This window comes from Leopardus geoffroyi, chromosome C1 (assembly GCF_018350155.1).
Source record: "Leopardus geoffroyi isolate Oge1 chromosome C1, O.geoffroyi_Oge1_pat1.0, whole genome shotgun sequence".
Lineage (NCBI taxonomy): Eukaryota > Metazoa > Chordata > Mammalia > Carnivora > Felidae > Leopardus > Leopardus geoffroyi.
This window is the reverse complement of record NC_059328.1, coordinates 212837045-213400709: the sequence shown is the minus strand read 5'-3', so window position 1 is coordinate 213400709 and position 563665 is coordinate 212837045. Positions and strand designations below refer to the sequence as shown.

At 44.4% G+C, this 563665-nt stretch overlaps 8 protein-coding genes and 4 long non-coding RNA genes across 51 annotated transcripts; 6 read left to right on the top strand and 6 right to left on the bottom strand.

The window, feature by feature from the left end:
- Positions 1–21238: 21238 nt before the first annotated feature.
- Positions 21239–34924, bottom strand: ITM2C (integral membrane protein 2C). 2 transcript variants are annotated; one of them, XM_045481675.1, is made up of 6 exons: positions 34691–34924; positions 26909–27049; positions 24741–24929; positions 23651–23761; positions 22970–23120; positions 21239–22462 (listed from the first exon to the last, which is right to left on the bottom strand). In XM_045481675.1, exons 1-6 carry the CDS (start codon positions 34814–34816, stop codon positions 22371–22373), a joined length of 810 nt encoding a protein of 269 aa, XP_045337631.1. In that variant the 5' UTR covers positions 34817–34924; the 3' UTR covers positions 21239–22370. The 2 variants fall into 2 exon arrangements, with proteins under 2 accessions (XP_045337631.1, XP_045337632.1); XM_045481676.1 differs by lacking the exons at positions 21239–22462; positions 22970–23120 and adding an exon at positions 23203–23445 and having other exon boundaries at positions 34691–34914.
- A 13279-nt stretch (positions 34925–48203) lies between these two features.
- On the top strand, positions 48204–56207 carry LOC123599604. The gene is made up of 3 exons (XR_006713223.1): positions 48204–48800; positions 51019–51145; positions 55354–56207. It is a non-coding gene; the product is annotated as an uncharacterized LOC123599604 (long non-coding RNA).
- Positions 56208–63148: 6941 nt separating this feature from the next.
- CAB39 (calcium binding protein 39) lies at positions 63149–151318 on the bottom strand. The gene is made up of 9 exons (XM_045481674.1): positions 151212–151318; positions 113867–114022; positions 88121–88285; positions 85860–85978; positions 80794–80962; positions 73346–73405; positions 70450–70515; positions 66342–66485; positions 63149–65738 (listed from the first exon to the last, which is right to left on the bottom strand). Exons 2-9 carry the CDS (start codon positions 113978–113980, stop codon positions 65550–65552), a joined length of 1026 nt encoding a protein of 341 aa, XP_045337630.1. The 5' UTR covers positions 113981–114022; positions 151212–151318; the 3' UTR covers positions 63149–65549.
- Positions 141669–154336, bottom strand: LOC123596954 (anther-specific proline-rich protein APG-like). Its single transcript, XM_045475160.1, has 3 exons — positions 154319–154336; positions 151208–151720; positions 141669–141679 (listed from the first exon to the last, which is right to left on the bottom strand). The coding sequence occupies exons 1-2, from the start codon at positions 154334–154336 to the stop codon at positions 151208–151210; spliced, it is 531 nt and encodes a 176-aa protein (XP_045331116.1). The 3' UTR covers positions 141669–141679.
- An 11662-nt stretch (positions 154337–165998) lies between these two features.
- On the top strand, positions 165999–179289 carry LOC123599602. 4 transcript variants are annotated; one of them, XR_006713221.1, is made up of 8 exons: positions 165999–166034; positions 172847–173036; positions 174326–174885; positions 175870–176176; positions 176298–176902; positions 177931–177991; positions 178158–178346; positions 178664–179289. It is a non-coding gene; the product is annotated as an uncharacterized LOC123599602 (long non-coding RNA). The 4 variants fall into 4 exon arrangements; XR_006713220.1 differs by having other exon boundaries at positions 176470–177991; XR_006713222.1 differs by lacking the exon at positions 177931–177991.
- A 24037-nt stretch (positions 179290–203326) lies between these two features.
- On the top strand, positions 203327–232525 carry LOC123599601. Its single transcript, XR_006713218.1, has 3 exons — positions 203327–203657; positions 229158–229238; positions 231811–232525. It is a non-coding gene; the product is annotated as an uncharacterized LOC123599601 (long non-coding RNA).
- Positions 232526–240377: 7852 nt separating this feature from the next.
- Positions 240378–341844, bottom strand: SP100 (SP100 nuclear antigen). Of its 9 annotated transcripts, none has more exons than XM_045481643.1 (27): positions 341690–341843; positions 300871–301033; positions 299148–299316; positions 295370–295453; positions 293054–293116; positions 292261–292410; positions 291720–291803; positions 288753–288899; positions 287982–288062; positions 286371–286454; positions 284723–284815; positions 283522–283575; positions 282798–282881; positions 279115–279174; positions 278134–278187; positions 268487–268537; positions 262378–262446; positions 259553–259600; positions 258217–258321; positions 256394–256536; positions 252561–252602; positions 250574–250606; positions 245832–245947; positions 244278–244398; positions 243924–243995; positions 243241–243384; positions 240378–242075 (listed from the first exon to the last, which is right to left on the bottom strand). In XM_045481643.1, the coding sequence occupies exons 1-27, from the start codon at positions 341719–341721 to the stop codon at positions 241950–241952; spliced, it is 2472 nt and encodes an 823-aa protein (XP_045337599.1). In that variant the 5' UTR covers positions 341722–341843; the 3' UTR covers positions 240378–241949. The 9 variants fall into 9 exon arrangements, with proteins under 9 accessions (XP_045337599.1, XP_045337598.1, XP_045337604.1 ...); XM_045481642.1 differs by lacking the exon at positions 341690–341843 and adding an exon at positions 319535–319617; XM_045481648.1 differs by lacking the exon at positions 284723–284815 and having other exon boundaries at positions 341690–341844.
- A 27-nt stretch (positions 341845–341871) lies between these two features.
- LOC123599600 lies at positions 341872–353451 on the top strand. Its single transcript, XR_006713217.1, has 3 exons — positions 341872–342198; positions 342399–343571; positions 351359–353451. It is a non-coding gene; the product is annotated as an uncharacterized LOC123599600 (long non-coding RNA).
- LOC123599598 (nuclear body protein SP140-like) lies at positions 352773–418607 on the bottom strand. 24 transcript variants are annotated; one of them, XM_045481651.1, is made up of 27 exons: positions 418496–418607; positions 416308–416439; positions 403428–403638; positions 393895–393978; positions 391359–391490; positions 389174–389257; positions 384941–385024; positions 384089–384172; positions 381238–381321; positions 379140–379220; positions 377908–377991; positions 377435–377515; positions 374488–374574; positions 374154–374270; positions 373292–373345; positions 370494–370559; positions 368508–368588; positions 365341–365415; positions 364010–364114; positions 361788–361933; positions 360670–360717; positions 357833–357874; positions 355531–355646; positions 354723–354828; positions 354341–354418; positions 353987–354130; positions 352773–353227 (listed from the first exon to the last, which is right to left on the bottom strand). In XM_045481651.1, coding segments are annotated over exons 3-27 (2172 nt in total). In that variant the 5' UTR covers positions 403429–403638; positions 416308–416439; positions 418496–418607; the 3' UTR covers positions 352773–353119. The 24 variants fall into 24 exon arrangements, 22 of the variants coding, with proteins under 22 accessions (XP_045337607.1, XP_045337608.1, XP_045337609.1 ...); XM_045481652.1 differs by having other exon boundaries at positions 416308–416436; positions 418496–418601; XM_045481653.1 differs by having other exon boundaries at positions 416308–416436; positions 418491–418544.
- Positions 418582–450732, top strand: SP110 (SP110 nuclear body protein). The gene is given in 19 exon segments (XM_045475159.1): positions 418582–418739; positions 421389–421708; positions 423333–423501; positions 425825–426091; positions 426437–426481; positions 428730–428807; positions 430914–430982; positions 431576–431685; positions 433007–433199; positions 435956–436024; positions 440304–440402; positions 440843–440985; positions 441796–441840; positions 447070–447155; positions 447157–447183; positions 447881–447986; positions 448243–448323; positions 448938–449078; positions 450226–450732. Coding segments are annotated over 18 exon segments (1986 nt in total). The 5' UTR covers positions 418582–418739; positions 421389–421561; the 3' UTR covers positions 450337–450732.
- Positions 450733–471985: 21253 nt separating this feature from the next.
- Positions 471986–494095, bottom strand: LOC123599595 (probable G-protein coupled receptor 148). 5 transcript variants are annotated; one of them, XM_045481636.1, is made up of 3 exons: positions 493978–494095; positions 484594–484742; positions 471986–473639 (listed from the first exon to the last, which is right to left on the bottom strand). In XM_045481636.1, exons 2-3 carry the CDS (start codon positions 484719–484721, stop codon positions 472703–472705), a joined length of 1065 nt encoding a protein of 354 aa, XP_045337592.1. In that variant the 5' UTR covers positions 484722–484742; positions 493978–494095; the 3' UTR covers positions 471986–472702. The 5 variants fall into 5 exon arrangements, with proteins under 5 accessions (XP_045337592.1, XP_045337593.1, XP_045337596.1 ...); XM_045481637.1 differs by lacking the exon at positions 493978–494095 and adding an exon at positions 486862–487269; XM_045481640.1 differs by lacking the exon at positions 493978–494095 and adding an exon at positions 484398–484507 and having other exon boundaries at positions 484594–484708.
- Positions 494096–517542: 23447 nt separating this feature from the next.
- SLC16A14 (solute carrier family 16 member 14) lies at positions 517543–548960 on the top strand. Its single transcript, XM_045481635.1, has 5 exons — positions 517543–517962; positions 526933–527204; positions 533676–533819; positions 539341–540318; positions 547448–548960. Exons 2-5 carry the CDS (start codon positions 526946–526948, stop codon positions 547597–547599), a joined length of 1533 nt encoding a protein of 510 aa, XP_045337591.1. The 5' UTR covers positions 517543–517962; positions 526933–526945; the 3' UTR covers positions 547600–548960.
- The last annotated feature ends 14705 nt before the right edge of the window (positions 548961–563665 follow it).

Sequence of the window (563665 nt, the reverse complement as noted above, 5' to 3'; positions counted from 1 at the left end):
GGGGGGGGGTGGCGCACAGAACTGAGGAGAGATCCGCAGGAATCAGACTTGACGGGGCCAGATGCAGGTGGCCCAAGGGTCCAAAGAATCAGAGATCCAAGGGTCCAAAGCTGATTCTCATGGATGGCGTGTTTAAGATGGAATGGCTCTGACTTTTTGGGGCACATACTGTGTCCAGTAAGCCAGCGGTCGCGGGTGAGGTCCAGGGCCAACCACAGCCCTGGCCGTGGAGGGGTGGGGGTTTCCCCGAAGGGCAGAGAGGCCTTACGGACTAGAGGACTGGCACCAGACGGGTGGGGAGATGTCTCCCTCCCCGAGGTGTGCTGGGCTCTGGGCTCTGGGTGTGGCCACCTCCAGTGGCAGATACAAGCCTCCCTGCTGTGCTTTTCTGCAGGTTTTCCTAAGTCTCAGGCGTGACCTTAAGGCGGCACCTGGGGCTCAGCTCTCACTGACGGGAACCCAGCGCGTGGCGCAGGGCGGAGCGGGGCACGAAGGCAAAGCCGGGAGGCACGTCCTGGGGCAGGAGGCCCTGAAATACATTGGGAGGAGAAGGAGGGGAGACCAGAGAGAGTCAGGGAGCTGGAAAGGACGAAAAGCATGGCAGAGGGCAAGTGTGATCTGGGAAATCTCTAGTAAATGATGGAAAGTTGTGCAGTGCCCAGCACGGGCAGATGTGGAAACAGGGAAGGGAAGCTTGGCAGCCGGCAGCCTTGAGGCAGCATCAGGGAAAGAGATGCCCGAGGGCATCACCCATGGGATGTGTGGCTGTCACGGGCCGGGCTCTGTTCCCCCTCAAGGCTGTGACACTGGGGTCTCAGTGAGGCTTATCCAAGCCTTCTAGGCAGGAAGCCAGGGTGACCCTGGGGGACTGAAGGTTGCTTGGTAACTGTGGGACCAGAGCAGGCCACGGCCACTCCCGTGGGCTGAATGCTGGACTCCCCAAGACTACCTCCCTCCTGTGGCCAGAGTTGGCCATGGCCATGGTGGGTCCTCCCCACCCACCTGGTGCCAGTCCTCTAGTCGGGAGCTCAAGGTGGGCTCCTGAGGCCTTGGAGGCAAATGGGGAAAGCTCGGGGGCTGGGTCAGAAGGTCAAGGCTGACTCCTGTCTCCCCCACGACCATGTGTGCTCATGGCCAAGGTACCCCATGCAGTGTCCTTACTTCAGCTCTGCCCACGATGCAGCAACACATGGAAGATGTCTGGCACGCGGCGAGGGCTCGATAATTTATTCAGAATTAGAATTGCAATCACATAGAATAATTGAGTTAGGATTGTGGTGAGTTCCTTTTTAAAACAAACAAAAAAAGGGGGCGCCCGGTGGCTCAGTCGGTTAAGCGTCCGACTTTGGCTCAGGTCATGATCTCGCGGTCCGTGAGTTCGAGCCCCGCGTCAGGCTCTGTGCTGACGGCTGGGAACCCGGAGCCTGTTTCGGATTCTGTGTCTCCCTCTCTCTCTCTGCCCCTAGCCCACTCGCGTTCTATCTCTGTCTCTCAATAGTAGATAAACATTAAAAAATTTAAGAAAATAATAAAACAAAATAAAACAAACAAACAATAAAGAAGACGAAGTAGTGGCCTATTGCTCTCTGGGTAGGTCACGGGACTCAAATCAGTTTTGTGCATGGATTCCTCCTGCAGTCTGGAGACCCTTGTGGGCTTTCCTCAGGATAGGGGAAAAAAATTGGATTATTTTTTTTTTTATTTATTTTTTATTTTTTTAGAGAGAGAGTGAGGTGGGAGAGGCAGAGGAAGAGAGAGAGAGGGAATCGTAAGCAAGCTCCATGCTCAGCACCGAGCCCCACGCGGGGCTCGATCCCGTGACTCTGGGATGACAAGCCGAGCCAAAATCAAGAGTCAGATGCTCAACTGAGTTACCCAGGCGCCCCCAGGACAGCGGTTTTAAATGCATACAGTAAAATGCATAGGATTACAAAGGAAAGCTGATATATTAAAATGCAGTTACCAAAATTTAAAAATTGTGATAGAGCCACGTACATGCTTCATTACTCAGGCCTGGCACAAGAAGGTCTGGGACCGTGGTTAATAATTATCATACTTTTGAATTAGTGATGAGCTGAGCTGAACCAATGCTTTGAAATTTCTGCAGCGACTATGGTGTGATACGAAAATAGCTGGGGCTTCTTCTGGCGGCCGGGTCCCAGGGACCGTCTGCTCTCCTCTGGTGCGAGGCCCGCTCACACCGTGGAAGGAAATGCTAGTTTCAATTAGCAATTCGTGAAAACAAGCGTGTAATGTTTTTTTCCCCAGCCAGTTCATGACTGCCCTGAATTTCACGCCTGACCTCCAGGTTACGAACCTCTGGTTTAGGCAGACGTAAGGGCATCTAGAAATAGATGCTCTTCCTCTGAGGAAGGATCGTGTGTGCGCCCTCTTGGTTATGCAAATGTAGGCACCAGTGTGCCCTTTTCCTCGTGGGGTTGTGGGCAGTGGGGCTTAGAGACGCTGGTCTGTTGATATATAGGGGGAGGCTCTCTGGGGCGTTCGGAAAGCAAAGACACCCATGTCCCCACCCCTGATCTCTGAGATGCAGGGTCAGGCGTGTCTGAGCAGGAGTGCTACGGGTGGTCCAAGGAGCAACGACAGAGAAAAACAGTGAGGCCCTCAAAGTAAATGACCTTGGGTAAAGGCGGGAGGCTGACATGCTGTTCTCATTTCAAAGCTGGAGGGCTGAGGCCCGCGTGGAAGGTGGCTGGCGCTTGATGTCCCTTCCCACCCAGCCACCCTGCCCCACGGGCAGTGCTTTGGGAAATGACACCCGCGTGTGGAAAAGTGGACTACAAGGAGCCATAAACCTGAACCTGGACAAGGGCATCCCAGCCTTGGGGCAGCAGCATCCTCTGTGCAAGCAAGCTTCAACAGTGACACCTTGTGACAGCAGGGAGCAATAGTAGCCGTGGGCCGTGGGGACCCTGCTTCTCCTCCTGGGGTTAGGAAGCCAAGCTGACCTCTTCTTTGCTCTAAGGAGGACCCTTGTGTTTGGGAAAACTGAGGCAACTACCCCCCCCCCCGCCCCCGCCGCCCCCTGTCCAATGGATTAGAATAAGAAAAGAAATGTGAACATATTTCGGTAAAGTGGATTGTGCCAGGAACATCATCGTCATCATATCATATGTGATATTTTATTATCAGTACTGTTCCTCCAATGTGTTGATGTAATGAGTTCCACCCTCAGAGGATGACCTCGCCTAACCTTATGTAAAGGTCCTGGGGGGACATCATCGTCATGCCGTAAAGCATCTCCAAGGGCCTATCACGCCAGCAGATCCGGTCTTTGGCACGATTGTGACTTGTTCCCCTACCCTCCGCCCCCTCCTCCAGTACCCCCTTCCCCCGCGCACTGCTCCCCACCCCACCCAGGCCGTGTCCTCTCTCTGCTCTTCATCATCTGCTCTTAGGAGTCATTACTCCTGCTATGAGTGCTCGGCCATATGGTTTTTCCGTCTTGGGATATTTACAATGGAACCGGGAGAAACTGTCATTCAAACAAAGAATCAAGAGAGCGAAAGGGAGACACTTTTAGAAATATCCACCCCCACCCCGCCCCCCGAGGGACATCTGGAACCAGCAAACCTGGAAGGGGGGGCCTGCACGAAGCAAGCGAGGCACCTCGGCAGAGGACGGGGCTCGGGTGCGTGTTAAATTTCTGTGCATCATAATCCGTCTCCATTACCCCTGGCTTTCCACAAAGCCCCCCACACTCAGTCGCCTTGGGTCAGTCGCCCTTTATGGGAGAAAGGAGGTGGGAACATTTCCCAGGTGGGGTCAGACCCACAGACTCGTGGCTAAGCTGGAGAAGGGTGCAGTTTCTCCCGAGACTTCCAGGACTGTTGTGGGGGCAGCCAGGTCCCTGCGGGTGAAATCACAAGCTCTTCCGTTTGAAGAGGAAAGGGAGGGTGAGCCCATAAAGCTGAGGCCCTGGGGCTACTGATGGGTGTGGCCAGGACCTGCCTTCAAAGGGAACTGCTTTACCAGGGCGTCTGGCTGGCTCAGTCAGTGGAGTATGTGACTCTTGGTCTCTGGGGCGTGAGTTCAAGCCCCACGTTGGAACCTACTTGAAAAACTAAAAACAAGGGCTGCCTGGGTGGCTCAGTCCGTTAAGCGTCCAACTTCAGCTCAGGTCATGACCTCACACAGTTGGTGAGTTCGAGCCCCGCGTCGGGCTCTGTGCTGACAGCTCGGAGCCTGGAGCCTGCTTCGGATTCTGCGTCTCTCTCCCTCTCTCTCTGCCCCTTCCGTGCTCACGCTCTGTCTCTCAAAAGTAAATAGACATTAAAAAAATTGAAAAAAAAAACCCCAAAATGAAGGGAACTGCTTTATAGATGCGGAAACATATGGATCCGAGGTAGGAATGGCACCAACATTTTGATTCCCAGGTGAGTGCTCTTTCCGCGACAGCACTCTGGGTCTCTGTGCCCTCCCTCCCCACTCCAAGACCCTCTCGGGCTCTTCACAGACCCTGCGCCATCACAGGGTGACCCACCTCCTCCCCAGCAGAGGTTAGCACAAGCCCGAGTGCCAGCCTCCACCCGATCAGCACCTGGCAGAGAACAGACATATTCTCTGCTTGCCTGTTCTGCCTCATTTGGCCCTCCAGGAGCCCTGCACCGGGCGAGGAGTTCCAAATAGAAACGATCCCTCCTAACCGTCGCTCGCAGCGAGGGCTCACGTCTTCTTTCCATTCCCGTGTGCCTGGCGCGGGCTGGGCGCACAGCAGAGCCTGTAAATGCCTGGTGATCGACAGCTGCAGGCCTCACCCTTGCCCCAGACCTCGCTTCGAACTAGGGGGCAATTGGAGGCTTGGCTCCCCCTGGAGCCAGGGTCCCCTAGCACCTGCTGGAGATAACAGAGAGCAGGAGTCCTGCCCCCGAGCCCGTCATCCCCAGCTGGGTGAGGGAGCCTCGGCCCCTGGTAGAGGTGACGGCAATGCAGGAATAACTGGGGTGTCTCCCATCACCACTTACAAGTAAGGCCACATTTCTCTTAAAGTTCATGCAACAACTCAGCGTGATGGGAAAGGCCACCTGTGGCTTGGGATAACGTTTCCGGTGATAGCGTCACACAGGGATTCGAACAGTGCTGAATTGGAGTAACTGAGACTTGAGGGGAGGTCACAGGGACCCTGGAAGTCCCTGGTGACTTACCCTGAGGCCCAGGGGACGATGAGGACACAGACACCCAAGCCCCTGGTGAAAAGTTGAGATGAAAATGTTCCATGACACGTGAAAGTAGAAACAAGCAACATTTCCAAATTAATGTATTATTTACCTGCTGTGGAATTCAAATAGGTGTTTGAAAACGGGCACCTGGGAACGACTACCGTGAGAGACAGTTAAACAATTGCAGGCTCACCCTCATGGTCTGTACGTTCGAGTTGAATCTTCTCATTTGGAAAGATGATTTCTTTTGTGTGTGCATCTTCTTCGTGGCCAGGTGGAAGATGCCTCATATTCAAGGTTGCCTTAGGTTTGGGCAGAGATGGCGTGTGCCCATGGTTCCTGGAGGAACGCAGGTCTGTGTAGGTGGAGCCAATCCAGATTCTTCTCTTGGGACATGGAAGGAGAGAGGGGTGGCCTTGCCCCAGAGGCAGTGTCTGGGCTCATGTCTGCTTCCCTGCCACACCTGGGTGACCCAAGGGCCCGGGGCTGGGGACCCCAGCATCACACCGACATCAGCTCTCTCTCCTGGAGGGAAGCCCTGGGAGGCCCCAGGAGGTTGCATTCACCTGCTGAGGTGCCCTCAGCAACTCATCTTTACCTGGTGCTTCTCCCGGTTACTTGGGGTAACTCAAACTGGTTTCTCCTGCAGGCAACCAAGAACCCTCCTGTTAGGGAAATGATGCTTCCTGTTCCAGAAGGAGAAAGGCTGGCTGTGGAGAGAGGGGATCAGGGGCTCCAGGGTGCAAGTGGGACTGGAAGATTCCCTCTTCGATGGGGGCTGACAAGGGGGTGTCATATGGACAGACCCTTCCCATAAGCCTCCGAGCTACAAGTAAGCCCTTTTGGATAATCTCAACTTCATCCCTTGGGAAACACTGAATGAGGGTCTTTTCTGGGATGAAACCATTCTGGGGTGGTGGAGGCAGGACGGTGGTCGTAGATGGCCCCTGGGGGGAGAGGCACGGATTCTTCCTTTTCCTGGGGTCAAGGGGGCAGAGGCCTTACATGACCTCCAAGGGCCATGTCCACGGAGACCAGGGTGGTCTCCACAAGAGGATGTGTAGGAACAGGAAGCTGCTCTGAGTTCTCTGGGTGCTGTGGGCAGCACTGGATGGCGTGTTCTGTCTACAGTCTGGGTACCTGGTCCGGATTTTAGCACCTGGCAGCTGCCGCCTGAAGGTCAAAGAGGCGACAGTAAACGCACCTGCCCCACATCTCCAGGGGGTTCTCACTGTCCTCTGGTCTCAGACACACATGTCTCCGGGAAGCCGTCCCTGACCCCTAAGCCCCAGTTAGGCCCTTCCTATGTGTCCCCATCGTATTCCGGCTTCTCACACGGAGCTGAGGTGTGTGAGGGTCTCTTGGTTGCAGGAAACTCCCTCAGATTCCTTCAAGAAAAGCAGATGATGATGCTAACTACACGATTTTATAAATTTACTAAAAGTTATCGCGTTGTCGAACAAGGAAGGAGGGTGGAGGGTGGGAGGGAGGGAAAGCCAGCTGCTTCATGGCCAGGACGTATATGGAAATAGAGCCAACAGGACGCTTAGCTCCACTGCAAGGCCACCTAGAGCCCTGGCCAGAGCCACCACAAGACCTCCCTGGGTAGGCCTCACGGGGCCTGGAACATGGCTCAGTGCTCGGAAGGACTAGAAGTTTCCAGAAAGTTTGCTGACGCTGATCTCCCCTTCTGGCCTTTCAGCTCTGTCTCCTGCCACTGCTGCCCCTCCTAACGGCCACTGTCTTCGCTGGCCAGTCCGCCTACATTGATCGCTGGCATCCTGAAGATGGGCTGCTTGTGGGTCAGGCACTCACTGCTGGTCCAGTCAACCGCGGCAGGGGTGCCACGGGGCCACGCAGGGCGTGACGTGGCCACCTCTGGAGGTGCCGCCAGACAGGCGTTCTGAGGCTCCACGTGTCGGTGCCTGCCCCTAAGCCTGGGGCCACTCCCTGCTGTCTCACTGGAACACGGTTGCTCCCGTTTGTACCTTCTGTGTCTGCTCTCGAGCTACAACTGCAGAGTCAGGTAGTTATAACAGAGGCCGTAGGGTCTGCAAAGCCACAAATATTTCCAATAGGGCTCCTCGCAGAAAACATTTCCTGACCTCTACTCGGAACTGTAAGCTCTTGAGAGCAGAAGCTTAGTCTCGTTCATGCCTGGACTCCCCAGACTTAGCAGAGTGCCGGCATGGAGTAGGAACTCGATAAATCGTGGTAAATGAACGAATGAATGGCTCTGGGCTGGCTCTGAACCCTCCGCACCCCTCACTTTAGGATGAGCAACCTTTTCACTCTCCCGCCCATTGGACAGGGTGAGCGACTGAGCCACTTTGCCCGGGACGGTGGGTTTCCCAGGACATGGGACAATCGGTGCAAAAGCTGGGAAAGCCTTGGGCAAAGCTGAACGATTTGTTCACCTTATGTTGAGCAGCCTGGCCTTTTTCTAAGCAGAAGCACCGCCCGCTGCACTTGGCCAATCAATCCACTACGGGTTGCTGTCTAGAACTGCCTGCCTGACAGAAACAATCACACACATAAGCGCCTACGTAACGGCAACGGATTCAAACAACCGGGTAAAAGAGCGAGGCGGTGCCCGATGACGGTAGCCCGGGGGGCTGGAGAGGCCGTGGCGGTAGAGATCCTGGATGTCACTGCATGAAGCAGCTGGGGTCTCTTCAGGCACAGAGGATGAAGAACGACTTCCCGGGAGCTGGCGCCCAGCTGGTCTTGACTGAGAGAGGAGGAGTCCACCGCTGGCAGAGAAGAAGGAAGGCAGTGACCTTATTGGTATAGGAGGCCCCTAGTGTCCCAGTGTCAATACCAGGTCCTGAGCCAATTTCTGTGACCAGCGGGATGGGGTGTGGCCAGCCAGCCTAGGGCACGCGCCCATCTCGGAGGGGGCAGGTGGGGCACCGACGGTGGCACCAAGAGCATCCTGTGGGCTGGAAGAGGGACTCTGGAAAGGAAAGGAAGATGACTTGGTTTGGGTTCCTTGGAAAGCAGAGCAGGAAGCAAAGGGTCCAGCGACACTCCTTTGTTGGGGCGGGGGTGACCCCCCGGAGCAGGAGGGAGGGAAAGGAGCATGCTGCTGGGAAGAAGAACAGGCCAGTTCCAGAGTGTGTCATGGAGCTTGGCCACAAACCGGTTGCTCAGTCGTGGGGGGCCGTCCTCTGAGAGGCCGTGCAAGGGACTGTTTCTCGGCACGGTCCTTCAGAAGAGAAAAGGAGAAGAATGTGTCCACCGGCTCCGTCGCAGGTTCACTCCTAGCATGTTAGTTGTCTGGACTTCCTGGCTGAGCTTGGGGGGACGCAGTGTCTCATTCCCCAATGTCCAGGGAAACCCCAAAGGCAAGAGGGGCACCTCCGGGACGAGAGGCCGCTGCGTTGTGCGTGGGTGAAACTGGTCCGAGTCCACACACGGGGGGTGGTCTCAGTAGTGGCTGGGGCTCGTGGCCAATGGCCCAAAGACAAGTGAGAGGGGCCCCAAGTAGCACCCAGAGGCGTCTGATACAGAGGAACTTGAGAGGGCGGGCTGGGATACAATTAGAGCATCCTCTGTCCTTCTCCAGACCAGCTCGGCTCCGCCTCTCACTGAAGCTGACCGCCGTTGGCACAAAGAGATAACCGGGGCTGGAGTAGTCATCGGGGTGAGGGAAGGTCCTCTGTCTCTAGTGAGGACCAAGTCCTTAGCCCGCCCCCAAAAGAAAAGGCAGAGTGAGCTTCTCCCTGTGGAATCCAGAGTGGTCTTAAAATGCTGCTCGGCAAATGTGAAATGAAGCTGAAAGAAGGCATAAACTCCCGGAACGCTTTCTTGCCTGTAGTAGAGAAAGTCTAAAACGGAGCACTTGGGTGTGGCGGTGGGAATCCAAAGATAAACGGCTAGGTTCGAAATCTTGCCAAAGGATGTGGAGGGTTGGAAAGCAGATGGGTGGCAGATCTGGAAGGAATTGGGATCTGCCCAGGCCTGGCCCACCGCTGAAGGGAGGACGGGGGGAGTTGTTCTCACCGGGCGTTTGCTCATCTCACTGTATCATGCTCAGACCCCAGCCTTTCTCCAGGGTAGGAGCCAGGAGGTCATGGAGCTCCAGAAGCTGGGGGTCCCACCCCTTGGCCTCAAGTTCGGGTGAGGAGAGAGTGGCCCTTGGTGGCTGGTGGTGGGGCGCGGTCACCATCTGCCTGTGCGGGATGGTCAGGGCTTCTGTGGTCTGCTGGGAAGGTGGCCCAGGTCAAAGAGAGGTGACAAGAGTGGCACGGGGGAGTCATAGCATGGTGAGACATTGAGCCTTGATGGCGCAGGATGAGATTTAACACGAACCCAACACACAGCTCCCCCACGGTATCCTGGGCTTGCCCCCTCACAACACGGCACAGTGTCCCATCACGTCCCGTTTGTTCTGTGCCACTAGCTGTGAGCTCTGGGAGGGCCAGGCCCGTTTCTTGTTCGCCCCTCCACGCCCAGGACCCGCCCCGCTGCAGGCTCCCAGGTGAGCTCAGGGGCCCGTGTCTGTATCTCAGTCCAGGTACCAGGTGTGCCCCCCCACCCGGAGTCTGGCTGTCAGGTCTGGGAGCTCCTGGAGGGCAGGGCTGGTGTCCTGCTCGTCTGTCCCCATTCCCTGGACAGGGCCCAGCACCCAGTAGGACTCCAAACCATTTGTGGAATGAACGACTGACATCGTCTCCTCACTCATTTCCTTCTTGGTTCCACCTCAGTCTGTGGCCAGGGCCAGCTGGATGATGTGCAAAGAAACTTCTCTTAGCTAGTAAAACTGTGACGCCCCCCTCCGTGCAGAGATAGGAGTGGGTTTCCTCACGGCTCCAGCCTCCCAAGGATGGGAGCACAGCCAGCGCGGAGAGTTTTCACCCCGGGGGTGCGCTCGCCTCCCCCGAGGAGGGCTGGGCCACGTGGCTGCCCTACAAAACTGGTGGAAGACGGCACTCCTAAGCCAGCATCTAGTTCCCTGGGCTCCAAGCCGCCCGAGGGTGGCCGCTGAAGCCCTGGGACTCGGTACAAGTCACCAAAATACTGTTCTTTCCACCTCGTGTTTGCCCCAGTTCTGGTAAATGCAAGTCTTATTACCAGCAGCAACAGCAGGCCACAGCACAAAGACAGGGTCGGAGAACATCCAGCTGGAAACTTTCCTGGTTTCGGAGGCACAGTCTCTGCTCAGCAAAGCCTGGCCGGGGGATCCTCGGTGACAGCGGTCTCCTGGGTAACAGCGGGCCAGAATGGGGAGCTCGGGCCCTGCTGGGGGGTCTCTGGAGCCAGCTCTGCTGCGGGGGGGATTCACAAGCGGCAGAAACGACCTGGGTGGGCGCTGGGACTCCATCCACATCGCAGGCCTGGAAGGAGGGTGCACCTGGGTGGTCAGGGGCTAGGATGCCCTTCGATGCCTGAGAGAAGGGGGCACTCCTGAAACCCCGCACGACAAGTCCCCCCAGCCTCCACGGCCCAGGCCCGCCCTGCCCCCGCTACAGACTGGACATTTCTGAACGCTCTGAGAATCAGGTTTCTCTATCTCTCGTGAATTGGGAAGAAGGGACTTTTGCTCCCCAGACTGGTTAGGGCTGCCCCCCTTCCCAAGCTGCAATTTCCTAATTTCTGTCACCTTGCCGCCCACTGCTTCCAAAGCCTTCAATCCACAGAGGCCTGAGGATCCCCCGAGGTTGGGTCACCGCGTCCCCTGCTTCCCACAGAAAGCCCACAGCCTGGGGCCCTGCACCCTGGAACCCCGGGCCTGTGGCGGGGCCTGTGGCCTAACAAGCGTCTGCCTTCGCACAGCTGCCCAGGCAGAGGGGGAGGTGGGGGCTGGTGTCTTCTCTTCAAAGCCAGGTTTGACTGCTTCTTTCTCTTCTCCCGCTTCACCCTTTCCCTACAGAGCTGATTTTACCACCAAGGGAAGACTCTGGAAGCCCCCAGGAGGTTAGCTATAGTTTTACAATAAATCGCCCCTCGGGTAGTGGGAACTGGTGGGGAGGGGCTTCACGTCACCCCTTTCTGATCTGGGTTGGGCCCAGAACTGCTTTGACCAATAGAACATACCAGAAGTGGTGTGCCAGGGCCTCCAGGCCCAGGCAGTTAGAAGGCCTGGCCGCTGCTGCTTCCTCCCTCTTGGAACCCAGCCCCAGCGATGTGGGGAACCCCAAGCAGTCAAGCGGAGAGGCCCATCTGGAAGAAAATTGAGGCTCCCGGCTGACCAGGCTGACCAGCCGGGCTGAACTCTGAACTGATGTGAGGCTCTCCTAGCGGTAGGTCTTCCTGCCTCCATAAAGACAACTCAGCTGATGACAGGGCAAAACCAAGCCGTCCCCACTGAACCCTGCCCAGACTGTAAAACCTTGAGCAAATGCTTGCTATTTTCAGCCACAGGTTTTGCAGTGTTTATTACGCAGCCAACAGATAACCAGAGCAATCACACGGCCAATAAATAGCGGCAGTGGTCTCCAAACCCAGGTCTGGGAGCCTGGGGTCCCCTCTCTTGCGGCCATCCCCCCGGGCTGCATTGCCACCACGGACACGCACGGCGGCATCCGGAGCTCTGACCATCCTCCCTGAAGCGAGGCTGTGCAGACTTCCTTTTGTGTCCCGGATGCAGCTTGGTGCCCTCCGTTCCCAGGAGCCTGGAGCACCAGAACTATTCCTCCTCACATGCTCCCTGAACTCCCAGCCCAGCCAGGGGGTGCAAAGAGCGGGCCTCAAGTTAGACCCATTGTTCTAGCACCTTCCTCAGCTAGAGAACCAGCTGCCTGGGATGCCCACAGGGGAGCCTGCAAGGCCTGGGCAGTAAGTAAACCCAATGAGGTTTTTTTCTCCCCTCTTCCCTCTCCCCCACCTGTCATCCAAGTGTAGATAAAGATCCCACAAGCTGAGAGAAAAAGAAGTCAGAGAAGTAAAGTGAGGTCATTGAGGGGGGTCTGGGTCCTCCTGCCTCCAATCACCTGAGGTTAGCTCCCAGGGAGACCCATTAGCCCCCCTTGGGGCTCTGAGAAGAGGGAGGGATTGTGCCCACTGGGCACACACCCCGAAACAAAGGACTGGCAAAGGTGGAGGCTCCAAACCGGTTCTGCAATTTGCGCCCACCCCCCCCTCTGGCTTGCTAACTGGGCAGAGCATTTATCTTTTTCTTTTCTTTCTTTCTTTCTTTCTTTCTTTCTTTCTTTCTTTCTTTCTTTCTTTCTTTTTAATGTTTATTTGATTTTGAGAGGCCGGGAGAGAGAGCGTGAGCGGGGGAGGGGCAGAGAACGAGGAAGCCAAGCCGGAGGATCCAAAGCCAGCTCCTCCCTGACAGCAGAGAGCCAGTCGAGGGGCTTGAACTCACGAAAAGTGAGATCATGACCTGAACTGAAGCTGGATGCTTAGCCAACTGAGCCACCCAGGTGCCCCTGGGCAGAACATTTCTAAGGAGAGAATGATAATGAGAGTCCCACAAAGCCACGCCTCTGCCTTTTGCCTGGGGAGAAGGGCTTCCTAAGACTGCTGGAGAGCTTGGTATGTTGGGAGGGGAGGACCCTGAGGACACAGTGTGCGACAGGCTCTTGAAGCTTGGGTGACGGGCTGTGGCCGGAGCACAGAGCAAGGAGGGGTGGCTGTGCCAGGAAAGGCCCACCCTGTGGGAGCTGGTGGCATCAAAGGATGTGGGAATGTTCCAGCAGCGGGTCTGAATTAGCTCCAGCCCAAGGAGACCTGAGCTGGCAGCACATTCACGTGCATCGAGGTGCAGAGGTGAGGGTGGGGTGGAGGCCAGAGACTCCCACAGGTGCCCGATACAAGTGCTCGGGCCCCAAGGCCTCACCCGGGAGCCGCCTGGGAGGGAGAGGGGGCGCGGGAGCACCAGGCAGGGGCGAGGAGAAGCTGGCTGAGCTCTCCTTTGCTCGCTGCAGGCTTCCCACGGGGTGCAGCTTTCAGATGGTGGAGGGGAGCAGCTCCGGCTTCAGATGAACTTCGGAACCTGGGTTCTTTTTCCTAACTAGACACCGTAATTCCCGAAATCGGATTTTTGTCATGAACGTGACCCCAAGGCATTTTTCTTATCTCGGACTGACCTCCAAAAACACCCCAGGTGCGGGGGTCGGGGGAGAGCCAACTTCACTGAGCAGGTTTGGAAAGGAAGCGGGGAAGAAAGAACTCAGTTGTTTTCTGACAGTATCCCACAAGCCTCTCTTGCTCAGCAACCCTGGTGCACAAGCAGCAGGAAGAATTCTAGAATTCTAGCTCATTGAGCCAGATGGGAATTTATCGACAGGATGCTGGGTGGCTTAGAGAGTCACTGGGCGGCTGGAGAGACTGCTTCAGTAATTGGGAGGTGACGCGGTGACCGCGGTTGAAGGTTGGCCGTGGAACCACGGAGAAGATGCCACCACCTCTGCCCACGGATGCTGGGTGATGTGCTGGCCACTGTCCCCCATCCCGCACATTTCTAGCAGTTATAAAAAGAGGCAGCGGCTGTCTCCATCAGCGCTCCGTTGGAGGGAAGACCTCAAATATAGGAACATGGTTCTGGTGCTGGGCCCTGGGGGAGGGGGAAACGGAATTGAAAGTTACCAAAAGGGTGAGGCTTTAATCGATGGAGCTTGAAAGTGAAGTAATGGCTGAGTTTACCCTGCAAATGACCAAAATTACATTGTTCCACCACCAGGATAGATGGGGACTTGAAAACTAGATTGTTATACAAAACAGATTATTATGGGAAAATAAAAGTACCTTTCTGCACGCCTGAGTTTTCAGCTGTGGAATTCACACTCACCTCAGAGATAATGCAAGAAATGAGCAACATAAATCACTGAAAGTCCCAGGCCACACACTTGAACATGGTGGGCGCCGACTCAGCAGGTGTTGGAGGACCACGCTGGTCAAAGTCACAGAGCCCCCCCCCCCCGTGACCCCCCCACCCCCTTATCACCTCACGGCTGTCCTTCTTCTATTTCTTTTCAGTCCTCGTGCAGGAATGGCCCAGCCAGGACTTGTTAGCTTCCAGTGACAAGCTCTCTGTCTCACGGGTGGGAGGCTGGCACCCAGACCTTCATCCAGCTCATGTCTTGGGCTCTGTGCTCTGGCAGCTGGAGCATGTGTGGCACATGGAGAGGATGAGACGCCCGTGGTGGGCGGCAGCATCTGGGCATCACCGATGCTCTGGACCCACCGTCCTGGGAGAGCACTGGCCGTCCCTGGTGCCCCCAAGCCCTGGACTTCAAGCTTCCCTTCCAGCCCCCAAGACCCCTGGAGGAACCTGGTCCCAGGAGGGCCAGCAGCTCTATCGCACTAAGCTGTGTCCTCTGGCCCAGGAGCGTGCACTTCTCTTCCCTGCTGGATTTTTCCACACCCTGCCATTCCTCTTCACTGTTGTCCAAAGCTCAGATGAATCCCGGGAAGGCTGACTGGCCATTTTTTGGTCTCCTCTGAGCCCCACACTGCCAGGCCGCATGCAACCCTTCTTCTTCTTCTTCTTCTTCTTCTTCTTCAATGTTTATTTTTGACAGAGAGACAGACAGAAAGCGAGTTGGGGAGGGGCAGAGAGAGAAGGAGACACAGAATCGGAAGCAGGCTCCAGGCTCTGAGCTGTCAGCACGGAAACCAACGCGGGGCTCAAACTCACTGTGAGATCATGACCTGAGCCAAAGTTGGGGGCCTAACCATCTGAGCCATCCAAGGGCTCCAGAAACCATGTTTTTGAAGCTGGAAAAGGCCTTCGGAATGACTTAGCACCAAGATGGTGTCAGCCTCACTAGTGGCCAAGCAGAGGAGTCCAGACGCCCTGGGCCTCCAGACGCGGACCCCATGTCCACTCTGGGGACACTGCAACCACTAGCGCAGGTATCTGCCCCATATACACTCTGCGCCCCATGAGAGCACTCCCCGCAGCTAGTGGTGCCCACAGCCCACCAGACATCCCTGGGGTGGGCAGGGACTCGTGCGCCATTTTCTCCCTAAGCATTTATTGAAGCTCTGAGGTCCCTGCTAAGTAAGACTTCAACACCAGTGGGTGGTAACTCCTTCAGGCAGAAGGCTGAGAAGGGTTTCCATGGAGACCGCCCAGGCTCTGGTTTCCATAGTAACACTTGCACGAGGTTACAGAGCTTCCTATATGTGTCAACTTAACATTTCCAACTACTCTAGTCTTCGGGCCAAACCTGGGCCTGATACAGAAATTGCTTTCTAGGAGGGAGGGGTGACAGACCTCAAGATCCAGTGGGGAGATGGGTGAAACTGTGCGCAGTTAGCTGCCAGTGAGGGCATCTCCTCAACCAGCAGGCCCTCCCCCATACCCGCTGCGAGGCATGTGCACACACACACACACACACACACGTTTGAATTATAAAAAGAATACATCTTTAGACAAGGAAGGATATAAAGTCCTACACTTCCCTGCCATCCCTGCTATCCAGAGGTAACTGGTGTTAGTTGGCTTTGAGCATCCTTCTAGAAATAGTATATGCACATCCATAGAGCCATCTTTTAGAAAATTCACTAATGGGATATATATTGTCGCTCTACCATCTGTTGTCCCCTAATTATAGATCTTGGAGAACTTTACACATCAGAACAACTAGATCTACCTCATCTATAGTTTTTTAAAAAAGTAAGTCCCCAATCGAGGGACTTTTGTTTTTGGTTTCTTGCTTATTACAGCAATAAATATCCTGTACACATATTTTTGTATACTTGTTTGAGTATATCTATATGGTAAATTCCTAGCAGTGAAATTTCTGGAATGTTAAAATTTGATTCTTGTCGAACCCATTTTACTGCCATTATTGATACAACAGGGCTTGTGCATACTTGAGAAAACTGGGTTTTATTGAAACAAAACAAAACCACAAAACCAATCTCCCTAACTCATTCTATGAGGCCAGTGAACCATTAACACTAGAGCCTGACAAAGAGAGCATGAGAAAGAAAATTACAGGTCAGCTTTACTAATAAACATATATTTAAAATTCTTACATAAAATATTAACAAACAGAATCCAATGGCGTAGACATATACAGCACATTAACAAATTAAAAAAGGAAAAATATGTGATCATATTGGTTACGTACGGAAAAAAAATCTGATAAAAGAATTCAACATATATCCCGCTTAAAAATGTAAACAAAGAATTGAGAACAACTTCTCCAACTAACTTCAAAAGAGTATTCTCTCAATATCTATCACTAAAACTATACTCAAGGTGAATTCCCTTTAAAAATCAAGAACAAAACAAAAATTATGACTATCACCATGATACCAGAGCTCCTACTCTATGAGGTGGGATAAGGAAAAGAAATAAGTTTTAATTATTTGAATGGAAGAAACAAAATCTATTCATAATCAGTGCAGTGGCCTATGTAGAGAACACAAAAGAATACTCAAATAATGTCTTAGAATAAATAAGGAAGACAGCTTGGCAAGTTCACTGGATCAATACTCAAAAAGAAATTACATTTCTATACATTAGCAACAAAGAGGTATAATTACTATAACAACAAATAGAAGAGACTCAGGAATCAATCTGATGAAAGATTTACAAGGCTTCTGAGATAAGTATAAGCCAAACTTCCAGTAGGAAGACAGTGAAGATCCAGAACAATTTTTTAAATGCTGTGTTCATGGCTCAGGACACTCGGTATCAGAGCAATCTCAATTCTCCTCAAGTGGATATGTAGACTCAATACAAGTCCATTAAAACCTCAACATTTCATAGAACCACATGAAACCAAAATGCGTATGAAAACAGAGGACAGAGAATGGGCATGGCTCTGCTGCAGAAAAATCAAGGTAGGAGACCTGCATTACCAGATATCTGGACTTTTTAAAAGTGTGGTTATGGTCCAAAGGATAGACCTACTAGGACAGAACAGAAAGCCCAGCAATAGACCTTACACGGATGGAAACTTGATCATTGTAGGCACACACTGCAGCTCAGTGGGGAAAGAAAGAACCAAAACAGAAACAAAAACAGAACAATTGGTTATCCCTACCTCACACCATACCAAGGAATAACTTCCAGGGAATGTTTAAATGTAATATACAAAATATTAAAATCATTATAAAATAATCCTTGAGGATTAGAAGAAAATATAAGACAGTATCTCTTCAATGTTGGGATAGGAAGGATTTCTGAAACAAGAGGCAAAAAGTCATAATCATAAAGAAAAAAATGGATAGATTTGACTACATTAAAACCAGTCATTTCTGTTCATCAAAGAAACAACAAAGAAAGTGAGGAGACAAGTCATAAACTTGGGTAAGAGATTTCTCATACACTAATGACATTATACATAAAGATTATATAAAACATGTAAATATAAAAGAACTCCTACAAGTCTATAAGAAGAAAACAAAACATCCAATAGAAAAATAGGCCAAAGAACACAAACGGCCATTTTCTAGAAAAGGAAATTTGAGGATCCAATACACATATGAAGCTTGTCTCACTTTCCTAGTAATCAGGGAAGGGAAAATGAAAACCATCATGAACTACCATTTTTCTCTCAATCCATTGGCAAAAAGAGAAAAAAAAAAAAAAGATCCCAAGGGTTGTTAATATTAAGTGTTGGCAAGGATGTGGAAGAAGGAAAACGCCTATGCAGCACAGGTGGGAATGTAAATTGGTTCAATTCTGTACAAAACACAATATGGCAGAATCTTGTGAGTTGAATACTTGCACACTTGCGACCCAGTAATTCCACTTTCAGGTGTATATAACAGAGAAATCCTCGCGCAGCTACATCAGATGCCTCGTAAATGAAATGTTGGTAAGAGCATTGTTGTAATGGCAAAAAATTGGAAAGAACCCAAATACTCATTGTTAGAATAGGTAGGCAATTGCATCGCATATTCACATAATAGACTGATATACGGCAGTATAAGTGAATTAAATAATATTAGAGGCATTAACATGGATGAATCTTAGAAATAAAAGGTTTGGGAGGACACAAGTCAGAGAATAAGACATGTATTTCATTATTTTATAATATTCAAATCCAAGGAAAACTACACTAGGAGTTCATAGGTATGTGGTAGAATTGTAAAGCAAAACAGAGAATCTCAGGAGTTATTAATTCACCTGTTTTGGGTAATTACTATGAACAGATTGGCTAATACATGGGAAATTGACATATTTTCATGGTGGTCTTTAGCTCTAAGAATGGATGTGTCTTTTTTTGTTTTAAGTTTATTTATTTTGAGAGAGAGAGAGAGAGAGAGAGAGAGAGAGAGAGAATCTCAAGCAGGCTCCATGCTGTCAATGCAGAGCCAGACACGGGGCTTGATCTTAAGAACTGTGAGATCTCAAGATCTCAAGAACTTGTGCCAAAACCAAGAGTCTGTTGCTTAACCGACTGAGCCACCCAGGCACCCCAGAGAATAGAGGTGCCTTTAATGTCCCTCACAGGATATGGAGGTGAGGGATGTGGAGGGTAGAAGCTGGGATGCTGTGGGGGTCCCCGAACATGGGAGCCAACATTCCCTGCATCCCTGAGCATGAATGCTTCTCCTCACATCTGGAGGTGGTCCACTTCCCCTCCACTTAAGTCAGGGCTGGTTTTGTAACTTGCTTTGACCACAATGCAATGAACTAATATTCTGGAACTTTGGATTCCACGCCTTATGAGGACTGAAGTCCCTGGCTCCCTCTCTCTGGGAGCTCAGTTGCCAAACTGTAAGAAAGGCCAGGCTATTGCTTGGAGGCCATGCTGGCCTGCCAGGCCAGGATGGGAGTGGCACCTTGGATGCGGAGTCCAGCCAAGCTCTCAGCTGCATGCAAAGCAGGAGTGAGCAGCCAGTGAGAGCTGGTCAAACTCGGCCATCCCTCGGAACCAGGCCATGAAGTTCTGCGGTGGTTTGTTAGGCAGCAGCAAATGGAGAAGTGAATGCAAGAAAACCAGTGCTATTGGCATCTTTTGTTTCATTAGTTGGCTGGTGGGTTTCCAGAAACACATTGGTCATGATGCTTTATAACTTCCATACCAGTGACTTAAACTTTTTGAATGTTTATTTATTTTTGAGAGAGAGAGAGAGAGAGAGAGAGAGAGAGCACACAAGTGGGGTAGGGGCAGAGAGAGAGGGAGACACAGAATCAGAAGCAGGCTCCAGGATCCAAGCTGTCAACACGGAGCCTGAGGCCTGGCTTGAACTCACGGAACTGCAAGATCATGACCTGAGCCAAAGTCGGACGCTTAACAAACTGAGCCACCCGGGCGCCCCTACATACTAGTGATTTATATACAGCATTTTGTACGTAGTGAATGCTTCGCAGTGTAACATATTTAACCAAAAAAAAAAAAAAGCTTCACCTGACGTGCAAAAATGCATCTTCCTAATTTTGATTTGTATTTTCTATGTACATGCAATTAAACTTAATCTTTTCATGCTTAAGCAATGATCCATTTATATTTCCCTTACTGTGAACTGCCTGTTCATATTCTTCACCTATTTATCTATTGGGTTGTTCATTTTTCATGATTTATAAAAATGTTGCCTATCAGGAAAATAGCCCTTTTTAAAGTGTCCTAGGTTTCAAAAACATCTCTCCCAGTGCTCCTTAAAAACCTTTTGACTTTGTGGTATATTTTACTGTCCATAAATTCTAGTTTTTCATAGTCCAAGTTGTAATTGGTGGGTATCATACTTAGGTCTTCCCTCCTCTAAGATTCTTCTAAATCATTTAAGTACTTTTATGGCTTCATTTCATACTTAAAAACCTTGGTTTATGCAGAATTAATATTATTACTGGAAAGTAGGATCCAGGTTAATTTTTGTCAAAATGGCTAGCCAGTTGTTCCATTAAAAAAAAAAAAAAACCAAAAAACAACAACAAAAAAAACCCAGGGGGCACCTGGGTGGCTCAGTTGGCTAAGCATCCAACTCTTGATTTCAGCTCAGGTCATGACCTCATGGTTCGTGAGTTCGAGGCCACATTGGGCTCTGTGCAGACACTGGAGAGCCTGCCTGGGATTCTTTTTCTCCCCCTCTCCCTCTCAAAATAAATAAACATTAAAACAACAACAACAACAACAACAACAGGGGTGCCTGGGTGGCATGGTCGGTTAAGCGTCTGACTCTTGATTTTGGCTCGGGTCGTGATGTCATATCACGGTTTGTGAGTTCGAGCTCTGCATCAGGCTCTGCGCTGACGGTGTGGAGCCTGCTTGGGATTCTCTCCCTCTCTCTCTGCCTCTCCCCTTGTGCACACGCACTCTCTCAAAATAAATAACTGCACTTAAAAAAAAAAACCCACATGTGCCCCATTAAATATCCTCATATTTAAGACCATTTCCAGACCCTCCATTGAGTCCCGTTGACCTTTTCCTTTGCTACGTGGAACACTTTAATTATAGTAGTTTATGATGTTTAATACCTGGAGGCTGTTCTTTCCCCTTATAAGGACTTGCAGACTATTCCCCATGTTTACTTTCCCAAAAGAACCTTGTCAAGTTAAACAATAAATCCTGTCAGCATTTTAATTGTGATTGCATTGCACGCAGATTGACGTCTTCCCAAGATTGCCTTTGAGAACAAGGTGTGTCTGCAAACTTGAGTCATTTATGTCCCTCACAGGTTTATTGAGCCGGACCAGTGGCAAGGATGTAGGTAGGCACCCACCCTCACCCCAGTCCCGCTGGGTCCACCCCGCCAAAGTTCCGGGAAGCTCTCCCACCACCTCCTCTGTAGAATGAGACCCTGTGACTCATGCCAACCTCAGCTCGGACCCACCGAGGTGGCTACTAATTGCCCCGAAACTGCGAAGAACACTACATCGTCCTTGTGCTTAAGGACAAGCAATAATGATGTCATCTTCCGTGCAGAACTAAACACGATGGTTTATAGGCACTTAAAAGCAGCCATGACCTTGGGCAAGTTACTTCCGGTCTCCCAGTCTACTCCAGGTCTACTCTTCCTGTAAAATGTGAATCGACCCGGCTCGGCCTGGTGTGAGCACTGAAGGGGACTGAGGGGACACGGATGCTCCTTGGCTGAACCTCTGCTGGCCTCCCCGCCCTCCACATCCGGGCACCCCTGGCCAGCCTGCGGGATGGGGTGCACCTGCCCGGCGCCCTCCCCTACCCACTGCTCCCAAGTCAACGTCAGAAGTCAAACATTTTTATTGTTCTACAGACACTTCTGAAAAGGGATCTAATTGAGAAAATATACAAAGCATGTAAGACTTTCATCTCCAGAGAGCACCTAAGTCTGGCTGGAGGCGTCAAAGCCTCCTTTTCAAGGCTCAGGGCTGAGAACGGTTAGCATATTGAATGATCAGTAAAAACATGCAAAAGTGAGAAGGAGAAGGGAAAAAAGGCTGCATTCCTCCAAAGCCGGGGGACGGAATTTCAGAACGAGGGGGAGGCAGGGTGCACAAGTACCAGGTGGCTCTCCCTTCCCCCCACATTATCTTCTCAAACAGCTCCAAGCTTGGAGAAAGCAACGAGCCCACCCCCTCGTCTCTGCTCAGCGCTCAGCCCCGCAAGGCCGCCCACCTCGCTCTGTCCCTTTCCTGTGGCCATGGCTGCAGGACCTCACTTGTGCTCCTGGGGGGCCAGGGCGGGGGGCCCTGGCTCCTCCCTTCTTTGGTTCCACTCGGAGAACGATTGTGCTTGACGGACTCATCCCCACCCCTCGCTCCAGGCTCCCATTGGTGGGCTGAAGGCACTGACAGGAGTCCTGGGGGGAGAGCCCCAGGACACCGTCTTCCCTTGTGCTCTGGGTGGGGGGGTGGGGGGGGGGTCCATCCCTGGGCACATGACCCTACCCTCAGCCCAGGTCTGGGAATCTGGACGCAGGAGGAAATGTGCTGTCCAAGGAACAAGCCTTTTGGGACTTTCCCAACTGTGCAGATATCTCTGAACCCCATACCACACCCCACCCTGTCCCCTTGCCCAGGACCCCCACATGCCCGGTCCCTCCGTCTAGCCCTCCCCCTGGGCTGCCAGTGCAGCTGTGGGCTGGCCCCAGCGGACCTGACTTCAGGAGGGTGGTCCCAGAAACCACCCTGTGGCGCCCTCCTGTCCCCCAGACCTGGGAGCTCGGAAGAGGTGGGGCCTCAAGAGGTCACGGCTCTGGTACAGGGAGGCGGGCAGGGCTGGAAAGGAACCAGGAGACACGTCACATCTATGGAAAGGTCCAAAGTACAAGCTAAGCGAGGGGAAGGAGGAGGGCCGGAGTGGCCAGAAGGGAAAGAAGGAAGAGGGCAAGGGCGGGGCCTGGAAGGGGAGGCCCTCACACCACCCCGCAGATGAGGGTCTCCACCACGAAGGTGTTCTCGAAGTGGCGGATGGCATTGCAGTTCTTGGCCCCTCGCTTGTTGATCCCTGAGAGGGAACAGAGAAATCTCAGTGAGGACTGTGTCCCGGCCCAGTGCCGGCTGGGCTGCAAAGGCAAGCAGACTGGGAACCTGAGCGGGACCACGGGACCTCGGGATCCCGCGGCGGGGAGGTGGGAGGAAGAGGCAGCCCCGGGAGTGATACCCAGACCCACTGAGAGGCAGTGTCCTGAAGGGGTGAGAGCCCAGCTCTGCTATCTTCCCTGCTGTGTGGCCTCAGGGGTGTTACTGAACCTCTCTGTGCCTCCGTTTCCTCATCTTTCAAAGGGACAGCGAGAATAATGACGGTGGGTATAACTCACACCGTCTCAGAAGGACATAAAGAGTGTAAACCAGGGCCTGGCCCATAGGACGTGCTCAGTCACCATTAGCTGTTACTACTGCTGCTACCGTCTGAGCTCTGGGAGGGCTGCTCTCCAGCCACAGGGCCCGGCACGGCCGGAGGATGGTTTAGAGCTCAGGGCAGGGGCCCAGACGGGAGGAGCTGGCCACTCACGCCTCCGGGCAGCCCGGCGCCGCAGCCGGTAGGTGTCCTTCCCGCTGCACAGGTGGTAGATGAAGGAGCCCAGGGCCTCCTTGTCGCTGACGTGCTCCGTGACCACCATCTCCTCCTGGATGATGTACGTCTGCGGGAGGTAGGTCCCTCTCTGCGAAGGGAGAAGCCGCAGCGTCGGCTCAGTACCCGGGGCTCTCCTCCCTCGTGGTCCCCTGGCCCACTGTCCGCTCCCCACGTCTCCACGCTGCTCACTCCGGCAGGGTCCCGTCCACACGCGTCCGCCTCCCCCGTCCAGAGGCCCCGGGCCTCGCCCTTCTGACGTCTCCAGGCACCTTCCGTGTGTGCCAAGCACTGGTGCCCGCCGTGCCGCACGTGTGGGGGTCTGGTCTCCCACGGGGAGTGCTGCTCGGGGAGGGGGGCGACCCCACCTGTTCCCTGCACTGCTGAAGCGGGGCACGGCCTAGGAGGCTACAAAGCTGGAGAGGGAGCGGAAGCGTGGTGGGGAGAAGAAAAGGAGACGTGTGGACTCTGGGCGTGGGAGAAGGAAGATGGAGAAGGCGGGAACCGATCCGGGGTGCTGGGCCCCGCGGACAGCAACACCCCCGGGCCCCCTGACCCCCACAGCAGGAGGCTCCCTTGCCCCGGGCCTGGCCTCTACGAGGCAGCGGGGCCCCTGCTCACCTTCACATTCATGAGGAGCTCCCAGAAGTTGCGAGGGGGCAGCACGATGGTGGTGTTGAGCTCGATAACATAGCACTTGTCCAGGGAGATGTCATGGTAGGCGGTGAGCCCCTGGGCAGGAGGAGGGGCCCCGTCAGTCCCTGCAGTCGAGGGCCTGGCCTGGGTGGGCTGGGAGGCACCAGCCCTACCACGCCGGTGCGATGCACCCCCGATTCCCGAACACCCGGGCGGGTGCTCCTGGGCTCCTGCTCGTCTCCTAGCCTGTATTTGCGGGGACTTCCACTTACTACGTGAAAAACACCAACTGTCCAGGGCCTCGGTCGTTACAAGGGTTCTTCTCATGGGATCACAGAGCTGAGGTTTGGGGAAGCCAGTAATGTTCCAATCGTGCATTCCATCAGACCTCTGAGGTCCCGGCATCCCTGCGGACAGCCAGGACCCTCAGCAGGAGATGCTCTGTCCTGGCTCTCTGGGGGGTTTCAGCTGTAAGACTGTCCAGGATACGGAGTGAAGGGATCGTACCGGACAATCCCTAGGAAGGTCCGGGAGGCAAGTATGGGGGGACAGATGGCTGGAGGGCCTGTGTTTCACGGGCCTCAAAACGGCCACTGGCAACAGAAGCGCGAAGGATGGTTACCTCTGGGGAGGGGGTACTGGCTGGGGCGAGGGGAGGGCACCAGGGAACCTTCCGGAATGCTGGCCGAGGTCCAGATTTGGTCCGGGTGGCACTACATGGAGGCCTCGGAGAAAATCCACTAAGCTGTACGCTTAATGAGCTTGACTGGCGTGCTCTACCTCAAAAAAAAGTCACCACAAAACACCCAACTGAAAGGAACACCGGCCTCGCCATGACAGCCAGTGTCCGCACTAGTTCACGTTCAGTGAGAAACGCTACCCCTACGCAATAGAAGCGAGGTCTTTAAAATCCCGATAAAGCGGACCCGTAGACGTCTGCCAGACATGGTTGCCGTCACAGACGGAGGTACTACGGGCACTCGTATTCTCCTTTCTCACGACCCTTGGTGGAAGGGGGTTCTGGGTCTTTAGGACACCCTTCCACCACGCCTGCCCCGGCCCCGGCCGGACTCACCCGCTGGAAGTCATGAATGATGTCTGCAGGGTCCCCGCCGCCGAACTGGGGCACGGGCACATTGATGCGTTCATAGTTCTCTTCGAGGTAGATCTTCACGTCCTCCTCCAGCTCCATCCGAGTGCGGACCTGGGAGGACAGGGAGTCCTCGTAGAGAACGCCACAGTGGAAGAAGTTGTCCCGGGCCAGCTGGGCAAGGTGGAGGAAGAGACAGGCAGACCGGTCACACGGCGCCTCCGGCACGGCCACCCCGCCCACCCCACTGCGCCACGACCCCCAAGGCCTGGGCAAGCACGAAGTGTGGGACTAATGAGACCCATTTCACAGGTGGAGAAACTGAGGAACACGGGGAGCCAGGGAGGGTTGAGCGGGATCTGCCAGGTCCCAGGTGAACAACCTCTCTGGCCTCCAGTTTCCCCATCCGTGAAACGAGGTGATCCATCAGGCTTTTTCTGGCCTCTGGGTCCATGAGCCTGTGGCTGAAATGGGATGGATCGGCAGGGGTAGGACCCGGCCACCACGTGCCCTCCACAGAGGGACAGACCCCCAAGCGAGAGCCCGGAGTGGATGGGGGGGGGGCCCTTAGGGGCAAACACAGGAGCCCGGGATTGAACAGGCTGGGTGCCCAGGAGGGAGGAGAGTCGCTCAGAGAAAATCAGCTGCGTGAAGATTCTGGAGGCATCACTACAGCCAACCCCGTGTACAACCTCACTCAAGTTCCACCACCTTCCCTGGACACCGGGCCCCACGAGCAACACTGTGCCTCTACCTGCAGAGCAGGCCTAACGGCTCCACCAACAAGGGCAGGGGGGCTGTGTGACCTGACTGAGGCCCAGTGATGTGCCCATGTGCACTTCTCCAGGGCTCCTCCAGATCTGTGTACAGACTCCTGGCCTGTCACGGGCAGAATTCCCCTTTCTGTTGCAGTGTAAGTTCTCCCAGAGCATGAATCATCGCACATGAATCATACTGTCCAGGGCACGGACTCAGAGGCCGCTCTGAGGTTCCCCTAGTCCCCAGCAGTTGGGGTGGGGTGAGAAGCCCCAGGAGGGCACAAGTTGGGGCTGGGGACAGAGGGGACCAGGAGCCAGGCAGGTTCCTAAGGGCCACAGGAAAGGGCCCAGGAGAGGACTCCCATGGGAAAGGGAGAACCGGGAACACGCGGGGAGCTGGCCGTGGAGGGGGAAGATGGGGAGGCGGTGGGGGGGGGGGGAGCCAAAAAAAAAAGGGAAGTCGGCAGGTGTGTGGGAGCTGAGGTTTCTAGGGGAAAGTCACATGGAATACAAAAACTCTTCAGTAATTTCCATCATGGAAAAACTAAGTAACAAAGTGAAAAGCCAATGCTTGAGGGTGGGAGGTCACTTGGGTCATAAATGACTGGTAATTCTCAGCTTCTTTGTCACCCTGAAATTCCCTGTTCAGTACACTTACGGTTATTCTTTTGAGCTTTAATTTAACTCCCTTGGTGGCAACTGTCTCCCTCCCCAGATCTGGGCTGATCGCAAGGTCACCGTGACCATGACCAGTCCTCCGGCCCAGCTTCATGCCCTCACTTGGCTGTGTGAGTAGATAACGGGGGTGCTGTCACAGGCGGAGGCCACCCCTTGCGGGAGGTGGGGGTGCATCCGTCCACTATCCGGCTCTCTGCCTTCCTTGTTTTGTGATCCGAGCAAACGTCCAAGGCATGACCCTTGGCCACAGGGTCCAGCTCTAGAGGGATCACAGAGTTCCGATTTCTGCTGGATCTGAGTTTCTGGTGGTAACACTCCAGGGTAACACTGTGGGAAGGGGCGATGGATTCCAGTCCCAGCTCGCCCGCCACTAACTGTGTTCCTGGGAGAGCTCCTGGGTGGCCTCAGGTGCGTCTGAAGACGTGGCTAAGGACACTCTACCAGCGTCCGTGGGGGTCAGAGGGCGGGGCTCCAGTTCTGTCTCCGGGACCAGGCAAGAGGCTGGCGTGAGCCCAAGGAGGCCCCATGGAGGGAGGATGCGGGTCTTTGGTGCTTGGCTGGGCATTCACTCCCACCTGGGGGCAGGTCACCTGCTGTCCCCCCTCCTCACAAGCCCTAAGGACCTGGCTGTCACCTGCCCATGCTCACTCTCCTGCCAGCTCCTCTCTAAACACTACCTTTCCCCGAGCCCCGTGCCTCCCTCCCGCCTGGCCTCACCTGTGCGAGGAAGAAGTATCTGTAGATGTAGACGGAGGCGAACACGAGGCCCATGAGCAAGACGACCATGCCCATCGACAGGTAGCACACGCCGCCCACAGAGCCCCCCTTCTTGTAGCGGTGGTGGGGGGGGCGTTCCTCCTGTGGACAGCAGTGCTGGGTCAGCCAGCCAGACGGTGGTCCCGCACCTCTGGGGACCCTCCCACCCCCTTCCCGGAAGTGAGATCTGCCCCTGCCGGCCGGGAGAGAGCCTTGGGAAAAAGGGGAGGGGAGAACAGTGCCGGGGACACACGAGCATCATCTGGAAGGGATGCCCCCCCAGGGTCCTCCTCCCAGCTCCCTCCCAGGTAAAGAGAAGCTGAGACCCGCATCAAAGCCATACATAACGACCCACTGGGATTAAGCGGGCACGTTTGGATTATCCATGCCATTAGTACCCTTTTACTACGCCGGCTGTGACCACGATATATACTCTTAAACACAGAATGGGGGAAGCACAGATGTGGCCTTAATAACTGCACCAGACCTGGGAACCTATAGGAAACGGGGTGCACTGGGCAGGCTGGGAGCCAGAGAAGGCTTTGGATCCACCCAAAAGCTGGGGTGCACCGGGTGGGCTGGAATTGGGGCAGCGGGAGGTGCCTGCTGGGCTCCCCCCAGAAGGCCATGGCAGGGAGTGGTCACCGGCTGATGGAAACAGAGGCTCCGGGAGGCGCATGGGGTCTGGGCACAGTGCTGGTCTCCCTTGGACCCGGCGGCCCTAAGCCTGCGATCCGTGCTGGGCACAGCTCAGCTACGGCCCACACAGGCACCGGCTGGCAGTGTTAAATAGGCTGTCAGGAGTGAAGCCTGAAGGCTGAAGTCTGGAGGCTCCTGGACAAAACCTGCTCCGGGGAAGCCAGACTTGGGCTCGGAACAGTAGCCACAGGTCTGCCAAGAAGCAGCAAGTTCAACTGACTGAACTTCAGGGCACACGGGTCTGGGCTGGTGGACGAAGGTGTGTGCGTAGATCTCGGTGACACCGCTTTACCCAGAGCACTGGACTGAGAGTCTAAGGATTCAGGCTCTTAATGAGCCTCGGCCATCTCTCTTGTTTGTGCACGTCCTCCCTCGCACCCCTGCCCTAACCCGGGCCCTCACCCACCCTGGGAGATGTTGCAAAAGCCCAGGCCTGTCTCGGCCTCCACTGTCCACCCTTCACACCCTCCTCCATGGCGTCCAGACACAGTCACGGTGAGGTCAGAGTCCAGGCCCAAGGACTCCCCACCCTCCAGGAGCTGGGGCAGGGTGGGTGAAGGGAAGGAGTTCCAGTCTCCACGTAAGCCACAAACTGTCTGCTTAGCCCCTTTTGTGCCAGGTTTCCTGTCTCCCTTTATGCTGGGGGGCTGGGGACACAGTTCAGGTCCAAGTTACCTTGGAGAAGCCCTTATCTCTTAGCCCAGCACAGGGGGCCTGGCCCGGTGGGGGTGGGGCACGGGGCCTGTTGTGATGCCCAGGCCCCAATCCCTGAGGCCCCCTGGCTTAGAGCATACAGGGCATGGGGCCCAGGCCTCAGGGAGTGGAGGGGTAACCATCAGATGGGGCAAATGCCTCCCGCTTGGGGCTCTCCCACACACCCTCCAAGCCCAGGAAAAGGACAAAAATACCACGAGGACCCTCCCCCTCACTGGGCACACCCATCGCCAGACCAGCTGGTCCCCCGCCTCTGCACCATGGGACAGACACAGGACGGATAGGTGCCCCGGCCCATCTTGTTCCCCAACGCCGCAGTCTGCCCTCCGGGGAGGTCGCCTGGCGCGGGTGAGAGGTCAAACCCATTGTGCCAAACTCACTAGCTGAGCCCCTCTGCAGGCCTGGGGACCCTCCCCAGCCCGGCCCTGCCGCAGGGGTCCTGTGATCCAGACCAGGGAGATAAATTCATGAGACCACCCACTTGGCTGGCATCTCCTCCACACGCTCGGGCCCTCTAACCAAGGTCCGACAGGAGCCAGGGGATTATAATGGTTTTGACTTTCAACGGGCTCCCAGGAGCAGCGCAGGACGGGACAGCCTGACAGCCCAAGTGCCACAAGGCACACGCCACCCTGGGGCCTCTGTGGAGGAGGATGGTGGCGTCTCTGTTCCTCCACCGGTGGCGGACCCAGGAGACAGGTCAGGCTGGCCCCAAGTTGAGAGAGGCCTCAGCGGGGGCCAGGATCCCCCGTGAGGGGAGCATCTCTCAGGAAGTGTGAAGAGGTGGGGATTGAAGGAGACCAGGAACCTGAGAGCCCTTTGTCAAGGATGAAGTGCTAGATAAAAATAGCAGATCTTTATCAGCTGAAACTTTCCTTTTCAGGGCCAATGCCAGGGCCAGCTGTAGACACTGCACCCTGGCCATGCGGTCAGAAAACCAGAGAAGCCAGCTTGTGAGAGGTGCTTTTAAAAAGAACAAAACAAAACAAAGCCAAAGGGCCACAAGCGAGAGCCTGAGGGCCTGCTCCACAACGAAGTTCACAGACAAGGAGGCCAATGGTTTTAGAGCAGCCTTTCTAGCCTTTCTGCTTCTGGCTGGGTCAGTGCCTGGGGCACGGCTGTGGCTCTAGGGCTGAGAAGAACGCAGCCTCCAGCAGGCCCCCTGGATACCACTCTCCGGCCCTACTCTGTGGGGGCCACTGTGAAGGTTGAGGATCCCCGGCTGTCCTAGGTGTGTGGGGACATACCCTTCACGTGTCTGGGGCTAACATAGAGCTCCCTATCCCACCTTTACTGACGCCCCCTAGTGCGTGCCTGAGGCTCAGCTGCCCTGCTCCCCTCCCTAAGCCCACACCCCTCCCGCCTGCAGGGCCCAAACCTCAGAAAATTCAGGGCTGAGCAGCAGGCAGGAAGGTAAAGCAGGACCAGAGCTTGCCAGGAAGCAGACTGGAAGCCATGGATGTCCCTGCTTGGAGACAAAAGGCACTTCAGACAGCAAGCCCCCCTCCCCGCAGGAGAAAGGGCCCCTGAATCCTGCCCCGAAGCTGCTATTGCTTGCCGGGCCCTGAGCTCCACAACGGAGAACCGGGGGACTCCTGGCTGTCCAGCTCACCCGGAAGGACTGTGGAGAAGCCTGCTTCCTGAGACCCCTGAGCTGCTTCGCTTATGCTGGAGACTCAGGAAAATGCTGCCCCCCCCCAACCCCCCACCCCCGCATGGAGCAGCCAGACATTTGGGGGGGCTTTCACTTGGAAAGTGGAAAAACATTGCATACTGTCTCCAAGGCAACTGGGCTTTCTGAGCAAAGTGCTTTGCTGTGCACTCGTGTGGGGCACGTGAGCCAGCCGTGCAGGGACCTGGAGGGGCCCGGGCCTCCTCTGCCCACGGCAGCGAGGCCCGCGATGGCGCTCATTAAATGATTTAGCAAAGCCAGGGCCACAGCGGTCAAGGGGAACCCAGCCAACTGGAGCATTAACTCAGCGGACTCCCATGGCTCCTGGAGATCCCCCCAGCTAGAGCCTCTCAGTAACAATGCCCAAATTAACTGCAAGCAGATTAAACTACAGTCGCAGGCTGCTGGGAGGAGGCTGGCAGGGGAGTCAGAAATGCACTTGCTGTAGCCCAGGCTGACAGCTGGAGAGGGAGGGGTTCCTGCCCGGCCTCCTTGGTATCATTCTTCTTCAGCATCTTTCTTTCCTAGGTTGCAGACCACAGATTCAAGGGCACCAACGTGTGTGTGTGTGTGTGTGTGTGTGTGTGTGTGAGAGAGAGAGAGAGAGAGAGAGAGAGACAAAGAGACAGAGAGACAGAGACAGACAGAGAGAGAGAGACCTAGTGAAGGTGAGGGGAGTGGGCAAATGCCCACTGTCCACAGGAGCACAGAGAGCTATGTTTTATGCACAAATGCCCACGGGGACTCATGGACTCGCTCTCAGTGGAGCCCCATTCCTATCGTGTGGCTCAGCGGCTTGGACACACGCCGGGTAAGTAAGCATAGCGTGGACCCCTGCACCACCCTCTGCTTTGCTTGGCCAGGCTGGGCCCCTTCTCTCATCTATTCCGGTCCTGACGGTCAAGATGAGACTCTAGAGAACAAAGGCTCCGAAGGATGAGAAGCAAAGCTGGCTGCTGACAGAGCTCTCCTGGGGGAGAGAGAACTTGGAGAGTGTGTGTGTTGGGGGATAGCCAGGCTGTGCTTCCGTGATTTTACCATCAACATTTTTTTTTCTTCTAAGAGGAACTCATCCTCCCTGGCGGTACTGACAGCCTGGAAACATGCAAGGACCGGCCCAGAAAAGCAAATAGAGAAGAGAGGGAACTAGAGAGGGAAGAGAAAAACCACTGTGGTGTGTGCCCCAAAGCCAAAGCCCCTCTGGGAAGGCCCAGGACAGACCACGAAGGGGACCAAAGCCCCCACCCCTCCACGAGATAGGACCAGGAACAGGACCACCTGTCCACAAAGGTCCTTTTTTTCAGCTCAGCGGGCAGGGCCAGCGGGTACTGGGGCACTGGGGCAGGAAGACTCCACGCCCACCAGTACCGCCCTCCAGGCTGGCAGGGGACCCTCCCCCAACCACTCCGGGAGACCCAGCTCCCGCCTGCCAAGGGCCCGAGGCCAGGACTCGGAAAGTGAAATCTGATCCCCAGGTATGCAGCTGGGGGAGGGGGCGACACGGGAGCCATTAATCAAAGGCAAGGCCAAGGAGAAAATTACCGGGGGCTGAGAAGATGATGGTATGGAACACGTCTCTCTCCTCCTGCAGCACCCCCCCCCCCACCGTTTGCAGCCCCCCAGCCCAGTCCCGTGTGTACACGCCCACACCTGGCTGTGTGCGTGTGTGTGTGTGTGTGTGTGTGTGTGTGTGTACATGTGCACTCAAGCACAAGCAGGTGGACGGGAGAGGGGAGCCAGGCTGAGAGGTGCAGGGCTGGCCAGAGGGTGCTAAGAGGGGGTGCTTCCCGGCCAACCCACTTTCCAAGCTGGCTTCCGGCCAGTCGCCCATCAGCGCAGGCTTCTCATTATCTCAGAGGCGAGCGCCAAGGGGAGGGTGGGCAGCTGGAGGCCCAGCTGGGCCCCCACCCCCATCCCTTCCCGGCCCACTGAGGCACTTCCTTCCAGCAGCAGGTCTGGGGACAGAATCCTCGTTGTATTTCAGTTTTTGCTCAGAAGCAGGGGGAGCCCCGCTGTGGGGGTGCTGCTGAGGTCTCACCCTGGCCCTGTGGGCCCGTACACAGGTGGACATTTTGCTCTATCGGCCACGGGGGAGCTCACTGCTGAGGGCGTTCGCAAACTCATCTGTTCATCAAGCGGTCCTTCTAGGGCTTTAAATCTGGTTTTGGAGTCTAGTTCAGTGGCCAAGGAGGGTTCTCGGGTCATCCTCAGCCAGAGGAAACCTTCTGCAAAGCTTTCCTCCGCATCCTCATCAGCACGGGGCAAACCTCAAATGCTCTGTCTTGACAAAGCAGATGGCCGGGCCTCCCAGTCTGCCTGCCTGTCCCACCCACCTTCTCCTTCTAATAAATGGTACCCTAATAATGGTGGCACTGTGTCTGAATGCTGGGTGCCTGCTGCGCTCGCTGCCGGAGGCAGGAGAGGGGACTTGATCTACGCCCCCTGGTTATTGGACGTGAGAAGTGTGCCCCTTGGCCAGGTGAGGGCACATCGGGCTCAGAGTCATAAACTCTCTTCCCCGCTCCAGTTCCATCAGGCAACTGTCAGAGCCAACAGGCAACATCCAACAGGGCCTCGGGAAGCTTCGATAGTTTACTGCTATGCACTTCTGTCCTAGTGGTGGTGGTGGTGGGGGGGGGGGGGTTGGTTAATCCTCCTCCTGGGCCCCCAGTGCTCCTCCTTGCCAATGAAGACAGCTAGGGGACCCGCCCAGCTAACAAGGTTTGGGAGAGGAGGCTGGCTCATCAGGCCCAAGGCCATTCCAAACAGCACCAGGAAGGTGTTGAGATTTCCACTTCACACTGGGTGAGGGGGAAAAGACGATGCCCGATGTCAGAGCCAGAAGCTGGTTGTCAGTTACTGCCAAGGGGATGCTGGCATCTGCCATCTAGCCGGCACCATCAGGAGGCTGCTGGAGAATGTGTCACTCCGGTGAAATTTGGTGGACCTTCTCAGAGTCTGAATTACATCCTCCTACTGTCTGGCTGGTTTCCCCTTCCTCTTGAAGCCTGTAGCTCTCAGAAGCAGGGTCCTGAATTCCAGGCCTGAGCTGGGCAGCAGGCCCTGGGAGAAGAGAGGGGCCAGCCAGGTCCCATCCCCACTCCCTCCCTGGGCTGGGAGGAGGGGAGGAGGCGGGCTCCTTGGTGAAGGGAGGAAAGAAGCTTGAAGAGACCCTTGCAAACTTTTAAAGCTGCAGACCATGGTCTTCAAATACGGAATGTCCCCTCCCATCTAAACATTGGATAAAGACCGAGTTGCTCTGGTTGGGGGTGCAGAGCAACCCCCCAACCCAGCCCAGGTGGTCCTGGATGATGCAGTGACCACACCAGGGCAGGGGAGCTGGCCTGAGGCTGCTCGGTGCATTTCACACTCAGGGTCTCTGCTGGGGCTGTGACACCCACCTGAGGCTCCTCTCCAGCGTGCCCTCCAGCAGGGCCCAGGTTTCCCCCCCTGCCCCGCACCCCCCAGAATACTCCAGGCAGGGTTGAGTCTGAGCCACAAAACTTGGGGAGGGATCTTGCCCTGAGGAAGACTCCTCAGAAGCCAGCAGGGGGAAGAGAAGGGGAGTGGACAAAGACGTGCAAGTCCAGTCTCGACGGGACTGCTGGGCGCGCCCGAAGACCGCCGCAGCCGACGGTTACCGACGGTTACGTGGACACCTTTGCCGGGGCACAATACAGCCTGGCCGGACCAGCTCTCCCTCCCCTCGCCTCCCTGCCCGCCACGCGTCCTGCCCTCTCCGGGTCAGACTCCACGCAGCTCAGACAGTTTTCCACTGGCGGAAATGCCTTCTCTCCCCCAGGCAGGAGGGAAGGGGGAGGAGGGGGAGGACGCCGGAGGGGGCGGGCTGCACCGAGGCCCGCCCCCACAAAGAGCCTCCAGGATGCGGGAGGGCACCGGGGCAGCGGGGGAGCCTCCCGGCGGGATGGAGAGAGCCGCCCAGGACGAGAGCCGGGAGAGGAAGGAAGCCAGGAGCAGGGAAGACCCAGACGGCATGGGGTGGGGAAATCAGGGCGCCTGGCCTCATAATTTCGAACCTCGAATCCCAAACGTGCAGCCGGGCCGGTTCTGGCTTATTTCCATTTCTTCACTTTCTTGTCCACCAATTTAGGTGCAGACCAGCAGCACATTCCCCGCCCCCCACAGCACCCCTCATTAGGGACGAAATCAATGGCCCCTCCTCCTTCGTTGGCACCAGACTCCCCCCCCCCCCCGCCCCGCCATTCCCTACCAATCATGACCCACCCCCAGTTTGGGGAAACCCAGTCCAACCCCTCTCCCATCCCCCACCGGGGGACTCGACTCTCTCGGCCCCTCCTCCTTGATTAGAACCAGACGCATACCCCCCACCAACATTCCTCCAACTTATTTCTACCAGCCCCTTCCCCTGTCTTGGGGCCAGCCGCCTAGCCCCTCCACTTTTGGAAGAGACCTCGAGCGTTTCCCTCCTTGGGGACCTGTGACTCGGACCCCTCCCACTCTTCGGACTTCTCCTTTCGGTTGCCGTTTTAAGAGAGGACCCAAGCCCCCTCCCCACTCTGGGATGAATGGCCCATTGCGGACCCTCACTCCACTCCGATCACGGCTCCCGGACCCCGATGCACCTAGAGCAGTTCCCGGGGCCGGCGGGGCGCGCCTCGACCCCCGGCCCCTCTTACCCGAGCCGGCGTCAGCAGGATTTCAGCGGCCGGGGCCCGAGCCGCGGCCGACGCCGAGGCCGAAGCCTTGTCGGCCTTGTCGCCCTTGATGCCGGCCACGGCGGGCTGGAAGCTGATCTTCACCATGGCTGCGCCCGGCCGCGCGTCCGCCCTGCAGCCTCTGCCCGTGCAGCCTCTATCTGTGCAGCCGCCTCTCCGCGCTCTGCAGGCACCGGAAGTTTGGACGGTGTTCGCGTCCCTCCCCCTAGCCCCGCCCCCAGTCCGCCCCGCCCCGCCCCCCACAGGAGGGTCGTGGCGCTGGCCGCGCCTGCGCCCCCTTTCCAGCCCCTGGGGCGCGCAGTGACCCCTGCCGGGCGCTCTGCTCTGATCGAGGGAGGGCTGAGGTTTACTCACACACTCGCTCATTCACTCACTCACTCACTCACTCACTCCACTCCATTCATCCATCCATCCAATCACCCATGGACTAAGCCCCTTTCGCAGACTTTTTCCTTCTAGCTTCCTCTCCAAGACCAGCATCCCCGTAACACAGCCTTTGTTAAAAGAATGTTTGCCCAGCAAATGCGCCTTCTACACAAATGCCCTGTCTCTCCTGCTCCCTTTCATACCCTCCTCTTTGGAAACACTGACTGCCCCTACTGCACCTGTCCCCACTGCTCCCCACCTGTCCTGACCCAGGAGGAGGCTTCAAGGCCAGGTGCCCAACTGCTTGCCTGCATCCTGCATCCATCCACGTCTCTTTTCATTCTCCATCATCCTTTTTCCTTCATTTTTCATTCCTGTAGAACCTTCCTGAGGGGCTCTGGGGATGCGTGCGAAGGATGCTGGGAGTAGAGAAAGAAGGGCAGCCTGCAGCGTCGGTTAGTGAGTGCCAAGCCCTGTTGCCCATTTCTCCCCTATCCAGAAGGATCTAGTGTGGTGGGAGGATGGGCGGGGCGGGTGTCTGGAGGCTTGGGTCCCAGACAAGACTGCCCCTGCAAAGCCTCACTGGTATTGTGTAAGACCAGGGGCTTGTGTTACTGGAGCATCTCTTGTCCCCCCAACCCTGGATCTTTCCTTACTGTTCCTGGTCCAGACTGGACTGGAGACAACACCCAGCAACACACACACACACACACACACACACACACACACACACACACAGAGCCTTGGGCTGAACACTGGCTTTTGGCTCTGCAGTTGGGGTGACAGGGGAAGTTAGGGGAGTCTGAAAGCTTCCTGAGGACAGTCTGAAGCCCTCCACTGACCTGTCCTACCTGTCAGGTCTTGAGTGGCTGTGTTGAGCCCTGGGTACTCACATCCCAGACTCCACCATCCTGGTTCAGGTCTTGGATGAATTTATCAGACTTGAGAACAAACATGGTAAGAAGGAAGGTTGAACTGATGCTAAGGCCACTGTCCTGGGGAACTGGGAGAGGGAAAGGGAAGGTGGAAGAAGATAATTTGGAGACAAATTTGGTTTGGACAAGAGCCAGAGAGGAACGGGCTATGGACTCTTGTTAACCAACTCTAAGAACTCCTAGATGAATCTTGGTGTTTGAAGAGTTAAGTCCCAACCCTTGGTTAGATTCCCACTTAGCATCCCCAACATACATTCCTCCATTCAGAAAGTGTTTTTCAGGGAGCCTGGTTGGCTCAGTAGGTTGAACAACCAACTCTTGATTTTGGCTCAGGTCACGATGCCAGGATTGTGGGATCGGGTTCCTTGCTGAGCATGGAACCTGTTTGAGATTCTCATTCTCTCTCTCTCTCTCTTTCTCTCTCTCTCTCTCTCTCTCTCTCTCTCTCTCTCTCTCTCTTTCCCTCTGCCCCTCTCCCCAATTCACACTCTCTTTCTAAAAATTAAAATAATAATAATAATAATAAAATAAAAAAAGAAAGAGTTTCCTAAATGCCCCTGCGTATCAAGCATTATATTAATCCCTGTGGCAGAAAACAGAAAGCCCTAAGATGCAACTTTGCAACCAAGGACCTAATCACATTAAACCTTCCACCTGCCAAATTCTCACAATGTTTATGAAATTTACCCATACTTTGTTCTTTTTTTTTTATTGCTGAGTAATATTCCATTTTGTTAGCATACTGCAGTCGTCTATCCAAATTCCTGGTTATGGATATTTGGGTTGCTTTCCATCATTGGCTATAATGAATAAAGGTGCTGTGAACATTTGTGTGCACGGCACTTTTGGTTGACATTTATTGTCATTTGTCTTGAATAAAGAACATCACAAAGGGTGAGGTGGGAATGGTCCACTCCAGCAGACAGGCATATTTTATCACATGACATTGTTTAGAAATAATATAAAGTGAGCCGAGTTTCATTGGTTTCATCTTATTATTGTTTTTAAATTCTCCACAGATATTGCACCCCCTTGCGGCCTGACCTGGGCCAGACTGGTCACACGGCCCTGCCCCCACCTTGGTATCCTACTGCCTAGGAATGGGATTGTATCACTTTACACTTCAACCAGCAATGTATGAGAGTTCCAGTGGCTCCACAATTTCACCAACATTTGGTGCTGTCAGCCAGTCTAATTTTAGCAATTTTAGTTGATACAACAAGTTATATCTTATTGTGATTTTAATTTGCCTTTCCCTGATGACTAATGATGTTGAGTATGTTTTCTTATGGTATTGATCCTTTGTATAACTTCTTTTGTGAACTGTCTGCTGAAGTCTTTCGGTCATTTTAGAAGTTGGATTATCTTTTTTATGATTGATTCGTAGGAGTTCATTGTATATTCTGAAGACAAGTCCTTCGTCATATATATTTATTGTGAATATTTCCTCTCAGATTGTGGCTGGTCTTTTCGTTTTCTTAACTTTGTCTTACGGCGAGCAGAAGTTTCTAGTTTTGATACAGTTCAATGTATCAGTTTTTAATTTTATGGTTAGCACTTTCAGGGTTTTGTCTAAAAACCCTGAAATTGTGAAGATATTTGAGTATGTTTTCTTCTAGGAACTTTGTAGATTTAGGCTTTACATATAAGTCTATGATCTATTTTTAGTTGTTTTTTTTTTTTTTTTATAGGAGTAGAGGTTTTGTTTTGTTTTGTTTTCTATACAGTTGTCTAGCTGTTCCAGGATCGTTCATTTAAGAAACTCCTTTTTCTATTGGATTGCCTTGGCACTTTTTTCAAAATCAATTGACACTTTATATATTGGCTTACTTCTGCACTCTGTTCTGTTACGTTCCTCTATTTTTTTTCTATCCTTATGCTACTTCACATTATCTTAACTGTAGATTTCTATTAAGTCTTAAATCAGGTGGTGTGAATATTTTTCTTCTTTTTCAAGATAATTCTGGCCCTTCTAGAGCCATACAACCTTAGAATTGGCTTATCAACTTCTACAAAACAAAACCTGTTAAATATAAATTGGGTTTGAGTTGAATCTAGAGAGCAATTTGGGGAAAACTGAGGTCTTGACAGTATTGAATTTAAGCCCATGAACGTGGTAGATCTCCTTTTTTTTTTAGCTCTTTAATTCCTCTCACCAATATTTTGTAGGTTTCAGTGCAGAGGTTTTGCATATTTTTTGATGGAGTTATTCCTAAGCGTTTTACGTTTTTGACGTTATTGCACTTATCATTTATGTTATTTTCCAATTCTTTGCTGGTAGTATATAGGCATACAATTGATTTTGGAAAATTAATCTTATATTTTGCAAATTTAATATATCTCTTTGTCATCGTATTTTTATAGATTCCTCGGGTTTTCTAAAATATACTCATGCCATCTGAGAACAAAGACAGTTTTACTCTTTTTCTCAATCTTTGTGCCTTTTTTCCCCTAGCCATATTGGTTAGGACTCGAGTACAATGTTGAATAAAAATGGTGAGAGTAGACATCTTCACCTCGTTTCTATCTTAGGAGGGAAAATGTTCATTATTTCACCAGGAATGTAATTTAGTTATAGGTTTTGCATAGATGTCCTTTGTATTAGTTTCCTAGGGCTGACATACAGGCTGACATCACAACTTGGGTGGCTTAAAACCAGAAATTTATTGTTTCAAGTTTCTGGAAGCTCTAAAGTTCAAAATCATGGTTTCAGTAGGGTTATGCTCCCTCTTCCACTTGTAGGGGACAATCCTTCCTTGCCTCTTCCAGCTTCTGGCATTTGTTGGCAACCTTGGCATTATTGACTCACAGACACATCACCCCAATCTTTGCCTCCATCATCACATGGCTCGCTTCTGCCTGTGTCTCTGTTTTCACATGGCAGTTTCCTCTTTTTATAATAACACCAGTCATATTGGATTAGAGCCCACAATAATGACCTCATCTTAACTTTCTTATATCTGAAAAGACCCTATATCCAAATATAGTCACATGTACAGGGTGTTAGAATTTCAACATATCTTTTTGGAGGACACAATTCAACCTGTAACATCCTTAATAAGACTGAGCAAATTCTCTTTTTTTCCTAGTTTGCGGAGAGTTTTAATCATGAATGGGTATTACGTCCGGTCAAATATATTATCTTCACCATATGGGTTTTGTCTCTTATTATGAATTTACTAATTGATTCTTGAATATTAAAAAAGGCTTGCATTCCTGGAATAAACCTCACTTGTATTGATCTTTTTATATATTACTGGAGTCAATTGGTTGATATTTCATTAAGTTTTTTGTTTGTTTTGTTTTCATCTATGTTCATGAGGGCTATCAGTCTCTCTTTTCTGTAATGCCGGTTCTTGGTATCAGGGTTATGCTGACGTCATAAAATAAGTTAGGGAATTTCCCAGCCTCCGTTTCTTTTGTTGTTTTGTTTTGTTTTCTGAGAAAGTTTGAGATTGATGTTATTTCTTCTTTAAAATGTTTGATGTAATTCACCAATAAAGGCATGGGGATCCAGCATCTTTATGATGGGTGGGCATTTAATTATGAATTCATTTTCTTTAAGAAACATGGGGCTATTCAGATTTTCTATTTCTTCTTAGTCAGTTTTAGTAAATTGTGTCTTGGAAGGAATTTACCCATGCCATCTAAATCATCAAGGTGGTGACATTTTGAGTGGAGAGGTCAGTGTGGAAGTTCGGGACCTCAGCAGGCCAGAAGAGAGAACTCTAGACCAAGGCCTTTGCCTGGGTCTTTCAGCACACTACAGAGAGAATACAATAAAGCTGGCCTGGTGATCACGTGCCATTTGTGAAGGAAGAACAGGTGAAACATTCTTGGGAGTTGATTCACCACCAGAAAATTCTCATAAGGGAGCAGTGAGGTGCACGTAAGTTTGGCTTAAAGTTGTAGGAGCCTGGACACCCCCCTCCCCAAATTTTAATCTACTTAGATCACTGGCTCTCAAAGTGTGTTTTGGGAGCACCTGGGCATGTCCACAACTCTTTGTGAGGATGTGGAGGCCAGAATATTTTTCTAATAACACCAAGATGTTATTTGCCTTTTTCAACCTCATTCTCTCATGAGAGTACAGTGGGGTAATTGAGAGGTTACATGACATGCGGTGTCATAACAGATTGGAAGCAGAAGCAAGTAGGAGAACCCAGCTCTCTCCTCTGAAGCTAGATATTAAAAATATTTGCCAAAAAGTAAAAGGCTTTTTTTTTTTTTTGCTTTGGAAAACACAGTTTTTAAAAATCAAAATGTTATATATATTAACATGTAATAAGTTTGTGCTTGTGCTGTCACTTTTATATGACTTGATAAATATCCCATATATGTCTCAGTTTTAATTTTCAATATGTTAAATACCATTAAATGTATATCTCACATAAACAAAACATCTTTAGGCTCCTTGATGTTTTTAAGAGTTTAAAGGGGTCTTGAGTCCAAAAAATTTGAGAACTGCTGATTTAGACAGTTTTTTTGGGGGAGGGGGGGAGAGTGAGAAGAATACATTTTATGGAAGTATAATATATATACAGAAATGTTCTTAGATGATAAGTGTGCAGCTCAAGGAATATTCACAAACCAAACCAAAACAGAAATATTCACACGCATGTCACCAGCAGCGACAGAAACAGAACATGAACATTCCCTTTTGTCCCCACTCCGGACCCAAGAGTAACCATTATTTCCCGCCCAGTGAGGAGCTTTGTCTATTGAAAAAAAAATTTACCTACACTTGAATCTCACAGTATGTGCTCTTTTCTACCCAGCATCTTAAGAAAAAAAAAAATTTTTAATGTTTATTCATTTTTGAGAGATGGAGAGACTGAGCATGAGTGCGGGAGGGACAGAGAGAGGGAGACACAGAATCCCAAGCAGGTTCCAGGCTCCAAACTGTCGGCGCGGAGCCTGACACGAGGCCCGAACCCCCGGACCGCGAGATCATGACCTGACCTGAAGTCAGATGCTTAAGGGACTGAGCCCCCCAGGCGCCCCACCCTCTGGCATCTTTAAGGTCACGACCGACCGTGAGGGTGGCCCGCGGGGAGGGTGCTGGGGGCTGGCTCAACCTTGAGCGCATCCCCATGTGCTCATCCGCTCTCCTGCTGGTAGACCCTTGCGTTGTCTCCAGTGTGGGGCTCTTACCAACAGAGCTTCTGTGCACATTCTTACAGCGTCCTTCGGGAACGTTCCACCCGTTACTGTTGGGTACTTACTGGGGGCCGGGTTTCCTCTTTAGTGTGTCGTCGTCAGGCCACAGACCGGAAGGTGAGACTTTCACGGCAGCGAGCGCGTTCCACCAGAGCCACCCTGGCCGAGGGACGGGATACGAAGCTCTCGGTTATCCACTTGGAATCTTCCGCCAGCCCTTTCTGGTATCCTCGTGCCACACCCAGGGCCGTAGGTGTGACCCGCAAAGCTGGATCGGTGCCGTGAAAGTATTTTGGTGGAAAGTGTCACTTTGGAAGAGAGGTGGGATGGTGACTGGGCTGCGGCCATACAGCCCTTGGGACTGAATCTCCACCCCCACCCCTTGCTAACTCCAGGGGCTTCTCACTCTCTCCAGGTCTTGGGACCGCAGGGACAGGGGACTCTCCCGCAGTGACCCCACTAAAAAGGCTTCCTGCAAATCGTCACATCAACCTAGCAGCTTTGGCACAGGCCGTCGGCGCTGGGATGGGTGAGACATTCCCTTCAAGGGAGCGAAACCACAAACGTCACATTCCTAGGAATAAACTTGATGACCTGTGTAGAGAAAGGCACAACGTTTTCCTGAAGGCAGAAAGCCTAAGTAGAACGGAGAGGCGAACCGAACGGTATTCCTGGATGGGAAGATGACGAAAATGTTGATTCCCCTCCAAATCACAGCAGATCCAATTAAAATCCTAACAGCCTTTTGCAGACAAGTAGAAATACTATTCTCAAACTGGTCATTGCAATCGCCAAGAACTTTAAAAGAAAGAAAAAATGACTACAGTTTCAACCCAACAAATGGTGTGCTGAAATTTAGAAGAAGAAGATACTGGTGTGGAGAATTTTCTAACTACACGAGGCAAGAAATCGTGATGGAAATTTTGATATATTTACATATATGAAAACACCATGTATGAAACAGAGAGGCGGATGTCAAACGGGAAACGTTCTGGTTATTTCCAGAACTAGTCAGAGGAGCGTGTGTTGGGTGTAGAGATTACTAAAAAAAAAGTAAACCAAACCTCAACAAATTAATAATACGAGAAATGAAGATGAAGTGAATGACTTAAGTATGGACACCAAGAACCGAGGGAGGGAACAGCAAAACAAATCCGACGACAAGAAAGGAAATGAATTAATGAAAAAATGGAAAAATGGAAGAACTGGTAAGTATATATATTGTTTTTCTTTTTTCTGAACTATCTCTCCCCCCCCGCTTTATGGAGGTAAAATTGACTAACGAAAATTGTGTATGTACGTCAGGGGTACAGTGTGATGGTTTGATGTAGGTATACATTGTGAAGTGATCACTATAATTAAGTTACTTAACACATCACCCACCACTTTACGTCGTTGCTATTTCGTGTCTGTGTGATGAGGCCATTTGAGGTCTCCTCCATTGGCGAATTTAAAGTATACGGCGCAGTACGATCAACTAGTCTCCACGCTGCCCTTTAGATCCCTAGGACTTAGTCATCTCAGAACTAAAAATTTGTACCTTTTGACCAGCCCCCCCCCCCCCCCCCCCGAGCCTGTGGTAAACACCATTCTACTCTTTGGTTCTATGAGTTTGACTATGTCAGACTCCACATGTAAATGAGATCGTATAGTCTTTCTCCCTCTGGTTTATTTCACTTAGCATGATGTCCTCCAGGTTCATCCATGTTGTCCCAGGTGTGAGGGTTTTCTTCTTTTTTATGGCTGAACAGTATTCCATTATATATATAGTTTTCCTTATCCATGCATCCGTCGACGGACCCTTGGGTTGTTTCCAAGTCTTGGCTATTGTGAATAATGTTGCACGGAACACAGAGGTGCAGGCATCTTTTTTGAGACATTGATTTCATTCCCTTTGGGTATATACCCAGTAGTGGAATTGTCCAGTCATATGATAGGTCTGTTTTTTATTTTCTAGGAATTTCCATACTGTTTTCCATAATTGCTATACCTGATGAGTATATGAAGAGAGAGTTCTTCTGGGAAAATCAGTGGAAAGAGACAAATCTATAGACCATCTTAGTAATAAATAAGAGAGAAATATTAATTCAGTGAGAAAGATATAATTATAGATAAGGTGGATGTTATAAATTATTTTATATACAATCATATCTAATCAATATAAATATTTTGAATTAGATGAGTTTATGGGAAAGTGCAAATGGCCAACATGAACGAAAGAAGAATTAGAATATCATAATGCCCTGTAATCAAGGAAGCTACTGAAGAAAGTTCTCAAAGAAATGATCTCAAAAAATGGTCTGAACAGGCAGACCCCTTAACTAGATAGTTCTTTCATAATGAAGGAATGGCTACTTCTATGGATGCTTCTATTTATTTTAGGCACAGATGATATATCCTGACACAAAAATCTGACAAAATTAGCAAGAAAAATAGAATTTTAGCTATGAATATACAAAAAATGCAACAGTACAGGAGGAGGGCATTGAAGTGCCATCAAGTAGAACTTCTCCCGAGAAGAAAGACACAGATTTCATGTGGGAAAACCTATCTGAGGAGAAATTGCTCTGGAAAATAGTGCTTAAAAGTAATGGCCATTCAAACTTGAAAAGTGTAGAAAAGCATAAGAGAATAAAACAACTATTACGACAAAACCCACAATAACCACTGTGAATACTTTGCTACTTTTCACCCAATATTTTTTACTCCCCACAACAAAGAATTAATTATCCAATCTAAAATACCAATAGGGCCAAGGTTGGGAAACCCTGATTAATATCTTGCTTTTTTTTCTCTTTAAAATAATTTCAGGGGCGCCTGGGTGGCTCAGTCAGTTAAGCAATGGACTCTTGGTTTCAGCTCAGGTCACAATCTCAGGGTTTATGAGTTTGAGTCCTGTATTGGGCTCTGTGCCAACAGTGCAGAGCCTGCTTGGGACTCTCTCTCTCTCTCTCTCTCTCTCTCTCTCTCTCTCTCCAAATAAATAAATAAACTTAAAAAAAAAAAGAAGTTATTATAAAAAAAAAGTCAGCATTTTCTCAGAGGTGGGCAGAATCCCCCCACCCCACCTCGCCTACCCACATCCTAGATGATGTGCGTGGTCCCACTCTCATCAAATCAATGGAGCCCTGAGAATCAGGGAACTTTCTCTGGCTCCAGTGAGACAGGCGAGGCAGAAGAATTCCGACAGACTTGAAGCATGGAAAGACAGGGGTGATGTCGCCGATTGGAGATGGGGCAGGGGCAACGTGACAAGAATGCAGGTGCCCCTCGGGTGCAGAGAGAGACTCCCAGCTGAGGGCAAGAAGACAGGGACCTCGGTCCAGGCACCTCACGGAACTGAGTTCTGCCAACAACCTGAATGAACCCGGGTAGTGCCTTCCCCCCTCCCCTGCCAGACCCTCCAGATTTGGAGCTCCAGCTGGCCGGCACCTTGCTTTTGACCTTGTGAGCCCAGGAGCAGAGCAAACGGCAGAGCCTGCCTACACTGTTGACCAACAGAACTCCGAGATGGGGAATTATGTGGCCGCGGAATTTACGATAAGGTTCCCGCAGCCATAGAAAACAAATACATCTGGCACGATGAACAATTCCGACGTATTCGCGAACATCTGTGTATGTAGATCTTTGGCCCCATCTCATGGGCTTTTTATAAACGTCGCCCGGTTTCTCTCTGGAAATGTGCTTTCAATTCATCATCAGCCATACCGGAGAGAAATGGCTACATCTTGCTCTTACCAACATTTAGGGAAGTCACATAAGACGTACCCTTTAATTTGATAAGTGAAAACGTATACTTTGATATAATAATAATTTGTCAATTTTTCCATTAACATAATTTAAAGTGCCAGATATTTGCTAATTATGTACTTTTTAAAAAGAATTACCTCTTGGGTCTATCAGTTCTGTTTTTTCCCCTGTTTTCTAATTATTTCTGCCTTAAAAAATTAATTTCCTTCTCTTTTCTTCATGTGTATTCTTTTCTTTCTCCTTCTTTCCTTTCCTTTCTTTTCCTTTCTTTTCTTTTCTTTTCTTTTCTTTTCTTTTCTTTTCTTTTCTTTTCCTTTCCTTTCCTTTCCTTTCCTTTCTTTTCTTTTTCTTCCCTTCCCTCCCCTTTTTTCTTTTCTTTTCTTTTCTTTTCTTTTCCTTTCCTTTCTTTTCTTTTTCTTCCCTTCCCTTCCCTTCCCTTCCCTTCCCTTCCCTTCCCTTCCCTTCCCTCCCCTTTTTTCTTTTCTTTTCTTTTCTTTTCTTTTCTTTTCTTTTCTTTTCATTGCAACTGAAGATGAACTTTCTTTTCCTGGTGTTCAGATTCGGGGAAATAGGTAATCCCATTTCATAGGTATTAATGACTAAATCATAATATTAGGCTTGGGGCGCCTGGGTGGCTCAGTCCGTTAAGCATCCACCTTTGGCTCAGGTCATGATCTCGCGGTCTGTGAGTTCGAGCCCCTCGTCGGGCTCTGTCCTGACAGCTCAGAGCCTGGATCCTGCTTCGGATCCTGTGTCTCCCTCTCTCTGCCCCTCCCCTGCTCGCTCTCTACCTCTGTCTCTCAAAAATAAATAAATAAATGTTAAAAAACAATAAATAGATTTCGAGGCAAATTGTTTCTACCTGTTTTATCACATGACATCAGAGACTTAATTTTCAATGAAAATTTAGTTAAAAGGGAGATGCTTTCTTTTTCTGAGGATAAATTCAGTACATGCACATTGCAGAAACTTCAGACAGTAGAGAAAGTCAGCTGTATTAGTTAGCTGGGGCTGCCTTAATGAAGAAAGCCCCACAAACTGAGTAGCTCAAACGACGGAAATGTAGGGTTTTACAGTTTGGGAGGCTAGGAGTTAAGGTCACACTGTTGCCACAGATGGTTCCTTCTGAGGCTGTAGGGGAAGTCTGACCCAGGCCTCTGCCCTGGCTTCTGCTGGTTTCCTGGTCATCTCTGCTGCTCCTTGGGACGTAGAGCACCACCCTGATGTCTGTCTTCTTCTTCCCAAGGTGTTCTCTGTGTGTGTGTGTGTGTGTGTGTGTGTGTGCTTCCAAATTTCCCCTTTTTGCAAGGACATCTTTTATATTGGATTAAGGCCCATCCTAATGACCTCATCTTAACTAATTACCTTGGCATTGACTCTATTTTCAAATAAGGTCAAATTCTAAGGTCCTGTGAGGCTTAGGACTTCAACATATGAATTCTAGGGGGCGCGGTTCGACGCCTAACAGCAGCCTTGTTCATAGTCACCCTTCCCTAGGATGACTGCTGGTCTCTCCATCACCGTGCAGTTGGTGTATTTTCTTTCAGGTTTGCTCTACACGCATACGAACACTCGCAGAATTTATTTTGTAAAACATGGAATCATACAGTTCTCTAATTTGCTTTTTTTTTTCCACTGAACAAAATGTTCTGAACACCTTTCCACGTGACCAGACACAGATGATATTTAAATGGGTGTATAGAATTCTATGCTTTGATGAGCCATGTTTTATGGATCTAAGAAATGTTTGTTTGTCCACGTTTGCCCTTCAAGCAGAGCAGCCACGAAGACGCCCGTATGCAGAGTGCTCTCTGGATTCCTGGCTGCAAGCGGGTCCGCTGGTTTAAAACGGCCCGTGTCTTGCAAAATATTTTGACACATATTGACAACCTGCCCTCCAGAAACGCGGGGAGGTGACCCTTCACACTCCCGCCGCCAAAACACTTTCTCCTCCATACCTGCTCTTCCCCAGCCTTCCTACTTCAGCGAGGACAGCTCCGTTCTAGCAGCCGGGGTCAAACCTTTTGTATTTTTAATTTTGTTTTCATGTTTACCTATTTTTGAGAGAAAGAGAGACAGAGCGTGAGTGGTAGAGGGGCAGAGAGAGAGGGAGACCCAGAATCTGAAGCAGACTCCAGGCTCTGAGCTGTCAGCACGGAGCCCCGGGGATCGTGACACGAGCCGAAGTTGGACGCTTAACCCACCGAGCCACCCAGGCGCCCCTGAGGTCAAATCTTGAAGTCATCCTTGTTGCCTTTTTGCCTCACACCTCGCACTGAAGCTCTCAGCAGGTTCCCTGAGCTCTGTCCCCAAAGTCTATCCAATCGGACCGCTTCTCCCACCTTGGTCCGCGTCATCTTCTCACGTGGACCATCTCCTTGGTTTCTCACCTTGACCTGACCGGGGTCTGCCCCGCCCCCGCAAAGTCTGTTCTCCCTACAGCCGCCAGAGGGCGCACCTTAAAACGCAAATCAGACCCTGCCCGCCTCTTCTGGGACTTCCCAGAATAAACCGCAAGGCCCTAGCCAGGGGGGGCTCCAGATCCTATTCCGTGAGGCCCTGCCTGTGTCCTTTTCCCGTTTTTCCATTCCCGTGTTTATCTCATAAAAACACAGAGAAGACTCCTTTGCATATTAAGATTATTAGCTCCGTCCACCAGAAGTCACTGGTATTTTTCCCATTTTGACATTTGCCTTTTTATCGCATTCATGGACTGTTTTGATATGTAAATTCATCACATTTTCCATTAGGATTTCTTCCTTGCCTGTACACTTAGAAAGACTCTCTACTCTTTAAACTTATATATTCACTAATATTTCCTTCTAGCATTGTTCTATATAGAACATCGAAAACATTACTCACTACTTAAAAAAAAAAAGTTCTTGACAGTTGTAATGTATTGGCTTCTCAAGACAAATTTTAGAATGAATTTCCTCAGTTGTCTGCAAAACCCTACTGGGATTTTTGTTGGGGGCTGCTTTAATTTGGGGGAGAATGAGTATTCCTATCCAGGAGTTTGGTTTGTCTCTCCATTTATTTTAAGCTTTAGGGCCCCCAGTAAAATTTTGTGGCTTTTTAAAAAATTTTTATTCATTTTTTGATAGAAAGAGACAGAGTGTGAGTGGGGGAGAGGCAAACACCGAATCCAAAACGAGCTCCAGGATCTGAGCAGTCAGCATAGAGCCCAACGCGGGGCTCAAACTCGCCAACGGTGAGATCATGACCTGATCCAGAGTCGGACGCCCCACTGACTTGAGCCACCTAGGCGCCCCTTGTGGCTCATCTTTACCCAGGTATTGTATATTTGTAGTTGTTCTCGTGAAGGGAATGCTTTCGGGGCCGACTCTTTTCCTGGGGACCCCGTAGCAGGCCGGGCCCCTCCTGCTGCCCCTGGGATACCTGGAGGGCGTGAGCGCACCGGCGCCGCGGACAACTGGAACTCCCAGTTCCACCCGCAACCCGCCCCGCGGTCCCGAGCTGCCGCCTCCGCTGCCTGCCACGGCGATTCGGTGGCGCCCCCTGGTGGCCGTTACCAGTGTGGCGCTTCTGCTGCCTTTCAATGCCACGCAGGCATCACCTTCCCGGTTAGACTGTTGTCACCTCCCCATGAAGGAAGGCAAACGATTTTCAACATTTTGGATTCAGCAAAGTACACCTCGGAAGATGAATATGAAAAAGTCACCCTAAAGCCAAACCGCCACTTGAAAATGTAGCAGCTATTTATGTATTCACTCCGAATCGGCTGATGCGACGGATCTTAGGGGCCAGGCCGCTGCGGTACAAACGCGAACCGAGACAGACAAGGGCCCCACTGTTGCCCTGCACAGTGTATTCTAGTGAAAGGAGACACAGATAAGTAAGTCAATGTGATTATTTCCAAGATAAATAAATAATTTGAAGAAAAGAAAGCAGAAACAGAGGCGGCGGGCGTGGCCAGCACTGGCTAGCGGTCAGGGCAGGTGAAGAGGTGTCCCATGGAGGGACAGGGGAACGAGGAGTCCACGCGTGGAGACGGGTGAGCTAGCTACGACTCACTCTTGTCCAGTCCGGAGCCCGTCTTTTCTTTACAGAAGTGGAAATTTCAGTTAGGAGAAAAGTGGAATATATACGTTCCTACTGCCTTGTCCATTCCTTCATAGCCATAGTTTACAATGCTGTTGTGTTTCACCCACAAGAAAGAGCACAGTTCCTATTCATCACGTGGGGAAGTGGGGTCTGCAGGCCCAGAAAGTGACTCTTGTTACCGGAATGTGGCTGTCGGGGCTTTGGTCTGGGTGTGGGAGGCATTTCTCTTTTGGCTTTGAGCTGTCTTTCGGGCTGGCTTAATGACATCTTTTTAGGCTGTAATTATTGTTGTCGATACGAAAGAGCAAGTCTAAGAATCGATGACACATAGCGTCCTGGGCTAAATTGGGTCCCCCCCACCTTTCCCAAGTTGAAGTCCTGACCCCACTACCTCAGAACGCGATGGCATTTGGAAACCGCATGTTTGAGGAGGTAATGAAGTTAATGCGGGCTTGGGGGTGGGTCCTCATCCAATACGACTGGAGTCCTTATAAGAAGGGGAGATCAGGACACAGGCACACACAGAGGGAAGGCCATGTGAAGACAGCGAGGGGGCGGCCCCTACGAGCCAAGGGGAGAGGCCTCAGTTGGAACCAACACTGACAACAACTTGATCTTGGACCTCCAGCCTCCAGAATTGCGAGAAAGTAATTTCCTATGGTGTAAGCCAGACAGGCTACGGTACTTGTTAGGGCAGCTCGAGGGGACTAATCCATGGAGATGAATGTTCTCTTTAGAACGAAACTTAATGGTTTCGTTGAAATGAAACTTGATAATGGTTGAAATGAAGGGCTTACTCTAAGAAAGGTTTGTAAACACGAGCTTAGAAGGTTTAGGAACACCTACAAGTGGGGAACCATGAGGTGGGAATGCGGTGAAGCCGAAGGAAGCGCAGACCTGACGGATCCTGCTGGCCCTGGGGCGAGGAGGGAATGTGTTAGCGGGAAGAAGGTAGAACGCGGATGCTCAGAGGGTGGGGACCAGGCAGCTTGTAGAAACTCACTCATTCAGCCAACACTGAGTCAGGGTCACCTACCGGCCAGGGGATGGCAGTGAATCAAAGCTAAGGAAGGGACGCGTGAACTTGGGGGCAAACAAGACAACAGAGAGATGCGCTGGTGAGTCAAGGAGACGTCATCAGGTTTTTCCAGAATCTGCTGAGATAGCCCCTCAGCTCTGCCCTGTCGTCACCCACCCTTCTGCCCTGCTGGACGCTCACCAAACAACCTTCCAGTTTCCAACTGAGCTTTCCACATCCCCTGACTGGGAAAGAGTTACCCCTTCCCTTTGCCACCCCCCCACCCCCGGCCAAGTTTTATAAATTGAGGACCTGCTTTGTGCCAGGCACTAGAGATACACAGTGGGGGGTTGACAGGGTCCCTGCAAAGGGAGGCTTTGTATTCTGGATACGGAGAGAAGTGGGTGGATTCAAGATTGGCTGGAAGTAGAAGAGAAGAATGTGGGAAGGAAAGAGAATTCCTAAGGATGATTCCTGGGTTGGAGGGCTAAGGAATAGGATGCATGGTGGGGCAATGGAAGGGGAATCTAGAATTTTCTTAGGCATCTGGGGTTTTAGATGCTCTTAATGCATCCAGGAGATACCAAACAGCAGCTTGATTTGTGAACTCTGCAGGCAGGTTGGGCCGGAGCTAAAAATGTGGGATTCGGCAGTTTACAGACAGAATTTAAAGTCATGGGACGAGGTTAAGTCACCTGGATAAAGAAGCTGGAGGCCAGGATGACTTTTGATATATTAGGTTTTTATTTTCATTTATATTAAAATACTTTCTAGTTTCCCTCATCCTTTCTCTTTCTTTCTTTCTTTCTTTCTTTCTTTCTTTCTTTCTTTCTCTTTCTTTCTTTCTTTTTTGACACAGGATTATTGTGAAAAGTGTTTTTTAATTCCTAGATATTTGGGGGATTTGAGAGCTGTCTTTATGTAATTGATTTCTAATTTATTTCCACTGTGGTCAGAGAACGGACCCCAAATAATTTAAATACTTTTTCTTTCAGATTTGTTGAGCCTCACTTGGTGATCCTGTATACAGTTGATCTTGACACACGTTCCACGTGCACTTGAAAAAACTGTGTATTTTGTGCAGTTTGGGGTTTTAAGTTCCACAAATGTCGATTATGGCAGGTTGGTTGGTAGTATTTGAATCTCCTGTATCCTCAGTAACTTTTTATTTTATTTTATGATTTTTAAGTTTTTATTTATTTTTGAGGGAGAGAGAGAGAGAGTGAGCATGAGCGGGGGAGGGGCAGAGAGAGAGGGAGACACAGAATCCGAAGCAGGCTCCAGGCTCCGAGCTGTCAGCACAGAGCCCGATGCGGGGCTCGAACCCACGGACCGGAAGATCATGACCTGAGCCGAAGTCAGACGCTTAACTGACTGAGCCACCCAGGCGCCCCTCCCCAGTAACTTTTTAAAAACTTAACTTCAGGGGCTCCTGGGTGGCTCTGTCGGTTAAACGTCTGACTCTTGATCCCAGCTCAGGTCATGATCTCACGTTTTGTGAGTTTGAGCCCCGCGTTGAGCTCTTCGCTGAGTGTGGAGCTGGCTTGGGATTCTCTCTCTCTCTTCTCTGTCTGCCCTTCCCCCGCTCTCTCAAAATAAACAAACATTAAAAAAAAAATTAACTTCATTTATTAGAACCCTTTTAGATTTACAGAAAAATTACATATAAAGGACAGTTCCCAGATGCCTCACATCCAATTTCCCTCACAATTAACATCTTACATGTAGATGTTTTATTCACATCAGGAATCCATATGGATATACTATTATTAACTACAGTTCATGCTTTATTCAGATTTCCTTAGTTTTTAGCTAATGTGACTTTTCTGTTCCAGGATCTTACCCAGGATCCCACATGGTGGGATTAATTACATTTCCTTAGGCTCCCCTTGGCTGTGATATTAAAAAAAAATTTTTTTTAATGTTTTTATTTATTTTTGAGACAGAGAGAGACAGAGCATGAGCAGGGGAGGGGCAGAGAGAGAGGGAGACACAGAATCCGAAGCAGGCTCCAGGCTCTGAGCCGTCAGCACAGAGCCCGACACGGGGCTTGAACTCATGAACCGTGAGATCATGACCTGAGCCAAAGTCGGACGCTCAACCAACTGAGCCACCCAGGGGCCCCTGACTTTCCTTGTTTTTGATGACCTTGACAGTGTTGAGGTATTTTGTAGAAAGTCCCACTGGGGGATTTGTCTGATGCGCTTGTTACGATTAGATGGGGGTTAGGGGGTTGGGGGAGGAGGACCAGAGGTGAAGCGTCATTCTTACCGTGTCATGTCAGAGCTACGAATTATCAACATGCCTCACCCCTGATGCTGCTGACCACCAGGCTGAGGAGACACTGGTCAGTTTACCTGGGCATCCTGCCTTTTATCGGGCAACCCTCTCCAGGGGTCCTCCTGGCCTCTGCCAAATGTCCCCGTGGAACATCAGGGATGTAAGAATATTCTTCCAAATACATACATTCTTCCCCAGTGACTTACATCTGGATGTAGGAATGTTCTCAACGTTCCAAGCGTTTTCTTCCCAGCCGCCAGTGCTCTCCGCCCATCACCGAGAGTGTTTTTTCTCTCGTGGGAAATAAACCGGCTTCGGTAACGGCCCACGATCCTTTTGAATTTTCCCGATGGAATTTTGGCTCCTGTTCCGCAGTTGTCCAGCGCGGCCGGTCCTGCCATCTGCTTTGGAAAGATTCTCCTCTCCCGTTAAAGGGCAGATTCCTTCCAGCTTGGCTATTTGCTGAGCATTCGTTTGTTTGTCTCGCTGTAATTCAGGAAGGACTCAAAATTTCTGCTGGCGTTATTGCCTCGCCCTTTCTGTGTTTTCCTGACCTCGGCGAAGCTTTCACAGTTTGAAGACTCTACATCTGCGGGGTTATACTTCGTCTTCCTCGGCTGATTTAGTGTGCATCTGATTTCCTTTCAAGTGTTTTGAAATAACGCTTTTAACTCAGTGGCATCAACCAGTTTCTTCAAAAGTGCTTTGATTTGTCCGGGAAGCGTCTGTTTGCTCCTGTGTTCCTTACGCCGGGTCCCCGGCCCCATCATCCAGGCTATCTTCCCCCGAGACCACCACCCAGGCACTCCTCCTTGGTGAGCGGTCACCTAGAGGCATCATCTGATTTTCTTCTGAGTTTTCTTTTTTTTTTTTTTTAATTTTTTTTTAACGTTTATTTATTTTTGAGACAGAGAGAGACAGAGCATGAACGGGGGAGGGTCAGAGAGAGGGAGACACAGAATCTGAAACAGGCTCCAGGCTCTGAGCAGTCAGCACAGAGCCCGACGTGGGGCTCGAACTCAGGGACCGTGAGATCATGACCTGAGCCGAAGTCGGCCGCTTAACTGACTGAGCCACCCAGGCGCCCCTCTTCCGAGTTTTCTAACATTCCACTTTGTTTCATCTGTTCACTGACCCTCCTATTCCCTTCTTTGGCTTCTTGTGAAATCAACTTTGCGCATCCCTGAAGGTCATCATTTTCATCCAAAGCGTCTTTACCATCGTCTCAAGCTGTCCTTTTTTTTCCTTCTGATGTATTTTGAAGATTGTTCTGGCTGCAGGTACGTGACAGTGATGTGTTCTGACACATCTTCTGAAGACTGAAGGTTTCTTATGATGCTGGCTGCCCGCTCCACCTGTTCTGAATGTTCAGATTTCCCTTTGACACGTCCTTTTCTGAAAGCCTCTATTTTAAGTCCGAGAAGAGTCGGTGGTTTCCAGCTCTTTATTAATGGTACCCAGGTTTTTAAAAAGACTATCTTTTAAAAAAAATTTTTTTTAATGTTTATTTTTGAGAGAGAGAGCATGTGAGTAGAGGAAGGGAGGAGAGAGAGGGAGACACAGAATCCAAAGCAGCCTCCAGGCTCTGAGCTGTCAGCATAGAGCCCGACGCGGGGCTTGAACTCACGGACTGTGAGATCATGATCTGAGCTGAAGTCAGATGCTTAGCTGACTGAGCCACCCAGGTGCCCCCAAAAAGACTATCTTTTTTAAAGAAACATCTTGGAGTCACAGTAAAATCAAGAGGAAGGCACAGAGACTTCCCATATCCCATCTGCCTCCACTCATGCACAGCCTCCCCCGTCATCAACATCCTCCACCAGAATGGGGCATTGCTACAGTTGATAAACCTGCACTGGCGTGTCCTTATCACCCATGGTCTTAAGACCCAGCCTTATGGTCTACACTAGGCTTCCTCCCTGGTGTTGTACATTCTGTGAGTCTTGGCACATGTACAATGACACGTATCCATAAGATTTTTTTCACTTCCCTGAAGATCCTGGCCATTTTAGTAAGTATGTGGTGGTGTTGCCTTGCTGTTTCAATTTGTATTTCTCTGATGATCTCTGATGTACGGCATCTTTTCATATGCTTCTTTGCCATTGGAATATTTTCTTTGGTGAGGTGTCTGTTAATAATGGCCCATTTTTAAATCAGGTTGTTTGCTTTCTTATTGTTGAGTTTTAAGAACTCTTTATATATTTTGGATAATAGCACTTTGTCAGATGTGTCTTTTGTAAATATTTCTCCTAGTCGGTGGCTTATCTTTTCGTTCTCTTGATAATGTCACTTGCAGAGCAGAAATTTTTAGTTTTTCTTTCCTTTTTTCTTCCTTTTCTTTTTTTCTTTTCTTTTCTTTTCTTTCTTTCTTTCTTTCTTTCTTTCTTTCTTTCTTTCTTTCTTTCTTTCTTCCTTTCTTTCTTTCTTTTTCTTTCTTTCTTAGAAAGAGAGAGCTCTTGAGCCAGAGAGCGGGGCAGAGGGAAGAAGAGAGAGAATCTGAAGCAGGTTCCACACTCAGCTTGGAGCCCAACGTGGGCTCGACCACCCCACGACCCTGGGATCATGACCTGAGCTGAAATCAAGAGTCGGGCGCTCAACTGACTGAGCCACCCAGGTGTCCCAGAAATTTTCAACGAAGTCCTGCCTATCAGTCATTTCTTTCGTGGGTTATCCATTTGGTTGTAAAGAAAAGGTCATCACCATGTCCAAGGTCATGTCTCCTATGTTATCCTCTGGGAGTTTCATAATTTTGCTTTTTACACTCAGGTCTATATCCATTTCGAGTTAATTTTTATGAAGGGTGAAAGATCTTTGTTTAGACTCTGGAAGAGCCCCCAGAACCAGTCGCCGCCCGAGTGGCTGGGATTATACGCTTTCTTTCTACTCACCATCTCCTACCCCTACTGCTGCTTTCTTGACCAAACTCAGTGGAGGGGATTTCTGGGTCGAGTGAACTATTCTTGTGTTTGGGGCTCTTCCAGACTCCCGTCTGTCTTAGGAACCCTCTCCATTTTCTAAGCTCTGCCTGATTTCCTCTTACCCTTGCAAAGTTTCTCCATCCATGGCAGGACTGCTCTTATCCAGGCCTCACAGCACCTCCCCGTGGAAGCTGCCCTCAGCTCACCCACGAGAGCCTCATCCTCTTAGGAACTAGTTCATCAAGGCTCCCCTGTGCCTGCCAGCCTGGACCCAGCATCACCACGAGTTGGAGAGGAACACCCTGAAGCTACCGGATGTCCCCACCCCTCCTGGGATGCCACCCTCAGCCAGCAGCTTGCTCTTCCGGAAGCACCTCCCGAGGGCCTCAATTCTTGGCATCCCCTCTGCACTGCCCCCAGACAGGCTGCTGTGGAATGAGGATGAACCAGGCCCCCAGGATCCCCACCAAGCCTGGAGGAACACGTGCTCCTGCCTTATGCCCCGTCTGCCTGCATCTCGGATGGGACACAGAGATCACTGCCACCATGTTAGCTGGTGATCCTTCCCCCAGCCAGACTCAGAGCCACCACCCCAGTGACAGCTCGGGAATGTCCTCCTCACATGCCTCGTTCCTGAGCAGTGGCAGGCCACGGGGCAGAGGCCCTCTTGGAAGGTCCATTGGGAGGGTGGGTGCCCGCCCCTCCTCAACAAGAACTTGGGCCAGTCTTCCGGTTGCTTCCTGGGCTTGAAGACCCAGGAACGCTCAGGTTCCCAGCCTGGGGTGGACAGTCGCCTCCCTGCCTTCAGCAAGTCTGAGCTCCTGGCCCCTAAGAGCCTAAGCCACCAGCCCAGCTTGGGTTCATGTTATTTTGTTCCATCACTGAGCGGCAGTCCTGATGGTGGTTTGTGGGCATTTGTCCCCAAGACGCTCCCCTGCCATCTGCTGGAAAGCTGTCAGGTTGAATAGACAAACTTGGATATGATAGGAAGGTGATGGTGCCCCTAGAGGCGTGCAGTGTGGTCCCCTGTTGGGATGTAGCTCTCAGCTGAGCTTGAGTGATGCCCGACCCCTGATCTCCCCAATCGGGGGAAGCTCATGGTCTAGGGGGACAGGGACAGACCCAGAAACAGAAACAGAAGGTGTGATATGCAGGAGAAGGATGGACAACCAACTGTGGGGGTCCAGCTCAGACCCACACCCTTTCTTGGGTGGCCGCACTTCCGGGTGTGGGTCCAGGCCTGGCTCAGTCCTCTGGCCCCCAGGCTGGTCCGCACCACACCCAGCCCCCCTGGTCTCTCTGGTGACCACGGCCATCGCGGGTGGCATCACAGCCCTGCCCTGCACCCAGGGCCTGTCCTCATCCTGGAGAGGCCCATCTACCTCGACCCCCTCAACCCCCAACCTGTGCCTGGGGGCTGCTCCTTATTCCTTTGCATGGAAGCCAGATAACCAGCGGTTGATGTCACCTGCCCTCTCTTGCTTCTCCAGGTGTGGCCCCTGGGCCGCAGCACCTGGGGGCTGGTTAGAAGAGCAGAATCTCAGGCCCCGTCCCAGACCCTCCGGACCAGAACTAGCTTTTTATCAAAACCCCTAGGTGAGCAGCAAGCACATCACTGAGACCGGGGAGCACCTCGGAGGTGGGAGCACCTCAGGGCTGGGAGAACCACGGAGGTGGGAGCACCTCAGGGCTGGGAGAACCAGGGAGGTGGGAGCACCTCGGGGCTGGGAGAACCAGGGAGGTGGGAGCACCTCGGGGCTGGGAGAACCAGGGAGGTGGGAGCACCTCGGGGCTGGGAGAACCAGGGAGGTGGGAGCACCTCGGGGCTGGGAGAACCAGGGAGGTGGGAGCACCTCGGGGCTGGGAGCGTCACAGGGCTCCAGGAGCCTATGACGGTAAAACACTCCAGTCTAACGTACGAGGAGAGTGCCAGACGAATAGCTGCTTTGCTGTTAAACAGGCGATCAGAGTGGGAGGGATTCTGAGACCCCCACTTTGCTACTGTTCATTTTGCTCCTGGGAGGGGGGGGGGTCACAGGTAGAAAGTACACCAGGTGAGTTGTCTCGCAAAGCAGATAAAGAGATCACAGGGAATAACTTCTGAAGCTCTGACTCCCCGGCAGGGGTGAGTGGGTTTCCTTTATTTAGGGTTAGGATGAATATTTAGAAAGGGGAGGGCGTCATCGTATGCGGAGGGCGTAGGGCCGCGCATGCACCGTGAGGAAACGTGCCTATTCACACAGTGTGATGTAAGTGAGGCTCGTGTTTGTCTTCGGGTGGGGACTTCAGTATTGTCATGAGGTACAGGTAACTGGGTCACTCGTGGGCCATTCCACAGTCCATCTGCGCAGATGGAAGTCAGGGCTTGAGCTCAAACTGGTCTGGGCCGTCTGGGCCGCTTGAGCTCTTGGTCCGTCCGGGCGGTTATGGCTTGAAGGTAGTGTGGGTTTCCATCAGGGGATGCTGTGCCCATCTGGTCCTTTGCCTGAGTTAAGAGATAAACTGGAAAGAAGGGCTCAAGGCAAAAATGTGGGAGAGAGGCTGATGGGTATAAGCAGGTGAGCAATAAAGGTTAGGTCTTGGGCTGCAGCTGGTGACAACTGGGCCTCAATTATCTGCTTACTGATGATTTTTGGAGGAAGGCAGGCAGCTGGAAGAGCGTGTGGAATGTCGGACTAAAGAAGAGGTACCGCCTGCCGGGTCCACTCCTGGCTCTGCTGCCTGCTGCTGTGTGGCCTTGGCCAAGTTGCTTAACCTCTCTGTGCCTGTTTCCTCATCTGTCAAATCAGGATCCCAGAGGACCCACTTATCGGAGTGTCGTGAGGACTGAGTTAGCCCTTGTAGACACTTGGTAATCACTCAGTCAATATTAATGAGGGCTGTAGGCGGTTAACAGAGAACCTTGAAAGAGTGGGGCTCTGTTGACATGGGTGGTTTTGGAGGATTTAGCACATGGAGGTCAGCAAATATTTACCTACCAGTTACCACAAAACAGAAATCAAATCAATACTCATTCTTTTAAAAAAAAAATAATTTGTTTTTGGGAGAGCACAAGCAAGGGAGGGGCAGAGAGAGAGGGGGACAGAGGATCCAGAAGCAGGCTCCGCGCTGACAGGCTGACAGCTCAAACTCATGAATCGGGAGATCATGACCTGAGCCAAAGTCCAATGCCCAACTGACTGAGCCACCCAGGTGCCGCATCAATACTTCTTCCGTATTGCATCATCACACAATCGAATTTCTAAGTCTGTTTCCTAAGAAGGGAAGAGAGTTTTCCTGATTTGAGAATGCTTGTTATAATTATCGTAAGGATGACTGATTTGCAAGTCCCAGACCAACACATCTCAAGGCGGAGCCAAGCAGGATTTGCTGTCGACTGGATGGGAGGAGGGGGTAGCCGATGAGGCAGGAAGTCCAGGATGATTGTTGACTTAAGGAGCCAGGGCTGGAGGGGGTGGGGGGGTGGAGTGCCCTGGCAGGTGGGCTGACGTGAGTTCCGGGTTGGGCCCGCCTCATCCGGGACTGCTGTTGGACGCCCATGGGCCGTGGGTGGCTGCAGCTGGAGGGTGAACTCCGGAGGACGGGTTGTGGGTGCTGCTGGGTCCCCTCACATCCCTCAAAGCCACGTGGCCCTGGGGTTCAGCGGTATCTGCTGGGCGTATATCCCCGTCCCCGGGGCAATTTTTTTGGATCACTTATTTTGTTGCCACCATTGTATTACAAAACATCTCAAGTGTTCAGAAGATACTACAAGGGAATTTTACAGGGGAAAATGATCTGATGGGGAGAAGAGACAGATGCCTCATGCAGAAAAATTCCAAATAATCGACGTAGATACTTGCTCTCAAGGAAGTGAAGCCTAATCCCCACTCTGAGTGTGGGCAGACATAGCAACTGTTTCCTGGGGACAGACTCGAAAGAGGGAAAGCGAACGAGCAGCTTTACTGCAGAGAAACCAGACCATGCCGTCTCCACCAGGTGATCAAGGTCAACATCAAGGGATTGAGTCACGGGGCTGCGCGCACCCTTGATAAGCTGTGATGAGGGCAGCGCTCTCTCTGGGTGGTCTCCTAATCAGGAGAGAAATAATCAGACAGATCCCACCTGCAGGGGATGCTACCAAATGCCTGTCATGGAAAACACGCAGAGTCTGAGACACTGCCCAGCCAAGAGGAGCCTACCGACACATGATGGCTAATAAGTGTCATCGTGGGGTCCTGGATGGGATCCGGCACAGGGAAAGGGAAAACTACGGACATCTAAGTAATGGATACACTTTAAGTATTAATAATACTTTCACATATTAATAATAGGACATCAATATTCGTCCATTAATTATGACAAATACACCATGCTAATTTACGATGTTAATAATAGGAGAAACCAGGTGCAGGGTGGATATGGAAACTCCCTGTACCACCTTTGCCTCTTTTTCTGCAACTCTAAAATTCTTTCAGACAATAGAGCTGCTTCAAAACAAAACAGCCATATACCCACCACCTAAATTCTGCCCTTCACACTTTACTGTCCATATCAGACATCACGTGTGTATCACGCATCTATCCGTCTCTGTTTACCTCTCTTGACTGCCCTCTCTTTTTTGCTCAAGACGGCACGTGGGAAGCTGGGACAGGTGGGCTCTCAATGCCACGGGGTCTCGGGGTCTCCAAGTCTCCGGGTGTCCGAGTCTGGTACGCTCTAGGAATGCCCCGTCCCCAGCCTCGGCTGTAGCTGGAAACAGAGAACTCTACTGTCACCCAATGGATACTTAGAGAAATGAAAGTTGAGTGGTTGAGGGACAGCTGAGGAGGCCCAGCAAGGCAGGGAGCCCCTCTGGCTGGGGGCCAAGGCAGGACCCCTGACCCCTTGGCCAGTTCTAGTCTAGACCCGGACGTCTGCCAACTCTGGCCCCAGCTCCCAATGGCGCAGCCATTTCGTAGGCTTATGTTTACTACACTTTTCAAAAAGGTCTTTTCTGGAAGGAGGTAGAGGGTGAGGGAACCGGGAGTCTTCTTTCCAGTTGTGCTAGTGTTTTTGATGACCAGCAAGAACAATTTTGGAGCAGTGGCAGGGCCTGTCCAGCTGCTTTGGAAAGAGAAGTGTCTGGGGGCAGGGGCGTCGGCTGACGGGGCCTGGGGGGCCCCGGGGCACCGACGGGAGGCCCAGGTCTGTGGCCTGTCTTGGGCCACAGGTACCTGGTGTCCGGCTTTGCCACACACGCTGTGGCCACAGCCCCTCCTGAATACGGAGGCGAGAGGGACGGGAAGCGTGTGACCTGAAGGGCGGGCGGCACAGCTTGGTTGTTCCATGTCCTGCTCTTCTAAGAGGGGACCCACCCATGAAGCGGCTGACCACAGGCGTGGCTGCTCATGCCTCAGGGTTAGCAAAAGGAACAGAGTGTGCCTTAGTCTGGGTTTCCCCAGCAGCAGAGCCTGGGACAAGGGTTCGAACGCTGGTCATTTATTCGGAACTTGATCCCCGCCAGCCCCTGTACAGAGTGGGACGGGAGCCAGGGGAGGGAAAAGATCGGATACAGGGTATGTCATTACACCACTAACATTGTGGTTTTTGGGGCTCAGCCCTGCTGGGAAGCCCCCCCCTCCGCCCGCCCATCCCAGCTGACGGCTGAGGACGCTGGGGTGAGGGCTGCTTCCAGGGACTCTTAACTGCCACCCTTCTGGTGCCCTGGCCCACGGTAAGTAGCTTCTAGAGGGCAGAAGCGGGTGCTACGGGGAGGCTCGGGGCACCGCTCGGTCCTCTGTGTGTTCATGTGTTGGGGTTGGCACTCGACCCTACCCCACCCGCCTCATTCCCCACGGGGAGAGGTCCACGGCGGGGCTGCCCGAGGGCCGGGGAGAGGACCCCTCGCAGAGTCAACGGAGCACGAGAAGGTACTATTTGGGTTATGAGTGGGGCCGGGACGAGGGGACCCTCATCCCTTCTCCACACAGGTGACACCGTCAGGTGGGGAGATGTCAATCTCTCTCAAGCGTGGAAGGGGGTGTGTGGGGCAGCTCACCAGGGAGGAAGGAGAGGAAACCGGCTGGGGCGCGGCCTCGTCTGGAAGCTTCCCCTGGGCTGGCCCCGAGGCTCCCCCTACAGCCTTGTCCGCTGCCCCCGCTTCATCTCCACCGAACCGAAGACCCAGGTGCTGAAGAACAGAACAGGACCGTGTCATTTCCACAGATCGCCAAGTACGTAGGTGATAAAAATTTGTTACCGAGCAACAGGAGTCCTGAGGAGCTAAAGTTCATCTGGTAGAGAATGCTGAAAAGTTGAAATCTTCCCCCTAAACCTCTAGTGGCTGTCTTCCGGAAGGGCTACCTAGAAAAAAGTATTGCACAAGTTATAGAGGACACGACCTCCTACCTAGAAACCTGGCCGTCCCTGTACCGAGAGCCCCAGGTCCCCGGGGACAAGCCCAGCACTAGCCCTCGGGGCCTGAGGTCGTCGGCTCCCACCGGACCATCACGCGGGCAACCACACACCAGCGGGGCCGTGGCGGTCGCTGTGAACAAACGCCGTGTGGAGGCGTCACGCCAGTCGTGAGGGGACACAGCTTTGTGCGAAGATCACCACCTCTTCGGTCGGCGTGAACCGGGGCAGGGACGAGTCTCCACGACAGGCTGTGAAGGCCTTTGTCCCTACTGACCGTGTCTTGGGTTCTAGACCCCGCGGAGGATCGCAGGCTGACCACAAGTGGTCAGGCGGGCGGGCGCTGACCGTCAGCGTGGAGAGGTGTTGAGATGGCTCCTGAGGGAGGCTTCCCTGTGGGGTTAGTTCCTGGGATCCAGCGCACAGGCCTTTGAGATTGTAGTGTGTGGGGCGTCTGGCCTCGTCCCTCACACCTTCCAGAAACAAAACGGCCGGAGAGATGGCACGAGGCTCTGAAAGTGGCGGGAAGGCCGCAAAGGGCCAGGGAGGAAGAACGCTCCTTGTAAACCGAGCGGTAGCTGAAGGGCAGTGTGTCTGGGGGCATTTCTGGCAAATTCTCAGGGGATCACTCATTCATGACCTCGGAATGGCAGAAAAAGCCATCGGGCACTGAGCCCTCACAGAGCTTGGAGAGTTATGATCTTCTTTGGCCCTTACAAATAATATATATATAAAGGAGGGCAGGGTAAGGGCTACACGTTGACCCCCGAGCAGCCCGAGACTCGCTTCTTCTTGGTGCGGGGAAGTGACACCGACAGGTGACCGGTGGGAAGTAGAATGTGAGCTAACGCACAAGTCCAGCCCTCAGCGTGGCCACTTCCTGTCTGATCAGAGAAAGGGCCAAGTCACAAGGTGGGACCTCACGGGGCCGTGTCATCTCTGCAGACGAGGGACCGAACTACCTGGAAGAAATAGACAACGAATAAGATGTGTTCGGATGTGGGGTTGTGGCAAGGACACGTCCCAGGCCACGGCCCCAGAGAGTGGCGATCCCATTTACAGACAAGGGTTAAATTAAAAAGCGAGGACAGGGCTGTGCACCCCACAGCACAGGCAGCCCGGGGACAGAGGGCTCTCTCGCCCTCACTGTGATCTCACCCTTGTAACTTCTAATCCTCCTGCCAAATGTACAGTTTTACCCTCGAACGTTAATAACAAAGGGTCACAGAGCCATGGGCAAAGGGTCCGCTCCCCAGATGCTAGGGTCTAAAAAAGCGATCAAACAAGGAGTAATATACTGCACGCGAAAGGCAGGGCGAGAGAGCTGGGAGCCCGGTCGCATAACACTCCAAAAGTCGCGTAACTTTTAAGGGAAAGTCGCACCAGACACCAAAAATCAAACCCTGAATAGGGAAAAAGACTTAGAAAGGCATGTGTGTTAGCTGTTTCCCGTTAGTTTGTGACCAAATGTGGGCCGGGGTGTCTCCTGACGGGGCTGTTCACGGAGACACAAATGCAACTCTCTGGAAGACACCATAAAAACGGACAGCGCTGTTTCTCCAAAATTTTATTTTTAATTTAAATTACAGGGCCAGCCAGATATTCTGATAAGAAATTTACGATTCCTCAGGAGAAAGGAAATGCTTTCAGGGCACTGTTAACAACTGTATACATCTCCACCTTTTTTTTTTTTTTAAGGGTTAAAAATCACATTGAGTAACTGTACCTGACTCATGTAAAATTAAACCTTTGTAACACAAAAAGAAACCACTTCCAGTATAATAGTTTTGGTGATATGAATATATTAAATGATCGTAACTTTTCACCTTTGAATGTTTTCACATTTTTGTTAGAAAACAAAAACAAAACGAGCCTTAACTATCCCCGGCTCCCAACGCAATGGTGGCACATCGCTGATCTCTGTGACGTGCTGCACCCTCGCTGTCTCCCACACACAAGTGCAGGTGCCACCGCCCAAGTGGAAGCTGTTTTGTTGTTTCAAGTTCTAAGAGCCAGCTTGGCGGGGACACTTTTCTTCCACTTGGTGTAACTGATGTTTTCGCACCAAATCCAGACACCAAGCACTGGACCGCGAGACCCAGAACGTTTCCTCACGGTCGAGTCCCCCGTTCCCTTCCTAAGTGTCTTGGGTATTTTTCATTTCAGGGAGTTTGGATCGCTTTCCCGACTTCCAGTAGAAAAACGTGACTTATTTTACACAGATTTTGGAAAAGACAGCCTCAGGAAAAGCAATTATAATGCAGACTGCCTTTTGACTGAGATAGGATAAAACACATTTATATCTTCTGGAGCTATTTTCCTCGCCGGTATTCCCAGGAGGTCTGAAAACCTGCCGATGCTTAAAACATCAATTGGGAGTCTCATGTTGCTGGCTGATAAATAATTCAATTAGTAAGAGAGGCTAGCAAAGAGTAATTATATAAATTTCTTAATCAGCTACAGCCATGCTGAATTCAAACTGGCAAACTCTGATTTGTTAAGTTGTTAGTTGTGATCTTAGTATCACTAAGATGAACAGATACCATTCTAAGAACTTGACATAGATATGTTCTAGGAGACGTTCTGCCGTGGTCACAGTAACAAAAAGTGGTGCAAAATCAGTTACTTTATAAATACTGATAATTTGCAGCATTAAGGAACAGGACATTAAAAAAAAATGTTTCCCCATAGGACACCTATGACTAGGGGCTCTTCTTTTCCTAAGAGAAGCCAAAGTTTTAATTATTCAGTTTCACAACTATTGTACTGGATTACTTACTCTAAGAAAGAAAAGGTGCTCTACAGAGGTTCCCCCCCCCCCCCCCCCACGAATAATCAGCATGAACTTAGCATAATCAGCATCATTCATGTCTGGCGAGCTCATGACTCATTGAAATGAATAAGGCCGATACTGCGCAGGGAAGCGTGGCTGGCTGAGTGCCAGGCCTACCGAACGGCACCCCAGTAGATAGCTGAATACAAAGGATTGGTTTCCATTTTGTCTTTTAATGCTGTGATACTTAAAAGTTAAATCAGCATTTTCATGTGATCGGAAGTCTTTCAATTACATATGAGCATTCATTTTTTTTTTTTTTTTTGCAAAAACTCAATATTAGGTAATAGTTACATACTAATACAGTAACATTCCTCTGCTGTACAAATTAAATCATTTAAAAGAAAGGAGCATTCTAAGAATTATATACAAAAGAAACCTGTAAGCATTGTCGAAATGAAACGCAAGGTGTCACTGTTAGCTCTACTGGTTTAAAATACCTTCCAAAAAGTAAAATTAACAAATACCCTTCAACATATCCAGGTTTACAAGTCTCAAGAAAATCAAATGTCAAAAAATTCTAGAAAGCTGTGAAAAGCATATATACATTTTCCTCATGACCTTATGAAGCTTCACGCCTTTGAAAAGTTGCTATCGATTCATTCGCACGCCAACTTTATCCACCCCAAAAGCTCCTACCTTGGATACAGCTCCCCTCTGATCTCAAACACAGCTCTGCTCGATCTTCCTTCAGCAAAGGCGTACAACCTCACCACGAACCCACGCTCAGATCTTTAACAGAGATCAAAGCAAGCACGCAGGTTGAATCTGAAAACACCAACCCCCTTCTTCCCTAAACCACACCGTCATCTACACATCTGCCTGCAGGAGCCTAGCCAGCCACATTCAGAACTCCCACAGCAAACAGAGTCTTCGAAATCTGAAGCGACACACAGATCAAGAAAAAGTCCACGTGTGCTCTAGTGGGCAAGAAAGCAGCAGCTACGTTCTCCAACTTGGACTAAAAAAAAAAAAAAAACAAAAAAGGTAAAATGAAAAACCGTTCACTTAACAGCAGGTTAGCAGTAATGTTCCTCATGAACCGAGAAGAGTGCCTGATGCTGAATAGCTAACAGCAAACGCTGAATCTGGATTTACTATTTTAGGTGTTGATTGGAAATTAGGCTTCTTGCTGAGCTGGTCTCTTCAAATCCCTGATCTGTTTAACTAAATAGGTCTTCTCATCGTTAAATTGTTCGTCCTCGGTCCTGTCATTCTGAAACTTGCTGAGGAACTCTATGAGTTTGGTCTGGTTCTTGAGGAGGATGTCTAGGATGGGCTGCGTCTTGTTAGGATTGGCTACGAACACCTGCACGGAGAGAAAGCAGCATCAGTCGCAGGAAGGGATGAGACCCAGACGTCCGCCCACAGCCAGCAGGGCACGCGTGGCACACGCCCGATGCTTCCCTGGGGCCTGCGGTCAAGTCATGGTTCAGAGGATTTTGTTTTGGAAGACTGCATTTTACAAGTGGGGGGGTGGGGGGTGGGGGGGGTGAGGTGGAGAATTACATGTTTCAGCACAAAAAGGACTGACAGATTCATTCATGCTCTGAAATTCTGCAGCTTGGTATTAAAATATAGACTGATTTTAGAATAAAATGGGCAGAAATTATTTCTGGGCAAGGAAAGTCAGAATGGATTCCAAGTACTACAACCTCCATGAAAAGCATTAAAAAATGCACTAAAAAATGCTTTACTTTGTGATCAGTAATAGTCTACATCAGAAATGAAGGACTCTCCCCTTGTCCCCCAGTCCAGATGGTAGACCTTTCTGGGTCTGTTTTTGTCAAATGTTGTGCTACACAAATAGGAGCTCAGATGACCAACACGAAGCTAGTAAAACTGCAGCTAGTGGTAAATGCAATGAGATGAACTGGAGAAGGAAATCCTGTCTGTGGTTCCCATGCTGTACCTTAAACACGTGGAAGGCCTCAAACTGGATGTTACGACTCTTGTCTCGGAGGAGATTCATCATCAACTTGAGGTTCTCTGGTTTACTGATGTATTTTGTCATAATTGTGAAGTTGTGTCTGTCTAACAGTAGTTCACCGAGAAGCTGAGAAGACATTTAAACAATTACTCTTACATTAGCATCAAGATTTCAAGTAAATCCAAAGTTAAAAAAAATAATTCACTTTATAATCATCACTGTTAAGCCCAGAACATAGGCACTCAAAAGACCGATGAGTGGAACCGAATTACGACCTACAAGCTACCGAGAGCCCACCACCTGCCACCCGACCACGTACACGGTTCTTCTGGGGGCTTAACCTATGGGGAGTCCAACATTGCTCCCTGGTCTTGACATGTGCCAGCGCACATTTGGCCCAGAATCTGCAACTGTCACAGCCTACTTTTCACATAAGCATTCCTGTTGTCTCATTAAAAAACAAAAACGGAAACAAAAAACTATCAAAGAAAATGGTTAGAAGATAGGTTATTGATAATTCTTGTTTGACTTAACTACAAATCTTAGTGTAATTAATTAAAATTATTTTATTTACTTGGATTTCCCAGGAAAGAGTCTTTCAGGGCCAAAGTTTTCTACACACTTACCCTTGAACTCGCCAAAGTTATGCTTTTATCATACCTGATTCAGGAAAGTTTATGAGTATTTCTCTGTTCGTTCTTTCTTTAGCAAACTATCCTGAAGATACTCTAGTTTTTTCTTAATGATTCATCATCACTAATGACATTAAGCTAAAAAAATGTCTGTGTCTCCAGGGCTTACTGAGTTCTAGAGTCATTATACCACATCGGTCCTTGATTTTCCAACCGTCCCTGCTCGCTCTAGCTCTCTTCGTCTGAAACCAGTAGTCACCTCCTCATGTCAGTGAGTCAGCTTCTAGGTGAGGTCTAGCGTGCCCGCCGTGGAGGAGGAGTAGAGTTGCAGTCCTTGGGGCTAGGGCAGGGGCAGGGGCAGAGGAAGAGGCAGAGGCAGAAGCTGGGCCCCTGCATCAGCCCACCTGGGCTTGAATCCTGGCTCCCCACTGCCTGTAAGCTATGCAACCTTGAGCACATTAATTTCCTGGTGCCCCAGTTTCATCATCCACAGTGGGAGTGGATGACAGTACCTACATTTCATGAGATACATGCGTAGTGGGAAATAAAAGCACGAATATGGGCAAGGCACGTGGGACTGGAGTCTACATAGAGACACGGACTGAGCTCTAAGAGAAGGAAAATGCATGAGTAGAGTTATTCTGCCCTGGATTAATTGCTCTGGTTAATTCCTTTCTGGATTCTTGACTGTGTCCTAGATAGTTGAAAATTTCCAGACAACTATCTCTAGATAAGTAATATGTAATATTAAATAAAAAATAACCTGATGTGCAGGAGAACAAATCTATTCTACTTAGGATTTATAATGAGATTCTAGAAAGAATTCAAAAGCTCAAGCTCAGGTTTCACATCAATCTGAATCACAAAATGTACAACTATCAGGGCACCTGGTGGTTCAGTCGGCTGAGTGTCCGACTCTTGATTTCAGCTCAGGACGTGATCTCACGGTTCATCAGTTCGAGCCCTGCGTCGAGCCCTGAGTCTGGCTCTGCACTGACAACTCAGAGCCTGCTTGAGATTCTCTCTCCCCCCCATCTCTCTGCTCTTCCCCAGCATGCGTGAGCGCACATGCACTCTCTCAAAATAAACTTTAAAAAAAAACCCACAAACCCAAAATATACAACTTTCAAGGTAAGAAGCAACAAGTATTTACTCTTACGAAGACTCAAAAGTTACTATTAAGCATGTGAAGGGGTACAGCTTTCCTGGTGTTCATTTTCTATCACAGAAACCAAAGAAATACCAAGCATGGCTCACTTGGTTATCTGGAGGAGGATAACTGGTAATTCTTTAAATTTCTTGAGACCTAAACAAAAAAGTTGGAGGTCTTGCACAGGGAATACACATTTGCTGGTAAAATAAATATAGGAATACTTAATGCCTGTGTAGCTGGAAAAAAAGAGCACAAGTACAAATCCATGTTTAAAGTACCACTGGTTCTCACAATTGCTGCATGCGTCCTGAGGTGTCACAGAGCCGCGGGAGCCAGGGACCGGCCCCATGTCCGTGACCGAGGGCTCGCACACAGCAGTCTTAACCGTCCTTTTCAGGTTGGCAATTCCAAAGTGGCCAGAAGGTCTTGAATGCCCTTCTCCTTATCGAAGCAACCCCAAGATTCAGAATTTGATTTGCGGACACACTACCTTCCTCCCCCTCTCGTGAGAGGTATTGGCCCTGGAAGCTACGATCCTAGGTAGTCCTGCCTGGCCTCCTTGGCCTTGGAAGACACTGGCTCCATCCAGCTGCTCATGCCTGTGTGACTGCTGGGGAGACAGGGCATCCTGGCCCTCAGATATGAAGAGGTCACTTTACTGTGTTGAGAATCACAGGGGAGCCTACATTATCTTATAAATATTACAAGTATATATGACATTATAGTACACTGATGTACAGGGAAGAAAAATTCCTGAAACAGCTGTCAGAATTTCCACACCCACCCGAGGATGAAAGGACTGGCCTTACCGGTGGCCATCGCCCAGCCAGCACACCTGGAGAGATGACACGATGGGCTGGGTGGCGAGGCCCCAACAGCGGCAATGAGCAGAAGGCACCCCAGCCTGAAGGGCCATTTCGGCCGTGATATATTTCCAAGCTGTGGCTATTACTGGTCCCCAACTGTAGGAGTTAGTCTTAAGAGAAAAGAAGGAAGTATCTGGCCAGATGGAAAGGATTCTTTTGGACATTTGGATGGTAGAGAGTGTTCTAGTCAAAGGATACAAAGTATAAAAGAGGCTCCTGAGGTCCTTTAGTCAATCCCCAGAGAAAGGTAAGGTCTTGAAGAGTGATCTCCCTCTGGCAGGAGGGCAAGCAGGAATGGAGTCCTGATCAAAATGAATTTGGACACCTCTGAGAGGAACAACTCGGAGCAGAACAGAATTTGAAGTGGACCCAGCAAAAAGTCCAGGTGGAGTTAGGATTCCGCCTTCCACCCCCAATCCTTTGTGAGCTGTACCCACAGTTCCTGTCAGCGCCACTTACTGACAGAGTGAGGGGTATGCTTTTGTTAACTGCAGTGAGAATTTCCTAGAGCAGAGGTCAGCAAACTTTCCGTAATGGACCAGAGACAGTAAATGTTTCAGACTTGGCAGGCCCATAGAGTCTCTGCGGCCACCATTCAAATCTGCTGTTACACTCTAAAGTAGTCTTATATAATATAGAAGTAAATGAATGTATCTATGTGCCAATAAACCTTTATTTACAAAACAGGCACTGGGCTGGATTTGGCTCATGAGCTCTAGTTTGCCAATCCCTATTCCTGAGTTTTAACTCTTTTTTTTTTTTTTTAAAGTTTATATATTTAGAGAGAGAGAAAGAGAGAGAGAGAAAGTGTACGCGTGTGCATGAGCAGAGAGAAAGGGAGAGAGAGAATTTGCCCAAGCAGGCTCCGTGCTGTCAGCACATGGACCAGGCCAACACGGGGCTCAACCTCACGAACCGTGAGATCATGACCTGAACTGAAATCAAGAGCCGGCACTTACTAAGCCACCCAGGCGCCCCTTGCATTTAAATTTCAAATGGAAGTATGCATGTCCTGGTCTGATACAAAGCGGCCAAACCTGCCTGCAGTTGAAGGTTTCACTGCTCACGGCCGCCCCGCCCCCTCCTCATGCAACAGCCTGCGTCATCCCGGAAGCACAACAGCTACCAAGACTTCATCTAGTTGGTGTGATTCTAAGTTTCAAAAACAGGCTTCCAAATCTAAAATACTGCATTGCTAAGAGGTAGAGACCTCTTCAAAATTCTGCATATTCTATGTTGATTTCTCCACTTACAAGCAGGTGGGCAGGTGCCCTGTGCCGACCACAGCTGAACTTCGTTTCCACAAAAATCCTGACCAAGGACAAATGTATTTTCCTCTCAAAGGTCTAAGACCCACACCAGCATATCTCCCATTCCCCAAACACAAATTTCACGCGCAGGGTGAAGAGAAGTAAAATACATAAAATAATCAGCCATACCTTGAGTGACTGTCTTTTTGTCACATAGTTTTCTGAATGAAGTAACTTCTCGTATTCACTGAAGAACTAAAAGACAAGAAAACATGTACCAGGAATTATTTTCTTAAAGACTGGTAGAGGACCTTAAAAAGCTTGAGCACAAACTTCTAACACCACGAAGGCCAACCACTGCCCGTCTGTCTCACACAGCCTTCCTCAGTGGCGCTCAGAGACCCTCAGGCCCCCGCCCCGAGGATTACCTCCAGGAGTGGGGACTCCTGGGACCGAGTCCCGCCCAGTGCTGGCCAGGCCCACACAGCTCGAACCTGGTCCTCCTCTGTCATCCAAACTCCACAAGCATAAAACAGAACTCCTACCCTCCAGCTGTCTGCTCAAGGTGGAGTCTGCTCTCATTTCTTGGTTTTAGGTTAGAAAATTTCCTATTTTTTTTTTATAGTTCAGTGAGTCAAAGCATATAGACAAAGAGAAAGTCACCTATTCTTTCAATGCATCAGGCAAGAGGAGAAAATAATTAAAACCAGACAAGAGGAGAAATTCAACACTCTCAAATAGGTAGGTGTCCTAGAAAAGGTGGGACTTGGGCTCAATCTTGAATAATAGCAGGGATTTCATTTAGGAAAGGGGAGGAGATAAAATGGGAAGGACACAGCATGAGTGAAGGCTGGAGAATGCACGTGACATACTTAGGAAGTGACACATGTCCACCAGATTTACACAGTGCTGCTCACTAACAACCACGGTGTCACTGGCATGGTGAGGCGTGGCAGCCGATCAAAGCAGGAGGTAGGAAATGGACAGGAGGGACACAGGGTCCAAGGCCACAGTTGCTAAAACGGGGCCGATGCTTCATGAGGGGTCCTGCTCAGCCACTCAGCTGTGATGCAGAGCAGGGGACTCCTCGAGGAGCTGCTCTCAGGGAACCGCACGTCTGTCACCTCACCTCGAGGGCTGCATCCGCTACAGGCCACCGTGATCAAATCCCCCAGAGAATGCCCCTGGGAGAATGTGTTTTGTTTTACAGATGTTGTCATCTTTCGGTTGATTTTGTTCCCCTGAGTGCTTTCGGTTATTAGAAAGCTCAGGGCCGAAGTGTACAGGGTTTTAGATCGTGTGATTTTGTAGTTTTGTGTAAAAGCAATCCTCCCGGTTTAATTTAAATTACCTGCCTCCTCACTTTCCTTCTCCCTCCCTCAGATCTGACTGCATTATCTACACATTTCTGTTAGTTGCCTCACATAAATATTTCTGAAATTTTGTTGACCAATGTCATCTATTGATAACCTGGCTGAAGGTTAATAATTGTAGTAATATTAATTACTAGCAAACTGACGTCACTGCCTGAAGTTAAATTTTTTGGAAGCTGGTTTGTATCTTTGGTAGGCTTTAAACTAAGATACTGGTATGTCAGATTCTTTCCAATCTTTGAGGCCATGTCGTAGCACAAACAATCCCGCTGACCTGACGTTTACTGACGCTCACCGAGTTCCGGCAGTGCCCTCAGGCACTCAACACACATTCTTACTTAATCCTCACAACAACCCGCCACAACGCTTAGGTGCGATCACGAGCCTTCTTTTAGGGCTGAAGATCCTGAAGGCAGAGGGTAAACGAAGGCAGCCGCCCAAGGTCTGGCAGCACAAAGTGGGGCTGGCGCCCGAAGCCCACACTTCTAATTGCTGCAGAAAGGCACCCGTGAGGTGACTGTGCTGCCGTTTGAAACCAACGCACAAAGACACACACCACATCCCAGTGGAAAATCAAAAAAACCTGAGCGGCAATGTTTAAGCCCCTCCTGAGACTGTCTCCGAGGGACCGGGATGCACTCAGCACTGCATGCTACCGAGTGGGAGGGAGAGACGAATACACAGTTCGGAAGCGTAGATTCTGCCTCTGAGAACCTTACAATTGAAATTTAGTTGAAGAGTAAAGTGAACAATGAAGTATCAGCAGTGCCTAAGATTTCAAAAATTCAAACGACTAGTGAAGAATGAAAACCCACGCCAAATCTCGCGGGTCAGACGGGAATTTCAAGCGGACTGTTATCATCCTGACTTCTCCAAGAACACCCATCGTCGGGCTGTGGGCAGCGTGTAAGTCAGGCCAGTCCGGCCTAAGGATGCGCCCGTGGGCAAGGCGGGGGCAGAGCTGGTGCGAGGTGGGGGCGAGCACCTGACCCTGGGACCTGAAGGCTGCTGTGCGGGTCAAGGGCACTCAAAATTGTTTATGTCGCTCAGGATGTCGGACATCAACTCAAACTGCTGGGCTAGTCCAGTGTCCTCACTTTACAAAGAGGACGGACTTCTGAATCCCTGGGGTAATGGCCTCGGCCATGGCCCCGAGGAGCCAGCGGCAGGAGCAGGGCTTCCCGAGGCAAGTGCTCTGCTCGCCCTCGCAGCTGCCGCCCCCCTCTCTCTCCCGGAGGTGGCAGCAGTGTGGGCAGCCGATGGAAAGGAAGGGAAACTTAAAGTTTGATAATAATTTTCTTTTTATCTTAAATGTATTAACTGAGGGTCGATGGGGGGGGGGGTGGGAGATGCGGGGAGGGTGGGTGATGGGCATTGAGGAGGGCACCTGTTGGGATGAGCACTGGGTGTTGTATGGAAACCAATTTGACAATAAATTTCATATTAAAAAAAAAATGTATACTGTCCTTTGGCAGCAAAGGGCTTTTACTTCCTCCCCTAAAGCAAGAAAAGAAGGGTAGCGTGTCAATCAAAAGATAAAAATTCTGCTTCTGACCAAGTAACAGTCAATACCTTAGTTCAGTAGAGAAATGATTACAGCACCGTCTAAAACCATTACATATGCAAAATAAGTATCCGGGATACAATCTAATTTCAATCTTTCATTTCTGGTACAAAACTTACAGTTTTAAAGTAGAATTTCATATACTTACTTTATCATAATGCTGTTCCAAAAATTCTGCACTGAGCAATTTATGTCTTGTAAGTAAATCCTAGAGAAAGAAAATACACTATTTTACAGCGGTTCTGCATTTAAGTTCTTTTAGAAAGAGAATCCTAAAACATGCCACGCCATTTTACCTGATAAAAACTGTTGTTAAAACTCACTATACTTAAAAACAGTTGCACATGAGTTGTACTGAAAATGTGGATTCTACGGAAGAGCAAATAAAATCATTAATAACTGGCAACTGTGATTGTGATGGTGATGATTGGTCGCGGGTCTACAGCTCTTAGAAGGAAAAATTTAAAAACAAACACATAAGGCAAGAGAAATACAAATTCAAAGAAAGGGAACATGGCGATAAAGTGAAAGAAAAGTAAATGATTGTGGTAAAGTATCAAAGAGAATACTGCTTCTGGAGGAGAAAGAGGGAATTTCTTTCATTAGAAAAAGTACTGGAGGTTCCATTTTCTTCCTCCTAACTTCTGTTATATTTAGTTTCATATCTAATGAAGTCTTTTTTTTTTTTTTGGATGCAAAAAGGTGATTTTATTTTATTTTATTTTTAAACGTTTATTTATTTTTGAGACAGAGAGAGACAGAGCATGAACGGGGGAGGGTCAGAGAGAGGGAGACACAGAATCTGAAACAGGCTCCAGGCTCTGAGCTGTCAGCACAGAGCCTGATGCGGGGCTTGAACTCACGGACCGCGAGATCATGACCTGAGCCGAAGTCGGCCGCCCAAGCGACTGAGCCACCCAGGCGCCCCAAAAAAGGTGATTTTATTAAAGCACAGGGACAGGACCCGTGGGCAGAAAGAGCTGCCGGGGACAGACTGTTTTTAAAAAGCCCCATTGTGTTATAAACATTAGCTCCTAAGTAAGCACAAGGCTGCCAAAGTGTAGGATCAAACATCAGAGTGACCTGGAGCTGCATTCCTCACCACGTGGCTTTCCCAGAAAACAACTCCAGGATCATTCATTCAGAAAACATATACTATGTGCCAGGTAAAGTTCTAGGTGCTGGGGCTCCAAAGACAAAAAGATGTGGTCCCTGCTTTTAAGGACCTAAAAGTTAGCAATGACTAGCCTGGTTCTCACCACGTGGGAAAGAGAATGGGAACTCAGGACAGCATAAATGGTCAATATTTGGTCAATTATGGAATAAAATTCCTTTAGAGCGGCCTACTGGAGAGGTTAGTGCCAATAATCCCCTTTCTCCGAACCAACTTTCCTTGTTCTCTTAGCTGTTTATGTTTGAGTGGCCCAGGTCACAACGAACCATTGCTTCCTGAGGTATGTCCAAGTGTAAGATCTGTCCTGAGAAATGTTCGAGGAAACGTCCCATGGCCAAATGCACGTGGAAAATGCTATAGCTCTGGTTCCCTTGTGGGGAGCTGGCAGGTCTCGAGAGACCCTACAGGGAGCTCTTCTGTCATGTACTTTGTTACTGCCCTTCCCAAAAGGCCTTCCTCACACAGGCTTTCCCCTTGGCCTGCTGACCTACTGACCACCTTCGGATCTTGCCCCCACATCACTGCCATAGCTTCCAGACTGGTCACCAGCATGGACAAAGTTGTCTTTACGTCTGTGAGATTACATGACTGCCATCTCCCATGCTAGACTATAAGTTTTATAAATACTACATTCATGTCTATTTTTACGAATCTTTGAATCCCCAGCACCAATGCAGTGCCCAGCACATAGAAGAGTGTGATATTTAATACATAAATGAATGAACCAACAAAATCAGGAAACAGGTTTGGGAAAACATCACATCAAACAATCCTTAAAGCATGCTTTTAAGAAGGTTTCTAACTCCACCCCAAAGATTTACAGCTGTTCAAACTGCTGGATAGGGTATGCATCGTATGCCTTTCTTGGGCAATTTTTTCCAAATCCCCCTTGGGGATTCAATAGACAAAATTAGAAAACCTGGAGTTTGAGCATCCTCAAGAAGCTGGAAGAGAAATGCCATGAAGCTTCCCAGTATGGGGGAGGAGACGGGGGCGGGGAGAGGAGAATTTATATTACTGTATACAGTATACTGTAATACAGTATATTATATATACTGGCCCACAGGGTCAGCTATTAGGGAGACAGGTACATGAGAACTTGAGGGCAATATATGAGGCATGCTTGTTAAAGGCACCTCCTCCTTCTATAGCTACTGCGATCTGCTTATGGTGGTCCCCCCGGTGTAGGAACCTCAAGGGCAGGGGTTTGTCTGGTTCACTGTTGAACCCCAGCACCTAAAGAACAGTGCCTGACACAGGGTAGGCAGACTCGTGGAATGAGCCGAATGAACAAATGAATAAATGGAAGGGATTAGTGTGTCAGGATCCATGGAAGACTATGTGTCATTTCTACTTTTTTTGTGGCTAAATCATTCTGGAGACCACTAGAAGGAAGTACAGAGAAAAGAACTTGGTGTTCACTGCTCTGCCATAATCTGACAGAAGAGAATGCAAAGGAGGGGATCTTAGGGACAATGGCTCTCAACTATGGTTGAATTTCAGGAACAGGAAGGTAGAAGATATTGCTCCAGAAAGCAAAATTCCTAGACACGTTGTGCCATACATTTTTACTGAAGTTTTGAGTAAGAAAACTACTCTGAAGGATAGATCTCAAGTAGGAACAAGAGCCTCGCAGCTGGGCCACACACGAAAAGGGGACCTCCAGCGTTTCCCCAACTAGGAAAGATTTTCTTCATTATCATCTGGTTTAAAGAGACCAGGAAACTCAGGAAACCACTGCCAATGTAGGAACCAAATCTCAATGGCCTTGGAGCAGGAGAGACTGAAGGGGCACTCTGAGACGGCTAACATAGGAGACGGACCCCAATGCACAGCAGGACGAAAGCCCCTTGTTAAGAGGGCCACACCAGGGCCTGGAGAGGAGAGTGAAACGCTGGTAGGAGAGGAGAACTGCCGAGAGCCAGCACAGAGAAAAAGGCTGATTCCAAGCTGGGAAGAGAGGAGGTGGGGACTTGGGCAGAGCCTCTACCTACTGAGCGATGAGAAGGAATCTCACCCTAGGAGCTGGAGCCACGTGCTTTGGAGGGCTCCCCCAGGGTCGGGGACAGAAACCGACAGAAGAGAAGATGAGGGGGAAAGGTCATGCAGTCAGTGGTCAGTGAGCTGCAAAATTTCCAGCATGCCACATGGTCCCAGACCACGAACTGCTGGGTCGGCTAGCAGTGGGGAGGGGAAGCAGGATCTGATTTCCCACCTCCCTAAATTCCAGTACATCCAAGGCCCTGGTAGCACTGGCAGACAGGGGTCATCTCCTGAGCCCAGCAGATTGAGCACCAACCTTTAGGGTATACTGAATTTAGAAAGATTCCTAAAAGTGGGTCTGGGACTCAAACAGCATGTTGCAAGGACAGCCCTGGGATCCCTGAAGAAATGCTGCTGACCCCGGGGCTCGATTTCACAGAGCCCTGGCAAGTTGTTTGGCCCAATTTCTTCCTTGATGCTTGACCATGTACCAGGACGAGAGACTCAACTCTACCAAATGTGTGTGGTTCACTTTTGGAGCTCTTAACAGAAAGTTCTCCCTGTGCTAGAGTCAAACCTGTCCCCAGGTTATTTCCAGAAACCGTCAGAGCCGACAGAAATAGGTTCAACCCACTTTCTATAGGACCCCACTCCACATACATGAAGTGCTCTCACGGCAAGTCCCTACCGAGTCTTCTCTTCTCCAGGCTAAATACGTCCAAGTTCCTTTAACCACTCCTCGAAAGACAGGATCTGAGTCCCCCTCACCATCTACTGTCTTCTGAAAGCCATCTATTTGTCTATGTGCCTCTTACAGTGTAGCGCCTGGAACGGAACACATTTATGTGCTGTTACCTTAATGGCTCATAGTGGGGCCAGACCGTCAACAGCTCCTTAGGTCACACACTACGTGGTCACATGTAGCTCTGGGGCAGCAGCATCATACTGTTTAATTTTACTGCACGTATTCAGAATTCTGTGTACTCAGAGTGGGCTCTGTAGGCAGACTGCCTGGGTTCAAATTCTGGCCTCCCATTTTTTGCCTGACCTCACCCAATACTTCTAGGCTTCAGTTTCTTTCTCTGTAAAGGAGATACTAAAAATACCTCCCCCAGAGAGTTGGTTGAGTAGGGTATGAAATTGCCTGCACTTTAGTAATTGTTATACTTAGCAATTATTATATTTAGTATTGACTATATTATTATGCCTTATTCCCACATCCCTTATTTATAGAGTTGGGTCTTCAAGTGGAAGATGTCAGTTTGTTCTGTTCCATTCTGGCCTCTCTGGATCATTCTGAAGCCTTATTTTAGGATTACCACGGTCTGCTGTCTTTACCTTTGTAGCTCTCACCTATACATTTGAGAAGTTGTAGGCCTTGTCACATTTTATCTAAGTCATTAATAAAAATGTTCAGCTGGACTGAGACAAAGCCCACTGGAAATCCACTAGAAATTTCTCTCCAGGGTGATGGCAATCCATTTTGCAGCACCTTATGCATATGACCTTTAGTTAGATGTAAATCACTACACTGAAATTCTACCTAGCTCCTGTCTTTTCATTGATTCCATCGAAACAGATCTGTACAATTATTCAACATCCAGTATATCCTCATAGTTATAAAGGAGTAATTCTAATAGCTACTGTTTGCTCCACACATAGTGTGTGGGGACACAATACTACCCTGACATACTAGTATTCTTACCTCCATTTTAACAGATGAAGAGCTTGAGATTAAATCCGCAGCAGGGCCGGGAACTGAACCCAGGCAGCCACACTCTGAGTACCCTCATCTACTGGCAACTATGAGATTAATATGACTGAACTTACTCTTCGTGAATCCATGCTGGCTGTGGGTACACGGTTTCCTTTCCAAAATGCTCAGATATCATCTCTTTAGAAACACTTTCTAGAACCTTACACAGGTAAAACATCAAGCTCCAAGCTCCACCAGCCTCTCTGGGGAATCTACCTTCTTTTACTCTGGAAAAATTGGAAATATATTCGTTGGCCTTCTGATACCCCTCCCGTCTCCTTAAGTCCTCAAAAAAGAAATCATGAACAATATTTGGCCACTGAGTTACTATCTTAGTACACATTCATTCAAGCTATGGATCTTGTTAGTTTTAATTTAGAGGGGGTAGTTTTAATTTCCTTTTGAGACCCAGCACCCATTCCACAGATTTGTAAATTCAAGTTTATGGACGAGCTGCATTTCTTCAAATTTTTTTGTGCACAGTGCAGTTTCTGGGGAGACAGGTCTGGTCACATTCTTCAAGGAGAGCACGAGCCCCGGATCTACCCTCCTTTTCCGTTATGCAAATATTCTCTCAAAAAGGACACCAGCAAACCAGGACAGGAGAGTTCTTCCTCCCCCTCAGCACCTTTGGCGTGAAGCGATCAGACTCTCACCGCTCTGACCGGGTTCCCTCTCGGAAGGATGGGGAGGGAAGGTGTGTTCTGATAGGTCCCGTGCCTCTCTCTCACATGTCGTCTTGGTCTGGGCTCTGCTTGATTTTGTCTTGGGCAGCTCTCTCTCTATTCAGGGGCCTCTTTAGAGAGCGCTGCCTTTTCTACGTAATCAGGAGCGGCTGAGATACAGAAGCCAAGCCAGCTTCCCAACAAACACGGTCTCTTCCAGAGTCCATCCTTCGAATCCTGAACCATCTCTGAAAGCTTCCCTTCTTCAGGGAGACACTACCTGCCTGGCTCTGCCCAGTCTTTTCCTCTCTGGCTTAACATGAGCTGACAGGGCTGATTTACCCACAGTGATTCCATCACCACCATTTTCTCCTTGGGGAGAATGGAATTCAAAGAAGCAGCCCTAACTGAGGGCTGATAATGAAATTATCAGCAAGGCCAATCGAGACTGTCAGATTCTGTGAATCACATTTCTGGCACAGTGTTAACACCTCTCCCTTCCCGTAAGCCAGCCGTGCCACCTGCGCCAGGCGCATGGCATCGAGCACTCCGCTGGGCCAGGAGGTACTACTGTGCCCCCCCACCCCCCCTCCCACTCCTCTCCTTCCCACCCCACCCCCACCTCTCCCAGAGTGGCCGCTCGCGGCTCATGGCTTGCTTTCTACACAGGATCTCTTCCCAACATGTGGTATTACCACACCTCCCTTCATAACAGGCCTGCTGCTTTTCAATGGAGCATCCCCTTCCACCAATATATCCTAATTATGAGTCCTAGCCCCAAAATGCAGTGACACAAAGACATCAGATTTGTCACTTTATGTTATAATCTCGAATTCATTTCAGTCTGCTTTATAAATTGACATATAAATATCTGAGATCTTACCTAAGGCTCCTGACATCCTCTTTAATAGTTTCAGGAAAATAAATCCTCGGGTACTTCTCACGCTATTACCTTATTCTCATTCCAGGTGAAACCCTAATGGCCAGGTGCCCAGGTTTTCATCCTGTTTTAAGGGTGTTCATTCACTGTGAGGGACATATTTTACCTAGAGACCAAGGCATATGCTCATTATCTCAAGGGCTCTTTACCCTCATAAAACTGACCCTCACGAGGAAGTGGCTACTTCTCACCGTAAGAGTGACCATGGTTCCTGAGCATAGCGGCCTGCAGGTTAGTATGTTAAATCCTGATTAAAGTAGAGGTTCTAAATAGTCACCTATGAGGTCAGACATTTTATATAAGGGAACGTAACATATAAAGGCTTACTTTCATTGTGAGGAACACTAATAAATATTACTGCTTTATTTACCGTAAACAGCACGGAACCTTGCAATTCAAAACAAAAATCTGCATGTTGTACAGTTCTATTGAATCCTAGGTGCGTTTAATTTATACAAATATAGAACAGGGCGATAGGGCGTACTGGGAAGGGAGGCCACATAAAAACGTGAACAGGGCAGGCAGTTCTGCTCCCCTTGCCCCGAGCGTTCAATAAATAAGCTTTGGCACGAACGTGGGACGGAGAGCTAAGTCCGTTGTTCCCCAGGGCCTGTCCACAGTGTGGAAAATTCTGCCCTGATTGTGCTTCTAATATTTCAAGACACGCATACTCCAAATTAGCATGGCCCTGAACAGAAGACAACGGCTTGGTGTTTAACCAAAGCAACTGCGACAGTACGTTCCAACACAGGAGAAAAACTCGTTTGTCCCACACACTGTGTATCAACATACCACGGCTGATGAGTATGTTCACAGAAAAGTGTACTTGTGACCATACTGACCGTACTTTTCGACAGAGTTGCAATCTAACCCTCCCACCCTGCCGAAGCTGTGACTCTACTGCACACACCTAAGTCTCACACACACACACACACACACACACACACACAGAAAGCAGATCTTCTCTCTTGCCGCTAGAGGGCAGACGGGTATAGACTCAGAGGTTAGACGTTTAGGAATGAACAGCAAACTGGTTAATCTCACAAGTATATTTAGAATTCTACAGTTTTTATGTTACCTTGAATGTGGCAAATGCATCTGAAGCTATGTCAAACGTTGACATTTCGACATATCTGAAGAAGTCATAGAATTGTTCTGACCACAAAATGATTTTTGCAAGTGGTTCATGTCTGATGCATTCTCTTAACATTATCCCACAATTTAGAGCTATTTCTGGAGATTCATACCTGCAAAACGAAAAAAAAAAAAAACAACAAACCAACCATGATTGCTGTTTCAAAACCCCTATCACTAAACCGTTCACATTTTTAGAACAGGAAGTTGAGATGTGTCTTAATTAAGTGACCAGAGTGGGTTACAAAAGGCATCTCTGTCACAGCAGGGTGTGGTGAGCTCAAGTGGGTTTACTCCAGAGGGTGTGCGCACGCACGTGCGTGCACACACACACACACACCTAGCTGGCAACAACTGCTTCAACCCAAAGAAAAATAAAAGGCATGGGAGTGATCACATAAATAAACGTTCCTTATTGAAGCTAAAAGATTTGAGGAGAAGTATTCGGGGTCACACCCCCAAACGAATTCGTTTTACATGGGGGGCCGTCAAGACTTCAGAAAAACCAAAAGCTGAATTAAAAAAACACAACAGGAAACGAACAAAATCGTTTCCAGAGTATCTACATAGGTCTATCGAATAAGCAGCATTTTTACTTCGTTGTTTCAAGTCAACAGTCAAAACAGCGCCTCCAAGGCTCTTGGCAATGCCAAGCCTACGAAGCCGAAGGCCTGACCCTGCGGTCACAGAGCGCTTGTCGAGGAGGCCCTGCGGGACTTCGCAGTGGGTACTGGGGACGCCCTGGCATCTGTTCGGCACCCATGGCTGCGTCTCCCCTCTGTCAGGAAGGAGCCCCGTTTTCCTCTCAGCCCCACCACCCCCAACCCTCCCACTGCCTCACGGGCTGCACGTGCTGACCACGTGTCCTTCCCACGCGGCGTCCCCTCTACCCTCCTGCGCTCGTTGCATTTCCCCACATCCAACTAGCAAGGACCTCCTCCTGGCCGAAACAGACTTCTCTCATGACATAAATTCCACTACTTAGTGTCCCAGTGGTGCTGACCTTTGCAACTCTGTCTTTGGAAAAGGAAAGAAAAAGCTCTCTCAGTTCTCCTTTCCACCCCTCGGAGTGTTCCTCTTTCTTGCCTGGCCGAGGGCATCCCTCTGGTGCCGCCAGCCTGCTGGCGGTGGGGCATGGGGCATGCCCCCCTCCCCCCCGACTCCTAAATCCCTGCTCAGGTCTGCTCCTGGACCCTAGTCAGGCATTTTCTGTTGCCGCTGGACACTCTCAGTGAAAGGTCTACCGTAGCACTACATATCAAAATTCGAATCTCTTCTCCCTCCACAGAACAGCCGCCCTCCCCTGCTTCCTCATTTCTGTTTTCTGGCACCATGATGTGGTTTCAGAAACCGGGTCTAAGGTCGTGCAGAACCTCCTCATCCGATAACGGAAGCGTCCTAGAGCCGCAGTTACTACTAGCCACACGTGGCTACTGAGCACTCCAAATCTGCCTAGTCTGACCGAGGGACTGAATTTTATGTGTTAAGTTAACGCAAAATGAAATGACCGCCTGCAGCTCGGAAGAACTGCACTGGACAGAACAGTTCAAACCTCCCACCTTCGTCTCTTCTCAACGCTTCCGTCTTTAGAGCCACCACTGGTCCTCTGTAAGACTTCTTTGAAACATTTTAGTTTCATTCCCTTTCCTCCATTCCCACTGCTGCATTAACCCACACCTAGAGAAAGGTGAGTGCTCCCTAACCAGCATCTTTGCTTAAGCTCTGTCTTAACGAATTTACCCAGCACACAAGTAGATCAACAGCATTTCCAGTTGAGGAGCTCAAAATGATTTCTCCTGCCCATCAAATAAAGACAAACTTCCGGGCTTAAACGTCCAGGCTCATGAGATCCGCTCCTTCAGTAAAAGGTCACCGCCCATTCTGCCACCAAGCACTCCAATTATCTCCCTATTGCCGCCAATCACCATGTTCATTCCTGTCCCTGGACCCACTCCCCTTTTCTCTATTAGAATTCTAAACCCTCTGGAACTTCAATCCTTAGTCTCACCTCTTCCACCAACCCTTGCCTTATTCACTAAACCCACACCGCACCCCCTGTTATCCCACAGTCCTAATCGTTATCGGCAGTGCTATCCTTCTGTTACACACAGGGTCATCACAGAGCCTCAGGAAAGGACTCCTCTGGATCACTTAGGGCACAGCTTCCAGCAGGCTGACTGGCGCTTGGGTGACTACAGCGTCTGCCCACAAAGTGGCTGGTCAAACAATTCACCTTCGCTGATCTGATTTTAACAAGCAGGAGACCAGAAAGACAAGAGTAAGACAGTTTGGTACAACAAGCTGGGCAGGTTTTGAGTGGTTTTTCAAGCTTGTCTTAAATGACTAAGCCATAAACTATCGAGTACAAGGCAAACAGTTATGCCGTACAACCTGTTAGCACTAGAGTGGAGAGCACATTCACATTTAAGTCACCGGGGGAAAAAACTGCTGCCTCCAGATGCAGCCTAACACTAGCGACAAGCCTATGTTGAAACGCACAGTGACTCCGCCGGATGGCTAACGTCAAAGCACTTACGGCCTACGCAGTGGTCACACTGCAGGAGAGGAGTCTAGACTCGTTAAGTGAAGTACAAAAACCTTAAAAGGTAGCTCACAAGGCTCCTTGAAGAAATGGCTGTTTCCAGGTCTGAGGCGGGAATCTGTACAAAATCAGCACGGGACGTCTTGTGCCAGAAAGCAAGGAAGCTATCAAAGACTGATGGGGTCCTGCCAAAAGGACACAAGAGCCAATTTGAAGGAGCTTCCCGATGGCCCAAGATGACGCAATTTGGATATAAAAATTTGGACATCGTGACTGGGATGGATTGAAACACACCAAGTATATTTTTAAAAACCCCACAACTGGAGTTCATAACGACCTGATCACCAATTTAAGAGAAAAGAGGACAAAGGAACATGTTAAATGAAACCACAAGGATGTAAAATTCAAAATATGTGATTTTTCTACAAAACATATGACCCCGTTGCTTCAACAAGTAAATGGCATTAAAAAAAAAAAAAAAAAGGTGTAAGAGTCATATTAACCAAATTCAGTTTGTGCACCTCGCGTGGAACTGGATTTAAACAAACTAACTGAAAAGTGACATTTTTGTGTGTGAAAATCAGGGACATCTGAACACTGGGTACAAGCCAATGTTAGGTCTGCAAATGGTATGGCGAGTATGGTAGGGGAAAAAAAAGTCCTGGGGTGCACTCTGTACTGGGGATGCACGCTGAAGGAATCTTATGTGTGAGGAGAGAAAAAAGGAGGCAGAGCGTGTGAAGTAAGAACGACAGAATGTCAACAACCGTCCGCACTGGGTGACGGGTAGGAAATGGCTATTTTATTCCCTCCAGTTCTCCGCGCAGTTTCCACTCTAAGGGCTACACGGGACGGGGAGACAGGCGCTGGCGGGCACGGGCACCAGCACCAGCTGCACCGCCCAGGCTTCTCCTCGCCTCCCTGGAGGACGTTTCTGCTGCAGCCACTCACGTGAGAGCTGTCAACTTTTAAGAAAAAGATAATTTAAAGATAAACTGTACCTTAAAATTCTTACTTTAACAACGTTTATATCGTTCTTTTGGCTACTCTTAAGCGAAAACACAGGCAAACTAATTTATGATTTTTAACCACCACTGCTTTCTACGGAAAAGGAAATACTCAGTTTAAAAATACACAAAGGCATCTGGAAGGTGCTCTAAGAACACCAAAATTTCAAACTACTCACTACATGCTTACACATACAACTCTGGATTGGTAACAACAAAAAATGAGATGCCAAAAGTTCTGTATGGCAACATCTGAAGAAGCAACCAACATAGAGATTTAGAAACAGAATGAAGGAAATAGAATGCTGGCATCAAACACATGCACTGACTCATGCTTTGTCTAAACAAGTTTGAACTTGGGGGAAGTGTTAAACCACAGAGATGTGAATCAGAGGGAGGCAAGCTACAATGCGAGCGGTAGGAGAGCAAGCTGATTCACGCCAACAGTCATGCCAGTAAAACGCCTGTCCACCAAGTTAATAGAACAGCACCAACGCTGGGACAAACAGATACACACCAGACCCAGAGCTGGCGAACAACTCCTGTGTGAAGCAATAAGGTGACCTTGCCAATCAGGGAGGCTCACTGATGAGGGAGAAGAGGACTGGTTTTCTTTTGAGGTTTCGGTTTTTAGGCTTTTCTGGTTTTTGTTTGTTTGTTTTTTTCATACTGACAGACTACCACAAATGCCTGCTTACTAGTCCAGTAGTTAAATGCGCTGTTAATTACCAACCAAGTCGGTTGGTGAGTGGACACAAACAGGTACAAAGCAAAGAGCACTACTTCATAAGCGTGTCCTTTGTTGACCGAACAGAGTCAAGCTATGTAGCATCCAAGCTCCATTTACTAGGCAGCTTTCACAGCCTCACAGTGTGCATGTCTGCCCAAAGATGTCTTTAAGCACATGATTTAACTGATATTTCATATAAATAAACTTCTAAAATCTAGAGAACAGAAAGAAGACCACAGAAGACTTTTTTCTTCAGTTGCATAGGATCTGAGAATTTAAGGGCTCACGATTCATCCACCTGTAAACTCCCATAGGTATTTTCAAATTCAATTTAACTCACTGGCTGAATTTTAAGAGGGAAGTGTGTTCAGGGCACCTGGGTGGCTCAGTCGGTTGAGCGTCCAGTTCTTGATATAGGCTCAGGTCATGATCTCAACAGTTCATGGGTTCAAGCCCTGTGTCAGGCTCTGTGCTGACAGTGTGGGGCCTGCTTGGGATTCTCTCTCTCCCTCTCTTTGCCCCTCCCCCGCTCATTTTTTTTTTCCCTCTCTCTCTCTAAATAAACAAGAAAAAAAAAAAAAGAGGGAAATGTGTTCAAGATCTATGGGAAAATGAAATGACTGAACTACAGAGAAAATACTTTCCCACATTCACCATCGTGTTTTTGCCTAAGACCATCTTTCCTTTTTATTTTTCAACTGAGAATATAAATTTTGTTATATTGTACATACCCTTTCAATAACATGAACAAAATATTCTGTTGAGTGCAGATGTATTCAACAGTAGGAGTTCTTGTACCAATTTGTCTTCTGAGAATATTGTTGAAAATTTGAGCCACGTCTTTTTTGCCCTATTAGGAATACAATCATTAAAATATTTACCCGACTAACCACCAAAAAGCCCAGCCACCCTCCCAAATAAACTCAAATTAAGGCATTGCATATTTATATAATTATGACTGAATAGCTGACTTTAAAGTGCTCATAGATACTAAATTTTCTTTATTTATAATTTCAAATTCTAAGTCTTAATAGTATACTATATTTACCATGAGCAATGTGTTCAAAGTGAAATGTTACTACATATAATTTCTAACCCTTAAAATCATGCAGACTCAGATATGAAAAATAAAACCTTGCTATATGTTTACAATGTTCAGGGATCTGATTCCCACCCATAGGGAACAAACAGCCTCAAATAAAATGCTCGTGTTGTAAACAATACACGTAATTTCCTCTTATACTGATGGATGAGGAGAAGCTGCACGCGGCTAGTATAATAAAAATGAAAGAATTCTGTAAGCAGCTGAGCTTTCATGGCAAGTAGACATATCCACCTATTTAGTTAGGTCTGTTCAGGAGAGATTTTCTATAGATTAATCACGAAGGTTCTAAGTACCACATGATGTAGCAGTTCAGAGACCAGAATTATGTAACTGTGCTTTACAAAACGCAATAGAAGGACGTGACTGCTATACAGTGAACCTTATAATCAGAAAACTGCACAAGAAATTAACAAACGGAGAACTGAACCCCAGGAGAGGTTTCAGAAGGGCCACTTGTTACGAGGCTGATGAGCCTGCAGGGCACTGAGTGAAATGCCAGCTTTCCAGTGCCAGAGATCATCCTGGGGCCTGTGCTAGATCAGGAGCGGCAACGGCAGTCTCTAAGAACCCATCTCAAGGGCACACACTTCTTGGTAAATTTAAGTCACTGAAGTCCCAAGTGAACATTAAATTCAGTGACCACGTTGGGGAATGAGATGTGTGGACAAAGGAGAAGGAACTGGACGTTCCAGTGCGTTCCCCACTTTGCAGGAAATAAAAACTGTTGTTGGTGGAATTTGATACACTATTAAAAATACATGAAATCGGCTCCCTATATGGAAATAATCATTTTTATGTGTTCTACAGGATAGCAATACTTTCTATTGTCCTTTATTACCAATATTATTCAAGCAACCTACGAACCACACTCTCTCATGACTCTTCAAAACGGAATCTGGCTATGTATCTGCCATTCTTTCCCCTGGTTTTTCAGGCACCTGCACAGACATCTGATCAAACACTCAGGATGATAAACACTGGGGCTTAAAACAAAGCCCACCCGTGACGAAGACTCAGAGGAACCTGCTAACCATGCCACAGCCCTTCATTACCATATATACTTTGCAGACTACTTTTCAGACTGCTGTCAAGGACCATTATTCTCACCGTTAAATTCACTAGCTAAATGGCACGATTCAGCTACATAAGCTTGGGCAGTTATAGCAAGTGCCTCCCAGGGCCAGGCAGGAGATGCATATGGGCCCAGCGGGCCTTGAGACAGAACAGCAAGCTGCTGTGTGCAGCACACCCAAGCATGTCACGGTGTAGTGGCTGCTCTGTTCCAGCTGAGGGGCCGGGTGGGCCCACAGGCTCAATGCTGACAGAGCCAGAATTTTCAAGGGAAGCCAGAAATTCAAAACTGTGCATAAAATCTCCTGCTATTTAACCATTATCCTAATTTAAACATTTAAAAGTAGTGCCAAGCAAACAAAACACATGATCTCTGCTGTAATGAGTTCTCAACAGGTTAAAAAAAACAAAAAACACAAATACATAACTGGATGTCTTCTAAAATCTCTTCTACCTCTAAAATTCTAACATTCCACAGTCTTTAGATTTATACTCTGAGAACGAAAGGCCAGTGGATTAGGTGAAACAGCAGGTGTTTATTAAATATGATGTAAACAAAAGGGCACAATGAATACCTAAGAAGCTTCGTACACGACGTGGTGGAACAGGAGAAGAGAGACCTGGCCCAAGCCTGGGGCGCCCCTGAGCTCCTGCCCAGCTCTGCTAATTAGGTGGGCAGCCTGGGCTCGCCTACAGGTCAGTAACCCCTGGGCCAAGAGCTCGACAGGAATCTTAGGATGTTTCACAGCACAGAACACAAGGAAAAGGACCGCGAATAAGGTACTGGTTTTGAGAAATAAGAAACTGATTTCTGACCTCAAAGTCAATGAGCTGTAAATCTGCTACCAGGGTGCTCAGGAGCCCGCTGTTGTAGAGTTCTTGAGCGAGCTGCGCCACCGCCTCTGTTTGTGGCTCTTTCTCATTCGTGCCATACAGAATTTCTTTCATGGCAACCAGATTTTTGGAAACTTCTTCTGTAGCCTAGATTTGGGGGGAGAGGAGAGAAACAACTCATTAAAAAAAAAAAAAAAAAAAAAAAAATATATATATATATATATATATATATATATATGAAACATACCTACACTTGTTAAACACCTTCTCGCTACATTACCTGCCCAGAAAGCTACGTAAAAGACACAAAAGTGTGCAAGCTCTGTGCCTGACCTGGGAGCTGAGCACTGTGGACATGTGTACACGTGGGCCCCGACACACGTGTTCGAGGAGGGGCCGGCAGGTTACAACACGCACCCTTGAATACTGCCGACAGTGGTACTGTAGCAGGAACAGAACAGGGAGGGAAAGTTTAATCTGCCCCACCTGGCAGGGAAACAACACGGAAGAGGCACCTGAGCTGACCGGAGAACAGGGAACACTGACAAGCAAGAATGAGGGAAAAGGAGACTGAGGACAAAGGAGAGGCATGAGGTGCGGATGAGGGAGCGGGAAGAGCACAGGGTCTGTCCAAGAAAAGGCATGGGGGAAATAAGGGAATGACACAGAAGGGGGCTTTGAACGTAGAGCTAAAATGTTAGGAATAAATAAAAAATCACTAAAGAGCCTCTACTTCTGGCCAAGACGGAGGAACAAGCGGCCGATTTACTTTCCTCCATGAAAAAGATGAAAAAATAGAAATTATACGAAACAATAAATTTTAAACCCTGAACTTCGGACAGCACAGGGCAGTGATCCTTGAGAGGAGGGAAACGAATGAAGTGAGGCTCACACCTGCCCCAGCTTATTGCCTGGAGAGGGTTTCCAGGCCACATCACAGGGAGGGAGAAGGCAGGCAGAACCAGCCGTCTCCACAAGTCGAGGAGACAGCTGGGAAACTGCAGGGCAGGGTACCAGAGAGGAGAGAGATTAGCTTCTGTAGTGGAGTACTGATAAGCAGGTGCATGGGAGGAACACACCCAAAGTCAGGGAACAGCCATGGAGCTCTTTCCAGGCAGCCTGCCCATCTCTGGTCTTCTCCAGAAAAACCCCCTGTCAGCTTCTGTAACTGTTCTTTAAGAAAGGGGGGGGGTGGCTAATGTCCCAATCCCATCTAGAATGGAATGATGCAGAAGACACTAGACCACAACCTCCCTGTAAATGTCACAAATGTTAATGTACCCTGAGGCTACCATCAAGAATTTCTGCAACTAAGTCAGAGAATTCATTTGAAGCCAGGTCTCTGAATGACACTGCAATGAAGGCTTTAATTTGGCCTCATTAACAGCCCATCATTCAACTCTGTGGAGGTAGCTCTAGACTCTGAAGGGCATCCAACATATCAGCTATCACTCTCATATTTGCAATCATCCGTGTATCTGACACGGCCACCTCCCATGGCCTCCATCATTAACCACAACACTGAAAAGGAAATAACTGAATGGAACCCACCGTTATGCCTTTGAATCATCATACTGTTTTCAGTAACAATCTACTAATAATCTTTGGGCATGGTCCTCAGTGACTTACATATAAACTTATTTCCAAATCATATGCAAACGACTTTCTGTTAAATACTTTGATAAAATACGAAAACATTTGACCCATGAACCACAAAAGGGTTTGAACTGTGCTAGTCCACTCACACGCATCTTTTATAGGACAGTACTATAAATGTATTCTCTCCTATGATTTTCTTAGTAACATTTTCTTTTCTCTAGCTTACTTTAAGAATACAGCATCCAACATATATAACATACAAAACGTGTTAACTGTTTATTTTATTGGTAAGGCTTCTGGTCAACAGCAGGCTATTAGTAGTTAAGTTCTGGGGGAGTCCAAGGTTGTATACGGATTTTTGACTGTGTGGGGGAAGGCAGTGGCCTTATCCCCGTGTTGTTCAAGGATCAACTGGTTACTATTTCTTCCACATTTCCTGAACATAACAAAACGAGTTAATTTGGTGTGATCTTTTTATTAGGCCTATGTTGATTTCTAAGGACTACTACTTTCTTTTCTAAATGTTTAAAATCATCCTATTAATCCCATACAAAACCTTATTCAGTACCAATGGTAAACAGAATCTCTAACTTTTCCAGTCTGCTGTTACTACCCTGTTCTGTTAATGCCTTAGATTTCTGATTGCAGTTCATCATCCAATACATCAATTTTAAGCATCCCAAAATGTACTTTTTGGGGGCCAGTAGGTAAAATCATTTATCAATAGTCAATGTTCTCTTACAAACTAAGTACATGTGTTACCTCTGTAATTTCATTTTATTCATCTTTATTCTTCAGATGATTTTCTTTGACAGGGAGGAAACTGACATTCAGCAGGCTTTTGGAGTGTATTATCTGTGGGTTTTATACCAGTGACCCTAAGTAGTAGGCCTCAGCCCCCTGTGCTCCTCTGGCTAGCTTACCGTTGTGAGGCTCTTGGTAACCTTTCATATGCCTCAGCTTACAAACGCTCTTCTTTGAAGTCACGAGTTTAGATCTGAATCCAGACCATACTCTGTGCTGTCTTCCGACAGCAAAAGACAAATAAGAAGGAGGGGGGTGATAGTTAAAAGGTATGAAGTTTCTTTCTGAGGCGATGAAATGTCCTAAAATCGACTGTGGTTATGGTTGCACACTGTGAATAAACTAAAAACCACGGAACTGTGTGAATTACCTCAATAATGCTACTTAAAAAAATAGGGAGGAGAGAAGCAAGGAAACAGAAAGCAACTTACAGTATTTCTGAGATGAAAGGCAACCTAGACCCACTCTTCTTCCCTCTCAGAAGACAACACTGTCACCTGTATTATGGGTGGTGGCGGGATGCGGGGGGCCGAGGGGGGCACCAATGGCATTCCCACATCTGCTAACCACTGTACTCATCTGCTTATGCTGATCCTTCTGGATTCCACTCACTCTCTGGCTTTCTCAGGAACTCAACATGTCTGTTTTCTCACCTCCTTCTCCAGTCAACTCCCTCTCACTTGTTTTTCCCCCAATCAGGTTTTAAATATGACCAAAATCATTAACAAAATCAAATAAGCTCCCCTTTGACCAACCACACAGAACCTTCCCGGCTACTGCCCACCCGTAATTAAGCCTCTAAAAAGCATCTACCTGTGAGTGCTACAGTCCGCATCTCCTTCCTAGTCACTTCCAGCCCAATCCCATGTGGCTTCTCCACTGAGTACATTACAGCTTTCAGCCAGTCACCAATGACCTGCCTGCCAGGAAACACAATTCTCAGTCTTTAGTCCATGTCAGCTCTTGGCAGCATTTAAAGGTGTTGATTACACCCTTCTTTTAAAACTGCTCCTCCCCTGTCCTCTGTGACTCACCACCACCCTAATTTTTCCCGCCTGTCTCCCTGGTTGCTCCTTCTTGGCTCGTCCCTCTTGAAGAGGCCATTTAAATATTGGGAATTCCTCAAGGCAGGGTACAAGGCCTCTTCTTCTCCTCGTTCCATCATCTCTCCCCCAGTGATGTCATCTACACCCACAGCTTTAATTAACACCTAAATGCAGATGCCTCACAGATTCCTATCTCTAATCCAGTTCTCTTACTAGTACATTCCGCAGCCTACTTGAAATGTCTCCACTTGAATGTCTTGAGGTACCGCAAACCCAATGCTACCAAAAACAGAACTCCTGATCTTGCCCTAATGCCTGATACATTTTCCTCTTGTTCTCTATTTCAGGGGATGATACCACTCCTGCTGCTCTTGTGAATGTCAGAAACTCAGAAGCCATCTTCAACCCTTTCCTCTTTCTCACCCCATCCCAATACCTAATTCAACACCGTGTCTCTCCAATCCATCCATTTATCCCTGTACCACCACCACCCACGTCAGAGTTCCCATAATTCTTGCCTGGACTATAGTTTACTGACTAATTTTCTTGAATTCCCTATAATCCATTCTCCGTATCACAACTAGAATGATCCTTTTTTTTTTTTTTTTTCTTTTTTAAAGTTTATTTATTTAATTTGAGAGAGAGAGACAGCATGAGTTGGGTAGGGACACAGGGAGAGACGATTTTAAACAGGCTCCGTGTTGTCAGCGCAGAGCTCAACGCAGGGCTTTGAACTCACAGACCGTGAGATCATGACCTGAACTGAGATCAAGAGTCAGATGTTTAACTGACTGAGCCACCAGGGCACCCCTAGAACGATCCTTTCTTAGCACAAATAAGACTGTCATTACCTTTGCTTCAAATGCTCCAATTACCTATTGCTCTCGGGATGGAGAAAATTTCTTAACGTGGCCTGTAAAACCCTGCATGGTCTGACCCCGTCTTACCTTACCCTGGGCTACAATTTCTCCCCCACTATCTCTACGTCAATACTCTGGTCACACCGGAATTCTTTCAGGATTCCCTGCGCATGTGGTCTGCGAGGCCCATGCCCTGCCCCCACCTCCCGGCCACCTCACATTCTTCCTTCATTGCTCAACTCAATGCTCACTTCCTCAGAGGTGATCTTTCTAGGTAAATTCCATCACACATTCACCACCACCACGTACTTCTTTGCTCACGGTTGCATGTAATTCTGCTTTTCCTTGTGATTTCTAATTAATGTGTTTTCTTCTGCTCTGTCAGGAGCCCAGTGCTTGCAAGTGTGCTATACATGGTCGATGAATGGCTCAACATCTGCATCATGATCATCGGGATGTAAAAAAAATCCAAATGAAAACCGAACATAGGGAAATATGATGTTATCACATCATGAAGCCAACGAATTCCTAAGACGTAGTGCATCCAAGAAAGGTAATCTACCTGACAGAGCTACATCAGTGAGCAATGAACATAAATCCCTGTGTTGTCACAGAGAACAATCTGGAAGAAGACACCCCAAACTGAGTATAGTCTGCCTATGGCAACAGGTAAGAAGAATATATATATATATATATATATATATATATATATATATATATATATATATTTAAGGTTTATTTATTTTGACACAGAGAGAGAGAGAGAGAGAGAGAGAGAGAGAGAGAGATATCGAGGGAGGGAGTGCGCACACGTGTGAGAGCAGGGGTGGGACAGAGAGAGGGAGAGAGAATCCCAAGCAGGCTCTGTGCTGTCAGCATAAAGACTGACTCGGGGCTCGATCTCACAAACTGTGAGATCACAACCTGAGCTGAGATCAAGAGTTGGATGCTTACCCAACTGAGCACCCCAAGGAGAATATTTTCACTTTTCACTTGCTCTATTTCAGATCTGTATATTTTACAATTCACATTTTATTTTTTTTAAAGGAGCAAAAAAATAAAGGGAATGAGATAAATAGATCAAAGTGCTTACTACACTGGTGCTGATTTATCTTCTTTAAAAAAAATTGTTTTTTAATGTTTATGTGTATTTGAGAGAGGGAGAGAGAGTGTGAGCAGAGGAGGGGCAGAGAGATGGAGACAAAGGATCTAAAGTGGGCTCTGTGCTGACGCGGTAAGCCAAATGTGGGGCTTAAATCCATAAACCGTGAGGTTGAAACATGACCTGAGCCGAAGTCGGACACCCAACCGACTGAGCTACCCAGGTGCTCCTGATTTATCTTATCTCTGCTTCTGTTCACTTTTTTCACTCCTCCCCAGAAGATATCCCCTCTAAATTTCTAAAACTTCTAACAAATACTAGTATTACATATGTAAGTAGTTTACGTATGTAAGTAGTAACTAATCACACCTTGAAAATCAACAGTGCCACAAACAATGCCAAATGAAAGCTAAAGACTGGAATGAGTTTAACAATAAAAGGCTAACTTGAACTTGTCAGAAACAGAGAGTGGCACTGGGGACAGGAGACTTCCAAACCTGGGCATATCGCGCTCTCTCTGTATCTGAACATCTAGCTTCACTCCTGCCATATTGAGATAAGACTTCATAATGAGGAAATCCATGGTTAGTTAGCATCTACAGAGGATAATCAGCAGCATGATATGAAAAAACTAAACCTCATCAACCTTGTTATTTACTAGCAGTCCTGATAAATGAGAGATTAGGCGCATATTTCAATTGAGGACTTTTAATTTTATGCATATTTCAACTGTTTCTGTGATGTCTGTTCCATATGACATGGATAATTATAAGCTGATTAAACTACAACTTAAAAAAAAAAAAGAAGAAGAAACCTGTCCAAATTTTACTAAAACATGATCAGAAAACCTTAAGAAGTATTTCACCTGAAAAGGTGATGTGGCGGGTGTTTACTGAATGAAGATACAAGAGAGAACAGATACCCTCGTCTGTTCTTGTGTAGATTTGGCTTGGTTCTCTTCATCAGCATTCACACTGGTGACCCCGCCTAGCACCCCCATCTCTGACCTGCTTGCATTAAGTCAACATGTTCTCTGCCTCTCTGACCACATCCTCCTTACCTGCACCTCCTTGTCTGTCCCTTCACACCTCATGAGTAAGCTACTCACACCTGCATTTCTCCAAGCCCTATACCCTTTCAAACTGCTGAGATCATCATGTCACCTAAGCCACTGGGCTCCTTAATGACCACGTGGCCTATCCTGCTAAGACTGCATGTTTTAGTGCTGCCCGTGCCCACAGCTCCAGGTCTCTTGCCCCCCTAAACGTTGGATGTTCTTCACTGGAACTTTCTCTATTTCAGCAACCAGGGTTCTGAGCACCTTAGAGAAAGCGCCAGAACCTGCGGACACTTGGTTTGCCAAAGTTCATGCTGTTCAACTGCCTTCAATCCAGTCAGAAACATTTCTACAAACTGGATTATTTCTAACCAGTAACTCCCAGCAGCAGATGTTTCAAAACTGCTCTACTTTCCTCAAGAGACTTCAGTCTTTCTCTCTGCTCCCTATCTGAACATCTAGCTTCACACCTTCCATGCTGAGATAAGACTTCATAACGAAAACACCCCTGACTTCCTCCATCCATCTTGATGTATTTCTGCCATGCTCCATCTCAACTCTGGACACACACCATAATCACTTGGGGCCTTGAGAAAAGATGCCCCATCCCCCGAGAGACTTATTAATGACAAAAGGAAAAACAGTACTTTCACAGGCAGACACCATCATACATGAGATCAAAGTAAATGGCAACGAGACCATTGAGCTCATAGCCTCCTGAGGAGGCGCTGCAAAGGGTACAGCATTCTGTGATTTTCTTGCCAAAAAGGCCTCACCTGCATTGAATCATAAGGAAACATCGGCCAAACCCAAACAAAGAGACAGTCTACAAAGTAACTGGCCAGGACTTTTCAGAAGTGTCAAGGTCACAGAAGTCAACAGAAGACTGAGACACTGTTCCAGATTAAAGGAGAGCAAGGAGGCGTCACAACTAAATGCAAAGTGACATCCTGAACTGCATCCTGGTCCAGAAAAAGGACATGAGTAGGACAACTGATGGAATTTGAAAAAGATCCATGGATTAGTTAATAGTATCCTATAAATGTCAGTTTCCGGATTCTGATCATTAGACTGTGGTTATGTAAAATGTTAACATTTAGGGAGGCTGGGTGAAAGGTACTCTCTTTGCAATCATTTTGTAAGAATAAAAAGTTCATCTACTTTCTTATTTTGCTTTTTCTTCACAGGTGAGAGGCATCTCTCCTTAGTTCCAAGGCTGATGGCTCAATATATGTGTGCTGGAGAAAAGGCCCCTAAACATAGAGTCTGGTCTTTCCTCAAGTCCCCCCATGTGCCATTTTGCCAGTTGTGTGGCCTTGTGGAAGGTGTAGATTCCATACCTTCAGACCTGAGATTCCAAATAAAGGTTCTCCCTATTCTCTACTGCCCTCTCCTCTCCTCACCTTCCTGCCCTGATATCTTTGTGTCTCCTCAAGTGACCCTGAATGCTCACACTACTCCTCTCCACCCTCGGAACCCCCACACTCACAAAGCCTTCCCTCACTTCCCCCACTCTTGTCCTCTGATGCCACAGCAGTTGCTACGCTGTTTCGGCCCCTGGCCTTGTAGCCTTAGATCTTCTCCTCTCTACCTCGCATTTCCCTAACTTACCCTCGGGCTATGGAAAAGGCTTGCTCACACTTTTTTATCCCCTCCCCTCTCCAATGTCTGAGATGGTGACTTACACGTGGCCTGACTTCATGATTTTGTTAACTGACTAAACCAAGCCTTTTAGTTAGTCGAACACGGTGTTGTGGGACACAGACGCTACCCTCGGGTGTCCACTGAGCATCACATTAAGTTTCATGGGCACAGACTAACAGCAGCCAATTGTTCTACAAACACATGGTCATGAAGAAAACCATGCGGAACAATTAGCACCCCTCATGGCCAGCCACTCACGTGACTGGAAAACGATGTGGATCACGCCTCACTAATCGTGCTGCTGCCCTGTCTGGGTGAGAAGCACAGAACTGTAAGTTCTTAGTTGTTTTCTTGAGGCTCTTGAGCCACACATAGTGGGAATTTGGGGATACCCCACAGAGCAGAGTCACAGGGACAAGAGTCCGGGGCTTGGTAAAGCTTCTTGGAATCAAGGCTCCAAGGTGAGAAGCCTTGCTGCTAACTGCCAGAGGCGAGGCATATTAATCCTATGCCAGAAGCTTCGCTGACTTCCACCTACAGCTTACTGGTAACAACTTCATTTCCAATTAGTATCTTCAAGAAATATTTTAAAATTTAACAATGTAAGTTACAGGATCAACCTAAAGCAGTAACCACCAATACTCCGAAGTTCACCTCCCACACTCACTTCACTAGTAATAATATCAGATCCGTACCTCTTTTCCTCCCAGCGTGATGACACAGGAACTACTTCAAATTTTTAAGTGTAGTATCCGTATGATAACCTCTCCAATTAGAACTAAGGCTGGGAGCCTCTGCACCACCTGCTTTCCCATTAAAAAATACAGTGAAGTGGCAAAATAATTGGTAAGCCAAACATTGGTGAAAATGGCCTATCTCAAGACCACCAACAACTCAGAAGGTTTCGTGTGAAATCTCTTGCTTTAGCCCAATGTTCCCACAGCACCCATCACTGTACTATTTTACTGTCATTAGGGGCAACCACTAGGCACAAAGTAGTGATACAAAAATACCATTTTAGAAGAGGAGAGACTCACTCACTCATGAGTGCTTGCAGACCATGTCCCTAAAGTGCTCATGTCCCTTTTCACCCTCCTCGTCTGGACCCAGGCCCAAATACTCAGTAGATCTCAAAGTGGCCTCATAGTAGGAATGCGAGGTGACAAGGTAGCTACTCATAGGTGCAGGCACAGGGTTGTATCTGGTGGGGTGTAAGACTGGGTCTGCCCGCTCTCTTACCCCCAGTTTTTAATACTGTTACTAGGTAAGCCTAATGTTAAGATACAAAGCACACTGAAAAATAAACACAGCTAAAGTAGTATGTTTAAAGTACAGATATGCCTGATTGCAAAATTAAAAGGTAAAAAACCCTTTAAAAAAAGATATTCTACTTCATAATGATAATTAAGTTAAAATGGTCCAATATGTTTTCTCTCCTACCAGAGGCAAAGACTTCTAAAAGATACACTGGGGGGGGGGGGGGTGAAAAATAAAATGAAACAACACACTAGATGGCAATTTGGCAAAATGTAGCAGAAAGTTTTAAAAGGTGCAATCTCTATGAATCCCACATTACACCTCTAGGAATCTATCCAAGGGAAATAGAGAATTATGCAAAGATGTAAGTATAAGCAGTGTGATTTACAATAGCAAAGAATTAGAAAAGTTATCCCACTGACCTGGTTAAATTATAATGTACCCATAAAACAGAAGACCAAGCTTTAAAAATAAGTAGATCTCTACCGACATGCAAAGATGTTAACATTAAAATGAAAACATAAACCGGGTTACAGAACAGTATGATCCCACATTCATTTACTTATCTGCCCCAGAGACAGAGTGAGAGGGAGGACACTAGAACAAGAATGAGAATCTAGAAGGATATCCCAGCATGTCAACACTAGTTATTTCATGTAGTAGTGCAATTAGGAGGATAAAGCTCCTAAAGATAAAGATACACATATAGAAATCAATCACAACTATTAGACATAACGAAAGGAGCACAGCTCTCTCAGACACGTGCACCCCCATGTTACCCACAGAGTGCTTCAGAAAAGAGAAAACAGAAGGTGCCGATGTCAGCCTCCTCTTGCCCCCCCAAATGATTTCAGATGAACAGGACTGTGGCAGATAGATGCTAAAGTAAGGAGAAAGAATCTGATGACCAAGGTTGTGAGCCAGGAATACAAAGGCAACATTTCTTTTTCTTTCCTTTTCTTTTCTTTCTTTCTCTCTTTCGTCCTCTCTTCCGTTCTCTCTCTCTCTCTCTCTCTCTTTCTTTCTAAAGATTTTATTTTTAAGTAAACTTTACGCCCAATGTGGAGCTCAAACTTACAGCCCTGAGACCAAGAGTCGCATGTTCCACTGACTGAGCCAGCCAGGCACCCCAAGGCAACATTTCTTAAACCAGTCAGTCAGGAGGAGAGGGACCAATTCTCGCAGAGAAAATGAATCATGAAATGAACTGCTAAGTTTGAGTGATGCTGCAGTATGCAATCAGAGCACCTTAAGTGTTGAAAGAGACATCAGCAATCCTCCAAATAAGTGGCTTTTAAATCCTTTTGGGGCCACTGATATTTTGTTCTCTACTCTGTCCATAATCATTTTTTCAAAATAAAAATCTTATGTAGAATCCCAATATACAAATGAGGATAAAGGAAAACTAAAAAAATGTACAAAGGGAGGAGCACCTGACACCAGGGCCTGCTTCTCGATCTCGAGCACACACCCTTGGAACGTCAGGCTTAAAAGCAAACACACACTTTCACCTGCCTCCACTTCTAACCACACTAAAACTCCCTGCTATAATCTGTCTCATTAGAAGTATCAAGTACCTCTAGATAAGCAGGTAGCAAACTTTTTGTGGGTCATATAGTCTCTGTCACAACTACTCAACTCTGCCACTGCCGCAGGAAAGCAGCCACAGACCATGTCAATGGATGGGCATGTGTTTAATAATACTACTTTATTTATTAAACCAGGTAAGGGGCCATCCTGGGCTGCAGTTATTGACTCATGCTCTGGAAAATATCTGGTGGGTAGAAAATAGGCCAAGGGTACATGACCCTAGAGTTGGCTACAGACAAGCATCACATCCTCTCAATTCTCCCTCAGAAATCTCGTCTCCTATCTCAATCCTCCTTATCCTTTCATGTTCCCTCTCACCGGAGTACTCTTACGAAGTGCATCTTCTGCCATTACGTCCATCTTCTCCAACACACTTCCCATCTCGCCCCATCTCTGACTGAAACGCAGCTGGTGGGAATGGGAAGTGGTACAGCAACTCTGGAAAAGAGTTTGGCGGATTCTTGCAAAACCAAACGTAACGGTTACCTTATGACTCTTGTACTCTTGGGCATTTACCCCAGAGGAATGAAAACCTATGTTCACACAAAACCCGTACAAAAATGTTCACAGCTTTATCTGTAACAGCCAAAGAATGGAAACAGTCTAGATGTCCCTCCATGGGTGAATGACTAAACACACTGGGTACATCCACACAATGGACTGAAACTCAACAATCCGGAGGAATTATCGCTACTCAAAACTACCTGCATTGATCTCGTGGGAATTAAGCTGAATGGGAAAAAGCCAGTCTCAAAAGGTTATACACTGCATGATTCTATTTATAAAATATTCTTGAAATAACAAGATCACAGATTTGTGGTTGCCAGCATGGGTTAGGGAAAGGGGGAGAGGAGATGGGTGTGGCTATAAAGGGGTAGCAAGGGGGGGCACTGCGGTGATGGAACAGTTCTGTGTCTCGATTGTGGTGGTGGTGGTTACAAAATAACCACATAGCTACACAGACAAAATTGGTGAGATGTGAACTAGGCCTGTGGACCCCACCAATGTCAATTTCTTGGTCCTGACATTGGACACAGTCATGTGCCATGTTACCACTGGGGGAAACTGGAGGAAAGGCACATGGCATCACCCCGTATACGTTTTTGCAACTTCCGTAAATTAATAATTATTTAAAAATAAATTTAAGGGGCGCCTGGGTGGCGCAGTCGGTTAAGCGGCCGACTTCAGCCAGGTCACGATCTCGCGGTCCGGGAGTTCGAGCCCCGCGTCGGGCTCTGGGCTGATGGCTCAGAGCCTGGAGCCTGCTTCCGACTCTGTGTCTCCCTCTCTCTCTGCCCCTCCCCCGTTCATGCTCTGTCTCTCTCTGTCCCAAAAATAAATAAACGTTGAAAAAAAAAAAATTAAAAAAAAAAATTAAAATTAAAATAAATTTAAAACAGAGCAAAACAACGACAACAAAGATTTCTCCAGCTCCCTCGGTATATCTTTAGGTTGTACAAAAGGCCTTTTTCAATCCACCACAACCTACATCTGTAGCCTCACTTCCCACCACAATCCTCTATCCAGTCACCCCTATCCGGTCACCCTGAACTTGTCACCATGCTCTGGACATTCCATTCCCTCTCACACTTTGCCTGGCAACGCCCTAAAATCCAGTTCAAATACCACTTCAAACCTAACTTTCTACATGTACCTCTCCCTGACAGAGGCCATAACTGCTTTATCCCCTTGGTTCCCACAGAACTTCATTCCTACCTCCAAGCCTCTGTATACTGTAATATTTATATACCTATTTCATCTAGTAGATTATAAACTCCTTAAGAATGGGGATAAAATTTGATCCACGTGCCCATCTATCTGTCCACATATATGAGGGCACTAAAATGTCTAAAATTCAATCAAGTTGGGAATCATCTTTTGCAGAAGATGACAATGGAGGTAATGAAGTCATCTTTTGCCAGAAACTGTCCTTCCAACCACTGTGCACATGAAACTTGGCATAAGGAAACATAATTCAGATGGGAATCATTGTTTATAAAGCATTCTTTTTTAGAAACAATTTTGAAATGATCTATTAAGCAGAATTTTCCATGCTTCTGTTCACCATTAGTTTATATAATCGAGTTTATTATAATTTACATGTGACTAGTTTTTATTGAGAAAGGTCTCAAAAGAGCCCAGATTTTTGGGGGACTGGGGAGGGAGGCTTAAATAATTTATTATTTTGTCTTATATTTTTATATTTTTGCATTTCTTTATACCCATTTTAGCAAAAAAAAAAAAAAAAAAAATCATTTAGCAAACCAGAGTCTTCTAAACACGTATCAATGTATATTTAATACCTTAAATATCAATTCATTCTCAAAAAGGGATTAAATGACCTCATTGAAAAAAAGTAAGTTCTTAAAGCAAAGTAAATTAAGATAAAGGATGAGATGAAATCTAAAAGTAAACTGAAACATGTTGATGCCATTGATAAAAGCAATTCTATTTTCACAGTAATTCTTGTGTTAATTAAAAAAAAAAAACTCCTATAAACACACACACACGTGCACCTCTCTACTAAAGAAAATGTCTGAGTCTTCTAGGCGGAAAGATCATGGGCTAAGAATAACCTATTAATAACCTTATGGTGTCAAAGATTACTCTAAACAAGTTTAGTAACCATGAGTCACTATTAAATGGCCATGCTAGGAAAGGCTACTCCCTCTGCCCCTCTTAAACATGCCAACATAGAGCAAACTTATTCCTCTCATGAAATGAGTGAATATAGCTATTCAACACTGTGAACACATGCATTCACAGCGATGAAGGGACCCAAGTATAAGCTGAACAAGGCAGTCATACCTTCTTTATATAGCATGCCGTGGGCAAAGAGTATGTAAATAGTCATTACATACACAGATTTATGTGGCTGTTAGCAATGAAAGAAAAAATTCCACTCCATCCCACTCCACCCCCATGCCCTAGTTACCTAAAAATAAGGATGGTAAGATAAACCATTTTTTTCCTAAAGGTATAAGGAGAGTAGTTTTTAAATTCTTTTAAAAAGGTGTGACATGGGTCCTAAGGGATTAATCTATTTGTATTATACACAATTCATAATATGGCAACTGTGTACAATATAAAACAAGTAAAAATACCAACACGTTACAAATAGGGGAATAAGCACTCAAATGTTGTATTTATCATTTTGTCCACAAGATCACAAGAAATGAATGAGAAAATGCACTTGGATGTAATGAGTAAATCAGAAACAGGCATAGTTTCACAATGGGTTTGGCAGAACTGGGAGTGAATTCCATCTCTGACTCCAATACAATGGGTTATATTAGAAACAATAGCTTTCTTCATGTGGATCATGAGAATAACAACAGGAAACTGCTCTACCTCGAAATAAGATGGATGCCTATTCTCTACGAAGGCACGTTGCAAAATACAGTGCTGTATGCACGTGAGGATGTGTCAACCATGAAAGCCTGTATTCTTTTTACGAGAACTAAGTGGGCTCTTAGCCCACACCAAATACATACCCTTTCCCATTCCTTAGGAGACAGAAATCTGCTATCTCATAAGGAAGACAATTTCCACCTATTATTTTTCCTCACAGCAAGATGAAATTGGACTCCCTGTTTTACTTCCACTTACAGGTCTTTGTTCTATCTCCTGCGACCATCTAGAACCTTCCCTTTCCTCATACGAGATATTCCCTTAAAAACATTTTACTAAGAGCCTAGGGCCCACATTTTATTCTTTCTCTACTTCACATCTCCAGTTCATTCGATTATTCCTCATGGCAGAGTTCTCAATTTCTGTGTCAGCTGGTCACTCCTCTCTCAACACATTTTAGTTTCTCTGCATTTTCAAGTAAGGATTTGTCTACTCAGAGCAGATGATCACTTTGAATTTAAATAATGTATTTCTATTATTGCCACCTAGGCTTTCAACAGTCTTTCTGGGTATTCTATGACATGATCTATTCTCAGGGCAAACATATGTAGTTTGTAAGCCAACTCTATCTCAGTTGGTCCATGGATAGTCTTTTCTTACTCTTTACTGACTTATAACTGACATACAACAAACCACAAAGATTTAAAGTGTACAATTTGGTAAGTTTGGACTTACGTATACACCCATGAAACCATCAAGACAGTAAACATATCCATCACCACTAAGATTCCTCTGTAGTCCCATACTTTGCCAACCTCACTCTAACCCTCCACATCCCTGCCAATCCCAAAGCAACCACTGATCTGCTTTCTGTCATTATGGCTATCCATAGAGTATTGTATAAATAGAAGCATACATTATGTACTCTTTATAGTCTGGTTTCTTTCACTCGACCTCATTATTTTGAGATTTGTTCATGTTGTTGTGTACAGCAACAGTTCCTTCTTTTTTGTTGCTGAGTAGTATTCCATTGTACGGAAGCACCACAACTGGTTTATTTACACACCTAGGCTGTTTCCTATTTTAGACTATTACAGATAACGTCGCTATGAACAGTTACACACAAGTCTTTGTGTGGACGTAGATTTCTTGTTCTCTTGCGTAAATACCTACGAATGGGATGGCTAGATGTAAGTTTAGCTTTTTAAGAAACCGTCAAACTGCTTTCAGAAGTGGTTTATCATCTTACATTCTCACCACTTCCAGATGTTCTACATAATAATCTACATTTGCTATAGCCCAAGTTTTCAAGTTTTGCCATTTTAATAGGTGTGTAGTGGCATCTTCTCATGGTTTTACTTTGCGATTCCCTAATGATAAACATCTTTTCAAGTGCTTATCTGAAATCTGTATATTTTCTTTGATGAAGTGTATATTCAGATTTCTTGCCTGGTTTTTACTGGATTGTTTGTTTCCATATTGTTAAGTTTTCAGAGTTCTTTACATATTCTGGTTGCAATCTTTCATCAGATATATGCTTTGCAAAGATCTTCCACCATTCTGTGGCTTGTCTTTTCAGTCTTTTAACAGTGTCCTTTGAAGAGCAGAAAGTTTTCATGTTGATGAATTTCAATTTATTTTTTCTTTTAATAGAGTATGCTTTTGGTGTCATATCTAAGAATGCTGTGCCTAGCTCAAGGTCACAAAGATTTTGTTTTCTTTTAGAAGCTTTATGGTTTTAGGTTTTACATTTAGTTGTGTGATCCATCTTGAGTTAATTTTTGTATATGGCATAGGTTATGGGTTCAACATTTTTTTGCATATGTGGCTATCAAATTGTTTCAGTACCAATTGTTGAAACAACAACCCTTTCTCCATTGAATTGCATTTGCTCCTTTGTCAAAACTTCCCATATATGTGTAGATTTATTTCTAGATCCTGTTCTGCTTCCCTGTCCTATTTGTCTATGTTGATGCTACACTATTTTGATTATTGTACCTTTAGAATTATTGGTATTAGATGGTGTGAACCTTCCAACTTTGTTTTTGTTCCAACTTGTTTTGATTATTCGAAGTCCTTTGCTTTCCACACAAATTTTAGAACCAGTCTGCCAATTTCTATAAAAAGCCTGTTAGGATTGCAATGAATCTATAAATCAATTTGGGAAGAACTGACATTTTAACAATACTGAGGCTTCCAACCCATGAACAAGGTATATATCTCTCACTTATTTAGGTCTTTCAACTCTTAGCAATATATTGTAGTTTTCAAATGCACAGATCTTTCATTTGATTTGTAAGATTATCCCTAGTGTTTCATATTTTTGATACTACTCCAAATGATTTTTTTTTCATTTTGATTTTGTAACCTGTAACCTTGCTGAACTTACGTATTAGTTCTACTAGCATTTTTGTAAATTCCTTCAGCTTTTCTAGGTTGTGTCATCCATACATAAAGACAGTTTTACTGCTTCCTTTCCATGCTTTTTATTTTTTTCTTACCTGACTTATAGGCTAAAAACTCCAAGCACAAAGTTAAACAGAAGTGGTACTTTTATTTAACAGAAACTAAACAGACATCCTGTTTTCTTTTTTTACTCCTTTCTTATTTTTGATCTTAGACATACATGATTCAGCCTTTCACCATTATATGTAGTGCTAGCTGGAGGGTTTTTGTGGATGCCCTTTGTAGACTGTGGAATTTCTATTCCTAATTCGCTGAGAGTTTTATCAGGATCAGAGGCTGGTGTTGTTGTTTTTCCCTCTTCTTCTTTTTCTTTCTTTTCATGTACGGACATGAGTTTGTCAATACAATGAATTACACTGGTTTTTGAATGTTAAACCAGCCATGGGTTCTGGAAATAATACATCACCTGGTCATGATGCATTGTCCTACTATTAGATTCAATTTGCTAAAATTTAGTTTATAATTTATGCATCTATGTTCATAAGGGATATTAGTCTATAGTTTTCTTGTAATGTCTTTGGCTTTGGTATCAGGATAATCCTGGCCTCACAGAATGAGTTAAGAACTATTTCTTCTTAACTTTTCTAAAAAAGTTTGTGCAGAAATTGTGTCATTTCCTCTTTAAATGTTTGGTAGAGATCGTTAGTGAAACCATCTGTGCCTAGATTTTTCTTTGTGAGAAACCTGTTAACTAAATTTTGAATTATTTTAATGGATATACAGCTACTAAAGTTAACGCACTTTTTTCTTGAGTGAGTTTCAGGACGCTATGTCTTTCAAAAAACTTGCCCATTTCATCTAGTTGTCAAATTTATTGGTATAACGATGCTCAACTCACAATATCCTTTTATTACCCTTTTAATATCTGTAGAATCTGTAGTGATGTCAACTCTTTTGTTCCACATACTGGTCATTTGTCTTTTCTCCTCATCAGTCCTAGCTAGAGTTTATAAATTTTATTCATCTCAAAGAACCAGTTTTGGTTCTGATTGTTTTGTTTTGTTTTGGTTTTCCTGATTTTTATTTGACAGATTTCTGCTTTGATCTTTATTTCTTGATGTTTAATTTGCTTTTTTTTTTTTCTAGTTTCTTAAGGTAAACACTAAGACTTTTCTTCTCTTCTAGTATTTGCACTTAGTGCTATAAAATTTCCCCAAGTAGTGCTTTAGCAACATCACACTGATTCAGATGTTGTGTTATTTTTATTTCACTCAAATAATTTTCTAATTTCTCTGATCCATGCATTATTCATAAGTATGATGTTTAGTTTCCAAATATTTTGGAATTTTTCCCAGGCTCTGTTATCGATGTCTAATTTAATTCTATTGTAGTCACAGAACATATGTTATATAAATTTATCTTTTTAAAGTATTGGACCTTCTTTTAAGGCCCAAAATATAGTCTACATTTACTAAAAATGTGTCATATGTCAAAAGGGTGTAGGAGTGTTCTGCTGTTGTTGGATACAGTGTTCTATAAATATCAATTAGGTCAAATTGGTTGACAGTATCATTATGGTCTACTAGAAGATCCTTGCTGATTTTCTGCTTTGTTCTATCAATTACTGAGATTGGGGCACTAAAATCTCCAATTATAATTGTGGATTTGACAGTTTCATCTTGCAGTTTTATCACTTTTTGCTTTGTTTTATTTTGCTTTAAGGCTCTGTTACCATGTGCATAAATATTTAGGATTGTTATGTCCCTTGGATTAGTTGAACTCTATTTTATCATGAAATTATTTTATCCCTGGTGATATTCATTGCTCTAAAATCTACTTGTGTCTGATATTAATAGAGGCACTCCAGCTTTCTTTTCACAAGTATTAGCATGGTATATCTTTTTCCATCTTTGTAATCTAAATGTGTCATTATCTTTAAAGTTCATTTCACATAGGCACATAAAGTTAGGGCTTTTTCATTTAATCTGACGATCTCTGCCTTTTAACTAGGTTATTCAGCCCATTTATATTTAATGTGATTATTGATATGGTACATCTGAGTCTATCAACTTACTGTTTGTTTTCCATTTGTCCCATCTGTTCTTTAATCTTTTCCTCTTTTTCTGCCTTTTTTTTGGCTTAATCAAATATTTTATTTTCTCCTTTGGAATCTAGTCTGTTGTATTGTTGTTGTTGTTTTTTAAGATTCTAGTACAAAGCTATACTTTGATCTGTACTGCATTTTATCAGTTAGGATCATGCCCTTCCTTCAAGCCTTACCCTACCAACCCTAACAGCTAACCCTCTGGTGCCTGATTCAGTTACCTATAGAGTTTACTATCCTTCTACAATATTTGTAATTCACAGACTCTGCTAATAATCCCTTTAATTCTCTTCATATAAATCAATAACAATAAATGTCAAACAGTTTAGAGTTGAGGACAGTATCTTACAACAGATCACTAGAACCCTGCCTAGAAGCTTAGAGTGATCCACTAATCATGTACTAGGTATAATTATTCATCCAATCATTAAAAATGTCCTCTGAGTATCCTGAACTAATTAATGAACATAAACCTATGTGGAAGATACTAGGCCCAACAGGGTAGATCTCCCAAGAAGGGTCATTTATCTCACTACTTCTGTGTGTGGTAGCTTTAAAGGGAATGTGATCCTTAGCCACCATCATAAAATCTGTAAGATACCTGGCTATTATACCCTCTTATTGGTCACAAACTCAAAATACAAATTGTTACATACTCTCAGTAATACCTGTTTTATCCTATTAAGTAGGAATTAAGAGTTCAGAAGAGTCATAAGGTGACAGTATTTCAAGTTAACTCTGCTTTGTATTCCATTTTCAATAAATCCAAATAGTTATTGAGCTGTCTTTGGAAGGTTTATATTCTAACGGGAGGAAGAAAAAGTAAACAAACATCATTAGTATATTAAAAATGTTAAGTGCTACAAAGGAAAATAGAATAAGATCAAGGGGAACAGGAAAGCCAGGGAGGAGAGCTGCATTTTAAACAGGGGGTTGGGTGAAAAGTGACAGTTGAGCAAAGATTTGAAGGTGATAAGGGAGTAAAGCCAAGCAGAGAGCTGGGGGAAGAACATTCTAGGCAAAAGCAACAGCCAAATGCAAAGGCCTAAAGGCAAAAGCATGACTGAAGTATATCAGGAAAGGAAGTCGATGTAGGGGGAGCACTTGGAGAAAGGCCCATTGAAGCCCTGGGTCTGACTGTCCAGGGCAAGGGTCATTGTTTATTTTTTTGCTGAAGGGCAGATAGTAAATATTTTAAGCTTCGCAGGCCACATAAGGTCTCTGTTGCATATTCTTATTTGCTTTTTAAACCAACCCTTTAAAAATGTAAAGACCATTTTTTTTTTAATGTTTGTTTATTTTTGAGAAAGAGAGAGAGACAGAATATGAATGGAGGAGGGGCAGAGAGAGAGGGAGACCACAGAATCTAAAGCAAGCTCCAGGTTCCCAGCTGTCGGCACAGAGCCCAATGCAGGGCTTGAACTCATGAACCGTGAGATCATGACCCGAGCTGAAGCTGGACACCCAACCGACTGAGCCACCCAGGCGTCTCAGTAAAAATCATTCTTAGCTCACGAGCCTTACAAAAACAGGCCTAAGCAAAGATTTGGTCTGTAGAACTTAGTTCAGGTCCTTGTAAGGACTCTGACTTTTACTCTAAGGGAAATATTGTTTGACTCATGGTTTTTTGTTTTTTTTTTTTTAATTTTGTTTTTATTTTTGAGAGAGAGAGAGAGAGTGCAACCAGGGGAAAGGAAGCAGAGAGAGAAAGAATCTTAAGCAGGCTCCATGCTCAGTGCAGAGCCCGATGCAAGGTTCAATCCCACAACCCTGGGATCATGACCTGAGCCAAAATCAAGAGTTGGACACTTGACCAACTGAGCCACCCAGGTGTCCCATTTGAGTCATGTTTTGAAGGAACCAATATGGCTGTAGGGAGGCAAGAGAGACCAGTTCAAAGGACACTATGGTATTTCAGAGCAGAGACAAGGGTAGACCACACCAGAGTGTGTAGCAAAATGGGAGACATGGTTAGAGTCTGGCTTTTAAATCCCCCCAACCAAAGTGAATGGATTTGCTCATGAATTGGATTTGGGAAGTGTGAAAGGAGTCATGGATAACACAAGACTTTTGGCCTGAACAACAAGGACAGAAGGACCAAATTTCATTAACCATGCTTGGAAAGACTGTGAATCGATGTGTGAAGTGGGTGTTTTGCTTCCAAACAAAGTAGAATTTATATTCCTTCAATCCGGCTACAACTTTGTGTCTCATTTATTTATTCTTCTAGAGCTTCAGAATAATTATTTGTCAACTTACAAAAAGATCCTGCTCTGATTTGAATGAAATCACTTTAAGCTTAAACATTTATTTGAAAAGAAACGACATCTTAACTATATTCCATCTGATAGAGTGGACCAGGTATTCTTTGGTGCCTCTGAACAAGGTTTTATAGTTTTCTTCAAACAGGTTCTGCATCCTTCCTGATGAAAGTATTCTCAAACATCTTATTTGTTGTTGTTGTTGTTATTGTAAATGAAATACTTGCTTAAAAAAACTACTATTTCTAGATAGTTTTGATTGGTATTTAGGGAGGCTATGAATTTTCTATGGATTTAGCTGCCTTGTAAATAAACTCATTTTTACGTTGATTTGCTTGTGTTTTGTACAGATATATGAGTATGTCAATAATGTAATTCTCCCTGTTTATTTGCAATAGCTGTATTTTTTATTTCTAAACCATTTCTTCCTTCCTTCCTTCCTTCCTTCCTTCCTTCCTTCCTTCCTTCCTTCCTTCCTTCCTTCCTTTTTCTAAACCATTTCTTTATACACTGGCTGGATTTCCAGAACAAGGCTAAATAAGTCATAGCAAGCACTCTGGTTTTATGGGACTACCTTCAAGCTTTCAGTCTTAAGTATGAGGTCAAAGTTGTTTTTCACGGTTTTGAATTTAGTGGTTAGATTTTCACCTTTCCATTTATTTTCAGGTCTCTGTTCCCTTTTTTGCCATTTGCATTAGTTGCTACTACCTTTTGAATGTTGATAACAAGGTGAATTGGGAAATTGCAGGGTTCTCCTCCCTCTTCTTAATCTATTTCAGAAAAAGTAATTTCCACAAGTTGCCTTTCAGAGTTGTCCCTTTCCACTGAAATGAAATTTATTTTTCATAAATTCAACTATTTTCCTTTGCTTTGTTTATCCTAATAGCAGGAGGTCTATTCTTGCTAAGGTTTAAAGAAATAGCTCTCAACCTTGGTGTTATGGATATTTGGGGCCAGGTAACTCCTTGTTGTGGGAGGCTGTCCCACGTTTAGCAGCATCTCTGGCCTTTCCTAACTAGATGCCAGTAGCAGCCTGTGCTCCAACACAGATTAAAACCAACAATGTCTTTAGACATTGCCAAATGTCCCACAGAAGGCAAACTGCCCCTGGTTGACAACCACTGGTTTAGTCAAGTAGATAATATGGATTCTAATGGAGACTAAGCATGCTTTCTATAACTTACAGGACTCCCCTCCAGTGCCACCTCCTCATATAGCCCATCTAAGTTAGGACACTCCCCCTACCTGCTGCCACCCTCCACACACCCACACACCTTCAGTCGACTACCACAGATGTCAAAGCATGGACTCCTGTGGACCCTTGAGACCCTTTCAAGAGGCCCAGGAGGTCAGAACTGTTTTCAATCAATACAAACACATTTGCCTTTTTCTGCTGAACTGCCATTTGCACTGACGGTGCTGACCCTCTAGCCTGAGTCAAGGCAGGGACAACAAACTGTACCGGCCATCATTGCCATCTTCATCACCATGTACTCAGTTTAAAATTTTGCTTAAGAATGTCATGGGAAAGCAGAAAAAATATTCATTTTATTAAATTTTGATATTTGAGTACACGTCTTTTTAACATTTGGTGTGATAAATACAGGGAGTATACATAAAACACCTTCTGCCCCTTATTAAAGTAAATGGGTTGTCTTAAGGAAAAGTAATTGTATGACAGAGCTACAAGCTGAATAAGCCACTTTTTTAATGGAACATCATTTTAACGTGAAAGAAAAACTGACAAATCATTCAGGCTTAGATATTTGGCAGACATTTTCTCAACAATGAATGAAGTGAGAGCTTGTCACTTTAAGGAAAACACCCTATAGTATCTGCTGCCCAATTTGAATTCTGAAATCTGAATACAACATGCATAAGTCTGACCACTTTCCAGTACTTCCAGACTTTTCTGATGGGATTAGTGGTAATACTTAAAAATGTGAATTTTGAAACTGTATAATGTGTCAATATTTGGAAGATGTGTATCCATCAGTGATCCAACACTTTCTAAATGATCAATGCATGTTACAAAATCATGCATGGATAAAAGATCTTTTCAGGGTGCCTGGGTGGCTCAGTCAAACATCTGACTTCGGCTTAGGTCATGATCCCACGGTTCCTGAGTTCGAGTCCCACAGTGGGTGAGCATGAGCCCTGCTTCCGGTGAGCTCAAACCCCGCTTAGGGTGAGCCCTGCTTCTGTCTCCCACTCCCCCCTCTCTCTTTCTCTCCTGGAATTCTCCCTCTCTCTCTCTCTGCCCCTTGCTCACTTGCGCCCTCTCTCAAAAAAAAAAAAACTTTTCAAAATGCAGAGTATGAAAAGTTTATTTATATACTTTCAGATTCTATTACAATCAAGGAGCTAGCAATTGGGTTTTTTTTTCCTTTTTTATTAAAGATTTTTGTTTATTTATTTTGAGAGAGACAGAGACAGCACGTGTGGGGGAGGGGAAGAGACAGAGGGAGAGAGAGAATCCCAAGCAGGCTCTGTGCTGCCAGTTCAGAGCCTGAGGTGGGCTTGAACTCATGAAACCGTGAGATCATGATCTGAGATGAAACCAAGAATCGTAAGCTTAACCAACTAGGCCACCCAGGTGCCCCAAGGAACTATCAATTGTTGAATTTTGGTGTGGCTATCAAAAAATATTCAGAATTATCTGAAAGGCTATTAAAACACACCTCCTTTTTCCACCCATACATGTGTATAAGGCCAGACTTTATAACTTCAACCAAGGAACATATGACATCAGAGTGAATGCAAACACAAATATGAAAATCTAGCTATCATCTGTTACACCCGAATTTTTTAAAAAGTTTTATCATATCATAAACATTTATCTATTATCTTACAATGGGAATGCAAGAAACCGTCTAGAATTTCCATGAAAGATCTAAAGTTGAATTATAAAAAAATTTTACTAATTTTAGATTGCTTCTTTGGTTTTAAATATTTATTTGGGGGTGGGGGCAAGGGTTGAGAGAGACAGAGGGAGACAGAGGATCTGAAGCAGGCTCTGCGCTGACAGCACAGAGCCCGATGCAGGGCTCAAACTCATGAACCATGAGATCATGACTTGAGCCCAAGTCAGATGCTTAACTGACTGAGCCACCCAGGCACTCCAAGATTGCTTGCAATGACAGAAAGATAGATTAACTCAATAGCCTGTAACAAATCTTAATCCCATGGGTGTGAACTTCGTTTTTTTATAGGAACACAGGTAAACCACATCTTAAAAAGATGGTAGTAGTTAAGCAGTCTACTATTCAACCCAAGAGAGGAAACAACCTCCTAAAATAAACAATAGGGTGGAAGAGGTCATTCCAGTCAAATACTCATTCAAGAGACAGCAGGTATCCAGCCCATGGTAGACAGGTACTGTGGAGGGCACAGGTGGGCCAGAAATAACACTGGAGTCAAAGAGCTCATGTTCTAATAAGAGAGAAAAAATACAACACAAATAAAATCATGTTCAAAGATGGAGGCAGTGCTGGCATTTCCAAAGGAGGTGACCAAAAGGTAGAGATTTGTTTTAGGGGGCAAGCATGAGGAAGCACAGGGAGTATTCTGGGAAGCCATCTAGGAAAAAGAGAGGTATGGGGTGGTTCTGAAAGGTGAATGGGGGCTGGGGTGAAAATCCAAGGGGGTGGACAAGACAAAGGCATTAAAAATGGTATAGCTGATCATTTGCTTTAGTTGCTCTAGTGGACAGAGGCAAGCTGAGATTGCTAGAGCTCACAGAATAGTGGGGAGAAGGGTTGAAAAGCGCCTAGAAAACCAGAGACCAGGTCATGAAGGGTCTTGTGTGCTATGCGAGGAGTCTGCACTGAAGGTTTAAAGCAGGGGAGATATTTTAGAAAGAGCATTAAGGAGGCTACTGCTAAGGTCCATAAGAGAGGTCATGAGGATCTTCATCAAGTGGGAATGGCAGTCAGGATCAATTCCTAATCCCTTAGGAAGTAGGATTCATAGTATTTCACGAAGATGACATTTTAAAGAAGGAGGAGAAGGGGTGCCTGGGTGACTCAGCTGGTTTATCTGACTTCGGCTCAGGTCACGATCTCATGGTCTGTGAGTTCAAGTACCACATCGGACTCTGGCTGACAGCTCAGAGCCTGGATCCTGCTTCAGATTCTGTGTCTCCCTCTCTCTCTGCCCATCCCCGGCTCGTGCTCTCTCTCTCTCAAAAATAAATAAACATAAAAAAAAAAAAAAAGGGGAAGGAGACAGATCAGGATAAAAGCCAGGTTTTGGACTATGGTGACTGGACAGAGGGAGACACTTGTCATGGATACAAGGAACACAGAAAGGAAACTGGGAGAGATGCTGCTCCAAGAAGACCACAGGTGGAAACACTGATCAGATAAACCACTTCAACAATGAACCGCCCTCCCCACCAAATTAAATAAATTTGAGAACCTGAAATGAAAAACTGAGAGAAAAGTGAGAAAGCAATCTGTTGGATGGCAGTATGGAAGAAAGTATGTGGTGTTTAGGCAGCAGCAAATGCCATTTGAGGACTCTATTTTAAAACCCCAAATAAACCCAAATTGGGATTTACTGATCTTTTAAAATCACTTCATAATCTGTCTTACATTTGCTCCTAATCAAAAGATTGAAAATAATAACATAAAACCAAATGCATACCTTTTCTGCTTTTTTGTCAGAAATGTCTTGCTTTTCCAGAACAGCCATGCTCTCCTTCAGGTTCTTCACAATGTCTGCTGGGGATTTGTGAGACTTCCCAAATGGGAACGGCATGGCGGCAGCGACAGATGCCTCGCTGCGCTCTGCCTGCTTCACCTGGGGGCACAGCACAAGGCACAAGTGAGAAGAAGTGAGGTCAACAGAAGACATACTTTCTAAACCCTAATCTGGGAAGAAACCCACTGTCTGAGAGAGTCATTTTACGACAAGACTTGCAAAGTGAGTAGGAACGAGGAAACCTACAAATATACACAGGAAATGATAATGCAGAGAGATCTTAGAATTACAGAATGTTTCGTACCACTCGAAACACCTTTTTTATCACCTGCTCCCCTAACCACCCATTTGAGAAGGAACATGCTGGTGCTGGTGAGCAGGGCAACTCGTACTGCCAGGCCCCACGCTAAGCACTTTAATTCATCATCTTATGGGATCTTTTCAAACAATTCCCCGAGGGACATTATTACTCCCATTTACAGGTGAACTTTAATGAGGTCAAGAAACTGGCTCAAGGTACCAAGCAGTAAAACCAGCTCAGGTCTATCTCAATCCAAAGTGTCCTTAATTACCACACGGTACCTCTAATTAACAGGTATCTCTTACGGTTGAGGAAACAGAGGCAAAAAGCTAGGTAAGGAGCTTAGCCAAACAGCACTAGCAACAGGCTCACTATCTAGGTCTCTCCAGATATGCCCTGGCCTGTGTTCATGCTGCTTCCTCCTAAGCACCCTGGGGGCACCCACCACCTTCTCTTCAGTCAGTCAGGGTCTCTGAGTTGGAGAATCTTGGACAGAGCCTTGGGCAAATCTCCCAGCGGATCCTCAAGTCCCTTATGTGACAGTTTCATCATGTACTCTTTCTGCCTGGACAGGACTATCTCCTGTGAAGGAACTCACTGGATAAAACCCTTGGGGTAATGAACTTCTGGAAGTTCTTAATTTTTTATGGGCAGCAGAAAACAACATTCCAACCACATAAACCATAATATTATATCATGTAAAAGGAGGACATCCACTAGAAGTCACCATGAAAAAACAAAGTTAACAAGACAAACAATGGAAAGTAACTCGGGAACCAGTCAGAACTTACAATTTCTTTTACTAAATGGAAAGAAGCTATATTCACAGACATTAAACGACCTCATGGAGATACCAAAAGATAACTTTTTTTCCCACATGTGAACATAAAATATCTCCACTGCACAGCATCATCAACACTTCTTTTGAGCTTTGCCTAAGACTTTATTTGAATAAAGTATTTAAATGTTTTTTTCTCCAGGGTTTGAGATACAGTGACCTGTTTAAAAATAAACATATAGGGGGAAACAGCATGCAAATGAAGGTCAATGTTAAGCCAACAATTAAATCATGAACATGTATGTTAATTCTTGACATGTTTTGATATGATCTGTCCTGACCTACCTTTACACCCAAATATCACCTATATAGCTCACTTCCTACCAGACTGTAAATCCTTCTTTGATCGCATTAAAACCACATCTCCATTAACAAAAGAGATATGTCCTCAAACACAGGTTTTCAAAAACCAAAGATGAATACATTCGTTTCTAAATATCTTTTCTATGATAAGAAGTTTGGATTTTATAGGTGAGTTATCCCAAGTGGCTGTTACATTATCTGATTACCTGCCTAGATGGTACATAAATCGTGGTCACTCTTTTCCATTATTTTCTTTTTAACCTTTTGTTTTTTGAGCGGGTAGGGAATAATGCAGATGCTTTTCCATAAACACAGTGGACTCAGAATCATAGTAAATTCTCTGAAAGTGCAATCTTTCCTATTTGTACTCTGCAAATAATAGCAACGATGCTACAAGTCAATGTTGGGTGGAGGGTGGGAAGAGTTTAATGGTATTTTGCAGGAAGTGTTATGGTGCTATGCAACAGAGATATTTTCAGCTTGGGCTCAATGGTGGAAGAAGTGACTTTCCAGGGCAAATGGGGTTTTAAAAGGTTCTACCATAAACCAAATACTCATCATAGCAGAAAGAGTACAGCTGGTGAAGATAACACATATAAAGTGCTTCTGTGAGGGAAAGAGGAAGCATGACACAATCATTCCTTTTTTAATTAGTATACTATGCAGCCAAGATTTTGCAGAACATATACACTAGTAAGACTGTGCTTTGAGGAAATACAGTTAGTATTTCCTGTACTAAAAACAAGAAGTGGACACTCCTCAGCAAGATCCTTGAAGGATGTGAAACACACAGGCGTATGTCTGAGTTTTGGAACTGGCAATCCCAAGAGTATGGACATAACCAGGCTGGAAGCAGCAATCGTTAAACAAGCATTAACATGGTTAAGAGACACCTTTCACCATAACAATCTACCTATCTTTCCTGTTTTGCTTCTTCCTCCTTTATCATCAGCAGTATTTCATTACAAATATCTGAGGGAGTTTTAGGGACCAGTAACAAGAGCCCACTGGCGAAGGCCCTTCGATAACTCTTCACCGCCCTTATAATAAAATACAAATTCCTACCATGGCCCTCCTAGGCTTTGCCCATCTCCAACTCATGGCCCAGCATCCCGACCTTTATCATAGAGGTCCAGCCACACTGAGGTCCTTTCTGTTCCCAGAAGATGCCAACTACTACTAAGCCCGAGTGCCACATTTGCAAATATGGTAAGAATCTTAATTTTTAAATCTAGATGGTGGATATATGGATTTTCATTATTACTCAGCTTTTGTGTATGTTCAAAGTATTTCTTAATACTGTTTTAAAACTGCCTAAACTATGTTTTGGACATAACTGGAGATCATGAAAGAGATAGACAAAAATATATATTACAATTGAAAAATTCATTTAGCTTTCAAATACAAATTTCCTCTGTCCCTCAAAAAAAAAATACATATATATGTGTATGTATGTTTTTGGCTCATAATATACCTCAGCAGGATTCTTTCGACTGAGTCAAAATTATTATTGCGATTGGGAGAAAACCAACCACTGTTAGGATTCTAAAGAGGGCTGTGGAAACCCATACCTACAAATCTCAAAGTGGAGATAAGCTTGCTCCTGATGGTAAACAAACAGCGGTATATGCTTGAATCCCAAAGATAAAGAAGACTTGGAGGGGAAATTTAGCTTGAAATTTTGAGGGACTGGGGGAAGGGTGGGGTGGGAAATAATTAAACATACTAGTTTCATATTAAAATTAACATTTATGGAATTGCACACTAAAGCTGCACGAAAGGCATCTATGTGAACATGTAGCACTGCATACCCCTTAGCTTCCATGCACTGCTCTCCCTTAGTTGTTGTTTTCCTTTCTCTCTGAATGCCCTTTCTTTCTGCATTTAATTCAGTGACTCATCTCTACTCCAATGTTGATGTCCTTCAGGGTTCCACCCTCAGCTGTGTTCTTACTCTGTATTCTCTGATTGATCTCACCTACCCATGGTTCCAATAACCTGAAACCCATTTCCTGCTCCAACCAAATGGACTACATTTCCAACTACTATTCTCTATAAATGTCCTCCAGGCAACTCAAACCTCACCCCAAGTCCTGTTTCTAAGTTCCCCTTCACAGTGAATGAATCCATGGTTCACCCAATCACAAAACCCAGTCATCATACCACTCTTTCCACTTGTTAACTCTTCCATATGTGATCAATTCACAGTTTCGGTCAATTCTACTTTCTAAATCTCTATCCTACAGACACCAAATGTAGATCTTCACTATTCTCCACATAGGGCAGTGGTTGTCAATGGGGCCAATATATCACTTTTAGGGGATGTTTTGGAAAATCTCGTTCACACAATGATTGGGACCACAAATCACTCTCTCTCTCTCTCTCTCTCTCTCTCTCTCTCTCACACACACACACACACACACACACACACACACACACACACAAATAACAACAACAAAAAAACAAAACCAAAAACAATTTCTGTGCTGTTGTTCACATAAGCATAGCCTTCAGCTAGATTCTATATATTCTTGGGGGTGTGGGGTTCAGCTAGGGATCAGAATAATGAAAGTCTTTCTATCTACTTCTGCATCTATGTCAGCCACCGAGAGTCAAACTTCTAGTTTTTAAGAAATGGTTACATTATTCATTAGCAAAATGCAAACACTGAAGCACTACACAAGGCAGACAGTGAAAATCACCTGCAAAGCCTATAGAGACAACAGGTATTAACAGTCTGTCGTACATTCTCCTTTTTATTACTTGCTCCATGTCTGTGGTCGTTCGTACTGGGAGTCTACTCTCTTCTTCAAACAGAGACCAGATGATACTAGAAACGGTCACTTAATTTCTTACAAAGAACAAAAACTGCACATCACTGTTATGTGAATGCTCTGAAAAGTACAATGTTCCGCCCCCAAGAAAGTGCCGGAGAACATACAGAACACCTACTGGGAAAATAAAAGTCTAACATAATTAGAGTTAGCATTGCTGGGCACTGCCCTTCTTAGGCAATCTGTTTTGGCTTGTGCGGACACCCTCCTAACTGTAGCTAACTCTATTCACCTGTGTATTGACAAATACCGAAAAGTAGTCAAATGGTCCATAAGCCACTGATTAGGACATCCATTCATTTAAATACCAGCTATGCACTCACAATATGCCACAAGCTAAAGGCATCAAGGGCACCTGCTCTACAGAAGACAGCATTCTGGTGTGTATGGATGTGGGTGTATGTGTTTAGAGACAATAATGAGAAGCTGCTGAATGACAACACATTCCTAGACAGCTGAGTTAATGGGATTCTATACTAACATACTGTTAGATCTGACTCATAAACTTGGTGGTCAAATGCAAAAACTGAAAATTGACAAATAGTCCCACATACAATAATAAGACTTGCACACATGGCTGCTAAGGTAAATCAAGCAGTCATGAGAAGTGTGCAATGTACTGCACACTTAAACCCATTTTTAGACAGCTGGCTCTGAGACCTCACCTCCTGCTTCTACAGTTAGTGTTACTTACTTCAAATTAATACTCAATATCTAAAACATGCCAGACTATCCATATAGTAGTGTGGGGCAAATATATAAAACACAGTGGTTAATTACACAGCTTTATTTTTTTTTAATTTTTTAACATAATTTATTGTCAAATTGGCTAACATATAGTGTGTAAAGTGTGCTCTTGGTTTTGGGGTAGATTCCCGTGGTTCACTGCTTACCTACAATGCCCAGTGCTCATCCCAACAACAAGTGCCCTCCTCAATGCCCATCACTCATTTTCCCCTCTCCCCCACCCCTACATTCACCCTCAGTTTGTTCTCTGTATTCAAGAGTCTCTTACAGTTTGCCTCCCTCCCTCTCTGTTGTAACTTTTTTCCCCCTTCCCTTCCCCCATGGTCTTCTGTTAAGTTTCTCAAGATCCACATATGAATTGAGAACATACGATATCCGTCCTTCTCTGACTTATTTCACTCAGCGTAGTACCTTCCAGTTCCATCCATGTTGCTGCAAATGGCATGATTTCATTCTTTCTCACTGCCAAGTAGTATTCCCTTGTATATATAAACCACATCTTCTTTATCCATTTATCAGCTGATGGATATTTAGGCTCTTTCCATACTTTGGCTATTGTTGAAAGTGCTGCTATAAACATTGGGGTACACGTGCCCCTATGAACCAGCACTCCTGTATCCCTTGGATAAATTCCTATTAGTGTTATTGCTGGGTCATAGGGTAGTTGGTTCTATTTTTAATTTTTTGAGGAACCTCCACACTGTTTTCTAAAGTGGCTGCACCAGCTTGCATAATTACACAGCTTTAAAGATAACCTGGGTTCAGATCCTGACTGCCTCATGCCTTAGCTTAGACTTTTGAGACCCTTTTCCACATCTCTAAAATGAGAAAAATAGCTTACCTTACAACTTAGCACAAGAATTAAATTATATGTTTGAATATGCTTATTAGCACAGCATCTGCATATGGTAAAATTTGAATAAATAGTAATAAAGGATAGTTATGTGGGGTTTTTTGTTTCTCCTAACATCTGATTTATGGGGTGCCTGGGTGGCTTAGTTGGTTAAGTGTCCGACTTGGGCTCGGGTCATGATCTCGCAGTTCATGAGTTTGAGCCCTGCATCAGGCTCTGTGCTGATAGCTCAGAGCCTGGAGCCTGCTTTGGATTCTGTGCCTCCCCCCCCCCCCACCAAAAATAAACAAACATTTAAAAAAATTTTTTTAAATAAATAAAATCTGATTCGTGACCATTTCTAGAATGAAAAATGGGTAAAAAAAAAAAAAGGTATCTACACAGAATAAGATTGAGTGATCTTATTCGTCTTTTTAAACCTGCATCTTCCAAGTTTTGATTCAGCTTTTGGATGAAAAGGCTACAGGCCCTTCTTAGCTGTAAATAAGATGCAATAACTTACCTCCATTAAAATAAACCATGAATAGCTTTAAGAAGCATTTGGACCTTTGGTTAATTACCAAAGCCACCAACTGCATACATAGATCATCATTAACTATATCAAAACCAAAATTAAGTGTCCAAGAGATACAAGACTTTGGAGTGTGTTTTGCAATTAATATACCTTGCAGGGGCCAACAGTGTTCAAAACTGGGTACTATTCAGGAGTCAAACTGATACTCTTTTATAGCCGAGATGGTAAACCAGAGGGTTGTAGTTGTAATAGTAGTATTTAAATTATTTGTATGATCTCTCATGCACGTCACAGTTTATAAAGCACTGTCGCTTCTCTGTTCAATACCTCCCCTGATGACTTCCCATTTCACTCAGAATAAAATCCAAACTCCTGACCAAGGCATATAAGGTTCATTGTGATCCACGCCTTTCTATTCTTGTCTCTTACACCCCAGATGTTAGCTACACTCCCTGGCTTGAATTCCTGGGCCAGGCCTATGTACATTCCCCACACTGTCTAAGGAGAGCTTTCAGCTCAAATCCCTGTGGCTCTCTCCCTCATTTTACCCACACTTCTACTCAAATTGACACCGTATGAATAGGGCCTTCCCAGACCAGTTTCCAAAATAGCACCTCTCCCCTACTCTCATCTCCTTATCTTGCTTCATTGCTCTTCCAGTACTTGTCACCATAAACTGACATATGTTTATCTGCTCCTTTCTGTTAAAATAAGTCCTATGAAAACAAGGACTTCACTGGTTTCACTCATTCATTGCTGTATACCCAGAAACTCTTGATTTCAGCTCAGGTCATGATCCTGGGGTTGTGGGATCGAGCCCCACATTGGGCTCTGCAGTGAGAATAGAGCCTGCTTAAGATTCTCTCTCTCTACCCCCCTCTGCCCTTTTTCCCTCACTTACGCTCTCTAAAATTAAAAAAAAAAAAAAAAATTAATACAAGATCATTTCTCATAGAGGAATCAGGTCTCCACAAGAGGAGCCTGGGACACGTTAGTTACTTCAGAAAGCAAAGATGAATGAATGGGTTCATACCAAAAAAGACACAGGAGCCAATCTGAGTAGGCTTCCACAGGCCAAAGATGATACAATTGGGGCATAAAAATGAAAAATGACTACAATGAATTGGCACACAAATTGAACCTTTGCGTATATATTTAATAGTAATATAAGTATATATAATTAATAGAAGTAAAACATTAAAATCTATGAAAATTATGGTACTAAAAAAGAAAATTTAGTAGTCACCTTACAGCCTGTGAGAGCAACACCACAATACCCTCAAAACTGGTAAATGAAGGGAACAGCGCATTTATCCTGTCTCTTCTATATAGCCTGTATCTGAGGATAACCAAATAGGTGGCAAGGAAAAGTTCTTTATAGAAGATTCACATAAACGTACTAAACGTAGGAAGAAAAATTGAAAATTACCATTTTGTAATCCTTATGAAATAACGGATCTAGGCAACAAACATCAATGGCCATTAAAATCACAAGCGGAAGGGTGAGGGAGAACTTCATAATGGATACACTGGAGCTGACAACTTGGAAAACACTCATCTATTGCTAAAAATAGGACAACCAGACATCAATCTGTCTCATGACATAATGCAATAGGAAATACAAAGTTCCATCTATAAAAATTTGATTTCCTTTTCCCTACTAGAAACAAAAAATCTGAAGCTAACCAAGTTTCTAGAGCCACCAGCCTAAAGGAACAAGTTAAACAACATCACTAGGAAGCAGTAAGTCAAGCCCAGAACAAGGGACAAGTCAAATAACTGGTTTTCTCCAACAGATTAAAGAGCATAAGGCAGGGTGAGGTGAGAAGCAGAGAATATTAAATAGTGAGACACTCACAAGACATCGTCAAATATATGGACCTTCTCTGGACCCTGATTCAAATAAACCAACTTTTAAAAATGATATATTGGCAATCAGAAAAATTATACACTGGACATAATTAAGGAATCACTGTTAATTCTGTCAGGTATCATACTGGACTATAGTAGACAGTCTAACCAACATGTCCCAGGCTCATCTTGTTTGTGTACAGCAGACAAGAGTAGATAGGAAAAAATATCCTCAGTTAGACACACATACCAAAGTTTGAGGGATTTGAGATTTCCTTTAAAATATTCCCTAAGAGTAAGGTGGTGGGGGGGGGGGGGCAGATAGAGGAAACAAGGCTAGCGAAGTATTAATCACTGTTGAAACAGGAGATTCATTATACTACAGCCTATTTGTATATGCTTGAACATTTTCATAATTTTAAAAAGATGAGTAATAAGGAAAAGTTCCTATTCTGAAGAACTACCTGTCTACTGTGCTTTACTTTTCCCCTCCTATTTGCCAAAACATCCAAAACGTATGTGTTAACTGCAGACGACCACCTTAATCCATGTTTCTGACTTAAAAACAACACAATCTCCTTTACAGAGCCTCAGAGCTCTCTTACTGCACTGTTCCCATCTACACGTGTTCATTTTGTCCCCTGCAGTTCAATAAGTAAACTTTCCTGTTGAAGGCAGCTAGGAGGAAGAACATTCACAGAGAGTAAGTACATGGACAATGACTTCAAAAGCTGACATGCAGTGTCCTTCCTTGAAATAATCCTTGGAAAACTACAGCGATACCACCATGGGCAGCCCCTCCTTGGGAGCACAGTTACTTCTCTATTTGCCCAAAACCTGGCCCCTCCCCCTACCACAGATAAATGCCAGTCGCTCCAGGAAGATCCCACAGTGGAGGTCCCCACCCTTCTCACACTCTAAGCTTTTAAAATCCGGATGATGCTGTGCTGTTGTTATTTATATATGTATCACCCACAAAGAGTCAGGAACCCCTGTGGTGGCCAACTGAGTATTACCCATCATGTTACATGCTTTGTACAAGACTCCAGATAAATTTATTGACAGGGAACCGAAAAAACACTTCTCAAAACAAAAACAAATAAGGCCACAGAAATGACTGATACATAAACAACCAGGAGTTAACTAAAAAGTTTTAATTTGAAACCCAGCCTGAAAGGGGTTAGGGGCCACCACCTAAATAGTTTGGGAGGTTAAGTGAGCAGGAAATCCTAGGAAAGTCCCTATAATTTACCTGTTGCTATGCACAAAGCTGGACCCCTACTTACTGAGCAACTCTAATTTACCACATAAACATGGCAAAATTCTGATTAAAGTGTGACGGATTAAGGTATAATTAACCAACATGGAATACTGCTGGGTTCCCAAGATGGTGATACAACTGTAGAACTATCTTGTTTTGATTCGCACAACTTTTTTTGCATGGATTGCTTCTTTAACATTAAACTAGAATGAACTTAACAGCACTGATCACTTGTGCATTATACTGTGATGTATATTCTCTAATCCAATGTCTACAGACACTTTTTTTTCATGTTTATTTATTTTTGGGAGACAGAGACAGAGGGCCAGTAGGGGAGGGGCAGAGAGAGAGGGAGACACAGAATCAGAAGCAGCTCCAGGCTCTGAGCTAATCAGCACAGAGCCTGATATGGGGCTCGAACTCACGAACTGCAAGATTATGACCTGGGCCGAAGTTGGATGCTTAACCGACTGAGCCAGCCAGGCTCTCCAAAACATTTTTTTTCCTTAATTCAAGTGTAGTTAACATGCAGTGTTATATTAGGTGTACAAGATAGCAATTCAACAATTTCATGTATTACTCATTGCTCATCAAGTGTACTCTTAATCCCCTTCGCCTAATTACCCCCATCCCCCCACCAACCTCCTCTCTGGTAACCACCAGTTTGTATAGTTAAGGGTCTGGTTTTTGGTTTTTCTCTCCTTTCCCCTTTGTTCAATTGTTTTGTTTCTTAAATTCCACATATGGGTAAAATCATATGGTATTTGTCTTTCTCTGACTGGCTTAAGCATTTTGCTTTAGCATTATACTCTCTAGCTCCATCCATATCGTTGCAAGTGGCAAGATTTCATTCTTTTTTATGGCTGAATAATAATCCATTGTACATATATATCAGATCTTTATCCATTCATCTATCAATGGAAACTTGTGCTGCTTCCATAACTTGGCTATTGTAAACAACACTGCAATAAACAGGGGTGCATCCCTTCCTTCGAATCAGTGTTTTTGCATTCTTACTACAAACACTTTATCCCTTCCCACCTTCTTGAATCCTATGGTAAATACTTTTATACATCTTTCGAGTCACAGAAAAGGCTATCCCTGAGATCCTATAACGAGTGTGTCAGTCAGGATACAAGGCAAATGTCTTGACTCCAAATTCTCTTTGCATTTACCTGTCCTTTCATCTTTAAAAAACTTTTGTTAATGTTTATTTGAGAGAGAGAGTGAGCGAGGGTGAGAGAGAGAGAGAGAGAGAGAGTGAGAGCGAGCATGAGCAGGGGAGTGGCAGTGAGAGAGGTAGACATAGAATCCGAAGCAGGCTCCAGGCTCTGAGCTATCAGCACTCAGGGCTTGAACTCATGAACCATGAGATCACAACCTGAGCCAGTCGGACGCTTAACTGACTGAGCCACCTAGGCACCCCTATCTGTCCTTTCATCTTACATACAGATGAAGTATTACAAAAATGTACAACATAACGGTAATAAATTAATAAGTATCTAGAAATAAATGTTCACCAAGTCACTTTTTACAAAATATTGATTTTTAAAATTCTGATCAAATAGGCAAAAGGCAATCTCTAAGATTACGGAGTTAAATAAACGTGAAAAGAATACCCCTGAATGTCCCCTAGCCCTAAAAAACACACAAAATGAAAACTGGTCCATATCTCTGTTTCACTTGGTTTGGAAAAGATTTTTACTACTCATTACTGAAAACCCAAGTTCCTTTTCTATTAAATATCAGAAATGCACTGCATAGAGAGCCAGGCTATGAAAACTGTATACTCCTCTCCAGTTTGAACTAGTATCCCAAACACATGCATATGTACGTCTGAGTGACCACGTGCTTCTCCACCCACTCATCCTTTGTTCTAAGTAAATTATACAATGAGTACTTAATGAAATGGGCTTAGTAAAAGTGATGTTTAGAAATAATTTCACTTTTGTGTTCTTCTAAAACAGGCTGTTAATCCTTGAGAATTTCTTTTATACTAAACATGGAAATGTCAAATTATGAATGCTTATGAAATATTCTCTGATGGTAAAATTCATCCTACATTTGAGTAACAAAGCAAGAGACACATACTTATAGGAGAGGGCTCTGCTTTAAGTAGCTGATTTTTAGAAAAGTAATTTTACAAGAACTTGCTTTAAAGTATGAGATCTTATTTAAAAAAAAAAAAACAACAACAAACCAACAGAGCTCTGTGTTAATTTTGCAAAGAGGAACCTCATGGTAAATTTCAAACACTTCTTGAAAGAATCAAACTACTTGTGGTAAGTTGTACTGTGGTAATTCCAGAGTAGCATACAGTCAACATGGACTTTCAAGACTAAAATAAGATAATTAAAGTAAGACAACTAAGTACAATAGAATATTTCAAGCTAAATCCTTTCTGAAACAAAGGTGGGGCATATAGGAACATCACTCAAACAGTTCCAGGATTCACTTAAGAGAGTGGGAAGTATTTTAACTGAACACAGCTAAATTAACTCTTAGGAGTTAAGAATGTATCATGGATCAGAGCTCTGGGACTTCCTTCAGCACACACACTAGTAACTTCACTTCTGCAGAAAAAAGTTTGCCTTTGAATACGTATTTGTTCTTTGCCCCAGTTGAATATTGCCCCAGTAGCAGTTTTCAAATGTCTTTTGTTGATTAAAAGAAACGTGGTTTGCTCAGGACTAAAGCAAGATGCCATGATTGGGAGTACTCTTAAAAATGGTTTTCTTGGGGCGCCTGGGTGGCGCAGTCGGTTAAGCGTCCAACTTCAGCCAGGTCACGATCTCGCGGTCCGTGAGTTCGAGCCCCGCGTCAGGCTCTGGGCTGATGGCTCAGAGCCTGGAGCCTGTTTCCGATTCTGTGTCTCCCTCTCTCTCTGCCCCTCCCCCGTTCATGCTCTGTCTCTCTCTGTCCCAAAAATAAATAAACTTAAAAAAAAAAAAAAAAAATGGTTTTCTTCTTTGAATGCCTGGGGGGGGGGGGGGGTGCGGGCTCAGTCAGTTAAGCATCTGACTCTTGGTTTCCACTTAGGTCATGGTCTCACGGTTCATGGGTTGAAGCCCCATGTCAGGCTCTGCGCTGACAGTGTAGAGCCTGCTTGGGATTCTCTCTCTTCTCTTTCTCTCTCTCCTCTCTTTTTTCCTCTCTCTCTGACCCTCCCTGCTTTCCTCTCTCTCTCTCTCTCTCAAAATAAACTTAAACAAAAAAAAAATTTTTTTTAATGTTTTTTTTTTTTTTCTAGAGGCGCCTGGGTTGCTCAGTTGGTTGAGCGTCAACTCTTGATTTCAGCTCAGGTCATGATCTCACAGCTCCTGAGCTCAAGTCCTGCATCTCCCTCTCTGTCTCCCTCTCTCTCTCTCTCTGCTCCTCCCCTGTTCATGCTCTCTCCCTCTCTCTCTCAAAAATAAACAGTGAAAAAAAATGTTTTTCTTCTACTTGTGACTAAATGAATATCAAATTCAACTCAGCTTAGTAATATTACAAATAAAGTTGAGTTTTAAAAATTAAGGTCCATGCATGTCTTTTTGTTTCAATTTTCTGCATGAACACAGCTTCGCAAAACTTAATATTTTATATAAATAATTCCATGCAAAATACACCTTTAACAATGTCTTTTAAGTTCATCATGAAAGTAAACACACATTTCAAAGCTGAAATTGTTGGATCAACACAACTCTTTACTGAGTCAGCAGGGTGTCCCTGTCGCATTTCTCCAAAGGACAGGCTGCTTTGTAACTATTTCAGCAGAAATACTCATGTCACAGCCTTTAGGTCTTATTTCTATTGGGCGCCTGTATGTCCCCCCCCATTGTGTTCAGATCTGCCCAGCTTTACTTTGTATTAAGGTACCGGGGCCAGTTGTCCCTGGAAGTCACGTAAAACGAGTGACGGTAAAGAAACTCCTTGTCTTCCCTCTCCGAGCCAGACGTACTGGACTCAGGACTGACACTGAGCATTAAGTGTCAGTTCTTTATCTTTATCAACTCGGAAGAAATGATCCCTGACCTACCCACCTTAGAAGGCAATGTCTCATATGGGGCGCCTGGGTGGCTCAGTCAGTTAAGTGGCCGACTTCAGCTCAGGTCATGATCTCACAGTCCATGAGCTCGAGCCCCGCGTCGGGCTCTGTGCTGACAGCTCAGAGCCTGGAGCCTGCTTCATATTCTGTGTCTCCCTCTCTCTCTCTGCCCCTTCCCTGCTCATGCTCTGTCTCTCCCTGTCTCAAAAATAAATACAAACATTAACAAAAAATTACCAAAAAAATAAGGCAATGTCTCATAAAGAACAAGTAAATAATGGGTTTCTCTGGCCACAAAAAGACCACACAATGTTCTGTACCAGAGTAAAACAAGCCAAGGAGATTCTGAGGGACTCAGGTAAGGCAGCAGTCTGAGTCAAAACATGAAGATTGTTAACTTGTGCCAAAAGCGGATGCCAATTTACACTGCCATCAACAGTGTACCAGCTCACTGACAGCAGGCTCTAGTAATCCTTCTGATTTGTCAGATTGAAAACGCTATTTTCGGGGCACCTGGGTGGCTCAGTCCATTAAGCGGCCGACTTCGGCTCAGGTCACGATCTCGCGGTCCGTGAGTTCGAACCCCACGTCGGGCTCTGTGCTGACGGCTCAGAGCCTGGAGCCTGTTTCAGATTCTGTGTCTCCCTCTCTCTGACCCTCCCCCGTTCATGCTTTGTCTCTCTCTGTCTCAAAAATAAATAAACGTTAAAAAAAAAAAAAATTAAAAAAAAAAAGAAAATGCTATTTTCTTGACCTCCTCCTCTCCCTTCCCATCAGTGCAATTCTTTTTATTTGAATTGCTGATAACTGATAACAATGAACACATCTGCATGCCTACTGTCCACGTGCACTTTCTTAGTAAAACTGTACATCTCTACTGCCCGTCAGTCTACTGGGTATGGAGTATGTCTTTTTCCTACTGATTTGTAGGATATTGTATAATTATGAATATTATCTCTTTGGCTGTTATTTTTTTGCAAATATGTTATCCTACTTTGTCATTTTCATTTTAAGTTTTTAAATTTAATGCACAAATCATTTTCTTACAGCTTTACTGACAACCTTTCTCTTAATGAATTCCAGAGCTTCTACCAGACTTATAACTGCATGCTGAATACGAATGTAAGATTCCATATTTACAGGTATCAGACATTATTTACCTTTAAACAATGAATATCCTTTTCTGAAATAATGTTCTATGAGAATCTAATCTAACAAACCTCACTACATTATCCAGTTTGACAAAGCATGTTAACTTTTACATTAGCACTGCTTAGCAGTGGGGAAAAGGTCAAGAAATCTACTATAACATGAATTAATGACCCTTCTCCAGTTAATCACCAACTAATTAAGTTAGCTGGGAGGGAGGGAGCACAGAATGCATTCTTTATACATAACTATACTAAAACGGATGTTAAGTACAATGTTAAATAAACACGAAAGTTGGTATTTTTCAAAATTATAGATGTATGACTTGAGAATATTTTAAGATGAATCTATAGACATGCCTTTTAGACATGGATTCCAATATGATGTGACGAACTTCCTTTTCCTACACTTTATCCCAGTCTAAGCAAGCCCGAGGCAAATACCAGGATTAGAAGGAAATTGACAATAGGCCATCGAACCGCGGTAGCAATTTCAGTGAGCATCAGGTAGGAATATTTTGTAGTAGACATGTATCCTCATGTCCTAAGGACTGATGCATCCAGGACTAGAGTCAAAGGAAAGTGAGAGATTCCTGTAGAAGAAACTCAAAGCTTTTTGAGCAGCCTAATCAGACATGTTGCTGTGTAAATTACCATCACCACACTAGCCTGTGAGCTGTATGTGTGCAAAAGCCATAGATCCACGTCCAATCTGCACTACATTAAGCACAGGTGGCAATCAAATTCCTATAAAATTTATCCGGATTTGGTTTTGTTACAGAGAACTGTGGGGGAGGTGACTCAGAGGACCCCCTCAGGTATTCTCCAGCATTCCAGCCTGTCACTGTCCTTAACAGTGCAGTGTTTCACAAATCAGAGGAACATATGGGAAGGAGAAAAAAAAAAAAAGAGAGACAGGGAAGCAAACCATAAGAGACTCTTAATGATAGAGAACGGAGAGTGGATGGAAGGAGGTGGGAGGGGGAAGGGCTAAACGGGTGATGCGTACTAAGGAGGGCACTTGTTCTGATGAGCACTGGGTGTTACATGGAAGTGATGAATCACTAAATTCTACACCTGAAACCAGTATTGCACTATATGTTAACTAGAATTTAAATAAAAATTTGAAACAAAATTTCACCCACAAAAAATGTAGTGTTTCAAACTGAACCCTGTATTCCATATGTGCTCTGACCGGCTAAGATCACCCATCCATGTATTTCATAAACATAATCTTGGACTCCATGAAGAGCTTTGATAGTAACATACATGGCTGTTTTCTGTTAAGCAGTTTAATTGACCTAGGTCTTCTCCACATGTTCCCCATCTTATTACTTCTCCCTACCAGATTCCTGTCAACTACAAACCTGACCAGTAAGTCACACAGGTCTTTCTTTACTTATTAAAAGTACGTATACTGAAGCTTTCCAATTAAAGCAGGCCACCAAACTGCATTATAAGTTTAAACAACCACCAGGCCACCTAACTGTATTACCACTAGTGGTGATGGCTTACAGATTTCTCTGACCTTATAACACACATATATTCATACATTAAAAAAGTATCACACACATAGTATGACCGAACAGTACTTATCCTTAAGAACTAAGATTGCAATGATATTCTCTCTTCTATTTCATTCCATCCTAGTCCCTTGCTCCCTTCCTCCCTTTAAAATGCTACTCAGAGCCCTCTGAGCTGATTTCACAAACAAGTGACAGGATGGAACCTGCAGTCTGTAGAACAGACTTCTAATCAATTAGGGTCGCTCTTTTACTAATGACAGCTAACTTATTTACAATGTTGAACTTCTCAAATTATCATAATATGGCAAAAAGATTTCATGACTTGGTTTAAGACTTGAAATTACAATTACATATTACAAAGCCTTATCTAGAAACATCTGTAATACATGACCGATTCCATGAATATGTTAAAGGCCTTTTACCAATATGATCTGTTATCTTTAATTTTATCTACATTGATTCATATACAGATAGTCTCTTTTTTTAATGTTAGGTTGCTTTGTTTTTTTTTAACGTTTATTTACTTATTGAGAGAGAGAGAGAGAGACAGAGAGAGAGAGAGAGAGAGAGAGAGAGGAAGAAGGTGTGCTAGTCAGGGAGGAGCAGAGAGAGAGAGAGACAGAGAATCCTAAGCAGGCTCCGCACTCAGCACAGAGCCAGACGCAGGGCTAGATCTCAAGAACCAGGAGATCATGTACCTGAGCCTAAACCAAGAGTCAGCCGCTTAACCAACTGAGCCACCCAGGCACCCCTCATTTACAGATAGTCTTAAGGAATTAGGAGTCACATTGTTACAGTTTGAGAATTCGTTCCGGAAAATGTGAACTGCACAACTATTTCTTTACAACCTAGCACTGTATTTCAATAATAGAGAAGGTTAATCAATGTTCACATTTTAAAATGTGACACCACTCGTCCTCAAGCATGAAATCACAAATCCATTTTTCTTCTAGTTAAATTTACTACTCCCTTTGCTGCAGGGTTGTGGAAATATAGTCCATCTGATCATGGGCAAACATCATGGCTTCACCCGTATTTTAGTAAACGAGAAAAGCAAACAGCCAATCCTGCTCTTTTAAAAAGCTGGCAATTCCTTAAAAAGAATGTATAATTCAAACTGGAACTGTAAACAAGTGGGAGAATATGAAACAAAGTTCAAATATGAAGAAAAAAGCCTTTTAGAAAATTATTTTTGTGTCAAAGAAAAGAGATTTTAAAAAAAGGTAAAAAAAATGCTGTGGTTCTAAAAAGGTATACCTGAGAGGGGTGAAATGTTCCTTTTTCTCTTTTGAGAAAACAATTTCCTATATTTCGAAAAAAAAAAACAATTTCCTTTTGAAATTTTATACCCTTCAAACTTCTATCTAAAGGATCAGATATAAACCTGGAAAATCACTTTCCTTCAGGGTCCAGCACTGCTATTTTTGTTCTGGCCAAATGCCCATGAAAGCACAAACATGCCACAAAACCAGCCTGAGCCGAAGCACCATAGTTGGGGATTTGAAGGTTTATTTCCTTTTTAAACCACCGTATAGTGGTATTTCGTGTAAACAGGCTTTTTCCAGCACAAGTATTTGGAGCCACAGAATATATAGTTCCATGGCCCTTCAGAGGATGGTGTAGAACATTTTATACTCAAGGAGGATCTCTCCGAACCAGTCAGCAGATCCCTTCCAGCCCTCCGTATCAACATACTAAGTGGCACGCAGATGTCTGATCCTGGGTTGGGAGAAAAATTCTAGGTGAGATAATGAAGCTAAAAAACAATTCATTTCAGAGGAAGTAACTGGAGGTCATGTGTCAACTGACTGGCACGATGCAACAGAAAAACTCTTGGGAAAAAGCTCCTGATCCTAGAGCCCAGACTCAGCTCACGGACCAAAAGAGGTAGCCACGCCTCCTCCTGTGGTGCACATTCACTAGTTGTTGTTCCAGGACTCCGTTTACCACTGGGGAGCCACGGCACACCCACGTGGGATGACCGAAACCTATGGAGGACTAACATACACCATCAGACCCTGTATGAAAAACCCAGATACGTGACATGAGCAGCAAGTTCAGAGGACAGACACAGCACCCTGTGCTGAAGACCTCAGACTTCAACTGAGGGGATGTTTCTTGAGCTGTGTTCTGTAGACAGGATAAAATTGGGTAAGAGTCGGAAAATGTATTACAATATACTGGAAGGCTTTATGCAGCAATTTGAATTATGGTAAGAAAGCAAAAATTATTTTGTAATTTCATCAAGCTCTGGCAGGAAATAAAGTATCGAGTGAAGAGGAAGGCAGAAGGTAAAAAACTCACTGTAAACCCAAGTGCTGTTTACAGAGTAATCACATGCCTTCTTTTATTGCCCAAAGAACATTCCACACTTGATGGAGTGGTGCTTTCCAGGTGAGTGTTGACATCACAATACAGTCACAATGGAAAACTGCTTTTTAATCTGAAAGCTGTATCTAAAATACACAACAAAAACATCTTATATCCAAGGGAGTACAAAAAGTTAAGTTTTAGGTAGAGATCCCAAGCATCCAGGAAGAGCTATGATGGATGCAATTACTTAACACTGAAAACATATTTTCTTCTACAAAAGTTCGGAATATGGGATTCCATGTTTCCCTTACTATTTCAGCAGAAGAATCTACTAACTCAAGTGAATGTGGGGACTAAAGTATTCGTTTAAGTGCTATACAATCTGCAAAAAAACCCATACGGAGATTATCCTTTCTGTGCAGGCTTCAAAAGCTACTTTCTTGGGTTTTTGTTTGTTTGTTTGTTTGTTTTTAATGTTTATTTGAGAGAGATTCCCGTGCATGCAAGAGGGGCAGAGGGAGAGGGTGGAGGCGGGAGGAGGGGCGGGAGAGGGGACAGAGAGAGAGAGAATATCCCAAGCAGGCTCCTCACTTGTAGCACAAGTGCCTGACATGGGGCTCGATCCCACAAACCGTGAGATCATGATCTGAGCCGAAATCAAGAGGTGGACATTTAACCAACTGAGCCACCAGATACCCTAACATTCCCAGTTTTTAACTTTATCTCCCAAATGCTTGGATTATTGCTAACCATATCGCCAATCTGTCAAAATTTTAGTGGTTCAAACAGGAAGTTAATGTTAATGAAAACTGGGCTTTCCACAGGTGTTCCTGGGAGTAGGAGGTTGCACAGGGTGAGCCTGTTCCGGTGGGTGCTTGACGATGCAGGCTTTTTAATTTTTCCAGACTAAAATGACATTAGTCATGAGTTGGACAGTGGCTTCTAAACCTAACTCTAAGGTCCAAGGAAGGCAGGTGAGGGGCCATCTCTTCAGCCCAAACACCTCATTCCTATCGGCTTTTTATACTGAACTTCAGTGTCAGAAATTTAACAAAAATTTTTAAACTACTACTTTATAATAAACAACATGTCTGCACGTTGAACACAGAACTATTTTCTGAGGAAAACACTGACCTAGCCTCCAAGTCAATTTATATAACTAGATTTGAAATCAAGTCCTGGTTAAGCTCTTTTTCTTTTTTTCACTTCTACTTAAAAAAATGTTTTAACGTTTATTTATTTTTGAGAGTGAGCGACAGGGTGCGAGAGGGGCAGAGAGTGGGGGGTGGCACAGAATCTGAAGTGGACTCCAGGCTCTGAGCTGTCAGCACAGAGCCCAACGCAGGGCTTGAACTTGTGAACCAGGAGATCATGACCTGAGCCAAAGTCGGAAGCTTGACCGACTGAGCCACCCAGGTGCCCGTAAGCTCTTTAATTTTCAAAGGCTGATACTGGTTACTGCTGGCCAGCTTAGCCAACTGTTAAGGCAGAGTGGTTACTAGAAAGTTACAACCTTGGACTTCTCTGGTACCCAATTTTAATAAAAAGTTCAGTGGTATGAACGATTATAGAGGGCTGCTCCCAAAGCTCCACAGCATCAGAAAAATAATGATTTAATTGAACTGTACTCTGGCCTCATATTATTCCTTATGTTTTTATACTAAGATACCTTAAACTTGAACTTGGGTTTTACAGACACTGTAGAGAATTGAGAGAAATGTAGTATGGACTCAGAGCCTGCTAATAAAGGATCCACAGGGTCTCCATTCCTGGAAAGATTACACTTGTCCTAAGCAGCTGGTTTGTTTTTTATCTCAGGAACAGTTTTGCAATTGATCTTGTTTTCTTCTTTGTTCTGGCCACTAAAACTCAAGAGCCACAGGTCTGGTGCCTAAGTATCTAGTGTAAAAGACATGCATTTATTTGTGTATTTACCCTGCCCCAAGAATCATTCTATTTGCCTTTCTTTATTTTTCCTTTGCTCCTTAATGTAAATCTTTGGGGTGATGGTGGAGGAGGGGGAAGGGACACGAGGGGAAAGAAAAGAGAAGAAAACACACCCCTAACTCTTTCCATTTCCCTAAATTAGAAGGCAAGGAACATGAAAGAACAGCTAATTTTAGCACGAGGGTGTGGCTTTTAACCTTACCAACAGGATAAACTGGGTAAATACTGCAAGATCTAGTGTGTCGATTTTCTTGTTCAAGTGAAAATAGGTAATGCTGCTAAGGGGACATCCTGTCTGGGAGAGATGACTAAATTAAGTCAAACAGGTATAGTGTATCAAGGCAATCAACAGGTATGGGGTACGTTAAAATAAGGTACTTGTATCATTTTTCTTCAGAGTCAAATAATTCCTATCTGTGATCACAATGGCCCAGGCGTCCCTGTAATTCGAGAGGTGGTCGGAACAAGCTCATCTCTCAAACAGCACCTTCTCCGGTGTGCAACGCCTATGTAGGCCCTGTCATTCTCCTTTCTGGTAAGTAAGGATGAATAAAAATATTTCCAAGTTTATTCGACATATTTTTCAAGTCTCTATTATGTGTGAGGCATCGCAGACGTTAAGGTCTAAATGGCTGCCTTTCTAGAAAAATACTTTTTAAAACCACTTATACAAAATGTATTCTATTCAACTAGTGTATAAAATACCACTCATAAATTTAAATGGGTGAGCTGTACTTTCAAACTTTTATACTCTATTCCACTCTCTTCTCACAAATCAGTAAAAGCAGTAAGATTACAAGTTGCGGGGAGGGGACAGGCAAAGGGCACAAGGTAAAAATGTAAACAAACTGCAAATGAGGAGAGAAACCAAAACGCCACCCAGTCAAATACTGGTGTTTTAGACTAAAGCAGATTAACAAAGCCGAACATTCCACCCTTGGGGAGCAAACATTCCAGTCCCTCCTTGTGTATTTCTGGGACTGTTGAGTATCAGTGCAGTAGCTTTCAGTCAGGGCTGGAATTCCTTTGGGATTCTGTGATCCAGTCCTTTATAGACTCCTCTGGGCCCTGAGGATATTTAAGGGCAGAGGAGCTACAAAGGAGCCTGCTTTTCAGACTAAAATGTGAGGACAAAATGAGAACAGGAAGGGGTATGTGGCCTCAGGGCAGACAAAGAACCAAGCAGTTCATCTGAACTTATTCTTGGTCACCTGAACAAAGCAGACAGGAGGATAAGAACCCTAACAATCCTCACGGCTGGGAAGGTCACAGGGTCACTCTGAAGATGCCCCCCCCATCTCCTTCTGGCAACTGCTCCCCCCCTCCCCCCCCACCATTAACACGGCTCCAAGGGGAGGTGCTCCAAGTGCTGTAAGAACCATACTCCCCCTGGCCCTGGCAAAGTAACGTAGAGGGGCAGGTAGACCTCTCCTTAGTGGAAGTCTCAACTGCAGGGCTGAAGCTCCGTGAAAGGACTTTTACGAAGTGCAGGTGGCCAGGCTATCAGGTGGAGAAGGCTGGTCTGCGCAGAGGATGTGGTGAGCAAGCAGAACAGAGAAACGCAGCAGCAAATGGAGAGTCATAATAAAGTCTGCGTTCCTGGTTCCGACTGCTGAAGGCCCGGGTGCATTACTGCCTTTTCCCATACTCCTCCTGAAATAAGCTTCCACTGAATCCCTGCCTTGTTGGAAGAAACAAGAGAGTTCCAAGTAGCACAGGGGCTACCTTCTAGGTATCGCTGCTCCAGTCCTGTGCCCCAAAAAGGCAGCTCTAACAGAGGGAGAAACAGACATTTCTCCGCTTAACTGGACCGGAACCCACCTAGTGAAGACTGAGAATGGCACTTTTACTCCTGTATGTACCCTACACACCTCCATTCACAGCTGAATATCTGAAATGTGTCATTAAATGACAGTGGAAGAAACATGAAAAAATATGTGAAAATACGTCTGTTTATTATCACAAATTGAGAATAAAGCTCAAGATTATACAAGCAAATGTAAATGAAATGCAATTTTTTTCCCCAGCCATCCTAAACTGAACTCTCAGGATGATCTTGCAAAACTCCTGATCTTTCCCTTCAGGTAGTGATGCTCTAAAACTTGGAAGAAATACGGACAGGTATAAAGACTAAAAAATTACATAAATTAAAGTGTATGAATAGTGGCATATCATCTCCCTAAACTGTTATATGGCACCCAAGAACAACCATTTAAAAACTAGGACTCCACACCTTCTCTTCTTATTTAGCAGTTCCTGAGAACTGGAGGGAGAGCAGATGAGGGAATCTGGGTGAAAACAAGGTGTTTACATTTCGAGTGTCTCAGTGTCTGACCTGAGGCAAAGCAGAACATTTTAGAGTTAGAACATCACAGCTCTCATTCAAAGAGAAGCCAAGCCAATCCAGTGAAAAGTCCTCTGGGTTCCAGAGGGACCACGTAGCTGCTATGCTCCAGAACTAGTGCTTCGAAATCAAGCTATTTAAGGATCTGATGGACAGCCTTGTACTCTAAGCACCAAAAATGGGGGTGGGGGGGGGAGGGTCAAGAAACAACTACTTTTGCAACTGCTATATGTTAGATGACATAATTTATCATCCAAACCAGGACAATTTGGGGAATGAAGGGGGATGCAATGAATAATTATGTGGGGACCAGAGGCATAAACCTGGACTTTCCCTGGCGAACAGGACATTTGGTCACCAATACTAAATTGTGGCTACCGTGCCTCCCCTATGACCACCCAACTTTTCTATTTCATTTCCCCCGATTAAGGAAAGCACCCTCCACTTACAGCAGGGCTTAGCAGAGTCACCTGCACATAAATAATTTATTAGTGGTGATAAAAATATGTCTCCCTTGGCAATATTTGGTATTTCAAATCAGTAAACATCAAAATTCACTCGGTTGATGAAGGAATATGCCCATGTCACAGAGTAACTGTAACTCTTCACTTCCCACCAAATACTCTTTGCTCCAGGCCAGGTGGTCAACAAGTTGCCAGTTCCCTTATAAGCTGAAATATTAGTCTGATTCACCCCACCATGCTGTCATTGCTGAAGGGATCAGAACAGGCTGATCTAACTGATCTAATTTCCGCAAGAGCCCAGCTCCCCATCTCCATACCCCTGCCCAAACCTCTGAGCTATTTTACCCTGGCTTATGTACCCTTGTATTGGAAAATTACAAGAAATACAGTTCATGTTTGCCCCTACAGAACAAGGGCCATCTTCACATCATCTTCACAAGGTAGGATACTAAAGGAAAATCAACAGTGAGAGGTGTGTTTGTGCACACACATGAGTTTTAAATAAAGGTTAGGTGTAATGTGTCTCCTAACATCCAAGCACATGATCTTAGGAATGACTTTGATAAACCTGAAACCATAAACCTTCTGAACTCCCTGCTAAGAGATGACTTCACTAGGCTTCCAGGTGTCTCTACTTTGACCACTAGGAGGATATCCTCAGCACTAATTTCACCTTCTTTAGGTTTATGGTGCTGCATCAGATAGGGCATTCCAATAAATCAGTGCAACATCAATTGGAAGAATCTAATTTTGAATATCTTTAACAATTCAATGATTCAGAGAAGCAAACTCCATTTTCTTCTTTCACCCAATAGCTAATTTAAAATAACAGCTTTGCTGACAATAATTTACATACCACACAATTCGCTTGAAGTATACAATTCAACAGTTTCAATAGTTCAGAGTTGTGCAGCCATCACCACAACCAATAAAATACCTGGATTTTTTTGTTTGTTTTGAGACGCTGGAGATCACTTGCCGTGAGGATGAAAAACAAATACGTGTTATTTTATCTTCTGGCTTACATGAAAGGAATATCTTAAGAATCTGGATATATGCTGGACCAAAATATTTCACAGAAAAGCCAAATGGGCAGCATATGAAATTGCCTTACTCTCCCTCTCAATGCATCCCTACTAACATAAGCATTACCACTTAAAAAAAAAAATCTCAATTAACATCCCCCTCATTGTTTATTTGTATTTCTTTTATTTAGCCACTACCTGAATTGGCTGTTTATTTATCCAGTGTTTGAGTCTTTGACATGTTTGAAAAACAGCATGCTTTCAAGGGTTAAGAGGATAAGCTCTTACCAGACCCAAGTTGGAACCCCAATTCTGCCATTTAGAAGAGAGGTATATACCTCTTGGGCAAAACACTTCCCTGATTATAAAATGATAGCATGACTTAAAATTTTAACATGATTAAACATCCAAGGTAGCATTTACTAATAAACAGCAGTTGCCAGTTTGAACAAGCTTTTGCTATACTGAGCTAAATATTAACCCTTTGTCTATGATCAAACTTTTTTTCACACATTTATCTTGGTTTTTTTGTTTTTGTTTTTTTGCCTTTTGATCACTTGATAGCAATGGAAATAAGCCTACTTCCTCATCCAAAGGTCTATAAATATTCACATAAATGTTCTTCTAATTTATGTTTTTAAACTCATTCTTCCATCAAATTAATTTTCCGAATTGATTTTCCCAAAGAATAACCAATTATCGAAAAATCTTCTGCTAAATAATCCTTCCTCTTTCCCCACTGATGTGTGATCTCACTCACCTAGTAGGTACATATACACCTTTCACTAAGCTCCCTAAGTTACCTTTTTAAAGATATGACTTTACTCTCTGGCCAACAGTAAGCTAACTTGGGCAATTTTCTTGCTTCCTAACATTCATTCAGTCTTCACATTCAAAAACATGGTAACTCTCCATTCTTACATCTTCTTTCCACTCAATTAAGTTTGTAGTTTTCTTCATAGAGATCCTGCCCATCTTAGGCATTTCATTGTTTGTTGTATGAGATTTTTCTCCTTATATATAATATACACAAGCAGGGGAGGGGCAGAAGGAGAGAGAATCCTAAGCAAATCCTAAGCAATCCATGCCCAGTGTGGAGCCCGATACTGGGCTCAATCCCACAATCATGAGATCATGACCTGAGCCAAGATCAAGAGTCGGATGCTTAATCGACTGAGCCACCCAGGAGCCCCCTAATATTTTTACAACTGGATACTGCAGGAAAGAAAAACAAATGCTACCAATTTTAAATATCTTTATGTGGTATATGGCTACCTTACCAAACTTAGTTTTTCAGTTGATTCTGGTTTTCCTAGGTTTAAGACTGTAACATCTGCACGTACTGCTATTTTCTGCCGGTTTTTCCTAACAGTTATACATTCTACTCGATGTTTTCTAGCATCGGCCAGGTTGATACTGAGCATCAGAAGTGTTACTGGACATGCCTATTTCACCTTCTTATTTCAAGGGGAATTCTACCACAGTTTTCCCACTGGCAGGTTGTTTGCTGTTGGTTTAAGACAGATACTCTTTAATCTCCTACCAGCTTTTGAAGAGCTCATAATCAAGAACTGGTAAATTAGCACTGTTATCTTGGCGCATACTGAGATGACACAGCACAAGGGTGCCATATACGCTGGTGCTAGACCCCAACGTACCCTGAAGGTTTGAAACCCCAGGCTGTGTGACTTACTACCCATTTATCCTCGGGCAGATTATTTTACCTCTTGGTCTAAATTCCTTCATCTGTAAAATGAGGCTAATAACACTAATAACCACCTCTTTGTCAGGGCTGTTGGGAGGACTGAAAAAATTAGAAAAATGCCTGGCGCGCAGTAAACAGCACGCGTTACCTGTTACCTATCTTCTTAAAGGAAGAGAACTGCCTATTTAATTATTTGCTGGTGTTTTACTTAGGATTTTCATGACTACTTCCCCAGGTGAAATTGAAACATAGTATCCTTCCTTTGTAATGTCTTATCAAGTTGCCATTCTTATATTCTATCAGGTTTGTAAGAGTTTTTGCCAGTTTTGAAACATGACTTTTTTATCTTTTGGTATTATTCTTCTAGGATCTAGAATCAATGAGATCATTTATTGAAAAATCTCTTTAAAATTTTAAAGAGAACTTATACTTGCTGTATCATCCAGGTCCAGAGCTCCACTCACTTTTTTGGTTCGGAGGCCATGGCCTTTTAACCTGTATCTAGTACCTTCCATGATTAATAACCTATTCAAGTGCTCTGCTTCTTAAGACAGTTCTGAAAAGACCAGTTCCACTTCCATCATTAGATCTTTCAAAGTCACATGACACACTCACTGAGAGCCAGTGTTTCTCTGGTCAATTCTTCCTGGAGGCACTCCTCTGGCTTGTTTCTCCTCTTTCTTACTTCTTCCTCCTTTCGACAACGAAAGCCTCTGTAGAAGATAGTTTTGCCCTTTTCACACACCCACAGAGCATCTGTATACAACATCCTATGCTAAGCACCCTCATCTCTGTCTTCCTTTCACTATATTTAAGTGTAAAATAAGATAAACAAGGAAAAACTAACATGCCTCACCCTCACCACCATCCCCCATAAGGTTTTACCTTGTGTGGAGGAGGAATGCTCTATTGTCCAGCCCTCTTCCCAAGGAGGCAGCTTCTAATCACACACCATGTAGTTAGTGTTCAGGAATAAGGGCAAGACTAGCTCTTGAGTAAACAAATGGGTTATGAGCAACTGTAAAGAACAGGGATGAATAATCTTAACAATATAAAGCTAGAAAGTATTTACTTTGCTGTGTGTACATCCCAGGAAGCTGTTACCAGTTCTAGCTCCTTTGTGTCTACTTGAGAAGGCAAGGCACAGAGGATGTGGGCCACTGAATTTGTGTCTAATGTGCTCTACAGTACTTCAGAAGAGCATAATATACAGCTTATATTCTAATGCAACGAACATAAGTAAAATGATCTTGGAAAAACATCAAAGTGACTTCAAATCCTAGAAAATATTCCAACTTATACACTTGTACATTTTTCAGATAATCTCAAATATGAATGAAACTATCTTTACAGACATCTGTATCCTGCCTACATCCTTATCCAAGACACTTAGAATTCTATTACAAAAGGAAATAGTTAATAAACTATGTTTTGTAGCTTCTAGAAATCAACACTTTGCTAATGACTCACTCCCTTCTGGAATATGTCAGCAATCAACATCAATTTCAGTCTCTATGATTTGTGGATTCCACCTTTCCCTTTTTTGGAAAAACAGTACATTAGTGTCTCTAATCTTCCTCTCTCTAATCTCCCTGTCTTCACAAGTCCTCAAAGGTCACTGACAGGCAGGGGCACCTGCGCGGTTCAGTCAGTTAAGCATCTGACTCTTGACTTCGGCTCAGGTCATTGAGCCCTGTGTCAGGCTCTGTGCTGACAGCCTAGAGCCAGCTTGGGATTCTCTCTGCCTCTGCCTCTCTCTTTCTCTCTCTCAATAAATAAAACATTAAAAAAAAAAAAAAAAAAAAAAAAGACAACTGACAGCCAATCAGTGATGTGAACATTCTCTCAGCGTCCTAGGATCTCACACATCCTGACCAGAAGACTTGACCTCATGTTTCTGTTACAGAAATTTCCTGTGTTCCAGGATAATTCTACATTCCGGTACCTTGTGGTGGAGGCAACATAGTGGTGGGTTACAAGTGCACACTCTGGGACCAGGGTTTCAAACCTAGATGTAGGACTTCAGGTCAATTATCTAGCTTCTTTTTTCTCCATTTACTCACCTGAAAATAGGGGGATGAAAACAGGGTTATTATGGGATTAAATTAGGTTAACAGAGAGGTCAATGTGATACCAGCAGGTAACATACGTGTGTTATGTTAGCAATTATTTATTCTTTTTACTTCGTTTTTGCTTACATAAGTAGATAATCTTTATGCTGCCTAACACTGAACTGGTGGTATACCTCAACGACGCCAATCAGAACCTCTCATTTCAGCAACTCCAGGACATTTCCCTACTCAGGACAAATAGGCAATAAAAGAAACAGGGACAGACAATGCAGATGTCTCAGCAGGTTACATAAATGTAGGAGGCAGCCAGCTACGTTCAGAACAGTGAACAGTCTGCAAACTAGATCTGGCACCCACCATTGTTAATCTCCTATAAATGCCCCTTTTCTTAGGTCAGGACACAAAATTAAACTCCCAATAGCAATGTAAAATATTAAGGATGGAGAATTTTAAAAACTGGCATAAAACAAGAAAAGGCAACTTTTGCCTTGCCTTGTTCTTCCTTTAGTGACCAAAATTATAGGAATGCTAAATTAATCATTGATGTGGGTATGTTCATATTGGTATTTAATGACCTGTTATAGAGAGAATTTATTCTACCTTTAAGATCTTGTTTAAAAAGAATGGCTTAAAAAATAACAGTAATATAGCATAAAGTTCAGCAATTATGAGTCCATTTGCAACTATGAGGCAAAACAACTCTAAGTGGGTCCTTCTGACTACTTTAAAACTATCCCAGAAGGTTGATATCACAACGAATGATACATCTAGCTACAGATCAAAAGAGTCGATGCTCACATGGAGTCCGCTTTAACACGTTCAAAGGCTTAAAATATTTGTGAGAACGTGTATGTTGTAGCAGAGTCTCAGAGCTTCAGTTATCATAAAAGCTAAATGGACTGGGCACTCGGAGCACAACAAACACATGATGCAGAGCATTTCTCCCTGAATCTTCACAACTACTTAATGCATAGGTTCTATTCTTGCTACTTTACAGATGAGAAAGCTGAAGCAGCATGGGGATTAAACACCCCGCCCAAGAAAACACAACCAGAATCTAAATCCAGGAATTCCAAGGCTAGAGCCCTTCTTCTTATCTCTATGCCGAGCTTTAGTTTTTTAAGTCTCTCCACTGCCTTCTCACAATAGCATCTGAGGCATTTATAAACTCATGTAATTTCACAGTGTTTCTCAAATTACATGGTGCATTATTTTAGTAGCTCATAGCATACATTAAAAAATAAAGCAGAATGAAAAGTATTCGAACACATCATACACAGGAAGGCCTAAGTATTGTTTCATGAAACTTCCTTCTCAGTTTTGACAGTGTGTTCATGTATGGTGCTGGGTCACTGATTGAAAACGTAATTTCTCACATGGGTTGAGGTTTAAAAAAAAAAAAAAAACTTATCTAGAGTGTTTATTCTTTTACTTAACAAAACTGAAAATCAAATTATTCCAATCTTAGTTGGATTCCAAACCTGATATAAGTAATCATCCCAATCAAAAAGTAATGCTTTGAATTCCATACTATGTATGGATATGTAAAAAATATGTAAATAAGAAGCTTTCTCAAATTGTGTTCCAAAAGAACCCTCCTTCAAGACTTTGAGGGAAGTATTTCCTAGGAGGTGGGGGGGGGGGGGTGTTCTTGTAAACAAATTTGGCAAATTGGGAAATACTGCACATTATATTTCCTTTGTGGACAGCCACAATGCACATTACTAAAAACTCTGACAAGCTCTGCAGAAAAACAGTAACACAATTACTACCAAAAATTAAAATCCGATTAACTGTTTTTAACCTAGTGTTTTCCCAAACTTAAACTTCATTCTGAAACTTCTCCCAACTACTACTCTCTTATAAGACTAGTGTTCTACAAAACAGAATTTGGGAAACGCTGTTTTAAGTGAGCTGATCTGGAAACGGGAGATCGATCTCTAAGAAAGTTCAGTTGTTATAGTACGTAAACCTTCAAAAATAAGCACAAATATAGCAGAGATAAATAAAATACACAGAAAATTGTGTTTTGGTTAATCTTTCATCCCTGAACAGTTTTATCAGAATATCACACAGCTGTATCATTTAATAAACATTACCAAATAATGTGTTACACTATGAAAACACAGGGTGGGGGAAGAAGGAAGAGAAGAGATATGAAAAGAGATTTTAAAAATCTGCAATTCAAATAAATTACAATCTATTGTACAAAACTTACATACATAGGAAAAACTTAAAACTCACACACAAACACCGAATGGGGAATAAAACCATACTGTGAAGAGACAGCCCAGATCTGCAAAAGTCTTGATAGTGACCTGAGTTTCTGTCTCACGACTTAGAGAATCTAGAAGTAAACGAACTGGCTGATGATAACAGGCCAGCAAAGAGGGGAAGAGTTGTTTACCTAGACTAGGAACACTTTGAGACTGGTATACAGAACAGGACCCAGCATAATGGGCTAGAGAAACTTCTTGTGGAACAAATTAGTTCATAACAGATGTTCAGGAGTTATGACTGCTCAGGGGTGGCAAATATGTCTGCCATCTCCTGCCAATGATAGAACCCTGGGCTGGAAGTAATCCCCCGATCTAAACCGGCACACCACCTTTCTTAGAGGATTAGTATCAATTATAGCCAAAGAATATTATCTTTAGTATCAATTATAGCCAAAGAATACTATCTTAAGCATGTTCTTCACATCTTCAAATTTGATTCTACATTTTGGTCCCTTCTTTTCCACCTCCATGGTCTCTGATTAATATTTTTCTTTTTCCCAAAGCAAAGAGCTCCTAGAACTCCACAGCATATATATTTAAAAGTTGACTATAAAATCTGAGGTGAAGCACTTGAGAATTTGTTAATCATTAGTTAGACTTACTAAGCTTGTATTTTACCACCAGATAACATTAGTTCTTAGCCATTTATTTGTCAGTACAAAAGTACAAAATTTAAAAACATATTGTGATGTTACATTACCTGAAGCAGAGAACTACCGTACTGTGAAATAACACTAGGCACCTGACCAACCAGAAGAGAAAAATGTTAAAGCGTGGTTACATGCCATAAAACCCTCATAAAGAAACTGACTTCAAGACCAAAGGCAAAAGGAAAGGTACCTGGTACAGGAAAAAAAGGCAAGTCAGAAAGTTTACACATAGGGTCACTGAAAATAAGGGCCAAAGAGGGGCACCTGGGTGTCTCAGTCGGTTGAGTATCCATCTCCTGATGTCGCGGGATCAAGCTCCACGCTCAGTGTGGAGCCTGCTTAACATTCTCATTCTCTCTCTGTCTCTCTCTCTCCCTGTCCCTGTCCCTCTGCCCCTCTCCCTACCACCCTCTCACTAAAATGAAGGGGGGGGGGGAAAAAAAGAGCAAAAGAGACAAGGGTTCTCAGTCTGATCCTCTTAGCGTAACAATGGCATGACTGGAAAGGCCGAGAGGTGGAATAACTTGCCCAGAGTGAACTGATTAGACACTGAGTCAGGACCCAGCCCAAGCCTTCCAATGCCCAGGCTTCTGTGTTGCCCGCTGTAACAAGGGCCTCCCATCTCTCTACAAGGCTACCATGAAAAATAAACACCACCTACTGGCCTAACTAAAACTATAAACCACTAATCAACTCACAACTCCATACAACCAGAGCATGTAGAACAAACCATCTCATTTTGTATTATAACAGGTGGCTACTGTCTGGAAACCTATTAAAAGCCTCATTAGGCTATATTTACAAACTTAATTCTAAAGTACTAAATCAAGAATGGTCAGCAAAAAAACTAAGACTCTGTAGAAGAAAATAAAACTGAGAGTCATACCGCATTCCAAGGAGCACACATTTTGAAGTGAGGCAAATCTAGGTTTGAATGCTAGCTCAACTGTGCAGTGCCTGTGCGACCTTGGACAAGGCCCTCAACTTTCACTTCCCATCTGTAATGATGCTAGGGGACAACACTACCTACCTCAGAGGTTTGTGCAACACTCAATGGTACTCAAATGGTAATTTTCTCCCCCGATCTATTTTGTCCATCTCCCTTGATTCTTTGTCTATTCCAACTTTTAACTTCATACAACCACCCCCTAAAGACTTGCCAACTGCATCACAATTTTAAACATGAACACACACCTTTAAAAAGGGATTATGCGCCAAAGAGCATGTAATACGTGAATACAATCTTTGTAAATGTTAGTGAAAAGGTTTAAAGAAGACAGTGCTGCATAAAGTATAAAACTTAGTTTCTTTCAAGCAAACTGGATAAAGAATGAACAGAGCCAGGCTCCAGGATCAGCCCTGTGTCTAGTAAGTCACAGGACCCTGAGCAAGTGACTCCACTTTGCAGAAAGCCCCACGGGTTACTGCTCAAAGTTAGCCACACACGACTCTAGTTATAGTGGGCCTGTGTTCCCGTCTGCAGAAAGAACTATTCTGACCGCAGGGTCTCTAAAATGCTCAGGTTTCTTCCCCCTGCAACAAGTTTGGCATCAGCATCATCACAAAACTTATTGTGTCCAGTGCTTTTTATCGCCAGGCCCTGTTCTGAGCACTTGGGATGCGGTACCTAATTTAATTCCCCTATGGTTTTCTCACATATGGGCTATATTACACCTGTCCAAGAAATCTAAGCTACAGAGAAGTCAAGAAACTTGCCTAAAGTTACAGAGCCCGCAGGATGGGCGAGGGTTCAACAATCCAGGGAGTCTGGTTGCAGGGAGTCTGTTAGTGCTTTTAACCACTAGTAATACTGCCTCTCAGAATTCCATAAATCCCAGAGTGGGCCTTAACTATAGGCATGTAAAAAGAAATGTGCTCATGCTATTTCTTCCTCATGCCCAGATACAGCTGATACAGAACCCACTGTGGAGGGAGAGAACCATGAGTAACACGTTAACGGTACTATAAGACCAAGCTATTAGACAAAGTTATAAAGTAGCAACTTAATTAAGATCAAGCAACAAAATGTATATTTTGTTTCTCAAACATTTCATCAAAATAGTCAAAGTAATGTGATGTTTTAACATGATCATACTTCCTTAGTCATCAACAATTGATCTTCTGAGTAATGTTCACAGGGAACAATTCTAAAAAAAAAAATGAGACTGCCACTAAACATTGGTTAACTAGATTTTCTCAGTCTTTGTAACTACGCATATGGAAATGCATATACACATACAAACAAGCAAACCCAAATACACAACACTATACTTTCAGTATCAAAGTGTGAAGTTAGACACAGTGTATTAAGAATCATGCAAATAGGTACGTGCCGGACGCTGCCAATTAAATGGCCAGAGCGTCTACCTCCCTCCTCTGGGGCCACTTTACACCTGACTGACCTCTTGCAATTCTCCGCATGCCATTCTTCCTTCCTCTGCCAGCTTAACATCACAGATGCTAATAAGGCACAACTGCTCCATCCCCTCACCCCTTCTATCTCAAGAGAGAAGTTAAAAGCACAGTGGAGCCAGGAAGCTCAGGAAGGTAGAGAAGGACGCATACACATGCGCACACACACAAATCCCAAAACGAAATGCTAATGGCAACCACCTGTTAAGCTTCATTTTATCACTATCAGTCTAGCATCTGTCACCCATTCTATAGTAACTCTGCTCCCCATCCTTGGAAGGCCTGAGAAACAGAAGCAGAACAAACATTTCACGCTTACCGCCGGACGGGTCTACTCCACAAACGCTGGCGGTGGAAACGCTTGTCGCACTTTGCTCTGCCGCCATACTCTGGACTGATAAAGGCAGTGACGAGGGTCCAGTCACATAGCATCGAAGGGTGAGACACACAAAGGAAGAGCGCTCGTACAGCTCAGTTCCTCCTTTAATTAAGGATGGCCCCAACACCAGGCTTCTCTCCAGTAACAACCAAACTATAGACTGATGACTAAATCTTTATGCCATTTTTAGGCTACTTGGCTTGATCTGCATTCACACAAATACAAGATCTTCACACCTCAGTAATAATAAAACAAGTCACAAGCAACCTAACCTGGAGGTTCAGAGATTTGCTCTCTCCCACAATCTGATAACACAACAAAGTTTTACCATTTTGCTATGATCCATACTAATCCACCTAACACATTCCTATTTCTGTAACACCAGACAACGTCCATGAAATTCCAAATCAAAAGGAGCCATGGAAAAAAAGAAAATGGATTTTTAAAACAGAAATACCACCAGAAAGGTAACCAGAAGACACTTCCTGAAGTGAAATTTTACCCTATACTGGATTTTATATTCTGTGTGCTGGGTGTGGATTTGGATTTGTCTGTATTTTTACGGCAGATGGCAAAACCGGGAATGATCAGAAATCAATCCCTCCTGGAAAAAAGACTCTTTGGTAAGCGTGGCAGTAATTACAGAAATCTGCAACCTACCAAAGTTGATCAAAAGAAAAAAACTTTACTAAATATTCAAAAGTAATAAAGGGTGCTTTGTGGTATATACATTTGGAATATAAAAATAAATATTCAAATAAAACCAAGTTATAAAACAAAACCCCATACTTACATTAGACTTTCTTAACTATTTTTATATTAACTTTATGAAAATTTATAAAACCCAACTCAACATCTCACTTTATATGAAACAGAAGCAGAGACCTCATTAATACATTTTAGAATGTAAAGCAAAAGGGGAAAAAAAAAAAAAAAAACTGTTTTAAATGAGAACCTGCAGTCTGAAATGCAAAGGAACTAACTTGAAGGGTCTTGAAATTAAAAAAAAAAAAAAAGTCCCTTTTGTTATAGCAGCAAATTATGTCACCAAATTCTGTATTTTACTAAAGAACACCAACAGAAGAACTAAATATATACAGACTAAGTCTCTGTGATATCATGATCAAAAGGTAGTTAACTTACATGGACACACCTAGCATAAAGACTATTTGGGGGGAGCGGGCGGTGCTGGGATGGGGAATGTATCACTGTGTAAGGGAGATATTATACTAGCTAAGAAAATAATCTTTTTATAGTGCCTTTTAAAAAAATTCATACACTCATACAGCAGAGATGTGTGATCTCTTCCACATCTGACGACAACACACACCCCAAATAATAAAATCTTTCTTTATTCAACAATAGGATCCAAATCCTACAAAGAAGTTAATAAATATACTCCAAACAAAACGCCTTTAGAAAAAGTTCTGCCCGCAGTAGCAGTTATTAAGCATGACTACTGTATTTGATCTGAGATAAATAGTGCAACTTGTCAGAAAAAAAAATAATAATAATACATTTAAGACTTCCCTTACTTGGGTAAAAATATTTTTACATAAAGATATTTAATGACAAAAAATTTTAATAAAATCTCTCTCTCTCTCTCTCTCTATATATATATATATATGCAGTTTTTATTTCATCACACAAAGAAAAAACAAGCACAAAAAGACTGAAAAAAATATGCAAAAATGTTAACAGTAACCAAATCTAAGTGGTTAAGGTTACAGAAGATAATTTTTAAAAATTTTCTAGTACTTAACTGCATTTTACAAGTTTTTTTAACTGAAAAAGTTGACATTCAATTGTCATATAAGCAAACAACAAGTAAGTGTTTACAAAACCAACACGGGTCCTAAGCTTCTTCAACAGATCATATTCCAGACTTCAAATACAGCTATTTGCCAGTAATTTGGGGAAAAAATGTACACAATCACACTAGATTTTCACGTCTCACTCTCCTACATTTTCATAACTAAAAACTAATAAAGGAATGTTTACCTTTTTCTAAATAGGTTCTATGTCCAACTTGCCATCCCAGAATATTAGTAACAATCAGATTTTTTTTTTTAAATACCAATTTAGATTGCTTTACACAAATGCCACTTCAAAGACGTTACGATCAGCTCAGTAATTCCAAAGCGTAGCCACCTCATAACACACAGTGGAAGAAGTTTTGATGCATCTTAGTGAACTGCCTACAGAAATGCCTAGGTGCAGACAACCTTATTTTATACACATCTTTCCAATACCTCTTAAGCACCTGATATCTAGTGAAGCTTTCTGCAAAAGGTACTTCTCTTAGCTTGAACATGAATTTATTTGTAGCTGTCAAAATCGATCTCAAACTGCATTATATTCAAGGCACAGAATGTCAACTCTTTACTGGGCCTCCTCTTTCTTTCACAAGAACGCCTTTAGTATCTCCTAGCTTACATTTCCGGGCTCATGAGTCACTGAGAAATGAGCTCCAGGTTTACCTTAGAATGCCGTTCAAACAGCTCCTCTACAGTATTCATGGATCTGCCCCCCAAATACCTCTTTAGCCTACCCTTAACTCCCCAACATGGTCATAGGCAACTTAATTATCCACTACTTCTAGACTATGCCTTTTTATCTTTGTCCTCTAGTTTGCTGCCCCTCCACATACCGTCTCTTGCCCAGCCGTCCTCTCCTAAACCCCATAAGCCTTCAAGACTCCGCTTAGCACCACCTCGCCCAGGAAGCCTTCCAGATTTCTGCTAGGCGGAAGTGATCGATCGGTTCGGTCATCCCTGGGTGCCTTCCTAGCACTTTGTAGTTCTTTCACAGGACTTATCACCTCCTTCCTGGTACCGAGGTTATTTGTGTACTGGTCTTATCTCCCACACCAGAAAGTGAGCTCCTCGGGGGAGGGGACCGTGGGCCCCTGTTCACCTTTGAATCCCTCCGGCGCGGACCGACTACGGTACCTGCACGCAGTGCAGCGCTCAGCCTGGTTCAACCGAACTCGGGAACGCTCTGGCCGCACAATTCCTAACCAGAAGTCAGTTAGGCATTTTCCCGAAATGAAGATCACAAAGATGCTGCCTACCGCCCCATAACAGGAAGTTTACCAGGGGCCAGGAGCCCGTGCGCGGTGGGAGTGACAGCTGGCCCGGCCCGCACCTCCCTGCCCTCCCGACTCCGGCCGCGGCCGCCCCCACCCGCCATCCCTGCCAGAGAAGCGCGGAGGGGTGGCAGGAGAGCACCGGGCTCCCAGAGCTCCGGCCGCAGGCCTCTGGGCGCCGCGCCGGCGACGGCGAGAGCAAGGGAGGGAAGGCTCCGCGAGGGGCCCGGGCCGGGCCGGGCCGAGCCCAGCCCAGCCCAGCCCAGCCGGGAGGGCGGGCCGAGCCGGGCCCGCCGCCTCCGCCACCCGAGAAAATGGAGGCAGCCCGGGGCCGGTGACGGGCCGGGGCAGGCGGAAGCCGGGCGGGCGTCCGCGCCGCGAGCAGGGCCGGGCCGGGGGTCACTCACGGGGCTGGGCCGGGCGGCTCCCTCTCCGCCTCCGCGTCGTCGCCGTCCCCGTCCTCGGCCGCCGCCGCCTCGGGCTGCTCGCTCGGTCCCCGCGGGGCGGCACGGGCGCTCGGCCCCTCCGTTGTCTTCCGCCTGCTCCTGCTCCCGGCGACGGGCTCCCGCGGCAGCGGCGGCGGCGGCTGAGCGGGCGGACGGCGGCCCAGGGGCTCCCGCGGCGGCCGCCGCACTGCTGCGCTCGCTCGCTCGGGCTGCGGCTGCGGCTGCGGCTGCGGCTGCGGCTGCGGCTGCTGCTGCGGGGCCCGGCGCCGCCTTCGCCTTCGCCTTTTAGCCGGCTTCTGGAAGCTCAGTCTCTCCCAGGCCGCGCCGCTCCCCGCTCCCGGCCCGAGCCCGGCTTTGACGTACGCACTGCGCAGCCGCCGAGGGCGCGACGTCGGGCGGTGCCGCAACGCCCCCTTCAGCCTCGGGCGCCCCCGGGCGGCCGGGCGGACTCGAGCCACCGGAGTCGGCCCCTAGGCCGAAGCAGAGGGGGACGCCGAGAAAAAACAGCAGCGGCGGAGGACTGGAGGTCTTTCCCCTGCCACTTTAAGTGTCGGTGCTCAGCCCTTCTTGTCGGTCTCGGCTGTCTTCCCGGAGGAATCCTGCGACCACTTCCTCAACTCTTCACAAAGCCTTCTTTCTGCTAAAAGGTTTATTTTTGTTATTCGCTATTCTCGGTGGTGGCCAGTGAACGAAACAGTCCCTGCTCCTGAGACAACCAATAAACAAAGAAACCAGCACATATATGTCATTGGATGTTTCCAGTGCTATGGAGAAGCTAAGGAGGGGAGAGAACGGGAGATATTGTTACAGCACTCCTGCAAGGGGAAGCTGCTTGAAGAAAGAGCATGCTGTGGGCTTCGTGTTATGGAAAGGCAGAGGGAACAGCAAGGACGAAGGCCCTGAGGTGGGACAACAGGGAGTCTAGCAAGGCAAACGCGCTGAGGGAGGGGAGAGGGGAGAGAGAAGGAGAGAATGGGGGCCAAAGAGAACACAGTGAGGGCTTTGGTTTTTACTCTACTAGAGATGTGAAACTATTTGAAGGGTTTTCCGCAGAGAAAGTCATGATCTGACATTTCAGACGGCTGTAGAGACTAGCCTAAAGGGCCCGAGGGTTTCAGCCAAGAGACTGAATTGGGGCGATAGTTGATAGGGCCAAAGCAGATTTTTTTTTTTTTTTTTAAAGTTTTATTTCATTTTGCGCACTTCAAGAGACTGGTTAGAAGGCTTTTGAAATAATCTAGTCAAAAGAAGACAGGGGGCACCTGGGTGGCTGGGTCGGTTAAGCATCTGACTCTTGATTTTGGCTCAGGTCATGATCTCACGGTTTGTGGGTTGGAGCCCTGCGTCCAGTCTCTGTGCTGACAGCAAAGAGCCTGCTTGGGACCCCCCCCCCCCTCTCTCAAAATTAATAAATATTAAGAGAGAGAGAGAAGACAGGCTCAGTCCAGGGTGGTAGCACTGAAAAAATAAAGACGTAGTCAGGTTCTAGACACATTTAGAAGGGAGCACTGACAGATTTTTGCTGATTCCTAACGTTTTTTTCTTTTCTCAAGCAACTGGAAGATGCAATTCGTAAAGTGAGGAAGACTTAAATAAAAGCAGACGGGAAGGGAGGAACTTGGGAATCCATTTGGGGGCATGTTAACTTTGAGCTGCCTGTTAGACACCCAAGTTGGAACCGTATATAGAAGTCTGGGGCTTGGGGGAGAGGTCCAGGCTGGAAATAGAATTTTGGGAGTCCTCAGAATAGGTGAAATCTGAGGACTCAATGAGAACATTTGGGAAGTGTTAATGAAGCGTAAGGTCAGGGACGAGCCTGAGGCCCCCAACGCTGAGAGGTCAGTCGGGGAGATAACAAGGAACCAGCAAAGGATTCTGAAGAAAGGAGCAAGGGTGCCATGGGAGACTGAGGAAAGCATCATGTGCTAGAAGTCCAAGGATAGAGGATGGATTGATGCCGCCATAGCAGCTGATGGTTCAAGTAAGGTTAATGTTGGTGATTTGGACATGGGCATCAGCACCACAGAGGTAACTAGTGGCCTTGGTAAGCGCTCTTGAAGCAGAGATGGGTGGGAAAGTCTGACTGGAGTGGTTTCCGGGAAGAATGAGATCTAGGAAGATCTCTAGAAAGAATGGGACTGTAGAAAGGGATCACGCGTATAGACAACTTTTCCACGAAGTTTTTCCCCCGAGGATGAGCAGAGCATTAGGGTGATAGTTGGAAGGGAATATAGGATCAAAGCAGATTTTGTTGTTGTTTTGTTTCAGTTTGCATAATTCACTTAACCTGTTTGCGTGCTGATGGGAATGATTGGGTAGTGAGGGAAAACTTGGTAATGCAAGTATGTGGGACAGGGGGCATTTTCTGGAGAGCTTTCTTGAGCAAGCAAGAAGAGAAGTTCTGGCCTTGGATCCCAGCGAGACAGGTGTTCACTGGCAGTAACAGAGAGCAGGCAGAGTGTGGGCCCAGGGGCAGGGAGCCAGTTGGACAAAGTGCCAGAACATGTGGACTTGTCCTTCTAAGAGCTTCTCTTTTCTCAGGGAAACAGGAAGCAAGGTCATCAGCTTGGAGTGTGGAGAGGGAGGAGGTGTTGGAGACTGGAGGGAAGAGGAGCAGGTGTAAACAAGGATCAGACGGCAGGGTTATTCTGTGTTTTCCACCAGCCACGTTGTGCTGGGAAGGTGCAGGCACAGGAAGGTGGGGAGTAGGATTCAACCGGGGTTGTTTTCTGTTTTCGTCAGCTAACTCCATGGAGAGAGAAAGGGAAAGAAAGGAGAGGATATATGCAAAGAAGTAATAGTGACAATGGCCAGCCGTTGAATCCAAACCAGGTAAGAGGGGAGTGAGAAAACTGGGGTGGGGCTGGCAGGGGCAGTGGTAGGGGAGGGACCCTGTAAAAGTGGTCGGATCAATGGAATGATGGATGAAAGGATGGTTGGAATCAGCACAGTAAGGGGAGTGAACCGGAAAGAAGGAGGTACTGGTTGAAAAGCCAGATTGCTTGCACTGAGATCGCGTGAGGGACAGTTTTGAGTACATGCAAAAGGCCTGGGGCAGCTTCTCAAACGGTAACATCCACGCGCATTCTCAGGAGATCTTGGCAAAATGCACACTGATTCCATTGGTCTAGGGTGGGGACCATGAGCCTACATTTCAAACGAGTTGGGGGTAGAATGGGTGAAGATGCCGATTATTTTTACTCTTGTTCATAGTCTTGATATCCAAACCTCCGTTAATGCAACACACACACACACACACACACACACACACGGAAACTATACTAATCTTGCTAGTGAATATATATGAAAAATCTAAACAAAGAGGTATGAAATAGAAGTACAATGACAGTATGTTAAAAGCAAAGTCCACCCCAACCAAAGACAATTGAGAAGCCCTTAGAAAGGCCATAGCTGTCTAGGGACTGTCTCTGCTCACAGAGAAATAAGCTGACAAGCAGTCCAGAGCAAGCCCTGGGCCTGGGGAGTGGCTGGTTCCCGGAGCTCTCTCTTTGCTTTGCTCTGGTAACAGTGGGAGGGAGGTGTCCAGCAGTCTCAAGGTTTATCTAATTTTGAAACTTTGTTGCATGAGGACTTTACCCCCATAGCATTTTTGTTTGTGTGTTTGCGTTTTTTAACTGTAGTCCCAAAGGAAGGCCTTTGGTGTCCTCACATTCTGCAAAACCAACTCAAGACCCAACTTCCCACAGAATAAAAGAATGTAGGGGGGTGGATAATCCCATATGAAGGGGTTTGATTCCTTTGTTTCAAGGGTCAGAGCAGGGTTCCGGATTAATCTCTTAACTGGAATAAACCCACTGCAGTGGCAAGATGGCAGATATTTCTGGAGCAGGGGTTTGTAACAAATTCCGAAGCCCAAGTGGAAGGAGTCATGTCATTTGACTGCTTGAATTTAGCTGGGAGACACCTTCTCAATCCTTCCATAGAGCCTTCTGGAAAGCCCTTTCTATGAATATATTTCTTTGTAGGCACAACCTCTTTCTGGGAAATTCTTCTATGTCTTCATCTTGAAACCCTGTTCACAGCCCCCCACCCCCACCCCCACCTTCCTGTGCAGTGTCTACAGATCTCAGGATCATAAGGCAGGGTCATCATGTTCAAGGAAAATCAGTCAGTGACGGTCCTGTGTAAATGTCTTGTCACTTTCATTTCCCTTCCTCTCCTCTGTTGAAGCTGGGCCATCAGATGAAGGCACCTCCCTAGCCTTCATCATATCATCTGTGAAAGGACTTTGGAGCCTGACTCACAGCTTCCTCTCCACCCCACCCCATGCCTGACTTCTTCTCCTGGGCAACATAAGTGCCACTCATCTAAATATGTTGGATCATAGTCTCCTTGTATGGTCCGCCCCAGTGACCTTCACTTCCCTTCCACTTCAACAACTGCTTGATTGGCCCTACCATAGTCTCTGCAGTGGCCTGACTCTCCCTTTGAGACTTGAACTCTGTGACTTTCCTGGGTAACTGCTCCTCCCATCCACCCACCCTCTCCACACCCTCATACCCAGAAAACCTGCTCTAAATCTCAATGAAACCTTAGTTATTCAACAAAGACTTTTTGGAAGCGTATAATTACTGAGCATAAGCAATGGGAATGAAACACTGAACCATCCACGGTCCCTGCTCTCAATGAGCTTATAGTCCAGGAGAGACACACAAGAAAACTGGCAATTACAGTAGGCTGAGACCTGAAGTATAAATAAGATCTAGGCAGTGGAAGATGGGGGTGAATGTTCCAGGAACATCATGCAAATACCATGAAAGCAGGAAAGCCCAGTGAATTTGGGGAAGTGCATATGAATAGCTCAGTATACAGAGCTTAGAGTTTTCCTTTTTTATGCTTTTTTAAAAATTTACATCCAGGTTAGTTAGCGTATGGTGCAACAATGATTTCAGGGGTAGATTCCTTCCTTAATGCCCCTTATCCATTTAGCCCATCCCCCCTCCTACAACCCCTCCAGCAACCCTCTGTTTGTTCTCTATATTTAAGAGTCTCTTCTGTTTTGTCCCCCTCCCTGTTTTTATATGAGTTTTGCTTCCCTTCCCTTATGTTCATCTGTTTTGTATCTTCAAGTCCTCATATGAGTAAAGTCATATGATATTTGTCTTTCTCTGACTAATTTCACTTAGCAAGAGCTTAGAGGTTTAGAAGAGAATTTTTTCACTGCGATTTTTCCTCAGCTTTATTAAGATATTATTGACATATACATAAGTTTAAGGGGTACAATGCGATTAGATACATGTGTATGTTGCAAAATGATCACCACGGTCTTATTTCTTAGGAATGCATGATCCTACCTTATTCAGGTGTTCAAATCTCCTGACGACGTTTAATATTTTGCCTTCCCCAAGTTGAATCTAAGTGATACCTTTTGCACCTAAAACGGTCTCTTGAGCTTTCCCAAGGGAAAAACCACAAATGATTTGTTCTTTTCCATTTGTTCTTAAGAAGAGAAATGCTAGGGCGCCTGGGTGGCTCAGTCGGTTAAGCGGCCAACTTCGGCTCAGGTCATGATCTCGCGGTCCGTGAGTTCGAGCCCCGCGTCGGGCTCTGTGCTGACAGCTCAGAGCCTGGAGCCTGTTTCAGATTCTGTGTCTCCCTCTCTCTGACCCTCCCCCATTCATGCTCTGTCTCTCTCTGTCTCAAAAATAAATAAATAAACGTTAAAAAAATTTAAAAAAAAAAAAAAAAAAGAAGAGAAATGCTAGGGAGAGGTGGGTTTACTTGATGCTTGTTCTTGATGAGTTGTATAGGAAGAGATGCTGCTTAGCCTGTCCTGGGTTAAATCGGTATGGTCAGGTTTCTAGAACCGTATGTTGTACGGGAAATTCCCAGAGCTTTACCAACGGCCTTGCTGGCCCTGACATTTTTGGTGCTGCTGTAGCTAATAGTAGATGACCAAGGTCGATGTGGTCAGTTAGAATTTCAGATATTTCTCCAAATGGTGATTTGCTTACAACTTGCTTAATTTGAATCTAGCATCTCTTCTGGTGGCGGTTTCCAACAGGAACTCACATCACTTAACTGTGGAGTTATATTCGCAGACCAATGTTTAGAACTTATTCCAGATTTCCAGAGTATCTCTACTTGACATTCTTTATATGTTCTTAGTGTATTCTATCTGTATGTTGAGTAAACTCATGGAATATTATGTCAGGATTATTCAATGTTATATCTGCAGATTTATTTTCTCTGTGAAGATGATGTTCTTCCATTTTTATGAATTAGATACAACAGCTGCTCCTTTTGGAAAATACAGTAAGGCATTATGTTAATTGACATATTTTGTCTACAAGTTTGTCTGGATTGAGTTTATTATTTTGGTTTGCGTGCCACATCAACAGCCAATGTCCTTGTCTGTTGTACTGTTCTTGTTATGAACTCCCAAGAGATAGTACACTTTTGAAAATTGTCAGTAATAGGTTAACTACAGACATTTTATTTTGTCATCACAGATAGTTTTTTGTTTTTTGTTTTCTCTGATGTTTCCCTGAAAGTACTTGCAATCAGCTGCATCGTAGGGCGAATGTCCTCGAGGCACGTTAGGTTGCCTTGTAGCTGGCCTTTCCTCCAGAATCTGAAGAAGGCCTGTGAGCTAAAGCCCCATAACTTGGCATCAACCTCAAGGGGTCCAGCACACCGCAGCAGACCATGCATGGGCTGGAATTGTCCCTTGACAAGCTGCTGCTGAGCCGCGAGGGAAGTCTGACAAAACGCTTGGGTCCCATGTGCTTTTGAAGACTATGGACATCTTAGCTTTGAGAAACTCAAGAAGGGATATTGCTAGATTTTCTTCTGTTGACCCCCGGAGTCCATTGGACTGGTTAATTCTCAAGATTTAACTCCTGGCTCCTAACTCTAATAGGACTACTATAGTATTATTTCTCTATTTGGGGCATCCCTCTTTGAAGATGTCTGATCTCTAGGACTCTAAAACCATTGACCCAATTTGCCCCACCTCTCAAGAGACGGCTCACCAATTTTACAGAAAAACCCCGGCAAGAACCTCGGAGGAACTATTTCTTAGGCCTTGCTTCCTCCCGCCTGGGAGGTGTATGATTACTGAGTTATTCAGTGCCAAATGACTTTCATCTTGATCAAAAGGTGGTTCTGACAAGGTTGAACTTTATCTGAGCCCGGTGTACCCTCGGCCATGATGGTTAAGAGATCCCCGCCCCCACCCCACCCCCCAACCTTTTGTGTTTTGGAAATGGCGAACCAGCTGACCACAAAGGGCCACACTCCCCTCAGAATTTCCAAAAGGGGTCTCATCTCCATCCTTCCTTGTGGTTCCCATAAGATTCCAAGATGACCCCTCGTTTACTTGTCTCTATAAAATCCCAGGCCTCCTTCCTTTTCTTTGAGATGTTCCTCGTTAATGTGCTTTTTACTGCAATAGCCAGAATAAAAACATCTTCTTAATTATCAGGTGACTTCTCTCTGTTGCAGCCCCAGGAAGACCTCCCGTTGGTGCCAGCCTGCGCATCACCCCTGACTGTCCCACTGAAGCAACTACTGCGACTACCCCCGAGACTCTACTCAGCCCCACTGTGACTTAACCCTGTTGACAGCCACCCTTTCTACAGTTCAAGATGTGAGTAAGCTGAGAGAAGGACGCATGGCCCTAGATACTTTGGGTCCTGGTGGAGTTGTAGAAGGGAGACAGAAAGAAATCAGCTTGACATGCTTCTGAGCTGAGCCAGGGCAGACACACCCAGTTACACCTTTAAAGGAAAGAGGAAATGACATTGAGGCAGCTGAGGTCACAGTCCAGACAGGTGCCGGACAGAGCGCAGAGCCACTCGAGTCTGGGAAGCTGTCATGGTGGCCAGTATGAAGGTCAGGGGTGACCCTGAAACACACAAATGCCAGGGGGCAGCTCTATAAGCTGGGGGGAGTGGAAGCCCCAAAAGGGGAAAGTCCAGGGGATAAGACTGGCCAAAAAAGTAAATAAAACGCAAGCCTTTAACAATCTCCAACCCCTCCCATTCCTCTTCTTGTTGGGGGATGGGGGCAGGCGGGGAAGGCTCCACTTCCCTGGGTAGAATGTGCATAGTCAGGGGTGTTTGAAGGCAGCATGCGACAGGATTCGCCACCTCTGCAACTTTACAGGAATCAGAAAGTGGCCTTCCCAATTTCAGCAGGGGCATGTCGCAGGGAAGGGTTAGAAGCCACCGTTCTGGAATCATCTCTCTAGTAGTCTGAAGGCTCTAGACATGTGTGGTAGTTTTTTCTTTGACGTGTCAGATATCGGACTCCCCTCAGTGAAGGGAGCATGTCTGGAGTGAGGTCCCGGGGCCAGTGATATCCAGGGAGCCCCTGAGAATTTTTGGGGCCCTTGTATATTCTCTGTGCTCAGGAGGCATCTCACAGTGCTGGAGAATCTATACTCACTGGGCAGTGTGTGTTCTGTATTATATAGAGACAGGCAGAGCCAGAAAACTTGCCAGAGGCAGGGTAAGAGAATGGGTCATGCCTGACCATATGACATGTAGCCAGTGGTCATATTAAAACTATTTAATAACTAGAACCACACAAACACACACTGAGCAGAATGGAATCTGGCTGAAAATCAGGCCTGCATAGAACAATGGTAGGACCTCTCTGGGGTCTGGCTCACTTATTCTTTTAACAAAAGTGAGGGACAGAGAAATGGATTGGCACATATCAGGCTTTGACCTATGCTTCCAGAATTGAGGTGCCAACTGAGGCCCCGTGGACTGGAACTCAACCTTGATGAGCAGGGCTATGATGGCTGGAAATGGGGCTCTGGTCCTGGAGATCGTGCTCATTATCTTGATGATGTCAACCATAACACCAGCGATTCAAGAGCCTGAGACATTATGGGGGTTCAGGTTTTTGGGGCCTGTGGCATCTGAGATGGATAAAGGAGGCTTTAGGGGCTTTCTGGGCCTCACCTTGACCTAGGTATATTCTGCCAGAAGACCTGACATCTGGGTCCTTCTGGGTTGGTGTCCTGGCAGCAACACATACTTGTGCTCTGTTCCCCAAGGAACATGCTGGAAGGGTAGCAATGGCAGAGGAAACTTCCCATATCCCCTGCACCTTGGAATTCTGTACTGCAGGACCTTGTCCAGGGGCTGCTGCAGGCAACACTCTGTTGCTGGTGCCTGATCATGTTCTAAGAGTGCTTAGCCACACCTTTTTTTCCACAACAGAGGATCTTTTCAAGTTAGGGTGCCCTCAGCTGGTTCCTGTTGTTTGGGATGGTACCACAAGGTTTTCGTTGAGTGATGGCCTAGGCTAGCTGTTTGAAAATGCCCATCACTGAAAGTCAAGTGCCCACTCCAAGTGGCCAGGGCTAAGTTTGCCTGCCTCTTAGAGTTGTTTCAAGCCACAGTGGTCAGCCTTCAAGGCCCACCAATGCCAGTTTCCACTGAGTTCATCTCTCCAAGCCGTAAAGCCCCAGGACACAAATTGGCGGCACATAGAACTAGGGTCTTCGAAAAACAGGCATAAGAGCAAAAGTTCTCTAGCAACATGGTGGCCCCAAATACATGGTTGGGAAGCTTCTAAGTCGGGCAGACATGGGTGGGCTGAGTTAGGACCGTCTTTTTTTATTTTTTTAGTGGTTATTTTTTTTGAGAGAGAGAGAGAGAGAGAGAGAGAGAGAGAAGGAGAGAGAGGAAGACAGAGCACAAGCAGGGGAGGGGCAGAGAGAGAGGGAGATACAGAATCCCAAGCATGTTCCAGGCTCTGAGCTGTCAACACAGAGCCCCACGTGGGGGCTCGAGCCCATAAACCATGAGGTCATGACCTGAGCCAAAGTCGGATGCTTAACCGACTGAACCACCCAGGCACCCCTGAGTTGGGGCAGTCTTGAGGACAGAGGAGAGCGGCCCATGGTTTCCTGAGAAATTTTGGCTCACTTTGGGGTCCAAATAATTTTCCTTTTATTTTGAGAAGGTCCATTGACAAGGTGGTAATGGAAAAGTGAGTTTTTGGATACCTATAGTAAACAGAGAATTTTTATTATTCCTGGGTTTGCTATTTGACTGAAGAAACCTAGTTGTGGTGGTGACCTCAAGTATTTTGAATATATATGTGGGGGAGAGGGCACTGGCCAGGGGTTCATGGTTAGATGGGGCCAGGAGCAGTGGGGCCTCCAGTCGCAAGGACTCATCTGTGCTGTCTGTCTGCCCGTATTGGTGTGGACCAGAGTTCAGAAGTCTCTTGGACACCCTGCCATCCGTCACGACAAAGATTATAGTTACCTGCAATTCCAGAGGTAGCCAGATCCTTTCTGCCCTGGGTTTTAGGGTTAGAGGGATGGGTCTTAATGCCTGACGAATGATATTATCCTTGGGGGCTAACAGGGGATAGATGCAAAGGAGCATCTATTAAGCTGAGGAATGTGCCATGCGTGGTTCCCTTGGGTGGCTTGCCCATTCGGTGGTGAGGACGTGTGAGTGTGAAGCACATACAGGTGAATGAGCATGTGTGAGAGTAAGCATGAATGTGTGGAAATGTGAGCAAGGTACAGCAGGAGGTGGCCTATAATACTTCCGTAAGAAACCACTGCCCCTTCCCAGCCGGTTCATGCTGGGCTGGTCAGGAATGCAAGGAGATGTAGCTCTCCATCAACCTGCCGTCTTCTGCCTCGTCCATCCCCTACCAAAAACAATGAGTTGAGTGTGTCAGGTGAGGCAAGCCCCAGTGGAGGCATACCCGACCTCCCATGGAAGGGCGATCAGTGGCCTCTCTCAGTGTGAGCCCTGGCTTACCTTCTGGAAGGAGAAGAAGCATCAGGGATCAGGGCCATCCAGGCCCACACTCAAGCAGAAGCCTTGGCTGGAGTTCAGCCTTCTCAGGGAGAGAGCCCGGGGAAGCTGCCAGCCACTGTGGGTTAGGCTCACTTCTTCCAGAAAGGATTGTTCAGACCTAGAATGGTGCAGAAGACAGGCTCTTCCCCATTCAGGCACAGTCTGGATGACAGTGCACCATGGCACATGCCCGGATTGGTGCAGTGAGGACGCAGCTCATAGACTTGGCATCCGGCCCCCACCTGCCAGCAGGACCCCCAAGAGGGAGCGGAATCTCTTCAGCTATTTTAAGAGCACGCCGGAGATGTTGTTTGGATCGCCACAGTGGCTGAGGAACAGGACGTAACAGTATATAAGGTGCGTAAAATGCACTGGAGATGGCCCAGATCAAATTGATCAAACTGGAGCTTGATTTCTTCCAGGCTGAGGATCCACGTATATAGTCACAGTCTCCACGCAGCTTCTGCACACCCCAGCGCATCCAGCCCGAGCAATTCCAAATTCTCTGCGCGCTTTCCCAGCCACCCCCAGGATCCCGCCAGTACATTTCCAGCCATTACAGGAACGAGCCGAGGGAGAGCTACTGACTAAGCAGTAAGCAAGTTTCAAATTAAAGGAGATAAAAATTACTTTCAAAATATATAAAGTATCAACAATGTAACATGTTCATTAAAAGTGTCTATTGTCGGGGCGTCTGGGTGGCTCAGTCGGTTAAGTAGCAGACTTTGGCTCAGGTCATGATCTCGCGGTTCATGAGTTCGAACCCCGCGTTGGGCTCTGTTCTGACCACTCAGAGCCTGGAGTCTGCTTCGGACTCTGTGTCTCCCTCTCTCTCTGCCCCTCCCCCGCTCACACTCTGTCTCTCGCTCAAAAAATAAATAAACGTTAAAAAATGTTTTTCAAAATTGTCTGTTGTCTGTTTGTAAGCTTGGGCTGATCCCAAGGGTTCAGATGGCTAGGCCTATTTTATGGTGATTTCACCACAAACCACCCCAGAAGACAGGCCAGGTTGTGGGTAGATGAGATACAGCTAAAAACGTAAAATCCCATTGAGTTCACCAATAATCATTGCGTGTGCCCATCAAAGTTACCAAGGAAATTAACCCTAACATGGAATGTTTTCAATTAAAATTACATTAAAACAGCCCATTTTCCATCTCAGCATTTCAAACGTAAGTTCCATGACTGACTGTTTTAACACAAATTATCTCCAAAGAAAAGGCATCTTGATTAAATTAAAGCACATGTTACATCATAGAAAATATTTATAAACATGTTGTTACTTGCCAAGCTATCTTATGATCAGAAACTCAGTTCTGCATTTTTGTGTGATCTGTCTTTTCTGAGTATCATCCTGTCATACAACTTTATACTTTCCTTGAGCAGAATTGGCCCCACTTACATAACCGTATGGTGAATTATGTACAAAACCGAGCATTTTCACTGGGCTCTGTTCAGCCACAAAGGTAACGTAACAATTGGCAGTTCTACCCCTAGAGTGATTCATTAATAATTCCCTTTCCTCCAAATAATGAGCATCCTGAGTCACTACTTACACGAATTTCTTGGTAAGCTTATTTATCTTGATAGTCTAACGTCCTCCCCTGCACTTTGCATCCTGCAGAGAACTTCTCCAGATCCATGCAGATCAGACCTTGATTTTACTCTAAATATTACCCCACCCCATTAAGAAATGAAATCTTTTTGTAAAAAGCATTTCAAAAACCAAATGAAACGTTCAAACGTTAAACTCAAGTACAAATACCCAGCTATTCACACACTAACAAAATTTTAACAAAATTGATACAGGGGCACCTGAGTGGCTCGGTTGAGCGTTGGACTTCGGCTCAGGTCACGATCTCACGTTCGTGGGTTCAAGCCCCGCGTCGGGCTCTGTGCTGACGGTTTAGAACCTGGAGCCTGCTTCGGATTCTGTGTCTCCCTCTCTGCCCCTAACCCACGTGCGCCCTCTCTCTCACTCTCTCGCAAAAATAAATAAACATTAAAAAATAAAATTGATACAACCCAAATTGAACAAATCACTGGTGGAGGGGGGTGGGGTGGCAGTAAGTGGGGGATTAAATTCAGGCATTCTTTCCAGATCTACTGCCATAAACCTAACAGTGTTTTTTCATTTCTTTGAGAATCAGTCGGGAGCTTTGTACCAAGCAATGGGCTCTAGCTTTCCCACTGAAAGGAAAAAAGAAAAGAAAAGGTCATATGTTTTCAGCTGCCAACTTTACAATAATCAAAGTCCATGGTTTCTTGATTCTTTCAGGACTGGCTCTCTGAGGCTGAGGATTATTGTTCTAGATGTTCTTTGCCCCTGGCTGAGTCAGTCACCAGGCTTCATTCTTCGCCATTCCTGGGCTTGGAACCAGCATCTTTTACATTTAAATTGCCATTGTAGGGTTTCAACGAGGTGATTGATTAATATTTCACCTTTAGTATTTCCTCTTGCTAAATTCTCTCTGCCCTTCCCCTCCCTCAATCTTCCAGCCTTTACTCTAGTCTCACCTGCAAAGTCCGAGCACATCACCCAAGCCTTGCAAGGATACCTCCTAAGGCTCATACAGAGCCTGAGGCTAGGAGTCAAACAATTCACAGAGACTTGGAAGACTTTTTTTTTTTTTTAAGTTAATTTATTTTGAGAGAGAGAGAGAGAGAGAGAGTGAGGGAAGGGCAGAGAGACGGAGAGAGAGAATCCCAAGCAGGCTCTGCACTGTCAGCACAGAACCCGATGTGGGACTTGATCTCATGAACTGCAAGATCACGACCTGAGCCAAAATCAAGAGTTAACCGACTGAGCCACGCAGGTGCCCCCGAAGACGTTTTACATGTGTTGAAGTAATTGGGTTAAAATAGCAAATTTTTCTTGAGTCTCTAGTATGTTCAGGTCCCGTGCCAGAGGCTTTGCCCATGTGCTTGTTGATCCAAAAATAAAACGGAAATACCATATTTCATTAAATCCAGCACACCTTGGTCGTTAGACTCACCATTACTTTACGTAACATTAAAAACAACAACAACAACAACAACCCACAATCAACTATAGGGTAACCTGGCACTGATTGCAAATTGCATGTGAATTTCAGAGGTGTTAAAGTGTGGGGGGGGGGGGGGGAGTACATGTTCAAACTGATGACAAAGAATTTTTCGGAGACGATGGGTAAGGTGGCCAGAACCACAGAGCTAACAAGAGGCAGAGCTGAGTTCAGATTGTTCTAGGGTTCACTGCCTCTCCAGAGGTTTGCAGGCTTTGTTTCCCTGAGCAGTTTCCTCCCCCCACCACCCCTGCCTGCCAGTAGTCAGGGACCAGGGTCTAAGCCACCTGTCCTGGAAAAGAGAGTCTCCCCTTTAAGTTGGCCTGACAGCTAACTGAGCTGGAACAACTAACTGACTTTCGGTGACCGCTTCCCCTCTGCACGGCGCCTAATTATAGAGACCATTCCGCCGCCGCGGCTACATTATTTTTGGTGGCGTTGGGTCGGAAGGGAAGGAGTGGGTGCCGGCAAAGGCCACGCAAACTTCCCCAGCTCCCAGGCAGCCAGGGGCCACAGCACAGCAAGGAGATCAACCAAATCGGATTTAGGGAGCTGGAAGCTGCCGGGATAATCCACTCACGCCTCTGCTTATCAGATCTCCCTACTCCTCTCTGTCTCAATGAGCCGCTGCTCCGCTCCCTACCTCAACTTCACCCCTGCGAGCCGAGGCTCGGTGTCTCCAGATGCGAACGCCCATCTGCGGCGCACGTCGTCTGCTTGTCTGGCTTTATTCGTCCATTTGTTCATTCGTATTTAGTGAACAGCTACTCTGTACAGGTGCTCTGAAGACGAACGGCAATCAACACACACGGTTCCTGCCTTCGTGGGGTTCATAGCCTAGCAAGGGCCACCGATGGCATCTCAGAAGCTTGCAGCCAGATGTGAAATGACAACGGTAATAAAAGATTCTCAGGAATTTGGGGGGATGGCTCAGTCAGGTAAGCGTCCGACTCTTGAATTCGGCTCGGGTCATGATCTCACAGTTCGTGAGTTCGAGCCCCGTGTTGGGCTTGAAGTGCAGAGCTTGCTTGGGATTCTCTCTCTCCCTCTCTCTCTCTCTCTGCCCCTCCCCCACTCATGCTCCGTCTCTCCCTCTCTCTCTCTCTCTCTCAAAAATAAACATTAAAAAAATGCTTCTCAGAAAAAGCTTCACAGAGACAGTGATCCCCAAATATTCTGTGTTTTCCCCTCCTTTTCCCAGCCCCTTTACAGTTTAGGTTGGGGCCATGGGATTAATGCTGGTCAAGAACCTTCAATAGCTGTGCTGTGTGGGGCCTCCGTGGAAAGACTTTGAGAGCTGGGCTGTCAGTTTCAACTCTCTTTGCTCTGCTTGATGACCTTGGGCACCGGGTGTTCCAAATGGCATAGCTACAGGCTCAAGGAGGGCTACCCGCCCCACATGGAACTTTATGGTTAGGAGAAATAAACCTCTGTTGTGCTAGCTCACTGAGACCTCAGATTTGACTCAGTAGCTGATGCTAATTCCCTTAACCAATATAGAGTCACGTGTTCCTATGAGGGAAAACAGAGAAAGAACTGATCAAAGGGTCAGGAGAGACATTCTTAGGAAGAGATATTTAAGCAGGGTCAAAAGGAAGAGTGGGAGTTAACTTGGAAAACACTGTGGGGAGGAGTATTCCAGGAAGACTGACGGACAGCTTGTACAAAGGCCCTGTGGCCAGAGGGTGCAGGACACATTTGGTGAAATGGATACAGGGCAGAGGGGCAGGAGGAGCTCAGTAAGAGGGGCTCATCTACTCGCTGTCGGGCTGATCTGAGACAAAGCCTCAGGTCCAGGCCACACACTGGGATGCCAACGCTTCCCAACTCCCCTGGACTGCCATGGCCTGCAGGATGGGTCACCCAGGCTGGAAACGGGGTCAGCTTTGCCCTCCCACCCTCATTGGCCCCTCACGGCCAGTGTCTCGCCCATGGTCTTTCCCTCTGTTGCTGTGTCTATTCTTTTAGTGGGACCCGAGGGCCCCGGGGACGGGGTGGAGGCAGGAGTCCTGGGAAGCTCTTACTCAGCGTTGCTGGGGCATGGAGCCTGAAAACTGTTACAGTAGCCTCAGGGTAGCTGGGCAAGTAGCCCAGCATCCAATGGGAGGACCATGGTGAGGACCACAAGGCATGCAGAAGAGGCTGGAGGGATGGGACACTGAAGCCTGCGGAGGACTGATCTGACCTGAGCCCCCTCCCATGGTATGCCACAGGGTCTTGACTTCGCTCGCGCACAGAGCAGTAGAACACGCCATCCTGGGTTGCCCATCTCTGGGGGGCCCAGAGGCCTAAAGAGAGTACGGGGGACAGGGCAGTTTGGCACCCAAACTGGTGCCATGATCGTTCCCACCCCCCTCCCCCACCCCACTACATCTCCCAAGGCTGGCTCGTCCATCTCCCTGAGTGCACCTGCTCAAAATCCTGCTGAGAGCTCCCCCTCGAGCACAAAGTAAACTTGGGCATGGAGTCCAAGGACCCTGAAGCTCTGGCCTCTGACTACCTTCCTGTTACTCTCCTTCTGATCCTGCCCCTCACTGGCCTGAGTCCTACCCCTCTGGAGCAGGACAAGACCCGTTGCCACGGAGCTCACCCTTGCCTAACCAATATCCAGTCCCTGCTTCTTCCTTGAATTTAGTTCCATGCAGCCGTGTGCCCAGCCCCCAGGATTTAAATCTATCATGGCAGTCTCATTCCCAGTTGGCCCAGTTCTCTTGTAGCCAGGGAAGACCATGTGACTGTTTTCTCAAGGAGAGCTAGGCAGGGATCTCCGGGGGGCGGGGGGGGGGGGCGGTGAAGCAATGTCTTCCGGAAATGCTTTTGCTTTCCTAATAACAGGGAACACCTATCATTGTTATGGCTGGTACCACCTTTTCTCTTTCTTCTCTTCTTGACTGCACATGTGAAGGCTGGGGCAGGGGCAGCCACCTTTGAACCATGAGGAAATAAATGACTGAGATCACCCTGTCATCATTAACAACTGTCCATTTCTGGACTTCCTGTTATGTATATCCTGTATTCACGTAAGCCTCTGTAGTCATTTTCTATTGCTTGCAGCTGAATATCATTTCCACCCGGTACGCCTATTCAGGAGCCTAGCCTCAGATTTCTTTGATCTCCTCAATTCCAATGACTCTTACCTCTGCTCCATTTCAGCACCATACCATCTCCAAAGCTTGGGCCTAGAACTATCCATGCCCAAAATATCTGGTCGTCACCTAGAACTATTCCATGCCTGAAATATCTGATACAAACTGCTCGTATTCTGAGCCCAACCCTGATCCTTCCTCATTCCTGGGGTGATGGTAAGAGGGAGCCATTGATTTGGAATTGGGCAGTTATTTTGGACTCCTTGTGGAAAGGGTCAGGTTCTTCAGGCCAGTTCTTATTAATAGTTCTCTCCAGTGTTCACCCCGCTATGAACTGTGTGTTTCCGCTGTGTTTCACACAGCCCCTCCCCCCACACCCTCCCTTGTCTCTCTACCAACACACTCGATCCTGTTTCCTCTGGTGCCTCCAGAATTTACCCCATCCACTCTTACTGCCCTCTGATGTCTTCAACCTCTCCCCACTTACCCTCCACCTGGAAACAGGCCCAAGCCCCCACCCACCCCCCACAAGCACCTTCCTTTGACCTTGCACTTCCTCTTTCCTCTCCTTTTGCTTAATAGAACTGCCATCCTCTCTGGGTAGAAGTCTCTCACCACTCAGTCACTCCCCATCCACTCTGCCTCTATGACTGTTCACAGAAGTCTGCAATGAGTCCCGGATTATCAAGCCCACTGGACACATTTCATTCCCCCTCTCCCTGGACTGCTTTGTTGATTCGACATGGTGACCATGATCTCATTCTTGGGGCTTCCCGCTTCCTTGGCTTCCAAGATAGCCTCTCTCTTGTCTGGCAGTCCTTCTACTCCTTAACCGGTGCTTCTGAGACTCCTTGATGGCGGCTCAGGGTCTTGAGACCTGAGTCTTGACTCCTCAGGGTTCTGTGCTCAGTGTGGTACTCTTTTCTTTCACACCCTGCCTCCTTTCTCATCCACGTTAGAATTTCTATGACCTCCGTGGTGTCAGTGCTTTGATATATATCTTCAGCCCTGATACTGCTTCTAAGGTTTAAAAAATTATTCTATCACCTGTAGATTATATCTCTAGCTGCCCCATGAACATGGCCGCATGGCTGGCCACCAAAGCCAAGTTCCTCGGGATGACGTATGTGCCCTCGGGTCTCAGTTCCTGCTCTTTCTTTGGTCTTACTCCCTGCCTAGTCATTCCAGACCCTCTGGGCTTCCCAGCACATGGCCTGATGCCTCATGCCTCTGCATTTTGATACACACAGCCTGAAACTCCCTTTGCCGCTTCTTCCGTCCCTGCCTCATTCTTACTCACCTTCAGTGCTCACCTCGGGCGTCACCTCTCTGCCAGGAAGCTTTACCTGTCTGGCGTCCTGAGGCAGAGCCACGTGCCCCCCTTCTGGGTGTGCCTTTACCACTGCACGTATCCCAGCACATACCAGACCCAGCTTCTCTGTCTCTCTCTCCCTCTCTCTGTCTCTCTCCACCTCTCCATCTCTCTGTGTCTGTCGTTCTCTCACAGCCCCCACCTCTCTGCACACTTGTTCCACGGTCCCCTTGACGGCTTGTGGAGCTTTGCCTCACGTGCGGCACTGATACATGTCACCTCCCAGCTGCACTGCCCACGAGCTAGCTTCCGAAAAGCCTCAGCACCTCTGGAACTCGGGAATCACTTCCACATCCCCAGGAGAAGGTGATTAGGTCACGTTGGGTCAGGGACAATCCATGGGAAAACTGGAGAGGGATCTCCTGAAACGCAAGCTGCTTATGTGAGCTGTGGCCTGGAAAGAAATGATACCCATTTCTAGCCTAACTGATTAAAAAAAAAAAAACCATGAAAAAGAAACTTCTAGAAAACAGCACTAAAGTTGGCTTCTTTTCCCCATGACCAGAGCCAGGGTCTCTGAGTGGATTATGGTTCCTCTGAAGTTATCTGGGCAGGGCTGTCTGCTAGTGATCTGGCTGTCACTACTGCATCGTGATTCAGAATTTGGATTGATTCTTTGCCTGAACTCCTCTTCTTTGAGGGCTCACAGAAATGACATTGGCCCAATCCCCAGAGTTGGTTTCAAGAAGGCCTAAATTGGCAGAGGTTCCTCGGGTGGTCCTGGGATCCAGGGAGAAGCCTTGCTTTGACTTTCTTGGGCCCTTGCTCCTGGGAGACTCGTTGGGTCGTCTGGGGAGGGAGAGGCACAGGTTCAGACACCCAGGGATCTCTGGGGTCTCCAGGGGCAAATGGCCACGCGTGTGGCAACGCTGGGAGAGAGGACCACTCAGTAGGGTGCCTGGCAAGGCACAACCAAATGCCTTTCCTTTGGGAGCACACGGTGAGAGAGACGCGCCCATAACTGATCTCTCGGGCCTCATCCCCTTTGCTACTTTGTTTATCTTTGTAGAACTTCAACTCTGACATGCCATGTAGCTTACTTCCTTACTTATTGTTTTGTCTCCCTCACACACGCTAGAAGGTAGCTTTCGGTTCTTTTGTTCACTGCTGCATCCCCGGGACCTGGGGCAGGTGCATAGTAGGTACTTAAGTATCCCTTAGAGGAACGAATGACATACTAGAAGCAAGGTCGTTGCAAGTGCGGAAGTTTAATCCATACTAGGGATTCAGAGACGGCTCTCTGGAGCCAGTCCAGATGTGCTTAAGCTACATCTCTGAGCATCAGCCAGGCAAATCTGGGTAGGAAGAGGAGAGAGGGGATCGCAAGCAAAGGATGGAAGGAAAGAACAGCCCGGTGTGTGCTTGGCTCACCTGCCCGCAGGGTGGGCAGGCTTCTGGATGTGGGTGTGCTGCAGTGGCTGTGGGTCAAGGGCCCAGGCTGGCGGGTACTGATCGGGTGAATGAAGGGCCTGAAGCCACAGGTGTCCCTCTTTGGGGGTGGGCACTGCAGGGTGACCCACAGGTGCTCACTCTTGTGTGGGGCCTCAGTACAGGACCAGAAGGGGGGATGTGGCCCCCTCTCCCAGTAGCTGGACAGCCAGGCCCCTCTGCGGGCACTCACACTGGACCGCAGAACTGTGGCACTTTGGGATTCCGGTCTGTGACGGGCGAGGGGCTCAGGATCTTGGTCAGCAGAGGGACGGAAGGGGCCAGGACCTGGATACACGCACTCCAGATGGCACAGGATCCCCAGTGTCAGGGGAAAGTGGATGGAGACTTCAGTCCGACTGCTCACTTTGGCTGCCGCCGCTCCTGCCCCCTCCATGGGGAGTTGCTGCTGGGAAAAGGCGCTGCGTGGAAGAAGGCCTCCTTGTTCTTGCCTGGGATGATGCCCTTACTCGGCTTTTAGCTCAGACGGCAGAAGAGCCCCACCCTCAGCTTCCTGAATGTTCAGTGTACAGCCTCATACTCAGCCACTGTCTCTGAAAGCCACTCCAGGGGGGAAGCCGGGTTGTTGAAAGCCCTTGTGTTGAACCTGGGCCCTGAGACCTGTCACCACCGTCCTCACGGTGACTTTCCCTCTGAGCGCCTTCCCGCACAGATCTTCATTTGGGACAGCCTCAGCTCATCAGAGGTGCTCATGTGACGCTGAAGCCCGAGAGCCCTGGGGCCAAGATCTGGGCTGCTTTTGTTCTGGGAGCCTCTTGGCCTTTATGCAAAGACGCCCACCCATCCTCAGGCCAGCTCTGCAGGGTCAGGGGCGATGACCTTGAACACCAACTGCTGCGTCCTCAGAGACCATCTGTGGTTCCGCAATGCTCCCAGCAGCGTCGCACCTCTGGCTCATCGTACCTCGCTCCTGCCAGGGCCACGGGCCCCTGTGTGGTCAGCCTGGAGCTTGCACTTGGTTCCGCTAGGCGTCTGCTTGCACCCGAACTCCCCTGTTGCATTGTCCCCCGCTGAGAAGCTCCCCGTCTACACTGCAGTTCCTTCGAAGTCCAGCCCACGTGCAGCCCAGGATCCAAGCGTGGCTTTCAGAGCTGAAACCGGAGCTGAGGTTCTCCTAACCCTCAGGGTGACATAGAGGTAGCCGCATCCCAGGCAGCTATGAGTATCGTCTCCCCAGAGACTTGACCAGGGAGCAGTGAGCAGGGGTGGGGTAGGGCTGGTGGCGGAGAAGGGTTCCCCTCGACTATCACCTGGCTCTTGTTAGACCCTATACACCTCCCACTGACTGGGACATACATGAGGTTGCTTTGTACCCTCCCTCCCACCCCCGCCTGCTTTGCTCAGGCTTTGTTCTGCTTTTTCCTGGGCTGGAGGGGGTTTCTACATAGGATGGGGAGAGCACGTTTTGTTAAAAGCTAAGTTGGAGGGAGGGCAGGGAGAGATCAAGTAATTTAGAACATCTTTTTCAAGGCAATAGCTTGACTTGCAAGGCGATTTTTTTTCCTCTATAGAAGCTGAATGGCACCTAGATGTTTTTCTTGATTTAACTTCCACAAGAAATCTTAAAGTGTCCCCAGGCAGATGGAGCACAGACCAAGGTGGAAGTTCAAGTTCTTACTAATGTTTTTGAAGCTAATGGCATACTTTGGTACGCATCCATTCCTCGTGTACAAATACAAAGTTCCTGCTCAAAAGAAAAACAAAAACAAAAAAAGAGATTTGGTTTGGCTGTCTGAGGAAAAGGGCTGAGATCTCTTTGTTTCCTTCTTCGCGTTTTCTGAGTAACGAATGAGTCAAACAATGAAGGAGTCTGTTGGGGCAGCCTTTTATTCTCTCCTCTCAGGTGCCACCGTCTCTGCTCCTTTTCTGGCCTCCCTTGTGACCCACACAGCTGTCCTACAGACTGTGGAAGAATGTGGGGTCTCTACCTGCGGTCCTCTGCTGTGGAGAAGCCCTTCCTGCTGGAGACGATGCCAGGATCTCAGGACACAACCTGACTGCGATCCCTGAAGTTGTACAGGGGACACAAATGGGTGGGTTGAGGCCCTCCCCTGGGACATTTGCTCGGTGGGGTGGAGGGGCGATGATAAGGGAGAAGTGAGTTGCACTTCTCACAGCTGCCCGTGTGTCCTGAGTATTTATAGAGGGAAAGCTAGCAGAGGAAACTGAGTCCCTTGCTCTGTGGGACTCTTTCTGTAGGATGCACGACTCACGCTCGGAACAGAGAACCATGGCGACGGTGACAATGCGGCTCTGTCCACCGAGCCTCAACCGGCTGCTCCCTCACCCCAAGCCACACCCATCGGCATGGGAACCCACGCAGTCCCCTTTGCCCTACGTCCCATCTCTGGCACCTAGTGGCTAAAAATCTGGGACTTGGCTCCTGAGTGGCTGGTTCAGATTCTGCCTCTGCTCCTTACTGGTTGTGTGACTTCTGTTCATCTCTCCGAGCCTCAGTTTCCTCATCTATAAACCGGGGATCATGCTAGGACTCTGCCATAGGGTTTTGTGAGGATTAAAAGAGATGGAGTTTGGAAGGGGTTAAGCATAGTACGTGGCATGCCAGGAGTCAGGGACTCTGCGGTGATTCTGGTCTTTGCCCGCCTGGAGTCCGTAAGGAACCCTGGCTAAAGAGCTCTGAGCTGCAGCAGGAAGAGGGAAGGTGTTAGACTCCGGTTGGGGAAGTAAGACTAACCCATGGTGAGAAAATAGATACTGGCCACAAATAAATTCGGGATGAGATACGAAGAAAAGAAAGGATTGGGGATGGCTAAGGAGGTCTTAGAGCCACGAGACCTGGTGTCCAATGGGACCAAAAGGACCCTCTTTGAGTACATAGAGGCCATTCTTCCGAGGCCCAGTTGGGGCTGGCGGAGGCTGAGCCAGCCTCCTGCAGACCCAGATGGTGGGCTCCAAAGATTTGACACTTCCCCAAGGCGATTTGCACTTGGACTTATGAAGCACCTGCTAGGTGATCAGCATACATTTGTTGAATAGCCCCAGTTTCACGAAACGTTATTCCGGGAAGTGTAAAATACATGACTTGCAGGCTTGTTGTTAACTATATACCTAGAGGCTTCCTGGGTAGACGTCCAGCAGAGCTGAAAAGCTCGCTTGTTCTTCTGTGATGAGCACCCGATTGAGAAGTTTTTGAGGACAAACCCAGGCTTGGGTTGGCATGACTTTACTCTGCAATCACTGACCCTCCCTGATTTTCCTAGCCATGCCAAGCTTGTTGACTTAGAAAAAGCATTAGTTACAAGTTGCTGTTGTTGTTGTTGTAATTCAAATACCCATTACACTTGGTTTTGCGATTCTGCAGGAGAACGGACAATTCTTCGGAGATGCCACGTAAGGCAATGAGGGCTGCTGGGTCACCACGTCTACAACACGTCATCAGACATTTCAAATACAGGTGGGTGGATGGAGACGAGGGCAAAAGGTCAGCAGTTGTTGCATCTGGATGGAGGCTTCACAAGTGGTTGTATGTATGTTCTTTCCGTTGTTGTCTATGTTTGGAAATTGTCAAGTAGAAAGGTGGGGAAAATACTCTCTGGGTAAGGTAAGAGGAACAGCTGTCCTCTCGTGGCTGGTAGTTTTGGGCTCTAGCCGAGGACTTCCCTTCTTGTGCTCAAGGTGCAGTGTTTCCCCTATACTTCGGGGTTCTTTAAAACTTGGGCATAGTGGCTGTTCACGACAGGTTTCCATTTTCTGCTGTCTGCCCTGGGGCCACCTCTGTGCCTCTCACTGGCTTCATCCTCGGCCGGTTGGACCTTCTGAGGAGCTACCAGACCCTGCCCTGGCTGCCATGGCAACAGAGGAGCAGCCCCTGGAGGAACATGAAAGAGAATGGAGAGCCTCTTATTTTTAAGATTTCTAGACGTGAGTTCTTTGGGGGACATGTTGCATAAACCCTGAGAATCCCTGCAAAGCACCTGTCAGCCCCAAAACCTTGGGAAGACATCTGGGGGTCCGTGGGGAGTCGGGGGAGTACTAGGGAGTACTAGGTCTCTATCCTTAGGTTTTGTGGGGAGTGGGAGGGGGTTGTCTGAGGAGGCAGGTCTTGTGGAGGCAATATGGTCCCACTGGACTTACCGAGAGATTTATGCCTTCCTGTTGGAGTTTCAAGGGTGATTTAAACTTTGAGCTCTTCACAACTTATTCGCTCACTTTAGACTTAACCTCTACATAGCACACGATGCCGCTGTGTAATAAGGTGGTCATTCATTCATTCATTCATTCCACCCATACTACCTAGTGCTTGTTTGGGGCCCGGTACGTGCCAGCGCTGGGAACACAGGGCTCCACTGTGCCTTCAAATCTGCAGTTACCCCAGGCACTGGGAGAGGAGAGCGCTCTTTGGGAGGTGGTGGTTAAGGCAACGTTCTTTGGAGGAGTGGAGTCGGGGCAGGTAAAAGAGGGATCGAAATTAGATAGAGGAAGGTGTTTCTTGCAGGCTGGGTGTGCGGGACACCATGAGTGAAGGCAGCATCTGATCAATGTGCATTCTCTAGGCAGATGGAGATTAGTGGGCCTCTGTCAGGCTGGGGAAAAACCTAAAATTAGCCCGACCAGCTGGGTCTGGGCTGTGCAGGACCCACCCCCCCTTACCCCCCTGGCCTCCTCAAATTTCAGAAAGCACGAGTGTGTGCAGGAATAGTGTGCTTTGCCTGGGTCACCAGAGGCAGAGCAGGTCACCCAGGGCTAAGCTGGGCAGGGGGTATGGCTCCCAGCAGAGATACGGTCTCTCGTATGGGCTCCCCAGTCCCGCAGGGGCCAGGCATGAGGGAAGGGGGAGCCCCTGCCCTTCCCCTCCCTCTCCTTCCTGACACTGCTTCCTCTTTTGCTTCCTCATTCCCCTTCCAGATCCGTGGGCTCTGGCAGCGTGGGCAGAGGCAGGTCAGAACATTCCCCGGGCCAGCAAGCTGTGACCGCCACGGGACAAACCCAACTGGGACGGAGGCCTGGGCAGGCACCTTCCTGGGGTATTGGGGCAGGAGCAAGCAGAAAGCCCTATCTTCACCCACTGCACCCCGTGCCAGCCTCCTTGCTGACCTTGCCTGAAGGTCCCTCCATCAGTCACCACAAGCAAAGAGTGGGTGCTGACATTAAGCCTTGGAGGTTGTTTGAAAAGCTAATCTTGCCTTAGAAGGCGCCGGGGCTGGTGTGAGAGGTAAGGAGCAAAGTGGCACCTTGGGAGTTGTGGGTGGAGCAGGGGGGACCCAGGTGGTGGCACTAGCGGGGGCTGGGGAGCTGGGCAGCCTCCTCAGTGTCCCCTACTCTCTCCCACACAGTGTCCACCCCACTCACATCGGATGGTTTTTCTTATGGGCTGAGCTGTGTTTCCCCCCCCCCCCAACCCCAGTTTCGTGTTAGGGCACCTCACAATGTGACTGTATTTGGAGACAGGATTTTTAAAGAGGTAATTATGTTAAAAGGAGGGTGGGCCCTAATCCATTATGACAGGAGTCCTTGGACATCCGCAGACAGAAGATCATCTAGGGACACGGGAGAAGATGGCCAGCTACAAGCCAAGGAGAGAGGCTTCTGAAGCAACCAACCCTGCAGACACGATCTTGAACTTGTAAACCTCCAGGACGGCGGCGACATAAATTTCAGTTGTTTCAGCCTCCCAGTCTGTGATGCTTGTCATGGTGGCCTTAGCCCACTAACACAGTCCCTGTCCCCAGAATGTCCTGTCTGGTGCCCCATCTTCTCATCTCTCTCCACTCTGGGGTCTTCCCTCCCGGGCCACCAGCCCCGGCTTTCACAGTCTCTGAGACAGTTGCAAATGCAAGCCTGGTCAGGACGTTTCTTGAACTGCAGGTGTGCTGGAACCTTCTGGAGAATGGAGCACAATGAGCATGAGCAGGGGGGCTCTGGAGTGCTTCCTGAGAAGGTGTGATGAGGGTGAGCTCCCCATGCCCTTTCATAAATGGCTCAGCATAAGCTAACGGCAGCAAGAACCGTCCCTGCAGCCTGCTAGGCGGCCCACATGCCCAGCAGCAGCATCCATTGAACTATGACTTTGGGGTTCCTCTCCCTACATAACTGCCTTCATCCCCTTTCCAGCGCAACGCCTTGCTTGTACGTCCCAGCCTTGGGAATTGGTGGAATATAGAATGACCTGTCTGCGAAAGGCCTCAGCAAGTGCAAGCTGGCCCCGATTCCCAAGGAATAACAATAAAACTAGCACACAGACCCCATCTCCCAGCTTCGCATTCCTTCTTTGGCAGAATGGAGAGGGAAGACCTTTGAGAAGCAGCGATCTGGGGTGATGTCCACCCCTCACCCATTAGTACCATGCTCACAGCATCAGGGAGCCCCCGTGACGAGTATGTGTGAGCGATAAGAGAACGCCAGTCTGTAGGTTGGGAGCCGTGGACGCTGGCCCACAGGGGCCCCATGTGTAAATGGGAGGAGAGGGCACATTGTTAGAGAAGGGAAAAAATCTACCTACCCCTGGCCTGCTCATGCCAGGCAGGCTCTCTAGACCCGCGGCCCCAGGCTCTGCCCTCCCAACTCTGGACTCTCCTGCCAGTTCTGGGGCCATTGCTGCTGGTGGGGGTGGTCCCGGGCCAGCCTGTTGGCTCCAGTTCTGGCCTCGGCAGGGGTCTGATGCATCACCCATCCTCACCGTACCAAGCTCTGCTGAGAGCAGTGTGCCAGACATCTACCCAATGTCTAGTTTCCCCTTCTTCCTACCAGCGGGACCCTGACTGGGGTTGGGGGATAGCCATGTGCCCAGGTAAAATGCTTCCTTGGATCCTTTGTAGCTAGTGGTGGCCACGTTGACCCAGTTCTGCCCAATGGAATAAGAGGGAAGTCGGCAGGGAGATATTAAAAAAAGAAATGACTCATCTGGCATGTTTGGCAGCCCTTGACCTCTGACTGCTGACTTCACCCTATCCCTTTTTGCCTTCCTAGAAGACAGATTGGATGCCTGGAGGCACAGCAGCCATCTTTCACCCATGAGGAGAGAAGTCAGGTGCTAAAGTGTGCTGGAGGAGGAAGTGACAAGGAGTCTGGCTGACACCCTCACACAACAGCACCAACTGTTGACTGCCAACTCCAAACTTAACTTTGCCGTGTGAGTTTAAAAAAAAAAAAAAATCTCTTCTTTGTTTAAGGCCTTGTTACTCTCTGGTTTTCAGTTCTCTGCAGCTGAACACAGTCCTCACTGAGACACAGCTCTTCCTATGCAAAGTCTGGTAGCTCCTTCTGAAATCTCAGCACCTACCCCAGCCCCAGAGCAGCCTGGCCCATGGATGGTTGGGCCTCTTTCCTGACCCCACCGCACGGAGGTGATGGCCCGAAGGTATGGGATCGCAGGTTTAGAGAAGGTGAGTGACTTGCCTTGTATCGCACAGCTAACAAGGAACAGAGTCAAGGGTCAAAGTCAGATCTTTTGTCGCAGGGGCACCTTTTCTTCTCTGATACTAGAGCCGTGGGTGTGGGGGGCTGGCGAGCAGAGATGAGGGGGTTCACAGCCCAATGACTCTGATATGATTTCCTAGGAATAACAGATCAAATCCTCACTGAAGGTCTTGTCAAGTGTTGCCTGAACAAGGCCTACCTTGACTACTCTGTTCAAAATTTCAACCCTTATTTCTGCAGTCCTCTCACCTTGCTCTCTCTCTCTTTTTTTTTAATTTCATAGAATTGATCACCTTCCAGGACACCATACGGTTTACTTTCGTTGTGTTGGCTGTGTGATGTCTACGCTTTTCTCCCCACCCCCAGGATGAAGCCCCACACAGACAAGGGTCTGGGTCTGCTTTGTCCTTTAATGCCTTTCTAAAAGCCTGGAAGCATTTCTGGCATAGAGAAAGCATTTGCTGACTGGAATTAATAGCTATGTGTCCTAAGCACCAGCTGTTCTGGGCTGACTTGTGTCCCCCCCCCCCAGTTTGCATGTTGAAGTCCTAACCCCAGGACCTCCGAATGTGAACCGTATTTCGATATGGGGTCTTTGGAGAGGTAGTTAAGTTAAAAGGAGGTCGGTAGGGTGGGCCCGGATCCAATAGGACTGGTGTCCTCGTAAGAAGAACTGATTAGGGACCCAGAATGCAGAGAAGGAAGACGATGTGAAGACACAACAGGAAGATGCCCAACCACGAGCCCAGGAGAGAAGCCTTAGAAGAAACCATCCGTGCTGACATCCTGATCTCGGACTCCCAGCCTTCAGAATCATGAGACATAAATGTCTGTAGTTTAGGCCACCCACCACGTCCGTGGTCTTTTGCTATGGTGGCCCTAGCACACGGAAACAGCAGCCATACCTGACACAGTTTGGAGGGGTTTGTACGTGTTGTCTCATTTGATCTTAACCACGATCTGAAGAGATAGTACCTACTTTGCAGATGCAGAAACTAAGGCCAGGAAATGTTGATGCGGGGGCCTGAGGAGGCCTACGTGTTGGGGTGCTGGGCCTCATGGGGCTGGGGTAGGGGAGCCCGGGTTGCTGACCCAACAAGGGCCCCTCCTTATCTGGAGTTCTGTGGGCAATCAGGCCAGTCGTCCCTCTGCCCCACTCCCAAACACACCTCGAAACAGGCCCGTGCTAGCCCCTCACACCCCAACCTACTCTACAGGTTTTTTTTTTAATATTTACTTTTTTTAAATAATTTTTTAATTTTTTTAATATTTATTTTTTTTAGTTTTGAAAGACAGAGACAGAGACAGAGCGTGAGCAGGGGAGGGGCTGAGAGCGAGGGAGACACAAAATCCAAAGCAGTTTCCAGGCTTCACGCTGCCAGCATAGATCCCGACGTGGGGCTTGAACCCATGAACCGTGAGATCATGACCTGAGCCGAAGCCAGTCGCTCAAGCCACTGAGCCACCCAGGCGCCCTGCTCCCAGCAGCTGTGTGCAGAGTCCTGCAATCTGAGACGCTGCCTGATGCTCTATGGGGCGGTTTCAATGCTGAGGCCAACGGAGGGAGGAGAAATAACACAGCTTTGGGGACAGTGACCCTCAAAGCAGTTATTGCTGATGTGCTGACCTGCAGGTTCTCCATGAGGAGGGTGTGGGGAGCCCACGACTCTTTAGCTGCCACTCTTAGCCAGGACAACAGCAGTGGCTCACGTTAATTGAGGTCCTGGCAGCTGCCAAGCCCTGTGTTAAGTGCATGATACAGAGTTTCTCATTCAGTCCTCTGAGCAGCACTGCAAGATGGTCACTGATATTATCACCATTTGACAGCTCGGGAAACTGAGGCTCAGAGAGCTCAAGTAAATTGACCCCTCAGCTAGGGGGGGTCAGCACTCAGCACGCCAGTGCTGGTTCTCTTCACCAGCAACTCACATCAGCTGTATACCCTGCCGCGTGCTTTCTCAGGCTGTAGTTGGTTGGAAATGTTCCCCCAAACCCCTTGCACTGGGCAGAGAATTAGGAAGGAAGTTTGTGGGGGGAGGGGACAGAAACTCTGCCAACCCATGTGACACAGATCCGAGCTGCTGAGCGTGTGGCTGGTAACCTCTCCTGCTCGCTCCCGCCTCCCCCGCCAACGACCTCCATCGGGGAGCTGAGGCCATCCCCTCTGTGTGAATCCCCCTTCAAGGTTACCCTGTGCTCATCTCAGCCAGGGTCATGGGGAAGGCAGAGGTGGCCCCTGCCACCCGCTCGTTGTCATCGGTGGCTGGTTGCGAAACACCCTGGCCAGTCCATGGCAGCAAAGGGGGAAGGAATTCCCTTGGATAGCTCCCTGGATAATTCCAGCCCCTTCCTAGGGGTACAGGGACAGCCTGGGGACAGGCTGAAGTGAGTACCCGGTGGTGAACCGCCTGTGCTCTGTGACAGTGTGGGGCTGATTCCCTTTGTGCTAAAAGAGTCCCGAGGAGGGGCCATCTGGGGCTTTGACCGTCTGCCGTGTAAGCTTGGCTTTGGACTTCACAGCCTGGGACGCTGTGGGTCGGAACCTTGGTGCAGGTGAAACAGGGCAGTCTCTTCTCCACTCCTTCCGGAGGGCGGCTGCCGGTGACCTAGCCATCTCCCCCAAGAGTGGGTGTGGCCCAGTCTGGTGGGGGTGGTGTGCCCCCCACGTCGGATGTGCCTCTCTGTTAGGGGTTTGGGTCTCGGGTGCGTGTGCCCAGGAGCATGACCCTTGCCTGCTCGTGGGCCCGCCCCTGTCACCAGACCCCAGGCGGCCGACAGGAAGGTGTTCGGCATGGGAAGAGGGCAGTGATGTCCATGGGCCCAGGGCAAGAGGCAGGAGGACTGGATGGCCTTGGTGGGAAGCCAAAGTGCATGACAAGGCTGCATAGGGCCACGCCTCCTCGCCCGAGTCTGAGGAAGTGGCAAGGCCCCAGCTCCGGGTGCCCGAAAGCCACAGCAGGGCAAAGGCCAAGGGCTTGCACATCCGGGGCCTCTCAAGCTGCCGGCTGCAGGGAGGGGCTGGGCTGGGCACCAGCTGATGGAGGAGAGCCTCGAGGGAGGGGGTATTCCTGTATGTCCTGGTGGGGCTCTCTTGGCAGGGCTCCCCGCTCCCAACCGCACTTATCCTGCCCTGCAGGCTGGCTTCTGGGCTCTTCTTTAGAAGAAGCAGCGTAACTGTCATCCTTTCCGACCCTCCCCTCCCCATAACCTGCAACCCCTCCAAACCCTTATCTTCACTCTCAGACGCCCAGCACCCTGCTTCTCATTTCCTGGACGACCCAGTGGTTCTCGAAATTCAGAGCCACTGTGTTCTGAGAAGGTGCTTTCTGTCGCCCCTGGGAAGCGGGCAACACGGGCTTTGTGACTCCACGGGACGCCCGTGGCTGCTTACAGCAGAAATGGTGGGAGGAGAGGCCCCGGGGCCTGGGCTAGGGCTGGCGCAACAGGCCAAGTTCTTGACGTGGCCGCAGGCGCTTCGCAGGGACAGCTGGGCCGGCAGGCCTCACAGGGGGAGCAGGAGGGGTCAGGGAGGGAGCGCTGGTGTCTTCCTGGTTGAGGGTAGGGAGCAGGAGCAGGTGGGAGGCGGCGGAGGCCAGGCTAAAGATGCTGGGGATACACCGGGCAGGGTAGAGCCATTGTCAGTGGGAGCGGAGGGCCAGGCAGTTTCCCAAGGCAGGGACTATCTATCCCGGGGGCCGTGGTCACCGGGGCTGTGGAAGAGGGTCCCTGGGGCCTACCTGAGACGGCTGGGTAAGGCCTGCTCAGCCCAGGTGCTGTTTGCTCCACGGAAAGGCTGTTGGGGTCACCGGGGGCCTAGGAGGAGGCACGTGAGGCCCTCTCTGTGGGCAGGTGTTCAGGTCAGGACGGGGTCAGAGACAGGAGGACGAGGAACTTTCTTCTGGAAGAGTGCATTGCTGCTGCAGGGGGCCTGAGGCTGTGGTGGCATCTCCACCCAGGAGGGGGCTGGGGGCCAGAGGAGGGATGACCAGTGTGTGCCATCCGGTCCCTTTGGGGCTGTGGCAGAGACCTGCGGTTTGGACACGATAACCGCTGAGGGGTCAACTGCCCCAGTTTGGGGAGCAGAGGCTACCACAGCTCCCTTTTGGGGACCCCCTACTCAGCCAAAGGACTAGTTTCTTCCCTTCATGCAGTAGGCCCTTCCAGGTGCCCACGAAGAACCTGACGTGTGCAGGGCGCCGTGAGAGAGAAAGGGGAACGAGGCAGAGCCCTGTTTCCAGCCCTGAGGAGAAGCAAAAAGGCCCATGTGCCCAAAGAAGTCTTTTCTTGAATCTTTTTTTATTTTTAAGACTCAGAGCGTGGGCTCCGGAGTGAGACCGTCGCGGTGGCCTGGGGTGCAGAGCAAGTGACACTGCACTCGGCCCTGAGGGCTGTATGGGCCACAGACAGGACGACGGGGCAAGCATGGTGGGAGGGGCACGGGATGGCCTGAGGAGTCGAGGTGGAAACGACAACCGCCGGTAGTGACTAGGGATTAGTAATCGTAGCCCCGGTCACTATGGGCGTAAACCAGATGTGCAAAAGCGCTGGCTCCGGGCCTGGGAAATGGTAGCTGTTAATCCTACAGAAGCTGGCTCCCAGCAAACTGAAAGGCAGAGGTGTGAGTACGAGCCACCACTTCTTTGCCCCCACGGGCGGGGCTGGGCCCCGGGTGGACCCAGCCCTCTGGAGTGCGGCCCTCTGGAGTGCGGCCCTCCGGAGCTGAGAGCCTGGGGGATGGCAGGACAGCCCCATGCCTTACACATGCTGCCCGCACTGCTTGGGACAGCACCGTGTGGGCCCCTCCACAGTGGATTAAGATGTCCTTTCACCTTGGCCTGGCCATTTCCACTGGGGGGAATAGCAGGGTCAAGGTCCTTTGCAACTCGGGGAGATGCCTTCACTGCCCCGGAGCGGGATCTGGGTGTCCTTGCGTGACTCCGAGGGCCCAACTGCGGTTCTGAGGCACTTTGGGGTGTGTTCCAGAACGCAGATGAGGAAAGCCCACCCCAACCCCACCCACAGAAGCCAGGGCATCATTTGGGTGACTGTGCCTCAGAACCTGCTCCCTGTCCGGAGATGTGGCCCTGTCACCTACCCAGGTTCTGATCTTTCCACCCACTCTCTGACTCCTCTCCCACATGTACCCAACTGACTCTGACTGTCTTGTCCAACCCTCTCAGACTCTCTCAAATCTTCCCTCCTCTCCTCCCCGAGGCCCTGTCTTCTCCTGCCTATTATTACATTAGCCTCTCAATGTCTGGCTCCCCTCCAGACTCTCCCTTTCCGGGCCATTCTCCAAAGACCAAACCCCACGCCAGAGTTCCCCTTAATGACACTCAATAACCTTCTAGATAAAACCCCAGTTCCTCAGCAAACCAGGCTCTCTGTGACAGGGTCCCTCTTTTTCCCACCTGCCTACCTCTTGGACGTTTGGGTCCAGGCCCATTGAGGTCTCCACCTGAAGCCCCTGGCCCTTGCTTTCTCAGAACTCCCATACCTTTGTACCTGCTCCCTCTGCCCGGAACACCTATGCATCGCAAGCTAACTCCTACTCAATATTAAATATCTAGTTTACTTTTGTTTATTTTCTTTTAAACCGGATATGTCTATCATTTGCTGGCTATCAGTGTGACCCAGGATCGCTCTGCTCAGGGGTCACCGCCTTAACATACTTTACTCCCCACCTGGGTGCTCTTCACGTGGGTGCCCTGGTGCCTGTGAAGAACACACAGGTAGCATGCGTGAGATTTTCATTCTCCAGTTTCTCCTGTTTTATCCTCCCCCAGCAGTTCCTGAGTTGTATTAGGTGCTGAATAAAGACACTGATTAAAACATTTAACTTATAGAGCGGCAAATTCTATTTCAAAGCTGTAGATCCAAGGGTACGAATTTAAAGCTGAGTTTAATTATCCCACCATTCAACTCTGTCTTCAGCCCCCTTTCTGGTTCATGGCAGAGACGTTAGCCAATTCCAGAAACCCACCACTTCTGTGACTCTCCTCCCTCACAGTCCAATTATGCTCGATTTATTTCATTTCCCCCTCTTCACTTCTGTAGCAGGATCCATGTGGGGTGGCGTCTGTGACATGTCCAGACGTGGGGGTGAAGAGGTGGGTCATTGGGAGGCCTTCTGAAGCCTTGCTGGCATCAGCCCCGTTCTCTGTTTGCAGTTGGCATCTGTCCCTCAGCCTTTGCTGAGCTGAATTCTCAGCACGTTACAGAAGACGGAAGGGGACAACCATTGAGTGCAGGGTCTGGTGGCTTCATTCGCTTCAAAGAGCCCTTTCCTCCTGCAAATCCCAAACCTCAAGACCCTTCCCTGAGAAAACAGCACCTTAGAGAAGGAGGTGGGTGAGCAGATGGACATCTCAAAAGTGGGGAGGGACCCGAAGAGAGGACAGATGTGGAGAAGGTGCCCCTTTATCTGGTAGAGCACACTTATGAGTCAAAAAACCCTGTGGGGTCCAGGTTGGTGGTAGGAAGTCCTAAGCACATTGCTTTGCATAACAAAGGAGGGAGGAATATTTTTGGAGCTGGAGTTGAGGGTGGGGTTCTGGGCATCAGCAAAGGGGGTGAGTGGGGTGAGTAGAGTGACCGCTGGCAGAATGGTCAAGGGACCATTCTTTGTCACTTCCGTGGGATGGGCCCCGTCTGTCTCCCCAAACTTTCATAAAGTAGGCTGCACAAACTGAGGGGTTCACCTTTGCAAAGGAAAGGAGGTTCTTTCCATCCCATGTTCAAACTCCCTTCCACCCCCTTGCCCTTGGAGAAGCCTCCGGGGAAGGCAACCACATTTGCCCAGAGCCTGCCATCTTGATGTGCCCAGCAGCAAGGAGTTCAGTGCCTGGCATGGCAGACAGTTTTGAAAAGGGTCACCTTTTGGCAGTAGGGTCTCTTGGACAGACTTGGGGCGTGGAGGAATCAATCCCCGACCCTCCTCTATGAACACATTTGGCGATCTTCATGCCAATGGTCTGTAAAAGAAAAATTGTCCCCAAACTGCAAGGGGACAGAACTTTTTTTGTGTGTGATGAAGTTAGCAATTTTCTTCTGGGAAGAACTCAGCATTCCTGATGAAATGCACGAGCAGATTTCTGATGAACTTCAATGGAACGAAACCAGTGCCCTGCCCACCCAGTTGCCTTGAAGAAGGAAGGGGGCAGCGGATATGCCTGCATAGAACAGAGACGTGGAAATAGCTCTTTCCCAGCTCCTCCCCCGAAGAGAGGCTGTCACGCAAACAAATGCCCTAAAATAACAATAAAATATGCGGTAGAGCGTCCCCTGGAGTCTGAATGGACTCAGACAGAAACAGGCCCACGGCCACTGTGTGCCGAGATGGGTCTTGGGTGGGAGCACCGCCCACTGGGGGATGACGGAGCTGTGTCTCATCAATGGGATCCTCTGTTTCTTTGTCCAGAGGAGGGTCGTGGCCCCGCCTCCCTTCCTTGAGGGCTGGGATGATCAAATAATCCCCAAGGATTAGGTGGGGACATACCTGGAAAAGTAGAAGGCAGCTCGTAAATCAGGGATTTATTATGATTACCATCTGATTCAGAGATAATCTGCCTCACGCCAGTGAAGTTCAAGATGCAGGTTCTATGCTGTTCTTCCTAAAATAGGCCTTCTTTTCGGAGGCGTGCAATTCCCCAACCACCCACCTTCGCCCCGTGCATTTTCTCTTTGCTTGCTCCAGCCTCGAAGCCTCTGAAGTGCATGGCTTCCTTCCTCCCTGCCACAGCTTCCTGACTCTCTTCTGAGGCCTCCCACGCAGGCTCCCCAACATACAGACTGGCCCAGCCGCTCCCCAGCAGGCCCCCGCTGCTTGTTTTCAGCAAAGCCAAGGCCACCCGAGCTGGTGTTGGGAGAACAGGGCTACTCACCTTCCCAGCCCACAGCGGCCCCTGCCCAGCTTCTGCCCACCCCTAGCCCAGGCCCAGCGAGGTCTGCCTCTTTGCTGATTATGAGATAGCTCATGGCTGTTAGGTCTGCCTGAATAAGCTCTTTTGTCCCAGAGAATTTTCCCATGTCAGACATTTAGTCTGTTGTGTTATGGGTCAGTGAGCAAGGAGATAAGTCTGAATTCTTAAACAACCTTGTGAACGCAAGACATCTGTCTGAAAGGCAGTCAAACAACATCTGTCACGCTGTCCCTAGCTTTCAAGACACTTAAAAAAGCAAATCATTATTTTATGTCTTTGTTCTTAGAGAAATACATTTCATTTATTTATTTATTTATTTCATTTGAAGCTCAAATCTTCCTTTTCTTTTTTCTTTTTTAAGGTTATTTATTTATTTTGAGAGAGAGAGGGTGCGAGCAGGGGAGAGGCAGACAGAGACAGAGAGAGAGAGAGAGAGAGAGAGAGAGGGAGGGAGAGAGGTAATCCCAAGTAGGCTCTGTATGGGCAGCACAGAACCCGACCCGGGCTCGAACCCAGGAACTGGCCGAAACCAAGAGTCAGATGCTATACTGACTGAGCCACCCAGGCACCCCGAACTACAATTTCTTTTAAAAATTCAAATATTATAGAAATATATACTTTAGAACATGAGAAATCCTCATAAATTTGTGCCTCCCTTTCCTCCTCCCCTAATGCCAGGAAACTATTGTTAATACTTTGGTGTATGTTGCTGAGATTTTTTTTTCCTCTGCACCTACTAACATAGTATTATTATTATCACCATCCTTTCTAACACCGTACCATAGATATTGTGTTCCAACTTGCTTTTTGACTTAGCACATCTTAAACGTCTTTCGGTGTGAGGATCTCTCTAATTTAACAATTATAGAGTTTGTCTACAACTGTGTCTATGAAAAATCATCTATTTCATAAGTTTCTTACTGACAGGTACTTGAAATTCAACCCCTTCTAATGCAGTTTTTCCTCTATATAAACAACACTGCATATATGTGTTTGTAGAGTCATGAAGATGTTTCTATGAGCATAGGAAGCAGAAATGCTGGGTCAAAGGTGTAAACACCTAAAATTTAGTAGGCATTGCCAAACTGACAAAGCAAGCGTTGTTGTTCAGTTTGTCGATTTCTTGAAGGTGGAGAATGTCACCGGGCACCGAGAGGAGTCAGTGCCAGTAATAAGAAATGGCCGTTTATTTGGGTGCGCTCACGAGACCCATCTGAGACATCTTTTGAGTGTGAAGACTGACTCAGGAGAGGTCAGAGGCATAAACTATCGGTCTGGAAAGTACCGAAATCATCAGTTGAGTGAATTCCAGGAAAGGTGAAGCCTGAATGACACAGATATATTTTTTTTTTGAAGATGTGATTGGGTTTATTAATATGTCCCAGATAGCAAGTAGAGAGATATTCCCCTGAATGACAAGGACATTTATGAAATTGTCCGTCTGGCATCCATTCTGTCTTTTGGAAACAGCGCATCCCTTTGAGAGAGACCTCTTTCCAATGCCCAACTCCAGAAATTGGGTTCCAGTAGGATCTGCCTAGGTTATTGTTTACCAGCCTCGGCAGGGTCAGTAAATAGAATCTCTGGCTAATTAGAAGCCTTCCCTAGAATTTTTTGGATGGGGAGTAAGGGAGGAGAGGTCTTGTTTCATGTAAGAGGTTGGGGATACATGTGTTCAGAGGGGGGGGGGGAGGGGCTATGGTTTCTGCCCTGCAGAGACAGATATTTGGAGAGACTGAAGTTGACTTCTAAATAGAAAATCAAGGGCAAAGAAAGCCCCAGAGCCCAAGTGTTGAGTGAGGCCCTGATTCTTGTCATCCCCAAGGCCCACGGGCTTCCAGTATCTTCCCATACTTCTGATATGGGCTGAAAGATTAGTTTTGCCTGGTTTTGACTGTTGTATAAATGGAATTGTACAATTTGTGCTTATTTGTCCTGGTTTCTTCGACACAACAGTACATTAGTGAGACTCATCCATGTTATTTCATATAGCAGTAGCTTTTCACTTTAACTGATTTATAGTATTCCAATGCTCTTGAGTGCATACCCATGAAAAAGATTGCTGGGCTATGTGATAACTCCATGCTAACTTATTGTTATTATTATTATTTTTGAGAGAGAGATAGAGAGAGAGACAGAGACAGAGCATGAGCAGGGGAGGAGCAGAGAGAGAGGGAGACATAGAGTCTAAAGCAGGCTCCAGACTCCAAGCTGTCAGCACAGAGCCCAATGCAGGGCTCGAACTCACGGACCACAGGATCATGACCTGAGCCGGAGTTGGCTGCTTAACTGACTGAGCCACCCAGGCGCCCCTCCACGCCAACTTTTTGAGGAACTGTCAAATAGTTTCCCAAAGCACTCACACCATTTTAAGTTCTCACTGAAAGTATGAGGGTTCCAACTTCTCTACATCCACACGTATATTTGTTATTTTCTGTGTGTTTGCTTGTTTGTTTGTTTCGATTATAGCCATCCTAGGGGATGTGAAGTGGTATTCCATCATGGCTTTTCTTCGCATTTCCCTGATGGCTAATGATGTGGAGCAAGTTTTCACGTGCTTATTGGGCATTTGTATATCATCTTTGGAGGAAAATCTATTCAAATTCTTTGCCAAGTTTAAAACTGGGTTATTTGTCTTTTTGAGAGGTGAGTTGTAAGAGTTGTTTAAATATTCTGGATACTAGACTCTTATTGCATACATGCTTTGCAGATATTTTCCCCTGTTCTGGGCTGGCTTGTGTTTTCAAAAGATCACTCTGTGTTACTATTTGGACAGTAGGCTCTGGGGAGGGGGAAGAGTTGGAAACTGGGAGAACAGATGTGAGGCTAACGCAGTCATCCAGCAAGAGAAGATGATGGTCAAAATGAAGTCGGACTCCCTGAGTTGTAAGGCAGATCCTTGTGTCTGCTCTAAAATCTCTGTCTGGCTCTGGCCCTGGCATTGTCTTTGACTGTCCCTGGCTCTGACCTATTTTTCTTTCTTTTTTTTTCTTTTTTTTTTGCCTATAGTTTTGCTTGCCTCTGCCTGATTTCATTGTATGTCCATGTCCCCATTTTCCCTTCCATTTCTTCATATCTTGCCAAATAGTAGGCAGTTCTGTGAATCACCTCATATCCCCTTTGCAATGGGTACAAAACATGAGAAAATAAAGATAAAGCGGCGGTAGACAGGAAAATGGGTAGATAGGAAGATGGACTCCTGGCGTCCACGGACTTACGGAAGCTAGGCTCCTCCTGGCACTTGCCTTTCCACAGCTATTTGTCTGGCTCTGATTTCTGGTTCCACTTTCTGGATTCCCAGTTTCCCATGATGCCCTGGGAGCCTGGTAAGTGACTCAGAAGTGGAGGGAAACAATCAAGAACTTTGGGGGGACAGCCTACAGATCTCTGAAAACATAGAGACTCCATTCCTTTTTTTCTTTTTTTTGTCTACGGGGCAGCTCCTTCTCAATCTTCATGTCGCTGAGCTTTAATAGGCAGGAATCATGCCATGGATGGCCCACACTCCTCTCTGGGATCTAAGAGTCAGGGCTACAAAAGTTGCTGGATACAAAGTCTGTATACAAGAATCAACTGAATTCTTACGTATTGGAAACAAATTAGTAGAAATAAAAATTTTAAAGAAATACCACATAGAATAGCCAAGGCTAGGATGAGGGGGAGGCTAGGGTGGCATCTGGGGTACAAGATTTAAGGAGGTCTTCCCTTTCATTTTCTTCTCTTGCCTTACTTTCGTCCTGGCCCTAAGAAAATAAGGAAAATATCAAGTAGCCAGGAATAAATCTAATGAAAAATGTCCAATATTTTGCTGCAAATACTCTCTGAACTTTACTGAGAATTTAAAGAAGGACAAAATAAGTAAAGATCTCTACCTTGTTTATGGATCGGAAGATTAAGTGCTGTTAAGACCTTAACAGAACCTTTGTCAGTTCTTCTTAAATTCACCTACAAATTCAGAGCAATCCCAGTAAAAATCGTGGCTGCTTACTTTGTGATTCTGAAATTTATATGGAAATTCAAATGATTTAGAATAGCCAAAGCAATTCTGAATACACACCAAACTGGACGATTCATACTACCTGATTTTGAGACTTACTATAAAAGCTACAGTCATTCCAATAGTGTGGTGGTGGCGTAAGAACGGACAAATACGCTGAAGCAATAACAAAGACAGTTAAGAAACTGCCCTCGTGTATGTAGTCCCTGGACTTACTTGCTCCATGGTAAGTCGGTAAGGAAATCCTGTGTTTTTCAATAAATGATAAGGGTCAGTTAAAAATTCATACGGAACAAACGAATCTTGACCCCTACCACACACACAATAATTACTTTGAGATAAATTGTAGTCCTGCGCTTGAAAGTTAAAACAGTGAGTGTGATGGAATATCTTGATTTTGGTGGTAGTTATATGAACTTGTTAAAAGTTTGTCTACTTTGTGGCAGCTCATCCAGCTATATGCTAAGTTTTATGCTCTTTTAATCTATGGATTACACTTCACAATAAAATTTATTTAAAAAGCAAAAAAGAAGTGGGGCACCTGGGTGGCTCAGTTGGTTAAGTGTCTGACTTCAGCTCAGGTCGTGATCTCACAGTCCGTGAGTTTGAACCCCGCGTCGGGCTGTGTGCTGACAGCTCGGAGCCTGGAGCCTGCTTCGGATTCTGTGTCTCCTTCTCTCTCTGCACCTCCCCTGCTCATGCTCTGTCTCTCTCTGTCTCAAAAATAAATAAAAAACATTAAAAAAATAAATAAAAAGCAAAATAGAAGTGTCAAAGCTACAGATGAAAATTTCATTGCATGTAAATTACGCTTTAATGAGAAAATGGATGAACAAAGTAAGTAGGGCTGTTGGGAGCTAGCTACCCTGACATAGACTAGCCACCGACCCCAACTTTGTGAACTGTGTGCATCATGCAAGCTCTGCCCCCATGAACAATTCATCTCACTTCGAGGGCACCATGGGGGGAAGTGGAAAATTCACTAGGCAGGAAGAAGTCAGAAGAGTTGTGTGATTAGCATCTGACTCTATGCAGATTCAGTTTCAAGATGTGATGAGTATGCAGAAGAAAATGGAAAACCCCACTACCTCCTGTCCCCAGGTTCTAATCAGTAAACTTCATTATGAGTAAAACCTGAATTACCAGTGTGGTTGATGTGTTGACTGGAAAAGCAGCAAGAAACCATTCTTTTTTTTCTCCTAATGCCAACTCCAACTTGATTTTTGAAATCATCTTATCTTTTCCTGGGGTCTCGGTTGGGTGTCCCCAGAAGCAGACCCTGAGACACGAATTTGAGAGCAAGTAGTTATATGGAGGCAATCCCAGGACCCACGGGTAGGTGGACTGTAGAAGTGAGATAGGAGAGTGAACCGGCCAATGAAGAGGAAGTTTTCAGGCCAGAGAGCACAGAGCTATCCCAACTGGGGACAGGTGGGGAGTGAAGGGCAGGAAGCTGTGTCCTTACCCTGCAACCTCCTGGTCCTCATTGGTTGAGGACTGCTACCTGGCCCTTGAGCTCTGCAGTGCTTCTGGTCTGCCTTTCTTGAGAGTTGGGCGCCCTCCCCAGCGAGATTAAAACCCTCAGCCAGAGTTGCAGGAATTGGCAATACCCAGCCTTCCTGCCTAGGGTTAATGCCATGGCATATGGGTATGACCGTGTCTGCTAAAACTGCTTAAAATCTGGGGAGGGCCCATATTTTTTCCAGGCCCTTTAGTCACAAGACTGTTTTTTAATAATCAAAAAAGTCTCATCTGCTCTAATATTTGATATTGCACTCTAATCCTCTCCCAGACATTAGCTGGAGCCGGACTTAGTCTGGGGACCAACAGGAAAGTGATCTGATTGCGTTTCTTTCCTAATCACTCATTTTCCTCTTTTACCACCTGCTCTTTTCAGTTTCTGCAGGGCAGTAGTGGCAGGGGAAGAGAGGAAGGGACAGGAAAGGCTTTGCTTGACCTGTTCCATTGTAGTTTTGTGATGGGGTTCTCTGCATGCATGCAGCAGATGCCCCGGCACTACATTATTTTCTCAGGGAGCATTTTGGGGAGGCTCGGGGGCGGGGGGATTCTACCATTTCTGGATGTCTTGCACCCACAGTTCCCTTGAAGTGGTTGATGTCTCCTCTTGCTGGCCAAGTGATTACTAGCACAAGATTCCCTTCTGCTTTCTAATTCATTCCCCTGCTGTACTTCCGTGCAGTTCTTTTGGGCAGAGCCTCCCTCAAGAAGACCTATTTGGGCTCCCTTCAGCAAGCCCCCTTCTGGCCTTTGGGAGATGCACATCCATCTTTGTCCATCAGGCTCTTCAGTGCAGGCATTTCCACCTCTCTTCCTCCAGCTGCTGGCTTCCTACAACTCACAGGGTGAGTTCAAGCCACAGCCTCCAGCCTTCAGACTCTGCAGGTGTGGTTCCATCCCTGTGTCCTTCATGTCTAGCTCTCCAAGAGGCCCTTTAAAAGCCTCTTGCACTGACTGGAAGTGGTGGATATGCCTTGTGATGCCAGCTTGACATCTAGGAAGTGTTGGGTTGAGAGGAATGCAAAATTCAGGTCTTAAACTATAAAGCCTTTAGCATTAAGATTGGTGTGTTTCAGGGCAGACTGATCCAGGGCTTTAGAGATATCTCCAAGGAACCAGGGTGTTTGCATTTCTCTGTTCTGTTGCTCACCCTGTTGGCTGCAAATGAAGGTGGCCGTTACCAGATGTGGTCCACGTCGCATGGTGTTTGGTTCACATCTGGTGGCTCACATCCTTCTCCGGAGATCCCTCTGTCCCACCATTTTAAGGGAGAGTCCTGAAAGTCACTCTGGCCCAATTTAAGATATACAGCCACCCCTTAATCCAGTGATTCACAGGTGAGGGAATGGAAGATGCTGACCAGCTAAGCTGACCAGAGTTTTGACCTGGCATTGGAGTAGGTCCCTTCCTATGTGGTATGTGGTTATGGCAGAAAGGAAAATCTGGGTGTTGTTAGGGAGCGAGGAATGGATGCTGAGTGGACAACTAGATTAGTTTCCAGGGGCAGTTGTAACAAAGTACCCCAGACCAGGTGGCTTGAAACAGCAGAAATGTATTGTCTGACTATTCTAGAAACAAGATGCCCAAAATCAAGATGGTGGCAGGGTGCTGTTCTCTCTGACATCTCTAAGGGGGAATCTTCCCCTGGGTCTTCTAGCTTCTGGTATTTGCCCATGATCTTTGGTGTTCCTTGGCTTGGAGATGCATCACTCCAGAGACATGGCTGTCTGTATTCTGTGTGTTTCCACACTGTTTTCTCTGTGTGTGTGTCTGTGTCCACAAGATGTCCCCTTCCTTTACGAAGATGCCAGTCATTGGCTTAAGGGCCCACTCTACTAGAGTATGACCTCATTTTAATGACTCTGCAATGACTCTACTTCCAAATAAGGTTGCGTTCTGAGACACTAGGGATTAAGACTTCAACATATCTTTTGGGGGAGACACATAAACAACAATAAATATCTACTTAAAACTATTCTCACAGCTTACTTTTGCACAAAATTATTTAATTCCATTATATAACTTATTCATCACTCTTAAATCCCAAATTAAATTTGTCTAGTTCTTATAAGAAGCTTCACTTAAAAAAATATTGAGTCTCTCTGAAATTATTAAAAGGTATATGTTATCTATATTTTGAAGATAAATTCCAAACAGAAGTATCAAAAATATTTTTATCCTGGTAGCATCATTGTGAATATAGGTGAAACCTCCAAAGGATAGTGTTGTGGACACTCACTCATTCAAGTGAATACCTTCTGGTGAGTTTGGGGAACAGTTACTCATGTTATACCCCTCTTAGAGGAACCTAGAAAAAAAGGTCAGAAGAAAATCTCAGTGAAGTGGCCTCTTTAGCTGCTATAAGTTGGTATTAGCTTCATAACTGATCTGCCTCCCAATGGTTACACGGTATGTGGGGTTTCTTTTGATATTTATTTATTTATTGAGAGAGAGAGAGAGAGCGCACACGAGCAGGGAAGGGGCAGAGAGAGAGAATTCCAAGCAGGCTCCACGCTGCCAGCCCAGAGCCTGATGTGAGGCTTGAACCCATGAATCGTGAGATCATGACCTGAGCTGAAACCAAGAGTCGGAAGCTTAACTGACTGAGCCACCCAAGTGCCCCTACACTGTGTGTTTTGTGTATATCCCATGGTTTTTCTCACATCTATCTATATATCATCTATCTCTATCATGATTTATCTATGATCTACCTATGGCATATATATTTCTACCTAACCTATACATATTTGACTTTTTGATTACCCAAATAAATCATGTTTACTGTCAAGTTAGTGGTTGGGTGTAGGGGTCGTGATTTTGCTCCCCAGGAGATATTGGGCAATGTCTGGAGATACCTTATTTATCACAATTGGGGGATGTTACTGGCTTCTAGTGGGTAGAGGCCAATGATGTTGCCAAACATCCTAAAAGACACTGAATGGCCCCCACAATAAAGAATAATCTGGCCCCAGAGGGAACCAGTGTCACTGGAGCTAAGATTGAGAAATCCTCCTGCAGAATAATAGAAAATTCAAGGAAAATCATTACCTCCGGGCATTTTCCCAATTAACATTTTGGCCAAATTCTTCCAGATGTTTTTTACACACGCAAATAGATCTATATGGGAATAATTACAGATGTATAGAGAAAAATGTGATTATAAATATACATGCTCTTTATAACCCGGCTTTTTTCACTTAAAAATATTGCTCCATGTCAGTAACTTTTTCTCATTGAAAAATGAGTTTTTTAAAAAACAAAAGTGTTACATTCATGTGGTTAAAAATGAGAACTGCAAAAGGGTATACAAGAAAAACATGTTCTTTCGTAAGTGGTTATGTATACTTGAGTGAATATGGATTCTTTAAGAAGCCACAAATTTGATTATGCAATAAAATTCCATATACTTTGCTTTCATGACTTAATAATCTATCTTAGGGCAATTTCTATATTGACACACAGAGATCCACCCCAGTCTTTACTCTGGTGCATGGCATTACCTACTGCCCTCTTGATGGATCCTTAGCTCTTTGCATATTTTGGCTGTTCCAATCAGTGATGCAGCAATACTTCTATACCACCTCTCAGTAGACTCTGGGGAGTACACCCCAAGAATTGGAACTGAATCAAAAGGTCTGCCCTGACATTTTTGGCAGCTATTGCAAAATTACTCTACAAAGAGCTTGTCTCGTTTACCTTTCCCACTGTCTTCCTCCCCATAGTCTCACCCAAAAAATACTTAAATTTTGCACATCTGATTTAATAAAAATGGTATCTAGTTGTTTTCATTTGTATTTCTTTAATTATTAATTTTTTTAAATGTTTATTTATTTTTGACAGAGAGAGAAAGAGAGAGAGAAACAGAGCATGAGCAGGGGAGGGGTAGAAAGAGAGGGAGACACAGAACTCGAAGCAGGCTCCAGGCCCTGAGCTATCGGCACAGATCCCCATGCGGGGCTTGAACCCACGAGCTGTGAGATCATGACCTGAGCCAAAGTCAGACGCTCAACTGACTGAGCCACCCAGGCGCCCTGCATTTCTTTAGTTATTAATAAAGTACAGCTTTTATTTTTTCATTTTATGTTTTATTTTTTAAATATAATTTATTGTCAGATTGGCTTCCGTACAACACCAGTGCTCATCCCAACAAGTGCCCTCCTCCATGCCCATCACCCACTTCCCCTCTCCCCCAACCCCCACCAACCCTCAGTTTGTTCTCTGTATTTAAGAGTCTTTTATGCTTTGCCTCCCTCCCTCTCTGTTTGTAACTTTTTCCCCCTTCCCCTCCTCCATGGTCTTCTGTTAAGTGGCCAACAGACACATGAAATGATGCTTAATGTCACTCATCATCTGGGAAACACAAATCAAAGCTACATTGAGATACCACCTCATGCCGGTCAGAGTGGCTAAAATAAAGTACATTTTTTAATGCTTAAGTGGTTGTTTTTCTTTTTTCCTATCAACTGTTCATTTCCTGTACCCATTTTTTTCTCTATTGGGTCTATTGGGTCTATTTTTATGTTGTTGACTATTGTGACCTCAGGGGATTTAAGGAAAGTAGCCATATGTCCATAAGTACTTTCTCCTGGTTGGTCTATTCCCATGCAGAAATTTACATTTGTTTATTTACACAAAAATTAAAAAAAAAATTTCTGTGTATGGTGTCTGGATACGCTATACTACAGAGGCATTCCTTTCTTTCTCCTTTCTTTCTTTCTGATTATATTTTTAAGTAACCTCTACACCTAGCATGGGGCTTGAACTCACAACCCTGAGATCAACGTCACATGCTCTTCTGACTGAGCCAGCCACGCTCCCCATAACAAAGGCTTTTTTCATGCCAACGACATAACCAGGTTCATTCATGTTTCCTTATTTTATGGTCTAATTTTTTTATTAAAAAAATCTGTCTTAACCACAATGAGATACCACCTTACACCTGTCAGAATGGCTAACATTAACATCTCAGGCAACAACAGATGTTGGTGAGGATGCGGAGAAAGAGGATCTCTTTTGCATTGTTGGTGGGAATGCAAGCTGGTGCAGCCATTGTAGAAAACAGTATGGAGGTTTCTCAAAAAACTAAAAATAGAACTACCCTATGACCCAGCAATTGCACTACTAGGCATTTATCCAAGGGGTACAGGTATGCTGTTTCGAAGGGACACATGCACCCCATGTTTACAGCAGCACTATAAACAATAGCCAAAGTGTGAAAAGAGCCCAAATGTCCATCGATGGATGAATGGATAAAGAAGATGTGTTAAATAGATACAATGGAGTATTACTCGGCAATCAAAACGAATAAAATCTTGCCATTGGCAACTACGTGGATGGAAATGGAGGGTATTATGCTAAGCGAAATTAGTCAGAGAAAGACAAAAATCATATGACTTCACTCATATGAAGACTTTAAGAGACAAAACAGATGAACATAAGGGAAGGGAAACAAAAATAACATAAAAACAGGGAGGGGGACAAAACAAAAGAGACTCATAAATACGGAGAACAAACTGAGGGTTACTGGAGGGGTTGTAGGAAGGGGGATGGGCTAAATGGGTAAGGGACATTAAGGAATCTACTGCAATCGTTGCTTCACTATATACTAACTAATTTGGGTGTAAATTTTAAATTTTTCTTTTTTTCAACTTTTATTTATTTTTGGGACAGAGAGAGACAGAGCATGAACGGGGGAGGGGCAGAGAGAGAGGGAGACACAGAATCGGAAACAGGCTCCAGGCTCTGAGCCATCAGCCCAGAGCCCGACGCGGGGCTCGAACTCCCGGACGGCGAGATCGTGACCTGGCTGAAGTCGGACGCTTAACCGACTGCGCCACCCAGGCGCCCCGGGTGTAAATTTTAAAAAATAAAAAAATAAAGTTAAAAAACAAAAACATGAAAAACAAAAAAGAAAAAACAAAACAAAACAAAAATCTGTCTTAAATTTATTTTAGGGGTAAGGACAAAAGGTAGCTACTCACCCTGAGACCATTCATCAAATCATCTATTTCACCTCACTAATTTGACATGCACCCTCACCATAATCTCTATTCCTTAGGCATTTGGGGGCTACTTCTGGACTTTTTGTTCTGTTTCAGAGATCAGTCCATTTCTGTACTGATGTCAAACTGTTTTAATTACTGATGCTTTATAATGTTTTTAGATACAGTAAGTCTGATTTCTCCATTATTCTTCTAAAAAAATGTCCTGAATAATTTACATATTTATTTTAAAAACTTAATTATGTAATAACTCAGCTGTATGAAAATGTATGAAGAAAAATATAATGAACACTCAGTTAAAAAAAAAATTAAATGTTGCTAGTAAGTTGAAAGTCCCTGGATCACTTTCCTCTCTTCCAGTAGTAATAAATATTCAGACTCTAGTGTTTATTTAGCATTCCATAAGCTTATAATACTTTTAACTTCTCTCTCTATTTATCCCTGTAATTATATGCAGTATTGTAATTCATGTTTTAAATGTGCTTATTTGTTTTAGAAAATATGCACATTCCTAAACAAACCAACTAGTCAACTAGTCTACCCTGGTGTGATGATTAATCTTACGTGTCAATCTGGCTGGGCCAGGGTGCCTAGATGTTTGGTCAAATATGATTCTGGGTGTTTCAGTGAGGATATATTTGGATGAGATTAACAGTTAAGTTGGTAGACTTTGAGGAAAGGAGACTGCCCTCTGCAACGTAGGTGGGCCTCATCCAATCACGTGAAGGCCTGAATAGAACTTGAGACTGACTTAACCCGAAGCAAGAAAGGCTTTCTTCCGACAGACAGGCTTTGAACTTGAATGGCAACATTGCTCTTCTCTGGGTCTTCAGACTGCCAATGCACCTTGCAGAGTTTGGACTTGCCAGCCTCCATAGTTGCATAGGAATGCCTTAAACTCTCTCCCTCTCTCTCTGTCTGTCTTTCTTGATTCTATTGGCTCTGTTTCTCTGGAGAGCCCCAATATATCAGGTCCCTGGCCTTGGCAGCACCAAGAACTGATGGAAAGTTTAAATTCTATTCTCTTCCCTCCGTGGCCTCAATATCGTATTTTAAGGAAGAGCTCTCCCTACACCAAGGGGAGGTGTGAAGCAGAAAGGTATCTTGGTCAAGCCTTTAAGAGTGAGTAGGAGACGATTTTCCTATTGACCAAATAGTGCTTGGCACAGGGTGTATCCAGTCTATAGTCAGCAAAAAAAAAAAAAAAAAGGCCTCTCTAGAAGCACCATGTCACAGAGGCAAGCCTCCTGCCACACTTTTAGTGACATTTTTCACCATGACAGTTAGATCCACAGAGCCACAGTTTCACAAATATCTTCTCCTTATAACTGTCTAATTAGAGGCACTGTGTTAGTCTCCCATTGCTGCTGTAACAAATTACCACACATTTAGCAGTTTTTACCAACCCCAAGTTACTGTATAATCTTTTGGTCAGAAGTCCTAGCTGGGCTCAGTTTAGGGTCCCACAAGACCAAAATTAAGGTGTCAACTAGCTGCATTCTTTAAAAAATTTTTATTTTAGAGAAAGAGAGAGAGAGAGTGCAAGTGGGGAAAGCAGCAGAGGGAGAGAGAGAGAGAGAGAGAGAGAGAGAGAGAGAGAGAGAGAGAATCTTAAGCAGGCTCCACGCTCAGCATGGAGTCTGACACTGGGCTCGATCCCATGACCCTGGGATTATGTCCTGAACCAAAATCAAGAGTTGGATGCTCAACGGACTGAGCCACACAGGTACCCCCTCACCTAGCTGCATTCTTATTGGGAGGCTCTGTAAAGAATCTGCTCTAAGCTCATTCAGTGTGTAGGCAGAACGCAGATCCTTGTGGTTGCAGGACTGAGGGTCTCATGTTCCCATTGGCTGTCAGCTGGAGGTGCTTCTCAGCTTCCAGAGCCCACCTGCCATTTCTGGACTTATACCTCATCCCTCCATCTTCAAAGCCAACAATGGTGTAGCAGGTTTTCCTGCTTCTCTCTGCCTTCCTCTTCTGACTTTAAGGGCTTGCGTGATTGTGTTGGGTCCTCCTGGATAATGCAAGATAACCTCCCTATTTTAAGGGCAGCTAATTAGTAGCCTTAATTACATCTTCAAAGTCTCTCTTTTACTCTGTAAAATAACGTAACCATAGACACAACACCGGAGAGAGAAGGTCATGGGAGCCAAAATTACTGCAAGGACCATAGAGATTGGTTTTCCCAGACTAAAGGATCAGCCTGGTTCAAAAGTATGTTCAGATCTCATTTCTTGGGAGACAGAAAATTGCTTTCAATGTCCAGTTTTTCCCACTTGGAGGGATCAAGGATGGTAGTTATCACCGTTACCCAGGCACTATTTATCAGGCAGTGGGGATACAGCAGAGAATACAGCAGGGGAAGCACCGATCATGGGGGTATAACTGAGCAAACCTATGACAATTATATGAGGACTCCAGGATACCATTGGGACAGGGTTACGGTATGTCTCAACCTACTATCAAGACATTACAACAGGATTTCAAATAAAAAACTGAGACAAAGTGCAGGAAATGGTGTACACTCTAAGAAAGCTACAGGAGGAAACTCCCATGAGGAGCTGCGTGGAGATCTGGCTTGAAGGAAGACTTGGAGGAGGCAGAAGAAGAGGTCCCAGGGTCTTCCACTCAGGGAAGCAAGGGTCAGGTAGGATACAGTAATGAGACAGCCGAGAAGGAGAATGAAGGGAAGAAAGTGGTGGACACAGAGTCAACGATGTAGGAGACAGAAGCATAAGGACAGAAAACCATGAGGCAAGAGGAATATTCCAATTCTAAAGAAAATTGCTATGAATATTCTTTAAGTCAAGTTTTCAGATGTTTTGGCAATATCAGTAGCCTCCAGCCATCAGAGGCGGGTGAGGGCTCAGAGCAGACCTGCAATGCAACCTTGCTTTCCCCAGCAGAGGCTGTGGAAGTTTCCAGCTTCTTACAGCTTCTTCCCCACATGCCTGGCCTCTCCCTTCTCTGCTGGACAGATGTCTCTGCACTCTGGCTGGTCTGTAGGCAGAGGACTTGGCAGTTCCCAGCTGTTACTGTCCCCAGGAACACCCCCACCAGCTCTCCAGGGCCAGTGCTGAATCATGGATGACAATTTCTCAGAGTTCCCTGCAGGAAGGAGCCCCAGATGTCCTCTCCCTCAGGACCAGGCAACTTGCTGGAGTCTCTCCCTCCTCCATCTCACTCTCTCCATCACATTTGTGTCTTAGTCCGTGTCATAAGTAAATCACCTGCCCCCAGGTCCTTGCCCTTGTCCTGTGTGGGGGAGTCAAACCCTCACCTCTCCCTATGTTAGGTTGTTTGGCTGGGGCTCTTTAACAAAGAGATTGACAAGAGGAAAACAGTTGATTAACTTGTATAGCACACACCATGTGGGGAAAATCTGTATACATAATAACCCAAAGCTGTGGCTAGAACATGCTTTATTAGCATCTTCAACAAAGAACAAAAATCTGCAGAGAAATAACTAGACAAAGGAAAGCAGTTTTAGGCTCCCAAGGGGACTTTCTGTGGGAAGGGAAATATATGGAGGTCACGGATGGGGAAAGGTTTGTTTGCAGATTCCTCTAGTGCGGATAAGTCTACCTCCAGTATAAGCAGAATTCATACCTGGCCTTTAGGCCAAAAAGGGGAGGGTGGGAAAAGCTTTTTGTGGTTGCAACTTCTTAATTGCCTTCAGCTTAAAATAAATTTTATGTTAAAGAGGTCTATTGGGGTGACATAGCTGGTTTCTTTCACCTGCTTCTGGGGGAACCTGAACTAGCACCGGGGCCGTGGGTCTCCTACTTCCCCCAAAACCTCTTGCACTGTAAGCGGATCTTAGAATCAATCCAGAGCAGGTCACAGAAGTCCAGGGGGGGGTTCCTATAGACCATTTCTATGACTTCGACTTTTACTCTGAGCAAGGTAGGAACCCTTGGAGGGTTTTAAACAAAGGGGTGGTAAAGACTCCCACCTTACGGGACCGTTCTAGCTCCAGGCAGAGATGTTAAGTAGGCAGCACACATTCAAAAAGGCTCAGCTGGGAGAGTCTGCTAGGTGATAGGCTTTGAGAATCCTCAGCTCTGAGATGGTATCTGAAGCTGTGAGGCCAGGTAAGATCTTGGAGAAATGAGCATAATTAGGAAAAGGATGAAGTCCAAGGATTGAACCCTGGGGCATGTTCTCATTTATGGGGAGGAACCAGCAAGAGACTGGGGAAAAGCACCTGGTGAGGTAGGAGGAAGTCCAGGAAAGGGTCAATTCCTAGAAGTCAGGCACAAAACTCATGTAGGCTATGGCCAGGGACTGATTTTGTTCAACAGTGCCAAGAGTTTGAGTTAGAGTAAAAATTCAGCAACATGGGGCACCTGTGTGGCTCAGTAGGTTGAATGTCTGACTCTTGATTTTGGCTCAGGTCATGACCCCAGGGTTATGGGATCGAGTGCTGCATGGAACTCTGTGCTGACAGCAGGGAGTCTGCTGGAGATTCTCAGTCTCTCTCTCCGCCCCTCCCCAACTCATGCCCTCTCTCTCACTCACTCTCTGTCTCTTTCAAAAAAAAAAAAAAAAATCAGCAACACAGTTTGCTCCTGACCTTGAAAAGTGCAGTGCTGGTGAGTGGTGAGGTGGGATCCTTCCTGCACTGGCTCAAGAGAGAAGGGAGGACAGGACTTAGAGAGAGTGAATAGAAACCTTTCTTTGGAGCATTTTGCTGTAAAGGCATGACGAGAAATGGAGCAGCAGTTAGAGGGGTGATGGGACAGAAAAAAGGCATTTTTAGAAGGGGAGAAACAGTTATGTTTTGATGCTGCTGGAAGAGACCCCTCAAGTAAAAGACCTGATGATGCTATAGGTGGAGGGTAGAATTGCTTGCATTGAGGATTTAAGAAGGAATGGGCTTCACCACGCAAGTAGGAGGTGTGACTTAGCCAAGGACATAATTATCGAATTATTGGTGGTAACTTTATAGGCAACGTAATAGAATATTACAAATGACAGCCCCGTTGTAAACACTTTAACAACATGTCAAAAAGAAACAAAAAGTACAGATCAGAGTACCTCCCTCTACAGATGACTCCGCTCTGTTGGGATGATTTTGCACATGCAAATTTATGTCACGGCTCATGTATTGCCTCCTTTTTTAAAAAAATGAAATTTATTGTCAAATTGGTTTCTATACAACACACAGTGCTCATCCCAACAGGTGCGCTCCTCAACGCCCATCACCCACTTTCCCCTCCCTCCCCCCCCCCTCCATCAACCCTCAGTTTATTCTCAGTTTTTAAGAGTCTCGAGAGGGAGGGAGGCAAACCATAAGAGACTCAAGTATTGCCTCCTTAAGGAAGCCTTCCCAACCCCCACAGCCTATCAAATCACCCTGTCTTATTTTCCTCAGAGCCTTGCTCACCTGCTGAAAATAGCTTGTTCATCGATCGACTAGTCGATCAACCAATCAATTAATTCTTTGATCTCCTCCTCCTAGAACATGTGCTCTGCAAGGGTTATGACCTTGACTGTTTAGTTTGCTGCTGTATTCCAAAACATAGTGGCTGGCCAATGGTATACAGGCAGACCAACTCTCCAGAAAAAAATTCCAAACACCCCAAAACAACAAAACCCTGATTTGTAGCATTTGCTGATTCCTGTGTGTAAACTTTCCTCACATGGCCACTTTCAAGCTACCGACATGACGTCAAGTGAATGAAGAGCTGGAAAGACAGGAGCAGGATGGGCTCTCATGAACCGGTTCAAGCCGGCTGTGCGATACTTGGCACAAGAGCCGTGCTCAGTAAATAATGCTTGAGTGAAAGAATAAATGAATTATCATTAGCTTGTGCCATTATTCCATTAAAGGTAAGCCTCTCGATATTCCCAGAAGGTTTATACTTTTCCTGTTGTCTTTTAGTTCTTTGTCTCTGCTCTTTTTCTTCCCTAGGCATTCTGTATGTCTCCCTAACTGCCTTGCTGAAAACCTTCCATGATGCTGCTCATACCAAACTTTTACTGAGGGTTTAAGGCAGTGGAGGGCGAGGTCTGTCAGGTCCCAACCCTGGGAGCCTCTTCCTATTTGTCTTTCTGCGCAGGGCTCCAGCTTGCAGGGTCAATGCCATATTCCTTCATTTTCCTATCAGCTGCTTCTGTAGAAACTAAGTGTTTGCCTCCAAGCCATCTCTTTTTGGTTCCACCAAACTTAAGCTTGGAGACCATCTTTCTGTAGACCCAAACTCACTGATGTGTCCCTTCACCACAAAGGACATCTCTCTATTTGGCACCTTCCAGCATCTTCGAGCATTGTGTTGCAGCAAGAGAAACTCTGCAGTTCTTTTTTTTATAATGGGTGGGGTTAAATTTGTCAGCAGGACTGCTCTCGCTCCTCCTCCCCCGTCCTCAACAACCTTACCCATCTCAGAAGGCAAAGATGACTTCAATGAGGGCATTTTCTTCTTCACAGTGAAAGTCTTTTCTTACAAGAAGAAACAGTCTAAATGGGGAGAGACACTCGTAAAAGCTGTCCCTGGGGAATCACACTGAACTGGTTCTACAGCCTTGACTGCACTGTCTGATGGTGTCTCTGGGGAGGGGCAGAGAGAGAGGGAGAGAGAGAATCCCAAGCAGTCTCCCCTCTCAGCATGGAGCCCAACTTGGGGCTTGATCTCACGACCACGAGATCATGACCTTGGCCAAAATTAAGAGTTGGATGCTTAACCAACCGAGCCACCCAGGCGCCCCCACACCAAGCACCCCCAAAGATGAACTTTTGATTCCTCGTCTTGAGTGAAAACTCACCTGAGCAGGGCTGTGAAATGGTCATTTCTCTGGTCCCACCAGGATTTCCCTTTGGTTGTGTCCCGGTTTAGTGAATTTTCTTCGTGGGTCCTATGCAGATACTGTCCTGCCCTGTTCTGCCCTGTGTAGCTGCTTCCTGATACTGGAGACTCTGTCACTCGTTGGCAGGAGCACTTGAGACTCGGTTTAAGGCTCCAAATGAAATCAAACTGTTTTTCAACTGTGATGAAGAGTGTTTTGCTCCAAGGCTCTCTGCAAAATGACCTGTTGCCCATTATTTGTAAATTTGGGAATGATTCTTTTCTTTCCTTGTTGCAAGGTTCTCTACCTCTCTTTAGCATTCTTTGCTAGCTGCCTTTGCATTTTCCCATTTTGTTAATTGTTCACCGGGGCTGCGGTGTGAAGGGATTTATAAGTGTGTTCCTTTCTTGTGATGAGTTTTCATTATACAACAATATTAAGGTCATTCAACTTCCTACATGACTCTTAAGCCTCTTCTCTAAGGTTAGCAGAATTTCTGTTTTATCACGTTATAGCAAGTTATTAAAACCCTCTGACAACTTTGTGAGCTGACTAAACATTCTTCAACTTTTCATTTCTACTCCAAACAACAATTAAAATAAAAATAGTGACAAAAGGGGCGCCTGGGTGGCGCAGTCGGTTAAGCGTCCGACTTCAGCCAGGTCACGATCTCGCGGTCCGTGAGTTCGAGCCCCGCGTCGGGCTCTGGGCTGATGGCTCAGAGCCTGGAGCCTGTTTCCGATTCTGTGTCTCCCTCTCTCTCTGCCCCTCCCCCATTCATGCTCTGTCTCTCTCTGTCCCAAAAATAAATAAACGTTGAAAAAAAAAAATAGTGACAAAAAATAGTTACTATTTATTGAGTACTTACCACAGGCCAAGAATTCTGCTCTTTCCATGTTTTTTTTGTTTTAATTTAATTCTCAGAAAAACCCTAGACTTATTCGTATTTTAATATAAGGAAACAAACATAGAAAAGAATGTGCCCTAGGTCACTGAAAGTAAATGACAATTCTAATAATCAAATCCAGGGCTGGCTGACTCCAAAGTCCTTGCTGGTAACCTTTCCACTAAATTTTGAGATCTGTCTCTTCTAAGGTCAGTTGGAACCAAATAGTTTTCTGGGCTGAAGCAACAATGACAAAAGCCACAGTCACCTTCGTGGTGATGAAATTAACTCAAGGGCTGTGGCCCTTGGGTGGCTTAGTTGGTTAAGCATCCAACTTCAGCTCAGGTCATGATGTCACAGTTCGTGAGTTTGAACCCCACATTGGGCTCTCTGCTGTCAGCTCAGGGCCTGCTTTGGATCCTCTGTCTCCCTCTCTCTCCTCCTCCCCCCGTGCTCTCTCTCTCTCTCTCTCTCTCTCTCAAAAATAAACAATAAAACAAAAAGAAATTAACTCAAGGACTAAGCCCTGCTCAATGGATGGAGGACATCTACCTTTAGATCTTTTGTGCTATAACAACTTGTATTTCGTTGATCAGTGCCTATTGAGGTTGCTTCTTTAAAAATTACTTACAAGAAGGGCGCCTGGGTGGCTCAGTTGGCTGAGCGTCCAACTTCGGCTCAGGTCATGATCTTGCGGTCGGTGAGTTCAAGCCCTGTGTTGGGCTCTGTGCTGACGGCTCAGAGCCTGGAGCCTGCTTTAGACTCTATGTCTCCCTCTCTCTCTGCTCCTCCCCCACTCATGCTCTATCTCTCTCTGTCTCTCAGAAATAAACCTTAACAAAAAATTAAGTTACTTACATGAAAGCCAAGAAATACCCAGCAATATGGAAGGTATTTGTTGTCCTCCATTAGGTGGTCCAAGATGACTAATATTAGAGAAATGGACGTTGGATCCACCATGATGATGATGATAATGATGGTGGTGGTGGTGGTGATTTTTTTGGTCTAGGTTTATTTCTTGACTCCATTACCAAAGTGTCAGATCTTGGATTTTCTTAGATGTTCTAGTTCCTCTGGAAGGTACCAAAAGCTATCTTTCCTGGTTACATTCAGTTTATAATTGAAAGATCTTTTTCTAAAATCAAACCATATTCCAGATGCATCTTCTTCTTTGGGAACTTGGTAGAAATACAAATTTTTGGCCCCACCCCTGCTCTCCTAGGAGCTCTCAACCACTGCCATGGCTTCAATGACTGTCAAATGTCTGTAGCCCAGACCTGCTTTCTGAGTTCTCAACCCAGTATATCTACCTTCCCAAATGACATCTCTACTTGGATATATCACCAACAAACTCAGCATCTTCATAAACATTTACGTTTCACCTTAAATGTCATCTTCTCATTGGACTTTGTTTGTTTTGGACTGATAACTCCTGCACTTTATTACAATTCCTTGTTTAAACTGTGCCTTCTCTGCCACACCAGAGTTTGACGAGGGCAGGGATTGGATCTGTCTAGAGACGGCTCAGTTGTGAACACAGCGAATATTTGTTGAATGAATGAATGAATGAAGGTTCTTGTATACTCTATACCAGGGTTATGGACTGAATTGAAGGACATTGGTAGGACATTGAAGCCCTAGCCCCCAATATGACTGTGTTTGGAGACAGGGTGCAAAGGAGGCAATAAAGCTTAAATGAAGTCATAAAGGGGGGCCTACATTTGATAGGGCTGGTGGCCTTTTAAGAATAGGAAGAGATACTAGAGATCTCCCTCTCTCTTTATCTCCACACCTCTACACACAAAAGGCCATGTAAGGACACAGTGAGAAGGTGGCCATCTGTAATGCCAGGAAAAGAGCTCTCACCAGAAACCAAATTTGCTGGCACCTTGATCATGCACTTCCAGCTTCCAAGACTGTGAGAAAATAAATATCTGTTGTCTAAGCCACCTAGTTGATGGTATTTTGTTACAGAAGTCTGAGGAGTCTAACACACCAGGGATTGACAAACTATGGCCCATGTACCAAATCCAGCCCACTGCCTATTTTGAAAGTTTTATCGAAACACAGCCACATGATTCGTTTTGTGTTGTCTGTAACTGCTTTTGTGCTACAGTGACTGAGTAGTTTCTGCAGAGAGCTTCTGGTCCTGTGAAGTCTGAAATATTTACTATCTAGTCCTTTATAGGACAGGTTTGCTCCAGGCTGACCCTAATGTGTCTCTACAAAGGCCAGGCAGACACTCTTCTGCATCTGGGATGCACACTGAGCCCTCTGGGATGCCAGCCTCACCCAGTGGGACTTCACATGGTCCCACAGCTGGCATAAACATCCCTGAGACAAAGACAATGTTACAGGGGAAAAAGCCACCTATGGGCTTAGCTCAGAATTTATATAAACAAGCTTTGGCATTTGTATGAACAAAGGAGGAGGGAAATGCTCACAGCCAGAGGCCCCGGTTAATGTACACATTCTATTTCCTACATTGTCAAGAAAAATGAAGACATCACTCGTTATTCTTTCAGTGGAGTGCTGGTTATGCACCTTTGATTCAACTTTTATCCCCCCAGGTGTTTTATAACTGTAAGAAGTAGAGGTTAACTGGCAGAGAGCCAATAATAACATAAATGATTCTTGCCGGAAAGTTTTGTAAATGAGCCTTGGCCACTGTAATGCAAATGGCTTTCGTCTGGGACAGTGCAGTTGATTGCCCTCTAGTAGAAAAGATGGCCTCAGATACTTTCTCGCCCAGCAGGATAGTAACCAGTGTCACAGATATTAGTAAATTCTTTCCAGCATTCCTTCGACTTGACTGACATAAATCTCAGTTCTTTGAAATCTCCTCGGAACTAGTTTTCATATCTATTCATTAATTAATGAATTTAATAAAACCATTGGTACACGTTCGTTTTATATTTGCATGAAGTTGTTTCTGATATGTTGACAATTCTAACATAAGTACAACCGATTCACCCCTCCATGGATTCCTCTGAGGTTAGCTGTTCAGGAAAAGCCTCAAGCCATGCAGGTAAGAAAGGTGAGACCCAGTGGCACTTAGCAGGGGACAGGACAATGGAACACTGTGGTTCAAGTTAACCCTCTTCCAAAATGCCATAAGGAAAGAATACCGATAACAAACATTTGGAAGAGGTGATGGCATTTGTCCAGTAAAACGTTTAGGATTTATAAAGCATTCTTAATATTTGTGCTGGGGAGAAGTGGGTTAAAGATTTCTTAGTCACTTGGGAGTTTAACTTTCAGGATTTGTGGCCTGAAATTCGTTTGCAGTTTAGGGAGGTTGCTTTCTTCTTCGTAAGGCAGGGAAAACAGGTAGCTCCGGATGCTGTTGCACCTGCTCTAGATACTTGCTTGTCCCTGGCAGATGGTCTACATGAATATTATTTCCTGGGTCCAGGGCTTCGATGCTGTCTTAGTCATGGCTGCCAGTCTGAGAAGACCCGCCCTGTTCTCTGCATGGGACCCCTCATGAATATACAAAGTGTTTGCTTCCACCACTGGCTGCATGTTTCACAGAGAGAGCTCCCACTGGTAAGGAGGGCCCTCATTACGTCGCCTCTGATGTGGAGCCACTTCTCCACCACACATCATCTCTAGGGCAGTGGTCAGATGCTGTGCATTAGGTCTTGCTAGAAAATACGTGAGACGTTGCAAGGATGAAGCCCCCCCCCACCCGTGATGGTGTCCACTTCATACAACCCGCTTCGCGTCTCCCCTCAGAAGACAGCTGTCTGGTGTGGTTATGCTCACCTTACTACTCCGCCCTTTCTTCTCTGTTCAAGCAACCATCGAGATTCTCCCTGCAGGAAGCACTCAGAGAATCTGTAGGGCAAGCCGGGGGGAGCTTGCCAGGGGGAGCAGCTAACAGGCTCTGTGCTTTGGTGGAGGCTGTCCAGATAGGTTTCCGGAAACCATCTCACTGCCCTGAAACTTCAGATACCTCCTTGCTCACGGTGTGAGTCCTCCGAGGGCAGCTCACTTCAGAGCATTCCAACCTAGGTGGGAAATCCAGAGGCCAGGGATCTCTAAGCCCACTGAAGATTCCAAAAACCTAGAAAAATGGACAGCTTACAAAAGGGTGGGAAAGAGTCAAAGGCACAGGGCCTCCCTCACAATTTGAACTAAGACTTCCGTTGAGGTCAGGAAAACCATCTCATGCGCCATTTCCTTATATATTTCACTCTTATCCACAAAGACAGCGTGGACCTTCTAACCTTGATTTTGAGCTATTCGGTTAGAGGCTTGAGAAGAGAGTTCTATTTTTCCCTGATCGCCTACATCGTGAATTCAGAGTAAAAAGTACAAGACAGTTAAGGGGACTGTGCAATGGCAAGGTTCGGCCACTAGAGGGAAGTGTAGACTTTCTAGAGACTCCGGAGAGAGGAAAAGGGAACCATAAGAATACCGCGGAGAGGTGGCATGCAAATTGAAAATTAAGTTTCCCCTGCCCAAAATTAGAACCCCCCCCCCAGTGTAGACTCTCTTTCCTTTCATTCTTCTCTGTACCTCCTGATAAGAACAGTTGCCCCCGAAGTCTGGAGCGGGTTCCTGAACGACCCCTTGACATCAGGTCCCTGATTTGTGAGGTCTTGTGGGGTGGGAGGTTAGGGGGAGGGGAGGTGGCCAAGGGCAACAGCCAGTGGACCAACTAGGTCAAAAGAAAGAACTAGTATCTGTAACTTCCGATATCCCGCTCCACCACTTGAGTCTTCTGTGGGGTCTCGCTTCAGGAGTGGAACTGCTTGGTCACGTACTATTCTAGTATAATTTTTTGAGCCACTAAGATGTTTTCCACAACGGCCATACCACTTCGCGTTTCTTTCTTTCTTTCTTTTTTTTTTTTACATATATGAAACTTATTGTCAAATTGGTTTCCATACGACACCCAGTGCTCATCCCAACAGGTGCCCTCTTCAATACCCATCACCCACCCTCCCTTCCCTCCCAACCCCCATCAGCCCTCAGTTTGTTTTCAGTTTTTAAGAGGCTCTTATGCTTTGGCTCTTCCCACTCTAACCACTCTCTCTCTCTTTTTTTTTTTCCTTCCCCTCCCCCATGGGTTCCTGTTAAGTTTCTCAGGATCCACATAAGAGTGAAAACATGGTTTCTGTCTTTCTCTGTATGGCTTATTTCACTTAGCATAACACTCTCCAGTTCCATCCACGTTGCTACAAAAGGCCATATTTCATTCTTTCTCATGGCCACGAAGTACTCCATTGTGTATATAAACCACAATTTCTTTTTTTTTTTTTTTTTAATTTTTTTTTTCCAACGTTTATTTATTTTTGGGACAGAGAGAGACAGAGCATGAACAGGGGAGGGGCAGAGAGAGAGGGAGACACAGAATCGGAAACAGGCTCCAGGTTCTGAGCCATCAGCCCAGAGCCCGACGCGGGGCTCGAACTCACGGACTGCGAGATCGTGACCTGGCTGAAGTCGGACGCTTAACCGACTGCGCCACCCAGGCGCCCCTACAATTTCTTTATCCATTCACAGTTGATGGACATTTAGGCTCTTTCCATAATTTGGCTATTGTTGAGAGTGCTGCTATAAACATTGGGGTACAAGTGCCCCTATGCATCAGCACTCCTGTATCCCTTGGGTAAATTCCTAGCAGTGCTATTGCTGGGTCATAGGGTAGGTCTATTTTTAATTTTTTGAGGACCTCTACACTGTTTTCCAGAGTGGCTGCACCAGTTTGCATTCCCACCAAGAGTGCAAGAGGGTTCCCGTTTCTCCACATCCTCTCCAGCATCTATAGTCTCCTGATTCATTCGTTTTAGCCACTCTGACTGGCGTGAGGTGATATCTGAGTGTGGTTTTGATTTGTATTTCCCTGATGAGGAGTGACGTTGAGCATCTTCTCATGTGCCTGTTGGCCATCGGAGGTCTTCTTTAGAGAAGTGTTGATTCATGTTTTCTGCCCATTTCTTCACTGGATTATTTGTTTTTCAGGTGTGGAGTTTGGTGAGCTCTTTATAGATTTTGGATACGAGCCCTTTGTCTGATATGTCATTTGCAAATATCTTTTCCCATTCCATTGGTTGCCTTTTAGTTTTGTTGATTGTTTCCTTTGCTGTGCAGAAGCTTTTTATCATCATGAGGTCCCAATAGTTCATTTTTGCTTTTAATTCCCTTGCCTTTGGGGATGTGTCAAGTAAGAAATTGCTGCGGCTGAGGTCAGAGAGGTCTTTTCCTGTTTTCTCCTCTAGGGTTTTGATGGTTTCCTGTCTCACATTCAGGTCCTTTATCCATTTTGAGTTTATTTTTGTGAATGGTGTGAGAAAGTGGTCTAGTTTCAACCTTCTGCATGTTGCTGTCCAGTTCTCCCAGCACCATTTGTTAAAAAGACTGTCTTTTTTCCATTGGATATTCTTTCCTGCTTTGTCAAAGATTAGTTGGCCATACTTTTGTGGGTCTAGTTCTGGGGTTTCTATTCTATTCCATTGGTCTATGTGTCTGTTTTTGCGCCAATACCATGCTGTCTTGATTACAGCTTTGTAGTAGAGGCTAAAGTCTGGGATTGTGATGCCTCCTGCTTTGGTCTCCTTCAAAATTACTTTGGCTATTCGGGGCCTTTTGTGGTTCCATATGAATTTTAGGATTGCTTGTTCTAGCTTTGAGAAGAATGCTGGTGCAATTTTGATTGGGATTGCATTGAATGTGTAGATAGCTTTGGGTACTATTGACATTTTGACAATATTTATTCTACCAACCCATGAGCACCCAAGAATGTTTCTCCATTTCTTTATATCTTCTTCAATTTCCTTCATAAGCTTTCTATAGTTTTCAGCATACAGATCTTTTACATCTTTGGTTAGATTTATTCCTAGGTATTTTATGCTTCTTGGTGCAATTGTGAATGGGATCAGTTTCTTTATTTGTCTTTCTGTTGCTTCATTATTAGTGTATAAGAATGCAACTGATTTCTGTACATTGATTTTGTATCCTGCAACTTTGCTGAATTCATGTATCAGTTTTAGCAGACTTTTGGTGGAGCCTATTGGATTTTCCATGTATAATATGTCACCTGCAAAAAGTGAAAGCTTAACTTCATCTTTGCCAATTTTGATGCCTTTGATTTCCTTTTGTTGTCTGATTGCTGATGCTAGAACTTCCAACACTATGTTAAACAACAGCGGTGAGAGTGGACATCCGTGTTGTGTTCCTGATCTCAGGGAAAAAGCTCTCAGTTTTTCCCCATTGAGGATGATGTTAGCTGTGGGCTTTTCATAAATGGCTTTTATGATGTTTAAGTATGTTCCTTCTATCCCGACTTTCTTGAGGGTTTTTATTAAGAAAGGATGCTGAATTTTGTCAAATGCTTTTTCTGCATCAATTGACAGGATCATATGGTTCTTATCTTTTCTTTTATTAATGTGATGTATCACGTTGATTGATTTGCAAATGTTGAACCAGCCCTGCATCCCAGGAATGAATCCCACTTGATCATGATGAAGAATTCTTTTTATATGCTGTTGAATTAGATTTGCTAGTATCTTATTGAGAATTTTTGCATCCATATTCATCAGGGATATTGGCCTGTAGTTCTCTTTTTTTACTGAATCTCTGTCTGGTTTAGGAATCAAAGTAATACTGGCTTCATAGAATGAGTCTGGAAGTTTTCTTTCCCTTTCTATTTTTTGGAACAGCTTGAGAAGGATAGGTATTATCTCTGCTTTAAACGTCTGGTAGAACTCCCCTGGGAAGCCATCTGGTCCTGGACTCTTATTTGTTGGGAGATTTTTGATAACTGATTCAATTTCTTCTCTGGTTATGGGTCTGTTCAAGCTTTCTATTTCCTCCTGATCAAGTTTTGGAAGTGTGTGGTGTTTAGGAATTTTTCCATTTCTTCCAGGTTGTCCAGTTTGTTGGCATATAGTTTTTCATAGTATTCCCTGATAATTGCTTGTATTTCTGAAGGATTGGTTGTAATAATTCCATTTTCATTCATAATTTTATCTATTTGGGTCATCTCCCTTTTCTTTTTGAGAAGCCTAGCTAGAGGTTTATCAATTTTGTTTATTTTTTTCAAAAAACCAACTCTTGGGGCGCCTGGGTGGCTCAGTCAGTTAAGCGTCCAACTTCGGCTCAGGTCATGATCTCACGGTCCATGAGTTCGAGCCCCGCATCAGGCTCTGTGCTGACAGCTCAGAGCCTAGAGCCTGCTTCAGATTCTGTGTCTCCCTCTCTCTCTGACCCTCCCCCATTCATGCTCTGTCTCTCTGTCTCAAAAATAAATAAACATTAAAAAAAATAAAATAAAAAAAAAACCCAACTCTTGGTTTCATTGATCTGCTCTACAGTTTTTTTAGATTCTATATTGTTTATTTCTGCTCTAATCGTTATTATTTCTCTTCTTCTGCTGGGTTTAGGGTGTCTTTGCTGTTCTGCTTCTATTTCCTTTAGGTGTTCTGTTAGATTTTGTATTTGGGATTTTTCTTGTTTCTTGAGATAGGCCTGGATTGCAATGTATTTCCTCTCAGGACTGCCTTTGCTGCATCCCAAAATGTTTGGATTGTTGTATTTTCATTTTCGCCTGTTTCCATATATTTTTAAATTTCTTCTCTAATTGCCTGGTTGACCCATTCATTCTTTAGTAGGGTGTTGTTTTACCTCCATGCTTTTGGAGGTTTTCCAGACTTTTTCCTGTGGTTGATTTCAAGCTTCATAGCATTGTGGTCTGAAAGTATGCATGGTATGATCTCAATTCTTGTATACTTATGAAGGACTGTTTTGTGACCCAGTATGTGATCTATCTTGGAGAATGTTCCGTGTGCACTCGAGAAGAAAGTATATTCTGTTGCTTTGGGATGCAGAGTTCTAAATATATCTGTCAAGTCCATCTGATCCAATGTATCATTCAGGGTCCTTGTTTCTTTATTGACCGTGTGTCTAGATGATCTATCCATTTCTGTAAGTGGGGTGTTAAAGTCCCCTGCAATTACCACATTCTTATCAATAAGGTTGCTTATGTTTGTGAGTAATTGTTTTATATATTTGGGGGCTCCTGTATTCGGCACATAGACATTTATAATTGTTAGCTCTTCCTGATGGATAGACCCTGTAATTATTATATAATGCCCTTCTTCATCTCTTGTTACAGCCTCTACTTTAAAGTCTAGTCTGTCTGATATAAGTATGGCTACTCCAGCTCTCTTTTGACTTCCAGTAGCATCCCCTCACTTTCAATCTGAAGGTGTCCTCAGGTCTAAAATGAGCCTCTTATAGACAGCAAATAGATGGGTCTTGTTTTTTTTTATCCATTCTGATACCCTATGTCTTTTGGTTCGTGCATTTAGTCCATTTACGTTCAGTGTTATTATAGAAAGATATGAGTTTAGAGTCATTGTGATGTCCGTAGGTTTCATGCTTGTAGTGATGTCTCTGGTACTTTGTCTCACAGGATCCCTCTTAGGATCTCTTGTAGGGCTGGTTTAGTGGTGACGAATTCCTTCAGTTTTTGTTTGTTTGGGAAGACCTTTATCTCACCTTTTATTCTAAATGACGGATTTGCTGGATAAAGGATTCTCGGCTGCATATTTTTTCTGTTCATCACACTGAAGATTTCCTGCCATTCCTTTCTGGCCTGCCAAGTTTCAGTAGAGAGATCCGTCACGACTCTTATTGGTCTCCCTTTATATGTTAGAGCACGTTTATCCCTAGCTGCTTTCAGAATTTTCTCTTTATCCTTGTATTTTGCCAGTTTCACTATGATATGTCGTGCAGATCAATTCAAGTTACGTCTGAAGGGAGTTCTCTGTGCCTCTTGGATTTCAATGCCTTTTTCCTTCCCCAGATCAGGGAAGTTCTCAGCTATGATTTCTTCAAGTACCCCTTCAGCACCTTTCCCTCTCTCTTCCTCCTCTGGAATACCAATTATGTGTAGATTATTTCTCTTTAGTGCATCATTTAGTTCTCTAATTTTCCCCTCATACTCCTGGATTTTTTTTATCTCTCTTTTTCTCAGCTTCCTCTTTTTCCATAATTTTGTCTTCTAGTTCACCTATTCTCTCCTCTGCCTCTTCAGTCCAAGCCGTGGTTGTCTCCATGTTATTTTGCAGCTCATTTATAGCATTTTTTAGCTCCTCCTGGCTGTTTCTTAGTCCCTTGATCTCTGTAGCAAGAGATTCTCTGCTGTCCTCTATACTGTTTTCAAGCCCAGCGATTAATTTTATGACTATTATTCTAAATTCACTTTCTGTTATATCATTTAAATCCTTTTTGATCAGTTCATTAGCTGTTGTTATTTCCTGGAAATTCTTTTGAGGGGAATTCTTCCGTTTGGTCATTTTGGATAGTCCCTGGAGGGGTGCGGACCTGCAGGGCACTTCCCCTGTGCTGTGGTGTATAACTGGAGTTGGTGGGCGGGGCTGCAGTCAGACCTGATGTCTGCCCCCAGCCCACCGCTGGGGCCACAGTCAGACTGGTGTGTGCCTTCTCTTCCCTTCTCCTAGGGGCGGGATTCACTGTGGGGTGGTGTGGCCCGTCTGGGCTACTTGCACACTGCCAGGCTTGTGGTGCTGGGGATCTGGTGTATTACCTGGGGTGGATCGGCAAGGTGCACGGGGGCGGGAGGGGTAGGCTCAGCTCGCTTTTCCTTCGGAGATCCACTCTGGGAAGGGCCCTGCAACACCTGGAGGGAGTCAGACCCGCCACTGCCAGAGGTGTGGCTCCGCAGAAGCACAGCGTTGGGTGTTTGCCGTGGTGCAGGCAAGTTCCCTGGCAGGAACCGGTTCCCTTTGGGATTTTGGCTGGGGGATGGGCGAGGGAGATGGCGCTGGCGAGCGCCTTTGTTCCCTGCCAAGCTGTGCTCTGTCGTCCCGGGGCTCAACCACTCTCTCTCCCGCTGTCCTCCAGCCCTCCCGTTCTCCGACCAGAGCTGTTAGCTTATAACCTTCCAGATGTCAAGTCCCGCTTGCTGTCGGAACACACTCCGCCCGGCCCCTCTGCTTTTGCCAGCCAGACTCGGGGGCTCTGCTTGGCCGGCGGGCCGCCCCTCCACCCCGACTCCCTCCCGCCAGTCTGTGGAGCGCGCACCGCCTCGCCGCCCATCCTACCCTCTTCCGTGGGCCTCTCGTTTGCACTTGGCTCCGGAGACTGCTAGTCTTCTGACGGTTTTCTGGGTTATTTAGACAGGTGTAGGTGGAATCTAAGTGATCCACAGGACGCGGTGAGCCCAGCGTCCTCCTACGACACCATCTTTCTTCTACCTCTAAAATCCCACTTTGCGTTTCTATCAACAAGTGAGGGTTCCATTTTCTCCACATCCTCACCAATACTTGTTATTTTCTGTGTGTGGCTCTTTAAAAAATTTTTTTAGTATAGCCATCCTAGTAGGTATGAAGTGACATCTCATTATGGTTTTGGTTTACATTTGCATAATTATTAATGATGTTGAGCATCTTTTCATGTGTTTGTTGATCATTTGCATATCTTCTCTGGAGAAATGTTTACTCATTTGCCTGTTTTGAGTTCTTTGTGTTTTGTTGTTGTTGTGAAGCTTTAGAAGTTCTTTATATATTTTGAATATTAATCCCTTACCAGATATGTGATTTGCAAGTACTTTCCTTCCATTTTGCAGGTCGTCTCTTCATTTTCTTTTTTATTCTTTAAAAGTATTCTTTTTTAAATTAAAGTATACTTGACATACAGTAGTAAATTAGTTTCAGGAGTGCAACATAGCGGTTTGACATCTTTATACATGATGAAATGCTCACCATGGTAAGAGTAGTTACTATCTGTCACTTTACAAAGTTATTATAATGTTATTGGCTATATTCTCTATGCTGTACTTTATATCTTCATGACTTATTTATTCTATAATGGGAAGTTTGTGTTTCTTAATTCCCTTCATCTGTTTTGCTCGTCCCCACCCTCACCCCCCTCTGGCAACCACCAGTTTGTTTTCTGTACTTATGAGTCTGTTTTTGTTTTGTTTTGCTTGTTCATTTGTTTTATTTCTTAGGTTCCACATGTAAGTGAAATCATCTTATACTTGTCTTTCTCTGTCTGACTTATTTCAATCAATGTAATACCCTCCAGGTTCATCCATGTTGTTGCAAATGGCAAGATTTCCTTCTTTTTTGTGATATTTTTTTCTATTTATTTTGAGAGAGAGAGAGAGAGAGAGAGACAGACAGACAGAAAGTGAGTGGCAGAGGAGCAGAGAGAGAGGGAGACACAGAATCCGAAGCAGATTCCAGGCTCTGAGCTGTCAGCATACAGCCTGACATGGGGCTTAAACCCATGAACCATGAGATCATGACCTGAGCCGAAGTCAGATGCTTAACGGTCTGAGCCACCCAGGTGCCCCTTGATTTCCTTCTTTTTTATGGGTGAGTAATATACCATTGAATATATCCCATTGTATATACACCACATCTTCTTTATCCATTCATCTATTGGTGGACACTTAGGTTGCTTCCATATCTTGGCTGTTGCAAATAAGGCCGCAGTGACATAATGGTGCATATATCTTCTTGAACTAATGCTTTTGTTTTCTTCATGTAAATACCCAGAAGTGGAATTGCTGGGTCATATGGTAGTTCTATTTTTAATTCTTTGAGGAACCTCTATATTCCAGAGTGGCTGCTCCAGTTTGCATTCCCACCAACAGTGCAAGAGGGCTCCTTTTTCTCCACAACCTTACCAACACTTATTTCTTGTCTTTTGGATGCTGACCATTCTAACAGGTGTGAGGTGATATCTTGTTGTGATTTTGATTTGCTTTTCCTTGATGATTAGTGATTTTGAGCATCTTTTCATGTGTCTATTGACCATCTATATGTTTTCTTTGGGAAAAGGTCTATTCAGGTCCTCTGCCCATTTTTAAATTGGATTTTTTTTTTTGGTGTTGAGTTGTATGAGCTCTTTATATATTTTGGACACTAACCTCTTTTTGGATATATAATTTGCAAATACCTTCTCCCATTCAGCAGGTTGCCTTTTCATTTTATTGATGGTTTCCCTCACTGTGCTAAAGCTTTTTAGTTTGATGTAGTCCTGATTGTTTATTTTTGCTTTTGTTGCCCCTACCTGAGGCGACAAATCCAAAAAAATATATTGCTAAGGCTGATGTCCAAGAGTTTACTGCCTATGTTCTTTTTTAGGAGTTTTATGGTTTTAGGTCTTACATTTAGGTTGTTAATTCATTTTGGGTTTATTTTTGTATATGGTGTAAGAAAGTGGTCCAGTTTCATTCTTTTCCATGTAGCTGTCCAGTTTTCCCAACACCGTTGATTGAAGAGATTCCCTTTTCCCATTGTATATTCTTGCCTCTTTTGCCATAGGTTAACTGATCACATATGTGTGGGTTTGTTTCTGAGGTCTCTGTTTTGTTCCACTGATCTATGTGTCTCTTTTTGTGCCAGTTCCATGCTGCTTTGGTTACTCTAGCTTTGTAGGATAGTTTGAAATCTGGCGGTGTGATTCTTCTGGTTTTCTTCTTCTTTTTCAAGATTGCTTTAGCTATTTGGGGTCTTTTGCAGTTCCATATAAATTTTAATATTATTTGTTCTAGTTATGTGAAAAATGTTGTTGGTATTTTGATAAGGATTACAAGTGTCTGTAGATTGCATTGAGTAGTATGGACATTTTAACAATAATAAGTCTTCCAATCCATGATCATAGCATATATTTCCATTTATTTGTATCATCTTCAGTTTCTTTCTTCAGTGTTTTATAGTTTTCAGAGTATAGGTCTTTCACCTTGGTTAAATTTATTCCTAGTTATTTTATTCTTTTTTGATGTAATTTTAAATGGGATTGTTTTCTTATATTCTCCTTGTGTTTGTTATAGTATATAGAAATACAACAGATTTCTCTATATTCATTTTGTATCCGGCAACTTTACTGAATTCATTACTGCTAATAGTTTTTGATGGGGTTTTATATAGATAGCATGTTTTCTGCAAATAGTGACAGTTTTACTTCTTCTGTACCAATTTGAATGCATTTTATTTATTTTTCTTGTATTGTTGCTTTGGCTAAGACTTCCAGTACTATGTTGGATAAAAGTGGTGAGAATGACATCCTTGTCTCAGTCCTGATCTTAAAGGAAATACTTTTAGTTTTGTACTGTTGAGTATGATGTTAGCTGTGGGTTTGTATTTTCACTTTCTTGATAATTTACTTTCATGCACAAAAGTTCTTAATTTTGATGAAGTCCAATTTATCTACTTTTTCTATTCTTGCCCGTGCTTTTGGTGTCATATCCATGAAATAATTGCCAAATCCAGTGTTATGAAGACGTTACCCAATTTTTTCTTCTAAGCGTTTTAATGTTGGGCCTTTGATCTATTTTGAGTTAATTTTTGTATGTGGGGTTTTTTTGCATGTGGATATCCAGTTTTCCTGGCATCTTTTGTTGAAAAGGCTATCTTTTCATTATTTTTTTTCAAAAAATTTTTAATGTTTTATTTTTTGAGAGACAGAGGGAGACAGAGCATTAATGGGGGAGGGGTTGAGAGAGAGGGGGAGACACAGAATCCAAAGCAGGCTCCAGGCTCTGAGCTGTCAGCTCAGAGCCCAATGCAGGGCTCGAACCCAGAAACATGAGATCACGACCTGAGCCAAAGTCAGATGCTCAACCAACTGAGCCACCCAGGAGCCCCTATCTTTTTGTTATTGAATGGTCATGGAACCCTTGTTGAAAATCAACTGACCATATGTATGAGGGTTTATTTCTGGTCTCTCTAGTCTATTTTACTTGTCCATATGTCTGTCCTTATGCCAGTGCCATACTGTTTCAATTACTGTAGCTTTGCATTGCTAGCTTCGAACTTCATTCTTTTTCAAGACTGTTTTAGCTATTCAAAGCTATGAAAAAGGCTTTTGGAATTTTTATAAGAATTGTGATAAATCTATAGACTGCTTTGGGTAGTGTTGACATCATAAAATGTTAAGTCTCCCAATCCATGAACATGGGATTTCTTTCCATTTATTTAAGTCTTCATTAATTTCTTTCAGCAGTGTTTTATAGTTTTCAGGAAGTCTTTCACTTCCTTAGAGTTATGTTTAAGTACTTACTTCTTTTAGATGATTTTGCTTCTTTAACTTTTTTTTTTAACTGTTGAAGAATAACTCTCAGCTGTGGGTCAGCCTGAAGAAAAAGCTTAAGGTCTTTTCAGGTCTTCTCTGAGCCTGCATCTGTCCATGGGCAGATATGCAGTGGCCTTCTAAACTCCCCTGTATATGGTTGCTTTTGAATGTCTGAATCTTAAATGTCTGGCTTCCAAAAGGGAAGTAAGGGAGAAAAAACCCAAACAAAAAACCAGATGCAGCTCCTTAAGTCCCCAGGAAGCCACCCCAACCAGTGGGGCTGCAATAATGGCTGCTTCTGTGCTGATACCTCAGCAATGAGAAGCTGTCATCAACAATCAGAACACAGAACCCTAATATTTGGAGGACCAGTTCCTTATCGGCCACCCTGGCTGCAACAAGCTACCCTAGGAATGTGAGCACAGCTGCCTGCTACTGGGCTTGGGGCTCAGGGATAGGCCGCTGCTGTAGGCTGAAATATATAAGCTAAATATATAGGCTACAGGCTGATATTGACCAAAGTTAGCCACACTTTCTTGGTCAAGCTTTCTCCTGGAAGCTGCAAACATTCAAATAGACTGCAAAGTTCCAAAGTAGTGACTTCAGACAGTTTCTGCTAGGACAGTTGTCTGAGTGGAGAGACAGATTTCTGGCACTTCCTATTTTGCTATCTTTCCTGACATCCCCTCCCATTGTCAAGTCCCATAGTAAAATTGAGGAACCAGAATGAAATCTCCCCTCATTTTTAGGTTAGTCTCCCAAGGAAATTATAACCCCAAAGGTCCCGCTGGCTGATATCCTGGTTCTGCTCAGACTCAGCTGCAGAGGACTGGGTGCAGTCCAGATTCTCGCCGCTCTGGCTGCAGCAGCCTGTGCTCTTTGGGAAATGTGGTTCTTAGCACTACTAATCCAGGTTCATCAACCCGTGGTCTCTTACGTGTCCCGCATTTCCTAATTCCAAGAGGCAAGAGGGTTACCAGAACTAAGAAGAATATTACAAGCCTGGTTCCAACCCACAAAAGAAAAAAAAAAAAACCCACAGAAGTTAATTTGTAGTCAAGCTAACAACGTGAGAATTCCCTGATCCCAGGACCCTTACAGCCACAGACTCTAGCAAAGACTTCCTCTCATCTGAGGTGTGGGGAATAGATAGGTCAAACTATAGAGGGAAGGAAAGTGTCGAGGGTCCATTGCAGAACTTAATTTTAACTGGGGATAGCTTCTACTTGAAGACCAATTGTGGCACATAAGTTTCCCAGATCCTGGGGGAAATCTGCCTATTTGAACGACTTCCTTTTTCAGAAAGTGACATTTGTCCTCTTGCCAGTTTTGTAAATTTTCAGTGTTCAGCCCTGTTCCCAAGGCTTCTTGTGATTCCCTTTTCCCATGCAGAATCCACATTGGTTATTTAAAACCTCTAGATTTCTGTTTGCCTTATGAGCCCCGTGTTCTGGCACACAATGATGAGTCAGTGTTTGACCTGTCCAGGGAAGCAGTTTCATTTATACAAGGCACATCTCCAAGCAGAGGCTATTGCTATGTATCTTCCTTGGTTTTTGTGGGGATTTGAGGGGATCCTATAATAATACCTTCTATATGCTACAGTTCAAAGCCACTTGAGAGAGAAGAAGTCAGGTAGTTGGAGATCACAACATCAGTTTATTATGAATGAAAACTAGGTTGGATGACATGGCTTAGATATGTCACAGCAATGAGTTTCCTCATACTGGGCTCCATGATTAGGGACCTCACTGTAGCTGGGCAGGGCCTACTCTCACAATGCCTACACCTGGGGCACCAGACTAGAGGCCTTCTCTATGCTCCCAGGCTGGCTTCAGAGAGACAGGCAGGAAAAGACCACACCTTATAGCCTGTGCTTTTCCTCCTTACCACTTACCGCTCAGGGGAAGGAAGAGGGTGCAGGGAAGGATGAGGAGTATCATGCTGACTGATGTCCCTCTCCTGGAAAGAGGAGGCATGGGGAGCTGGAAATGAATGCCCCCAGCCAAATTCCCCAGGCTACTTCCTACTCTGTGCTTCCAATTCTCATTCATAAGAGGAAGCCTGGACCCTTTATTCTGTAGCTATAGTGGCCACTGCTCCTGCTGTTGCCTCCCACCTTGAAATCTGCAGGCCCAGGGAGCCCCCTGCTCTAGATAATAAAGCCCTTGTCTCAGCTTGGACCCATCCCTAAATACAGAACCCTGAGCTGAAGCTGCTCTTGGCAAAGCCTACCAAGATGGTTACTTCAGTGGTCCAGTAAGGACCAACATAGCTGCTGGCCCATGCTTTACACCAGCCTCAAATCTTCCTCTGTTTCTGACTGTTCCAAGCTTTGAATAATCTGGGCTTTCCCTGTGGGGGCAGAAATGTGACAAGCCATGAAAAGGCCTCCCGTATGACACACTTCCTTCAAGTTCCAGCAGAGTCTTCAAAGTTCAACCTGCTTCTTACGTTCTCTCCTTGTCTTCTATGTGTGGGTCTGATGCTGTTTCTGAGAGCAGGACATCTTTTTTCTTTGCTATCCTTCATGTCTTGACCACGGGGCCAAAACCTAGTTCTTAAACAGAGCTCTTTTTATTTCATAACCCTTTTTTCTTCACATATTGCATTTTGAGGATTTTAAAAGTTAGGGCACTTTCTGTTACAAGTTAACAAATACCTTGGCTCAAATTGAGAAGACGTTTTAACTTTCATAATGGAAAATCTAGCAGCAAGACCCAGGTTTCAGGGTTGGTTGATTCAGTGGCCCAATGATGTCATCCATCATCTGGGTATTTTTCATCTTTCTGCTCTGATGCCTCAGCACCAACTTCCACCTAAGGTTGTTGGTTCCTCTGGGGGTGGGGGGGGGGTGTAAGATGGCTACCAGCAGCAACTGGGTAACATGCTGCCTTGTTTAGAGTCACATGGAATGAAAGACTGGCTGGTTTTACACAGAAGCAGTAGGAAAACTTCTAGAAACTCATTGGTCCAAACTGGCTTAGTCCTGGCCATCCATGAACCAGTGACTAGAAAGGCAGAGGAATGGATTCCTGCCACTGGAATGGAGGGAGGGTCTGGGGCAGAGGAGTTTTGGGGAGCCAATGAGAATGCTCCCTTTCCCTGAGCTGAGTACTCCCAACATAGATATTTCAATCTCCTTAGCATGTAGTTTGTGTTTTGTGTTGATTCTACTGAGATTTCCTCTACCTCAGCCAAGAATCTGATGTATCTCCTATAGCATATGGATCCTCGTTGCTTTTTATCTGTCTGCTAATACAGCCACCACATTGCCAGGACTGAAACAAGCAATCAATTCTCTGTAGTTCACGCCATAGTCAGCCCTCTCCAATGGGGGCACATGGTTCCTCCAACGGAGGAGGGAAGATGGGGGTTGAGATAACCTCCACCTTCACTCTTTGAATCTGGTTGGAGTTCCAAAGAATTTAAAGACCAACAGAAGTTGAGATAGTTTATATTGAATGTCCACCCATCCCCAGCTTGAATAGCCCGAAGACCAAAGAGGTGTGTGTTTCTCGATGCGGGGTCTATGGACCACCAAATTGGAGCCACAGTCCCACCAAATCTCTCATATTCTGGTTTTATTTCATGTTCCCCCTTTCATTTTATTTTTGTTCCAATTTATATTTAACTTCTACTTACATATTTTAAGTATTTTGAAGACACTTTAAATGCTTTGCTGAAATGATGGCAGAGTATACATGAAAATAAATCTTTGTGCCCATATTACCTTGTCTTACACTTGATCTCAGCCAAAAGGCCAAGAAGCGATCCATATTACGTGGTCTTAATAGCAATTTAAACATTGTTATTCTTTTTCAAGATTGTCTTGACTAAGCTTTGCTTTTTGCATTTCCATTTATATTTTAAAATCAGTTGGTCAATTTCCACAAAAGTTTTACTTGAAACCAACATTTTATTGACCTCTCTCTACTCCTCAGTAATCTATTCCAGCAGATTTTCTCTTTGACACAAACATCACAGACAGGGAGGTATGACGAGCATTCCACCCAACGCCTCTCATATAACCAATCCATGAGAGGAAGGCTCCTTCTCTGGGACAGGCCACCACAGAGCAGGCTGGGGTCAGGAGTAGAGCAGGTCCAGCCAGGTTTTATTGGGGCAGCTAACCAGGAACAACACCAGAGGTGTAATGAATTCATGTTTTTACAAAAAAAAAACAAGTATGACACCTCAGTAGTATCCTTCAGTAGTGACACTCAGAGTTCAAATATAAGAAGGGGATCAGAAAACAGTTAACAAATGCAACAAACCAAAGGCCCCCTTCAGGGTGGTGGTCAAGGACGAGGAGCTAGCCCTGCCCCTCAACCCCGTCCCAATGCACTGACCTGCTGTGTAGTCACTGCAGGAGGTGGAGCCCCCAGCTGAGAGGCAGCACCAGCTCTAGCTCCACAGGTAGCACCAACTCCCACCATGATTGGGGGACACCCTGTTCCTGAGGATCAGGAAGTTCCAGAACCTTATGTTCTCCCTGGGTTTGGAGGCCATTGATAAAACTTCTAAAGGTACTCCTCAAGCTTTTCTGGCTTCAGGTGAAGGCCAAGGTGGGGAGCATAGCCATTATGGGGAGGTCAGCAATGGGGGATGGCATCAATCTTAATTCTGTCTAATCCGTTTGAAGGCCAGTCACAGGGCCACATTGCTGGATGTCACTGTGAGAGGAGGACTTTCAATGGATGTTATCCTTGAGATTGGTCATTCTGAGACTTCTCCAGGTTCTAGGATATGCTCATACAGAAAAGCGCCCCCCAAAAAAGAGGCACCCAGAGAGAGGTTCTGCTTGAGACATTTCTTTTCTTGCATTGGTGATGGTGGTGTTGATGGTGGCAGTGGGCAGAGCACTGGAGCCAGGAGGCCTGTTGTCTGCCTCTACTTGCATTTTATTGAAATTAAGTTGGATTTATAGGTTAATTGGGGAGAGTTTATATTTTAACAATATTTAGACTTCAAGTGCATAAAAGGTGGATTCTGTACCTGACAGTCAGAGGCAGACGGTGCAGTTCCCGACACCCTAAACAGAGGAATTGGAATTTTATTTTCATAACAAGGAAGTACCAGCAGTTCTTTTTAAAAAAATTTTTTTCTCAACGTTTATTTATTTTTGGGACAGAGAGAGACAGAGCATGAACGGGGGAGGGGCAGAGAGAGAGGGAGACACAGAACTGGAAGCAGGCTCCAGGCTCTGAGCCATCAGCCCAGAGCCTGACACGGGGCTCGAACTCCTGGACCGCGAGATCGTGACCTGGCTGAAATCAGACGCTTAACCGACTGCGCCACCCAGGCGCCCCATGTACCAGCAGTTCTTAAGCAAGGGGAAGAAAGAAAAAGAAGCTAAAATAATGTATGGAGTGTATTAATTTGTGAAAATAGTGGATTGATTAAAATAAGAACAATATAATTTCTATACTAATATCTGAGTTAGAGAAAGGAATAGAGAGAATCAAACACCTGGGCACAAATTTCAAGTCAATAATTTTTAAAAGTTTTTTTGAGATAAATTTACATACCTTAAGTCAATTTATTTGCAACCAGGATGCCCTGGGCCATGGGAATTAAGGGAATGGCAGTTACCTGTCAACTGCCTACATCTCAGGGGCTCTGATCCTCTCCGTGGACTGCAGGGACCCCCCTTTCCAGATTCACTGTCCACATCACACGTGTTAGGTTCCAGGGCTCCCCGAGCTGGGGTAACCTGTACCTACACTCGCTGCCGCCCACCTGTTCCTGCGGAGGTGGCAGCTGTCACCTCCCGGACCCTGTTGTCCCTGGGAGCTATGGGTCAGCAACCCAAAGCCAAGATTCTGGGGGCTGTGGCCCGAGAGCTGCACCCTCTCCTGCTCTCCAATCCCCACCTTCATCTGGTGCTCAGAGGCCCCTGAGCCCTCATGGGACCCTCCATGCACAAGCCCCCTTCACCTTTCCCTTTGTTCTCTCCTATCTTCCACCTGGTCTACCCAGGATCTAAGGCCACGTCCTGGGATGACGAGGTACCCGTGGCTCCCACCGTTTAGTGGAACTCAACCTCCCCCAAGGGGCGCTGCCCTAGGAGGAGCTTCTGCCATTGGCCCTGGGCAGTGGGTCTCCTCCTCCCTGGCGTCTCCCCCTCCTCCCTGGCACCTCTTCCTCCCTGGACTCCCCACAGACACGCCTCCCCCACCCAGGCTTCCTGGTTGATTTCCTTCCTCCCATGTGTGCTGGGTCACCAGCTGGCAGGGGTGCTGGGCTGGTGTCCCAGCCACCCGAGGCCCTGGGGTGGGTGTCTGGGGTCGTCCTCCAGCGCTGCAATCTGCTCTGTGATCAGAGCTGCAGAGTGTCCTTTGTTCCTGGGACCTGGGCCCCCGAGAGGTCTGTCTGGGTTCCTGCTAGTGTCCTCAGCTTTGTGTCTTTGGGAAGCCCTCACCCTCCCTGCTCTAACCCTCCTCTTGTCTAGCAGCATCTTTAAAGTAGCTAGGCTTTCTCTTTCATACCCAGGGATCTCTCTAGGAGCTTAGCTCTTCTGAAGAAATCCTCTGTTCCTTTGAACAGTTCACAGAGATATTCCACTTACAGAATTTATATTGAGATAAGCTTTCCCTTCTCTCTGGTCATCTTGTTGGGTGACTAATTACTATTTATAACTTTCCCACTGTTCCATAATCCTTAAACCTGACAGTCTCATCACTTATAAGATGTGTGTGTGTGTGTGTGTGTGTGTTCTCTTCGATGTCCCAGGGAAAGGAGCAAGCAACACCAAGTCAGGAGCCACTGAGATTAACTGATCCAGGGTCCAGAAGTCCCCACTGAAGTACATGGATTATTGGGGAGGGGTCCAAATATGTAACTATGAGGTGGTATCCCTGATCACTTGGGTGCAATCACTAATTAGTTTTTCCTCTGTTTAGTAATGGAAGACCAATATTTCCCCCAGGAAAGTGAGAGAGAGGAGACACAAAAAATGCCCAGCACACAGCCAAGTTGTGAACAAGGCAATTATAACAGAATACAGTTTTCTGGCTCAAGAAGGGTGACTGTGATACTGGAGAAGGAATCCAGAGGGGATGAGGAAGGTAGATGAGTGTGGCTTTGAATCGATTCTAAAATGGCATGACTCTGTTTGGAATCCAAGACCACAAAAGGTGGCAAAGAGAGGCTTTCTGCCCAGTAACCTGGAGAGTGGATAAGAACCTAACTGTGAATTATGAGTTTCCGGAGGTGACCTTCAGTGTGAAGTTGTGAAGGGCTAAGAACTCTGGGCTCATGGTCAACGTCAAAGAGAAGACCCTTGATGATGGTAGAAGGGACTGATCTCAATATGGGAGATGTCGTTCAAGAGCCCGGATATTCAAGGAGAAGTCCAGTCACATAGAGAGAGATAACAGGAAGTGGTAGAAAGGTGGAGAGAAGCATGTGGGTATTTTGAGAGAGAGAGAAGGAGGGGAAATGAAAGGCAGAGAAGAAAGGGTTAAAAGATACAATAGAATGAACCATATTATTATCTCACTGGTTGACCGTTTACTCTGGCAGTTGTGGGTTTAACGCTCAGGCTACCACCGGCAGTTAGCATTGTTTATGTGCCCATTTTGCAGATAAAGAAACTGAAATCTAGAGACCATGTGCATAGTTGGCCTGGGGTCAGATGAGCAAGGGTGAACCCGGGCATTCTGAACACAGTGTGTGTGTGTGTGTGTGTGTGTGTGTGTGTAATTTTTTAAATGTTTTTATTTATTTTTGAGAGAGAGAGAGAGACACAGTGTGAGCGGGGGAGGGGCAGAGAGAGAGGGAGACACAGAATCCAAAGCAGGCTCCAGGTCCAAGCTGTCAGCACAGAGCCCAACGCGGGGCTCGAACTCACAACCACGAGACCATGACCTGAACTGAAGTCAGATGCTTAACCAACTCAACCATCTAGGCACCCCTGTTTGTGTGTTTTAATGGGGGTAAAATTCACATAATGTAAAATTAACTATTTTAAAGTGTACAGTTTAGTGGCATTTGGTGAATTGATAATGTTGTGCAACTGTCACCTCCATCTAGTTCCAAAACACTTCAGTCACCTCCAAAGGCAACCCAATTTTACTCCTCATTCCTGTCTTCCCACTGTCAAGAGCCATTGATATAACTAAAAGGTGTATCTTTTCATGTCTGTGTGTTGAGTGGGGGAAATCAGAAAGACAGAAAGAAAAGGAACAGAGCCAGACATGGAAGATGGGAAGATGCAGAGGAAGAGAGCTGGGAAGGAAAATGGAGCGAGCAGGGACTGAGCAGAGAGTGTCGCAGGAGGGAAAAGTGAGACAAAAACACAAGGAGACAGAAGACAGTGGAATCCAGGATGCAGAAATATTTTCTTAGAATAGACCCAGCAGTGCCTGGATGTTGGATTCTGGTGGAAAATGGGGGGAGAAATGTAATGCGGTCTGATGTGATGGAGAGAAGCAGAGCAGGGCTTGCTTGGATTTTGAGTGGAGTCTTGGAGCAGGAAAAGTATTTCTTCACAAGGAACAGCTCATCTTTTTTTTCCAACCTCAGAGCTCAGTGTGGCCACAGTTTGTTCCCTGGCCACTGGCTCTGGGTTCTCCTTTCCTTTTCTCTCTCTTCAGTGCCTGGTGAATCTAAAGTTTTAGGAATGAAGAAGGAGAGGAGGTCAGAGAAGGTGTGTGGCTTGCTGGATGGTGGACAAGGTAACTATGATGGAATCCCATATTTTAAATAACCAGTTACCTGGACGGCTCATTATGTGGAGGGGGGAGTGGCCATACACTTGAGCCCAGCCTCTGGCCACTTTCTAAGGTGTGAGGGAGGCATGCATGCATGTGAGACCCGTGGAGGGCCTAGGGGATGAAATGTTTTTTAATGTTTATTTTTTTTATTTTGAGAGGTGGGGGAAGGGCAGAGAGAGAGAGAGAGAGAGAGAGAGAGAGGGAGAGAATCCCAAGTAGGCTCCACACTCAGCACAGAGCCTGATGTGGGGCTAGATCTCATGACCGACCATGAGATCAAGACCTGAGTCGAGGGGCACCTGGGTGACTGAGTTGGTTAAATGTCAACTCTTGGTTTCAGTTCAGGTCATGATCTCACAGTTCATGAGTTCAAGTCCCATGTGAGGCTCTGTGCTCAGTGCAGAGCTTGCTTGGGATTCTCAACCTCTCCCTCTCTCTTTGCCCCTCCCCTGCTTTCATGTGTGTGCACACAATATCTCTCTCTCTCTCTCAAAACAAATACATAGACTCAAAAAAAAAAAAAAAAAAAAAAAGACCTTAGCAGAAATCAAGAGTCAGATGCCTAACCCACTGAACCACCCAGGCACCCTGGGGTTAGGGAGGATGAAATTTAAAGAGAACCCTAGAGTAGGTGCCTCTTTAAACTTGTTGCCTTAGGCCTCGTGTTTGCTTCTCCTACAAGAGGCAAGAGGGAAAGGGGAACTAAAGTTCTCAGTGGAGAAAGGTGCGCTGTGTGGAGGAGAGTGTGGAAAGGTAGATTGATAGGGCCGTCCAACAGGAGTTATAGGAGCAAGTGTGGTTTTACCAAAACGGACATGAGATCCAAACTTCTCCCAGTTGGCAGAGGTGTGGCAGGGAAAGAACTTTATCCTACTTGTCAGAAGCTGTCACAGGAACTGGAAATAATGTATGTGATGGTCAGATGGACCAGTCAGTGAGATCACTGTAGAAGACCCTAGAGGGAGAGGTGGGAAAGGGGCTCTGAGGTCTGGTCAAAGCCCAGTGAGAGACCTGGAGTGATGGAGGAACCCAACCTTTGAGATGAGGACAACACAGGACAAGGATTGGGAGTGTGGATGGTGAGCCTAAGAGTAAACAGAGGTGGAGGAGGGATGTGAGGCACACAGCAGAGAGGAGATAAACTGACAATTCACACCAGACACAGGGACAAAGATTATATGGAGAGAGAAACATAGGGGACAAAGTAAATGCCAAGGAAAGGGAAAGTAGGAGAGGGACGCAGAGAAACCCTGAAGACCCAACGTTCAATGGGAGTGAATGAAACGTTGCTGGAGGTCAGTGAGGCAGGGAGAGAGGAGACACAATGGGACATCAGGGGGAGAAGCTTCTGCCACAGGGGGGCCATCCCTGTAACACTGAGTTTTCAGAACCCTAAATGCTGGACACATGTTTTGGCAAACACTACATTACTGATGTATGGAAAATTCTACAGAAGTGGTTCTAAGAAGTATTATTTATGTAGACATGTATTAAACTACCTTTGCAGAAAAGAACACAAGAATAAACACAAAATTCAGCCAAGATCATTTTCAATGAGCGAATGAGAAGAGCAGGTTAAGAGAAAAGAGGAAAAACAAAAAGGTAGAATTCAGGGTAAAAAGGAAAGCCCTTGAGAGATGGAGAGAGAAGGACACAGAGGTACGGACACACTTCTCAGGTGGACTGAGGAGAGAGGGGGACAAGGGGTCTATGAGGGAGACAGCTGAGGGGTCTTTATGGATCATTATATATCCCAGGGGCAGAGCTATCCAGATACAAAAATCTAGTACAGTCTTGTGTTGTGGGTCTGGTGGATATACAGAAGACAATTTCATCTTGTCACCCCAAAATTAACCAAGAGGGCCAGCCAGCAAGGACAGCATATGGCCAAGCACCTGAAGTAATCAGTAAGGCTGGCTGAAGGAGTCTGATGTGGTGATGCTGTGTATGTTGCAGCACAGTGTCAGGAGGTGGCCCGGGGAGGCAGGAGAGGGAGACCAGTGCACAGCAAAGGGGCTCTTGCCCAACAGATGAAAGTTGGGCGTGGAGTGGGGATGTACTGAAATGGGGGGGTTCTACAGGGATGTGTAGAGCAAGATGGCAAGAAGAGGTGAGGGGACAAAAGGCACATCAGGTCATAAGAGGCAGAAATGGAAAGCCCTGAAGAGAAAACACCCCGAGGCTGAGAAGAGGATAAGGAACCACCAGAAAGAGAGGCAGAGGCAGGGAAATGGGGAGAGACAGCTGGAAGGGGAAAAAAAGAGTGAGTGGCCAGAAAATGGGGAGCAAGATGAGCAAAACTGGCCGCTTCGGCCACTTGTCCTTACACAGCGTCCGGTGAGAATGACTGGAGCACCATCAACTTATGGGCCACAGGATTCCTTGAGAAGATGGCACCATCTGGAGCAGGGACATTCCTGCCTGGAAGTTACCCAAGCAGCCGGATCTTTCCTGGTGTCCCCTTATTATGGGGTTTCCTGTTGGTTCCTTGGCCCCATGTTAAAACCGTAAGGGGTGTTGTTTCTATGTGCAGTGATCAGCAGTGAATCCAGCGAGGAGGAAGAGCTCCCTAAGCTCTGAGCTCAGAACAGGGACAGGAACATGGGCCAGATGAGGAGGGCGAGGACTGGTGACTTGGGGCTGCAGACCATCAGACATCTGAATTCGGAGCTCCTGCTTCCTGATGCGCTGTACTTGAGCGCGCTCTACAGCCTGTGGTCCTGTCCACCCTGGAAACACATTCTTTGCATTTACCTCATGTGCCATTTTGGGAAATGTGAGAGACAAGACCCTATTCATTGAGCATGTGTGCTCATCTATAAATGTCAGAGTAGAAACAAACCAGCGTATCTGTTTGTTTTTTCTTTCATGCCATCATGCCTGTTGTGGTGTAACAAAAAATAGGTACTTGGTCTTTGTCCCCAGTTCCTGGCACAGAGCTCCCCAAACCCTTGGAATTTCCTGAGTGATAAGAGTGTCTTTATGCTAATTAGAAGGTTAGAACTTTCAGCTCCACCCCTTTACCTCTGGGGAGAAAAGAGGTGGGCCATTAAGTTCAATCACCAATGGCCAATGATTTAACCAATCATGCTTACATAATGAAACCTTGATTAAAAAAAATCCTTGAACAGTGGGGTCAGAAGCCTCCAACTTGGTAAATACACTGATGCACTGGGAGGGTTGGTTGCATGCTGGAGAGGGCATGGAAGCTCTGCACCCCACCCCCACCCCCCCACCCCATCCCCATACTCTGCCCTATGCATCTCTTCCATTTGGTTGTTCTTGAGTTGTATTCTTTATAATAAAACTGTAATCATAATCAAAACTCAGCACTTTCCTGAGTTCTCTGAGTCATTCTAGCAAATCATTAGACCTAGGGGGCATCATGGGAACCCCCAAATTTATAATTTGTGGGTGGAAACATGGGTAGCTTGGACCCCATTTGTAGCTGGTGTCTGAAAGGGGGGCAGTCACATAAGACTGAGCCCTTCTGCTGTGTGGTCTGTGCAAACTCTGGGCAGTTAGTGTCAAAATGGAATTGAATTGTTCAACACCCAGTTGGTGGTGAAGAGCTGGAGAATTGACTGGTGTTGGAATGACCTAATTCCCGTTGGAAAAGACACTGCACGGTTGTTGTCAGAAAAAAAACCACACACACACAACTATTCTTACTGATGTCTTCAATTTAGGTACTGATTTCTGCCTTAACTAACCCCCATCATCTGTAGATCAGGAAAAAGGTAAATAATTTTTGATTGCTTTGATACACATATTGTTATATGAAACTTGGAAATATCTAAAAAGCCCAGCTAAGTCCTTCTGACAGGAGTTCTCCAGCATGCCATTAGCTTATACTCCAAAAATAATTTTGGAAATAATATCTCGTAATTCTCAAACATCAGTAAGGAGTAGGTGGAATAACTATTACTATCCTTGTTTTATAGATGAGGCAACTCTAGCACATAAATGTTTAAGAACCTTTTCCAAAGTCAGATGGAGAGTTAAAGGCAGAGTCAGAACCATTGTTCCGGATGCTCTGATTTCAATATAGCAGATGTGTTCCCTTTAGAAGGAAGAAAGGGGGAAAACCAATCAGACACATCTGCAAGTGTTCATTGTTACAGGATTTATAACTTTAAAAAAAAATTTTTTTTAACATTTATTTATTTTTGAGACAGAGAGAGAGCATGAGCAGGGAAGGGTCAGAGAGAGAGGGAGACACGGAACGCGAAGCAGGCTCCAGGCTCTGAGTGGTCAGCCCAGAGCCAGACGCGGGGCTCGAACTCACGAACCGTGAGATCATGACCTGAGCCGAAGTCGGATGCTTAACCGACTGAGCCATCCAGGCACCCCCAGGATTTATAACTTTCATCAAGCAGTTACTGTTTCTCTTCCATGGATTTTATGAACAAAGTTAATTTGAAAATATACGCCACGTGTAATAGCAAATAAGATAACTTAATGTCAAAATGCACATTTTTTTCCAACAAAAAGATTCATTTTAATTGTTTGCTATGTTTTTCATAAGCAAAAACTAAGTTTATTTTTCTCACCGTCTGTTTTTAACAAATGTGTATTTTCTTGAACACTATAAGTCTATTTGTTACTCATGGAAACAGGTTCTGGGTTGGCGAGGGATGCTGAGTAGGGCTGGGGGCAAGGAGGGAGGGGGAAGGGCTCTGATCCACACACTCATTCTGGGATCCATCTTCCGGTGTTGCCCCGGTCAAGAAATAGAGGCAGAGGAAATGTGTAGGGATTAGTTGGAAGGATAAGAAACAGAAAAGCGAGGTGTTAGGAAAGGCAGAGCGATATATAGCAAAACTGCCCAACTTGGGGGAATGTTCTCAGCTACTGGTGATGGCGACAGAAACAGTGTTAACCAAAACAGTGTTAACCAAAACCAAGGGGGTCTGTTAAATTCAAAGAGCAGACTGGGGTTCCAAGAGTTTAATCATATTCCCTGGTCTTTCTCATAGTTTTCTTAAGGAATTTCTTTTTATGTTGGCTCTTTGCCTGCACACTGTGAATCTGATCGCTCTGTGCACACACAGCAGCCTCCTGGAGGGGAGGACTGCAGAGGAGACCAGGAGCCTCTAGGTCACCCCGTGGAATCATCAGCAGGAAATTCAAAGGGACTCTGGAGCATTAAGAAACAGAGAATTATATAGTTGGTGAAAAGGAATGTCCAAGTAAGATTGCTAAATTAGGTGTACAGCTGGTTAATTTCTATAGAGGAATAAATATCACGTTTGCAGTTAACTTCTCTACAAGTAAAGTTATAGCAGTGTATTAATTTCTACAGTTTACCTCTAACCTTACCAGGCTATTAACTGTCTGAGCCTTTATAAGTTGTAAGTTGTTGAAAACATGAATACACACTTCTCTAAAGAAGACATCCAGATGGCCAACAGGCACATGAAAAGATGCTCAACGTCGCTCCTCATCAGGGAAATACAAATCAAAACCACACTCAGATATCACCTCACACCAGTCAGAGTGGCTAAAACGAATGAATCAGGAGACTATAGATGCTGGAGAGGATGTGGAGAAACGGGAACCCTCTTGCACTCTTGGTGGGAATGCAAACTGGTGCAGCCACTCTGGAAAACAGTGTAGAGGTTCCTCAAAAAATTAAAAATAGACCTACCCTATGACCCAGCAATAGCACTGCTAGGAATTTACCCAAGGGATACAGGAGTGCTGATGCATAGGGGCACTTGTACCCCAATGTTTAGAGCAGCACTTTCAACAATAGCCAAATTATGGAAAGAGCCTAAATGTCCATCAACTGATGAATGAATAAAGAAGTTGTGGTTTATATATACAGTGGAATACTACTTGGCAATGAGAAAGAATGAAATATGGCCTTTTTGCAGCAACGTGGATGGAACTGGAGAGTGCTATGTTAAGTGAAGTAAGTCATGCAGAGAAAGACAGATACCGTATGTTTTCGCTCTTATATGGATCCTGAGAAACTTAACAGAAGACCATGAAGGAGGCGAATAAAAAAAAAAAAAAGAAAGGTTAGAGAGGGAGGGAGCCAAAACATAAGAGACTCTTAAAAACTGAGAACAAACTGAGGGCTGATGGGGGGTGGGAGGGAGGGGAGGGTGGGTGATGGGCATTGAGGAGGGCACCTGTTGGGATGAGCACTGGGTGTTGTATGAAAACCAATTGGACAATAAATTTCATATTAAAAAAATAAGTTGTAAGTTGTTAATCAAATTATTGTCATATTCTCTCAGAGTGGCAGACTGAGGTCAGTCAGGCAATTAAGAAAAATTATCCACACTTGGCAATAAGGCAATAAGGTGAAAGGCATGTCCTGATTTATTATTTACTATTAATCAGGGCCTGACTTTGTGAGGTTACATGTTAATTTATAGATTTTTTGTCCAGTAGAGATGCATATTATTTGTTTGGTAGAAAAGATAATACCAAAGATTATGGGTTTATTGCCTTGTAGGACATTAACCAGTTTGGGGTCTCATTTAGGAAACTTGTTTCAGCCAGCATGCTATTACTGGCCAACTTTATAAACCTTTGTTCCTTGAATTCTATGTTGGGGGGTCACATACACTGCAACTAATAAGGAAACTCATTCATTTATTTAGAGAATATCAGTGACAACGATTTGGAAACAAATGTTGGAAAAGAGAGCCAGGAAGCTTCTAGCTCACCATCAAAAATTGTGGGGCTCCTGGGTGGCTCAGTTGGTTAAGTGTCTGACTCTCAGTGTTGGCTCAGGTCCTGATCTCACGGTTCGTGGGTTCAAGCCCTGTGGGTTCAATAGCTCGGAGTCTGCATGGGACTCTCTCTCTCTCTCTTTCTCTCTCAAAATAAATAAGTAAACTTGAAAAAGGTACGTCAGATAGGCATGCAAGTCTTGGGTTGGAGGATTTTAGGAATCTGAATTCAGAGCTACTTTTTCCTGATGCCTTTTACTCTAAGCACCAAACAGATGAAAATGAATCAATGATATTAAAACCCCACTCTCTGCATTTCTTTGTCCTACTACCTATGCAAAAACATAAGAAATCCTTATAAATTCATATTTAATAGTATGGCCGCTGTTGACTGAGTAGATGAACTCATATTTTGATGTTATAGACACATGTTCATAAAATGAGAGCTTTGTGATTAGCTATTTCATGTCTATTAATACTGAAGTCTGGAATTTGTATGGTGTTTTCCACACCCATTCTCGTCTACCTTTTTATCTTCTGTGGAGCACAGAATGCTCAGTACTTCTCTCCTGGGTAATAATACTGTTATCATTTGGTCAAAAACCCCCAAAAGCTCAGAAGTCCTGCTATCTAATTACTGTCAAAAAGAAAGGAGTCAAACAGCCACAGGCCAAGTCAAGTTTTAGATTTTGATGGAAGTCCTCCAGCAAGTTGTCCTGATTCAATCAGTTTAAGATTACCAGGAACAAACAAGCCTGTATTTCAACAGATTTATTGACTCCTTGCAACAAGAGAGAGGAACACACACCAGAGAACCATGGACATTGCCCCGAACAAAGATACAGATAGTTATTATACTGTTTGGGAAACGGTGGAGTTTAAGCATAATTTGTTGGATGCAGTGCTTTGATAGGTTCAAACCAAGCCTGAGCTGTGTCAAGATCAGGTCTGGATTGTGAAGTGAACCCAGGGTCCTGTTGCTGGAAAACTACAAAGTTAGGAAAATGTGAAATGTTGTCTTTGGAAACCCTGTATTGGAAGCTGTGCCCCTGGATTGGAATCAAGATTTCATTTCTATCAAAATAACTCAGGGACACGTGGGTGGCTCAGTTGGTTAAATGGATGACTCTTGATTTCAGCTCAGGTCATGATCTCACTGTTCATGAGATCGAGCTCCAAGTCCGGCTCTGCATTGACAGCATGGATCCTTCTTGGTATTCTCTCTCACCCTCTCTCTCTGCCCTTACCCCGCTCATGCGCACACTCTCTCCCTCTCTCTCTCTCTCTCTCTCATGAATAAATAAACATTTTAAAAAATAACTTAAACCTTCTGAGCAAGGGTGAAATGCTTTTTTTCTTTCTTGCTGATATCATTTCAAACAAGTTTCTGAGAGTGTGTGGATTTTGACAACAACGTTCCTCAGTGAGTAAGAATGCACTAGTCCTTCAAAGAAGGGTTGTTAGGACATTTTATAGCTGCAGCAAGTTCTTAGGAGAATGTTTCCCATTAAATTTGCAGCTGGCTTTCTCTGTATCTGTTATTGCAGTCTCATGAATGGCAGGGCAGGTTTTTGCTTCTCTGACTGAACTAATTTCGACTTTCTCAATGCCCTTGAGTATGTGGTGGTTTACCAAAGGACTCTGCAAAAAAAAAAAAAAAAAAAATCTCATTTTAACTTCACCATGATCAGGAAATGTAAGGCAGAACAAATGTTGATAGCCCTGTTTTATACATGAGGAAACCAAAGCACACACGTTTAAGGTTTTCCCTTCCTTCTTTTTCCACAATGCCAAATAGCAAATTAAAAGAACAACTAGAGGGGCATCTGGGTGGCTCATTCAGTTCAGCAGCCAACTCTTGATTTCGGGTGAGGTCGTGATCTCACGGTTTGTGAGCTCCAGCCCCGTGCCAGTCTCTATGCTGACAGTGTGGACCCTGCTTAGGATTCTCTCTCTCTCTCTCTCTCTCTCTCTCTCTCTCTTTCTCTCCCTCTCTCTCTCTGTCCCTCCACTGCTCTCTCTTAAAATAAATAAAAATAGAACTTAAAAAAATAAAAGAACAACTAGAATTACCACCTTTGATATCTAGAACTCAGTCCCATAGCTGTTTATTTTCTTTAGAAAAATAGAAATAATATTCAACATGTCTCAATTCTGACTGTGAATTGTGTGAAATATCAAGATCTACCGCTCTTCAAAGTACAAGTTACTATTTTCTTCTCGTGCTTTATAAATCTCATGGGTATTGGAGACACTTTTTTACTCCTGGCATACCTGTTAGAAGAGAAATGTGTGCAAATCAGATTCCTGGCGTGCAAAGGAATCTTCGACAAAATTTCCACAACACATTAAATCCAGTTGTCTGCGAGATCATTCAAAGGTAAGATAATAGGTTTTAAAGAGTCCAGATTAATCTTTTTTATTAAAGTGGGCCATCTGTTATATGAGATAGAATCTGAACATTTGTAATTGGTAAAAGAGAAGTTGTTTCTTGCTTGCGGGAACGAGCTCTGTGGTATTCTAGGCCATGAGTAGGAGGAGGGGTCTGGGGAGAGTGGGTCTGGATTGGTGTTAACTCTGGTTTATAGATGAGAGGCAAAAGTGAGGGTCTCGACAATGCCAACACTCCCACACAACGCAGCTCTTATTGGTTTTGTAAAGGGAATGTCCCCCGGGCTCATCTGGGTCACGAGCCATATGGCATGTCTTCAGGTCTCATTGATACACCCACGTGAACATTCCTACCTCTCTGAGCCTTCTGACCCCTTCTTCAGTACTAGGCTAAGGCATTTGGTGCATCTCTCCACTTCATTTGCTAAATGCCATCCTTTTGTCCAAGCTTCAGAGAGCCGGTTCAGTCATAGACATGACCAGGTCCAGGTGCCTGTGCCAGGGCCTTACGCCCTGATCAGAGGAGAGGGCTTCCGTGTCAATGAAGTCTCCATTATCCAGTTTTTTTTAAGTTTATGTATTTATTTTGACACAGAGACAGAGAGAGGGAGACGGGCAGAGAGGGAGGGAGAGAGAATCCCAAGTAGGCTCCTCGCTGATTTCATGGATCTCACAAACTGTGAGATCATGCGTGACCCGAGCTGAAATCAAGAGTTTGGATGCTTAACCGACTGAGCCACCCAGGCGCCCCTCCATTATCCAGTCTTATGTTCTACCCTTCCTGGTCATACACCCTAAACACCCACTGCTACATGTGCTTTTCTCTCTTGTCTCCAATACATGTCAGCCAGCTCTTTCTGGGTCATGCTATGGCCAATAAACAACCCTTGAATTTTAGTGGTGTAGACAACAAAGTTTCCTTCTTGCTAACTCAAAGTCACAGTGGGTCAGGGAGCCCTCCTGGGGTGGGGTCAAGTACCAGGTGGGGTCAATCTCTAGGCTCTCTCATCTCAAAACAAGGCCTCCATAATCAACGTTGCAGGAGAGGGTACACAGGGAATTCTTAGTGCCTTTCTGTGAATTAGCTTGCAAATGATGTGATCATAATACATTGGTCGGTGTTTTAGTCATTTAGACGTGCCTAATGCAAGGAGCTGGAAAACTTAGGGGGATATATATGATATTTGGAGAATACTACTGTTTCTGCCACAAAATAAAAATGGGAGGTTGAAAAGAACCAATCCTAGATAATAGTGAAAGAATGAATCCACATTATTGATCCCCGCAGTTCAACAAAGCAAACAAAAAAGAGGTAGCATTTAAAAGGTAAATCGAGTAGCGCCTGGGTGGCTCAGTCGGTTAAATGTCCAACTTCAACTCAGGTCATGATTTCACAGTTCATGAGTTCAAGCCCCGTTCTGGGCTCTCTGCTGGCTCTCTGTTTTTGGCACAGAGGCTGCTTCGGATCATCTCTCCCACTCTCTCTCCTCCCTTTCCCTGCTTGTTCTCTCTCTGTCTCTCTCAATAAATAAATAAACTTAAAAAATATTCTAAAAAATAAATAAAAGGTAAATCTAAATGAAAAATAAAACTTTATCAGGAGGCAAAGGACTAAAAATAGAATATGTTAAGGAGAGATCTTCAAGAATAAAATGCTTTGCTTGGTCAGTGATGGAGTTTATTGAATTTTTCTAGCTAACTGTAGCCCCAGAAAGTTTATTTTCTGGCAGGACCCCCGAACTTTTTACCTGTGTAGGAGACCATTCTCCTTTCAGTCATAACATCAGGAAAGGGAGACAGAGCTTCAGTCACATTTGTTTCTGAATCACCCCTAAACATTCTCATCAGTTGCATTAAGAAACTTCTCCCACTAGGTGTACCGGGAGATTAAAACCACATTTACTGCCTGAACCTCTTCAATCAGGCCATCGTGACGTTTCAGGCCCCAGAATTAGCTGAGGGTCCATATTCAATAATCTTTTAAGGACATGAGAATTTTCTCTTTTTTTTTTTCCTTCGGAGCATCGTTACCTTGGAAAATAGACAAAGGTCTCTTTGGGAAGGGCTATCAATTTTGGCTTTTATGGCCTCCATTTGTCTGAGTATCTATCAACTAGCTAAGTAGACAACTAGAAATGCCTCCTTTTGCTTGAATTAACATTCTGAATACAGAATCCCTACTGTGTGTAGCCACAGCGGTATATTCATGTGTCTCTGACATGATTTTAAACAGCTCACATACGTAAATTAATTTCATCTTCAAAATGACCCATTCCAACAACAAAATTTCATGATTGAATGAAGTGGTGTGTTGGAGAGTCACCTTTGGAACGAGCTGGAGGCAATCATTCCCGAGTTGAAGTATTTCCCTGAAGGGCGTAGTGCGTGCTCTGAACCAGCTATCAACCTGGGGTACTCCTTGTCAGGTGCTCTAGCCAGAAGATGCTGGATCCGGGGACCTGTCCAGCAAGGCTGACTGATCTGGCTGGTAAAGAAACAATGCACCTTTTTTAGATTCAGACAGTTTATGACTTATGTAGACAGCAAAAGCAAGAAGAACAAAGGCACCAGCTCCCCATGTCCTTTGTCTCGTGGGGTGGCACCCAACAAAAGGGGACGTGGCATTTGCAGCAGCCTGAGATGCGGCACACGCTCAGGTCACAGTGGAGCAGTTACGGGGCCCAGCAGCCAGAGTCTAAAACAAGAGGCAGAGGCCTCACACCTCATTGGAATTTGCAGCCTGAGGAGAGAGCGTGTCGTGATAACCTCGGCAAGATAAGGCGGTGAGTGGGACATGTCACCAGCCTCCTATGCTCTCGTGTTCTGGAATGATCGCAGGGCCGTCTGCCAAGACTTAGATCGAATCAGCGGCAGTTAAACTCTGCCTATGTGGTTTATGTGGAGACGTGCAAGGTCACGAGAGTGCCACGGCAGAGCCATTCATCAACAGAACCAAGAACTGTCGGAGATTTCAGGGCCCGAGTGAGGAATGCTTCCAGCAGCTGAACCAATTATGATCCGTGAATTGAAAATTGGCTACTCTGCTTCCTGATGCCACTGGGTATGAGGCAAAGAAGGATGCTATCCAGTATTCAGTAAGGTAATCGGTGACCACAGTATATAAATTACAGTAGCTTTCTATTAGGGATCAATATTTGGTAATAAAATATATTGGGGGAAAAGTTCACTTTCACAATAACATGAAAAAATATTAACTACCTGACAGTGTAAAAAAAAAAAAAAAAAAAAAAAAAAGGAAAGAAAGAAACAGATAAGTCCTGTGTGGAGAGGAGAAAAGAGGTGAAAAACTTTACTTAAGGACCTAATAAAAGATTCAAATAAATGGAAGCACACAAGATGAGCCTTTGTGGAAAGACCCAACGTTTTCTATTGTAAATTTCGCTCCAAATAATTCAATAAGATAACTTGACAGGATAATTTTAGATTTTATTTAGAAAAATAAATGAGTGGAAATGGCAACAAAAAATATGTTTGAAAAAGTTTTTTGCACAGCAACAGGCAAAATGTTTACATTTTGACCACAGCGCCTTATCATGTAGTTGCTAACGATGGAAGGGGGGGATGGGCTACTTTATAAAAGAGGGGGCTCCAACTGAGAACTGTTCTCGCTTCTTTCCTGAATTGCAAAGGTGTTTCTGAAATTATTCTGAAATACGTCCTCTACTTGACTTCCCAGTCTGATGAATTTCTGGTTGTTCTGGAAAAGCAAAGACAAAAACAAGAGTAACCATTGCTGCTGAGTTTGGCTCTCATTGTCTCATACAATCCAGGCTTCATTTTAGACGATCCCACGTGTTAAGTGAGAATTAATACAGTTAAGAGTAGCTTATGTTCCCTGATAACTTGATCATTTCTCTCAGAGATCATCTCTTCTCAGAGATGCAAAAAATTGTACTGTATTATAGTCCAATTCTTCATCAGAAACGTATTGATTCATTTTTTTCCCCAAAATTCTAGTTGTTCGATTTTCTCACATAGCATCTATGCCTTGCATGACCACGGTGGTACGGAAATGTTGAAGGCAGATTCATGATGTCCCCTTTCCTCCTTCACCCCTTGAGATATTCCTTGTTTATTACTTTTTTGATACAGCCCTAAAAAATTCATATATAAAGAAATCCAGGATTTTGAAATTTGAGAAATTTGATTGGGTATCTTCCTTTAGAGAAAAGAGACACTAGTTGCCTTTTACAACACACTTCTAGCAAGGGGAGTGATCTGGGAGGCCTGGCGCCTGTAGGGATGCCCTTCCTGGCACCATGGCCTTGAGGGATCTGTCTGGAAGCAGCCTCCCATGCTCTGTGTCCGGACTGCAGCCCTGGGAACCAATGGAAATAGGCACTTGCCCGGGTGTGAGGGGGAGGTCGCCGTCCGCACATCCCAGAGAGGCCGGATACCAGCAGGCAGGTGCACAGTGGCAACAGCAAACTGTGCACAGGCAGAGTCTGTGCCTCGGCACCCAGTCTCCCTCCACTGGCTCCCTTAGTTAGGCCGAGTAAGCGTAGGAACCCGGGACAAAGGTGGAGACTCCTGGGACACGCACATAGCTACCCAGGTCCAGGAAAACATGCGTTTCCATTTCTTCTGGAAGGAGGTCGTCAGTCTACTGCTCTCTGTGGGCAAAAACTGAGTATCTACAAGTGAGTAAACGATGAGGTCCCAAGGTCATGTTTGCAAAGACACCTTCTGGCTTGCTATAATTTTCCCCACCTTAGACCACGGGGCTTTTAGAATACTTCCAGAATTTGTACTTGTGTGGGCTGGCCACACGATAAGGGAAACTGCAACATTTCCCTGATACAAGACCATGAAAGGCAGAGGGGCTTTAAGACAGAAAGAGGGACGCCCTGGGTGCCGCTCACCTTGTAAAATGCCCTGTGGTTCTGAAAGATGAGGCTCATGTCCTGCACAAACCCCTCCACTCGGATGTACAGTTTCATATTCAGCTTTTTCTTGATTTTGCTTAGCCACATGGGCTTTTTCAGGCCATGAGGTGCCTCTCGACCCTGTTGGTCAAAGTGCCAAAGGACAGGCTATTAGCACTGTTCCCAGTCTACCCGCTGTTACAGATGGACGGCTTGTGCCCACCTCCTCCTCACCCTCCTCCCCCTCATTCCTGGGTTGAAATCCTGTAACCCCCACTGTGATGGCGTCAGGAGGTGAGGATTTGGGAGATGATTAGATTGTGAGGGTGGGCTTCATGAAGGGGATTAGTGCCTTTATAAAAAGACCCCAGACAGCTCTCTTCCTCTCTTTCCACCTTGTAAGGGCACAAAGAGAAGTTGGGAGTCTGTAAGATCACACTGGCACCCTGATCTTGGACTTCCAGCTGAGAAATGAATGAAAATAAAAATGTGAAAGCTAAACATCTGCTGTTTAAGCCGCCCTGTGTGTGGTACCTTGTGACAGCGGCCTAAGTGGCCAAGGGCTGAGTAACCTGACCCAGACATCCATCAATAAGAAGAAAGATAATAACACTGGTACCCACTGGATTCATCTCACAAATTTGAGAATGCCAGTTTGGGGCTTTGTTGCCGTTACTTACATAATGCGGTTTTGAGGCAAAAAAGGAGCTTTTTGGACAGGAGTAGACCTTCAAAAGGACAAACTCACATTTCTGCAAAAGATAGAGGAGATTTTAAGTAGAAAGCAGCTTAGAGAGAATGAGGTGTACATATGCTCGGACAGAATGCACAGCTCCCAGACCTGTGGTCTGTGAAACAAACATGGAATGGGAATTTTCTTTGGAATACAAACTTTAGTGTTAGGTCATGTGATCAAAGCACAGCAAGGAACAGCAGTTCACCCTTGGGCACCATCCCTCCAGCCCCTGCAAGACTGTGTTGCTTCTCTCAAGTCAACAGAAAGGAGGAGACTTCAGGTTTACATTTCAACTCACCAACTGCTCCTCAGGCAGCATCCGCCTCTTCAGGACCTCTGATTCCTGGTGACATACCTGGCTTTGTGAGTACCTTTCCCTAATAGCTTTTACCCTGCAGATGATGCAACTCCATGGGTCCCTGGAAGGTTGGGCATAAGGTCAGCAAAGGTAGGTGCTCTGTGAATCAGCCACTGTTTCTATAGCTGCTGAAACCCTCTGTTCAGGAATGACTGGTGGTTTCCACCTTTTATCCAGCTTCTCTTTTGGACACTCCTTTGCACGAGAGCCCCATTTGGGCACCCTTGCCAGGCACCCCTCCCACTAATTGTGGTACCAGGACCGACCGTTTGTTGAGTGAGATGCCATGGTGGGTGATGGTCTTTCACCTCAAAACTAAGAGTTCTCATCTGAGCCACTGTGGGCTCAGTAATGAGCCCTGTGAGGATTGGAAATTGGTACCTTCAGCACTGGAGTCTTGGGCTTCAGTAAGCCATCAGACCGTAGTAACAATCAGGAAACCAGCTCTTGTTTCTCAACGTTGCTGAATTGGCACAAGACCACAGAGGATATATAGGCATCCTCTCCTCTGGCATTGCCATATCTGTGCCTAGAATCTGCACTGCAGAAATTTCTTGGAAAGGAAATCTATGAACAGAGTAGTGCCAGACGTCTGCCATATTCCTCTAGATTCATTCTCCATTCTTCTCTGCCAGGCTACCTGTGCTGAAGAGCTCTCGATAATCAAGTGGAGACAGTGATCCTTCTTAGACATGCCATTTGCCTCTGTCCCTGGCTACCTCAGTGCTTGCTTGAGGGGCCCACTATCAAATATCCATGGTGTGAGGTTGGGGACTATACATGGGCTCAACAATAAAGCAGACCTGTCTTCTGCCTTGCCCAACTACAGAGCTTTATGCTGAATCTCTGAGATGACACCATTCCCTGGGAACTACCTGGGAGAAGGTAGATTACATTAGACTCTCCCATTATGAAGGGACAATGCTCTGTCTTCATAGGGACAGACACAATCCTGGTTGAAATCATTCATCCTCCTTGGCCATAGCAATTCTGCTCACACTACCACTTTCAGAATGCCTTATTAGTCTCCGTGTTATCCAACATACCATCAGCTCTGACCAAAGATACATTTGCTGGGATTTTAGAGCAAAGGAATGCAGTGTAAATGGCCTTCTGAAGGCTCACCACAACCCCAGATTTGTCAACTTTTTAATGTTCCCATCACAGGTATGTTCTTTAAACCGCCAACTAATGTATGGTGTCGTCACCCCCATCAAAGTTCATGGGTCTGGGACCTGGTGGGGGGAGTGGGGGTAACATCTCTTTCTATTACACTTAATAACCACTTGAAGAGTTTTTGCTTCCCATTAATCTGCTGCTTCTGGCAGTAGTAAACAGCTTTGGACCATATTTCTGGATCCTGATACTTTAAGACTCTGGTCCCTCTGCATCAAGACCCATACAACCAGAGTCAAACTTTGCAGGATGAATGCACATGGTGGGAGGAGCTGTGCCACAAGAAGGAAGGGCAAGAGGGGGCCAGGTCTCACCAACCTTTCAGCATCTATAGGGTGGATGTGGCATGTCTCATGAAAGGACCTTGAACAAGTATCACAGCAGAACAGCATCCCGTGTCCACCGCACACCTCACATTCATTTGAGTTTTCCGGCTGGAAGGGGAGATAATGTAGACATCACTGGGACTAGTAAGTCCCCAGAAGGTCAACACATGGGGCTTTAGAACACATGGCCTTTGCTTGTACCAAGGTGACACAAATTTCTGTCCTCAAAATATTAAGGAACAACACTGAGTGAGGATTTCAAAAGAAGACATTCTGGTCTGCAGTGAAGTTTGGGAGGAGGTGGTTATTAGACCATTACAGTTTTCTTTATGAAGGCAGAGATTCTGATACAGACTAGCAACGACAACAACAAATGAGGGATTAAAGATAATCTGAGAAATTTATTAACAAATAAATGTAATATGGTGAATATAATACAGTGTCTTATCTAGTTGTCTACATTGCATCATCTACATTGACTCATTGAAGAGTGATTTATCTAGAGTTTAATGTAATGGATTAAATTTATGACATAACACTGCATCCCATTTTCTTGGCCATAAGTTTCCCATGATTTGAAGGACCTGAGAAGGAGTTCCTGCACTATGGCCTCTGTGCCTGGAGGGTCCTTGGGCCTGTGGCAGTACCTCTGGGTTGGAAAGACATGGGCACAGATGACCAGAAGGATGCCAGAGCTCTTTGGTTCTGGGAGCCTGGGGGAAGATACCCATGACTCAGCTCGGCATGTAAGGTGCGGAGGTGCTACCTCCAAATGGCCAGGGAGGGTCCTACCAGCAATTGTCACTGTTGAAGCCCAAGGCCTTACCCTCATTTTCTAAGCACATAGAAGATTTGGTGTTTTTGTATATAAGGAAGATGGAGGGGTCCACAAAATTGGCTGATGCTGGATTTTTCACCTCAATCTGTGGGACCTTTAGCCAGATTTAATTTCATTTAGTGAAGTTAAACATTTGATAGTGTTTGTATCTAAGTATTATGGAGTAACAAACATATGTTAAGAACAATAGAATTAATAGACCAAAATAAGAATTGGTCAAGGAATGAGCCCATTGATGGGCAAAAGAAATCACACTTTTTTCCTCCTGTGTTGCACGTGCGTGTGTGTGTATGATAATCTATGTGGCAATAACGCGTGAATCCCTACATACTATAATTTCTATGTAAGAAGGTGGTGTGTCTGTGCTGGAGAAATGCCCAGAGGATGAACACCTGAATACTCTCCTGGGACCACCTGGGAAGCAAGAGAACCAGTTGAGGAAAGCCGCATGGTGGGGGAACATTTCATCCAATGGGTGGCAGTTCTACACCTAGATGAAAATATCCTGTCTATACTGTGGACTGGAAGAAGGATTTATGTCCTCATGTGACAATCTAGGTACAAAATAGTGCACAGACTTGGGGACTGGCCAACTCAGTGATATGGTTGGGTCTCTTGATGGTGATGAGGAAGGGGAGCAGTGACAGGGGACACCATTTCACCTCTTCCTTCTAGAAACACTCTTCATACTTTGTTCCAGGATATTCCACTCTCTTGGATTTTTTCCCTAACCCTCTGTCTCTTTTTGTTCGGGTTCTTCACTTGGAATGATGGGAAATCTTTGGGGCTTTGTCCTGTGTCCCCTGTTCATTCCACTCTGCTGGATGACCACAACTGCTCCCATGACCACGCCTTCCACATCTATCCCCAGACTTTAAAGCGGTATCTCTAGTTACCTTTTGAGTCCTCAAACATCCAAACTCAACTTTCCGTCACCTCCGGGTAGATGTTTTTCATCCTGTCTGAACACATCCCAACCCCAACCACATTCCTTGTCTTGGATCTGCTCCTCTTCGGTTGTCCCTCATCTCACCAAGCACTCCAGCATCCACCCAGAAGCCTGGAAGTGAACATACATCCCTCCCTTTTCACATCCCAGATATCCATCCCATCACTGGTCCTGCTGATCTTATTTGTCAAACATCCCATCTTCTTCTTAGTGCCTCTGTGAGGTCTACAGCCACAAGGATGCAGAGCCCTTACTTACAATGCTGCCTTATTAGCCAAAGCACAGTGGCCTGGTTTTTGGGTTCCAGATCATAATAGTCAGAATATCATCCCTGTGCCCAATAAGCTGATGTAAATTGGGATATGTCTCAATTTGTAAATTCTTTTCATCTGTAAATTCAATATAAGAAGGACACAAAAGTCACACATAAGAGGAAATTCTTGGCTCTTGTATCTAGCCCATGTCTTCCCTTTATTGAAAGGGAAAACTTAAGGAATAGCCTGTCAGGGACATACCTGGGCATATCCCCACATGGGCCTGAGGTGGTCCTGGTATGGGGCCATGTAACCATTTTTCTTTTTTGTCATAACAGATGACACTCGTGGATGCTGACCATTGATGGGTCAAGATTTCTGGACCATCATCTTATAAAGTGCACTGCTAGTAGGCCCTGAGAAAGAATGAATAAACATGCCAATCCCGTGCTGGAATAAACATGCCAGTCTGTAGTCTAGGAAGCCTGTGAACTTGACATACGTCTCTTCAGTCTTTTTTCTTATTTTCTTTTTTAAATGTTTATTCAGTTTTTATTTTTTTAATTTTTTTTAATGTTTATTTATTTTTGAGACAGAGACAGAGCATGAACGGGGGAGGGTCAGAGAGAGAGAGGGAGACACAGAATCTGCAGCAGGCTCCAGGCTCTGAGCCGTCAGCACAGAGCCCGATGTGGGGCTCGAACTCACGGACCGTGAGATCATGACCTGAGCCGAAGTCGGACGCTTAACCGACTGAGCCACCCAGGCGCCCCAGTTTATTCAGTTTTTAGTGTGAACAGGGGAGGGGCAGAGAGAGAGAGAAGGAGACACAGAATATGAAGCTGTCAGCACAGAGCCCGATGTGGGGCTCGAACCCACAAACTGCGAAATCATGAGCCAAATTTGGAGGCTTAACTGACTGAGCCACCCAGGTGCCCCTGTCTCTTTAATCTATTTAGCAAGAAATTTGTCCTTTTGCTTGGCAGTGGTTCTCAACCTGCTGTACAGTAGAATCACCTGGGGAGCTTTAAAAAAAACTCTGATGCCTAAGGCCCCACCCTCAGAGATTCAATTAATTGCATGTGATTTCGGTGGTTTGCTTCACCAGGATGGACACATAGTTAGTATGTTTTAACATTCCCCTGGTGCAGTCATTAGCGGAGACCTCTGGCTTCTAAAGCAGTGGTTTCTGGATCACCAGGAGCAGCATCCATTGAAACTTGTTAAAAGTGTAAATTCTCAGGCCCCCCACCTCACTCACTGAATCAGAAGCCCAGAGATTCTGATGGGCACTACAGATTGAACAGCACTGGCTCACTGTGGTCAACTTTGTGCATTAAAACCACTAGAGTTGCTTTGGAAAATGTCAACCTGCAGGCAGCACCTTAGAAGACTACTATGAGAACCTCTGAGGGTGGGATCTTCAGCTGATGGCAATTGGCAGCCAAGGTTGGGAGCCCACGGTCTAGAGGGATTTCTTCCATCAAGGCCTGGGAGCTGTAAGTAGAGTTATTATCAGCCCACAAAGTCTGTCACAGAAAGGTTATGAAAAGGAGTGAGGACATTCTTGCTGGAAGAGGTGCCTTTTAATCTTCACAGAGGGCTTGGTGGTGAGCCGTAAGAAATAACCCTCTGTGTCCATTTCAGAAATCAGAAAAGTTGCACAGACCCCAGGATTCAAGGGTCCCACCTCCAGCAGAGGAATGCGAGTAGTGTGGATGCATCTAGATCGTGCTGCGCAATGCATTTGCTAGAAGGCCAGCATGGGCGTGGCGACCTTTTTCTATCCCCTCTCTGTTGGCGTCCCATATCAGTACAGCTGCACATCATACTAAAATGGGAGGTTCCCCCTGGAGTTGTGCAAAAAGCTGACTGCCTAAAATGTCCATCTTGTTGCAATGAAAACAATCAAAGGGTGATTTATCTTAGACAGAGGGGTCATCTCTGCTGTTGGCCGACTCTAAAGCAGCCAGCCGTAGCAAAGCAGAGAATGGACAGAATGGTCTGCACATCATCGAGCACTACCCGAGCAGTTAGCGTAGAACTGTCTGTGACTTGCTCTGTGTTGATGGCTTCAGTCTTAGCCAGCTCAGCATCCTGATGGCTCCCTTCAGATGGACTCCAGGGTTTCCATAAGGACCGTGAATACATTACTCTGCAGCAGCCACTTGCCCTGTGTATATTTCTCTGCAGGACTTGTGACAAGGGCCACCCCTGGACTTGCCAGCTGGGCCCAGCCTGTTCCTTCTGGCTGAGGCTTAAAACCATCTTAGCTCTGCCGGCACCTTAGAGTAGATATTTGGGGTTTTCCTTTCCTTCCCTATCACCTTTAAGTGCTGATATTCTCTCAAATTTGCTCCTTACCCCTAATCTGCAAGCCAGTCTTGACTATTACCACTGGCTCTAGAGGCCCCAGTGATCTAGAGTTCTGCCTCTCCTACCCACTTTCGAGGGGAAATAAACAGGAAAGTTCCCCTGAACAAATTGAAAGGATGCTTTCATGCAGAGACATCAGCTCCAGAACCATCTCCCTGGTGTGGGTGATGTGTCTGCCGTTCTCTGCTCATCACACACGGTGACATGCTCCAACTGAGTATGCACATGCTTTGGGGGAGCACAGCCGTGACACAGATAATGTATGGAGGAACAAGGCCAGTATTATTCTGGGGTTCCAGGTGGGAATTAGTACTTACGTAAGGGTCATCTCTCCCATTCTCTGGGACAGTCTGTAGAAAAGAGATAAAGATTGAATGACAATATTGTATATGATTTTTTATTGACCACACATTTGAGCAGACTTCTTTATGTAAAGGATTCATGCCACAGCCCTCCCTTTGTTTTATATCTGTTTTTATGGATCTATATATCTAACAGGAGAATTAAAAAGCATGAAATTGTTTGTTTCTGGCAGTTTGGCCCAATGTAAGTTCATTCTCTGGCTCTCAGACCCAAGGCAGGCCTTTGTGAAGCTATGAGGGGACTCTGGCCCTGGATGCCACAGATGGGGCTGGGATTGCAAAGAGAGAATCAGGCTGAGGACTGAATATCCACAGCCCCCAGCAGCCACAGTGCCCAGAATCCTGGACACCATGCAGCTGTCCCAAAGAACCCCACTGTCTTCTGCAGCTCACTCAGGGCATAGCCCTGAAGATAAAATGGGTCTAACGTCCCCAGTCCTATAGTTCTTCTTCCTGAAGCTAAGCACCTCACCACTTTCTCCTGAATCCCAAAAGCTTGCACTGACTGATATCTGTGAAATGAGTTGGCTTTCTTCAGTCTGGAACAACGGCGGCCTCAACTTTTACCTCCAGCCCAAGGCAGAGAGGCCATAGACAAGTCACACAGTGTGATCCAAAGTACAATGACTTGGGAGGCAGCCACATCACTGCTTGCCTCTCAGAAGGGCCTAGAACCTCCACCCCACCCCGATAGCTATGGTCCCATGTTAGACAACAAAGTTGAAACAATCCTTTGGGTCTGTTGGGCCTCCTGTGCACTGCCGTTGGCCAAGCATACACTTAGTGCTTAGCGCTTGCTCCCCAGGTGTTTGTTAAATGGATACATAAGTGCACAAACAAATGAACACAACTGTCACTCAGAGACAAGGTTTCTTAGCAGCCGGTAAATGATCGGATTGGAGTTTTATATCTTACTATCTTGGAACACCTCAGCTATCACTATCAGGCTTAACAGGAATCGTATGAGCAGGGAAACTGCCAGAAGCACCACCTGTCATTTGATGACACAAAGGACAGAAGCCTAGGGTCTGGGGAAGGAAGAGACCCTCTGGAGCGATGTTCTCAGAGCATCCAAGGCTATAACCTTGTAACCAAGGTCACAAGGCTATAACCCTCGGCTCCCTAGCACTGGGTGGAGATGTTTGCTCTTAGTGAACAGAGCAAATAGCATCTCTTTCTCCAGAAAACCCAGTGGATGCAGACCCTAGTGACTGATCTTTAGCATAAGGTCAGTGGGGCAGGTTGTCCCAGAAACCAGCTTGGTGAAGACTGTGACTTTCTGATGCTGCAGAGATGGGCCAAGGTCACCTCTCAAGGTCACCTCTATTGGAGGTCAAGAAAATGGAAGTTCTTCCATATCCTTTCTGCACCACACAGGTTATCTCTCACACATACTCTTGGAGAGGCCTTAGAAGACACCAACTATCCCACCACCTTCCCTGGAATCCATACAGCATGAAAACCACTGGTCCGTGAGCTCCAGAAGGGGACTTTGAAGGAAAGAGAATTTGCTCCATAGACAGAACTGAGGTGTGCAAAACCCATCTGGTGAGGCCTGATGCTTTTACACAGAGACGCTCAGCTACAAAATCATGTCCATGGTGTCTCTCCACAAAGGAAAACTCCTCTGGGTCAACAATGTCTCGCCCAGTGCACATCAGCCTTCCAACCTCTCTATTCTCTAGGATTACATCTCCATAAAGGAATTGAAAGTTCCCTTAAAGAAAGACCTCTTGAAGAAGTCCTCAGTGTGAGTTTGTGTGTGTGTGTGTGTGTGTGTGCGTGTGTGTGTGTGCGAGCACGCGTGTGTGTGCATGAAAGAGAGGAAAGATATAAGAGAATGGGAGAGAATGTGATTTGGGTTTCTTGCTTCACCAGGTGACACACGACTATTATCTATTCCAAGGGGTGAGACATTGGTAGAAGGTCATGTGATAATTACCTTTCTTCTCCTTTTTCTTGGTGGGTCTGGTAGAAATTTATTCTGAAATAGAAATGAGATTAATGCCAAATGGGTCCTTGTTTCTACTCTGTGAGCTTTGTATCTCCAACTGCCTTCCAGATATGCCCCACTGTCAGCACAAATTCAAAGTGTTTTCATGGAAAATAACATCCCTCTCCGAATCCTTAACACACTGCTCTCTCTTACCCAGATTTAGCTTTAAGGGCAACTTTAAAAACCGTGTCCTCTCTTTTGCTCCCCTCATACCCATGCCAGGTTTTCCTTCACAATGTCTTCTATACCCACTGCTTCCTGTCCAACCTCCAGGACCTCTCTAGCTTGTGTCTTTATACCTCACATGCTATAGCTACTCCACTGGCACTTAGCCAGTGAGTGACAGACTGGGGCAGGCTCTTAGTGGCCTTGGGCACATAAAGGTGTCCATGCCTTTGGGGAGACAAGTGGGAAGAGCCATTATGTAATGGTGATGGTGATGGTAAGGTGATGATGGTAAGAGTGATGAAGTGTAAACCATGCTCTCACAGGGTATTTTGGATCCAGAGATGGGTCAGTATGGTAGGCTAAATAACAATCCCCAAAGATGGTCAGATTCTCAGACCTCTGAATATGTTAAATTAAGTGGTAAAAAGGACTTTACAAATGTAATTAAATTAAGGATCTTGCAATAGGAAGATCATTCTGATTATCTGTGTTGGGCCAATGTAATGACAAGCATCCTTTTGCAAGGGAGGCAGGAGGGTCAGAGTGAGTAGTAAGAGGTGTAACGATGAAACATGAGGTTGGAGTGACGTCAGGAAGAGCCTTGAGCCAAGGAATGCAGGCAGCTTCCAGAAGCTGAAAAAGGCAAGGAAACTTCTGGAAGTTTCCAGAAAGAACCAGCCCTGCCAACACCTTGACTTGAGCCCAATGAAACTGATTTCAGACTTCTGGCCTCCAGAACTGTTAGGATAATAGATTTCTATTGTTTTAAGCCACCCAGGTTGTGAAAAGTTGTTACAGCAGCCACAAGAAACAGAGGCAGAGGGTTTTAAAGGACTTTAGAGAGTATTCTGTTTGAACTGGGCCTTGCAGGCTGAGTGGGGGTGTATCAGGCACAGAGGCAGTCAAGGTCACATGAAGTATCTGTGGCTGCAAGCACTCCATCCTCCAACCCATCTTGCATTCTCTGATCAGATTAATACTTCTATTTAAAAAAAATTTTTTTTTAGAGAGAGAAAGAGAGCACAAACAGGGGAGGGGCTCAGGTAAGAGAGAGAGAGAGAGAGAGAAAGAGAGAGAGAGAATCCCAAGCATGTTCCACATTCAGTGCAGAGTCTGACATAGGGCTGGGTCCAATACCCTGGAATCATGACCTGGGCCAAAGCCAAGGGTTGGATGCTTACCGACTGAACCATTGGGGTATCCCTGACTGGATTAATACTTCTAAAGCAGTGTCTCACCTATGTCAGTCATCACTAACTCAACACCCCCCTCCCCCCATGATCCCCTCATGATGAAAGGAAGGGTCCAGACTCCTTCCTCTGGCCTTAAGATGTCTTCTATCCGCTCAGCCCACGTAACAAGCCTACAACTTCTTGACAAATCACAGGCAGGATTTTCACTCCATCCTTTCTATGTAGAATGCCTTGTTCCTACATTTTTCCTCATCAGGACTATTCTTTTTTTTTTTTTAATTGTTTTTAATGTTTATTTATTTTTGAGAAAGAGAGAGAGAGAGTGAGCGAGCACTGGGGAAGGGGCAGAGAGGAAACACAGAATCTGAAGTAGGCTCCAGGCTCTGAGCTGTCAGCACAGAGCCCAACGTGGGGCTCAAACTCACAAGCCTAAGATCATGACCTGAGCCAAAGTTGGACACTTAACCAACTGAGCCACCCAGGCACTCCAGGACTATTCTTTTAAGACTCAGTTCAGAGCACTATCAACAATAGCCAAATTATGGAAAGAGCCCAAATGTCCATCGGCTGATGAATGGATAAAGAAGACGTGGTATATATACACAACGGAATATTACTCAGCAACCAAAAAGAATGAAATCTTGCCATTTGCAACAATGTGGATGGAACTAGAATGTATTATGCTAAGCAAAATAAGTCGGTCAGAGAAAGATAAATATCATATGATTTCATTCATATGTGGAATTTAAGAAACAAAACAGATGAACATAGGGGGAAGGGAAGGAAAAATAAGATAAAATCAGAGAGGGAGGCAAACCATAAGAGACTTGTAAGTACAGAGAACAAACTGAGGGTCGCTGGAGGGGTGGTGGGTGGGAGGATGGGCTAAATGGGTGATGGGCATTAGGGAAGGCACTTGTTGGGGTGAGCACTGGGTGTTATACGTAAGTGATGACTCACTAAATTCTACTCTCGAGATCATTATTACACTATATGTTAACTAACTCGGAAGTAAATAAATTTATGTTTTACTTTTAAATCAATAATTTTTTTAAATGTTTATTTAATTTTGAGGGGGGTGGTATGGGCAGAGAGAGAGAGAGAGGGAGATACAGAATCCGAAGCAGGCTCCGAGCTGTCAGCACAGAGCCTGATGCGGGGCTTGAACTCACAAACTGTGAGATCATGAGCTGAGCCACAGTGGGACACTTAACCAACTGAGCCACCCAGTTGTCCCTAAATAAAATTTTAAAAATTAAAAAAAAAAAAAAAAAAGACTCAGCTCTGTGGAAACCATTCCATGAAACTGTCCTCAACCCCAAGCTCAGAAATAATCCTCCCTTCCTGGAGCCACTGCATCTCTTCCTGCCAGCACCCCTCCTTATAGCACCGTGTGCTGTGTGGTCCCCTGGTGACGAGGCTCGTGTGCCACCTACTGCATCAAGGAGGTACCTGGTCCTGTGTCGTAAACATGTAGCCCTCCTCCGGCATGGCTGGGGCTCACACCTTACACCCTGTGGATTTAGATGCAACTCGGTAGATATTTGCTGAGCAAAGAGCTTTTCTTCATCATTAGAGTGGCACAAGGAAGGGACATCTGGGTCATGCGACAGAGTCAGAAGGCATGAGCTTGTCTGCAATAGAGACCCAGCCTGTTTTGTCCACGTCAAGTGGCTGATATGGGGGCCAAAGGAGATATTTTGAAATGCAATTTATTTATATTCTCTTTCAAGAATGAATCTCAGAAGGCTATCAAAAGAAATAACGGTAAAATATTCTGCAATCCAAGAAACATTTATACTGATGTGTTATTTTCAGATACAGAGATCTACCATGCTACTTTAAACTTTAGTCTCCCCCCCACCCCCAACACACACCAATTTAAATTACTTTCTGTGACCAGATTACACAGTGGCAATTATTAGTGGTTGAGTCAGAGACATAATTTACGGTTCTGCCTTCAAAAGGGTAAGAGCTTGGGGGGTGCCTGGATGGCTCAGTCGGTTGGACATTTGGCTCTTGATTTCGGCTCAGGTCATGATCTCTCTGTTTGTGAGATCAGGCCTGCCTCAGGCGCAGTGCTGACAGCATGGAGCCTGCTTGGGGTTCTCTCTCTTCCTCTCTCTCTCCTCCTTCTCTGCTCATGCTCTCTCTCTCTCTCAAAATAAATAACATTTTAAAAAAACATTAAAAAACTCCAAAAAACAAAAGGATAATAGCTCATCCATTTAGAGGATTAACGTCTAATATAAAGCAGCCAAAATACTCTTGAGTGGAATGTTAGTACGTAACATGTGCATTGTGATCTGGGCAAGGGGGTCATGGCAGTTTTCTGGACACTGAGAAATCCTGCTGATGCTTGGAGCTGATGAACCGTGACACTAAACCCTTGATTTAAGCCCTGTGTCATCGGGATACCTCAATCAGCTGTTTCAGGGGGAATCCGCCACACCTCACGCTCATCTTCCAGTTCTTGGATGGTCCGTGGTTTCCTTCAATTTCAAATTCCCTGGGGGTGAACCACCTTCCATCCTCACCCTTTATACACCTCTGTGCGATTCCTGTGAGACAAAAATAAGAAGTCATAAGGGAGCACCTTCTCAACTATAAAACCCCCCCAAATATGGCGCCCCCCTCCCCCGCCCCGTAGATCTTGGCTCAGAATCTGTAGCGAGAGAGCTGAGATCCCTCTCAGGGCCCTACAAGCAGCCTGAAAGGCAAGGGCAAGAGGGGACTTCCTGCCGTGTACACACACATCATTGACCTTTGTGCAACGAGGAAAATAATTAACACCAACATGTATTTTTTAAACGTATTTCACTACATTCAAAGGAGAAAAAACTGAATGGCCCTGAAGATGAATGAGCAGGCTTCTTTTTCTTGCCTTCTCTGAGAGGTAGGCTGGGTTTCAGAGGGGACGCGAGGCCACACAGTTGGGTGAGTGGCTGCTGTCACCACTGCCACATCTGCCTCACCTTGTTGGTCATCCAGCTGATGGCAATCAGTTATTTCTCACATTTTGGACTCAAAGCTATTTTATGTGAAAAGCATGGAAATGTCATCAAGGGGGCAAAGTTAAAGTACACACCTGAAATTTGGCCCCACGGAAGCATTAACACTTGTTGGTGCCTAAAGAACTATATTTGGGGAAGGGGGAATCAATTATGACAGATGAATGTTTATAGTGTACTTTAACAATAATGATTTGCAAAGTATTTTATATCCATTATCTCATTTTTTTCCCCCTCATAATAACATGGCAAGTTTTATCATTATTCTCATTTTGTACAGGAGGAAGGTCAAGGTAAGAAAGACCAGGAATTTGGCCCAGACGAAACACACACTTTTGGTATTGCTGAAACGTGAATCTGGGTCCTCTAATTCTAAATCCTGTGCTCCTCCCAGCGAGATCAAGGCTATACAGATGTTATGGGGATGGTACCGTGAAGGTTGTTGCCAGATTTCTCAAACATGTACCTTGTCTGCCCTGATATTAAACTACTTGATCTCATTGGGTGCTGGACAGCATCCTGTGGACCATTTCCATGGGGGAAAGGAAAAATGTCCTGTTATGTTTGCTAATTTTAAGTGTGGAAATACCATTTCTTCCCTATCTGGGATGCTGTGCAGAAAAGAGTTAACAGGGCAGACCTGAGGCTGCTACCTTTAGAAACGTCTGCTTGCAAGGTTGGCTCTTGACTGGTATCTGGGAACTTGCATTTAGGGAGGGGTCCTACCATTCCTAGAACTTAAGAGTGTCTCACTGCCCTAAACCGTTTATACAAACAATATGGTTTCCTTTTGGGAGTCTAGAATTTTGGCATGTGCTAGGCAGAGGGCACCTACGTGATGACCCCCTGATAAAAACCTGGACTCTGAGACTCAGAGGGGCAGATTCCTCTGGTAGACAGCATTTCATACATGTTGCTACAATTCATTGCTAGAGAATTAAGTGCACCCTGTGTGACTCCACCAGGAGAGACCCTTGGAAACTGGTACCCGGTTTCCTTTGGACTTTGTCCTGTGTGTCTTTTCCTTCCTTGATTTTACTTTGTACCCTTCCAATTTAGGAAATCATCACCATGAGTTCACTATATGACGAGTCCTACGAATCCTCCTAGGGAATCACCAAACCTGGGGATGGTCTTGGGAAGCCCCTGACACAGGTGTCCACCCCTGAACAATATATTATTCACACGGGTACTTTCCAGTTGAAAAGCATAGAAGACCATGAAGCCTACCTTCTTTCATTTTTTTCTTATATAAAATCCCCTTTGCCTCTCCACAGGTCACAGGAACTTTTGGAAGGTGAAAATTCATATTTGTATCTCTGGGAATTCTTGGACCTGCCAAGAAGCATTATTGTTTTTATTCCATCTTTCTCTACAACTGTGCACTGTTCCGACCTCCTCCCTCTTGAGATCTTTCTTTTATAATTTAAAATGTATTGGAGGGATTTGCCCCATGAACTCATTACCCTTCTAGGTCTTTCTTCTATAGCAGATTAGATGCACAAAGATAATGTCATCCTCTAAAAGCCTGCATTAAATGTCTTGTGTGGAGGTGTCTGAATCTCCAAGTTTGTTGACTACAACTCCCCATCATGCAATAATTTTCCTCCTATCATATTATTGCTTTGAAGTTATGTAGATGGAGATAAACGCTTCAGCTTTTAGTTCTGTCTCCTCACTTGAGGAATCAGCTGAGGGACAGAAAACAGGATTGTAATGGAGTGCCTAGAAGGGATGGTGTCTGTCTTCCCTCCTTGTTCTCTGCCTGTTGCACTTTTACTTCATGTGAGCTTTCTCTGTGGCTAAAGGAGAAACTCAGGGTGGAGTGTGCTAGAACTGAAAATTGCTCAGGGAGGGGACCTCTGCACATCCTTTGGGCAGGGTCACTGGGATCTGATTCTGCCAAAGCAGGTGTTGCAAGTCTTAAAACTGACTTCAGAACATTCTGGCCAACATTTAGGGGGATTCATTAAAGACACGTGCTGGGGCTTCTCTCTGGGATGGGAAAGATGGGTGGCCATGGTCTTTCCAGAGTCAGTTCGGTTAGAGCTGGCGTAGGCCTAGAAGGCCACCCAGTCTAATTTACCTGCCACTCACCCAGAGAAGGAAATGGAGTAAAACACCCACAAATGGTGATCCAAAGTCACACAACCAAAGGAAGTTTGGGAATTAGGACATAGGTCTTGTATTACCAGCGAGGGTCCCTCTTGATGGGCAACCTATGGCTCTCTAAGCTGTAAGAGATCAGCTAAAAATCATGTGAGTCACACCCTTTGTATTTTTTTCTGTATATTTTCCTTCTTCAAGCATCATCAGTATAGTGAAAGAAGCTCTGTATGGACCCAAGGAGGCCTAGGATCTCTCAGATCAACTGACTAATCAATGGAGTAGGTGTTACTACCATCTTGTCTTGTTGTTGAAATTAACCAAGGCCAATGAATATCATAACATTTGTCACTTGCTCTAAGAGCCAGTTAAGAAAATTTATGAATCACTCCAAACACAGAGTATAAAACAAGAATTTAGATACTTAATTATCAAAAGTATATTAATTCCTTCCTTTTACCTCTTTTTCTGACTCTTCTCAAAGGCCCAGTGTTGACTGTTTTTCTCCCTGAGAAAGTAAAAAAATAACATAAATGTGTCTTGTTTATAATATTACATTTCAAATAGTATTGTTTTGCAAAAGCACCATTCAAATGTAACTTTTCAGAAGCCTGTCTAGTACTTCGAGAAAAACAGCAAATGTGTAGATCAGGAGTCAGGAAATTTTTCCTGTAAAGGACCAAGGAGTAAATACTTAAGTACATAATTGCTGTTGTGACTACTCAGATCTGGTGTTGTATTGTGAAAGCATTCATAGATAACACTGAAATGAAAAGATGTGGTTGTGTTCCAATAAAACTTTATTTATAAACAGTCAGTGGGCTAGATTTGTCCTGTGGGCCATAGTTTGCAGAACCCTGGCCTAGACTTAGTTACAAAGATGATACTTAACTGAGATTCATCCTATATTTCTTTTACTATTATCTCCAAGTCAGTCCAAATAAATTTGAAATAGTGTTTTATGTATTTCCAAAGCAACTGGGTAAGAAGAGTGAGTTAGACATCTATTGAGTGCTATCCTTAGATCTTGTCCTTATCAACTTACTTCATCCTTAGAACAAGTGATCAGATAGGAACTAATACTGTCCTCATTTTACATATGAGAAAAGTTAATGCTCACAGATAAAAATACAAATTAAAGGAAGATGCTGAAGACTTCCTTTGGGGGATGGGAAGGGGAAAAATAGTTTCAAAAAGAGAGGGAGGCAAACAATGAGAGACTCTTAAATACAGAGAACAAACTGAGGGTCGAGGGGGGGCAGGGGAGAGGGGAAAATGGGTGATGGGCATTGAGGAAGGCATTTGTTGGGATGAGCACTGGATGTTGTATGTAAGTGATGAATCATGGGAATCTACTCCCAAAGCCAAGAGCACACTATATACGCTGTATGTTAGCTAACTTGACAATAAATTATATATGTTTTTAAAAGGCAGGAATATAAGGTCTCAAGAGAGATCACATGGTGGATTCTACAAGTAGATAGCTGCCCAAAACTCTAAACTTGAAAGGAGATTTTTGTGTTGAAAGTGGTGGCAAAAAGGATCAAGGAGTTCAGAACTAACCCAATGAAAGGGAACTTCTAGAAACTGATGCCCAAATTCTAAAAGGTGTAGGTAGTGATAGCACAAAGGGTTGATTTAAAAGATGTCCCAGAAGAATGTAGTATCTAATTTATGTGTTGAGTGTGTCCAAAAAAAGATTGAGTCATGTCCATGTGCATATTTGTGTCTACCATTATTCAAAAGTGTTTGAATGTTGAGGGCAGGGACACACCTGGATGCTTTTTCTTTCTAAAGGTCTGTGCCCATGGCTGGAATCCTGGGGTACTAATTTGGGTAGTTCAGGGCCCAGAATAAAATCTCCTCCAGATACTCAACCATCTGGTCTTTCCTTTAAGCAGACTATGATCAGATGAGGCTGGAAAGGAATCTTTTTCTTCAACCAAGCACAAAAAGCCTTCATTTTGGGGGCCTTTGCTATAACAAAGGGTTTCTAAAATCTCATCAAGATACAATGCACCCATGAGATATTTATTGATGATTCCTATTCTAAGAGGAATCACATCCCAAGATCAAGCATGTTCTACCCTACAAGGTATCACCCTAAGGAAGTTTACCAAGATCTTATGGAGGTACATAGAGAGGAGAGATTCCCAAACCTTCATAAAGGAATCATAAGCATAGCTATTGATACTAAAGATTCAAGAGATGTAAAATAAGTAACACATAGACCTCAAATAAATAAATAAATAAATAAAACTTTCTTTAAAAATTGCTCTACATTGATCGGTTCCAAAGAACATGATTGTGCCAAGTATGGCAGTTAGTATGGTTGCCAGGTGACAAAAGCCAATCCACAAGTGTGGCTCTCTGTGGAACAGCCCTTTCCTGTCACTTGTGATGATGAAGTGGTAGGTTTGCCCAGGAAAACTAGCCAGTTCTGACTCAATCTACCTCCCTTCCTTCCTCCTCCCCCCCCCCCCCCCCCCGCCGCCCCTTCTCTCTTTTCTTGCAAGGGTCAAGGCCCACTGTCCGATGAGAAAGCTCTCTCTGCTTTCTCCGTGCTGTCTGTCCTCTCCTTTCCCATAGGTGGCCAAACTTAAATCCCAGCCCTAGCTACAGTCTGAGTCTGTTAAGTAGTAGACATTATTGGCAAAAATGCATCCTCTTACTCTCAGTTTCTCTTTGTCTAAGTCCTCTTGGGACTAGTGTGTGAGCTAGACTCTCCTTTCATCAAAATCACAGGATGTAAAGCTGTATGTGAGGTTGAGATGGGCCTTGGAAGGCAGTGAGTCTTTATTACTTTATTACTATATTATTACTATAAATAAAGTAATATTTATCTTACTTTATAGATAAGGAAACTGAGGCGGAAGGGAGAGAGAGACACACTCAAGTTCACATGATTACCTCAAGGTCATGGGACATGAGGAAGGACAGCTACATCATTTGTGAGTTACATAGTGTTTTATGGCTAAAACTACTTCTAAGCTGAAAAGTGTCAGCTCAGTAGAGGCAGCACTGCAGTGGCACTTGGGCCCCAGTTTCTGATTGCAGATTCACCACCAAATTACTTTTTTGCGGTGTTGCCATCTTTCTCTCCCTGTCACATTTTGGAAATTGACTAAATCTGATGTATTTCTCAACAGTACAGCTACATAAAGTAATAGGGAAGTAGGTTGTTAAAAACACAGAATAAAGCATGAAAATTTAGATGTTTAGTTACTGAAAATGGAAAATGCATACATATTTTACATTTTTTTTTTTTTTTTTTTTTTTTTTTACCTTTTGGTCTGCCTCTTTTCCTTGGAGCTCTGTTACTCAGATTTTGGATTCTACGTTTGTATCTCCTCACTGAGAAAACAAAAATATAAAAATATTGCTAAACATCCAACAGGTAAATGAAGAAATCAAAGAAGAAATTTAAAAAATACATAGAAACAAATGAATATGAAAACACAACAGTCTCAAATCCTTGGGACACAGCAAAAATGGTTCTAAGAGGGAAATTTATATTGATACAAGAATACCTCAAGAAACAAGAAACATCTCAAATACATAATCTAACCTTACACCTAAAGGAACTAGAAAAAGAATAAACAAAGCCCAAGGTTAGCAGAAGGAAAGAAATAATAAAGATCAGACCAGCAATAAATGAAATAGAGACCACAAAATAGAAAATATCAATGAAACAAAGAGATTTCTTTAAAAAGATAAACAAAATTTAGCCAGACTCATTAAGAAAAAAAAAGAGAGGAAACAACATCAGAAGTGAAAGAGGAGAAATAAGAACCAACACCACAGAGATACAAAAGATTATAAGAGAATGCTACAAAAAAAATTATATGCCAACATATTGGACAACCTACAACAAATGGATACATTTCTAGAAACATACAATCTTCCAAAACTTGAATTAGGAAGAAATAGAAAATCCAAACAGACAAATTACTAGTAATGAAATGGAATTGATAATCAAAAAAATCCCCCAAAGTCCAGGACCAGATGGTTCACAGGTGAATTCTACCAAACATTAAAGAAGAGTTAATGCCTATCCTTCTCAAACTATTTCAAAAAATAGAAGAGGAAGGAAAGCTTCCAATTACTTTCTATGAGGCCAGCATTACCCTTATACCAAAACCAGACAAAGACCACAAGAAACCAAGGAAGGAAGGAAGGAAGGAAGGAAAGAAGGAAGGAAGGAAGAGGGGCACCTAGGTGGCTCAGTCAGTTGAGTGTCTGACTTCAGCTCAAGTCATGATCTCATGGTTCATGAGTTTGAGCCCCACATCAGTCTCACTGCTGTCGGCCTGTCAGCACAGAGCCTGCTTCAGATCCTCTGTCCCCCTCTCTCTGCCCCTCCCTTGCTTGTGTTCTCCCCAAAATAAATAAATATTGAAATTTTTTTATTAAAAAAAAACAGAAAGAAAGAAAAAAAGAAAGAAAGAAAGAAAGAAAACTACAGGCTAGTATCCCTGACGAACATAAATACAAAAATCCTCAACAAATTATTAGCAGAATGCAATTAACAATACATCAAAAGGACCATTCACCATGACCAGTGGAATTTATTCTAGAAATGCAAAGATGACTCAATATTTGCAAATCGATATGATGTACCACAACAACAGAATGAAAGCTAGAAATCATATGATCATTTCAATAGAGGCAGAAAATGCATTTGACAGAATTCAACATCGTTCATGATAAAAACTCAACAAAACAGGTTTGGAGGGAATGTAACTCAGCATAATAAAAGCCATATATGAAAAACCCACAGCTAACATCATACTCCATGGTGAAAAACTGAGAGCTTTTCTTTTAAGATCAGGAATAAGACAAGGATGTTCACTCCCACCTCTTTTCTTCAATATTGTACTGGAAGTGCTAGCCACAGCAGTCAGACAAGAAAAAGAAATAAAAGACATAAAAACTGGTAAGAAAGAAGTTAAACTATCACTATTTACAGTTGATATGATACTATATATAGAAAATCCTAAACACTCCACAGAAAAACTATTAGAAGGAATAAATGAATTCTGTAAAGTTATAGGATACAAAAGTAATGTGCATAAATCTGTTGCATTTCTATACACTAATAATGAAGTAGCAGAAAGAGACATTAAGAAACCAATTCCGGGGGCACCTGAGTGGTTCAGTCAGTTGAACATCTGACTCTTGATTTCTGCTCAGGTCATGAACCCAGAGTTGTGGGATGTGGCCTCGTGTCAGGCTCTGCACTGACCATGGAGCCTGCTTGGGATTCTCTATGTTCCTCTGCCCTTCTCTCCCACCCTCTCTCTCTCTCTAAAAAGAATTCCATTTGCAATTGCACCAAATATAACAAAATACCTAGGAATAAACTTAACCAAGGGGATGAAAGACCAGTACTCTAAAAACTATAAAACATTGATGAAAGAAATTGAAGATGATTCAAACAAATTCAAAGATATTCCATGCTCATGGATAAATAAATATCAAAATGCCCAGAGTAATCAAAACAGAGGTTCAATGCAGTCTCTATCAAAATACCAACAACATTTTTCACAGAACTAGAACAAATAATACTAGGATTTGTATGGAACCACAAGAGACCCCAAATAGCCAAACCAATCCTGAGAAAGAAGAATAAAGCTGGAGGCATAACACACCCCGATTTCAAAATATTTTACAAAGTGGTAGTAATCAAAATAGTATGGTAATGGCATAGAAACCGATGCACAGTCAATGGAACAGAATAGAGAGCCACACTAGCATGGCCAATTAATTTATGGCAAAGGAGGAAAGAATATGGAATGAGAAAAAGACAGTCTCTTCAACAAATGGCCCTAGGAAAACTGAACGGCCACATGCAAAGGAATGAAACTGGACCACTTTCTTACACTATATACAAAAACAAAATGAATTGAAGACTTAAATTGAGACTTGAAAACACAAAATTCCTAGAAGAAAACATAGGTGGTAATGTCTTTGACATCAGCCTCAGTAACATTCTTCTAGATCTTGCTCCTCAAGCAAGGGAAATAAAAGCCAAAATGAACTATTGGGACTATACCAAAATAAAACTTTTGCATAGTGAAGAAAACCATCAACAAAATTAAAAGACAACCTACTGAATGAGAGAAGATATTCACAAATGATATATCCAGTAAGGGGTAAAATATATAAAGAAGTTACACAATTCATAAAAAATGGGTAGAGGATATAAATAGAAATTTTTTCCAAAAAAAACCCCATACAGATGACCAACAGACACATGAAAGATGCTCGACATCACTAATTATCAGGGAAATGAAAATCCAAACCACAAGGAGATACCACATTATACCTGTCAGAATGGTTAGAATCAAAAAGACAGGAAACAAAAAGTGTTGGTGAGGATGTGGAGACAAAAGAATTATTGTGCACTGTTGGTGGGAATGTAAATTTGTGCAGCCACTGTGGAAAATAATATGGAGGTTCCTCAAAAAATCAAAAATAGACATAACATATAATCCAGTAATCCCACTACTGGGTATTTACCCGAAGGAAAAAAAAATTCTAATTCAAAAAGAAGTATGCATTCCTATGCTTGTTGCAGCATTATTTACAATAGCCAAACTATGGAAGCAATTGAAGTTTTCATTTACAGATGAGTAGATAAAGAAGATGATGTGTGTGTGTGTGTGTGTGTGTGTGTGTGTGTGTGTTGGAATATTACTCAGCCATAAAAAAGGATAAGATCTTGCCATTGGTGACAACATGGGTGGACTTAGAAGGTATAATACTAAATGAAATGTCAAATAGAGAAAGAAAAACACCCTATAATTTCACTTACATGTGAAATATAAAGAATAAAACAAATGAATAAACAATAAAAAAGCAGAAACAGATCTATAAATATAGAGAACAAACTGATGCCGAAGGGGAGGAGGTGGGGGATGAGGAAAATGTATGAAGGAGAGTGGGAGACACAGGCTTCCATTATGGAAGGGCTAAGTCACAGGCATAAAAATTATAGCCTAGGGAATATAATCAATCTAGGTAGGGTGACTGTGTGGGGAATCAGCTGCACACCCACTGACAGTAGGACCATAAGAAGACATGATTCTCATGGCCCTCTCTGGGGAAAGGAGGAGCTCAATTAGCTTTTCTTGAAAGATATTCTATCCAGAAAGATGAGATGAACTCAGCGGGGGTGTGGACCTCCTCTAAGGGGGAAGTGGTAAGCACTTAGCTCCTGTTTTAGAGGAACTTTCATGGACAGATTCTCTTAAAGAGGAGTTCTTTAAAGAGCCCACAAACGTGGCTCATGCATCCTCCATATCTGGAAGACATGAAGAATTGATCATAAGAAGGCTATTCCTGCTCCTTCCTTCTCCCCCTCTTCCACAACTTGAATTAGCTGAAAACATAGATACTGAGTAGGGTTAGATAAGAGTATGCATAAAAGAAGCAGCTGGTCTCACCCAACTTCTTCACTACATGTTTTCCAGTTGTAATATTATATCAGCTCAGGCTTTTTAACATTGTATGAGAATATCACCGCTGCCCAAAAGGATGAGCACAACTCCAAATCTTACCTAAGACTTCGTCTTGGGACAAGAAGAGAATGATTTCAGAGAACAATTTTGAAAAGAAGTAGAAGGAACAAAGGTGATTTGTGCTTAAACTACCAACTCCAACCTCTTAACAAAGCAGGCAAGACAGACAGGTTCCACAAAAACTCAGAAGAACAAAATCTGGGACCTGGGTAAGTGTAACCTAAGAAATAACTAAGGTAGGCAAGTATGGAGGTAAGATGATAGAGATGGTAGAAATATATGTATATATTTATTCATATGTTTATATTTTATTTATATTATTTACATAAATATAGGCATGTATTACATACATATGAAATGGGAGGAGTTCAGTTATGTTATATATATAATGATGAGATGACAGAAATAATCAGAAGAAATGGAAAGGAAACAAAATATATCCAAACATGTTTTGACTCCACAAGAAATACCCTGCCACCTCTATGTGCCATATCAACTTAGTAGCAGTATTTCATAGGGTCTGATGTTAAAGAATGAAGAAAAAGAAATGTACTCTATAAGAGGAACATAAGTAGAACAGGATTGGGAAAGAGAAAAGAAAGGACAGATACCATATGTGTTCACTCTTATGTGGGTCCTGAGAAACTTAACAGAAGACCATGGGGGAGAGGAAGGGGGGAAAAGTTAGAGAGGGAGGAAGGCAAACCATAAGAGACTCTTAAAAACTGAGAATAAAATGGGGGTTGATGGGGGGTGGGAGGGTGGGGAGGGTGGGTGATGGACACCTGTTGGGATAAACTCAGGGTGTTATATGGAAACCAATTTGACAATACAGTTCATATTAAAAAAAAAGAAAGAAAAGAAAGGAGAATAAGATGAGGCAAGAAAGGAGGAACACAATGGAAATAAACAATTGCAAAGCTGGGTGCAGAGAATGAAGTGTCACTCATTTTTTTTCATCCTCTGCTGCATGAACACAGTATGGCGTATGCTCTGATTGAGCTTGGTTTAAGTAACTGTTTCCCAGGCTTAGATCTGATGCGATACCAGGACTCTAGCTTCTGCTTAACTGATTCAAGTTCCCTCTGTCTGTTTCCCCTCATTCTGTTGAGGGGTGTGTTCATTAGTTACAGCAAACATTTCCAACATTTTCTCTTGGTGCCTCATTTCCCATTCAGGGCTAGTTTGTCTCTGACCATGTAGCTCTGTGCTATATTCAGGTTCTAGCTCCTATTCTTGCCAAAGAGTCTCAGGTGCCAAGAAGGCCAGGTTTGAATCAATAATCTGAGTTTTCCTCCATATATGAGGAAGTCAGTGACTTTGGATGAAAACGTGAAGGGCAAGTAGCAGATTGCTATTTGTCCCCCATGATCATTCTCTCCTTCTTTCATAGAAATAGAGTTACAGCTGAACCCATGGCTGCCTGACTAGAGATTATATTTCTTGGCCTCACTGGCAGCTAGAGCTGGCCATGTGAGTAAGTTTTGGGCAATAGGATGTGAGGAGAAGACTCTGGGTCTTTCCATTAAAAGAAATAGATAGGTGATTTCTCTGCCCATTTTTCCCATTCCCACTGGTTGGGAGACAAAGGTCTGGTTAGACCTGATTTCTTGGACCCAGAGAGGGAAACTATGTGTTGAGGAAGGCAGGTTGGTTCTTCCTCCCATTTCTGGACTGTTTGATGAAAGAGAAATAAATTATGTGGCTTAGACCACTGTATTTGGGGCTCTCTTTGTTAAAACAGCTTAGCCTGTACTCTAAAAAATTCATTATTTATGAAGCCCATTGGAGATTTCAGAGGTGCAGCAAAGAAAGGTCTGGAAGGAATATCAGAGTTGCAGTAGCGCACACGTGTGAATTCACAGATTTACCTGTACCTTTTTTGAGACTGCTTTTTTTACGTTTATATCTTCTCTTTTTTCCTTCAAACAGAAAAGAAAATAATCCTTTAGAATTATAAACAGAAATTTACAAGATTTACATGCCAGTTACCTTCAAGTATTTTATTTCTAAGTTTTCACTCCACTTTTATAGTGCTAAATCTCCAGCTACTAACACACTATCTCGGTTGTCATTACGCTGAAAACAACAATAGCAGCAAACACAACCTACATTTATACAGTACTGGTCATTTACTGTATACTTTTACCTATTCACATGAGGGTTTCTCATTCACAATAAAGATAATGCAAAAGGCAGCTGAAATTGGATAGGGGCTGACAGAGAAGAGGGGGACTGTCAGAAGGATCAAGGAAAAGTAGATATCAGAAATCACAAGTATATGTCCTGGGTTTTGGGGTTTGCCTTGAAAAGCTAAAGATACAATCCATGTTTATAACAACAAGAACTTAAGAAATAAGTAGAAAAAATCAGAGAAATGAAGACAAATTTAGAAGGGGATAAAAGAGATTAGATGTTTCAGAAATTAAAACGAAGAACAGATTTGTAAAAAAAAAAAAAAAAGAAAAAAACAAACAAAAGGAAACAGGAAGTATAAGAACAATTAAGAAATATTAGAAGAAAAATAACCAATGGAAGATAGTGAACAAGTCAGCAGACTTCCTAAGAAGAAATTCAAAATAATAAAAGTACTTCAAGATAAATTCAAGAGCAAAGTTTTTGAAATTATAACAAAAAATGGAATATACATATAATAAGTACATGTATTTTCACCCTGTAACAAAGAAAATTGACTCCAAACCATCAACCCTGAGATATAGTCCAGCAAATTTACTGGACTTTAAAGATAAAGAATGGAATGGGCATTGTAGACAAAAATGTCAAGTCATTTTCAAGGGTGGGGATCTTATTGGCTATAGAATTTTCTCCAGTAACACCTAATGCCACAGGAAAAATGGAGAAAAATCTACAAGATGCTTCTAGAAATAGTGAGTAAATTATTTTTCACATGTGAAAAACAAAACCAAATACTTCTAAACAGGGAAATTCTGAGAAGGTTGTTCCTAGGAGTAATTATTGAGAAAACTACTAGGGGATTCACTTCAGCAAATCAAGATGAGACAGGAAGAATTTTGGCAAAAGAATTACAATAAAAGTGGTGAGTGAGGTGACAGACCAGAATGTTAAACGTACGTGCCCTGACAATGTAGAAATGGTATAACAGCAAAAAAATGTGTGAGGAAGGGGGAAATACGGGTGGTCGAGTAGGATCATTGACTGGTGGGGTCACAGCATGTTATTTGGGCAAATCAAGGAGTAATATAAAAAACATTTAAGAGCAGAAAGATAGGGGTGCCTGGGTGGCTCAGTTGGCTACGTGTCTGACTTTGGCTCAGGTCGTGATCTCACGGTTCATGAGTAGGAGCCCCGCGTCGGGCTCTGTGCTAACATCTCAGAGCCTGGAGCCTGCTTCGGGTTCTGTGTCTCCCTCTCTCTCTCTGCCCCTCCCCCCATTCATGCTCTGTCTCTCTCTCCTTCGAAAATGAATAAACATTAAAAAAATTAAAAGGGCTGAAAGATAAACATAAGGGTAACATCATGATGGATCTAGAGAATATAATGCTAAGCAAAATAAATCAATCAGAGAAAGACAAATACCTTATGATTTCACTCTTTTGTGGAATTTAAGAAACAAAGCAAATGAACAATAACAAAAAAGAGACAAACCAAAAAACAGACTCTTAACTACAGAGAACAAACTGGTGGTTACCAGAGAGGAGGTGAGGTGGGTGGGTGAAACAGGTGAAGGGGATTTAGGGTGAACTTATCATGATGAGCACTAAGTAATGTATAGAATTATTGAATCACACCTGAAACTAACATAAAACTGTATGTTAACTACACTAGAATTAAAAAAAATACTACTTGACATCAAAAGAAAAAAAAAAAGAAAATCATGATCTAAACTTGGGTGGGAAAGGAAGAGTGGACAGAGAAATAGGGCACATGCTAAATTTATCAATTTGGGGGGACAGAAATTAATGGGTACTGTCTAATACAGTACAGAGGGTATATAAAAGGAAGGTATATGAAAGTAATGCTAAGAGTAACCACTAGAACAAAAATATAAACATTCCTAAGTATCACAAGTATATACTTACTCCTAACCAATGAAAATATGAGAAATGAGTACAGCTCAACCATTCATTTCTTTTAAGGGAAAGACCCAGAAGTGGCTTGCACTTCTTTAGCTCAGGGGCCTTTCGCCAGAACTTGGTCACAAGTCTGGGATTAACCACAGGGAAGGTTGAGAGGTTTAGTCTAGCTAGGCAGCCACGTGCCCAACAGTAACCACTGGAACAGAAATGCAAACCTTCCCAGCTGTCAGAAGTACGCACATGCACATAAATGCATAGAAGATAATGTCGACATTTTTAATATCCAAGACACTAGAATATATAATATAAATTAGCATAACAGGAACCAGATCACACATTTTGGTCCTATCAATAAAAGTAAATGGATTTAAATCACTTGTTTAAGCAAAGAATTTGAGATTGAATTCCAAACTAAACTCCAGCTTTTAATCATATATAGGAGACTCTTGGAAAAACATATTTTTAAGATGTTGAAGACAAATGTATAGGCAAAAGTATATTGAGCTTACATCAACAAAAGAAATCAGGGAGTCATCATCTTAATATCATAGAAAGTATAATTCAGGCCAAAAAGTTTTAAGAAAGTAGACATTACGGAAATACAACGAGAAACAGGTAGAAACAAACGACTAGTAACAACTTTATTTTTACCTCCCTTAGTCAATGAGAGGTCAAGTGCACAAAACAAGAAGGCCCAAATAATACATTTAACAGGGTTGATATGATTAATTCATATTCAACTCCATATCCAAAAAATAGAGAATGTTCATTTCTTCCCAACTTTTCTTAAACAATTCTTGGGTCAAAGAGGACTTACAAATCCAAATTTCAGACTATCTAGCAAATAACAATAATGAAAATATTTGCTGTGAGAAACCTATGCACTATCTAATTTTAAAAAGCACTAATTTTGGAAAGAATGAAAAAAATACATGCATACAGTCAGTCGTTTATTCACAGATTCCATATTTGTGAACTTACTCGCTAAAATTTATTTTTAACCCCCAAATCAAGGCTCATGGCACTTTCATGGTCATTCACGGATGGGGACAGAGCAGTGGGTCCTTTGAGTTGCTGATGGCGCATGTTCCCAGCTAAAGTGGAGCAAGGTGATGTTCTGCCTTCTTGCTTCCACTCTCATTCTGTACACAAGGGTCCCTTTGCCACTTATGTAGTGTTTTTGCTGGTGAATCTGTTGTTTAAAATTGCCCCCAAGTGTAGAGCTGCTATGCAATCTCTTGTTCCTAAGCAAAATAATTGTGATGCACCTTATGGAGAAAATCTGTGTGTTAGATAAACTTCATTCAGGCAGGAGTTCTAGTGCTATTGGCTATGACATATATTGGCTATGAAACATATATATATGTACACATATATATGTAAAATACATATATACATATGTATACATATATGTAAAATACATACATATATATGTATACATATGTATATGTATGTAAAATATATATATGCAAAATATATATATATATATTTTATATATATGTAAAATAAGATATTAAGTAGAAACACTCATAAGAACACAAAGGTATGTGTTGATTGGTATATTGTGACCAGAGGCTCACAGGAACCTAACCCTGTATTTCCTCTAGAAGCCATGGTTCAGTATTAGCTAATTCCGTGTTTAGGGTGACTTTATAGAACCTATCTACTCTGAATAATGAAAATTCGTTGTTTATGTACATATATATGGATATGTATATATGAGTATACAATGTATTTTCAGAATCCATCCACTTTTTTTCATTGCTTTTTATTTCAAACATATTTTTCAATCTCAGAATTTTTATTTGGTTCTTTTTTATAATTTCTATTTCTTTGTTGATATTTGCTATTTGCAGAGAAATCATTTTCTTACTTTTTACGTGACTTTATTAAGCGTGTTTAAAATAGTTGACTTTAAAGTCTTTGTCTAGCAATTCCAGTATCTGGTTTACTGCACATACAGTTTCTATTTTTCCTGAGCATGGGGCCATACGTAGTTGTGTTTTTTTTTCTCTAACATTTATTTATTTTTGAGACAGAGAAAGACAGAGAATGAATGGGGGAGGGTCAGAGAGAGAGGGAGACACAGAATCTGAAACAAGCTCCAGGCTCTGAGCTGTTAGCACAGAGCCTGACGCGGGGCTCCAACTCACGGACTGCAAAATCATGACCTGAGCTGAAGTCGGACCCTTAACCGACTGAGCCACCCAGGCGCCCCTTAGTTGTTTTTTTAAATTTTTTCTTGCATGTCAAGTAATTTTTTCTTAAAAACCTAACATCTTAAATAATATGTAGTAACCCTGGAGATCAGATATCCCCCTTTCCTCAAAGTTTGTTGCTATTGCTCTTGGGTTTTGTTGCTTATTTTGTGCTTTGTTTCTGTCAAGTCTGTGTATTTTTCTGTCAAGCCCGTGTATTTTGCCATGTGGTCCCTGAAGTTTCAGCTCAGTTAGTTTAATGGTCAGCTAATGACTGGAAAGAGATTTCCCTGAAAAGCTAGAACCGATAAGTCTTCCAGTATTCGTCAAGGGGCTGTGAAAGCCTGTGTCGATGCATGCCTTCAATGCACAGCTAGGCAGTTTACGATTCCACCTTAGCTGTCACTTCCTGCTTGAACAGAGCCTCCAGGTTAGAGCTGAGGGTTTTCTTAGGTCTTTCCTGAGCCTTTGCATAGCCCTGAGCATGTGCATTTCCCTAGACATGTGTGTGGCCTTCCAGATGGCCAGGGATATTTGCGAGTTTTATATACACATATCTATCTATATTTATATATTATATATAATGTATTACATATTTATATGCATATAAGCTATACATATTATACTATACTACTGTATATTTATATTTATGTATAATATACAAACTGTAACATTTATGTGTATAAAATATATACTTTTATAACTTTATATATATTTATTATTTATGTATGCATTGCCATATAAATATATAATAGCTTTATAGTTTATATTTATATATTTATACATTACATATATAATTTATAGACATATTTTATATATATTTAATTATATATATGTCACATTCTACCTGTAGTTTACTTATAATTTATAATTTTTATATATTTTCACATATGACACATTCATATTTATATATTATATATTCTATTTATCTATATAAATACATTTCCATATTATATATATTTGCACATAATATGTAATTATATATCTTTAAATAAAATATATAAAAATATACACTTACATACATGTTGGTGTGTTATATGTGTGCATGTTTTCAGAATCCACCTATTTTCGAACACCTCTACTGCTCCCAGCTTAGTCCAGCCCAACAGTCCCCGTGCCTAGATCATTACAACAGTCTCCTTACTGATCGCTCATGCTACCCGCCTAAAGTCTATCCTCCATGTGGACTACAGAGCAATCCTTTAAAAACATAACTGAGATTCTACCATTCCCTAGCTCAAACCCCTCCAATGTCTTTTCCTCTTACTGAGACAAGAATCCAAAGTCATTGCTATGGCCTCTGATGACCTTCAAAACCACTTTCCACTCACCCCTCTTTATCTCTCCAGCCAGCGGTCTCCTTGACATTCCTCAAAAGACCCTGCACATCTCAGCCTCAGCACCGTGGTTTATTCCTTCACCCCACTCAATATCTACTTATGTTTCAGTTTGTCAGTGAGGCTCTAACAGGCCACCCCATATAAGATGCATGTTTCTGCTTGTGCCAGGCTGTTGTTCAGTAAGCATCTTAGCTGCCACCGTTTTCACTACGTACATTTTGCTGCATAACTAATTGGCTGTAAGGCAATTTTGCTGTAAAAGATAAATCATGAAAAATAAAAGAGGGATGTAATGGAACATGAAAAATGAATAACAAAATTAAAAACACTTAATTGGCAAATAAAAAAATATCTGAATACATTTAAAATGTGTAGTGCAGGGGCGCCTGGGTGGCGCAGTCGGTTAAGCGTCCGACTTCAGCCAGGTCACGATCTCGCGGTCTGTGAGTTCGAGCCCCGCGTCGGGCTCTGAGCGGATGGCTCAGAGCCTGGAGCCTGTTTCCGATTCTGTGTCTCTCTCTCTCTCTGCCCCTCCCCCGTTCCTGCTCTGTCTCTCTCTGTCCCAAAAATAAATAAACATTGAAAAAAAAAATTAAAAAATAAATAAATAAATAAATAAAATGTGTAGTGCAGATTCATGGCAACACTGAACACACAAGTAACTGATTTTATTTTGTGGATTATACCTAAGCCCTTTCTTCAAAGTCTTTTGTTCATAATATTATAATAAATATATATAAATATATATATATATTTCTTTGCTTGTTGATTTGTCTCCATATTCAGCATTACACTTTTTCTTTCTTCACTAAAATTTCTTTCATCATTAAGAGAGGTGTCAGTTTCCAAATACTAGGATGTTTATCTGTAACTGAGCTTTGTAATGTGTTGTGAAAGTTTTCTACACTGTCCTTGGCATATTGTTACATGTCTATTGAGGGATATTCCAAACTTCTGTGGGAAATGTGGGCTCAAAACTATACTACTGAATAGACCGTTATGAGGGCTACGACTTATATAATACAAAAATGTGAGTACTGTGTCAGTGAAGAAACAAAACCAAACTGCCATCCAGTTCTTTAAAAAATTTTTAAGGCAAAATTGCCTTATAGCTAATTAGTTATGCAGTAAAAATGTTTGCAGCAAAGATGTCTACAGCAAAGATGCTTACAGTGAAAATATGAGACACAGTTTCTGTCACTATACCTTCAATTAGTCTTTATTTTCTCTTCACTTCAGCTGAGGGGAAAACATTTTATGTAGTGTCAACATCAAGTGCAAAGGTCCTGAGGCAGAAAATTATTTGGTTTGTTCAAGGATGTCAGAGTGGTGTGTGAAGAAAAGGATAATAGACGAGATTTTAAGAGATAATCAGGGGCATCTAATATATTATATATTTATTTACTTGTGTAGAGTCTATACCCCCCCTCCACTAGAATGTAAGTTCAGTGAGATTTTGCTCACTTCTTTGTTCCTATTGAGCAGCTTTGGCAATAGATACTTGTTGAATAAATAACTGAAGGATGTAAAAAGAAAACAGAATACATAAGTAGTGAGAAGGATCGTGTTCATGAGTTGAAAGACTCAATGTTTTAGAAATGTCAATTCTTTCCAAATTCATCCTAAGCAATTTCAATAAAACTCAATAGGATTTTCAAAGGAACTTGACAAGGTGCTACCAAAATTTACATGAAAGAGAAAATGTCCAAAATAGCTAAGATAATTTTGAAAAAGAAACAAGTTGAGAGGAACTTGCTTTACCAGATACCAAGATATTATTAAGTCATAGTACTAGAGTGATGCAGAATTAGATAGAGCAGTGGATCAGACTAGAAAGCCCCCAAACAAAAGCATATATACACATGGCATCTCAATGCGTGCCATATGTGACATTACATATGGAGAAGCTGGGACAACTGGTTATCCACGTTGGAAAAAAATTAACCCCCCTACCTTATATCACACTAAGAAAATCAACTCCAAAAGGATTAAAGAACTAAATGAGAAAAGAAATAAGAGTGTCTTAATCTGGTATTCCCCAAAACAAATTTTGAGTTAAGTGTTTGTGTTCAGGAAGTTTATTTGTGAAACTGTGTCAAGGATTGGGAGTCAGAATGGGAAAGAGGCAAAGAGTAGGAGAGACAGCCAATGGGGATGGTTGCCACTGTGGTCAACTGGGTCCTGATGCTGCTCATCTTAGAAATGGAAGAGAAAGTATTTATTCCTGGATCCTGTCCTTCATTCCTCAAGATATTCCTCCATTTTTGGTTCAAGCTGCTGAGTATATGTATTGCCATTTGCCGAGATAAGGGTGACTGGTAGTGAGTTACAGGTTTGGGAGTGAAATAAAGAAAATTGCTTGGGGTTACCTGGGTGACTCAGTAGGTTAAGCGACTGACTCTTGATTTAGGCTTAGGTCATGATCTCACTGTTGTGAGATCGAGCCTGCATTGGGCTCCACACTGAGCGTGAAGCTTAAGATTTCTCTCTCTATCTCAAAAAATTTTAAATTTTAATACAGTGTAGTTAACATACAGGGTTATACCAGTTTCAGGTATACAATATAGTGATTCAACAATTTCATATTGGCCATCATATTTTAACTGACATCTGGATCCCCAAACTGTATAAATGTTTATGAGATTTTTATATTCAATCAGAAAAAAATCCTTTGCATTCTGATTTCCTCACATGCAAGTAAGTAATAAAATGACCACAGATTTCCTATTTAAATAAAGATTTGAGAGCCTTGTCTCATTTAAATTCACTCCGGATTATGTAATGGGGAAAAAAGATATTCTTAGTAACAAGCAAATTTGTACACCATATAAGACTTTTTAAAAAGTGTAAGAAAATTCTTATTGGAAGAACATCAAATAAGATGTAAGTGGGTAAAAGTTTCTGTTCTCCTTAAATTAATATGCATTTTCAATGCATTTCTTTTTTTTCAAGTTTTTATTTAAGTTCTAGTTAGTTAACATATGTAGTGAAATTGGTTTCAAGTATAAAATTTAGTGATTCATCACTTACATATAACACTCAGCGCATTTCTGATCAGAGATTCCAGTAAACTTGGGAAGGAGGTGGGGGATCTTCTCAAGCTGATTCTAAAAATCACCCCCAGTGGGTCATCAGGATGGTGCTACCTGTGAGCTCTTTTTTTCTTTTCTGTAGCCCCTTTGATTACAAAACAAAATCTAGTATATAGAGAGGTAAAGGCACTATGTGATTAAAGTGGTGGTTCAGTTACAGTGTAATAATGTAGGGAATATTTTTTAAATTCCCACCTCACATAAAAGCAAAGAGGCAAAACCCATGGGATTGTAGGTGTAAACATTACAAATGGGGCAACATATTAGCAACATATATGATGAAGATTTAATGCATATATCAGATAGGCTTTTCTATATTCATTTGACAACGCAAGGAAAGACAACCAAACACCACAACAGGAAATATCGACACAGTACTCTATGACAAAAGAGTTCGATGAAGAAGAAAAAAGAAATGACCAGTAACAAATGAAGAATGCTCAAGCACCTTAAAAATGAAGATAGTGCATGTTAAAGCAATAGTTCAATTAATATGTTAAATGCTATTATTGTTTAGCTTTGATGTATGAATTTTAAAAGGCAAGATGGTATAGAATTACCATATTAAGAGAAATAACAATATATTCCAAACTGAGATAACACATGCATAGAAAAAATCTGGGCAGGCATACACAAATGTTTATAAGAAACATTTTAAAATCAGAATAAAAGGCAATGTGAAGATATGGCCATTTGGAAAATATAGTTACTTTAAAAGGCATTCACTTTTTGTCTTATGAAAGGTATAGAAAATAATGATAAGCTTTAGCATTAAAAAAAAACAGTTCATCTGTAACATAAAAATCAAGTAAATTCTTATTCACTCTTACTTATTTTCTCATTGTGTTTTCCCGAAGTAGAACTGTTTCCAATATCCATGGTATCTAGAAAGTAATAGGTGGTGGTCAGATGACTATAATTTATAAATAAAAATTACAAATCTTATGACAATTCCTACTGTGGAAGGCTTGAGTTTATAATGATCTGAGTACCATTTCTGTCTTCCTTCTAAAGGAAACAGACAAGTACTGGATTGATATCTAAGGTCTTCCTTTATTTCTCAGAGACTTTGAAAAAACTCTTAATCACTTAAATACATCAGTTTCCTCTTTCATGAAACCAGGGATAGCAACTGTTATCCTGTTTAGGCTTTAATTTTTTTATAACAATGAAATAAGATCTTATTTACAAAAGTTACTGAGAAATCACCTGGTTAGTCAATAACATGTGGGAGGGCATCCTTCAAAAACATATGGTGAGTTTAAGAATAGTTATCTGGGGCCTTGGTTTCCTGACAGGTAACAGGGCCATTTGTCTTCTGAGGCTTTTCCAAGGTCGTGACAAAGTGACACTATTATCTACCAGCTGAAGAACACTTGGATTTCTTCATTCCATGGACAAGGGTGGATGTCACTATATAAATCCAATACTTTAGTATTGATATATTAATAGAGTAAATGAGATACTGCCATTTTTACCAGTGTATTTCTACTACATCATACATGTAAATCGACCAGCCCACCCTGTTAAACATGACTGTATAAAGATTTCTTGCCTCCTTGTCATTCCCAAAAGGCTCAGGTCAAGCAAATGCAAAAAATGGGATTTGGGCTTGGATGAATCCCTTCTTTATCAAAGGGTGCTCAGAGTCAAGTCCAGCAGGAAATGAAAGCTCTGATTTCAGACTCCTGACATCCTGTAGCCCGGGGCCATGTGGGGGGTATATCCACACCAAGACCCTTGGGCAGCCTTACCTATCATGTCAGATGCTTGGCTACTCTTACCCCTTGTTCCTTGGCCTCTTGACATACCTTTTGAAAAACACATGACACAGGAACACTTCTTATTTCCAAGTCCTTGCGGTTCTGCTCCTAAATTGTGATTTGTAAAGAGTTTTCATTTGTATCTCCTCTCTTCCAATGATCCTCTGTTCCCCCACTCCTCCACCAAAGGGTCTCTCTACCTCTGAGATCTCTTTCTTTGTTTTTTCCCCCATTGTCTTTGGCCTTTCTCTTCAACCTATTTTTTCACTTGAATCATTTTCTCTTTGCCCCAAATTTGTATTTTTGTTCTTCCATTTTTCTTTATGTGCTTTTCCTATCCATTCATTTATGACATTTATTACCTACTTTTGTATTTACTTTATGTGATATTCTTAAAATAGTTTTTGTAAATATTCTGTATAACACTATAATAAAGTAAATTTTGCCAGAGAAATTTCCAAATGTTGGAATATAGGAAGTGAAAATTTTTTTTTCACTCATTCAATAAGCTTTCAAAGCCTCTTTCAGGTGCCAGGTGCTGAGATGGGTGCTGATGATAATTCAGGCACAAGACTACTGAAGCATAGTGGCTGCCAATCTTATGAGCAACCAGGGAATTGACACAGAAATAAATGAGGAAACATACTGAAATATGAAGAAGCATGTGCAAAGATCTAGATCCATTAAATGCAAGTAACCACAAGAAGTTTGGTATGTCTGAATACGAAGTGAAAGAATAAAGGGCAATGATGAGGATGGAGAAATAAACAGGAGCACTGAGTTAAGTGACTTTAGAGGCCACATGAAGGAGAACTAACTTAATACTAAAGGAAATGAAAGGAAATTAGATGCAGTTTTGAAAGATCAATTTAGCTAAATCACTTAGCATACATTTGGTAGGAACAAGATTAGAACAGGACCCTGTAGGCCTAGTTCAAGTGAGAAGTGATATAGATGTGGATTAGAGTGTTAGCACTGAGAATGGAGATGAAGGGACAGGTCGGAGACATTTAAAAGGAAGAATTGATACAGGTAGGTTATAGATGTGGTGTATCAATTGAGGAGACAACGGTATCAGGGATGACTTTGAGAATTTCATTGTGAAAGAATGCGACAATTAACAGTGTGTTTTAGAGACAGAGAACATTGAAGGAGCAGATATTTGTTTTAAGGAAGAAGATGATGCGCTCAGTTTTGGAAATGTTTGAAGGTTTTGAAAGACACCTAAAATGGAGAAGGCTAGGACCTTCAGGACCTTGGACAGAGGCCAGCCTTCCATTTGGATGAGTGCGTTTAGATGTTTTGAAGACAGGGCTGGGCTGGATATGTATGCTTAGGAACTGTTAAATTGTGGGTGGTGATTGAAACCATAGGAGTGGATGAAATTCCTGGGCGAGGCAACTTGTAATCTGTGTGAGTTATAGGGGACACGGATACCTGGACACACATTGCCCTGAAAACTCACTGCTACTGTGAGCCACCCTTTGTGCCAACATTGCTTTTGTCTTGTGGCCATTTCAGATCCCACAATTTCTCCACCTCACTTCTCTTCCTTTTACATTCTGCCATCTTTCTCTCATCTTTTAACTCTTTCTCTGCATGGTTCTCTGTGTGCCCCCCCCCCCCTTTCTCCTCTCCATTTATTCCCCTAGGTATGTACCTCATTCCAACTATTTTTCTATGCTTCTATCCCTGGGTCTAGTTTTATTATTGAAGTAATCCTCTTCCTACTGTCACTTCCTTTTCTATTTTCTCTTTGCTTCTAGTCTGTTTCTTTTAATCTTATCTTGATCTTTTGGCTGTTTTTATAATTATAATCTTTGTCTTTATATTTTCTTTATATTCAGCTTCATCTCACAGATTGCTACTTTCATCAAAGTCAAATGCCTACTCTTTTGACATTGACCACACTGTTGACCATTATTACTTTTGCCAGTTTCCTATGGGCTCTCTACATTGCAAGACTCAGTCAGTCATGGACTTTATTACCATGTTTCTTCATGCAACTTCTGAGAGGTATCTGGAAAATCATCACTCTTCTCCCTCCAAAACTCCCCAATCTGGTGATATTTGGATTCCATGTCCACTTGAAAAAACTTGAAGCTTACTCAGTCAGATGTCTTTCCATTTGGAGACCCCAGACTATCTTTTCCATGCTTCCTCCTTACATTATCCACTCAGTGGATTCAGGAACTGAATTCCTGCATTCAGGAACACAGCTCATCTTTCTCTTTTGGCTCCCTCAAACCTGTTGAAAGCAGTCCAAATCTGTGCACACATCTCTGCCTATGTGTAGGAGTCTGTGTGCGTGTGTGCATTTGTGTGTATGTACATCCTATGTTTTGAGGGGAGAGGTAAGGTAAAGAAAGGAGAGCTTTTCCTCTGTGCCGACAGGAAAACAAAGATAATTCATAATATCAAAACTGGCTTCTCCATCAGATGCTTATAGGTTGGCATCTCTTCTGACTCTCTTCCTCTACTCATCTGAAGAGCTTAGAATTCATAGGACACTGAAGAGAAAGACACACTATAGGCAGTGACTTCGATGTGGTCACACTCATCTATGTTCACTGCTCAGATGAGTTGAGAAAACACCCACTCCAATGACTACACCTTATATCCAACAAAGATTTGCACTGTCACCTTTCCTATCTGGCCGCACCTCATTCTCCTCCTTATTTCTCAATTTTTTGACCATTTTCCTGCCTCATGCATTTCTATCTCCATCACTTGATTCTTTGAGCTTCTCTCCCTGATTTCTCTTGTCCTCTGTGTGGTTTTCTGTCTTTTCGTCAGTGATGTTCTTCATCTCTATTCCTTTTTATTTCTCTATTAATCATTTTTGGTTCTTCCCTTCTAGGTATTTTGTACACCTTATAGCTGGCTCCACTCCTACCATCTTTTTTTCTTTATGATTTTCATTTTTACCTATTATCTATCTATCTATCTATCTATCTATCTATCTATCTATCATCCAAATAGCTGTTAAATAAATTTTCTTGTATCAGGCACTGATACATTCTGCTGATACTATATATCAGTTCCCTTATATCTTCTTTTTGGACTTTGATCATGGGATACAGCTCTTATATTCCTGCCTGTTACATACAGCAGTCACACTTCTTGACCCTTATACATTTGTATGTGTATTTCCTCATCCCAAAATGTGGATGACAAGAATTAGCCTGCCTAAGTCTTAAGGATATTGTTATGACTAAAGTAAAATCTTATTTGCCAAAGTACTTTAAAATAACACAATATAATCAAATTACAATGTAATGGACATCTGTTAAAAACTATACTAAAGTTTGAAAGTTGTTTATCTGAAGCTTTATTTCTGTCTATAATTACATAGCAGGACCAGTTGTCTTTTGAGGCTTTTACAATTACAAATGACATTAGGGTCAATTAATGTATCTCTATAGAAGTCTAAGATCTTAGTGTTAGTAGGCATAACAGTAGGTATTAAAAAAGATACCACCAGTTTGCTATTAATTTCTTCTACAACAGCAATATATAATTACATACATTTATTCAATAGGACTCATCCTGTTAAACATGAATTTATAATAATTTCCTGTCTCCTTCTATTTTCTAAAATGCAGAAAAGGAGTTCCCAGGATTAACTGGATACAGGTCTTCAAGGTGCTCAGAATAAAATCATCAGGAAACAGTAGCTTTTAATTCCTGACATTCTGCAGGCCAAGGCTTGGCATCCTAATCTTCGTTACCTGACCCACTTCTTAGGTCTGAGCTAGAAGATTCCTGAGGTTCTTCCGTGTGGCTCAATTCTGAAAAGTCACCACTGCTGATCCCTGCAGAAAGAAATAAAATTCCTTAGCAGTCTCAGTCTGTGTCTTACAAACCAATCCGGCACCAAATCTTTTAAAAGGAAAATTGGAAAGGGAAGCTCATGTAGGAGGAGCAGGAGTATTCCTACTGCCAGGCTACCCTGTGGCTCCATCTGACCTGTCAGTCAAGGTTGCCCCAAGAACCATCCCCGGGGCTGGGCTAGAGGACAACTTTGCCATTTGTCACTATGTCCTACCCTCTCCACTTGTCTTTACATACTCTTCCAGTTCTGTTGTTTATCCAGGAAGTCTGTGGAAGCAGCATTTTCAAGATGTCAGAGCCTCCATCAGCTAGGCCCTTAATAATCATGTGGAGCAGAACGCCCCTCCACCCTGGGAACTACTTTATCCTATTGAGGCGAATGAAGAATATACTTCTATTTTGCTTGTGCCACTGAACCTTTTGAGGACTACATATTGTATCAATTAGCCAATCCCACCTATTTCAAAATGTGTAATATGAATCAATTAAATTACCAACAAATTCATTTTTTTTTATTTTAAAGGATATAACAAAAATTTTGAGCAACGTTTTAGTAGTAAAGAAAGATATTTGTTACATCAAAAGTTTTTTTTTTACATCAAAAGTTTTAATTGCGCTTACGTCTTTTCCTATTGTTTATCCCCCAAATAGATTTGTTTCCAATGTCCACAGGATCTAAAAAACAAAGGAAAACACAACTAGTCATCTACAACTAAAAGTTGTAAAACTTATGACTACTCACATTGTAGACAGGATTTGGATTAGAAAGATACTATGATGATCATTTCTGTTTCTTCCCATCTAAAGGAAAAAGATCACTACTAAATAGAGCCAAGAACCACAATTCTTTGGCCCTAATTGCAAAATCAAAGAAGTTATGAAAATCCATATTTTTCCTACAGGTTTGCAGCTAAGTACCTTGGCAGTGAATCTGGACTTGAGCTGTCATGAGTCCATGTAAAATCTTTATTTCTCACACTTGGTGTTAATTCACACAATTTGTTGCAGGAACATTAATATAGTATATTTGAGAATGGGATTCTGCCCCAGACCCTCTTGGATTTTTTTTTTTTTTTGTAATGTATAGAATATAAACCACATTGTCTTTCTTAAAAGAGATTATTATTGTATGTCTGGCTTCAAATGTTTGAATAAAAGACTGTGGATGTTTGGTAGGAGTCCAGGCTGCTCTGTCTCTTCTGGTAACTTTCCATATGTGATGTGTAAAACATCCTTAAATGTTTATGGGCTAGAGTTTTCTCATCTGTGGAATGGGGAGAGAACAACAGTTATCTGGCCTATTTCTAAGTTGTTATAAACATAAAAGGATATTTTATCAGTGAAGATATTTTCAAATATCATTATATAGGCCAAAGTCATATTAGGGTCATGTGTCAGAAGTTATAAATTGAATTTGATGGTAATAATCAGAAGCTTTTCCTTCTGTTGATAATCAGAGTCTATGATCAGAGTCTTCTGAGTTTTGAGCAAGTTTATGACAAGATAAAGCAATGTCAGATACCCCACTTTCTCTACAGAATAGGAGTGGACAGGGGTAGAAACCACTACATAATTCAATACTTTGGGGTTAATAAATCGGAGAGCATGTCATACAGATTATACTGCCATTCAACTAGAGTCATCTTGTTAAACCTGAATTTATAATGATTTCTCTATTTGCATTTTTCAAAATGGCCAAATGTGATAAATGCAGAGAATGGGATCATAGACTGTGAAGTGTGCCTGGAGTAAAATGCCCAGGAAACGAGAACTCTGAACTCAGATTCTTCATGTCTGAGAGTCCAGTGATGACGGTCCTTACCCTCCTCACCAGGATCACTTCTCAGTGCTGAGCTCAAGACTCCTGGGGGCTCTTCTTCTTCACTAGACTCTGAAGAGTCATCAAATTTTTTCACTGCAGAAGGAGCAAATATCCCTTGAAAGTCTCAGTGTATGACAAAGGAACCGAGAGGGAAACACTTGAGAAGTTCTAAAAACCCAGGGCAAGAATATTCCCAAGGATATTTGGAGTCTGGTATTGAAGAAGGCAGATCTTCCCCTTGGCAGCTTCCCTGAATCCCACTTGAAACATGGGGGATGTTTCATCTAAACTTCTAAAACTTCTCAGAATGTTTACTTGAAAAAAAAAAATAATTCTACTGTGTTTGAGTCCTTGACTTCTTTGGGTTTATTTGGTATGACTGTTAGCCTAACTAATACAAAAGTTAAAACAAAACCATTTTAAATTAAAGTAAATTTATATTTTACTTTGAAGGATATAGCAAAGAATTAGAATGAATCTCTTGTGGAAAATGCTATTCATTTGTAACCATGAAGAGTTCTTATTTGCCCTTATCTACTTTCCAAACTCTTTTTTTTTGGGGTATAGGTGATTTTCTGATATCCGTGGGCTCCACAAGGTAAAGGGGAGGAAATAATTATTCATACTCAAGAGTCTACAGATTCTGTGACAACTCAATGGGCTTACAATCATAATATTTTTTTTTATTCCTGAGGGAGAGAGAGAGAGAGCGAGTGAGCTGGGGAGGGGCAGAGTGAGAGAAGGACACAGAATCAGAAGCAGGCTCCAGGCTCTGAGCTGTCAGCACAGAGCCCGACGTGGGGCTTGAACCCACAAGCCATGAGATCATGACTCGAGCCGAAGTCAGATGTTTTACCAACTGAGCCACCCAGGTGCCCCAATCATAATAATGTTTTGATGATCATTTTCTTCACTTTTCTTCAACTGAATCCAGTTCTGGTGGTCTGGGTTCATAATGCTGAGTTCCTGCTTAAATTTCGTTTTCACTCTCCCTGTGAATTTGTAATTGACTTTTAAACATTACTAGCTCCAGTTTCCTGATCTATAAAGCTGGGATTACCTGGTTACCCTATCTCCCTGTTAAGGTTTTTATGAAAACAAAATGCAGCTTAGTTTACAAAAACCCTTTAAAAAATCACAGTGTAAGCCAATGGATTAAGTAATTTGGGTTTGAGAATAGCTGATCAGAGGCCATTTCCTCACCAATAATAAAATGTCAGCACAAATTATTCTTCGAAGACTTTCTGCATTTGGGACTAATGACAATATTGTGAACAAATAGAGGAACACCATGCTTACCATGTCGGCTAGAATCTAAAGCATATAGGTAGAGAATAAGTACATTATTTCAACCTTTAGCACTAATACATATAATAGTGTATTTTGTCATTTTACCAATTCGTTTTTGCTACATTTTTTATATACCAATCAAATGGATCGGTACAGTTAAACAACAATCAATAATGCCTTCTTGTCCCCTTCTACGTCCCAATAGGCTCAGAGAAATTAAATGCAGAAAATAATCTCCTAGAAGTAATAGCATTAAGGCATATGGGGCATGCTCAAAACAAGATTCATCAGGAAAACAGAGCTTTGGATTTAGACTCTGAGTATTTGTTACCCAGGGTTTCAATCCTAATATTCTTACCTGCTGTAATATGGAGTGGTGAGCAGGCAGCTTCTTGGGACTCTTTTCTCTTCCTTGATTCTAATGAGTCAAGGTTATTGGTCACTGCACAAAAGAATAGGAATCTTTAGGGGTCCCAGTGTATGACTAAGAAACTGAAATATTAGCAGGAAATCTCCTCATAAGAAAACCTAGAAAAATCTTGAAAACCAATGCATGTCATGGCCTGCAACAGTGCTACCTTGCTTGGTCTGTCCTTCTAAGCCACCTGCCTTGTGTGATAGTCACCTCCATCCCCTGTCCCCAGAGGCAAGGGGCAACTTTGCAGTGTTTGAACCTTACCTTCCTACACTTCTTCCTCTTCTACTTCTTAGCCCCTCTACTGTCACTTCACACTTCCTATCTCTGCTGTTTCTCACACAGGGAGCCCTTGGAAATCTTGTGTTGACAATAGCAAGCTTCCTCTACTCCTTGCCAACCTGGTGCCATGATGAAAGTTGGCAAGGCTGAGAAATGAGCTCTGTGTCCATACCATAGACATATTTTGGGGTTGCCTTTTAGAACAGTTTGCTAACCCTAAGACCAAAGCTAAAATGTGCACTCTTTAAAATTTGAAGCAAATTCACATTTTACTTTGACGGATATAGTGAGCAATGAGAATGAACACATCATTTAGTTATGGTTCGTTTGTAACATCAAGACCAGGTAACATTTTTATTTGTTCTTCAATATTTTCCAAGTATGTTTCCCCCAAATAGGCATGTTTCTAATATCCTATGGGTCTAGAAAGTAGAAAGAGAAAACGAATCACCAATTTGTGCACTAAAGAGCTCCAAATCTTAGGACAGCTCCTGCTACCCATGGAATTGAGGAAACACATTTTGATAATTGTTTTTAGCCTGTGTTACAAAACAAAAACGCGGAATCCAGGATGCTAGTCTTGTCAGTCCCATTAATTTGCCATGATACTTTGTAGAAGACCTTGATATGATTGCGTTTTCTCTAGAAAACAAGGGTAACAGTGTTTAGTCTCCTTACCCCTTAAGATTGTTGTGAATTAAAAAGTAAGGTATTATTTGCAAAAGTCCTTTGAAAAATCACCATATATGCCATGAATTGCTGAAGAACTCTCAAAAACGATACTTGGGTTTCAGAGTACTTAATCTGAATCTTTTTTCTGCTAACACTAGATAGCTGGATGTGTTGTCTTTTGACACAAGTTGTGATCAGAAGACAATATGACCTTCTAATAAAGGAATATTTAGCCTTCTGTTCCCTGTAGAAATCACTGTATAATTCCAACACTTTATAAGCATAGAAACTAGCTAATTTGAAAAACAAACTCATCATTTTGGAAAGCTCTTTCTACTGTATAATCCATACATGGATGCATGTATTGATAAATAGGACCTATCAGGCAATAGGCCTCATCCTCTATAAATATATATATATTTCTTATATGATTTCTTATCTCCCTTCATTTCCCAAAAAGGTCAAGTGAAATAAATGCAGAGAATGGGATTCCAGGATAAACTGAATCTATCATACAGAATAGGCACAGGGTAAGATGCATCAAACTGTAGCTCTTAATTCAGATTCTTGCAGCCAAGGCCTGCTTTCCCACTGTCCTACCAGGTCCATTTTCCAGTGCTGACGTGGAGGCTTCTGGGGGCTCGTCTCCATCACTGGATTCTGCAGAGTCACTGCTGATTACTGCACAGAGGAGCAAAACCCTTTAGTTGCAGGTGGGGCCAATGAGCCCACAGAGCAGGCAACACTGTAAAAGAGCACTAGAAAGACCTGGAAGCTTAGTTAACGCAAGGCACCCTGGTCTGTGCTTGAATGTGTATGACTTGTGGGCTGCTCCGGGTCCTAAACCAAAGGTGACGGAATCCATGCACGGAGGGCAGCTTTGCTCATCCTGCCATCCCTCTTCCTTCCCCACTGTCCTGAGACCTCCTATGCCTGCCCTTATGCTACCTCTATCTTTTTTTCTCAGTTTATTTCTTGACTTTCCTCTTGGCTCTGACCATTTCTCTTACTTAGGCCTCTCTTTCTGGCAATGGTATCTCTTCACACCTCTCTTTGTCTTCCATCTCCTCTCATGAATATCTTGGCTCTCTGACTTTTTTTTTGCCTTTTCTTCCACATCTACCCCCATACTTTCTTCTTTTGATTTAGAAATAGTCTCCTGTACACTAATACTTAAACCTAACCTTTCTGTCTTTTGGTATTTTTCCAATTACTGGGACTTTCTCCTGCAGAGCTCACTGCCTAACTGGTTCCTCACCCCTTGCCTCCATCCAAGGCCACCCGGACTGCCTCGATGGACCCTGCTGACATGTCCCAGCCCCTTGCCTGGAACTGGTGACTCACATTACACACTCGTACAGTCATACTTACCTATTATGTCAGAGGCCTGGTTACAGTTGGTCCTCGCTTGGGCTTGCCGATCAACTGTCGAGTTAAAAAATGGCTTTTCCTTCTTTATATCCACCAGATATACAGAACAGGAATTTATTTGGATCCCATGGCCTGGTAGCTCTACTCCTGGATCAAATTGTAATAAATGAAGAATTTTCATTTGTCTCCCCCAAAGGGAGTAAACATGCTTTACTCCTATTGATAAGTCCTTCTCCCTGTAAATCCACTGCAGGGATGAAGCTTCACCCCCCACCCCTCTCCCTTCCTGCTGCTTAACTGTGTCCCTTCCTCTGTGCCTGTCTGGATTCTGGGCTTTGGAGGTTTTTTGTTTTTATTTTCTCTTCCCATCCTTTTATGAATTACTTTTTGCTCTTTTAAAAATAAGAAGTATATTGGGATACCTGGGTGGCTCAGCCAGTTAGGCATCTGATTCTTGATTTCAGCTCAGGGCATGATCTCACGGTTCATGAGTTCAAGCCCTGAATCAGGCTCTCTGCTGTCAGCTGGGGCTTCTCTCTCTCCCTCTCTCTCTCTCTACCCCTCCCTGCTCACATGCACACACTCTCTCTATAAAATAAGTAAACATAAACAAATTAAAAATTAAAATTATATTTTCTGTATAATGTACATAGATAAAAATAAGCAAATCATAAATTTTGAATCACCACAAAGTGAGCATATCTGGGTAACTATCACTCGGGTCCAGAAATAAAAGATTGCTAATACCATGGAAGCTTTTAGTGATGCCTCCCACTAATTGTCTCCATCATGTAATTCAAATTAATCACCACTTTGATTAGTAATTCCACTGATAATTAATTTTGTCAGTTCCAAAATATACACAAGTTTGTATAAATAGAATCATGCCTTTTCTCTCTCATTTGCTATTTCTCTGTCTTTCTGTCATGGGGCAGGGTGATCAATTCACATCCCTTTCTCAGCAATATGTGTGGTAGTCATCTGTATTCACTTTGCTTTTTCACTGCTGTCTAGTATTCCATTGTAGAAATAACCCATTAAAAATAAAACCATAAAAATGAATTTGTGCCATTTCAAGATTTTAGTTATTATGAATAGTACTGACCTTATATGCATTTCTTTTAGTTTTTTTTTGAACAATGTGCATTTCTGTTGGTTTCTGTTGAGGAATGCAATTGCTGAGTCACAGGCTATGTGTATTTTCAACTTTGAAAGAGTATACCAAACTATTTTCCAAAAGCATGTGTAAAGGCAGAGATATAATTGAGAGATCTAGGAAAATTCAAGTAAAGAAATGGAATTTGGTGTGGTGGGAACTTGGTGGAAGGGAGAATGAGGGGGGAATATGCAACTGCATGGGAAGGATCCTTCAATACTCCATACCAAGCTGTGTTGACCTCATGCTGAGGGCCACAAGAAGGCACTGGGTTTAAATAGGAAAGACATATGAACTGGTTTGCATTTTTGATATGCCCATTGAGCTGAAGTGTGGAGAATGGATCTGAGGGGAGCAAGACAGGGAGGAGGCCAGCAGGAGAGTTCCTCTGTTTGAAGTGAGAAGTGATAGGAATCTGGATTAGAGTGAGCATCCTGGAGATGGAGAGAAATGAGCAAGTTGGACATATTTTAAAGTTGGAATTGACAGAAGTGGCAAATAAAGTCAGTTGTTTTAATCCACTGAATTTGGGGATTGTTTGTTACACAGCAGTAGATAACTGATACAGCCTCCAAATAGAGAGAGCTTTCAGATCTTTGAATACAAAAATTTAGGCACTTGAAGGGATGAATCTAGAAAGCAGGTCCAGACTGGAGATGTGTGTGTAGGAATCCATAGATCACAGATGGTGACTGAAGCCATGGAGAAATGAAATGCCTGGGTAAATGCTTATTTTTATCTGAGGGGGTTAGAAGGCCATTTTGGTCATTGCAGACACCTTACCCTTCTCAACGGTCTTAGAAAGGGCCCTTTGTGCTTTCATTCCAGTGACTGACTCTTCAAATTGGACAGTGTCTTGATTTGTCTTCTGTCTCATCAGTTGGTCCACTCTTCACCAGTTTTTCATCTATGGTCCCTTAACTCATCCTCTACATAGTTCTCTCTATGCCTCCTCCCATTTTCTCTATTTTCTGGTATTCATTTCCTTCTGTATATTTCTCTATCATGCTCTTTTTCTCAACATTTTTTTATCACTGTCTCCCAGGGCCCAGCAGTGTCTAGGATGGGGCAGGGGAGGTTGTGAGGGCACAAGAAACCAAGAGTAAGATTTTCTTTACATGTGCCCCAGGGCCTCGCTGCCTCCCCCGAAAACTGGCCCTGCTGTCCTCCACCTGATTTTTCAGTGTATCCATTCTCTGTTACATTTTCTACTTTCTCCTATTCTTTGTTTCTTAATTATTAAAGTGCCTCTTCTATACTGATTTTTTCTTTCTATTCATCTTCCCCATCTCAAGCATTCCAATGATCATCAAAGTTCCCCCCCCTGTGCCACTGTCCCCTGCTCCAAGTCCTTCCATCTATCACTTCTTTCCTAAAAGTCCTTCACTGGGGCTTCCGTACTCACAAACTGACCAGCAGCATCACGCATGGCTTCCATGTTTCTGCTACAACTTCTGAAAAGCGAGTTGCAAATTACTCCTTTTCATCAACTCCACAAAGTGGTACTGTTTGGATTCCATGCCAATTTATCTAAAACCTATGTAGTTCATGTACTTTGCCACCAGTGTTCCATGGTTCACTTTTTCATATTTTCTCTCCTCACATCCTCTCTTCAGGGACACCCCCTCCATTAAAGACCTGAGCTCTGTTTCCTGCTTGCTTACTTAAAAGTAGTCAGAGGCTGTGCACAAGGCTGTGGGTCTTGGATAGGGCCAGAGAGGTGGTTGGTAGAAAGAGAAAAGAGGAAAGCTTTTTTTCTCATGGAAAAACAAGGATAGAATTAGAATATTGGTAAGAAAAGTAACAATTACTTTCTTCATCACAGGGCGATGTGCTGGGTGTCTCTTCTCTTGTATCTCCATTATCCACGTGGATAGGTGCTTGTTCACAGGACTCTGAGGATAAAATAGACCACAGCTGAGGCCTGACAGAGGGACCTTATTCTGCCCATTTCCATTTTGCATCTCACCTGACTTCTCTTTTCTTCTCATGTTTCTACTATAGCTTGTCTGCATATATTGCCACCTTCACCTCATGAAAGTGTCTGTGCTTCAGTGATTCTGTGGCCAATCTCTCCCTGACTTCTTTTGACTTTTCTTTCTGTCTCTCTTCCCCGATTAGGTACTGCAGAATTTCATCCTTTGTCTCTTTGTTAGTCCTTCCTAACTTTTCTTCCTCCAGGTCTCTCCCATCAATATATTAGCCTCCACTACTGCCCCCTCTGTGTCTGCATGAGTTTCCCCTTCTTTGTTAATAGATATTTCCTTGGGTTGTGCAAGACTCCATTCTCTACCACCAGCAAGGACTCCTTGGCCTCTCTATTCTCATGCAAACCCAGGCAATCAGTCTTACCTGCTGGCTCAGACTCTTGGGCACACTCTTTATTTGCTTCTTGGCTTTCTAGTGCATCATTTTTGTCACTTGTTGTATCTTTTCTCTTTGCATTTATCTGCTCTGTTTCACAGAGGTTCTCCGAGAGTCCATTTTCAGATGGGGCTGTACCTAAACCACGTTTTGATTCATAGATGTTTTACTCTCCTCTATATCAATCAGGGCCCAACAGGAAAATACAAATCGCTGTAGCTTTTACAGCAGAGGGAATTTAATCCAGGGGGTTGGTTATGCAGTTGAAGGAACAGCTAAGAAGTCCAAATAAAAGAATGCAGGAACCGGAAGAATATTTAACAGTAAGCTGTGGGAGGGCCGGAGGGTGAGCCCAGAGGCCAGGATCAATGGGTGGATAGAAGCTGGCCCCTGGCTGGCCTGCTTGGTGGGAAGTGGTATCATGGGCGAGATGCAGCTGTTGCCAGAATTATGGACAGATCCGACTTCTCCCTTGTTCCTACTCTCCAATCTCTTGTTAGTGCCCCATGTTGGGAACTCAACAGGAAGCCAGCAACAAAAGGAGCTGGCAAGTAAGTCCACAGGGGACAGTGTCCAGAGATAGAGGGCAGAGCAGAGCAGCGGAAGGTAAGGAATGAATTCCATGGCAAACACCCCAGGACTTCCTTGGAGAAATTGCAGAAGGAAAGATGGACATTCTAGGTAATCAGCGATACAAAGAAGCAGCCCCCACCCTTCTAGCACATTCCAGAATGGAACGAGAACAGCAAGGGATCACAGAATACAGTTAACAGGAACAGACCGTTGTAAGATGAGGACTGTGGGCACGACCAGGTCAGGCTTCGATATGAGTTTTCACCAGTTCCTAAGGGGAAGAAATTGAAAGTTTCTTTCAGAAACTGAAGTATGGTCTGTGCTGTTCTTCCCTAATCCCCTTTTTTATGAAGTAGGAGGTGAAGATCCCCTCCAGGTATCAATACAGAGGCCATGTGGGCTTGGCAAATCCCACACAACTCTTGTAGTCAGACCCCAGTTGGCAGAGTGGAGGACGAGGGTCGCCCGCATCCCAGGCTACGAGGGCCTCGTTCAAGCCATCTCACTGTGTGTCCTACACGAGGTACTTAAGTAACTGGAGATGGTTGATCCTGACTCCCGTGGCCACAGTGATGCCACCTCTGCTTCCAGAGCTGCCCTGACCAGCAGACTTACCTGGGTTGTTACAAAGTTCTGGGGCTTTGTCCCTACCTCCTCTCCCTCCACACCCTCCCTTTTCACATCTGTTCAGTCTATCTCGTTGGCCTGTTCATGAGGATTCTGGGTCTGATTCTCCCATTTTTGGTATTTTTTTTTTTCTGTATCTTTCTCTGCATATATTTCCCGATTTTTGTCTCATGTGTCTGTCTTTTTCATTAGATTACTGGAATGGCAGTACAGGGTTATTAATGCAGACTCTGTCACAGCCAAAAGGTAGAAACAACCGTCACTGACTGAGGAATGAATAAGCAAAATATTATATAGCCATACAAGGGAATACTAACCACTAATAAAAAGGAATGAAGGACTGATTCATGCTACAACATGGATGAACCTTGAAAACATCACACTGAGTGAAAGAAGCCAGACACAAAGTCCATGTTTGTATGATTCCATTTACATGAAATGTCTGGAAGAGGTAAATCCAAAGAGACAGAAACTGGATTAGTGGTTGCCAGAGGCTCAGGAAGAGGGGCATAGGGAGTGACACGGAGCTTCCTTCTAAGGTGATCCAAATATGTTGGAACTAGATAAATGTAGTAGCTGCACAACATTCTGAACGCACTAAATATCACTAAACTGTAGACTTTAAAATGGTTAATTCTCGGGGCGCCCGGGTGGCTCGGTTAGTTGAGCGTCCGACTTCGGCTCAGGTCATGATCTCAAGGTTCATGAGTTCAAACCCCATGTCGGGCTCTGTGCTGACAGCTCGGAGCCTGGAGCCTGCTTCCGATTCTGTGTCTCCCTCTCTCTCTGCCCTGCCCCCCTGCCCCCGCTCATGCTCTGTCTCTCACTCTCTCTGTCAAAAATAAACTTAAAAAGAAAAAATTTAAATAAAATAAAATGGTTAATTCTATCTTATGTGAATTTTACTTCCATCAACACACACACACACACACACACACACACACACACACACACAGACTCTGGGTTCAAAATGCCTGGGTTCATCCTTGCTCATCTGATTCCAGGCTAACTGCCCACAGGGTCTGCAAAATGAGCACACAAGCAAGGCTAACCTCCAGTGGCAGCCTGAGCACTATCAGGCTACAAACCTACAACCGTCAGAGCAAATGTTTAATCAGTGAGGTGTTAGTAACATGGGTATTTCAGGGCACCTGGGTGGCTCAGTCAGTTGTGTCTGACTCTTGATTTTGGCTCAGATCATGATCATGGTTTGTGAGATCGAGCCCTGTGCTGGGCTTTGTGCTGATAGCAAAGGGACTGCTTGGGATTCTCTCTCTTCTTCTCTCTGCCCACACCCTCCTCTTCCCGTGCACTTTCTCTCTCAAAATGAATAAACAAGCTTTAAAAAAAATAACATGGTTATTTCTATTCTTTTAACCCTTCCTTCCCTGTTTTCATTTCCCTTCCTTCTCTCCCTCAAAGTGCCCACATCCTCCCCTCCGCCTCTGTACCACTTCCTCTTTTCTGTGACTGGCATTCTCTGAACAGCATCTTGAACAACATCCCCCACATTGAAATTGGTCCCATCTGCCATCATTTAATATTGACCATGGGCCCAGTTCTTAGCCCTTCACAGCTTTACACTGATCTTCTCCTCTAGGGGCCTTTCTAAATCACAATTACTTCCTGGTAGTTAATCTGCTTACATCTGGTTTTACTAACACACTGGGTTTCTGTCCCTTCATCTTGGTTATTGGGCCAATAGTCTCCTGTCATAGCTACTCCTCCAGGATTTTGCCTCTGGTTAGATGCTCACACGAATACCGCTCCTTGCCTTCTCCTTGGTCCTTAACATTTCTTTCCTGATTCCCCAAATCCACTCAGGACTCGGGCCTGAGTTCCCTTTCTCCTTTTCTTCTTTGCAGATGAGAATCGGTATTTATCAGGTTACAATCACCTTGTTCAAGGCTCAGTTGGATATTAGGACTGTTCACCGCTTCTTCTCCATCACTTTCTTGGTGACTAAGTTTTTCTTGGATTGCTGAAGAGAGGGAGACAGAGGAGGCAATTAGGGATCCCCATCAGAGACCAGGAACAATACCTCAATATTGCACAGTTACCAACTCCCATCCCCCAAGCTCAGTGTCTCTGATCCTCTTTGTAAAATTCCCCCATCATCCCTGGGATAGAAAAGAGAACTCCCAGCAAGAGAATCTATGTTTCTCACACAGAAAGGAGCTCCTCCAATATAAGGATAAAGGAAAACATCATGATCCTATTATTAGCCTTGTAAAAGAATTTGTGGATGGCCAGGAAATGTATGTATCAAAATAAGTAAAAGGACTGAAATGTGTTTCTGAACTGTTCAAACTGAAAGGAAGAAACAGGAATTTCCTTGGGAGATGAGCTAAGCTCCTAGAGAGATCCCTGGGTATGAAAGACAAAGCCCAGCTACTTTAAAGATGCTGCTAGACAAGAGGAGGGTCGGGGTAGGGAGGGTGAGGGCTTCCCAAGGACACAAAGCGGTGGACACCAGGAGGAACGAGACAGACCTCCCAGGGGCCCAGGTCCCGGGAACAAAGGACACTCCGCAGCTCTGAGCACTGAGCAGACTGCAGTGCTGGAGGACGACCTCAGACGCCGTCCCCGTGGGCTCCGGGCTCCAGAGGCTGGGACCCCAGCCCAGTGCCCCTGCCTGCAGGTGACCCAGCACACGTGGGAGGAAGGAAATGAACCAGGAAGCCTGGTGGGGAGGGCTGTCTGTGGGGAGTCCAGAGAGGAGGGGGCGCCAGGGAGGAGGGGACCCGCTGCCTCAGGGCTGATGACGGGAGCTCCTCCTGGGGCAGCGCCAGTGGGGGTGAGTTCCACTGGACGGTGGGAGCCACGGGTGCTTCGTCATCCCAGGACGTGGCCTCAGATCCTGGGAAAACCAGGTGGAAGATAGGAGAGAACAAAGGGAAAGGTGAAGGAGGCCTGTGCGTGGAGGGTCCCATGGGGGCTCAGGGGCCTCTGAGCACCAGATGAGGGTGGGAATTGGGGCGCAGGAGAGGGTGCCGCACTCGGGCCACAGCCCCCAGAATCTTGGCTTTGGGTCGCTGACCGACAGCTCCCGGGGACAACAGGGTCCGGGAGGTGACAGCTGCCACGTCCGCAGGGACAGGTGGGTGGCAGCGAGTGTAGGTGCAGGTCACCCCAGCTCGGGGAGCCCTGGAGACTAACACGTGTGATGTGGACAGTGAATCTGGAAAGGGGGGTCCCTGCAGTCCACGGAGAGGATCAGAGCCCCCGAGATGTAGGCAGTTGACATGTAACCGCCATTCCCTTTGTTCCCATGGCCCAGGGCATCCTGGTTGCAAATGTAATATTGACTTGAAATTTCTGATTAGGTATTTAATTTCCTTTATTCCATTTCTAACTGTACTGACTTGCTGTAGAAATTTTGTTCTCAGATAAGGTTACTGGTGACACAAATCAACAAAGCACATGCTTTTTAATTTTTTCCTTGCTTATAAAACTGTTGATATCTCTTTATTGCCTATTAATAAACTTCTAATTTCTTAGCTTTTTCTTTATTTGAAGAAAATCTTCTTCAAACTTATCTCTCACAAATCAGGTCCACAGTCTGCTTCTCACTCTCTGAGACAAATCAAATTTGTCTTTGGTTTTTTTTTTTGTTTTTGTTTTTTAATTTTTTTTTAACGTTTATATATTTTTGAGACAGAGAGAGACAGAGCATGAATGGGGGAGGGTCAGAGAGAGAAGAAAACACAGAATCTGAAGCAGGCTCCAGGCTCTGAGCTGTCAGCACAGAGCCCGACGCGGGGCTCGAGCTCACGGACCGCGAGATCATGACCTGAGCCGAAGTCGGACGTTTAACCGACTGAGTCACCCAGGCACCCCATCAAATTTGCCTTTGTTTTGAAGACACGCTGGACCCTTGGACACTCCATGCCTGATCCCATAATGCCAGCCCTCCTCAGGACATGTGAGCCTTCTTCTTATGATGTGTCTCTCCCTTATTTGGAGAACTCCACTGACACTAAACTCTGTTGAAATAAAAGGTTTTCTAGGCAAGTAAAAAAATTTTACATACACACACACAAGCATTCTCTTAACTCTTGCAGGCCTTAAAATAAATGAAAATAAAATCATTTAAAAAATAAAATAAGGGGCGCCTGGGTGGCGCAGTCGGTTAAGCGTCCGACTTCAGCCAGGTCATGATCTCACGGTCCGTGAGTTCGAGCCCCGCGTCGGGCTGTGGGCTGATGGCTCAGAGCCTGGAGCCTGTTTCCGATTCTGTGTCTCCCTCTCTCTCTGCCCCTCCCCCGTTCATGCTCTGTCTCTCTCTGTCCCAAAAATAAATAAACGTTGAAAAAAAAAATTAAAAAATAATAAATAAAATAAAATAAAATAAAAAATCATGCTTTCCCAGGAAAAAAATCGAGAATCAAACCTTTAGTTTTGTAGAACATCTGGCAGAGCATTGTTTTTGTGATTATTTGAATAATGTTTGTTTCACCCCGAAAGACTTAATAAAACCAATTCTCCAAGACACCTGGGTAGCTCAGTCAGTTGACAGTCCAACTTCGGCTCAGGTCGTGATATCACGGTTTGTGAGTTTAAGCCCTGCATCAGGCTCTGTGCTGACAGCTCAGAGCCTGGAGCCTGCTTCCGATTCTGTGTCTCCTCTCTCTTCACCCCTCCTCTGCTCTCTCTCTCTCTCTCTCAAAGATAAAGAAACATTAAAAAAATTAAACAACAACAACAATTCTCCTTCTTTAAGGGTAAATTTAACCTTGGGTAATTTTCTGGCTTGTTACTCTGGAAACCTAATCAAGGTGGCCTCTCTCCTGTGTTATTAGGCCAACATCAGCCTACTTAAAACCTAGTGTAGGGGCACCTGGGTGGCTCAGTCAGTTAAGCATCTGATTTCTGCTCAGGTCATGATCTCACGGTTCATGAGTTCAAGCCCCACGTCGGGCTCTGTGCTGACAGCTCAGAGCCTGGAGCCTGCTTTGGATTCTGTGTCTCCCTCTCTCTCTACCCCTCCCCTACTTGCAGTCTGTGTAGCTCTCTCAAAAATAAAATAAGCATTAATTTTTTTTTTAAAGCCCTCATTTAGCCCTAGTTTAGGGTTAAAAATGACTGTAAAGTGCATGTGGATTGGGAGGGATTATCTGGAGACTACAAAGCACACTCTGGTCTTCCTTCAGTGTGGTGACTCTTTTAACTCGCCTTGTCCCTTGTGAGGTCCCTGAAACTTACAACTACAGCACTGTTACATGAGATATTGATACCCATGGGCATGGTGCTGCTAAGCCAGGGTGGGTCCTTTATCCACAGCTAAGCTGACAGTCGAGTTGGGTAGTAGTCAACTTGGTGGACTGCAGTGTGGACCACTGCAAGGAGTCCCACAGAAGAGGAGCAACTGCTATTGGCCTGTTGGGATGCTGTATTTCCTGTAATGTGTCCTTCTAAGTCAAGCTGATGCCATTTGTCTCTGGTTATCCTGTGAGTCTAAAGGCCTAGTTGAGCAGACCTCCAGGTGGGTGTTCTACCATAGCCATTATACCATAAGCTTTAAGAAGGCTCATGATTTGTGTTTTCTTATGTCCTCACGGCCCGGCACTGTATGTAGCAAATTGTAGTGGCTCAATATACACCTGTCCAAAAAAAAAAGAAAAAAAAAAGAAAAAAATATAAAACATCAAAAGGTAGGTAATAAGCCTAATTACCATTTTCGAAGCTATTATAAATGTGATTTAAATCAGGGTATTCTTGCATGTTGACCTCGCTGAACAATGCTTCTAGAAGTGGCAGGTCAAATGTCTTCTCCAGCTCACTTAGAACGTTATACACCACTCTTTGTACAGGGACCAGGTTTCTACAAGAATCTTGACAATCCTTAAAAAAATATCGAATAGAGAAAATATAAATACAGACTTCCAAGTTACAGAAGAGTCCCCAGAAAGTGATTTTATGGGTAATGTATTCCAGGTTCCCTCCATAGGTACCTTCTCATATAAAGTTTTAGAATTTCTACATATTTGTATGTAACTCCTTCCTCCTTAAAAATATTCACTTGTAAAACTGATCTCCTGGGGCGCCTGGGTGGCGCAGTCGGTTAAGCGTCCGACTTCAGCCAGGTCACGATCTCGCGGACCGTGAGTTCGAGCCCCGCGTCGGGCTCTGGGCTGATGGCTCAGAGCCTGGAGCCTGTTTCCGATTCTGTGTCTCCCTCTCTCTCTGCCCCTCCCCCGTTCATGCTCTGTCTCTCTCTGTCCCAAAAAAAAAAAAAAAAAAAAAAAAAAAAAACCAAAAAAAACTGATCTCCTCACCATCATTTACATTAGATGTGAGAGCACCTATGAAGAGTAACAGTTTCAAAGTTAAATAATATGTAGCCCTTTAAGAACCTGGCCAGATGTTTTAGGAATACGTGTTTAGGATGTTTAGGAATGATGAGCAGCTGTCCTGTTACGTGCACAATCCTTGCCTTTTCCCCAGGACTGACTTGGCCTTAAAGAGCTCAAGGAAAGCAGGTGACAGTTCTCCCCTTTTGTGAACGTGGCCATAGAGAAAGCATATTCATAGGGCAAAGAGAAGACTTGCATTGGGGCACCTGGGGGGCTCAGTCAGTTAAGTGTCCAACTTTTGATTTTGGCTCAGGTCATGATCTCACGGTTCATGAGATCGAGCCCCTAGTCAGGCTGTGTGCTGACAGTGAGAAGCCTGCTTGGGATTCTCTCTGGCTCTCTCTCTTTGCCCCTCCTCCGCTTGTGCTTGCTTTCTCACTCTCTCAAAATCAATAAATAAACATTAAAAAAGGAAGACTTGCATCTCTGTATCTCCATTAATGCCTACTACTAAAATTCACCCAAATTCCAAGACTCCAGAGGTACCATTAAAAAAAAAGAGAAAAAGAAAAAAAGGAAAAGAACCCTAATAACTGAAAACTGCTGGAGAAAGAATAACAATCATCAATTCCCACATTTTGTCCTAACAGGACACCAGTTTCCTGTAGGCTTTAATGTTTTCAGATCTAAGGACTCAAACTGATGTCCATTGAAATGTGTTAATTATTATTCTATTAAATTAACTCATTTACGTCACACAGCAATTCATTAAAATTACCTTTAATTCTTAGTTTATGCTATATTCTATGCATTCCTACAAGGCATTACACATCTCTGGAGAACTCCTGGTTCAGATCCAAGTCCAGTGGGCACCACTGGGCTCCAGTCCCTAAGTGAGAAGCAGGGCTGCCTCTGGTGATGACTGATTCTCCTTTCACTTTTTGCCTTATAGGAAACACTTACAACAATACTTGGAAAGGTCTCCCACTCATAGGAGACTCCTCAGTCAGCCAGTTGTGCTTGATGTTTGCGTCCAGGGTATTAAAATACAATTTCGTTTGGGGTCAGTTTACCATATTGTGACATAACATACGTCACTTACTTCATACATTTTATTGGTGATGAGTTCACGGTCACGGAGGCATTCAAGGAAAGGAAATGTCTTTTTTATTGCATTTGAAATCTCCACCTTGTGTCTTTTGAAGTGTTTGAATACAGTCTCATAGATGAGTCTGTCATCGATGCTCTGGTCTTCTGCAGACACCCTAGGAAGGAAGGATACCATATGAAAACGGTCATCGAGATTTCCAAGATGCTTGTGGTGGCTGTAAGATTTATTTATAAAGGATAAGCTGTGAAAAACTAACGTATATAAGTTAAGTGGTCCCGAGTAGAGACAGAATACATGGAATTAAAGCAATAAGCAAAGATATTATGAAGAAAGCATGGGGGTTAAGAAAGACTGAGATAAAAGGAAAAAAAAAAAAAAAAAAGAAAGACTTAAATGCAGGATTGAAAAAGTCTGTTCTAGTCTGTCTGGGTCAAAGCCATTGTAAAGATATCCTCACATATCTGAAATATTTTTGTAATTAAAAAACTTAAATTTAAACAAAATTGAGATATAGTGAACAGAGGAATGAAAAGCAATGGAATAAACCACACTCAAATAAAACAGTTTTGAAAAAAAAAAGAAAGCAATGGACTAAAAATCTCACCTTGAAAATACTTCCTAACTAACAACTAAGAGAAAAATAATATCAGAAAGAAAAAACAAGCTGTCCCCTTTCTGATGTATAGCTGTTAAGAGAAATGCCATCCTGCTAATATTATAAAACTAGTTTATAAAGGATAGGATGTGGTTAATAATGATATGACACAGTATAAATTGATAATTTCACAAGAATATCAAACATTTCTCCTGGGACATCTGCCCTGCTTTGTGTTAATATAAATCTGTCTGTGCTAGTGAATCTTTTCAGGCACCTGAATTTCAGAAATCACTGATGTTTCCTGTGAAATTAATTTTAAACTGGAGTCTGTAATTCCAGTTCTTAGTTGATCATTTTATTGCTCTGAAAATAATGTTTTAATTAACATCTTGTATCATGAAGACTCAGAAGCTTTCTTTGTCAAACCAGAAGAGAATCATTGTCACTTCCCAGTACTTAGCGTGCCTCAGGGAATAATGATGTCACATTATTGTGAAACATCCCTGAAAAAACAAGTTTCAGTTCAAAGACTGCAGGTTGAAAAGAAGCATGTGTCTTGTCTTTTGTTAAAAGCCCTGCTAAAATGATAATAAAGAAATTGGATTCACACTGGCAAGGAGAATCGCTGGGCAATGAGAACAAGAGAGATTTCCATCCAAATCCGTAGACAAAAGTGGGCAGAGGGGTGCTAATTGCTGTTGTAGGTGAAGGATGCTCCCAGAGGTCAGAAAAACAACTGGTTTGCCCTGAAGAACCCTGAAGAGGCAGTGGAGATCACAAGGGATGGTGCTGGAAACTTACGTGTTAATTTAAAAATGGCGAATAGAACAGTGTACGTCTAACCTCTCCACCTACAAGCTGACCCCCTGGATCCAGGCAACCTCTCAAAGGCAAACATTGCTGACCTCTCTATCACCATGTGCGAATTTAGCCTGTTACCGGATTTCATGTACATGGAATAATCATACATCATGTATGCTCTGTGCCTGACATTTGCTCATTACCCATGCTGTTGGATGAAGGTATTCCATTGTGTGGACCTATCACAATCTGCTTATTCATTTTCCTGTTGATGGTTATTTAGATTGATTCCAGTTTGAGACTTGTGTGAAGAAAGCTGCCGTTCTTGTACGCATCTTTTTATGGCATGATGCTTTCATTTCTCTTGTGTAAATAACTAGGAGTGGGGCATGGTGTGAATATGCTTAGCTATTTTAGAATCTGCCAAACTGTTTTTTAGAGCCTATTAGATATAGTTTTCCTAATTTAAGCCACTCTCATGTGTATGATGTGGTATCTTAGATAGTTTTAATTTGTATTACTTTAATGATGTTGAGCACACATTCATACGTTCATTGGCAATTATGCATCTTGTTTTGTAAGGTGTCTGTTCACGTCTTTGACCAATTTCTATTGTTGGGTTATCTTTTACTACTTACTGATGTGTAGCAGCTTGTTTTATATTATGGAAAGAATTGTTTTGTTTGATTTATGTATTATGAACATTGTCTCCCAGTCTGTGATTTGCTTAACCATGTGTTTTGATGAGGAGAAATTTTTAATTTTGATGAAGCCAAATCCATCACTTTTTTTCTGTGGTAAAAACCTTAAGGTAAGAAGAAATCTTTGCCTATCACAAGTTAATGAAAACATTCACAAAGCAATTTACAATGTAGGCATGGGTCTATTTCTGGACTTCTTATTCTGTACCACTGATCTATTTGTCTATTCTTATGCCAACAGCATATTGGCTTGCACAGTGTAGCTTACAGAAAATCTTGAAGCCAATTAGGGAAAAATTGTCTTGACTTTTCTAGGTATTTTGGCTTTCTATATATCTCTTAAAATCATTTTGTCAATTTCTACAAGAAAAGCCTTTTGGATTTTTATAGGGTTTGCTTTGAACCTATAGATAAATTTGGTAACAACTGATATCTTAATGATATTGAACTACAATCTGTTAACACTGTATAGCTCTCCATTTATTTGGTTTTCCTTAATTTTGTCTAGAAATGTTTATAGTTTTCATAAAGAAGTCATATACATCTCTCATTAAATTTACTCTTAACTAAGAATGGTATTGCTTTTTTAAAACTGGCATTGCTTTAAATGGTATTGCTTTTTAAATTGCTTGTTATAATTGTATGGGAATAAACTAATTTTCAAAAACGTTAACCACGTATTTATAAGCCTGCTAAATTCTTGTATTCTAATAATGTATTTATATATTTCTTTTGGATTTTATAGAAAATAAAGAATCAAGCAAAACCCCTTTACTTTTTTCCCCCAACAATTATTTCTTTTTCTTTCTTATTGTAATGGTTAGGAGTTTAGACACAATGTTGAAGAAAAGTGGGGAGAATGGACTACCTTGTCTTGTTTCCAATCTTTAAAAAAAAAAGCACTTAGGGGGCACTCGGGTGGCTCAGTCGGTTAAGCATGGACTTCGGCTCAGGTCATGATCTCGCAGTTCGTGAGTTTGAGCCCCACATCAGGCTCTGTGCTGACAGCTCAGAGCCTGGAGCTTGCTTCGGATTCTGTGACTCCCTCTCTCTCTGCTACCCGCCCCCCACACTCATGCTCTGTTTCTCAAAAAATAAACATTAAAAAAATTAAAGAAAACAAGTATGACTGATATATTAATAGAAAAGATAAGATGGGCTCATATAAAATGCTAACTTAAAACCAGACAAGGTAGAAAAAGAAGGAAAAAAGAAACAAAGCAAATGTAATGAATAAAAGAACAATAATGTAGATGGTAGATATTAATAAATATGTAAATAAGTATTTTCAGTATGAATGGTGTAAACGTTCTAATTCAAAGCAGAGATTGTTGGTGCAGGAGCTAAGACGGTAACATGGTAGGAGAACCCTAGGCTCATCTTGTCCCTTGAACACAACTAGATAACAAATCATTCAGAAAACCCAAGAAGTCAGCCGGAGGGCTGACAGAACAAACTGAACAAGCAGAGGGAGAGAAGAGGCCACAGTGAAGAAGGTAGGAAGTGTGGAGACATGGTTTGGGGGAGAGAGGGATGGTGGGATGCTGCAGAGGGGAGAAAGCCCTGGTTGCAAAGAAAGGTGAGAGAGGAGCACACAGAGATATGCACAAGGAGAATACTTCCTCAGAACCGTTGGCTGGGGAAATGAGAGGGGCTGATTTTAGTGAGTTCTTGCAACCAATGGGGCTTGAAGTGAACTCCAGTGAGTTTTAAAGGTCTTTGGGCACGGCTGGGATAGAGCCTTGAGAGGACTGCCCTGCTCCTGGAAAGGAGGCAGGGAAACAATACCGGGACAGACAGCACAACTTGAGGATCACCTGGGCACACAGTGGGGAGATTATTCGCCCTCCTTGGGGCACATCCCTGAGAGATGGCATTCACAGAGACACCTCTCTATGGGACAAAGTTGCCCGCAGGTATCATTTCCATCCCCCACCCCGCCACGCCCTTCGGCATAAGCACAGAACCACCTGACCCGGGCAGCTCAATGCCAACACTGGCTGCCTAGCCTGCCTGCTCCAAGTCCCACACCCCTGCACTCCAAGAAGGTGTGACTGCCCTTCTTGGCCAAACCTCCTTCAGTCCCAGTGTGGTGACACCTTACCCCAGAAGACCAGTGTAGGCCCCCACCAGAGCACTTCCCCAAAGTTTGGAGTTTTAAAAGTCAGCAGGGTTGGCTGGGATAGAGCCCTGAGGGAAATGTGCTGCTCCAGGAGAGAATGCAGGCAAACAACCCAGTGGCAGACAGCATGAAAACAGTGAAAAATGCCTGGAATGCACAGGGGAGAATATTCACTCTTCTGGGAGTGCTTTCCTGAGAGCAGCAAGCATGGAGACCCCTCTCTGGGGAAAAAGCAGTTGGCTGATGCCATCTCCCTCCCCTGAACTTCAGCATAAACACAGAACCACCTTTTAGTAAACAGCACAACACTGACACTGGCTGCCTAGCCTGCTTACATCAGATCGCACACCCCTGCGTTATGTTCATATTGCCCTTCTCAGTCAAGTTTGCCTCAGTCCCAGCATGGCAGGGCCCTTCCCCAGAAGACCAGCAGAAACCCCTGCCCACACCACATCTCCTGACCAGACTGTTCTGCAAGGCTTCAGTTCTAGTGTAAGTAGCATCAGGTCCCATTTAACAAGCAGACCAGACCACACCTCGTTAAAACTTGCCAGGATTTGACCAAGAACCAAACACTGCCCATTGCAGGCAAGGAGAGCCTCTGCAGATGCCTGGCCAGAAGGATACAGCAGCCAAAACACAACAGCAGAGTGCATGCAGCACATACCAGAAACACTTCCTGAAGCACCAGGCCCTGGATACCACATGACCTCTTTTTCATAAAGCCATTACTCGCAGAAGCAGGAAACATAAGCAGCTTTTCTAACACAGAGGAGAAGACAGAGATGACAAGATGTCAAAATGGAGGAATTAATCCCAAATGAAATAATAAGATCAGGTCTCAGCCAGAGATCTCATCAAAACAGATATAAGTAATATACCTGACAGAGAATTTAAAGCAACAATCATCAGGATACTCACTGGGCTTAAGAAAAGCATGGAAGACATCAGGGAGAACCTCATTGGGTGATGGGCGTTGAGGAGGGCACCTGTTGGGATGAGCACTGGGTGTTGTATGGAAACCAATTTGACAATAAATTTCATATTAAAAAAAAAGAAACAGTTAAAAAATAATCAGTCAGAAATAAAAAATGCAGTAACTGAGATTCAAAACAGACTGGATGCAGTGGCCACAAGGATGGAAGAAGCAGAGGAATGAATAAGTAATATAGAAGATAAAATAATGGAAAATAATCAAGCTGAACAAAAGAGAGAGAATTATGGAACACAAGAATAGACTTAGGGAACTCAGTGACTCCATCAAACATAATAACATCATATCATAGGAATCCCAGAATAAGAAGAAGAGAGAAAAAGGGGCAGAAAATTTATTTCAGGAGATAATAGCATAAAACTAACCTAATCTGGGAAGGAAACAGACATCCAGATCCAGGAGGCACAGAGAACTCTCATCAAAATGAACAAAAGCAGATCAAGACAAAAGAGGTCACTAACTTACAAGGGAAGACCCATAAGTCTAGCTGCAGATCTCTCCATAGAAACTTGGCAAGCCAGAAGGGAGTGGCATGATATATTCAATGTGCTGAATGGGTGAAGTCTACAGCCAAGAAAACTCTATCCAGCAAGGCTATAATTCTGAATAGAAAAAGAGATAAAGAGTTTCCCAGACAAACGAAAACTAAAGGAGTTTGTGACCACTAAACCAGCCCTGCAAGAAATTTTAAGAGGGACTCTCTGAGGGGAGAAAAGACGAAACAAAACAAAAAAGACTAAAAGCAACAAAGACTGGAAAGGACTAGAGAATATCACCAGAAACTCCAACTCTACAGGCAACACAGTGGCAATAAATTCATATCTTTCAGTACTCACTCTAAATGTCAATGGACTAAATGCTCTAGCTAAAAGACATAGGGTAACAGAATGGAAAATAAAACAAGATCTATCTATATTCTGTTTACAAGAGACCCATTTTAGACCTAAAGACACCTTCAGAAAGTAAGGGGATGGAGAAACATCTATTATGCTAATGGTCACTGAACGAAAACCAGAGTAGCCATACTTATATCAGACAATCTAGACTTTAAAATAAAGACTGTAAGAAGAGAATGAAGAAGGGCACTATATCATAATTAAGGGGTCTATCCACACGAAGATCTAACAATTGTAAACATTTATGCCCCCAACCTGACATAACCCAAATATATAAATCAATTAATCACAAACATAAAGAAACTCAATGAAAATGATACCATAATAGTAGGGGATGTCAACACCCCACTTACAACAGTGGACAGACCACCTAAGCAGAAAATTAACACAGAAACAATGGCTTTGAATGACACACTGGATCGGGTGGACTTAACAGATATAATGAGAACATTTCATCCTAAAGCAGAATACACACTCTTCTCGAGTGCATATGGAACATTATCCAGAATAGATCACATACTGGGACACAAATCAGCCCTCAGCAAGTACCAAAAAGATTGAGATCATACCATGCATATTTTCAGACCACAATGCTATGAAACTCGAAATCAACCACAAGAAAAAATTTGGAAAGACAACAATACTTGGAGACTAAACAACATCCTATTAAAGAATGAATGGGTTAACCAAGAAGTTAAAGAGGAAATTAAAAAGTACACGGAAGCCAATGAAAATGATAATACCACAGTCCCAAACCTCTGGGATGCAGCAAAGGCTGTCATAAGAGGGAAGTATATAGCAATCCAGGCCTTCCTAAAAAAAGAAGAGAGGTCTCAGATACACAACCCAACTTTACACCTTAAAGAGCTGAAAGAAGAACAGCAAATAAAATCCAAAACCAGCAGAAGACAGGAAATAACAAAGATTAGAGCAGAAATCAATGCTACCGAAATTAAAAAACCTAAACAGTAAAACAGATCAATGAAACAAGGAGCTGGTTCTTTGAAAGAATTAACAAAATTGATAAACCCCTAGCCAGTTTTATCAAAAAGAAAAAGGAAAAGACCCAAATAAATAAAATTAATAATTAAAGAGGAGAGATCACAACCAACACTGCAGAAATGCAAACAATAATAAGAGAATATTATGAACAATTGTATGCCAATAAATTGGCAATCTGGAAGAAATGGAAAAATTCCTAGAAACATACAAACTACCAAACTGAAACAGGAAGAAATAGAAAATTTGAACAGACCCATAACCATCAAAGAAATATTATTAGTAATCAAAAATATCCCAAAAAACAAGAGTCTAGGGCTGGAGGCTTTCCAGAGGAATTCTATCAAACATGTAAAGAAGAGTTAATACTTATTCTTTTGAAGCTGTTCCAAAAAATGGAAATGGAAGGAAAACTTCCAAACTTATTCTATGAGGCCAGCTTACCTTGATTCCAAAACCAAAGACCCCACTAACAAGGAGAACTATATACCAATTTCCCTGATGAACATGGATGTAAAAATTCTCAACAAGATACTGACCAAATGGATCCAACAATACATTTAAAAAATTATTCACCACGATCAAGTGGGATTTATACTTGGGATGCAGGGCTGGCTTCAATATCTGCAAATCAATCAGTGTGATACATCATATTAATATAAGAAAGGACAAAAACCACATAATCCTCTCAATAGATGTAGAGAAAGCATTTGACAAAATACAGCATCCTTTCTTGATAAAAACTGTGAAGAAAGTAGGGATAGAAGGATCATACCTCAAGATCATAAAAGCCATGTACAAAAGACCCACTGCTAATATCATCACAATGGGGAAAACTGAGAGCTTCCCCTCTAAGGTCAGGAACACAACAGGGAGGTCCACTCTTGCCACTGTTATTCAACACAGTATTAGAAGTCCTAGCCTCAGCAATCAGACAACACAAAGAAATAAAAGTCATCTAAATTGTCAAGGAGGAAGACAAACCTTCACTTTTTGCAGATGACATGACACTCTATATAGAAAACCCAAAAGATTTCACACACAAAAAAAACCCTGCTAGAACTGATCCATGAATTCAGCAAAGCTGCAGGATATAAAATCAACGCACAGAAATAGGTTGCATTTCTATACACCAATAATGAAGCAGCAGAAAGAGAAATCAAGGAATTGATTCCATTTACAATTGTACTAAAAACCGTAAAATACCTGGGAATAAACCTAACCAAAGAGGTGAAAAATCTATACACTGAAAATTATAGTTTATGAAGGAAGTTGAAGAAGACACACACACAAAATAAAGGAAAAATATTCCATGCTCATGGATTGGGATAACAAATATTGTTAAAATGTCAACACTTCCCAAAGCAATCTACATATTCAATGTAATCCCTATCAAAATAACACAAGCATTCTTCACAGAGCTAGAACAAACAATCCTAAAATGTGTACGGAACCAGAAAAGACCCCAAATAGCCAAACCAATCCTGAAAAAGAAAACCAAAGCTGGAGGCATCACCATTCTGGACTTCAGTATGTATTACAAAGCTATAATCATCAAGACAGTATGGTACTGGCACAAAAACAGACACTTAGATCACTAGAACAGAGTAGAGAGCCCAGAAATGGACCCACAAACATATGGCCAACTTTGTGGCCATATGACAAAGCAGGAAAGAATATCCAATCGAATGAAGACAGTCTGTTCAGCAAATGGTGCTGGGAAAACTGGACAGCGACATGCAGAAAAATAAACCTGGACCACTTTCTTACACCATACACAAAAATAAATTCAGAATGGATGAAAGATCTAAATGTAAGACAGGAAGCCATCAAAATCCTCGAGGAGAAAGCAGGAAAAAAACTCTTTGACTTCAACTGTAGCAACTTCTTACTTACCACATCTCTGGAGGCAAGGAAAACAAAAGCAAAAATGAACTATTGGGACCTCATCAAAATAAAAATCTTCTGCACAGTGAAGGAAGCAATCAGCGAAAGTAAAAGGCAACCAAAGGAATGGGAGAATATATTTGCAAATGACATATCTGATAAAGGGTTAGTATCCAAAATCTATAAAGAACATATCAAACTCAACACCCAAAAAACAAATAATCCAGTGAAGAAATGGGCAAAAGACATGAACAGACACTTCTCCAAAGAAGACATCCAGATGGCCAAGTGACACATGAAGAAATGCTCAACATCACCCATCATCAGGGACATACAAATCAAAACCACAATGAGATACCACCTCATACTTGTCAGAATGGTTGAAATTAACAACTCAGGCAATACTAGATGTTGGCGAGGATGCAGAGAATGAGGATCTCTTTTGCACTGCTGGTGGGAATGCAAACTGGTGTAGCCACTCTGGAAAACAATATGGAGGTTCCTCAGAAAGTTAAAAATAGAACTACCCTATGACCCAGCAATTGCACTACTAGGTATTTATCCAAAAGATACAGGTGTGCTGTTTTGAAGGGGCACATGCACCTCAATGTTTATAGAAGTGTTATGGACAATAGTCAAAGTATGGAAAGAGCCCAAATGTCCATTGACAGATGAATGGGTAAAGAAGATGTGGTATACAGATACAATGGAGTATTACTTGGCAATCAAAAAGAGTGAAATCTTGACATTTGCAACAACATGGATAGAACTAGAGTGTATTATGCTAAATGAAATTAGTGAGTCAGAGAAAGACAAATATCATACGACTTCACTCATTTGTGGAATTTAAGATACAAAACAGATGAACATAAGGGACAAGAAGCAAAAATAATATAAAAACAGTGAAGGGTATAAAACATAAAAGACTCTTAAATATTGAGAACTAAGGGCTGCTGGAGGGGATGTGGGTGGGGGCGATGGGCTAAATGGGCAAGGGGCATTAAGGAAGACACTTATTGGGATGAGCACTGGGTGTTATATGTAGGGGATGAATCACTGGATTCTACTCCTGAAATTGTTATTGCACTATATGCTAACAAACTTGTATATACACTTAAAAAAATAAATTAATTGATTAAAAAAATCACTCTGAATGTAAATGGACTAAATGCTCTATAAAAAACAAAACAAGACCCATCTATATGCTGCCTATAGAAGATTCATGTTAGACCTAACAACACCGGCAGATTGAAAATGAGGAGATGGAGAAACACTTATCATGCAAATTGAAGTCAGAAGAAGGCCGGAGTAGCAATACTTAATCAGAAAAATTAGATTTTAAACCGAAGACTGTAACAATAGATGAAGAAGGGCACTATATCATAATAAAGGGGACCATCCAACAAGAAAATTTAATGATTGTAAATATTTATGCCCCGAACATGAAACAATACAAATATATAAAACAATTAATAACAATCATAAAGGAATTCATTTATAATAATAATACAATTACAGTAGGGCACTTTACCCCCCTTTCATCAATGGACAGATCATGTAAGCAGAAAATCAATAAGGAAACAATGGCTTTAATGACAATGGACCAGATGGACTTAACACATATATAGTAAAACCTTGGACTGTGAGTAACTTGTTCTGTGAGTATTCCACAAGATGAGCAAATGTTTCTAATAAATTTTAACTTGATAAACAAGCAATGGCCTGCAATATGAGTAGTACATGATGCTGAACATCACATGATCACAACTGAGCCAGTGGTTCTTCTCTCTCTCTCTCTGAGGGCTCGTGGGTGATCATCTCCCATGCTCAGATGCTCAGTCTCAGGCCACAGTGTTTGGCAGAAATCAGTGATTTTTCAGAATGTTGGAAGGTGCCCACAACTGGCACTAGTATCAGTTTTTGTCACTTCAAAGCACCTATGGACAGTCCTTTGCTTTTCCATATAAGAGTAAGTTTAGGAATGATTTGCTTCATTCTAGGTCAGGCTGCCTGTGGATGTAGACCCTTTCCTCTGCTGCCTTATTGCCAGTTACATTAAATATGGTATATGACAAGAATTTATTAATACTTTACTGTAGTCAACATCCATGAGAGCATATAAATGGCCCCATGCAGAAAAAGATTCTACTGAACAAATAGATAGCAGTGATTCCGTTAGTGATAATGAAAGTCATCCTACACAAACCCTCTTCTCTCCTGTTTCCTCACACCAGCCACAAAGGTTTTCAAACGTAAGTGAGGTTAATTTATTTTTCTTTATATTCTGTATTTTCTTTATTATTTTGTATTATATTAAGGTGTTGTATCACTTTATATGAATTTTTGTTTTTGTTTTGGCTGAGCAACTTTTTACTCAACATGTCTCTGGAAGCAAGGGAAACGAAAGCAAAAATGAACTATTGAGACCTCATCAAAATAAAAAGCTTCTACACAGCAAAGGAAACAATCAACAAAAGTGAAAGGCAACTGACAGGATGGGAGAAGGTATTTGCAAATGAAATATCAGATAAAGGGCTAGTATCCAAAATCTATAAAGAATTTGTCAAACTCAACACCCAAAAAACAAATAATCCAGTGAAGAAAGGGGCAAAAGACATGAATAGACACTCCTCCAAAGAAGACATACAGATGGCCAACTGACACATAAAAAAAATGCTCAACATCACTCATCACCAGGGAAATATAAATCAAAACCACAATGAGATACCACCTCACACCTATCAGAATGGCTAACATTAAAAACTCAGGCAATAACAGGCTATTGGCAAGGATGCGGAGAAAGAGGATCTCTTTTGCATTGTTGGTGGGAATGCAAACTGGTGCAGCCACTCTGGAAAACAGTATGGAAGTTCCTCAAAAAATTAAAAATACTATCCCTACGACCCAGCAATTGCACTACTAGGTATTTATCCAAGGGATACAGGTATGCTGTTTGGAAGGGACACATGCACCCCAATGTTCGTAGCAGCACTATCAACAATAGCCAAAGTATGGAAAGAGGCCAAATGTCCATCGGTGGATTAATGGATAAAGAAGATGTGGTATATATACATACAATGGAGTATTACTTGGCAATCAAAAAGAATGAAATCTTGCCATTTGCGACTATGTGGATGGAACTGGAGGGTATTATGCTAAGTGATATTAGTCAGTCAGAGAAAGACAAAAATCATATGACTTCACTCATATGAGGACTTTAAGAGACAAAACAGATGAACATAAGGGAAGGCAAGCAAAAATAATATAAAAACAGGGAAGGGACAAAACATAAGAGACTCTTAAATATGGAGAACAAACAGAGGGTTATTGGAGGGTTTATTGGGGGGGGGGGTGGGCTAAATTGGTAAGCGGCATTAAGAAATCTACTCCAGAAATCATTGTTGCACTATATGCTAACTAACTTGGATGTAAATTTAAAAAATAAATTAAATTAAATGGTAAAAAAGAAAAAGAAGAAGAAAAGAAACAGACTCTTAACTATAGAGAACAAACTGATGGTTACTGGAGGGGGGGTGGGCAGAGGGATGGGTTAAATAGGCAATGTGTATTAAGGAGGGCACTTGTGTTGAGCGCGGGGTGTAGGTGATGAATCACTAAATTCTACACCTGAAACTAATATTACACTGTATGCTACCTAACTGGAAATTAATTAAAAACTTGGAAAGAAAAAAAAAAGCAGAGATTGTCAAAGTGACTGCAAAAACAAGACCCAACCCAGAAAAACCAGTATTGTCACCCAGAAAAACCCATAAATAAAGGACTCAGGTTCAGAATGGAGAAAGAGATACCATGCTAACACTAATAAACAAACAAACAAATAAACAAACAAAAAAGATGGAGTAGCCACATTATTTCCATACAAAAAAACTTCAGAATAAGAAAAATTATCAAGGAGAAAGAGAGCATTTCATACGATAAAGGGGTCAGTTTTCCAAGCAGACATAACAATCCTTAACATATATCTCCCTAAACACAAAACATCAAATTATGGAAGCTAAAAGTTGATAAAATGATAATAGAAATAGACAAATCTGTTACTACAGTTGGATACATGAAAAGCCCTTTTTTAGTAATTAATAGATCAAGCAGGTAGAAAAGCAATAAGAATGTAATTGACCTAAACATCTTTGCCAAACAATTTGATCTATTTGACATTTTTATGATACTGCATCCAACAACAGCAGAATTGCTGCTGTTGCTGGAGTATGAGAATACACATACTCCTCAAAATCACACAGAATAACAACCCTCACCAAGTCAGAGCACACAGTGGGCCATAAAACACATCTTAAAAAGTTGAAAAGAATAAAAATCATAAAGTATTTTCTCAGACAACACAGGAATTAAACTACAAATCAATGACAGAAAGAGCTAGAATGTACCCAATACTTGGAGATTTAAAGATACACTTCTAAATAACGCCTGGATCAAAGAAATCTCAAGAAAAATTTAGAGATATTTTGAACTAAATAAAAATGAACAGACAACTCCCCAAAATTTGTGGGATGCAAAAAAAGCTATGATTAGAGAGAAATGCATTCCATTAAATGCATGTATTAGAAGACAAGAAAGATTCAAAATTAATAATCTAAGTTTCTCCACTTAGAAAACTGGAAAAGAAAGAGCAATTTAAACCTAAAGCAGAAGTAAGGCAGCAAAAATTAGAGCAGAACTCAATGAAATTGAAAATAGGAAATAACAGAAAATTCCACCAAACCTAAAGCTAGTTCTTGGAAATGATCTAGAAAATTGATAACCTTCTACCCAGGCTAACCAAGAAAAAAAGAGAGAGAAAGAAAAGACACAAAATATCAAAGTGAAAGTAGGATCGCACAATTGATTCCATGGATGCTAAAAAGATAACAAAGAATACTATAAACAAAGGTATCTCCACAAATTTGATAAGTCAAATAAAATGAACAAAATCCTAGAAAAACAGAAACCCACAAAACTCACACAAAGAGAGGTAATTTGAATAGACCTATGTTCACTTTTTAAAAAATTGAGTCAGTAATTAATAACTTTGAAAAAGGTAAGCACTAGGTTCAGGTATTTTCGTTAATTCTACAAAATATTTAAGGAAGAAATGGTACCAATTCGCCACAGTCTTGTCCAGAAAATAGAAACAGAGGGAACACTTCTTAATTCCTTCTATGAGCCCAGCACTATTGTAATACCAAAACCAGATAAAGACAAACTACAGACCAATATCTCTCAGACTATACATCCAAAAGTCTTCAAGAAAATATTAGCAAATCTCATCCAACAATGCAAAAAAATTAACTCCAACTAAGTGAAGTTTATTCTAGATATGCAAGGCGCATTCAATATTCAGAACCAATCAGTGTACTCATCTAACACATCAACAGGCTAAACTAGAAAATGTGAATGATATCAACTGACACAAAAAAGTCATTTAATGAAATCCAACACCTATTCATGTAAAAACTCTCAGTAAACTAAAAATAGAGAGGAACTTCTTCAACATGAAGTCAAAAAACTTCTACAAAAAAAACTTATAGCTACTATCATACTGGAGAGAACTGGCACACTTTTCCCTAAGATCAGGAACAAGGCAAAGATGTCCTCTCTTACTGCTCCTATTCAACATCTTACTAAAAGGTGTAGTTAGTGCAGACGATGAAGAAAAAAATAATGTATAGAATTTGGGAGGGAAGAAATTGTCTTTATTTGCAGATTATATAATTGTTTATGTAGAAAATCTCAGATTGCCAAAAAAAAAAAAAAAAAAAAAAAAAATCTCCTGGAACTAATAGGTAACTATAGCAAGGTCACTGCACACAGGTTAATATACAAAGATCAACTGCTTTTGTGTATACCAGCAATGAACAATTGGAATTTGAAAAAAAAAAAAAAACTACTACCAGGAGCACCTGGGTAGCTCAGTTGGTTGAGTGTCCAACTTTGGCTCACAGTTTGTGAATTTCAGCCCCATGTGGGGCTCACTGCTCTCAGTGCAAAGCCTGCTTCGGATCCTCAGTCCCTCTTCCCCTCCCCTGCTGTGTTTTCTCTCTCTCTCTCTCTCAGAAATAAATAATCTTTAAAATAAAATGAAATTAAATAACATAAAATACTACCATTTACAACAGCACAAAAAATGTGAAATATAGTATTAATCTAACAAAATGCGTACAGTATCTACCTGCAGAAAATTATTCTAGAAACTACAGGTTCAGTGAAATCAGACTCTATAAAACCCTATGGAACACTAAAAAATAAAGGAAAAGAAAAAGAAAACACACCTTGCATTTTTTCAGAGAGAACAAACAAGGAAAACAATAGGAGTTCTAAAAGTTAAAAAAGGAAAAAAATACCCATATGAAAAATATATTTAAAATATTAAATGGAAATGCAAAAAAAAAAAGGATAATATTGAAAGACACAGATCAAAAATGGAATCCAAGAAAAGATACAAAAAAGACAAAGTGACACGAAATTTGTAAAATCAAAGAAAGGTAGTTATGGTATTCAAATATAAACAAAACAAAAAATAATGGTATTCATAATCATAGCAAAGCAAAAATTAAGAAACAAATAATGAAACAAATGTTTTATGGATGTTGAAAAGCAATTCACCTCTGATTTTTGACTCTTCACATATTCCAAAAATGATCAAAATATACAGGCTCTGGATAAATTAGCAAGAATAATTTATTATTTAATCTTGTGACCTAAAAACAAGTAACACACCATTTTCCCGCAATGTCCTTGAAATGTGTATCAATATGGATTATAATCTTGACCACAGAAGGGGCGCCTAAGTGGCTCAGTCAGTTAAGCATCGACTTCAGCTCAGGTCATGATCCTGAGGTTCTTAAGTTCGAGCCCCATGTTGAGTTCTGTGTGGACAGCTCAGAGCCTGGAGCCTGCTTCAGATTCTGTCTCTTCCTCTCTCTCTGCCCCTTCTCCCTCTCTCTCTCAAAAAATAAATAAATGTTAAAAAAATTTTAAACAATAATAATAATCTTGGACACAAAAGAAGTCTCAATAAGTTATAATAAGTAGAAGCTAAACAGGCTGCAACATAACAAAAATAAACTGCCCAGAGATTTTACAAGAAAAATAAAAAGTACTATGTTGAGTCTCAAAGATGAAATAGACCTTGCGGTTAGAGGCTATTTCAAAAATAGAGGAAGAGGACTATTCCATTGTATTTATACACCACATCGTCTTTACCTATTCATCAATCAATGGACACTTGGGTTGCTTCCAAGACTTGGCTATTGTAAATAATGCTGAGATAAGCATAGGGGTGCATTTATCTTTTTGAATTAGTATTCTTGTTTTCTCTGGGTAAATACCCAGTACTGGAATTATTGGATCATTCGGTATTTCTGTTTTTAATTTTTAGAAGAATGAGATCTTGCCATTCATGACAATATAGGTGAACCTAGAGAGTATTATGCTAAGTGAAATAAGTCAGACACAAAGAGATAAATACCATATGATTTCACTTACATGCAAAATCTAAAAAACAAAACAAAATAAACCAAAAACCAAAAAAAACCAGACTCTTAAATACAGGGAACAAACTGGTGGTTGACAGAGGAATGGTATGTTGGGGGATGGGTAAAATAGATAAAGGGGATTAAGGGATACAAACTTCCAGCTATAAAATAAATAAGTCATAGAGATGAAAAGTACAGTAAAGGGAATATAGTCAATAACATTGTTATATGGTGTTATATAATGTTATATGGTGACACGTGATAAGTACACATGGTGATGAGCACTGAGTGATGTGTAGAATTGTTGAATCAGTACATCAATCACAGGTGGGTACACCTGAAATTAATAGAACATTGTATGTTAATTATACTTAAATTTAAAAAATGATCAATAATAAAAAAATTTTAGCCTAAAAAACATCAAACTACTTTACTAAGGAGAAAAAGAGGAAAAGGAAGATAACAAAATGAGTAAAGATGGTTCAACATTAAGAAATATCCTTATATAATTCAGTACATCAACAAATAAAAGGAGAAAGTATATAAATATACCCCTAAATTATCTTAAAAGGGAATTGGTAAAACCTAGTAGCTATTTTTATAAAAACTATATGAAATAGATAGATGCTATTATAATATAAAGCCTCCAGAAAGAACAAACATTACAGTGAATACTGAAATGGTGAAGTCATTTAAATAGGAAAAAAAAAAAGGACAAGTTGCTTACCTATAAATATTTTTAGAAGGTTTAGCCAAGGCAATAGGGTAAGAAAATTAAGTCATTGGTATAACTATGAACATGAGATACAACATTATATGTCTTACAATTATATACATAGAAACCCTAGAGAACAAAAGCAAAATCTATAAGAACTAGAAAAGGAATTTACCAACATGCATGAATTTTAAAAAGTAGATATATAAAACTTACAGATTTTATTTCGAACAATATAAATTTAAAAGAAATAAAATCATACTCCAGACACAATAGCAAATAAAATGTGTGTATATTTATAAATATTTCAAAGGCATAGACCTATATGAAGAAAACCATAAAATCCTATTAAAGGAAATTAAACAAGATCTAAATAAAGAGATATATAAGGCACCCCCAATTAGGAAAACACAGTAATTTAAAAATGTCAATCCTTCTGAAATTATTGTGTAAGTGTGGTGTATTTGCAGTTTGTAATTCCATTGAAACTGGATAAAGAAGTTCCACAGAAACTTACATCATAGAATGAATATCCGAGTCAAGCCAGGAAAAAATATGTAAAGTAGGTGGAGGAAGATTTAATATATTTAAATGTAAAAAAAAAAAGCAATACAGATATTAGAAGACAATGTAGAAAAGTATTTTCAACACATACGAGAAAGGGTTAATTCATTTGATACACAAAGATTCCAGGCCAATAATAACATTTGACAGACCCAAAGGAAACAGACCTGAACACGTAGCTTAGGGAAAAGAAAATTAAAATGTCCAATAAACCTATGAATACAGATAAACTGAAACACCAGTGAGAAACCATTTCTTCGTAGTTAGAGCAGCAGACAGAATTTTATATGTGATGCTGCAGTGTGGGAGAAGATTCAGAGAAACATTCCTTGTTGGTGTGAGCTTGAATTGCTAAAGCCATTTCAGAAAGGATCTGGCAATCTATGAATTTTAAGATATACTACAGATTAACTCAGCAGTCATTTTTGGAACCTAGCCTGTGGAAGTAAAAACAATATGCATCTTGTAGAAACTCCAGAACGTTCAGTGGCTCCCCATTTCCCTCAGAGTAAAAGCCAGGTTCTTACAGTGTTCAAGGGACCTGAAATGATACAGCCTTTCTCTCCTCTTCCCTAGCTCAACCCTCTCTGGCCCCACCCTACTCTGTGCTGTTTCTTGACTACATCAGGCACACTCCAACCCTAGAGACTTGGTGCTGGCTCTCTCTTCTGTATAGTATGTCCTTTGTCCAGACATCCATGTGGTGAACTAATTCCCTTGTCTCCTTAAGGAACTTGCTTCATGGTATCTTCTCAAATGAGGCCTGCTCTGACCAACTCACTCCCTATTCTAGCTCTATTTTTATTCATGTCCTTACCACTCTCTAACGTATTGAATCACTTATTTCATTTAGTGTTTATTGTCTGTCTTCTCACAAAATATACATACCACAAGCACAGGGCTTTTGTCTGTTTTGTCCCTTGAGTTTTCTTAAGTACCTGAGATGCATAAGACATTGATCAATGTTTATTGGTTATCCATATAAATAATTATCCATATTTATTGATGCCTACAAGTATAAAAGTTTTTATTGACACATTTTTTGTAGCAAAATACAACCATAAAGACTACCCCCAAAACCTGACTGTCCGTTCAGCTGAATAGCAGAGGAGCTTATGGCAAATCCATACTTTGAAATGGTATGTTGCTATTTATTCCCAGTAATTTGGAATGAAGGGCATAATTCTACTGATAAATGAAAACATCAGGTTCAGATTAATGTGTTATGACCCCATTTTTATAGAGATCAAAGTAGTAAAAATCTCTCATTTGTGTGTCAAGTTTGGAACAAATTTTGGGGAAAACATGCAGTGCTACATCCTAGGCTGTTAACATTGGCTTAATGAAGAGAATCAGAATTCCACCCAGGTCCCTTCAGATCCATCTTTGACCATATTTTGGTAACATCAGAGGAAATATAAATAATAGAGCCAACGAGAGGGGAGGAGCCAAGATGGCGGAAGAGCATGGAAGCATTTTGTGTGCCTCGTGTCCATGAAATCCAGCCAGACCAACGCTAAACCATCCTACGCACCTAGAAAACTGATGGAGGATTCACACAACAATCTGCACAACTTGAACCACAGAATTCAGCAGGTATGCGGCGCGCAGAGGTGAATTTGGGAAGCGAGAAGCCAAGGCGGGTAGGGAACTGCTTTCGCGGGTGGAGAGAGGACAGAGACTGGGGAGGGGGGGAGAATACGGGAAAAGCACCCCTCCCCAAAAGCAGCTGGAGAGAAAGTGGAAAATTGGAAATGGCCACAGGGACTAAACTAAAAAGGGAGAAAGGAGAAAGGAGAGAGTTAAAATTCCATTAAGACTGTAAACAAGGGGAGCGCAAACATTGCAACTCCACAGCACGATACCTGGCGGTGCTCTGGTGGGAAGGGCGAGTCCCCAGGAGCAGAGTGGGGTCCGGGAGGTTCTCGGGCCACACGGGGAAAAGCAGTTCCACTGCTGGAAGGGCATCTGGTAGAGACTGTTGAAGCCACCTGGTCCCAGCAGACCCCAGAAAACGGCCACATTCGCTGGTGCTAGGGCAAGGTCGTTAAGGGTGAAACCTGGTGCCAGAAGTGTGTGGTGCTTTTCCATAATCCCTGAAAAGCTGCTGCTACGCTATCTGGCGAATTTTTTCTGGGGCGGGCTGGCACCTGGCCACAGTCTCGGGGCACCGGCAGCAGCAGGGTCCCACAAGCGTTCCTGGGCGCAGCTGACATTCGGCCATTGCTCATTCGGCCAGTGCTCGGTGAGACCCTCCCGCAGAGGGGCGGATCGGGTCAAAGCCGCGGTCCTTCGGAAGTAAGGGGTCGGGGAAAACAGCCGCGTCTGAGACAGGGCTCGGGAGAGAGGGGCTGCCTGGGACTAGGTCACGGACAGTGAAGAAGCCGGGAGTGGACGAAAGCTGAAGACAGAGGATGGTTGAGCAATTGCTGACCGCAGAGAAAAGTTCCCATACTAGAGACTGAGGAGCTGGGAGATGCCATTTTCAGCCCCCCGCGCATGCGCATACGCACCTAAGAGCGCCGCAACCCTCCACCCCAGTAGGGTAGCCGCGCCATCTAGTGGAGAACGGAGCCAATACACTGAGCCCCACCCAAGTGGGTCAACCTCGCTCTTCAAGAACACAAGTCTCACCGCCGGCTTAGTTTATGGACTATAAAGCGCTGCATAGTCTGGCTTCTAGGGGAAAACGAAGTAATTTCAGTCCTATTTCAATCTGTTAGATCCATCTATTCAATTTTCTTTCTTTCTTTTTTTTTCTCTTTTACACTACTTTTCTTTGTCTTGAATACAAAAAGAGAAAAAATTCAAATTTCAATTGTTATTAAAAATATTTTTCTTCAATTTTTTTACTGTTTTTTTACTTTTGTGTAAATTTTTTCAAATTCCATCTTACTTCCATCATTTTATTTTAGTTTACTTCAGTGTATTCACCTTTTCAAATTTGCAAATGATTTTTTTCTTTTTTCTTTCTTTTCTCTCTTTTTCGTTTCTTTTCTTTTTCTTGAATGCAGAAAGAGAAAAACTTCATTTTTACTTTCAATTTCCATTAAAATATTTTTCCTTAATTTTTTTACTGTATTTTTTGCTTTGATGTAATTTTTTCCAAATTCTATTTTACTTCCATCATTTTATTTTAGTCTACTACAGTGTATTCAGTTTTTCAAATTTTTAAATTATTTCTTTTTTCTATTTTTTCCCTTTTTCATGTCTTTTTTCTTGAATACAGAAAGAGAAAAAATCATTTTTATTTTTAATTTTTATTAAAAATATTTTTAATTTTTTCTACTATATTTTTACTTTTGTGTAAATTTTTTCAAATTCTATTTTACTCCCATCATCTGATTTTAGTCTACTTCAGTGTATTCATTTTTTCAAATTCTCAAAGATTTCCTTTTTTTCCCCCCTTTATTTCTCTAATCTGTCAAACCACTTTCAACACCCAGACCAAAACACACCTAGGATCTAGCATCATTTATTAGATTTGTGTGTGTGTGTGTGTTTAATTTTTTAATTTTAATATTTTTTTATTTTTAATATTTTAAATTTTAATTTTTCTACATTATTAATTCCTTTTATCCCTTCAAAATGACAAAATGAAGGAATTCACCACAAAAGAAAGAGCACGAAGAAATGACAGCCAGGGATTTACCAACACAGATACAAGCAAGATGTCTGAACCAGAATTTAAAATCATGATAATAAGAATACTAGCTGGAGTCGAAAATAGATTAGAATCCCTTTCTGCAGAGATAAAAGAAGTAAAAAATAGAATGAAATTAAAAATGCTATAACTGAGCTGCAATCACGGATGGATGCAGTGGCAGCAAGGATGGAAAAGGCAGAACAGAAAATCAGCGATATAGAGGACAAACTTACAGAGAATAATGAAGCAGAAAAAAAGAGGGAGATGAAGGCAAAAGAGCACGATTTAAGAATTAGAGAAATCAGTGACTTGTTAAAAAGGAATAACATCAGAATCATAGGGATCCCAGAAGAGGAAGAGAGAGAAATAGGGGTAGAAGGTTATGTGAGCAAATCACAGCAGAAAACTTACCTAACCTGGGGAAAGACAGACATCAAAATCCAGGAAGCACAGAGGACCCCCATTAGATTCAACAAAAACCGACCATCAACAAGGCATATCATAGTCAAATTCACAAAATACTCAGGCAAGAAGAGAATCATGAAAGTGGCAAGGGAAAAAAAGTCCCTAACCTACAAGGGAAGACAGATCTGGTTTGCAACAGACCTATCCACAGAACCTTGGCAGGCCAGAAAGGAGTGGCAGGATATATATTCAGTGTGCTAAATCATAAAAATATGCTGCCAAGAATTCTTTATCCAGAAAGGTTGTCATTCAAAATAGGAGAGATAAAAAGTTTCCCAGACAAACAAAAATTAGAGTTTGTGACCACTAAACCAGCCCTGTAAGAAGTTTTAAGGGGGACTCTCTGAGGGGAGAAAAGATGACTATCAAAAGCAACAAAGATTAGAAAGGACCCACAAACATATGGCCAACTAATCTTTGACAAAGCAGGAAAGAATATCCAATGGAATAAAGACAAAGCAGGAAAGAATACCCAATGGAATAAAGACAGTTTCTTCAGCAAATGTTGCTGGGAAAACTGGACAGCAGCATGAAGAAGAATGAACCTGAATCACTTTCTTACACCATACACAAAAATAAACTCAAAATGGATGAAAGACCTAAATGTAAGACAGGAAGCTGCCAAAATCCTCGAGAAGAAAGCAGGCAAAAACCCCTTTGATCTTGGCCACAGCAACTTCTTATTCAACACGTCTCCAGAGGCAAGGGAAACAAAAGCAAAAATGAACTACTGGGACCTCATCAAAATAAAAAGCTTCTGCACAGCAAAGGATTTGTGATTTTGCACAATCAGCAAAACTAAAAGGCAACCAACAGTATGGGAGAAGATATTTGCAAATGACATATCAGATAAAGGGTTGGTATCCAAAATCTATAAAGAACTTATCAAACTCAACACCCAAAAAACAAATAATCCAGTGAAGAAAGGGGCAAAAGACATGAATAGACACTTCTCCAAAGAAGACATCCAGATGGCCAACTGACACATGAAAAAATGCTCCACATCACTCATTATCAGGGAAATACAAGTCAAAACCACAATAAGATATCACCTCACACCTGTCAGCATGGCTAACACTAACAACTCAGGCAACAACAGATGTTGGTGAGGATGCGGAGACAGAGGATCTCTTTTGCATTGTTGGTGGGAATGCAAACTGGTGCAGCCACTCTGGAAAACAGTGTGGAGGTTCCTCAAAAAATTAAAAATAGAACTACCCTATGACCCAGCAATTGCACTACTAGGTATTTATCCAAGGGATACAGGTGTGCTGTTTGGAAGGGACACATGCACCCCAATGTTTACAGCAGCACTACCAACAATAGCTGAAGTATGGAAAGAGCCCAAATGTCCATTGGTGGATGAATGGATGAAGAAAATGTGATATATACATACAATGGAGTATTACTTGGCAACCAAAAAGAATGAAATCTTGCCATTTGCAACTACATGGATGGAACTGGAGGGTATTATGCTAAGTGAAATTAGTCAGTCAGAGAAAGACAAAACTCACATGACTTCATTCATATGAGGACTTTAAAAGACAAAACAGATGAACATAAGGGAAGGGAAACAAAAATAATATAAAAACAGGGAGTTGGACAAAACAGAAGAGACTCATAAATATGGAGAACAAACTGAGGGTTATGGGAGGGGTTGTGGGAGGGGGGATGGGCTAAATGGGTAAGGGGCACTAAGGAATCTACTCCTGAAATCATTGTTGCACTATATGCTAACTAATTTGGATGTCAATTTAAAAAAATAAAAAATGAAATATAAAAAAAAAGAAAGAAAAAAAAAAGAAAAGTAAAAAAAAAAAGAGTTTAGTTACATTATAACCCAAACAGATTGGGTGTATTTATGAGCTAACGCATCTATGGAATGTACCTTATTTATAAGTTAGGATGTTTGGCAAATAAATGAAGTTATTACTATTAAAAAATAATAGAGCCAACGAAGCAAGACTTTAGAGTAAGTGTATTTAATACTCTCACAGCTTATGAGGTAATATTGCTTCTATAATAAAATTAACCAAAGCAAAATAAGTCCATCAGAGGAAGACAGATATCATAGATTTCACTCATATGAGGGATTTGAGAGATGCAACAGATGAACATACAGGAAGGGAAGGAAAAATAAGATAAAAACACAGAGGGAGGCAATCCATAAGAGACTCTTAAATACAGAGAACAAACTGAGGGCTGTTGGAGGGGAGGTGGGTGAGGGATGGGTTAAATGGGTGCTGGGCACTAAGGAGGGCACATGTTGGAATGAGCACTGGGTATCATATGTAAGGGATGAATCGCTGAGTTCTACTGAAGCCAAGACTACATTGTAAGCTAACTAACTTGAATTTTTAAAAAAGTTGAGTTTTCTAATTTAAAAATAAAGGTAGGCAAAACAATGAAATATTAAGCAATAAATTTAGCAAACTAAAAGCAACTTTTATATGCTAAAAACTACAAAACATTGGTAAGAAAAATTAAGATTCGAAATAAATAGAAAAATTCCATGCTCATGGATTGGAAAACTCAGTATTTTTAAGATAGCAATTCTCCCCTCATTGATCTATAGATTCGGTGAAAGTCTTAGCAAAATTCCAGAAAGAGCTTTTGCAGAGATTGAAAAGTTGATCCAAAAATTTATGTGGAAATATATAGGCCACAGAAGAGCCAAAATAGTCTTGATGAACTGAGTTGGAGGATTTATACTTTCTGATTTTAAGACTTATTATGAAGTTAACAGTAATCAAGACAGTTACAATACTGGCATAAAAATAGATACATAGATCAATGGAATAAATTGAGAGTGAAAAAATAAACCTTTATATTATGGTCAATCGATTTTCAAAGTGCCAAGGCAATTCAATGAGAAAAGAGTCTTTTCAACAAATTATGCTAGGACATTTAAATATCCACATACAGAATGATTAATTTATACCCTTACCTCATACCATAGACAAAAATCAACTCAAAAGGGATCCTAGATCTAAATATAAGAGCAGGACCAAATTTGGGGGCATGCATCCTACATATTCACACAAGGCCTTGTGCTTGGTTTAATGCCCTGCTTTCACTGTTATGAAATTCATGATGATTTTTGAACAAGGGTCCCCCCCTACACTCATTTTTCACTGGGTCCCACAGATTATATAGCACCTGTGTACAAGAAAACATGATAAAACTTTTCAAATAGATAGAAAATATTTGGAAAACAGTGTGGAGGTTCCTCAAAGAATTAAAAATAGAGCTCCCCTATAACCCTGGAATAGCACTACTAGGAATTTATCCAAGGGATACAGGAGTGCTGATGCATAGGGGCACATGTACCCCAATGTTTATAGCAGTGCTTCCAACAATAGCCAAATTACGGAAAGAGCCTAAATATCCATCAACTGATGAATGGATAAAGAAGATGTGGCCTATATATTCAATGGAATACTACTTGGCAATGAGAAAGAATGAAATCATGCCAGTTGCAGCAGTGTGGATAGAACTGGAAGATACTATGCTGAGTGAAATAGGTCAGTCAGAGAAGGACAGATATCGTGTGTTCTCATTCATACGTGGATCTTGAGAAACTGAACAGAAGACCATGGGGAAAGGAAGGGGAAAAAAACAGATACAAACAGAGAAGGAGGGAGGCAAACCACAAGAGACTATTAAATACAGAGAACAAACTAAGGGTGGATGGGGGAGTGGGGGAAAGGGAAATTGGGTGATGGGCATTGAGTAGGGCATGTGTTGGGACAAGCACTGGGTGTTGTATGTAAGCCAATTTGACAATAAATTATAGTCATAAAAAATTTTTTTTAATCCACAATAAAAGTAAAAAAAAAAGAAAATATATGTGATTTGGGGTTAGACAAAAAGGAAGCTACAACAACAAAAGCATGATCCATAAAAGAATAAACTGATAAATTGGAATTCATCAAAATTTAAATCCTTTGTGTTTCAAAAGACACCATTAAGAAAATAAAAGACTAGTCCTAGATTGTTAGAAAATATTAGCCAATCATATTTCTAATGAATGATTTGTATACAGATATGTAAAGAATTCTTACAACTCAATAGACAACCCAATTAAAACCAATCTTTTAATTGGGTTGTCTAATTATTTTATTTTATATATATATATATAAATATATATATAAATATACATATTTATATATACATATTTATATATATGTTTATATATATTAATATTTATATATTATATATATATTGTATATATATTATATACATTATATATATATAGAGAGAGAATATATATATATATTTTGAAGAAATAGCTATTAAAATAGTATATATATATTTATATATATAATATAATATATATTACATATAATATATATTATATTATATATAATATATATTTATATATATTATATATATTTATATATTTTTAAATATTATATATATATTTATATATATAGCTATTAAAATAATATATATATTTATATATAATATATATTATTTATAATATATATTATATATTATGTTATATATATAATATATATATTATATATATATTTATATATTATATTATATATACAATATATAAATATATATAATATATAAATATATATATAATATATAAATATATATAAATATATATAATATATATTTATTATTTATTATATTTATATATTATATATATTTATATATTATATTTATATATTATTTATATATATTATATATTATAAATATAATATAATATAATAAATATATATATATATTACATATATAATATATAATATATATTATATATATAAAATATATATACATTATTTTAATAGCTATTTCTTCAAAAAGATATTAAGAAGGTAAACAGAAGATATCCAACATCGTTAATCATTAGGGGAAAAGCAAATTAAAACCAAAATGAGATACCAGTGCATACTTACTGACTTGGCTATAATCAAAGACATAATTAGCAAGATTGTGGAAAAATGGGAACCTTTATACACTGCTCGTGGCAAAGCATAATGTTACCATATGACCCAATAATTCCACTCCTAGATATCAACCTAGAAATAAAAACATGGTCACACAAATATGCAAATATTCATGGCAGCATTTCCATAATAGTCAAAAAATGGAAAAATTCCAAATGTCCGTTAACAGGTAAATGGATAAATAAAATGTGGTAGATCCATCCAGTATGTATTACTCAGCAATAACAAAGAATGAAATACTAATCATGCTACAACATGAATGAACTTCAAAATATTATGCTCAGTACAGGGCTCCTGGGTGGCTCAGTCGGTTGAGTGTCCGACTTCAGCTGAGGTCATGATCTCGCAGTCTGTGAGTTCGAGCCTCGCGTCGGGCTCTGTGCTGGCAGCTCAGAGCCTGGAGCCTGCTTCGGATTCTGTGTTTCCCTCTCTCTCTGCCCCTCCCCTGCTCATGCTCTGTCTCTCTTTGTGTGTCAAAAATAAATAAAACATAAAAAAAATTTTTTTTAAATATTATGCTCAGTAGAAGCCAGATGTGCAAGACCACCTACTGTATGATTCCATCTATATGAAATATCCAGAAAAAGGAAATCTACAGAGACAGAAAGTAGATTAGTAGTGGCCTGGGGCTGGGGGATAGGAACAGGGACCGACTACAAATGACAAAAAAAAACTGCAAACTTTGTGAGGTAATGAAATGCTCTAAATTTGGATTGTTCTGATGGCTGCAGAACTCTATAAATTTGCTAAAAATAATTAAGTTGTACACTTAAACAGGTGAATTTTGTAGTATGTAAATTATACCTCATTAAAACTGCTTTAAAAAATAAAGGTAGGCATATTAATAGCTGAGTAGACTCAGTTGAAGAAAAGTTAATTAGATGTATTTTTTTCCTGGAATGTAAGAAAAAAGAAGATCTGGCAAGTGTGAAAAAAATAAGATATACTGCAAAATCTGATGTTTTGACATTCTGCCAGTGGGAATTTTAAAAGAGAGGAGAAAGAATGAGGACACAAAATCAAATAAAAAGAGAGGGGAGGGGAATTTCAGAATGAAAGCTAGAACTCCTTTTTTAAGTTATTATTTAAATTCCAGTTAGTTAACATACAATAGTTTCAGGTATAGAATTTTGTTACTCAACACTAACATACAACACCCGGTAATCGTCAAAACAAGTGCCCTTCCCAATCCCCACCTCATATTTAACTAATCCCCCTGCCCACTTCCTCTCTGGTAACCACCAGTTACTCCACCCATGTTTGTTTTGTTTCTAAAATTCCACATATGAGTAAAATCATATATTTGTCTTTCTCTGTGCATTATCAACCATAGCAAAACTATGGATAGAACCCCAAATGTCCATCAACTGATGAATGGATAAGGAAGATGTGGTTTATATATACACTAGAATATTAGTCATAACAAAGAATGAAATCTTGCCATTTGCAATGACATGGATGGAGCTAGAGTATTATGCCAAATGAAATGAATCAGTCAGAGAAAGGTAGAACTTTATATTAAAAAGGCTCATCAAGTACAGAGAATGAACATTTAAAACACATACCTAGATGTATTATGGTGAAATCTAGAACATCAAGGATAACAAACAAACCATAATGGTTACAGAAAGTAAAAGCGACTTACCTACAAGAAATGAAAATTGGATGGAAGTTGGAATTTTCCCATGCAACACCGAATTCAGGAAGACAGTGAAGAAAAATGACCAAAATTTAAGTGAACTTTAATTTTAAACATACACAAACATTCATTCACGTATAAAAGTAAAATGAAGACATTTTCAGCCTCAAAAATTTCATGGAGGGCATAGGAAGAGGGATGAGGAAAAGAAAATCAAGTTCCAGTTTTTAGCTTATAAAAAGGTACTAAATAACTCCAGGCATTGGGAGAATAATACAAGCCTAAGTATGTTTATTAAAAATTAAATTTCAACAACAAAAAAGGCAATACTTCCAATGTATCGGGGGGAAATATGGAGCAAAGGAAATGCAACCAGTTCAAAAACAGGTAAGAAAGAAGGTGAGAGAACCAGAAGAAATTCTTGTAAATATTAATAACTAAGAGAGTAAGAATAAATATAAATATACTAGTGATCAAAATAAATGCTAATAGAATAAAGTGACATAAAATATGAGAATATATAGATTGGATAGGAAATAAAATTCAGCTATATATATTTTTTATTGATCTAAAATTGGCATATGATATTATATTCAGGTATACAACATAATAATTTGATATTTGCATACACTACAAAGTCACCACAATAAGCTTCATTACCACTCATCACCATGCAATTGGTCCCCTCACCCATTTTGTCCACCCCCACCCCCATCCTCTCTAAATAACCACAGATCTGTTCTCTGTACTTATGAAGGGTTTTTGTTGTTTCTTTGTTTTTTAGATTCTACATATAAGTGAAATCATATGGTATTTGTCTTTTTCTGACTTATTTCACTGGGCATAATACCCTCAAGGTCCAGCCACATTGTTACAAGTGCCAAGATTTTCTTCTTTTTTATACCTGAGGAGTATTCCATTGTATAGTATTATATAGAGAGTAGTTATATCATATATAATGTTGCAATGAACATAGGATTGAATATATCTTTTCAAATTAGCATTTTTCTTTTCTTCAGATAAATACCCAGAAGTAGAATTGATGGGTCGTATATATGATAGCTCTATTTTTCATTTTTTGAGGAACATCCATACTGTTCCACACTGGCTGTACTAATTCATATTCTGATTAATTGTTCATGAAGTTTCCTTTTCTTCACATCCCCACCAACACTTGTTATTTCTTGTCTTTTTGGCAATAGCTATTCTGACAGGTGTGAGGTGATATCTCATTGTGGTTTGGATTTGCATTTCTCTGCTGATTAGTAATGTTGGGCATAGTTTCATAGTCCATTGGTCATTTTTATTTCTTTTTTGAGAAAAAAAACTGTCTATTTAGAGCCTTTGCCCATTTTTAAATCAGACTTGGGTTTTTGCTATTGAGTTGTTTGAGTTCTTTATATATCTTATACATTAACTCCTTAGTGAACATATGATTTGCAAATATTTTCTCCCATTCAGTAGGCTGCCTTTTCATTGTTGGTTGATGGTTTCTTTTGCTGTGCAGAAGCTTTTTAATTTAATGTATCCCATTTGTTTATTTTTGCTTTTGTTGCCTTTGCTTCTGAATCAAATGCAAAAATTCAACACCAAGACCAATATCAAGGAGCTTATCACCTATGTTTTCTTCTAGGAATTTTCTGGTTTCAGGTCTTACATTCAAGTCTTTAATCCATTTGAGTTAATTTTTGTGTACACTGTATTCTATTTATAAGGGACATAGAAAAAATAAAATGGCTCAAGAACACTGGAAATAAAGGGATTGGAAAAGACACATGAAACAAACACAAAGTAAAGAGTGCTCTGTAGCAAAACTAAAATCAAAAGCAAATGGAAGTTAGGTTGAAAAGCCTTACAAAGAATGTAGAAGGTTATTTCATACTCATAAAATATACACTTCACCAGACTTCATGGTAGAAGTCATTATGTGTAAGAAAATATCTTTAAAATATTGAGGGGACATGTTTTACAGCTATGTAGTGCCAGAGCTAGGGTTTGGAACACCTCTCCCCAAATTTCCTACCTACTCCCTCAGCTCCTACCCTCCATCCTGGCTGGCCTTCGATAGCACAATATTAATCACTACATTATATTACCCTTCGAACATGAAAAACCTGCAAAATCACATGCATTAGGCCACAAGAAAAATAACAATAGATTCTGAAATGGAAAACAATCTTAAGGAACACATTTTCTAACCACATGTCATACATCAGAACAAACAACCAGGACAAAGGAACTCCTTCAATATTATGCACTGGGAAGATTTTAAAACTCTTTCCAAACAGTCCTTAGTTGAAAGAGAAAATCAAGATAGAAATTACAGATGAGTAAGAAATAAATTCTAATGAAAACATATAAAGCCACAAACATATAAGAACCACCGATATACCCAAAGTAGCAAAGAGATAAACATTCATGGCCTAAGAAACATTTTTTTTAGAAAACAAGAGACACTGAAAAGTAAACTAAGTTTTAAATTTTTTAAAATGTTGATTTATTTTTGAGACAGAGAGACAGAGTGTGAGCGGAGGAGGGGCAGAGAGAGAGAGGGAGACACAGAATCCAAAGCAGGCCCCAGGCTCTGAGCTGTCAGAACAGAGCCCTACACGGGGCTCGGAGTCACGAACCCACGAACCGTGAGATTATGACCTGAAGTCAGACACCCAACCGACTGAGCCGCCCAGGCGCCCCAATAAACTAAGTTTTAAATCAAAGTATTAAGAAAAGAGGTCAAGGGGCGCCTGGGTGGCTCAGTCGGTTAAGTGTCCGACTTCAGCTCAGGTCACGATCTCGCGGTCCGTGAGTTCGAGCCCCGCGTCGGGCTCTGGGCTGATGGCTCAGAGCCTGGAGCCTGCTTCCAGTTCTGTGTCTCCCTCTCTCTCTGCCCCTCCCCCATTCATGCTCTGTCTCTCTCTGTCTCAAAAATAAATAAACGTTAAAAAAAATAAATAAATAAAAAAGAAAAAATTTAAAAAAAAGAAAGAAAAGAGGTCAAGGAAATTCCACCCCCCAAGGAAATTGAAGACAAAAATAAGGAAAGAAAAAAAAAATATGAAAATAAAGAAAAGCAGGATTTAATTAAATCTCAAACAAAAAAATAAGAGTAATGGATCAATACAACCAAAAGATGATTCCTTGAAGAGAACAACAAAATGGAAAATTTGATCAAGAGAATGAAAGACGGGTGCCTGGGTGGCTCACTCGGTTAAGCAACTGACCTCAGCTCAGGTCATGATCTCACAGTTGGTGAGTTCAAGCCCTGCTTTGGGACCTATGCTGACAGCTCAGAGCCTGGAGCCTGCTTCAGATTCTGTGTCTCCCTCTCTTTGCCCCTCCCTGACTCTCTCTCTCTCTCTCAAATATAAATAAACATAAAAAAAAAGAGAGAGAGACCAAAAGAAAAGACATAAATGAACAATGCTTGGAATGAGGAAAAGGATGTGTCTGCAGTTAAGGAAAAGATTAAGACTTTACAAAAGAAATCTTTATATATTAAAACTTTGCAAAAGAAATCCCTATATATTAAAACTTTACAAAAGAAATCCTTGTATAATTTTCTACCAATAAATATGACAACCTAGAAAAAAAAGCTTACTTTTTAGGAAAATAGGAATCATCACAACTGAGAGTCAACATGAGAACTAAATAGAATTAAAAGTGATAGAATAAATGTATAATGTACTTTGAGACCTACCCTAACCCTGCCTTTTCCCCACACCTACACACACAAATATCAGTTTCAGAGGTGCCTGGATGGCTCATTCAGTTAAGTATCTGACTCTTGATTTCTGCTCAGGTCATGATCCCACAGTTGTGAACAGAGCCCTATGTCAGGCTCTGCTCTGGGTGTGGAGTCTGCTTAAGATTCTCCCTCTCTCCTTCTTCCTCGGCCCCTCCCCTGCTCACTCTCTCTCTCTCAAAAAATAAAAACAATAACAAATATCAGTTTCGAACAGTTTTTATGGACAATTTCCAGCAATCCTTCACAAAACAGAAAATGTCCATATTAAACAAACCATTTCAATATATTTTTTTTAATTTCAAATCACCCCAAATCATCAATAGACTACTATCTTTCTTCTATAAATGCCAGATAAATACAAGGTAAATGAAAATCCTCAATAATTAGCAAACCAAATTCAACAATACATTAAAAGATCATACACCATGATCAAGTGGGATTTATTCCAAGGATACAAGGGTGGTTCAATATCAGGAAATTGATATACATGATACACACATTAATAAAATAAAGGATACAGGTTATATGATCATCTCCACAGATGCAGAAAAAGTATTAGACAGAACTCAACATCCATTTATGATAAAAATTCTCAACAAAGTAGGTTTAGAGTGAACACATCTCAGCATAATAAAGGGCATAAATGACAAACCCACAGCTAACATCATGCCCAATAGGGAAAAGTTAGAAATGTTTCCTCTAAGATCATGAACAGGACAAGGATGCCCTCCATCTTGCCACTTGTATTCAACATAGTACTGGAAGTCCTAGCTATAGCAATCAGACAAGAAAAAGAAATAAAAGGCATCCAAATCAGTAAAGAAGGTGTAAAACACTCACTGTTTGCAGATGACATGATACTATATGTGAAAAAAACCCTAAAAACCACCAAAACCACTATTAAATCTAATAAATACATTCAGTAAATTTTCAGGATACAAAATTAATATACAGAAATCTGTTGCATTTTCTCTACACTAATGAATTAACAGAAAGAGAAATTAAGAAAACAACCCCATATACAATTGCATCAAAAATAATAAAATACTTAGGAATAAACTTAACCAAGGAGGTGAAAGAACAGTACTCTGGAAACTATAAGGTATTGATGAAAGAAATTGATGATGACACAAATAAATAGATATACTACGGTCATGGATTGGAAGAATTAATGTTAAAATTTCCATGCTACCCAAAGCAATATACAGATTCAATGTAATTTTTATCAAAATACCAACAACATTTTTTTGACAGAACTAGAACAAACAACCCAAAAATTTGTATGGAACCACAAAGGATCCCACGTACCTAGAGAAATCTTGAGAAGGAAAAACAAAGCTGAAGGCATCACAATCCCAGATTTCATGATATACTACAAAGCTATGATAATCAAAACATTATGGTACTGGCACAAAAATAGACACAAAAATTGATGGAACAGAATAGAGAGCTTGAAAAATAAACCCACACTTATACAGTTAAGTAAACTATGACAAAGGAGGCAATGATAAGGGGAAAAGACAGTCTCTTCAATAAATGGTGCTGGGAAAACTGGACAGCTACGTGCAAAAGAATGACATTGGATTGCTATCTTACACCATACACAAAAATAAACCCAAAATGGCTGTAAGACCTAAATGTAAGACCTAAAACCATAAGACTCCTGAAAGAAAACATAGGTAGTAACCTCTTGGACATAGGTAGTAAACTCTTAGCAATGTATTTTTTTGGATCTCTTTAGGCAAGGGCAACAAAAGCAAAACTAAACAGCTGGGACTACATCAAACTAAAAAGGTTTTGCACAGTGAAAGACACCATTAACAAAATAAAAAGTCAGCCTAGTAAAGGGGAGAAGATATTTGTAAATGATATATTCCATAAGGGGTTAGTATCCAAAACATATAAAGAACTCTTACAACTCAACATCAAAAAAGCCCCAACAATCCAATTAAAAAAATGGACAGAGGACCTGAATGGACATTTTTTCAAAGAAGACATAAAGATGGCAAACAGACATAGGAAAAGATGCTCAACATCACTAATCATTAAGGAAGTGCAAATCCAAACTACAATGGGATATCACCTCACATCTGTCAGAATGGCTGGAATCAAAAAGACAATTAACAAGTGTTGACAAGGATGTGGAGAAAAAAAAAACAAACTTGTACCCTGTTGGTGGGAATGCAAACCGGTGCAGCCATTATGTAAAAACAGTATGGAGGTTCCTCAAAAAATTAAAAATAGACATACCATATGATCCAGCAGTCTACTTCTGGGTATTTATCTGAAGAAAATGAAAACAGTAATTCAAAAAGATATATGCACCCTAGGTTCATTGAAGTACTGTTTATGATCGCCAAGATATAGAAGCAACCTAAGTTTCCATCAATAGATGAATGATTAAGGAACATGTGGTGTGCGTGCATGTGTGTGTGTGTGTTTGTGTGTGTGTGATATTACTCAGCCATAAAAAAAGAAGGAAATCTTATCATTTGCAATGACGGGTGACTTAGAAGGTATTATGTTAAGTGAAACAAGTCAGAGAAAGACAAATACTAAATGATTTCATTTATGTGTGGAATCTAAAAAATAAATGAATAAACAAAACAAAACAGAAACAGACTCATACATACAGGGAACAAAATGATGACTGCCAGAGAGGAGGTAAGTAGGGGAATGGGCAAAACAGGTGAAGGGGATTAAGAGGTACAAACTTCCAGTTATAAAATAAGTAAATCAAGGGATGTAAAGTATAGCACAGGGAATATAGCCAGTAATATTATAATAATTTTGTTTGGTGACAGATGGTAACTAAACTTACTGTGGTGATCATTTCATAATGTATACACATGTTGAATCACTCTGTTGTACACCTGAAACTAATATAACATTGTATGTCAACTATACTTTGATTAAAACAAAAAACAATCCCCAATTAACAAAAACCAAAAGACATCAACTCACAAATTCAAGGTCTGGAAACCCCAAAAGGATAAACGCAAAACAAAAACAAAAAATTAAAAAAAAAATTTTTTAACGAATCTAGACTCATTACAGTATACATTCTAAGAGAAAAGTCTTAAAAGCATTCAGAGAAAAACTTCGTGAGTCACAACCAAAAGTCAAGCAATAAACTTTGAAAACTGCCAGTTAATCATCCAACCAATCAATGACTGGAAGTTCCTGGTGTGGTGGCTCAGGATTCAAAAACTCCAACCTTCCCCAACTCACACAAGCCATACAGATTTCTGTTGGAAAGACCGTAAAAGTTGAGAAAAGCATCTAAGAATGTTACTGAAGACATGAAACTACGTATGGAGAGGCTTCACCAGGAGGAAGTAAAATGAAAGGAGAGACCAGAGAGGCAGGCAAGCAGAGAGCCACTTTTGACTTAGGGGCATTTGCTGATCCTAGAGAATCAGAACCTCAGGTCTGACAGCTTTAAGGGGAGAGAGGGACAGAAATGAAGTCTAGAGTCCATACAAGATGGAGAGTCCAGGGGTGCCTGGATGGCTCAGTGGGTTAAGCGTTTAAGATTCTTGGTTTCGGCTCTGATCATGATCTCACAGCTCACGAGTTCAAGCCCCACAACAGGCTCTGAGCTGACAATGTGGAGCCTGCTTGGGATTCTCTGTCTCTGCCTCTCTCTCTGCTCTTCCCCGCTCACTCTCTGTTTCTCTCTCTCAAAAACAAACAAACAAACAAAAAGGTGGAGGGTCTAGCGGGAGTCCCAGCTACCACCACCACATCTTCGCAGTGAGAATTCCGTGAAGGGGGCAGCTGTAGCCTGGAATAATGGCACTCCCAGAGAACCACCTGGCTTCACCCAGGTGCTCTCAGACGCTGACCCATGTTCAAGAGTTTTCAGAGACACCTGGGTTTGGCAAACAGAAACCCTTTCCAAACCTTCATTGCAGTCCTTGATTTACCTACAAATAATTTCCCCAATACAATGCTAATACACAGAAACACCCAGCAAAATGATCTTTGTAATCAGAAGAAAATTTATCCCTTTGTGGAAAGGGGAAAATGGTAACTTTACAATGGAGGAGCCTGGCAAATGCCACCCTAATTAAATAATCAAGGTCGACTTCCCTGGTGCTAAGTCAGGTTGGCTATATCCCCAGATATGATGTGATGAGAAGGGCACTTCACTTCTGTGGTAGTCTCTCAAAAAACCCTCAACCTCATTCTAATCATGAGAAAAACATAAACAAAAATTTAAAAATGGTCTACAAGATGGGGCGCCTGGGTGGCTCAGTCAGTTAAGCAGCCGACTTAGGCTCAGGTCATGATCTTGCAGTCTGTGAGTTCGAGCCCCGCATTGGGCTCTGTGCTGACAGCTCGGAGCCTGGAGCCTGTTTCAGATTCTGTGTCTCTCTCTCTTTGACCCTCCCCCGTTCATGCTCTGTCTCTCTCTGTCTCAAAAATAAATAAACGTTAAAAAAATTTTTTTAATGGTCTACAAAAAATAAAAATAAAAAAAGAACTAAAAAAACGCCCAAAACCCAGAAAACTAAAATAACTAACCAAATAAGAACAAAAACAAAACAAAAAGAAAAAAAAAAAACAGCCTACAAAATGCCTGACCAGTAGTACTCTTCAAACCATTAAGATCATGAAAAACAAAGCGAGGCTGAGAACTTGTCACAGACCAGAGGGAATAAGTGACAGGCTGGCTAGATTAAATGTGGAGCCCTGGATTGGATCCTAAAAACAGAATATGTGCGTTGATGGAAAATCTGTTGAAACTGAAAACAAGTCCAGGGTTTAATTCACGCTGACATTACCAATATTGGTTTTTCGTTTTTGAAAAACGTAACCAGAGTCACATAAGAGGATAATGTCACAGGAAATAAGTCTGGGTGTGCAGAATACAGAAACTTCTGTACTGTCTTTGTGACTTTTCTGTAAGTATAAAATTATTCCAAAATTAAAAGTTTATTTAAAAAAATTGTGAGAACCAGCAGAAACAACAGAAAACAGGGCTACAAACACCTCCTATGTTGAAAATATCAGATGCCAATATACAACTTCTCTAATCTAAGTATTTTATAAAGTCTTTTCATAAAAGAAACCTACAGCAAACATCATCCATAACTGTGCAGTGATAAAAACTTTCCCTTTGAAATTAGGATCAAGATGGAATCATTACCATCAGTACTTGTATTCGCCATGTACAAAGTACCTAGCACACACAGTAAGGCAAGAAAAAGGAGTAATACGTAGAAGGATTGGATCAGAAGAAACAGAACTGTCATTGTGTTTACATTATGTAAAACCACATATATACATACATATATATATATATCGATATAAGTAATTAGAATTCAAAAGAGTTTGGCAAAGTTTTCATTTATTTTTGTATCTTTGTTACAAGCAGCTAGACAGCCTATTTTAAATTATGTAGATTTGATATAAAGATATCAAGTGTCTATGAATAAATCTAGCAGAAGTATAAGACCTCTATAGAGAGAAATATAATTTTTATTAGAAAATCTAGTTTAATTAGTAATATGCATATACCACAGTAATGAGATAGAAGACACAATGTTGTAAAGGTATCAATCCTCTGCAAACTGATCTATAGATTCAACGCGATCTAAATGAATTCCTGGCAAGATATTGACAAGCCAATTTGAAGACGCAAAGGGCCAAGCCACTTTGGAAGAAAAGAAGGTAAGAAGATTTACTGCCACAGATATCAAACGTTCATCTGAAGTCGTGGTCACAATGACAACGTGGTGCGTGGGGAGTAAGAAAAGGCTCGTGCAGGCCAATGCCGGAAGAGAGAGCCCTTGAAATGGGCCCTGCATACAAGACCACTGAGTAGTGAAGACAGTGGTGTTGCAGATCAGCAGGGGAAAAGGATAGTGTAACTAATAAAAGTTTCCTCAGGGGAAAAAAAAATTTTGATAAGAATCAAATTAGAGCCTTTCAACTGTAGATCAGATGGGAAGCAATTCAGTCTCAGATAAGATGAGACATTTGGGGGGAAAAAACATTCACCCAGATCAAGTCTGTGTGTAGCGGAGGTTGGGGGGGGGGGTCCATCACGAGTGACATAGGCTATAAAACCACCACAGGCCTGGGAGAAAGCAAGTAAAAACAGCACTGAAACCAAACTGCTGACAGAATCAACCTGGAAGAACAACCCAGGGGATGAAGAAAAAATCCCCAAAGCACTTACAATCATCCAAAAGCCTCAATCAATCAAGCAAGAGCCTGAAGATGGGATGGTATATATATAAATGTAGCTTACAGTGGAGCCTGCAGAGATCTAGATACAAATTCAGATACCTCATCTGTTCCCCCACCAAAAAAAAAAAAAAAAAAAAAAACCACAACCAACTTTACAAAAAATAGAAATAACAAGAAATGAAAAAGCGACTAAAAAATAATTGTTGTGGAAGAAAAGTTTGACACCACCATTCTGAGCAGAAAGTTAAAAAGTGAAAGAGGTGAAAATTTAGGGGGCAGATAAAAGCTGTGAAGGTCAGCATTGCTTCAGTGGAAGAATCATTTTGCCCCCAAATTGAAAAAGGAAACGTTTTTGAGATGTGAGAGAAGAAACTTCCTGTGCAACGAAGATAGAGTTGAATCTGCCGTTTTCAGAACACAAGAACTGTGGTTAAAGAGTATGCATGGAATTCATCAGTAATTCTTCTGTTTCACTTTAATTATTTATAACAACGAGGGTGCATCTAGCTCATAAAATCAATACTATAATAAGTCTATATTGTACATTGTCAGCTTTAACAAGATAAAGTCATCATAAACAGAGTGCAAAGACAAGGAGAGTATATACCTTTCAGAATATTTAGCAAATTCTCCCTTTTCATCAAAGAAAGGACAGTCATGTCAACTGAATGACATCGGCCATAAATAAAGCAGCAATTCACAAAAGAGGCAGATGGCCAATAAACATGAAAAACTGTCCAACCTCCCCCTGCAATTGGGAAAATGCACATTAAAAGAAGGTGCAGCTCCTTATCCAGCACCTTTGCAAAGGTTGGGCATGGGGAGATGGTTTATCTCATTTGACATTGTTAAGAGAACATACCGGTTCAGCTACTTAGAAAGGCAATTTGGCAGGATCTATAGACAAGTAAATATTAGTAACCTGTGCCTCCACGATTCCACGTTTTGGGTTGTTGACACAAGACAAATACTTGTAAGCGTGCAAAAATATAAGGAAATAGATTATTCTTATCATAGCTTGTTGGTAAAGTGAACAATCAAATATGACCTAAATGTCCATCAATGGGGAGTGGGGGATGATTTAAAAATTATGGCATATCAATTCTATGGGATAGCAATAGCTATTAAAGTAGCTCTTAAAAAGAATGAAGTATGGAGCGCCTGGGTGGCTCAGTCGGTTGGGCATCCGACTTCAGCTCAGGTCATGATCTCACAGTCCAGGAGTTCGAGCCCTGTGCTGACAGCTCAGAGCCTGGAGCCTGCTTCGGATTCTGTGTCTCCCTCTCTCTCTGCCCCTCCCCTGCTCATGCTCTCTCTCTTTCTGTCTCAAAAATAAATTAAAAAAAAAATTTTTTTTAAAAAGAATGAAGTAGATCTATATGATTATTAAGGTGATCTCTAGGATCTTCACTCTTAAAATAAGAGAAAATGAAAAATGTGAAACAGCATCTAGAATATAATCCCATTTATTAAAAACACAAAGCACAGAGTGCATATATAGGAAAATAAGCTATACATGGAAATACGTAGAAAACGATCTGAAAGGCTGTGCCTGAAACACTTAATAGGACCCAGATTAGAAGCTTCATTGGAGTAGGCAGTAAACAGGAATTTTTCCCTCTACATACCTTCATTTGGTGTAAAATTTTATGAACAAGAATGTATAATGTATTCCTTTTGTATTAAACAATAAATTAATTAAAAATATTAAGTAATATCATTTCTGACCCAATGCTAGAGAATAAGATAGGATTTGTACCTCCCTCCTCCCCGCCTTTTTCTTTTTCTTTTTTTTTTTTTTTGTCCGAGGCATAACCCATTCCAGAACAGAAAATCAAAGTAAAGACAAAAATACTGAGCCTGCACTACTCTTTGGCGGTCTGGGCCCTTCTCTTCCCTTTTACTTCCTTTGGTCATGATGACGAGGAAGAACCCCCCCAGCCAGAGACAGGAATGGCGCAGGCGCTGACAGAAGCCTGTTCACAGGACAGGTGTGAGACCATAGCACCCAGTGTTTGAACCTGTCAGATGTTTCCCCTGAACTTTATGTTTTCTCAACTGCCTTCTTTGAAATGGCTCGTGAAAGTAGGGGAGGCCTGAGGGAAACGAGAAAGTTCAGAGGTCATGAACAAAAAACAAATCCCTGTCCTAAAACCCTGGGACTTCAGACGGGCCTCTGTCTGAGCAGCATGACAAAACAGGAAAGTCATGTGTGCAGATGAAAACCTGATTTCCTCATTGCCTAGTCCTCTACTTTATTTACGTTGCTAGTGAGCATTCTTGGAAACTGGGTAAAGTAGAGATTTAGGTTAGTGTCTTTAGAAGGACACCGGAGCAAACAGGCCATGGGCAGAGAGAGAGGTTCAAAGGGAGGGAGATGAAGACTAACCTGGTGCTGAGGTCGCTGCCCCCATCAGCCATCTTTCCGCTCTGGGCCCCGCCTGGGCCCCGCCTGGGCCTCAAGTGTGGCCTCCGAACCCTCCAGTTGGGGTGGCCTGGGTCAGGGGAGCTGCTGAGCCCAGAGCAGGAAGTTTGTGAATTGACTCACGCAGAGGCAGCTCCGCCCAAATGGGGAAAAGGGAAGTGAAAGTATCTCTCAGTTGCTGGGCAGACAGACTTGTGGCAGCAGGAACAGAGGAGTGACAGTCAGGGCCTGGAGGAGCAGGGCCAGCCCCCCGGGGGGGGGGGGGGCACTTCGGTGTGCAAAGACACAGAAATATCTATGTGTCCATAAGTGTTCCTGTCCTTCTATCTAAGGTTTCTGAGGGTAATAGGGGTGGGGAGAGGGGAGCTGTGTGTTTGCCACCTTCCCCTCGCCAACGAGGCTGTGGGGGGGACAGAGGGAGAGACAGAAACTTAAAATCTCCCTTCCTGCGGGAGAGCCTGGACCCCGACCAGGTAAGGTCCCAGCATGGGAACACAGGGCTGGAGAGAGCACAAATGCTCAGCATCATAAACCCGGGGGAATGTGCTTAGTGTTCCTGGAACTCAGTCAGACATAAGGGAGAAATCAGCAAGGCTGCAGCCAAGGTGATGACGGTGGCTAATATCTCAGGTGCAAAGGTTTAAGGTGCCCCCAACTTCTGAATTGCATCCAGGGAGAAGGAGACACGTGGAAAGAAGTCGCTGGAATGCTGACCGGCACAGGCTTCCCTTGGATGCAGATGGAGATTGGAACCGAGATGATCTGGAAGCAAATGCATGGGCAGGCGAGCCCCGCTGGGAGGGTGACCCTCTGCCTCCGAGTCCTGTCCGTTCACAGATTTCTCATTCGGATTTGAAGTCATCATTCCACAAAGCATGAGACTTAATTACACTTGAAACTGCAGGGGAAAGAGGTTTCTACCCTCTTTCCGTGGATGTTCTGTCTTCCCCGCAGAGGGGTGAACATCAGTCTGGCTGAGATCCCAGGATGCTTCTAAGGACGTCTTTAACCATGAGCAGGGTCTCTGTGTGTACCAGGTGCTGCACGCGTGTGGATCTCGTCCCCTCTCCCTCTCTCACTCATTCTCAGGGGTACAAGGACTAGGAAGTTGAGCTACCGTTGGGCACAACTGTCCTCTGCTTCTTGCCTCCATAGGACATGTGGCCCAGACAAGGCCTGACACAGATGACACGACTCTTCTAGCGTCCCCTGTCTCTGTCCCTGGGCAGCAGGCTGACCCAGGCAACCACTGTGCCGGGTGTTGGCATAAGCGTGCCAGCTTTTCCGTGGCTCTGCTTAGGGTCGCTGAGATGAGCATTTGGAATAGAGGCCACCGAGCAGCTAGCCAGTGGGGTAGGGAGATCCACAGGTGGCCCTCGTGGGGCTGACAGTGACACCTGGGGCTGGTCCTGGCCTGGAAGGAGGGAAGGGGCTGCCCCCGTGGGGCCAGGGGGAGCTGGACACACATCACCTCTGTAAGAGCAGCAGTGGTTCCTGAGGAACCTGGAGGCCTCTGTAAAGAAAGCAAAGTTTCTGTGATCCAGAAAAAGCCAGACCCGCCAGGTTAGGATAGGGACAGGACCAGCTTGAGGCGCAGATTTCACTCCTGAAAATCCTCCTGGACTCATTTGAAGGAAACAAGGAAGCGCCTGGGGCACTTTCTGCAGCTTCAAGGAACACTGACACCAGGGCCACCGTCACTGTTCCGGAAGTAGCCCAACTGCTCGACCTGGAGGCCTGGAAAGCCGGAGAAGCCACACTGAGGAGGAACCACAGGGCAAAGAAGCCACCAAGGGGACGGGCTCAGTAAGTGTCACCAGGAGCAGATTCTGTTCAGACTTTGAAGGTGGGTCCAAGTCTCCAATCTGGGAGACCCCTGTGGGGACCAGAGGTTTGTCGCTGGGAACTCAAGATGGGGAAGAAGGGGTAGAAGGTCAGGAAGAAGGGGCAGCAGCAGGGGCAGTGGCTGCTGGGGCAAGGGGCTCAACACCCTTGGTACCTCTGTGTATGTAGAAATGGAGGGGGAGCCGGTGCCTGGGACCTATGGCCCTACTCCGATGTCCCTGGAAGGGACATCCATCAGCGGGACTCACCCCTGCCCCTCCCTCCTTCCTGGGGTGACTCTGGTGGGAGGGGTGAGTCTGCTCCTTGTTGGGTCTCCCCGGGCTCATCATGCCTGGAGAGGCCAGAGCTCTGTTGGCTTTTCCAAAGTCAAGTGCACAGGGGCAGGAGCTTGGGGGGCTGTGGGAGGTTGGGGGTGTGTATGATTGATTGGAGCAGCCTGAGGCTGAATATGTGTGGATAAGCTCAATTTGGGGGTTTGGTTTTAGGGACCCCTTTTTTGCTACACACTAAGCCACCACCCCCAGGGTAGCTTTTATCAGGATGAAAGCTGGTATTTTGAACCCCGTCTGCTTCGCTTTTGTATCTGTTGGTTTGGAACACAGGTGAGGGAAAGGGACGCACTTTGGAGGGGCCCACTAACACCCTAAATTTGGGTCCAGCATATGGGTATACATCTCTTTCCATGAGTTCTTGTCTACCTGTGCCCGGGATGGGTAGAGAGGCTGGGAGTCCTACCCCCTTGCAATTGCATGGTCACGATACGGTTATCACATGTGGGTTCAGAGGGCATTTGGTGACAGTATTACAGTTTTGAGGGACCAGGGTGGGTGGTGCCCCTTCTCCTTCTAAGCAGAATCTCAGCAACCGGGCAGGCGTTGGTTGACCTGTGGACTCCTGAAGCTGCAAAGTTGGTACAAAGCCAGAGGGATTGCTGGGGGTGGAAATGTGAGGATTTCTATAGGGAAGAGAGTAAATCCTTGGAGGAGGGGCTGGGAAGAGGCATCGGGGCAGGGAAGGAAATGGTTAAAGGGTGAGTGGAGGGAGGGAGAGAATCATTGGGCAATTTGGGAAAATCCATCCGGGCCACTTTCTGGAGGTCTGCACTCCCCTCTCGTGGTCACTCTTGGTATCACAGCCTCCTGAGAATTGGCTTCTGTTGCAGGTTCAGAGAAAACTGAAACCGAAAATCCCTCTGGTAACTATCGAAACCCCTGGAAATTAGTTGTAGCAGCTCCATCATTTCTTTCCAAATAAAGGCTAACTAATTTAAGGATGGGATTCTGAGATCATTTTGATATTTGGCAGTTCAAGGACACACAAACAAGCTTATAGCCTGGACAGAGAGGTCTAGGGCACATCTGCTTACCATTATCTGGAGGTGAAGGGAAGGGAGCCTGCCTTACCAACAGGAGCTCTTGTTAGAGATTGTTGTGGTTGGGGAGACCTTGGGCATTCCCGGGGCACCTGTGCCCAGGGCTGAGAAAGTCCTGCACAAAGGATAAGGTTGTCCTTCTCAGACCGTCAGCTTTAACAGTCCTGGCCCAGGAGAAACCCAAATAGAGTCTAATGAGCTCTCCCCTGGATCAAGTCCTGTGCTTTTTCCCTGCCTGGGGCATGTGCTTCCTCACATGTACAAGTGCTGTGCCCATGAAACGGGCTGGCATCCTGGCGGGTCCAGCACTAGTACACAAGGACCACGTGGCTCCGGCCAAGTCCTAAAGTGGCCCCGGGAACACATCGGCGTGGCCCTGAAGCTCCACCAGCCTCTGCTGGGCATCGTATGTCTCACCTTAGAATGAGGTTTGCGGGTGGGTTGCAAAGCTGCACAGTTTTTCAGGAGCAGGTGGCCGCCAGGGTCTCCTGGTACAATGGTTTATAGGCAAGACCACAATCAGCATAGTCATACCGATTTCTCAAGACAATGACACTGAAGCTGAAAACATACCTCTCACATTGGACTCTGGTCCGTTATCCTGGGGCATAAAGGTTATACGGGGAAAGTTCCCGGGAGATCGGATGCCATTTCTGCAGCTTCTTCCACCATTTGAGAATGGCCAGTGTCAGTCTACAAGGTGACACCCTCCCCTCCATAGAGAAAGGAGACCTCTCTGCCCTTTCATCAATATGGGGGCCCCATAGGCATTCCACCAAAAGCCTATGGGACCCCCTCCCTTGAATAATTCTAGGGAGCAGGGGTGGGGAGGGGACTTCAGCCTCCTAAATGTGGAGCCATGGTGAGTGAGGGGCTCACATATATATCCAGGAGCCTGGATTGTGTCCTCACTGCACAGCGTGCTTGAACAGGTTGGGCCTGGATTTCCTACTTGCCATCAGACAAAGGTACAACGTAGGAAACCAGGGCCCGTCTGTATTTCCTGAACAGACACAAAGTAAAGACATCAGCTCCTCCTGTAGGGCACTTCAGGCCACAGGCAGTGACACAAGATTTTGCAAAAACTCCTAAGAGCAGGCATGTGCAAAGGCATACAGAGTGCATATGCCATGGGCTCTATCACTATTCCCAGGGACCCCGAGGAGAGGTCACAGACACCAGACAAGCCAGGGGCCACGTCATTTGAAAAATTTTTCATGTTTATTTATTTTTGAGAGAGACAGACAGACAGAGCATGAGCAGGGGAGGGGCAGAGAGAAGGGGAGACACAGTATCTGAAGCAGGCTCCAGGCTCTGAGCTGTCAGCACAGGGCCCAATGCGGGGCTCGAACCCACGAACCACAAGACAATGACCTGAACCGAAGTCGGCTACTTAACCGACTGAGCCACCCAGGTGCCCCAGGCCATGTCATTTTATAGCTAAGACTTGTGCTCCTGAGATCTCAAGGCCGGGGTCCTGCCTCTCCCACCACCACCCCCCTCCCCCATCCAGACACAGGCAGCTGTAGATGGGCCGTTGGAGGTGGCGGGATGGAACGTGGTCCTCCCTACCTCCCCAGCAGCTCTGCCAGAATGCGGCGGAAGATGTAAGACAAGTGTCTCAGCTCCCTGAACGCTCCCCACTCTTGTTTCCAGTAAAGATGTAGGTGAGATTACCACGATGGGGATCGAGAATGCATTGTTGGGTATGAACCAGTGTAGACTCTTTCCATCCTCCACACCATGGGTTCCGGGGGCAAACCTGAGTGAAGATTGGTGAGGGAGAAAAGTCCCAGACCTGATGGCATGTAGGAATCAGTGGTTTCAGGTCAGACGAAAACAATCTCAGGCCTATCGGTCCGAGTAGCAGTACCAGCTGAAGGTTTGATGAGTATCTGATTGATATGGTTCCGCACAACCTCCTGTGTCCAGGCTGGGTCTAGATTTACTAAACAGGCCGCTGATTGGCACCTCTCGCTGGGATCAGAATGTGCTCAGCTCGTCTTAGCAGGCCACTCACGTGGCCAGGCTCAGACTGCACACCCTGCCTCCTCTTTGGGCACAGCTCAGACTGGTTTCACTCAGTCCCGGGCATCAACCAGTGGTTTGGGGAGGGTCCAGACACAGAAATTTGGGGTTCCTCTCTGTGACTTTCTCTTTTCCAGCCTTTCCCCCTCACCACCCAGAAAACTTAGTGGCCCTGGGCTTCTTCCCTGGCTTTGCTACCCAGAGGGAAGGTGTGAGCTTTCTACCAAAGTTTTGCCCCCCCCCCCCCCCCTCCATGCAAGACTGGCCTGGCTACTCTCAGGGCCCAGTGCTAATAAACGGTAAACATCTCATATTGGCTGTTTCCTCCTGAGTTTCGAATTCCCTCCAAAGTCGGTCTGCTTTGGCTTACTTTTCAGTTGTTTTTTAGATGTTGTCCAGAGCGTCTAGCAGTTTTCTAGAAGAGGCTGGTTGGTTAGGAGCTCTCGCCCTCGGTCCTAAGCAGTAGACCAGCCCTGCCCACCCCCGGGGCCCAGTCCTGCTTCTGGGGACATCAGTGGTTTCAGTGCCTGCTAAGCCCCCTGCTGACCCTAGGGGACAAGATCCTCTGCTCAGTACATCGAACAGAAAGCACCCCTCTGTCAGGTAAGGCACAGTCAGATCTATGCAATCGTGCACTTCTGTGCCTGCGGGAACACGAATGCTCACCCACTTAGGGCGGGCTTGTTCACTAAACAAAATGACAGAGCAAATGATGTGCCTGGGAGGACAAACATGGATTATTCTAGAATTTCAGTTGGAGTTAATACTTACAAACCTATACAGATAAGGCCTACAACTTGTTGCCCAGAAGCCCAAGACTCTTTTTCCTTTGTTAAAAGAGGAGACAGAGCCATCTGTATCGAGCCTGGTTTTTGTTTCAAGGTCTTACTTTTATGCAGCCCTGTCTTTCCAAGGAATCGGGTCCACAGCCCGCCCTCTGCCTCCCTCCCGCACAAACTCCCCATGCACAAACTAGCGAAGGAAGAGCCCCCGACTGGGTGTGTGTGAGTGAGCGTTTGGCCTGATAGGAAACCCGGCCAGGTAGTTCGGTCCCCGGGCTCTGATCTCGAGCCTTGTGAAGCCTCCCCACCTGGTTTAGGCGGAGAGAGCTGGAGAACGCCCTAGAGCTGATGCCCAGAGGAGCTGCCCTGGGAAGCTCAGGCTGAGAGGTCCTTACCAAGAGCCCCAGGTCCTCCTGTAGCTCCCAGGGACACGGGCACACAGCCCTCCCCCTGGAAGGTCACAGCCGAGCTCCCTAGCATCTCGGCAAACACCCCCAACTGAGTTCAAGTAAACCAGACTGATGGGATGATAGGCTTAGTGCCCTTCGTTGCCCTTGGCTGTCCTGAGGGTGGGGTGGACGCCTTCCCTTCAAGCATGAAGACCAACTCAGCCTTTCTCTGCACAGCACAGGGCAGCGGGAACTCAGTCAACCTGCTCCCTTTGGTTCCGGGACCTCGGCCCTTCTGACTGACCTTGCACTGCCCCATCCACTGTTAGATACCAGGGCCTACCTCAGAGGGTCTGTTGGTCAGGCCTGATTTCCTTGGCCTTCCAGCCTGCTCCCCCACCTTCCTAACAGCACCCAGTTTCCTCTGGGGAGACGACCTCTCCCCTTCGTGTGCGGGAGCAGAGGGACTGCTGTTCAATAGCTGGCCCCCGAGCCAGCCGGGCCAGCCAGGGGCTTTGGGGAGTCAGACTCTTGAGAGAAGTTTGCTAAGGAGTTTAAAAAAAAAAAAAAGACGGAAAACATTCCTTCCATGGTGGCTCCTCGACAAGGCGGCTGAGTTGTTCCTGGTGCACAATTCCTGGGTCTGCTCTGCTACACTGCCCTGGTTCTGGGGCCATTGGTGAGCTCCGCACCCAGCCTTCCCGCCCTTGCGTGAGCCACTGGGCATCTGTTTAAACAGGGTCTTTTCGTCTCACCGAGGTAAAGCCAGTCTCACTGGCAAGGAGCCCCAGCTGACACAAGGACGTTTGTAGGTGATTCACTTACTGTTCTCAGGATCAGGCACTTCCTAGGAGCACAGTAACTATTAACTCATTCATCCTCACGACCCAGCGAGCTAGGTACCAGCTTCTCCATTTCACACAAGGCTCTAGTGCACAGGGGAGGTAGGTCGCGTGCCCAGGGACGCACAGCCGCTCGTGAGGAGTTGGGATTCCACCTCCTATGCTGGCTTCGCGGCCGGTGTTCTCAAACGCTAGGCTCTGGTAGAAGGGCCAACTGCGACTGAGGCTTGATGAAAAATAACAGCTGGGATAGGGATGACACAGAACTGTATTTACCAACATGTAGCAATGCTCATTATATACTACGAAGTGAAATACATTGATTAGAACACATTTTATTGTCAAGATGGTGTAAGCACTGTTACCCTCCCAGCTTGCACTCCGCCCCTCTGCATTACAAAGCCTAGAATAATTTTCATCAAATTGGCAACCATGGGTATTCTTCTTCCCTGGAGAGGCCTACCAAGCATTGTGCTTCTTAGTGGTAGAAGATGGCTTGGAGCTTTGGAGGGGATATCCTGATATGCCCCTGACCGTTGAACCCCTGAGAGCTTACCTGTATGTCATGTCTCTGAATTCTTAGTAGGGTTTCTCTGTCACCATCTGGGACACATGTGACTCGACAAGGCTTTCAGAACACCCAACACTTTTTGCTGTTCAGGTCCAGTTAGCATACTGTCACTGTGATGGTTAATTTTGTGTCCACTTGACTGGACCATGGGGGTCCCTGATTAAACATTATTTCTGGGTACTTTACTGAGGATGTTTCTCGATAAGATCAGCATTAAAAAAAATTTTTTTTAAATGTTTATTTAGTTTTGAGAGAGAGACAGAGTGTGAGTGAGGGAGGGGCAGAGAGCGGGAGACATAGAATCCAAAACAGGCTCCAGGCTCTGAGCGGTCACACAGAACCCGACGCGGGCTCGAACTCCATGAACCGTGTGATCATGACCTGAGCTAAAGTCGGACACTTAACCAGCTGAGCTACCCAGGCACCCCGAGACCAGCATTTTAATCAGTGGACTCAGCAACGTAGATTGCCCTCCCTAGCATGGGTGGACACCATCCATGCTGTTAAGGGCCTGGATAGTGGGAGAAAAGGGGAGAAACGGAAATTCATTCTCTTCCTGCCTGCTTAGTTGAGCTTTCCTCTTGGATTTCTGACTCTCTTGGACTGAGATTTACACTCTCTGCTCCCCTGGTTCTTGGGCCTTCAGACTTGGGCTAGAATGACACCTCATCTTTACTGGGTCTCTGGCTCACAGATGGCATATCGTGGAGATTGTCTGCATCCATAAGTATGTAAGTCAATTCCACATAATAAATCCCTGTATATATAAATGTATGGTTCTGTTTCCAAAACTATTGGTTGTTTCTCTACAGAGCCCTGATTAATACAGTCAACAATATAGCGGATTGATGTACTGTATTGTGGTGTCATGATAGACTAGGTTCCTTCAGACTATATTGTAACAGAGGACAGGAGAATTCACACCGTCCTGGGGCAGGACAGTAAATGTGTACACCTGTCCAGTCCATGGGAACATGAACTGCTTCCGATCCTATTTCCTACTAGATATCTTAAAAGCACATTTTCCATATTAACAGTTGCACAGCACATACCATAGGCCATGCTACTCTGCTCTAAAAGAGCACGTCTAGCACAGCAGCTAGTTGTTTCTAGTAGCCATGAACCAAGTAGCTTCTGCGGAGACCAGCCCAAATATAGTGGTAATGAGGACCCAATAGCTGCCTCCTTTAAATCTTTGCAGGTGGCACTAATCTCTGTCATTCTCCAGCCCAGGAATATGACATTGCTTTTGACTATTTTCACCATAGGGAATTTCAGTTTCAGGGCCTTCCACTGGGCTTTTCTTAAGACAGTGATTATTATTTCACGGGATGCTTTGTAGGTTAAAGAACCGGTTCATCCAACTTCCATGTGTATCCTGATTATACCCTCAGGAAGTGGGGCGGCTTCATGGATTGAGTGGACCCATTGTGACATGGAAATTACCTGACTTCCATACACTTTACTCAACAGGGACCATGATGGTGCTTTATGAGCCTAGAGTAGCATCGAATTCAGATGCTATATTCAACAACCTTTGAAACGCCTATGTATTTTCCTTTATAGGACATATGGTTTCTAGAATAAAAGACCGTTGGTCCTTTTGGTGAAGAACTGAAGAAATCACTATGTGTACATTTGCAAAGTTCTTTTTTTATAAAACCTGCCTTCATTTCCCTCAGCATGTTTGGGGTCCAAGAATTGACTTAGGTCTGGAAACTGGGCAAGGGATCTTGACTTTTCATTGAGTCAGCTGAATTCAGCTCTCTGATCATCTATTTTTAATCTCTAATCTTTTTTGAAGGTATATATGAAGCAATATCCTTGTCGGCTGCCCATTTGTCTTGCCTATAAGAACACCACGTCTTGTAAGCTATCTCCAGAGACATCCACGGACCAGGCCCCACGGCTGTCATTCTAACCTTGCTGTGCATTACAGAAGTTGTGTTGTCGTGCTCTGACAGTTAAATGCTACCCCTGATTTTGTTATCCAATCATTTCCATTGCTGGAATACAGTTCTGTGCAACATTCCCACATCATTCTGACCTACAGAGGACAGCCCCTGCTGAGCATCTCAAGGATGCTGTTGCCCCCTTAGCAGTGTGTTCTTTATCACCTTGGTAAGTCAGTGTCTCTGAGGCCTCCTGAGGAACAGTTACCTGTAGGTGGTTTTTCCAGCTGGAGAGAATAAAGCCATGCCAATTTCATTAGGCTTTTGAATTTCCCTTTTCCATAATCTGCCCTACCAAGCCCGGTATCTCTACTTCTGTTTCATCCAGCGTGTACCCTGGCTTATAGCAAGCCTCTGCGAGCCACCCAGGAGCATATTAGAATCATCACCTCTGGCCCTTGCCAGGCTAATTAAGTTCTGTGGCACGGGAGAGCATGACTGCATCAACAATTCTCCTCTTTCCAGTTTCCTATTCCCTTTCTTCATTCAGGACCCACTCCCACACACAATCCCCTGGCACCTGCTGGTATATGTTGGTCCAGTCCTCCAGCTGCACTGGAGTAGAACCCTCTCTTCATCTCGTAGGCCCACTCAGCATACTCCCAGTTAGGTCATGCTGAGGCTACTCTGCATAGCCTTCATTCAGGCAAGAGGTGGGCTGGTAAGGGTCTGTCTCCAAAGCAGGGGCAGGAGTTCTCTTCTGCAGGCCCTGCGGGCTCAGAAGGATCTGGAGTTCAGAGCTCTCCTGTACATCTATCTAGAGAGTTTCGGGGCTTCACTCCTTCTTTATTGGTGCCCTAACTTTGGCATAAGAGGCCACCCTGAGCTTAGAATTCAGGCTTCTCTGAAATTCTGCCCTTCTGAAAACCAGGGCCAGGCCTTCCTTAATGTCTACTTTCCAGCTGCAGGGATGGGGGTGATTTTGGTTTAGGTGATTAATAGCTTTAAGCCTGTCTTTCACTCTTGTCAACATATTAGTGGCACTTACCAACAGCCTTCAAAACCCCACACTTGTTTCTGTTACTATCTCTCCTTCTGTAAATGTCAGATAATTGTTCCAGCGAATATGCCTCTCCCCCTATAGCCCATCCAGTTTCCTACAGGTGAAAGTTTTGGCGATGGCACGGTTGTAACACCTCAGGCACTGTCATCATTCCACTTGTCACCATCTGACTAGACAGTGACCTAACATCAGAACCCCATCCTCAAGGCCTGCTTGCTAGGACGAATACCTTAAGTTGGGTTCCTTGGGAGCAGAGCCCGAGATAAAGTCTCTTGAGTAAGTGATTTATTATAAGAATTTTCTCAGAAGAAGAGGGGTGAGGGAAGCAGGATAGCATGGTAGGAAAAGCCAAGCATGGATTGGTACCATCTGGAGACTAGCTCCAGCCTGATCTCGTGGGAAGTGAAGGGATACGGATCACTACAGGTTGGTTCCACCTTGGGGCTGGAAGCCGGCCCCCATGCCCAAGAGGTGTAATCTCCAGGTGAAGTTGGCATTGGCAGAGGGTGGTACTTTGGGGAAGAGTGTCATCAGCAGCCAACCCTCACAGCAACTGGGACATGAAAGTTCTGCCCAAAAAGGAGATTTTCCAGGGTGTCAACAGCCTCCACTACACCAGTGAACTCCTCTCATTTGCTTCCTCAATAGAAAACACTTCCTTGAATTTCTTCTCGAACTCTGCCTCCAGTCTAAGTCCCATTAGGCCAAAGTCATTGTACTGAAAAATAAATCATAAAGACAAAAATAGCAATACTCATTATCAGTGTTATTAGACACCTTGCAATCAAAAACGTTTAGGACCTTGTTTTAAACGCCTAAGTTACATTAACCAGGTGAAGCTTAAAAATTCAAGCAGCCAAGAACAACTTGTTTCCTATGTGCATGATTATTTCTGATTAAATAGACAGAAGTGAGAAATCACTGCCATACTTGGGACTCTGACGTATGTGGTTTGGGTTGTTTATTTCAGTGAGACTTAGGAAAGCCATCTATGTCCTTTGAAACCATCAAAGAGCACAGTCTAAGTACAATGAGCCATCCTGCTTCCCTGAAACTTCTAGTCCTCTCTGGTAACCCCTGTAAACTACACGCTCCATTCACATGCAAGAAGTCTAGAATTGGGGTTTCTAAGAGGTTGAATTGATCTGGGGAGAGATAAGAAGGGTGATATAACTTTAAGATGCCTTTCTCTCCTCCTTGGATTTGGAGCAGGTGGGACTCCACTGCTCTCTATGGGCAGCTGTCACCTTTGAGGAGGGGAATGAGCTCTCAGGGGCCTGGGGTTCTGGTTGCAGAAATACCTTCTGACTCACTACTACTCTGCCGTGGTGAGCTTAAGTCCTGAAATGGAAAAGTCACTCATGTCCAGAGCCCTTTCTTGTGCAGGGAAATGTAAAATTTTCCAGGCACCAGAAAATGAGGGCAGAGTGAGTCAGTGGAAAGAAAATGAAATGGAGGCAGAGAGAGCGCCTCTTACCTTGTAAGATGCCCTGTGGTTCCGAAAGATGAGGCGCATGTCCTGCACAAACTCCTCTACTCTAGGGTAGCCTTGTTTATTTAGCTTCTTCTTGATTTTGTCCAACCACATGGGTTCCTTTAGGTTTTGAGACACCTCTTTAATCTGGTGGGGGAAAAAATATCAATGGGAGAGTTATTGGCATTGTTCAGTGTCTGTCTCCAGTGGATTTCCTGAACTCCAGCAGAGATGCAAGACAAAGAAAATGGTGGCTCATGCTCTCCCTCTCATGGGATTCAGATCACAGATCCCCCCTGTGTGAAAGTCACTGAACGTCACAGTGGCCTGTAATCATAGTTGGTTGCTGTTACTTACATAATAATAGTATGGAATCTTCGAAAAAAAGGAGCTCTCTGAATGGCAATAGACCTTCAAGAGGAGGAACTCACATTTCTGCAAAAGAAGGCGGCTGTGAATTCACAGCAGTTTGGAGACATTGAGCCCATTCACATGCCCAGGCAGAGGCATGACTTAACACTGTCTTCCGGAACTTTCCCCAAACACGTTTGGCTTTCAGAAACAGACATGTAATAGGTGAGTTATGTATTCTGCAATCCAGTTCTGGTATGATTTCAGCATGATCAAGACATGGCTTGGAAGAGAAGGCTCCCTCAGGCGCCCTTCCCCTCCCTCTAGACCTGTTGGACTTCTCGGTGTCAGGGAGAAGGAGAAGCCTTGGGCTTTGCACCCAGCTCACCAACTGCTCCTCTGGCTGCATCTGCCTCTCCAGGACCTCAGATTCCCCGTGACACTGCTGCCTTTCCAAAAACTCCATCCTGCAGAAGGTGCAACTCCACGGGTTCCTGAGAGGTCAGGCAAAAGTAAGCAAGGGCAAGGCCCCTGGAAACAGCCGCTGTGCCTACGGCTGCCATTGTCTTCCTTTTAGACATGGTTGATGGACACAGCTGGGAGATGAAGGGAATCCCTCTCCGAGCCTCCAGGACCCCCACGTGGAGCCTGAGCCCATGAGGATGGCAAAAGGGTGCCCATGACCCTTCTCCCATTGAGGGTGGCAATAGGGGGCTCTGTGCATGGAGGGTGGGGTTAGGGTGAGTGGTGGGCCCTCCTTTCCCTATCTGAGCTGCTGGGAGCCCTGCCTGCTTCGTCTGAGTGTCAAAACTGAGCCTTAAGCCCTGGGGCCCAGGCTTCTATCAGCCTGTGGAGCCCATGGTAAAATGCACAAACCAGGCCATGTTTCCTGCCTTTCTGAAAAAGTGCAGAACACAAACAGCTGGTGTTCCCACCTCTATGAACAGGGCTCAGGGCTAGAAAATCTTCTCAAAGGGACAGTAACACTAGGTAGGCAAGGGACCCAGCCACCAGCCTCAGCATCCCAGAGGGCAGCAAAGAACAGTATTCCCTCCTGCTGCCAGAGTCTTTAAACAGCTGGATCATGCTGCTGGATGCCATACCTATGGCCCTGCTCCTTCTCTCTGCAGGGGGATTTCCTCCTATGGCAGGAGGAGGGGTTCCTAATCCAAGTGGGGGGACTTCATCTCACAAACCTCTCAGTTTCCACTGGTGGGATGTGACAGTCCTCATGAAAAGATCTTGAACAGGTGTCACAACAGAACAGCTTTCCTCCATCCCGGCACAGCTCACACACATCGGAGTTTCCCGGCTAGAAGGAGAATCAATGTCGGCATCCCTAGTGAAACCCCGGCAGGCCACCGCTATGGGAATCTAGAACTCACTGCCTTTGTGTGAACCTGCATGAACATATCTATGCTTCTCCCTGAGGTGTGAAGGAGTGGCATGGAGTGTAGACTTCAGAAGAAATCATGGTCTGCAGTGATGCCCAGGAGGAGGGGCCTGTGTATCAGACCAGAAAAAATTCTCCCTATAAAACCAGAGATTCTAACACAGGAAGACTAGTAGCAAAACAAGATGATTTTATAGGAATTGGAATAATATTGTTACCTTGCTGATAAAACAACTTCCTGAAATAAAGTATTAAATGCATTTGCCTATACTGCAATGAAGAAATAGAATCATGGAAGGGCAAAATATTGAGAATGTAATAAGATGGAGTAAGCTCCTTAGTGTGGAAAGTGACAAAAGATGAAAAGACACTCATTAACCATTATTGAGTCTTGTTTTTGGCTCATATTGGGTAAACGGGGTTCTACCTATTTCTTTTGTTTTTTAAAATGACCCTATATGAGGAAGTGCTAGTCCCAATGAATGTCTAACCAAAAACTCCCATTCTGTGTCCCAGGGAATCCTCCAAGACACCTCCATCTGGGGTTGAGCCTGCTCTGGCATGGAGACATGGGGCCATTTTACTTCTCATCAGTGCAGACACTCATAGATTACCATTATCAACCTCGAGGAAGCAATGACCCTCTTTCCAGAAGAACAAGGAAATAACAAATACAACAATGCTTAAGAATCTCCCATACATATACTTTTTAACAGATACAGCTCTTTGTTTCTTAGTCCAGCTGCACATTAAAATCATCTGAGCATTAAAATACTAATGTCCTGGTCCCAACGCCAGAGATACTGCGTGGGCATAGCCATTGATAGCCTTTAATCATAAAACAGGTGATTTTGTGTATCAGAATCATTTGGGACTTTCAAACAATCCTAATGCCCAAGACGTAGCCCAGACTTATTAAGTCAGAATTTCCTACAGAGTGGAATCCAGGTAATATTATTTTTCAAAGGTCCTCAGGTGACTCAGTATGCAGCCCAAGGTGAGATTTAGCCTGAGCAAAGTCTGGTTATTGGGCATAGGGATATCATAAGTCAATGTTGAGTTGGCCCACAATATCTACCCCTGGAAAGATTATGAACAGGGGTGAGGGTCTCCAACCATCCCAAACAAGCCACCCAAACGCTGGACTCGAGAGCTGTTTTGATGATTGAAGACCCCCTCTGTTGGCCCAGGGTCAAAATCAGTGTGGATAAGATCTAAATCTTGTTAGGGGATTGCTTTGGAGGTAAAGTACATACAGAACTATTTGACTATCCCTCCTCTGTTGGATGGTCTGTGTCAGTATTACGGCTTATGGAAACCCTCTGTGAGTGCTGCCCCCAGAGTCGTGCAAAGGTGACTCTGCCTCAAATGTCTATTTCATTGCAATGAAAGGAATCAAAGCATGATTTAGCATAGAGAGGGTAGTCACCCACAATCCTGATAGACATTATAGCTGGCAACCCTGTGGGACCACACTGTGATTGGCTGCATGGTGATGGTTTCAGTCCTAACCAGTTCAGCACCCTGGTGGCCCCCTTGAGACTGGATACATGGCCTCCATAAAGGGCCCACCTGCCTTGCATGCATTTCTCTGCAGGACTCACAACAAAGGTCTACCCCCTGGACTCACCAGCTTGGCCCAGCCTGTTCCTTCTGGCTGATCTCAGCTCTGCTGCACCTTGGAGTGGCTGTTTGGGATTTTCCATCTCCTTCACTATTGCCTTCTTTAAAATGCTGCTATTTTTTCAAATTTGCTCTTTACCCCTAATCTGCAGGTCAGCTCTGGCTCTTTCCACTTCAGCCCAGGTTCTAGAGGCCCCAGGGGACTAGAGCTCTGTTCTCTGAGCTCCCATACTCACTTTCAAAGGGAAATTAGGAAACAGGAAGGTTTTACTAAACAAACAGGAAAAGATGTTTTCATGCAGAGACACCAAGTCCAGAATCATCTCCCTGGTGTGGGTGATACACCTTCTGTTCTCTGCTCATCACACAGCGACATGCCCCAACTGAGTGTGAGCACGCTTTAGTCAAATGCAGTAATGGCACAGATAGTGCACGGAGGGACAAGGCCTGGATTATTCTGGGGTTAGAGGCATAGTACTTACATAAGGGTTAACTAAGGTATTGTTGCGAGACTTTGGTATTATCTGTTGAAAAGAAAGAAAGATTGAATGACAATATTGAATGTAAGGATTGTATCCATCCCTTATTTAACAGCCATTTGTTGAGGAATTAAGCCACAGTCTACCCATTATTTCATACCTGGTTTTATGGACCTAGATATCTACTTGGAGAATAAAAAGTACCAAAATACCACTGTTGGGCCCAACGCAAGTTCAATTTCCTGGACTTCCTACCCAAGGTAGGCCTTTGTGAAGTCATGCAGGGAGTCTGGTCCTGGTTCCCACAGATGGAGTTGGAGAGACTCCACTGGTTCTCCTAACTTGAGGATATCTCAGGCATTTTTCTCTACCTTAGAAAGTATCATCCCACTGGGAGGAGGTGTAATGAGAGAATCAGGCCGATAACTCATCACAAACAGCCCCCAGTGACCACAGGACCTAGAGTCCTGGAATCCATGGGAACATCCCAGAGAATCCCACTGCCTTTCATAGTCCTCCTAGAGCACAGCCCTAAAGACAAAATGTGCCCAAGGTCCCCAGTGCTGCAGCTTTTCTTCCAGAAGGTCACCCTCCTCTCTCCTCCTAAAAAGATGTCAGCTGGATGACTTTTCAGAGGTAATTGACTATCACTCACTAGACTTACAATTCTTTTGCATATTCAGTAGAATGACCTGGCTTTCTTCCCTCTGGAATTCAGCTTTTATCTCCACCCAGGACAGAGTAGTCATAGACAAATGATCCATGGGACAATGACCTGAGAAGTGGCCATGTCATTGCCCCTTTCTCTGTGTAACCTAAAATTTCCGTCCCCCTCCCCCTTGGTTAATCTTCCATGTTAGAATTTGAGGTTGAAACAATCCTCAAGGTCAGGAATATTATTTCAATCATCTCTAATGGCCATTGGGCATTTAGTATGGGTTTGATGATTATATGTTGAATGACTAAATAAATTGAATATTGCTTAAGAAAAGAGATTACTATCTCTTAAGAGATTGCTATCTCTTAAGAAATATTAGAATATGATATACTGGAGAAATATATTATTTTACAACACAGCAGCTGTCACCAAAGGGTATTAGTGACCCTTGTCAAGAGCCAATAAGCTATCACATGGTTTCAAGAGTAATACTTAAGTTTCCAGAAGCCAAGGGGCTCTATCGGCAAAAGTGGTTCTGAGACTCACAGAGGACTCATGGGAGTAATATTGGATCCTGAGATTTGCCACTTTGGGGAGTTCATGGGGAGACAACATATACAGGCTTGTTGCTAAATAGTGCTGCACCCATGCATAAGGGTAGAACCTGTTGATAAGAAGTTGCAAGCTCACAGGGGTAATCTAATTGAGTAACTATTTTGTGTTATTTTTTAAATTTTATTTTTATTTTACTTTTTAAGTAAGCACTATGACCAACATGGGGCTTGAACTCACAATCCTGAGATCAAGAGTTGCATGCTCTACCAACTGAGCCAGCCAGACACCCCTAACTAAGTCTTCACACCTGGGGAATGATATAGATGCTGGTCTTTAAAATACCAAAGATATCAAATAATAGTTTCCCTTTAGGAAATCCAGGGGATTAAATATCCCAAGGACCGAAAGTTCAAACAATCCAGAACATCAGATAATCACGTCCCCAGTGGAAGATGGAGACCCATTGCCCAGCTATGCTTGACCTACCTTAGAAGTCTGTGAAAGTCCCAGATGGCCACTCCTACCTGAAGTATGTAAGAATAACATGTCTCACCTCCCGCTCCTCACTAAGCTCTTATTCATACCCAATCTTGAAAAACCTTGTCTTGAATCTACACTGCACTTAACCTGTTTATTTGTTGTCTACATAGATTTCTCCCATTGAGAGAGAAGTCATTTTCTCAGATAGAAAGGAGATCTGTAGCTGAAAGGGTAGCATCAAAGTAAAAAATTTTTCAGATTGGCCCCTCCCATATGATACATCAATCTCCCAAAAACTTCCTTCCCAACAGCACTGTCTTCAAAAACGGCAAATAATTTCCCCTGAAAAGAATTGCATATGTATGTGTGTAAATTTAAATGGAAGGTGAAAGGGTACGAAATGGGTCAGAAAAGAAATATGCCTTTTGTTACCTGTCACATGGAATAATACAGTTTCATATATGTCCCAGAGTAGACTGTCTACCAGAGAGGGGTCGTCTGAATCACCATGAACAAACTTGCTCCATCAGATTTCATTTAAATTAGACAATAGTAACAATGATTTTTTTAGAATATGGGTTTGAGGGGCACCTGGGTGGCCTAGTCTGTTGAATGTCTGACTCTGGATTTCTACTTAAGTCATGATCCCAGGGTCGTGGGATCAAGCCCCACATCAGGCTCCACACTGAGCGTGGAGACTGCTTGAGATTCTCTCCCTCTCTCCCTCTGCCTCTCTCCCCATCTCATGCTCTCTCTCTCTCTCTGTCTCTCTAAAAATAAAATAAATAAATAAAAGAGGTGCCTGGTGGCTCAGGCAATTTAAGCGACCAACTCTTGATTTCAGCTCAGGTCATGATCTCATGGTTCATGGGATTGAGCCCCGCATTGGGCTTCACGCTGACAGCACAGAGCCTGCTTGGGATTCTTTCTCTCCCTCTCTCTCTGCCCCTCCTCTCTCTCTCTTTCTCTCTGTCCAAGTAAGTAAATAAACATTAAAAAAGCAGCAACTCTGAAGTCACATGCTCAAAAAGAAGGGTGGGGAGATGGAGGAAACCTAAGTATAATAACTCAACTAGAACAGTATATAATTGTACATAATAACAGCAGTTATGTGATGAGAACTTATAAAAAGTGACATAATAATCACCTTTCTTTTCCTGAAATATTTTCTTAGAGGATTATGTAGAAATCCTTTCTGAAAGATAAAAAGATCCAAGTATGTGGTTACATGTGATTCTGCTTTGTGAGTCTGGCATTTTCAGCCTCTTCCCATATATTTCTACCTGAGTGTCCCACTGTCAACTCAAAGCCAGAGTGGCTAAATGACAAACCATCTCCCTCTCTTCACCTGTACTTCTTCTAGAATTCTATCAATGGTAGAATTTCAAGCAATGGAAATATCATCTTTAGAACTTTTTTTTCTCATGTGCTTTTCCCCCCCAAATTTTAAGAGGTTTTCCTTCACAATCTCTTTGACACCTCCCATTTCCTTTCCATTCCTGCCAATGCCACCCATGCTGAGTCCATTGACCAGAGCAATTCAATCAACACACACTTATCCCATGCGTACTGGATATCAGATACTCTGGACAATCTTGGGAACACAAAGATGGGCAAACCCTAGAGGTGTCTAGAGAGAAAAAGGAAATACATGGAAAGATAATTATGAAACAGTGTAATAATGGTCTTGGTAGCGGGCTCATGGATCCCAGAGAGGGGATGGAAATCACTTCAAGCACCATTGTTGTCTAAAATACTGCTAAATATGTCATGTCACATCCCAGAAGAATTCACTGATTTTTCATTGTCTATATTATGAATTTAAACTCCTTAGGCTGATATTAAATCCCTCCATAAACAACTCTAATCGATGCATCATGCCTGTCATACACAACCTGTCTACCCCAACCCACAGAGCCACTTTAGTTGTAGTTCTTGTTTTCATGCCATTCTTTCTCTGGAGTAGCCTCTTTCCATTTGTATGACTGTACACTGTCTTCTTTCAGTGTATTACATAAAGTTGTCTTCATGCACCTGAGTCACAGTAACCTCTCCCTCCTCTAAGCTCCAGCCCCTATCCAGGCAAAGCCCCCTTTCTGGCATTTGATGTGGCATTTTACAGAGGTTATGAATGTGGGGCATCTCTTCCTGGGTAAGTGAATAAACTCAGGGGCATCAGGTTTTATCTATAACTCAACAAAAACGTGGTGAGCAAATAATGACCATACAACATGGAAAGTCCATCTGCTCCAGTCCCTGGAATACCTCCATCAGCCATCGTAGAGGCCTCCTACCACAGCGCACACTCAGCTTCCAGTTCTTTGATCTTGCGTAGCCTCCTCTGATTTCAAACTCCCTGGGGGTGAACCATTTTCCATCCTCACTCTGTATAGATCTCACCAAGGATCCTCCTGTAAGACCAGGGTAAGTTGATTCTGAGCCCTCTATGTCTTCAGAACTCCAATGATGGGCTCCTACCACAGTTTATCTGGAGCCACCGAATTTGGGCTCCAGATGTGTAGCAGGAGAGTGTAACCTTCTTTTTCAGCCTTCAGACTCCCAAAATCTAGCCTGTAAGCCCCCTCAAAGGAGATTTCCTGCCTTGGGGCAACATTTTTTAAACCTCATGCAACAACAAGGTGATGATTACCATCAAAATCAATCTTTTATAAGTATTTCAAAATCATCTACAAAGGAAAAGCAAGTGAACCTGAAGGGTGAGAGGATCTCAATTTGCTGGGGAAAGAGAACAGACCAGAGTCTCCAACAGCCCTTGGGGGCAATGTGGAGGCAGAACCTCAAGTTGAGACTGAGCTCAGAATGGTACCACCCAATATCTGTAGCCTTTGTTACAACATTTTTTATCCAATGTAATGGCATTATTGAGCAGATATTTTCCCATCCCCCAAATCACGGATAGTTGATAATAAAAATAATTAGGGAGGCACCTAGTGGCTCAGTTGGTTGAGCATCTGACTCTTGATCTTGGCTTAGGTCATGATCTCACAATTCATAGGTTCAAGCCCCACATTGGGCTCTGCACTGATGGTGCGGAGCCTGCTTGGATTTCTGTCTCTTGTTCTTTCTGCCCCTCCCCTGATTGTGCTCTGTCTAAATAAATAAATAAAAGTTAAAAAAATAATTGTGAAGTGTTACCCAGTGGAAAATTAAGCTATGCATAAAAGATAATCATATGCTAAAGAGCATTTCTCAGTCATTAGAAAAACACACATCAAAATCACAATGAGATACCACTCCACACCCACTGGGATGGTCGTAATAAAAAAAAAGTCAGACACTAACAAGTGGTGACAAGGAAGTAGAAAAATTGGTGCCCTCATACATCGCTGGTGGGAATAGAAAATAGTGCAGTCACTGTGGAAAACATTTTGGTGCTTTCTCAATAAATTAAATATAGATTGACCGTACGAACCAGTGGTTGTACTCCTGGTCTATAACCAAAAGAACTGAAAACACTTGTTCACACAAAACTTTATACATGAATATTCAAAACAGCATTGGTCATAATAGCTAAAGAGTGGAAACAACCCAAAGTGATGAATGAATGATGTGTATGGTGTATTCACACCATGAAATGTATTATTTGGCAAAAAAAAAAAAAAAGAATACATACTATTACACAGATGAACCTTGAAAACATCATGCTAAAGTGAAAGAGCTCAGCCAGAAAAGGGCACATATTAAATAATTCTGTTTATATGAAATACCCAGAATAGGCCAATTTATTAAGCAGAAAATAGATCAGTGGCCGCTTAGGGCTTGACAGTGGGATGAACTGGGAACGCGTACTGACTGCAAATAGATATGACATTAGCTTTAGTCGGGGACAGACACAAACGTTCTGAGATTAGGTTGTGGTGATGGCTGAACAATCCTGGGAAAATGCAAACAAAGTTCAACACTGAATTGTATACTCTGGGTGGGAAACCGTACGATATGGGATTGTATCTCAGTCAAGCTATTTAAGTATTTTACATCAATTACATAAATTAATTCCTCAGAGCTACACTGTGAGGTAGGCTTTTAATTATTATCCCCCTTTTTAGATGAGAAACATTTCATCTAAAGCTCAGAAAGGTCCCACTCTCTACTCAGATAAATCAGGCCCTCCTGGTATAGGTGTGGCTGAGGTTCAGGCTTCCAATTCTAAATTCTGTGCTCTTTTCACCACATCAACACCTTGCCCTGGTGGTGATCATCCAGAAGGGAGAGAGGATATGAAGGTCGAGGTTGAGGGCTTCTCCCTTTTAATTCTGATTTACTTCTTTTTGGTTCTTTGGGCACCTCCATGGACACTTCGGTGTGGGAGTGAGCACTGAATATGTATGATTTCTGAAGGTGTAAACACAGCATCTTAGGGATCCCTTCCTCTTTCCCTTGAGCCAAACTTCAGCTTCAATACCTCGACCTGTACAATTGACATGGGTAATTCACATACTGCAAATCAAAGTAGACCTGGAACCCACCTTGTTTCAGTTTCTTCTTATATAACATCCCCTTCACCTCACCACAGGTCACAGGAAGTATTTGAGAGCGAAAATCTACCATATAATCTGTGTGGCTTCTTGACCCTGAAAGAGAAGATTTCTTCATTCTACTTCATTGTGCAAATCAATCTTGTTGATTTTGTTCCTATAAAGATATAGAGGTGCTTGGAGAAATCTATTCCACAAATGTCTAGAGTCAAAGTCTTTCTTCTACGAGACATTTTTGATACATAACGACAAAATGTCTACCTTTATCTTACCCCTCAAATCCCACACAAAACAGAATGCTTTTTCAGAGAAATCAGGCTTCAGGAAAACTGCCTTATTCTCAATCATTTCAACCTTGTTGGTTCTTCTATGACATTGAAACACACAACAGCTGCCATGTTCTGAAGGGAGCTGTCCAGCCACACTATTTTACTGCAGTTAGGTAACCGGAGACAAAGTAGCAGACTGCACTAATGTCTTCTTGATTGAGATCTGACTGACTGAGCAGAGAGAGGGTAATGAATGACAGGCTAACCTAATGGAGATGACGTCTGCCTTCTAGTCTTGTTCTCTGCTTTGCTTCATTTCTCTCTCACATCAGCTTTCTCCATAGCTAAAAGAGGAGCTCAGGAACCTCTAGAATAATCTGCACACTGCATGAGGAAAGGCAGCTGGAGACCTGACTCCACAAAATCAGGGGTGAAAAGTCTTCAAATGAACTAACTCAAGGAGGATGTGTAGCTGATGCTGTCCTTCCAGCCAATGTTTTAGAGCCAAGATGGGAGGTGGGGGCCGGTCCATGGTCCAGTTTTGAGCCAGGTAGACTATCAGAACTGCAATGAACTGAGAGGGTTGGCCTAATTCACTCTCTTGCTTTACAGATGAAGAAACTGAGGCAAAAGAAGTCAAGTGACAGGCCCAAGCCCACACAGTCAAAAGTAGAGAAAGACACAGACTACTACTGACCGCTACTCTTGGCTGGTGTGCAACCTGTGACTCTTGATGTAGCAAGAGAAGGATCAGCTAAATAATTTGTGGGTTGTATGGCAACAGACAATTTACGGCTTGGAAGTTGTCAGTTCAGTGGGGACAGCATTCCTGTAGTGGCCCCTGGACCTGCAAGTCCTGGTCACCAAGTTACTTGTTTATGGGATTATCCTCTTTCTCTCCCTGACATAGTTTGAAAATGACTCAAATTGTATACATCTCTCAACAGCTACTAAAGCTGCAAAGCAGTTAGGGAGGTGGGTTTATTGCTAAAATCACAGAGCACAGGAAAATAGCTGTTTAGTTACTGAGGTTATTCCCCTTTTCTTCTTTACCTTTTGACCGGACTCTTTTCCGTGAGGCTCTGTCACCATGAGTTGAGTAAACAGGAGGTCTGCCTCTCTTTTTCCCTGAGAAAATAGAAAAATATAATCACTGAATGTATTAGTGCTTTCCAAAATTTCCATTTAAATATAACTTCCCCAAAGTCTGTCTAATGGATAAAGAAAAATACACAATCCCTAGTTTTAAGATACCAAGAATTAGATAGGTCACCTTATGTTCATCTTGTATTTTATTTGTCATATCTCACATTAGTAAAACAAACAAGTGAAATCAGCATTTCATTTATATCTCAAGCAACTATGTGTTAAGAGTTTAATAGGTGCCAATTGTACATCTACTAATTGACTTAGTCTTCTCAACAAACACATGAGATCAAGATGATGATCACTGCCATTAAAGAAACTAAAATATTCAGGGAAAATTGAGACAAAAATTACAAAATTAAGTGAAGACATTTCAGGTTTCTTCTTGCAGAGAAATAGAAATGGAAGTTCTGTGAGGGAAACTCTACGGTGAGCTTCACAGGTGAGACACATGTTACACATCACCTTGAATGAAGTTATTTATACATCTGTGCTGAAAGCAATAGTAAATAGTAAACCAAAGGCTTTGTCCACCTGGGTTTTGGCAAAGATATTAGAATCTAAGAAACTAACCAGAAGAAGGCTAGCCTAAGAAGGTTGGGTAGAATTGAGTCTTCTAAAATCTTAATTTCAAGCAGTTATTAAGGATTGACCTGGTAGATGTTGCAGCGAGGAATGTTCTTCCTTTTGAAAGTTTTGGCTATGGATATGCATCTCAGTGTTTTCTATCATGCAAATGTGGTTTATTTTCTCAGACAGAAAGATAAATTCCTTTTCTCCTCTCTGTGTTCAATGCCCTATCACCTGGTGGTACTGGGTTAGGTTATTTAGATCCCACAAGGAAATATTTTCTAGACTACCCTGTCCTAAGTGCTGTAAAATGTCAGCAGGTTACAAGCATATTAGACCAGCAAAGTAAAAAGAATCTTTCTTTCAATCAAACCTAAAATGGACCAATTGCTGGGTTAGTAATTCCGCTTTCTGGTCTTTAGCCTAAACAACTACTGAGAGGGTTTTCATCTCTTCAAGGCCAAAATGGCCCCATGTACAAATATTGATAATTAGACCTTATCACAACATCAAACAAGGTACAGACTTGCAAGCTGGCTCTCTGTTTTAACTTCACCAAGATAATAGCAGTTCAAATGAGGGTCTACAAAGATTTATGAACTCAATCTATAAGAATCTTCTATAAGAAGGTGGAAGACTTGGGTAATACTAGCCATGGGGTAAGGATAACTACTAAAAAAAGGTGGAAATATGGTTCTCAAAAAGGCAGATTAATCTCTTTGCCCCATCTTGCTTCCTCTCTCCAGAAAGTGGGGTCACCAGGTGATAGAAGGTCATCGACCCAGGTATGGTTCTCTAAGGGGCCCTCCTCGCCTCCTCTCCACCCAAGATGCCAAAGTAGTTATGGACTCTCTCTGCTGCTCTCCCTCATCCCTTTCCTGAAGGCCCATGCTCACAGCCCAGTAAGAAGAGATCCAGACAGCTTATTCTTGCCTCTCCTAACTGCTTGACACTCAAACTCTAATCACAGTCTTGAACAATCCAACAAATAAAAAGTTCTTTCTTGCTCTCTGTCTCTCTCTGGTTACATCTTTTCTGGAACTAGTGGCTTTGTTAGATTTACCTTTCATCAAACCTGTAAGGCCTAATATTTTTAGGGAGAAAAAGGAAATAAATTGAAGTCCATTCTAGTCTGTGGAGCATAAGGAGATTTGGATCTTAAAACCAACTAATTCATAATACAGCAGCACTATTGTGTTTTACTTTGAAAACAGACTGACTAAGCAAGACAGGATGTAACTATTTTTTGTCTTCCCAGTTTGTAATACCCGTTTAATAATAAAATCCCTCACCACAAACTCTAATATGGCAGTCAGAATATAATTTAAGGTTATTTTTTTCAATTGTTATGCTTGGTATTAATTAATCTCTAATAGTAAGTGGGACAGAATTTTAAATTTTTTCCTGCTTTCCCAAAGTTTTAGAAGAGGTTTCAATAGCTGGGAACAATTCACTAAGTGCTAATGGGGGTAACTAACTGTCCCAGTCTACCCAGGACTAAGGGGTATCCAGGATTCAGGATTTTCAGTGGCAAAACTGGGACTCTCCTGGGCAAACCAGGGTGAGTTGATGGTCTCAGTTTCAAGCTATTCACAGAGCAATGCACCAAACCACCTATGTGACCATACAAAGTATTGGGGGAACAGGTTACCCCAGCTCTGGCTCTTCACTCACATCCAGGCAGCAGAAGAAGGCCTACATTTCTCTCCAAAGAAGTCAAGCAGTGGCACCAGACCACACTGAGAAGCTGATGAAAGAATCTTGTGGAGGAAAGAGCTAGTGACTGTGTACCCTGCATTCCCAATGTTATCTCAGAGCTGCCTCTGTCACGTGAGACACTTCCATATTCTTATCTCTCTTCTCTCATCCGTCCCCCCTAATCATGGAGGGGCCCAAACCAGCAGCTCTTGACTGGGGGGGCAGAGCGAAGAGAGAATGTGAGAAGAATCTGACCGTGCCACTTCTGCACTGCAGGTGCCCCAGACCAACGTTTGCTCAGGCTGAAGGAGGGGAAGCACTTTGACATGGAGAAAACATTGACGTTTTAATGTAGTACAGAAAGGATTCCCAACTAATGGAAAGATAATTTCACTCTTGGGACAAGGAAAAAGAACGCCATCAGGCATGCCCAAGACAAGAAAAACTCATCCAGAAGGTAGACTTGAAAGAACAGTGAGAAAATGAACTTGCTTTCCATTTGTAATTTACCAAGTCTGGCCATTTTCATAAGCCAATGATGTAAGGTAAAGAAGTTTCCATGAAAAGCAGATAAAACTCAAGAAAAGGATTTTAGGTCCTGGGCAAATAAAAACTATAATATAAATGCAAGCAATTTATAACCTTGGCTCCAAATGGGTTTGTTTGCTTTCTAGATTTCATAGCTTCCAATTTGACTGGTAATGTTGGCTAGTAAAAAATTAAGGAGGATCTATGTTCCTCAAAACCTTAGCAAAATTCGCATTTGCCCCTGAGGCCAAGTGTAAGTGGCACAAACTTTATCTTACCCTTGATCTTGGCAGGTTCTCGCAGATGCATTTTCCTCTTTTTCCCACTGGAGACCAACTGGCCAGGAGTGTTGCTGCTCTCTAGGGGATAAGCAGGGGAAGATACAGAGTTGGACAAAACAGCAGTTGACATGAGAGACCAAAAGCAAGTGAGTGAACACCAGATTCAATTCTGAACCCCCTTTCACTGTTCACTCAGACAAGAAAGCACATTAATGGTAAAGGATCTCAAAGAGAAGTCTGGTACATGCTCCACTTTTAGGAGGACTTATAAATGACATATAAGATTTCATTGTATTTTGGAAAGAAATGGTTTAGAATTTATCTATGTACACAGAGACCTAAATGAAAATGTATGATAATTAAATCCAAAAATTGGGGCGCCTGGGTGGCGCAGTCGGTTAAGCGTCCGGTTAAGCCAGGTCACGATCTCGCAGTCCGTGAGTTCGAGCCCCGCGTCAGGCTCTGGGCTGATGGCTCAGAGCCTGGAGCCTGTTTCCGATTCTGTGTCTCCCTCTCTCTCTGCCCGTCCCCCGTTCACGCTCTGTCTCTCTCTGTCCCAAAAATAAATAAACGTTGAAAAAAAAATTAAAAAAAAAAAAATGGATGCAACCACTTTTGTTTTTCTTTCCCAACAAAATTGTACACATTCGCCAACAGGGAAACCGTGTAAATTGACAAAAACATCAGATATAGAGATTGGTGAAAATTAATAATTTTTAATTGGACTCTGAAATCTTACTCTATGGATCTGGTTCAAAATTGGCCATCATATGGAAAATGAGGTCTAACTCTCATTGTCTAAAAGAAAAGAGTTCTTTAAACCACTACTGAAATAAAAGATTTCAGGGGTCCAATTAGAAGTAGTACATATAGGGGTGCCTGAGTGACTCAGCTGAGTGTCTGACTCTTGGTTTCAACTTGGGTTGTGATCCTGGGGTACTGGGATCGAGCCCTGCATTGGGCTCCATGTTGAATGCAGAGCCTGCTTGGGATTCTCTCACTTTCTGTTTCTCTCTCTCTCTCTCCCCCCACCCCACATGTATGCTCTCTTTCTCTAAAATAAAACTACAATAAAATTCAAAAAAGAAGAAATACATATATACTACTGGAAATTTAGAAAATGAAAATTGTATGAAACATCACCATTCTAGAGAGAGCCATAATTAACTTATTCAACAATATTCCCCTAAGCTTTTGTCTTTGTATATTTTACTATTTATTTGCTTTTAAATGTTTATTTATTTTGAGAGAGAGAGAGCATGTGTGCACATGTGTGCACATGAGCAGGGAAATGGCAGAGAGAGAGAGAGAGAGAGAGAGAGAGAGAGAGAGAGAGAGAGAGAGAATCCCAAGCAGGCTCTGTGCTGGCAGTGCAGAGCCCAATGTGGGCTCTGAACTGAAATCGAGAGCTGGATGCTTAACTGACTGAGCCACCAAGGCTGTCCCTTTACTATTTAAATACTTTTTCATTACAAAATTTGAACGTGTTTAATATTTCCAATGTAAACACGTGCATTTAAAAACCACAAATAAAAACACACCTCTACTCCAATGACCATATATATGCAACTACTGCTTATATTTTTATTGATGAACATCTACTGATTTTTCCCCTATACCTATGTCTCTCTCCATACAGATTAATATGTACAAATAAGAATTTGTAGACAGATAAAAACACATTTGTATGGTTACATGTTTTTGCTTTTTACCACGTGCACACATGTGCACACACCTACACAGTCTGCTTTTGCATTTGTCTTTCTGTGGAACATCTTACCAAGTTAATACAAGTTTCTCGAGCCAGCAGAGAAGCCACATATTGAGGATGGCAGTGTCTCCCTGAATCATTTAGCTCTGGGTGATTACATGTTAGAGAACTAAACGATTTTGTGGAAGCCACTGTGTTTTCAGGCCTCTGTTAATAGTGGCTTAGCTTAGGTCCTAAGGACACCACTGCTAGGAAGGAGCTCAAGTGCTTACCTTTTTGGGGTATGTTTCTCTGAAATTTCCTTTTATGTCTTGTCCAGCAATGGCCTTTCTTTTTTCCTTCGAACAAAAGAGAATAAAGTTCATCACTCAGAGCTGTAAATATAATTCTCAAAGCCATATGTGTTGATAGTTTCCATGTACTTTTACAGGCCACGGAACAGGGCAAAATTCTTAACTACAAGCACAGCAGTGTGAGGCTGATTGCAGAGTTCTGCTTTATTCTGCACGGACTTGGGAGACTATAGGAGATGACCTTCCTTTGAAAATTAAAAAAAAAAAACAACCCACTAAAATTGGAAAATAAATTCCTGCTGGTGCCTTCACCTGAATGATCATTGTTGTGGGTATATAGCAGTATGTTTTCTCTTCAAGTGTCTTTCTGGTACATTCAAATGTGCAATAAGGAGGCACACTCCTCACAGCTGGATCGTGTCACGGATAATCCGCCATGCTGGGGATTTGGAGGCATTCTCAGCTTTGACGTGGAGACTTAAGCAGTCTCCGTACTTGAAGTTGTACGGACCCAAATCCTCCCACTTACATGCCATCTAATGCTTAAAGTTCCGGGAGAATGTAAAGAAACCACAGCGGGTTATGTGTTGTGTTTTGCATTCTTGTGAATGATGTGAAAATACAGGCGCGTGAGAAGACCGTTGGCACTGGGTAAACAGAGCTCGTACCTTGTTACTATTGTGAAATAACAATAGCCAACTACTAGATTTTTACTGCTAAGGGTGAAGACCCAATCCATGGAGGAGGCCTTCCAACTCCCACTTGAGATTCCCATTCGTAGGTGGGTCAACTCACACTCTGGGACTTAAAGGCAGGAAGGGCCTTGCTCATCCAAGGAAATGGTATGTTCAAGAATTCAGGGGTCTTGCCCCATTGGCACCTCAACTTTCCATGACCCTTTACAGCCCTCTGTAGGGGCTACAGCTGCATGCCAGGCTTGTGACTCCTCCCAGAAACTGCCCAGTTTGTCTCTTGGTGGGGAGAGCCACATCCCAAGGGGCTTTGCCCCTAACTGCTCCCAGCACACTAATCAGGCCTTGAGGCCTTTTGGGCCCATGGGTGGTGCCTCAACACCATCCATGCCTCCGCTTACAGACCAGTTGACTCTGGCCACACCATGGTGACTCTAGAAACTCACAGGTGTCATGAGAGTGACGTGAACCATTTGTAGTCTGGCAATGGTGTGCCCTTATCCAAAAAGCTACTTCCAATACACAGATTGTCTGACTCTATGTCCCTCAGCTTTTCCTGTCCATGCACTTCTGGAAGGCTCTTTGGTCACTGAAGGCAGCTGTCCCCAGAAAGGATCGGCTTCATTCCTGCATCATGATCAGGATCAAAGCAGTGGAGGATTAATGGTGTTAGACCAATTCTGAAAATTCAGGATTCTGTTCTGCCTGTTCCTGGAGACAATGCCTCATAGTTTCCCCTACCAGCCTAGAGGGCACAGCCTTCAGAGAGCCCAGGGGATTCATATTTAATTCTGATTACATTTTATGCAAATGCCTTTACTCCACTTGTTTCTGACCATCTGGATACAAGGTCTGAGTGGGAATAGGAGATGATTTGGAAAGGAAGATGAAGTTCCAGCCACCTGAATGGTACACACAGATGTTGTGGCAGTAAAGGAAGAGCAAAAATCCAGGCATCTGAAGAGGGAACCTGGGAAACCCTAGTAAGAATGGAGGAAGGAGGAACATTAATGACATCTGCCTTGCAGAACTATCCCGAACCTACCACCAGAGAGAAACCACCCTGGTACATGCCTCTTACCACAGAGATGCTGAGTCTGCCATTCTGCATCAGACACGAGAAAACAGAGAGAGACCCCAACTTCTGCACATCCCGTGCAAGATCCCTCTGGACATCATCCCCACCTCCACTCTCAGTCATTGGGGAAGGGAGACAGATGCCACTTGGTTGGTATGATGGACAAAGAGGACAGATTAGATGGACTGTCCTCAGGAAGTTCCCCCCAGCCAAACCCTACCCCCCAAATCAAGGACTCAATGCAACAAATGGAACTGGGAAATCTAAGGTTTATAGCTGGCCAGGGGCCCACGTTGGAGGCACTGTCCATCTTCCCTTGGCTGATGTATGTTCCTCAACAACTGCAAACATTTCCCTTCCAGGGCCACCACGTGTGCCCATGGGATTGCCCTTTTTGTGTGAAAACCAAGCATTCACTTGCCTCCTTATGCAAACATGGTAAACTATAGCTTAGGCTACAAATTTAGTGGCTTTAAACAACACAAAACTATTATTTCACAGTTATGTCAATTAGAAGCCTGACAAGAGTCTCTCTGGGCTAAAATCAAGGTTCCAGTAGACCTTCATTCCTTTCTGGAGGCTTTAGAGTAGAATACATTTCCTTGACTTTCCTAGTGTCCAGAGTTCATCCATATTCTTGGCTCCTTTCCTCCATCTTCCTCCTCCTCCAGCCAGCGATATGGCATCTCTCTGTGACTATCTTCCATAGCCACCCTTCTACCCCAACAGCCAGGAATAACCTTCCATGTTTCAAAGCCTATTCCATTATATTGAGCGTACCCAGATAATCCAGAATAATCTCACCTTTCGAGGTCCTTCGCTTAATTATATCTGTAAAATCTCTTTTGCCAGGTCAGATAACAGATTACAAATTTCAGCAATTAAGATATGGACATCTTTAAACAGACATCCTATTATTATCTCTTATTATTGTAAGTAATAATAATGCTAGCATTAAAAAACTCATTTCTAACATCAAAAGCAACTAAAATCTTATGCACGCTTACTTCTTTTCCTCTTGAGTTTTCCCGAAGTAGAATTGTTTCTAAGATCCACAGTATCTAGAATCACAGGTGAGGGTGAGGAAACAGAAATTAGTCAATAAAAGTTACCAATGTTAGGATTACTCAAACTGCAGAAAGTTTGAATTTACAAAGATGTTTGGGTTTATCATTTCTCTCTTCCTTCTAAAGGGACTAAAAACCTACTGACTTTAGAAGGAGTCCAGAATGAGCCTTCCTTTATTTCTCAATAGTAATTGGAAAAACACTCTTAAATACCTATGTACTTCAGTCTACTCAGAGATGTTTGTCTAGGTCTTAAGATTTTTGTGAGGATTAAATAAAATCTTATGTCCAAACATGTATAGGAAATCACTCTGTAAACCAGTGACATGCTAGAGGGCATCCATCAAAAATATATGCTAGGTCAAGAATAGTCTTTCCTCATGACAATTAAGTGGCACGATCAGTTGTCTTTTGAGAGTTTTCTAAGGTTGTGACAAAATGACACTATTATCTACTAGCAGAAGTATGGTTGGCTTTCTTGGGCTCCACAGGAGATTGGCTGTGACAGGGTGGAAATCACTGTATAAATACAAGCCTTTATGATTAAGACTAATGTAGTCAATGAGATACTGCCATCTTTAAGAGCATATTTCCACCACATCATTCATGCATAATCAGCAGGGACCATCTTGTTAAACATGACTTTATAATAATCTCTTGCCTCTCTATTATTGCCAAAGGGGTCAGGTCAAGCAAAGCAGGGAACAAGATACTGGGATGGGCCAGAACACCTGATACCATCCTACTTGGGTCTGTGGTGCCCATAGAGTCATGCCCATCCCACACCCACAGGTGGCTTTACCTATCATGGCACATGCTTCGCTGTCTGCAATGCTTGCTTCTGGACCTTCTGGCACATCTTTTGAGAAGCACATAACACAGGTACACTTCTCATTTCCATGTGCTGGTGGCTCTGCTCCTGGGCCAAAATTGTGATGTATGAAGACTTTTATTTACCCCAGTGATCCCCTTTTCTGTACCCTTCTGGATCTCTACTTCTCTACTTCTTCCTGCGAAACCTTTCATTGGCCCTACCCATCTCTGGCCCTTCCTTTAAGTCTTGCTTTTCCCTTCCTTGTCTTTTTCTCTTTGTCAGCTTCTGTTCCTGGTTTTATTATTCTTTAAGTCATAGTTACCTTGTCCATCATAGGGTAGTAGGCTGGAAGTAAGCTCTTCTAATTCTTCCTCACTATTTATTTGGACAGCTTCTAGTTCACCATATGCTGAAGAGAAGCAAGAAAATTACAGTTTGTGGATCCTGAGACAGTGATTAGGGAAGAGTTCTTGGTGCTTTCATGTTGCACCCTGATATTTTGAGTTAGAATGAGCTGCTTTCTGGGAAAAGACTATTCCTGCTCCAATAATCACAACCAAGAGCTGGCAAAGCCATGTTTTTCCTATCTTTTGTACCTCATTCTGCTTTCTCTACTCTTACATTTCTATCTGTAGCTCTAAGAATAAAATAAAAAGATCCTATCCTTCCAGGAAAAAAAAACCAACTGTTCTTTGAAAATTGTAAAAAGTAATTACCAGAATGAGTTTTAAACTCATCCCATTTGGCCAATCACTATTTACATCACAAACCACATTTAAAGCCAGGCAATTAGTGACAGCTTTACACTTCTGAAAATCAGCCAATCATCAACAACAGCCACTCTCCAGAAAGCCCGTGTCTATGACTAAATGATAACCTAGTTGTAAACTCTCCCTGGTTCTAAAAGTCTGTAGCCCCGTAGAACTACAGCCTTCCCAAAACTCTAATAAAAGCAATTTTCTTTTTAAAAAAAATGTGTTCTGTAAGTACAGTACCTGCTTCCACCATGTGCCTTGCTCAGCAAACAATAAATCCCTCTTTTAACTTCAGATGTTGTATGATGGTCTATCCCTTCAAAAATGGAGTTCCCACCAAGACCATCCTGAAGAGTCTTGTTTAGGGATCTCCTGTGGGACCCGTGAATCAATAGGTGTAAATCCACAGCCTCTTGTGCCCAACTCAGATGGTCTTCCTCATCAATCCATCTCAACAGTGACTTGAGCTCTGACTTGTTTCACTGAGTTCTTACTTCTGAATTAATTTTATTGTTTACAGATGTGTATGCAATTAGATGCAAAGTAGTTAGACATTTTGGTTTGGAGGTACAGCAGTTAGCAAATATTCTGGTAATGTTTTTATTCTTCCACTGTTTCACTTACTCTCACTTTTGTCTATTTTTCAAAAGTCTTATCTTATGTGTGTTTGCTCCTGATTTTCTTGTGCTTCTTGAATGTTAGAAGAAAGTGATCCAAAGCAAACAGATGGAGGCATAGACCTGATAAGTCCCCTATCCAAAGCTAATTAACGGATGTGGGTCTATTAGACAGTAGCCAATTTGTGCAAATATATTTGGTCACTCTTGGTCTTGAGTCCCCCACCAAAACCTCTTGTCGATTTTTGAAAGTAAGTCATAATCTGAGGTCAACTATTATCATGTAATCGACCCTATGTCCCCATTGTAGTCTTTGCTCTCTGGATGAACCCAACACCACATTCACCTGCAGGACACCATTTGCACTAATGACTGCATATAGTGTCTTTGTTGCTATTTGTCATAGGTGTATCTTGGCCAAAGCCACAGTCTTCCACTGACAGAACTCTAATTCTTCTTTGTACCTGCAGAATGATTCTTGCACTTATCTTAGTAAATGGCAAAATTTCACAAAAGATGACTTTATGTTTCTTTGGGAACTTTGGGCATGTCAAGAGTAAACAGTGCATTTGATAGTATTTTTTTAATGTTTATTTATTTATTGAGATAGAGAGAGAGTGCTAGTGGGGGATGAGCAGAGACAGATGGAGAGAATCCCAAGCAGACTCAGCACTGGCAGCACAGAGCCAGATGGGGGGCTTGACTCACGAATCGGGAGATCATGACCTGAGCCAAGATCAAGAGTCTGATGCTTCACTGACTGGGCCACCCAGGTGCCCCTGATAGTATTTCTACAAAAGAGAGAGAGATGACCGAAAGTTCCCATGTCCCAACCACTTACTGCTACTTTCAGACCATCATCTAATAGTTTCTTCCTTTTCTTAAAAAAAAAAAAAAAATCCCTATAAATTTAATAGGTAGAGATATATTCTGCAAATCAAACTACCAGATTAAGTGTACTAAAGAAAAGAATAACTTTAGAATTCCTAGAAAATTCTCCTAAGCATTATCAATTTATGTTTTTTTAAATTTTTTAATGTTTATTTATTTTTGAGAGACAGAGTGCGAGCAGGGGAGGGGCAGAGAGAGAGGGAGACACAGAATCAGAAACAGGCTCCAGGCTCTGAGCTGTCAGCACGGAGCCCAACACAGGGCTTGAACTCACGAACTGTGAGATCATGACCTGAGTCAAAGTCGGAAGCTCAACTGACTGAACCACCCAGGTGCCTCTACACATAATCAGTTTATAATTGATGTGAACATTAGTACGTCTACACTATGCATAACTCAAGATTTGCAAGCAATCAGCAAAGTAGGTATATCTCACTTCTCTGTAGTGCCTAATGCAATTACTATAATCTTTTCTAATTCTCAATGTCTCCTTGGATCCACTTCCCTGATCACAGGAACTATGGATATCATGAGATATTACCCCTATTATTAGGTTATGCTATATGGCGGAGTCGATATTAAGAAAAAGAGATTATCAAGACATGAGATCATCAATGCTGGTGAGGATATGGAAATAAGGAAGCTTGGTGCACTGTTGGTAGGACCGTAATGTGGTACAGCCAATATGAAGGACAGTATGAGAGCCTCAAAACATTAAAAATAGAACCACCATTATCATCCAGCCATTTCACTTCTGGGTATATATCCAAAGGAAACAAAATAACTATGTCAAGGAGATATATGTGCCCCCATGTTCACTGCATTATTGTTTACAATAACCAAGACATGGAAACAACCTAAGTGTCCATCAACAGATGAATGGATAAAGAAAATGTGGTGGATACACACACACACACACACACACACACACACACACACACACAATGGAATATTATTCAGCCATTAAAAAAGGCAGGGGGTAATCCTGCCATTTGCCCTTCCTTACATGATTCGCTTTCTGGCAGTGAGCTCCAGTCTTCCTGGGGGTCTTCTTCATAATACATCTCTAAACAGTCACTGCTACTTTCTGTTGAATAGAATAAAATCCATTAGCGAATCTGGCATAGGACCAATGGAAACCATAGTAGAAAAACTCATCCTGAGAAAACAGACCACCAAGGAGGCTCAAGTATCTTCCAGATGGGAATGTCCCTGCCCTCATACCCTCCTGCCTTTGAGTTCACCTGAGCTGGGAGTTGACATAGCTCATGCCACTATCACCAGAGGCTGAGAATGGTCACCCATCTCCCTCCCATCCCATACACCTAATTCTCTATTTTTGATCCTCTTCACTTGGCTCTACACATTTCTTCTGTATGGGTAAGTGAAGGGGAACAGTGGAGGTGGGGAGAAGTAAGGGGAGATTTTCCTACTTGCAGACAGAGAAACAAAGATTCAGTGAATTGAAATTATAATCACCTTCCCCATCATATAGTACTTGGCTGGGCACCTTCTCTGGTGCTTCTTCACTGGTCATTTGAGGAGATTCAGGATCACAGGACCCTGAAGGGAAACAAGGAAAGGAAGCAAGCCAAGATTTTCAGAGCACAGGTGAACTGCCCTTTGGGAAAAGGGACATCGGCTTCAAGGACCCCATCTGCGATCCAACAGAGCCCTGCTCTGCCTCTGTTTCCATCTCCATCACCTAACTCTCCTGCTCTCTGCCTCTGTTTCCTTCCCATAGATCGGCCTCCAAACATTTCTGCTTCTGCACTAGGAGAATATTTATGCATCTTTGATTTTGTGGGCTCCATTCCCCTGACTTCTATCTCTTTACTTTTCCATCATTTTTTCCTCAATGGTGACCTTGATCTTTTCTTTTCTTATTCCTCCTAGCTCTGCTCTTCTAGGTCTCTCTAATCCCTATAGCAGGATCCATTCCTTCTGTCACTGTCTCTCTTGACTTCTTCCCCTCCCTAGTGGCATTCTTTATTAGTGAAGTGGAAGTCTCTCTCTCTGCACTAGGCCTTGTTCTGGTCCCCTTAGGAGCCACAGGTATCCCTTTGGACTCTTATGTGTGTCCACCACATTGACCCCTGCTAGCCTCACACAACCACTACCTGCAATGAGATGCTCAGGGCACAGGTCTTTGCTCTTCCTCCTACTTGATCTTTGGGGGAAAGAACAAGTATCCTTTGTCTGTGCTTCCATGTCTTATCTCTAAGGAAGAATAGCCACAGTTTCCCTAGCTAAGTCCTAAAATTTTCTGAGGAAATCTCGCTTGCCCAAGTCCTTTGAAAAGAAAAAAGTGCAACATAATCCAAAACCTGATGACAGATATGTGACAAAAACTGTAATTTGGGCTGGAGAGCCCTTGGTCTTTCCTCCTGGAAAGTAGATCTCAGAACCACATTTTTCTGAGGCCTACCCAAGGTTATGACAATATAATAATAATATTAAGCACTAGATAAATACATAGTTTTAATTCTTTATAGAAAATAAGGGGTGGGCAGGGATTAAAATCACAATATTGAGTCTTTTGTATAAATAGACATAAAGAGTAGGAAGGAAAAAGATGCTGTGTTCCCAGTATTTATCTACTATAACATTAAGAGGGAATGCATCTATTCCAACAATAAAGGCCATGTTGCTCAGCTCTGAATGCAGCCACCTGATACCCTACAGCCCAGAGCTGGCCATCCCTTTCTTACCTGGCCCACATGTTGATGGGGAGCTCAAGACTTCCTGAGGCTCTTCCTCATCACTGATGTCCCAGATGGCATGGCCATGCTCTGCAGGAAGGAATGAAACCCGCCAGCCATTTCAGTACACAACCAGGGGAGATCACGGTGAGAAAACTCATAATGAAGACATGGACACTCGGGTATCTGCTAGGCAGAACTGTCCCCGTCCCAAACCATCTGGTCCACCTCTGGGCTCACCTGGCCTGCAGGTTAACTTGATCTTGTCACTATCATCAGAGCCTGAGGACCATCTACCATCTTCCTTTGTGTACCTCTAATTCTCTCTTACTTCTTCCCCTTTCCCATTGCCCCTGCTCACTGCTTCTGTCTCTGCCCTTGTCTCCTGCTACCAGTGTCTCCACGTGCTTCTCTGTGTTTGGATGTGTTTCTGTCTCTTCTGCTTCTGTCTTTGTCTCTTGTGTCCCTGATACTCATTAGTGTCTTTATGTCACTCATTCTCTTCTTACTCCCTTCCTTGTGCTGGCCATCATGAGAGGCATCCCTAACATAGTGCAATAGGACCCGATCACGGGATGGGTTATGGAGCAGACTAGGCCAAGACAGCACCACCAAACACCTGGAAAACTTGCTCAAAGGCCCACATATAAAAGAAAGATCAGAATATCACAATCGCTAAAAATATTTACACTATCATTAGCGATGAGGCAGAAGAAATAGGGTGGCGCCCTACAGTGAATGGGAGACACAGGAAATCACAGGAAGGACAACTGATTTAATTCTAAGGCAACAAATCTCACTGTGTTTATATGGGAAAATAATATGATCTGGCTGACATCTTGCAAATAACAATCATGCTAAAGTGGAGAAAATGGGTGGGATGGGAGCAAGAGGAAATGGGACATTCATGTTCCCTTGAATGAGGGAGCAAACCCTGGAGAAGGAGTTTCTAGTTTCACAAAAGAAACTGTTGGTTTCAATTTGGGAAGTGTCAGTTCCTGAAAGTCATCCAGATGGAGAAGATCCTGTGATAAATGCCTTCAGGTACATATATGGATGACCTTGGGAGTCAGGTGTGCCTAGCAGGCATGCATTTGAGACTCATTCTGGTACCTGAGAGTAGCTGAGACTGACAGAGAGAGGGATATTGCTCTCCCAGTGTGCTGGGCACTACTCTCTTACTAGGGAGATTAAATCTGAAGACTCACTACTGAGATAGACCCCATTTGCTGGAAGATGCTCCTGTCTAGACTCAAACATCAGTGTTACAAGATCCCAGCTTCTTCCCTCCCTATACAGCAATTTTCACTCCTTATTGACTTTTAAATTATTTTGATATAACTCTCTACATAGTTCCTGTTGTGCTTCCGTCCGCATTATTATTATTTTGGTATTTACTTGCCAGATGATTATATAATCTCTCTAATTTTCATCTCTGTATCTCATCTCTTAGTGAGCTTATATCCTTTCCATGTTGCCTTTTGCTTTCTCCTTTTCTATCTCTGTTTCTCTGAGTATTATCTTTCTGGATGCCTGTAAAATTTCCATCATTTTATCTATTTTCCTCAGTCTCACAGATGCTTCACCCCAAGTTGACAAAAGTTCTTCCCTCTTGACATGGACCACAGCACCATATGGCTTTCTCTTAACAGCTCTATCCTAACAGTCTCCCAACAGACCTTCTACAGTGCAAACCTAGCAATCACTCACAAAACTTATTTCCATGTTCCTGGTACTTCCAGAAGTAGGCTGAAAACGATCTCATTGCCTCAGCTGCCAGAGCCTGCTGGTATTTGGATTTTCATGGGCATTTAATACAATCACCCAGGTCCTTCTGTTCTGGTACTGTAGCCTACCTTTGCTATATCCTGTCTCCCTTTGTTCTCCAGGCAGGAATACCCTCTCCACTCAAGAGCTCTGCTCACTGTTATCCTTAGTCTCTCTCACAGTTTTGAAAAAAGCAAAACAGAAAATGGACACAGGGCCATCTGTATGTATGTGAATATGAAGAAGAGAATGGTAGGATGGGCGAAAGGCAAGACTTTTCTTTGTGCTGATTAGAAAATAAAGATTTATTGAGGTGGTTGGGAATTTAAATCAGAATTACCTTCTCCCTCTTCTCCAGGTAGGCTGGGCATCTCCTCTGGTTTTCTTTCATTAGTTATTTTCAGAGCTCTAGAATCATAGGTCGCTGTGGAGACACAGGGACATGATGGACCATGGAGAGCAATGGGAGCAAACCTCAGCATATCCGTGCCCACCAGGATGGGAAAGTGAGCGCCCGCTCCATGCCACCCCTGGGAGGCTGTCTTGTTCTACTTTCTGCCATCTTGTTGCACTTCCTCTGTCCACTTCTCAGGGTCCTACCTGCATTTCTGTTTCCTAGTAGTGTATCTCTTCCATTGTCTGGACTTCTCCCCCATCTCTTGTTTTTCACTCTTGTTTTTGTTTTTGTCTTTCAGTAATAATGCATCTCTTTTCTCCTATTACCCTTTTGAGCTTTCTTACTCTAGATGTCTTCAAGTCCAAGTGGTTGAGTCCATTCCCACGCTTTCTCTCCCCACCAATGTTAGTTTTTTCCTTAATGAAGGTAATGAGGGTCTTATGTTGGACCCAGTTTCACTCCTTTGGGGCTCACCTGTTAGGGCTCCTGGGGCTTCCTCTTCATGTTCCCTTTGTGCCCCACCCTGACTTCCAGGTGGTTTCCCTATCACTGTCACCCCCTCAGTGACACACCCACTGCTGCCCACTCTTCCTTTTCTGTTTTCCCCTTGCAAAAACAACCAGTGTGCCTTTCTGTGCTTTCTTTCCCTGTCCACAAAACAGAGGTTACAACAGTTTGCCTGCCTGTGTCATAAGGTTTTACAAAGGTAAAAGGAAGCCTCACACAGCCCAGTAATGTGACAGAGATTGTCAGAAACCTTGCACACTTTGTCTCCCACACTTTGTTTTCTCTCTCATTTTCACCCTTCCTGCATGTGTCTGCCTCTTGCATTTCTACTTCTGTATCTCACTCCTGGGATGTCTTGGCATTCCTTTTTGTCTTGGTTTGTTTCTTTCCCCAAGTCTATTCCCACCTCCCTTTTTTCTCCTCGTGCCTTCCTGATGCTGTGCTTTATGTCTTCTCCCCATCTCTCATCTTGTTGCTTTCTAAGGATCAGAAAAGGCCTCTCTGAGACAGTATCTAATTTCCACATGATTTCACCAAATTAGTGAACAAGAAAACTGTCCAGAATAGTTCCGGTGTCCAAGCACTGGGCCAAGCATGTGCCAAAGCTCAGATGAGCAAGCATTATCAGAAAATTAAAATCACTGAAAAAGCATTATGCAAATTTTTGAAGTAATTGCAGGGCAGGAGGAGTCATGGGAAGGAAAATTGACTTAATCTTTCTGACAACAAGAAGTTATTGGCTTAATGTAAGAAAGTAGGATAAATCAACCTGCATTTTCAGAGTCCTCTGGTTCACCTGGAGAGATTGGGTGTGATGGGAATATGACTGGGGCAAAGATTTGAGACTAAAGGCTGTTGCTCTGTCTCCAGAGAGAAGAGACATCTGACCGGAGCATTTGTGTTGGGTGTGGAGAGGAATGGATGGGCAAGAGACAAGTTTGAGGTACAGCTAACTAACCTGGATGACTGATAGGCTGTGTGAGTTGAGGGAAGGGGATCGGTCACTGATGATCCCTAAGTTTCTGTCTGAAGAATGGAACAATGGTATTCTGTACTGAGATAGGGAACACTGGAAAAGAAGCAGATCTGGTGTCAAGAGAGAGGACACATGCAATTGTGGGTGTCTTGTATTGAGGTTCTTTGTAAAACTTCCAAATGGAGATGTCCTTCAGACATCATAAGACAAGCCTGGGCAAGACATAGGTGTTTGGGGATCATACGTTGTAGATGGGAGCAGACAAGGCTTCCTAGGGGGAGGTTCACTCTCTCTGAGAATATTACAGGTGCCATACTGGTAACTAGGGACATCATAACCTCAAAACACATTGCTAACATGTTCCACCCCTAGTTCCAGACTTGTTTCTGACCAGCGACTCTTCTCTCAATTCCTACAATGTCCCAAACTGTCTTCTATATCCCTTGTAAACAGTATTCACCTCTGCTGAATTTTCACTCATCTCCTGTAGCTTTTTCTCAATATATAATTTCTATGCCCCTCCTCACCTTTCTATTTCTTAGTGTTCCCTCCTGCCTCTGCATCTTTCTGTCTTAACATCATGTTCTCTACCTGTTTAAGATTATTGAGCTTCTCTCCTTTCTTCCATGGTGCTCATTTCCCTGCTTCTATCTGTTCTCTCTAGTTATTAACTCTGTTTCTAATTTTTCAACCTAAGAATTGAAATTGAAAACTTAAATTTCAGACTTTCTGCATATTTTGTCCACATCATATTCCTTCTCCCACATTATCAATGTTCTGGACTGTGGCCATTGGCAAACAAGCAGAGATCCTTAATTTTGCCAGGTCCATTTCAAAACTCTTTCACATGAGTTCTCTGTATTGCAATTATACTCATTATGCTCATGAGTCTATCATGTTCCTGGCACAACCTCAGGGAAAATAGGTTGAAAATGATCTCCCCTCACGATAACACATTCCAGCTTAGTTATATTTAGACTTCATGTCTATTTAGGTAGGACTGTCAATCACTCTGGTCTGTCTTCATTTCACGATTCCATCTATATTTTTCACTCTCCGTCTCTTTGTCTATGTTCTACACCCAAGGAAACAGCAACTAATCTGAGATCATTCTTCACTGCTTGTATCTTTCAAAGGAAGCAACCAGAAGCTGGCCATAATCTATGTTTATGTGAGTGTGGATGAATGGATGGGTGGATGGATGGATGGATGGATGGATGAGCAGGGAAGGGATGAAAGAAGAGGTGTTCCTCTGTATTGACAGGAAAATAAAGCTTTGATTAGACAATAACTTATCTAAATCCTAATTACCTTCTTCATCATAAGGTAGTAATCTGGGCATTTCTTCTGATTCTCCTCCTTCATCCCTTTGTAGAGCCACAAGTTCACAGGACGCTGAAGACAGAAACAGGAACATGATAGACAGTTGGCCTGGACTCTGCCTGACATGGCCAATGCTTAGAGAGCATCGGAGCTCTGATGCTCAGAGTGCAGGAGAATGGCTCCTCATGAAGAAAAGTATGTATGTACCGACCGAACTTGCTCTGCCTTTTTTTAACACCTTGTTAGGCTCCTTCTCCTTCTCTATCCTTCCCTCTTCTCCCTCTAACTCTGTCCCCACATGTTGCTGCACCATGAAGCAATGGATCTCTTTGACTATCATTTGCTCTCCCTGACTTCTGCCAACTGTTTGCATTTCTGTCCTTTTGTTCCTCCATGATGTTCTGTATCTCTTTGCTCCAATATCTCCTTATTTATTCTCTTAACTCACTTCCTCTATCTCTGCTATACATAGTTTTCATTAATCATACGCAATGCCTAGGAAGTAAGTTTAAGATTATCTCTCCCCGCCCAAATCCCAACCTGGAAGTATTTAGATTCCATGCACATTTAGATTAAATTGGGCCCACTTAGACAACTTCATTAGTGCCCCCAGTCTGCATTTTTATTATTCTATACATATTATTGTTATATTATATTATTATTCTACCTGTATTTATCTATATCCATATATATCCCCCTTACCTCTCACATACCTGAGAAAAAAAACAGGGGCTGAGTAAAAGTGTGTATTTGTGTTTGGGAGAAGGAAAGGAAGTGTCCCTTGCATACAGACTGACAAACAAATTTAATGAAGTAATTGGCCATTTAAGTCATAATTACCTCCCCCATCACCTGGTAGCAGTTTGGGTATCTCTTCAAAATGGCCACCATTTGTCCACTGGAGAGTGCCATGCTCATAGGAAACTGAAGGGAAACACAGAAATGACCAACCACATATGATGATGAGGGAACAGACCTTAGCACACTGAATTCTGGTGTCAGGGCTCAGGTGAGCTTCTCCTCGGGAAAATAAAACCTCACCTAAGACGAACCACAGCCCTGCTCTGCCTCTTGTTCTGTTATCCTTCACACACCTTCTTTCTCCTTCTTGTCATTCAGTCACCACACACTATTGCTTCCATACCATGAAGGATTGGCCATCTCCGTGAATCCCTAGACTGCCCTTTTGGTCTTTTTCGTCTTCGTGGCTCTTTATTGCTCTCTGTAAGTTTCTTTTGTGGCTCAGTTTTTCTTTTAATATCTCTTGCGTCCCACATGGTAAGCCTCAAGCCTACCAGCCCCTTCTCTTTTTCCCTGCTCCTATCACTGAAATATATTTGTTGGATGAGGATCTTCTTGCACTGGGCCCTGATCCACTCACCTGGGTAGCTGAACATCTCCTGCGTTCTCTGGTGTGAACTCTGCACTGGTGATGCTGGCCACCCTGACCCTCTGCCAGCCCCACATGACCATCACCACGGTCCTTCCACTTGCGTAACAAATTTGACCTAGTAAAAGACCCTCACACACTGCAGTGCTTCTATTTATTTATCTATAAAATAGGAAGAAGCAACAGTTTGTCTAAATGCACAAGTTTGTGGAGGTGAAATGACATGTTGTTTGCCAAATTTCTTTGAAAAATCACAGTAACATAATAAAAACTATTTGTCAAAAATTATAATTTAGAGTTGAGAGCAGTTGATCTGAAGGATCATGTTTCTCCTGGGGTTTTCTCTAAACTTAGGCACAAAATACTGTTATCAATAAACAGAATAATACATAGTTTTTATTCTCTAGAGAAGCTAAATGCTCAGTTGCTATCAATTCAAGCCTCTACTATGAATAGGTATGAAAGAAATTGCCCTTTCTTCAGCATATTTTTCCTAGAATGTGCACTTGGAAACATTTATGTGACTCGTGGGATTCTAGAACACACTGGATCTTTTGACTGTGGCATGTGCTCAGAGTAAAACACATCAGGAAACACCAGCTCAAAATCCAGCCCCCTGACACCCTGCAGCCCAGCACTGGCAACCCCCTGCCCCCACCTTCCTCACTGGGCCCACATCTTGATGCGGAGCTCAAGGCTTCCTGTGGCTCTTCTTCATCACTGGTTTTCCAACAGGACTTGTGGCTTAGACTCTGGGTCTAAAGTTCTCTCTTGTCCAGCAAGAGAGTGGGATGCAGGATTAAAAGCTAGAGATGGCTAATGTCCAGGAAAAGACAAGAGCCCCGAGTAAGGGTCCTTGCCCTGTTTTTATTAGGATCAGAAGGCTTACAAACATGGTGATGGACGTGCACAAAGAGACTATGAATCTGTGAACATTAACTTGAGGATGTGAGGGAAGTGGGGTCTTGAAAATATTTAGGGTTAGGGGTTTGGGTTAATACGAAACAAAATCCGGGTGCCGGGCAATTGGGTGGAAGGTTGTTTATAGCTGACATGGGGCACCACTTCTGTTTATCTTAGCTAGCCTAGGGGATGAAACAGGTAGGACACATGACTTCAGGGTTGACAAGGCACCTTTCTTTTGTTAATCATCTCTGCTCTGGGCAACTTCACCCTGCAGCGCAAAGCAACAATCTATACCCCAATTTACCTGTTTACCTAACTTGATCCTTCCTGTGAAAGCAGTTTTCTGCTATAGTACTAAATTGGGGGTGCTTCCAACCTGAATACCTAATCTTGTTTATTTCATATACCTATGTTCTATATTGAAGCCTTTGTCCCTCCCTCTCTATACTGGGGCTTCTGCCCCACCTTCTCTATACTTATTTACCTAATCTTGTTTACCCAAACTTGGGTGTGAGCATCCTATGACTTTGTTAATTCTTTAGGCCTTGTTAACCCACTGGTGTAAGCCTAGGGGATTCCTAAGCTTATTCCCAACAGCCTTGTTGTCCTCAGCAGAAAGGAATGAAATCTCACAGACATCTCAATTTATGACCAAAGAGAACTCACAGCAAGAAAATAACAAAAACCAAGAATGCTCCACTCCACAAAACAACAGCCCAGACCTGAGGTTGCCTTCCCTTCAGTAGCTTTCCCTGGAAACAGAGAATAATTCACTCATCATGGGAAAATCTTCCATTTCTTACACATCGTTCTTTTTCTACTTCTTCTCTTTTCCATGTGATTCTGTCAATCTTACCAATCTCTGCCTCTGTTCTGCTGCCATCTCTTGGAGCTTCTCTTTCTCTCATTGTGCTTCTCTCTTGTTCTCTGTTTCTGCGAATTTTTCCCTTGTTTTCTCTGAAACTTCTATTCCTTTTCTACCCTTTGTCTCTTGGTTGCTCCTCTCAGTTGTCTAGCTTTCTCTAAAGAAAATCTTCCCTAGGGTGGTATGTTTTAAATAGGATTTACCCAGAGTGGAGAAGGGTAAATAGAGGACAGCAGAACATAAAGACCATTGTAAGTAAGGCATATGAAAAGGCTCAGATATGAAAGAGATATTTAACATTTAAAATTATTAGGGAAGAAAGTTTATTCTATCTTGAAGTAGTAATGTAGGAGGCAGGCGATGAGGATGGAGAAACAGGCAGGTGGCTCACTGTAGGTGACCTTGGACCCCATTGAGAGAAACATTTATTTAATCCTTGGGGTATTTAAAAGTAAGAAAGACTTCTTATTATTCCTTAGAAGGAAAGTAATACAATTTAATTTTTATTTTCAAATGCCCCATTTAGTTGAAGTGCAAATAATACATTAAATGGGCATAAGTTTGGAGGAAGGAGGTAGGCAGAAGTCTGCCTCTGAGAACAACAATAGTGACAGAGACATAGATTAGAGACTCTGCCCTGGGAATGTGATAGATGGACAGTGGACAGGTGGGAGATATTCTGAAGAAGAAATGACCATGTTGGAGCAGTAACAGGCATGTCATTGAGGGCAAGAGGAGTCTGGGGCAAACTGCTAAGTTTCCAACTTGAAAAAACACGGGTCAGCAGTGTTCTATCATGAGGGAAAGAATACTGAGGAATTGGCTCTAGCTTGAACAATGAAGAGCAAACAATGCTTTCAGTTCTAGAAGTGCCAAGTTTCAAGTTCTTGAGCGAATATCAGTGTAGGGATCTATCATGCCCCTGGTCTTCAGGTCCACGGATAAATGAGCTCTGAAGATAAGCTAGGGTGGAGGTTTGGTCTTGGGAATCACTGGAATGTTCAGGGAGAGGCTTATTGCAGTGTGACATTTTGTAAGTGTCACTTTGATAATTAGGGACAGTTTCATCTGGAAACTCGCAGCTAATGTCGTCAGCCCTTGTGTCCAAAGGTATTTCTATCCAGTGCTCTGGCCTCAAACCTGCAGCATCCCAACCTGTTCCTCTTCCCCCTTATCCTCTGTTTACCTTTCACCTAGTTTCCATCTACTCTCTTTCTCTGCACAAGTGCCTTTGCTTTTCCCTGGCTTTCTCCACTTCCTAGTACTTACTTTCCTCTCCATATTTCTCTTTCCTTATGTTTTCTCTCACTTTTTACCTCTGATCCTTGAGCCATATTTCAGTTTCTCTCTTTTCTACTATGTCTCTACTTCCTCCCTGTCATTGCTGTTTCTTCCACTTTACCTTGACCTTCAGTCTATCTGTGCACTGGCATCCTCCAGGCTCCCCACTCTTGCCGTCTCAACCACTCCACTCTGGGACTTTGACTACAGTATGGGGTCTACCCCACTGGCCAGCCCCAGGGGGAAGTTTTCCCACGTGGACTGGACATGGCATGCTACCTCCAAATTCCTCTCAGTTGGTCTCTTGAAGTTAGCTGAAAATTATCCCCCTTCCCCACCCTGGAGTTTATGTTCCTTTTGGAAAATTGGATCTCTTTGTGTAATTTGTTTTCTATTACCCCTAGCTACCTTTTCCACTTTCTCTTTCTATAATCTCCATCACCAAATCCTGTCTCTACTGAGGAGCTTAGATTTCTCTGCCCATAGTCTCTGTCACATCTGTGGGCAGGTAAGGGCCAGTAGAAGCAGACACTAGAAGAGACCTGGGGTAGGAGACAAAATGCAGCCTTTGCTCCCACGAAGACAAGAAAATAAAGATGTAATACAAAATTGTAACACGAATAATAGTTACCTTGTCCCACATATGACAGTAAGTTGAGTCTCTCTTCTGGCACACTGAAATTATTCATTCGGAGAAGTGAATGTTCACAGAACTCTGAAGAAGAGGACAAGAAAATGGCAGAATTTAGACAGTGGCCCGAGAAGAGACCTCTGTGTGCTCAAGCTGAACTCTGATATTCAAGCTCCAAGGACCCCACCTGGGACTCAACAAAATCTTGCTTGCCTCTTTTTCATGCAGATGCACCTAACTTAAGTAAGTGTAAAAGAGCTGTGTAACCAACACCACAGTCAACATCTGGAACACTTCCACCACGCCAGAGAGTTCCCTTATGCTGATTTCAAGTCAGTTTCCACCCACTGTAAGCAGCCATTGTTCTGATTTTTATCACCATTAAGAACTTCCTTTCTGGAACTGTACTTATCTGTCCCGATGCTCATATAAAAAGGGTTACACAGTATGTATGCTTGTGACTGGCTTCTTTTGCTCAATGTACATTGGACTCATGAACAACATGGGTCTGAACTCCGTGGGTCCACTTGTATTTTCTTTCTTATGAATTTTTAAATAAATTTTTTCTCTAGCTTACTTTATTGTAAGAATACAGTATAGAATGCTTATAACATAAAAATGTGTGTTAACTGACCACTTATTTAGTGGAAAGGCATCCAGTCGACAGTAGCCTATTAGTAATTAAGTTTCTGAAGAGTCAAAGGTTATATGTGGATTTTCAACTATGCAAGGGGTTGGAGCCCCTGCCCCCTGAGATGTTAAGGAGTCAACTATAATGTTTTAAGGATTCATCCATGTTGTTTCATATACTAGTAGTTCATTCCTTTTTTAAAAAAAAATATTTATTTTTGAGAGAGACAAGAGACAGAGTGTAAGCAGGGGAGGGGCAGAGAGAGAGAGGGAGAGACACAGAATCTGAAGCAGGTTCCAGGCTCTGAGCTGTCAGCACAGAGCCCAAAGTGAGGCTTGAACTCATGGACTGCAAGATCATGACCTAAGCTGAAGTCGGATGCTTAACCGACTGAGCCACCCAGGTGCCCCTAGTTCATTCCTTTTTATTGCTGAATAGTATTCCACTCTGTAAATGTATCATAGTTAGTTTATTTATGGATGTTTCCATATTTTATCTAGTAGGAATAAAGCTACTATAGGCATCCTTGTACAAATCTGTGTGTGAACATAAGTTTTCATTTCTCATGAGTAAGATACCTAGGAGTCAAATGACTGAGTCACAGGTTAGATTTAACTTTATAAGGGACTGACAAATAGTTTTCCAACGTGATCATATCGCCTTACATTCCTACCAAAAATATACATATGGAGTTCTAATCACTCCACTCTCTCACCAACGTGTTGTCAGTCTTTTTCATTTCAGCAATTTTAGGAAGGAAATGGTAACTTGTGTGTTCAAATTTGCATTTCCCTGATGATTAATGACATTGAACACTTTGTTTATATACTTACTGGCCATTTTCTATTGTTTGTAGTGAAGTTATCAGGTCAAATCTTCTGTCCATTTTTTGAATTAGTAGGTGTCTTATTATTTGTTCATAGGACTTCTTTATTCTGGGTACAATCTTTTGTCAGGTGTGTGTATTGCAAATACTTTCTCCCTCTCTCTGACTTGCTTTTGCCTTTTCTTAATGGTGTCATTAGAAAAGCACAAGTTTTTAATTTTGACGAAGTCTAGTTTGCCAAGTTTTTCTTTTGTAATCCACGTGTTTTGTGTTCTATATAATTCATTTTTGCCTACCGTAAGCTTGCAAAGGCACTTCCCTGTTTTTTCCTCTAGAAGTTTTATAGTTTTAGCCTTAACTTGTAAATTTGTGATCCAAGGTGAATTAGTTTGTGTGGATGGTGTGAAGTAGGAGTAGAGGTTTCTTTTTTCCATGGAACATCTCTAGATTTTCTCTTTTAGCTCTCTCTGCCTATGCTATTCCAGCATCCTACCCTCCCTGTCTCTCTGTGGTCTTTTCTTTCTTTGCTTTGCCACAGGAACCAGACACCCTTTTTTGATAAATAAATGTCTCTTTGCCTCAGGCTCTGGTCTATGCCTCTGACCCACGCATGGCTCCTTGGAGCCTTCTTTCTAAACTATGAACACATGACACAGCTTGAACCTCTGCCTGTATGTGCCATAGTTCACAGTCACCCGGAAAAATATTGGACTGCCAGTCAACCTTACCTGTTTGTTCAAATTCTTGGGCACATTTATTTTCCATTTCCTCAGTTCTTACGGTGTCATTTGGGTCATGAGATGAATCTCCTTCCATTATGTTCATCTGTTGTCCATCACTGAGCTGCTCTGGAATTCCAGCTACAAGCAGGGCATCACCAAGATGACATCAGGAATGTTCAAGAATTTGTTTCCCTCCCCTCCATGATGAGCCTCTTTTACTCTTTTCTAATAACTATCACTGACCCTTCTACCATCGCATTCTCATTCCTACTAGCCTCAGTAGATGAATCTCTGGAATTATTTTTGACATGCTTTGTACTTTTTAATGTATTTTTAGGCTTTTAGCAATTTTATTTCATTCAAAAGAATAACTGTATGTGGGGAAATAGGTTCTACTTACATAAATGGGTTAGAAAAAAACTTAGGACGGAAAGCCACCACCACGGGGCAAAAATGCCTGAGGTTAGCTAGAGAGATATTGTAATAAGATCACAAGTACTTTCCATCTGATGCCAATATACTATTGTACTTTGATCACAAACTCCCCTTGCCTCCCAAACCCTTTGCTTCTTACATAGACAAGTTAACAATTACTGTCCAATTGTTTTCTCCTTGTTCATGTGTGTAACATCTTGTTTTCTTCTCGTTCACCACGTGGATAATATCTTGTGAGCTCAATAAATACAGAGACAACACCTCTGATCTGGGGTCTTGTCTCCTCCCAGACATTAGCCTCTCTTGTATTCAATTCTGCATCTGCTCTCTTGCTGGACAAGAGAGAACTGCAGACCCATAGTTTGTGACAACTGTGATTATTAAAATAGATCCAAGTTTTATATAAATGCATTAATACACTGAAAAAATATATACTGAGATATAAATACAAATGAAAGGATATATATTAACGGTATTCTATAAGTCTGGTTATAGTCTGTGGTTTTTCTTACATTGATCATTTGCAAGGGGGAAAAATCAACATTTAACAAATAAATAATTCTTTGTAGGCATTTGGCTTGAGGATAGAGACCTTTTCGTGGTCTTAAACACTGTTTCACTTACTGCTACTCTGGTCTGAGAAATAACTTTCTCTTCAGTGGGCATCTGAGGAGAAAAGTCTTCAAATTTGGAGCATTGTTAAATGTCCAGGTGTTGGAATCAGAAACACATTATAATAAAAGTAGTAAGCATATAACAATTGCTTTGTGCCACAAATTATTATAAGTGCTTCATATCAATTAAATCATTGAATTCTCCAACAACCTTATTTTAGAATAGATTTACAGACAGACTTATAGCTTCAATTTATACATTGGAACACAGAAATTAAGTAACTCGCCCAAGTAAGCAAGAGATAGAGCCAGAGGTGAAGCCCGGCAGCAAAGCCTCAGCATGTTTGCCCTTGGCTGGCACGTAGGAGAGGGCTCAAGTCCTAGATCAGTCAGGTGACCTTGCACAAATCACTAACCATCCTCATGCCTCAGTTTCTTCTGGAAAATGGGAATAACAAAACCCTATGATAGGGTTGTTATGAGGAGTACTTGTAAAGGGAAAACAGAGTTATAGTAACTTAGCAAGAAATCATAATTTTCAGTAATAATGGTGTATATGTTATAATTTAACAATTAATTATTGTTAAGAATAGGAACAAAAGAATGATTGAAAAGCTGGAAACGGTGGCTATTGTTTACAAAAGTACATAGTTCAGGGACACCTGGGTGGCTCAGTTGGTTAAGTGTCTGACTTTGGCTCAGGTCATGATTTCATGATTCATGAGTTCAAGCCCCACATTGGGCTCTCTGTTGTCAGTGAACAGCCTACTTCAGATCCTCTGTCTTTTTCTCTCTCTGCTACCCCCCCGCCCCCGCTCTCTCAATCTTGATCAAAAATAAACAAACATTAAAAAAAATTTTAAGTATATAGTTCATATGTGAGGAATATTTTGCCTCATGGGAAGGGCTGACCTTATGCCTAGCGGTCTGAGAAAGGTCTGTATCACTACTATTGTCACTGTTAAAGTGATTACTGCCATTAATTCTCTTTTCCCCTTTACACTATTTTCCATTTTCCTCTCTTTTCTACACAGTACCACTCCTTCCATGTTCTCTTCTGCACATAATTACAACCCTCCCTCTCCCTCTTTTCTTTTATCAGCAGAAGCATTTATAGCAGTTCCTTCTTGCCTTTCTCTTTGGACCTGTTACCTGGTGGCAAACCTTACCACTTCCCAGATCTACTGAATGTCTAGCTCACAGTTAACCACTGTCAGCTCCTCCCCTTAATTCTGCCTCATGGTCACAGTAAGACCTGCTCTTGTGCGTTCCCGTTCCATATTCTGAGTGGTCTTATCTGCCTGGCAAAATTTTTGGATTCCACCCCTGGTGGGTTAGTTGGGATCCCATATCGCCATCCGTGGTCTGGCTCCCCATCTCTTTGTGTGCCCCTCCCCACGGTGCACTGTCCACCCAGAATCTCGGCCCCCTGATCTCTGCTCGCCTTTCTGCTCAGCAGATGAAAGAACAAGTCTCTATTGAGTCACAAGTACCTAGCTTATGGTGTACTTGGAAGTGGAGCATCTCCTTTGTCTCTTCTTCATCAATGGCTTCATAATGGAAGTTGTCATAAATCACTGGGAAGAGTAAGGAAAGGCAGTTAGAGCCCTCCGGCGGTGACCAGGTGCTTCCTCTCACAACTACACACCTGGCACAGCCCTGACTCTGGCAGTTCAGCAGGAGCCTCCCAGCCCTCAGGGAACCCTGGGCTTCAGTGGGTCTCGCAGGACCAGAGACTGATGCTGCTCCTGGAATCCTACATCTGCTCTACATCAAGATGGGCCTCAAGGACTTAAAGGATGGATGATGGAAAAGTTGTAAATAGTTTAGACTGACCAGAGACCAATGAAAGCTCATTAAAAATAAATAATATATATGGACTGTGTTTTGTAAGTTCTACGTGCAACTAGGAAGAGAGAAGAAGCAGAGGCATTTCAGCCAGAGAAAAGTAGTTTATAGAGAAATAGACCTATATAAAAAAAGAAAGCCCCAACATCTTTTAAGGATGGAGGTTTTAAAGAAAAGAAACAACAAAGCAAAGAAATGAGAGAAGAAAGAGAGAGAGAAAGAGAGAAAGAGACAGAGAAAGAGAAAGAAAGAAAGAAAGAAAGAAAGAAAGAAAGAGAAAGAGTAAATGAAGGAAAGGGAAGGGAAGAAGGGAGGGAGGCAGGGGATCTTAGATCAGGGAAGGAAGATGAGCTGGTTACAAAGAAACACAACAGTGAAGAGGAATTAGCATTTTCCTGGGGTGGGATGGGTGGGGAGAGATACAGGTAACAACAAGACACTCTGTAAGGCACGAACAAAAAGTGCATATTGTTTGAAAGGCACGACAGAAAGTGAATATCACAGCTGTACCAGTGACCCAGAAAGTGATCACACGCAATGCAGAAAACCAGCTCAGGGCACCTCTGCTTCGCAGCTGCATTTCAAGGTACCTCAGCAAAGACAGATGGAAAAGGAAGAATGACAAAACATGAGGGAAAAAGTCCAAGAAACAGAGAAAGATGCTGGCCAAGAAAGACAGCTGTCCAGAGCACACCTCCTGGAGGCAATACCCACTGCAGGGTCGGGGCAGTAGGGTGGGGGTGAAGGTAGAAAGGTTTTATTGGAACAACGGATGCTTCTGCCATCCCCAGGACATGTTGACTCCTTGTCCAGGCAAACTTCCTGGGTCACCTACTGGTACAGCTGCCATATTCTTGTCTGAAGGAGGACATGGGGGCAAATGCTGTGTGAGTCAGAGGTCTTGGGAACACAGAGGGCGGCCCAAGCACAGGTGTTTCTCTGCACATTGTACAGCCCTCCTACCAGTTTCTTGGCTTTGGGCTACTGACCTGCAGGTCCCTTGAACACCAGGGTCTAGGAGATGCCAGTAGTGACCTCCCTGGGGGCAGGTGGACAGTGCTGCCGTGAGCCTCAGCACAGGGAGCCCCAAAAGCTAACACACGTGATGTGGGTGCTGAGGCCCAGGGAAGGGGATCCGCACAGTGCATGGAGAGGATCTGAGCCCCTGAGACGTGAGTAGTAACAGTAACTGCCATTCCTTCATAACCATGATCTGGGGCCATCCTGGTTACGCATATAACGCTAACTTCAAATTTATGACCAGGTATTTGACTTCCTTTATTCCTTTTTCTGACTTGGATACATCATAGCATGGAAATACGATCGCTTTTATTTTCAACAAGATACGGTTTTCACAAATCAGCACATCCCATTCTTTATATTGACTTCTTTTACTTTTTCTCTGCTTAAAAATCCTTCACTACCTCTTTATTTCCCAAATAATAAACTTCAAATCTCTTGGCACTGGGCGTTGGACCCTCAAAAATCCCCAACCAACTTCCCTTCTCAGAATGAGCTTCCAAACATTCCCTCCCAGGCGGTATTTTCAGCCACACCATTCTGTCAGTCCACTGTTTTGCTCATGCTCGGTGGCTTTCACAAGCTTCCCCTCCCCAAGCCTTGGGTATTTCCTGGGCTTCTCTTGTGACATCTCCACTGTTTGGAGAAGTCAATTGGCACACAACTGCACCAAGTGACAAATTTTCTAAGACAAAGAAAATCTCTTAATCTTTGAACATGTCTACAAGTAACACAGATGCTTCCTCCTTTCTTACAAAAGCATATACTTCATGCCTTCCCCCCCACCCCCCAAAAAAAGTAGAGATTCAAATCCTATGTTTCAGCAAATGCAGGTCCTGGCTGAGCAATTATTGTGGGGTTACTTGGTTAACATCTGTCACCCCCACTAATTGTAAGTTTCATGAGGACACGGGTCATGTGTATTTTCTTCACCACTGTACTCTCTGTGTCTGGCATGTAGCAGTCACTCAAGAAAAGCAATCGGCAGGGGGATGACTTGAATGGCTCTTTTTGATTGAGTATACACTGCCAAGGGCACTATAAGAGACTGACTGTTGGGAACAATGCTTATCTGAGGAGTAAGGAAGGCCAGGGTACAGATCCCATCTAAATGGCTGGTAGACACAGGTAGGCATCTGTCCTACATACAAAGAAAAGCCCTGAGAGGGGACAACACCAGTGTTGGGTTGTAGGAAGATGACTATGTTCTTGACTGTCAAGAGTCTGGTTGCACTGGCCGACGGTCAGATTGCCAACTGGCTCTGTTCCCATTTTGTTTCTCAGGCACCTGAGAGCTGTTTGGGACAGTTCAACTCCAGTTAGTACAGGTCTCACCATGTGGGGGTCTGGGTCTTTAGCTAACAAGGTAACATTTATAGCTGCCTGTGTTATCAGAGTAGCTGCGTAAAGAGGGGGTCCTGTGGACAAGCAGAGCCAGCAGGCTCTGGCCAGGCTGGGATTGGTATCATTGAGGGGGCAATGGGTTGCACTCAACATCTGGTCCAGGTGGGGATCTAAAGCAACTGGTCTGCCCGATTCAAGTGTAGGTAGAGGCCAATAGGTTGGGTCAGAGGTGACTCAACAGTCATGGGGGATATCAGGGCAGGTCGGATCAGGCAGCCCCTAGTAGCGTCTCATTTTTAACTTTCCCATCCAGTAAGTTCTCCTGTTTCTGTTACAGGGAGTAATCCTCCTGGCATCATAACATCTTCCTGGCATGTGGGGGTAAACAGTGGCACAGGGGCATGGTGGTAGTATTATCTCATCCTTTAGGCCCGGAGGAGCAAGGGGAGGAGTAGGAACAGGGGTAGGAGCAACAGGGGAGGGAATACGAGCAGAGGGCGGGAGAGCAGGGTAACAGTCAGGGCAATCTGGGCCTGTAACATAAGGCTGTCCCTCCTGGAGGCAAAAGACAGCAGAAGATGCTTTGACACATCCCTCCAGTCAGGGAGGAAAGTTCCAAGAGGGGCAGTAGTAAGTGGAACAAGAACACGGTTGGTAAGATGAAAAGATCCCTTTTGAGAATGTTAGGAACGGGGAATATACACAATGGGGATAGGAGACAAGGCTGATTCAGCATCAGTGGGAGTGATTCCATCCTGGGGATATAAAGGCAGAAAACAAACATACAGAGAAGGACATCAATCACAACTCAGATCATATACATATACATACATACACACACATATATACATACGTATACATCTAAGGAGAATAAGGCATCCTGACACTAGTAAGTAGAAGAAGGCTAACAAGGTTTGTGACTGAGGTGCCAATCTGAGGGAATAACTTGGGTAAGCCCCACAGCAAAGAGTATAACAACCAGTATGGAAAGAGAAATAGGTAGGGAATGACAATGAAATTCGAGAGACAACGATTTGCTGTAGTTCATTTAAGTCGCTTGGTGATTTCCTCAAGCTTCTGGTTATAGAAAGTTCTCAGGTGTTGGCTGCTGGCTGCTGATTATCCGCTGTCTTCTTAAGAATGATCTGTAGAGGATTGTTCTGGTTAGCATTCAAAGTGGTTGTCAGGTGACAGATGGGCTGCCTTTACTCAAGAATGGTGGATCCAGGCGGTTAGTCCTGCAACCTCGATGGCTGTGGGCACGGTTAGCACAACTAAATAGGGTCCCTTCCAGGTAGGTTTGACTGGTCTCCTTTTCCAATCTTTTATCCAAACCTGATCTCCAGGTTTGCGAGGGTGCCCAGTTATTCCTAGGGAAATGGGTAATCCTGTCTGTCACCCATCTATGTATCTCAAATATAGTTTTCCTTAATCCTTGTACTTGTTTTTGTATTTCTAAATTCCCTAGCTCTGTCAGGTCGCCCTTGAATTTGACTAGTGAAGGGGGCGTTCCATATGGGATCTCGAATAGGGAGAATCCTGTTTTTGTCCAGGGTATACAACGTGCTAGGAAAAGAGCTAGGGGTAGTATATCTGGTCAGGGCAAGTTAATTTCCTGACATAGTTTTGCCATGATTTACTTAAACTGTGATTTAAGGGTCCAGTTCAGATGGCCCACTTTCCCTGAACTCTGGAGTCAGTAGGCTGCATGTAAGTTCCAATGGATACCTAGGGTTTGGGCTGCTTGTTGCACCACCTTGGCCACGAAAGCTGGGACATTGTCTGAGCCTATGGTTAATGACATTCCATACCTGTACCAGAAGAAATTTGTATCCTTCACTGGGTCTTATTTTGGCAAAGTCTACCTCCAAATCTTCAAAGGGTGCCTGACCATAGTGTCAGATTCCCGTGGGCCCAGTAGGGGCTTGTTTGGTGTTATTTTGAGTGCTGAAGAGGAAGCATTGAGAGATCGAGGCACAGAGGGATGGGAGCTGAGCAAGTACATTGCAATAAGCTTTCAAGGGCAGTTTTTCCCAGGTGGGTGAGCTCACGCTGTTGGAGAACCAGTTGGTGGGCTAGCTGCTCTGGTATAGACTCTTTGATCTGGAAGTATCCACCATCCTTCTTTTGTCTGGCTTCCTTTTTCCTGTTGTGCCCATTTTGTTTCTTGGATTGTGTGCCTTGGGGAAGTTGGCAGTTCCTGGACCAGCATGATTTTTGAGGGCGTTGTTTGTCTTTCTGCTGCTTATTTAGCTGCGGCATCTGCCCATCGGTTACCTTCTGACACTGAGTCCTTTCCTCTTTGGTGTCCCTTGCAGTAGATGACTACTACCTCCCTTGGTTCCCAGACTGCTCTTAATAGTTTTAGGATTCTTTCCTGATTTTTTATTTCTCTTCCTCTTGCTACCAAAAGTCCTCTCTCCTTGTATAGAGCCCCATGTACGTGTAGAGTGGTGAAGGCACAGAGTGAGTCAGTGTATATGTTGGTCATTTGTCTTTACTGAGTTCTAGTGCTCTCATTAGGGCCCACAGTTCTGATGTTTGGGCTGACCATTCTTGTGGAAGGACCTTTGCTTCTGTGAACCCAAAATCAGAGACTACTGCATAGCCAGCATATCTTTTGCCTTCGCTCATGAAGCTGCTGCTGTCTGTGTATAGGATGAGGTCAGAATTTCGTAAGGGCCTGTCTGATAGGTCAGGTTGACTAGAATGGTCCTCATCAAGTACCTCTAGGCAATCATGTTCTGGGGAGCCCCGCTGCTGCGGGCCAGGAAGTGGCAAGATTTAGGGTTTTTATGGCTTCCAATCTTACTCATGGGTTTTCACATAGTAGTCCCTGATATTGTGTCATCCAAACATGAGTTAACCAGTGTTTCCCCCGGCATCCGTCAGGGTAATAACTGAATGGGGAACCTCAATGTTTAGGTTTTGCCCCAATGTGAGTTTGTCTGCTTCCTTGATTGAAAGTGTGGTGGCTGCCAGTGCCCTCAAACAGGGTGGCCATCCCGCTGCAACTGAGTCAATCTGTTTTGAAAGGTATGCCACTGGTCTCTGCCAGGTTCCAATTCCTGGGTTAGAACCCCCAGGGCCACCCGCATCGTTTTCATGCATGAACAGGTTGAAATCTCGTGATACATCTGGGAGTCCCAAGGCTGGTGCCTCTGTGAATTTCATTTTTATGTCTGTGAACACCTTTTCTTGATTAGGGCCCCAGAAAAGGGATCCCCTTTCTTCCCCCTTTAGTGTCTCGTATAGAGGTCTGGCCAACTCTGAGAACCCTGGCATCCATATCCGACAGAATCCTGCTGCTCCCAGAAACTCTCAGACCTGCCGGCAGGTAGTGGGAACTGGAATGGCACAGACTGCCTGTTTCCTTTTGGCTCCCAGCATCCATTTGCCTTGGGTAAGTTTGAAGCCCAAATATTTAACTTCCTGTTGGCAAATCTGTGCCTTTTTCATTGACATCCAGCATCCCGCCTCTGGTAGTGGCTTGAGTAGGGCCCTGGTTCCCTCCCAGCATTGGGTCTGCGTGGGATTGGCTAGCAAGAAATCATCCACATATTGGAGGAGGACACATACTAGGTCCTGTCCTGGAAACCTGGCTAAGTCAGATGCCAGGCCCCACTGAGCAAGGTTGGTGGATTTTTGAATCCTTGAGGCAGTCTGGTCCAAGCGAATTGTTCCTTTGTTCCTGTGGCAGGGTTTTCCCACTCAAAGACAAATAGGGGTTGCCTATTAGGCTCTAGCTGGAGACAGAAGAAGGTGTCCTTTAAATCTCGACCTGTGAACTATCCTTCCTCAGAGGGTATGAGTCCTGGTAGAGAGTATGGGTTAGGAAACACTGAATGTAGCATTATGACTGCTTCATTAATGGCTCTTGGGTCCTGTACAGGGTGGTAATCATTTGTCCCAGGCTTTTTCACAGGCATCAGGGGAGTATTCCGTGGGGACTGGCACCCTTTTAGAAATCTCCATTTGAGTAGCCTGTTTAAGTGTGTCTGGGTCCCCAGGTGTGCTTCCCTTGGGGCCATATTATTGGCATATTTTGACAGGTTGGGTCCCAGGCTTTAGGTCAATTAATATTGGGGGGTGGTTTTTTGCCAGACCAGGGAGGTTCTCTTCTGCCCAAACTGAAGGGAACTCAGCTTCTACCTCGGGGGCCACGGTTGGCTCATCGGGAGGAGAAATATGTAACCTCCATTCTTCTTCCTATGATATCGTCAAGGATAAAATCGTGGGTTGGGCCTTTTCATTTAGGCACAGTTGTGTCTTTTCATCTGAAGTGAAAGTATTTCTGCTCCCAGCTTGGCTAGGAGGTCTCTACCTAACAGTGAGACCAGGCAGTTGGGTAAATACAAGAATTCATGAACTACTTGGTGACCCCTCAGCCAGCATTGTCAGGACCACAAAATGGCCTTCGGGTTTGCATCCCAGTGGCTCCTACGATGGTGACTTCTCAAGCCGACAGAGGTGCCACCTTGTGTGTCATCACAGAGTGTTCAACCCCAGTGTCAACCATGAAGTCTATTTTCTGGCCGCCTACCTTCCTTTTCACCATGGGTTCATGGGGGCCCAGTTGGATAGAGCCTGGTCTCTCCTAATTAGAGTCCATTCCTGCCTGTCTGATCAGGTCAGCCTTGGGTGGTTCTGGTTGGTAGCGGCTGAGTGGAGTGGAAGTTTTTGGTTTTTCCTTTTGGCAACTGGGGCATTCATTTTTCCAGTATCCAAATTCTTTGTAGCAGGCACATTGATCCCATCCCAGTGGCACCCTTCTTTTTTGTTCTTGAATCCCTCGTGGTTTCTGTGGGGTCCATTCCAGATGCGGTGGTCTTCCCAAGGCTGCGGCCAGGAGAACTGCCTTTTGTTTCGTTCTTCAGTCTGCCTCCTTTCTGGCAGCTCAATCCCAATTTACAAAAACCTTGTTGGTGATTTCCATCAGTTCAGTGGCATTCTTTTCCAGCAAATCCTTCCAACTTTTGGAGCTTCTGTCTAATGTCACTTTGGGACTGTCCCACAAAGGCAGCATTGACCATGCACTGGTTTTCGGGGGCTTCTGGGTCGAACGAAGTATAAACTCTGAAGGCGTCACATAATCTTTCCTAGAAGTAAGCTGGCTCTCTTCTGGCTTTTGTAGGACCTCAGATACCTTTGCCATGTTTGTGGGCTTTTGGGCCCCTGCTTTTACTCCTTGGAGGGAGGAGAGTCAGGGTCTTTCTAATCTGGCCCTTCCGGCTTCTGTGTTTGGGTCCCAGCAGGGATACTCTTTGGGCATAGCCTCCCGTGCCCAAGCTTCAACTTCTATCTGTCCATCTGGTGCCTGAGTCTGGAGCCATTTTTTTTTTTTTTTTTATTCGGTGACGACTCATCGGTGCTCTTCCATGTTGAAAAGAGTGAGCAGAAGCTGCTTACAGTCAACCCAGGCAGGGCGGTGAATCTGGAATCTGGATTCTAGATCTCTCATCACCTACAGCTTTTCAGAGCAGGGCAGCCTGTGGTGTTTCCAATTGAGGAGATCAGTAGTGGAGAACGGTTGATAGTAGAAAGCTGATGCCCCCTCTTGTAGGGTCCCATCGAAGCCTATTTTCTGGGGACCCCTAGTCACCTGCAATGGCATCTGCTTGCTGTTGGGGGCCTTGGACCTTGAGTCGAGGACCTAAAGTATCTGCCTACCGGTTCAGATGTCCCTGTTGGGGCAGATTGGCCACTGGCAGAGGCGAAACCGACAGGGGTGAACTTTCAGGCACTTGAGGCTCCCCTCCCTCAATTGATGAGGTCCTGGGGGCATATGGTGGTAGAAAGGAAGGACTTCTGAATTTTCTCGGAGGATGGGGCGGTGGGGTTTTTTTGCTGTGAGGTCTTCTTTCCAGCCTTACATTGTCACTTACTATTAATACAGAACTGGACCCAAAGAAGCTTGACTTGGGCTATTTCCAGCCATTGGTCAATGTATGGGAACTGATCTGGATGGCTAGGGTCCCCAGTAATTACCTTATAAACAGCTCGGACCGTGGGAACCTCTAGGGTGCCCTCAGGGGGCCAGCCTACACAGAACGTAGACCATTCTAATTCGCAGAAGGTGCATAATTTCCCATGGGTCAGTTTGACCCATAGTCACCTGAAAATCTCTTTTTAAAATTCTCTTTCTTAATTTTTTTTTAATGTTTATTTATTTTTGAGAGACAGAGCATGAGCAGGGAGGGGCAGACAGTGAGAGAGAGAGACACAGAATCTGAAGCAGCCTCTAGGCTCTGAACTGTAAGCACAGAGCCCGATGCGGGGCTCGAACTCACAAGCCATGAGATCATGACCTGAGCTGAAGTCAGATGCTTAACCGACTGAGCCCCCCTCAGGGCCCCTCCCTGTTTAAAATTCTTAATCATACATTCCAAAACAGTTGATTTTGAGGAATTTTCCCCATCCTGGTAACCTAGATGGGTCCCTCCCAATGAACTGTGTGGCAGGACAAACGGGGAAGAGGTCGGTTCATCCGCCTGGCCACGCCCCTCATGGGGATTGAATGCCTCTTAGCATTGGCAGGGGTATAAACCCCTGACTCAGATCAGGCCTCTGCAGACCTGACTCTGCCTTGAGCCGTGTGAGATCATCACACAATCGCAGAGTAGGACCCACTCAGGCTCCACGGAGCAGGGCACTCACACGCATTGGCACTCACACACATTCAGACAGATCGCAGACTTCCACCCAGGACTTCCCTGTTCTATTCAGTGACTACGTTGCCCGGGAGGTGATTAAGCTCCCCTTCTGCCTCAGGGGTGGGCCTGGATTCCGGTCTGAAGTCCCCGGGGACACTTACTGTTCCAACGTCCTGGGACAGGTCTTTTCTGTTTCCCCTGGAGTCCGTTCGAGTGCAGTAGTGGCCGGTACTGCTGGGCCCGGCGATGGTGGGGGTCCGGTGAAATCAATGTCGGTGCGCCTTCCTTTCCGTGGCGGGCGCCCGCAATGAGTGGCCTCTCCGCTGCTCACTGACAACGGTGGCTCAAGGGGTCAGCGTGGCTATCGTCTTCCTGGCCAATGCACCAAACGTGTTACAGCAATACTTGGCACCCAGGAAGAGACAAGCAACACGCGCTCGGGGAATCAGAAAAGACCGTTTATTTTGCACTGGCGCTGGCCCGGCGGAGTCACCTCCAAAGGCTGAGCCCCCGAGCCCCGGTGCTGGCCTTCTCTTATGCTGGGCTAGATTCCAGGTACTTGGAAACTTTCTATCAGCTGCACAGGTAGGTGGAATTGCAGGGACTCAAGGGAAAAAGGGGGGACACTATGGGGACAGTTGGCTGATGGAAGAGGCAAGCAAGATTACCGAAGCAAAGAGCATGCAAACGGGGTATCCAGCCTGGGACATTTGGCTGGCCTTCTTTATCTGTTCTTACAGGCTTTCCTTCTCACTTGAAGGGTGTTGGGGGATGAGATGATCCTTTCAACTGGATGGCTCTGAGCAAGCAGGCCCTCCATAATGTGGGTGGGCCTCATACAATCAGTTGAAGGCCCACCTAGAGCAAAAAGACTGACCTCTCCCTGTAGGAAGGAATTCACAAATAGACTGCTTTCAGATGGGAACTGCACCATCGACTCTGCTGGGGCTCCAGTCTGCCGGCCCACAGGGCAGATTTGGAATTGCCAGCGTCTATATTCACGCGAGCTCATTCCTTACAATAAATCTCTGTTACACACACACACACACACACACACACACACACACATTTTGTCTTTTCTGTTTCTCTGGAGAACCCTGACTAATACAGATTGTTTATTTTAAAAAGTTTACAGACAAGAAAAATAAAAAGCCAATGAAGAGAATATCACAGAACCTACCACCGAACAGCAAGTTTTTTTTTAAACAAGGTATGCCTGTATTTGCCTTTTTTCCATGTATTATTTATTTAAATGTGTCCACCTGGATTTTTTTTTTAATTTTTTTTTCAACGTTTTTTGGGACAGAGAGAGACAGATTATTTTTGGGACAGAGAGAGACAGAGCATGAACGGGGGAGGGGCAGAGACAGAGGGAGACACAGAATCGGAAACAGGCTCCAGGCTCCGAGCCATCAGCCCAGAGCCTGACGCGGGGCTCGAACTCACGGACCTCGAGATCGTGACCTGGCTGAAGTCGGACGCTTAACCGACTGCGCCACCCAGGCGCCCCCACATGGATATTTTTAAGTCAAACCAGGGCATTTTAATTGCTGTGCAGTAATATTTTACATAAATAGAGACAATATTTGCCTAACAATCCTTTACTGGTAAATGTTTAGGTCTATTCCAATTTTTTTGCTATTATGAGTAGTATTTTGGTAAATACCCTTGGTTATAGCTCCTTATGTGCCTGTAACAAGAATTTTTTAGCATTTGTACCTAGAAGAGAATTGCCCAGTACTGGGGTACGATACCTTCCAACTTCTAGGTTGCTAACTTCTCTTTCAAAATGATTTGTCAGTTTACAGTCCTGCCAGGATTTCACAAGAGTTTTCCCTCTATACCTTTGTAGACCCCAAGTATTGTCATACGTCAAAATGTCAGCCAATACGGGTGTAAAGCCAACTTAATTTTGTTTTGTCTATGTTAGGAAGTATTTTCTGCAGTTAAAAGAATGCATGTAGTGCATACGATCTGGCATCAAAGCAGAAAAGGTCTCTCGACCTCTGCCCCAGGGTTCTTTCCCTTTATCTTATTCTGTCTGGTGTGTTTCTTGAGATTCCACCATATATTATATAGCTAAAATCACAGACTTAGATGAAACCGCGCAAATCACGCTATCCTGCTACATAATGTTATGTAAGCAAAACACTAGTTGAATAGTCCCTGCCTAGCAAAAGCCTACTCTTTTTCAAGAACGGCTTGGTTATCACCTCTGAAAACTCCTCCTCACAGTCTCCTGCCTAACGTGTTCTGTTGTCTGTTTGCCTCTATCAGACGGAGCCAGGTCATTCTTGGTGATTCCAGATTGTTCACTGACCCCACCGTGCGGTACTATAAACAGGGAAGGTAAGGTCTAGTTTTGAAAAAGCACGTTCAATTCGCCCGTTTCATAACGAACCTTCACAAAGTCAGGTGCAGGCTCCGGATGCAGATTACTTGCTAACAAATCCTGGTTTGCTATTTGCTCTAACTTTCTGAGATTCCGTTGCCAGAACGGAAGTAATAATAGTATCTATGTACAGGATTTGGGGAAGCTTGAATAAGATGTGTGGTGCTGAGTGTGGAGAGAGCAGTGGGACAGCAAGTCTTCTTAGCTACCGACAACCGGAAGAAATCTCAAGGAAGGTGGAAGAGAGGCAGAGTTCTCCATCCCACAGGGGCAGGAATGAGTGACATTTCACATAATAAAATTAGCTCAAAGACACCCACCCCTATGGTCCAGTTTCAATCAACAACAGTCACAGGAATATGTGTTTTTCTCCTGTTGAATATGAAGACGTGTGTATATTCAAAACAAGGACTCATCGTGCTGTATCTAAACTTGCCTGCGTACGTGTTATCCGTACACGGAGACCTGTAAGTCCCCTGCATTTCAAACATTATGGCCGTGCCTGGGAAAACCAATTTTTTTTTAATGTTTTTCTTTAAGTTTACTTATTTATTTTTGAGAGAGACAGAGACAGATCGAGAGGGGGAGGGGCAGAGAGAGAGAGAGAGAGAGAGAGACAGGGAGACAGAGAATTCCAAGCAGGCTCAGCACTGCCAGGGAATGCAGAGGCCCATGTGGGGTTCGAACCCACAAAACCCCGTGAGATCATGACTGGAGCCGAATGGGAGGCTTCACCGTCTGAGCCACCCAGGTGACCCCTAACATTGAAACTGAAAAAGCTTTGTAATTCTGATTCTTACTTGAAAAATGGTTCCTTTTGCCGATGATATCTTGGGAGTCTCCTCGGTAATTCTAAAAGGTGTAAACACGTGGGAGACGGTTTATTCCCATTATAAGAGGGTCATTGGGACCTCCCATTATAAGGATGCATTGGAATAGAATGAAACCCATTCCTTCACTGAATTCCTTTAAAAAAAGCCCCTGGGGGCTCAGTCAGTTAAGCAGTTTAGCTGCAGACTCCTGATTGTGGCTCAGGTCATGATCTCAAGATCTTGCGAACTGAGCATCTCTCTCCCTCTCCCTCTGGCCTTCCCTGGTTCTCTCCGTCCTCTCTCTCTCTCCAAAACAAAAACAAAAACAAAACAACTTCTGGTTAAAGATAGTTGCCGGAGGACAAGTGTTGCGCTCCCCTCAGACTAGAGGGTTCCCTAAAATGAGAGTAACGGAAGAAGTATAAGGGAAGAGAATTAGATGAGAAAATGAAACCAAAGTCCGAAAAAGAAACAGAGGTGTGAGCCTTACTGCTGTTGCTTTCGGAAGACAATCCCAGAGGGTGTCCTGCAGCCCTGAGAACAGTGGGCCTGGAACAGAGATGCCAGCAGGAACCAGCAGGATTGCTTGAAAGGCAAAACACCAAAGGATCTACCCCCAGCTCCTTTCTGACCCACATCCAGGCAAGACACTAGAGGCTCCTTCCTTTTTAAAAAAAAAAAAAAAAAAAAAATTTTTTTTAATGTCTTATTTATTCTTGAGGGAGAGAGAGAGACAGAGCATGAGCGGGGACGGGGCAAAGAGAGAGGGAGACACAGAATCCGAAGCAGGCTCCAGGCTCTGAGCCATCAGCCCAGAGCCCGACGCAGGGCTCGAACCCATGAACCATGAGATCATGACCTGAGCCGAAGTCGGATGCTCAACCGACTGAGCCACCCAGGCGCCCCTAGAGGCTCCTTCTTAAAAATGTAGATGCCCCCGGAGAAAGAGGCCTTCACCCTCAGGCATCTGGGATTCCCATGGCCGAGCCCGCAGGTTTTCAAGCCTGTCTCCTTAAACACACTTCCAAGCTAGCTCTTCAGTGCCTGGCCCTCAGGTAGGAACAAACAATAGGCCACACACACTGGTGCAAACCTACCTCAGGAAGGAATAGAACCAAGGTGAGCAAAGAACAAAAATTACCCCCGCGTAAATAGAAATAGTGCGGGAGCAGGAGAGAGTTTCCAAAAAACGAGCAGTGTCTTTCGAATGGGAGAAGATATTGCGCCCAGGATGCCATGAAGAGAAGATCAGAAAATGAGACGGCGGGCCTGGACATTTAAAATGAGAGCTAAAATAAAAGGGAAAAAAAAAAGGCTAACTAAAATGGTTGTAAAATGAGGAGAGAATTTCCCCAGAACATAGCTGCTAAAAACCCTGAAGGGCAGGGGTGGGGAACACCTAAATTTGAAATTTTAAATGTCAGTTATGCAAATCTATAGATTCAGAGGTAAAAGGAAATGACTAAAAATATACGCTCTTCATGTGTGGAGACAAGATACTCGCCAAGGTGCCCTGTGGTGAACCACAGCACGATGCACGCTGGAAGCTAATGTAACACCCCGTGTGTCAACTCCACTTCAAACAAAAAACGAATAGCCGCGTAAGGGCTCAGAAAATATTGTACTCCTGCACCATCTCTGGTGGTCACCCACCGTTCGGTTACCGTGGCTGTCACTGACAGCCACTCAGCAGCCACACTGTCCCAAGCGAGGGTTCTCTGAAGCAGAGGCGAGTGACCCGCTAAGATCTCAGAATTGCGTGTTCCGGTAGAATAATCTAGTCTGTTCTTACCGATGCAGTCTCTCTAGGACAAATTATTCGATGATGTGCTACAGTAAGAGAACCAAGAGGGGCGCCTGGGTGGCTCAGTCGGTTAAGCGTCCGACTTCGGCTCGGGTCATGACCTCGCGGGTTTTGAGTTCGAGCTCCGCGTCGGGCTCTGTGCGGGCAGCTCGGAAACGGGAGCCTGCTTCGGATTCTGGGTCTCCCTCTCTCTCTGCCCCTCCCCTGCTCACGCTCTGTCTCTCTCTGTCTCAAAAATAAATAAAACATTTTAAAAAAAAGAGAGAGAGAACCAAGATATCAACACCAGCAAAGTTTTGTTATAAAAGAAATGGAAGGCAGCACTCAAACCACTTAAATTACTGATGTCTAAAAACTGCAAAGTTTACTTGAAAACAAAAGCACATCTCAAAAATTACTTTATATACATATATTTTGAGAGAGAGAGAGCGTGCACAGGGGAGGGGCTGAGAGAGGGAAAGAGAGAGACTCCCAAGCAGGCTCTGTGCTGTCAGCACAGAGCCCAACATGGGGCTCGATCTCATGAACCGTGAGATCGTGACCTGAGTCGAAATCAAGAGATGGATGCTTAACTGACTGAGCCACCCAGGTGCCCCTTAAAAATTATTTTAAAATAGTGATCTTGAAAGTATGGTCCAGGGACCCCTGGGATTGTGTAAGACCCTTTCACGTATGACCAAGGTGAAAACTGTTTTCATAATAGTACTAAAATGTTATTTACCATTTTTCTCTCTCATTCTGTCACACATGTACAGTAGAATCTCCCAGAGGATACACATTCTGTGAGATCACAACAGGTTGAAAGCAGAAGCAGACAGAATCCCGCCATCTTCTAGTGAGCCAGTTATTAAAGAGATTTGCAAAAATATAAAGCCTTGCTACTCTTCTTACTAATTGACTTTATTTTAGAAAACACAGTTACTTCTCATAAAATATTTCATTTATGTTAGCAGGTAATGAGTTCATTATTATTTTTTTCATGAACAAATAAATATTTAAGTGTTCAAAGTTTCCATTCCTAATATGATAAATATCAATCGATGTAATTTACAAGAACAAAGATCAGCTTTTTGGGGTTCTCAATAATTTCCTACTCTAAATTGATTTAAGAGGTAGCTGTTTGTTCAAAGTAATAATAGCAACCATGTGATTAGAACGTATGGTTGGGGCGCCTGGGTGGCGCAGTCGGTTAAGCGTCCGACTTCAGCCAGGTCACGATCTCGCGGTCCGTGAGTTCGAGCCCCGCGTCAGGCTCTGGGCTGATGGCTCAGAGCCTGGAGCCTGTTTCCGATTCTGTGTCTCCCTCTCTCTCTGCCCCTCCCCCGTTCATGCTCTGTCTCTCTCTGTCCCAAAAATAAATAAACGTTGAAAAAAAAAAAAATTTTAAAAAAAAAGAACGTATGGTTAAGTGAAATGACTGACAGCAATGTTAATAAGGGCGGGAGGGAGGAGTGTGTGACATTCCATTATAGGATGCATGTGTCACTCACAAAGCCATAGAGTATAACTTGAAGAAATGGATATGAAAAAAATAAATGGTACTAAGCAAAGTCTAAATAAGTAAGTAAATAAATAAATAGCAATATGAAGAGCAGCAAATATATATTACAACCTCTAGGGAAACCACTACAAACGTTTTAAAAGAAGCATGATTCATATGCTAGGAGAAAAAGAGCAAATGGGGTAATAAAGTGTTCAGTTGAAACCGTAAAAGGAAGAAAAAAAAGGGAAGAAAAAGTAGAAATGAAGACAAGTACAATGAGTAGCAACAGTTGCAATTTGGTAGATATTAATCTAACTACATGAATACTCTAAATGTGAATGGCCTCGATGCAACAATTAAAAGACAGAAATCGATAGAGCGATAAAAACCAAAAAGAAAAAAACACAATTGTATGCTGTCTATGAGAAAGCCACCTTAAGCAGAAAAACACAAGACAGATTCAAAGTAAAGGGGTGGAGAAAGATATGTTGTCAACAGCATTATCAAAGGAAAGTTGTAGTCGCTACATTAATTTCAGACAAAGCAGACTTGAGAACAAGGAAAATTGTCGGGTGAATAGGAACATTATATAGTGAAGGGGTCAATTTCTCTAGGAAGACACAGCAATTCTCAATGCGCAAGTAACAAAGTGGCATCCAAGTACAGGACACAAAAACTGATCAACCTACAAGGAGAAACAGACAAATCCACTCCTATTGTTGGAGTCCCCAATACCCCTATTTTAGTAACTGACAGATCAAGCAGGCAGAAACTCAGTAAGAATATAGTCAACCTGAACAGTATCATTAATCAATCTGGTCTCACTGACATTTATGGAATATTCCATTCAACAACAACAAAATGCACATTGCCCTTAAGCTCACATGGAATATTTACCGAAACATGCCATATTCTGGGCTATAAAACATACCCTAACACATTTAAAAGGATAGAAATCATTTAAAAATATGTTCTCAGACCACAATGAAATAAAGTAGAAATAACAGATAGCTGGGAAATCCTCCAAATACTTGGAATCGAAGAACACACTTCTAGGGCTAAAGAAGAAATCTCAAGAGAAATTGTAAAATATTTTGAGCTAGATGGAAATGAAAACACAGCTTATTAAAATTTGTGGGACGTAGCAAAAGCAGTGCTTAGACGGAAACGTATAGCACTGAATTTACACATTAGACAAGAAAGATCTAAATGAATAATCTAACCTCCCACCTGTGGAAACTACAGAAAAATAGAGAAATTGAAACCTAATGCAAGCAAAATAAATCAGTAAATAAACAACAAAAATGAGAGTGGAAATCAGTGAAACTGAAAACAAGAAAACATCTAAGAAAATCAACGAAGTCAAAAGCCGATTTTTTTTAGAAAAATCAATAAAATCGACAAACCTCTAACAAGACTAGCAAAGGAAGGAGAGAATACAGAAATTAGTAGTATCAGACATGAAAGAGGGGTTCATCACTATTAGTCCCACGGACACGACAAAGATAGCAGACAAACAACACCAGGGAAAACTCTAGGGCGAAGAATTTGATAGAAGGTGAAACAGACAAATTTCTTACGAGACACAAAACACCAAAGTTCACACAAGGAGAGACAGTCATCCGAATAAGCCTATATCTATTAAAAGAATTGAATCAATAATTAAGAGACCTCCAAAGAAGAAAGCATCGGGCCCAGAGCGTATCACTAATGAATCCTACAAAATGTTTAAAGAAAAAATGACGCCCGTTCCCTACAATATCTTCCAGAAATCAGAAAAAGAGGCAGCACCTACCAACTCATTCTCTGAGGAGAGCGTCACTTCTTTTTCCTACCCGGAGGCGGAGCACTGGCTGGTTTCAAGCTTGTTCATCTCCCGTCTCTCGGGAACAGGTGGAGGAGAGGCTGTGGGCTGGGTGCTGGTACTGGGTGCTGAGGACCTACCTGTCAGTTCTGCAGCTGCTGATAGCAATGCTGATGCCTTCTTGGGGCCCTGGCCACCTCCAGAGTCTGGGGTAGAGGGGTTTTCACACACTTTTACCTTGCTTTAAGAATGCATTGATGTATTTGCCTTGTATTTTAAAAGACAAATTCCCTCCTAGTCAACTGCATAACATCCCAGCACAGACAGAGCAACGCCTCACTCCCCACTTGGTTGCATTTGTCAATGTTGGGTCTGCTTTCACTTCCCCTAACTCATCCGTGTTCAGATGCCACGCACAGATGCACTCTGGGACAAAAGGGCCCCCAGCTACCCAGAAATCAGAAGTTGGACAGCACTCATTCAATTTCAATGTTAATTTTTCTAAAAGGAACTGTTCTGGGCAGAGCTGTCTTTTGCGGTGTGGGGGAGGGGTAGAGGAGGCATGGGGGAAACGAAAGTGTTTGTAGAAGGTGATATGAGTCAGCCTCAAGTTTGCCCAGGGAGCCAATCCTCTGCGATTTAAGAAATCTAATTTCCTCATTATTTCTTTATGTGCAATCTCATTCTGTCATATACCCGTGGAATGAGGCCGGAAAGACAGAAGCAACATGGGGAGATGCCAACCTTCCTGGAGATGGGGACCCAGGACAGGAGGTAAGGGCTAACCCGCAATTGACTGGCGGCCTCCACCTGCCATCTTCTACTGCCAGCCCCAAGGGGCCACGGCACTGGCCTGGGATCAACCTTGAGCAGACATTGACTGCCTTTGTGCCTTCCCGGAGCTCTGAGGAGCTCCGATCAATCCAACTGATTGATCTCTCGTGTGTGGCACCCAAAGAGTAAAGGCTAAATTGCTGAACAGGGTGAAATGGCTGCACCAATGCTGGATGCCTCTCCACCCAGTGTCTGTGGCAGTTCTCAGCCCCAGGGAGGAGGAACAGGGCCAACTCGGGGTCCATGGCAGATGGGCCACTGTTCATCCAAAGGCAAGAGAGCAGAAAGGTCTATTTCATTCAAATGGATCCAGGTTGTTTTGGAGTAAGGGGGCAAAGCGTGTGTAGGCAGGAAGTGAACGCCATGTTGCACCTGCCTCTCTGCTAAGGTGCATGTTTGTACCTGCCTCTCTGCCCTTAAGGTGGTCGTGAGAAGGAAGGAAAGCCGGACATTCCAGATCATCTCTCAGGCCGGTGGACTGGCCGGGCACAGTACTCAGCCTGGACTGGACACGGGGCTAGAGAGAGGCAAAATGCTCTTCATTATATGGCAGGGAAGATGTTCCTCAAATTTCTGGAAAGCAGTCAGAAGCCAGAGAAAACTCTGCACTCCTGCAACCAGAGGGAAGTGCCAGGTTTGTGCAGAGAAGCCTGGTGTGTGAATTTATTCAAGTTTCTTGAATAAATGGGCCCTTTACAGATGCAGCCTCGGTCAAGGGAATTAAAAGCAAAAATGAACTATTGGGACCTCATGAAGATAGAAAGCTTCTGCACAGCAAAGGAAACAATCAACAAAACTAAAAAACAACCAACGGAATGGGAAAAGATATTTGCAAATGACATATCGGACAAAGGGCTAGTATCCAAAATCTATAAAGAGCTCACCAAACTCCACACCCGAAAAGCAAATAATCCAGTGAAGAAATGAGCAGAAGACATGAATAGACACTTCTCTAAAGAAAACATCCAGGTGGCCAACAGGCACATGAAAAGATGCTCAACATCGCTCCTCATCAGGGAAATACAAATCAAAACCACACTGACATATCACCTCACGCGAGGCAGAGTGGCTAAAACAAACAAATCAGGAGACTATAGATGCTGGAGAGGATGTGGAGAAACAGGAACCTTCTTGCACTCTTGGTGGGAATGCAAACTGGTGCAGCTGCTCTGGAAAACAGTGTGGAGATTCCTCAAAAAATTAAAAATAGACCTACCCTATGACCCAGCAGTAGCACTGCTAGGAATTTACCCAAGGGATACAGGAGTACTGATGCATAGGGGCACTTGCACCCCAATGTTTATAGCAGCACTCTCAACAATAACCAAATTATCGAAAGAGCCTAAATGTCCATCAAGTGATGAATGGATAAAGAAATTGTGGTTTATATACACAATGGAGTACTACGTGGCAATGAGAAAGAATGAAATATGGCCCTTTGTAACAACATGGATGGAACTGGAGAGTATGATGCTAAGTGAAATAAGCCATACAGAGAAAGACAGATACCATAAGTTTTCACTCTTATGTGGATCCTGAGAAACTTAACAGAAGACCTTGGGGGAGGGGAAGGAAAAAAAAAAAAAAAAAAGAGGTTAGAGAGGGAGAGAGCCAAAGCATAAGAGACTCTTAAAAACTGAGAACAAACTGAGGGTTGATGGGGGGTGGGAGGGAGGTGGGTGATGGGCATGAAGGAGGGCATCTTTTGGGATGAGCACTGGGTGTTGTATGGAAACCAATTTGACAATGAATTTCATATATATATAAAAAAAATGCAGCCTCGGTGATTAGAAAAAACTGAGCTTCAGCTAGTCATTGAAATCTCAAGGAGAGAGACAGGCTTCCCGTGAGATGAGGAAAGGGTTTGGAACTGACATTACCTAGACTTTAAAGGACAATGTGATTTGTGGGTCTTTTTTAATGTTTATTTATTTTTGAGAGAGAGAGAGAGTGTGTGTGAGAGAGAGAGAGAGAGAGAGAGAGAGAGAGAGAGCAGGGGTGGGGCAGGGACAGAGGGAGACACAGAATCCGAAGCAGGCTCCAGGCTCTGAGCTGTCAGCAAGGAGCCCAATGCGGGGCTCGAACTCACAAACCGTGAGATCATGACCTGAGCCGAAGTCAGATGCTTAACAGACTGAGCCCCCCAGGCGCCCCGCTATCAAGTGCGTTTGTACATTATGTCCGTATGTAATTTTTTCACCAATAGCGGCCCTCATTCTGTAAAGGATTTGAAGCAACTTACAAAAACACACTATAGCAGCATAAAGTTGGAAGAAAAAGAAATGGGAGCAAAGTACAAATAGAAAAAGCAAAACCGAGCACTAGAAATGCAGGTAGGACACATAAATGGGAGCCGGGGCATGTGCAGTTTCCAGGACCTTAGTCAGAACAGTGTGGCCAAAGCAGGCGAGGCCTGGGGAACCAGAGGCAAAGCAGGATGTTTCCAAAGTATGTTCCACTGAATCCTGCTACTTCTGACTCACTCTAGATGTGCTAGAAATTTGCACAGACATGTTTGCAAAGTATAGAGGGCCAGAGATTTCTACCTTTCTGCCCACTTCTGTTCTTTCTTGCCTCCAAAGAAGTGAACATGAATCTGGCTGGGACAGATTCCAGATTCCAGGATACCGCCGAGGACATCTTTTCCAGCAGGTGGGGTGTGTGTGCCTACCAGGTGCTGCACACGCACGGGACTGCCTGCCACCAGTCCCTGCCCGTCCTCCCTCTCTCCCTCCCTCGCTTTGTGGGGCAAAGTGGCTGTTGAGCATGGCTGTCCTCTGCTCTTGGCCTGCCAGTCTCTGGCACAGTGGCCAAGACAAGGCTGGACACAGACTACAAGAGCCCGCTCTGGTGTCTCCTCCCTCTCCTCTCCCTGCCCTTAAGCAGCAGGCAGGCCCAGGCCACCACTCAGCTGGGCAATGACATAAATGTGCCAGCTTCCTTTGCTTATAAGCACAAGGTCTTTGGCATTCCTCAGGGGTACTTCTGTTAAGTTCACAAGAAAGCCCTAGTCTGCAATATCATGCATCAGCCCAGATAACAACAGGCTGCAGTTTTAGCTTGCATTTCCCACTGTCCTGTTTTTTCTCTATCCTCGCTAGAGAATCAATCTCTCTGGGATAACGTATCCTGGACCGAGACCATCTATGCCGATCAGACAATCCCTGGTTCCTAACACAGGGGTAGAGTTGTTTTCTTTTTCTTCCATATGACCCGTGGGATGAGAAGATTCTGGCCGCCCTCCTTTCTCTGTTTTCCCACCCAGATTTAGGCCAAGTAGGTGGTAATCTCTGAAGCGAAGTCAATGCTTTCTTTTTACTGGAAAAACTCCTCGCCATTTTGCTAAGTGTGCTAAGATCTCACACTTGAAATCAGGGAGTGACTCGTAGAGTCCTGAGCACAATCCAGTGCTAGAAGTTACTCTGCTACCTTGCCCCTGCTTGCCAAAGTCTACCAAACCCCCATCTTTGAACGCTAATAGGCTGTCCACTACCCTTATGTTCAGGTAGGTCACATAACCAATCTCAGATTGATCCTATTTCTGTGAAGTTTCTTCGCTGGCAACTCATTCTCTGATACCAACTTCTAAGCAGCTGGAGTTTTGGGGTATGAGTAATCAAAACTGATAATGGCTAACTCGGACAGAAAGTCAATTTCTTAGAAGTGTATCAGGTAACTCCCAGAATTTATAAGAAGGCCGAAGACTGGGATAAGAAAATAAACAGTCTGGGCAGTAAGATCCCCAGCCTAGGTCATTCCATGGACCTCAAGTACATAGTGTGGGGGCATTGATCTGGTAAATGTTTTCTTTCCATCCTGGTTAGAAAAGGAGGATCGGAAAGAGTTTTAGTTCCTGCATGACAGATAAGAACATTCGTGTACAGTTTTGTCTTGGAGGTTATATTAACTCACCTGCCCCTTGTCATAAGATAGTCCAAAGACATCTGGGTCACCCGGATATCCCATAGAACGTCACACTTATCAATTACGTTGGTGACATCATGGTGATCGGACAGGATGAACAAGAGTCGGCCAGCACACCTGCTAAAAAGGAATCAATTACCGACGCTCAGCAACAGAGGTGAATGTCAACAGCATTATGATGACCCAAAGAAGTCACACGTCAAAATTCACGTACTGCATGTTTTCATTTATGTAAAACTTTGATACAGGCAAAACGAATCTGTGCTAACAGCAAGTGCATCAGTGGTTGCCTGATGACGAGGTTGGGGAGGAGGCTATCTATCTGCAAAGGGCACGAAGGAACTTTCTGGAATGATGGAAATGGCCTACGTCATGATTGTAATTACGATTACATTTGTTAAAACTCAACAACTTAAATGTACACTTGAGATGAATGCATTTTATACCCCAATAAAATTGAGCTAAAAAAGAATTGTACACGATTTTAGTAAATTCTCAGAATATATGTCACTGAATATAGTAGCTGAAGTTTTCCCATTATTACCATTTTCCCAAGCAGGTGTCCCTTAGATAGAAACACCTTTCATCTTATTTACATCTTTTTCTAGGCTAATCATAGGGCATTATGTTTCCACTCCTTTGCCTTTGCCTAATCTATCTCTGGGCAGGCTAAAGGAGGAGATCCTCGTTTCCAGGCTGGGATGGCCATGAAGGGGTTTCCCAGGTAAGTGGAGGGTTTCAGGTAAATGAAGTGTAACAACTGCAGAGTGGACTGAACTCCTCTCCCTGTTCCTGTCCTGGCATTTCGAGGTGCTGCTTGCTACCTTCCTGTGGCTCCCGAGCCTCTGTCATCCTTACAGGAGTGACCTACGAGCACCAGGGCTGAGCCTATTGACCTAGACTGTGCTCGTGTGGGATATGCTGTGCTGGTGCCTCTGTAGCAAGCAGGTGAACCTAGGTTTCGAGGCTTCTTAGACGCCAGAACCATTTTTCCCACCTTTTTTCTGAGGAGCTTTTGGGTGTCCTGGTAAGGGGAGCCCATGGGTTGAACCCAGTTGAGAATTATTGATTCCAATTAAGTTAAACAGATTTCTATGTTATAGGGTCTCTCACAGACATTATGTGCCAATGTGCATAAGGCATCTTTATTTTTATTTTTTTTCAATGTTTATTTTTGAGAGAGAAAGACAGAGTGCGAGCGGAGGAGAGGAAGAGAGAGAAGGAGACACAGAATCTGAAGCAGGCTCCAGGCTCTGAGCTGTCCGCACAGAACCCGATGTGGGGCTTGAACCCACAAACTGAAATCATGACCCGAGCCAAAGTTGGACACTTAACGGACTGAGCCTCCCAGGCGCCCCTGCACATAAGGCATCTTTAAGGGTGTGTGTGGAGGGCGTATCCCATCTTCCTTGAAGTGGCTGTTCTAGAGTCTTCTCCCAGCCCTGGCTCTGCCTTAGACCTGACTTCCTCACGCTCCTGGCGCCCAAATGCCTGCCTGCCCCCCCCGGCCATTTTCCTGCCCAGAGGAATGATTTTCCTCTATATGATTTCAGTTTATATTCAGGTTCCCTTTTGTCTCGACTTTCTTTTTTTTTTTTTTTTTTTTCAACGTTTATTTATTTTTGGGACAGAGAGAGACAGAGCATGAACGGGGGAGGGGCAGAGAGAGAGGGAGACACAGAATCGGAAACAGGCTCCAGGCTCTGAGCCATCAGCCCAGAGCCCGACGGCGGGGCTCGAACTCACGGACCACGAGATCGTGACCTGGCTGAAGTCGGACGCTTAACCGACTGCGCCACCCAGGCGCCCCATTGTCTCGACTTTCTTAGGCAATAATTTTATCCTGACAAATTACAGGCATTTCTGGGTCACCTCCCCTCCCCGTCTGGGTTTTGTTTGTTTCTTAAAGTTTGATGATTTCTAGTAAATTCATTCAGTTGTGTTACCAGCACCCCGATTCAGTGTAGGAACATTTTCATCTCCCAAAAGTACAGGAGGGGGAAATAGCCTGGGGGAATAGAAGTGAGTAGGGAAGCACACAGATGGTGGATCCCCAGCTCCTGTCCGTGGATCCTGGGGCTGGGCCCTGATGCCTCCTCCCCTCTGGACACCCCTCGTCAGGCTACCCCATGACGGGACCCCCCACCGCTTCCCCTAAATGCCCCGGGAACCTCACAAGTGTCCGGACGGAGATGGAGGGAGGCGGCAGGCACTGCCTCCAGCTTCCTGCACGATCAGCTCCAAATACTTTCACTTTTCTTTCCTCCGGAAGCCTGGCCCCCACTGCATGTGGCAAAGCACAGACTTCCTGCTTCACCCACTGGTGTCCCCCTGCTGTTCTCTCCGCCTTCCAGGAGCCATCCCTGCCCCAGCCCCTGACCAGGGAAGGGGCAGGAGCAGGTGGCAAACCCAGCCTCCAGGTGGGTTTTTGTCTCGGCTACTTTATTCTTCATTTGGGGTGATCAGGCTCTGATAGCTAATTTCCTGACAGCAGCTACAGAGTGGAACTCAGCTATTTTAAACTGTGAGACTCTCTCCTTGTAAAATATTGTCTTCCAAAGATAGAGAGGTATGTGGGGTTTAACCAGAGACCATGAAAAAGGGGGACAGACGTGGGAGTCGGGGGCGGGGGAAGCAGAAACACCGCTCGACTCCTTTTGCCCTAAATTCTAGCCCGTTGTTGTGGATGAAAGGGAGATTTGCTCTCTGCCCTCCTCCTCTGTGCTCTGTTGATTCTGCACTCAGCCCCAAATGGGCAGCTCATTTATTATCCACAGTGCAAGTGACTAGATGTGGTTGGTGGAAAAAAAAAAATGAGGAGGAAACCCTTCATTTCTTCCCTAGTGTTTCATGAGATTTTTATATATTTTCCTTAAGCACATTTATGATTGTTTCCTTGAAGTGCATTCCTAGAGGTGGAATCTGGGACTCAAGGGAATCCATATTCTAGGGCGTTTGACCCTGATTGCTAACTTCGCCTCCAGAGCATTTGGATCTGTTTACATTTGCACCAGGAGCATCTGTGGTTATTGCGATTAGTCTTTATGTTGGGCAATCTGATAGGCAAATGCTATTAAATCGTCTTCTTTTGTACTGTTCTAGCTACTAGAGAATCGCCATGCTTTTCATATATTTATTGCACATTTGACTTAATTGCCTAGTTAAGCCTTTTGCTTTTTTTCCCCATATGGATGTTTGTCTTTTGCTTATTCATTTTTAAGACTCCTTCCCATAATAAAAATCTGAACACTCCCATATGAGACCCTATATCATGCACTAGCTTTAGTGGGGCTTTATTCAGACAAGCTCTGCTTTGCCACCTTGGGCTATTTACTTAACCTCTCTGTGCCTTGCTCTCACTCTTGAGAACCATAATAGTTGAAGAATAAGGAAGCTGGTGGATCTTATGTTCTGAATGCTGTTGTATAATCATCCCAAACGTAACCTCAGGGTCACTTCCTCTTGTTACCATGTGACCATTCTGGATTTCTGGGGCTCTGTGCTTACCTTTGCAATTTTTTTCCCCACATCGTGGATTCTGTCCGCATCCTGGTTGCTAGATTTCTCTTCCACCTGTTCTCAATCTCCAGTATTTCTTCATGATTATAGACCCCCTGCGGCATCTTTTCTTTTCCAGCACTATTGTGGATTACTTTACTCTTACAATATGTTTTGTTTTTTTTTTCCTTCTGTCAAATGTAAATGATGTGGGAATGAGGAGAGACCAGGGCTGCTCAATCTACCACTGGGATTAATCCTGGAAACAGTCATTAGTTACAGTTCAGTTTTCTATTATACACAAAAGGAAGTAGGAAAAACAGGATCTCTATTTCATTTTAAAAAAAAATCTCTGGGTGATTGAGTTTTTCTGTTTACACTTCTATTCCCTTGACAAGTTGTCAGGAATTCATCTGTAGGTTTTCTGCCTCTAATAATTATTGATATTTTCTCATGACCTATCAATGGTTAATTTTTATCAATGTTGCATGGGATGGGAAAGGCACATGTCTGTTCTGCGATATGTAATTGATACATATAATAAATCAGTTAAGTTGCCTTTTACTAATCACGTCTTATACCTCCTTCGTGTCTATTTATGTTTGGCCTATTTGTGTGTTGAAGGTTGTAGGTGGTTTACTAAAGTTTCCAAATATTATCGGGTTTCTATCTTTCTACTCATCATTGGGTGGTCCCTCATACATGAGCTTTGCTAGTGTCTGTCATAAGGTGGGGTCCAGACAACCTTAACTCTGTTCAGTGTAGCCACAGACCATAGTACTTATGACCATAAACCTAGAAGCAGGGGGCGCCTGGGTGGCGCAGTCGGTTAAGCGTCCGACCTCAGCCAGGTCACGATCTCGCGGTCCGTGAGTTCGAGCCCCGCATCAGGCTCTGGGCTGATGGCTCAGAGCCTGGAGCCTGTTTCCGATTCTGTGTCTCCCTCTCTCTCTGCCCCTCCCCCGTTCATGCTCTGTCTCTCTCTGTCCCAAAAATAAATAAACGTTGAAAAAAAAAATTAAAAAAAAAAAAAACAAACCTAGAAGCAGAACATCGGAATGTGTTTACCTCTATCACTTCCAAGTTGTGCGATTTAGGGCAAGTTCATAACACATCTCTATGTCTCCATGTCCTTCACAATACAATGGGTGAAATCACAGAAACCATCTTGCAAGGGTTTTGTGAAGATCAAATAAGTTACTGCATGTGAAACCTTTATAATAAAGTCCAGCACATAGGAAATACTCAATAAATATTAGTGATTTTTATTGTTTTTAATTTTTTAAATTTTTTTAGTTTATTTTTGAGAGAGAGAGAGCAGGGGAGGGGCAGAGAGAGAGAGAGAGAGAGAGAGAGAGAGAGAATCCCAAGCAGGCTCCACACAGTCAGCGCAGAGCTCGATGTGGGGCTCAAACTCACAAATTGCGAGATCATGACCTGAGCCAAAATCAAGAGTTGGACACTTAACTGACTGAGCCACCCAGCTGCTCCTATAAGCTATTTTTAATATCTGCCTTATATTTACCAATACCCCTTTGAGATTTTAGCAACCTATTGTTGGTCAATTTCAGCCTCCATTGTCCTTGGACGTTGTCATTGCCTCTTACACCTGTGAGCCTTTGAGGAAGACTGCTACAGGATGACTTTGGGACCAGGATGGTGATCTGAAAATGCCCACTGAGCACAAACAGCAGCTCCCCAAGTTCCCAGAGTCTTTCCTCTCTTCTCGTGCCTCTTCCGTAGGATGTTCACCATGACCAGAGCCTTAGAAGAGACTCTACACCAGCACTTCATATACCAGAAGCTGGATATTGCCTATGCCATACACAAGCCGTTTCCCTTCCTCGAGGGCCTCCGAGACAACTCCTTCATCACTGAGACGATGTACAGGGTGAGTCGTGCTGACTGCTTTTCCGTGGCAGCCCAGCCCCCCCACCAACAGTTACTGAAGTTTCAAACCACAAACCCTTACAGCTTGGAAGGTCTAGTCCAAAATGTTCATTCTCAGGGAAAGATGGGGTTACAAGGGCAGCCATACAAACAACTTCGCCCCACGTGCCTTAAAACGAGAGAAATTTATTCTCTCACAGCTTGGGAAGCCAGAAGTACAAAATCAAGGTGGTGGCCATGTTGGTTCCTTCTGAAGGCTCCAAGAGAGAGCCTGTCCCCTGACTCTCCTACCTTCTGGTGGCACCAGAAATCCTTGTAGAAGCTTCACTTCCAATCTCTGTTTCCATCTCTACATCAATCTCTCCATCAGCTTTTCTTTCCCTCATTTTTTCTTTTTGTCTTCTCTTCTAAGGACACTTGTTATTGTGTGTTAGAGCCCACCCTAATCCAGGATGATCTCTTCTCAAATCCTAACTTAATTATATCCGCAAAGACCCCTTTTCCAAATAAGGTCACATTCACAGGTTTCAAGTGGACACATCTTTCTGGAGGGTGGCACCATTCAACCCACTAAGGGTACCCTCCCAATTCTTAAGAGCTTGTTGTACGCAGTCCTTTCAGACTTGAAGCAAAGCAGGCATTGGAAGATATGGCTATATGGACAAAAATGGCATTCTTTTCATGATTTTTGTTTTTTATGCATTTCCTGAGCCCTAAGCCCAAGAAAGGGCAGCAGTGGTTGAGTGTTCTTCTCCCAGGCTTGGCCTGGTTGGCTCCAACCCTTCTTCGGGTCATAGCCCGGATGTCACTCCTCAGAGAGGATTCCTTAACCCACTCATCTAATTGATTTCCCATAGAAATCTATGCTTTCCCTTCATAACACTTCTCTCAAAAGCAACGGGGCATTTCTTTAATTTGTATTTATTATTGAATGCTCATCTTCTCCACCCAACAGTGTCCCTTCCCTCACTATGGGTAGCACCACGCTGGTCTTATCCACTGCTATGTACCCAAGGACAAGCCTAGTAGGTGGTCAGTAAGTGTTGTGCAATCAATTCTCCTGCCATGTTTCTCCTTTTGGCCAACTTCTCAGGAAGAGGAGTTCTCTGGATGATTTCCTTGTTGGCTAGAACCCATTCAGGCCATCTCAAGTCAAAGAGAGAGAGTAAGAGAGAGACAGAGAGAGAGACAGAGAGATCAAACAGAGGCTAACAAGCGATCAACAGAATTGCCACTTGTGACCAACTAATTGGTCCTTTGCTACAGAGTTCTGCCCAGAGCCTGAGAGACATAGTTACGTAGTAGGAGCCTTTGACTACCTTCCCTTCCCTCAAATTTCTCTCTGCCCTCAAATATACCTAAAATCAGGTTCACAAAGCAGACTTATTTTAAAGACGGCTAAGTTATTTATTCCTACGACCAACCATCCAAAAATAGGTGAAGTTCTGGAAGTAAATATGTGTAACTGTGACTTCTCTGCCTTCGAGTCTATCTATACGTTTGTGTTAAATTCCTTGTTAGAAGAATGAAATACTACTCTCACACTGTAGCAAACCCCAAACGTAAAAGAAACTTCCATTCCATTTTATGATTATTCATCACCATCCTTGATGCCATTTTTTAAGGAATCCATGGAAGCCTACAGAAATCAGGTCCCTGTACCCAGACTGGTGTACAATATCCTCAGCCACCTGGAGAAGATGTTCAACCTGTCGTTTCTGCAGATGCTGTTCAGCCGAATTAACCTGCATGAATACCCCCACCTGACAAGGATCCTCAAGAGCTTCAGAAGTGGTATGAGTCCTTCCGAATATCTCTCGGGCTGTAGGAGCAGGGACCAGAAGTTGCTTTGCTCCAAGTGTGGGTTGGCTTTCAGCCCCGTGGGCGGTGCCCCTCAACTGGCCGGTTCTCTGGGGAGAGAGGAAGCTGACTCTCTCGCAGTGCGGCAGGAGGAGCCGTCTCTGGCCCCACTTCTCTAAGATGAATTTCTAGAAGACACAAACATTTCTGTCTTACCTGTTCTATGAAGTGGGGGAAAGCTGTACCGTTTAGCACCCTGGACAGTCTCTAGGGAAGGAAAAATGTGACTGAAATGCAGTTACAGAGACTCCGTCTGGCAGAAGGATAAGGAGGGCCAGAGGGGAAGGGAAATGAGTAGGGATGGATAATAAGTATCTCTCTCTCTTTTTTTTTGAGTACTTACTATGTACCAGGCATCGTCCCAAGCACTGTAGAGAGTTATCTCACGTCATCTTTATTTTTTTTAACATTTATTTATTTTTGAGACAGAGAGAGACAGAACATGAGTGGGGGAGGGTCAGAAAGAGAGGGAGACACAGAATCCGAAACAGGCTCCAGGCTCTGAGCTGTCAGCACAGAGCCCGACGCGGGGCTCGAACTCACCGACCGTGAGATCATGACCTGAGCCGAAGTCGGAGGCCCAACCGACTGAGCCACCCAGGCGCCCCTCTCACATCATCTTTAAAACAACCCTGTGATGTCATTATCAGCCCCACCTGTGAAGAAAGTATAGCTCAGAATAACCTTCCCCAGGTTACTTGCCTGTGAAGAGCAGAGCAGGCATCCTACTGGGTCTCCTAACTCTGGGGCCTGAGCTCTCAATCCCTCTTCCCAACAAGGCGGAAGGCGCGCCTAAAGCTGGAGGAGAGGGGAGGGGGAGCTGGAGACAGAGGGTATGAGAAGGAAAGGGAACGGGGAAGCACGCTGTGAACGAGAAAGAGCTGGACAAATACAGAGCAGGAGAAAGAGCGAGGACAGAGCTGGGAAGAAAGAAGCCAGGGCAGGAGGAACAAGTGACACCATCGTTTTGGGCTTGCGGATAAACACTTTGGCCAAGGCGCACGATTCGCTTCCCCGAGAACAACAGGAAGAGGACCGGCGGCTCACACTGCACTGGGACCTTACTGTGAGTGGGGTCAGCGCTGTTGACAGCAAGAGGTTCCTCCCCAGGAGAAATGACTCCTTGAGCTAAAGGGGCGGCAGGGCGCAGGTGCACGCGGGCCGGTGCTCCCGGCGGCAGCCAGGCAACGCGGGGAGGCCTGGGTTCTCGGAGGCCACGCTAAGTCAGTCCGAGGGCCAGAGGCACCGCACACCGCTGTGCTCCCCGACCCGGCCGAGCTCGAGCGTCTTTCTGGATCTGTAGCCCTAGGCTCGTGTTCTGAGCCCCTCTCCAGAATCCCAGCTTGCTTTCCTTTTTCGGTTCACTGGTCGAGACGACTTAACTTCTGAAATAAATGATGGAGAAGAATCGTAAGAGAAACCTGGCCACGGGAGGCATAGCGTGCAGAAAGGCGAGGGCCTGGGGTATTGAGGATGGGGAGGAAGTTTGCTGTGGCCCATCCCAGGGTGCAAGGCAGGGAGGCACAGCCGCGCAATCTGCACACATGAGCAGAAACCGGAGTAGACAGAACGCACCTTGTGAAGGAATCTCTATTTTATCTTCTTTGCTACAGGGAGGTGTGATGTGTTTACTTATTAAAACAGGGACACGTATTCGAATTGTACCATTGTACAAGATAGTCTAAATTCTGAAACCAAAATTAAAGAAAAACTTAAGGAGATTAAGTCCCTGAGGACTAAGTCAACTTCACGTGTGAAACGACTTTGGTCTTAGCCCAGAGATTGGATGCAGTTATATTTGAACTGAACGCCCAAATCAGTAGCACAGAGTAGAAATGGGCCACGAGTGGATGATGCTGGTGATAAATCAGTTCTCCACACCTAGGGGAGAATGAACCAACCAACCACCCCATGCCCCTGATGCTTTGGAAGTCATGTGTGAAGAAATTCCTTTCCCCAAATAATTCTTTTTTTTAAATTTTATTTTAATGTTCTTTTTTTTTTTTTTTTGAGGGAGAGAGTATGAGCAGGGAAGGGGCAGAGATGGGGGACGGGGGGGGGGGGGGACAGAGTATCCAAAACAGCCTCTGTGCTGACAACAGAGAGCCCGATGAAGGGCGCGAACTCACAAACCGCGAGATCATGACCTGAGCCGAAATCAGACGCTCAACCGACTGAGCCACCCAGGCGCCCCTCCCTTCCCCCAAATAATTCGGAGTCCCCGAGGTGTTGATGTGTGCTCCTTCACCAATCCCAGTTGTCGTTTCCTACGGAGGATGGGACAGAGCCGGGCCTGCCCTCCTTGAAGTCCCAGCCAACTCAGCCGAAGGGAGCTCCCTCCAGACCCTGCTGTCGTTGCCCCCACCCCAACACCGATCACAGAGCCTCTCGCCCCATAAGCCCAGTGTCAGTGAGCCCAGCGCATCCACCCAGCTCAGCACTGAGATCCGGACTGAATCATCCAGCCCTCCTGGCCCTGCCGTGGCCCTCCCCAGAGCCACCCAGGAAGGAAGGATCACTCCAGGTGAGAAGCAGACCTTGTCCAACACCTGTGTATCCCCAGCCTAGGGTACCTGTCTAGGACTCCAAGGTCTCACCCTTTTGTTAACCTGGTCCATCCCACGTGCCCACCTGCCACACACAGCCCTTCCCGGCACTTCCAGGGGCCTGGGTAAAGTCAGGAGCCTGAACACCTGCTTCCCACCCTTGGAACAGCCCCACCCTCTGCCCTTGGGCCCTGATGCTTCTGGCCTGGGTGTTTTTAAACGTTTAATCTCCTCCCTGACACTCTGTCCCCATGCCCTGTAATGATTTTTCTTCCTCTCTTCAATGACCGATGACAACTTAACATCCTGCATGAATGCTGAAGAAGACTCACCAGAGGGACCTGGCACTCCGCCTGCCTCTGTGCAAGGTAATGTTGCCTGGGACTGACTTAGTTCAATTCGAGGTGGGTATGAGGGGCAATCATGCACCTGTCGACCCAGGGGCTTGTGGCAGGAGCCCAGGGAAAAAGAACTGAGTGTGACAAAAGAAAAAGAAAACAAGGGACTGATGCTCCAACTCAGCACTGGAATCCTTGTCAGGGATGCCTCCATGACCAGTCTGATGCTGTGATGCCCACCCGATAAGTGTTCTTAAATGACATGTAACTTGTGCAGTACACCCCTCTGTGACCCTTACTCAATTGCTCAGGCTCTGATTACAGGGGCCTTTCAGTTTCAACCACGTCCATTTTTATATGGCTTGGATTCTAAGAGTAATGTTATTGAAATTATTGGAAAAGATGATAAAACATTTAAAGACCTGACAGACCTGATTTAGCTTCCAAAATTGTTTCTAATCTCCCCAGCCATCATCATGAAGGACTCTGTTAACATTAAATATAACCATGGAGTACCATCGGGTGTTGTCAAAAATGGTATCGTGGATTCTGAGTTCTCCAATACTGAGAATAAAGGGCTCTATTTGGTTCCAATGTTTCCTTCACTCCTCTAACACCTAACATCCAAATGAGGTTAACATAATCATGAAGCCAATAGCAATGGAAGACTCCATCTGCTAGAGGAGCGAAAGAAAGCCGTAATTAAATTATTCAGTTCATAGGTAGTGAGTCACTATATTGTACACCTGAAACTAATATATGCTAACTACACGAGAATTAAAAAATTTTTTAATAATAAAACAGAAAAAAAATTAGTAAGTAGCTAGTTGATTGTTGCCTCCCCCCTCTTTCCCACCCTTACTGGGCATTGGTGTTCCGTTGGCCCCACCATGTTTACTGGTTGGAATAGACTGTTTTTGTTCCTCCTCCCTCTGGTCCCTGTTTGCTGGTCCTGGGATCTGAAATTCATCTTCTTTCTCTGCTCAGTGTGCGGTAACAACCCGAGGCCCCAAATAAAAGATAAGGAAATGCTCAAGAGATGCCCCACCCTCCCTCAGGTCCCGTGCCAGGAAATGTTGATGCGGACAACTATAGCTTGCCTTACTTTTCATGTCTACCAAGAGGAGAGGTCATTTGGATCTTCTCGAGACAGGGCTCTCCTTACCGCTCTTGACCACCATCTTGGCCCAGCTTCCAGCTGCACACCCAGCCCTCAGGAGCTTGGATGGGCAGGAGATCCTGGGGAAGACAAGGGAGATGAGTCTGGAAAAGGTAGACTTGGAGGAGGGGCACCATAGACGAGCGAGCCCAGTAGCACCCACAGGACCTAGACTACAAACATCACTAGGAGGTCTACTAAGGGAGAAAATTCATCTGCGTGAGGGCTGTGGCAGGACCCCTGGGGACAGGACAGGGAACTGAGCCAGAGCAAGACTGTGTGAGTCAGCCACACTCTGAGGTGCTCAAAGACATTGTGTGGCCCTGACACAGATGGCCCAGATGCGGACGGTTCTTTTTCTGAGCCCTCATCTTGACTGTGGAGAACGTTCACCTTCAACCCTCATCATTTCTATATTGTTTAGATTTTTAAGAGTTGATCAAAATAATTTGAAAGTCAACAAACTATTTAGAATGTCTAATGACTGCTTGCCATCTGCCTCAGATGCCTATCCTAAGGAGCCCAAAATTTGAGACAGATCTCATTGAACCGTGTAAACAAGAAGAAGGTGGCAGTCTTCCTTGAGATTTGTTATGGCTTCAAACCCTGCGGTCTGCTTAGTACAGCAAAAACAAGAACTGCGCATTTATTTACTATTAACAGGTGCTGGCAAATAGAGACTAGCTCCTGCTTTCTTGTACACAGAAATATAGAAGGCACTTAGCCTCCTTCACTATTTTTCAAGGTGAAGTAATGACAAGGAGAGAGGTTCAAAAATATCCATTCACAAATCTTTAAGGACTAGCATGTATTTTTTATATGGCAAAGACATTCCCCTTCACTGAAGCCAGTGACCTTGACCAGAATTCAAGATCAGCACTCTCAATGCTCGCAGCCTTATCCCCTGCATGAGGGTTACTGAGGGCCCCTTATTCTTCTCTTCTGTCGAGTAAGGGGAGTCCCTCAAAACAGGTCAAACTGAGCCCTCCTCTGAGGGCAGGGATATCACTGGGATAGCCACACTGGTAAGTATAACCACAAACCGATCAAATCAAGACAGGGCAGACTTTTCCTTCTGCCTGTTCCAAGCTCTGAATCGAATTCTGTTTCCTTTGATAGAGATAAGAGATAGCTCTCCTGAACCAAATGACCCCAAAGAGTTCCAGGGGGCATCCATCACACTTCCCAACAAGAAAGGTAAGGGAGGGTTACCGTTCTCCCGTGGACCCCAGGAGCATGACTGTGGAGTGACTTTCTGTTTTTCGGATCGTCTTTTGTCAGAGGCACCCACCATGTGATTGGAGTCACGATGCTCATTACAGTTTGTTTCTGTAGCTCCCATTCACTGCATCTTCCTTGAAGGCCTTCATTAAGATCTTAGGGAAACCAGACGGCACTGGGGGCCATTGAAATACGTATCCATTGCGATCGCCTGCTCTGAAACAATCAAGGTCTCCTTTACCCACAACTTCTTGGAGGGTTAGTCACGCCTCCTCTTTAACTGAAAGTTGGTTCCCCGAGAGGGCACTGCTTTCTCGTAAGACAAGGCTGCCTGTTATCTGCTTTTGCTCACCTCATGGTGGGAGACAGGGTGGATGTCCACTGCTTGCTACATACTGCCCCTGACTAGCCCTTTGCTCCTCTGCCCTCCATGTGAATGAAATACTCCCTCTGTCTTAATCACTGTCATCCTTAACTTGTCCCTATTTCCCCAGCAGACCTCTAAGGCTACCTTAGAATTTTTCTGTCAGTTCAAGTCCTGCTATCATCCTGGACACCTTGAAGGTGTCCCATCCAACAGACCCATCCAATACTCTGGTCCATCAGAACTTTCCTCTGCTCTTTTCCAATGACTTTTTTCTGCACCGATTCTTGGCCTCCTGGACCCAAAGACAACCGTGGGTCCTCTCATCATTGAAGCCTGGCTCCACCTCCCAATAATTAATTTCAGAATTCTTTTTTTTTTTTTTTTGACATCTAATCCTTGAAGTCTGCTCCTTCTACAGCTATTGTTCAACCTCCAAACTCTCCTCTCCAGCCCAATCTTAAACAATTAATTCAAAAGTATCCCTGCCTGATTTCTCCCTTACAACTTGTTCCCTCTGGAGCTGTTCTTCAACCTCACTTGGATGACCAGTCCATTGGCTTTTCCCTTTTCTGGTTCATCATATGCCTGTCTTCATGCCCCTTCATACCAGGTTAGAGTCCATGATCCATTGCTTCAGTAACTTATTGCTGGTATCTTAATCAACCTTGCCACTCTGCCTTTTCCTAGAACCCTCTGGCAGGTCTTGGAGGGACCCATTATCTGCTTTCTGCACACTGGGTATGAAGGCAGGCACTTCACTATGGGGAAAACCACACAGCAGGGCAGAGCTCGTGTGTTGTGCCTTCACGAGCCCAGGGTAAATGATCCTTCTACACTGCCTGACAATTTCACTTCCTGCAATGATCTTTTCCAACCCTGAGCTTTATTTTTTTTCAAACTGCTGGCCCCCCTCACCACCTCCTTTTCTTCTTTTTTTAAAATCTTTATTTTATTTTATTTTTTTTAACATTTATTTATTTTTGAGACAGAGAGAGACAGAGCATGAACGGGGGAGGGTCAGAGAGAGGGAGACACAGAATCTGAAACAGGCTCCAGGCTCTGAGTGGTCAGCACAGAGCCCGATGCGGGGCTCGAACTCACCGACCGTGAGATCATGACCTGAGCCGAAGTCGGCCGCTTAACCGACTGAGCCACCCAGGCACCCCTCCCACCTCCTTTTCTTAAGAGACCACTTTCCCTCTTACTACACCAAAAGGTATAGGATGGGAATACCCTCACTTCCTGCTACCAGCTTGCATTTGCCCCCTCCTCTCCACTTCCCTCTTTCTCTCTAAGGCAATCCTTCTGCCTCACCTGACCGTGTCCATGACCCCTCTCTCCTCTGAGAATTCAGCATCTCCCTGTTCCGGGATCTGCATTCAGTCACTGCCCAAGCCTATCACAGCTCATCAAAGGAGCTTCCTCTTGATCCTCAGCTCACTTCACTGGCTTCCATAGCTCACTCTTCCATTTCATAGCTAGAAACGAGCTACCTAAACTCATTGTCCCAATCTCTTCATGTCTCTGTCTCCTCTGCCACTTTAGAATATCTTCTCCATCATTACTCCATGAGGCAGCATCACATAAGGCCACCAATGACCTGCTCGCCACTATGGTTTGAAGACCAAAAGTGAGCGCTGAAAATTGTTGACCTTTGAGGTTGGCAGATCTATGTTTGTAGCCAGGAGAAGATCATCTGTACCCTTTCTCTTTAGGCAAGAAAAGAAAAAGAAGTATCTGGTCAACTCCAAAAAAGAGACGCCATAAAAAAAGCCCCTCAAAAGGTAAGATGAGAGAACAAGAAGAGGTGGGAGGCAGCAGACAGCTCGTGCTTGTAGGTTAAGGTGTGGGAAGTTGAATTTCATTCTAAAGGAAATGGGGAACCATCGAAGAGATCCGATCAGTGAAGTGACATGATCCCATTTTACATTTGACAAGAACAGTTTTGGTTCAGTGTAAAGGATGAATTGGAAACAGAAGAGAATGGAGGCGGGACAACCCTTGGAAAGGGGAGGACGCCATGCAGGTTGACAGAACTCTGCATTCAGATCTGGCAGTGGAGATGAGGGCCAGTTCAAGAACAGCTTGGAAAGAGAGTTGATAGAACTTGAAAAATTAGGAGCTGGGGAGGAGAGAGAAACCAGGGCTTCCTCTTCAGTTTCTGGCCTGAATGGCTGGGTGAATGGTGGTGTACATTGCTAAGGGGAGATGCAAATAATTTGGGAGGAAATCTTAGAATTTTCCATTTTTGACCTGTTCACCTCAAGATTTGTGCTAGCTGGCTGTGCTCCAGCTCCATGCTTCGTCCAAAACTGTGAAGGGTCTGCGATGGTACCCCACTTGCATAGGGCCGTTCTTTGTGTATATGACCATGTAGGAACCCCACGCACCTGGATCAGGGGAAAGAATTCCTCATCGACATCACAACCAGCTCAACATCCAGAGTCACACCGCATTATCTACCCCCAAATGCAGACCCACAGGCAGTGAGAAGAGAGCTGCTGGAATCCTTCTGAGAGGCAGATGATATCCCATAGACAAAGGATAGAGAATGATGGATTTTCTGTTTATAGACAGGACAGGGGAGCCATCTTCCTCCGCTCCTGAAAGGAGGGAAAAACAAAATACAAACAAACAAGAAAAAAACTTTGCTGCTTTGAGATAAGATTAAACTGATCCTCTGTCCTCACCCTCATCTTTTGGCATTGAAATGCCTCTTTCTAAGAGGCAGAGAAACCCCAAGTGTCTTCAGCTTTTATTAAAGATGATCCACATTCTGGGCTTCATCCCTTTTGATGTGTAAATACCAATGGAGAGAGGGCTCCAGTAATCCTGGTACTTTGGGACTTAGCTTAGGAAGCTAGCCCTGCTGTAGGCATTTAGCAATCTCAGGAGAGGAGAAGACTTCTTATCCTTTTGGATCAAACAGCAGTTTACCAGCTACAGATCCCATTCTCATGGTGTATGAAAAGCAAAATGTTTCTAGGGATGTGAAAGCAAGCATTCCCTGTCTTAATTCTGTATACATTTTCATGCCTCAGGAGTCTAGGGCTTTTCACAGAAGTACTGAGAAATCAAGGGAGCTTAATTTCCCCCACAATAGGGAGAGGGGAAAGTGGGTGATGGGCATTGAGGAGGGCACTTATTGGGATGAACACTGGGTGTTGTATGGAAACCAAATTAACAATAAATTATATTCAATAGAAAAATAGAAAAAAAAATCCCCACAATATGCAAATCTGGCACTCAATAAAAAAATCAGATCCAAAGATATAAATGTGAGTCCTCGGCAAAATAAAAGTATCCAGATCCGTGGGAAAGAGAACCCTAACCCTTACACCCTTCCTTCTGTCATCGTCATTGTAAATCCTCTCTGTCCTAGCCTCACACTCTACCACGCAGCCCCTCGATTCTTTGATACCTTGCACTTTTCCCACTGGAGGCACCTGGGGAAACTTGGGTCCCTCCTGATCCACAAATAGGTCCTCGGGAATCTGGAGAAGTACGTTATAGCACTCCTTGTGTGCCAAAACAGGCTACCTGGCCATCTTTACTCGGATGTGGGCACCTCCAGGAAGAAGGTGTCAGACATGGCCCAGGAAAGAAAGCCCTCTGCTCTGGGAGTCTGGTTAATTTCAACAGGTTGCACAGGGCTGAGAGTAGATGGTGAGTCTAAGGGAGAAAGAAAGGTGTGCACAAGAAAGATACAATTGCAGAGAACTAGCAGGAGAAAAATGAGGTACAGGGGTACAGAGATCTCAAAGGGGCTGGGGGCATGGGAGGGGGAGGAGGAGCTTCCCAGTGAAAGGGCACCCCAGTGAAAACTATTCACAAATCACTATTTGGCCCAGGGAGAGCCTCACCTGAACACACAATCCAAAAAAAGCTCCAACTGATGGATCAGGCGACTGAAAGGAAGGACGATTCAACCAGCAACTCAGAGGTCATAACAAGGGCCCAAAAGGCAAGGACTGGATGTACACAAACCTCTGGACCACAGGGTAAGGCTGGCGACCGAATCTGCTATAAATGCTCCATGTGGGAGGGTCTTTCTTGGGACGGACATGGGGTTGGGTGGATGTGCGAAGGAAACGGTAGAAGAAGGGAGCGGTGCAGACAAGACGGCAAGGAACTTCCGGGCTGGGAGTGGTTGTGGGTAGAAGCCAGCGTGCTCCCAGCACGCAGGTCACCTCTACATGGACTCACGTGACCACTTCCCAGTGTCTACTGTTTACATTTCCATTAGTAGAGTCACCACGACTCCACTGAGTCTGGGGGCTCCTGTCTTGATTCAAGCTGGCCCCCATACAAAAAGTGGCACCACTCCTCAAAGTGCACACACTCCCAGGAGTGTTTCTTAATGGCTTCTTTATGGAAGTGAAGTGGCTTAGTCAAAGAGTCTACATGTTTAAGATTAGTACATACCAGGGCGCCTGGATGGTTCAGTTCGGTTAAGTGTTGGACTCTTGGTTTCAGCTTAGGTCATGATCTCACAGTTCGTGGGTTTGAGCCTCATATCAGGCTCTGTGCTGTCAGTGTGGGATCTGCTTGGGATTCTCTCTCTTCCTCTCTCTCTGCCCCTTCCTCTCTCTCTCTCTCTCCCCCCCACCTCTCTCTCCCAAAATAAATAAATAAATTTAAAATAAAATATAAAATAAAATAAAATTAGCACATACTGATGATCAAATTATTGCCAGTTTAGACTCCCATTAACATCATACAGATGCCATTTTCCCTACACCTTCACCAAAACTAGAAACAATTAAGAGTCTTCTGTGTTGACAGATTAAAAGCAAAGAATGATATTCCACCCATGTTTTCCTTTGGATTTCTTTGCACCATGCATGTGGTTAAACATGCTGTGGTAGATTGTATTACTACTCACTGATATCTCAGAAGGTTATACACTCTTGCCCTGTGGACTCCAGAATGGCCATGTCACTTGACTTGGTCAAAGAAATGTGGACAGAAGTGTGAGGGTCACTTCAAAGCCAAAGCTTTAAGAGCCTGTGTTTCATCTTTATTTCTGCCATGGGACCAATGTTCTGGACACAGGTTGCTTTGTCCCCAGGATCCGTGTGTGTCAGTAACATGGAACCGCATCTAACTTGTGATGAATGAGTAGCACACGGGAGAAGTAAAACTGGATTGTTTTATTTATTTATTATTTTTTAATTTTTTTTTTCAACGTTTATTTATTTTTGGGACAGAGAGAGACAGAGCATGAACGGGGGAGGGGCAGAGAGAGAGGGAGACACAGAATCGGAAACAGGCTCCAGGCTCTGAGCCATCAGCCCAGAGCCTGACGCGGGGCTCGAACTCACGGACCGCGAGATCGTGACCTGGCTGAAGTTGGACGCTTAACTGACTGCGCCACCCAGGCACCCCAAAACTGGATTGTTTTAAACCAACACTTGGCAAACTTTTTCTAAAAGGGGCCAGATAAGAGCTTTGCTGGCCCTACAATCTCTATTGCAACTACTCAACACTGCCATTGTAGTATGAAAGCAGCCAGAGACAAATATGTAAACAAATGCACCTGTCTGTGTTCCAATAAATCTTTATTTACAAACATAAGCATTGGACTTATTTGGTCTTCATGCTATTATTTGCTGACACCTATAATTAACCACTGAAATTTGGGAGAGTCATAATTTATCATAACACCACCTAGCCTCTTCCTACTAAGATAGCTGTTTGTTAAATAATTTTTTATTAGAAGTTTTTTCCTTTGAGGTTCACTTGTTCATATTTGCCCATTTTCGTATAGGACTATTCATCTTTTTGTTTGATCAATTATGGAAATCTACTGTTTGTTATCTCATTGAAATGTTTCTGCTTTTGTTTTTATTTTGTAACTCACTTGAGAAATTTTTGGTTGTGGAGAATTTTTTGTAAATTTGTTTAGACAAATCAGTTTGTCTTTTCCAAGATGGTTTATGCCAGAGTTTCTCGACCTTGACACTTACTAGCATTTGGGACTGAATAATTCTTTGTCATGAGTGCTGTCCTGTGCCTCATGAGATACTGGGCAACATCCCAGCCATTAGATGCCAGTAGCGTCTTCCTCCCAGTCATGAGAAACAAAAAGATTGCCCAACATTGTCAAATATCCCCTGGGGGACCAAATCAACCAGCACTGAGAACCATTGTTTTATGCCCTATATTTCTTCCTTAAAAAGTCCTTTCTATGTGATATTTATAAGTTTATATCCTTTATCTACTTCTAGTGTTTGTATTATATACATATGTACACATTATTATATTGATTATTATATGTTAATATATATTACCTTATGAAAACATGGTTTCTGTAATGTTTTTAGCCTTCTTATCTATCTATTAACATGAACTTGCTATTCCTCCATGATCAATGCTATAATGTTCCTTTCATAAGACCCACGTCTAGGGGAGCCTGGCTGGCTCAGTCGGTTAAGCGTCCGACTTCGGCTCAATTCATGGTTTTGCCGTTTGTGACTTCGAACCCTGCGTCAGGCTCTGTGCTGACGGTTCAGAGCCTGGAGCCTGCTTCGGATTCTGTGTCTCCTTCTCTCTCTGCCCGTCCCCCGTTTGTGCTCTGTCTCTCTCTGTCTCTCATAAATAAATAAATGTAAAAAAAAAATTTTTTTGTTAAAGACACATCTATCTTGTCTCTCCAAAGTGATAGAAAGACAGAAAAGTTTACTTGAAAATAGTTGATATATAAAGCATATAAATCTATGTTTCCAATGATTAATGACATTAATTTTTTTTTTAGAAAAGAAAAGGAACAACGATGTCAGTTCAAGTTCAACCAGAAGGTGTCAGAAAAATATTCCCCCAAAGAGTAAGTAAGCCAGAGACAGGGACTGGCCGTCAGACATCACTGGTGCCCTGGCCACCTGCCGACTGTTTGTGTCCTCTCTTCCTCCTCTTTCCCTCCCATCTTCGTCCTCCTCCTCCTCTTCCCCCTCCTCCTTTTCGGTGAGCATTCATTTCTCTTCTGCGTTGGTAACATTTCTTCAGCACTGTCCCCTCTCACTCTCCCTTCCCTCTTTAGGCTCCGGCGACATTGGCATTTCTCCTCCCCCCCATGAATTTATCACTGAAGTAGAACAGGGGCTACTTGAGGTAGGGTCCGCAGACTGGTGCCATCCACAAGTCTGTTGGTTGCAAGTCTGCAAAAATAAAGAGCTTATAAATCAACCGTGACACCGAGCACCCCGTTTTCACAGCAGGACCTCCTCAGCGGAGATGCCTTATTTCTATTGGATCAAGCTCCTGTCTTGTCACGCGCCGGCACATTGAGTAGCACTGGTGTGATGCTTAAGAAAGATGCATGTAAATGTACAGCCTGAGGAATTAACACAAAGGCAAAGCCCGCATGTACTTAGCGCCTAGGTTCAGAAACAGAACATAGCCCACACCCATAATCCAATCCCCACCTACACCCCGAGGGTCACCACCAGCCTGAGTTCTCAAAGCATAGGCTCTTTGACACTGGATGCTTCGCCCTCCTTTCCTGCCCAGGGCTTCCTCGGTGTGCCCCCCTCACCTACCCCTTCCCCGAAGCTGACCGCCCTTGTTCACCTTCCCTTTGCTACACATCCCCAGGCCTCACCTTGAACTAAGCGTTCTCTGTCCCAGCAGGCAAAGGCAGGTTTTCCTGACCCGCCTTCGTGGAACCCAGTGTTTTTTTTTTTTTTTTTTCTTCACGGCACTTGTCACGACTAAAATTAACTGTCTGTGTACATCCTGTTCATCGTGTGAAAGTCCGATGAGGCCAGTAAGTGGTCGGTCTTGCTCTTTGCTCTATGCCCAGTGTTCCCGTGCCTCACACAGTGTATACTTAAATAACTGTGCAATCAATACATTATCTATTCTTCTTCATGAAGTGTGACTACCAATACGAGAGACTCCACGTACTCGGAGAATGCACTTGTGCGCATTAGAAAAAGTGCCCTTTCCTCAATACGCTTTACCCACATCTGTCGGAGCTGACTCCTAAAACCAGGTCCTTTGCTGCCCTCTGAGAGAAGGTCCTCGTAGAAAGTATCCAGCTCTGGGATGCCTGGGTGGCTCAGTCGGTTGGGCGGCCGACTTCGGCTCAGGTCATGATCTCATGGTCCGTGAGTTCAAGCCCCGCGTCGGGCTCTGTGCTGACCGCTCAGAGCCTGGAGCCTGTTTCGGATTCTGTGTCTCCCCCTCTGTGACCCTGCCCCATTCATGCTCTGTCTCTCTCTGTCTCAAAAATGAATAAACGTTAAAGAAAAATAAAACATAAAGAAAGTATCCAGCTCTGAGTATGAATCAGAGCCCTCCTTAGAGGTGGGATCCTTGCTCAGTGCACAACGCACCCAACCATGCGCAGAAGCCCTGATAACAACAGAAGTGTACCCACTTTACAATTGGCAAAGCACTTTGTTCTGCATTTTGCCATTTAGCCGTCATATAAGTATTGTTCAGCCCACTTTACGGATTCAATCAGAGCATAAAAGACTTGCATGAACTAAGATCAACCTAGGTGTTCTAAGTGCAAGTTTTTTGTTCTTTGCACTGAAAAAAAAAACAAAAAAAAAAACTCCCCGGTGTCTTTAGGAAACACGAGTAGGAAGCACGAATCTAAGCAGATGCTGAGAGCTGTCTGTCAGCGTCAGCTTCTTCTGTCTCCTTAGCACTTCTGCCCTGGCCGTGCCTTCTGATTTAACGCCGGCTGTCTCTGTGTTGTTATCGACATACAGTAGGGAGTCCTGTTGAGGCATTTCTGACAGTATGAAAGGAACTGGGAGGGGGGGCGTCCAGCAGGTCTGGATTCCACTCCCAGTCCCACCTTGTACCGTGTGGGGATGTCCGGGAACCGGGAATTCTGTCTCCACCTTTGAGCCTGAGTCCCCCATCTATAAAATGGGGATCACCATCATTGCCTTCCCTTTTATAAGTTGTTGTGAAAATAAACTACACAGTGTGTGTGTGTGGCCTTCACTATTGCCTTGATGATGGCTTTTTGTCCAGCCACCCCATCTCCCCACGAACCCTTCGCGTTCAGATCAGGGAGCTCCAGACCTCTCCCCAGGCCATGTCTGACCATGCATGATTTTCACCACGTGCCTTCACCCTGTGTTCTGAAAGGATTCCTGAAGTTCATTTCTCTATGAAGTTTGTTCCCATTCTGCTTTTCTTGCCTCTGTTAGGCTTTCTTTTTGTTTCCTGCACCCTGCTTTCCATTTCCAGGAACTCTCTTTATTAATTGCTCACCTCCATAGCAGGCTCCTCATTGTTTGCTCACGCTTCTGAATGGTGATCTAACAGACGTGGGAGAGCGCCAAGGAGGCCTTGCCCTCAGGGTTCCGTCCTTAAAAAGCCTGTTTCCAAGACGGAGCAGGTGAGACGAAGCTAAATGCAGGATTACTGGAACAGATCAGAAAGCTGTCCCTCCTTAGGCGCAGGGTAGTGGCTTTGGAGCTACCCAGGACAGAAGGTCCTGGCCGACTTGGGAAGCTGCCTGGACCAGGTAAAGGAGGGAGTTCTGCCTGTGCCCGCAACTCTGCACCCTGGCTTGCTGCCCAGAACTCCCAGTGCCGCCCACTGCTCCAGCATCTGCTTGCGAGCCTGTCTGGGACATCTGTTTTGGGACCTATACTTATCATAGGGAATTAGTTCCGTGAGACAGACAACTATGCAAGGTCCCCGATGCCCTGCTAATCCCCCTCGGGGTTTGCGGCAGTGGTCCAAAGTTACCTGTGCCTCTGCCTTGTCTCCCAAGTTAGGAATCCGCCATGGCTGGTCTTCCATTCAACCTTGACAATAATATGCACTTACATACCCTTGCTAGGAAATTGCACAGCCCAGATCGTAAGCCCCGCCAGTCTGGCTCCTGAGGTTGAGCTGTCATCCCCTGGGCCCTATTTATTTAAGTGGGCAGAGTCCGGAGACAGTGGTGGAGCCAGCCAGTCCATGCAAGAATGCTGGCTGGCTTTTGAAACTAAGTTCTTCCCACCCCCCTCACTCCTATCCAGCCCCTGCCCCTCCAAGACTGGACATCCTTCAGCGTTCCGTCCAAGGGAGCCATCCGGTCACTTCTCAGGGATCTCTGCTTTCTCGTCTGCCTCTAGTTCATATCCTTCCAAAGTAACTAACGGTTTCTTCACCGTTAGCATCGATGCCGCTTGTTTCTTTTTCCGGGGAGGCTCTTGCCTTTTCATACATTTCCTTTGGCTCTTGCAATAAGTGTTTGAAGCAAGGGAGAAAGTTGGACTGGCTGTTCTCCTAGCCTCATTCTGCATGTAACATCCTGTGTAACTCAACACAAGCCATGGGCAGCGACTTCTCCTCGCCCCCAGAGACGGCTCCTGCAGTCTATCTGGAATGAATTCGCCCACGGTGAGGCTGTGGTAAAAAGCGGCAGGAGTGGCTGGTATTTATTTTAAACTCTTTTCCAACTGCTTCTCTCCTGAATCAATACCCCCACATCCCTGCTCAACGTTTCACCGTTGCCAAATCTCTCCATGTGCAATTTGCAGATTAAGCTAGAGTTCTTGGCGGTGAGGGGGGGTGGGGTGGGGGTGGGGGGTTCTTTTTCGACTCATGGAGGGAGAAACAGAAAAGCAACAAAATGAAAAAAGACGGCAGAAAATGAAGACTGACACTAATCTCTCGGTGCTGAGCACCTCACTTACCCCGCCTTGGTGTCAATCAGGTGATAAGATTATAAACAAAGACCTTTCTTCCAGCTACCCGAGCACCAGGAAATATTCTGGGCCGGCCACTTCTATCCGGGTAGAGGGATAAACAGGTTGCTTATGGAATAAAGGAGCGGTGGGTGATAGCCAATTAGCTTATGAATTGAAACCCACCACAGGAGCCCTATCTGCTTTACCAAACATTTTGTTTGATGCAGTGTTGGTGGTGATGGCTTTGTTGATCAGAAACTACTCTGTACACGTGGCTAATCTGCCACTCAAAATGGAGGAAGTGCTGCCAGTTAGCCAGAGGCTGTTCCCCAATGCCATTTACGTGATTATTGTTACTATTACTGTCGTTAGAGTTCGGGGCAAGGGGAAGGCCGGAAAGAGAGAAAACGAAGACTGAGCGAAACTATACTCTTCTACTTTCCCTTCTACTTCCAGAAAAACCCGAAGACGACCCTGTGGATTTTCACTCTCCTAAACTTCCCGTGACGTGTGGCGAAGCTAGAGGGATTTTATATAAGGAGAGACTGAAACGAGGTGGGTTTCCTGATCTTCTGCTTTTTGGAACGCCCGGAGCCACTAGACGAGAGGAAAATACCCATGTGTCTCCTTGTCCAGGAGATAAACCCCGCAAGCTAGGCTGCAGAGAAGGAAGTGCCTTGTTAACAAGGAATTTTCGCTTTTCCGCGTCGTGGTGAACCCGGCTGCCAGGCCACTCCACCACCGTGGACCCAGTGGCAATACTTGCCACATGCAGATGTCGCACAAAATGCAAACCCTCTCCCGCTCCCACAGGGTTCAGGGCTTCCTTCAGCCTGGGAGAGGAGGAATCCAGGCTCGCCTGCTATCCTGCCTCCCTGCAGAGAGTCTCTCTGGACCCAGGCAGGCGGAACAACCGCAATTAGGGGTTTGGAGGTCTAGGGTGAATTCACAGAGCATGAGATTGGGTCCAGGAATGGGCCGTCTTTATCCTCCAGGATCCTCAGAGAAGTGCATTCAGAACGAGGAGGGAATTTGGTTCACCCCAAAAGAATTTGAAATTGAAGGAAAACGGGCAACTTCAAGGAAATGGAAACAGAGTGTGCATTGCAGAGGAAAGACCTTAGAAGAGCTGCTGAAGGTATTATGACAGGGGACGGATGGGTGATGGGTTTAATTCTTGCAGGATGAGCGCAATTTCAGTTACAGAAATGTGAAGAAATTTCCATTAGGATTGACAAAGAGCTCAATTTTTTATAGAGAAAAGTTATGGGTGATAAAATTAGAAAGGTTGGTGCTGACCGTGGAGAACTTTAAATGTGAGCAAAGGGCTGTGAGGTCAGGAGAGACTTAAGAAGCTTAGCCTGGGGGTACTGGGTGGAGTAAACCAGGGGAAGCCAGATTGAGACCCAGATCTCTGAGAGCTTCCCTGCGCCCTCCGCCCAGTAAAGGCCTCCTCCAGACCCAGCTTATCTGGACCCCTGGGTGACGCATTTCTAGACCGTCCTGTCCATGGGCAGTGTCTCCTCTGCACTTCCCTGGCTCACACTCAATCCTCTGAGCCACAAACAAGGCTACTAATCTCTGTGATCCCAGACCCCAACACCAGGCCTCAAAAAACACCCAAAAAGAATATCACTGGGATGAAATCACAAGGATTTTACCTACCAAGGAAGAAATGGAGAGGAGAATGTGGGTGGGAAAGGAACTGGGAAGGAAGGACTAATGGGTCTTGGGTTTGAGTAACAGGAAAAAAAATGAGTTTATCAAGTGACGTTCAGAAGAAGAGCCGATTGGAGGTTGGAGCTAATGGTGTTGCTTTCAGACACCTTGGGTTTGAGACCCGGTAGGACGTCCAGGTATAAATATTCACTAGGAAGTGGGAACTTCGATATGGACGAAAGAAGAGCTTCCCGGATAACCTCGTTCATTGACCCCTTCTCTCTTTCAGAAAGGACTTTTGTTCTGTCCCCCAAGAATAAATGTCAAGAGAAAGGTAAATAGCAGGTGAATTTCTACCACATTTTCAGTCGCCATGTTGCACACTCTCTACATCCAAAGGCTCACCTTCAAGTCCTCAAGGTCCCCGGCCCTGGGTCACCTTTACTTTTAGTCATTGCATCTTCACGACAATGGCATTGGCACGCTGGTACATGTATGTACCCCTGTTGTTTTCATAATTTGGGAGGGGGACACAAAAACTCTTTAAAATAAAGATTAGAACAAAAACTGATGATGTACATGTGTTTTAGAAAAAGAACCGGGTGTTTGGATGATGACAAACCAAAGGTGTCAGAAATAGAATGCTCTAGTTTGAGAGGTAAATGTGATACGGAGATAGACAAAAACGGTATGTGAAAAGAGCAAGGAGACCATCCTTGATTGAACACAAAGAATTCCTCAATTCAACGGGCTCGTGATCAGTGGCCCCAAAATGGAATCGCATTTGAATTGAGCTTTGCCTCTGCCTAGAGTCCCTCCAGGTGAAAAGGGCAGGCATCCATTGTCTGTACCAGCTGCTCCTTCTCATCCTTCTTTGCTTGCTTAAACATGTCCTCAAGACGCAAATCTCATTCATGAACTTCCCATAAGATAGGAACCTTCAGCAGAGGCAATGGTGCCTTTCCCACCGTGCCCTGAAGGGCTGGCCTGACCCTTAGCTGGATTCATTGAAAAGACAAAGTGTCCTCCCAATGCTGTTTATTGTATGAAACATCTTTTCCATGCTGATTTGCAATATCTTGATATGTACAGGGAGGCTCCTTGTAATAGCCAAAAATTAGGGAAGAATCCTGCCCATGGACAGGATGGTCTGGAAATGCGTCACCCAGGGGTCCAGATAAGCTGGGTCTGGAGGCGGCCTTTACTGGGTGGAGGGCGCAGGGAATGCCCTTCAGTCAATGGAAAACCACCCAAGGGTTCTAAAGTCAAGAAAGCTTCTGGACACTTAAACTGGTAGTGATATATATGGAAGGAGCCCAGTTTTGTTTACGTGACTATGAAGGTCTATGATTGCAAATATCTGAGTGAATTGGTTATTTGGGGATAGGATTATAGGGAGCATTTGCCTTCCATATTATACATTTATGTACAGGTAGAATTTTCCTAATGACCATTTATTACTTTTGTAAACAGCAAAAAAAAAAAAAAAAAACAATAAAAATATTTTTAATCCAGAGCTTTAATTAATGGTCCCAATATTCTAGTCGCTGCTCGCTCATGATACCACATGTCCGTACATGATAGCCAGAAGCACACTTGGCCTGACCTTTCAGTCCCACCTAGGAGAAGCCACGTTGGGATAACAAGACTAAGTTTAGTTCTGACTACAAATGGGCTAACGCAGGCCCTTTCTTCAGCAACGTTGTCTAATACATCACTGTTGCTCTGCCGTATACCCGTTCTCTGTTGGTGTCTACCTTTGTATGTGTGTACCATCAAGAGACCTGATGCTGATACTCCAAATGTGTGTTTTGGGGTTTCCCTGCAGGACGCTGCTTCCATGACCCAAGGCAAAATGAGCACAGGCTGAGTGTTTGTGAGAACCTCCATCTCTAGAAGGGCTCAGGATGCAGACAGAGGTGGTTACTCTAATGGCATACGGTGGGAACTGAGAACAGCTTTTTGCTTTATTTTGAACAGATTCTAGAGCCTTTGACTTAAGGGATTCTCATTCAAAGTGGGTCAATTTGCAAGTAAGCCTAAATGGGCATATGTAAAATCTGTAAATGAGGAATGTGTTACCTTGAATCCAAAGGCCTAAAAGATGTTGGGCAAGAGTTGAGGGCATTGAGAGGGTCAATAATCGTTTCTTGACTGTGTCAGGGACAGAACAGCCTTCAAATGATCAAATGATGCCCAGAAATTTGCTGAGCTGATGGGGCCCTGTGCTATGTGTGCACAATGGCCTATCCCTCTCTGAGAGCTCCTTTGTGAGTCATTGTATATTCTGAATGAGTGTGTCAAATGAGAAGGATGTCATCGGGGTAGTGTCAGACTTGCGCTCCTGGGGCAAGTCGGATGCAGTTAAGATCTTGCCTGCACAGGGTGTGTGTGATGATAAAGCTGTTGAGACACTGCAGGGAGCAAGGAGGGCTGTATCCCCACAGCTGCAAGGCAGCTGAGGTGCTGTTGGCATAGGCACAGAACAGAACTTACTAGCCAAATATGGGACAGCAAAACACTTGCCAGGTGGATGGTGCCAGTCATTTCAATAATATTGTGTGTAGGGAACTTAATGGGTGGAGCTCCTTTTGAGTAATTATATCCCACTGGATTTAAGCAAGTTACCCTCTACCCTCATAGGGAGTTTCCAAAGGTAAACTAGAGGGAAAACAGTTACACCTCACACCTCACTTTAACCATCAAAATTGTTGCCCCCTGGTCATAATACCCACTGCCCTGAAATATCCTGTAGTGAACGTGCATGCTCTTACCTGACGACTAACGAAGTAAGATAAAATTAAGCTTTTGACACTTAACAATCAGCCTTACAAAAAGGAGCCCACGGATCGTTCCCCTCTGTTAAAACAGTGAATGGAATCCAGTATAAATTTCAAGGATCAAAACTTATCATACGAGATGCAGGAGTGATTATTTCTACTCTTCCACTATTTGCCCAGTTTGGTCTGTTCTTGAACTTGAAAAGAATGAGCGGTCCCTCATGGTAGATGACTGCAACCTCAGGGCCATGGCCCAGCAGACCCAACACAACTCAAAGAGTAAGCCAGTTAGAAGAACCAGTTAACCAACCAGAGCAAGAGAAGACAGACCCCTGGTCACCAAAACTCCCTGCCTGTTGAGCCGATGTCGTGGTTACGTGCAGCGAGGTGGGATCAACTGGGTTCAGATATCGAAGGTGATGATGCAACACTCACACCTAGCGAGTATGAAATGATTTATCACTCACATACTGAGGCTTCCTACGGAGGGCCGGGCAGGTTGCCAAGCTGGTCTGAAAATGCCTGAGTGGCGAGAGGGAATAGCTCCAGGTTTTACCATGACTATGGGTACGGTCAAGGTGAGAATTCCCTTGCTGGGGCAGAGCTTGTCTGGTTTGAACTTCTCTCTGAGGCCAGGAGGGGGAGCGCATGAGCTTCCTTATCGACTTGCCGACTTGCGGAGAGGTGGTGAAAGGGGTAAGAGAGAGAGGTGGGACTTGAAGCTGTCAGCAGTGGAGCAGAAAAGCCAGAGTCAGAAGGTGACCGTGCAGTTGTACGTCCTTTCTCTCATTCGCTGTCATATCATGTGTGTTGGAAACTATCCTACTCCAGAGCCTAAGGAAGGCGGTGTTTTGTGCTGGTCACAGACTATCCATAACCAATGTGGTTAGACGGGCCGTTGTGGTTCTTAATATAATCGCAAGGTGCCTTCCAGCAATAACCATCAGGAAACTGAAAAAAAAATTTTTATTACTTTTTATTACTTACAGGACATGGAAATTACAGAGCACGCCTGGGGCCATACAGTGAGGTGGCCAAGAGATTGATGGAGAGAGAGAGAGAGAGAAGGAGAGAAAGAGAGAGAGAGAGAAAGAGCACAGGTGAGGGTGGGGGCCTAGGGCTTTGCAGGCTCACTCTTTATTGGTGAATTTAAAACATAACAGCTGGAATTTAAAGTGTGAGAAGAGAAAGAAAAAGAAAAAAACAAGCGACCCAAATGGTCAGTTCTTGAAATCAACCAAGATCTCTGACACAAAGGAGCCTCTGTGGGGACAGGCAGCCTGGCTCTTTATCTAGTTGTGTGGCTGGCAGTGCATTTACTCCAGAAATAAGGAGATAGCTGTCTTTGATGGGGTGCTAGAACAATCCAGGCTTCAGTCAGGCACTTGCATTACAAAAAAAGGAGAAAAGAAAAAAGCTGTCAGGACTCACACCACAGAGGGACTGGGGCTCTGGATCTAGCCAAGGTCTCAACTGGGAGGAGGGGGGAGGTCTGGGCTGTGGGAAGCTGGCATCTGCATCCCGGGCCTAGGCAGGTCGGGTGTCCAGTCAGAGGGCACTCCAGGGACAAAGAAAGGCACACTGGTGAGTTCGGGATGGAAGGCCAGAAAGTTCACCTGAACTTCAAGGTTGGCAGGGAGCCCTCTTTATGGAGTCCTGGGGCCCTCCGAAGTAGAATTTGCTCCGGAAGCCTCCCCAACTAAGACCGTGATGAATTTCATCCCCAAATCAAAGGGAATTTTTACTCTGACTGAGTGGCTGGTTTTGAGAATGGACAAGACATTTCCATCCCTCCCGCCCTCACCCAGGTCCTTGTGCTTGTGTTGTGGACAGTTGAGGGTAGTGGCAGGATTTCTCTCCTTAGCTGTAACTGATCCCCAGCCTCCTCGATCCTCTGCTCCAGCTCCTAATGGTCTATTTCCTGCCTTTTCACCTCCCAGAGGCACAGACAGAAAGGTGCCTCTTCCTGACGCCTACCTTCAGTGCAGAGAAAACATTCCCCTTGTGTGTAAAGCCCCACTGTCCATCTTGCGGGGTCAGGAGAACAGGGGCTCCTGCCTGTAGGTCTTTATCCAGCAGTAAAGATCACCTGGAGAATTTACTGGATCACATTCTAAGGCCATGAGAAAGACAGTGATTTCTGAGGCCCACAAAACAACCCGTTTGTACAGCAGCGATCTGTCTTTGTGTTTCCATCAGGAACTGTTCTGGGTCTGCCCAGCACGCTTGCCTGGGACGGCACACAGCGGACGGGAACAGCTCTGAACCCCGGCACGGGCAGCCCAAATACTGTTGTGTTGACTTTGCAGAAAAAAAAAAAAAAAAAAAAAAAGCATCTTGCCTTCCCAGGCTTGTAAAAAAGAGTAAGTTGCCTAAAGCTGTGTTTCCTCAAAAGTCATGTACTTCCAAAGCGCCTGGGGTCCTGTTAAAACAGATTCCAATTCAGCGGATCTGCCTCTCTCACCGCCTCCCAGGTAACGGTGATGCCCTTGGTCCTCAGACCACGCTCTGTGCAGAAAGGGCTTAAATGACCTTCCAGTCCCTTCCGGCTCTGACAATGTGCGGTTCAAGGGGCAACTTGAGGATTCTTGCCGTCTGCTTTCCTGCGATCGATCGATCGGAAAGGCCAGGCTGGTGCTCCATCGGTGCTCTCTCGGAGCACTGTGGTCAGCTGGAGACATCCGCTCTGGAACACACAAGGACGGTGTGTTCCAAGGCCCCTTGGTGTCGGTGTGCTGTGGGTCTCACTGATGCCATCCCTGCCGCATTATCTCCGCTTCCAGGGGGAAACCTCCAAGGAATGTGAGGTGTGCTGTAGAGGGGGACCATGTCTCTGCTGTGTCCCTTGTCCGAGAGCCTTTCGTGAGGACTCACATCCCGCCTGCAGAGGCTGAGAGGTAAGCGAGACCCAGCCCCGCCTTCCGCACGCCCACTCTGCCCGCTTCTGCTCTGGTCGCCCATCTCCGGGCAGAAAAGCCGGATGTGTAAGCATCGTGGCTCGGGGGTGGCCCAGCACAGCTGGATGGGGCGGCAGCCTATGTTCCGTCTGATATGTGTCTGGTATCTGGCTCTCTGAGTCTGCCACCGAGCCTCCTTGACTCCCCAATGCCACTGTCCGTGGGAGGTGCCCTTTCCTGGTTTTGCAAACCTGCCTCCTGTCCCAGGGGCTTGGGAATGGGAACCGTCAGTTGTTCGTGATCTGCAACTGTTCGGAAAGGTAGGAAATGTGGCCTGGTCTGTGCATTTTACCATGGGCTCAACAGGCTGTTAGAGGCCTTGGTCCCCAAGGGTTAAGGCCCAGATTGGACCCTTGGGCGCTGCACGCAGGACTCCCAGCAGCTCAGACAGGGAAAGGAGGACCCACCACTCACCCTGACCCTGCCCTCCACGCATGGAGTTCCCTGTTGCCACCCTCGATGGGAGGACGGTCATGGGCTCAGGCCCCACGTGGGAGTCCTGGAGACTCTGGGAGGGTCCCCTGCATCTCCCAGATGTATCCATCAGCCATGTCTAAAAGGAGAACAATAGCAGCAGTAGGGACAGCGGCTGTTCCCAGGGGCCTTGCCCCCCGCTCACTTCTGCCTGTCCTCCCAGGAGCCCGTGGAGTTGCACCTTCTGCAGGATGGAGTCTTCGGGAAGGCAGCAGTGTTGCAGGAAATCTGAGGTCCTGGAGAGGCTGATACAGCCTGAGGAGCAGTTGGTGAGCTGGGTGCAAACTCCACCTTCCCCCTGACAGCGAGAAGTCCAACGGGACGAGGGGGAGGGGAAGGGCGCCCGAGGGAGCTTTTGGCGTCTGTCTTCTGAGGATGGAGATTCGGTGCCTGAACATAGTTCAACGCGCACCGCGGTCCTTTGGCAAACATGGTTGGACGGCTGGCTGGGTCTGCCTGGGCACAGGCCTGGCTTCACTTTCTCTGAGCTGCATTTCACTGTAAAAGTCTCTTCACATTTTACAGAAATGTGGGTTCCTCCTCTTGAAGGCCTACTGTCACCCACAAAGCTCCTTTTTTGCAGAAACCCCACATAATATAAGTCATGTTTTATGATTCTCGTCCTCCGGGCATCTCTCTTATGTACAACTCTCTCTGGAATTTTGGAGTGTGACTCCTGCAGGCACCCCTGCTTGCAGAGAGCGGGTTTGGCTGCAGACTGTGGAGAGGGACCCCCTGGGTCCCACTCCACCCGCCGCGTCCTGGTTCTGGGACACCGGGCGACTTGTTCCGCCTCCCATGTACCTCAGTTTCATCCTCCCTTAGGTGGAAACGTCTTTCTTACAGATAGCACAGGGTTTAGAGCACCGTCTCGGGGGACTTGGAGTCCAGCTCCACCACTGGTTAGCCTTGAAATCCTGGGTAGGCGGCTGAACTCCATCCCCTGGATTTGTCATCTAGAAAATGGGGGTAATGACAGCCCCTGCATCATTGGGTTGTTGGAGGATCATGAGTTAATATCATGGCAGTGCCTAGAACGGTGCTTGGCATAGACATGGCAGATGGTAATATCATTACCACACCGGACATGAAGGCTTGTTATATTTCAGGATCCATTATATTGCTGGATCCATTATATTTCAGGATCCAGTTACATTACTGGATCCATTCCAGTAACAATGGCTGTGCTCATATCACCCCTTTGGTGGCTTTGTCCCTAGATTCGCGATTATGGAGAGCCCTTTAAGGAAGCCGTGTGGTTGGACCTGGTTAAGGAAAGGTTGACTGAGAAAGTGTATACAGTGCCGTGCTTTGTGCGGGACGTGCGCCTGATCTTTCGCAACCATAAAATGTTTTACAAGGTAAAGGGCTTCTCCTCTTTCTTTTGCACGTCCTCTCCAATTGTCCCTAATTTCCGGGACAGCAGAACTCTGCAAGAGTTGTACGGACCTTGTCCCAGAGAGAGGTCAAAAAGAGTAGGATTACAGAAGAAAACAGCCTGTAAATTCCAGCGGTGGTGAGGAGGATGTCCGAGGGGATAGCAAGCAGGACAGGGAAGAATCCTTGTAAACAGCACCTGAAAAAAAGCTCCATCCTCCACTCGAGGACAGACAAGACAGTCCCACCGAGGACAATCCATTTCATCCTGCCTCCTCGTTCAGAGAGGAAAGGTAGTTAACGGTTACATTGTTCTGCACGCCTCAGAAATACAGAAATCAATGAATGAACTAAACTTGATGAAATAACTTAAACTCCCAGAATGCTCATACTAGGATTGTTCTACTCCTAAATTTCCAAGTGGCCTCAAACATCCAGACTTGTCTCAGGTGGTGGTGGCTTCATCCTTTGTCAGTAGGGAGAGACAACTAGTTGTGCTATTGTGCAAGCCGACGCGTTCTTAACTTTACTTTGCTGAGTTTATCCTGATTTTTTCCTATCATTTGTGCAGATATTTCTTGGGAAGTACCTAAGGAAGATTTCTACCTCCACCCAGCCTCCTTCCCCTTCTTCCCATGGCACAAGCTGGCCTGCTCCCAAACCACAAACTGTAAACTGGTGTCTGTGCAGGGAGCTGGAGGGAGAAAGAGTCTACCCAGGGAGCCCCTCCATGCCTGGCCCAGTCTTAGCCTTGGAGAACGGAACCTCATCTTTCCTTCCGAGAGTGGGGCTGTCAAGAAATGCTTTATCTTTATCTATTTTACACCAAGTTCAGGCTTTGCTGTGATCAAAATCGGCTCTCCAGCCCCGACCATTTGTCAGTTCCAAGTTAGGAACTGGGCAGAGGCTCATCCATTTCAATATTATGGCAGCAGCATTTCCCCCCCAAACTACACACACACACACACACACACACACACACACTGCCTGGCTGATGGGAAAGCACAGCATTCAGGACAGGGAGGGCGGGGCTCCAAAAAATGCAAGCGATTTGATGGTCCTGATTCTTTGTCCTTAGACACCTGTTTGCCTTTTTTTTTTTTTTTTTTTTTTTTTTTTTTTGTCTTTCAGGCTTCTGACTTTGGTCAGATAGGATTGGACTTGGAGGCAGAATTTGAACAGGACCTCAAAGAGATGTTTATTTTTTGCAAAGCCAATGAAAACAGCTTCCAGACTCTTTGACCGTGTTCTAGAAAAACTAAGGCACCCCAACTTCAGGATCCAGATGATGTGACCCTGGCCGTCTTTAGACAGCCAGTGAGTCTAGAATGTTATTGGCTGCCCTCTTGACTCAAAGCCAGAGCCTTGTACCATCATCACACCTGTCTTTTCTTTCTACACCTAAAAGTGTGTGTGTGTGTGTGTGTGTGTGCGTGAAATACACTTCTCGTCCCCATCTAAGGCCTCTTCCTTCTCAATATTTACATCTCTCTTCTCCCACAGTATATATACTCATTTGTTCAACTAAAACAATACTACAACAATAGCTTCAGAATTTCTACCCTCACATCACTATGAAAAAGAAACTAAACTGAATTCTAAAGTTGTATGCAATTGATTTTTGTATATATATATATATATATATATATATATATATATATATTTCAATATCATTGCAGAGAGTGTTTTTCAGAATTTTTGTTCCTGCACTTATGAAAGAGGTTGGTCCTCACACTTCTATGTCCTGTCATAATCAGATGTAGGGCTACCCCAGCTGGGTACGATAATCCCTAACATCTTCTACCTTTTTATATGCTCTGGAATAGTTTATAATGTTTTCAAAGAACCAGCTCGTAAAATTTTATAGCCCATCATTCTTTTGAGAAGTAATATTGACCATGATCTCTGCTTTTTCATGGTCATTCAACTATTCAGGTATTCTCTTGCTTTTGAATCAGGTCCACTTTTATAGTTTTCTATGAAGTCATTCATGCATGAGTTGTTTGTAGTTAGCCTTGTTTCTGCCATATCATTTTATTCCTTCTCTTTGGAATACTTTCCCATGATTTTTGTCAACATTTTCTTTGTCTTCACCTTCTACTCTGGAAGGCATCTGTAACAGTTTTTAATTCTCCCAATATTTACCTGCAAGTTTTGTGAATGTATTTTTAACTTATTTTTTAAATGCCAGAGCCAAGGGGCACCTGGGTGGCTCAGTGAGCTGAGCATCTGACTCTTGATTTCTGCTCAGGTCATGATCCTAGGGTGGTGGGATCAAGCCCCATGTTGCACTCTGCACTGACACTGAGGGGCCTGCTTGGGATTCTCTCTCTCTTCCCCCCTCCCCCTACTTCTAAAAATAAATAAATAAATAAACTTAAAAAAATAAAAAATAGGGGTACTTGGGTGGCTCAGTCAGTTGGGCATCTGACTTCAGCTCAGGTCATGATCTCACGGTTCATGAATTCAAACCCCGCATCGGGCTCTGTGTGGACAGCTCGGAGCCTGGAGCCTGCTTTGGATTCTGTGTCTTCCTCTCTCTCTGCCCCTCCCCTGCTCACACTCTGTCTCTGTCTCTGTCTGTGTATCTCTCTCTCTCTCTCTCAAAAATAGGTAAAAAATAAAATAAATAAAATAAAAAATAATCTTTAATGAGCCACACATTTAGGCCAAAGCGTTTTTCACCTTTTGTACCTCTCGGTCCCCTTATTCCAGTCTATTTACTGTTTTACAATGTAGCTCTTTATGATAATTAGTAAATGTTCACTTTTACTCTATACTAATTATTTTAATTTTATTCAATTATATATGTCATTACTTTGTTATTTTTACATTGCATAAATCATTTGTTATGTCAAATATACACCAGAATTGAAAAGCAAACGTTAAAAATGTGTGTAATACAATCACCCATGTTCGTGAGAGCAATATTAATGGTGTGAATTAAAGTCTTTTTTTGCCGTGACTTTGCCTTGCTTCTTTTTCGGCTCCTTCTTCCCATCAGTGAAGTATATGTTTAACTAACTTTAAAAGAAGGAGCGCCTGGGTGGCTCAGTCGGTTGAGCGTCTGACTTCAGCTCAGGTCATGATCTCATGGTTCATGAGTTTGAAATTTAGCATCGAGCTCTGTGCTGACAGCTCAGAGCCAAGAGCCTGCTTCGGATTCTGTGTCTCCTTCTCTCTGCCCACTCCCCTCCACTCACACTCTGTCTCTCTCTCTCTCAAAAATAAATAAAACTTAAAAAAAAATTTTAAGTAATTTTAAAAGAAGAGTTTCCGGGTGGCATGTTTTCTGAATCTGCACGGCTCTGAATGTCTTCTTTTGTTTTCCTAAATTCACTACTGGGGCACAATATGTATTTTATCACAACTTCTCACCTTCGAAATCGATTTAGACTTTGGCCCACTGTGTCTGGGCATTTTATCCTACAATGGTGAAGCCTGCATTCAGCCAGAATTCCATTTCTTTGTCGGTATGTGGACACATATCCAGTTTCCCCTTTCTCTCTATCACTATATATTTTTGACAGGATAGGATTCAATGTAATATTCTTATCATTGATCTTGCCTAGCACACTGAGCCCTTACAATATACATCCCTGCTTCCTTTTTTTTTAGCAGCTGCATTAAATCTTTCTGATCCTTTTGTTCTGGGCTCTCTTTCAAGAACATCTATTATCCATATGCTAGCTATCCATTCTCTGTCCTCCTTATTTATCATTTTAAAAAAAGAAAAAATAAATTCTGGGAAGCACTCTTCTTCTGAGGTCATTTGTCTAAGCCTTAAACATACTAACTTACAACAAGTGCAAGTCTGTGGTCAATCTTTGTGAACTAATGATTTTTTTTTTTTATCATTTGAATAATGCTAAGCTCTATCTGTTGACCAAGTAAACTTTTCCTACCACAGTGCTTTTCTTCTCTGAAGACAAAAGTAAAAAGCTTTCTGCAACTACTAAGTTGTCCTGATCTGTGTTTTTGATTTTTTTTTTTTCACTCTTACTTAATGCCAGTGGAGAAGTGTTATGGACTAAATTGTGTCCTCCCACCAAATTCTTATATTGAGGCCCTCACCCCCACTGTGACACACTTGGACACGGGGCTTGGAAGAGGGTGTTAATGGTTGGATGAGGTCACAAGCGTAGGCCTGAATAAGATTAGTGTCCTTACAAAAAGAGGAAGAGGCCCCAGAGATCACCCTACATGCACAGAAGAAGGGTATGTGAGGAGAGGAGGAAGGAGGAGGCCCCACTCCAAGCCAGGAGCAAAATCTCACCAGGAATGGAGTCCGCTGGCACCTCCATCTGGGACCTCCAACCTCCAGGCCCGTGAAAAATAAATGCCTATTGTCCAAGGTGCCCAGGCTGTGGGGCTGTGTTGTGGCAGCCAGAGCTGACTGATACAAGCAGTGAGGGCCACCTTCGGAGCCCAATGTCCTCCTCCAAGAGGCACTCTGTGGGGAGTGTGTTGGCATTCCCATTTCAGCACCTGGTGTCGCAGACTAATAAACAGACAATGAACAGAGATTCCCCAGTGTTTCCACAGCAGTGTGAACTACCATTTGGACTGACTTCACCTATGATCCAGGAAAGGGTGGAGGCAGTTTGAACCCTGACTTCAGAAAAGCTTGTAATGCAATAGAATTCCTTTTATTATGTGGGAAGAGGACAAACATGATCACAAAGACTGCCACTCCTGATGCCACTCTGGGAGGGAAGGGTGGGTCCTAGATATGGTCATCCTTTCGGTACGGATTTCTCCTCCTAACACATTCTTGGTGTTTCATGACAAAAGATCCCCCCACTCCAGTGGCTTACCAGTGGCCAGGACTGCTGGGTACTAAATGATCTCACATCCAGGGGTGGCTGTGTGGCTCAATTGGTTGGGCTGAGCATCTGACTCTTGACTTTGGCTCAGGTCGTGATCTTGCCGTTCATGAGATCAAGCCCTGTGTTGGGCTGTGTGCTGATAGCATGGAGCTTGCTTGGGATTCTCTCCCTCTCTCTCTCTCTCTCTCTGCCCTTCTCCTACTTATGCTCTCTCTCTCTCTCTCTCTCTCTCAAAATAAATAAATAAACAGGGGCGCCTGGGTGGCGCAGTCGGTTAAGCGTCCGACTTCAGCCAGGTCACGATCTCGCGGTCCGTGAGTTCGAGCCCCGCGTCGGGCTCTGGGCTGATGGCTCAGAGCCTGGAGCCTGCTTCCGATTCTGTGTCTCCCTCTCTCTCTGCCCCTCCCCCATTCATGCTCTGTCTCTCTCTGTCCCAAAAATAAATAAAAACGTTGAAAAAAAAATTTTTTTTAAATAAATAAATAAACAAAAAAAGAAAATAAACAATCTCACATCCATTGTGACCCTCATCCATTCTGGCACAGGCAAGCTGAATCTCTCTCTCTCTCTCTCTCTCTCTGTCTTTCTCTCTCCCCTATCACAGCTCTGGCTTACTCTATACCAGGAAAAAGAAACCCAACAACACTACAAGAGTCATTTGTTTCTTTCAAATGTTTGTTTCTTTCAAAGTTTCAACCACTGTCAGTATAGTTGCCATGACAACCAAGACCCCGTCTCTGGAACCATCTTTCCCTTTGGCTCCCTTTTGTTGCCATACTGCTCCCCTGGTTTTCACTATTTCTACCTGTAACAGTGGGATTTGGTTTGTTCTCCTGCATTCAGCTCCTCATCCTCCCCCCAGTGCCCTTCCCTTGAGTTCCTCCCCACCCCCGCCCCAGGCCCACCCTGTGTCAGCACCGATGTCCTTAGACATTAAAAACTCTGGGTTCTCCTGGTTGGTGCATGGTGAGCATGCAGCTCTCGATCTCAGGGTTGTAAGTTCAAGCCCCATGTGGGGTGTAGAGATTATTTAAAAGTAAAATCTTGAGGGCCACCTGGGTGTCTCAGTCAGGTAAGCGTCCGACTCTTGGTTTTGGCTCAGGTCATGATCTCACGGTACGTGAGTCTGAACCCCGCATCGGGCTCTGTGCTGGTAGCTCAGAGCCTGGTTGGGATTCTCTCTCTCTCTCTCTCTCTCTCTCTCTCTCCCTCTCTCTGCCCCTCCCCTGCTTGCTCTCCCTGTCTTTCAAAATAAATAAATACCCTTAAAAAATTTTTTAAATAAATGAATAATAAAATCCTGAAACAAACAAAAATTCTTAACGAAACCAACAGATGTCTGCACACACGTCAATCGCCTCCTCCCGGGGACCCCTTCTAGCTCTGCCCCAGGCTGTTTCTCCCTTCCTGGTGCAGCTCAGTTCTATTCCACACACACACACACACACACACACCCGCTTCCCCCGGCCAGGGCTTGCTCAGAGCTTAGGTCTTCACCCGCCCAAGAGTGACAGAGGAACTGTGTCTAAGAATATGTTCCCCCCTCTAGCTGATACCAGAAATTCAACCTCGGAAAAGGCATTCTTAGGAGCTGGGAAGGCGTGGTCTCCCGGTCAAGTACACCTGCTCTCGGGGGACGTAGACTTAATGGGCAATCAGCATCTGGGCTGAGTACCTTTCTCAAGATCCTCTCTGAGCTTCGGGAGAGCCAGGCCCTGCAAGCAGGCTCACATCCTGCAGGTGGCTTGGACCTCTGCCTCCAGCTGACCTGGTCGGTCCCGCTGTGAGACTTGACCTCTCTCCTTCCCTCCCCTGAGCCTTGAGGAGCCTGACTGCTTCTTTCCTCCTAAAGATGCTCCCACACCATCCCATAGAGCTCCTCTCCTCCTGAAATTGGGTGTATAGGCTACGGGATTCCAGGCTCTCCCTTCTGCCATCATCCCTGGAAAAAAGAAGAGCACAGACCCTATTCATTTCAACAGCCGTACCATGTGAAGCAACCCATGAGATCATAAAATCCAAGAAGCTACCGTCTTACTCACTCTTCCCCTGGTCTCAAGCAGGCCACTCGCCTCTCCAGAGCCATCTAGTAGAGGGAATGCCACTCAAAGAAGACCCTCCCAGCATCTACACCTCCCAGACACCTACGGGCAAGGTGCCACCAGGTGTGTCCCTCGGACAAGACCAGAGATGAGATGCATTGGCACTGGGGACAGCTTTGCTCCATGATCAGCCATTGGCATCTGATTAGAGAGAGAGCCAGGCCACCCGGTGGCACCTACAAATGCCAACACAGCCTGAATTTCCCCAGGCAGAGGCCAGAGGGCAGATTTGGCTATTTCCGTATCTGGACCATGCCTGGTTTACATGCGTAGCCTGTGCCTGGTAAACCATCTCAGTTTCCAGTTCCTCAGACCTGAACCGTTTGGCCCTAGGTCTGAACTCCTTGGAAAGTTCGGGCAGAGCTGATACAAAGCAGATCATTTCCTCTTATCCCAGGACAGGCTCTGAACCCGGTTCTGAGAGTGGCAGGCACTCTGGACTTCTGCGGTGACTGAGGATTTCCTTACTGTAACAAAGGCAAGGTCCCATCTGTGCTTTATCACAAACTTAAAACCTTACCGTGAATATAGTGTAACAACAAGGTGCATTGGGAACTTGGGCTGGAAAGGGGGCTGTGCAGTTCAGGGGCTGGGGTCTGCGGGGAGGCCCAGCCTGGAGGTGGCCAGCAGCCTCTTCCGGCTGGATTCTGGAATCTTCCATTTGCAAGACTGAAAGGGTCCGTGGGCCACCCCTTCAGAATCACCAGGAAGCCTGTCAATATGCAGATTTCAGGGCCCCTGGCCCTGAATGGGAGTCTCTGGGACTGATGCCCAGAAAGTGGCATTTTTAACAAGCTTAACAGGTTTTTGAGGTGACCCTTTTTTTGCCACAATGAAGTCTGACTGACATCAGTTACCCTTCGATAAGACTCAGCTTTTATCTTCTGACACAAGAACAAATGTCCTGCAACTTAATAGCAAGAGCTTCTCCACCCTGCAGGGCGAGTTAGCACACATTTGTGCTTTGCTTGATTTCCTGGTTGTTTTGTTTGGGGGTGTGGGGGTGTTTAGCTTTAACGTTTTCTAGTGTATTTAAGCATTTACTCAAACAGAACCAGCTTCCAGAAACAATAATAAGAAAAGAATGAAGGGAAAACTAAACCAGGAGGAGAAAGCAATGGGTGGTGGGGGGAGGAAGAGGGCTGGGAAGAAAAGCAGCAGGGTGGGTCCCCTGGGAGTGGTGGGGTGGGAAGAAGATGAGGGAGGAAAGGTTGTCACCTCACAACTGTCAACAGGACTTCAGAGAGAGAGTGGAGACATCTTTGACACGCTTTGCTGCAGGTCAATCTTGAGAGACTGGAGACACCTACATTTGTCATGAAGCTTTGCTTGGATGTTGTCCAGTATCATATTTGAATGTAAAATCACCCCGAGGTGGCCGGCGGGCACCCTCGTTGGATTTGGGCTGTAGACAGTTGCGAAGAACAAGGAATCCAGAATAGTGACAGGTCCAGGGTAGAAATGCTTTACTACAGTGGCTGCAGGGGAAGCAGGAAGTGAAGGCAGGAAGGGCCCTGAGCCGAGGACCAGAGGCCCCAAGGAGGCACTGAAGCATGTTGAAAGAAGCCCCACGGTCATCCACCATCTAGGGTCCAGGGGAGGTGAAGACAGGAAGTAGGGGAGGCAGGGGAGGGGTGCCCCTAGTACAACTACCCCCTTCCCTCTTAGTGATTCAATGACCAAATTCCCAGTGTCTAGGCTTTTCAGGGAGTGCAGGGGGCGGGAGAAGGACTGCTATTTTCTTTTCTTTTTTCTTTTTTTTTTTTTTTTTTAAACGTTTCTTTTAATTTTTTTTTTTTTTTTCAACGTTCATCTACCTTTGGGACAGAGAGAGACAGAGCATGAACGGGGGAGGGGCAGAGAGAGAGGGAGACACAGAATCGGAAACAGGCTCCAGGCTCCGAGCCATCAGCCCAGAGCCCGACGCGGGGCTCGAACTCCCGGACCGCGAGATCGTGACCTGGCTGAAGTCGGATGCTCAACCAACTGCGCCACCCAGGCGCCCCATGGACTGCTATTTTCAACGTTTATTTATTTTTGGGACAGAGAGAGACAGCATGAACGGGGGAGGGGCAGAGAGAGAGGGAGACACAGAATCGGAAACAGGCTCCAGGCTCTGAGCCATCAGCCCAGAGCCTGACGCGGGGCTCGAACTCACGGACCGCGAGATCGTGACCTGGCTGAAGTCGGACGCTTAACCGACTGCGCCACCCAGGCGCCCCAGGACTGCTATTTTCAAGGCAGGACGGGCAGAGAGTATGTATGGGAGTCAGGGGGGTCCACTCTAGGCTCTAACTTCTGTCCTAAAATACCTAAAATCGAAACACACCTTACACTGAAGACTTGCTTTGCTTCTGACACCTGCTCCTAATCCCCGGGAAAGATTCAGAGTCCGATTTAGCTGGCAGAGCCCATCAATGGTCCACGGAGCTGAGGTTCCATTGCTCTGCATGCCTCAGCCCAGACACAGTGCAGATGACCAGCTTCTGTCAGGCTGACCAGAATCCACCATCCGACTAAGGCCAAGCAGGGGGATCCCCAAAGAAAATAGTGACCCCAGGGGTGCCTGGGTGGCTCAGTCGGTTGGGCGTCCGACTTCGGCTCAGGTCATGATCTCACAGTTTGTGGGTTCGAGCCCCGCGTCAGGCTCTGTGCTGACAGCTTGGAGCCTGCTTCGGATTCTGTGTCTCCCTCTCTCTCTGCCCCTCCTCCTCCTTCTCTCTCTCTCTCTCCCTCTCTTTCAAAAATAAATAAACATTAAAAAAAAATTTTTTTTAAGAAAATAGTGACCCCAGTCCCAGCCCAGGGAGACTCTATGCCTAGGGAGACAAACCTGGGGGACAGAGGGAAGCTGTGAGGACAGAATTCCTGAGACCTGGCTGCCCCTTGTTCTTCATTTCCCCAAGTAGTTTTTTTGTGGGAAACCTTCTTTAAAAGGCGGGGCAATGTTTTCCCAAAGATATTCGTGGCAAGACACCATTCCCACCTCACTTCCCCACTCCACCCCTCCCCCAGCTCCCTGGGGTGGAAATTCCTGATCTAGCCCACGATCCAGCCCCGGTGACATTCCAGATGAGAGGCGGGAAGTCAGCAAACATCCACAGCCCATGATTGGGCCCACGATTTTCTGGCTGTGTCGTGAGGTGGCATAAATGCAGAATGGGCCACATGTCCTCACCTCCACTGGAAAACCATCATTGCCCAGGTTTTGTGTTAGCTTCCCTGGTGTCCCCACTTCTGCCTTGCCAACCCCCATCCCAACCACACCAATTCCTCTCCCCTTTGCTGGGTCCTCTGCCCCTCACTCACCCCCCTCACTGTTCCTGGACACCAGGGGCTCCTGCTCAAAGCATTTCCTGCAGCATTTCCCTGGGCCTGGAAGGTTCCTGCCCCTACAAGCACCTATGGTTCACTCTCGCATACTTAAGTCTTTTGCTCAAATCTCTCCTTCTTGGGGAAGTTTACCCTGTCTTGCCCCTACCCCTGCAACCCTGCCCTCACCTGGCCCTCTCACTCCCTCTTACCTGCTTCCTTTGTTTCCCTGCTCTTAGGGAAATGCCCGTCTTACCCTACAGAAGTAAGAAGGGAAAACCAGGGTTTCCCTGGTTTATGGTTTCCTTCAATTATAGAGAATTGTAGAGCACCCCTGAGCCCACGAAGCCATGGATTCCATGGCCATCTGTAACACTGAGTGTGTTTAGAACGTGAGAAGGGGAATGGGGTTCCATATGCCTCAACTCCTAAAAATTCCCAGAGAAAAATATTTTTTGTAAATGCCAGAAATATGATTGGACTGCTCATGAAATCAGCTGACATGAATCATGATTCTGTTTGTTCTGAAACCATAAAAATCACAACTTTTCATCATGATAGAAATTAAAAAAAAAACCTAACGTGTGCAGCAGATAGTTCTAGAACAATTGGCTATCCGTATGTAAAAAAATTAAAAAGAAAACAAAAGAAAATCAACCTCATAATCTCATACCACATACAAAAATCAAATGGATCATAGGGGCACCTGGGTGGTTCAGTAGGTCAAGCGCCCGACTCTTGATTTCAGCTCAGGTCACCATCTCACAGTTCGTGAGATTGAGCCCTGCATTGGGCTCTGCCCTGACATCGTGGAGCTTGCTTGGTATTGTCTTTCTTTCCGTCTCTCTCTGTCCTCCACTGCTGATGTTCTCACTCTCTCTCTCAAAATAAATAAATAAACTTTAAAAAAAATGGATCATAGACCAAATTGTAACAGGTAACACAATAAGCTTCTAGAAGAAATATGAGAGAGAATATTTTGAGACTGTGGTCAGCAGGATGACTTCCCAAAGATGTCCATTCCCCAATCCCCTAGAACCTGAGGATATGTTAAGTTCTATGGCAGAGGGACTTTGCAGATGTAATTAAAGTTACAGACTTTAAAGTATGGAGAGTATCCAAGTGAGCCGAATCTAATCATGTGATCCCTTAAAAGCAGAGAACTTTCTCCAGCTACAGCAGAAGAGAAAATTAGAGATTCCAACTATAGAAGGATTCCCCAGGGGCTCCTGGGTGGCTCAGTCCGTTGGGCGTCCGACTACAGCTCAGGTCACGATCTCGCGGTTCGTGAGTTCGAACCCCGCGTCGGGTTCTGGGTTGATGGCTCGGAGCCTGGAGCCTGCTTCCGATTCTGTGTCTCCCTCTCTCTCTGCCCCTCCCCCGTTCATGCTCTGTCTCTCTCTGTCTCAAAAATAAATAAACATTAAAAAAAATTTTTAAAAAGAAGGATTCCCCATACTCTTACTGGCTCTGAGAGTTAGGCCCCCATGTGCCAGCATCAGAGAGAAGCCTTTGGGAGCTAAGGGCAGCCCCAGCTGAAACTGACAAGGAAATGGAGATCCCAGTCCTGTGACCTCAAGGAAATGGGGCCTACCAACAACCTGAATGAACTTGGATTCTTCCAAGGAAGTGGATTCTTCTTGAGCCTCTCAGCAAGAGCTCAGCCAACCAACACCTAGATTTTGGCCTTTTGAAACCCAGAGCAGAGAAACTGGCCAAGGAAACCACACTTCTGACCTATAGAACTGTGAAATAACAAATTTGGGTTGTCTTATGCCACTCAACTTGTAGTAATTTGCTACAGCAGTAATAGAAAACTAATAGAGACCTTGGGTTAGACAAAGATTTTAGATAGGACATTAAAAAAAAAACATGACCCGTAATAGAAAAAAAAAAATGTATGAATTGAACTTGATCAAAATGAAAACCTACTGTTCTTTGGAAGAGACTTTTAGGAAAATAACAACAACAAACAACCAAGCCAAGACCAAAAGAAAATTTTTACAACACACGTATCTGCTGAAGGACTCGAATCCAGAATATACAAAAAAATCTTACAACTTGGTAATTAAAAAGACACAACGGCCAATTTTTCTTTCCAGTGGGGAGGGCAGAAGATTTGAGCAGATGCTTTGTCAAAGAAGAAACATAAATGGCAAATTAAGCACACAGAAAGATGCTCAACATCACTGGCCATCAGGGAAATGCAAATTAAAGCCCCAGTGAGATAGCATTATATACCCATCCACATGGCTAAAATTAAAAAGACTGACAATACCAAGAGGAGACAAGGATGCAGAACAACTAGGAATCACACGTATGGCTGTTGGGAATGCAAAATGGTACAGCCACGTTGGAAAACAGTCTTGGTAGTTTTTGTAAAATTAAACCTATGATTATCATTTCCTCCAGTAATCCCCCTGTAGGTATTGAAATGAAAACATAGGTCCACATCGGGGCGCCTGGGTGGCTCAGTCGGTTAAGCATCCAACTTCGGCTCAGGTCACGATCTCGCGGTCCGTGAGTTCGAGCCCCACGTCAGGTTCTGGGCTGAGGGCTCAGAGCCTAGAGCCTGCTTCCGATTCTGTGTCTCCCTCTCTCTCTGCCCCTCCCCCGTTCATGCTCTGTCTCTCTCTGTCCCAAAAATAAATAAACGTTGGAAAAAAAAATTAAAAAAAAAAAAAAAAAAAAGACCTGTACATAGATGTTCATAGCAACTTTATTTGTAAGGGCCAAAGACTAAATTGGGAAGTAACCCAAATGTCCATCAACAGGTGGACTCGTCAAGAAATTGTGGTTCATTCCTGCAATAAATGTACATAGTCTGCAATAAACACTACTCAGCAATAAATAACCAAGTATTCATGCAACAACACGGATGATCTCAAGAGCATTATATTTGCTGAAGAAAGCCTGACTCATGAGGCTGGTGCATTAGCCTTCCAGAGTTGCCGTGATAAAATCTCAGACACCGGGTGACTGAGACCACGGAAATGCATTTATTTTCTCACAGTTCTAGAAGCCAGAAGTCCAAGATCAAAGAGTCAGCAAGGTTGGTTTCTGGGGAGAGCTCTCTTCCTGGCTTGCTCACAGCTACCTTCTGGCTGTGTCCCTACATGGCCTTTTCGTGTGTGTGTGTGTGTGTGTGTGTGTGTGGAGAGAGATTTCTATTGTTGCTTCTTATAAGGACAGCAAACACTGGATTTGGGTCCACTCAAATGACCTCATTTAACCTTAATTATCTTGTGAGAGGCCCTATCTCCAAATATAGTCATATTCTAAGGTCCTTGGGATTAGGATTTCAATATATGAATTTGGGGAAAAAACACAATTCAGTCCATAATAGCTGGTAATGGTATAATTTCATTTATCTGATGCCAATTGTATGACCTTCTAGAGAAGGAGAAAGGAGAGGAACAAAACACAAATTGGTAGTTGCTCTGGGCTGGGGGCCAGGGTTAGAGGAGGGAATTGACTGCCAGGGGGCCAAAAGGAACTTCCTGGGGTGAAGAAACTGTTCTCTGTCTTTCTCTTGTTTTTTAAAGTTTATTTATTTTGACAGAGACAGAGAGCAAGGGGGAAAGGGCAGAGACCGAGGGAGACAGGATCTGAAGTTGGCCCTGCGCTGAGAGCAGAGAGCCCGATGCAGGGCTCCGACTCACAAACTGCCAAAGTCAGACGCTAAACCAACTGAGCCACCCAGGCGCCCCAAGAAACTGTTCTCTGTCTTGAGGGTATTGGTGTCACGTAGCTCTCTACTTTTGTCAAGACTCACGGAACCTACATCCAAAAGGGGTGAATTTTACTGTAAGTAAATTATGCCTCCATAAGCCTGACTTCAAAAAACTCACACAATCAAGCAGTTGGATCCCTCCCTCCCCCCAAAGTCACACCCCACACTTTGGTCCCGCTTGGTCCACAGGGTCCCCAAGATTTGATCATTCTTGTTACTTGTGCTTTTGACAGTAACAGATGTGTTTTCTAGACTTTTTCCGCCAAGACGTCTGTAGTGGAGGACCCATTTACAGGTGCAGTTACCGGGAAGAAGGCTCTGTGACTTTATGATCCCTACAACTCCGGATAAGGATTTAGAATTAATCCAGACTATATTTCATGGCCCGTGTAGGCGAGTCTTAAACACAAACAACAACAAAAACAAACAAAAAACCCAAAAAACTAAAAACAAAAACAAAAACAAAAAACAAAAAACACCACCTTTATTTCATCTTAGATCTTTAGTTTTCCTATATTTTACCAGAAACCAGTGGCTGAATTCTCTAAAGTAAGGACACGTCAGCTGCCATTCTCAGAAGTGCTGACAACAGAGACCACAAAACAAATAAACACTCATCCCAGACCTCTCTGGCAGCAGTTACTAACCTTCTTGGTGTGGAGACGAGCATTTCTCAGCAAGATCGGGAACAGCACGCGCCTAAGGCGCTCCTGCCGCGGCTTGCTGTTCCGGGTCTGCCACATGGCTGAGTGCAATTCAGAAAACGCCCTTGGATTGAAGACTCCTCAATCCTTTTTTTTTTTTTTTTTTTAATTTTTTTTTTCAACGTTTATTTATTTTTGGGACAGAGAGAGACAGAGCATGAACGGGGGAGGGGCAGAGAGAGAGAGGGAGACACGGAATCGGAAACAGGCTCCAGGCTCTGAGCCATCAGCCCAGAGCCTGACGCGGGGCTCGAACTCACGGACCGTGAGATCGTGACCTGGCTGAAGTCGGACGCTTAACCGACTGCGCCACCCAGGCGCCCCGAAGACTCCTCAATCCTAATGCTCTCCCTGGATACCCAAGCAACTGCAAGAAGTTGCAGCCCGCTGGATTATGGTTAGCTGGCCAATTGCCAAGAGTGGAGTAAATAAATGGAAGAAAGAGCTGATGAGTCAGACTGTTAATCATAATTAGCCTTTCAAAGACTTTTCCAGAGAATTCTTTCACTTTGGGTCATTTATGCTATCATGTATCATTGAGTCTAGGACACCACAGGTTGTAAGGAGGGGGGAAAAATTGCAAATTAAACTGTGTCACCCTGATTTCTTATTTCTTAGGGACTGCATTGTGTACTTATTCAAGAAGCTTTTAAACTTCAGACTTTTTTTTTTTAGCCCATATCACCCATGAGCCAATAAAAATATGTATGCAAAGAAAATTGGTTAGTTAGGGTGTTTCTCAAACCTATTCAGTCCAATTTTCTTGAATCGCATTTCAAATCAAAGTCGTCAAATTCCGTGTTTTGCCAGACTATCGTCTGCTAGGCCAAGGTTAGCAAACTCTGCAAAAGGCCAGAAGATAGCAAATAATTTGGGCCTTGGAGGCCATACACCAACTCAACACTGCTGTGACGCACAAATGGCCATCGGTGATACTTAAATGAATGAGCACGGATGCGGTCCAAAAAAAATCTTTATGGACACAGGAATTTGAACTTCATATAATTTTCACATGTCATGAAATATTCTTCTTCTTTGGTTTTTTTTTCAACTATTTAAAAATATAAAAACCATTCTTTTAAAAATTTTTTTAAATGTTTTTATTTATTTTTGAGGGGCAGAGACAGAGCACAAGCGGGGAGGGGCAGAGACAGAGGGAGACACAGAATCCAAAGCAGGCTTCAGGCTCTGAGCTGTCTGAACAGAGCCGGACACGGGGCTCGAACCAGTGAACCACGAGATCATAACCTAATCTGAAGTCAGATGCTTAACCGGCTGAGCTACCCAGGTGACCCCAAAAACATTCTTATTTACTGGCTATCCAATAGTAGACAGTGGACTAGATTTGGTCTATGGGCCATAGTTTGCCAACCCCCGCTCCATAGTGAAGGGAGCGTCGGGAGCACTGGTAATGCAGTCTATCTTTTTTTTTTTTTTCATTAATGTTTATTTATTTATTTTTGAGAGAGAGAGAGCACAAGCGGGAGAGAGGTGGAAAGAGTAGATTATACAGAATCTGAAGGAGGCTCCAGGCTCCGAGCTTCAGCACGGAGCCCGAACACAGGACTCGAACCCACGAAGTATGAGATCATGACCTGATCCAAAGTCAGACGCTCAACCGACTGATGACCAGGTGCCCCCAGTCTATCTTTTTAAATCATGAACTCTAGTCTCCAGGATTGTCCTTGAACAACCCATTTTGCAAATTTGGATGCTGGGGAAGGAACACTGGTCAGGATAGATGGGGTTATGATGCAGCAACTCCACAATCTCAGTGGTTCAAAACAACAAAGGTTTATTTCTCACTTATGCAAGGTCCTTCGAAATCTCAGGGCTACTTTCTAGGGCAACTGTCCCCCATGCAATGACTCAGCTTTATTCCTCCATATCAGCACACGTCCCCTCGATATTGGCAAGGGACAAGAATGTGGAAAATCACACGCCAGCTCTTAAAGGTTTCCCTCCAGAAGCGACATATTTCACTTTTCATTGGCAAAACCAGTCACGTCGCATGATGGCTTTTAAATACATCTACAAATTCATGGACACTGCCACCTCCAAAAGGTGGAGTCTAATTTCCCTTCCCTTGCAGGTGACTAGACTAGGCGCCTTGATGCTGACATGGGGAATGTTGTAGAGGCTGTGCTGTGTGACTTTCGAGGCTAGGTGTGTTATCCCATTTGGGCTGCGAGAACAAGTTAGCCCAGGCTGGGAGCCTTCAAAACAACAGAAATTGATTGCCCACAGATCTGGAGGTTGGACATCTGAGATCTAAGGTGCCAGCATGGTTGGATGAGGGCCCTCTTCCAGGTCACAGTCTTCTCACTGTGTCCTCACATGGCAGAAGCGGGAAGGGAGCTCCCTGGGGTCTCTTTCATAAGGGCACTAATCCCATTCATGAGGGTTCCCCCATCATGTCCTAAGCATCTGCCAAGGTTCTACCTCCAAAGACAACATTGAGGGTTAGGTTTCAACATAGGAATTTTAAGGAGACATAACATTCGGTCTAGAGCAAATGATTGAGCGATATTTCTGAACTTAAAAAAAAAATGTTAATGCAACATTAACTATAGGTATAATGATATCACTGGGGTCAATCTGACCTTAAGTCATTGAAGTATACCAGATCCAACTGCCCAAGAATGGTCCTGTCACTTTACATGTACATAGAAAGAAATATAAATTTCTCTACACACACACACACACACACACACACACACACACACACGTAGCCTTACGTAATGTTTATGCCTATATGTCATAGCTAGAAATGAAATTTCCTTTAAAATTTGCTTTTAACAAGTCCTTAATAATGAACACTGGCCTTGTTTATAGTTAACTGGTAACCATTATATCACAATAGCAGGACATGATAGATAGGATACGAGCAGGAAACAACTCGATTCTTTTTCCCAGGGCCCATTCAAACCACATTTGTGGATTCAACCTTTATCTCCCCTGAAGTGAAAACTTTACTGAGGTTTTGGATCCCATACTTCCTTCACTCTTTTTTTTTAAGGTGGTTCAAAGACGCATAACATCAAATTTACCATCTAAACCATTTTTAAGTATACAGTTTGGTAAATGTCAAGTAGAGTCACATTATGGTGAAACAGATCTCCAGAACTTTTTCATCTGAAAAAAAAAAGGTCGTTTCAAACTCTTTACCCATTAAACAAAAGCTCCCATTTTCCTCCTTTTCCCGGCCCCAGCTTCCCACCGTGAACCACCACTTTATTCTCCGTTTCTACGAATTTGACTACCGTAGATACTTCTTATAAGTAGAACCAAACAGCATTTGTCTTTGTGTGACTGGCTTATTTCACGTAGCACAATGACCTCAAGGTTCATTCATGTTGTAGCATGTGATGGCATTTCCTTTGTTTTGAAGGCTGAATGATATTCCAGTGTATGTATAGACAACATTTTGTTTATCTATTCATCCACCAATGGACATTTGGATTGCTCCCACCTTTTGGCTGTTGTGAATAGTGCCGTGAACATGGCTCTGCAAATATCTCTTCTGGACCCTGCTTTCAAAAGTATGGGATCCAGTGGAATGACTACACCATATGGTGGCTCTAGTTTTTATTTTTTGAGGAAACTTCAAACTGTTTTCTGTTGTGGTTGTGCCATTTAGCAATCTCACCAACAGCGCCGAAGAGTTCTGGTGTCTCTACACTCTTACTAACACTTGTTATTTTCTGTGTTTTCAATAGTAGCCATCCCAACGGGTGGGAGGTTTTATTTCATTGTGCTTTGAATTTACATTTTGTTTAGCCACTCTTAAACAATAAAAAGTCCTTTGGTCTGTTTCAGCTCCAAAGGACAATCTCATTTTAGCAAATATGGTAGGCAGAATAGCACCCCTAACACAAAAGATACCCTAATCCCCGGAACCTATGGATATGTTTTGTTACAAGGGAGAATTAAGGTTTCTGGTCACCTCCCCTGACGTCCCCAGACAGAGGCTGGGAGGACATGAAAGGGGCAGGAGAGACCATCCTTACCAAAGGCAGATATAGAACAATGTTTGCATCTTCTAGGTGAGGCAGTTTCCCAGTGATGATTCTTTCTCTTCAACAGCACTTTGCGGAATCCTCATCAAAGTCACTCCCTGGGGACCCTGGGACCATTCTGGTCTCTGGCCCACTGCTTCTCATCCGATCTTCCTCCTCTGTAGCCAGTGATACCTTCCAGCCTCTTTTTGCTGATGGCCTTGGTCCTTTGGCAAGAAGCCTTCAAAGATAAGTCTTTTACAACAACCCCAAGGCCAGATCCTTCCACAAGTCCTCTCGGCTCATAAGAACACTCTGGCATCCCACAGCGGCACCTGGGTGGCTTAACTGGTTAAGTGTCCAATTCCTGGTTTCGGCTCAGGTCATGATTTCACGGTTCGTGGGTTCAAGCCCCACATCAGGCTCTGTGCGATTGGTGAGAAGCCTGCTTTGGCTTCCCTCTCACTCCCTCTTTCTCTGCCCTTCTCCCACTTGCTCTCTCTCAAACAAACAAACAAACAAAAAAAAACCACTCTGGCATCCTTTCCCCTCCCCCGCCAAGGGTAAATGTGCAGTTTTCTCTGCATCACATATGTATCTTTGCTTGGCCATCAACAGGGCAGTTCTAGCTATAGCCATTGACCTTCTCAGAGAAAAAAAATGCTTAAAAATTCATTAATATAGCTGCTTATACCGTCTTGAACTTCTAAACAATGGCCAGGATCCATTCAACATTTTCTTATCATGAGTATTATGAACCACTTTTCTGTTCTTGCTTTTAGAGACTTTGCCCAAGTTCATTCTTAGCCAATATATGTATGAACCAGCAATAGTTTCATGCAGTAATAATACGCTTGTAGTCATGGTAAATACAATGTTCATAAGAACTTAGGAATCTTGAGATAATTCGCATCTTATCCTTAAGTAAGTTATTTTCATAGAGCTATTCGCAAAGTGTGTGTTCTCTGAACATTTCCCCCAAACTGGTGCCCTTTCTGACTTTAAATTCAATATCGTTGCACCATTTCCATAGAGGAAAGGGACACATTACCGGAACTCCCCATTAATTACAAGTGGATTTAACTACCCCTTCGTCTCTCCCCTTCCCTTCCACATCTTACCCAAGTTTAAGTTTCTCTAATGGGTGCAAAGGATTTTTGCATCACGAAAAAGATTACTGCTGATGTCATTTGACCTCAACTACCATTCTAAAAACCAGTTTAGACAACTTTACAATCCAAGACCAGGATATTGAGACCAAAATGACCTTACAAATTCTTAGTAATTAGTTCTTTGTAGATCACCTCTTAAGGAAAGCACAAGAAGCTAATAACAGTTGTTGACTCTTAGAAGAGAACAGGGGATCTGGAAAAAAAAAAAGGGAGGAGAAGAACTTACATTTCTCTAAGTGTCATTTTTAACCTTTTGAGTTTTGTACTATATATTCCCAACTCAATTTTTTTTAATTTTGAAAATAGTAATTTACATTTGAAAGTATAAAACTACTTTTCTAACAATGTTGTAAGTAAAAGTCACCTTTTCATATAATAAAATAGTTTTAGGGGCACCTGGGTGACTCGGTTGGGCGTCTGACTTTGGCTCAGGGCATGATCTCACGGTTCCTGAGTTTGAGCCCCACGTCAGGCTCTGTGCGGACAGCTTGGAGCCCGGAGCCTGCTTCAGACTCTGTGTCCCCCTTTCTCTCCCCTCCCCTGCTCATGCTCTATGTCTGTCTCTCTCTCTCTCAAAAATAAACAGTAAACAAAATTTAAAAAAAAAATAGTTTTAGAAGTTTTAAGATTAATAAGATTTCATTCATATTAAGATTAATAGATTTCATTATGGGGAATCTAAAAAGCAAAATAAACAAACAAACAAAACAGACTCTTAAATACAGAGAACAAACGTGGTTGCCAGAGGGAGGTGGGTCAGGGAATGGGTGAAACGGGTGAAGGGGATTAAAAGGTACAAACTTCCAGTTATAAAATAAGTAAGACACAGAAATGAAAAGGACAGCATAGAGAATATAGTCAATAATATTGTAATATTGCTTCATGATGACAGATGGTGACAACAGTTAGCATGGTGAGCACTGGATAATGCGTAGGATTGTCAAACGAGTATAGTGGACACCTAAAAACAATATAACATTGTATGTTTACTATATTTCAATTAAAAAAAATACCCCCAAAAAGAGGGGAAAAAAGAAAAGTTTTAAGAATAAATTTGTGTATATTAGATCTAGGACTTATAATTGAGCTAACTTTGGTAACTTTTTTGAGTTTTTATTGCACTCTCAGCTCCCAAATTGTTTAATATTTCAGCAAAAACAGAAGACAGCTTGGGTTTCGTGGGGAGGGAATTTATAAAAAGGGCATGTTTTACTGACCACATGAGTCCATTACATCACTTGTGAAGAGCCTGCCATCTACCAGGCACTGTGTTGGGTGCCAGGACACAAAGGTACTCAGCCATGGCAATCTCTGCTGCCCCGAAGACACTTGCATATTGCAGAAGAGAAGCTCAGGCTTTGAAATCCCAGAGTTGAGGATGTAAGAAGAGAGAAGGCAGACTGAACATCCAGAGAAGGAGGAGTTGGAGCCAAAATGGAGTCTAGACATGATACAGAAGCCACTAGAATCTGAAAACAGGGTGGGGGATCTCAGGATGGGAGAGGGTAGTCAAAGCAATGGATGAAAAAGAGGCTCTTTTCCAGAAGGCAGGTGTCCACACCCAAAGCAAAGTGGAGAACTAAGGCCCAGATTTCCCAAGCAATTGGTCCACCTCTCAACAGCAATAAAATCATCACCTTTGGCCAAGTCATATAAATGGCAAATCTGAAAGGGAAGTTCCTGACCTAAGCTCCTGCAAGGCTTTTCTAAGCCTCAGCTTTTCTCATTTGTAAATCAGGAATAATAATACCTACATATACCTGTTATGAGAATTTGACATATATATATATATATATATATATATATATATGTCAAATTCAATATATATATAATGGTTTGCATTGTGCCAGGAGCATAATACTTGCTCAATAGTGAGCAACTATTTTGCTTCTGTCGTTATCACCTGTAAATAAAACTAAGTGTCATAACGGTGGATCCTGTGGAAGCACTCTTTCAGTTCTCGGTCCACCCCCATTTGGGGACAACTTCCTGTACTGTAACTTCCTGTTCCTGTGAAACTAGGAACTACATTTCCCAGACTTCTTTACTCTTAGGGTCTGGAGGCCAGATGGGTTCCACCAGTTAGAGACAATCACTTGAGATTTGAAAGACGGAAGGAGGTGGAGGCCATCTGCCAGCCGCTCTTTCTTTTGGAAATTCACTATATTAAGGGGGAGTCTCGGGTGGGGGCGGGGGCAGTGGTGGAAGCAGCTGTTTGATTTCCAGATCCCGGCTGCAATGGTTTTCTCTTGACGCCAACAAGTGGTGGCTCCTGATTTCCCCTCCCCCAGTCCTGCCAGAGACTTTGTAAGCATCTAATTCCTGTATTAAATCCCATCCTACAGTGATGATTCCTGTTTCCACAACTGAATCCTGACTTGCTTAGAAGTGGATGTTTCATCTAAAGAAATCTCATATGTAAACTCCTGTGAAAGACTTTGTTTTGTGCTGCTGCCTCAAAATGGCTTAGGTTCAAGTCATGAGTTAATTGCCATGTTTAAAGCAGCTCAATGTTCTTCTCGATGCCGATGCCGTTCCCTTTGAGAACTGTTAACATTATACAATTAAAGTGTTCTGGGATCTTGAACGGTTAACTCCAGATATCACATTGAAAGGCAGAGTATAGTTTTGTAACGATTATAACCCATCCGTTATCTTTCTTCATACTTTATTTGGTTGAAAGGAAAATGGTCCCTGAAATAATTTTGCCTCCTACTAGCCATTCTTCCTTCCTGTCTTAGTATCGAGAACCCCAATGTTTAGCCAGGGACTCTACTACCCAGCTAAAATTCATTCCCATTCTCTCTTAAAGCCAGGCATAGGCGTTATGAGTAAATTTTGGCCAGTTAGATAGAAGAAAAAGTATTTTGTGTAACTTCTAAAAAGTGTCTGTAGAAGGAGGGTATAGGGGCGCCTGGGTGGCTCAGTCGGTTGTACTTCCAATTTTGGCACGGGTCATGATCTCACGGTTCATGGGTTCGAGCCCTGCGTCAGGCTCTGTGCTGACAGCTCAAACCTGGAGGCTGTTTCAGATTCTGTGTCTCCATCTCTCTCTGCCCCTCCCCTGCTCTCTCTCTCTCTCTCTCTCTCTCAAAAACAAATAAACATTGAAAAAATTTTTTTTAAAAAAAGAGAGTATAGACCTTCCTTTGCCCCTTACTCCTTCCTGTTGGCTGGAGCATGAACATGATGACAGGAACATTAACAGCCATTTTGGGCCATGAGGTAGCATAATAAGCATGTCAGAGTAGAACAGAACGAACCTGTTGCTTGCAGAGCTGTGATATAAGACTGCATTGTCTACCTCTAGATTACTTTTACATCAGAAAAAAAAATCTCAAACTTTACAAAATCACTGTTATTTGGTTTCTGCTTTGTTACTACATGGAGCGAAGCCTATCCCTAATTAATAGAAGAGGAACAGCCAAACTTCTCTTCCTATCAACCATGGACTATTTCTCCATTTCTAAAAACAAGTGCGTTCTCAAAAGCTGCCTGACTACTGAAACACAGTAGGGCATGCCACCAAAAATGTTGATCTGGGTTTAGAATTAAAGATATAAAACGATTTCCGTGAGGCCAGTTCAGCACACACAGCAACGAAGTTTGCAAGCCAGATGAATAGCTCTGACTTACTCCTATCGCTTCCAGAATCAAACCAAGGCACCAATTTTAGGTTGCGTAAAAGGGAAGTCCTCAAGCCTGGCTGATGGTCCGCTAGGGCTAGAGTCATTGATTCCGAGTGGCTGAGTTCCAGATTAAACTGGCTCTCTGTCGTTCATAATGTGACCACACCACAGCTGACAGCACATCCAGTGGTATAATCCGCTTTGCAGCTCTCTGTTCCAGAGCCCATAGATCAGGGGGTTAAGACACTGTGCAAATGCAAAGACTCCAAAAAGTACCAGGTTTAAAGCAAAGAAAAACACCCCACACATCTTTCCCAAACCTATGAATATCAGGATTGGTATTACATGCAAACTCATCTGCACTAAATGAATAAGGACTGTTTTTTTTGCTTTGATATTTGATCTATTAAAATGGCCAGCCCGTTTGCCTTCTCGGTAGATCAGAAAGTAACTTATAAGAATGATGGACAGAAGAAAGAAAAGGAAAACCATGCCAACGGCTCTGGCAGGAGGGCCATTCAAGATCACAGGGCACAGGGGTTCAGATTTCAAAACAGCAACTCGAGGGGGGTTAGCGCTTTCTATGAGGAATAAGCAAACATTCTTGAATATAATGATTATCCAAGACGCAGCCAGGATCCTGTACTTAACTGAATCTACAAAGGACAGAGATTTCAAAGGCCAGCAAACGGCCAGGTAAGTGTTGACCGCCATCAAGGCCAGCGTAAAGAGGATCCCTTCTCCAACACTTAGCTGGACCCCAAATACCACCCAGCACACCAGCACGGGGCTGTTGGCCAGCAGAGCCCGCATCCCTTGGAAAACCACCCCGAGGCCACAGTAGGAGGAGATGCATAGCAGATGGTGGCACAGGAGGATGTGTCGGACCTCTTTCCTCAGCTTCGAATTCTGTAACACTATTGTGATGATGACGACGGTGACGAATGTGGCAAAGAAGAAGGCCACCACATACACAGAGGCCTTCACTGTTGCTTCCAGCCTCAGCCAATCCGATATGTTGCAGTGGTCAGAAGACAAGTTCATGATCTTCAGGGCAACTTGGCTCCTGAGGGATTAAAGCACCAGAAAGAGTGAATCACAAAGCATCTTGGGTGGTTTTCCAACTCTGTGACCTTGTAAATCTCAAGGAACACATTGCCCGTTTTTTGGGACAGAGGATGAAAATTTTAGATGTATGGACATGAACCAAAGAAACTAGAGAAATCAGAGGCGGCTGGGTGGCTCAGTTGGTTGAGCGTCCTACTTCGGCTCAGGTCATGACCTTGCGGTCCGTGAGTTCGAGCCCCGCATCTGTGCTGACAGCTCGGAGCCTGGAGCCTGCTTCAGATTCTGTGTCTTTACCTCCCTCTCTGCCCCTCCCTCACTCATCCTCTGTCTCTCTCTGTCTCAGAAATAAATAAACATTTTTCAAAATTAAAAAAAAAAAAGAAACTAGAGAAATCATTTGGGGGTCTTCTCTTTATCTCAGGAGAGGGGCACATACTCAAACCATCCAAAAGGAAGGTCTGAAAGGTAGACTCTCAGTACTCAGCAAATTGCTCAAAATCAGGTCAAGGTTCCACCCTCTGTGCATCCTTTTCCATCTTTGATTGTGAGAACTTTTTCAACTTGGAGCCACAAAGCACAACAGTGTAAAACTCAGTTGATTAATCACCAAGCACTAGTTAACGGCACATGCAAAGGTCTGGGGAATGCATTAGCGCAAGAGCTGTAAAGACTGTGAGGAAGCTATTGATGCAGAGGCTGGAATTCATTTGGGTCCATAAGACATGACAAAGATATTAACAAAAATGATAGCAATCATCGGTGACATTTACCCAGTACTTTCTAGGGATCAAAACTCTTTTTAGAGCATATCGTTCTAACCCTGGGGTATGGTTCCACCGAGTGGTTTTATTATGCACTTTTTTGCAAATGGGGAAACGGACTTAAGGAGGTTAAGTAACCTCCTCAGGGCCATATAGTTATTGGGGAGAGGGGCCACGATATGAATTTCAGAGTACAACGCCAGCACCCATTCTCTCAACCACTACAAGGAAGTTCATGTCAAATGCAAGGTCACTTTAAAAAAAAGGCGGGGGGAGGCTGGGGGAGAAGGGCACCTGGGCGGCTCAGTGGGTTAAATGTCAGTCTCTTTATTTTAGCTCAGGTCCTGATCTCGTGGTGAGATCGAGCCCCACATCAGGCTCTGCATTGACAGCACAGAGCCTGCTTGGGATTCTCTCTCTCCCTCTCTCTCTACCCCTCCCCCAGTTGCCTGAGCCCTCTCTCTCTCTCTCAAAATAAATAAATAAACTTCAAAAGAAATCCAACGTCAAATGCATGTTCCGAGTTCTTCTTGAGTCAATGTCATGTGACCAACCCAACTGGACCCCATTTGTAGAAATACCATTTCTGTGGTTCAGCTGAAAGACCATCCATCCAGGAAGGTGCTGGGACCTTAGGATTATTGAGGAACTGTGGCCACTGAAATGATAAAATGTGTGTAATAGCCTCATGGAATCTTCTCAAGCCTGCACAGCAGTGACCGGCCCGCTGTGCCACAGCCTGGGGAACCCCCGAATTTCTGGATCTCTGTCTCTGAAAGTCTATGGCAGAGATGCCAACTGTTGCCTCCCCGCTACTAGCTTTCCTTACTTCCCCACCACCTCAGTGTTTTGTGGAACTAGGGATAGCTATCTGACGCAGGGAGAATTATTCCGGAAACGGTGCTGAATCCACTGGTGTCTGCCTCTTAAACATCCAACTGCAAAGTTCTCACAGAGAATGTGGCCCAAGTATGATGTCATGTCATTGGCCTGCCAGTAATGGTGGAATGTGGGTGAGTGAAGAAAGTGACAGCGAGGGGCAAGAGGAGAGCAGAGGGAACGACAAGGTCCCTGAGAGTCTACAAAGGCCCTCGCAAGACAAAGAGAACAGCATGGGCTCCCGAATTTCTTTTCTTTAAATGTTTATTTCTTTATTGTTGAGAGAGAAAGTGGGGGAGGGGAAGAGAGAGAGGAAGACTGAGGATCCAAAGAAGACTCCAAGCTCTGAGCTGACAGCAGAGAGCCCGACGTGGGGCTTGAACTCCAAGCAACGAGATCATGACCTGAGCCACAGTTGGACGTTTAACTGACTAAGCCACCCAGGTGCCCCTGGGTTCCTGAATTTCTGATTCCATTGAGGTTGCTCTGCATTTTCTGTCCTTGGGTCCTAAAAATATAACACACCCCTCTATTATTTGAGCTAGCTTAAATGGGTTTCCATTCCCTTATATAAGCCCCTCGCGTGGTAAATATACAAAGTAGACTTTAAAGAGGCACAGTATATTACATTGATTTCCTAAAGGGCACGTCGCCGTGGAGACAGCTACCGCAAGCTGCTGAGGATCTAAGATGCCATGGCTCCTTATGCAATCCCTGCCAAAGGCACCGTTTTCCCTCGCATATTGCGTTGTCACCCTTTGTGGAGAATTTCCCCTGCTGGGATGGATTTTTGTGCCATTGCCGTGCGGTCAAACTCCAGGCATTTATTTCTCTACTCCCCGGCTCTCCAGAGGGGAATAGAAATTGTAATGGTCAGGGGAGCCTGAGTGGCTCAGTCGGTTGAGCACTGGACTTCGGCTCAGGTCACGATCTCGCAGTTTGTGAGTTCAAGCCCCACATCGGGCTCCGTGTTGACAGCTCAGAGCCCGGGGCCTGCTTCAGATTCTGTGTGTGTGTCTCTCTCTGGTTCTCCCCCGTTCATGCTTGCGCTCTCTCTCTCAAAAATAAACATTAAAAAAATGTCTTAATACAAAGAAATTGAAATGGTCATTGTCATTGTCAAACTCATCATCAAGGTTTCTTTTAGCTACAGCTTTTTCGGTCAAAATCTTACACCAGAACCCTTCAACAATCGATAGAGAAATGCATATCTGCCTGCATTAAATGCCTCCTCATCGCTCTCTCCCAGAGCACATTCCTGTAACTGTCCTCAGGGCACCACCACGGACACCGAGGGCTCCAGTGGAGATGGGGCAAAATTAGAACACTCTACCCCACCAGGCGGAATCACAAGAACTGGGCTTTAAACCTAAGTCTGCTGCCAATGAGGAGTGGGATTTTGGACACTAAAGTCACTTCCCTTCCCTGGTCCTTCGTTCCTGACATCACAGCCACATAGGATTGCAAACTCCACATCCTTTCTCTCTGTCCACAAAGTCATCTTCACTCATATCCACAGCAGCCAGCTCTTATCTGGGACTTTTCCTTATTTTTGAGACAAGACTGGCCCTGTCCTCGATGCAGAATGTCCTCATCTGATTCCCCATGGCTGAGCCTTGAATAGAATCACCAGCTCTCTAGGACAGGTCTAGACCCCTCCCAGGATCTAAAACCCAGCCTCCGAGTCCCAGTATTAGGGGGGTCACTCCTGCCAGGCTCTTCTGTGGTCCGCCTGGGCCTCCCAACAACGCCCACTCCTGGGCTCATTGTTGCCGGGTTTGACCTAGCTAATGGGCTATGCACCCGCCCCCCCTTTATTCAATCTTGCTCTCACCCCTCATTCTGCCCAGAATCCTCGTCTTCTCTGTAGCTTCCCTGTTGGATTCCTCATTTCTGCTCACCAGGACTCCCTTGCACCTGCATTGCCCCCCATCGGCCCCTGCACACCTGTCTAGTTCATCTGATAGCACCTCCCCAATAGCAATGGGCGGGGCTTGGCCTAGCTGTGTTCTAAGACTTGAAACCCTACACAGAGCCTGAGTGACTCTCGTTGTACTTCCTTTGGAAAAAAAATTGTACAACCTTTTTTCCACCTGAATGACTGTAGCTGCAGCTATAATAAACCCCTCTCCCTCCAGATCTGATACGGTTTCAGGGAACTATTTACTATTGAGAGCAAGCAAGAACTAGTCTCTGTAGCTTTCTAATATGTTTAACACTCTGATCGACACGGCACGATGTCACATGATTGTACTCCACAATCTTCCTTGTGCGTCGAAACATACAGTGAATATCCAATACAATGGAAAACAGTGAGGTTACAGGTGGTAAAACACAGGTGCTGACATACAGAAGCTTCTCACCCAGGGGAAGAGGCAGAATACAATATAACTGGGTAGTCATAACCAGAAACATCATGTGTCATTTCACTCATTTGCCAAATGAGTAAGAAGGTTGGGTGTCTCTTGCGGGGGCGGGGAGCAGGGGGACGTTGTTCAGAATAGAAGGGGTCACAGAGGCAGTGAGAGAAAGCTCGTTGGAAGAGGTGAGACTTGAATCCAGCCTTTCCAGGTTGAAAACTAGAGCAAAGCAGGGGCAAAGGTGGATAGAGACGAGGAGAAGTGCAGATTGTAGCCAACAGAAAACAGCAAAAGCCAAGGTGGGAACCATGAGCAAATTGAATTTGGTGGAGTGGAGGCTTATTCAGAGGACAGAGTCCAGGACCAGTTTTCAAGGGTCTCGATACCTTTCCGAAGGTTAAACTTCACTTCGTAGGCAATGAGGAGACTTGCATGATCAGAATTAGAAGTAGCACATGCCACAGGTTAAGAGGCAACATGGGATGCCCACCCTTGCTTGCATAGTGGTGTCTGATAGGAGCTCTGACGAGCAGGAGCCCGGCAAAGGACAAACGCGCACAGTGAAGACACTGCTATGACAGCAGGTGGCTTAAAACTCTTTTTATAGACAGGAACGTTGCAAATCTGCAAAATCAACGAGGGCATGTTTTATTGCCTTTAATTTATTTATGAGAGCTCAGAAAGATGAGTAATTTATTCAGGATCATGCAGCCAGACAGATGCTCCCAGTCTCCAAGTTCATATTCCGTCGCAGAGGTATATTTGCATATCAAGAGCTCATGGCAACAAAACCCACGTAATAAATCCTCATCTATACGCACGACCTCCACTTATGGATAATTCCTAGAGCGTTTTTCTTCCGAAATCGTAAAATGGGAATACCTGTTTTCTTCTGGCCCCAAATGTTCCCTTGGCTTCAGCTCTGAAAGACAACCCTGGAGCCTAGCAAATTTCAGCAGAGAGTTACATTCTGGCCACAACTGCCCCGCAAAAAACAGGCACCACCACTCCCTGCAAAAATCCTGTGGGAAGCAGACGTGTGGGAAGGGCTGCGTGGGCACCTAAGAACGTCAGGGAAGCAGCTGGTCTCATCCTAAGAACGCTGCTCTGGGCAACCCTGTGAGGACGACGTGCTGCCCTCGGTGAGAGACAGAATATACCAACGGATAAGGCCGACCCATATTTAAAAATTAAACTCTGATCCACAACCCGCAGCCACCTGCCAGGAAGCCAAGCCGTCCTCCACAGTCACCAGCCCAGGGGGGGCAACCTGCTGTCTCTTGTGACAGTCCAGCCAGCCAATCAACAGCCTCTGTAACAACTGGCCCCAAATGGCCAGGACTCTATTAATCGCTGACAGTGTCCCTGATTTTTGTCCCTGCTCCCAACTTAGGACCAACCAGAGAGAGCCACGTACGTCCTCCCGAACAGTCACATAGACACCCACTTCTAGTTAGCCTGCCTCCAGCTTCTCTAGGCCCCAGGCTCCCATCTGGGCAGGCCCATAAGCCTCCCCATGTTCCCCGTAGGCTCCCCTCTACTCCTCTGCCTGCCTTTGAGGCTCTGCTGCGAGGCAGGGACTGTGGCTGTCTCCCTTGCTCTAGCAAATTCTGAGTGGATGGCCTCGGTCTCTCTCATGTGGTTGGTCTTTGTTCATCTTCGTATCGGCAGGAAAAGATGGTGCTAGTGCCCCCACAACAGCACGTGTACGTGAAGCCATTTCTCCAGGGAGCTAATGAACTTGGGGCAGCACATTTGTCCTCTCTGTTTTGTGCCCCCATCCTCGTCAGCAGCAGGGTCAAGGGAGACAGATTCCTCCCACGGAGGGCCACTGCCTGCCTTGTCCTCGTCACGAGCGCCGGGGCACTCCCAGCTACGGGATCTCCCCCTTCCCCTCACCTCTGCAGGAGCCAAGGTGGGACAATACTTGGTAGGTTCAGAGGACCCAAGACGAGCATTCCTCAATAGACACCCCGCTTCCGAAGAAAACCAAGGGAGCATCGGATGTGTGCTAACGTGGGGGAAGGGCCTGGAAGGGAGATAAGGAACGGGTAACGACACAAACTGGAACAGTGGCTAATTCGCGCGGATTACTCACTACGAGACCGCTCTGGTGAGAGATGCCTCCTTCCGTCAGCACACCAGCCCAGGAAGGTGGCACAATTATTATTTGCACTTTTCCGAAGAGAAAGCTGAGAGACAGAGGCAGGAGGGAACTCAGCCAGGGTTAATTAGCTGGTGACAGGGACACTGGAGCTTGGAGCAGGCAGTCCCCCCTGCAGGTGTGATCTCTAAGCCACTGGGCCAGGCGTTCCACCCCACCCCCCACCCCGACCCCGCTCCCCACATCAGGGAAAGACTCCACATACATAAAATTGTGAGGGGCTCCACACACCTCTCAGGGAGTTGCCAGTTAATGGTGAAATCTGGCTTCAAACCCAATTCTCCTGATTTCTGAGACGACATTTTGTTAATGTCGTTTGTTAAGGTTTTTCCTAACAGTACTGGTGCGGGTGGGTTGAATTCTTTTGTAAAAAGAAAAAAAAAGGAAAACTTAGCAGGTGTTGTGATCCGAATTGTGTCCCGCTCAAGTTCATATGTCGAAGCCCTAACCTCCGGAACCTCCAGTATCTGCATCTGGAGACTGGGTCTTTAAAGAGGGAATTACGTTAGAATGAGGGCGGGAGGGTGGGCTGTGATTTCATCTGATTGGTGCCCTTGTGTCCCTGTAAGAAAAGGAGATTAGGGGGCTGGGTGGCTCAGTAGGTTGAGCATCCATCTGACTTCGGTTCAGGTCATGATCTCGAGGTCTGTGGGTTCGAGTCCTGCATCCGGCTCACTGCTGTCAGCACAGAGCCTGCTTCGGATCCTCTGTCCCCCTCTCTGTGCCCCTCCCCTACTTGCGCTCTCCCCCAAAATAAATAAAGTTAGAAAAAAAAGAAAAGAAAAGAAAAGGAGATTAGGAAACCCAGAGAGCGTCCAGATGCGTGTACACAGAGAAAAGACCTTGTAAAGAGGCGTCAAGAAGACAGTCATCTGTAATCCAAGGAGAGAGACCTCAGAGAAAATCAACCCTGCCATCACCTGGATCTTGGACTCCCAGCCTCCAAAACTGTGAGAAATTAAGTTTCTGCTGTTTAAGTCACCCCGTCTGCGGTATTTTGTCTTGGCAGCCCGAATAGACTGATTCCACGGGGCAGAGCAGCTCCCGGCTCCCACCTTATTTCCAGGTAGCTGAGAAGGTCTTCCCACGGGTCTCTCCAGACTCTCCCCACCCCCAGAACCTATGCCCTCTAAGAGGGAGGAGGGCCGTTCCTTCCTGGGCCTCGCGGTCAGTCAGGCAGTGGATGCCAAGGTTAAGGCCAGTATCTGACTTACCACCAGCAGAAAGGACTCATCAGCTGAGAACAGACTTCAGGAATGATTTCATGTGCTCTGTAGCTGCTGGCAGAAGGCCAATAAGATGAAGTGGATACTTCCAGAATGGCTCTTAGAACCCTCCCCGGATGATCCGAACGTCTCCTCTCCCACGATAGACACGCCCTCCCCACGTTAAACGTTCAGTCTTCCCTTTGCTCTAATTGTGGCCTTACTTCTCTGGTATTGTAAAAATACCACTCCAGTCTGGGAAGCTTTGGTGATCTCCACTGTTATTCTCCTCGAAGCTGGCAGGAAGGAAGGGAGGAGACCGGTGTCTACTCAGTACCAGTCACTCAACGTCAAGGACAAGCACTTAGTAAATATTAGCTATGACTGTTAATCATCTGAGAACAGCTCTGGAGGTGACGTGGGAACTGGATGAAATCACAAAGCCTCTGAAGGTGTATCCTGTGACCTCTGACGGCAGAGAAATCACACATTTTTCTGAGTGTTTTTCTAGGCAGTTAACTTTTTAATTTTGAACTTGCCTTTTCATATATAAAGGGAAATTCTCTAGCTTCCCTCCCCAGTTTTGTTCTGGCCACAATTTTGATGCACAGATATTCTTTGAAGTACTCACAGGATTCATTAGTCCAGAGACCTGCCACCTGGCTTTAATAGAAACTTGGCCTTTTCTAAACTATTTAATGCGTAAAAACACACCTTGCAAAACAACGTGCACACACGTTTACTTGAGACTTTTGAAACACCAGGCTGCCCACAAACAAGGGTAGGGTGAAAAAAATTCCCCCAAACCTGGAATATAAATAAATATTAAATAATGAAGTACTGAAAAGAAGGTAGCTCGTAAGAATGGTGACAAAGCACTTTTCATTTTATAACCTAAATAATAGTAAGTGTGTGATCTAACATTACAGTCACCGCGATAACAAAAAGGACACAATTTAAGGACACATTTCGCCATCCCATATATATCTGCAGATAGAAAGAGACATAGGAGCCATTCTAGGATTTCAGAAAAGGACTGTGCATTACTAACTCTAAGAAGATCACATGTAATGACATTTTCCGTGAATCTTAATATAAACTTAAGTAATGAGTTTCTACAAAATTATGGTCCACTGGCTAAAAGCAGAGCCATTCAATTCTGCTTGGAAGGAGCCCTCTGCATTGGCAGGGGACTAACCAAGAACAAAAGTGGCAGTCCCAGCTGACAGACATCTATTCTATCCGTTGGTGAATTCCAGCTATAGGTATCATCCACCTTTCGAAAGGTCGTGTTTCACCGCTTTGCTTTTGAGAAAGATCTACGTCAGTTCCTGTTTTTACTAACTGCAAGAAATAAAGAGGATTTTTGTTTTTACAAAAAAAAAAAAAAAAAAAAAAAAGGGCAAAAAGCCACCATAGCATCCTGCATGTGTTTTGCAGGGAGCCACGATAGAGGCAGCACGCGTCCTGAGCAGCGAGAGCGGCCCGACCACCTGCTTCCCCGGAACCGTGCTCAGCATCTCGTCTTCAGGCTGCCAGAGTTTTGAGCTGTGTCTATGAGTTTTACCTCGATTTATTTTGTGTATCCATTAGCAAGATGTGTCCTGTGGTATCAGAAAAGTCTACGAGAGGTAATTTGGGGGGTTTGGGAACGCTTACAAGTTTCTCCATATAAATTAATGGTAATTGCTTCTTCACTTGATGTCGTTCTGGTTTCCGAAAGGTTTCATAGGAACACTGGGCTTTCAGGTAGCAGGGTAAACCCGTCCATGTGGGCCCACCAACACGGATCTAATCGGTGGAGACAGCACACGTAAAACACGCCAGGTGTCTGACACCATGGAGCTTCCGTGGTCCTGAGCCCCTGACGGTAACCGGGCAGGCAGTAAGCAGACGGTATTTTTTTCCCTTCCTCCCTATCTCTCCAGATGCCAAAGGTCAGTATGATGTCTATAAACCACAAAAAGCAAACAGTAATCTGTATGTTGCTAAGCATGTGATTCATTGCTGATACCATTTCCCAGACTCTGAGAGGATTTTGTCTTCGGTCTGTCGGTTTGTCTCTATCGAGTTGCATCTAGTTTTGAAACCCACTGAAGCTATTTTACTGTTGGATTATTGAAATTACTAAGCTATTCAAGAATTAATTACCTGCGTATCACTTCAACATTATTAAAGCTTACAGATCAACAATAGCTGCCAAGATAGTGAATTCTGTGTTCTGCTGGTAGGCAGTCCTCCACACCACAGCCAATGGGTTTGTTTCATTGCACAAAGAGTTGGCCCATCCCAAGCATCAGGACATACCCTTTCTGCCTCAACAGACCACACCTGGCTTTAGTCATAAAGCAGATGTTTTCTTGGTACGATCTCGGCAAAGCTGGAATCAGCAGATTCTGTGAAGCTCTTTGGCTTTCTCTCTCTGACTCAGCATTGCGGATTGCTGTAAACTTTCTGTCAGGTTTAATCCTATTTCCCCCAACTAAGCTCCGATTGTATTATAGCTATTCTTACTACCCTTTTTTACACGCTATGATTTGTTTCACTGATGAAAAGAACTCCCTTAGGTTTGAAATCCACATGTAATATACATTACTTGTCAAATCCTCTTACCTGTATTAGGTATCTTTGAGTAAAATATATATTATGCTTGATTATATATGTCATACAAAGTCGACTCTCTAGACCTGAAAACTATGATTTAAATAATTGAAAGTAAAACCCGTGGAAAGCCTCAACCATGGCCTTCTCTGAAAACTTTTACTTAGCGCATAGTTATTAACTTTATCTTTTACTTAATTATTATATAATTGATTTCTCTCAGTTTTCAGAAGCGTATATATTTACAGAGTTTCTTTGGCAGGGATATAAGCCCACGGGTCACAGTGAAATCTATTACCATATGAATGGACTCGCATTTTTCTGTATTAAAGTCCACTTATACCAAGTTATTAATGCTCTTGCTTATTTTCACTAGCATTTATATTTGCCTTTTAGGAGTGGCGTAGAATTTTGAATCATATTTATAGAGCAAATGGCTATTTCAATATTTATCCTTGTGATAATCTTAAAATATGACCACTATATTGATCTGTTTATTTAATAGACTTATTCCCAAATAAAGAAACGTCATTATTATCAGTGTTATTTTGCAAGCATGATCTGTAATTATATTTTGTATTTTTCAACAGGAGTTACATTCTAAGTATTGGTGACAAAGAAAACTATTAATGTCAAAAACCCCAGCTATGCTATCATTCAACCACTTTTGAATGATCAAAAAAACTTATAATCTGAATTTTAAAATTCACATCCATGTCCCATTTTCTCCACTTATATGTTCACTCACTCATTCATTCATTCAATAAACGTGTATTGTGTACCCACCTTGTAACAGGCACTGTGCTAAATGCTGAGCTTGCAGAGAAGAATGAGATATGGTCTTTGTCCTCAAGAGATTTCCTTCATGAGTTTGGAAGTAAGAGCAGGTATGCACACTGGTGTAGTGTTTGAGAGAGATGGCAAAAACATAGATCAATTTCACACATTTTGAATTGGAGAAAACTTATGAAAAACCACAAACCTTTGGTTAGACAGATGTGTGTTTTTCTTCTCCTTTTCCCAAGAAGAGGATCTGGGGAAGGTATTCTTTTTCTTGCATGAAAAACCAGGGCAGGAAATGATGAGATGAATCCCGGACAGTAGAGACATGGGGCTAGCAGGAGGAACTCACTGGAAAAGCAAGAATACCAGAAAGTTTAGTAAGGCTGACGGAAGAAGACAGAATAAAGAAGCCCTCCAGAAAACCACAACTGGGCAAAAAAGGCTGGCACTGTGGATAGGAAATGGGGACCAATGATAAAGGCTAACTTGTAAATGATGCACGCGGAAGGCAAACAGCCATGAAATCATCGAATTGAAGGAAAGGTGTGTTCGAGAGGTATAGATAGCTATGCCTACATACTGGCCAACTTCTGGGTTTGCCCCAAATGACTTTCAAAGCCAACAGAATGCAGACATATAATGAAGCTGCCCCCTCAAAGAATAATGACCAGTCGCCACAGGGATTCTCAGCGTGCAAGACAGCTGCATGGATCCAGGCGACAACACAAGCGCAGGATGCAAGGCCTCCTGGGAGATGAGGGTGGGCTTTAGATAGGAGAGCAACGGCTGATGTGCATCTCCCAGCGGCGTGTACCCCACAAATGTACATCTGTGTCATTCTGGCCTTTGGGATTGGCTCCCATACTCCGAGAACCTTCCCAAAGAACGATAAATTTCCTGCCTTCTTTTTCACCACCTCCTTGGCCGCTTAAACCATCCACATCCATGAGCTCAGCCTCCCGCAAACTAACAGCAGATATGGAACCCTTGGCTGTAGCAAAGTCCATGAATCAGGCTTATATCATGAGTCTAACCTGAGCACCTACCCCGTTTCAGACTTTCAGCCTACCCTGATCTTAAATGTGTGGTTGCCATTTAGTCTATGTTTTGACTTCCTAAATGTCTGGTCTCAAAACATTGAATATTATTTCTGGACGATCCGGGACTGGAGCCGCATGAGGACATTTGCTGTGTCAGAGTTGTCAGAGTAGTACCATGCAAATCCCCACCTGACCCCAAAGGAAATGTGACCTGGTCAGAAGGCAAGTGCACTAATGAGAGGAAGTGCAGTCTCCAGACAGAGGACCACAGGTGATAAAAGGGATGAGCCAAAAGTGAGTGGGGACCGGTTTGGGGACTTTAGTTTGTGTGAGCAGAGAAGTAAGAATCCATATAACCAAAGAGGGATGCGCTGTCTCTAGATGGTATTAATGCATGCTATTTTAAGACTTAGAGATGGTTTGCTTGTGAGGGTAAGGTGCCTCTTTGTACCACATCAGGAGGTGACTAGTTTGATCCTGGAAATGTAATCTAGGGAAACCATTCAGTGTATTTGTAGGTTCAACAGAAAGGTATTGAAATAGCAGCTGAAAATAGAAGGATGTTTGTTCCCTTGGAAGCAATGAAAAGCAAAGAGTAAGAAGTTAATAATGCATCACCATTGAAAAAGCAAAGGGGTCCCGAGTAATGCAATATCCTGATCTACTTAATAAGCATATCCCATAAGCTGAGAGATACTCATGAGGTTGCCACAGTGTTATTATTTTATTCTGCTATGTGCTAGACTACTCTGAAGTATCTATAGTCAGTTAAATGGAAAAATAAGGCAGGATCCCTGCATTTGTGGAGCCCGCAATCTTTTAGGGAAGATAGATGAGCAAGCAAATAGTTTCGATTCTGTGATTTAAGTGCCTAATTCCAAGTGCCATGGAAACCAGACGAGGGAGTCTAATCTTCCTAAAAGAGTCAAGGAAAACTTCTCATGGGACAGTGACTCTAAAAAATAAGAAACATTCATCCATACAGCTAGCCAGCCTCTTAGTACTCAACAGCCAGTTGAGTACCTTCAACTGTTCTAGATGAGGTGGATGCAAATTTGAAGAAGACAGACAAGGTCCTTCCTTGAGTGAAATTCACATTCTGGTGGAGGTTAGATGACATCACTAGGAGAAACACAGAATGGCGCCTTAAGACCCTCCAATATCCACTTTCGGGTGTCATTTCTTCACCCACAGGTATTCTACTGAGACCAGGGTGCCTCGACTACTCAAACTGGAGCATTTCCATCCTATGGGCTTAGTTCTCATCATGAAACCAAAATGTCAGTGTATTGCTTATCATCACAATGGGATAATTCCAGAAGGGCATGTGCAGATAAAATCAAGTTTCCGAAAATGCAGAGCTGAGGGTCAATGCCAAGCAGAAATAAAAGCGAGAAACGAGATGCCCAGACACGAGAACGCCTCACCTTACATTACGAGTGGAAGTCTTTTCTGCCAGTGGGAAACTGAGTTCTCTTCTCCAGGAAAAAAGTATGTGGAAGAGTAGCAGGAGTTTCTCCACGAATCCTGAGAAGAACCCCCAATACCCAGCATCTAACAGAAGTGAGTCAAGGGAAGTGCCTCACTTCACATTCTCCCAGGCTCCTGAGCCTCAGACCCCAGAGCCCCTTCCCTGGGATGACAGCCAGTTTCACACTGTGATTCCCGAGAGCTGCGGGCTCTCAGAGGAAGCGGGGACTTTTTGTGCTAGCCACTTCTTGAAAGAACACCCTGCTCCTTCCGTCCAAGGGAGAAGTAGAGGAACCTGAGGCCAGTGCTTCCCCTTCTGCACCCCTTCTGGAGTTGGGACCCACTTCATGGTGTTTCAAGCTGACAAGTGAAAATGTCTCTAGAGAGAGCTAAAAAGTTTTGTCACCCCACCACGAGGGAAAGACGCAAGCCACTGGAACCAATGGTTTTAGGCCAGGCTAGCCTTCAAAAATCTCATGGTACAGCTATAGAAATGACCACAGTTTCATACAGAGGCAAGAGAAAGGCAGTCAGAAGCTTCTCCAAGGCACAGTTGGTGCCGTTCTGAAAATTCAGATTTCCTGTTTGCCAACATGTCTGCTTTAAGTCTCTCAATCTGTTAATTACATCGCAAGTGTTATACACCAACTTTTTCTCATATTTATAGCCTTCGTTTCTTTTTAAACTTTTTCAAGTAATATGTTTGTTGTCAAAAATGTAAAATTAGCAAAAAAAAAAAAAAAAAGAAAAAATGTAAAATAACAGGCATAAATAAGAAAAATGAAAATCCCCCATAATTCCACTTGAAGATAACTGCCGTTGGTATACATCCTTCCAAGGCTGTTTTCTGCAGTGAGGGTGAGCTTTTCAACATCCATTCCACTTCACACGATTGTAGAATATCCGTGCAGATTTGTTGGGATTTACCCCATGTCTACCTCCACTATAGAGACTGATCTGGCTCAACTAAATTACAATAATCTTATGCTCTTGCCAACAGTGTTTGTTTTAGGAACCAGTACCCAATCCAGACCTAAGCCAATCAATACAAAGCATTCCTCTGGAAATGCCACACAATCAAGGTGGTCCAGTCAGAAGGAAGCGTAGGGCTCCCGCCAGAGACCTGGGGAAAAACACTCCCTTCTCTGCGGTTGGACAACCGGAAGCTGTTGGAGGCCAGCTTGCCTCCGTGACACAAACCAACTTTCAGCCGAAGCAGGCGCTACAGAAGGCAAAAAAGAGATATAAAAAGAAACTGGGTTTTTAAGGAGCTTTCTGAGCTGCTAAATTCAGCTGACATTAAAATCTATCTTACTTCTGGAGTTTCTACTTATATGAACAAATAAATTTGCTTGTTGAAGTGAGTTTAAAGTGAATTTTCTATTGCTTATGAGTTGCATCCTAAATGACTCATGTAGATACTTTTATTAAAATGGGGCCATCTTGTACACATTGTTTATGCTTTCCTGCCTAAAAATACATAATAACCATCTCTCCTTTTTTACGATAAATATACTTTTACAAAATTGTTAATTTCGTGAGAGTAATCCATTATATGGACAGACATTAAATTACTTCTCCAATTCCCTTTTGAGGGGCATTTTACATTGTTTCCGGATTTTTCTATATTTTGTAAACAATTCTGTGTTGAGTTTTCTAAATATTAGAGAATATACGTTTTCCTTAGGACGCATTTCTACTGTAGAATGTCTGAGTCAAAGTATGTACTTTTTCAAGGGTTTTGATTCATATTGCCAAAAGGCCCTCCCAAAGATTTATTTCAATTATATTCCAAGCAATAGACCACAAGAATGCTCAAAAAGCCTCTCTTCCTCCTCCCAGCCAGGAACTCGTATATAAAGTTTCAACACATATAAAGTTTCAACACATATAAAGGAGCTCATATATAAAGTTTCAACACAAGTAGTCCCTATCTATGTGTTAAATGGTGCATACCCTTTGTTGCTTAATTTGCACTGAAAAAATCATATAGCATGCTTATAATGTTTATTTTTCATATATCTATTTGCTTGTTGTATTTCTCTTTTTCTAAATTGCCACTGGCATCCTTTGCCCATTTTTAATTGAAGCACCGACTTCTTACAGATTTGCAACAGTTGTTAATATGTAAGATTATTACGCACCTGCGTATTATACATGTTGCGAATCATTTTCACGGCACGCTGCCACGTGCCCTTTAATTTGCACACAGTATTTTTCACCGTTCTGAAGTTTTAAATTTTAATTAAGTCGATCAATCTTTTCATTTTACTTTTTTCCTGCCCTTTCCGTGTCATTCTCTAACCAGAGAAGTCACAGCAGCAGCAAACCAATGCTCGGGACGCCCGAGACTGAGCCGTAGGGAGGCAGCCTGGAGTTGTCTGGACCCTTCCTTCCACCCCTGACTACTTCTCCCCGGCCTCCCCTGCAGTGAGATGTGGTTTGTGATTAAACGATAGCCAGTGGGATGAGAGCGGTTATGTGCAACTTCCTGGTTGTGGTCTTTAAAGGGAAATGCCTTCCCCTGGATTTTCACTCCCTCCTTGGGTGGGAGTGAAGAAATGGTGCTGATCTTGTAGATGAGCAAGATACCTGGGGATGACAGCACAAGCCAGAAGGACCCTGTGTCACTGACACTCTGACAAGTCCATACCTCCTAGACTGCTTATAACTGGACTCTTTCATGAGCAAGAAATAAACTTCTCTCCTGTGAGAGCCACTGTTATTTTGGGGCTTTATTATGGATTCAAACCTGTATCCTAACTTAAAGAGTAACATATGACTCCATTCTACACGCACACACACATCCCAGCACGCACACACACACCAGCATAAAAGAAGATAAAGAAAATTATTAATGTTAATTAACTCAGGGAATGGGATTGCAGGAGTTTGGGAGGAAATAATGAACATTTCCTTCAATATTGACTTTAGTTTTTTAGTCCAGGTAGCTCTGACTCATGCAGTCATGTTATCCAACATGGTGAAACACTTTTTTTTTTTTTTTTACTAGCCCCTTCACTTGAAGTCACAGCCCTAGACTTTACGGGTGGAAGAAAAGTGTACTGGAGGCAACAGAACAAGCATCACAACAGGTGGAAGAATGTAATTTTAACAACAGTGGCTGTGTCGTCCACGGTGAGTGTGTACTTTATAACTACCATTGACCAGCATTCAATGACATCAGTATATTTCTTTTCAGATAAACATTTTTATCTTTTTTTAAAGGTTGCCAGAAAATTATTGCAGGACTCTCTACTGGATTGTGAGCTATAATATATAATGCGTATCTCAATATGTTTTTCCCATAAAAGGAAAAATATTTAGAATAATTTCAATACATCTAAGGCAAAAGTTCTGTTTTTTAAAAAGCCCTTGCAAATTTAAATATTCATTCACCTGTGCCTCTAAATATCCAAATAAGTTATGTTTTTAACATATACTGATATATGTCCCTTTCACTCATAGAAAAAGATCCAGAAGGATGCACAACACATTGACAATAATGGTTATTTTCCAGAAAGGGTATTGGGTTAGTTTGGGGGAAAGGGAAGGCTGGAGGAAAACTTTGACTTTTTATATTAATCAGGTGTGTATAGTTTGTATCTTTACAATGAGACTAAATACGTATATTGAATTCGTAAATTTAAAAAAAGCAACATGCAGGGGCCCCTGGGAGGCTCAGTCAGTTAAGCATCTGACTTTGGCTCAGGTCATGATCTCACGGCTCGGGAGTTCGAGCCCCACATCAGGCTCTGTGTTGACAGCTGGGAGCCTGGAGCCTGCTTTGGATTGGGTCTCTCTCTCTCTCTCCTCTCTGCCCCTCCCCCACTCGCACTCTGTCTCTGTCTTTCAAAAATAAGTAAACATTAAAAAAAATTTTAATACATAAAAATAAAAATAAGTAAAAAACAATGTGCACATTTTAAATAAACAGTGGGAACATAAACTAAAAATATTTTTAAGTGGAAAATCTGTAGCCTGTGATTTTTCAGGAATGTGTTGCAGCTAAGACTGGACATGTTAGATAAGATGATTCCTGCTACACATAACAGAAAACCCCAACTCTTATGGACTTGAGCTGTCATGCAAATCTTTTTCTCCTATAACAAGGAAGGTCATGTAGGCTCCAAGGTTGATTATTTCCCTGGCTTCGCGCGATCATCAAGGTCTAGGGCCTCTCTGTCTTTTCAATTTGTCATCCTTTGCAGGCTGACTGTTTGCCCTCGTTCTGATTCCCCTTACAGATGACCGCAACAATTCCTGCTGTCATATCTAGACATTACAACATGCAGAGAAAGAAAAGGGCCTCTCTTCCGGAGTCTTCTTAGGACAGAAATATCTTTCCCAGAACTCTTCCTCCGGCCTATTGGCCAGAACTGAGTCACAAGCCCATTCCTGAACCAACCTTGGCAAGAAGAGGGGAACGGTCACTTTGGACTTAGACTAATTGTCAATCACGAGCAATAAACATATAGAAACTGAGCAAAACAATGAGACTTTCTAAATATTATCTCTTCGAAGAGATACGCATAAATCAGAAAACTCAATATTGTTAAATTGTCAGTTCTCTCCAAATTGATCTTGACATTCAATGCAAAACCCTAGGAGGCTTTTTTTAAAAAAAAAAAAGAAAGAAAAGAAATTAACAAGCTGATTCTAAAATTTGTACATAAAAACAAAGGACCTAGAATACATAAAACAACTTGGAAAAAGAAGAACAAAGTTGGAGGAATAACACAACCGAATTTTAAGATTTACCATAAGAGCTACAATAACTAAGACACTTTGATACTGGTATATGGAGAGACCTATACCAATGATAGTGTCTAGAAAAAGATGTCATGGTAAATCAACAGTCAATGGAGAATATTTTCAACAAATAGTGCTAAAACAATTATATTTTTTTCATTTATATTTATATATTTTTAAAGATGAACCTTGATGTGTACTTTGAATCATATACAAAATTCAACTTGAATGGATCATAGACCCGAATGTAAAACCAACAACTATACAGCTTTTAGGGAAAAAAAACAAAATAGGAGAAAAATCTTTACAACCTCAGGTCAGGCAAATATTGATTATATAGGACACAAAAAGCTCAAACCATCAAATGAAAAGTGTATAATTTTTTCCATATTCAAAACTCCCACTTTTGGACTCATAACTTAATAATGAAAAGACAGATAACACAGTTTTTTAAAGAGCCCAGTATTTGAATAGACATGTCTCCAAAGAAGACATACAAACTGCCAAGAAGACATGAAAAGATGCTTATCATCACTAGGCATTAGGGAAAGATAGATTAAAGCCACAACGAAATACCACTTCATACCCACTAGGAGAGCTAAAATCAAAAGGAAAGACAAAAACCGGTGCTGGAGATGATGTGGAGAAACTGGAACCCTCGTACACTGTCGGTGGGAATGTAAATGAAGCAGCTACTTTGGAAAACAATTGGCAATGTCTCAAAAGGCAAACATAGAATTACCATATGTCCCACCAATTTCATACCAGCTAGATACCCTCAAAATGAAAACGTACATCCACACAAAAACATGTACACAAATGTTCAAAACAACATTGTGCATAATAGCCAAAAAGTGAAAACAACCCAAGTGTCCATCAACTGATAAGTAGATAAACAAAGTGGGGTTTACCCATAGAGTGGAATATTATTCAACCATGAAAAAGGAGTGATACGTGCTCCAACAGACATGAATCTCGAATACATTATGTTAAGTAAAAGAAACAAGAAACAAACAAAAAACCCCACATATTATATGATTCCATTTACATGAAATGTCCAGAACAGGCAAATCTATAGAGACATAAATTAGATGAGTGGCTACCAGGGTCTAGGGGGAGGAGAGAATGGGATGTAACTGCTAATGGTTATGGAGTTTCTTTGCAGGGAGAAGAAAATGATCTGGAATTGGACAGTGTTAGTGGTGGCACAACTTTGGAAAACAGTTTGGCAGTTTCTTCAAAAGTTTCTACGGTTACCATGTGACCCAGGCTTTCCACTCCTACGTATTTACCCAAGAGAAATGACTACATACGTTCATACAAAAACCTGTGCACAAATGTTCATAGCATAATTATGCATAATAGCCAAAAAGTGGAAACAATCCAAATGCCCATTAACTGGTGAACAAACAAATCTTGGTATGTTGATACCGAGAATACTATTCAGCAATAGAAAGGAATTGCTAAGCTATACTCACACACACTGACACACACAATATGGGTAAACCCCAGAAGAAACCAAACCCAAAAAGATACCAAATGCATAATTCCATTTACACCATATTCTGGAAAAGCCAAAACTGTAGAGACAGAAATCAGATCAATGGTTGCCAAGAGTTAGGGATGGAGAAAGGGATGACTACAGAGAGGCAGAAGGGAAGTTTTTTGTTTTTTTTTTTTTTGTTTTTAATTTTTTTTTCTTTAACATTTATTTATTTTTGAGACAGAGAGAGACAGAGCATGAACGGGGGAGGGTCAGAGAGAGAGGGAGACACAGAATCTGAAACAGGCTCCAGGCTCTGAGCAGTCAGCACTGAGCCCGACGCGGGGCTCGAACTCACATACCGCGAGATCGTGACCTGAGCCGAAGTCGGACTCTTAACCGACTGTGCCACCCAGGCGCCCCGGGAAGTTTTTTGTTTTGATGGAATTGTTCTAAGTCTTGAATGATACAACGGCAAACATTTGTTAAGACTCAAAGAACTGTAGGATTCAAAGGGTGATTTTTTTTTTTTTTTGCTCTATGTAAATTATACCCCAAAAAATCCAATTAAAAAAAGTAAACTACATTACCTTAATCCACCTCCTGTCTCCAAAACAAAAACAAAAACAAAAAAAACTATATTGAAACTTGAATAGACAAGTTTAAATTTAAATTTAAATTTATTTAAATGTCGGAGATTCTTGTAAAGAGGAAGAAAAGCCAAGTGCATTTACTTCCTCAAAAGCATGCATCCTCCATTTTCCAAAACACAGTTAAACACCTGGGAATACCCACACGTTGCCAGCTTCGTAAAAACTTTTAGCAATCGACTACTTACTTTTCTGAGAAAGAAATCAGCTTGGCCAAGACTGTCTGTCCCTGTTCCTCCAACCTGGTCACACTTGTTTTCAGCTGGCAGCCGGCTGCTGGTTAGGAGGATGTTTCGTTTCGAGCGTTTTCACTTCCTCCAGAAGGAGGTTACTGTGGGCAACAGTGGATAAAATCAAGAGTGATAAAATTGGATCCAATCTGCTCACACGAGAGGTGTGGCGGGTAGAACCCATGCTCTGCCCACGTCCCCTCGGATCTCTTTTCCATTTCCCCTAGTTGTATGCTTTCCCTCCCAGAAACCAGCATCCGCTTCTCTCTGTTGGAGGACCACCCTCAGGCTGCCCAGATCCACCCCCTTGCTGCATTTGGTAAACCAGTAATCCTGGGAAGAATTCACCCTCATGGCAGCAGTCCCTAACTAGTGACTCTGGCAGATAGTCTATCTAAGCTCCTTTGTACCCGATGAAGACAAGTCCAAGGTATATTTTACACCACTGCTTCTCATACTTTTATGCTGGTATGAAGTGGCTGGGAATTGAGTTCAAATGTAGGTTCTGAGAGGCGCCTGGGTGGCTCAGTTGGTTGAGCGTCGGATTCTTGATTTCAGCTCGGGTCATGATCTCATGGTTTTGAGATAGAGCCCTGTGTCCAGCTCATGCTGGGTGTGGAGCCTGCTTAAGATTCTCTGTCTCAGGGCACCTGGGTGGCTCAGTCAGTTAAGCATCCGACTTCATCTCAGATCATGATCTCATGGTTCATGAGTCTGAGCCCCGCGTCGGGCTCTGTGCTGACAGCTCGGAGCCTGGAACCTGCTTCGGATTCTGTGTCTCCCTCTCTCTCTGCCCCTCTCCCGCTCACACTCTGTCTCACTCTCTGTCCCTCAAAAATAAATATTAAAGTTTTTTTTTAAAAAAGATTCTCTCTCCTCTCTCTCTCTCTCTCCACCACTCGTGCGCACTCTCTCTCTCTCTCTCAAAACAAAACACGAAAACAAACAAAACAAATGCAGGTTCTGATGCAGGAGGTCTTTGAGGCTCCAGTTCCAACAAGCTCCCAGGTGATGAACAGCTTCCACCCACAGATCACTTTAAGCAGCAAGGGTCTCCTGTCAGAGGTCCCTATAGAATCTAGCCAAAAACAATAGAAATCTACAGTTTTTTTGGTGTATGACAGCAAGAGGAAATACCCCAGGGACAAAATGTGGATAAGATGGGTAAGATGTGGATCCAGAGGCAGGTTATTGAAGGGCTCCTCTCCAGAATTTCCAGAAGCACACCAGGATGTAGGACTTCAGCTGACATGCCTGTAATAGACGTGTGTTTGTGGGCTGAAAGGCAGAAGAAATTTCTGCCCACCTGACCACTCAGAGGCAGCGAGATGTGTCCTGTCTTTGACATGGAGAAGGGGCCATGCGCAAGGGAAATCGGGAGCCATGAGCACACACAGTGAGGTTGTGAAGGATACAGCTGCGCCTGACAGCAGGGGAGCCGAGGTGGGTTTTAGACCATTTCAAGAATGTTTTAACAAGGGGGAAAAAAATGATTGTTGGCATTAAGACTAGTGCGCTTTTAGCTCTGTCGAAAGATTGCTCTGTTAGGCCATGTCACAGAGCATATAAGGGCTGTTCATCAATCTAGTCCATATGACAGCTCAGGAAGCAATTACCTGATAAAGTATCAAGGTTATGAGGCTGGAAAGTGTCCTCTCCTCTGGGCTCCCACAACACTCTTTAAAACTACTGCTGGAAAACTCACTTCTCCCTTTCATTGTCATTCGATAAATATTCACTGGGTGCCAATACGCGCCCCGCAGTATTTTAGGCACTGGGGATCCAAGGATAATCAGCACAGAAAAGTGTTCACAGAATTTATATGACAAGTGGGAAATACAAATAATGAACACGGCAACAAATACATACGAAATGTACCAAATAACTACCACGGAGATAATTAAAAAGAGGTGGAGTCATAGCAAGGGACTTGGAAGCTACTTTAGAATGAATGGTGAGGGAGGATGTCTTACTCCTTTCAGGCTGATATAAAGAAATGCTCCCTCTATCCCTGCCCCTCCCCTGCTTATGCTCTGTCTCTCTCTCTCTCTCTCTCTCTCTCTCTCTCTCTCTCTCAAAAATAAATAAATATTTGGGGCGCCTGGGTGGCTCAGTCGGTTAAACGTCCGACTTCAGCCAGGTCACGATCTCACGATCCGGGAGTTCGAGCCCCGCGTCAGGCTCTGGGCTGATGGCTCAGAGCCTGGAGCCTGTTTCCGATTCTGTGTCTCCATCTCTCTCTGCCCCTCCCCCGTTCATGCTCTGTCTCTCTCTGTCCCCCCAAAAATAAATAAACGTTGAAAAAAAAAATTTTTTTTTTTAAATAAATAAATATTTTAAAAAGGAGGGGACACCTGGGTGGCTCAGTTGGTTAAGTGCGCGACTTCAGCTCAGGTCATGATCTCGCAGCTGGTGAGTTTTAGCTGAAACTCAGAGCCTGGAGCCTGCATCAGATTCTGGGTCTCCCTCTCTCTCTCTGCCCCTCGTGCTCATGTTCTGTCTCTCTCTGTCCCCAAAAACAAATAAATGTAAAACAATTTTTTTCATTATTTATTTTTTTTTATTCATTCATGTCTTTGTTCATCACAAATAGGAACTGATTTTCTCATGGTTCTGGAGGCCAGAAGTAGGCCATCAGTAGCGTTGGGCCAAGACTCAGCTGTGTCTTCCAGCTTCTGATGGCGGCTGGCATTCCTCGGCTCATGGCTGCGTCACTGGTGACTGGTGATGCGCTGGTGACCTCTGTCTTCATATCGCCTTCTCGTCTCCGTGTGCCAAAGCTCCCTCTGCCGCTGTCTTATTATAAGGACACCTGGCACTGCATTTAGGGCCCACCCTGATGATCGAGGATAACCTCTCCTCCCAGGTCTCTTCACCTAATCATATCTGCAAAGACCCTTTTCCAAGTAAGGTAATGCTTACAGATTTCCAAGAATAGGACCTGATGTCTTTGGGATATCTTATTCAGCTCGCCCCATGGGCCCAGAGGACCATCGACAGCCTGTGCCCACGTCCAGGCAAGACGTCTATGTCCTGGACCAGAGTGGTGGTAGGGAAGAAAGGGCAGTAGACAGATTCAAGGTCATTGCTAATAGATTTAATGGTGGGGTTGGAGGGCAATGGGAGGTATAGGAGGAGGGCAAGTAATCAAAGAACCCCCTGGAGACTGTCTAGTACCCCACTAATCTCCACTAATCGGGTTGTCAACCCTTTGAGAGCCCAAAGCCTTTCATTATATCATCACCCCTGGGACCCAGCCTAGGGCTCTTCTTATAGTGCATCTACCCAATTTTTTAACAGAACGGAAAAGACACGTGGGGGTCAGAGCATCACTTAGCCTCTTTGCCAGAGTGTAGCGATGTGCAGAAATGCCAGAAAAGCTCTGTTTGGGGTTGTTCTTTGAATGCTCACTACCGAGTCTGAACTTCTCAACAGAACCTTGTTCTTAACTCAGGGGTCCTGCTTCCCCTCTGTCTGACCTGGGTGACTGCAGTAAGGAGTCCGGAGAAATCTCTGAAAAAGATATTTTACAAACAAAGCAAAAGCATTTTTTTAAGTTTATATGTTTATTTTGAGAGGGGGAGAGAAAGAGGGCACGCACGTGGAAGAGGGAGAGGGCGAGAGAGGGAGAGAGAGGGAGAGAGAGAATCCCAAGCAGGCTCCATGCTGTTAGCACAGAGCCCAATGCGGGGTTTGAACTCACAAACTGTGAGATCATGACCTGAGCGGAAATCAAGAGTCGTGTGCTTAACCCACTGAGCCACCCAACTGCCCCATGCAAAAGCAATTTATGTTTGTTTGTTTACTTTCTCTTTTAAACGGTCTTCGGTCCTGTTATGTTTAAATTCATCTGGTTTTACTGATTGTTTTAAGACCAACAGCTGACAGGCTGTGAAAAGCACTGATAAGCATATGATTTCCTGATAACTTTATCTTTAGTATAAATATAACTAGGGGCCCTCATCCATTTTTATACCTTAAACAAAGAATCTAAGACCAAAAAAAAAAAAAAAAATCTTTGAAGCCAGTAAAAACAATGCTCAGCCACAGCCACATTCTGTGAAGTACAGATGTCAGATACATTCTACCAATGAAATCAACTTTCAAAAGCCTGCCAATTATTAGACTTTATCTTATCAACTAGGATTGGTTGCTTTCCTTGGCTCTTCTTAAAATAACCCTGAAGAAAGAACTGAGTATCTATTTCCACTTATTTACTCATTGCAAAGACAGATACCAAAGAGATTTGCTGCATTCCAAACAAGTCTCCCTCCCCGGTTCTCTCTAGCTGGGACATCAGATCTTCCTTGCCAGCCGCGCACAGCTCCGTCTTCCGGTGGCTCTGCAAAGCCTGGAGGGACACAGAGCCTCAGAGGGATGTTCCTGCCTTTCCCAGCCTCAGGCAAAATTTGGCATGCCTACCAAGTGCCAGTCCCCTAAAATAGCCCCACCCAACCACAGAAGAGCGTGAAGGGAATGAAATCACCCCTGCTGGAGATACACCCGCTGCAGATTTCATACACATCAACAATCCTGTTCCTTCTATCTGTTCCTACTCCTCCCTGATTCTTCCTGGTCCTGGCTCTTACCTCACCACTGCTACTCGCCCTGGCTCTTACTGGCTCTCAAGATCCGTTGTGGACACCAGCTTGACCCCAGGAGTACTCCTGAGACCCAATTCAGGGTTTCCCTCTCCAACACGGGGATCTGAGGCTTCAGGTTAGAGATATCCGGGTTTTCCTTTGGATCTCGGGGTGGCTTCCTCCCTGGAACAGGGGATGGGAACCGTAGGGAACAGGAATTAGGCGCGAATCATTCAGCAAACACTGAAGTCTACCACTTGCCTGATCATGTCTGATGCACTGGGGATTCAGTGGTGAACCAGCCATGATCTCTGCCCTGGAAGAGTTTACCGTTCAGTAGGGGAATGAGTGGAGACGGATGCATGACTCACTCTGAGAACAGGTGATAGGCACCCAATTCAGAATTGGGAGGGGAGGAAATACGGGACTTGGGGATGCGATTGCTAGATGCAGTAAATAGCAATACAGGATGCTCTGTTAAATTTGAATTTCAGTTCAAAAACAAAATAATTGTTTGGGGTAAGCATATCCCGTGAAATATTGGGGGCATACTTCCATAAAAAAGTATTCATTGTTTATCTGAAATTCAAATGTAACTGGGCATCCTGTGTTTTTATTTCCGCCTCCAAAAGCTGATTTGACTCAGCCTACAAGACCGAATCCCCAGATTTTCAAGAGTAGACCCTGCAAGTGGGCAGAAAAGAGGTGAATACCTATGTCATGAGGTTTGAAAGAAAGCTTTTTTTTTTTAAGTTTATTTATATTTATTTTGAGAGAGAGAGAGAGAGAGAGCAGGAAAGGGGCAGGGAGAAAAGGAGAGAGAATCCCAAGAGAATCCCACTTGGGCCTTGAACTCACCAACTGTGAGATCATGACCTGAGCTGAAATCAAGATTCAGACGCTTGGGGTTCCTGGGTGGCTCAGTCGGTTGAGCATCTGAGTTTGGCTCAGGTCATGATCTCACAGTTCCGGAGTCCGAGCCCCACATCGGGCTCACTGTTGTTAGCATGGAGCCCTGCTTCGGATCCTCTGTCCCCTTCTCTTTGCTCCTCCTCCGCTTATGCTGTCTCTCCCTCTCTGTCAAAAATAAATAAATATTTTGAAAAAGAGTCAGATGCTTGACCCACTGAGCCCCTGGTGCCCCTGAAAGACAGTTGCTTCTAAAGCTCTCTTTTTTTTTTTCTTTCCTCATTTCCACCTATTCGTAAAGGTATTTGTAATTCTACCAACAGAAAGTAGCTCTTTGGGGTTATCGGAGTTTTTAGTTTTCCAGTAAAGTAGTAGAAAGAAGAAAACCAAGAAAGTTAATGCAGCTGAACATAAGAAGGAACCAAAAGAACTGGTGAGTATTAGGAAGTGAGCTGTTAAGGTGCTCAAGTACTGGTCAAACGAAAGGAAGGTATGCAGGGTTAGGTTGGATCAGATGTTGCTTGGTTTGTAAAGGACTAAATAGTAAATACGTTTGGCTTTGTGGGCCATGTGGTGTCTGTCACAACTGCTCAACAATGCCAGTGTTGCCGTTTTGTAGCACAAAATAATGTAGAAATACATGAGCATTGTATTCCAATAAAACTTAATTTTCCAAAAATGGTCATCAGGGTAGTTTGGGTCCAATTGTCTGACCCCTAGCTTAGATAATCTCCACCATCTTGTCCAAGCCTCAGAGTCTCTGATAAGTTAAAATTTTCAAAATGCCAACACCCCCCAATGGTGGTCCCTTAACAATTTGAAATTGAGTCTGGAATGAGTTTTCAGTTGAGGCTTGTGAGAATGGACATGGGCGGGCCCCAGGATGGTCAGGAAGAGGTCAGTGTGCAGAGGAGGGGAAGGGGTGGAGGAAAAGTGGTCCTGTTGACCTTCAGAGTGTAGATGACCCCAAATCAGAGAGGGTCCCTACATGGCCAGCTTCTGTTGGAGCCCATCTTCCTACCGCCCCCACCCCCACCAGCAGATGGAGATCAGGAACAAGGGGGAGTGTTACCTGCTTCAACCATCCACGTGTTCAAATGAATGCCATGAATACATGTTCATAGCAAGAGTGGAGGAAAGGCCATTTTATCATCTTAGTGGTGAGCAGGTTAATAGCCAACGCCTGCCCGTCCACAGCAGAGGCCTCTGTTCAACGAGGAGATCCTGCTCTCAAAAAGGCATGGAGGAGTCAGACAAGCCCTCAAGGGGTTAATAACAAGGAAAACAATTAAGAGAATTTTAGCATTTTTTCCTTTGCCTTTTTAAAATGCATTCCATCTACTACCTTCATTTTAGGTCATTCTAAAATCATCCAAGACTTGAGAGAGAATTTTGTTCCCAAATGCCCCAAATACTAGGAAGCTCTCCTTGAGTCATGTTGGCCCGTTTTCCTGCTGCCAGTTCGAGCCCCCCACCCTGTAAACTCTGCCACCCATCACCAAGGCTCTGTCACACTGCCACCACCCCCGAAAAAGCTTCAGTCCTCACTCAGACCCTGAGAATTCGGTTCCAGTGCCCTCTCCCATGGGTTAACTCCTTGGGTGGCTTTATTCTTCCACTCACTCGGGCACTCTGGGACCTCCAGATCTCCAGATGGGAGAACCACATGGCACCTGTTCCTTCAGCTGCTCTGTGGCTCTGCAGGACGAGGGCTCTGCTTGGTCCTCCAGAAAAGAGAGGTCACAGAGGAGATCTGTCTGGGCTTAGTTATTACAGCGTTCCTTTTTGTCTTTCCTCTACTGTTTCTCTTCACTTATGGAAATGGGAGACTGAAGCAGGCAAGCGTCTGGGCTTTTGTGGGGTGAAGCGGGTCAGCATGGGGGTCGTGGGTGTCTCCTACATGCTATCTAGCCCAGCATGCAGACTTTATCAGATCATTTACACATAACAGACACTCAGAAATTTTGGATTTGTAGCAAATGGTTTAACTCGATACCTTTAAATGTCTAAATGCATACATAATAAAGAATAATAGCTAAGCTGTGCAGCATTCTTAGGTATCAAAAGATTTCATATCTGTAAAGCAAGTGTACCCACCAATCAGAATGGATGAGGAAGTGATTATTTTCCTATTTACCAACCGTGATAGAAATGTGTCAACATTTTTTTTTTTTTTTTAACGTTTGTTTATTATCAAGAGACAGAAAGAGAGCATGAGCATGGGAGGGGCAGAGAGAGGAAGACACAGAATCTGAAGCAGGCTCCAGGCTCTGAACTGTCAGCACAGAGCCCAACGCGGGGCTCAAACTCACAAACCGCGAGATCATGGTCTGAGCCAAAGTCGGACTCTTAACAGACTGAGCCACCCGGGCGCCCCATCGTTTTTTTTTAAATTACAATATAGTTAATATGCAGTGTTATATTAGTTTCAGGTGTGCAAAATAGTGGTTCAACAATTTTCTGCATTACTCAGTGTTCATCAAGATAAAGGTACTCTTAATCCCCTTCGCCTATTTCACCCCTGCCCCTGCCCACCTCCCCTCTGGTTACCATCTATTTGTTCTCTACAGTTAAGAATCTGTTTCCAGGGGGCGCCTGGATGGCTCAGTCGGTTAAGTGTCCAATGTCAGCTCAGGTCATGATTTCGCAGTTTGCGAGTTGGGGTCCCACCAGGTTCCACACTGACAGCAGAGAGCCCGACATGGGGCTCAAATTCATGAACCGTGAGATCATGAGCTGAGCCAAAGCCAGACACTTAACCAACTGAGTCACCCAGGCTCTTATAGGCAGCATATAGATGAGTCTTGTTTTTTTATCCCCATGTCTTCTGATTGAAGTGTTTAGTCCATTCACATTCGAAGTAATTATTGATAAGTATGAACTTATTGCCATTTTGTTACTTGTTTTATGGTTATTTTTGTAGTTCTTCTTTGTTCTTCTCTTGCTCTCTTCTCTCAGTTTGCTGGCTCTCTCTAGTGATATACTTGGATTCCTTTCTCTTCTTTTCATATCTGTTACTGGTTTTTGATTTGTGGTTACCGTTAGGTTTGCATATAACATCTCATGCATATAGCAGTCTATATTAAGTTGATAGTCTCTTAAGTTTGAAACAATTCTTTATTCCTGTCCCCCTACCCCCATGTTTTAGGTATATGGTATCATACTTTGCCTCCTTTGTGAATGTATTTTGTGAATCCATTGATTGGTTTTTATAGATATACTTCATTTTACTGCTTTTTTGCTTCCTATTTTTCCTGTTTATGGTCTCTCCTTTTCACTCAAAGAGTCTACTTTAACATTTCTTGCAGAGCTGTTCTAGTGGCCATGGATTCCTTTCACTTTTGTTTGTCTAGGAAACTCTTTATCTCTCCTTCTATTCTGAATGATAGCCTTGCTGGATAGAGTATTCTTGGCTGTGGATTTTTTTCTCTCAGCACTGAATCATACCGCTCCCTTCTGGCTTGTACAGTTTCTGCCGAAAAATCAGCTGATAGCCTTGTGGGGTTTCCCTTTATGTAACCATTTCTTTTTCTTTCGAGGCTTTTAAAATTGTCTCTTTATCACTACTATTTTACCATTGTAGTTATTATGTATCTTAGTGCTGACCTCCTTGGGTTCCTTTTTTTTAGTGGCACACCATGCCTCCTAAATATGGATTTCTGTTTCTTTCCCTAGATTCAAGAAGTGTTCGACTACCATTTCTTTAAATACATTTTCTGCCAACTTTTCTAGCTCTTCTCCTTCTAGAATCCCCGTAATGTGAATGTTACCATGTTTGATGGTGTCTCTGAGTTCTGTAAAATCTATTTTCAGTTTGTATGATTTTTTTTTCTCGTGCCTGTTCAGCTTGATTGCTTCCTATTACTCTGTTCTTCAGGCCACTGGTCCATTCTTCTGCTTCCTCTAGTCTATTCTTTATCCCATCTTATACATTGTTAATATAAGTTATTGAGTTCTTCATCTCTGATCGGTCCTTTTTAATGTTTCCTGTCTCTTTGTTAAGGGTCTCACTGAGGCCTTCCACTCTCTTCTCAAGTCCAGGGAGTATCTTTAGGACCATTACTTTAAATTCTCTATCAGGCATATTACATATCTCCTTTTTGTTTAACTCTCTTGCTGTGCTTTTTGTCCTGTCCTTTCATTTGGGACATATTCCTCCATCTCTTCATTTTGTCTAACTCTCTGTGTCTATTTCTATATGTTTGGAAAGTCAGCTATATTTCCTGCTCTTGAAAGTAGCGACCTTAAAAAAAAAAAAAAAAGAAAAGAAAAGAAAGTAGTGATCTTATGAGGAAGGGGTCCTGTGGTACCCTCTGATCGTTTCTGTTCACCGGGACTTGCATTTCAGGAGTGTCTCCTATGTGTGTTTCATGCACCCTGCCGCTGTGGCTGAACTACTCTTGCCTTCAGCCCATTCATCTTCACTGGCTCTCATTGCCTGTTGTAGGCGAACTTTGGTCCCTGTGTTGTTAGTGGCCAGTCTGGGGCCACCTGGGGCTTCAGTTGAGTTAGACCAGGTGTTTACCAGAGATACGGTATCACTGAACTGCAATGCACTTTCCTGGTGTTGTACCTTGAAAACCTTTCACTGACCTGCAGTCACACCAGGTGTCTGCCCCCAGTCCACTGCTGCAGTCAGACTGGTGTGTGTGTGTGTCTGTGTGTGTGTGTGTGTGTGTGTGGTTATCTTCCCCTTTCCCCAGGGTAGGAGTCACTTTGGGGTGATGCTGGCCCCTGTTGAGGCTGCTTGCACACTGCCAGGCTTATGGCACTGCTTTGGATGAGCTCCAGCCAATGGCCTATTAGAAGGGGACAGGGACTCTGGAGCCAGACCACCTTGATCCAAATCCCAGATGTGTGAATGTAGCAAGTTCCTTAACCTGTCTGTGCCTCTGTCTACTCACTTATAAAGAAGAAAATAATAGCATTTTCCTTTTGGAGGTAGAGTAAAATAGTACATAAAGATCTGGGAACAGTGCCAGGCTCACTGCAGGCACTGTGATTATTCTTATTAAACAGCACACACCAATGGCAGGCCAGTTGAGTGGTACCACCTACGAACTACCACCGCTGTGTGACCTACTTAATTCAGGATCGAACCATCCCCTCCAATTCCAATTCCAAAACCCACTTCTTAAAACTCAATTAACTGAACAGGTGTAGATTTGGACTTCCTTCCTCTACTCCTTTGTTAGAAAGCTGATTAGAAGCGCCGTGTTCATGGGCAGAGACAAGTGTGACAAAGGAGATGTCTTTCACTGGTTATTATTGGGTTCAAAGCCAACTTCTTCATCAGGTACCACCAAAACATCATTATTTGCAAATCATTTTTCCTGAGATCATTCAGTTTCTCCAGGGAAGGATCTCCCAGGCTCCTCTCTGGGGAATATAAGCCAGACTGCTTGTGTCTGGAAGAGCCAGTCAAGTGAGAGGTGCTGAGGGTCTCAGCATTCACCAAGCAGACTTCACTCAATCCTCTGGCTCTCTGTCTGGATCCACGGCCCCACCTTCTGCCCTGCCTGATATCTGAGTCTGCACCCCGTCTAGTTCAGTATCTCCAGAAAAGAAACCCCCTATGGGTTTGGAGGATGGGTAATCGCTTGACTAATTGCTCTGATGCCCCTGGTCTGGAGTGTGGCTTGACTGGAAGGACTCCCCGGGTGATTCTAATGCTCAAAGTTAGGAACCACTGCCTTAAAGTATTTGCCTACCATCTTGCCGAACAATTATTTACTTACAATTTTCTTTAAATAAAATCAGATTTTAACTTAAGTTTTATTTTAAAAGGAGATGTCATTTCATTAGTGGAAACGGAAAGCAAGTCTACCCCTTGTCAAGGCAAGCCTTGACCTTATAAAAGAACAAAACAACCCTCTCCTCTCTCCCTTCAGCCTCCCTAGTTTTCCTTTGTAACACTTGTCACCACCTGAAATATTGCATGTTTTATTCTGTCTTGGAATGCATCCTCCATGGGTGCATGGGCTCCGTCGGCTTTGTCCCGGGTGGTAGTCTCACCTGTCACGTGGTAAATTCTCAATAACTACCGTCAAATACATGAGCAAGTAAAGGAATCCACAAATAAATAGAGGAACATAAAACAATGTTATTAAATTCTAACCAGATAGGGCTACTTGCTGGATGCCTCTAAGCTTGAAGCCCGATTTCTCCTTTAATAAATTAGAGAGGTGCTAAAGACTTTTCCACTCCGAACAGACTTTCTCACTGACTATTCAAAAAACTAAAAAAGAATTAGACATATGTGTGTTTATTGCTGATCTCACTCTCTGGGAGATAGTGCCTCAAATCGTGCTGACACGGTCCTAATACCCAAGAAATACACCCTCCTACTTTTGCAAGCAACACAATATCTAGGAATGACACCTCTCTCACTCCTCTCAAGTGTATACAGATTGAGGGGAGCCAAACCATTTTCCATCCTTCCCAGTGGCAAACCTCTCTCCATCAAGGTTTAAAACCCCATTCACTCAGTCCACTCACCCCAACGTAGAAGTCACCAAGTGTTGGTTCAAGGTTTAGCCATCCATGCATGGCAAGGTTTTGAAAGGTAGCTCTCTTGCCCTTATCTGGCCACATTGGTCCCTTCAGAGTTATCCACACGAGGAATTGGGGACCAACATATGGCTTGGGTAGGTAGGCATTTTTATTTAACACCCCTCCTTCATATACCACCTGATTAGCTCATCCTATGGGGGAAGAGAGGACCATGGTAAAGCACTTAAAGATCTCTGGGGAATATTCTTCTCTACAAATGTCCCTCTCCACTTGGACAAGCTGCCCTCCCAGTGCCTGGTAGCAGGGATCCTCTACTGAGGCAGATGAGTCGATCCACTCCATTTTGTTCCAGGCACCCCAGGTAGGTTCACCTTCCATAGTCCAAATGCACTGAACTGAACTAAAAGAGGCATGGAGAGAGATAGAGAGGGCAGGAGGAACCAAGAGGAATGGAGATATGTTAAGTCTGCAAAGAAAACTCATTGTAGCTTTTCTATATTTTCTGAGACTGCATAAGATCCAAAATCAAAGGCTGAGAAACAGGAAAAGTAAAAGCAGCAAGATTAGCCAGTTTCCTACAACATTGTTAATGAAGGCCACAATGGCACTGTTGGACGCTAAGTGGATTCTGGCACCGGAAAAAATTCAGTTAGCAAATAACTGAAAGTTCAGTTAGCAAAGAACAGGGGACACTCCTGTCCTGCTAAGTGCCAGGCATTGTTCCAAGGACTTCCCATATTTTTAAAATTCTTCTTCACTCCCAGATACTTCAGGGAGTGTTTCCTAAAATCGAGGGCATTCTCTCACATAACCAAAGGACAACTTCCAGAATCAAAAATTTAACAACATCATAATACTATAACCTAATCTCCAGATGTAAGTCTGATTTAGCTCGACAATTGTGTAGAGCAATCCAGGATCCCACATTGTATTTAGTTGTCATGTCTCTCTCGGCTCCTTTCATCTGGACTGCTCCCGAATCTTTCTCTTTCCTGACACTCCCCTTCTTGAAGAGTACAGGGAAGTTATGCTTTGGAAAAGCCCTAATTCGGGCTTGTCTGATGTTTCCTCATGATGAGACTTAGCTTATGTATTTTCTGTCAAGAGTCTCACGGAAGGGGGGCGCCTGGGTGGCTCAGTCGGTTAAACGTTGGACTTCGGCTCGGGTCATGATCTCACACTCTGGGAGTTCGAGCCCCGCGTCGGGCTCTGTGCTGACAGCTCAGAGCCTGGAGTCTGCTTCGGATTCTGTGTCTCCCGCCCTCTCTGCCTCTCCCCTGCTCATGCTGTCACTCTTTCTTTCAAAAATAAATAAACATTAAAAAATTAAAAAAAAAAAAAAGAGTCTCACAGAAGGAATGCTCCCTCTTTCTCAGTGCCTCACATTGGGAGGCAGATGTCACTTGACTTTATATGCTCTAAATCATTTACACCTCACAACAACCCAAGAAAGAGACCACCTTCTCCTCCTTCTCCTCACTCTCCCCTTTCTTCTCCTCCTCCTCCAACTCTTTCTTCTTCCTCCTTCTTCCCCTTCCTGTTCTTTCCTTCTTCTTCTTCTTCTTCTTCTTCTTCCCTTTCTGTTCCTTCTCCTTCTCCTTCTTCTTTCCATTTTACAGAAGATGACACTGAGCTATGTATAAATAAGTTAAGTAACCTCATTAAGAGGTTACAAAAATAAAAGTGAATGTTGGGATTTGGATCCAGGCAATAAGGTTCCAGAGTTTATGGAATTTATTTTTTTGATGTTTATTTATTTATTTTGAGAGAGAAAGAGAGAGACAGAATCCCAAGCAGGCTCCACAATCAGCACAGAACCCAATGTGGGGCTCGATCCCACAAACCGCGAGCTCATGACCTGAGCTGAGGTCAGGAGTCAGACACTTAACCAACTGAGCCACCCAGGCGCCCCTGTAGGGTTTATGCTCTTAACCACTATTTTATGTTGCCTCTCAAAAGTGCCAATATAAGACCATTTTCTCTCTGAAATGGAATGGATCTAGACGACACCATTTTCACTATGTTAAAATGAAGTTCCCTACTTATATGCGAAGTACGTGCTTTGCACGTATTATCTTACTTAACCCTCACAATAACCCTTTGATGAGGCCCTGTCATCACGTCTACTTTAGGGCCAATGACCAGGCCACATAAACCCCTGACCTCACAACCTAAATACCTAAGCACTGTGTGCTCTTGGCTTCTGCCACACATTTCTGCTGCCTTGCATCCAGGAAGAGGATAGCTCTTTGCTTTTCATAATCACTCGTTACACAGTCCTAGGAGTTTCCTAATGCTGGCCTCTGGCCTTCACAATATATTGAAATCAACTGATCTTCTCTCACAGAGGAGCCTATGTAGGCCCAGCTGGGGGACTGGCCTGCTGAGCAAGGTTACAGAAACCATCTGGGGCTGGAAGATCCACTGGTGTCCCAGAGAGAGAGCACTGGAGGTCCAGTTTGCCATCAAGGTGACGAGGAAAACTGGAAACCTCAGACAGAAGGTCAAGTCAACATGAGCAAGAGTCAGGCAGAAAAGAGAGTGGAGAAAGGCCCAATGGCAGGACAGAACGAGGAGGTCCACAAACACTGCCACAACGGGCTGAAAAGATGCAGCCTATCCTGACCTCTCGCTAATTGGTTTCCTAGGTTTGTCTGTCCAGCTGGAAGGTACAGGGGCAGAAGCAAAAGAAATCCACCGAAAGTGATCATAAAAAACAGAGTCAAAGGGGGTGCCTGTGGCTCAGTCGGTTAAGCATCCGACCTCGACGCAAGTCATGATCTCACAGTTTGTGGGTTCGAGCCCCGCATCGGGCTCTGTGCTGACAGCTCAGAGCCTGGAGCCTGCTTCAGATTCTGTATCTCCCTCACCCCCTGCCCCTTTCCCGCTCGCACTCTATCTCTCAAAAATAAAGGGATGTTAAAAACAACAACAACAGAAAACAGAATTGTAGAACAAAGAGCCATCTTCCTCCTATGTAAAGTAAAAGAACCTGCTACTGATTCTCCCTTAAAAGACACATTGTCCTACAGCAGTTTGTATCACTTCCTGGAGAACACACTTGTCCCACAAGTAGGGAATGTCAAGTGCTCCCATCCAAACTCTTTTCCTCTTCGGATCACAGCATCCATCTCATCGCTTCACCCGGTTTCATCGGAAACATTTGCTCCTGCAAATAAAGACTGAGGTCATGACTGACAAGAGAAAATGCTAGGTCTTTCTCATCTGGGTTCCTGGAGTCCCAGATTCAGTCCTATTCATTAGTGACCTTCTCAAAGGAATATGATGTGGAGTTGACTTTTGAGCACAAAGCATGAATGTTTAATGACAATGATCCGTTTTTAAACACTGAGAATATTTTAAAAATAGTAGAAGTTACAAGTATACTCTGTTTTAAGGGAAATAATAAAGTTTAAGTCTGAACCTATAAAACAATGAAGTCGGTACGTAAATACATCAGCATATGAGTGTTCTTCTAACCTCAGAAGGATTCATTGGGCATTTCCATTAGTGAACGCCCTGAGAGCATTTAAAATAAGATTTGATCTACAAGCAACTGTTCAGGACAATGGATATTGAATAAGAGAAGAAAAACTATAGCTGCAAGAAAAATGTTTAATGATGTGCTTACTAACATCGCTGATTTCACAGAAGTCTTTAAAACTCGGGTAATGATATTAACCAACAAAACTATCATACAGTGCCCACGAACTGAGCATTACTTCTTTTAAGACACATGCGTGAGAAAGTGTTTAATTTCCAAGTTAGCGGCAGCGCTGGCATTTTTAGAGCTTCTACTCTTACGAAATCCCATGCTACTTCATAAGGATATTGATTATTTTTATCAGAAAGGAAAATGCAAGAAAATTGGAAGACTAATGTAAAGACAGAAACATGTTGCTGATTTTGCTACATTTCACTCCGATCTGTTCTTGAACTTGAATTCATGGTAAAGGTAAGCTTGAAACCACCTGGGGCACAGGCCGTGGTGGTGCTTTGGGATCAAGTGTCCAAGGAGGTCCTACATCAGGAAGAAAATTCCGCCCTGAGTGCTTGGGATTGCTCTCACGCCCTTGCTTATAACACCCTCTTGGAAAAGCAAATGGCCTTCTGGCTCGTGAACCAGACCTGCAGGCAGACACTGGGCTCTGCCTGTCATATCAGACAGGTATGTGCGGACAGTGAGAGAAAAAAGGGGTGTTGCAGGAACCACAGAGCAAGACACAGGCTGACGAGCTTTAAAATAATTAGGCTTTTAGGGGCGCCTGGGTCGCTCAGTCGGTTAAGCGTCCAACTCTCGGTTTCAGCTCAGGACATGGTCTCATGGTTTTGTGAGTTCAAGCCCCGCGTTGGGCTCTGTGCCGACAGAACGAAGCTTGCTTGGGATTCTCTGTCTCTCTCCCTCTCTCTGCCCCTCCCCCATTCATGCTCTGTCTCTCTTGGGATAAAGCTAAAAAAAATTTTGTTTTAATTTAAATAAGTAGGCTTTTCTACCGATATGCATTAGACAAGTATATTACTAGGACGTCACAACCATGATTCCATGGATATTGTTGCTGAAGATGAGGTTAAAGAAGGTACTTAAAGAACAGAGTTATTTAATTAATTGTATCTTGGACTTTAGGTACATAGCCCGCCAAATCGTAGAAGTTTATATGGAGGCTTTAACTTGGTTCAGTCACGTATACTGTGCAGGGGTTCTCAACACCACCTACTGTCGGAAGACTGTGTCCTCAGAGCAGCCTCTGGGAGTGGGAAAAGCAAGCAGAACCCACATTTCAAGGACAGGGGAGGGGATGAGGGGTCTCTGAGTGCCCAGGTCCAGCTCACGGATGGACGGGTCGTCTCATCTCCTCGATGACCTCCCCAACTCTCCACCCCTTGTCGTGACCAGCTCTTGCAATTCATACACGCCCCTCTTCTGCAGTGGCACTGAGCAGTCAGCCAGGTGGCTGACCTTGGCTCATTTGTCATCCGCCTGGCTGCAGGAGGCAGATCCCACAGCAACGATAGAGGCGCGTGTGAGGGAAAACCCAGATCAAGGCAAGGATTCCCAAAATCGGTGACAACTTTTCAACTAAGAGCCCCAGGGTCCAAACCACTGATTTATCAAGTCTCCTAAGCTTGGCGTTCACTTGAGTCCCCGTGTGATTTAATAAAGATGATACGGTAGCCGACTCATCAGGTATGAACGCACAACTTTCTGTCTGGATAATGACACCAGTGCCTCCTTGTAGTAATGGCTAAGGCCATTCTATTTTGGAGGACAGCTTTCTCATCAGGGACATTTCAGTGTTCAGTAAGGACAGGTTTTGTTGAGTCTTGCCAGGTAAACTTAATAAGCACTTTGATATAAGCTGTGACATTTTCCAAGCCGGTGGAGAGAACAGAGACACTGTCAAACGATCATACCAGTGAAAGACAGAATATGCCCATCTGCCCTCGAGGAGAGGGAGGTTGGCCGATTTGGAAAGGTGACCTGGCTGCACATACTAGACGTGTTGGCCAGGGGAGACAGCGCACGAGGCGATGCACTGGGGACAGGAGGCCCCCTTCCTCCCCTCTCTTGATGGCGGGTGTTCCGTTTTGCGCATGGTGCATTTTCACAGGTCCGGCTCGCTTCAGGACAATGGGATCCCAATGGAGATCGAGTACTCCACCCCACCACCACCCAGGGGTGCAAACTCATTCACCATCCCTAACTCACCGTCCCAGTAGCACATCCCAATGCAAATTTCAGTAGATGACTCCTTTCCAGGTGCGCTGGGCTTGGTGTTTAAGCGTCAGAGCGGCTCGATCTCGGGGAGAGTCAGGCAATGGCTGTCTGACTTCCCCGCCTCCACCGTGTCGGACGCCTTTCTTGTGTTAGATGCCTCGGCAGAGGTCCCTAGCCTGGCATGTGGGACAATAGGCCCTATTGGTTGGTCATGTGAATGTATTTCAGCCTGGGACAATACTTTAGTCCACTCGGCCAAGGTGGTTTTACCTGATAACAGTTTCATCTGCTACTCTAATATTCCATTTGTTGTTTTTACCTCCTCCGCTGTTTGTGGGTTAGGGGGGGCAGTTAGAATCTCCATTCAGTGTCACGTTTTATTGCCCAGTCTGCCCACCATGACCCTTAACAGGTGCTCCCTGACCACCATCTATTCAACGAGGGTACTTGTACACAGTACTCAGTTTCTCTGGTCCCCTGACAGTGGCAGCTTGGTTTGCATGGCAACAGGGAAAGTTGGAGGCAGGCCAGATGTAGTTGTCCCTACAAACCAAGGCATATTTAGAACCCTCATTCAGAGGGAAGGGACCACCATAATCAATTCGCCAATCCCTCCCTGGCTGGGAACTCCGGCGAGTGGCCCCAGATTCTTTTGGTATTTGCCCTGGGCGTTATTCAGAACATACGGAACATGCTGTTCCTGCATTAACCAAGTCACTATCCTTTAAAAGCAATCCAGCATCCTTGGCAAAACGCCATTTTACTTGGGCATTGTGGTGGCCATTCTTTTCTCTGCACCCAATCTGCTGCATCGACTAGGGCTCCGACTCTTGCCAGGTCATCAGCTTCCTAGTTGCCCTGAGTGTCAGTGCCTCATGAGCTGGGACATGAAAAACAGCGAGGGCTGCCTTAGGCTCTTACAGATGTACCCAACGTCTTTCCAGGACTCATGAGTAATCACCAGGCTGACATGCTCTGAGCTCAGCCTACTGGCTGCTGTGAGAGAGGCTTCACCCGGAGGAACACCGCATCCACTGCTCTGCGGGAGGACATTGGGCTTCTGCCTCCTTCCAGAGCTGGAACCAAAATCCTAGGGCCCCCCACCACTTTGTTGTCTCTGCCACAGTGTCTGACCATCCCTCCTGGGGTCACTAACACATCTAACTCTAACTTGAGGGATGCCCAGAGCGTCAATGTGTTTCATCAGGCTTTTTTGCTGTTTCTGTTTGTTTTTGCCTTCTCAAAGGTGGCTTATAGGTCTGATCCCCAGTCCCGTATATGGCCTTTCTTTGCCAGGTGGCAGAAGGGACAGAGGCACTGTGCCAGGTGGGGAATGAGAGTCCTCTGACACCCCAAATTCCTGCAAAAGCATGTACCTCTTTCGCATTCTCAGGGGCTGGATAAGCTTGCACCTTATCAATCACAGCTTGGGGGACAAGGGGGGTCTTCCCCGACCAGATGACTCTCAACACCTTACGGTGGTAACCAGGCCTGGATTTGTCTGTGGGTTCACTGCTCATTCTCTGCCTCACAGGCGCTCCAGTAAAGCCTCTGTCCTGCAACACAGGCAAGTCTTTATATGTTAACATTGTGTCAGCAATGTAATGAGCCCATTTCACTGATGTGGGGAAAGAGAACAGGGACAGGTGTCCAGCTACCATCCCATGACGTATCTGGGGGCCAGGCAGGTAGCCTTCAGGAAGCACTTGAAAGGCTCACTGTTGTCGCTCCCATGTGAAGGCACATTATCTTAGTTATCAGAAACTGTCAAAGCCTTTTCCATGAATTTCCTTGAAGACGAAGCACTTTTGCAAGAACGCTTTTTGCCAAAGCATCAGAGTAAAACAATCGTCTGCAATGCAAAAGACTTCAAAATGCCCATGGTGAAAGATCTGATGAGAGTCGGTTCAGTCGGCTAAGCGTCTGACTTCAGCTCAGGTCATGATCCGTGGGTTCGATCCCACGTCAGGCTCTGTGCTGACAGCTCGGAGCCTGGAGCCTGCTTTGGATTCTGTCTCTCTCTCTCTCTCTCTCTCTCTCTCTCTCTCTCTGTCTGCCCTTCCCCCACTCACGCTCCATTTCTCTCCCTCTCTCAGAAATAAACAAACATTAAAAAAAATTTTTTTTTAATTTTCCTTTGTTTTAGGGGTCGGAAGGCACAGGGGATTTCCTCTGTGTTCCTGTCACTCACCATGACATCCTCTTCCTCATTTCCATCACTTTCTCAGAGATCCCAACCCTCAGTGTCCTCACCTGGCTCTGTCACAAGCGCCCGGACCTGAACCCCTGACACCTTGCGCCCTCCTAGCTTTGAAGAAAGGCACGCCGGGGTGTCTAATTTAGGATCCTGCTTTCCCACCCCAAAACCAACAGAGTTGCGGGCAGTTGCACATCCTTCTCTAACCGGAGCCCTTCTTTTAACTTCCTGACTCGAGCTTCAGCCACTGGCCAGGGGCCGGTTGAACTGCCCGCAGTAGAGGCCAGCCCACCGCACAGCCACGCGTTTCTCTTCCTCGTCCCAGTGTGCTCTGCGCGGTGCCTCCGACAAGCGCATTAGACCAGCTGGGGTTTTCGGGGCGCCCCTGTACTCATTTGGCAGTCCACAAGCACCTGGCACACAGGCCACTCCTCCCCACACAGAGGTCCCTGGCCCACTCCAGATTCCCCCCTAAGAGCCTTTTCCCAAGGCCCGTTTCTCTGGTCTCCTTGGCTGGCTCTCCAATTGGTTCATAGCCCTTCCGGGAGCTTCCCTGGTAAAACCTGAAACCAGCCCCCCCCCCCCACCCCCTGCCCTCAGAGAGCAGGGAGAGACCAAAGAAAGAGGCAGGCCACTCCAGGTTGTAGATGGCGGCTTTAAGGAGCAAGGGAACTTACATATGAGGCTTGTCCTGGGCACCAGAAAGGCAAGCGGATCCCTGTACCACCCACCACATCTTAAAAGTTTAGATAGAGACCTTAACTGCGTTGGGTCACATTTCCCAGGCAGGTGTTCTCAACACCACATCGCCATCTCAAGGTTTTGTCCTTGGAGCACCTCTGGGAATGGGAAAGGCAAGTGGACCCCTCATTCCAAGGACAGGTGCAGGGGTGAGGAGCCTCTGAGCGTCCAGGTCCCGGTCACGGGTCAAGTCAGTCACGTCTTTTCCATGACCTTCCCCAACACTGGTTTATATACGGCCCACTCCAGTCAGTTTGGGGGAGGGCGATTTTTTTTTTTTTTTTTTTTTTTTACTGGTTTTGGGTTTTGTTTTTTCGATTCAACAGTCTTTAGTTTTATACACAGTCTTGCACAACCATCACCAAAATCACTTTTAGAATGGTTTCATCCCTCCCTGCCCCCACAAGGAGCCCTGTCCCCATCAGCAGACGCTCTCTATTTCCTCCTCCCCAACATCTCCAGCCCGAGGCAATCACTAACCCACTTTCTCTCTCTGCAGCGGTGCCCATTCTGGACATTCCCTATAAATGGAACCAGACAACATGTAATCTTTTGTGACTCGCCTCTTCCGCTTAACATTTTCAAGACGCGTCCGTGTGGTGACAGGTGTTAGTACTTCTTTTTATTACTGGACGACGTTCCATTTAACCCATTTCATGTAGCCATTCATCAGCTGGTAGTCATTTGGGTTGTTTCCACCTCTGTTATGAATAATGCTGCTGTGAACATCCAAGCCCAAGTTTGCGTGTGGACATATGGTCTCCTTACTCTGGGGTGTATACGGAGGCGTGGACCACGGAGCCATTTGGTGATTCCTTGCTTAAACGTTGGAGGGACGGCCACACTCTTCCACGGCAGCTACACTACGTTACATTCCCACCACAGATGCGAGGGTTCTGACGTCTCCACGCCCTCACCAGCACTTGTTGGTCAGGCTGACACAAAATGAACCATCAGTGCTTATTTCCACCCCAACTCCAATGTGGAGTTATGAAATCAGTTGAATGTATGATTAAAACCAAGAGAGGGGAGCCTGGGTGGCTCAGTCGGTTAAGCATCCGACTCTTGGTTTTGGCTCAGGTCCTGACCTCTGGCTTTGTGAGTTCGAGCCCCATCTTGGGCCTGCTGCTTGGGATTCTCTCTCTCCCCCTCTCTCTCTTCCCCTCACCACAGAGGAAAAGGTAACTATATGAAGGGATGGATGCGTTCATTAACTTGATTGAGGCAACCATTTCACAATGCACATGGTGTATAAGTCATCACATTGTACACTTACAACACACACACTTTTATTCGTCAATTATACGTCAGTAAAGCTGGAAACAGAAAGAAAAGCAAAACCTTCTTTGGGCATTCCAGATGTGACCGACACATGGTCCAGAGTAGAAGCTCCTCGGAAAACAGATGACAGGTTGCCTGGGATGTGGGGACAGGGTGAGGCCTGGATTACCAAGGGCACAAGGAAAATCCTGGAGTTATTAGAGTGAGATGATATGGTTCCCCAGACTTAGGCTAAAACTCATCAAATTGCACATTTAAATACGTACAGCTCATACTGCATCACTTAGACCTCAATAAACGTATACGGTCTCAGAGGGGAAAAAAACAGACTTAAAAATCTCACAGATCTCTTTTCAAACAAGACGGGTCACCTGCCCTTGAGGTATTTCCCCAATCTTGACACGCTGGCAACAGCCTGCTTGAAGTGAGTGCTATCTGAGGACAGCGCAAAGTACCACGCTAGCCATCCGGTTGGCTCATGTTCTGATCAGCAATTTAAAACATTTGGAACGCATAAGCCTAGTGCCTCATCAAAACGTCCTCGGTTAGCCATAATTTCTCACAGTGTTCTCAATTATTTTCTAGTCGAGAAAATGAAACAAGAGACAAAGGAAAGAAGAAGGAAATCTGCGGTAGACAGAATAATGGTCCCACAAAGACGTCTCCGTGTCCTAAACCCTAGAACCAGTGAATACGGCACCTGACGTAGCAGAAGAGGAATTAAGATTGCAAGTGGCATTAAGATTGTTAATCAGCTGACCTTAAAACAGGGAGGAGATTTGGATTATCCAGTAATCCAATTACCACCGGGGAAACCCAATGCAATCCCAAGAGCCCTTAAAAGCCGAGGAGGGGGGACAGAGGGTGATGTGACAGCATGATGCATTGCTGTTGCCTTTGAAGACAGAATGTGGCCGCGAGCCAAGGAATATGGCACCCTCTGAACCTCCCGGCTCTTCCCTAGGGCTGCCAGAAGGAACAGAACTGGGTCGACACCTTGATTTTGCCCCGGTGAGACCCACTCAGACTTCTGACCTCCAGAACTGGAAGATCACAGACTTGTGTTTTCAGCCACTAAAGTTGTGGTAATTTATTACAACGGCAATAGAAAACGCCTACAAAGTCCTCCCGGGGAGGGTGAAATACCACTGGCTTCATCGATTAACGTTCTCTTAACAAATACTGCAAACTTCCCACGGGCAAAGAATTGTGTTGGCAACAGGGTGCACACACGTGAAATGAAATGTGTGCCTGGTGCCCTTGAACGTGTAGCAGACAAAAAGGGCAGATCCTGGAGAGAGAGCGGTGAGGGCGGGACCCGCAATGGGACAAAGAATTAGGGATTTTCAGAACTCTTTGGCCAAGAACCCCGCAAGACCTGCTCCACTCTTCCATCCACAAACTGCCATATTTTGCGGCCCAGACTTGGGCGAGAGCTTTGTTCCTCGCTTCTCCGCTCTGTCGGTGAAAGGGAAGGTACTTCTCTCACGGGCGTGTTGGGTCAGGCTTCCAACCCTTTCCTCCGGTTATAAACGTGCAAAGCATTCGCGAGCCTCAGCCAAAGCTATAAACTTCAACCGGCCACAAGAGTGTGCACGTGAGGTGACTGCAATTTCTTCCTGCCAAACCAGAATTAGCCGGTATAGGAATGAACGAGCGTGGAGATTTGAAATTGCACCGATTGGAAGAAAGCCCGGGTTAGGTTCGGGCACCTCCAAACGTACCCTTTTTAAAGCCACACGGACTGAGGCCTGGAGCTCGGAGCTCCACGACACGCGCACCTGGCCTGCCAGCGAGCGGCGGAGGAGCCCGGGCGCCGGGCGCCGAGCGCACGGAGCCGGCCGGAGAGCCGAGCCGCAGCCCCCGGCATCTCCATCCAGGATGCTGGGCGACATTGCAACAAATCTCTACGCCCAGCCGCTCAGGGGGCTCCAAGGAAAACTGCAAGTTCGGGGATCCGGGCCGGGAGCCGAGTGAGGCCGCAGCCCCGCGGGCTGCGGGCGGTGAGTGTCCCGAGGCCGCGCCGCACCGGGGGCACCCTGGACTGCGGGGGACCGCTGCACCCCGGGGACCTCGGCGAGGCGCGGCGCAGGCCCGGGGCCGGGCCGGGAAGGCTGCCGGTGGGGGGTGGGGGGGGTCGCGGGCAGGGCTGCTCCGAGGCGCGGGGTCGCGAGCTGCGGGCGAGGCCACCGCGGGGCGGGCGGGGGGCCGCGGACCCCGGCGGAGCGCGGGGACGCGCGCCCCGCTCCCTCCCGGTGGCCAGGGCCCCGCGCGCGTCCGGCAGGGCGCACGGGGCCCCCTGCACTCCGGCCCGGCCCCGCTCCCGCCTCCTCGAGGCCACCGTGGGACTCGAACCGGACAGTGGCGGAGCGGAGAGGGGGACCGGGGGCTGCGGCCGGGGGACGTTCGGGGAATGCCTCCCCGCGCGGGCGGCCGGGACTGCGCTCGGCCCGCTTCCCCGCGGAGCTGGCGGGTTCCGAGCCCGCCGCTGGACGCGGCTGCGCGGGATGGGGGTCTCGGGGCGCGGGGGGCGCGGGGCGAACGAGGAGCCCCCGAGCGGGGCGCGCAGGTGCTAGTCCCCCTCCGTGGGGAGGAAAGGGGGCTGGGGGAGACGGGGCGAGGGGCCCGGCGGGTCATCACCGGGCCAAACGCCGCCGAGGCCATTGGCGATGTTGAAGGAGCTAACCCTGCTTACCAATTAACCCTTTTTCTTTCCGCGGAAAAGTTGATTCGGGTTAATTAGCAAGGGTGAGCGAGGATTATTGTCAAGGATTAGAGAGATTCCTTTTCGCCTTGTCTGACGTGTGTGTGTGTGTGTGTGTGTGTGTGTGTGTGTGTGGCAGAGAGAGACAGATGGTGGGGTGGATAAAACAGGTTTTGGAAACCCGCAGTCCTGGCTCCACTACCTGCTAGTTTGATCTCTAAGCTTCATCCTCCCCCCCCCCCCACCGCCATCGACAAATAGGCTCAGTTTCCTCATCTGTGAAATGGGGACATTGATGCCAACGGGACAGGATCGGTGTGGAGAAGCCACCCAGCACAGCCCCTGGCCCATTAAAGGCATTTATATGTTTAGTTCTCCCCAGGACAGCGCGAACCCACGCTGAAAGTTTCCATTTCTTCTGCGCCGCCCTCTCTGCCTTCGCCCAGCTCCCCAACCGTCTCAGCTCCAAACCTCTTCAGCCTGTTGGGCTCAAGTGCGCCCCCTAAAGGCCCAAGAGTTACTGTGCACACCAGGTCTAGAGGGCGAAGAATCCCTAGAGCCCAATTGGAGGGGCACGCACCATCATGTTCTGTCCACCTTTCTGGAAGGTTGTAATTTCCGTTTTAACGGGGCGCTGTCCCCTTTGCTTGTCGCCTATACAGAACTCACTGCATGCTAACATCATCAAAGAAGCCAAATTAAAAGCGAAAGACTTGCTTGTAAAACTTACTCCCGTAACAGAGCTGTAGAAAATTGACTTGTTTTAATCTCTGATACAGTCCAGCTGGCTGTAAATTGTTTTCACCTCAACCTGTGAACAGGCATATATGTAGCTGGCCTCCATTTTCATAGCCTTCTCTACGTTTATGATTAATTCTTCACCATTTGTGAACTCACATTGGGGGCAAATGGAAGGTTGACTATTGGTCCCATAATCTTCCCACTGCCTTCCTTCACCTTCTTCGTTTCAAGGCCCTCATGTTGTATGCTGACCTTCCAACAGGCCAGCCTAGAATGGGTTCCATCTTTCATGTTGATCCTTAGAGGAAGCCCCACACTCTATGCCTCCGTTTACCCCAGTGTGCCCCATGCATGTTGTTTTATGCATGTGTCAGGATGTGGACAAGGTGGGAGAGCTTGAAGGCCATGTGGTGTAGAAAGACGGGGAGCCTGGGAGACAGGGTGGTCCAGAACCTTCCCCAGTTCATTCTCTCTCTCTCTCTCTCACTGGCTGTAGACTAGGATTATAATACTCAAATGGTTATTTTGTATCTTATAATGATATAAACGCTTAAAGCAAACTTGGGGGTGGAGGGAAATAGAAATATGTTTTTCTGTTGTCTTTTGTTTTAGTTAACGTGGTCGGACAGTAGGTTAACCCTGATTAGTCAAAACAGGAATTACTAACCGAGAGATTAGGATATGAAACTCAGATGACTCTGTTGCCTGGTAATATCTTTAGGGACCTCCTGAGGACTGGATAGGACTTCGTTTTAGCCCCTCACCCCCCACCAGTGCTCTCCGTTTGACACTAACACCACATGCACCCTTACGCCTCTTGAATAAAACTTGGCAATTAAATGCTACTCCGTGTCATTTATTTATGAACAAATAAACTGGAAATGTTGAGAGCAGCTCAATGGCAAATGCATCTCTTAACCCATAAAATTAATAATTCAGTAAGACTCTAAAGTTCTTACCGTTGCTTAGGAAAATGCTTACTGTTTCAAGTCATGGGGTGAAAAACTACAACTCTTGTATCATTATTTCAAGCTTTTTCATAGATGTAAATGGACTTTCGGGAAACGCCAGGTTGTTTTGTCTTCCTGGACGGGGCTGAGCACTATCCCCCAGATTGAAAACGGGGGTGTCAGTCCTCATCTAGGCCAGTCGCACCCCTTGTCAGGCCACCTGATTCTTCTCTTTCTGGCCCCCTGAGATCCTGCATCCAGGCAGCGGGGACAGAGGGAAGACAGCCACCCAGCACCCCTTCTGATACCTTTGTAGGTTTATCCGCTGGGCCTTCTGCCAGGGCGGCTCTCTTCTGGTCTCTGGGCTTTGGGAAGCAAGGACTGCCTCATCACTTACCATCCTCTCGCTGCAGGGAGAGGAGGGTAGTAGCAGACTAGACTCCCCGGGGGAAGTGGCTCCTGAATCATCTGCTTTCTTTTTTACAGTCAGCCACTAATCTATAGCTGATCGCAGATAATGTTTATCATGGTTAGAAGATAGAGAGAGGGACTTTTATTTTGTTATTATAAAGTTAATATGTGTTTATTGTGATTTTTTTTTTAACCAACGAGATAAACTAAAAGGAGGAAAATTACTTTAAGACCATCAGCCAAAGAACAACCTCCCTCCACATTTTTCTCTCACCATATCAAGGTTTCGCTCTGATAATTTAGTTGAATCTTGGAGGAACAGTAGAGGAACAGGAGGTTCGAAGGAGAGAAGTGGGTCCCCAAAAGTCAGAGGAAGAGAAGGTCATGTCCTGAAGGTTGAGAGACTGCGCCAAGGTCAGGGAGGTGCTTTCTCAGGGCTGGAGCGCACAGGTCAAAGGTGGGGAGAGGGGAGCAGGGACCAGGGGACCGGGTGGCAGAAATCACATAGCAAGATAGCATTTTGCCCTCCCAGCTGTCTGCAAACCGGGGAGAAGAAAAAGGACCCAGGCAGAGAGGAATAATGTGGGCAGGAAGTGTTGTGGTTGAGAATTGGATGGGTGTTTAAGACCTGGGATCACTTAAAAGATAAAAATAATAATGAGAACGGGATGTGAGGGAAAAGGAAAGTCAAGGTGAGCCCCAGGACAGATCCATTAAGCTGTTCTTCCACTGGCATCCTTGGTTTCCCAACACCCACTTCTTCCCAAAAAATTCTTAGCCAGAACCAAAGCCCCAGTCTGGCAAGCAGCCAGCTTTTCCTATAAAGGTCCAGAGAGTAAGTATTTTAAGTTTCATGGACCATAGAGCCTTTAAAAAAGGGAAAAACAACTCTTAGCTCTGGGGTGTAGAGAAGGAGACTGTGGGCAGTGTGTGGTCCACCACAACCTACTTCTCCGTCCCCGCCACCCTGTCCACACCAGGATGCTGCTGAGAGAGCCCCACAATTGAAGGGATTCCTTGTGTATTTAGGATTATCATTCGTTCCTCCTTCATCCGTTACAGCAGAACAGTTAGTAATATCCATGTGGTGTGGTTCATAATGATCATTATTTCCTTATTTTTTCTTCTGTTTTAAAACAATTAATTGAGGGGCACGTGGCTGGCTCAGTTAGGTAGAGCAAAGAGCGACTCTTTTTATCTTGGGTCGTGAGTTTGAACCCCACGTTGGGTGTAGAGATTACCTAAATAAATAAATCTTTAAAAAAATAATAAAATAGGGGCGCCTGGGTGGCTCAGTCGGTTAAGCGTCCGACTTCGGCTCAGGTCACGATCTTGCGGTTTGTGAGTTCAAGCCCCGTGTCGGGCTCTGTGCTCACAGCTCAGAGCCTGGAGCCTGCTTCCGATTCTGTGTCTCCCTCTCTCTCTGCCCCTCCCCTGTTCACGTTCTGTCTCTTAATAATAAATAAACGTTAAAATATTTTTTTTTAAAAATAGTAAATAAAATAATAAAATAATTAGTTGAAAATGAACCGATGTCTGTTTTTTTTATTTTTTTAATTAATTAATTATTTATTTATTTAATTTACATCCAGGTTAGTTAGCACATAGTGCAACAATGATTTCAGGAGTAGATTCCTTAGTGCCCCTTACCCATTTGGCCCATCCCCCCTCCCGCAACCCCTCCAGCAACCCTGTTTGTTCTCTTACGTTTTGTCCCCCTCCGTTTTTCTATTTTTACTTCTCCTCCCTTATGTTCATCTGTTTTGTATCTTAAAGTCCTCATATGAGTGAAGTCATAGGATATTTGTCTTTCTCTGACTGACTAATTTCACTTAGCATAATACCCTCTCGTTCCATCCACATAGTTGCGAATGGCAAGATTTCATTCTTTTTGATTGCCGAGTAATACTCCATTGTATACCACATCTTCTTTATCCATTCATCCATCGATGGACACTTGGGCTCTTTCCATGCTGTTTGGCTGTTGTCGATAGTGCTGCTATAAACATTGGGATGCGTGTGTCCCTTCAAAACAGCACACTTGTATCCCTTGGATAAATGCCTAGTAGTGCAATTGCTGGGTCGTAGGGTAGTTCTAGTTTTATTTTTTTGAGGAACCCCCATCCTGCTTTCCGGAGTGGCTGCACCAGCTTGCATTCCCACCAGCAGTGCAAAAGAGATCCTCTTTCTCTGCATCCTTGCCAACATCCGTCGTTGCCTGAATTGTTCATGTTAGCCATTCCGACAGGTGTGAGGTGGTATCTCATTGTGGTTTTGATTTGTATTTCCCTGATGTTGAGCATTTTTTCATGTGCCAGTTGGCCAACTGGGTGTCTTCTTTGGAGAAGTGTCTATTCATGTCTTTTGCCCCCTTTTTCACTGGATTATTTGTTTTTTGGGTGTTGAGTTTGATAAGTTCTTTATAGATTTTGGATACTAACCCTTTATCTGATATGTCATTTGCAAATATCTTCTCCCATTCCTTTGGTTGCCTTTTAGTTTTGCTGATTGTTTCCTTCGCTGTGCAGAAGATTTTTATTTTGATGAGGTCTCAGTAGTTCATTTTTGCTTTTGTTTCCCTTGCTTCCGGAGACGTGTTGAGTAAGAAGTTGCTGCGGCCAAGATCAAAGAGGTTTTTGCCTGCTTTCTTCTCAAGCATTTTGACAGCTTCCTGTCTTGCATTGAGTTCTTTCATCCATGTTGAGTTTATTTTTGTGTAAGAAAGTGGTCCAGGTTCATTTTTCTTCATGCTGCTGTCCAGTTCTCCCAGCACCACTTGCTGAAGAGACTGTCTTTATTCCACTGGATATTCTTTCCTGCTTTGTCAAAGATTAGTTGTGGACCCATACATTTGTGGGTCCATTTCTGGGTTCTCTATTCTGTTCCATTGATCTGAGTGTCTGCTTTTGTGCCAGTGCCATACTGTCTTGATGATTACAGCTTTGTAATATATCTTGAAGTCCGGAATTGTGATGCCTCCAGCTTTGGTTTTCTTTTTCAAGATTGCTTTGGCTATTCGGGGTCTTTTCTGGTTCCATACAAATTTTAGGATTGTTTGTTCTAGCTCTGTGAAGAATGCTGGTGTTGTTTTGATAGGGATTGCATTGAATATATAGATTGCTTTGGGTAGTACCGACATGTTAACAATATTTGTTCTTCCGATCCGGGAGCATGGTCTTCTTCAATTTCTTTCATAAGCTTTCTATAGGTTTCAGTGTGTAGATTCTTCAACTCTTTGGTTAGGTTTATTCCTAGGTATTTTATGGGTTTTGGTGCAATTGTAAATGGGATAGATTCCTTGAATGTCTTTCTGTCACTTTATGATTGGTGTATAGGAATGCAACCGATTTCTGTGCATTGATTTTATATCCTGCGACTTTGCTGATTTCATGGATCAGTTCTAGCAGTTTTTTGGTGGAATCTTCTGGGTTTTCCATACAGAGTATCATGTCATCTGTGAAGAGCGGAAGTTTTACTTCCTCCAGGCCCATTTCGATGCCTTTTATTCCTTTGTGTGGTCTGATCGCTGAGGCTAAGACTTCCAATACCATGTTGAATAACAGTGACGAGAGTGGACATCCCTGTTGTGTTCCCGACCTTAGAGGGAAAGCTCTCCGTTTTTCCCCATTGAGGACGATATTAGCGTTGGGTCGTTTATATATGGCTTTTATGATCTCGAGGCGTGCTCCTTCTATCCCTGCTTTCTTGAGGGTTTTTATCAAGTAAGGATGCTGGTTTTGGTCAAATGTTTTCTCTGCATTTATTGAGAGGATCATGTGGTTCTTGTCCTTTCTTTTATTGATGTGGTGAATCACATTGACTGTTATGCAGATATTGAACCAGCCCTGCATCCCAGGTATAAATCCCACTTGGTTGTGGTGAATAATATTTTTAATGTATTGTTGGATCCGGTTGGCTAGTATCTAGTTGAGGATTTTTGCATCCATGTTCATCAGGGAAATTGGTCTGTAGTTCTCCTTTTTCGTGGGGTCTTTGTCTGGTTTTGGAATCAAGGTAATGCTGGCTTCATAGAATGAGTTTGGAAGTTTTCCTTCCATTTCTGTTTTTTTGGAACAGCATCAAGAGAATAGGTGTTAACTCTTCTTCAAATGTTCCAGGGGTAGAATTCCCCCGGAAGGCTATTCAGCCCTAGACTCTTGTTTTGGAGGAGATTTTTGATTACTAATTCTATTTCTTTGCTGGGGATCAATGTCTATTTTAAAGACATTACTTAAGTTGAGTAAGCCATTTCATGTATTGGCTGCAAATTTCACTTTCCAAAGCAAAGGTTTTCATCTTGCACTCGTGCATTTGCTATTTTACATTTGAAACAACATAAAATCTCCCAAGTAGGCATATAGAATGACAGAAGTGAAGAACTCAAGTTCCGGTTCCTCATCTCTACAATAACCGTGCTGTCAGTTCATCTCGACCGTCCTGCGGAAGGTGGTGACATGTGGCAGCACAGCAGCTGCAGACCTTCTCTGTGCCGCAGAGAGACTCAGCAATTCTGAACTCATAGGAACTTACTCTCAAAGCAGATGTGCGTAACTGGGGCCACCTGCGTGTCAGGGCCAACCGTATAACCAGGGATCCTCTGAAAGAGATCCCTTGGATGATACAGTGCCTACGAAAGGATAAGTAACAGCACCATGCTGATGTGAAGCTTACAGACAGAAAATTCAAATGTAGTTGTTTGAAACTTTGACCAGCAAAAGATCTTTGAGGAGAGGAGTATTTTATCAGTGATGTCGTCTGGATTTGCAGGCACATACATAGTGATCATAAAAAGCAGACCAACTTTTAGTGGTTTGTTGTTTTAAAGTTCTCCCCTCATGACGCTCAATGATGCTCTAATTGCCAGCTTCCGGGGCGGTGCTTCCAGCGCTCTGTCCCTGGTGTTGCACTCCCGTGACGCTGCAGCGATGCCCTGCAGGGCTTAGCTCCACCTTCCGGACTCCCTGACAGTCATTGCCACTTGTTGTAGGCAACCTGTCTCTTCCATTTTCCTGAACGTTGATGTGCCTTCATAACCACCATCCTCTTCATTGTCAGCCGGTGACCTAACTTCCTACTTCACCCAAGAATTAGACCATCAGGTGTTACTTCTCATACCACTACTGGGCAAGTCATCTGCATATACCCTCTGCTTCTTCTGGTCTCAGGGGACGGACTGCTCCTCCTGGTCAAGACCAATTCTCCTGTCCCACCACCTCCACGATTACTGTCTCTGTCTGTCCTTCTTCTACTCTTTATCCTCAGTTCTCATACATGCCCTCAATGATCATCCTAAAAAATAAAGATGAAACCAGAGTCCTCACCAGACCTGGCATCACAGCCCCCCTCCAGTTCCATCCAACCCCCAGGTCTCTCCTCCAAACATCTTGAGATGTATCTATGCAGAGCATGAGTCATCATGTCCGTTTCCTCAGCGCTCAGCTTTCTAGTTTCCCAGGGAATGCTGGAATAGGGGTAGGCGGAATGGGTAAAAACATGTGTCTTGTGTATAAGACCTGAGTATCACTGTTATTAGAAAGCTATATCTTCCATTGTAGAAATAATAAATTGGCCTTCTAGTTTACCAGTCTCTCCTGAGCTGGGTTCACATGAGTTGGTCTTCTGAGGCTAATCCACTCTGGCTGTACCGAACAAATGGAACACTTAGACACACAAAATGAGAACCAGATGCTTTGCCAAGGGCCCTACCAAGGCAAAACTACCCCAAAAGCCTGTTTAAGGCCAGATGTCTTCCTTCTGTGACATCTTTGTTGTCACTTGTCAGTCCCCATCTCAATAGTGGACACAAGGCATGGGCTTTAAGGTCAGGAATAGCTGAGTTTGACTCCTAGGTTCCTGTGTAGCCAGACTTACTGGCCATGAGAACTTGGGAAAGGCATTTCACTTCTCTGAGTCTATTTCCATTTCTTTAAAAAGTGGATGATAACACTGATATAAAGGATGGCGGTAAAGATGCAACAGGTTTCACAAAAGTGCTTGGCAGTGAAAAAGTAAGGAGTGCTCCCAAATCTGCACAATGACAAATTGAATCTGAAGGTCTGATAGGATGAGGCCACTTTGGTTACAAAAGGGGAGGTAGAGCTGTCCAAGGAAGATAAAGATACTTTTGGTTTGATGTACGAGGAAATTATTTGTCATGTGTATTTCAGAAAATCTTGGAAAATGTATACAAGTCATGAAGATATTGGGTATGATTTTGAAGACGACCCCAAAGATAAGAAGACGCTTAAGCCCCACCCAAACATTGACAGCGGGTGGGCTTGGATGGTGGTTCTTTCCTCCTTCTTCGTGCACATCCTCATCATGGGCTCCCAGATGGCCCTGGGAGTCCTCAACGTGGAGTGGCTTGAAGAATTCCACCAGAGCCGCGGCCTGACTGCATGGGTCAGCTCTCTCAGCATGGGCATCACCTTGATTGTGGGTATGTTCGTGTGTGAACTCTTATAAAACTGAATAATTATAAATTGACAGTTTTCCACTGTAAATATGTTTTTATACTGTTGAAACATTAGATACTAGATGTTAATGATGGCACTATTTTTTTTTGTGGTGGCAAAATATATATAACATCAAATTTACCGTTTTTAGCCACCTTTAGGTAGGGGCACCTGGGTGGCTCAGTTGGTTAAGCGTCCAACTGTTGATCTCAGCTCAGGTCATGACCTCTCGGTTCGTGAGATTGAGCCCCACATCAGGCTCTGCGTGGATAGAGAGGAGCCTGCTTGGGATTCTCTAGCTCCCTCTCTCTCTGCCTCTCACCCCTCCTTTCAAAATAAATAAATAAACTTTAAAAAATGTTGTTTAACCACTTTTAAGTATATAGTTCATTGCCATTGAGTACATTCATCAACACTATCCATCTCCAGAATCTTTTCATCATCCGAAACTGAAACTCTGTACCCGTGAAACAGTAACTCCCCAGTCCCACTACCACTCTGTTTTCTGTCTCTATGACATATAAGTTGAATCATACAGTATTTGTCATTTTGTCTGATATTACTATTTGAATATTATAAAAAGTTGGAGTGTCTTAAAAACTGATCATTTAGGGGCGCCTGGGTGGCGCAGTCGGTTAAGCGTCCGACTTCAGCCAGGTCACGATCTGGCGGTCTGTGAGTTCGAGCCCCGCGTCAGGCTCTGGGCTGATGGCTCAGAGCCTGGAGCCTGTTTCCGATTCTGTGTCTCCCTCTCTCTCTGCCCCTCCCCCGTTCATGCTCTGTCTCTCTCTGTCCCAAAAATAAATAAACGTTGAAAAAAAAAAATTAAAAAAAAAAAAAAAACTGATCATTTAAAAAATTTTGCTTCATTCAGGGCGCCTAGATGGCTCAGTCAGTTAAGCGTCCAATTTAGGCTCAGGCCATGATCTCACAACTGGTGAGTTTGAGCCCCGCATCGGGCTCTGTGCCGACAACTCAGAGCCTGGATCCTGCTTCAGATTCTGTCTCTGTCTTTCTCTGCCCCTCCCCCACTCATGCACTGTCTCACTCTCTAATACAAATAAACATTAAAAAATTTTGCCCCGAACTCTGTTTTCTTGACTGCTGTAATTCATTATACATCATTACAGATGTAATGATACTTAACTACTTTAATTCTTTAATACTTAACGAATATTTGTAAAAGAAAAAAAAATTAGAGAAAACACCATAAAAGTCAAGCAACAATCTTATTTCAGAGTTCCAATTATTTAATTTGAGATATCAATCCTATGCTGTTGAAAAATCTACTAAGCTCCTTTTAGAAAGGTTTCTGATCTAGCTAACAGGAAGGAATAATAATATATTTTCTAGTTAAACCTGAACACACACCAATCTGTGAAAGCAATCCGTAGGCAGTTGGAGATACCAAGCTAGACAATTATCATAAATGTAACATGTTATTATGGCCCATGGGTTTCCTTTTGGGAACTAAACTAAATTTTTACTGTCAACTAATACTTAATAAGCATCTCTTATCAACCAGGTGCTTCCCCTTGCCTTATCTCTTGAAAGTAAAAGCCACACTTTTACATCAGATTTCTCTTTAGTTTCAAGTATTCACAATATATTTTATACTAGAAACATAAATGGCCTCAAATCTTCTTCTGGTTCTGTGAGAGTTTGGGTATGACAGGCATCTGTGTGTTTGATGGAAGCCTCCCCTTTCAGTGATCTCCACATTGGTAATTAATCGCTTGAATCCGACTCAAAGATTTGTTGATCTTGGCTGGCATTCAGACAGTGTTATTGGATAATACAAACAACATTAATAATCATGGTAGTGCTAATAATGGAAAACAAGGACAAAGTGTTATTTCTCAAGATGTGTGTGGAGTAGGCATGTTTATCAAAGGGAATTAATACTAATCTTGCTTTAAAATTACATCAGGGCACCATTATGTGTGTGAGGGAATTACGGATACATCGTCTAGCCTGCAACATTAAGGAACTGACTCCTTCAACCCTGCATTGGCCTTATTAAAACAAGGACTGTCATCCGAAAAATGGAGGATGGTTTGCTTCAGTGTAGGGAATACGCTACGTTTGTGTTGGATGCGATTCAGCCTTTTCAGTAGGTCACAGAAGGAAAACTGTGGTTCTAGCACACTTAACATTCGTTTTTCTTTTTAAAAACTAAATCTTTAAGGGGTGCCTGGCCAGCTCAGTCCGTGGAGCATGCAACTTTTGACCTCGGGGTTGTGAGTTCGAGCCCCATGCTGGGTGTAATGACTACTTAAAAATAAAATCTTTACAATAAACAAATCTTTAAGGGGTAGAACAAAACACTTACAGATTCAATCTAGGAAGCGCATACCCACCGCAGAAAAGAAGACTCCACAAAAGGCCAGCATACGAAATGTCCCATTTCCAAATCATCCAATAAGGTTGTCTTAGATACGATTTTGTGTTTCACAAGTTCTACAAAAGTAAGCAATGCAAGCCAGTCTTGAAATCATTGGAAATGATTTTGAACAGGACCCTCACAATAAGAACACCTAACTCAGAGCCATGGTGAGATGTGATTGTCCTCTTTTATTGGGAGGTAATTCCGAATTCTGTTGGAGAGTCCGTGAATTCCAGACAGCGTAATTTCAGTGCGTAGACTAACCTTTCTACAGGAAGGGTGGGTGCCTGCCAGATAAATATCTTTTGCCTTGGAAATCATAACCCAGAAACATTCATAGTTATACAAATAAAAGGTCTGTTATCTTATCATCGTCTTAAACTGCCATTCATTATCTCAAGTTGCCTGATACAGGGTGGCTGCAGATATGTAGGGGTTTTTCCAAGCCAGAAGCCCAAAAGAACATCTCTCCTTTATGTAGCATTTATTACATGCCAAACGCACCTTATGTATATGATCTCGTTTGATCCCACAACAACGCTAGAGCCAGACCGTTGTCTCTAGCTGACGTAGGAAGAACATGCAATGCTCACAGACTTTAAGCAACTAACTGAAGGTCGAACAGCCGACAAGTGTGAGGCAGGCTTCAAAGCTGGTCCACTGGACTCCAAAATCGTGTCTGCCACACCACACTGTCTGCCATTACGTGAAAGGAGAACTGAAAATGGTTTTGAAGTGAATAAATATAAATTGTTTTCACTTTTTTTTTTTTTTAATTTTTTTTTTCAATGTTTATTTACTTTTGGGACAGAGAGAGACAGAGCATGAACGGGGGAGGGGCAGAGAGAGAGGGAGACACAGAATCGGAAACAGGCTCCAGGCTCTGAGCCATCAGCCCAGAGCCTGACGCGGGGCTCGAACTCCCGGACCGCGAGATCGTGACCTGGCTGAAGTCGGACGCTTAACCGACTGCGCCACCCAGGCGCCCCTGTTTTCACTTTCTAACCATTAGAAGCATATTGGGTTTTCTCTTTTAAATTAGAAAAAAAAAATCCATGGGACGCCTGGGTGGCTCAGTCGGTTGAGCTTCGAACTCTTGACTTCAGTCTCATGGTTCGTGGGTTCGAGCCCCGCGTCAGGCTCTGCACTGTTAGTGCTTGGGATTCTTTCTTTCTGTCTCTCTCTCTCTCTCTCTCTTTGTCCCTCCCCTGCTCACTCGCTCTAAATAAATAGATAGATAGATACCCATGAATTACGTTACAGAGTTGAAAGCCATCTCTCTCTTGGGCAGTAGCTTGCACATGGGAAATTAAATAATTTCATTCTTGTTTCCTTCTTTGCCAGCACAGACTTTGCCAGTTTCCTGCCGAAGGTCCCAATTTTTAACAAAATGTAATCACCTCAGTCGTATCTAGAGCAGCCTTAGTGATAGTCCTTGGAATAATTCTTGGTGGAAGCCATGTTGTTAGGGGAATCTACTGGCTGCAAAAGGTTACTTACTTGCTAAGTAGATTTGGAGCAGCAATTGTCAATCCTGACTGCACATCGGATCCCCCTGGAGAGCTTTAAAATCCCTGCCACTCACGCTGCACCTAGACCATTAAATCATAACCTCTTGGGAGGGGACCCAAACATCAGGTCTTTTTTAAAGCCCTTAAGTGACGCCAATGCTCAGCCAAGGCGGGGTGTCATTGATTTAGAGGCTCTGGACGCTCTATTGCAGGGAGGGGTTACCCCAAGAGGCCAGGAGTTCAATGAACTACCTACTTTCATCCATGATTATATGCCAAGGTCACCTCAGATTGTTTCTCTCCTCACCTGAGCTTTTTCCAACCTATGAGATGCAGAGATGGGCAAGTAATTGTGACTTCCTCATCGTGTTCCCTGCAGCTTTATTACGTGGGAAATGGGCCAAAATCAGATTCCTTCTGAAGAGGAGAGTCTGCTAATGTGTAGAATCTCATTCCCAGAACACTGAATTTCTCCACAACAATGGGAATCATAGCCAGACGACCCACCAGCTCCTTTGCCCCTTGTCCTTAGACCATGTAGGGAGTTCTTTTCATTGCGGTGAAATGGTAATTTGAGCTTGGAGATTCCAAGCTGTGAGTTTGAGCTTTATGTCAGGCTCTGTGCTGACAGCTCAGAGCCTGGATTCTGCTTTGGATTCTGTGTCTCCCTCTCTCTCTCTCCCCCTCCCCTGCTCACACTCTGTCTCTCTCTCCCTCTCTCTCTCTCTCAAAAATAAAGATTTAAAAAAATTTTGTTTTAAATGGAACGGAATCAGAAAGCTTGGGTCTGACTTCCTTTTTTTTTTTTTTTTTTTGACTTATCTGTGTTTTGTAACCATGGAGGAATCCCAACATTGCTGGGGCCGACTTTGCCTATCGCCAAGTCATATGTGACTAAACTCCGGCACAAGAGAGATGAACTGAAGAGTCAGACACGGTTACCAACTTACTGTCCTTATCAGTAAAGCAATTAATCCTATCTTTTTGATATAGGACTTTCCTTCAGACGGGACTGCCCGCTCTTACTTGGGAATTCCCCTGCCCTCTTTTTCCCCAAATGCTTTCTCCATGCCGTGTTCCATAAACATGCAGTATCACAGAAAAACTTGCTTCTGGGACCTTCTGTTACATGCAAAATATGATCATGCTCCTGAACTCCTGAACGTGCTTTAAAATTTTTTTCTTTTAAATGTTTATTTGAGAGAGAGAGAGAGAGAGCACGAGGCGGGGAGGGGCAGAGAGAGAGGGAGACAGAATCTGAAACAGGCTCCAGGCTCCAAGCTGTCAGCACAGAGCCCAACATGGGGCTTGAACTCATGAACCATGAGATCATGACCTGAGCCGAAGTCACTTAACCAGCTGAGCCACCCAGGCGCCCTCTGAACATACTTTTAAGCTTAAAAGGCCTATTAACAGCAGACCGATGAATCGTGCATTTTTTCTCTTTTTTATCCACTTATCTGAGATTTGAGTGCTGAAGTGACCGTGAGTTTAGAAAAATAAAAATATTCGTGAAGAAATCAAAGACACAGCTTCAACTTATGGCTTCTGAATTTCAGAATTATTGCCCCCAATAATTCCCTCAGATGTTTATGTCAGTGTGTTTAGTTTATATATTATTTATACCATGTGGTTATTTTATATAAAATATATGTACTACATTAAGTTTATTCTAAGAGGCTTATCTACTGGATCGTTTCCTGTATTGTGCCAGAGTTAATTAAATTAATAAATCATTACCTTCATAATTTTTAGGATTAGGCCCTCTCACAATCATTAGGCAAAAAAAATTCATTAGCAAACTATGCATCCAAATATGTACATGAATATAGTTAGAGGTTTAAAGGAAAATTTTATTTTGGTTTGGACTAAAAGGGGAAGCTCCTTAGAGTTCAACAAATTTTTTTTTAATTTTTTCAATGTTTATTTATTTTTGAGAGACAGAGCCTAAACAGGGGAGGGGCAGGGAAGTCGGCCGCTTTACCGACTGAGCCAGCCAGGCGCCCCTGGATTTTTTTTAAGTTTATTTTATTTTTTTATTTTGAGAGAGAGAGAGAGAGAGCAAGCAGGGGAGGGGCAGAGAGAGAGAGGGAGACGGGATCTCAAGCAGACTGTCAGCACAGAGTCCGATGACTTGGGCCTGAACTCCTGACCTGAGCCAAAATCAAGAGTCAGACACTTAACAGACTGAGCCACCCAGGCATCCCTAAACTATGTTGTGGATTTTAAAAATGCATCCACAGGCTGAATAAGCCCATAGACCACTAGTTTAGGACCTTACCTCTGTTGTGGACCAGAGAATGAACTAACTTATTTGTCTATTTATTTCAGGTCTGTCTTCCTTCAAAACCTAGAACCTTGGTTTCATGCACCAATGCGGTTACCGACACCCACTTTGCATATGCAAAGCCTTTTGCATATAAAGCAATGGGGGGGTTGGTTCTTTGTTTTTACCAGCCCTAGTAATGTTGTAGTCTTTGTCTTCAAGTGAGGATTGATTAAGAGAGCACGAATATAAAACACCATCGGTCAATTCCGTTTTCAATGTTCCACGACAGGACCTTTCATCGGCTTGTTTATTAACACCTGTGGGTGTCGCCGGACCGCAATAATTGGAGGGCTGGTGAACTCCCTCGGCTGGGTATTGAGTGCCTATGCAGCAAACGTGCATTATCTCTTTATCACCTTTGGAGTGACCGCTGGTAAGCACAGTGATCTTTTTTAAACTCGATTTTAAATATATCTGTTGGGCATTTTGGCAATGAATAGTTACGGAGAAAAGAGACCCGTTGAAATATTGTGTCCTTCTGTCTCCTCCCCCCCCACCCCACCGTATACGCCAGGAAACACTTTTTAATATATTAAATATGCCTTGAGTGTGGAAAAACAACCTAATGAGCGCACTTGGCCTTCCTATTAGAATCTCATTAAATTTCCCGTGATTGGTTCTAAGTTGCCAGTCTTCTTTCTTATGAGGAATAAGAAAGGGAAGGTGATAATACAATTCAAATTATTAATTCACATAGGTGAACAGACCAAATATGGAGAGAATTGATAACATACTCTCACTTAATAACTGCAGAATGGAGCATGAATCATCGGATAATTATTTTCTCCTTCCGCCTCTTTCAAATGAGTGAAATTAGCAACAAAATCCACAGATATGTAGAGACTCTGAGAAGCAAGTCCAGAGCAGAGAGTGTCACTGCCCAGTGAGTAGGTAAGAATTGGCCACTAGGCAATGTGGTTGGCATATCTGTTCTGCAAACACATTCCCGGCCGTAATTTCCTTATCAACAGGTAGCAGAACTCGCAACAGATGAGTAGTTTCTTGTACAATTCTATTGCAGTGAACCAGAGCTAGCCTGACTTTCCTTTTTGAGTACAGAGCCTCAATCCTGATAAATGACACCTTGATGACAGTGTTGGAAGAAGAGTTACACATTAGAGTTTGGAAGTTTTGCTTTTTTTTTTTTTCCCCCACTTATTATCTGTGTGACTTTGGGCAAATCACTTAACCTGCTTACGCCTCAGTTTACTTATGCTAAATGGGATAAGGAAGAGTGCTCGGTTTACAGGATTATTGAAATGATTGAGATAATCTGTAAAAAGCACTTGGCACAGCATTTGCCACAAAACAGAGTCCTCAGTAGGTGTTAGCTAATGTGTAATTGTTGTATAGAATGCAACATCTTTATTATAGTATAAGCCTAAGTGCCTGCTTTATGGTAGCAGGAGACCTGAACACAAAAACCTACCCTCCAAATAAGTCGGCAGGCTGGTTCTCTGTCAGTTACATCAATCCGCATAAAGCATTTCTGTGTCCTTCCAAGCATAGTTTGAAAACCACTGATCTGAAGGACTTGGTAACAGCTCTGAAAGAACAACTTAAGATGTTTTCCCTGAGTAGTTTAGCAACTTTCCCCCAAACGGTCCAATGAATAGAGCCAGCACTGGGATTCTGATACTATAGGTGAGGAAATAAACGCTCCTGCTGAGATCAAGGAGTCACACTGGGGTCTCCGGGCAGACATATGGGGCCCCTGTAACTTGATGTGCTGGTATTTGGTTATACAGACTAGGACTTGATCCTAAAAACTGAGACTTGAGTTCTCATCATTCAGAGATTTCTAGGATTAGGTTCTTTGTTTAAATGAACTTTATTTCTTGCAGTCAATTGCTTTTTGACCTTCGAATAATATTGTTTCCACATTCATTCATTTCCTTCTTCATTCACTTACATATTCAACAAATATTTCTGGGTCTAAAGAAGTAGAAGGAAAATCAGGAGGCTAATGAAAGGAAAGTGTATCTTGAGCACTCTATGGCTCCCACTTTTTATACAGGAAACACCCAAAGAAAGTCCCTGAAAATAAATGTATCCACCTCACCCACAAATACATATCTAACTATACTTAACTAGAAAATCCTGCTAAATCAGTTAGCTTATATATATCTATAGATATAGATAGATAGATAGATATACACACACGCAAAACCCTGGGCTGTCATTACAATTTATGTTCGCTATCCTTCTTCATTCCAAAAAGTATTTGAGACAGATTTCTTTGTATCTCTCTCTTTTTCTGAACACCTAAACAATTAAAACCATGTGGGAATATCCTATTAGGCAGAAAAATAATGTCTGTCCGAGCAACCTTATTCAGCAGGGGGAGTCTGGACACATGTCTTCAGTTTACCAGTGCTCCATTTTCTTAGGTCTGTCTCCTGAAGACACTTTTTCCCCCATGCACACTGACCCAGGACCACAGGATTTTCTCTCCCCTTCTGGGCCTCTTTCCTCTACCCTGTTGGTAGGGCTGTAGCCCCTCCTCTGAACTTGAGTGTGGTAGAGAATTGTTCCAGGGCCCTGCCCAGGTCTGAACATTAGCAGGGCCTTGCTTGACCCTTGGGCTCGAGCCACATATCCCTGTCCTGGGTAAGGCCTGTCCTATAAGCTTATGGAATACCCCTGCCCATTACCAATGGCAAAGCCACCTTAGGAAAGGGAAGGATGCTGTTAACGGCATGGATAACATAACAGGGAAATAGATATTTGCAACGTTGGGCCTGGAGGTTTTTTTCCCTCACACATGAGATTGTCTGTTAGGTACACCGAGTTAGAATTAGGGCTTATGCTTAGGTACTTCGGTTCTCTTCCTATTAATCATTTGATTCTGCTGGTGTTTAGAAATCCATAACCACATTAAATTTAGGATGCTAGCTATTGTCAGAAACAAATCCATTTAAAAAAAAAATTAAACTTGCTTTGTGCTCTCAGCAAAATCCAGACTATGACAAATTTCACAGGACAAATGACCCAGTTCTCTCAACAAATAAATTTCAAGGAAAAACCAGAGAAATTTCAAGAGGCTTAAAATTCATGCCAACAAATAGCACTGTGTAGGCCTTATTTGGACCCTGGTTAGATAAACAAGTTTTTAAAGAAAATGTAGTCATTTCTGAGACAATTAGAAATTCAAACACTTTCTGGATATGTCATGACAGCAAGAAATTCTTCATTTTGGGGCTGCCTGGGTGGCTCAGTCTGTTGAGCATCCGACTTTGGCTCAGGTCATGGTCTCACGGCTCATGAGTTTGAGCCCCTCTGTGCTGACGGCTCGGAGCCTGGAGCCCGCTTCCGATTCTGTGTCTCCCTCTGTCTCTGCCCCTCCCCCACTTGCATTGTCTCTTTCTCAAAAATAAACATTAACAAAAGAAAAAAAGAAATTCTTCATTTTTTTTTTCAGATTAAGCTGGTTAAAGAATTCTTCTTTTTAGAGATTTATACTAAAATATTTGCACACAAAATGATATATGCAGGATTTGCTTTACAGTCAGGGGGAGGAGGAATTGTGTTTATGGACTATTGGATATTTTTCTCTGCCTCTTTGAATGTTAGGATATGACAGATTCTGGGTGTTTTGTTTGTGGACTTAAACATCGTAAAGATTAATCTAGAGTTTAGTTCAAAATTAAGGATAGCCATTTTCTTCCTGCTCATTTCTCACATAATGCAAATTATTATTATTACCCTCATGGAGGCTTGCAAGGGGGCTTGGGGACCTGTTCCTACTTCTGCTGGAAATCAGTTGGAAGCTAGCTTAATTGTTCTTTTTTTTTTTCAAGTTTATTTATTTATTTTTGAGAGAGAGAGAGAGAGAGAGCGAGCATGAGCAGGGGAGGGACAGAGTGAGAGTCCCAAGCAGGCTCCGTGCTGTCAGCACAGAGCCTGACATGGAGCTCTCTCCCATGAACTGTGAGATCAGGGCCTGAGCCAAGATCAAGACGCTCGACCGACTGAGCCACCCACGCGCCCCAGCTTGATTGTTTTTAATTTTTTTTTTTTTCAACGTTTATTTATTTTTGGGACAGAGAGAGACAGAGTATGAACGGGGGAGGGGCAGAGAGAGAGGGAGACACAGAATCGGAAACAGGCTCCAGGCTCTGAGCCATCAGCCCAGAGCCTGATGCGGGGCTCGAACTCACGGACCGCGAGATCATGACCTGGCTGAAGTCGGATGCTTAACCGACTGCGCCACCCAGGCGCCCCTGTTTGATTGTTTTTAAAACAAGGGTGTCCACCTGAAGACCGTTGAAGATCATTGCCTTCTGACAGTTGCTATAAATATCACTGCTCTCAGGTAAATAAAGGGGGCAGGTGGCTTCTTGAGGCTGGTTTTAGAAACTCAGGCTGAAGCAGGGGTGCCTGGGTGGCTCAGTCGGTTGAGCATCTGACCCTTGATTTGGGCTCAGGTCGTGATCCCGGGGTCGTGAGATTGAGCCCCACGTCAAGCCCTGCTCCGAGCAGGGAGGCGCTTGAGAATCTCCCTCTCTCTCTGCCCCTCCCCAGCTCACTCTCTCTCTTTCTCCCTCAAAAAAAAAAGCGGGGGGGAGGCAACACCACAGCTAATTTCCAGGTTATTGTGAAACCCAAATCAAATAAAGCCTATAAAGCAACTGGCCCACTGTTGGCTCTCAGTTAATGGTAGTTCGTATTGTATTTGCGTACATGACTGCTCTGGTCTTCTTTTAAGTTCAGGTAATTCTGAAACTATTAGACGATGCTGAACTAAGGAGGCTTCAGCTCTGGGGAGCGACATCGGCCAAAGTCTCTTTCATACTATCATGCCACCATTCTCGTGTCAGGACGTCTTAAGCATTATGGCGCATTAGCCCCATATATGGCGCCCCCTGGTCATTGAAGTGGCTTTTATGGTTTCCACTGTACCTATAAGTTAAGAATGCAAACCACGGCCTCCTGGCCAGCATTTTGTTTCATTTCACTTCATTTTTTAAAATCAAATTCACTTTTTAGAGCCGTTTTAGGTTTGTAGCAAGAGGGAGTAGAAAGCCCAGTTCTCTTATCCCCCCACCCCCAACACACACAGTCTCCCCCACCAGCATTTTAATTTGGTCAATGGAAACACAAACTGTTCCAGTTTTCTGAGAAAGATAGCAGTAAAAATCAGAGATACAAGTAAGTATTCTGTGGTTCTCACGTCCAGTAGCTGGGTGTATTTATGGGTACATTCCTTTTATTCTTCCTATACATTTGTGAACAAATGGACCCATTTCTGAGGCTTCTCCAAATTGCCTGGAATTGCTCTGTGGCCGCTGGTACATAAATACTTTCCCGGGTACTTAGTACAATTAGCGCTGACAGCAGGGCCCTTGGCATCCATTTATTTGTTCAGTCACCCATCTTTTCATGCCTGCATCCGTTCGGATCTTCTGATGTGAGCATGCTGGCTTACTTCATTATTGGAGTAAGCTGTGCTGCAAAGCCTCATAGGGAAATGAGGGACTAGAAACTTCCACGGATGACCCGCTCCGGGCTTACCCACTGAGCTTCTTTGTTACGAACATTATTCTTTCTTTGTGTAAAAACAATAGCATAGAGGGGCGCCCGGGTGCCTCAGTGGTTAAGCCCCCGACTTCGGCTCAGGTCATGATCTCACAGTTTGTGAGTTCGAGCCCGTGTCGGGCTCTGTGCTGACAGCTCGGAGCCTGGAGCCTCCTTCGGATTCTGTGTCTCCCTCTCTCTCTGCCCCTCCCCTGCTCACACTCCGTCTCTGTCTCTCTCAAAAATAAATAAACATTAAAAAAAAGAAAAAAGTAAAACCGAATAGTATAGAGACTATGATAATGAAATGCTGCAAGGTCTAGAGACGGTCACTTACGTGGCGTTGTGTGCTTTTTCTCCCCGTCCAACCCGCGCAGGCTTTGGAAGTGGGATGGCCTACCTGCCGGCTGTGGTCATGGTGGGAAGGTACTTTCAGAAGAGACGCGCCCTTGCCCAGGGCCTCAGCACCACCGGGACGGGGTTTGGCACCTTCCTCATGACGGTTTTGCTCAAGTACCTGTGCGCGGAGTACGGTTGGCGGAATGCCATGTTCATCCAAGGCGCTGTGTCCTTGAACTTGTGTGTTTGCGGGGCGCTCATGAGGCCCCTCTCTCCTGGGAAGGAGCTCAACGACGACCGTGGAGGGAAGGATCCACCGGTGGTCCCGGCTCAGTCCCCTGGATCCAAGTCAAGCGGACAGTTGGACGGAGCAGAAGAGAAGGGTGGCGGGCCCAGGAACGAGGAGACCCTCGGGGACCTCTCCGCCCAGGCGGGCCAAGAGAAGGCAGGGCACAGCCAGAACATGGGCGCCTTTCGGGTCCTGAAGACGGTGAGCCAGCTGACCAGGAGAGTCAAGAAGGGCTTCCGAGCCTGGTACTCGGGCTATTTTGGAGCAGCCTCGCTCTTCACTAATCGGATGTTTGTCGCCTTCGTTTTCTGGGCTCTGTTTGCCTACAGCAGCTTTGTCGTCCCCTTCATCCACCTCCCAGAAATAGTCAATTTGTATAATTTATCCGAGCAAAACGATGTTTTCCCTCTGACCTCAATTATAGCAATAGTGCATATCTTTGCAAAAGTGATCCTGGGCGTTGTGGCCGACTTACCTTGCATCAGCGTTTGGAATGTCTTCCTGATGGCCAACTTCACCCTCGTCCTCAGTATTTTCATCCTGCCGCTCGTGCACACGTACGCCGGCCTGGCGGTCATCTGCGCCCTGATAGGGTTTTCCAGTGGTTATTTCTCCCTGATGCCCGTAGTGACTGAAGACTTGGTTGGGATCGAGCACCTGGCCAACGCCTACGGCATCATCATCTGTGCCAACGGCATTTCCGCGCTGCTCGGGCCACCGTTTGCAGGTAAACCATGAGAGGTTTTAAGAGCTTCGAGCACATGTAGAGAGCTGGGTGTGTTCTCATTTGCGTTTTGAAGTCCAAGAAAGAAGTTCCCGTTTGTGCACGTGCGTCTTTTTCTTCCCGTTCTGGGCCCCCCAGCTTCTCATTTGTAAACGTTAGCAAGGCAACGGTCCTTCTTTCAGGTAGAATGAGATGAACTTCCGATCTGTATCCGCAAGATAAGCGGCCGGGCTAGTAAAGTAAGTGGGCAGTGGAATCGTGCAGAAGCCCTACCCCATCTGGAGGAGGCAGCCTCCGCCCACCTCCAGCTGAGCGCGGTCACCAAGAAATTTGGAAAATTGTTGCCAGATCCTCTATCGTTAGTGTTGTTGCTGCTGCTGCTGTTTCCAAAGGAAAACTAGGACTTGAGCTCTTAGGTGATGTTTCCAGATTTGTCTTAATTAAATTTAATAATTTTTTTTTTTTTCGAGAGAGAGCATGAGCAGGGGAGAGGTGGAGAGAGAGAGAGAGAGAGAGAGAGAGAATCCCATGCAGGCTCCGTGCCCACTGTGGAGCCCGACGCCAGGTTCCATCTTACAACCGTGAGACCATGACCTGAGTCGAAATCGAGAGTTGGACGCTTAACCAACGGAGCCACCCAGACACCCTTATGTTATTTTAATTGAAGTATCGTTGACACACATTATATTGGTTCTGGGTGTGTAACGTAGTGGTTCCACAATTATGTACGTTATGGACTGCTCATCATGGTAAGCGTCATTACCATAATATTTCCAGATGTTTAAGACACTGCCGGTAGGTCCCATGGGACACACCGAGGAGCTGGGTCTAGCCCGGTAGCGTTTCTTGTCGCTGCTCTGATAACTGCCACGGACTTACGGGCTTAAAACATTACAGACTTATTACCTTATAGCTGTAGGGGTCAGAAGGCTAAATTGGATCCCAGCGGGCTACAGGCAAGGTGGCCGCAGAACCGCCTTCTTTCTGGAAGCTGCGTAGAGGCACCCATTTTTTTCCCCCGTGGCAGCTTCTGGAGACTGCCTGCAGTTGTGGTTCTTAGCCCCTTCCTGCATCTTCTAAGCCGGTGACGCAGCTTCTCATCTTCCTCTGATTCTGACTCTCCTGCTTCCTTCCTTCACTTGGGTTACATCGGCTCTGCTGGACAGTCCAGGATAATCCCCGTCGCGAAATCCTTAACTCAATCCCATCTGCCAAGTCTCTTTTGCCACGTAAGGTAACATTCACAGGTTCCAGGGACTAGGATGTGAGCAGCTGGGGAGACTTGGGGCATTCTGCCCACCAGAGGCCCAGAGGCCACCAGTTGACAACATCCGGGGCCAGCTCTCTCCCACGTGTTCACCTGAGTTCAGTGAGGAACTTGCTTCCTGCAGTGGGCGTACCAGAAATCACGGGTACTCAGGAGTCCTAGGGCAGCCGGGGATCTCTCCGAACCTGTTTGTGGAAAACATATCAGCAGGTAGACTCAGCCCCCAAGAAGCCAGGTACTGGGCGAAGGTGACGAAGTCAACTCTCTGTCCAAAGATTGGAGGCAGGAGCCCACATAGTGTGGCAGGGGCTGGGGCCAGACATCAACACATAGGTGCCACCTAGAGGTGGCTGACAGGGCTGCGAGGTCAGGGCCGGTAGCTGTCGTCAAAGCTGCCAGAGCTTTTGTGCAGTGATTTCAACTGACTTGGTAGAGCCTCACCCGTTCGGGTGCCCCCACCCCTTGCTTGCCTGGCCCCTCCTGGCTCTTTATTCTCATATCCTCTGCAGGAATACCTCTACCAAAGAACCCCGTGGCTGCAGGACAAAGCCCTCCCCGCCCTTTCCTTCCTAGTCTCTCTAGGGATCATACAGTCATATCCTATCCTCCGACCCCACTGGCAGAAGGCTTGTGTCAACACACTCATTTTTAAGTCCCCCACAGAATGTGAGATTCAAGAAATCATGGATTTTTGCCTATACAGCTGATAGCACTGGCTGGTAAAGGTTTAAGATCCAAGACTCAGTTTAGGAAACCTACTGGCTACACGGGGGGCTGCTCCCGTTCTCTGTCCATACACAGACATGCGGGTGCAGTATTTCTAGGTGACAGCGATTAACAGGCAGTGTAGCAAACCAAACTGGTAGCTGAAAAGCTAGAACTTGCTCAGGGATCTCAGCAGAATTTCCTCTCAGGGATGCAGTTGGCTGTAAGAGAGCGCCCCACCAATGGTAGCTTAAACAGAGATTTAGTTGTGTCGCATAATCAGAAATCTGTAATTCAGAGATACTGGATGGTATAGGGACAGCGTCTCCAAGATCCTTCTGGCCTTTTCCTTATGCTAATTGCCTCATGGCCGCACAATGACAGCTGCAGCTCCAGCCCCTACATCTTCATTTATAATAAGGAGGAGGATGGGAAGAAAGGCGCAATTTCAGCAGACTTCCATTTCCATCTGACCGGCCAGAACTGTGTCACACAGCCAGTCCAAGCTTCGAGGGAACTGTATTTTGCTTTCTAGCCTCTGTAGTAGACGAAGGAAAGGAGAAAAGAATTGAGATTGGGGGTTGGATCAGGCAACCAATGATCCTTCCTAGAGATGTTAAACCAAAATATCCATTAAAGGGATGGGGATATTATCAGTGGCTCACCCACTCTCTTGTTGAAAGTTCTGCAGATGTATTGCATTTGGAAATGGAATCTGTCGTTGACGGTTCTTCTCATGATCCAGGTGTACTTTCTGTTTTTGTTTTTTTTTTTATTATTTAAACAAATTTTTTTTTTTTTACATTTATTTATTTTTGAGAGACAGAGCGCAAGCGGGGTAGGGGCAGAGAGAGAGCGAGACACAGAATCCGAAGCAGGCTCCAGGCTCTGAGCTGTCAGCCCAGAGCCCGACATGGGGCTCGAACCCACGAACCGCGAGATCATGGCCTGAGCCGAAGTCGGACGCTTAGCCGACTGAGCCACCCGGGTGCCCCACGTACTTTCTGCTTCTAATGGTCAGTCTGGGGTTATTTTTATACTGATCCACCAGATTTCAATAGCAGCACCACAACACAGCTGTGGCGTGTGGCACATGCAATTCATGATCAACGTTAACTAAAGCACCAAAGTTGGCCAGCATACTTTCTTTATCCCATTCTCATGGTCACGTCCTTCTCACTGATTTGCATTCTAGGGCACTTTTTGGAGTGGGAGACAAGAAATTAGAACCAGAGCAGGGAGTTATACCCAACCCTCAAATCATCATGTGTTATCTCTGCCTGCTTCAAGGTTCCCACCATGGATGGTAGAAACCGCTGCATTAATGGTTAAGAATCATCTATGAATGGATGTCAAAGCCTGCCCTGGGGACTGTAAAATCAATGTTCTGCTGTGCGTCTCTAGGCCACCAACTGGAAGGGATTTTCTTTCTTCATCTTGCACCAAACTCATGCACTAAGGAATGCTGACAACATCATTGGCTAATTGCACTGTGTTTATTTAATCCATGGACTTTCCAGGCCAAGGAGCCAACATCGCAATGGGATGGAAGCCTAGTCTTTTGTGTATCATAGTTCAGAAGCGACTGGCAATATGAGTAACCAAATTACCACATGAAATTCTTGCTAGAAATTCAAGGTGGGCTAGAAATTATTACTTAGCTGGGTTTGCTACAGGACAGATGATTGTTCACATTACTTTTTTCTCTTTTAATGGGTTCAGAAATGAATATGTTTCCCATTTGCCAAAGTGATTTCTACTGGCATTAAAAAATCTGGTACCATTTAGTAGCAGGTTAGACGACCCCACAGTTCCATTTAGGAGAAGAATCTACAATAAGATACTGAACAGACATTTCAGCCCTGGCATTTAGCAACATGAACTTTTTTATCTAATTCATTTCTAGCGTTGTTGGGCATTCAGTTCATCTCTTTGAAAGATGTAATAATATTAGATACTTTTCTAGAAGTTTCCAATGTAAAATATAGCAAAACGTGGCCACCAGATTTGACTAAGAATCTGCACACACATATGTCCTCTGTTTGCCTAAAATATAGCAATTAACAGTGTTTTTCATCAAAAGCTGGGAACACCTATTTAATAAATAAGAAAAACATCTATCATTCCTCATTTGACAGACTCCAGTGAACAGTGAATGCAATTTAATAGGGAACCAGATTTTACCTGGAAGCTGTTGATTTGAATTGGTTGAATCAAGGTTGCCAAAGATGCCAGTCTCCAAACCGAGGAACCGAGATCAGACCTGTAGGGAGAGGTGGTGAAGGATGAATGAGGTGGGCAGCTTGTCAGAAACATCGTTTCTCTGAAGGGTTACGTCCCTGCGTGTTGAGGATCAAGGCACGTGGCAAAGCCCTGTCTCTCCTGACCTGCTTTGCATCTGACGCAGGGATGGCTTAAATTCAAAGTGGCAGAAATGTTAAAACCAGCACCAAAGAGAAACCGCAGGAACCAGGGTCATTTAAAAATAAATCCTAAAGGTTGGGGCTCCCAGGTGGCTCAGTGGGTTAAGTGTCCAACTCTTGATTTCAGCTCAGGCCGTGATCTTACAGTTCGTGGGTTCGAGCCCCTGCATCGGGCTTTGCGCTGACAGCATGGAGCCTGCTTGGGATTCTCTCTCTCTCCCTCTTTCTCTCTGCCCCTCCGCTGCTTGCATGCATGTGCATGCGCTGGCTCTCTCTCTCTCTCTCTCTCTCTCTCTCAAAAGATAATTAAATAAATAAGAAACTATAAAAACTTGAGTGTGGCTTGTGCTCGTGGTTAAGCTTGGGGCTACAGGGGAGGGAGGGGCCACATCACAGAGCCCTGGGAACTTATTTCAACCCCTTCAAACAAAAAAGTAAAGGAAATAAATAGTCTGATCTGCATACAAATTGATTTTCCAATCAGTGAAGATCTTGTCCTGTTTCTGAGACCCATGTTCAGCAGCAGGGATGGGTCACCTCGTTCCAGCTGTCAGGCATTGGTCATTCTTTCTACCCTGTCACTCGGTCATATGAAAAGCACAGATTTACCCATTGACATGACATGGTCACCATTCATAGGGGATGAGTGGAGTATGGGAACCTCATTTATGTTTTACCGATTGTTTTTAACTGTAGCTTGTAGATGGTCCGTCACACAATCCGTTTGTAGGGACAGGGCACCGCGTTATCTGCAAGCAGGCCCTTCATAGGTCACAGTGGCGCACAGGTGTCAGGCGGTAACACAGAGCCAAGTTGGGTGCGGTCTCGTTCGTCTGTCCGTGTCAGAGTCCCTTCTGATTCCGTTGGCAGTCACGTCTGTCTCTGGGGTATATGTTCAATCTTCCCTTGTTCCTCTTGTCTCGGATCAGAATTTAAGAAAACCTGAGAGCATTTTACTAAGCTACATCTCAAGAGCCCGGCATTTTCTTCTTTCGTGTGTTTATATCAAAGAACAAACTCAAAAAAGTTGGTTAACTTGTAAAGTATATCAGGAGCCCACCGCTTTTGAGCGGTTACAATATATCAATGTTTCATGCTGTCAAGTGTTTGCTTTTCCTTATGACTACCTCGACTCACCCGGTCGCATTCATTATGCAGGAGATACAATGAATGAAGAGATAAAGACAAGAGCCAGGAAGTCAGAAGCACTGCTTGACATATTGAGCAGTTGCTTTTGTGTAGCTATTTGTGGGTGGGAGAAGGTTTAGTTGCGTTTATGCGTTCATTTGCCAGATGGTTTTGAAAAGATAGCTTTGAAAGGTGGTCACGAAGTACTCCCTTTCATCATTAAATCATTTCTATCTTCCTTATGTCTTTGCTAATGTACGTGTGCATCTGAAAAAAAAGTGAATGTTCAAAATTTACGTTTTTACCATAAATGAAATTCTTGTGGATGGTTTAATCCTTTTAGCTTGCATGGTTTGCATGTCATGGGACCATGACATGTGACCGATTCTCAGATTTAATCACTGGGGTGTAACTGTGTTTCATAGTTTCTGAGACCTTTTTTTTTTTTTTCTTCCACATTTTAACATTTCTGAAATTGGAATACATTTTACAAAGCCGTGAGACATTGGGTCATATTTCAACTGACAAGGATATTTCTTTCTTATTGCTACATAAGATAATGATGCATCATGCAATTCATGGTGTCTTAGAATCCATGAACTATAATAGCATTTTACAGAGTGCCTAGTATGATGAGCGTATGAAAGCTTTAGATTATAATATTAAAGTATGATTTCTTAAAAACTGAAAATCTAGTCAGCATTGAAGGCTATCTCCTTGGCAATTTCAAGTTATATATTTATATATATACATATATATATATATATATAACATATAGTTATATATATATATATAACATATATATATATAACATATAGTTATATATATATTAAAGTTTTATAGCTGTAAGTATGAATTTATAAAACATGGAAACTTGTATTCTTTATAGAATAGATGTTTACTCTCAAACACTCCACAGTGAATGAAGGTTCAAATGTCTCAGCCTTTCTTGGTATACACCAGAAACTCCTTCAGAAGGGTTTTGAAAGTTTGAGAAAAGATTGGTGGTTATATTTGTGAAAAAAAGAAAATTTGGGGGTTCACTTTTCAACTGCTGGCTTTGTGCCAGCCTGAGAGAGCCTGAGAGCTGCACATCACATCCTCCCAGTGGCTCCCAGTCAGCCAGCCACTGTTCCCAGGCCTTGAGTACTTTGTAAGGTGCCCTAGCAGCTTAGAGAAAAATGCCTGACGTTCCCAGGCACCGAGAACTCCGGCTCGTGTAGCCTGGGCTTAAAAATAGCTAAATGGGGGCGCCTGGGTGACTCAGTCGGTTAAGTGTCCGATTTCTGCTTGGGTCATGATTTCACGGCTTGTGGGTTCGAGCCCCACGTCGGGCTCTGTGCTGACAGCTCAGAGCCTGGAACCTGCTTCAGATTCTGTGTCTCCCTCTTTCTCTGCCCCTCCCCTGTTCATGCTCTGTCTCTCTCTCTCTCTCAAAAATAAACATTCAAAAAAAAAAAAAACCTTTAAAAAATGGCTAAATGAAATGTTTGGGGTATTACATGACCTATAACTAAATCCTTATAGAAATATTTATAGGAGCAGTAATTGTGTTCTTGACTTTCATCAGCTATGTTACACTGAATATATTCTTTTTTTGGTTTTGCAGGTTGGATCTATGACATCACAGAAAAATACGATTTTTCCTTCTATATATGTGGCTTACTCTACATGGTAGGAATACTCTTTTTACTCATTCAACCGTGTATTCAAATTATCGAACAATCCAGAAAAAAATACGTGGATGGCACACATGTTTAGTGTCATGTTATGTTTCCCGTAAGATTTCTTCATGGTACCCACGCCTACCTCACATGATTGCTGTGAGGAGCCTGTGGCATTGTGGGGAAGGGCTTTGGATGGTAACGGGCACTGTCATTTGTAAATGCCATGGTCGTGACTTTGTTCGAAAGCAGCACTGCCTTTCCGTTTGGGGAGAAGCAATGCTGGGAGGTATTAAAGCCTGCATATGTCTTAGAGAAGACAATGTCCTTCGAAGACACCCTATTAAATAGTCGGTAGAAATGCCCTTACAAAAACTATTCTCTCTCTCATCATCCCCTGGGACTAAGGTTTTAGCTACAGCTTTTGAAACAAACACGGGGAATAAAATCTTTTCAACTCAACTACTCTTTGTAAGGTGGAAATTAACCAAATGCTTTCGGAAAGCTGACAGAGGACTGGGTTTCAAGCACAAGAGTATAACTACGTTTCAGAACTTGTTACAGGGAGCTGTTGATCTACTAGTGAAAAGCAGGCTCTAATTTCAAAAGTAATACCTTTAGTACAATCAGAGAAACACAGTTTATATTTTTATGAAAGAATCCTGCAGCTGGGGGAGTACGGTTTCTAAATCTTCCTCTAAGAAAATCATCTGCCGTCAATCCTAATTCAATATCTAGCTATAAACTGAACCTTAAGACAAAACGTAGATAAATAATAATGATTTCCTTAGTGAGAGGTCGTATTTGTCACACAAACATTGAATCAAGGGCTATGATTCAAGCACTTTTATTCATATCATTGGCCTCTTCGTTTTGGGGGCATGATCTGGGGTTTATAAAAAAATTTTTTTTCTGGATTTCTCCCACCCAATAAATCAAGCAGAGAAGTAATTGCTGGCTGGTATCTAAAGCTGGCAGTTAATCATTTTTAAAGTGTGTTACTAATCCAAAATGGGAGACTATCAAATTGTGAGGTTCATAAACAGAATTCCCTTAGTCTAGATATCTGTGCACCTGACAAAATGGAGTAGTGCTAACCAGTAGCCCTGCTCCAGAGTCTCTTGTTAGGGAGACAGTTCATTTGCCTGAGCTCGTCGAGGTTCCAAAAATAGTTCTCTTGACTGATTTCGTGCACAAAAGATAACTGTGGTCCATGACATCAAATAACGCTTTTCCTTTATCTGAGATGTTTATTTTTCTAAGCCAGAACAGTTTTCGGACTACAGAATGTTCTTCCCAGATTTTGAAATTTCTGGCCGCCTTACTTGTTTACACATATTTTAGAACCGTGTAAATTTCTACTTACAATTTGCTCCTCACACACGTAAAAATCCTTTAATATCATTGCCCAATGTCTTGGGTCAAATTTATCCAAAGTGAGCACAGACCATTCTGTTATCCTTGGTAATTAGAAGCAGGGACAGTACTAACAGTTGGAATCACAGAATGTTACCCCAAGCTTCGTTTTAGCCAATAGTTTCAGGTTTTTCCTCCACCAAACACTTCAGAGCTGTTGACAAGGGATTACGGGGACAAATTTCCTTTTTGTTTTGTCTCCATTATTTCCTGTTCCGATGTCTCGTGGGAGGAGTTGTGTGATTAAAGGGACCACCAAAATCACAATAATAATAAAAGGCAGCTAATGGAAAGGAGAAACAAAAGCATAGTTAGTATGCACACTCAATATTACCTCTAATGACTCAAGAATCGCCTGTAAATTGTTATAGGTAATAAATTGCATGCATACTTCATTTGGTTCAACACAACGACCTATTTGTTATCATTACAGCTTTGGCTGCTGTTTAAGAATCCAGCTGTCTATTTTGATAAAGGTATTCTTAAATCCTGAGGCAATGCTCTATCTCTCTATATGTATTTACTGTAATATCAGATAACTAGATTGAGAAAAAAAACAACACATGTGTTTTAAAACTGACTACAAGCCTTCCATTACTTTCATGTTCAGACAACACCAAATTAACAAGAGGCGGTGTTCAGTATTTTGAATGGTGCTATAGACCATGCATTTTGATGTTCACACTGCTGGCTGTGCATCATAAACATGAACTTTTTATCCAGTTCCCCAGCTTTCGTTACACCCAAGTTAGACCCGCTGAGGTGCAGTTCATACAGCTGTTCATTGACTTTCTGCATTTGTGGAAGGGTGATTTCTACCAAATCAGAAGTTCCCATTTTACAAAAACAGTAAAACCTGCTTGCAGCGTTCATGTGGACAACAGAATAAAAGAGAATGCTATGAAGAATTACAGCAAACATATTAACACTTCCTGTTTAAACTATGTTATTATTCACAGTTGACAATATTATAAATGGTTCATTGTATATTTATACCACGTGCTTTATAGTGTTCCCCTCCACACACACATATCCAAGCGACTTTTATTTACATAAGATGAAATAAATTTTGTCCTCTTTAAAGATGGTCATTGTGTTTTTATGTAAAATCTCTATTGTCTTGGCTTTAGCGGGGTAAAGTCCTAAAATGTAACTGATGATCATCTGTTTGGTTCTTTCCCCTGAAACAGTTTTTTCTCCAGATGTGGTCATAGAACCACCTGGAGAGAATCACGTAAGGTGGTCGTTAGAGATGCCAAGCCCATGGGGTGCCTGGGTGGCTCAGTTGGTTGAGCGGCTGACTTCGGCTCAGGTCATGATCTCGCGGTCTGTGAGTTCGAGCCCCACGTCGGGCTCTGTGCTGACAGCTCAGAGCCTGGAGCCTGCTTCTGAATCTGTGTCTCCCTCTCTCTCTCTGCCCCTCCCTCGCTTATGCTCTCTCTCTCTCTGCCAAGAATAAGTAAAACATTTAAAAAAAAAAATGCCAGGTGCAGCTATTAAATCTGAAATGTATCTGCCTTTTAATCCAGCAATTGCATTTCTAAAAACTTTTCCTACAAATGAACAAAAGCTTTTGAGTTGTTGTTTGTTATAGAAAAGACTGGAAACAATTTGAATGTCCATCAATAGGGAACTGTAAAATAAAGTGTGGTATTTATGCAACTATTTTTTTTAAAAAGCCCCATCTATAAAATTAGAAAACCTTATGCAAGATATATTGCTAACAGAAAAAGGTGAGGTAAAATATGCTTATTGTGCTCCCAATTATGTTTTTGTTAATACCAAATAAACATTATTCATATGGCTTGTATATGTATATATAGAACATTTCTGGAAGGAAATGTAAGAAAACACCAACAGAGGTCAGCTCTGGGGAGGGAGGTTTGGGAACCGGTATGGGTATGACTTTGTTCCTCATGCACATAATGCTGTCTCAATTTAAAACTTGTATCCAAAATTATTTTTATTTATTTTATTTTAGAGAGCAAGGAAGAGAGAGAGAGAGAGAGAGCGTGGGGAGATGTGCAGAGGGAGAGAGAGAGAGAGAGAGAGAGAATCTTAAATAAGCTTCACACTCAGTCCCATGAATCTGGGATCATAACCTGAGCCCAAAGAGTTGGATGTTTAATCGACTGAGCACCCAGGGCGGGGGGGGGGGGGGGGCTCAAAATTATTTCAAATGCAGATTCCTGGATTTTCTTTGAATCTAATGAATTAGAATCTTGTGGGATGAGGCCAATAAACCTACCTTTTATTTATTTTTTATAATGTATTTATTTATTTTCATGTTTATTTCTTTTGAGAGAGAAAGAGAGCAGCAGCAGAGGGGCAAAGAGAAAGAGAGAAAAAGAATCCCAAGTAGGGCTCCATGCTGTCAGCGAAGAGCCCGATGTGGGACTCAAACTCTCCAGTCATGGGATCATGACCTGAGCCGAAGTCGGACAGTTAACCAACAGCCACGCAAGCCCCCGAAACCTGCCTTTTAGATAAGCTTACCAGCTGATTATTATGCACGCTGAAATTGGAGACCCACTCTCACAGTATTTAAGATCAAAACCTTCTAGGGGCACCTGGGTGGCTCGGTCGGTTAAGCATCCGAGTTCGGCTCAGGTCATGATCTCACGGTCCGTGAGTTCAAGCCCCACATCGGGCTCTGTGCTGACCACTCAGAGCCTGGAGCCTGTTTCAGATTCTGTGACTCCCTCTCTCTCTGCCCCTCCCCCTGTTCATGCTCTGTTTCTCTGTCTCAAAAATAAATAAACGTTTAAAAAAAAGATCAAAACCTTCTAATCAATTTCATACACTTGTCCTGACTCTCGCATTGATTATTTCCTTTTATACAACATTCTGGTCAATCACTATCTTTGGAGCACTCTTCTGTGTAATATTTTAATTCTACTAAGTCTTTCTGTTTCCATGGTTCTCTTCCAATCAAGACATGTAAACTAGGCTTTTATAAGAACAAGACAGGCCGATGTAAACCTCCTGCCCTTGAGTGGCCTGTGTGTAGAAGGAAGTTGCTGTTGCAAAGCACTGAATGTCCCAGTGTTATCACAAAGCTGGGGGAAATTGGATTCATGACCTGTTTAAATGAAACTGTAACTGATAATAAAGATACAGAGGTTCAATAAAGCTAAGTGTATCTACTTGGTCAAGTAAAAGATACACACTACAAGTGCTGGATTTAACAATCCTCAAACTCTTGGGTCTCAGGGCCCCCTGGCACTCCTAAAAACAAATCAACACCCAAAGATCCTTTGGGGGGGGTTGGTATGTCTTACTGATATTTACCATGTTAGAAATGAAAAGGGAGACATTTTTGAAAATATGCCTATATTACTTCATTTTGGAATAACAATAAGAAGCCTACTATGTTAATGTAAATAACACATTTTTATGGAAAGTGACCATATTTTCCCCTCTAAATTTTTTTTAGTAGGAATAGTGGCATTGTAATGGCGTCTGGGTGGCTTGGTTGAGCATCTGACTTCAGCTCAAGTCGTGATCTCACGGTTCGTGGGTTGGAGCCCTGCATCAGGCTTGCTGATGTCAGTGTGGAGCCCGCTTCGGATTCTCTGTCCCCCTCTCTCCCTGTCCCTCCCCCACTCACACTCTCTCTAAAAATAAAAAAGAATAGTGGCATTCTTTTACATTTTTGTGAATCTCTTTAATATCTGGCTTCATAGAAGGCAGCTGGATTCTCATATTTGCTTCTGCATTTGATCTGTCGTGATACGTGGTTTTCAATGACATACATACATGAAGAAAGTTCAGCCTTCTTCCAATATGTAGTTGGGAAGGGGAGGAGTATTTGATAGTCTGTTCAGATAATTGTAGATTCTTTTTGAATACCATGCCAAAACTCAACAAGTGGTATTTCTTAAAGGTTAGTTGCAACGTGGAATCTGACATGGTGTCACGAACTTTTTGTACCATCTTTACATGAGAAGCCGTTGATCTGCCTTGCATTTTGGATGGATCTTTTGCCCACTTACAATTTTGTAACATAATGCTTTCCTCATTCGGAAAATATTGGTCCGCCGGAGAGTTATGGATCTCCCAAATGTTTTTATATCTCATACAATATGTTTAAAACTCACATGATCATTGTGTAATCCCATTTATATGAAATATCCAGAATAGGCAAAAATCTATAAAGACAGAAAGCATATTAACGGTTGCCTGAGGCTGGAAGGAAAGGGGTGTGTGGAGGGAGTGCCAGCCGGCACGGCTAATAGGGTATCTTTTCGGTGTGATGAAAATGTTCTGGAATTAGCTAATTGTTGCATAATTTTGCAAATATATAAAAACCACTGAATTATACACTTTAACAGGGTAAGTTTTATGGTAGGTAAATTCTATCTCAATTGGCAAGTGGACAAGCTCATGGAGGTTGATATAAATTATCCGAAATTCTAATTTCCTTTCAAAAGCTTAAACATCATCATTGGCAACAAATACTGCACTTATTTTCCTTGAAGGGACAGCCTCACTTTTCAATAATGTGTCTGCCAAATGTAAACACTGTATTTCATGGAAAAGGCAGTAAGTTCAGCTTGCAGCTTAGGTACAGACGTGCTTTCCCCCAAGACAACCACTGGACTTTGATTTCCAGCAGCTGTCCTTTGTGTATACCTTCCCATTTTGTCACACAGAATATTAAAAAGATGTGGACTCAGGGTAAGGACTTAATAAATAACAGATAATAATTTTTACTACTTCATCAAAGATATCCGTAAGTGAATCTGCCCATTATTTGACTGCAAGCACCTGGCAGTGGGAAATACAGTGACTTCCAGTACATTCTGTCGTCACCCCTTTGACTTGTGCTAAGGCACTGGCCGCTGACCCACCATCGCTTTTGCACAGTCAGTGCAAGCATCAACACAGTTGCTCCGGGATCAGCCATGAGAGTGAATAAAGCTGTTCAATATTTTGAATGTTGTAGCGCCATCTGAGTCTGTTTACAAGAATTCACATAAAAGAACATCTCGGGGGCCCCTGGGTGGCTCAGTTGGTTGAATGTCCGATTCTTGATTTTGGGTTCAGGTCGTGATCCCAGGGTCATGGGATCGAGCCCTGTGTCGGGTTCCAGGCTGAGTGTGGAGCCTGCTTGGGATTCTTTCTATATACCTCTGCCCCTCTCCCTTGCTTTCAGGCACTCTCTTAAATGAAATTAAAATAAAATAAAATAAAATAAAGGAAAAGAAAAGAAAAGAAAAGAAAAGAAGACCTTGAACTAGTTGGTGTTGATACTGGATGAATACAAGCAAAATGGTGAGTCCGGCCACTTCTATTCATTTGTCCACGTGTAAGACAAAAGTCCAATTCTGCAGAGAAGATACTAACTCAGCCCTCATGTGTGCAGCTAAATCTCTAATTTGACAAGCTACCGTATCATTAGAAAGTGGCATTGCTGTGATTCCTTTTGCTGACTCTCCATCCAGAAGGCATCCAGCAGCGTCAGCTGCATGGGGCGACTGTGCTGTCTCCAGACGGCTCAGCACAGGCACTTCCCCACGCGGGGCTTCAATGGCTTTTGCGTTTCGCGTCTGAAAGGCTGTAATGATCAATTTTTGGCTTTTAATGAACTCATCACATCTACATTTAAAATATTCAGTTCGCTTTTCTTTAAACTCTACGTTATTATTCTCAAAATGGTGCTGCAACTTTAAGAGGCCCCGAGAAGGTAAAATTTTAACATCATAAAGCCAAGGAAAAAGATAAATCTTGAGAAATATTTTGTTTCGTATTTACACTCTTTTTAAGCAGATTTCAGTATTTCATCTTTTTCAGCCTCTTTAGGTTTGGATGGTGCAGCTGTGGGCTAAGAAAGCAAGCTTTCTAATCTCCCTTTTTTAAAGCTAATGATCCAGCCTCGAATATAATAAAAGTATAAGTAAATTTAAAAATCTTAGAATAAAATGCTATTAAATTCTAAAATCATGAGTTTTACAAAAGTTTAAAACTTATAAACCATTTGGAAGGATATTTTTAAATTACATTGTAAAATGAGACAACAAAGCATACCTACCTCTTGCTGTGTTTCCACGTAGGAGAACTTCAGGATATCAAAATGATTTATTTGATAATAATGAGATTACCTAAATTACCAAAGGTACCACAAAATTTGCTAGCAAGAGCACAGTAGAAGTCCTGAGAACAAACTGAGGCAGCCTCTGACAACTGAACCTATTTATATCCTAAATCTACTGCCTAAGAAGATTCTAGAAAACACAAAAATCTACATGCATACATTCCACTAGCCCTCAGAGCGCTAACATCATGACAGGTTAAGTAGCCTCTGAAAAATTCCACTGTTCACTTGTGAAAGAATGAGTGGAAAAGTCAAATAATGTCTTAAGATCATCGTGAAAATATATTTGATCTCACAGACTGCCAAAAGGGTAGGAGGGACCCCCCCCCCCCGCCGCCGAGGGTCCCAGCACTGCACTTTGAGAACTGTGCTGTTAGAGGAATCTGAAGAACAGGGCCATTGGAAGTTGAAGTGGCCTCGGAGGCCAGGTATGATTAAGTTAGGGGCTGGCAGTGTGACAGGGGCAAGGAGAGACCCAAGTGAGCAAAACCACAGACTCGGGAAAGCCCAGGAGAAGTTCAGGTTCAACAGGCACCTGAAGTAATCAGGATTAGGGCTGTGACCAGGCTGAGAAAGTAGGCGAGCATTGTACAAGACAGGGCGTCTCAAGTGTCCTCATGGAGGCACGTTTCCAGTAAGGACAGGATAGAGCAGAGAATACCGCCCCGCCCCCCAGCACACACACACCCAGGGTGCATATCGGAATCTCCGAGGAAAGGGTTTCAAACTATTACCCTCCGACCCTCTGTATCCCCCTCCACTGCCATCACCGAGCAAGCACCATGAGGACAGGGGCCCTGGTTTGTCTTCTTCAAGCCGTTCCCAAGCCCTTGGCACAGTGTCTCCAACTGGGCACAAAGCAGAAGTCTGCGAAGCACCTGGTGAAAGCCCTCTTGATGAGCTGGGTTTGGTGTTGGTGAGCTGGAGCACGAGCAGGCTCTCTCTCGTGCAGCATCACACCACACAGGCTTGGAACAGCCTGGAGAAGTAACCTGGAGGTAAGTAGAGGCACATGTGCAGGACGATGAGGGGCGGGAATAGAAGAATCCTTCCAAGGTGGAAGGAAAGGAGCAGTGGGTTAGGAAGTGAAGCTGGCTAGTGAAGAACCTTGGATGTTAAAGGAGAAAAAAGCCGAGTGTTTACTGACCGTGAACTTGCTGGTAGGGCTGTGTTCTATTTAGATGAGCGTCCCCGGGGACTGAGTCCAGTGCCTGGCGCAGAGTAACTAACAAATGGTGTTTGGAAATGAATTCATAAGGAGAGTCAGGGCAGCAGCTAAGGGGGTGGCTTCCAAAGACTGCCGAGGGAGGGCAAGGCCAATGCAGGAAGAGCAGAGGACAGAGTGGGAGCAGGTGGAGGGGGGGCGGCTGGTAAGCGAACAGTGGAAGAAGTTTGGTGGCCGCCGAGGAGAGAAACAGGATGGCACGAAGGACAGTAGGGTGAAGTGAAGCTTCTTCCAAGGAATGATGGGTACATGTAAGGGAAGGAAAGAGACGGGAATCTGTGAAGAGGACAGCCTGAAGGTACAGGAGAACACGGAGGGGGAAGGACCGGGGTCCCTGCCAACAGGAAGGGGTGAGCACTGGAAATAAGGTGACGCCTGCCTCTGAAGGTGGGAAGAAGAAAAGGCAGGACCAAGGACGGGGAGATTTAGAGCAGGAGAGAAAAGAAGCTGTGCGGTTCACACTGGTAACTTCATTGCTGCCAAGTGGGAGGCAAGGCTTGAGGACCCACCGGGAGGAGTCCAGGAAGTAGATGAGACAGTAAGCGGGCTGCTGCAGCAATGGCGGGAGGCCAGATGAGCCGGGTCGGTCTCTGTAGTGCACCAAAGAGGCGCATCTTAGGATGCTCTCCGGCAATGCTCTGCAGTCTGCCGCAGGGAAGAGGAAGTAGTCTGCCAGCCCAGGGTGAAAGGGGAAGAGCGGTCAGGTGTCACTGAGGGTGTCACTGATCACGGAGCCCAGAGAGGGCAGGCAGCCAAGTACAGCCAGCGAGGGGCTACTAGATGAACAGGAAGAGATGGGTCTGAGGAGGCCCAGGTTAGAGTAGAGCAAAGAGTCCCAAGTGCTTGGAGCAAGTGGAGGAAAGGAGACTTCCCTCGAAGGGGAGGTGGCCTCACCCCAGAAATCTCAGTTGTGAATGCTTCAGAACAACCGGCCATGTTGGCCGTGTTGGAGTGTGGCTTCTGTGGACCCGAGGCCTCCAAAGTCAAAATGTCCACAAACAGCGAGGGCTGAGAATGCTGGTGTCGAATGACAAAAGCTGAGAAGCAGCTGCGTTTGTCACCTAGGAAAGGAGAACTGGGTCATACGGAGGGCAGACATCACTGGAAAAGCATTCAAGGTGCCACAGATGAACGGTATTGACTTCCAATAATGACAAGCAGGGAGGGTTGGGTTGAGGGTCTCAAACTGGCCCTGGGGAGCCCCTCCTGTTGTCAGGTGAAGTTGAAAAATATAAGAGTCCTTGGGACGGACTGGTTCCCAAGTGGAGGGAGTGGCAGGAAGAGGAGGCGACTGAGCCTGGAAGGTCCTAGTGAGCCATATTGAACACTCCACTCAATCCCTTAATTTTCCTGAAGATTGTGTGAGGATTTTGAAAAAGAATTTACTCCTTATTATTAAATGAACTTAAGATATTTATTTATAGAAAAAATAGGCAATAATTTAATTCATCAAGAAAATAGATGGAGGGGCATTTGGGTGGCTCAGTCAGTTAAGCATCCGGCTCTTGATTTTGGCTCAGATCATAATCTCATGGTTCGTGGGATTGAGCCCCACATCAGGCTCTTCATGGAGACTGCTTGGGATTCTCTCTCTCCCTCTCTCTCGCTCTCAAAAACAAATAAATAAAACTTAAAAACAAAAAAAGAACATAGATGGAAAAATCTTCAACAAAATATTGGCAAACCAAATCCAACAATATGTTTTAAAAAATCATTCACCACAATCAGGTGGGATTTATTCCCAGGATGCAGGAGTGGTTTGCCATTCACAGATCAAACAACGTGATACATCACATCAACAAGGATAAACCATATGATCATTTCAATAGATGCAGAAAAAAAGCATTTAACAAACTACAACAGCAATTCATGATAAAAACCCTCAACATGGGGATGCAAGCTGGTGCAGCCACTCTGGAATATGGAGGTTCCTCAAAAAACTGAAAATAGGGGGCGCCTGGGTGGCGCAGTCGGTGAAGCGTCCGACTTCAGCCAGGTCACGATCTCGCGGTCCGTGAGTTCGAGCCCCGCATCGGGCTCTGGGCTGATGGCTCGGAGCCTGGAGCCTGTTTCCGATTCTGTGTCTCCCTCTCTCTCTGCCCCTCCCCCGTTCATGCTCTGTCTCTCTCTGTCCCCAAAATAAAAAATAAACGTTGAAAAAAAAAAATTAAAAAAAAAAAACAAAAACTGAAAATAGAACTACCCTACAACCCAGCAATTGCACTACTAGGTATTTACCCGAGGGATACAGGTGTGCTGTTTCAAAGGGACACATGCACCCCCATGTTTATAGCAGCACTATCAACAATAGCCAAAGCATGGAAAGAGCCCAAATGTCCATCGATGGATGAATGGATAAAGAAGATGTGGTATACAATGGAGTATTACTCGGCAATCAAAAAGAATGAAATCTTGCCATTTGCAACTATGTGGATGGAACTGGAGGGTATTATGCCATGTGAAATTAGTCAGTCAGAGAAAGACAAAAATCATATGACTTCGCTCCTATGAGGACTTTAAGAGACAAAACAGATGAATGTAAGGGAAGGGAAACAAAAATAATATAAAAACAGGGAGGGGGACAAAACAGAAGAGACTCATAAATATGGAGAACAAACTGAGGGTTACTGGAGGCGTTGTGGGAGGGGGGATGGGCTAAATGGGGGAGGGGCACTAAGGAATCTACTCCTAAAGTCATTGTTGCACTATATGCTAACTAATTTGGATGTAAATGTAAAAAAAAATTTTTTTTAATTAACAAAAAAACCCTCAACAAAGTGTGTTTAAAGGGAACATACCTCAACATAATAAAGACCTTACACAAAAAAACCACAGCTAACATCACATTCAATGGGGGAAAACTAAGAGCTTTTCCCCTAAAGTCAGCAATAAGATATGTATGCCCACTCTCACCACTTTTATTCAGCACAGTACTGGAAGTCCTAGCCACAGCAATCAGACAACAAAAAGAAATAAAAGGCATCCCAATTGGTAAGGAAGAAGTAAAACTTTCATTGTTTGCAAATGACATGATACTATAGATAGAAAACCCTCAAGGCTCCACCAAAAAAACTACTAGAACTAATAAATGAATTCAATAAAGTTACAGGATACAAATCAAGGTACAGAAATCCGCTGCATTTCTATACACTAATAATGATGCCGCAGAAAGAGAAATTAAGAAAACAATCCTAGGGGCGCCTGGGTGGCTCAGTCGGTTGGGCGTCCGACTTCGGCTCAGGTCACGATCTCACCGTCCGTGAGTTCGAGCCCCGCGTTGGGCTCTGGGCTGATGGCTCAGAGCCTGGAGCCTGTTTCCGGTTCTGTGTCTCCCTCTCTCTCTGCCCCTCCCCCGTTCATGCTCTGTTTCTCTCTGTCTCAAAAATAAATAAACGTTGAAAAAAAAAATTAAAAAAAAAAAAAAAGAAAACAATCCTATTTACAATTGCACAAAAAATAATAAAATACCTAGGAAAAAACTTAACCAAAGTGGTGAGAGATTTGTACTCTGAAAACTATAAATCACTGATGAAATTGAAGACGACACAAACAAATGGAAAGATATTCCATGCTCATGGATTGGAAGGAAGAACAAATATTGTTAAAATGTCTATACTACCCAAAGCAATCTACAGATTTGATGCAATCCCTATCAAATACCAACAGCATTTTTCACAGAACGAGAACAAATAATCCCTAAAATTTGTATAGAACCACAGAAGACCCCAAATAGCCAAAGTAATCTTGACAAAGGAAAAAAACAAAACTGGAGATACCACAATTCCAGGCTTCAAGTTATATTACAAAGCAGTAGTAATCAAAGCAGTATGGTACTGGCACAAAAATAGACACATAGATCAATAGAACAGAATAGAGAGCTCAGAAATAAACCCACAATTATATGGTCAATTAATCTTTGATGAAGGAGGCAAGAACATGGCAGTGGGAAAAAAGCAGTCCCTTCTACAAATGGTGTTGGGAAAACTGGACAGCTACACGTGCAACAATGAAACTGGACCCCTTACTTACATCACACACAACTATAAACTCAAAATGGATTCAAGACCTAAATGTGAAACATGAAGCCATAAAAATCCTAGAAGAGAGCACAGGCAGAAATTTCTCTGACATCAGATGTAGCAACATTTTTCTAAATATATTCTCTGAGGCAAGGGAAATAGAAGCAAAAATAAATTATTGGGACTGCGTTAAAGTAAAAAGCTCCTGCACAGCAAAGGAAACAACCAACAAAACTAAACCACAACCTACTGAGTGGGAGAAGATATTTACCAATGACATATCCAATAAAGGGTTACTATTCAAAATATATAAAGAACTTTTACAACTCAACACCAAAACCCCCCAAATAATCCAATGGGAAAATGGGCAGAATACATGAACAGATATTTCTCCAAAGAAAAAATACAGATGGCCAACAGACACATGAAAAGATGCTCAACACCACTCATCACCAGGGAAATGCAAATCAAGACCACAATGAGAGATCACCTGACACCCATCAGAATGGGTAAAATCAAACACACAAGAAACAACAAGTGTTGGCAGAGATGTGGAGAAAAAGAACGCTCATGCGCTGTGGGTGGGAACGCACACTGGTGCAGCCCCTGTGGAAAACAGTATGGAGTTTCCTCAAAAAGTTAAAAATAGAACTACCCTATGATCCAGTAATTTCACTGAGTATCCAAAGAATACAAAAACACTACTTTGAAGGGATATGTGCACCCCATGGCTATTGCAGCATTACTTAAAATAGCCAAATTACAGGGGTGCCTGGGTGGCTCAGTCTGTCGAGCATCCGACTTCAGCTCAGGTCATGAGCTTGCGGTCTGTGAGTTCGAGCCCCGCATGGGGCTCTGTGCTGACAGCTCAGAGCCTGGAGCCTGCTTCGGATTCTGTGTCTCCCTCTCTCTCTGCCTCTCCCCGGCTCATGCTTTGTCTCTCTCTCTCTCTGTCAAAAATAAATAAACATTTTCTAAAAAAAATAAAAAATAAATAAAATAGCCAGATTATGAAAGCAGCCCAAGTGTCCATTGATAGATAAATGGATAAAGAATATGTTGTGTGTGTGTGTGTGTATATATACATATATATGGAATATTATTCAGCTATAAAAAAGAATGAAACCTTGCCATTTGTAACAACATGGATTGATCTAGAGAGTATTATGTTAAGTGAAATAAACCAGTTGGACAAAGACAAACACCATATGATTTCACTTGTATGTGGAATTTTTTTTTTAATTTTTTTTTTCAACGTTTATTTATTTTTGGGACAGAGAGAGACAGAGCATGAACGGGGGAGGGGCAGAGAGAGAGGGAGACACAGAATCGGAAACAGGCTCCAGGCTCTGAGCCATCAGCCCAGAGCCCGACGCGGGGCTCGAACTCATGGACCGCGAGATCGTGACCTGGCTGAAGTCGGACGCTTAACCGACTGCGCCACCCAGGCGCCCCTTGTATGTGGAATTTAAGAAAAAAAAACCCAGCAAACAAAGGAGAAGAGAGACAAACCAAAAACAGACTCTTTTTTTTTTTTTTTAAGTTTATTTATTTATTTTGAGAAAAAGAGAAACAGCGTGAGCGGGAAAGGGGCAGAGAGAAGAGGGAGGGACAGGATCCCAAGCAGGCTCCATTTGGCCAGTGCAGAGCCCGATGCGGGGCTCAATCCCATTAACTGTGAGATCATGACCTATGCCAAAATCAAGAGTCAGACGTTCAACTGACTGAGCCACCTGGGGCACCCCCAGACTCTCAACTATATAGAGAACAATCAGATGGTTAACAGAGTGGAGGTGGGTGGGGAGGACGGGTGTAATGGGTGAACGGGATTCAGAGTACACTTATCTTGATAATAATATGTGGAATTGTTGAATCACTATATTGTCCACCTGAAATGAATATAACACTCTTAACTACACTGGAATTAAAATCAAAATAAAAAAAAAAATAACTTAGTTCATCAAAAGCTTGGAATATTCCCTGGACAACTAAATTAGAATGGTCTCTTATATTATGCTCAAGGCCCTCTAATTATTTCAAATGACCTTGGGCAAATCCTATCACCTTTTCAAATTCCATTGGTCAAATGAGGTGTTGGCTCCGCAAAGAGAAGTGGTATGTGGTTTTCGTGGTTAAGCACACAGACTTTAAGTACAGATTTAAATATCAGCTTTACCACTTATTAGTTACGACACCTTGGGAAAATTAATTTGTCCTCTTTGAGAATAATTTCGGCCTTGCAGGCCCTACAGTCTGTATTGTGACTCCCAATTACTGCCACCGTAATGTGAAAGTGGCCATAGACGATGCTTAAACTATGTCCCAATGAAACTTTATGCTACAGAGAGAGGCGCTAATCAAATTAGACCTACACCATAGTTGGTAGATCTCTGATCTCTAAGACAGAAATAATAATCACTTACCTTCAAGGGTTGCTGCAAGAATTAAGTTGGTTACTACCTGTTTCTTGGCACACGGTAGGCATTCAACGAATGCAAGCTGCCACTACGATTACCGTTACTATTTCTAAGCTTATTCTAACTCATTCTGTGACCATGGATCTATGGCTATAAGACTTCCTGGATGGGTGGAACAAATTTCACAACTGCAAATTACTTTTCTGAATGGAGACCTATGTGGAAGGAACACAGATCTGGGAACAGGATAAGCAGGGAACACGGAGTCTTTGGTAGCTCCCGGCCCTGAGGGCTCCATGTTGCAAGGAAGGGCAAATGGCTGCCATCCCGCGGTATGGATGATCTCGTTTCAAAACAATAAATACGTAAAGCTAAGATATCAGTTTTACTTTTGAAGATGACCTCATGCATAATGTTATGTTTTAACTGCAGGGGCATGTTTTTTCTTTCATGTGCTGGTAGCCTGTCTACGTACCGTTTTTAATATCAAAGACATTCACTCTTATTTCACCAACGGCTCCGAGCTGAAAAGCTTGGACATTCTCCCACAGTATATTATCTTAACACAAACTGCGGATAAATGGCATCATCTTAGAGCTCAGAGCAAAAAACTGTCGCACAAAGGTTTTCTGGTTTTAGTTAAGGTCGTTCTATGTTAGTCTTGGGCGTCGTGGGAGTCAGTTTGGGGTAATTAATGAGGGCTGGTGACCATCTTGGACAGAGCAGCTGGGAAAACAATGATGAGTGGTGACTGGTTAAGTTGTCCCACCCCTGCTTCCCACCCTTTGCTCAATTCATAGTCTCTGTCTACATCTTGAGCCTACTCAGAATCACTATTTTGATCAATAATCCAAAATTGATCATTTGGATTCCACATAAGTGAGGTTGAAAGCAAGTACCGAGCTAACTCGTTCAGGAAAAAAGCAGTAAGAGAATTTGTCATTAAGTAAAATATATTTTTTGTTGTTTATAAGTTTTCACATTTGCTG

Bases quoted from the DNA above. Each gene is read 5' to 3' on its own strand.
- SLC16A14 (XM_045481635.1), top strand. From the start codon at position 526,946: ATGTATACAAGTCATGAAGATATTGGGTATGATTTTGAAGACGACCCC. The intron at 527,205-533,675 runs GTATGTTCGTGT...GTTCCACGACAG, and splicing joins GGGCATCACCTTGATTGTGG to GACCTTTCATCGGCTTGTTT. The intron at 533,820-539,340 runs GTAAGCACAGTG...CAACCCGCGCAG, and splicing joins CACCTTTGGAGTGACCGCTG to GCTTTGGAAGTGGGATGGCC.
- SP100 (XM_045481642.1), bottom strand. From the start codon at position 319,602: ATGTCTTATGCATCTCAGGTACTTAAGAAAACTCAAGGGACAAAACAG. The intron at 295,454-299,147 runs GTAATTAGGCTT...CCCTCTCTTCAG, and splicing joins TTATAATAGCTTCGAAAATG to CAATCCAAGAAAAACTTAGT. The intron at 242,076-243,240 runs GTGAGCGGCACC...TTGCTTTTCCAG, and splicing joins ACCACAGGGCATTTTACAAG to AACAACCAGAAATTCATCAG.
- LOC123599595 (XM_045481636.1), bottom strand. From the start codon at position 484,721: ATGTCTCTACTGTCCGGGATTCATCTCATCATTTCCTGCCCTGGTTTT. The intron at 473,640-484,593 runs GTTTGTGGTTTT...TTAATCCCTCAG, and splicing joins ACACATCTGTCTAACCAAAG to GAGCCAAGTTGCCCTGAAGA.
- ITM2C (XM_045481675.1), bottom strand. From the start codon at position 34,816: ATGGTGAAGATCAGCTTCCAGCCCGCCGTGGCCGGCATCAAGGGCGAC. The intron at 27,050-34,690 runs GTAAGAGGGGCC...TGCTGTCCACAG, and splicing joins TCCTGCTGACGCCGGCTCGG to GAGGAACGCCCCCCCCACCA. The intron at 24,930-26,908 runs GTGAGGCCAGGC...CACCTTGCCCAG, and splicing joins GATACTTCTTCCTCGCACAG to CTGGCCCGGGACAACTTCTT.
- LOC123599598 (XM_045481651.1), bottom strand. The intron at 374,575-377,434 runs GTAAGGAAGGGC...GCTTCTCTTCAG, and splicing joins ACTGCCAGAAAGCGAATCAT to CATATGGTGAACTAGAAGCT. The intron at 354,131-354,340 runs GTAAGTAACAGC...TTCCCCCACCAG, and splicing joins AGATTCCATACTATTATTAT to ATTAAAGAGGTGTCTCAAAA.
- CAB39 (XM_045481674.1), bottom strand. From the start codon at position 113,980: ATGCCGTTCCCATTTGGGAAGTCTCACAAATCCCCAGCAGACATTGTG. The intron at 73,406-80,793 runs GTAACATAAAAA...TTCTTTCTCTAG, and splicing joins ATGCATTTGCCACATTCAAG to GATTTACTTACAAGACATAA. The intron at 65,739-66,341 runs GTACAGCATGGG...CTCTCCGTGCAG, and splicing joins AGGCCTTCCACGTGTTTAAG to GTGTTCGTAGCCAATCCTAA.